Source organism: Aotus nancymaae, unplaced genomic scaffold (genome assembly GCF_030222135.1).
Source record: "Aotus nancymaae isolate 86718 unplaced genomic scaffold, 86718_ANA_hifiasm-v0.15.2.pri h1tg000036l, whole genome shotgun sequence".
In the NCBI taxonomy this organism is placed as follows: domain Eukaryota; kingdom Metazoa; phylum Chordata; class Mammalia; order Primates; family Aotidae; genus Aotus; species Aotus nancymaae.
In genome coordinates this window covers 56,758,526-57,335,241 of record NW_026988450.1, presented here as the reverse complement: position 1 = coordinate 57,335,241, position 576,716 = coordinate 56,758,526, and the positions used below count along the sequence as shown (strand labels likewise).

At 37.5% G+C, this 576,716-nt stretch overlaps 2 protein-coding genes across 6 annotated transcripts; both read left to right on the top strand.

Annotated features, from left to right (window-relative positions):
* Positions 1-137,106: 137,106 nt before the first annotated feature.
* Positions 137,107-188,763, top strand: EIF3E (eukaryotic translation initiation factor 3 subunit E). Its single transcript, XM_012443267.2, has 13 exons — positions 137,107-137,221; positions 143,698-143,812; positions 145,772-145,889; positions 149,285-149,327; positions 150,372-150,476; positions 156,604-156,729; positions 157,390-157,514; positions 170,985-171,111; positions 171,904-172,005; positions 173,370-173,479; positions 186,992-187,094; positions 187,373-187,507; positions 188,580-188,763. Exons 1-13 carry the CDS (start codon positions 137,132-137,134, stop codon positions 188,616-188,618), a joined length of 1,338 nt encoding a protein of 445 aa, XP_012298690.1. The 5' UTR covers positions 137,107-137,131; the 3' UTR covers positions 188,619-188,763.
* A 4,288-nt stretch (positions 188,764-193,051) lies between these two features.
* Positions 193,052-461,249, top strand: RSPO2 (R-spondin 2). Of its 5 annotated transcripts, XM_064384531.1 has the most exons (9): positions 193,052-198,618; positions 217,674-217,777; positions 236,605-236,722; positions 239,032-239,094; positions 286,385-286,645; positions 369,665-369,853; positions 394,596-394,739; positions 397,188-397,376; positions 459,358-461,249. In XM_064384531.1, exons 5-9 carry the CDS (start codon positions 286,552-286,554, stop codon positions 459,471-459,473), a joined length of 732 nt encoding a protein of 243 aa, XP_064240601.1. In that variant the 5' UTR covers positions 193,052-198,618; positions 217,674-217,777; positions 236,605-236,722; positions 239,032-239,094; positions 286,385-286,551; the 3' UTR covers positions 459,474-461,249. The 5 variants fall into 5 exon arrangements, with proteins under 5 accessions (XP_064240601.1, XP_064240600.1, XP_064240599.1 ...); XM_064384530.1 differs by lacking the exons at positions 193,052-198,618; positions 217,674-217,777; positions 236,605-236,722; positions 239,032-239,094 and having other exon boundaries at positions 286,442-286,666; positions 397,191-397,376; XM_064384529.1 differs by lacking the exons at positions 193,052-198,618; positions 217,674-217,777; positions 236,605-236,722; positions 239,032-239,094 and having other exon boundaries at positions 286,442-286,666.
* Positions 461,250-576,716: the final 115,467 nt, after the last annotated feature.

Here is a 576,716-nt window from a genome sequence, read left to right as displayed (position 1 = left end):
AACGAGCGAAACTCCGTCTCAAAAAAAAAAAAAAAAAGAAGGTGAGGGGAGGGAACTTACAGGACAGGACCACCATGGCATATGTATACCTATGTAACAATTGTGTACATTCTGCACATGTATCTCAGAACTTAAAGTAAAATTTTTAAAAAATTGCTGGAAAGCCACTCTGAATCTCTTATTTTTCCAAACATCAAGCTGCAAACATCTCTGACAAGACTAGTGGCTTTCTCTTCATTTCTGTCTTCTGACTCTCTGGCAAATTTTTCTCATTGGCAAATTCTTTCTCAAAACCTCATAGAGAAGTGGATTCTCAAAAATGTAATTCCTAGCCTTACAAAAAAGTTGCAGTGGTGTCCTGAGCCCAAAAGTGAGGAAACACGAGACATGCTAAAAAGGTCTACCTCTTACTGCTTTTACTGTATTCTAGAGATCAAAGCTTCACTTTTTACTGATACAAATGCCATATTCAGTTTTGTCTGTTTTCCCTCTCCAGTTTTTCTATTCCTGTGGTCTATGCCATTCCTGAGCAGAGGAGAACAAATAATTAAAATTTTTGGCTTTAAAATATTTACTTGATACTTGTGTTTATGTGTAAATAAACACCTCAAAGTGCCAAAAAAAAAAAAAAAAGAAAAGAAATTATAGAGACACTTCATTTTACTGCAGTATTTTACTCCTAGAAAACAGATGGATCCTAATACACAGAAGAGTTACTGGGCATATCTAAAGAATACATATGAATTTAAAAGTCTTTTTAAATTTTATTTTATTTTATTTTATTTTGAGACAGGGTCTCACTCTGTCACCCAGGCTGACTGGAGTGGTATGATCTCGGCTTACTGCAGCCTCAACCGGGGCTCAAGTGATCCTCCCACCTCAGCCTCCTGAGCAGCCAGAATTACAGGCATTCACCACCATACCAGACTAATTTTTTATTTTTGTGTGGAGACAAGGTCTTTCCACGTTGCCCAGGCTCGTCTTAAAACTCCTGGAGGCAAGCAATCCTCCTGTCTCACCTCCCAATATCTTGGGCTTATGGGCATGAGCCACTACGCCCAGCCAAAAAGCCCCTTTTCTATATCAGCTTTTCTTTCCTTTTCAAAACCCAATGAATTTAATTTAATGAATGGAATTTCTCAAGATTAAATTTTTCTAGAACTCTTAAGGTTTGGGTGCCTGCTTTTTCTTTTCTTCTAGCAGATGTTAAAATAATGTGACATGAAATTATTAAATTTTAAATTATTAGTCAACCAGCAAGGCTCATCCCTCAAATTAAATTAGGTAAGTAAGTAACTTGGATAGATAAGATACATTCTCCTAATATATACTTTTATTTTAAATTTTATCCTGTATTCTTTTTTTTTCATTGTTCATCCAAGTATATATCGTGAGACACAATTTACAATAGAGATACTATCACACAACATATTGGTTGTTCTTTTTTTTCTTTAAAATTGCCTATTTTAAAGACTTTCAGGAAAATCTACATTTTGGGTCACTTAATTATATGTGTGTGTGTGTGTGTGTGCGCACGCGCGCGTGTGACTGAGTCTTGCTCTGTTTCCCAGGCTGGAATGCAATAGCATGATCTTGGCTTACTGCAGCCTCTTGGGTTCAAAGGATTCTCCTACCTCAGCCTCCCAAATAGCTGGGATTACAGGTGCATGCCACCACACCTGGCTAATTGTCATATTTTTAGTAGAGATGGGGTTACACCATGTTGGCCAGGCTGGTCTCAAACCCCTGATCTTAGGTGATCCGCCTGCCTCGGCCTCCCAAAATGCTGGATTTATGGGTGTAAGCTACCATGCCCAGCATGGTAATCTAATTAATTTTTATACTTTAACTTCTGGGGTACATGTGCAGATCGTGCAGGATTGTTACATAGGTATACACATGCCATGGTGGTTTGCTGCATCCATTCCCCCCTCACGTACATTCGGTATTTCTCCTAATGCTATCCCTCCCCAATGTTCCCACCCCCTACTGTCCCTCCCCTAGCCTCCTCACCCCCTAACAGACATCAGTGTGTGATGTTCCCCTCCCTGTGTCCATGTGTTCTCATTGTTCAACACCCACTTATGAGTGAGAATATGCAGTGTTTGGTTTTCTGTTCTTGTGTCAGTTTGCTGAGAATGATGGTTTCCAGTTTCATCCATGTCCCTGCAAAGGACATTAACTCATCCATTTTTATGGCTGCATAGTATTCCATGGTGTATATGTGTCATATTTTCTTTATCCAGTCTATCATTGATGGGCATTTGGTTTGGTTCCAAGTCTTTACTATTGTAAACAGTGCCGCAGTCAACATATGTGTGCATGTGTCTTTATAATCCTTTGGGTATATACTCAGTAATGGGATTGCTGAGTCAAATAGTATTTCTATTTTTAAATCCTTGAGGAATTGCCACACTGTCTTCCACAATGGTTGAACTAATTTACACTCCCACCAACAGTATAAAAGTGTTCCTATTTCTCCACATCCTCTCCAGCATCTGTTGTCTGCAGATTTTTTAATGATCACCATTCTAACTGGAGTGAGATGGTATCTCAATATGGTTTTGATTTGCATTTCTCTAATGACCAGTGATGATGAGCATCTTTTCATATGTTTGTTGGCCTCATATATGTCTTCTTTTTGAAAAGTGTCTGTTCATATCCTTTGCCCACTTTTGGTGGGGTTGTTTGTTTTTTTCTTGTAAATTTGTTTTAGTTCTTTGTAGATTCTGGATATTAGCCCTTTGTCAGATGGGTAGCTTGCAAAAATTTTTCCCATTCTGTTGGTTGCCGATTCACTCTAATGATAGTTTCTGTTGCTATGCAGAAGCTCTGGAGTTTAATTAGATCCCATTTGTCTATTTTGGCTTTTGTTGGCATTTCTTTTGGTGTTTTAGTCATGAAGCCCTTGCCTATGCCTATGTCCTGAAAGATATTGCCTAGGTTTTCTTCTGGGGTTTTCATGGTGTTAGGACTTATGTTTAAAACTTTAATCTATCTGGAGTTAATTTTAGTGTAAGGTGTCAGGAAGGGGTCCAGTTTCTGCTTTCTGCCCATGGCTAGCTAGTTTTCTCAACACCATTTATTAAACAGGGAATCCTTTCCCCATTGCTTGTTTTTGTCAGGTTTGTCAAAGATCAGATGGTTGTAGATGGGTGACGTTACTTCTGAGGCTTCTGTTCTGTTCCATTGGTCTGTATTTCTGTTTTGGTACCAGTACCATGCTGTTTTGATTACTGTAGCCTTGTAGAATAGTTTGAAGTCAGGTAGCATGATACCTCCAGCTTTGTTCTTGTTGCTTAGGATTGTCTTGGTTATGCAGGCTGTTTTTTAGTTCCATATGAAGTTTAAGGTGGTTTTCTTCCAGTTCTGTGAAGAAGGTCAATGGTAGCTTCATGGGGATAGCATTCATTCTATAAATTACTTTGGCAGTATGGCCATTTTCACGATATTGATTCTTCCTAACCGTGAGCATGGAATGTTTTTCCATCTGTGTCCTCTCTTATTTCCTTGAGCAGTAGTTTGTAGTTCTCCTGGAAGAGGTCCTTCATGTCCTTTGTTAGTTGTATTCCTAGGTATTTTATTCTCTTTGTAGCAATTGTGAATGGGAATTCACTCATGATTTGGCTCTCTGTTTGTCTGTTATTGGTGTATAGGAATGCTTGTGATTTTTTTGCACATTGATTTTGTATCCTGAGACTTTGCTGAAGTTGCTTATTATCTTAAGGAGATTTTGGGCTGAGACAATGGGGTCTTTTAAATATACAATCATGTCATCTGCAAATATAGGCAATTCGACTTCCTCTTTTCCTAACTGAATACCCTTCATTTCTTTTTCTTACCTGATTGCTCTAGCCAGAACTTCCAATACTGTGTTGAATAGGAATGGTGAGAGAGGGCACCTTTGTCTTGTGCCCGTTGTCAAAGGGAATGCTTCCAGTTTTTGCCCATTCAGTATGATATTGGCCATGGGTTTGTCATAAATAGCTTTTATTATTTTGAGATACGTTCCATTGATACCTAGTTTGTTGAGAGTTTTTTGCATAAAGGGCTGTTGAATTTTGTCAAAGGCCTTCTCTGCATCTTTTGAGATAATCGTGGCTTTTGTCTTTGGTTCTGTTTATGTGATGGTTAGGTTTATAGATTTGTGTATGTTGAACCAGCCTTGCATCCCTGGGATGAAGCCTACTTGATCGTGATGGATAAGCTTTTTGATGTGCTGTTGCATTGAGTTTGCCAGTATTTTACTGAAGATTTTTGCATTGATGTTCATCATGGATATTGGCCTGAAAATTTTTTTTTTTTAGTCATGTCTCCCAGGTTTTGGTATCAGGATGATGTTGGTTTCATAAAATGAGTTAAGAGGATTCCCTCTTTCTGTATTGTTTGGAATAGTTTCAGAAGGAATGGTAGCAGCTCCTCTTTGTACCTCTGGTAGAATTTGGCTGTGAACCCATGTGGACCTGGACTTTTTTTGGTTGGTGGCTGTTAATTACTACCTCAACTTCAGCCCTTGTTATTGGTCTATTCAGGGATTCAACTTCTTCCTGGTTTAGTCTTAAGAGGGTGTAAGTGTCCAGGAATTCATCCATTTCTTCTAGATTTACTGGTTTATGTGCATAGAGTTGTTTGTAGTAATCTCTGATGGTAGTTTGTATTTCTGTGATATCGGTGGTGAAAGCCCTTTTATCATTTTTTATTGCATCTGTTTGATTCTTCTCTCTTTCTTTTTTATTAGTCTGGCTAGCATTCTCTCTATTTTGTTGATCTTTTCAAAAAACCAGCTCCTGGATTCATTCTTTTTCAGATTCAGAAACTCTCATACATCTAATACAGTTCCAGTGTCTGATAGTAAAATTATTCCTTGTCATATAATATCAAAAATATGTAACTACTTTGTAGTAGAGTGTCACAGTACCAAAGATTATGGATGGTTGGTCAACTTAACAATTTAAAAATACTGTCTTGTAGGCTCTTTCTGTTATCAATTTTTTAGAACATGACATTCAACTGTAGCCCAATATCTACAGCAAACATAACAGCCTATGGCAGTATCTCAGCCTAAATCATTGCCTATCTTACCTTATCTTTACTTTTCAGCACTCAAAACATAGACTGTAACGTTGTCCTTTCTTACCTGTCTCCTTTCTCTTCTTATGCTCCTGGTCCTTATGAAAAGCTTCTACTTGGCTACAAGATCCCCTTAACCTGGATCTAGATTATTCAATAGTTTCACCAAATTTAGTCATTTTTAGGTTTTCTTAAGTTACTTAGAATAGCACCTCATTATTAAAAAAAACAAAAGCAAAACGTAAATATTCAATAGAGATCCAAATAAAATAGTAAATATATACAGATCATCACCAGTGGCTTATGCCTGTAATCCCAGCACTTTGGGAGGCCACGGCAGAAGGATCACTTGAGCCCAGGAGTTGGAGACCAACCTGGGCAACATGGCAAAACCCTGTCTCTACAAAAAATTCAAAACAATTAGCCAGACAGGCTAATTTTTCTATTTTTTTGTAGCTCTGTCTCTACAAAAAATAAAAAAGAATTAGGAATATGCAGTTTCACAATAAGTATAGATAAGAACTACTTGTGTTCACCAGGAAAGATAGTAGAATTAACTTGCTGTAGAACTCCCTATTCTTCAAGCAGTCATAACCTGGGCTTTCTTTAGCCTTGAACAGGCATCATTTTTATCTTCTCATTTATTTCTGCTCATGCTCCAAGTCCAAGAGTACTGGAAGAGTCATGCCACACATAAGCATATCAGAGGGGTTACTTTTTATCCCGTGCAAATAAATATCCACAGCTCAAACTTAGGTGTCATTAGGTACTTTTACCTTCATCTCCCATCCCTGTTAGAAAAGAGGGTCAGTGGTGTAAATAATCAGTTTCTGGGCATTACTCCTATTCATATTCTGTCCCTATACCTGCCCGATAGCATGTCAGCCAAGGAAACTAAGTTGATGTTTTACATGTGGTAAAACTCAGTTTTCAGTCTCACACATTGATATTTAACAGATTCAGAATGTCCGGAAGTCCATTGATGTCTTCAGCTTAAAGCTCCCAAAAGTTATCAACCTCATCACTGATCCTTCAGCTTCTGGAACAGGAGCAAAGGAAATAGAAGTGATTACACAGCAACCTCTCTGACAAAGCTGCTGTTCTATAAACATGATTTAATACAAGATTTAAAAAAAACAAAACAAAACAAACAAAAAAAAAACCCTTGGCTTTGGAAGGTCCATGTTTTTTCACTTTACACTGATTATAGCAACTGGGTTTTCGGTCTCTGAAAATCAGTAAATTGATAAACACTTGTCAAATACTATCATTTGATACATTCTATTTTTAGGATTCATTTGTGAAGGAGAATTTTCCCTTTTCGTATAGTTTAAGTTATTGACAAAATAAAGCTAAACAAGTGCATTTTGAAAGCATGGTCTGAATGCCAGTTATTTATAGGTGCCCACAGCTATCAATTTTTACTTTAAAACTATTAGAGCAATTATGGGGCAGGGAGCATGTGCTGAGCTTGAAAATATAACCAAGATGATTTATACAATGAAAATGGTATACAAAAGTAGCTTCCATGGACAAAAGAGTTATTTTTAGCATTTTAGTTTATCCGAGACTCGTAATATAATTTTGTCCTTGGAGAAATTCCCCATTTCTTTCTTAATACTTTGATGATTTTCCTATTTTGGAAAATGCAATTAGACAAGATAATGAAATAAAAGATGTGAATATTATAAACAGGAGTCAGTATTTGGAAGTGGTGTGGTTGTTTACTTAGAAGACCCAAGAAAGCAAATTAAAACAATGGGAAACAATTAGAATTCCGTAAGTCTACTAGTTTAAAAAATAAACAAAGCAATAACTTTTCTATATACACTAAAAAATTGGCTTGAAATTATACAAGAAAAAAAGATCCAATTCACAATAAAAGTCAACAATAAGAAATCTAGAACTAAACTTCTTATTTTTTTTTTGAGACAGAGTTTTGCTTTTGTTGCCCAGGCTGGAGTGCAATGGTGCAATCTCGGCTCACTGCAACCTCTCCCTTCTGATTACAGGTGTGCGCCGCCACTCCCCCTAATTTGGTATTTTTAGTAGAGACAGGGTTTTGCCATGTTGGTCAGGCTGGTATCGAACTTCTGAACTCAGGTGATCCACCCGCCTTGGCCTCCCAAAGTGCTTGGATTACAGGCGTGAGCCACTGCACCCGGCCAGGAATAAACTTTTTTATAAAGCAAAGACAACATAAAATTCTACTAAAGATACCATTGTAGTGAAAGACAACATTATATTTCCAGAGAAACTCAACTTTGTAATGATATTAGTTATCTTTAATCTATAAATTCACTCTAATCCCAAATAGAAAACTAATTTTGTGCAAGGACCCACCAACCTGGACCACATTAGCATCAAAACCATGAAAAAGGTGGCCTGGGTCATTATAGAAAAGTACTACACATGACTGGGCAATGACTTCCACACCAACAAGCAGGTGTGTGAGGAGATTACCATTATCCCCTGCAAGAAGCTCTGCAACAAGATAGCAGGCTGTGTCACCCATCTGATGAAATGGACTCAGAGGGTCCCAGTGTGAGGTACTTCCATCAAGTTGCAGGAGGAGGAGAGAGAAAGGAAAGACAATCATGTTCCTGAGGTCTCAGCCCCCTGGATCAGAAGATCATTGAAATAGATGCTGGCACTAAGGAAATACTAAAGCTCTTGGACTTTGGCAGTCTGTTCAACCTGCAGATCACTCAGCCTACAGTTAAGATGAATTTTAAAATGCCTCTTGAAGCTGTTTAAATCTTTCTGTAATGCTGTAATATTTTCAATAAACCTGGGACAACAACAACAACAACAACAAAAAGAAAACTTTGTGAAATGTGAAAAAAACTAAAAGTCTGCATGACAGATGATTGAATGCATCAGATTATTAATGAAAATTTAAAAGGAAAGAGTAATCAAGTAGAAAATCCTGTAAATATTAAATACATCGTAAAGTTTTAGTAATTAAAATAGTGTGATACTGAAATAAGAATAAAAGATCAATAGATGATATCAGAAAATCTAACAATGGATGTGAGTACATTTAAGAATTTAGTATACTCTGTGGAGGAAAACCTGACTTGTCAATAAATAGTGTTGGGACAACTTGCTAGCCACTTGGAAAATAATTAAGCGAGATTCCTACCTCACTCATTATACTAAAATAAATTCCAGATGGATAAATGAATTTGAACTAAAACCATAGAAGTAGTTTTTTAAAAAAGAACTAAGAAGATTGTTTTTAATAAACTTTTTAAAAAGTGATATAAGATCTAGAATTCAAAAGGGAAAGGCTCATAATTTTGACTACATAGAAAAGAAAATTTTCTGCATAGTTAAAAACACCAATAAACCTGTAAGAAATGAAGCTGACAAATGTGGTAGATAAAGGGCTAATTTCCTTAATAGATATTGTTGAAACTCTTAAAGATTCATTTTAAAAAACTAATGAAAACTCAATAACAGAATGGACAAAGTACTCAACTCAAAGTGGCTGGGCTAAAAAACAAAACAAAACAAAAAGCCCAACTAACACATAAACCTATAAAAAAGACACTCAGCCCCACTCATAATTTTACAAATGAAAAATAAAAGAGAATAGTATACAATTCCATTAACACATAATAAGCAAAGATTGACATTTGATAAAATTAAGTATTAGAATGTACACATATAGACAAAGATGAAAAAATGATATTGTTGAAGGTTTTAAGTGGGAGAATAAATTTTTACACATTTTTTGAAGGGCAATTTGACATTTAAGTATAAAATATAAATTTCTATTGAGCTAGTAATTGTACTCTAGCAATTTAAATAGTAGATATATTCACAAATGCTCAAAGATATATGGACAAGCAGAGTGTAAAGTCAGCCAGTAGGCAAAGTTATAGCCATGTTGGTTATTAAAACACAGAAATACTTTTGAGCCAACTAATAAGTGGTTGCTGCATGGAGTTTGTTGATTGCCGCACCCAATACCTCAACCTCTGGGCCCTCTGCAGTGGGCTTGTCTGTGATCTAGCAATGAAAAGGTTAATACCTAGCCCAGCAGGGGACCACTAGGACCTCCCTCCAGCATGAAAATTGGGATCTATTTTATTGGCCAGTACCCATGACAAGGATTGTTAAATATTTTCAATATTACTTCAAATAAAGATACTCACTGCACATTGTTTGAAAATATCTAAATATCCACTAATAAAAAACCAATTATGTAATTTGTGGTAATACCATGAAATATTATGCCACAATTGAAAAAATGGTGAGATAAATCTATATGTAATGGTATTTTTAAATGTCCACGATATATTGTTAAATTTTAAAGCCGTGTTGTAGAACAGTATGTATGTGGTGACGCTGTTTATGTATTTGTATATTTTTAAGAGATTTATTTAATAAAATCTTTCTAATATGCATAGAAAATGTCAGGAAGGATACACATCAAAGAATGAACTGGGTAACAGGAGTATATGGAAGTAAGAGGGGACTCTTTTTGTGTTTAATTTTTTTTTATTTTAGAGATGGGGTCTAACTATGTTGCCCAGGCTGGTCTTGAACTCCTGGGCTCAAGTGATCCTCCCACCTTGGCCTCCCAAAGTGCGGAGGTTACAGGTATGAGCCAGCACACTTTCCCAGGACTCTTTCATATTCTATTTTATTTATATTCTACACTATTTAATATTTTTAAAAATACTCCTATTAAAAATGATCCTGTTACTTATTTTAAAAAATCTATTTTTAATTAACGTGAAAATACTTACTGAATCACTGATTGTGTTAGTCTATTTTTACATAAACTATAAAGGAATACCTGAGACTGGGTAGTTTATAAATAAAGAGGTTTAATTGGCTTGCTGTTCTTCAGGCTGTACAGGAAGCCAGGTGCCAGCATCTACTTCTGGTGAAAGCCTCAGGAAGCCTACAATCATGACAGAAGAGGAAGTGGGAGTAGGCATACCACATGGTGAGACAGATGCAAGAGAGAAAAGTGTGAGGTCCCAGACTTAACAACCAGATTTCATGTGAACTATTAATAACTGAGGAAGAACTCACTCATCACCCATGGATGGTGCTAAGCCATTTATGAGGAATCAGCCCCCATGATCCAGTACTTTCAACTAGGCCCCACTTCCAACATTGGGGATTATATTTCAACATGAGATTTGGAGGAGTCAAACATCAAATCATGTCATCAATATTTTGAGTCCTCTTAACTAGGAGTCTTAAAATTTTGTTCCATGAACCTTCCTGCAATCTATGAATCATTTCTCATAATTGTGTTTTTAAATGCCTAAAATAAAATACATACAAATACAAATGAAACCAATTGGCTGAGGTGGACAGATCCCTTGAGTCCAGGAGTTTGAGACCAGCCTAGAAAACCTGGTGAAACCCCAGTCTCTACAAAGAATACAGACATTATCTGGGCATAATGACACACCTGTAGTGCCAGCTACTCAGGACGCAGAGATAGGGGAATCAACTGAGTTTGGGGAGGTCACACCAGTGTAGTTGACCCTGGGCAACAGAATGAGACCCTGTGTCACATACACACACACACACACACACACACACACACACACACACACACACATAAACAAGTGAAATCAATTATATTGAAATATAGTTATCAAAATACTAAAAAGGATAAATGTGATATAGAAGTATTTATTGACACATTTGATAATAGAAGCAAATCTAATAACTATTATAAATTCAAAGGAATAATAAGCATAAATGATAATTTGAGGTATCTGTAACAATTGTAATGTGACATGAACATATATATGACTTCTGTCCATGACACAGTTCTGGCCATTATTAACACTACTGTGGTTTGCTGTTTATAATCACAATTTGAGGAAATGCTAAATTCAATTTGGCTGTTAATAAAAAAGGTATAATCTTTCTCAACTAAATTCACAGATCCTCAAATTCTATTCATGGGTCACTTGGGAGACTGTGAATTGAAGATCAAGAAACTCTCCCTATCATAGATAAGTTTGAAAGTATCAGTCTCTCATTGAAACAAGTCTCATGTCATTCAATATAGCTATAAGATTCTCTTATTTAAAGATACCTATATGCAATGGTAAGGTAAAGAGAAGAGAGTCCTCAGATGATTACCAGAACAATGCCTTTTAAACAGGGCCTTAATGTAATGGCTCACAAGAAGTTAGCTCAACTTTTCAAAGTCCATCTTCAATATTTCATTTTTCTTTTAATTCTCTATGTTCCTATTGCCTTCAATTTCTATCTAGACATTGACTTTTAATCTTTATTTCCCCAACACTAGCATTTCCCTTCCAGCTGCTCTGCTTTCTAATCTTTCCACATTTTTAGATTGTCTTTTACCCTGTTTTAATATAAGCTCCTTACCATGATTTTAATGGTAGTTGTAATTAATCACTTACATAGCAAGAAGTTAACCCTTACCCGCTATAGGGCATGCAATTTGAGATGGAATTCCAGTAATAGGGGTGGATTTGCATTGATCCACTCAACGCTACATCAGAGTCCCCCACTGTGACTAATGATTCAAAGTGTGAAGGTGACTGGAATTAGTGGAAATATCAGTAGTTATAGAATAGATCAAATTTAACAAACCTATGTAGGAACCTTGGGTCAACCCTATACTTTGACATAATGTTTCTAACTGACACTTTAAAAAATATTGTCAAAAATTGTTCTTCATTCTGAAATTATACCAAATGTTCTTATTTCTGCTTTTATTTGTTAGGTTTGAAACCAGATTTGAATGGTTGATATGTGTACATTAGTGTGTACATATGTGTATGTGTGTGTGTATATATGCATGTGTGATGTGATTACAATAGTGGTTATGACTGATTAAGGTAGAGAATATGTATATATATTTATATTTATATGTATTGTGAGCTCAGAAAATATATAATCTAAAATCAAAGAGACTGGGAAACAGAAAATAGTCATGCATAGTGTAGCTGAGTTGTATTAATGATGAAACACTAGAAAGTTGTGTAGCTAAGCTGAATAATGGTGGAAGCCTATAGTAATGATCCAGCATCTCTCGCTGTTGAAATCCCGAAAAATCAATCTCGTTTGTTCGTGATTGTATAGCATTTCCTTGGATAACTAATATCTGTCATTATAATTTGCCATCATTTGCTTAAGCTAATTTCTGTTCCTTGTAATCAAAATGCTCAGAATAAGGTAAATGTTTTGAGCATATTCTTAATTACAAGTTTGTTTTGTGATGATTCTATTTGGGAATTTTTGTTGATTTTATTAAGTTCGTTGGAGATACATATGTGGTCAGTACATAAGTAACTATAGTGAGATGCCCCCAGAAGTTGGAAATAAAGTTATTTCCTTTGAATAAAATAAGTTAAGAATCATACATAATAATTGAAGTGTAAAATTAATTCACCCTAGAAAGATGGTTTGTAAGTAGGTGACTGAGGAAATTTTGTCCTCAAATAAAGGTTAATTCATTAACTTAATCTAGTTAAATAGAAAGAACAAGTTAACACAGAAGGTGACAATTAGATGTAGATGATATATCAAGTAAGAATGCTAACATATTTTCCCTGCTACCCCAGGAGGGATGGCATGCCTGAGAATGGACATGCATTTCTTGGCCTCATGGATTATCTCCCTTTACTTTAATTCAGATTAACAAAGGAACAGCTTTCTAATTATAACCATGTCTGTGTCTGTTACCTAGGTTTTCCTCTAGGGAAAAGATGTAATACCAGATGATAAATAGTGTTCCAGGGCACTTGACCATTATATTTCTCATTGAAAATTAATGAAATGGATTTCTGCATTGTACATCCTTCTCTTGTGTTCTTGGTTAGGAGAAGACTTGCTAATTCTAATCTTTCTTTCTTGATTTACTCTCTTGTTTTATGAAAATTGCCCTTGAGTAGCTTCCTGGAAAGAGTACATTGAAATTTTTTTAATTTTCCCTATCCAAAATTATCTTTATTATACAAGCATACTTGATTTAAGGATTGCTCAGATACAGAATTCTTGATTGAAAATAATTTTCACTTAGTATTTTGAAGGTTTATGACATTGTCTTTTAGCTTCTAGTGTTGCTGTTCAGAAGTCTGATGCCCTTCTGATTTCTGATCCTTCAGATGAGATCTTTTAGTTTGATACTTTCCTAATGGAAGTGTTTGTTTGTTTGTTTGTTTGTTTGTTTGTTTGAGACAGAGTCTCGCTCTGTCACCAGGCACTAGGCTGGACTGCAGTGGCGTGATCCTGGGTCACTGCAGCCTCCGCCTCCCAGGTTCAAGCAATTCTCCTGCCTCAGCCTCCCAAGTAGCTGGTACTACAGGTGCACACCACCACGCCCAGCTAATTTTTGTATTTTTTAGTAGAGACGGGGTTTCACCATGTTGGCCAGGATGGTCTCGATCTCTTCACCTTGTGATCCACCCGCCTCAGCCTCCCAAAGTGCTGGGATTACAGGCATAGCCGCTGCGCCCAGCCAGTTTTTTTTTTTTTTTTTAGATTTACCAGTTTATTTTAAAAGGTATTACAAATGATACAGATGACCACCAGATGAAGAGATCCGTAGAGTGAGGCTCATGAGAAGGGTTGTGGAGCTTCTATGCCCCTCTGAGACACTACCCTCCAGGAATCCTGGGAGCTCTCCCAAATGCCTTTGGATCTTTTCTGGTGACTATATTCAGTAGCTTTTCAAGAGAAGTATTTTATTTTTAATCCCATCTTTTTTTATTAGGAAACAGAGACTCAGAGAAATTAAATACATTGCAGTCATAGAACTAAAAACTGCCAGATGCAAGATTTACATACAGTCTATCTAATTCAGAACTCATATGCTTTACATTACGCTACATGACAGTTTGTACTTTATAGTTTTAAGGGACCCAAGAGCAGATTTAGTCCAATCACTTGGCCCATACCAGTGATTCCCCTTCATGTTTATTTGCTTCTTTTGAAGTTCTTTCTCTGAAGAATTACACTGATTCACAGTGTGGGCACCAAAATACTACTTTAAATTCTTATGGAAAGTAATTCCAACTTTTATTAATTATTTGAGGAATCTATGACACATTCAAGCCATCAAGGACTATGTAAACCAAAATAAATAATCCAATTTCAAATGCCTTACTATTTCAAATATGAATCAATAAAGGTGTTAAGCATCAGCCATTCTACCCAGTCCAGTTGAATTCTCTTTAGAATACAGTTTGTCTCATATAGGACAGCCTTGTGATTTTAATGTACCCTGCACTGATTAACATTTTAAATCAGTTGTCTGTCTTCTAGAACATTGAGAAAATGTGACTCCTCTTTTATGAGGTATGCTAAATGTGTCTTCTGTTTCTTTGGGCTTTTGTGTTAAATCTGTGATTGCTTCTCTAACAGTATCATTCTGAAAAATAACTGGTTCAGAATGACTGCTACGTTAACATGGAAAGAGGTTTTCATTTTAATGAGATTTAAGTTTTTTTACAGATAGCAAAGTATTAATGTTGAATCTTATTTGCTACAATTGTGCTTAAATAATATGCTGATATTTTACAGGAGGCTGATATTATCACCAAATTATATACATTAAGTTCTCATGGACTATTGAAAACAAATATGAAATAAAATCCTTTCCTCTATGATACTTAAGTAAAAAGAAACAAAAGTATATAGACATAATATGTAATGTACAAAATATATGATATTCAAGGTGAATGTGAATCAATTTGCAAATCCAAATCTTCCAAGTGGTATCTATTCGCCCTTACATTTACCACCATAGTTTTAAAATACTCATTTAATCTTCTTATAGTTGAGTCATTGTAGATACCTGATGTAGTTAAAAATCCATAAACAACAGGAGAATTTGGACTTCTACATTACCCATTTTAGATTGCTTGTGTCTCTATTATACCTCCCTCCCCCAAAATCTATCATACCAGCACAAAAAAGAAGCAAGCATTAAATTATTCATTAGCTCATCTCTACCTTTCCTGGATTTCCGAAACGTTTATTCCAAAATTGGTTATTCAAAAAAAAAATTTTAATAGAATATGTCCCAAAGTGTGTTTTATGAAATAGTAATAAATGTAAGAAGAAAATAATAAGTAAAGGAAGGGTTCTACAGCCTAATTAATTAAAATAGGGGTGTTTTTCCAATGCAGAATTTTTTAAAACTTTAATATGTTATAGTATGTTCATTATATCTCTCTAACAAGAGCAAGCTATTGCATAAAAAATTCCAAGATGAATTTGACTAAGGAATCTATTTTTTAAAAAGTACTTTTTGTTCTAAAAATCAAGGAGAAATTGAAAAACATTGTTTTAGACTCTTGTAGCACATCAATTATAGCCTTTTCAAAAATGCATCAACAAATTTTAGTGGGGAACAGCCTCTTCCCTATCGTTAATTACACATTTATCTTATAAGTAAATTGTTACAACTGGTTTCAAACTTAGACACATGATTTGAATACCTAATCCCCAGAAAACCCTGGATTTATGGAGAATGATTCTATAGAGAAAAGAAGTATGAAACCAAACTGGGCTTTATACAAAGGTTCCAGAAAAAAAAAAATTCTCTCAAGAGACCTGCTTTATAATGATAAATTAAATTGCTCCCAATTCTTTAGTTTTCTTTGTGAAACAGTTCTTAAAATTACATTTTTCTGTTTCCTCTAATGAGCTGTTACTATCTCATCACTACCAGACATCCCAATAGGAGATATAGGTTTCCTGTGGAGACAGTTTAAAGCTAATTCAGTGTTCCAACATTTATTTTTTCCAATCATTCAAAAAGTTTAGTCCATTTTAAGAAATGAATTTTTTTTTTTTTTTTTTTTTTTTTGAGACAGAGTTTCGCTCTTGTTACCCAAGCTGGAGTGCAATGGCGCGATCTCGGCTCACCGCAGCCTCCGCCTCCTGGGTTCAGGCAATTCTCCTGCCTCAGCCTCCTGAGTAGCTGGGATTACAGGCACGTGCCACCATGCCCAGCTATTTTTTTGTATTTTTAGTAGAGACGGGGTTTACCATGTTGACCAGGATGGTCTCGATCTCTTGATCTCGTGATCCACCCACCTTGGCCTCCCAAAGTGCTGGGATTACAGGCATGAGCCACCGTGTCCGGCCAATAAATGAATTTTTTAAAAATAACCATTAATCTGTGGTTAGGTTTTCATATGTTTGGAGGTTTCTACCAGCCTAAAGGAAATTGGACCCTAATGACTTTATTTGTTCATTCAACTAATATTTACTGATTCTATTTTATGCTCATTAGTGTGCTTTATACTGGCATGAGTGTAAAAAAAAAAAAAACCCTAGTTTCTGCCCTCAACTTGCATGAAAATATTAAAATATAGGGTGAAAATTGCTACAGTATAGGTCTAACCGGGGTTGATTATAACAAGCTTACTTTAACCATAGCTGCACAAGTAACAATCCACAGTAGATTTTCATTGAAGATTTTCTGTCAGTGATTCTCAAACATAAGCGTAAGCATCATCAGAGTTTGAGGATCACTTCTGATGTCTGGCCTGACGTGTAAAGAGCTGAGAGGTCATTACTCCCATCCTCACAACAATTACAAAGCTCAACAAACTGAAAATCAGCAACTCTTCTTAGATCCATCAGAGAATTGAGATCACAGGGCTAACTGTGGCTCCTAGAACTGGAAGGATGGACAAATACCAAGAATCACAGCTGACCAGGAGCAGAAGTCCAAAGCAACTGGATTACTATCACCATTGGAGGCAGTGGTGGTAGGAAAAGTTAACATGGTGACTTTCTGAAGGCTCAGTGTGGACTAGATTGAGAGTTAAGACCTCTGTTAAGACTCAGTTTTAGGCAAACCCCATACTTTCATAATTTTTATCTCCAGGAACCCTAGTAGGTTCTAAAGGTGAAACAGGGGAAAATCCCTTCATATTCCTGGCAAGGGGAAGGAGTAGTAAACATTTGAAATACACCTAGGGCATTCTGCTTTTCTTGACAAAGGACTTCCCTCGAACTATTTTTGGCCAAATGCAGTGGTTTAAACCTATAAACCCAGCATTTTGGGAAGCCAAGGTGGGTGGGTCATTTGAGCCCACGTGTTCAAGACTAACCTGGGCAACATGGTAAAAATCTTGTCTCTACTAAAAATAAAAAAATAAATAGCTGGAGATGGTGTCCATGGAGGTCCATGGTGTCCAACCTCGGGAGGCTGAGGTGAGAGGGTCACTTGAGGTCAGGAGGTCAAGGCTGCATTGAGCTGTGATTGTGCCACTGCTCTCCAGCCTGGGTGACAGAGGGAGACCCTTTCTCAAAAGGAAAAGAAAAGGAAAGGAAAGAAAAGAAACTATTTTACTAGAACCTAATTGACCTTTGGGGGAAGGGAAATAACCCCAGCTCCATTTAATTGTCTTGTCTCACCTAAGGGGCATGGTGAGGGAAGCTGAGAAGCAATTGTGAAGGTCACAGTCCAGAGGCACAGGCTCACTAAAAGACTAGGAACTAATTATAGGACTACAGAATGCATCCCCTCTACCCATACCTTACAAACCCTGCAGTTAGGCTCTTAATAATAATAATTGATTATAACTAAAAGAGCTACAAGATTCAGATCCTATTTAAGGAGTTGCTACAAAAACTCAAAAACAAGAGATGAGCTAGAAACAAGAACGCTGGAGGAAATTTTAGCCCCTGGCACCTGCAGCTACAGCACACAGTAAACACAACCTAACTCTTAGCTAGACAAACATAAAATCTCACATTAAGACCCATTTTCCTTGATTCCTTTTACCTGATACATCATTCTGGACTTTCAGCAAAAAAATTACAAAGCATGAACAAATTCAAAAAAAAGAAAACAAAAATAAATATAAAAACAGTTTGAAGAAAGAAAGCACGCATCAGAACCAGGCTCAGATATTCAGATATGGCAGAGATTTTGGAACCATCAAACCAGGAATATACAATAATTATGAATTATACTCTAAAAAGTATAGTTGAAAAGTGGACAACATGCAAGAACAGGTGGGTAATACAAGCAGAGAGATAGGAAATAAGAAAGAAAGAAAAAAAAGAAAATGCTAAAATTCAAAACTTCTGCTACTGTAAAAGATATTATTAAGGGAATGTATTAAGAAAAACACATATATGATAAAGGACTGGTATATAAAATATACAAAAAGTCCTTAAAACCTAACAATAGGAAACCAAACAGCCTAGAAAGTGGGCAAAAGATATGAAAAGATACCTCACCAAAGGTATACAGATGGCAGATAAACCTATGAAAAGATGCTCAACATCATGTCATTAAGGAATTGTAAATTAAAATGAGATAACATCACTCACAACTATTAGAATGGCTAAAATTCAAAACACTGACAACCCCAAGTGTTGTTCAGGATGTAAAGCAGCAAGAACTCTCATTCTTGGCTGATGGGAATGCAAAATGGTGTAGCCACTTTGGAAGACAGTTTTGGCAGTTTCTTACAAAACTAAACAAACTCTTACCATGCAGTGTAGTAATCACACTCCTTGGTATTTACCCAAATGAGTTGAAAACTTAAGTCCACACAAAAACCTGCACAAAAATGTTTATAAAAGCTTTATTTATAATTGCCAAAACTTGGAAGCAACCAAGAGGTTCCTCAGAAGGTGAATGGATAAACAAATTTGTTACATCTATTTAATGGAATACTATTGACCAACGAATAGAAATCAGTCATTAAGCCACAAAGACATGAAGGGACCTTAAGTGCATATTACTAAGTAAAAGAAGTCAATCTGATGGGTTACTTACCATACGATTCCAACTATAAGACATTCTGGAAAAGTCGACACTATAGAAACTGCAAAAAGATCACTCATTTTCAAAACTTTAGAGTAAGAAAGGAAGAATAAATAAGTGGAACATGTAGGATTTCTAGGGCAGTGAAATTATTATGTATGATATTCCAATGTTATATACATGACATTATCATTGTGCATTTTTCAGAATCTACAGCACTATACACATAGAGAATTAACCCTAATATAAACTTTGGATTTTAGTTAGTGATAGTGTATTAATATTGGTTCATCAATTGTAGCAAATGTACTACCCTAATGCAAGATGTTAACAAGAAGAGAAATTGTATGCAGGATAGAGGTGGGTAGAAGTGACATACGGAAACACTGTAATTTCTGCTCATGTTTTCTGTAAATGAAAAACTTCTCTAAAAAATAAAGTCAAGTAATAAAGTTTGAAGACCACAAACTGTTAGAATTATATTCTGGCAAGACCCAATATTTCTGGGCTTTTTGTTCAAAAGTAATGAGCACAGCATGAGTTAAGGGCATATGCCTCTGAGAGACAATGATAGTTCACGTCACAGGACTGTTATAGTATAATATATCATTTATTTTTATACCATTGTTTTTCTCTATAGAAGACTCATCTTGAATGGCCCATGATTACAACTTTAATATTGACCCTTCTGTTTCAATGGACTGTACAACTTATTTTAAATTACCTTTTCCTCCACAGTTGCTATTACATGACTTCCAACCTAAAAATTATGGGAAATGCTTTTGGGGTTTTATTAAGATTAATGCACGCTTTACCCCACTTTGTGAGGCTTTCAACTTGTACTTTAATTCTAAGGAAATATACCCACCAGTTCTGGGATGTTTGCCCTGGAAGATTAACTGGTGGTTGACTTCTTACTATACATATTCCATTAGTTTATGATTGGCCAGAAAATTTCACATCATTTTCTAACACTTGAAAGCAAAAGGAGAACGAAAACCCCCCAGAAGTCCCCAAATTGCTATTTCTAAGTGTCCAAGTGCAATTTTAAATGATAGTTGAGTTTGACCGGTTTATTACAACCCTGAATCTCAAGTTAACTCCAAACTTTCCTTTTAATCAAGTTAACCACAACACAGAGTCAGAAAAGAAGTAGGCATTTGCTGTTATATCCCTTCTTATTGATACAAAATGCTACTCAATTTCGTAACTCCCTAGTGCACTCTTAGCAACCCCAACTTCCTCTTTCTCACCTCTCAACCCATTGCCAATCTAAGTTATTATGTACCAATATTTTTTTAGGAAGATGAATTCTGAGAATAGAATTTTTTAACGAGAACTTTTTTTTTTCTGGAATAACATGAAGTTTATTTTAAGGTGTATTTTCAGCCGACAAAATAAAAAATAAATCAGAAACCCAGCTAATTGGGTGCCATTAATACGTTACAAGAATTCAAGTCCTGAAAATAGTTATTTTAATATCAAATATTGATGGCATCTTTTAGTGACATAGTCTTCACTCAGATCTCCTTTTTGTCATAAGTTTGAAGTTGAGCCTCTAGAGACATTGAAATTTGTAATATCAAATGTTTTTTTAAGCTAGAACTAAGCAGATATTATCATTGCCCAACCACCAGATGGTAAAGAGTTCCTTATCAGCTCACTATTTTTTTTTTTGAGACGGAGTTTCGCTCTTGTTACCCAGGCTGGAGTGCAATGGCGCGATCTCGGCTCACCGCAACCTCCGCCTCCTGGGTTCAGGCAATTCTCCTGCCTCAGCCTCCTGAGTAGCTGGGATTACAGGCACGCGCCACTGTGCCCAGCTAATTTTTTGTATTTTTCAGTAGAGACGGGGTTTCACCATGTTGACCAGGATGGTCTCGACCTCTTGACTTCGTGATCCACCCGCCTCGGCCTCCCAAAGTGCTGGGATTACAGGTGTGATCAGCTCACTTTTAAAAGAGCTATAGGGAGAAGGAAGGAAAGGAAGAATAAGGGGATGGATCTCTGATACGGTTTGGCTATGTCCCCACCCAAATCTCATCTTGAATTCCCATGAGTCATGGGAAGAACTTAGTAGGAAGTGACTGAATTATGGGGCATGTCTTTCCTGCACTTCTCTCATGATAGTGAATGAGGCTCACAAGATCTGATAGTTTTAAAATGGGCATTTCCCTGCAGAAGCTCTCTTTGCCTGCTGCCATCCACGTAAGATATGACTTGCTCCTCCTTGCCTTCCACCATGATTGTGAGGCCTCCCCAGCCATGTGAAAATGTAAGTCCAATAAACCTTTTTCTTTTGGGAATTGCCCAGTCTTCTCGGGTATGTTTTTACCAGCAGCATGGAAACAGACTAAAACAGTAAATTGGTACCAGCAGAGTGGGGTGCTGCTGAAAAGATACCCAAAAATGTGGAAGTGACTTTGGAACTCGGTAATAAGCAGAGGTTGGAACAGTTTGGAGGGCTCAGAAGAAGATGAGAAAACATGGGAAAGTTTGGAATTCCCTAGCGACTTGTTGAATGACTTTGACCAAAATGCTGATAATGATATGGACAATGAAATCCAGGCTGAGGTGGTCTCAGATGGAGATGAGTAACTTGTTGGAAACTGGAGCAAAGATGACTCTTGTTATGTTTTAGCAAAGAGACTGGCAGCATTTTGCCCATGCCCTAGAGATTTGTGGAACTTTGAACTTGAGAGAGATGATTTAGGGTATCTGGTGGAAGAAATTTCTAAGCAGCAAAGCCTTTATGAGGAGAGTTGAGTGCTGTTAAAGGCTCAGTTTTAAAAGGGAAACAGTGTATAAAAGTTCAGAAAATTTGCAAGCTGACAATGCAATAGAAAAGAAAATCTTATTTTTGGAAGAGAAATCCAAACTGGCTGCAGAAATTGGTGTAAGTAAGGAAGAGCCAAAAGTTAATCACCAGGACAATGGGGAAATGTCTCCAGGTCCTGTCAGAGACGTTGAAACCCCTCCCATCACAGACCCAGAGGCCTAGGAATTAAAAATAGTTTCAGGGGCCAGACCCAGGGTTCCCATGCTCTGTGCAGTCTAGGGACTTGGAGCCCTGTGTCCCAGCCGCACCAACCATGACTAAAAGGGGTCAATGTATAGCTCAGGCTGTGGCTTCAGAGGGTGCAAGTCCCAAGCCTTGGCAGCTTCAATGTGGTGTTGAGCCTTCAGGTGCACCAAAGTCAAGAATTGAGGTTTGGAAACTTCTACCTAGATTTCGGAAGATGTATATAAATGCCTGGATGACCAGGCAAAAGTTTACTTGCAGGGGTGGGGCTCTGGAGAACCTCTGCTAGGGCAGTGCAGAAGGGAAATACGGGGTCAGAACCCCCACACAGAGCCCTACTGGGGCACTGCCTAGTGGAGCTATGAGAAGAGGGCCACCATCCTCCCCAAGAATGGCAAATCCACTGACAGCTTGTATCGTGTGCCTGGAAAAGCTGCAGACACTCAACACCAGCCTATGAAAACAGCTGGGAGGGAGGCTGTACCCTGCAAAGCCACAGAAGTGGAGCTGCCCAAGACCATGGGAACCTCTTGCATCAGCATGACCTGCATGTGAAGCATGAAGTCAAAGGAGATCATTTTGGAGCTTTAAGATTTGACTGCCCTGCTAGATTTCAGACTCACATGGGGCCTGTAGCCCCTTTGTTTTGGCTAATTTCTCCTATTTGGAATGGCTATATTTACCCAATGCCTGTACCCACATTGTATCTAGGAAGTAACTAATTTGCTTTTGATTTTACAGGCTTATAAGTGGAAGGGACTTGCCTTGTCTCAGATGAGACGTTGGACCTCACTTTTGAATTAATGCTGAAATGGGTTAAGACTTTGGCAAACTGTTGGAAAGGCATGATTGGTTTTGAAATGTGAGGACATGAGATGTGGGAGGGGCCAAGAGTGGAATGATATGGTTTCATTGTGTCACCACCCAGCTCATCTTGAATTCCCATGTGTTGTGGGAGAGACCCAGTGGGAGGTAATTGAATCATGGGAGCAGGTGTTTCCCATGCTGTTCTCATTATAGTGAATAAGTGTCATGAGATCTGATAGTTTTGAAAAATGGGAGTCTCCCTGAACAAGCTCTCTCTGCCTATTGCCATCCATGTAAGATGTGACTTGCTTCACCTTGCTTTCCACAGTGATTGTGAGGCTTCCCAAGCCACATGGAATTGTCAGTCCAACTACACCTCTTTGCACATTGCCCAGTCTTGGGTACGTCTTTATCAGCAGCATGAAAACAGACTAATACCTCTTTTTAAAAAGCAATAAATGGTCAAGTTAGAACACTAAAATGTAAAATAAGGGCTTTTGGTTTCTATCCCTTTTTTTTTTTTTTTTTTTTTTTGAGATGGACTCTCACTCTGTTGCTACGCTGACATGCAGTGGCACGATCTTGGCTCACTGCAACCTCCACCTCCCAGGTTCAAGCAATTCTCCTGCTTCAGCCTCCCAAGTAGCTGGGACTACAGGCACACACCACCATGCCCAATTAATTTTTGTATTTTTAGTACAGACCAAACTTTCACCATGTTGGCCAGTCTGGTCTCAATCTCTTGACCTTGTGATTTGCCCACGTCAGCCTCCCAAAGTGCTAGGATCATACATGTGAGCCACTGTGCCTGGCCTCTATCTCTCTTTTCTTTCTTTTTTTTTTAAACAACTTTATTGGTAAATAACTCATGTACCGTACAATTCACCCATTTAAAGTGCACTATTCAGTGTTTTTAAAAACATATTCACAGCATTGTTCAACCATCAGCACAATCTAACTTTAAAACATTTTCATCATCCCTAAAAGAAACCCAAAGCCCATTAGCAATCAATCACCATTCTCCTCTTTCCTGGCCCCAATTCTAAGCAACCACTAGTTTACTTTGTGTCTCTATGAATTTGCCTATCCCGAATATTTCAAATAAATTGAATCATACAATGTGTGGTCTTTTGTGACTTATTTCTTTCATTTAGCCTCATATTTTCAAGGATCATTTCTATTGTAGTATGTATGATGGAATACAATTTTTATTTATCATTTAATGAGTTGATGGACATTTCGGTTATTTAAACATCTTGGCTGTCATGAATAATGCTGCTTTGGACATTTATGAACAAGATTTCCTGGGGTGTATGTTTTATGTTTTTCTTGAGTAGATGCTTAGGAGTGGAATTGCCATGTCATTTGGTCATTCTGTGTTTAACTTTTTGAGGAACTATTTGTTTTCTAAAGGAGCTGCACAACTTTACATTTTCAACAGCAATGTATAAGGTGAGAGCTCCAATTTTGCCCTATTTAATCTCTGTCATGAATTCACCTATGCAAAAACAAAAAGACAGGACGGCAAGAAAGAAGGAACAAGTCAGATAATGCTTTCCTGCTTATAGGGTCATTCTAATGATGGATTCGACTTTTTTAGTGAGATATTATATAACTAAAGACTGAATTACATTGACCCTTTTTCCTACATCAGCTATTTTCTCGATGGAATTATAAGCCTAAATATTTTTATAATCTTTGAAGTGAAAAAAAAGTGTAAGAAGCAAAAACTGCTTATGCTTGCATGCATGTTTTCACACAAGCACGCAAAGTAAAGGATCTGAAAAAATATACAACCAGGCTTTAACACTTTTTATCTCTAGAAATTGAGATTACACATCAGTTTTGGTTGTCTTCTTTTAGGTTACCTATAGCTGTCTTTTAAAATACAATAAGCATGTGTAGTTTTTTTATTTTAAGGAGCAAATATGATACCCCTGCCAGTAAGCCCTTAGCACTGTTACTAAACCTAGATGAACATTAGAATCACCAAAGAAGTTTAAAAAAATAATGGCATATGTCTCAATCTTCCCTTCCTTAGGTATTCAAATTTAATTGATCTGGGATGATTCTAATGTGAAAGCAGAGTGAGAATCACACCCTATACCTTCAATTTGGTGCCATCTTATTTGTTGAGTTTTACAGAAAGAAAAAAAATCCTTCCTATAGACTGTTCGTCTCCTGATGTGAAGTTAGTTGAGGCCATTTTATTTATGGTTTGCAAGGTATTATCTTTACTGGGTTACAGCTGGAGAGGTTTCCTTGGTATCAAGAGACTACTTCAAGAAACATGTGAAGAGGTGTCTCAAACTTTCTCCTGGCAAATGTCATGGGAAGATCAGCAACTTAATGTTGAAATGAAACCATCTGGCACTTAAAGAGTTTGACACAAAGAGTAAGGTGCAGTTTTTAAGCCATTATTTAAAAGAAAGCTGTCTTTGGCTTAATGGATAACTAATGGATAATATTTAGATAATGATTTGTCACCCAGTCTTCTGCCACATAGTAACGAGAGAGGCAGAGAAGCAATCAGGTTGTGGGAGAGAAAAGATAGAAGTAAACATGGAAAATGGAAAACCTCAGTAAGAATAAGCCTCAGTGAGTATTCTACCCCATTGCCTCTTTTTTATAGGTACAATGGGTGGTTGGAGAGAACCACGATCCACTAAAATTCTTGATTATGGCATATGTTGCAAAATAACACACTTCTTAAATGAAGAACAAAGGAGCCAGCTTCATAGCTGAATGATGAGGTGATGCAACTTATGTGTCTGAAACCTTCAAAACTAAGAACATTTGAGTTTCTGTTAGAAGGATCTATTTCTGAAACATCTGAAGACTTTCACCTTAAAAACTTGGATGCATACATTCCTTGATAAATCTTAGTCTTGGCTCCTGGTTGGTCTCTGTTTGGTGGGGTGAGAAGGTAAAAGAGGGTGTTTTTCTTTCTCTGTGACAGGAAGGATAAGTACTACTGAATTTAAGCAGCTCTTATCACAAATGCAGTTATTTTTAGAAGAATTATTTTTATCTCTTTATATACAAATCAATGTTAATGAGTTTCAACTATGTAAAAGGCATGGTAGGTACATGGGGAAAGCCAAAAATGAGTAATATTATTAAAGCCTTCAAATTCTTATGATCCCAAAGAAAAAAAAATACAAGTACTCAAAATACAAGAAAAAATACATGTACACAAAAAATTATTAAACATGGTAGAATGGGGAAAATTTTGTGAAAATGATATATAGGTTCTGTAAAATCTCTAAAAATAGAGAGAGCACTTTTTGATGTGGAAGATACTAAATGTTTTCTAGCATTATCTCTAAGCTGAATTTCCCCTCACCATTTTTAAAGCTGTACCAACTTTCAAATGAATCCATGCAATCCCTTTGAATTCAATTGTGAGGCTTTTGTTTATCCTTTTTTTCTCACTGAACTGTTTCTTATTATTGTTTCTATATGATAAATATCAGAAGTGTTTGGTCATTTTTCAGTTTTGGAATATTGTTTTTCTCCTAATTTCTCATTCTAGAGAGAATATGTATTAGAGTTATTAAACATATGTTGGAGATTTTCATGCCATCCTCAATATTTCTTCTTTTTTCTAATATAATTTATTTATTCATCAATGAGTTCATAATTAATAAATTCAGGAATAACATGCATATAATATGTTAGGTACCATGTTACTGAACCATATACATATCTATATATATCTACATATCTATCCTCTATCTATCTACATATCTCTCTTTTGCATATAAGATTAATTTCTCAGATCTGTTTTCACATTTACTAATTCTTCCTCTTTATTTGTATTTAATACACTGGATAAAGTTTATATATTAAGATTTTTCTTTCAGTTATTATAGTTTTCATTTCTAGGATTTTCATTTTATTCTTTTTCAGAACTGCCACTTTTAAGGAATGTTATCCTTATGATTTTTATTTCTTCTTTATATCTTTGACCATTTAAAGTAAATTTGTTTTCACATTGTCCTGTAATCTTTTGGCTTTAGCATATGAATTCTCATTTGTTGAGACACCTGGCTCTGGCCAGGTAGAGTGGCTCTTGCCTATAATCCCTGGATTCAGGGATTGTGAAGTTATCACTTTGGTGGTTTTTGTCTACCTCTGCCAAGCCCAATAGTCTCTCAACTAGTTTCTACAATAATTTCTTGACTTCAGATTTTTTTAAATCAAACTTGATATGTGAATTCAACCCAATATTCACAGAGTATTGGTTTAGATTTTTTGAAGACTGTTAGTTTTAACCATGACTTAGGACAGTCAGCCCATCTTTCTCCTCAAATCTCCATTTCAATGGAAAGAAATTTATAGTCTTTTTCTAGGGTATCAATTTTTAGCTGGAATTGCAACTGTAACTTCCCATGCCACCACGCCTGCAAACTCAACTTCTGCCTTACCTCTCAACTCTCTACTCTTAAGTTAAAACCTCAGTAATTTAGGAGAATGTCCAGGTTCAGTAACATTATAGGCCATATGGCATTAGCTCCCATTCACCGCTCAAGTTTCAGATTGACTCTCTTCATTTCTGGTACCACGTAGTTTTCCTTTTTTGTTTTTAAACAGATATGTATATGCCTGTTTTCAAGGTTGTTAAATCTATTCAGCAGTACAGGGTGTTTGGAGCAAGTGGTTGGGTATGTTAACCAACCATGTTGATCAGAAATTTCAGTTTTATCTATATGATACCACCTGGCTAATTTGAGTTTCTTTGTATTCTCAGTTTGCTTAATTTTATTTCCATTAAATAAACCAGTGGGTCATATAAACTATCCAAAAAATGCAGCTTTAAATCTTGTTGCTCTGTCTTTACGTGTCACGGTTGTCTCAGCAAATTCCTGGAGAACAGGCATTGCACTACATGTAGACATGCATTAGCATCACTGGAAAATGAAAATAAACAGAGTAGTGTGCATGGAGCATCTGAGGACTCCATTTGCAAGGAAAAACATCTTTTTCTAAGTTAGCAGCTTTCTTTTTGGCAATTCTTTTTCATGGATTCAGACTCAAAATGCAGCTTTCTTTTCATCTGGCAGTGGTGGTCATTGGTGTCTTCATATTATTACACTGTTCCTTTAGAATAAATGAGAAGTTTCACTACCACTTTTGCTTGCTGTGACCATATCTCAAGAAATTGGAGGGTCTTCTGGCACCAGCCCTTACATGTAGTTGGTTGACTTAATACTTGGTCAAATGTCACTCTCAAGCCTGAAATATAATAATGAGAAACCTTTCTCTTCTTTTCTTCTTGTGAGGATGAGGGATAGAATTATGAACTGTAAAACTGAAGTGACAGGAAGGTGTTAGGAGAAATGTTCAAAACATTGATGTGATTTATGCACATGTGGCAAACAGATGTGGTGGAGTAATAGGGACCCCCAACTCCTTTTATAAATTTGGATCACATTTGTGTCTTTCTCATACCACCACCACCACCCCCAGGTTCATAATATGCTTTATTAAAATTCTCTGTGGGGTATATGGATGATTAATAATTGTTGATGACAGAAATTTGGTTTTGGTAAGCTGCACAGTGAAAGATAAATGCAACAGGGCTATTTTAACCTCTGTATAGTATGCTTATTAGAGTGAGACGTCTCTGTAAGATGGCCTCTGTTGAGTTTGTGTGTGATTTATGGAAATGTCACCAATGACCCTGGTTCTGGGAGAACTCTTAAAGTCTCCTTTGTTGTAATTATCGCTTGAGTTTCAGTTGTCAGTAGAGAAAATCATTTTTGGAAAAAATGTAATCAAGAGTGGTTAAAATGTGCTTCAAATAAAATAAACATTGGTTAGCTATCTAGGAATAAAACACAAAGAAAACCCTGGATAGGTATTGGAAATAAAAATTTGTCTGTAACCAAATCTAAATATGATGTGGTAGAGAAAGCTATGTATAGGAAAACACTGGAATATTGGTTTTTTATTCTCTTCCCAACTCTGCCATATCTAACACATCTGGAACCTTTAGACAAGCCATTTAATTCTTTCTACCTTTGTTGGGTGAGCACATGTTCTGCAATTAGTATCTCTAATATAGTTTGAAATAAAATTTTTAACAAAATAACAAATGTTGATGAGCGTTGCATCTGTATGGCCAGAAACTCAAATCATACAAATGTGTTTACAGGAAAGAATTGGTATTTCTCTTATCCTTCCCAATTCCTCAATATCATTTGTCTAAAAGCAACTACTATTAGTTTGAAATCACTGAAGTCCTAACATTATAAGTTAATCTGTCAAATAGGAATGTTGAAATGTATCACAAGTTACAATACAAATTTAATATTCTTTACTTTCCACAATAAGTTGAAACTGGTTATTTGTAAAGCTGGTAATTATAGCAATATCAAATAACTGCCATCTAATTCAAATGATATATTTGAAAAAGATAAAGGAAAATATTTTTTAAATAATCAAAATACGCTAGATGTCTCATGATTACTGACGGTGAAATTTTGCTTTGGACTGGTACTTTGTCACACAGAACTAAAAGATTATATAGCTGAATGTCTTGATTTGCAATTTTCTAAACTCCTTCATTTCTCCCAAGCAAGAATATAGCTGGCAGTTGTCTGGAAGTCACAAAGAATGATTGCTGGATAGGGGCCTCCTACAAAATGCTACAAAAATCAGTATGAGGCAAGTCTTTACTTAATGTGTGGGGTTAAAGGAGAAAAAGAATAAGAACTCCCATGCTTTACTTCATCCCCTCATTTTTCATTCAATTAGGGTAAATTATAAAACCAGTAACAAAAATGAAAACACACATGGTAACAATATCATAATGCATTTGAGAAATAATGCAGAAGATGGACTTAACCACCTTAAAAAAATTTGGGAAACTATTCAGGGGTCTAAATGGAAGTCTGGAATTTTGATTACTTAGACAACTTTCCTTCAGCTCTGTTGAGATCATCAGTTTCCCTCTCACCTCTATCAGTAATGACTAGTAACTCAGTTTTATAATATCTGTCTCATAAAGAATGTATAAAAAGCTTTCCAAAGGAAAAAAAAAGAGTGAGTGTTGTTACATTTTTCATTTCTTTAGAGTGTTTTGTCCTCTGTCTGAAAGTGGGTTAAAACATTTAGACTTGAATAACTGGAAAGTCTCTTGATTCTTTTCTAAATTGAAGTGTCTTGGTGGTTGACAATTGAGGAATGATTTACAATTCCTGGAGTACTTTGTGGATTTGGTTTTTTAAAACCAGTTCTTAATATTCAAGCTATTTGGAAGTTGGAGCTTGAATAATAGCTAGTGATTTTTAAAATGTGGAGTTTGTTCAGTTTGAAGTATATGTCCAAACTGACATATTTTCAAAAATACAAATTACCACATTCAATTGTCCTGGAAACCAATGGAGAAGCAGTAATTTGTTTTCTCCAAATCGTGAAATAAGTTGATGTGCAAAAATTTAAAAACTAAGGAAAGCAGACTTTCCTGCACAGATGTTATCATCCCAGTATACTCCCCATTCATTGTAGTGTGGCCCTGTAATGATACCATATGTTTCCGGGTCTCACCAGTTCAAATCCAGAGAGTAAGGGAGACAGCCACAACTTCTTATATATCCTCTCAGAAAAAAAAAAAGCTAATGTTCTATTAATTCAGACTTTCAAAAATGAATTTAAATACACTCATGAGTGTAGCAGTTTTGAATTACCCTAGCAAGGGAACCAGTTCAACTCTTGACTACTCTTAGCTAACATGAACAAAATAATGAATCTTTTTATCTTTTCTGAAACTAGTCAGTAAATGTTGAAAGTACATATAAGACTAAATAGCATTTTAATTAATGGGAAAAGGCAACTGGATAACTAAGAACTTTAAACTGGGTTTATAACTCACCTGACATTCTATTATCACTTACAATTTTCCTAAATAAGACCTACATTCTGTCTTTCTTGAAGGAAGATCTAAATAAAAATAAAAAATACTTTTAAAAATGAAGAAGGCGGCTGGGCTGGGCCTGGTGGCTCACACCTATAATCTCAGCACTTTGGGAGGCCAAAGTGGGCAGATCACTTGAGCCCAGGAGATTGAGGACTGCCTGGGCAACATTTCCCTATATTTTGTAGAAATCCCCATCTCTACAAAAATTAGTTAGGCATGGTGGTGTGTGCCTGTAGTCTCAACTACTCAGGAGTCTGAGGCTGGAGGATCACCTGAGTCTGGGGAGGTCAAGGCTGCAGTGTACCATGATTTTGCCACTGCATTCCAACCTGGACAACAGAGTGAGACCCTGTCTCAAAATAACAACAATAGAAAGAAAAAGAAGGAAAGAAGGAAGGAAGGAAGGGAAGGAAGGGAAGGAAAGGAAGGAAAGGAAGGAAAGGAAGGAAGGAAGGAGAGAGAAAGAAAGAAGGACAGTACTTATTCTTTCCTTAATTCTGCAATTACTTAGCACCCCTATGTGTTAAATATCTTGCCAGGAACTGTGTAAAGATTTTAAAACAAAGAAATAAACAAAATGCAACAACAGAAAACTACAATCTGTGACTTTTAGTAGCTCTTATTGAGGACAGAAATATAACTATTACCTAATAAAAATATTGCACAATATAACTGCTATAAAAAATGTATGTGGAAAATTCTATAGGAATACAGAGAAAGGAAGGACTTGCTACCCCTAGAGAAGCTAGAAGTCACATAATCTATGTCTCATGTTGGTGTTCAGCAGGTGTAAGGATGATCATGATCAGGAGGAGCATGAGCAAGAATAGAGCTGTGGATGGAAATACTTGGGATCAGATATTGGTAAGTATGCTTGAATCCACATTAATGGGGTCCCTCTATAGCATGTTAAGAAATCTGTTTGTACTCAGTATAAGCAAAGAAGAGTTTTTTTTCTTTTTTTTAATTGCATTTTAGGTTTTGGGGTACATGTGAAGAACATGCAAGATTGTTGCATAGGTACACACATGCTGCCTTCCTCCCCATCACCTATATCTGGCATTTCTCCCCATGCTATCTCTCCCCAACTCCCCACCCCCTACTGTCCCTCCCCTACTTTCCTGTGACAGACCCCAGTGTGTGATGCTCCCTTCCCTGTGTCCATGTGTTCTCATTGTTCAACACCCACCTATGAGTGAGAACATGAGGTGTTTGATTTTCTGTTCTTGTGTCAGTTTGCTGAGAATGATGGTTTCCAGGTTCATCCATGTCCCTACAAAGGATGCGAACTCATCATTTTTGATGGCTGCATAATATTCCATGGTGTATATGTGCCACATTTTCCCTGTCCAGTCTATCATCAATGGGTATTTGGGTTGGTTGCAGGTCTTTGCTATTGTAAACTGTGCTGCAGTGAACATTCATGTGCATGTGCCCTTATAGTAGAACTGTTTATAATCCTTTGGATATATACACAGTAATGGGATTGCTGGGTCAAATGGAATTTCTATTTCTAGGTCCTTGAGGAATTGCCACACTGTCTTCCACAATGGTTGAACTAATTTACACTCCCACCAACAGTGTAAAAGTGTTCCTATTTCTCCACATCCTCTCCAGCATCTGTTGTCTCCAGATTTTTTAATGATCGCCATTCTAACTGGCATGAGATGGTATCTCAGTGTAGTTTTGATTTGCATTTCTCTAATGACTAGTGATGATGAGCATTTTTTCATGTTTGTTGGCCTTATGTATGTCTTCTTTTGAAAACTGTCTGTTCATATCCTTCGTCCACTTTTGAATGGGCTTGTTTGTTTTTTTCTTGTAAATCTGTTTTAGTTCTTTGTAGATTCTGGATATTAGTCCTTTGTCAGATGGGTAGATTGCAAAAATTTTTTCCCATTCTGTTGGTTGCTGATTCACTTTAATGACTTTCTTTTGCTGTGCAGAAGCTGTGGAGTTTGATTAGGTCCCATTTGTCTATTTTGACTTTTGTTGCCAATGCTTTTGGTGTTTTGGTCATGAAGTCCTTGCCTATGCCTGTGTCTTGAATGGTTTTGCCTAGATTTTCTTCTAGGGTTTTTATGGTGTGAGGTCTTATGTTTAAGTCTTTAATCCATCTGGAGTTAATTTTAGTGTAAGGTGTCAGGAAGGGGTCCAGTTTCTGCTTTCTGCCCATGGCTAGCCAGTTTTCCCAACACCATTTATTAAACAGGGAATCCTTTCCCTGTTGCTTGTTTTTGTCAGGTTTGTCAAAGATCAGATGGTTGTATATGTGTGGTGTTGCTTCTGAGGCCTCTGTTCTGTTCCATTGGTCTATATCTCTGTTTTGGTACCAGTACCAAGAGTTTTTTAGGATTGCCAAGCAGTGGGACTGACATGATCAGATTTGAGTTTACACAGACCACTCAGGACTATTCAAAAAATGTATTGATGGGAACAAGACTCGCGGGAGGAAGAACAAATAGGAGGCTTTTGCAAAAATGAAAACCTGAACATCCCCTGCCCCCACACACACACCAAATACAGTGGAATGAAGAGAAAAGGGATGAAAATTAAGTTCCTCAATCCCAACACACTATTCTACATGCCAGTCTCTGTGTCCATTCATGTCCCTCCCCTAACAAACTCTCTCTGTGATATGATTTGGATTTGTCCATCTTGAAATATGATTCCCAGTATTAGAGGTGATTGGATCATGGGAACAGATCCCTCCTTAATGGTTTAGCACTCTCCTCTTGGTGATAAATGAGTTTTCACTCAGTTATTTCACAGGAGATCTAGCTGTTTAAAATAGTCTGGGATCTCCGCCCCCCCTTGCTCCCTCACTTGCCATGTGATGTGTCTGTTCCTGCTTCTCCTTTTGCCATGAGTAAAAGCTCCCTGAGGCCTCTCTATAAGCCCAGCAGATGCCAGTGCCATGCTTACTGAATGGCCTGAAGAACCATGAGCCAATTAAATCTTTCTTTATAAATTACCCAGTCTCAGGTACTCCTTTATAGCAACACAACCATGAACTAAAACATCTGCTACACTTTTTACACATTTTACAAATTTCCCACTTACTTCTTTTAAAAATTGTCATATATTTCAGAGATAGGAAGGTGATAGGGACTAATGTAATGAACACCTCTGAACCCACTACTCAGTTTGGGAGATAAAACATTAATACTGATGAATCCTTCTGTATGGCCCTCTGTGTTGATAAATGTAGCTTCAGTTCCATGATTTTCATTGCTAAGTGGTATGTAATTATGTAAACATACCAAGATTTATTTATCCATGTCTTGTAAATAGAGATGGATTGTTCCAACTTTTTCCTGTTATAAGTAACACTGTTATAAAAATTATTGTCTGTCACTTTCTATACAGAGAAGATTTTTTTAGGTATAAACATAAAAGTAAAATCATTGTCAGAGTAGGCATTTTCAGCTTCATTAGATATTGACAGATTGTTCTCCAAAGTGACTATACCAGTTACACTCTCACCAGCAAATTAAAAAATTAAATTTAACTGAAAATGTACATAAAACAAAAGCTCTTAGTGTTCCACAACCCCTCAATACTCAATATTGTCAGACTTTTTGATTGTTACCAGATTTTACCTGGCCTTTTAAGCCACTGAGTATTCTCTAGCTTTTGCTATAAGTGAGATATGAAGCTACTGGAGAAGTTTGAATAGAAGGATGAAATTATCTGATTATTCTGGCCACTTAGGGAACAGACTATAAAAAGAAAAGGGATGGAAGCAGCAAGACCAAGTAAGTGGCTGTTGTATAACCAATTCAAAATATAATGGAGAATTAAACTAGTGTGGTAGCAGTGGAGGAGTGAGAACTAGAAATATGTAAGGCAAAATATGTAAGAGTGGACTCCTTGTTTTCAAAAGGAGTAACTAACAGAATGCAGTTACTGTTTACTAAGATGGGAAGGATTGCAGGAGGAGCAGGGTTGGAGGGAAGATCAGGAGTCATCTTGGGCTTGATATCTTTGAGAAGACTATTAGCTATTCAATTAAAGATAGATGAGTCTAGAGGAAATATGATAGAACATATTTACAAATAGGATGCAAATAGGAGAGTTTCCTCAGGTTTTAAGCAAGCTTTTCTTTTAGACACAACTAAGTGATAGTCTAATTGGAAGCTTACTTAAGCCAGGGAAGATCAAGTGACAGAAGGGGTTGTTTGTTCTCAAACTATCTTTACTACATGGAGTTAACCTCAAGTAAAAAGCCATTTGTCTCAACATTTAACATTTACCTTCACATATAGTCATAAGCATGTGCTATTAGCTCTGTTAAACATGGAACCTCAAAGAGTCTCTGCAAATAAGAAGGAATAATTAGCACTCCTAGCTGGGTGCAGTGTTTCATGCCTATAATCCCAGTACTTTGGGAGGCTGAGACAGGAGGATTGGTTGAACCCAGAATTTTGAGACCAGTCTGGATGATGTAGTGAGAACTTACCTCTACAACATTTTTAAAAATTGTCTGGGCATTGCTACTTGGGAGGCTGAGGCAGGAGGATGGCTTGAGCCTGGGAGTTCAAGGCTGCGGTGAGCCATAATAGACCACTGCACTCCAGTCTGGGTGACAGAGTGAGACCCTGTCTTTTATCCTTCATCCCCTTCCCACCCTTTCCTCCTGAGTCTCCAAAGTCTGTTGTGTCATTCTTATGCCTTTGCATCCTCATAGCTTAACTCAACTTATGAATGAGAACATATGATATTTTGTTTTTCATTCCTGAATTACTTCACTCAGAATAATAGTTTTCAACCCCATGCAGGTTGCTGCAAATGCCATTAATTATTTCCTTTTGTATGGCTGAGTAGTATTCCATTGTGTATATATACTACAGTTTCTTTCTCCACTCGTTGATTGATGGGCAGGCATTTGGGCTGGTTCCACATTTTTGCCATTGTGAATTGTGCTGCTGTACACATGCATGTGCAAGTATCTTTTTCATATAATGACTTATTTTCCTCTGGGTAGATACCCAGTAGTGGGATTGCTGGATCAAATGGAGGTTCTATTTTTAGTTCTTTAAGGAATCTCCACACTGTTTTCCATAGTGGTTGTGCTAGTTTACATTCCCACCAGCAGTGTAGAAGTGTTCCCTGTTCACCACATCCATGCTAACATCTATTATTTTTTGATTTTTTGATTATGGCCATTCTTGCAGGAGTAAGGTGGTATTACATTGTGGTTTTGATTTGCATTTCCCTGATCATTAGTGATGTTGAACATTTTCTTTATATATTTGTTAGCCATTTGTATATCTTCTTTTAAAAATTATCTATTTATGTCCTTAACCCACTTTTTGCTGGGTTTATTTGTTTTTTTCTTGATAATTTGTTTGAGTTTACTGTAGATTCTGGATATTAGTCCTTTTTCAGATGTGTATATTGTGAAGATTTTCTCCCACTCTGTGGGATGTCTGTTTACTCTGCTGACTGTTCCTTTTGCTGTGAAAAAGCTCTTTAGTTTAATTAAGTCCCAACATTTATCTTTGTTTTTATTGCATGTGCTTTTGTGTTCTCGGTCATGAAATCCTTGTCTAAGTCCATGTCTAGAAGGGTTTTTCCAATGTTATCTTGTAGAATTTCTATAGCATCAGGTCTTAGGTTTAAGTCCTCAATCCATCTTGAGTTGATTTTTGCATAAGGTAAGAGATGAGGATCCAGGTACGTTCTCCTACATGTGGCTTGGCAATTATCCCAGCACCATTTGTTGAATAGGGTGTCCTTTCCCCACTTTATGCTTTTGTTTGTTTTGTCAAAGATCAGTTGGCTGTAAGTATTTGGGTTTATTTTGGGTTCTCTATTCTGTTCCATTGGTCTATGCGCCTATTTTCATACCAGTACCATGCTGCTTTGGTGATTATGGCCTTATAGTATAGTTTGATATCAGGTAACGTGATGCCTCCAGACTGTTCTTTTTGCTTAGTCGTTCTTTGGCTATGCAGGTTCTTTTTTGGTTCCATATGAATTTTATAATTAATTTTTTTCTTTCTGTGAAAAATGATTTTGGTATTTTGATGGAAATTGCATTGAATTTGTAGATTGTTTTTGGCAGTACAGTCATTTTCACAATATTGATTCTACCCATTAATGAGCATGGGATATATTTCCATTTTTTTGTGTGTTGTCTATGATGTTTTTTCAGCAGGGTTTTGTAGCTTTTCTTGTAGAGGTCTTTTGCCTCCATCTTTGGATAGGTATATTCATAAAGTTGTTTTTTCTTTTTTTCTTTTTTTTCCAACTATTATAACGGTGGTTGAGCTTTTTATTTGATTCTCAGCTTGGTCGCTGTTGGTGTATAGGAGAGCTACTGATTTGTATGCATTAATTTTGTGTCTGGAAAATTTGCTGAATTCTTTTATTAGTTCTAAGAGCTTTTTGGAGGAGTCTGCAGCGTTTTCTAGGTATACAATCATGTCATCAGCAAACAGCAACAGTCTGACTTCCTCTTTACTGATTTGGATTCCCTTTATTTCTTAGTCTTGTCTGATTGTTCTGGCTAGGAGTTCCAGTACCATGTTGATAGAAGTGGTAAGAGTAGGCATCCTTGTCTTTTTCCATTTCTCAGAAGAAATGCTTTCCCCATTCAGTAATATTGGCTGTGGGTTTGTCATACATGGCTTGTATTATTTTGACGTATGTCCCTTGTATGCTGATTTTGTTGAGCATTTTAATCATAAAGGGATGCTGGATTTTGTTTAATGCTTTTTCTGCATCTATTGAGATGATTATATCATTTTTGTTTGTAATTCTGTTTATTGGCATATCACATTAATTGACTTGCGTATGTTAAACCATACCTGCATCCCTGGCTTAAAACCCACCTGATTGTGGTTCATTATATTTCTGATATAGTGTTGGATTTAATTAGCTAGTATTTTGTTAAGGATTTTGCATCTATGTTGATCAGGGATATTGGTCTGTAGTTTTCTTTTCTGGTTATGTCCTTTCCTGGTTTTAGTATTAGGGTGATACTGGCTTCATATAATGATTTAGGGAGGGTTCCCTCTTTCTCTATCTTTTGGAATAGTGTCAATAGCATTGGTACCAATACTTCTTTGAATGTGTGGTAGAATTGAGCTATGAATCCATCTGGTCCTGGAATTTTTTTGTCAGTAATTTTTTACTTATCATTTCAATCATGCTGCTTGTTATTGGTCTGTTCAGGGTATCTAATTCTTCCTGATTTAAGCTAGGAAGTTTGTATCTTTCCAGGAATTTATCTATCTCCTCTAGGTTTTCTAGTTTATGCACGTAAAGTTGTTCATAGTAGCCTTGAATATCTTTTGTATTTGTATGGTGTCAGTAGTAATATCTCCCATTTTTTTTCTAATTGAGCTTATTTGGATTTTTTTCTCTTTTCTTGGTTAATCTTGCTAATGGTCTATCAATTTTATTTATCTTTTCAAAGAACCAGCTTTTTGTTTTATTTGTCTTTTGTATTTTTTTTTAATTTCAATTTTATTTAGTTCTGCTCTGAACTTGGTTGTTTCCTGTCTTCTGCTGGGTTTGGGTTGGTTTGGTTTGTTCTTGTTTCTCTAGTTTCTTGATTGTCTGTTTGTACTCTTTCAGACTTTTTGATGTAGGCATTTAGGGCTATGAACTTTCCTGGCACTGCCTTTTCTGTATCTCAAAGGTTTTGATAGGTTTTGTCACTATTGTCATTCAGTTTGAAGAATTCTGTAATTTCTTTCTTGATTTCATTTATGACCCAGTGATCATTCAGGAGCAGGTTATTTAATTTCCATGTATTTGCATGGTTTTAAAGGTTTCTTTTGAAGATGATTTCCAATTTTATTCCACAGTGGTCTGAGAGAGTGCTTGATATAATTTCAATTTTCTTAAATTTATTGAGGTTTGTTTTGTGGCCTATCATATGGTCTATCTTGGAGAAAGTTATGTGCACTGATGAATAGAATGTGTGTTCTGCAGTTGTTGGGTAGAATGTTCTGTAAATATTAAGTCCATTTTTTCTAGGGTATAGTTTAAATCCACTTTTTTAAATTGACTTTCTGTGTTGATAACCTATCTAGTACTTTCAGTGGAGTATTGAAGTCCCCCATTATTATTGTGTTGTCATCTATCTCATTTCTTAGGTCTATTAGTAATTGTTTAATAAATTTGGGAGCTCCAGTGTTAGGTGCATATATGTTTAGGATTGTGATATTTTCCTGTTGAACAAGGCCTTTTATTATAATACAATTTCCCTCTTTGTCGTTTTTTAACTACTGTTGCTTTAAAGTTTGTTTTGTCTGATATAAGAATAGCTATTGCTGCTCACTTTTGTTGTCCATTTGCATGAAATATCTTTTTCCACTTCTTTAACTTAAGTTTATGTGAGTCCTTATGTATTAGCTGAGTCCCTTGAAGGCAGCAGATAATTATTTGGTGAATTCTTACTCATTCTGCAATTCTGTATCTTTTAAGTGGAGCATTTAGGCCATTTATATTCAATATTAGTATTGAGATGTGAAGTACTATTCCATTCTTTGTGCTGTTTGTTGCCTGTATACTGTGTTTTGTTTTTAATTGTATTTTTGTTTTATAGGTCCTGTGAGATTTATGCTTTAAAGAGGTTTTGTTTTGATGTGTTTTCAGGATTTGTTTCAAGATTTAGAGCTCCTTTTAGCAGTTCTTATAGTGCTGGCCTGACAGTGGCAAATTCTCTCAGCATTTGTTTGTCTGAAAAAGATTATAGTAGTTTCACTGCATAGTAAATTCTTGGCTGATAATTGTTTTGTTTAAGCAGGCTGAAGATAGGGCCCCAATCCCTTTTAGCTTATTGGATTTCTGCTAAGAAATCTGCTGTTAATCTGATAGGTTTTCCTTCATAGGTTACCTGGTGCTTTTGCCTCACAGTTCTTAGGATTTTTTCCTTTTCCTTAACTTTAGATAACCTAATGACAGTGTGGCTAGGCAATGATCTTTTTGTGATTAATTTCCCAGGTGTTGTTTCAGCTACTTGTATTTGGATGTCTAGGTCTCTAGCAAGGCTGGGGAAGTTTTTCTCAATTATTCCCCCAAATATATTTTTCAAACTTTAGATTTCTCTTCCTCAGGAATGCCAGTTATTCTTAGCTTTGGTTATTAAATGTAAACCCAGACTTCTTGGAGGCTTTGTTTGTATTTTTCTATTTTTTTTTTCTTTGTCTTTGTTGGATTGGGTTAATTTGAAAATCTTGGCTTTGAGCTCTGAAGTTCTTTCTTCTGTTTGTTCAATTCTATTGTTGAGACTTTCCAGAGCATTTTGCATTTTCTAAGTGCATCCATTGATTCCTGGAGTTTTGATTGGTTTTTATTTATGCTATCTATTTCATTGTAGATTCCTCCCCTCATTTCTTGTATTATTTTTTGACTTAAATTGGGCTTTGCCTTTCTCTGGTGGCTCCTTGATTAGCTTAGTAACTGCCCTTCCAAATTCTTTTTCCTGTAAAGGATTTCTTCTTGGTTTGTATCCATTGCTGGTGAGCTATTGTGATTTTTTTTTTTTGAGGGGGTCAATGAACCTTGTTTTGTCATATTACCAGAGTTCTGTTTCCTTCTCATTTGGGTAGGCTCTGTTAGAAGGAAGGTCCAGGGCCCAAAGCTGTTGTTCTGAGTCTTTTGTCCCATAGGGTGTTCCATTGATGTAGTACTCTCCCTCTTTTCCTAGGGATGTGGCTTCCTGAGAGCTAGGCTGTAGTGATTGTTATCTCTTTTCTGGATCTAGTAACGTAGCAGATCTACCAGGCTCCCGGCTGGTACTGGGGGTTGTCTTTACAGAGTCCTGTGATGTGAACTGTCAGTGGGTGTCTCAGCCATGGATACCAGCACCTACTCCGGTGGAGGTGGCAGGGGGATTAAATGGACTTTGTAAGTGTCCTTAGTTCTGGCTGTTTAATGTACTGTTTTTGTGCTGTTGATTTCCTGGGTGGCACTTTATTTTATTTATTTATTTATTTATTTATTTATTTATTTATTTATTTATTTATTTTTGAGACAGAGTCTCGCACTGTTGCCCAAGCTGTAGTACAGTGGCGCAATCTCAGCTAACTGCAGTCTCCACCTCCTGGGTTCAAGCAATTCTCCTTCCTCAGCCTCCTGAGTAGTTGGGACTACAGGCATGTGCCACCACGCCTAACTAATTTTTTTGTATTTTTAGTAAAGACAAGGTTTCGCCATGTTGGCCAGGATGGTCGAGGTGGCACTTTAAAAAAAGCATCAGCTATGGTAGTATGGAAAGGATCAGGTGGTGGGTGGGGCCCTAGAACTCCCAAGAGTATATGCCCTTTGTCTTCAACTAGCAGGGTGGGTAAGAAACGACTATCAGGTTGCAGTAGGGCTAGGTATGTCTGAGTTCAGACTCTCCTTGGGTAGGTCTTGCTGCAGCTGCTGTGAGGATGGGAGTGTGGTTCCCAGGTCAATTAAGTTATGTTCCTAGAAAGCTTATGACTGCCTCTACTGTGTCATGCAGGTTGTCAGGGAAGTGGGGGAAAGCTGGCAGTCACAGGCCTCACTCAGCTCCCTCACAACCCAAAAGACCAATCTTACTTCCATCCTGCCTCCCGCAACGACACTGAGTCTGTTTCCAGGCAGTGGGTGAGCAAGGCTGAGAACTTGCCCCAGGCTACCCACCTCCCAGCTGTGAAAGCAAGAAGGGCTTTTGTGCTTCCTTGCCTGCGGAGTCTGCACACTGGATTCATGCCTTCCCCTGAGTTTTGGCCAAGAGTCTTCTCATTAAGTTGGAATTGTTACAAAGTTCAGCTAGAGTTTTCCTTCTCCCTGTGGCCTTTTCCCAGTACCTCAGGCAGCCTGCCCCAAGAACCCCTGTAAGGCAAGGCAGAAATGATTTCCTAGGGACCTAGAGAGTACACAGGTTGGGGATGAGAGTTTTTAAGGACAACTTGGTAGGTAGAGGGAAGCCAGGATCCAGAAGTGCTGATTGGTCAGGTCAGAGATGAAATCCTAGGGAGCTGAAGCTATCTTGTGCTGGGTCAGTTCCTGGGTGGGGTGGGGTGGGGTACAAGATCAGATGAGCCAATTTATTGATCTGGGTGGTGCCAGCTAATACATCAAGTGCAGGGTGTACAAAATATCTCAAGTACTGATTTTAGGAGCAGTTTAGGGAGGGTCAGAATCTTGTAGCCTCCAGCTGCATGATCCCTAAACCATAATTTCTAATCTTATGGCTAGTTCAGTCCCCAGGCAAGCAGGGGATTTGCCTTGGGAAAGACCTGTTATTATCTTTGTTTTACACTATAAACTAAATTCCTCCCAAAGTTAGTTCAGCCTATGCCCAGGGATGAGCAAGGACAGCTTTGAGGTCAGAAGAAAGATGGAGTTGGTTGGGTCAGATCTCTTTGACTGTCTCAGTTACAATTTTGCAATGGTAGTTTCAAAGGTACTCATTAACATTAGTCAACTGAATAAAAATTATAAAATTAAAGCTCTCCTTGAAATCAGTTTAAATATGCATTCCTCAAAATTTGTCTAGATTGTTGCTTTTTTTCCATAATGCTTTCACTTAAAAACTGTTCTTAGTATGTAACGTTCATATACAGAATCTTTTAATGGCTTTCTACTTCCTACTCAGTGACTTCATTTGGATTCTGAGAGCTTCAGCCATCTAACTTCAACCTGCCTACCCAGTCTCCATGCCCACTAACTTGCTTCTTTTTTTATAATTAAGACAGATTCCTTATTGGCCCCAGAGCACACAACATAGCCTATTCTCATTGCTTGACTCAAGTTCTCCACACCAAGTGCTCTCTATCTTCCTCTAAATTCATCAAAATCTCCCCATTTTTCAAGACCCAGCTCAAATTCCACCCTCTCCCTAGCAAGTTTTCCTCTATAGCACTAGTCTTCATCTGTCTCCCTCTTCTCTGAAATCATTAAATGAGTCATTCAACAAATATTTAGATGTTAAGTGCCCAGCTTTCTGCTAGTATGGGATAAAAATATACTTTCCCTGCTTTGTAGTCACACTGCCTAGATTTGATTTCTTTCTATCCAATGTACTAAGCTCTTTGACCTTGAATAGCTGCTTCACCTCCTCATACATCTATTTTCTCATTTTCAAAATGGTATAATAATACCTACCTTACTAGGTAGTTGCTATTATTAAGGAAGATAATTACTGAAAGCTTTAAGCAGGGTACTTTATTTAGTGATCTGGTTTGGCTCTGTGTCCCCACCCAAATCTCATCTTGAATTGTATTCTCATTATTCCCATGTGTTGTGGGACGGACCTGGTGGGAGACAATTTGAATCTTGGGGGCAGTTTCCCCCATACTGTTGTTGTGGTAGTGAATAAGTCTCATGAGATTTGATGGTTTTATCAGGGGTTTCCACTTTTGCATCTTCCTCCTTTTTTCTCTTACCTCTGCCATGTAAGAAATGCCTTTCACCTCCCGCCATGATTCTGAGGACTTCCCAGCCATGTGGAACTGTAAGTCCAATTAAACTTTTTTTCTTCCAATCTCAGCTATGTCTTTATCAGCAGCATGAAAATGGACTAATACATTCAGTAAAATGTTTAGTGAATGGTTGTTGTTGTTTTGTTATATGAGACAGAACTGTGAGCATGCAAATTGATGTAAGAGTGCTGTGACAGAGTTGAACAGAGTGCTGTGAAACCGCATAGGAGAGGCATCTAATCTAACCTTATTGATCAGGACAGGCTTCCCGGAGGAAGGGATTTCTAAACTGAGGCTTGAAGGGTGAGTGAAACACCTACATATGTCACAAAACTGTCTGTACCACTCCATTGCATGCTTAATTTTGTATGTAACAGCATTCTTTCATAAGTTTCTGAAGAAATGCTTTTTCTGGCATTGCATCCTTTTTAACCCATTCTTACCCATAACATCATACACACAATTCTTCTCCAACACCCAACCTCCAACTCTCACCCAGCATTCTTCAGAATATTTAAATACAAGATGGGTGATTTCACCATGAAATTATGAATTAGAAATATGATTAAAATACAGAAATAAAATGTAACCTTTTGAGTCTAATTTCACTTTGCAACACATTTCCATAATGGCTAAAACCTAATCTCATCAAATGGCCGAAAGTCATATTTCTACTTCATAATTTCATGATGAAATCACCTACCTTGTACTTGAACATTCCCAAGAATGCTGGGTGGGGTTTGGAGAGTGGGTTTTTGGGGAAGGAATAGCGTGTATGATTTTATGGATAAGAAATGGGTCCACAAAGATGTAATGCCATGAAAATTCTCTTCTTGAATCATTTGTTCTTTTTTTTTTTTTTTTTTTAAGACAAGATCTCACTCTGTCATCCAAGTTGCAGGGCATTGGCACAATCACTGCTCAGCCTCAACTTGCAGCCTTGACCTCCTGGGCTCAAGTGATCCTCTGGCCTGAACTTCCCTAGTAGCTGGGACCATAGGCATGCACTACCATACCTAACCAATTTTTAAATTTTTTTGTAGAGATGGGATTTTACTATTGAACTTCTAGACTGAAGTGATCTGGAAATGTGAGTCAATTAAACCTCTTTCATTCATAAATTATCCAATCTCATGTATTTATAGCAGTGTGAAAATGGACTAATACAGATACCAGGAGTGGGGCACTGGTATAAAGATACTTGAAAATATGGAAGTGACTTTGGAACTGGACAACAAGCCGTGGTTGGAACAGTTTGGAGGGATCAAAAGAAGAGAAAACAGGAAGATGTGGGAAAGTTTGGAACTTCCTAGAGACTTGTGGAATGGTTTTGACCAAAATGTTGATAGTGATATGAACAATGAAGTCCAGGTTGAGGTGGTCTAAGATGGAGATGAGGAACTTGTTGGAAACTGGAGTAAAGGTCAGTCTTGCTATGCAATAGCAAAGAGACTGGTGGCATTTTGCCCATGCCCTAGAGATCTGTGGAACTTTAAACCTGAGAGAGATGATTTAGGGTATCTGGCAGAAGAAATTTCTAACCAGCAAAGCATTCAAGAGGTCACCTGATTGATTCTGAAAGCAATTAGTTATATATGATCACTAAGAAGTGGTTTGAAATTAGAAAATCCCATTTTCTGGGGAGAAATTCAAGTTGGCTGCATACATTTGCATAACTAATGAAGAGTCAAATGTTATTAGCCATGCCAATGGGGAAAATGTCTCCAGGGCATATCAGAGACCTTTGTGGTAGCCCCTCCCATCACAGATCCAGAGGCCTAAGAGGGAAAAGTGGTTTTTGTGGGCCGGCTGCTCCACTGCTCCCTGCAAGAGAAGCCCTGGGACTTGGTGCCCTGGATCCCAACCACTCCAGTTTCAGCCATGGCTAAAAGGGGCCAAGGCACAGCTCAGGCCATTGCTTCAGAGGGTGAAAGCCCTAAGCCTTGGTGGCTTCTAGTGATGTTTGGCCTGTGAGTATGCAGAAGACAAAAGAGCTTTGAGAATCTCTGCCTCGATTTCAGAGGATGTATGGAAACACCTAGATGTCCAGGCAAAAGTCTGCAGCAGGCTGCAGCAGGGGCGGAACCCTCATGGAGAACCTCTGCTAATGCAGTGCAGAAGGGAAATGTGGAGCTGAAGCCCCCACACAGAGTCCCCACTGGGGCACTGCCTAGCAGAGCTGTGAGAAGAGATCCACCATCCTTCAGACCTCAGAATTGTAGATCCACTAACAGCTTGCACCATGAACCTGGAAAAGCTGCAGACACTCAGTGCCAGCCTGTGAAGGATCTAAGGCTTTGGGAGCCCACTCCTGCATTAGTCTGCCCTGGATGTGAGATATGGAGTCAAAGAGATCATTTTGGAGCTTTAAGATTCAATGACTGCTCCACTGGGTTTTGGGCTTTCATGGGTCCCATAGCCCCTTTGTTTTGGCCAATTTATTCCATTTAGAATGGGAATATTTACCCAATGTCTATACCCTCATTTTAACTTGGAAGTAACTAACTTGCTTCTGATTTTACAGGTTCATAGGCAGAAGGGACTTATCTCAGATGAAACTTTGGACTTGGACTTTCGGGTTAGTGCTGGAATGAGTTAAGACTCTGGGGGACTGTTGGGAAGGCATGATTGATTTTGAAATGTGAAAAGGGCATGAGATTTGGGAGGGGCCAGGGGCAGAATTATAGATTTGGCTCTTTGTCCCCACTCCAATCCAATCTCAAATTGTAATCCCCACATGTCAAGGGAGGGACCTGTAATCCTCACGTGTCAAAGGAGGGAAGTGATAGGATCATGGGGGCAGTTTCCCCCATGTTGTTCTCGTGATAGTGAGTGAGTTCTCACAAAAGCTGCTGGTTTTAATAGTGTTTGGCAGTTCCCTTTTGTTCCCTCCCTCCCTCCTGTCACCTTGTGAAGAAGATGCCTGCTTCACCTTTACCTTCCACCATGATTGTAAGTTTCCTGAGGCCACCTTAGCCATGTGGAACTGAGTCAATTAAACCTCTTTTTTTAAAATAAATTACCCAGTCTTCTGCATTTCTTTATAGCATTGTGAAAATGGACTAATGACTAAAAAGCAAAACTTTTTTTTAATATATATCTCATTTTACTGTATATGATTTAACAATTAAATCTTGGAGTATCACCAAAATAGATAATTCTGGAAATAACAGCTACTTGATACTGCTTGGGAGTTTCTTTCTTTTGGTTGACATCAAGATTCACAGTATTTTCTCCAAGACCCATTAAAGGGAGATATTTCTCTGAGTTTCAGATAGAAAGCAGAATGCAGCAGTTACATAAAAATTAATGTACACATTTTAAATAAGTAGCCTCAGATCTCACAGATCCACATTACAAAGGATGCTTGCTATAAATTATTTTTTAAAAGTAAATGCTATAATAATCCTGCATTTGGAATCAATTGAAATGCACGAATGCCATTAGGTTGACTTTTGAACTCCTCTGATTTGTAGCAAAGATAAGAATAAATGATGGACTAATTAATGTGTGCACAAGTTTTAAAGTCTCTATATCTTGACAAGTTAATGAATATGGTAAATGGTCATTTCAAGCTACCTTAAGTGCATTAAGCACTTTAAACTCTGGTCAAATCTGAGGTCCTGTCATTGATACTGGGGAATGTTTTCAGCTTCTTCGTCTTCTTTGGGACTGTGGTCCCAAGTCAGGCCCTCTCTGATTGTCCATCTTGCTATAAACACTGGCTTGTGTTTATGTCTCCTAACCTTGACTCTTTGCAAGGCTGTGGCCTTGTTTACCTTTCTGATCAGAGACCAATTCCTTATTTCTATAGCTACATGTATGTACATATATAATTTTGTTTGTGGGTTTGTGTTTGCTGTCGTGAATTGCAGAGAAATAAAACTAAGATGTATCATCTGCTTCCTGCTTATACTTTCTGTTAGGTACTTCTTTATTTTCTTTAAACTTCACTCTTTGTAAACAGAAAGTTTACTTGCACAATGAATGCATATGTAAGGAAATATACATATAAAAACAAATTAGGCAGAGAGGCCACATTAACTTATTCAAAGTTACACATATAAAAAGAGTAGATCCACAATTAATATGCAGAACACCATACCCTTTTCCAGAGAGCGTTTCTCAAAGTCTACTTGCAACAGAATCTCCTCAGGCACTTGTTTAAAAAGTACATCTGTGGTTTCCACCCCTGTCTCATGGAAATCTAGAGATGGATCCCAGAAACACTGCCCTAGTGTATCCAGAAAGTTCATAGAAATGATAGACTTTTAAATGATCAAGAAACACTGCAATAAAGGATGTGAAATCCCACTTTTCCACTTGAAGTGTAGTTTTATGGAAAGTGTCAGGCATCCGAATATAAGGGTTTATAGTGACAAATGTCTTTTCAGGATGATTATGGTGTTATGCTAAGTTTATACCAATAAATCTTTTCTACAAAGCTCAAGTCTCGGTCCAGGCTGACAGTAAATCATTTTCCCTGGCACCATAGTTTCAAAAGGAAAGCCAGTGAGGACAGTGTTATGAATGTTGCATTTTTGGCACTAGCTATCTAAAGAGTAGTTGCATTGGAATAAATTTTTTCTCCTGACCTGCTTTTAAATTAAGAATAGAAAAATATAGTCATTCGTCCATGTAGAATAATAAAGACTGGAAATGGGGAAGTAAACCAGAGACTAAAACTCACGAAAGGAAAGCAGCATTCTATGCATTAAGTGCACAGCCTTCTTTTTTTTTTAAATGAATAAAGTGAAGGTATACCACATTAACATTCAGTGAGACACCAAAAAATGTTAATTAACAAATAAGACTTTATTAGTCTGCTAGTTAGCACTAATTTATGTTATCAAAAATTTCTAGATCAGAACAGTGACTCAGACCTGTAATCCTAGTATTTTGGGAGGTGGAGGGAGGCAAATTGCTTAAGCCCAGGAGTTTGAGACTAGACTGGGCAATATGGTGAAACCCCATCTTTACAAAAAAATACAAAAATTAACCTGGCATGGTGGCACACACCAGTGGTCTCAGCTACTCAGGAAGCTGAGGTGGGAGGATTGCTTAAGCCCAGGAGGTCAAGACTGCAGTGAGCCGAGATCATTCCACTGCACTCCAGCCTAGGCAATAGTGTGAGACACCTGCTTCAAAAAATATATATATATTTCTAGAGTTATTTGTATCAAAGAGATATGATCAGATTCTTTCTTTCCTTCACTATTTCATTTTGAATCTGGTTTTAAACAACACTGGGGGAAAAAGCCCACTACTTCCAAAATCTCAATATATGTAAGTATGTGGAATAAATTCACCATTAAAGAAAGAGTACTTCTGCAAAGACAGTCAGTTAAAAGAAAAGAAAAGTAAAAGTAAAGTTGAAGACAGCTGATAGCAAAGAAAGGAAAGGGCCAAGTAATAAGTAATAGCTGGCATGAAGAAGTCAATATCAACAAAAAACGGAGGGAGGAGGAAAGATGGTCCGTGGATTATAGTAAAAAAACAATGTGGTTGAGTTGAGATGTTACTAATTGCAGGAAAAGGGAGAGTGTGATATCAGGATTGATTCATAATGCTATAGCTTTTTCAACAGATTAGGCATAAGAGCCTCAGAGGTAAAGGAGGTTTCTTGATTAATGCTAATTGGTGATTGAAAATAATGATCTAATTAAGAGACATCTGTAATTCTCTTTTTTAGGGATGCATAGAATCCTATGCATCTATTAACTATTAGTTAATAGTAAAATTAGTTGGCACCTGGAAGGTCAAGGCTGCTGTGAGCTGTGATTGTGTCATGGCACTCCAGCCTGGTGACACAGTGAGACCCTGTCTCAAAAAAATAAAATAATAAAATAGGCCAGGCACTGTGGCTCATGCTTGTAATCCCAGCACTTTGAGAGGCCGCGTTGGGCAGATTGCTTGAGCTCACGAGTTCGAGACCAGCCTCGGCAACATGGTAAAACCCCCCCTCTACAAAAAATACAAAAGTTAGCAGGCATGATGGTGCACACCTATAGTCTCAGCTACTCAAGAGGCTGAGGGAGGATGGCTTGAGCCCAGGAGGCAGAGGTTGCAGTGAACCAAAATCATGCCACTGCACTCCAGCCTGGTTGATAGAGCCAGACCTGTCACAATTAATTAATTAATTAATTAATAATAAAATTAGTTGACCCTTGAACAACACGGAAGTTAGGGGCACTGACCCCCTACACAATAAAAAATTCCAAGTATAACTTTTGATTTCCCAAAAACTTAACTACTAACAGCCTGCTGTTAACCCAAAGCCCATAACATAAACAGTTAACACATATTTTGTATGTTAATGTATTATGTATTGTATTCATTCTCACAATAAAGTAAGCTAGAGAACAGAAAATGTTGTTAAGAAAACCATAAGAAAGAGAAAAATATATTTACTATTTATTAAGTGGAAGTGGATCATTATATAGGTCTTCATCCTCCTCACTGAGTAGGCTGAAGAGGAGGAGGAGGGTGTTGGTCTTTCTGTCTCAGGGTGGCAGAGGCAGAAAAGATCAAGGAGGTGGAAAGGGAGGCAGGAGAAGCAGGCTCACTTGGTGCAACTTTTATTGAAAAAAATCTGCATATACGTGAAGCTGCACAGTTCAAACTTGTTATTCAAGGGTCGACTGTGTGTTAATTTCTTTTTTTAACTTTTCAACAAATAGCCTTTCCAAATGGGTAACAGAATTTTACCCCATCCAGTTAACATGGAAAGGACAGGCGACAGGCCACCCAGAGTAGAATACAAGAGTTGATTTTAATTAAAAACTATATCTATGAAAGAGGTGACAGCAAGGATGGAAACAGTCAAATAACTTGCCTGTTTATGTTAATTCTGCCACCAGAGGCATCAAGAGAAGGCAGGAGTCGAAAATGGAAACACAGTGTAGTCTGTCAACCCTCACAGCTCCACTGACTCATATGGTTGCCTAAAATAGTGGTAATTGTCCCAGCACTTGTATATTCTCTCTTTGGGGTAGCTTTCTATATTTCTTTTGATTGGATACTGCCTGTTGTAGAAACTCCAGGGAAATATGAAAAAAAGAACTGCTGTAACCTGTATATAATATATGAAGACTTTCTGTAGCAAATATTCTATTAGAGAATCAGTTTATAACCCTCACTACCTACCCAGAGCAGTTCAATGAGACTCTTCTTCCCCTATATGCATTAATCTGTCCTTTTCAATTTCAGTGCCACTACTGATGTTCCTTTTAATGTGATTTTCTCTAAAGAAAATGCTAGAAAAGTGGCACATTATGGGATCTTCCACAGGCCCTGATGATGTGGGAAAGATGATGTCTGGTCTTGATGATAGTAGTCAAAATTCAAAACAAGAGTGGGCATCCCAAGCAGGATGTCTCCCTTGTCTAAGGACCAGCCACTAATGATTAATCCAAATTTGCTCTTGGCACCATAAGATTGCTCTTCTGGTCTTGTTTTGTTCAGGGCATCCCTGAGAGAGTTGGTCTTTTTTGTGGAAAATCCAGAGATAGCACTTCTTCAGGGCAAGTGGTAATTAATTAATCTGTTTTCTTTCATTCAGACAATTGTTCTTCATTCCCAAGACTAAGGTGCCCACCTTAATATTTTAATATTTAGACTGAGTATCTGTGTTTAAGTTCATCTTTTGAAATGCCTACGTGTTTAGCTTTTTTAAAAAATTTGCTAAAATGTCTGATTTTCAAAAAAGAAGTTATCTAGTATATATAATTGACATTTTTTTAGTTTATTCAGCAATATGTTAAGCATGTATTTTTGACTGTACATTCTGATAACAATTCAGTATGGCTGCCCTGATGTCAAATCAATTCTTACATTGGAACCAGTCATATTAAATTACTTTAGATATTGTTTTGTGATTGACATTTAAACATTTGTTTCCATTTAGTATTAAACTGAACAAGAATATGCTCACAAAAGTAAAATATAAATAAAAATTATAAATGTTTATGAATATATGTATGAAAAATCAATATTACTATTTTTCATAAAGAATAAATGAGTATAGGAAATATATTTCAGTGGCTCTTAGCATGAGCTTTACAGTCATACTGATCTCCACAGCTGTGCTGAGTACTGTGTGTCCCCTGACCAATTTAAATCCTCAATTTTTTTATCTAGGAAATAACAGTACCATCTCCTAGTGTTTGGTGGGGATTAGACAAAATAACATTTGTAAATTTTTAAGTGTAGTGTGTAACATATAGTGATAATACCTGGGAGTTATTAGACATTGTGTTGATACTTATATCTTTGGTTTGGTTTTGTTTTTTGAGATGAGTCTTGCTCTGTTGACCAGGCTGGAGTGCGGTGGCATGTCTCGGCTCACTGAAACATCCACCTCCCAGGTTATTTTCCTGCCTCAGCCTCCCGAGTAGCTGGGACTACAAGAGTATGCCACAATACCTGGCTATTTTTTGTATTTTTTCTTTAGAAAAGATGGGGTTTCACCATGTAGACCAGGCTGGTCTCAAACTCCTGACTGCAAATGATTTGCCCACCTCAGCCTCCCAAAGTGCTGGGATTACAGGTGTGAGCCACCACACCCAGCCTGTGTCTTTGTTTTTTAAAGTACATAATCTCTCTCTCATACACACACACACACACACACACACACACACACACACACCCAAATGTGTCGTAGTATTGGAACTCTTGAAAAGCCAGATTATTGAGTATAAAATATCTTCCTTAGGTTAGTTTGAGTTGAAAAATATAATACTCTGGAAACCAATAGATCTAATTAAAATAAATTGGGAGAAAAGTACTTAAACCATTAATGATAATAGAATCAAACTTAAAATCCATTATGCCCCAAATTAAACCCCTCTTCTTCACATTTCTACCCAAAATCCGCTTTGCTCATCATCTTCTTCATTTCAGTCAACAGTAAATTCATCATTCCAGGTACTCAAACTCAAAACGTCTGAGTTATCCTTGACTCATGTTTCTCCCTTCACATGCCTCAATCATTCCATCTACAAATCTTGATAGCTCTTCCTTCAAGATATTGGACTTCTTATTTCCACCTCCTCTGCTATTTCACCCTGGTCTAATCTTAGACATTTTTTTAAAAAAAATCAAAGTTCACTTTGATTTACATTTTTTAAATATAAATAAGTATTAAAATATTTGTTACTGCATTTTCCAGTTTGCATTTTATATTTTGGGCATGACCTTCCAAAACTTCTCTATAAGTATTTTTTAAATAAAATAAACCTTAAAATAAAGAATGCAAATTATTTTACTGCTTTTCATACAGTAATGCAGTTAAAATATGTCACAAAACCTTTACTCAAAAAAATCATGGTGTAAAAATGCAGTAATTGCAAACCTTTAAATTGTCATTTAATTATGTGTTTAATTATCAGAACAAGTTATATCACATTAAACTAGCAAGTCTTGTATCATTAACTGTGGGAGAACTCTGTATTTTGTCAGCATCATTTCTATATCTTTTTTGTTTCACTGTTTGCTTTTATTCTATTGAGAAAATTATTAGGACCATGAAAATGAAGCGTCAAAGAGTAGGAAGAAGACACATGCTACTTGGCCTTTTGCACTGATCCTTGCTAACCCATGTTTTCATGAGCACCAGATTCACAAAGTTTTCAAAGAAGAACAGCAAGTTTTTGATGATGAGGGAAGTTTGGATTTAATTTTCACTTTGAGACACATGGATAGTATTCCCTGAAGAAACGCTGGCATTCTGAAGATGTTCAAGTGCTCTTTCTCCAGAAGCCACCAACAACTTTAACTGTATGACAGGCTCTGGTGGCTCTGAGCACTGTCAAAGCAGAGATGTTAGAAACCAGCTGCCTCCTTCATTCATCCTGTAAGATCAGACAAAGGTGTTGCTGGACTTTCCTGCCACCAATACTTAAAGCAGCAACTAGCACACAGAATTTGACCTTACAGAAAAGTGATTCCAATTATATGGAGAAAAATATCAGGCAGCAATAAGAAAGATAACTGGTCCTGCACTTTCCATGCACCCAGGACTATTTGAACCATATCTCATGTATTATTTCATTTCATCCCTAAAATATAAACAAGCAGACAGTTGTGAGCCTTCTCCAAGCACATAGCTTCAAGTAGAATTATGAAGAACACCCTAAATCTTCAGGGTAGCTCAAAACTACCTTGCAGACAAATATAGAAAAAACTTAAGGTGGGCGCTTTATAACCACAGTCAATTGTGTATAGGAAATCCTTCATTAATAAGTCATAGAAGCCCATTGAATAAACATTGAGTCCAAGATACTCTATGAGTAGGAGCCAGAAGTGGCAATAATCTTGTCCTCACCATTGCTAAAATTGTTTCTTAACCTTATCCTTATTTGTGACATTAGAAACTTGAGATGTACTGGATTTTTAAAAAGAATTCCTGCATTATGTAACATTTGCCCTTTTCCATTTTTATGTGTAAATTTTTATTTTCTTAGCCAAGAAAAAATTTTTCTGGGTAACTTTTCCTCTGATATTATAACCAACATTTTAATATTTTTCCCCTTAGAATTGGAACAATGGTTGAGGTACCACAGATATTTCTTATATTCATTCCAGGGAAGGAAAATGTTTAAACTCAAGTAGCTGCTCTTCATCACTAGCTCAGGTGGTGGAAGGAAAATATCACCCCTTACTAAGTGTCTCTTCTTCACCTTTCCATCTTTCCTTTGCAAGTTTTCTCAGTTCAGTCTTTGAAGTGGAATCCACTAACAGAGAGTTCAGATGATGGCCATTGCATGGTTCTTCTTCCTAAGACCCAAGTCACCTAAACCACAAACTTGAAGTGAAATAAGCAATCTGAAATATAAGCATGATATTCTGTGCTTATTTGCTGATTCTAGTAACCTTTTATCACCTTTTGGCTCTCACACCCTGTTGTCTTTCAGATGATCACTCATTACCCCTCCAAGCGGTTTATACACTTCAGAAAATGACACTACCTCATATCTATGAATGGCAAATGTGACTCAGGCCTAAACTAAATTAGCATTAGTCTGGTTTGTAATTGTTTCAGAAAACAGCATGATCTAATTTAGGGCAATAAGAGTGAAGCCTGAGACTGTAAATCAACGGTGGAGGGAGTGGGCCAAATGTAGTATGAGAAGCAACTAGTCTTGAGAACTGCTGGCAACAATTTTCGAACAACCAGGAAGAATCTTCTGAAAATTGAGCGGAGCTTTGGGTGGTTGCTTCTTACACAGCATAATCGCAGTGCAAACCTGATTAACACACCAAAGAATGTAACAGATCAGGTTACAGGTATCTGAGGTTGAATCTCCTGACTTACCCTCATGTTAGAACATTATCAGCAAAAAGTAAGGTAAGATGCACCAAAGCAGGGTAATGACATTCTTAGTGCTAGAAGAAACAAGTTCTCTTTCTGCTAGGTTGCTAAGCTTGGAAAATTTGAACCTGGGACCAGTGACCATCTTCCTAGCCACAATAAAAAGCCTGTTTGCAGAATGAAGCTAAACAGAGACAAACTATGATGAGAGGCAGAGTTAGTGAGAGAGACAGCAAAAAGCAGTAAGTCATTGGGTGCAGTGGCTTGTGTCTGTAATCCCAGTGACTAAGGAGCCTGAGACAGGAGAATCACTTGAACCCAGGGGGTGGAGGTTGCAGTGAGCTGAAATGATGCCACTTCACTCCAGTGTGGGCAAAATAGTGAAATGCTGTTTCAAAAAAATATAAATGAATTAGAATTAGTTTCGTATAGACAAAAATTTAACTTTTGCAGACACACATTCTAGGTAACACTGACTCTTTGGCAATCATTTTTCAAACATGAAATAATGACAGAACTTACATACTTATTTTTTCAGCAATCCATCAGTGCCAGATACTGTTAGATGCTCTCATTAAAAATCTGTAAGACAATGTAGACCTTAGGATTGTTAAGGTGAAAATAATTAACATGTAAAAAATACAATGTATTGTGTAAGAGCTGTTATATATAGAGAGATAATAAATGCTTTGGGAATATGAAAGAGAAAAATTAACTCTGCAAGTAAATGGGTATGATGAAGTATATGAAAAAGAGTTCATTTTAGAGGAAGCAAGAAAACAAAGGAAAATAAAAGTTGCCTGGTAAATAGATTATGAATGAGGACAAGTGAAAGGTTTACATTGGTGTCAGAGGCTTTAAATTTATATAAATTGGATTAATGTACTAGCCCTGATTACGAACATCCTGTGTGCTTAAACAGGAAAATTAAAACCTGTATTCAAATGTCTGCTACTAATATAGCTCACTGATTTCCTTCAGTCTTTTCATTTTAGTTAAAGGTTTAAATTATGCAAAACATAGTATTGTGAAATGGTCAAAATGATCTGGTTTAAATCTTGCTTCTATCATTCTACTAGCTTTATGGCCTTGAACAAATACATTTTGAGTTGTCTCAGTTTCCTCATTTTTTTTAAATTTTAGTTTCATAGAGATGGGGTCTCACTATATTGTCCAGGCTGGTTGCCAAGTCTTGAGCTTAAGTGATCCTCGCACTTCAGCCTCCCAAGGTGCTAGGATTACAGGTGTGAGCCACTGTGCCCAGCCTGTTTCCTCATTTGTAAGATAAAATAAATATACTTACTTCCTATGGTTATGATGTATACATTGACTAGCACAGTGTCCATAGCCTGGTTAAACAACCAATAAACGGTAGTTGTTAATATGAGGGTAAAGAAGAAGAGGTTTTTATTTGTTTATTGGTTTATTTTTGTAGCAAGAGCAATGCGATTCTAAACGAATAGAAAGCACTAAAGGCACACTTTGCTTTTTCTGTGCTTTTGCTTAGGACAATATGCAGATTTCAACTGCAATGTGGCATGCAGTAGTGGAGATGAGGTGCAAATGTATCCCCATGTGTCCAGTGTTTCTGGTTATAAAAGATCACATGTAGTATATTAATGTTGCATCAATGTTTGATCTCTTCAGATGATTCTTTCTGGATTTTTGTTTTTACTGACTATAACTTCTCTTCTTATGACTAGTCCTTACGGAGAGAGGCAAGGGAACTTCACAGGCACTTCAGGCAAATGATTTTAAAGGTGAATATTTACAAATTCTGTATCCTGGACTACTTAGCAAAACCATAGTTGCCAGCTCGTCTTTTGAGAGCAGTTTATGGCTGACGCTTAAAAGGAGTTTTAAAAATCCTTTAAAAAATACATGTACAATGAGTACAAACTGAGCCAGAGTGCTATTTTTTTTTTTTTTTTTTGAAAGAAAGAAAGAAAGAGGAAGAGAAAGGGGGAGAGAGAACAGGAGTCTTGCTCTATTGCCCAGGCTGGAATGCAATCTAAAAATAGGTATTAAAAACCTCTTTTATGCCGATAATTGTGCTTAACAGCAGAGACAGGAAGGAATAAGGGAAGAAAATAACAAACAAACAGCCAACCAATATTTCATTTAAATCTGTGAAATGCTATGCAAATGCTGAAAAGTGATTTACTTCCAATTACGTGGTCACTTTCAAAATAGGTGTAATGTGATACTGAGAAAAATGTATGTTCTGTGGACCTGGGGTGAAGAATTCTATAAATACTCACTGAGTTTACTTGTTCCAAGTCTGAGTTCTAATCATAGATGTCCCTGTTAATTTTCTATTTCGTTGATCCATTGAATATTAACAATGTGGTGTCAAAGTCTCCCACTATTATTGTACGGGAGTCCAAGTCTCTTTATAAGTCATTAAGAACTTGTCTTATGTATCTGGGTGTTCCTATATTGGGTGCGTATATATTTATGATCATTGACTCCTGTTGTTACATTGATCCTTTTACCATTATGTAATGTCCTTCTTTGTTTCTTTTAGTCTTTGTTACTATTAAAGTCTATTTTGTCAGAGACGAAAGTTACAACTCCTGTTTTTGTTTTTGTTTTTCTCTCCATTTGATTGGTGAGTCTTCCTCCAATCCTTTATTTTGAGTCTTTGTGTATCCTTGCTTATGAGATGGATCTGGATACAGCGTACTGATGGGTTTTGACTTTTTATTCAATGTGCCTGTCTGTGTCTTTGATTGGGACATTTAATCCTTTTAAATTTAGGATTAATATTGATATTTGTGAGTTTAATATTGTCATTTAATGCTATCTGGCTATTTTGCCCATTAGTTGATATAGATTCTTCATTATGGAGATACTCTTTACCTTTTGGTAAGTTTTTGGGATGACTGATACTGGTTGTTCCTTTGTGTGTGTAATGCTTCTTTCAGGAGCTCTTGTAAAGCAGGCCTGGTGGTGATGAAATCTCTGAGTGCTTGCTTATTCGCAAAAAATTTTATTTTTCCTTCATTTATGAAGCTTAGTTTGGCTGGATATGAGATTCTGGGTTGAAAATTCTTTTCTTTGAGGATATTGAATATTGACCCCCACTCTCTTCTAGTTTGTAGGGTTTCTGCTGAGAGATCTGCTGTGAGTCTGATAGGCTTCCCTTTATGGGTAACCTGACCTTTCTCTCTAGCTGCCCTTAGAATTTTCTCCTTTATTTCAACCCTGGTGAATTTAACGATTATGTGTCTTGGGGTTGCTCTACTTGAGGAATATCTTTGTAGTGTTCTCTGTATTACCTGGAGTTAAGTATTGTCCTGCCTTACTAGGTTAGGAAAGTTTTCCTGAATAATGTCCTGAAGAATATTTTCCAGCTTGGATTCATGCTCTTCATGACATTCAGGTACATCTATCAAACGTAAATTAGGTCTTTTCACATAGTCCCATATTTCTTGGAGACTTTGCTCATTCCTTTTTATTCTTTCTTCTCTAATCTTGTCTTCTCGTTTCATTTCATTAAGTTGGTCTTCGACCTCTGATATCCTTTCTTCTGCTTGATCAATTCAACTGTTAAAACCTGTGCATACTTCACGGAGTTCTCGTATTGTATTCTTCAGTTCCATTAATTCACTTATATTCCTCTCTAAATTGTCTATTCTCGTTAGGATTTCGTCAAACCTTTTTTCAAGGTTCTTAGTTTCTTTACATTGGGCTAGAACATGCTCTTTTAACTCACAGAAGTTTCTTATTATCCACTTTCTGAAGCCTACTTCTGTTAATGGAACATACTCGTTCTCCATCAGGCCTTGTTCCCCTGTTGATGAGGAACTGTGATACCCTGTAGAGGGAGAGGCATTCTGATTTTGGGTATTCTCAGCCTTTTTATGCTGGTTTCTTCCCATTATTGTAAATTTATCCACCTGTCATCTTTGTAATTACCAACTTTCAAATTAGGTCTCTGAGTGGATGTCAAACTTGTTGATTCCCAGTGCCAGAATCTGAGCAACCCACTGCGCCGGCTAAAACAGCGGCGTTAAGATTCGTGGTGCTTCTCTGCCCGGGAATCTCTGGTCTGGCTTCCCTCTTGAGTCCCTTTTTCAATCAGCTGAATGGGTGACTTTAGCTTCCCAGAGCTCCAAACGTCGACCAGAAGGGGACCCAGTCCTATTTACTCTGCACTGAGAACCACCACGCTGAGGTGCCGTCAAAACCACCATGCCAGCCACAAGAATCACGCCGGCGACCGGTGGGGCTCCTCCACCGGGAATCTCCTGGTCCATGAGCAACAAAAATTCATCTGAAAGTGTGGCGTCCTCTCGTTCTCTGTGCTTTCACTGGGAGCTACAATCCTGAGCTGCTAGTAATCGGCCATCTTGGATCTCTCTACTTTTTTTTTTTTTTTTGGAGACAGAGGCTTGTTTTGTCGCCAGGCATCAGGCTGGAGTGCAGTGGCGTGATCTCCGCTTACTGCAACCTCTGCCTCCCGGGTTCAGGCAATTCTGCCTCAGCCTCCCATGTAGCTGGGACTACAGGCATGCACCACCACGCCCAGCTAAGTTTCGTATTTTTTAGGAGAGAGGGGGTTTCACCATGTTGGCCAGGATGTTTTCAATCTCTTGACCTCGTGACCTGCCTGCCTCAGCCTCCCAAAGTGCTGGGATTACAGGTGTGAGCCACCGCGCCTGGCCCCATGAAACTGTTTATGGGACTTCTGACTTAGCAGTTTTAAACCCAATGTTTATCTTTAAAATATGAAATACTCAAATATGCTTTGTGTATTTGACAGGGTTGGTCTCTGCACTGTGATCATACCAAAATGTTTTTGGTTTCCTGATGCTTCCTCTTGGCCTTGGGCTTCACTCACGGTGAGCTGTTGGGAACCCTCTTCCTGCCCATGGCTTCTCAACTCCTATTCACTATCCAGGGTTCGATTCAATTACTTCTTCCTCCAGGAAGCCTTCCCTTATGCCTCAATTCTGAATCAGATGGCATAGATTCCTGTACATGCCTCACATTGCATTGTAATTGCCTCTCTACTTAGCTGAATTCTCTACTAGACTGAGTTTTCTGAGATTAGAGACACTGTTTTATTTATAGAGTGCATTAAGAGCTGGAAGGGACACAGTTACTTTTCAATAAGTATTTGTTATGGTATATTTTATTTTTGTTAGTAGTCATTCTTCTTTTTGTCCAAAGGTCAGTATATGTTCCCCTCACCCATTAGCTTTGTGTGTGACCCTATGGTTTGGTTTAATCGGTGGGATGTGAGCAGGTCTGCAACATGCCTGGGCAGAAGATTGAGATGCACTTGCATGGTCTGACATTCCTGTTCTCTCTGCTTCCCACAGTCAGAAAAACATCTTTCCATTAGTGGCTACTCCTCAGACTCAGTTCAGACAGTGAAGACACGTAATGCAAGCTGAGCCAAGGAGAGCCCCGCAGAGTCCAGTAACATGAACAACAAACTACTTGCTACTGTAAGTTGCTGACATTTGGAGATTGTTTGTTGCCACAACAGAAGTTGACTAATAAATAAATTAGTACATAGAAATGAGGAACTACTGTGACAGCAACAACTCAGAAACAACAACAATGAAACTAAAATATATGGTATTCACACCATGGCTGTTGTAGAAGCCCAGATGTTTCATGAGGCTGAAAAAATGACAACCTATACCTGTACTATGCAATGGTGAAAATTTTGGTAAAACTGTTGCCTGAAGTAACTTGAAAGGCAAAGAAATTTTAAGACAGAGTGTTGGTAGCCCAAAATTGCTTTCTATGCACTATAAGAAAGAGGAGCTCAGGAAAGAATTGGCCTGTTTGCAAATGAGAATGGAAGGGAAAAGGAGAATCTAAAATCCAGAGACAGAATTGAAAGATACAGGTGTTTCTCATCTCTGGCCAGAGAACTATTTTCAAATTATGACACACTTCAGTGCAAAGACCAAGACAGGGCATGGCTAGTTGTTTTCTAGTTATGTGTACATTTCTTATATGAAAAAATTTTAATGATTTTTACTGAATTCAAAGCACATCAGAAATTTGGCAACTTGAACAAATTCTGAGTATGAAAGTACCAGAACAATATGTGAGCAATTTTAAGGATAATTTCAAATAAAGTTTAAAGGAAGTATTGGGAGAAGTGGACACCTTTATTATCTATTAGCTTTTAGATGCCCATTATAGAGATCAGAAAGTGAGAGCAAAGAATTCAAAGAGGTGAGGGAAAAAGTAAATAAATGAAATTTTTAAAAGAAAAAAGGAAATGAGCAATTTTGCAAAGTTCATTGTAAAGTACCTATGAAAACATTGTTAGCATCCCTCATAATATAAAGTTAATCTTTTCATCTTATTAAGGAATGTATACCCAATTAATAGTAACATCAGTAATAATGAAGACCCAATCTTGGGGACAAAGAACAAATAAAGACTGTGATCACCACACCATTCATTAAGACTTCTGATTCTTTCAAAATGATCCCCAGTAAATCATTTCACTTGTACAATATGGCTCAGGGTAAAGAGAACATAGATTTGGCCCAATGGAAGCCAACAGAGTACAAATTACCTGTAATTAAATCTAGAGGAATGTCTTCTAATTGTGGATCTGGCTACTGGCAGGAGGAGCTAACAAGAAATGAAGATATGAAAGAAACGAACAATGTTTTTAAAAGACTTGCAGTATCCAAAGTGCTGCCACTTTGAATTAAACAACTTATGACTGAGCAGTAAAACTACCCTTGACCTCTCGACTTTCTATTAGCAGACTGAATGCACTCATCTTCTAAGAAGTGTGTTTTCTCCTAAATGTCATATTGGAAAAAGAAGTATATCCCAGAAGGTGATGCCAAGAGCCACGAAAAATCATCAACTCTGAAACTACTTTCAGAAAACAAAACTAAGGATTGGTGAAGCAGTTTCCTACTCCTAGATTAGTGGACCTGCTAAAAAATAGCTCAGTGGGACTCCAGAATTGCTGTTGACCCAGTAACTGCTAGGTTCTCCCATTCTTCCTGTTCCTAAACGGGACTTTTTAATGGGTTCCCCCAATTTATGTTGTGTATATGTGGTGCAAATAACAAGTCTTTTGGTTCATAGGACTTTGGAATAGGAATTTTCACCATTGTGCAACTACATTTCAGCATGAGGTACTGTCAAAATCCTGGATTTCAAGTTAGGTGCTGTGATTGGATGTGACTTTGGATCTTTGTAATAAAGTGATTACATTTTATTTATATGAAGGAAGTGAACATTTGCTAAGAAGAAAGAAGGCTGTGGTAGATTTCACTACTTCACAAATACTCATTGCCTCCAAACCTTTGTCGTCCTTCATTGTGAGCAGAATCTATTTTCCTGCCCCACTGACTTTGGCCTAGGTCATACTACTTTCTTTGGCCACAAGAATATCTGAGTAGAAGTTTTAAATGTGCTTGTATATTTCACTCAGCTTAGTACTCAATTCTGTTGATTTTGCCCTGCAGAATGAGAACAGCTTGTCCAAGACAGTGGCTTACTCCTTCAGCCTGGGCTATGGAATGAAAAGATACTTGTCATGAAGCCAAGGTCTAACTCAACCAAGCTCAGCTAAACTGGGCAGAGCTACCACCCTCTCAAACTTGAGCAACTAATATGTTTGTTGTTATAAGTCACAGAGACATTAAGGTTGTTTATTACTACAGAAAAAGCTGACCAACACAAGTCCTGAATATCTTTGTTGTTGAAAATAAAAAAAGAAGAATTATAGTGTTTCTAAAAATGCTTGGTTTATATACAAAACCAATTAAGGGTCTGAATGTACATAACTAAATAAATTCTTAATCAGAATTACTTGTAGGTGGAATTTATGGAGATACTAGTTGAGATGCTTGGTTCTTTGGCTACTTAGGCAGCAGTTTCAACCTAAAGTCAAAAGGAGTGACCGTAGACTTAATGGAATACAGAAGATTTTGATTGGATGTTCAGGTGCCTTTCCTTTCTTTAAGGAAAATAAAACAAAAAATAAAAAGTCCAACTAATTAAGAAGTATCTATGGACCCAAAATCTAAAAGAAATACCAGTAAATACAAGAAAATGGATCATTGATTCCAAAGATGTTGATACTTTAGGAAGAGCCCTGCAGATGAAAAAACGAAAAGAATTGCCAAAGTTAAATGATTGAGTTTGACGGCTTAATGTATACAACTTGAGTCTTAGAAAGTTGCACTTGGCGTGGAACTCAATTGTATATTGTTTATTTTTTGACTCTTCTTCATCCTGTAGTAAAGATTACTTTTTAGGTGGAAAAATGACAAAGGACTTATACTTAGAAATATATTTTGAATGATATCCATGCATCACTGAGAGAAGAACTGAATTGATGGATGTTGTTGTAACACCCCAGGGGATTATGAGTTCAGGAGTTAATTAGAAACTCCACATTCAGAAAGAAGTGTCTAAATAGGCTTATGTAGGAAGGTCTATAGTCTGATTACAGAGTGACTAACATCATTATTCATCTTTCTAAATATTTTTTCAATTGTGAGTGCTAGCATCATCAGTTATTTTAAAATTCTAGAAAGACATGGTTATAAGTACTAGTCCCATCTCATGAATTGCTAGTTTTGTAAACTTGTAAATAATTCATCATATTCATAAAAATAATAGAAATGAAAAGAGATTAACATATGTATGTCTACAACTGTCCTTGTTAAAGAATTAATGTTTGAGGCTGGGCATGGTGGCTCATGCCTGTAATCCCAGCACTTTGGGAGGCTGAGGTAGATGGATCGCCTGAGGTCAGGAGTTTGAGACCAGCCTGACCAACATGGAGAAAACTTGTCTCTACTAAAAATGCAAAATTAGCCAGGCATGGTGGCACATGCCTGTAATCCCAGCTACTCTGGAGGCTGAGGCAGGATAATCACTTGAACCTGGGAGGCAGAGGTTGCGGTGAGCCAAGATCACACCATTGTACTCCAGCGTGGGCAACAAGAGCCAAACTCTATCTCAGAAAAAAAAAAAGAAAAAGGAATTAATATATTGAAATGTCAGTGAATCCACTTATTGCATAAGTGTATATTGAGTACCAACTGTATGCCGATCTATTTACTACTGAAGAGTATTTTAAAAAGGACCATCTATTCCAGGAGCTCGTAATATAACAAGTCTGCCAAGATTCATGCTTGTGAAATGATTAACTAGTAAACTCATGGTGGTACATAATTCTTGCGTTAAAAAGAATAGTTCTGGAAATAAAGTCTTTGGACACTTAAAGACAGATAAATAAAAGGAGGGCTACATAGAAATCTTTACAATCTCATAGGGGAGTTTGACTTAAGAGGAACTTGACCTTACAGATGAGTGAGATCTAAGAGCAAGAACAAAGGCGTAGACATAGGTAAACAGTATAAGAGAGTAACTACATTAGTATCTTAAGGATACTAAATTGCTGAGAGGCTTAGTGCTAAAGGATATATAAGTTATGTGAATATTTATACTTGAAAACTTCTGCATGCTTCAGAGACAGTGGTGTTACAGAGACTATGGCTGGTACAAGGAGGATGAGGCTAAGTCTGTCTCTCGGGGTCACAGGGCCTCAACATCTTTGGTATCTTTTACTAGCTCAGTGGATATCACAGTCAGCTAAAAAGAAGCATTGCTGGGACATTAAGGACTTGCCTTGATTTGAGGAGTTTGAGTAAGTTCTGGTTGAGAAGTATCAGACTATGATATCCCATTGTATGAATGAAAATAATCAAATAAGTTTCATGAATATACATTGTCCATGTCTTCACTGACATGGAATACATTCTTTATTTGCTTGAATAGGTAATAAATTTGTAGGTTCTAGTATGTTTTGGTTCTAGACAGAGCATAGCCGCAATTCTTTAAGCCAATAGCTTTCTACATTTTTTGACTGTGATCCATAGTAAGAAATACACTTTAAGTCACAATCCAATACACACATTCATAACTATGTCTATATTAATATATACTAAGCATTTAAAATGGTTATAAAACAGTAGTTGCTTTATATTTATCTAGCTAGGAGTTAGGCTGTGTTTACTGTTTACTGTATTTGTGGAGCCAGAGGTTGACATTTCCTTTAGTGTCTTTGCTTTTGCCTCCCCTATTGTCTTTGAGTTTTCATAGAGACTCCTTCAGTAGGGCCTGAGACTTACATTTCTTTTAGCTATAATCCCCAAGGGGGGAAAGCATTTGAGTCCTATGATTAAGTTTGTCTTACAGTGAGCTTGAGTTGAATAGTTCCTTCCCCCATTTACGTTTAGATTTAGAAAAACCCCAGCCAGTTAGGATCTGGTAAATAGTTTCCCTGAGGGTAGGCTTTGTTAAGAGGAACAGAGAACTCTGGCTGTATTTCAAAACAATTACTCTTCCGTCTTCCTGCATGAGGGGATTTTTCCTCCGTCTTTACAGTGAGAACATGGTAGGGCTCCATGGAGGTAAAACTCAAAAATGTGTGGGAGTCCCCTTAACATTGGACGCTTGAAATTTTTAACTCAACTAGTCTACACTGAACTGCCAGCAGTTCACCAATTACGTTTTAAAATGTACCTACCAATACTGGCTCCAGCTTCTAGCTTCTCTTGTTGAGTTTTTACTCCTGGTAAACTGTGATTCTCTGTATTTACCTGTCTGTCCCTTTAGTTTTGGGGGGGAAACAATTTACCTTTTCCAATCAATTTTTTGATGAATCTAAGAAGAGTTGGTTTTCAGTTTGTTGAGTTCCATTTTCTTATTGTTAGTATGGGGGTGAAAACTTCCAAGCTCTTTTAATACTTACTTTCTTATGTGCAATTCATGCACATAATATTTTCTGTTCTATTTTACTGTGTTTTCATATTTTCTATTCTATTTTACTGTATTTTATTTTAAAAGTTTCTCCTTATGACCCATTAAACTAGCCACTCTTATGGTTATATGACTACTAAAAGAAAACACAATTGAATTTTTCTATAGCCTGAAAGTGGGGAAAACTATGACTCCAGAAGCAATTAAAATAATAAATTTGATTAGATAATAATTTAAAATGGGACAGTTAAATCAGGTAAAAATAAGGGCAAATGACTAACTGGGAAAAAAAATCCAACAAATGTTATAGATAAAGGGTTAATATTTCAAATATATATAAAACTTTTAAAAATAAAGAAAAAAATGACATTAGAATGAGCTAGAAATATGAACAGAGCTCATAGGGAAAAGAAATGTATATGGCTTTTAAATGTAAGAAAATATTTTATCCCAAGTCATAACAATAGAAGTACAATTTAAAACTTCACTGTGTTATTATTTCTTTCTTATCAGATTGGAGAAAATCCAAAAGTCTGATAACATACTCTGTTGACAAAGCTGTGATGAAACAGGCAAGCTAATACACTGTTTATGGAAATACAAAATGTTACCACTGCTAAGGGAGAATTTGCAAATACATGGCAAAACTATGCATAATTAGCAATCCCGTTTCAAGGAATCTACCACAAAGATATACTGGCAAAAATTCACAAAGATAGATTCCTACAAAGATATACTGGCAAAAATTCACAAAGATAGGTTCCCAAGGAATTCACTGAAGTACTATTTGTAATAGCAAAGATTAGAAACAATCCAAATGTTTATCAATAGGGAAGGGTTAAATAAAATCATCCTACATCAACACAATGGAGTACTTTGCAGCTATAAAAAGGAACGAGTAATATCTCTAGATATTATGATCTCTAGGATAATCCAAGTATTAAAAGGAATGTTCATGATATGCTAACATCTATGAAAGTGAGGAAGAAACAACAAATTCTGGTGAGAATGTGGAGCAACAGGAATTCTCATTCCTTGCTGCTGAGAATATGAAATGGTAGACCCAAAGTCCTGTCTATACAAAAACCTTCATATAGCTGTTTATAATAGCTTTATTAATAATTGCCAAAACTTGCAAGCAACTAAGATGTCCTTCAATGGTGAATGGGTAAATAAACTTTGGTACATTCAGACAACAGAATAATATTAAGCATTAAGAAGCAGTGCACTATCAAGACATGAGAAGACATGGAGGAAACTTAAGTGCAATTTACTAAAGGAAAGAAGCTAATCTGAAAAGGCTATATGCTGTATGATTTCAACTATATAAAACTCTGGAAAAAGCAACACTGTGAAGACAATAAGCAGTTCAGTGGTTACCAGGAGTTGGTAGATGGAGAGGGATAAATAGAGCACAGAGAATTTTTAGGGCAGTGAAACTTCTCTGTATGACATTCCTGTCCTGAGTAAAATGATGAGTGCATCTCATTCTACATCAAAAACCCATAGAAGGTACCAAGAGTGAACCATAATGTAAACTATGGACTTTGCATGAAAATAAGTCAAAATAGTTTTATTGATTAAAACAAATGTACCATTCTGGTACAAGATTTTAATAGTAGGGGAGGCTATGCAAATGTAGGGCAGGGAAGATATGGGAAATAACTGTGCCTTCAGCTCATTTTTACCATAAACTTAAAACTTCTTTGAAAAAGAACAGTCTTTCTAAAAAATAAAGTCTATTTTTTAAAAACCAGAAAAAGAAAGGCATCATAAACCACACAAATGGTTACCAATAACAGAAAAAGAGAATAGAGTGGAGAGAACAGAAATGAAAAATGAATTTCTTTGAAAATTCCTTACTATATACAGTTGATTTTGGAAGTATGTAAATAATTTACATAATTATATGACAAAAATAAATTTGAGAGGGAAAATCAAGTGGCTAGGTGCAGTGGCTCATGCCTATAATCCCAGCACTTTGGGAGGATAAGGTGGGAGGATCACTTGACCCCAGGAGTTCAAGGCCGGCCTGAGAAACATGATAGAGATGCCATCTCTACAAAAAAAAATAATAATTAGAAAAATTAGCCATGCATGGTGGTGCATGCCTGTGGTCCCAGCTACTTGGGAGGTTGAGGCAGGCAGATCACTTGAGCCCAGGAGGTCAAGATTGCAGTGATCCATGATCGTGCCACTGCACTCCAGCCTGGGTGACACAGTGAGATCCTGTCTCAAAAAAAAAACCTCAAGAAACAAATGAGTCTAACATATGTAGTTTAGTAACATAAACATTCATGGAGGAACTCCTATGTCAAGTGATTTAAAACACAGTAATTTGACTTTATGTCTTTCAAATAACACAGCCTAAGGACAAAGGACCTGCAACAAAAGATCTGACATTATTTTATTAATCGTAGTATGTGTAGCTAAATTTATATTATTATTTTTGTAGTGTACAAAAGCAAATAAGTATGTTGGCATAAGAGATTTTTTGCAAAGAAGAAGATATACATTAAGTTATAGGAGGTTAAGTAAAATCTCTCTAGTCCAGAATTTGAATTAAAAACATCAATATGAACTCACCTGTTTTTCAAAAAATATTTAAAATTTTTCTAGTTTTCTAATTGTGTCTACTACAAAATTTCAGAAACCACAAGCCTAGTGTCAATAAGCACCCTTAAAACACAGAACATGGTGTCTTAGCACCATTTTCCAATAAAAGGAACTAGTGCTTCTTGGATAGATGGGTGATTTCATTCTGAAACAGGAAAAGTATTGATGAGCCTGCAACATCTTGTCAAGCAGAAAGCAATGAAGTTATCAAAGACTACTATGTACTTGATAAAAGAATTCAGGGATCAGCTTGTCCTATTGACTTTGGGCCTTGACCATCAATAAGGTTAATAACTTCAATGAATTGAAGCAAATCCAATATATTTAAATATATAACCTCAAAATAATATTTCTTAAAACTTCATCATTATTATTTTGAAAATAGACTATATATCAGGAAAAGCAAATAACTGATGTCAAAAAGATTTGCTTTACAGAGGTATTCCAGCTGATAAATAATAGAATTATGATATCACTATTTTGCAACTCCTAATAAATTAATAGATCTAGGCAATAATCTTCAGTGGCTGCTAACATCACTGGAAGTGAGACAAACTCTTGCTAAAATACCAAACTCAAATCTCATAAAGCTCTAGATCTAACTAACAATTTGCAGAAAATAAAGGGGTGAAGGAACATGTTGAATGGCATTAAGGAAATATAATCAGAATGAGGGGAATTGGAACTCTACAAGAGACCATCTGGTTTCTTTAATAACAATATGAGAGAGAGAGAAAGAAGAAATCTGCAATAAAAATAATTTAAAAAGAAACCTATATTTTAAAAAGAGAATAGAAAGACACATCAACCAGTTATAATGTGTAGACTTTATTTGAATCCTTATTTATTATTTATTCATTTATTTACAGAGACAGGGTCTTTCTCCATCGCCCAAGCTGGAGTGCAGTAGTATAATCACAGTTCACTGTAACCACTCAGTGGGTTCACTTTGCCCACTGCCCACATAGAGCCAATTTCTCAAGATGAGAAATGCAACAGAGAAAGAGTAATTCATGCAGAGCTGGCTGTGTGGGAAACCAGAGTTTTATTATTACTCAAATCAGTCTCCCCGAGCATTCCATTCAGGGAGCAGAGTTTTTAAGGACAACTTGGTGGGTGGAGGAGAAGCCAGTGAGTCTGGAGTGCTGGTCAGAGATGAAATCATAGTGAGTCGAAGCTGTCTTCTTGCACTGAGTCAGTTCCTGGGTGAGGGGCCACAAGATCAGATGAGCCAGTTTATTGATCTGGGTGGTGCCAGCTGATCCATCAAGTGCAGGATCTGTGAAATATCTCAAGCATTGATCTTAGGAACAACTTAGGGAGAGTCAAGATCTTATAGCTTCCAGCTGCATGACTCCTAAACCATGATTTCTAATCTTGTGTCCAGTGTTACTCCTACAAAGGCAATCTAATCCCCAGGCAAGAAGGAGGTCTGCTTTGGGAAAGGACTTTGTTTTAAACTATAAACTAAGTTTCTCTCAAAGTTAGTTTAGCCTATACCCAGGAATGAACAAGGACAGCTTGAAGATTAGAAGAAAGATGGAGTTAATTCAGTTAGATCTCTTTCACTGTCTCAGTCATAATTTTGCAAAGGTGGTTTTGAAGTCTTTAATTCCTGTGCTCAAGCAATCCTCCTGTCTCAACTTCCTGAGTAGCTGAGACTACAGGTGTGTGCCACCACACTCAGCTACTTTTTGTTGTTGTAGAGATGGGGGTCTCACTATGTTGCCTAGGCTGGTCTTGAACTTCTGGCCTCAAGCCATCCTCCTGCCTCATTTTGGCCTTTCAAAGTGCTGGGATTGTAAGCATGAACCACCATGCCCAGCCTGGACCTAATTTAAACAAAAAACAATTTTTAAAAATTATATTTATGAGACAATTGAAAATATTTGTATGAATATTTCTGATATTTAAAAATTATTTGCTGAGATAATATTGAGATATTTGAAGAAAAAATATGCATGTATACATATATTCATATATAAACACACACAGAAATATTTACAGATAAAATTATATGAGACTCAGAATTAGCTTCTAAATATTTTAGGGGAGGAGTAGAAAAGAATATGGGTATTTAGATGAAATAATATTGGCCATGAGTTGCTAACTGCTGAATTTTTGAAACTGGGTGATACATACTGTCTCATTTGTACCAAAGGGATTTTAATTTATGGAGATGACTAAGTGCTGTCCCAAAAAGGCTGAAGCCATTGAAAGATTTTTATTACTTAATTTTCTGAAAGGAGTGGGCATGTCATGCCACACAGGGCTATATGGGAAGCATCAGTATGGTCAGAATGCAGAAGACAGGAGCTAGAGAAAAATGTAGCCAAGAGCCTTTATTGGGGTTTCCATGGAAAAGGCAAGGTATGGCAGAGTAAAAAGCTAAAGATTGGTCAGTTTGAATAATTCTGGTGGGCTCTGGGCTATAGAGATGGTCTCTAGTTGACTGGTACCTTCCCTTGGGATGATTTTGAGCAGGGGAAGTATTGGCTCAATGCATGAGAGATAAAGAGATGATCGGTTTGCATATGAGAGTCATGTTCCCAGGTAAGTTGTTTAAGACCTTTAAGAATTAACAGGTCTTAGGCCAGCATGGTGGCTGACACCTGTAATCCCAGCACTTTGGGAGGCTGAGGTGGGTGGATCACTAGGTCAGGAATTCCAGACCAGCCTGGCCAAGATGGTGAAACCCCATCTTTACTAAAAACACAAAAATTAGCCAGGTGTGGTGGTGAACGCCTGTAATCCCAGCTATTTGGGTGGCTGAGAGAATCACTTGAACCCGGGAGGTGGAGGTTGCAGTGAGCCAAGATTGCACCACTGCACGCCAGTCTGGGTGACAGAGCAAGACTCCATCTCAAAAAAAAAAAAAAAAGAATTAACAGGTCTTGGGAGGGGCAGTCTCTCCCCAAGTGTGTAAGGCCCCCAAATGCCAGAGTATCAAGAACACAGAAAATAAAATAAAGAAAGTTGGTCTGGGCTGGCGTGGTGGCTCATGCCTGTAATCCCAGCAGTTTGGGAGACTGAAGTGGGTGGATCACTTGAGGTGAGGAGTTTGAGACCAGCCTGGCCAACATGGTGAAACCCCATCTGTAATAAAAATAGAAAAGTTAGCTGGGTATGGTGGCACATGCCTGTAATCCCAGCTATTCAGGAGGCTAAGGCAGGAGAATTGCTTTAACCTGGGAGGTTGAGGTTGCAGTGAGTCAAGATCATACCACTGCACTCCAGCCTGAGCGACAGAACAAGATTCCATCTCCAAAAAAAAAGTTGGTCCTGTAAGGAATGTATGCCAAATAGCCAAAGAACCTAAGAAAACACCACATACATGATGCATGTTATACTGTTTTCTCTATTATTATATATTTCGAGATTTTTCATAATAAAAAGTTTTTATTAAACTAGGCAGAACATTAGATAGCATGAGTGAACTGTGTTTTCAAAGAGCATTACAACAGTAGCACCCTTCTCACACCAACCACAACAATCAACACAGAAGACTTAAAACACGTGCTCTGAATGAAGACACTTCCCCAAACAGGCTTTGTGTGAGCAACATGGCTGTTTATTCACCAGGGTACAAGTAGGCTGTCTGAAAAGAGAGTCAGCGAAGGGCGGTGGGATAGGAGTTGATTTTACAGGTTTGCATTAGGGCCGCTTTTTGCAAGCTGGGAGTGGGTGGTAGGTTTGCAAGCTGGGAAGGGGTCATAGGTTGACCAAGGTCGGTTACAAAGTCCAACGGCCTTATCAATTGGGGTGGGAATAATGAACAATAGAGAATGTCTTAAAGTTAAGTAGGTACCACAGGGTTTGATCATTTCTTCCTCTTTTCATGGTCTTTCAGTTACTTCAGATTTTCCAGGAACTCATCTGGAGTGTCTGTGCAGGTCACAGAGGTTAACATGGCATCCATGGGGCCATCAGTTGGCCTAAAAGACCTTACAAAGACTGCCATGATCAAATATGTGTGTGAGTTTCTCCCCTCAACACCAAGCAGCAGATACCAGCTAGGTGTCCTCCAATTCAATTCTGACACTGTTTACCTGGAGAGAGTGTCAGATCCCACAGGCTGGGTTCTCGGTTCACAAGAATACACCTACTCCCTTCAGACACCAATCTCAAGTTGAGCTTCTGGAACTTCTGACCCACTGGCTTCAAGTTGGGGTTCCCATGACCTCCTCTTTGGGTTCGATTAATTTGCTGAGAGACTCACAGAACTCAGGGAAACACATACTTACATTTGCTGGTTTATTATAAAGGATACTACAAAGGATACCACAAAGGATACCGATGAAGAGATGTGTAGGGTGAGGAACGGGGGAGGAACATGGAGCTCCCTGCTCTCCCTGCGCCAACTACTCTCCAGGAACCCCCATGTGGTCAGCTATCCTGAAGCTCTCTGAACTCAGTTCTCTTGGGATTTTATGGAACTTCATGACATCAGCATTCCTTCCCCCAGGGTATAGGGCAGGACTCTCTGAGGAGAGTCTTAAGACTTACAATCAGAAAGGCAGGGAAAGAGTAGAATCCTGCCTTGGGGCAAGAGAAAGGCAGGAAGGAGAAGGTCATAAGCCTGTCCATCAGGTCTAACACACTCAACGTTATAAAAAAAAAGACTGTAACATGAGTTATGGGGGTTAGGAGCCAGGAACTGTACGTGAAAACCTGTATATACATACAGGTTTATATAGAGAGAGACAGGTATAGATATCATAAAACATACCCATTTGACATGCTCTTTTGTAATGTGACTGCTATGGTTTGAATGTCCTCGCCAAAACTTATGTTAAAATGTAATTGCCACAGTAATGGTATTGGGAGTAGGACTTTTAAGAGGTGATTAGTCATGAGGGCTTTGCCTAGTTTCTCTACCATTGGATACACACTAGAATACCTATTGTGATCAATGGCAAAGGTTAAGCTTTGTGACTTTTGAAGCTGGGTCTTAAAAGTTATTCTTCTATTTTTACTGCTTATAATGCACCTTCAGTGAATTCAGCCACTGTGCTGTGAGGAAGCCCAGACAGCCACATGGAGAGAACTCTGTGAAGAAAACCAAGGTCTCTGATCACAGCTCTGGCTGAGTGCTGAGTCTCCAGTCAGGAATTAGCAAATCTGCCACCATATGTGTGAGACTATGTTAGACCTCCAGCCATCCCATGTCATGAGGTGTCACGACACCAAGACACTTCATGAAGAAGAAAAACTAACCAGTCCCTGACTTCTTGATCCAAAGAACCATGGACAAATGAACTATTTTTTTTTTAAGCAATTAAATTTGAGGTAATTGTTACTTAGCAATAAATACTTGAATGAAAAATCTAAGACTATCTTGCAAAGATAATTATTTTCCAATGAGAAGAAAATAATGAACTTTAATACAAGTGCAATCTTTAAGCAAATTAATGAAAATAAAGAATTTCATTTAAACATACATAAAAAATCACTTCAAGATCCATGAAACATAAGAGTTCAGTTTCATTCTTCTGCATATGAAGATCCAGTTTTCCCAATATTACTTATTGAAGAGACTGTCCTTTTCCCATTTTGTGTTCTTGACATCTTTGTCAAAAATCAATTGACTGTAAATGCATGGGTTTATTTCTGGACTTTTTATGCTGTTTTATTGGTCTATGTATGTGTTTTTATACCATTACCATGCTGTTTTGATGACAATAGCTTTGTAATATACTTTGAAATCAGGTAGTGTGATGACTTGAGCTTTGTTCTTTTTGCTCAGTTGCTTTGGGTCTTTAAGGTTTTCTTTGGGTCCATAGCTTTTTAGGATTGTTTTTCAATTTCTGTAAAAAATGATGTTGGAATTTTGGTAGGGTGGTATTTAATCTGTAGATCACATTAGTTAGTATGGACACCTTAATTCTTCCAGTTCATGGACACCAGATATCTTTTATTTATGTCATCTTCTATTTTTATAGTTTTTAGTGTACAGATCTTTTGCCTTCTTGGTTAAATTTACTCCTAAGATTTTGATTTAAAAAAATATATATGGGTATATAGTAGGTGTATATATTTGTGGGCTACATAAGATATTTTGGTATGGCATAGAATGTGTAATAATTATATCAGGGTAAATGGAGTATACACTACCTGAAGAATTTGTCATTTCTTTGTGTTACAAAAATTCTAGTTATACTCTTTTAGTTATTTTTGGATTTATAATAAATTATTGTTGACTAAAGATACACTGTTATGCTGTCAAAGACTAGATCTTATTTATTCTATCTACCTGTATTTTTGTACCTACTAACCATCCCCACTCCCCCACTCCCACAATCCTTCTCAGCATGGGGCAACCATCATTCTACTCTCTATCTTCATGAGTTCAATTGTTTTGATTTTTAGTCCAACAAATGAGTGAGAACACGTGAAGTGTGTCTTTGTTCACCTGGCTTATTTTACTTAATGAAATGTCCTCCAGTTCCATCCATGTTGTTGCAAATGATAGGATGTCACTCTTTTTTATGGCTGAATAATACTCCATTGTGTATATGTACCATATTTTCTTTGTCCATTCATGTGTTGATAGACACCTAGCTGGACTCTACATCTTGGCTATTGTGAATAGTGCTGCAATAAACATGGGTGTGCAGGTACTTCTTTGATATATTGATTTCCTTTCTTTTGGGTATGCACCTAGAAGTGTGATTGTTGGATCATATGATAGATCTGTTTTCAGTTTTTTGATAACCCTGCAAGCTATCCTCCATAGTGGTGGTACTAATTTACATTCCCATCAATAGTGTATGAGGGTTCCCTTTCTCCATACCCTCACCAGCATTTATTATTGCTTCTGTTTTGGATATAAGCCATTTTAACAGGCATGAGATAATATCTCACTGTAGTTTTGATTTGTATTTCTCTGATTATCAATGATGTTGAGCATCTTTTCATATAGCTCTTTGCTATTTGTTAGTCTTTTGAAATATGTCTCTTCATATATTTTGCCCATTTTTTAATCCAATTATTATATTTTTTCCCATAGAATTGTTGCAGCTCCTTATACATTCTGGTTATTAATCCTTTGTCAGATGGATAATATGCAAATATTTTTTTCCAGTTCTCTGGGTTTTCTCTTTGTTGATTGTTTCTTTTGCTGTGCAGAAGCCTTCTAACTTTTTGTGATCCCATTTCTCCATTTTTGCTTTGCTTGCCTGTGCTTGTAGGGTATTACACAAAAAATCTTTTCACAAACCAGTGTCCTAGAGAGTTTCCCCCTAAGATTTCTTTTAGTAGTTTCATAAGTAGAGGTCACGGATTTCTCTTTAATCTATTTTGATTTTATTTTTGTACATGGTGAGATATAGGAGTCTAGTTTTATTCTTCTGCATGTGGATGTCCAGTTTTTCCAGCATCATTTATTGAAGAGACTATTCTTTTGCCAATGTATGTTATGACAACTTTGTGGAAAATATTATTGGTATATAGGAATGCTTGTGATTTTTGTACATTGATTTTGTATCCTAAGACTTTACTGAAGTTGCTTATCATCTTAAGGAGATTTGGGGCTGAGACAATGGGGTTTTCTAAATATATACTCATGTAATCTGCAAACAGAGACAATTTGACTTCCTCTCTTCCTATTTGAATACACTTTATTTCTTTCTCTTGCCTCATTGCGCTGGCCAGAGCTTCCAATACTATGCTGAATAGGAGTGGTAAGAGAAGGAATCCTTGTCTTGTGCCAGTTTTCAAAGGGAATGCTTCCAGCTTTTGCCCATTCAGTAAGATATTGGTTGTGGGTTTGTCCTAAATAGCTCTTATTATTTTGAGATACGTTTCATCAATACCTAGTTTATTGAGAGTTTTGAGCTTGAAGGGACGTTGAATTTTATTGATGACCTTTTCTGCATCTATTGAGATAATCAGGTGGTTTTTGTCATTGGTTCTGTTGGTGTAATGGATTACATTTATTGATTTCCATATGTTGAACCAGCCTTGCATCCCAGGGAAGAAGCCGACTTAATTGTGGTGAATAAGCTTTTTGATATGCTGCTGGATTTGGTTTGCCAGTATTTTATTGAGGATTTTTGCATCTATGTTCATCAGGGATATTGTCTTGAAATTTTCTTTTTTTTTGTTGTGTCTCTGCCAGGTTTTGGTATCAGGATGATGCTGGCCTCACAAAATGAGTTAGGGAGGAGTCCCTCTTTTTCTATTGTTTGGAATAGTTTCAGAAGGAATGGTACCAGCTCCTCTTTGTACCTTTGGTAGAATTTGGCTGTCTGATCCTGGGCTTTTTTTGGTTGGCTGGCTATTAATTAGTTCCTCCATTTCAGAACTTGTTATTGGTCTATTCAGGGATTCGACTTTTTCCTGGTTTAGTCTTGGGAGAGTGTCTGTGTCTAGGAATTTATCCATTTCTTCTAGGTTTTCTAGTTTATTTGTGTAGAGGTGTTTATGATATTATCTGATGGTAGTTTGTATTTTTGTGGGATCAATGGTGATCTCTGCTTTATCATTTTTTATTGTGTCTGTTTGATTCTTCTCTCTTTTCTTCTTTATTAGTCTGGCTAGCGGTCTATCTGTTCTGTTGATCTTTTCAAAAAGCCGTCTCCTGTATTCATTGATTTTTTTGAAGGTATTTTTGTGTATCTCCTTTGTTCTGCTCTGATCTTAGTTATTTCTTGTCTTCTGCTAGCTTTTGAATTTGTTTGCTCTTGCTTCTCTAGTTCTTTTAATTGTGAAGTTACGGTGTTGATTTTAGATCTTTCCTGCTTTCTCTTGTGGGCATTAAGTGCTATACATTTTTCTATATAGTGCTTTGGTCCCAGAGATTCTGTTATGTTATGTCTTTTCTTATTGATTTCAAATAACTTATTTATTTCTGTCTTTACTTTGTCATTTACCCAGTAGTCATTCAGGAGCAGGTTGTTCAGTTTCCATGTAGTTGTGCGGTTTTGAGTGAGTTTCTTAATCCTGAGTTCTAATTTGATTACACTGTGGTCTGAGAGACAGTTTGTTACGATTTCCATTCTTTTGCATTCTTCAGAAAGTGGGTAATAACAAACTCCTCCAATCTAAACATGCTTCTTCAGCTCAAAGGAGTTTGTTATTACCCACTTTCTGAAATCTACTTCTGTCAATTCGTCAAACTAATTCTCCATCCAGTTTTGTACCCTTACTGGCAAGGAGTTGTGATCCTTTGGAGGAAAAGAGACATTCCAGTTTTTGAAATTTTCAGCCTTTTTGTGCTAGTTTTATCTACCTTTGGTCTTTGATGTTGGTGACCTTTGGATGGCATTTCTGTGTGGACATCCTTTTAGTTGATGTTGATGCTATTTCTTTTTGTTTGTTGGTTTTCATTCTGACAGTCAGGCCCCTCTGCTGCAGGTCTGCTGGAGTTTGCTGGAGGTCTACTCCAGACTCTGTTTGCTGGGTATTACCAGTGGAGGCTGCAGAACAGCAAAGACTGCTGCCTGCTCCTTCCTCTGGAGGCTTTGTCCCAAAGGTCTCTAGCCAGATGCCAACTGGAGCTTTCCTGTATGAGGTGTCTGTCAACCCATGCTGGGAGATATCTCCCAGTCAGGAGGCACAAGGGTCAGGGACCCACTTGAAGAGGCAGTCTGTCCCTCTACAGAGCTCAAGCTTTGTGCTGGGAGATCTGCTCCTCTCTTCATAGCTGACAGGCAGAAATATTTAAGTCTGCTGAAGCTGCGCGCACAGGCACACCTTCTCTCAGGTGCTCTGTCCCAGGGAGATGGGAATTTTATCTATAAGCCCTTACTGAGGCTGCTGCCTTTTTTCAGAGATGCCCTGCCCAGAGAAGAGGAATCTAGAAAGGCAGTCTGGCTACAGTGGCTTTGTGGAGTTGTGGTGGGTTCCACCCACTTCAAACTTCCCATTGGGTTTGTTTATACTGTTTACACTGTGAGGCCTACTCAAACCTCAGTAATGTTGGATGCCCTTCCCCCCACCAAGCTTGAGCATCCCAGGTCAACTTCAGACTGCTGTGCTGGATGCTCCTGCATCCAGCTTAGTGTCTGCCCAAATGGCAGTCCAGTTTTGTGCTTGAAACTCAGGGTCCTGGTAGTATAGGCACCTGAGAGAATTCCCTGGTCTGCAGATTGCGAAGACTAGGAAAGCATAGTATCTGGACTAGAATGCACCATTTCTCACAGCACAGTCCCTCATGGCTTCCCTTGGTTAGGGGAGGGAGTTCCCCAACCCCTTGAACTTCTCAGGTGAGGCAATGCCTCACCTTGTTTCAGCTTGCCCTTCATGGGCTGCACCCATTGTCTAACCAGTTCCAATGAGATAAGCCAGGTACTTCAGTTGGAAATACAAAAATCACCTGCCTAATATGTTGATCTCATTGGGAGCTGCAGACTGGAGCTGTTTTTATTCCGCCATCTCACCAGGCATGTTGAACCATTCTTGCATCCCTGGGATAAATTCCAGTTATCATGATGAATGATTTTTTAAATATGTTATTTAATTAATTGTGCTATTATTTTGTTGAGTATTTTTGCATCAATGTTTATCAGGGATATTGGCGTATAGTTTTCTTTTTTTGACATGTCTTGGTTTTAATATTAGGGTAATGCTGGCCTCATAGAATGAGCTTGGAAGGATTTCCTTCTCCTCCATTTTTCTGAATAGTTTGAGTAGGATTTGTATTAGTTCTAATTTAAATGTTCGGCAAAATTCAGCAGTGAAGCCATCAGGTCCAGGGCTTTTCTTTGCTGGGAGACTCTTTATTACAGCTTTTTTGTTGTTGTTATTTTTATTCTACAGTAAAAACAAAATCAACAGCCAAATGACTCAACTGCAGTTGTACCAGTGAGAATCTCAGGAGCCCAGCAGAAGATTACACTGGGAAAAGTTCAAGGAGCTAAGCTGAGATTTTTTGCTGCCCACCACAGGTAAGAGAAATTTTGGAGTTTAAATCTAACCAAGTTAGATAAGCTTAATAAACACTTTAGGCTTTCCATTGGATTAGGAATGGAGACTACATGCCTCAAAGGAGCACCAAGACTAAAATGTAGATTCTTCTTGACAAGGAAAACCAGGTATCCCAAGTTAAAAGCAATCTATCTGTAATTTAACTGCCTGCTAGAACAAGACTCACCACTTTTCAGAGGAAGATCTAGAGTCTCTGCAATGTGTTACTCAAGGCATAACAATAAAAAATTACTAGACATGTGATGAAATGGGAAAATGTGACTTATACTCAATAGAAAGTGACCAACCAAGGACCTAGGTGTTAGAATTGGCAAAGAGAGACTTTAAAATAACTATGACAAATATGTTAAAACATCTACAGGAAAAGATGGATATAACATATAAAGAAATGGGTAAATGAAGACTAAAGATTGGAAAAGCAGAAATGAAACTGACTTTATTAACAGACAATATGATTCTATATGTCTCTAAAAATCTATTAACTCTAGTAAGTGAATTCAGCAAAGCTGTAAGATACAAAGTCAGTATTTCCATATTGTTTCAATGACAATTAGAAAATGACATTTAAAAATAAATACCCTTTATGATAGTGTCAAAAATATAAAAATTCTAAGAATAAATTTAAGAAAAGATATAAAAGATCTCCACCTTGAAAACCACAAAACAGAAAAAAGAAATTAAGAAACCTAAATAAATGTATGCCTTTGTCATGTACTTGGTTAGTTTCAAGATTCAATATTGTAAAGCTGTTCTTCTACCCTAAGTAATCTATAAGATTGACATACTTCTAATTCAGAATGGGTTTTTGCTGGAAATTAATAATCTAACATGAAATATTATGTTATGTGCAAATGCAAGGACCTAAGCGTCAAAATCTTGAAAAAAGTAAAAGAAAAATGTTGGAGTACTTAGGATAACTGATTTTAAGACTTATAGCACTACATTAATTAAGACACTGTATTATTTGCTTAAGAAAAGGCAAATGGTTGAATTACACAGAAAAGACAATCCAGAAATAGGCCTTCCCATATATTCAGCCAATTGACAAATATATTGGCAACTCAACAGGGGAAAGAATATCTTTTCAGCAAATGATGCTGGAATAACTGGATATCTGTATGTTTTGATCTGTATATCACAACATATTAAAATTTTACCTAGGGCAGGCACAATGGCCCATGCTTGTAGTCTCAGCACTTTGGGAGGTCCAGTTGGCAGGACTGCTTGGGTCCAAGCGTGCAAGATGAGATGGGCAATGTAGTGGACCTTATCTTTAAAAGAAATTAGCCTCAAGTGGACTGTTAACCTAAAAATAAAAGAGAAAATTGTAAATTCCCTAGAAGGAAGCATAAAGAAGCATTCCGTCTTTGCAGTCGTGGAATAGGTAATGATCTTTGGTATATAAAAAGCACTAACCATAAAAGAAAAAAAATTGGTAAAATGGACGTTATCAAAATTAGTAACTTCTGCTCATCCAGAGACACTTTTAAGAAAATGAAAATGTAACTCACTACCAAGGCTTAGCAGAATTGTATTACATAAATTGGATGTAATGAGGAGATCAGTTTAATGAAGGTCTCTTCATTTTAGATTCTTGCAGAAGAAAAATAAATATGATAAATCTAAAAAGTTCAGAAGGTGAGACTTGAAAAATGGGCAAAAGAGGTGGAAGTTTGAATAGTAATGTTAATATCATCTTACTCACATGAAAAGTGTAGAGATAAATTTGACAGTTGATGGAATAAACAGTAGCAATTCAGTATAATAAAGCTAGAAAGTAAAAAATAGAAATCAAGTAATATAATTATTAAAACTGATAGGAAGGAAAAAGAAATAGGAAGTAAATGAGTGAACTAAATCTTTACTCTCTATAGCTGGGAGTCAACAAATGATATTCAAAGTTGGTAAACCAAGACAATATCAGTAAAATCTTGTTATTTGGAGTTATCTGTATGAATAATTGAGTGAGAAAACAAACATTTAACCTCTGGAAAACTGGTTTAGGAATGGAAAAGAACAGAGAAGGGAACTTTGCCTTTTGTTTTATGTCATTCTCTAATAATTAGGTTTTTTTCCCCATGCATGTGTATTTATTGACTTTTTTTAGACAAAGATGGTAGATAGATAGTAGGAAGGGAGGAAGGATAAGATGGAGAGAGGAAAACTTACATACCTAGAGGTTATCACTGCATAGTGAGATTTTAGGTGATTTTTTTCTTCATTATATCTTTTTGTATGGCTTGGATATTTTACAATGAGTAGGTAATATTTTTGTAAACATAAGAGGAAAATAAACTGTTTCCTCCTTGTAAAAAAGAAAATCTTAAATTAAAACAAAAATCAACCTTGGTGAGTATTTTATTGCCTCCTGGAAAATAACATCTGGTGGTTTTGGAGCTATCTTGTGGGAAAACACTTTTCATAATGTCAAAGTATTATTAACTTCTTGATTTACATCAGTATGTTACATTGAATACAAACCACTGTTCTTTCAGTGGATGAAGTCTGGAGAGTTCTCAGCCTCAAAGTGCCAGGTAGGACTGAAGAATAGTTGCCTACTACTTGAGCAGAAAGTTCTCATGATAATAGAATTGCTGTCAAATAGCACTGAGTTCTTTGCAATTGCTATGGAAGAAATCCAAAAAATACCTTATGGTAGTGTCTTTACTATTTGTACTGACATAAGCTCTTTTGGGATTCTTCTCTAAGATTAGGTTTACACCCATAATTATGTCATCATGTATGCAGAAGTGTCATTTTTTTTGCTCAGTTCATGTAACTTGTTTATAAGCCTGGAAGAGCAATAGCCAATGGTGATGTTCAGAGCCATCTGCCACTTAGATACTAAAACCTGTTGTAGTGTTCCCACTAGAGCTGTGATGTTGGTTCATCTATATCTTAAATTAGGTGTGCAGGGAGTAAATTACAGGCCCATAGGAATGCATTTTACAGCAAACAGAGTAGTACTCCAAAAACTAGTCATCAGGTTATCTTGGCCATTGTAAATTAAGCACATCTGGGAATTATTCTCAGGAAAACGTTGGGTAGAAGCTCTGACTAGTGGCTTGAACTTTGTTTACTACTGCAAGGACTGGAAAAAAAAAATTAAGCACATATAAAACTACAGTGTGTAATCTACCAAAGTTAACCCCAATATATTAATACTGAAACTTTGATCATGAATTTTCATTGATTTTGTTAGATTATATTAATGGATTATGATAGACTCCTTCACAAATGGCATTAAAATGTTTCCAATTCTCCCATTTATTTAGTCACAAATCTGTTATTTACAATACAATTTCTGCTACAGATGTGCATTTTTTAAAAATTGAAATTAGGATTCTCTAAGAAACTTGCTTAAAGAAATATAGCAAAATAGTTAAAAGGAGGGATTTTGAGGTCAGACTACCTGAATTTGAATCTTTTAAGCTCCATTTACTGTAGGACTTTACTTAACACACTCAATGGAAACCTTTTTCTTTGCTCCCATTTTCCCATTTATAGATGAGTTTTCTCATCTCAAATGAGAATAAAGTATAACTTATACAGTGTTATAAAATTAAATAATGTAATTTATCTAAATCACCTAGGGTAATGATTCCCGTTTTGTGCACACAGGATTTGCCTGAGGAGTTTCAAAACATATTGATCTCTGTGTCTCATCCCAAGTGATTGTGCTTCAAAATTTTCTTCAGGTCCTCAAGTGATGCTACTGTGCAGACAAGTTTGGGAATCCTTGACCTAGTGCATAATAGTACCTGCATACAGGTGCATATGGTCCAAGTGTTTTATAAACATTACCTAATTTAAATGTTTGTAACAATCCTAACAAACATGCACCATATTATCCTCAATTTCCAAGTGATAAATTGAAATTTAGAGTTATTTGGTAACATTTGCAAAGCCAGATAGCTACTACAAAGCAGAGTCAACATTTATAAGCCAATTCGTCTGAATCCAAAGTTCAGACTCTCAGTTATAATGCTGTCTAGCCCCAAGAGAGTTTCCTGTTCGTAAATTTCACACACTCAACGGAGGTAGAGTATATTGACAATATCAGCTTCAGAAAAGGAAAAGAAAAATTCAGAGTTGGTAGTTCCTACTCAGTAAGTCATAGAAACAACCAACTTTTAAAAAAAATATTAAGTAATTTAATTAATAAGTTTAAAGTAGTATTTTATATACGTGTTGAACTTGGTATCTTACAGAGAATACAACTTTTCAAGCAATTACAGAATGCTGACAAAGATCATTCTCTAGGTCACAGAAAAACTTGCAACAATTTTTATTTACTATCCTTAAGTTCTGGGATACATGTGCAGAATGTGCAGGTTTGTTACATAGTTATACATGTGCCATGGTGGTTTGCTGCATCCATCACCCCATCATTTACATTAGGCATTTCTCCTAATGCTATCCCTCCCCTAGTCCCCCACTCCCCGACAGGCCCCAGTGTGTGATGTTCCCCTCCATGTGTTCATGTGTTCTCATTGTTCAACTTCCACTTATGAATGAGAACATGAGGACAAACCAACTTTTTAATCACTTCTCACAGTGATCTCTGGCTAATGGTCAGCCTGAAAGGATGGCAAAGACTACTGAAAATTGTTGCAGAGAATTGGATAATAAGATTAGCTATGTTTCTCATTTATTAATGTCATTTCCTTTTACTAAATAATCCTCAATTCTATTGAATTTTTAATGGAGTTTTGCATTACAACTCCCTCAAGTTTGTTTCTAGATGCATCAGGGACTCAAAAGACAAAGATAACTTCTAAAAACTATACTCAGCACTTACTTTTCATGTATCTATACTATAGTAGTTAGTATTTGCCGTGAACTGGACTAATGTGGGTTCCAGCCCCACATTAGTACAGAATTGGCACAAAGACAGACAAACAGATCAATGGAACAGAATAGAGAGCCCAGAAATAAACCCACACGTGTATCGGCAACATTTTTGACAAAGGTGCAAAGGCAATGCAATGGAAAAGGATAATTGTTTTAGACAAATGGTTCTGAAACACTTGAATATGCATATGAAAAAAACCTACTCTAATTCATACTCTTTACCATGTACAAAAATTAACTCAAAATGGATCAAAGATTTAATGTAAAACCTTAAAACTAAAAAAAAAACTTCTAAATAACAACATATGATAAGACCTTTGAGATCTTGGGCCTTGGGTTAGACAAATATTTCTCTTTTTTGAGACAGGGTGTCACTCTGTTGCCTAGGCTGGAGTGCAGTGGTGCAATCACAGCTCACTGCAACTTCAAATTCCTGGGCTCAAGTGATCCTCCTGCCTCAGCCTCCAAAGTACTGGGACTACAGGCATGTACCGCCACACCCACCTAATATATTATTATTCTTTGTAGAGACAGGGTCTCACTATGTTGCCCAGATTGATCTTGAACTCCTGGCCTTAAGCTCTCCTCGCACCTTGGCCTCCCAAAGGCACAATCCATAAGAGAAAACAATAAAATAAAACTTCATATGTGCAAGTCATATATCTGATACGGGACTTACAGTCAGGATATAAAAAGAACTCTCAAAACTCAATAATAAGAAAACAACCCAATTAAAAAAAAAAAGAGCAAAGAGTGCGAACAGATACTTCATCAAAGAAATATATGAATAGGAAATGAGCATATTAAAAGATGCTTAACATTATTAGTCTAAGTGCAAATTCAAACCACAATGAGATACCACTGAACACCCAACAGAAAGTCTACAATGAAAATAACTGAAAGTCTACAATGAAAATACCAGGTATTGGTGAGCATGTAGAACAACTGGAATTGTCATTCACCACTGGTGGAAACTGAAGTGGCTCAGCCACTCTGGAAAAAATTTGGACCGCTTCTTAAAAAGTTAAATACACATCTACAGTATGATCCAGCCATTTCACTCCTAGGTATTTACACAAGAAAAATGAAACATATGATTGAACGGAACCATACAAAGATTTGTATACAACTATTCACAGCACTTTTATTTGTGATAGCCAAAAACGGGAAATCATGCAAATGCCTCATCAACAGGTGAGTGGATCAGCAAATATAGTGTATCTATTCTTCAGGAATGAAAAGTAATGAACTACTGATGTATACAGTAACATGAATGAATCCCAGAATAATTATACTGAGTAAAAAAAAAAAAAAGCCAAACAATAAAAGAATAAATACTCTAAGCGTAATTTCATTCATATGAAATTTTAGAAAATGCAAAGTAATATATAGTGATAGAAAGCAGATCAGTGGTTGCCTGGACTGGGGAGGAGGAAGTAGGAAGAGTTAAAAAGAGGCTTGAGTATTATCCGAAGCAAAATTAATGCAGAAACAGAAAACCAGATACCACATGTTCTCACTTGTAAGTGAGAGCTAAACAGTGAGTTCATATGGACACAAAAATGGGAACAATTAACACTGGAGATTCCAAAACATAGGATAGTATGAGTGGGGGAAAGATTGAAAAATTACCTATTAGGTATTATGCTCATTACTTGGGTGAACAGCTCACTAGAAGCCCAAACCTCAACATCACACAATATGCTCATGTAACAAACCTGCACATGTACCCCCTGAATCTGAAAAATAAATAAAAAGAAGCATGAGGAAACTTTTGGAGGTAATGGACATGTGTATTATCTAGCTTGTGGTGATGGTTTTACAGGGGTATGCATACATCAAAACCTATACATTTTTTTTTAATTTATTGTGGTAAGAGCACAACATGAGATTTACCCTCTTAGCAAACTTTTAAGTGTACAATATATTAATATTGACTATTATATACTTTTTATGTACTCAAATATATGCAGTTTGTTTATGTCAATTATACTTGAATAAATCTGATAAAAATTAAAATTAAAAAATACTCTTTTTACTTAAAGACTTCATTAGCTTAATAGAGGAAGCATTGGCAAGTATGGTGAGGATATTTTCGTTTTATATTTGTTTCTTTTGATCATAAACTGTAGTGATTTTTGATAGAGTTAGATTTCTCATTTTTCAGCAATAAAAGATTACTGTGTTGAAAGCCTGTTTTATTATTTAAAGACACTACAAATATTTTAATCAATTGTCTGGGAGAAAATAGAAACTCCTTCTAACTCAAAAAGAAATTAGGTGTACCACATATCAAAGAAGGTTGCATAAAATTTTACGATGCCAATTGTTTTAAAATTCAATAATTGGCAAGTATATTCAACAATTTGCAGATTTATCTCAAATACTCTGACCCATTTATTAAATTAGGCATTTATAAAAGAGTACCCCTGGTGAAGACATGCATTCTCATGAATAAAGATATATCCGCCACACTCAAGTACATTTAATATCAGAGCTTCAATTTCTGAAGTTTTGTTTGTCCTTTTTGGCCTTTCTTTTTGAAAGGTAAATGGCACAGCAGATTTTTTAAAGACAAAGTTACATTTCAATAAGCTACTCTTGGGATTTGTTCATGTTCTGTGCTTACAGTTATTTATTGCTGTATAAAGGTTACAAGTAGGTAAATATGGCTAAAGGTCAATACAACAGAACATTTTACAGAACACCCTATTGGTTTAACATATTAAAACTTTTAGCATTTAAAATTATTTTAAAGGATGAATATCTTAAAATTATGAGACCAAAGATATTCATAGCATATCTAAAATGGGAATGGATGTTTTTCAAATATTGACAAAGAAGATTCCATGACTTGCTTTTGTAATCTAGCTTATGGTAATTCTACCCTAAAAGAAAGGTTTAAAAGTAAAATCCTGCTTATTCAGAAGTTTTAGTAATGAAATTATAATAATTAAATATTGTGGCTTATAGGAATTGCCATATATTATATATCTGGATTTCAAATTTTTGAAATAAGTCAAATATAAAAGGCACTAAAGTGAGACTCTACAATACCTAAAAAATTTTTGGAAAAAAATATAAAATGAGAGGAATCACTCTACCTCAATATAAGACCTATTACATTGGTATAGTAATCATCATGGTGTGCTATTGATGGAGGAAAATATGGGTAGTTTGATGGAATAGAATAAAGAACCCAGAAACAGACCTATCCTATGTCAATAGCCATAGCCTGGTTAGTATGTTATAGTTTTGCAAGCTATTGCCCTTGGGAGAGACTAGGCAAATGGTACAAAGAATTTCTCTGTATTATTTCTTAAAACTGAATATGAATCTCTAATTATCTCAAAATAAAAAGTTTAATTTAAAAAAGATAATAATAAAATATGTTTCTGGTTTGTTCTAAAATAAAATACAAGATTTTATGGTTTTTGTTGGGGCTTTCATTATGAGGATGACTTATACACAGGACTATAAAAGAAAAAAAAGATCTTTTTTTTTTTAGACAGAGTCACTCTGTAGCCGAGGCTGGAGTACAGTGGTGCAATCTCGGCTAACTGCAACCTTCACCTCTTGAATTCAATCAATTCTCCTGTCTCAGCCTCCCAAGTAGATGGGATTACAGGTGCATACCATGCCTGACTAATTTTTTTATTTTTAAAGAGATTAGTTTCACCATGTTGGCCAGGCTGGTCTCAAACTCCTGGCCTCAAGTGATCCACCCACCTCAGCCTCCCAAAGTGCCACAGTTCAGGCATGAGCCACTGTGCTCGGCCAAAAAGGTCTTATTTGAAATTTCTAGTTAATTGGGTTTTCAATGAATGGGCATTACCATACACATAATTACATTAATAAAACCTCTGGTAGTTCCAGAAATTACCCTGTAATCTTTTCCAGGGGCCAGGAAGGTGAGCCTTAGTTAGTTGTCAAACTGGAAAGCTGCTGCTGTCTTCATGTGCAACCCTGTGTCTAGTTCATCTGTGCAGTTATCATGTAATATGGTAAGAAAAAAATATTCTTCATCACAGCACCAGAATACTTAGATTTTGCCTGTATCTATTCCATAGTCTTGAAATATATAAGAACATTGTCAAGAATACACAAAATGGAAACAACTCATTAAAATATTTACATGAAATTACTTTTGCACACTGTGTAAGCAAGTAATCCAACCTGAAGTGTTACAATGGATATTTGTGAAGGTTTGTTTTTTCTCTAAAGTAAGATCTTTCCTGTGTTTTAGAAGAGATTAATATAATAGTGAGCTGGTAAAAATGCAATACCTTTTGAATTAGATAAAAAGTTTTCAAACATCTCATAAACGTTTAGAGCTTTGGAAGCTTATAGATTGTTGGAAACATTTCTCAAAATGCTTTTTCAAAACAAAGTTGTAAATGTAAAAAGATAAATAAAAGTTATCATTTTTTTCTGTCACTCCATTCCCATTGCAACCATCTTGATTCATACCCTTACCTCACTTGACTTGTCTGAACAATTTAAGCAGCTTAATGATTGTTTTGCCTCTGACTTATTTCTCACCTTTCACCCCTAATCCATCCTCCAGACTACCCTGAGTGACTTTCCTAATAAGCAATCTGCTCACACCCTCTCTGCTGGAAAACTAGTCATTGCTTCTGATTGCCTAAAATACAAAGTCTAAACTTTGCTTCACATTTGAGATCCTCTGAAATCTAGGCCCAGCTTACCTTGCTAGTCTTATACGTGCCATTCCTAGATGCCCTCCCATACTCTATGCAGGCCATACTTTGTCTTCTCAGAACACACCATGCTTTTCCTCGTGCAAGTTCTTCCATCTAGAATGTCTGTCTTTGTCTCTGCCTGGTTAATTATCTCACTTCCTCACTGAAGCTGTCCTCAACATCCTAAGACAGTTCATCACTTCTTCTTTTTGCTCTCATAGGGTTTTATATGGAATAATAACTACTATTTATTGAGCGCTTACTAGGTACCAGGCACTGTGCCTAACTAAGCATTTTACAGACGTGATCTCACTTAATCTTCCCAGCAGCCCTATGAGGTAATGTGGCCTTTTAATGGTGTCTTCTCATTCATTGTTTTCCTGTCTATATCCTCATTAGAAGAGACTAATCTTCCTCATCTTATCTGAACCACCTACTACTATAAAAGTCTGATCAAATTAGGCACTCAATAAATGTTTGTTGAGTGAGTGACTGATGGAATGAATCTAGTAAAATACATAAATTCAACAAGGCACTCTAAAAAGTAATGTGTTAGAGAAGATTGACTTTACCATACTCAAATGCAGCCAGAACCCTGAGAATATGCTTCCTAATCCAAGTAGCTCTCTCTTTGCCTCTGGCATGTTGCTTGAAATCCCCACAGTTCTCAAAAATGCCTTCCACTTCTTTATTTTCTATTCTTACTGCCACCAACCTAGATTAGACCCTGTCTTTTCTCTTACTTGATCTACTCATTGACTTTCAGAATCTCTTATTTTTATTACTTTATATCTTAGAAAAGGTATAACGTAATACCATCCTCCTAAATACAAGTCAAATTATATATTGCTCAGCCACGTGCAGTGGCTTGCACCTTTAATCCTCATACTTTGGGAGGCCAAGGCGGGCAGATAGCTTGAGCCCAGGAGTTCGAGACCAGCCAGGCAACATGGCCAAACCGTGTCTCTACAAAAAATACAAAAATTAGCCAGGCACATTGGTGGGCACCTGTAGTCCTAGCTGCTCAGGAGGCTGAGGTGGAGGTGGTGAGGTGGAGGATCACCTGAACCTGGGAGGTCAAGGCCATGGTGAGCTGTGCTTGTGCAACTGCACTGCAGCCTGGGCGACAGAGTAAGAGAGACTCTCTCTCAAAGAGAGAGAGAGAGATTATGTATTTCTCTTGCTCAAAAAACGTACCTTTTCTAGAAGGGATCTTTCCTCCCAATCTGAATTTCGGAAATCTCCACAGTCTGGCCCCAAATTTATCTCCCACTACATTCTAAACTGTATAGTCCAATCAACCTGAGAGAGTCCCCATTCTTACCTCTGTGCCTTCATTTATTGTAATCATTCTGCCCATCTGGGCTGCCTCTTTCTCCACATTGTTTATAAAAATTCTATGTCTTCCATGACGCTTTTCTAGAACACACCAGTCAGATATAACCTCTTTTCTCCCCATATGCTTATTCCACTGACAGCTTATAAGAGACATTTTGAATTTTAAACTGTCTGCCATAGGCAAAAGTTAGCTCTTTCAGCAATCAAGTAGACCTTTTCAGTTAAGTGCCCTCCTCATAAATGATCTTCTTTTTGAACATGTGTTCTTCCCCATACCAGGTGAGTCCTCTGCAGCTGTGCTTCTACCAGATTAACCTCTTTCTTGGAACATATTCAAGTTCATCGGGAATGGAAACTTGATCATGCTGGACTAGCTAGATTCTCTCTCCAGAGACTATGTACTTGGGACTAAAAAAAGCTTTTTAACCTAAGTGTGTCTCCTAAATGGAGGAGCTAGGAACGAGAGAATTGTTGCCCATAACCAGTAGTGATAAACCTGTGAGGGTGGGTCCCTCCAGACTGACCTCTTTGTTTACATTAGTAAAAGGCAGCCCTGGCCAGGTGCAGTGGCTCATGTCTGTAATCAATCCCAGCATTTTGGGAGGCCTAGGTGGGCGGATCGCTTGAGCTCAGGAGTTTGAGACTAGCCTGGGTAACATGGGGAAACCATATCTCTACAAAAAATGCAAAAATTAGCCTGGTGGATGTGGTGTCATGCACCTGTAGTTCCAGCTAGTTGGGAGGCTGAGGTAGGAGGATCACTTGAGCCCAGGAAGTTGAGGCTGCAGTGAGCTGTATTTGCACCACTGTACTTCAGCCTGGGTGACAGAGTGAGATCCTGTCTCAAACCAAACCAAACCAAACCAAACAAACAAACAGTAAAAGGTAGCCCTCTAGGTAGGTGCGGCTTCAGATGGTGGGCTCAAATGTATAATGTATGCAGTGACCTTGGGTAGCCAGAGCATTGTCCTTTATAGCTAAACAGGCAGAGAAAGGATGGACCAAATATGTGGGGGCAAAAACAAAGAATAAGCAGAGAGAGGGAGAGAGAGAGCACGTGAGAGTGCGCTGCTGTGGGTTCCTGTCAGCTTTCATGATACTGGGTTAGACCCTATAGAAACACCATTGCTGTGTTTTTCTTGAGAAAATCCAGTTTTCTTTCAGCAAACTCCCTTTTAGGTTCAAGGGCAAAATACTTATTGTTTTAGGTGTCTAATCCCTCAAGGTCCAGGGTAGCTTTTTAGAGTAACTAGCAATGCCAGGCACCTGGTGGACACATGTTGAATGTAGATTGGACCACTGGTTTTTAACCTTGACTATACATTAGCAATACCTGGGATGCTTTTAAACCTACTCTTGGCTGTATCACACTGGAGACCAATTGAATTCAAACCGGGTTAGGTGAGAGGGCACACTCATGGGTATTTTTTAAAGCTTTCTTTAACCCACTTGAGATCAGGGTTTATCTTCATTTGGTTAGATGGTATAAAACTATACATACTGAGGGACAGCTGGTAGCATACTAAGCCATTTTCATTTACTAACTCATTATCATTTACTAACTCATCTATGTTGAATCAGTGATCAGATTACACCATCTTGAGAAAGAAGTGAATAGTTAGGGTAAGGATTGCATTGGGAGCAGTGGAGGAAAGTTTACAAAAGAAAAGAAGGACATGCACTGAGTTTAGTACATATTTGTACCAAACAGCAAATTACTAAGGCACAGGAGTAGCTGCATAAGCCAGCAACTGATCAAGCAAAGGAAATGGGTTACCATGGTCTATTTCATTTCAAAAATATGAAATTTGAATTTTTTTTCTTTTTTTATTGAAATTTGAATTTCTAAAATATTTTGTTTTTTAAAAATTTGCTATAATTTTAGTTGGAAGGTCAAGCCAAGACAATGTAACATCCTAGTAAGATCAGCATAATCTCTAGCTAAGCATTAAAGCCCTATGTCTAATTATTAGTTCTATATTAATAATTTAATGAGAAATGATATTAGGAGGCAGCATAAACTTCTAAGAATACTAAAATGTGTATTTTTAAGACTCTTTTCTTGATTTTTCCATACCTCTCTCTGAAAGCAAATATGACTACATCCTGCTTAAAATGTTGGTACTGTACCTCTTCTTAATGTATTGTCTTGTGGTGTGGCTATTTCAATGCTTGTCTTTTGTCTTCTATTAATTACAAGCTCCTGGAAAAAGCAGTCATGATTTTCATCTTTGTAGCCCCCATAAGAACCATTCTTCAATTTATAGCATGTTACTTTTATGTGCTGTGTTAGATTTATCAGTGAGGCATAAGTTCTGCTGCAAATAATGGTAAACCCTACAGTGGCTGAAACTCTGGCTTTATTATTCTTATATAACAAGAAATCCAGGTATAGTCAGGCCAATGTTGGTGCAGCTTCTCAAGGAAACATTAGGGACACACATTTTTCTCGTCTTTCCGCCTCTTCTGTCCTAAGTGTTTAGCCTGTCACTTCATGGTCACAAATTACCTGCTGCACCTCTAGGCACTGCATTTGTTGAAGACAAGAAGGAGACAGGTTCAAAAGACAAAAAGGGGTTGGGTGCGGTGGCTCCTGTCTGTAATCCCAGCATTTTGGGAGGCCAAGGTGGGAGGATTGCTTGAGCCCAGGAGTTCAAGACCAGCCTGGGCAACATGGTGAGACCTCGTCTCTACAAAAAATACAAAAATACAACAACAACAAAAAAATTTAGCCAGTTGTGGTGGCACATGTTTGTAGTCCCAGCTACTTGGGAGGCTGTGGCAGGAGGATCACGTGGGCCTGGGAGGTAGATGCTGTAGTGAGCTGTGCAACTGCACCACTGTACTCCAGCCTAGATGACAGAGCAGGACCCTGTCTCAGAGAAACAAACAAACAAAACAAAGCAAAAAGACCAAAAGGAACATTCCAGTCCAGTCTATCCTAAAAGTTTTCCTGGCGTCTCAGCCAGTAACAGCTCATTGATCAGAACCAGACACATGATTACTACTGGGCCAATACTGGGAGATGTCTAGGAAGAAAGAAATTATGGATAAGGGTTGGGTCAGCCAGAAACATTGTGCCACAAGGTTTGATTTTAATTGGAGCTGAAAGGAATATTAAAGATTACTTGGCACCCCCTACTAAGATCTGACAGTTGAGAAAACAGAGGCCCAGAAATGTCTGAGATCCATAGCCAGGTGATGGCAGAAGAGAAACTAACCAAAGATGCAGTTATTATAATTCCTAAGCCATTTCACATTCCATATATCTGTATATGGACCATTAGAAGTACCTTTTTTGGAAGCCACAATTCATTTCCAAAGACAGAATTTAGAACATTGGAACTTTATTTCAGCTGTCTGCAAAATAACCTTCCCCTTCCTATAAATCTTCAAAGCAGCAAATAGAAAGAAAGATCCTTCAGTCTTTTGACTTGAAAGATGGAAAAATAAACTGCTCAAAATTTCTGTAGGACATGTCCTTCATCAGTTGTCCTCTTGCTCTTTATGAGAGGTTGTTTGTAAAATCTCGAATGCATAAGAAATTCAATAAACAATGAAAATCCAAAAGTGTTCAGATATAATCCCAGTTTTCTCTTCTTCCTTAGTACACACTGCCATTTATTTTTTTTCCTAGAAATTTTTTAAAAAACTTATTTTGCTATCAAATGACCTTAATCCTGGTCCTTGGCCAAAAATGAAACAAAAAAGGCTTTGCTAAATGTATACCATTGCAAGAATTATCAATCATAATTTTTCTGTTTCCCTAAATGACCAGTTCTAGCTCCCTAGACATGATATTCGCCTTGCAGCAAGAAATATAAAAATGTATCTCTATTTTAAACAACTAATGTTCTACAAAAGTGTTGATTATTACTTCCCTATAGCTATGTGATTTTTATCATTATAAGTGTTCATCAAGTACCACTTATACATCTTTCTTTGTGAAGTATGATAGTTTCAGTTCCTATGCTTTAAGAGCTTACAATATGATATGTCAGAAATAGAAGCATGCAAGCTAAATTTAAACTGGGCATAGTAGAGACTCTATATAAATATGTCATTGGAGGCTTTCCTAATATCACCATTTTAGGCTACCACTGTTATAATAAGCTTTTTTCATCATAGTAAAAATGAGTCAATAAAGTAAGGTTCATACAACTAAAGTTTAAGCTACTCAGACCAAGGTTCACTTCCCATACTATAGACCAGGATACCTTGTTTCTCTGAGATCAGTTCTCATCTATAGTGGTGGTAAAATAAAAGGCTCCAGTTATTGAATTATAGCAAGAATTAAATAAAATAAGCTTAACATAGTTTCCCACAAATAGTAGGTGCTGAATAAGTAATAGCTATTGTTAAGTTTAGGTTGATATAATTAAACAACAAGACAATAGATACATGTCTTTGAAATAGTAAATCATGTTAAAACAAATAAGTTGTATTTTTATCATGTTCAAACATATTTGGACCTAGATTTTGTGGACTTATAACTTTTCATAAATATATCAGTAGCCTTATACATATATGTTTAGCATATATGTTTTTATATCATTCATCTATCTGCTGCAATGTGCAGCTATTTTATACCACTTTAAGGATTTATTCAGCAATAATCTGGCTACCACCACCAAACTCTGTTAGGGAGAATGGTTTCTATGAAAATTTTACTTCATAAGCTATCACTTTAAATAGAGGGAGGTGCAGCAAAAAGATATTTTATCATAAATTTTGTAATAACCCTACATAGTTTTCCTAAGTCAATTTTAATCTGTTTGGGGTGTGTAGTTTATCGGTTATATTTCAGTTTCCATGGCAACAGATGCAATCATTGCATACACATTCTGCAGCTGGGTAGACAGGCAGTCTCCTCTGAGACTTCAACTTGCAAATAAAGCAGTGTGTGAGTAAGAGGCAAGCATTCTTCTCCAGGAGACTTAGCACTGCACTTCTAGGATACCAGTCTCAGGTGATAGCCAAAGCAAGGCTTCCAAATACAACTCTTTCTCCAGGTTTCTCATGGAACAATTGAGACATCTTTAACCAGGGCATAAAGACACTTCCACTTCTGCTTTTAGAATTTGGTACTTAAGTTAAATAAAACACAATGAAAAATCGTACACTAAGTACCTGGTTCTAATCCATCTCTTAGGATTTCCTGTGTTTCTGAAGTGGAAATTTAAAAAAACACAGTTAAACTGTTCTGAAAATAAAACTTAGATGATGAAAAATAAAATTATAGAAATCACCACAAAAAAGTAGGAACCAAAGAAACTTCCGAAACAAAAATTACCTAAGATTCTTTGATGATACTGTGAAACTGAGATTCTGTATTCATTTGAGCTACTTCTAAACACAGTGAAATGTTTTATACATAATTGATACTGTTAAAAAAATAGTTTAACTTTTTGTTATGGAAAATTTTAAACATACTCAAAATTAAAGAGAATAATGCAATAAGCCTTTATGTAGCCACCTTCCAATTCCTCAATTATCAATATTTTGGCACTTGTTTTATCTATATACCCTGCACAAATTTTTTGCCAGATTATATTAAAGTAAATCGTGTAATTTCACTCATATTTACATCTCCAACTAATAAAGATATTTTTAAAAAGTAACAGTTATGCTGTTATCTATAACAGCTAAAAAGTGAACAATACCTAAATATTTTAAAAGTCTATTTTCAATTAATAATATAAAAGAGATTGATGTTGACAGTTGTATATTATTTTAAAGTCTTAGAAATGAATTACTCCCATAAAAATTTTAAATCATTTATTTTTCCCGTGGAGAGCAAAATACTTTGTAAACATTGTTTGTTGTCCTGAGTTTTTCTCACTCTAGGGGAGACATATGTAAACTTCTAGTTAGTTCCTATCATTTTACAGTAATAAGAATACTCATTAAAGAAGTTAATCTTTGTTAACTAACATAAGATTGGGGTTTCTCTGATTCAGTCTTCAGTTCCTCTTCAGTTGGCCCAGAAATAAGTACTGAGAAGTTATCATTTCCATGTATCTGTAATTGCTTAAAACTAGCTAGTATGAGCAGGACGGTGGCCATGGAAGTCGAAATCTGCTAAGGAGTGTGTAACAGCCCACCTGCCAAATCAACTAGAGAAGAAAAGAAAAGAAAAAACAAACAAGCAAAACTTGCTAGTACATCCATGAAATCTGTCTGTTTCATTAAAGGCCATTGACCAACCTATTTTCCATGAAAACCTTTCTCTTAGAATGACTCTTGTTCCATTTGTGATGTACCAGTCTGTCTTTGCCTTTCCACTTAGCAACTTTTGTGAGGGTCTTTCTGATATTTCCCTTGTCAATTTGTTTGTGGCTTCTCTGCCTCTTTCTCTAGCTTTGGGGATGTCTTTATCTGCCTCATTTTTCTCTTTCCCCATTTTCATCTTTTGTTTCTTCTCTAATCTCTGCCTCTCCTTCCTACCTGTTAAATTTATTGACTATAAGGTGATATTTCCTATTCTTTATCTTCAAAATAGATGACCGGGGATAACAGACCTAAATGTAAAATGCAAAACTACAAAACTCCTAGAAAATAAAACAATAGAAAACTTAGATGAACTGGGGTATGGCAATTACTTCTTAAATACAACACCTGGCCAGGCGCGGTGGCTCAAGCCTGTAATCCCAGCACTTTGGGAGGCCGAGGCGGGTGGATCACGAGGTCAAGAGATCGAGACCATCCTGGTCAACATGGTGAAACCCCGTCTCTACTAAAAATACAAAAAATTAGCTGGGCACAGTGGTGCATGCCTGTAATCCCAGCTACTCAGGAGACTGAGGCAGGAGAATTGCCTGAACCCAGGAGGCGGAGGTTGCGGTGAGCCGAGTTCGCGCCATTGCACTCCAGCCTGGGTAACAAGAGTGAAACTCCGTCTCAAAAAAAAAAAAAAAAAAAAAAAAAAAAAATACAACACCTAAGGCACAATCCACAAAAGAAATAATTGATAAGATAGACTTCAGTAAAATTAAAAACCTCTGCTCTGTGGAAGACAACGTCAAGAACATGAGATGACAAGCCACTGAATGGAAGAAAATATTTGTAAAAGACATATCTGATAAAGGACTGTAACCCAGAATACACAAAGAACTGTTGAAATTCAACAAGAAACAATCTGATTTTAAAATGGACCAAAGACCTTAACAGACACCTCACCAAAGGAGCCATATAAATAGCAAATAAGCATATGAAAAGATGCTCCACATTACATGTCATTAGGGAAATGAAAACTTAAAAATGAGGTAACACTATATATCTATTGATATGGCCAAAATTCAAAATACCAATGACACCAAATACTAGCAAGTGGAGGAACAGGAATTCCCATTCATTGCTGGTGGGAATGCAAAATGGTAGAGCCACTTTGGAAGAAAGTTTGATGGTTTCTTACTAAACAAGCTTTACCATATGATCTAATAATCATAATCTTTGGTATTTACCCAAAGGAGTTGAAAAGTTATGCCCACACAAGAATCTTTACAGAGATATTTATAACAGATTTATTCATAATTGCCAAAACATGGAAGCAACTAAGATTTCCTGTAGGTGATTAGATAAGTAATTGGTAATCTATAGTACATCCAGACAATAGAATAGTATTCAGCACTAAAAAGAAATGAACTATAAAACCCTTAAAAGACATGAAAGAAACTTAAACACGTATTACTAAGTGAGAAAAGCCAAGCTGAAAAGGTTGCATACTGTATGATTCCAACTACATGACCTTTTGGAAAAGGCAAAACTATGAAGACAGCAAAAAGATCAGTGGTGCCAGAGTTTGGAAGAGGAGGGAGGGATGACTAGGTGGAGCACAGGGTATTTTTAAAGCAGTGAAGATTCTCTGTGGTGTGGGATACTATAATGATGAATACATATTATCAGACATTTTTCCATAGAATGTATAACAATGATAGTGAATCCTGGGGCTTTGGGTGATTGTGGTGTGTCGGTGTAGGTTCATCATTTGTGACAAATGTTCCAGTCTGGTGTGGGATGATGATAATGTGGGTTGTGGTGCATAAGTGGAGGTAGGAAAGTGGGGGAATTTGTATAAGAGATCTCTGTATCTTCCTCTTCGTTTCGTTGTGAACCTACAACTGCTCTGTAAAAGAGTCTTTAAAAATAAGAAACAGATAAAACAAAGTCCTTTAAAAAATTAATTTAAAAATAAATGAGAGAAACATTTGGGGCTTCCCTAAAAGAATATAAAATTGTTTTCACTTAAGTTTTTTTCTTTTAGACTGGTAGCTCTCTTAGCATGTTTTGTTAGAATACATATTTAAGCATTCTAATAGCTAGCTATACATTGTGTGTTTGCTGAAGATGATTTCCAAAGAGTTCTAAGCAGTTTTGTAACTGGGAATTTTACTCATTCTCATGGCATGCATGCTCATAGGATAAAATATACTGATGCTCTGATATTTGGAAAGGGTCATATGGTTTAGAGAGCTTCAAAACATCACTCAGCAGGTAAATGCAGACCACTTGCTAGTGCTCAGTTTTACCTAGAAAATTTATAGTTACTCTAACTGGATTCTGTCATTAAATACAGATTTTGTCAGCCTTGTGAAAGCTTTAAATCTAGAAGGCATCTTAGAGACTAGCCTAAAATTCTTTCATTTTACTCATTGGGAAATTAAGACTTAGGGAGGCCAAGGGTTGCCTAGTAAGTTAAACATGGATTGAAAACTAGAACCTCAGTTTCCTGACTACCACTCCAGTACTTTCTAGAACTTTCCCTATAATTTTGGGAAATAAGGAATATGTCACGTGGTATGAGAGGGCAGTGCTTGCTCGCATCAGTATTAGATGCTCTGTGAGTTGTTTTTCCAGGGTCCCCGATCCTTCCACACTCTTTGAGTCAATGGGGTCTAGAACAATGGATCACATTAGGACAGTGGCTGGAACAAGAGTATGATGAAATAAGGTTTGATTGGCTTTTATTGGCATCAGTGATTCAATGTATTTGTTGGCTTAATGCAGTTCCTGTCATTTTTATTCTGTTTCATTAATAATTTCCCAAAGAACTTGTCACTAGATTTGATTATATGATGACATGTAAATGAGAACATATGCCACATTCTTTTTTTGTGGATAAAGTGCCTTGCTAATAATGATGATGGGGAAAATAATAATATGCAGGCCCTAAATACTTGTCGAAGTGCTTTAATCCCAATGCCTTTTGCTCTCCAAAAGCAACCTCAGGACATATGTTTTGGTTTTTCAACCCTCAAAATGGATAAGCTCTATTTTAAAGCATTATTAGCTTTATTTATTATCTCTTTCTTGCATGTATTTTCAAAATTATTAGCTTTATTTATATTTATGTTTAAAAGAACTCCCTTTAATAATATCATTAAAAAAATAAATACAAAAATAATAATAATAAATGACACAGTTTCATTGAGAGAGTAAACAGTCAACAATTCATTGTAGTTTTTCAATAGGTTAGAATTAGAATTACTGATGAAAAACCACTGTTCTTAATTCTGTGTGTCCAATGAGAAAAACAAATCAATATTAGAAAATGTCCCTTTGGTGAGGTTATTAACAACCTTAAATTACAGGGAGGTTCCTCTAAAGAGGAAAAAAGGATGATAAAACACATCTACTTGAAATGGCTTCATAGTTTAAGCAAACAGCATAGCCAAAAAATGTCCCACCCAGCAGGAAATGGTAACAGCCTTAAAATATTCCAGAGAAATAGACTGTTTCAACAAAAAGGGGGAAAAAATTCAACCCACGACATCAATTGAATTTTGACTGAGACTGTCAAAAGACTTGGGCTGGAAAAACATAACGCCAGAGAATCTAAAATCCTTAAACAGCATTGGAAAATGCAGACCCTTGAGAAAAAAATGTAGGATAATGCATAAAAATAAGGTATGGATACTGATCACATGTTGTAATTCAGTGTTTTTCTCCTACATTAAGTTTTAAGTATAAAACTGAACAATGTCACAATATAACTAATTACTATATTCACTCTAACTAAAATACACTCACTAGAACACATACTTCCAGTTCTTTATACTTCACATCTAACTCATGCTGTGAACTACTACAATTATTTTTACAAAAATATCCCTGACACCCTGAAGAATGTTTGTAGTAGCCTCCCCCTGCCGTTATAATATCAAACAATCAAGAAATAAATATAGTATGTAGTCATAGAAGTTGATATAATTGAAAGAACTGAGAACTTGAAAGTTGGTTTAACTGTTTATATCCTAGTTGCCAGTCTAAGGCCTGGATAGGCTATTTAGCTTCTCTGAGCCTCAATTTTCCTTATCTATCAGGTGGAACTAAGAATATTTACCCTATTGGGTCTCCTTTACCACTTAAGCAAGATTGCATATATCTTAGCGCATGGTAGATGCTCAATTAATGTTTATTTCTTCCATTTTTCTGATTAGGATGCAGCCTGAATTAAAACCTAGAATTTTTTTGTTTTTGTTTTTGAGATGGGGTCTCGCTCTGTTGCCCAGGCTGGAGTTAAGTGGCATGATTTTGGCTCACTGTGACCTCTGCCTCCTGTTTTAAGTGATTCTTTCCCCTCAGCCTCCCCAGTAGTTGGGACCATAGACAGCACCACCACGCCTGGCTAGTTTTTGTATTTTTAAGTACAGATGGGGTTTTACCAAGTTGCCCACACTGTTCTGTAACTCCTTAGCTCAAGCCATCCGCTGGCCTTGGCTTCCCAAAGTGTTTGGATTACAGGTGTGAGCCACCACGCCCAGCCTAAAACCTGGACATCTTAAAAAGCAGACAAGTGCTCTTTCTTCACAGATTACACAAACTGTTGTGATAAGCTGGAGGGTCACCCTGGGAAGAAGGCTGGGGAATAAAGATTTGTCTAAAGAAAAAGAAGCCCTAATAAATTTTAGACTGTTCAGATGGATAGTGTGATAAGCAAAAAGAGGGCTGTGTATGTACTAAGCGTGGAAATGATGTGGCACCCCCTGTGTCTCTGACATCTAGTGTATCATAGGAATCTTGGTAGGTACACAAGTATTCTAACACACTGGGCTGAGTCGTGTTCTGCATTGCATTTTAATCTTTTCTTGCAAATCTCAATTTTTCTCAATGAAGCCTGGTAACTCTTTTTTCTGGCGCAGGGGAATCTTTAGCAATTTAATTCTCAATATATACTGTTGTGACATTTGTTTTACAAAATGTACAGGTAACAGTTAAGGTACTAGTTAGCATTTGTATAGAATACTGCCACCTTTTGGTTAGATTTCAATGAGAAAGGCAGATGCTTGAAGTGAGCCATCTGAAAATACGTTTTTATAAAACTCTGATTGGGTCAGGCAAGAGCTATATCAAATATATTTACCTCTATTTAACAATTCTATTAGTGGTTGGATATAGTATTGTCTTGTCAAGTTAAGAGTGTTCCCTCTTATTTTCTACTTACTCAGTTTCTGAAAGTGCTCTGAGAATGCCACTCTTTTGGCAACAACTGAGCAACTCTAAATTCGTAGTTGTTGTCCTATGATATAGAAGGTTAAAGTCACTGAGGATGGCCATTCCTACTTAAGAGATGATGTTTTGAGAAAATTAAAATATCCTCATCAGCTAACTGAAGCTTCACCATACTTAATGCATGTCATCACCCAGACATTTCTATGTGAGCTTTGTATTTTTTAATTTTATTTCTGGGCCTATCTTTAAGAGCTTGCCTTACATTTATTACCAGCTTTTTACAAATGAGAAAATTTCAACTTAGGTTAAACACAGAAAAAGTCACAGCTTGAATGGGGCAGAGGTGTCCTGGAAACTCTGTCTGATGACTCCAGAAATCATTCTCAGAAGACCTACACTGTATTCCTGAAATAGCCATAATTTATTTCCCCTGATGTCAACTCATCTTCTAAAGTAGAAAACAAGAACTGCCATGGCAAATCAGCAGGAGGCTGACCCTATCTTCTGTTCTTTTTCACCTACCCACTCTTGAAAATTCCATGTCTTCAGTGACTTCAATCTACCCACTTATTCATCCTGCAACCCCTACCTTAGCCTGCCTCTCTCTTTTTTTTTTTTAAGACAAAGAATCTCACTGTCGCCCAGACTGGAGTGCAATGGCATGATCTCAGCTCACTGCAACCTCTGCCTCCTGAGTTCAAGCGATTCTCATGCCTCAGCCTCCCCAGGAGCTGGGATGACAGAAGCTCACATGACCACGCCTAGCTAATTTTTGTATTTTTAGTAGAGACAGGGTTTCACCATGTTGGCCAGGCTGGTCTCGAACTCCCTAGCTCAAATGATCCGCTATCCTCAGCCTCCCAAAGTGCTGGGATTACAGGCGTGAGCCACCGCGCCCTGCCCCTTAACCTCTCTCTTAAATTCAGATTCCAAACCCACATCGCTAACTTCTGGCTAGCATATTTCATCATCACAGAGGTGAAACTTGACTAAGATGGATGCTCCTTTTTCTGAAATAATTTTCCCTTCCAGACGCTCCCTCAATCACTCCTGATTTTTCCTTCTTCCTCTTTCCCCACATCATGTCAATTACATAATCCAATTAGTTGGTTAATTGATTTAGGTCTTGAATATTTGCTGGATCCTCACTGTGTCCCCAAGCACAGGGCTGGGAGCTAAGAATTTATCAATATAAATCCCTGCCCTTGAATGGATTTCAGATTCTTACTTAATGTCTTTCACATTCAGTATTTTCTTTCCATTCCCACTGGCAGTTTTTAATCTAACTCACAGTCTTGTCAGGCCTGGACCCTGTCAGTAGTTTCCTAGCTGATGGTTTATCTGCTTCTCTTCTCCCTGCTTGTCCCCAGGCTTGAAACTTCCTCACACAGTATCTAACCTTCCTATTTGTTACCAGCAGGAGACTCTTTTTGAGCCCTGCTTGGCAATGTTCTTCTTTGCTCATGTGGCGTTAATTGTTGTTATTGCTGGAAGAATTATGTTCAAACCTATTAGACTTTGTTTTAAGGATTTTTATAATCTGCTCATCCATTGTCAGCTCTACTACTTACCATAGGAATAGTTCTTAAAGCATGGTCTTAGATTCCCTCAATCAGAATCACATAGGTATCTTATTAGAGACACAGATATGTTGTCTGCCAGTGAATCACTGTCTTGTGTTACATCTGAGAAACTGGAAAGCAGTCTCTGACATCCAGGAGCTGGCCAGGCTTCACAGTGAAGCCATGGTGTTCTTCTGTTGAACACAAGTAATTTCACAGAATGCCAACATTAGACAAGGCTATTTGGTGATCATGATGACCAATCTACAACCAAGAAGAAACAGACAAAAACAAGAACGCTGTGCAAACCAAAGAACAGACCATTATCCCCCATCCTGGTGAGTATGACTGCCTGTTGCTTCTTTACCAAATACAGTTTTAACATTTTTTGGTTTGTCCCACCTTCTAGATAAAAATTATTAAGGTACTCAAACCATAGAAGCACCTCTGCTTCCTGACAGCACCTAATCCGGAGCAAAAGCCTGCTTCCTTGGACCCTCCTCAAGTTCACCTAGCACAATTCCAAATCCTTTTTAACACCTTTTTACGAAGACACTCCATGAGTTCTCCATTGTACGTAATTTTTCTTTTTGTAGTTAGTCCTTCAACTACAGATATGTTCCTAGTGGTCTTTGACTGGAGAGCATTTGACAGATCACATGAATTTTCATTTTACTGAGCTCCTAAACTAATTCTGAAGTTGCAATTGAGAACACTGCTATAACCAAGCTGTTGTCTATGTTTTTCTGTAAGCAAGTTTTATGCATTCTTACTTATCTAATCCTTCTAGTCTTCAAAGATAACTTATTGTTTGTTTTGTTTTGTTTTGAGACAGGGTCTCACTCTGTTACCCAGTCTGGAGTAACAATCACGGCTCACTGCAGCCTTCACCTCTCAGGCTCAAGTCATCCTCTACCTCAGCCTCCCAAGTAGCTGGGACTACAGGTCTGAGCCACCAAACCTGGCTAAATTTTTAATTTTTTCTTTTTTTTTAGAGACAGGGTTTTGCCATGGTTCTCAGGCTAGTCTCCAACTCCTGGGCTCAAGCATTCCTCCCATCTTGACCTCCCAAAGTGCTATGATTACAGGTGTGAGCCACCATGCTGTCCCCAAAGATAACTTATGTCTTCCTTCATCACTGAGGCTCCCTGACCTGCCATCCCACATCATCTCCCCTTCACTGAACTCGTACCAGTGACATCCACTTGCAACCAAGTACAGATATTGTATTGCTCCTCACCCTTTAACATTCAGTGCATTTCCTTCCTCTAAAAACCTATGACTGTTCAACATCAGACCTTCAGAGAAAAAGCCGTTCCAATCACTATCAATAGAAGAATCTTCTGAACCCTGTTTCGCAAAGTTGCTTTTTTCTCATACACTTTTTGTGATTGCTATTGCTTGCAGAATAAAGTTTAAACATTTCAGCCTGTTATGAATGAACAAGCTGTGTTGTTTAATATCAGACCCTTCAGAGCAAAAGATAAGAAAGAGAGTAAGTTCCATAAATACTGTCTCTCTGCCAAGGCCAAACCTAGGAAGAGTCCCGCAGGAAGGTTCCAGAAGACAAACAAGAGAGAAAAAAGTCTGACTTTGACGAATATGAAGGAGAAAGGTAATGCTTGAAGAAATGAATGAAAAATAATTAATGAATGTTTGTGCTCCTAGTGAATTATTTATCATCAGACAAGCTTAGATAGCCCTACATGCTGATTTCATTTCTTTCAGGTGTTTTATCTTTTTAAAGAAATCGTATGTGTAATAACTGGGTTGGTTGGTGGTTGTTGTTGTTTAATAACCCCTTTTCACCTCCATTTACTTAATATCTGTAGGCGACTTTTCCTGTGTGAGGCACTGTGATAGGAACTGGCGGTACACATTTAATCAAGAAAGGTCACTGCTCTCGTTGAAAGCCCAGAATTTATTAGTGGAAATAGATAATTAATTATGGAATTACTCTAAATTGTGTTTAAGAAACAACTATTCAACTACATGGGAGGGACTCCTGGAAGAAATCACTTTAAAGGGACACCTAATGAATTAAGCATTAGTAATTGTATAAAATTGTAGTGAATCATATTTAAGATTTGTGTTAAGTTCTTTTTAAAATATGCTCTATATAGCCACTTGTTCAAATGAAAATTTTTAAAAATCAAGGTTTTAGAAGTTATTTTCTAAGGTCTTACCTCCCTTCAGTATACTGTGACAATTGCTAACTGCCTGTTTTTAAGATACTGCATTTTTGTCTCTCCAGCATTTTTGTGCTTTGAATCCTTTTATGTGAGTGCATTTTTTTATTTTGAAAAGCATTCTACATAAGAAGATCCTATGGAGTCTTCTTTAGTAAGGAATATTACTCACCACATAGTGTCAGATCAAAAAATAGACAATCCATTGGGCAATATCATGACACATCACTGGTTTTGCCTTCAAACAATTCCGGAAGATGCCACAGCTTAAATGTACTATTGTTCAATTACATTTTTTCTAGTACTGTGCAGACTATGTGAGTAGAAAATAAGTAGAATGCAGAATCCTTGTCTATCTGTTCCATGGCAGCACGTCTCTCCAACACCTAGCACCATTCCTTGCACCACATGGGTAATATTCACAGCATCAAGAAAATGACAATGCATCTCCATGAGAACTGGAAAGAACATAACTGATAGTCTAGAGAGGCAGAAGAGGGTAGAAGCAAATAACAGAGGACCCTGAATCTTGCTAAAGATAAGACGGTGGCAACTTGAAATGATTCATGCATGGTGATCCAAAATTCTTGTGGTTTCAGAGAAGTATACAGAAATAATTCCATATAGACTCACATTTCAAATAAGAATAACTCGTGGTTGGAGGGGGATTATTGAAGGAGACGTGATCCTTTCCTTAAGTAGCCTACAGTCTAGCTAGGAGACAAGACTAAAGAATGAGAAACAACCTGGAAGCAATTAAGGGCTAGGCATGAGGTGCTGAGAGCTCAAGCTAGGCATTGGCAGAGAGAATGATGAGGAGGAAGAGGAACATGCTTCTAGAATCTGGAGTTACATCCTTTTATATGCTTGCCCATATCAATGTATCCATTTAAAATATTTCCAGAGGGTAGTAATGATGCATATTTAACTGATTGAATGCCGAGAACTGTAACAACTTCCACATAATCTGTCTTATAGAGTGTTCCAATTTGTAACGTAATTCTAGCTTCTCTCTACCTCTGTCCATGCAGCCTTTAAGATTAAATACTTAGGTATCTTCTAAAGTGTGCCAATTTTGCTGGCTCTCTGATCCTGCAGGACTGACATGCTGGCTATTAAGACCTACTTTAAGTGACCCACTTAAACATATGTTTCTGTCTAGTCCTCTCATTGAAGTGAATCCCTCTCTATCCTTTCCAGGATAGAGCGCCAACAGCTTAGTTGTGTGGTTCTGGTTCAGTCTGTCATGAGTCCATGGTCAAACTGTCAGTTGGGGCTGCAGTCATCCAAAGGCATGAATGGGCCTGGAGGATCCACTTCTGAGATCACTCACATGGCTGTTGTGCAAAAGGCCTCAGTTTCTCAATCCATGAGCCTCTCCATAGGATTGCTCATGACCAGGCAGCAGACTTCCCCCAGAATGAATGATCTTAGAGACAAAAGGAGAGGGAGAGAACGAGAGAGAGACAGGGAAGGAGAGAGAGAGAAAGAACATAATTCCTTTTATGACATACACCATTAGTTCTACCTTATTTTATTCATTCAAGGAAAATAAGTCTAGCCCACGCTCCATAGAAGGGGATTACACAAGAATGAGAATACTACGAGTCCAGGACCACTAGGGGCTGTTCTGGAGGCTGTATACAAAACACCCTTTATAAAGTAACTGTTCAATTATTTATTTGAAGTCTTTACCTTCATTTTCACATGTATTTATTAACTCCCTTGTAAAGTTAGAGTGAATGCTAATCTGTCTGCATATAAAGCTATATGAAATTAATATTTTATACTTTAACCTTAAAATAAGAGTTCTTCTTCCTCCTACTGACAGATTTACCCTTTTGAAAATGAAAATATACTTGTCTTTTCCCCCACTTTTTATCTTCCACTGAAGGCTGTATGTTACCATTTCTTTCTTATTTTGATTTGTAAGGTTGTAAGGATAACAGCACAAAGCATTCCTTATACTCACAATGTCAGAAAGAAAATAGAGAATTCTTTCTCCTCCTTACTGCCAACTGAAAATATTCATATCCAAATCCTTCGCCACTCAGTCAACAAGCCAAACCCAATTCACAGTAGAAGTGAACAACTGCCAACAGTTTATTCATTTACTTGTATCAAATAAATAAAGAACTATACTAACCTGAGCGTTGGTTTATTTCTTAAATAACTGAAACAATTTGGTGTTTGAGTCTTCAGTGTTTAAAGGAAGCAAAAATTCACCAACTAAAACATAATGTATTACATATTACCATGGTTTGACTCTGGGCACGATTTTTTTGAAGCCAGAAATAAATTGGATATGGGAAGTCAAGGTCATGGCCTCTGCCACTCAGGAGTTTATAGTCAGTGAACATATTAGAGCTTGGTTCCTGAAACCATAACTATTGTCAGTAAGAAAGCAAAGACTGTTGCTTGATACTTTATTATGAAGAAAAAAAGCAAGAAAGAAACCGAAGATTGGTCTGTTAACATTCTTCATGCCTTTAAGGAGGCTGTGTAGATTTTGTCCTTTCTTAAATGCGTGTGTCTACTTTGACAGCACTGAAAGAATAGTCTGATGAAGAAATAATGCTAAAATACCTATTATGGAATTCTCAGGCACACCTCTCCTGCATTTGTAGATTTTACATAGAGTCAAGTATATGAACAGATTGAAGACAGAACTGTATTCCATCGCAGATGTGCTTACTTTGGCAACATCTCTGGGCTTACTTTCCTTAAAAGCGAAATTAGAATAATAAATATCTGTGCTTGCAGATATATTTTGATGATTGAAGTGTATTAAAATACTAATAACGGGGCTGTCACATAGTAGATATTCAAAAAATGTTGCTTCTTCCTTTTGTATCTTATCAAAATGTGCTGAAAATAATTCTGCAAGAGAGATTTTCACATAGCTGTTGCTTCATTTTCTGGCTCTGCTGGAGAATATGGGTATGGAGAGGAGCTTTTCTACCTTCTGCATCAGGACATTACATTGTTAACTGCGTTCTGGACACTTAAAAGAGAATTGGGCTGAATATTTTAGTATTCCCCAAAGTCAATGCAAGATTTAGGAAATTATGTATATTAGAATGTTATGCTGCAATATGATACATTAAGTCCCAGTGAAGCTGTGGTTCCTAATTCAGACTGTATTAAGTTTCTCTGCTTAAATTTTATTATAGTGTAGATCATCAATATCAAGTGAATCAAGCCAACTATGAAAGCATCGGTAATAAGAGAAAAACATTTTAATGTATTAAAAAAAACACTCTATGAAATTTTAAACAAAACACACTACTTACTTCAAAGACATTTGCTGGAAAGTTGCTAATGTTGAGTTTTATATTAATTTATGTTTACCAAATGCTTTGCAATCACCTTTATTACTCATCTTCAAAGACTTTTGGTAATGGATCAAACCAAACTACCAACCTGGAGAAGCGATTTTGCTAAAGTGGAAGGCACCATTACCCCACATTAAAATTGAAAATTTAAGATAACTTGGTCTACAATCTTTCGTAGAGCCCCTTTCACTGTCAGAATCACCAAGCATAGTCTTGAACCTTTTCCCAAACATTCTTTCTATCTCCCATTAATTGAAAAACCATATTATCTCCTAAATTCCTCTTTGCCCACAGAGCCAGGAAGAAGATTCGGCACACTCTTTACACTTTCTGCTCCTTCCAGCCTATTTATTATTCCTCTAGAAACTTTCACTCAAATGCTGTTCCTACCAGAACTTAATGTAACTCTCTTCTTGTCATACCATCTTGGTTTCCTTGTTACAGCCATGCTTGGTGTATTTTTAAGCAATAACCCCAACTCTGCTCAGTGTTCTTTATCTCACATTACTCAAATTCACAAAGGACCAGTATATAAATCATGGTTCAACTTTTAAAATTCACAATGATACATATGACTATAAAGAAAACAATTACTCGTTTTAAAAATTAGGGCATTTAGTCCATGCACATTAATTTATAAGGAAGCCTCAGTAGAATCACAAGATTGTTTGGTGAACATGGAAGCTGAATAGGTAAAGTTAGTTAGTTAGTATTTCTAATTTATGTCTTTCAGCTATAATTGTCTGGCACCCCTCTTCACAAAGGACCATGCTGCTAAATAGACTGGATATTTGACCAGTTTATCAGAAAGCAATGTTTTATAACTATACTGAAGGTACACAAGCTTCTGTAGTACTTTTGCCTCCGTCTTACTAGACCTCATATGCATGCTTGAAAATATGTAATATATTCTTTAGCTATACCTTGTCATATTTTTTTCTCTTCCTTTTTTTTTTTTGAGACAAGTTCTGGTTCTGTCACCCACACTGGAGTGCAGTAGTGCAATCCAGGTTCACTGCACACACTAAGCCTTTCACTTCCAGGCTTAAGCCATCTTCCCACTTAACCTCCCAAGTAGCTGGGACTACAGGTGCGCACCACCATGTCCAGCTAATTTTTGTTTTGTTTTGTTTTGTTTTTTATAGAGATGGGATTTTGCCATGTTGCCCCTCTGGTCTCGAACTTGTGAGCTCAAGCCATCTGCCCACTTCAGCCGCCCAAAGTGCTGGGATTATAGGTGTGAGCCACTGTGCCTGGCCATCATTTCTTTTTTCAAAAAAAATTTACTTGATTTTAAGTTCAGAGGTCCATGTGCATGTTTGTTACATGGCTATATTGTGTACTAGTAGGGACTGGGCTTCTGGTCCATTGTACTGGATAGGTAATTTTCAACCCTCCTCCCCCTCACCCTTTTCCCTTTTGGAGTCCCCAGCATCTACTATTTCTGTCCTTATGTCTATGTGTGCCCACCGTTTAGCTCCAACTTATAAGTGAGGACATGAGGTATTTGGTTTTCTATTTCTGAGTTAGCTCACTTAGGATCATGGCCTCCAGCTCTATCCATGTTGAGACAAAAAACATTATTTCATTATTTTTATGGCTGCATAGTATTCCAAGGTATATATACATACCACACTTTCTTTATCCAGTCAACTGCTGATGGACACTTAGGTTGGTTCTGCGACTTTGCTTCTGTGACTAGTGCTGTGATGAACATAGGAGTGCAGCTGTCTGGTTTTTCTTTTTGTTTGTTCATTTGTTTGTTTTTTGTAGGCAGAATCTCACTCTGTCCCCCAGGCTGGAGTGCACTGGTGTGATCTCAGCTCACCGCAACCTCTGCCTCCCGGGTTCAAGTGATTCTCCTGCCTCGGCCTCCTGAGTAGCTGGGATTACAGGTGCCTGTCACCATGCTAGGCTAATTTTTATATTTTTAGTAGAGATGGGGTTTTGCCATGTTGGCCAGGCTGGTCTCGAACTACAGACCTCAGGTGATCTGCCTACCTTGGCCTCCCAAAGTGCTGGGATTAAAAGTGTGAGCCACCATGCCTGGCCAGTGTCTATTTTATACAATGATTTCTTTTCCTTGGCTGGATACCCAGTAGTAGGAAGGCTAGGTTGAATGGTAGTTCTGTTTTTAGTTCTTTGAGAATCTCCACACTGTTTTCCACAGAGGTTGAACTAATTTATATTCCCACCAGCAGTGTATAGTATAGCTTGTCTTTTCTTGGAGTTAGGCATTCTTACTTATACTCACCTTGATAAATCTTGCATAGTGCTGTATCACCTTAACTATTCATTTGCAAGTGACCACATCTATTGACGGTTATGCCATGTTATTTTTTAAAAATTCACCATGACAGGGTGTTGAGACACCTCTTGTGCCCTACCTCACATCCTGTTAAGGTATTTCTAGCCCAGTTGTTGCTATGACAACCAGCTGTGCAAAAGTATGATGTGACAGCACCTTGTCTCCACTGCAGTGAAAATTTCTTGTTTTAGAAAACAAGATGTAGACATCAGGGAATTTTTGTTGTAGCACCTGTGGAAACCTGTTCAGCTATTTAGATTGACACGCAAACCTGGAAGTGTGAACGAGTTAACATAACGAGGGACAAGATTTCCCCTCATCCATCCCTTGATGGATAATGCTGAGGTGAGCTCCACACAGCTCCTCAAACTGACTCAATATGATAAAACCATATTGGTTGATTGCCATATTTCTTAAGATGATCATATTTTTCCTCAGTTGAAAAATGTAGGATTTAGATATATTTTTATGTCCATTTTCACATTGGCAAGACATGCCATCATGACTTTTATAAGCATTGCATCAGATTTCAAATCAATATGAATATTTTTCAAAATACTTAAGCCAATATAAAATATTTGGACAATTTAAAACATAAACACAGCATGAGAAAAAATTTACTGAGAAAAATAAGTAAATTGAATGTTAAATTATCTGCATAATTCTCTTTTGTTCAATGTTTTCACATAAAAAAGTGAAAAAATTGGGAGATCTGCCCTTAGAAATTAGATATTTTTCTCCTTTTAATTTATAGAAACATGTTATAGAAACTAGTCACAAAATAAAATTACTACATTGTAAATATAAAACATATAAAAGCCATAGTACATGACATGGTCTTTGAATTTGCTTCAAGATGATTTTCTATTTAATACTTTCCCTTAAATATTGATAGAAAAATCAGAGGTCAGCCAAGCATCTTGGCAATGCTAAGAAATTATATTTTAAATGCAGTATGTAAACCCTCATTTTCATTTTCTAACCTTAATTCAGAGAAGATGGAAAATACAAGTATTTCAGTCCCCAAAGAAATATTAACTCCTCAAACTGGGCTGCTTTGGAATAAAAGTCCTGCATGTGCACCCTGTGAACTCAGTTAATATCACTACGAGTACTGCAATTTTTGCATTTCCTGATTTGTACTAAAATTGCAAGTATATTGATTTAATATTTTATAGGGGTTTTGGAAGACTGGTCTTGAAATTTTCAAGGTATAGAGTTGTCATTTCTCTGGAAGGAAAATTCCAGCATCTGACAATAATTCTCTGTAATCTTTCACTTGGCTGAAGGCTCTGATTGGTTATAGCCGTGGCTTTTCCTCACACACAAATTGAACAATTTCACAAGAGGTTCACTTTTGTTCAAAATAACAAAACTATATGACATACTATCCTTTTGTCTTTGTCCTTAGTTCACAAAAGTAAAAGGTCTAATCCTAGGCGTCTTGATAGTTACCCCATCACCACAGTTACTTTTAAACAGGAAGGGTTTTTATCTGCACTGTACTTGGGCTTCATGCACTGCAACAGTTCCATAGACCTTATTCTTTGTTCTGTGTGTTGTGGTTGTTTGTATTTTGATTTCTTTGGTTTGGTGACCCTACACATCCACAGGGCATTCTGGTATTGCCTACTGACAAAAGTCTGGTCAAATAATAAACCTTATCATACTTCTAAATTGTTTGGTGGGGAGGGGTGGAGGATAACAGGTTTTTATTCAGTTATGAACTGGCTTATATAACCTCTTCCCTCCAAAACAATGTATGTAACTACCTTTTCCTTTAAGGTACCTTTTCTACCTCTCTGTCCCAATTATAGAAAAACATCCTAAATAGCATCCATACTCACAATCTTTACTTTCTTTCCTCCTATTTCAGTCTTTCATCACCTCCACTCCACTGAAAATACATTCTTCAAGGTCATCAATTCTTTTTTTTTTTTTAATAGAGAGAGAGACCGGGCCTAGCTATGTTGCCCAGGCTAGTCTTGAACTCCAGGCTCAAACAACCCTCCTGCCTCGGCCTCCTAGAGTGCTGGGATTAGAGGCATGGGCCACTGTGCCTGGCCATCATTTCTTCAGTTGGAGTACAGTGGCACAATCATAGCTCACTGCAACCTCCAACTCCTGGGTTCAAGAGATCCTCCTACCTCAGCCTCCCAAGTAGCTAGGACTATAGGTGTATAACACCATACCTGGCTAATTAATTTTTTTTTTTTTTTTTTAGAGATGAGGGTCTCACTGTGTTGGCCAGACTGGTCTCAAATTCCAGGCCTCAAGTCTTTTTCCTGCCTCAGCCTCCCAAAATGCTGAGACTATAGACGTGAGAAATTGTGCCCAGCCGAGTTAATTAATTCTTATTGAATCTATTAGTCTATCCTCGTCCTTAACTTATTGTACCTTTCTTGGAGCAGCATTTCATAATAGTTGATCAAATTCTACTTCTTGAAATGCTCTTTTATTTTGGCAACATTACATATTTTTGTTTTCCCTTCCCATAATTGACCACTTCCTTTTTGATCTCCTTTTCTAGCTTTTTTTTCTCTTCTTGGCTACTTTTTTTTAAATGCCCTAAAGATTGATCTTCAATGAAATTTAAGGTTTCTTTATTATTGTAGCATAGATCTCTGGGTACTATGGATCTAGAGAGTCTGCTTTCCAAAAGAGAACATTTCCACTAGGGATGCATCAAGAGTCCAGCTGAACCATGAGCCAAAATTAACTACTTTTTAAAAATGTATAAATCACCTAGTCTCAGGTATTCTTTTCTAGCAACATAAAAACATTTTAACACATATGGCATTTTATGTGGTCAGCAATCAATCGCAATCAATCTATGTCTATATAAATGTTTGTTTGTTTTTTAAGACACAGGGTCTCCCTCTGTTGCCCAGGCTGGAGTGCAGTGGTACAATCATAGCTCACTGCAGCCTCCAACTCCTGGGCTCAAGGATTCATCCCACTTCAGCCTCCCAAGTAGTTGGGATTACAGGTGTGAGCCACTGCACCTGGCTTAACAAATGTTTTAAAAATGAATGAATGACACAGAGACAGGCTTCTGTATGTCACAGGCAAATATGTATGTGGTATGGATTTGAAAATAGGGATTTTGGAGTTAGACTGTTCTGAAATAGAGACTTACCTCTATATTTAACAAGAGCTTTATGAAATGACATTAAGTAAATTTCTTAACCACTCCAAGCTCATTTTCCTTAGTTATAAAATGGAAAAAATTTTTCATAAGATTGTTATAATAATTAAAATAATACTCATAGTGGACATGTTATTAAATATCAGTCTCATTTGCTACAACAGGCAAAAGGCAGAATGCTGAAGACTTTTACCTGTAATTCTCATTCAGTCCTACAAACAAATCTGATAAGTTGATGTTAATTCCATGAAGATTAAACAACAAACTTAGACTCACAGAATTTATTTTACTCATGTGATGATACAGCATGTTAGTTTGTATAGGTTATGCCAAGTTGCAGTAATGAACCAACCCTAAAATTTCAGTGGATTAACTAATAAAGGATTGTTTCCAACACACACAAAGTATGCTGTGGGTCCCATGGTTCTTCTCAGTACCTTCAATCCAACTTTTCTTCAGGGATCCAAGGCTGCAGTGTCTTGCATCTAGACCATCTCGAACACATGGTTCTAGTTCAGGGAATGAGTGACCTGGGGAATTGTATTTGGCTTTTACGTGTATCAATCAACTGACACACAAAGTTTCTAAAACCTTAGTACTGACCAGAACTAGTGAAATGGCTCTGCCTAATTTTAAGGAAGCTGCAAAATGTGGGGGAACCTAAACCTATTTAGTGAATAGTAAATATTTCCGCCACACCTGGCTGGTAGACTGGATTCATATATGCTTCATATCCTCCAAAGCTATGTTTGCCAAATAAAATACACAACACCCAATCACATTTTAATTGCAAATAAATGATGAATAGTTTGAGTATGAGTATATCCCATGCAATGTTTGGAGCATACTCAGAGTAAAAAATTAGGTGTTATCAGAAATTCAAAGTTTTATTAGCTAAATCTAACAACTTTACCCAAGGGCCATATGTTTCATACGTGACTAAAACCTGTTGCTAATATGAAGTGAAGAATTATTGCCCCTACCTAAAGGTATTTACAATCATATTTTAAAATTTCCAGCTAATGGGAGCACATCTGCAGATTGAACTTTGCTAGCCACTTGCCAATTCAGCTCACTATATTACAGAGGTCTTTTTAAAGACCCCAAATTAAAAAAAAAAAACAAAAGACTTCTATCTCCCTAACAACCTCCATCACCAACTTAGGAGATAGCTAGCTTTCTGCAACTTACTTAGGTTGCCTAAGTCACCTCTTTATTTGTAAAATTTGCCTTAAAAAACATCAAGAGTAGCTTGTTCCTCATAAAATCTATTATCCTATGACCCTATTGTGTTACTTCCTAGTATCGTGTCAGGATATTAATAAAAACATACCACAAGTAACACTCCTCAGTATTTTCTTTTTCAAAGTAATCTCCTCAGGGGGCTATATGCTTATTCTGATGATAATGCTGTAGCTGAAATTATTTTTAGAAAATATAGCAGCATATTCTTTTGAGTATCTTCCTCTGGTGCCAAATTATTTTTCCATAAAGGTAGACTTGATTTTTGGAACCAAACAGAAGTTACTCAAAGTCAAGTCCAATGAATGGTCAACTTGGAAAATAAATGTACATTATGGAATAAAAACAAGATGAGTTTATCAAATAAATAAAACATTTATTTTTGAGACTCTTTAAAGCTCCATTTAAAAGCAGTTAGTTTTAAGGCAGAAGTTTAAAAATCAGTTTTGAGCAATGATCACATCACTGGAATAAGTGCATTGCTTCTACCTTTGAAGGACTCACACTCAGTGGGTTATGAGTTCTATTAGTTGGTTACAAAAAGTAGCCCTCTATCAAGAAACCAGTGATGGATTGCTATTCATGATAAAGTATTGAAAATACAATTACACATGATTTATTACCTAAATGCTCTTGAAAATGACTTTTATTCTGGGACAAAGCTCCTTTTTGGTGAACTTTTCTACTATGTTTAAGAAAAGAAATACTCCGTACTGGTGGTTTTCCACCTCCCAACAAAATACATACATATGTACACATGTATAAAGCTTTTCTGATCTTATTCATGAAATGATTTTTTAAAAATTCAAAAATCCATACATCATAAAGGTTATGTGACAAATGAGCAAAGTAGAAAAAAAGTTTTTTTTTTAACAGGGAAATGTTAATTGGTTATAATTGAAGATTAATTATTTCACACCAAAATACAAATATTTAAAAAATGAAACATATTTCTAGAGAGAAACAAGACAGACATAAGCAAATAAATCAAAACACGAGTTTAGCCATTTCTCTGGAGATAGACCAATAAGGTATGTTTTATTGAAAACACTAGTAATAGTACTTAGATTATCAAGGACACCTCTGAGAGGGTCCTACCATGGTTTTTCTCATTTGTCCCTAACTCCAACTTTCTCTTTCCTCTTTGCTTTCCTTTTTTTATTTTATGGAGGCACCTATGTTATTGCATGGGGTCTATGCATGTGCACACAACACACACATATGTTTAAGAACATTAAAAATTCAATTCAAAGTCATTTTGGAGTACAATTCTGAAATATTTGTCTTAAAATGTTTAAATTTTACATATCATGAACTAACCATTCTAATTTTAGGAATTTATCTTCATAAAACTGTAGTGGGCTAATTGTGTTCCCCTAAAAGAGATGTCCATGTTCCAACCCCAGGAATTTGTGAATGTTACCTTATAAGGAACAAGGGTCTTTGGAGATATAATTAAGGATCTTGGGATGATTAGATCATCCTGGATTATTTGGGTGGGTCCTAAACCCAATGACAAGTGTCCTTATAAGATTAAGGCAGTGGGAGATCACACAGACAAATGAGGAGGAAGCAATGTGAACAGAGAGAAGATGTATCCACAAGTCAAGGAATGCCAACAGTTATCAGAAGCTTGAAAGTGCAAGGAACATTATCTTTCCTTAAGTCCTTGGATTAGTGTGGCCCTCCTAGATTTCAGATGTTTAGCCTCCAGAGCTGTGAGAAAATAAATTTGTTTTTTCTACCCATCAAATTTGTGGTACTTTGTTACAACAGCCTCAGGAAGCTAATACAGAAATTATCCATAAAATTAATAAATATAATCGGCATAATTTTATTTATAATAGCAAAATGAAAATGTCTACCATAGAGACAGCATTAAAAAGCATACTATAGATATGACAATATAAATCCCGTACCAAAATAATATAATATACTCAATATATATACAATGAAATAACAGTTTGCAAAACAGCCTGCAAAGTATAATTCCATTTGTTTAAAAAGATATATTGGAAGGGTTAATATCCAGGACACATAAAGAAATTCTACAACTCAACAACAACAAAATAGCCTGATTAAAAAATGGGCAAAGGACTTGAACAGGCATTTCTCCAAAGATGATATACAGTGCTCACTTTGGCAGCACATATATCAAAGATGACATAAAAATGACCAACAAGCATAAGAAAAGATGCTCAATATCACTAATCATCAGAGAAACACCAATCAAAATCATAATAAGACATCACCTCACACCCATTTGGATGTCTACCATCCAAAAAAAAAATACCCAGAAAATAGTAAGTGTTGACAAGGATGTGAAGAAACTGGAACCTCTGTACACTGTTTGAAGTAATGTAAGATGGTACAGTCACCAAGGAAACAAGATATTTTCTCAAAAAAATTCAAAATAAAATTACAATATAATCCAGTGATTTCATTTTTTGATGTATTTCCAAAAGAATTCAAAGCTGGATCAGAAAGAGATAGCTGCACACCCGTGTTCATTGCAGCATTATTCACAATAGCCAAGAGATGGAAGAAACCCATTGTTCACTGATAGATGAATGGATAAGCTAATTGTGGTATACACATAATGGAATATTATTCAGCCTTAAAAAAAAGGAAGGAGATTCTGACACATACTGCAACATAGATGAACCTTGAGGACATTCTGCTAAGTGAAATAAGCTAGTCACAAAAAGACAGATACTTTATGATTTCACTATCAAAAATCGTCAATTCATAGAAACAAAAAGTAGACTGGTGGTTGCCAGAGGCTGAGGGGAGGGATAAATTGGTTGTTTCTAATAGGTAGAGTTTCAGTTCTGTAAGATGAAAAGTTCTGAATATCTGTTGCCCAACAATAAGAATATACTGAACGCTATTGAAATGTACACTTAAAAATAGTTTTTGAAACTTACTAAATTGTATATTTTAAATATGTGGAGTTTATTATATCAATTACCTATCAGTAAAGCTGTTTAAAAATATATTGGTGGCTGGGCACAGTAGCTCATTCCTATAGTCCCAGCATTTTAGTGGGCCATGGCAGGAGGATTACTTGAGCTCAGGAGTTCAAGGGCAGCCTGGGCAACATAATGGGACCCCATCTCTACAAAAATATCTTTAAAAAATTAGCCAGGCATGGTGGTGCACACCTGTAGTCCCAGCTTCTTAGGGGCTGAGGTAGGAGAATGACTCAAGTCCAGGAGGTTAAGGCTGAGGTGAGACAAAATTGTGTCACTGCACTCCAGCCTGAGCAACAGAATAAGACCTTGTCTCATAAAAAAGAAAAAATATATATACACATATATATGTAATTGTAACCCTAGCAGTTGATTAAGTGCAAAAACTTCAAAGTCAGACTGCCTGGCCTCAAATTCTAGCTCTACCATTTACTAGTGGTATGACCTTGGACACTTTGTTTAACTTTGTTTCTCAGCTTTCTCCTCTGTAAAAATGGGTTTATAACAGTAATACCTAGATGAGCTAGTATTCATAAAGCAAGGTCTGGTCATAGTGTGTGCTAAATAAATGCAATGACCTATCATTCTCACTCTTGATGTATCTTAAAAATACAGATGATCCCTGACTTATAGTGGTTCAACTTATGATTTTTTGACTTTACATTGGGTTTATTGGGATATGAATTGCATTTTTGATTTATGATATTTTTTACTTATGATGGGTTTATCAGAACATATTTATCAGGACATACCTCCACTGTAACTTGGTATTAGTGATTATCTCTAAGTGGCTGTTCCACCAGAGACTTTAATTATGTTCTTCTCAGCTTATCTTTTTATTACATACATGTGTGATTTTTATAATAAAAGCTATACAAGTTTCTTATGCATACAAAGTAAGTCAGATAATCCATCTAGCATAGAAGTTTGTCTCTTTTGGTGATGCTAATGAAATATTATTTGGACAAATGGGCCATTTATTATATTTCAGAAGTCCTTCTAATATTGTTAGTACTATTATTAAAAAAGAGAAAGATGTTACATTTATATGAGGAAAACAGAGTTTATAAAGACAACTGCAACTGTTATGAAAATTATGGTTGACAATCTCCTGAAATTTTATAGTAATGTCATTAACTATTAGACTCACTTTCTAACTATGTGTAAACAATAGACTTGGTAATGGAAGAAGTATTTCATATAGATGCCTTATTGATCCATTAATTTTGTAACACTGGAAAGAGCCGTGGTAGAGGTGTTGATCCTGTTTTTCCCTCCAGACAGGGCCAGCTCTGGCCTGCTCTATCTCTCATTACTGTGATGATGGCTGTATCCAGATGCTAAACACTCCAGAGACACTCCAATGCAGTGTTAAAGACTCTGAACACTTCATCTCCAAAGAATGTAGCATTCCAAGAGAAAACAGGCCTCCTTCTGACACTAGTAAAACTGTGAAGGTGTGTGATCAATCAGGGATCAAAATGAGAAGCCACAAATTCTCTGACCCTTACAGTGAGTCCTGCTTTTCTCTTTTCAATACAGTAACAGTCATATTTAAAAATAATAATAACAAAGCTTGTACAGACACACTAATGAAAACAATGACAAAATATATTCAAACGTAAAGTGTTACAATACCTAGAAGCTATTCTAGATGGGAATCAAAGAATAAATAGCTGGAGATGTAACTAAGGATAAAAACATATGAAATGTCTTGGGCTATTTGAGGTCATTAGTTTTGAGAGGGTGCGCAGGAATAGTTTGTCCTTAGGGCAATGGTTGCTTCCATTTTCTTTCCTTCCATCTTTTCTTCCTTTCTTTTTCTTTCTTCTTTTTTCCCTCTTTTCTTCATTCCAGTTCCCACCCTTCCTTCCTTCTTTCCTTTCTTTCTACAAAAGTTTGAGTTTCTTCACAGTCACAAAACAAAGACTACAGGGTGTTGAAAGTAACATTTACTTGACCCAACAACCTCCTAAATCTTAAAATGTTTAAAATTTAAAATAATAAATGTTATCTATATCAAAGAAAACAAAATGGTGGCCAAAAATTTTTGGCTACAAATTAGAATTCTTTTTTCACTAACAAATCAAGTGTTTAAATCAAAACTATGTGCAAGATTGTTTCTAAAATGACCACTGCCCGTCTGCTAATAAAAATGCAAAACAATCTGCTTCAGTACAATAGAAATACATAAATTATAGCCACAAATGTTCATTTAAAATTTCAAAACAAAAGTTTATTTGTTTTGTTAAAGCATTATGTAATTCCTAGCATTTTTGTTTCTTCTTGCTTTTTAATGAGATGTCATTTATATAAAGTACACAAATGTACATCTTGATAAATCTTTCCATAGTTTACAGCCATGTAACCACCAACCAGATCAAGACAGAGAACTCCTCAAAGACAGTGTTTCCAAGTTTAGGTGTATAAGACTCTCCTGAGGATGTTGTTTAAAATCTGGATTCCTAGGTCACAATCCCAGAGGTTCAGTATCAGTGGGTTTAGGGTAGGGTCTCTGAGACTGATTATTTAATAAGCACTTCCACTTTGAGAAACTCTGCCCTAGAAGGAAAACTAACTTAATTCAATGGCTCTAGAAGTTCTATTATTCTCTACTTTAAAGATAATTTATTGGGAAACCTAGGTGCTTTCCTACCAAGGAAGAATATATATGACATTTGCTATTCCTATGTACTTTGAACTTTTAGCATTGTTTTTTCTTTCTTTGAGCCAGAGTCTCCCAATTGAAGTTTCCACCAGTCTGTGGAAAAATGAAAATTAGCAAGTTATTCATAAAGGTAGATGTTTCTAAAGATTCGTCATTTATTTTCAGATTATGTTCTTCCTACCTTCAGGACTTTCAAATGCTCTATTCTTTACAAAATAATTCTAACAGTAAAATAGTAGGGGCTTTTTTCCCATTAATTCTGAGAAATTAAGAGATAGAAACACTATATCGTTCAAATTTGAAAAATCTGGGCTACCAAGTCTTCAGGTCTGCTCCTGAAATTTGAACCCATTGCCACCAGGGGAAGTAGAATACTACAGCCTGTATGATTTCAACTGTAGGGGCATTTTTTTCTGCCAGAGCATGTTAAATTTAACTGCAGATTTTCTACTATAATCTTGTGTCACTTAACAATGAGGAGAAGAGGATATGTTCTTAGAAATATGTCCTTAGGCTAGTTCATCATTGTGCTAACATCAGCATGTACTTACACAAACCTAGATGGTAGAGCCTACCACACACTTAATGCTAGATGGTATATATAGTCTGTTGCTCCTAGGCTATAAACCTATTGTACTTAATACTGTAGGCAGTTGTAACACAATGGTAAGTATCTGTGTATCTAAACATAGACAAAGTACAGTAAAAATATGGTACTATAATCTTAGTGGATCAGGTATAGTATATGTGGGTTTGTCACTGACCAAGTCATCATTATGTGATATATGACTGTACTCTGAAAAACAAACTTACCTTCTTTTCTCTATATATAAGCAATATATGGTATCTGTAAAAAACTTCCAAAGAATGGGAAAAATTAAATAAAAACCATCAAACCATTGTTAATATGTTTTTTTTTCCCAATCTTTTTCTATGTACAATTTTTTTAAACGAGTCAGGAATGAAATGAAGATAGAAAGATAGATCCATTACCACCTGATGTTTTTCTTCAGCAGTTTCCAATGTCATTAAAAATCCTTTCAATGTAGTTTTGTCTGTATAGTGTTCTATCTCAAGAATGCATCATTATTTATTTATTTATTTATTTATTTATTTATTTAATTTTTTGAGAGAGTCTCACTCTGGCATCCAGGCTGGAGTACTATGGTGCAATCTTGGCTCACTGCAATTTCTGCCTCCCGGGTAGCAATCGTGCCTCAGCCTCCTGAGTTGCTGATTATACAGGCATGCACCACCATGCCAGGCTAATTTTTCTTTTTCTTTTCTTTTTTTTTTTTTGTATTTTTACTAGAGACAGGGTTTTGCCATGTTGGCCAGGCTGGTCTCAAACTCCTGGCCTCAAGTGATCCATCCACCACCTCGGCCTCCCAAGGTGCTGGGATTACAGGTGTGAGCCACCACACCTGGCCTCATAATTTATTTTATGAACAACCTTTTACAATTTTTAAATTTAGAGGTTGTTTCCACTTTGAAAAGATGTAGGCTGGGCACAATGGCTCACTCCATAATTCCAGCACTCTGGAAGGCTGAGGCGGGTGGGTCATTTGAGCTCATGAGTTCAAGACCAGCCTGGCCAACATGGTGAAACCTCGTCTCTATTAAAAATACAAAAATTAGTTGGGCATTGTGGCGGGTGCCTATAATCCCAGCTACTTAGGGGCCTGAGGCAGGAGAATTGCTTGAACCTAGGAGACAGAAGTTGCATTGAGCCAAGATCATGCTACTGCACTCTGGCCTGGGTGACAAGAGCAAAACTCCATCTCAAAAAAAAAAAAAAATGTAGGCTGGGTGCAGTGGCTTATGCCTGTGATCCCAGCATTTTGGGAGACCAAGATGGGAGGATCACTTGAGCCCAAGAGTTCGAGAGCAGCCTGGACAATAAAGTGAAACCACATCCCTCTCTATATTTATATTTTTAAAGTAAATAACATTACAAGGAATATTTTTGTACTCCCTTAAAAATGACATTTTGAATGTATCTTTAAGATAGATTCTTTTTTAAGGGAAACTGGTACAAGAGATAATACAGATTTTTTTAAGGCTTACGATGTATTGTAATTTAATGACCCATTGCTATTTAATAAAATCTCTGCAACTCAATGGCTTTAGAATCACAGTCTTCATGCTATTCTAAGGGAGTAGTAAAAAAAGAAAAATAAATAATAGCTGTATATTATGTCTCTGTATGATGTTGACTGGGGTCACTCATGCAAGTACTTTCAGCTGAAGGCTCAACCAAAGCTGGATGTCTAAGATGACTTCACTCACATATCTAGCACCTTAGCTGGTATATTAGTCAGTTCTTGCACTGCTATAAAGAAATACCTGAGACTGGGTAATTTATAAAGAAAAGAGTTGGCTCATGCCTTTAATCCCAGCACTTTGGGAGGCTGAGGAAGGTGGATCACCTGAAGTCAAGAGTTCGAGACCAGCCTGACCAACATGGTGAAACCCTGTCTCTACTAAAAATACAAAATTAGCTGGGCATGGTGGTGCATGCCTGTAGTCTCAGCTACTCAGGAAGCTGAGGCAGGAGAATCACTCGAACCCGGCAGTCAGAGGTTGTGGTGAGCCGAGGTCACCCCATTGCACTCCAGCCTGGGCAACAAGAGCGAAACTCCATCTCAAAAAGAAAGAAAAGAAAAGAGTTGCCTCACAGTTCTGCTGGCTGTAAAGGAAGCATAGCAGCTTTGGCTTCTGAGGAAGCCTCAGGAAACTTACAATTATGGCAGAAAGTGAAGAGAAAGCTGGTACTTCACATGGCTGAGAGCAGGAGGAAGGTGGGGAGAGGTGCTACTCACTCTTAAACAACCAGATCTCGTGAGAGCTCACTCACTATTCAGTACCAAGGGGTTAATGGTACAAAACTGTTCATGAGAACTCTGCCCCCATAATCCAGTCACCTCCCACCAGGCCTCAGCTCCAACACTGGAGATTACAATTCAGCATGAGACTTCAGGGACACAGATCCAAACCGCATCAGCTGGGATGGTTGGAATAGCTGGGAGCTGACTTGGCCTCATCCTGCATAGACTGTCATCATTCAGTAGTCTAGCCTGAACGTACGTATAGGGCAGCTGAATTCCATGAAAGTAAACATAGGAGCTGCCAGGCTTCTTTAGACCCAGACCTAGAAGTCAAAGCAAGTCATGAGGCCGGCCCATATTTCGGGGAAAGACAAATAAACTCCACTTTTTAATGGAGAAGCTACAGATTCAGATTGCAGAAGGAGACTGAGGTAAGAAGAATTGTTGTGGTCATCTTTGGAACTAGTTGACCACCTATCACCATATTATTATTTTATGTAACACCAAATAAAAAAGTGTATGCAACATATACTTTCATCAGAATGGCATGAATTATAAAGTGTGTGCAAGGATATGTAGCAACAATAACTCTTATATACTCCTGGAAAGAGTGTAATCTTGAATGCCCACTTTAGAAAACAGTTTGGTATTAACTGCCAAAGTTCATAGGTATATGCCTGAAAAAATGGGTGCACAGGTAGAGTAGAACATATGTACAAGAAGGTTCCTAGCAGCATCATTCATAGTTCAGTACAGCCCAAAACTAGAAACTCTAAATTTCATCGAGTCTAAAATCGATTGTGTGGAAATGTGAAATATTATAAATCAGTGAAAATGAGGAAGCAATACATTCAGCAACATGAATGAATCTTTTATACATAATGTTGAACATAAAATCCAAGTCACGAAAGGATGCATACAGTATGTTTCCATTTATGTAAAGTTCACAAACAAGCAAAATGAAACCATGTTGTTTAGGGATGCAAACAAATAATGTAACTATAAAGGAAAACAGAGAAATAGTTATTATTTTAAAGCTAGAATAGGAATTTGCCCCAGTAAGTGGGTGGGAAGATGGTGAGGAGAATCTAGGCAGAGAAAACAGCATAACTGGATGATGGGAAGGAGCTGGTTAAATTTAAGGAAATTAAAGAAAGCCGGTATGCAAAAAGAAGAATAGGAACTTACAGGCCAATTTAAGGATTTTCAGGTTTCATGCTAAGAACAACAAAAAGCCATTGATTGGTGTTAAGCAGAGGATAATATAATTAGGTTTTCATATTCAAAGGGTAATTTTGTCTATCCTGTGTAAATTGATTATAGAAAGTCAAGAGTGGATACAGGGATATAGTTAGGAATCTATTTGCAGTAGCTTCAGGTGAGAGATGATATGGCTTCAACTGATGCCATGATAGTGGAAAAGGTGAGAAAAGAATAAATCTGAGGTAAACTTGGAAGGTGGAATTGACAAGAGCTGATGTTTGGCAAGTTAAAAAACAGAATGAGTTAGTGTGACTTCTATTTTCTGGCATGATCAACAGGGGGCCATTGATCAAGAAAGGGCACACTAGTGGAGGGCTGGACCTTGATTTTGGATTCCTGGGAGACATCCAATTGCAGATGTTACTGAACAAGTTGAATAAATGATCTGGGGCTCAGATGAGATGCTTGAGTCAGAAAGAGGAATTTGGAAGTCATCAGCACTGATAGTTTTCTCTTTTAATATACCATGGCAGTAGATGAAATAGGGGACAGCTGAAGTACCAAGAGAGGTAAAATGACTCAGAAAGGACAGGTAGAAGCAAGAAGCAGTGAAGATATTAATACTATCTATGTGCAAGGCACTGTGTTTGATGCTGGGGGCACATGGATGAATAAGATATGGACCCTAGTTTATTGCCAAGTAGAGGAGATGCACATTTTAGCATATCACATGTATCTTACTTGGTAAGTGACAGAATAAAGGTAAGTACAAGAGGCTGTGGGAACTCAGAGAAGGGCAGTGAAGCCTGGAAACTCCAGTAAGAATTAACCAGAAGAAAGGTAGGAAAGGCATTTCAGGCAGACACACTAAGACACACAAAAGCACTGAGGCGTAAAAGAATGTCATGTATGTACAAATTACAAGCAGACCAGTATGATTAATGTACAGAATTTGAAGGCTAAGTGACAGGACATCAGAGCAAAGAGAGAGAAAGACCCCAGTCATGACAATCTTGCATGCCCTGCCAAAGAACTTGGGATTGAATCAATAGGAATACAAATAACATGGTCATATTTGCATATTAGAAAGATTACTTAAACTGTGAGTGAGGGATGAGGGTAAACTGAACACAGCTGAACTGGTTAGGAAAGAAATAAGTGGCTGAATGGGGGTGTTGATAGGGACATGGGGGAAATACATTTGATAAGTATTTAGGACTGTTTTTAAATTCAAAGAGCCTTTCCAGAAGGTCATAAATGGTCATTTCTAGTTTGCCCCAGTTTTAAAAGCAGTTGACTGGTATTTGGGAGACATAGCAGTGGCCCAAATTGTCAATCTCTGCATTCCCCCCCGCCCCCCAGACACAGCGCAATTAGATGGCAAAGCCAAAATGTCTAAGCAACATTTACAATAAAGCTAGGGGACCTTGAAATACAAGCAGGTGGTGGTAAACTCCCTCCCCATCCCCATTGCAATCACAGACTGTCAGGGTCTGCGCAGGAGGAAGAAGGTAGCCGTGAAGCTGAGCACCCAGATTGCTGCCTGTAGGTGAGAACAGGTGTGGGCAGGAGTGCCAGCAGCCATGGGCTCACAGGCCACTGCTCGGGGCAGCCTGTTAGGAGGGAGCACCTTGTCCACTTGGCCAGGGTGGCACTCCTGCCGGCAGACTGCAGGCAACAGAGCAGTCTAGCCTGCCTGTGACTCCAAAACCTGTGACTAGCGGCTGCTGCCTCCCATCTGGGACACAGCCCCACACTGAGAAGAAGAATCTGCTACAAACAATCCAAAAAGGCACCGGGACAGATGGGATAAAGGAAAGTAAAGGTCCAGTGGAGAGGGTTCAGGACCAGGGAATCCCAGAAAGCAAGCCACTGACGCTTTGACCGCTACGGAAAAACAACAAAAGGGGGAGCTTCTTAAAGTCAGAAAAGATTTCCTCCATTCCACCCCGATGTAAAAATTGGGGGAAAACTAGAACTGAACACCAGGAGAGTATGGAGGGAAAATGCCATACACAATTATTATTATTATTATTATTTTTAAAAGGAGCAAATGAACATCTCTATAGGCAAGGAAAGCAGGCCAGGAAGATGTGCCTACAAAACAGCTCAAAATAGTAACCTCCCATTTTAAAACAAGTCTAAGAACATTAAGAAAATTATTCAAGATTTTGAATAATGGTATTTTGTGGAAGAACATCATAAGTTGCAATCAGAAAAGCTCAGCATTGAGGGGACAAAACGACAAAGAATTAGAGATAAAAAGAAAAATATTATTTCCAACACAAAGATGAAATGAAAAGGAATACCAGAGAAAATAAACACAATAGATAATGCCTGAAAAGAAATAGGAAGTAGCCAGGCGTGGTGGCTCATGCCTGTAATCCCAGTACTTTGGGAAGCTGAGGCGGGCAGATCGCTTGAGGTCAGGAGTTCAAAACCAGCCTGGCCAACACGGAGAAACCCCATCTCTTCTACAAAAACATAAATTAGCTGGGCTTGGTGGCATGTGCCCATATTCTCTGCTATGTGAGGGGCTAAGGCAGGAGAAATGCTTGAGCCCAGGAGGCAGAGATTGCAGTGAGCTGAGATTGTCCCCCTGCACTCCAGCCTCGGTGACAGAGCAAGAATCCATCTCAAAAAAAAAAAAAAGGAAGTGAAAAAGGAAATTAAAAAAAAATTTAAAAGCAATCTTTTTAAAATAAAAAAGAAATGAAGAGATAAAGACTGTTAGTGAAGCAAGTATTACAGATAAACCTTTTCCAGCAGCTATAGACAGAGCTCTGCTTTGTATCTGCTGCTGCCTTAAAACCAACCTTTTAGGCATCTTTGTATCTCTGTGGCCTCACTTAGTTCTTGTCACATGACAAGAAGGTGATGAGAAACTAGGAGAAGCCATTCTACACAGGAACGTCAGGGAAGACTTCTCTAACCATATCCATAGCCTCACATTATCAGGTTAGTTTGATATAATGTTAAATTATTCAAGCACCTTCCCATGAATCCCAGTTGTTCCCCTGTGAACTACCTACAGGCCTCCTTTCCTTCCTCTTTATTTCTTCCAAAAGGTGCATGGAGTATAGTTACATATACATCTAATTCCAGACCTCATAGAACTCATAGTTTAGTGGAAGGGACAGATGGGTAAACAGATAAATAGAGCATGACAAAGGGCATAGCACAACTCTGAACAGTATTACTGGCCTTGTTAACTCTTCTGCCTTGAGCCTCTGAAGTCCCTGGAAAACCCGGTTTTCCTGTTTGAGTTCCAGGGTGAATATCTGCCTGGCTCCCTACATCATTTCAATATTTACTTTTTATTTTTTGGCTAGATCAGTAACTTGACATGCATGCAATACTAGCTTAATTCCCTCATAGCCAGTTGATCATAGCATTGGCTTGAGATACATGATTTAATGTAACATGACAATTTTATTTTAAAATTGCTTTCTTAAAGGGCCTGTATTTATCCCACCAAATATTTCAAATAAATGCTAAATAAGATTTTTGGCCAGATAATTCAAACTGGCTACTAGCCAAGAGAATGTGTTCACTAGGTAACTGTCATTATTAGAAACCTATGCTGCATTTCGGTATCACTGTATTTCTATCAATAAGCACGATCACCAACCACTTAGTCTGGTAATCAGGCAGGGAGTGTTTATTTGTACTGCAGGAATTTTTAAAGACAGATAACACAGAATATTCTATAAGAGACACACAAAATTAGAAGTATTTAAACAAATACATAGGTATTTAAATTATGTTCTGAACGGGCTAGTGGTTTATATTAGCTTGTCAACTCTTCTAGCTTCACCACAATTCTTTTAGATTCCTCTGAGATATTCCTAGTTACTGGAAATTGCTGCTTTCCACCCAAGAATGGGATAGCCACATTCCAGGACCTAGTGTTGGGGACAGATGAGAAAGAACAGTGATGGTTCCCCTTTCCCAATATCCTTCACTTCACATGTTACAAGGCCTCAGAACTAGAGTAAAATTAGCTGTCAATCCTAGCTTTATATGAGGTGGTAAGTGAAGAAAGAAGGGGATTAAAGTTCTCCAAAGGCACCTTCTCTCCATGTGATTCTTTAATGAGGATGACAGCAGGATTGAGGCTTCTGGAAATTCTCACGCAGGCATTAGGTATAATCATAGGGAGTTCCAATAACGTCCCTCAAGAGCAAGATAATAAGGTCAAGAAAAAGTCGTCATCTAAAGATACACACTCCAATAAACAGTAATTATTTTACAAAAAGACATAGAAAACACTTAAGATGTCAAATATGTCTATATTTTAATCTAATTAAATAATTCCGTTAATACCTCATATGCATCTCTATGGTTGTATAATGTGGTAACATTGCAGCAGAATTGTAGGTTTTTACAAATCTGTCCCTTCTGCCTACCTGTGAGTTCCTTTACAAAGAAACAGTATTTTAGTCATTTTTTTTTACCCTAAGAAATTAGCACTGTGTCTGGCTCAGAAGAGGGATGAAACAAATGTGTGTTGACTAAATGAACTGGAAATAGAACCAAAGAAGGCAGACATTGAATTGTAATAGGGATCTGCATGTAGTATACAGGAAAGGTTATCTGATTAAAATGTTAATGTCATTTAGAAATATCTGAGATATATGGAATCAGCAGACATGAACATTCTGATAGCTAAAATGTGTCCACCACAGTAGTGGTGGGTATTCATTAGACTATTCCAAAACATAAGCCAATTTCTTTCAAGAACACATAGTTCTAGATATCCAGGTTTTGTGCACATTCATTTTTTTCTATTTAATACCTTTTAAAATTTTTATTTATTTATTTATTTAGAGATGGAGTCGGGTTCTGTCACCCAGGCTGGAATGCAGTGGCACAATCTCGGCTCACTACAACCTCCACCTCCTGGGTTCAAGCGATTCTCCTGCCTCAGCCTCCTAAGTAGCTGGGATTACAGGTGGACACCACCATGTCCGGCTAAGTTTTGTATTTTTAGTAGAGACAGGGTTTCACCATGTTGGCCAGGCTGGTCTTGAACTCCTGACCTCGCGATAAACCTGCCTTGCCCTTCCAAAGTGTTGGGATTACAGGCGTGAGCCACTGTGCCCAGCCTACTGACTACCTTTTATGTGCCATGTACTGAGATGGGAACTGTAACTATAATAACAGAGATTCATAGTTTTTGTTATCAGGATATTTGGTAGGAGGAAACAACAATAACAAAAAAGGTGAACTAAAATGTTATAGGCTCTGCAGCCAGGTGCTGTGGCTCACGCCTATAATCCTAGCACTTTGGGAGACTGAGGCTGGCAGATCACTCGAGCCCAGGAGTTTGAGACCAGCCTAGGCAATATGGTGAAACTCCTGCAAAAAATATAAAAATTAGCTAGGTATGGTGGTGAGGGCCTATAGTAGTAGCTACTCAGGAGGCCAGGGTGAGAGGATCAGCTGAGCCCAGGGAGACACAGGCTGCAGTGAGCTGTGACTGTGCCACTGCAGTCCAGCCTGGGCAACAGAGTGAGACCCCATCTCAAAAACAAAGCAAAACCAAACCAAAAATAATGTTATAGGCTCTGAGATAAAAGTTTGCTGCCAGTAGAGAATGGTAGAAGAGACTGATTACTTCAGGTTAGCTTTGCTAATGGGAAATAGAGAATAAGGATGATGCTTCATCCAAATCTTGAAATATAACAAGGTGGTCAACAGGGTGAGGACAGAAGAGCATTTTAGACTGAAGGAGCTTTATTGGAGAAATGATAAACTTGGTGGCTTATTTGAGCAGAGCTTACCATGGAAGGGGTATAGGATTCCAGAGAGATGAGGTCCCGAAGAATTTTATTTCATGGGCTAAGAAGTTTTGACTTTATATTACACAAAATAGGAAGTGACAGAGTATATTAAATGTTAGAGCCACCATAACCAAGTACCACAGATTGGGTAGGTTAAACAACAGAAATTTATTTTATCACAATTCTGTAGGTTGGAAGTCCAAGATAAAGGTGTTGATAGGGCTGTTTCTTCCAAGGCCTCTCCTTGGCTTATAGATATCCATCTTCTTCCTGTGTCTTCACATGGCCTTTACTCTTTACATATCTGTGTCCTAATCTCCTCTTCCTCTTAGCACATCAGTTATATTGGATTAGGGCCCACCCCAATAACCTCATTTTAACTTAATCACCTCTTTAAAGACTCTACTTCCAAATACAGCTACACTCTGAGGTACTGGAAGTTGTGACTTTGACACATGAACTTGGAGAGAACGTAATTCAGCCCTTAATAGGGTTAGATCTAATTTAGATCATCAAGACAGCAGTGTGGACAGATGCAAGACCAGGGCAGTGAGACCCTTTGGAAGACTATTGCAGTATTTAGTCTGTATGGGTGATAATCCCAAGGTTTGTTTTGTTGTTGTGTTGTCCCTGTCATGGCTGATAATCTGAATTTGAACAAAAGACACAGTGGGAAGCATGGCAAAGGAAGAGTCAAAAGGGTCAACAGGAATACCATGTTAAGAATCACTGGCCTGCAGGATAGAATTCAGACTCCTCGGCATAGTCCACAGGCTTCTGACAATTTCTCTCTGATCTTTCAGTGCAGCAGACTCTTGTCCTGCCACTCAACACAGTGCACACCCTGCCCTCTGGCCATAAAACCTCATAGTCTCCAATCACACTAGGCTTTTCCTCAAGGCCAAGCCTGTGTGCCTGCTCTGCCCTCTGCCCTCTGCCTGAAATATTCTTTCTCCTCTTCTTGGCCAAACATCTATCTATTCAAATAGAAGTAGTCAAATGTTGCCTTCTTCATGAAACTCTAACGTTCTCTGGCAGCAAGGAACTTCCTCCCCTAGACTCACAGGAGCATTCTGCATAGACATTCTCATATGGTGCTATGATTAGTTTACACTTTACACACTTGCTACTCTGACTAAATTGTAAACTCCTTGTGGGCTGGAACTTGATTCCTTTGTTTCCCCAGAGCTCAACATTGTGATCAGCAAATGGGAAAGTCTTCAATAAATATTTGATAAATGTGTGAAAATCAAAGTCTACACTTGATACCACCTAGACACTACCAGGTAAGGCCTTGGCTGTGCTTTCTCTGCGATATCTCTTTTTAACTAAAACACTAGGAAGAGATTAAAGAAAGTCAGATTTTCCATATTTGGGGCTAAATCTCTCTTATAAAAAGAAACAAGATATTTTACAATCCAGCAAGGAAAATTCCAGGGGAAAAGCCAGGAGAATCAGCAGAGTTTCCAATCTGTCACCACTTTAATCCATCTTGTAAATCACTTCCAGTTTAATTTTAAAGGACAAAGCACCATTGTCTTCATGTCTTTTTCTATTTAAGAATTTAACAAGTGGCTCCCTTTGCCTATCTGATCAAATCCAAGTTTCCCCGTCTGGTTTTGAAGACCTTCCATGGTGTGGCTTCATTTTGCCCGTCCAATCCACTGTCTACAGAACTGTCAGAATCACCTTCCTGAAACACAGACAGGATTATTCACTCTCATACTCAAAAATACTTTAAGGCTCCATATGACCTAAGATAAATCATCTCAAATTCCTCACATTAGTTTTCTACTCTAGTAAGCCCTCACTTATTGTTGTCAATAGGTTTTTGGAAACTGCGACTTTAAGCAAAATTAAGTATAATGACACCAAGTTGTTGGGTTTCTTATCCTCATCAATGTTATAAGGAAGCAACCTTGAATTAAATGACATTATTGGAAGACCTGCTGTACTTTGTTTCACTTAAGGTAGCAGTTTCCAAGAACCTATCAACAATATTAAGTGGGGAGTTAATATACTTGGCCCTGGTCTTTCTTGTCCAGGATATTCTCCCCTATAGACTCCAGTCATCAGCTCACTTCCCGAGTTGTCCTTCACAAATATTTCTTACATTTTCCTGTTTCTGTGTCTTTACAGTGTTCAAGTTGTTTCTGAACCACCTGTACTGTTCTCTTCCATATCTATAGTACAAGTTAGCAGTCTTACTACAAAATACTTCCAATCCACTAAGCTTTCTCCATCTGCTTTATCTCCATTGATAATCAATTTCTGTTTGGGGTCAGTCTTGGACAGAAATTCTGTTCTGTTGCACCATCTGACATAGTTAATTGCTCTTTGCTGCTTGGACCACTCTCCTCCTTTGGCTTCTAGGACACTACTTTCTCTTCCTCCTCCTCTTCTCTCTTCCATGAACTGGCCAGTCCTTCTTTAGCTTTTTTATTTGATATGAATTGTCCCAACCTCTACAAGTTGAAGTATCTAAGGTTTAACCCTCCTCATCTCTTTTCTAAACATACTCATACTCAGATATCATCCAGTTCCATGGTTTTCAATTTCAACAATAGGTTAAAAAGAACTAATTTTCTATCTTCAGCTCTATCTCCTTTCCCCTGATTTCAGATTCATATATTCCAGTGCCTAATCAGTATCTCCACTTGGATGTCAAAAGGGCATCTCAAACATATTATGTCCAAAACTAAATTATTTATTTCCCTCTTCCCTAAAACTTGCATCTATATATCCTTCCTCATCTTAGTAAATAGCCTTCAGTTCTTCTAGATCTTACAATCATCTCTGACCCCTCTTTTTCTTATCTAATCCATTAGCAAATTTTACATTGAAAATATGTCCAGAATTGCACTATGTCCACAACTCTTTCACTGCTACCACTTTGGTCCAAGCCACAATCATCTCTTTTTTTAAAAATTATTTTAATAGTATCTTTACGGATCTCTCTGTCCCTGCACCCTTAACCCTCAATGTGGTCTTTTTAAAGCAGAACGCTGATTATGTAAACTTCTCTGCTCAAAACCCTCTTAGTAGCTTCCCATCTCATTTAGAATATAACCAAAGTTGTTGCCATGGCCTACAAAGCACTATGACATTTGACCCACCATTGCTTCTGAGTCCATTTGCTACCACATCTACTCTTAGCTCTAGCATTTCTAGCCTCCTTGCTAATTCTTACAGGACTCCAAGCACACTTCTGCTTCCGTATCTTTATACTTTATATTCCTTCACCAGGAATGTTCCTCCTCTAGATAGTCACAGGCTCTCTCACTTCCATCAGGTTCCCTTTTAAATTCTACCTTATATGTCTGGGTTTAGTGGCTCATGCCTGTAACCCCAGTACTCTGAAAGGCCAAGGCAGGAGGATCATTTGAGGCCAGGAATTTGAGATCAGCCTGGGCAACACAATGAGAACCTGTCTCTACAAAAACTTTTTTAAAAAAATTAGCCAGACATGGTGGCATATGCTCATAGTCCCATCTACTCAGGAGGCTGAGGCGGGAGGATCACTTGAGTCCTGGAGGTCGAGGCTGCAGATCAAGCTGATACCGTGCTGCTGCACTCCAGCATGAGTGGCAAAGAGAGACCCTGTCTCCCAAAACAAAACACAACACAACAAAAAATTCTACCTTATAATTGAGGCCTTCTCTAACTACTTTATATAAATTTGCAACCTTTCCCCCATCATTCTCTAGTCTTTACCTTGAGTTATTTTTCTTCATATCACTTATTACCACTTAACAAAGTATATATTTGTTTCAATGTTTTTATCTACATTCTTCCACTTGAATGTAAGTTTCTTTAGAGAATGTTTTCTTTCCTTCTATATTCCCTGGACCTAGAATAGTGCCTAGCATGTTGTATGCATTTAGTTTACATTGAATAAAGTAGTAATTATCATCTACAAGACTAAAAGCTCCTGTGGCCATGGACTAACTCATATTGATTATATATTCCCAGTAACACCTACCTTAGTACCTTGCATATGGTAAAAGTTCAGAATGTTTGTCAAACAGAATTGTATCTTTTTTCTCTCTGCTTCTCAAAGATGCTCTCTGTTCCTTTTTGGCAAGTTTTCATACTGCTACCTGCTTCCTTCCTTCCTATGCCCTACCTCACTTCTGCCTTCTTTCCTGTTTATGTTTTAATACAACTTCTTGGGATTCCAGGAAACTTCAAATTACAACTGTTATTTCTCAACTCTTAGAGGCCACACAGACTATGCCCCACAATTTAGCAGCTTATACTAGCATGTATTCTCTGCTTCATGGGCATTCAGCCTTGCTGAATAATGGAATGAGCATTCCATTAACAAAAATATCCCTGCTGTTGCCTGCCATCCTCACTTCCCTCCCACCCTCACATCCTCCTTAACCCTTGGCAATCACTAATCTAGTTTCCATTTCCACAATTTTGTCATTTCAAGAATATCATATAAATAAAACCATTAACTATGGAACATTTGGGAACTTTTTTTCACTCAGCATAATTCCCTGGATATTCATTCAGGTTGTTGTGTGTATAGCTAGTCTCCTCCTTTTTATTGCTGAGTAGCACTTCTAGAAATTATTTTGATTTTTACTCTTCCTTCCTTATTCATCTTATCCAATCTAAGAGCAAGTCTTGTCAGTTCTACCACCAAAGTCCATCTTGGTTCTTATCTCTTCTCTCTATTTATATGAATATATTTGTCTATACCATCATTAGCCGTTGCCCAGTCTGAGAGCATCAAACTGATCCTGCTGCCTTCACTCCTGACCCTTCACAATTAATTTACCACATAATAGGCTATGTTTCAACTAAAAATCTTTACATCACTCTCCAAAGGCCTACTTCCTTCTTTCATCCATATGCTCATTCAAAAATATTTATTGAGTGCCAGCTATATGCTGGTCATTGTTTAGACTTTGAAGAAGCAGTTATTATATTTAAAAAAATGACAAAATCCCTGATCTTGTGGCATTAATACAACAGTCAGGGGAAACCAAAAATAAACAAAACAAATAAAATTCTGTAAAACAAAACAATAAAATAAAGCAGGAAAGCAAGATGAGAAGTTCTTGTCGGCAGGTGAGTTAAATTTTTAAATAGACTGGTCAGGGAAGGTCTTACTGAGCAGATGACATTTGAGTAAAATATGAAGGAGACAGGGAAGGAGCTACACAGATAACTGGGTGAAGAACATTCCAGGTAGAGGGAATAGCAAATATAACAGGACAAGATGAAAGCAGGGTGGGAGTATCTGAGGAACTGAAGGAAAATCTGTGTGGCTGGGGTCAAGTGAGCAAGAGGGGAACATTTAGGAGATGAGGTCAGAGAGGTAATGGGTCCAGATGATCTTCCAGCTTTTTAGGCCATTTATAATACCTACTACATCATTTACTCTAAATGATAGCAAGCTTTGGAGAGTTTTAAGCATAATTTGACTTTAAAAAATTCACTCTGGCTGCTGTATCAAGAATAAAGCATAGGAGGAAGAGGGGAAGCAAGCTGATTAGTGAAGAGGTGGCTGCTGTATCAAGAATAAAGCATAGGAGGAAGAGGGGAAGCAAGCTGATTAGTGAAGAGGTGATTCCAAATATTAAAGCAAGAGATGGTGGTGGTTTGCAGTAGAGTTGTAACTTTGGAGGTGGTGTGAACTGATTGAGTCTGAATATGCCTTAAAAGTTAGAATTGGAGGGTTTGTTGGTAAATTTGATGTAGAGTGTAAGAGAAAAAGTCAAGAATGACTCTAAGGTTTTGAGTCTGGGCAACTGTACGATGGAGTGACCCATCCACTGAGGTGAAGAGTACAGCTAGAGCAGGTTTGGGTAAGCTACATGGGGCAGCTTGGTTTGGGACAAGCTTATATTGAAATGCTGGGTACATTTGAGTCTGAGGCTAATAGTCAGTGTTGCGGCAATAATTTGGGAGTTGTCCATGTGCAGAATGCATGTAAAGCCATTAGACTAGATGTTATCATTCAGGACATTGGTCTAGATGGATATGTCTAAGATCTCTGGGCTCTTCAAAATGAAAAGGCCTAAAAGATGAGAAGTAACTAGCAAAGGACACTGCAGAGGACTTAGAAAAAACCCCACATTCCTTAGTATAATCATGACCTGGCCCTTGTAAAACTCTTTAACTTTACTCCCAGTACACAGGACACTCAGTTTTTGAAACACACACACTTAAGTTCCTTCCTGTCACATGGTCATTGTCTTTGCTTTACCTTCCAACAAGTGTATTTTTACCCTGGCTCTAGTTTTAATCTCTCAAACTAGAAATAAGAGTTCTCTTACTACAACTCTCAGCTAACTTCTTACTCTATCAGACTTTTCTCTAACTTCCTTAATTCCCATCTGAGTTTTCTCTAACCATCCTAATTAGGCCCAACCCAACTCTCCACCAAATTACGGTTCTTACTATATCTGAAATTTTTTTCACTTATTTTTTGTCTAGAAACCCACTCTCACTTTAACAATAGCTTACAAAATGATTAGTGTATGCCAAATGAAAAAGCGCAGCTACTCCTCCCAATATGCAACTTCCTGGAGAGCAGGGGCCTCCTCATCTTGTCCTTTGCCGCATCCCAATGCAGTCACGTTGCCTGAGCAATCAATTCTGAGCTTTCAATAGTTATTAACGGAATAGTGTGGAAGCCACTGACTGGTGATTGAAAGCCAGCAATATAAAGAGGAAACCGACAAACTTACACATAGAGGGAACTGTTTTCGGCACTCGCGCCCTAACGCAGAGGGAGGGAAAACCCGAGCGCATGCGTCGTTGTTCTCTGCTCTCCAGGCTGAACCCGCCCCTTTCCGTCGGCCAGTTTTACCATTGCACATGCGCAGTACGGGATCTGTCTGTTCGTTTGTCGGCGCTATCAATAAAGTTTGGTGAGCACAGACTCCCTTTTCTTTGGCAAGATGGCGGAGTACGACTTAACTACTCGCATCGCGCACTTTCTGGATCGGCATCTAGTCTTTCCGCTTCTGGAGTTTCTCTCTGTAAAGGAGGTGAGGAGGTCTTTGAGCGCGAGGAAGGCGTGGGAACCGGTGAGGTGCTGAGCGAGGCCGAAAGGCGGTGTCTGCAGCCCTAGGCCCGACATGTGCGAATCGGTCGCGAGTTTGGTTCCTGGACTGACAGTAACGACCTTCTGGTAGTTTAGCGTCGTCCCAGTTAAGAAGCACCTCAGTATTCGGCAGTGAGGAGGAGGGAGGTCACGGAGAGAGAAAAGACGTCTCTTGTTTCACTTACTGAGGTGTCAATGCCGGAGGGACGTTCGCATCAGTTCCTCTCGGAAGTTGGCGATTCGCTGGTTTCGCTAAAGAACCTTAGAGCTTCACAGGCCGGGTTCTAAAAGCAACTTGGAGTGTCGTTAGAGCTTTTGATTTTTGTTTTGGAAACTGTGGGAAGCCGGGGCTTGGCTGTGGTTCTGTGCATGTCGAGTCGTTTGGAGTGATTCTCTTACACTTAAAATAAGTAGAGCTTTAAATTTCCATGACTTTGTGAGTTCTTTGCGTTGAGTTTTCCTTGTCTTTGATAAGGAAGACTTTCTAGAACAGCACATTTTGTCAGATGGGGACGGCGCTTCCCCGCACCCCCTCCCAAAAAAAAAAAACCCACAATCTTTAAATGTGTTTTCCATTGTATATGTTGTACTGACTTCAAGTGATTTGAATGGTCGTTAATGTTCAATTACCTACTCAAGATATCGTGAATAAATGTGTAGTTCTGGAACCTCGTTTTAAAGCTTATCCCACTCGGTCCTAAAAGTTTTATTGGACTTGAAAGTTGGGGCTAAAAGAAAATTGAGCTTAGTTATATCTTGAGTTTATTGGGAATTTGATGCATTTTAATAATTACAGTAAAGTACTTTGCTATGATGAAGGAATTCGGATTTCGGCCAGAAAAATAAGTGAATTCTTTTTCTGGAAGCAGATCACAATGTAAGTCTACTTAGGGCACTCTAGATTTGGGGAGTGGATTTTGTGTAGCAAAAAACAAAAAGCAATACAACAACGTCCTACAAAACCAGCTTCCAGGTGGTTGTGGCTCATTAGACAGGTATAATCCTCATATTCATATGAACCTTTTCCAAACATAGACAGCTCTAAAATTATTGATGATAGGAAACTGCTAATATCATTTTCAGTAAATGTCCAAGGATGTCTTGTCATGTAAAACTTAATCTTGAAAAGATATGTTTTTGCTTTGATTCTTCTTTTTTTGTATTTTAGACCTGGAGTAAAACATTCCCATGTGCATTGTTTTCTTTCTGGAAAAGTGAGGACAAAAGTTCTAGTAAAAGTGCCACATTTTGAACGTCTTTACCAGCTACTTGTAGAAGTACTTCTGAACTAGCTGAACTTTATATATTGTTGTGTTCTTTATACTTTCATTTTTTTATGGCAGACAGAAGAAAAGGAGGAATATGTAAATGTAAATTAGATTTTCACAGGGCTAGATGAATACTATTAACTGCAGGCAGTTGAGAATCAGTGGGAAAAACTGCCCAATACCCGCCTACTTGTAAGATAGCTGTCATACACCAAGAAGAAGACAGGTGCTGGAGTATTTACTTAGCAATTACTAAGTACATTTGACTCTTGGACAATACAGGGGATAAGAACACTGACCTCCTGCAGTAAAAAATGCATGGATAACTTTTGACTCCCCAAAAACTGCTGCCCTAATGTTGACAGGAAGGCTTACCGAGAACATAAACAGTCCTGTTTTGTATGTATTTTATACTGTATTCTTACAGTAAAGTCAACTAGAGAAGATAAAATGTTCTTAAATTATAAGGAAGAGAAAATATATTTACTATTTAATAAGTGAAAGTACATCATCATAGAGGTCTTAACTGGCTTCATATTGAGTAGGCTGAGGAGGAGGAAAAGGAGGAGTTGGTCTTGCTGTTTCAGGGGTAGCAGAGGTGGAAGAAGTAGAGGAAGTGGAAGGGAAGTCAGGAAAGACAGGCATATTTTGTGTAACTTTTATTGAAAAAAAATTATATAAATGGACCTGTGTGGTTCAAACCCTTGTTATTCAGGGGTCACTTGTATAGGGCCAGATAATTGTGAGAAAGCCAAGATAAAACCCAGACATCTCACCACTAAAATAACTTACCTGTCCTTTAGAGTTGAATTGTTGTTTTTTTTGTTTGTTTGTTTTGTTTTGTTTTGTTTTTGAGATGGAGTCTCACTCTGTTGCCAGACCTGAGTGCAATGGCATGATCTTGGCTCACTGCAGCAATTCTCCTGCCTCAGCCTCCCGAGTAGCTGGGATTACAGGTGCCCACCACTATGCCTTGCTAATTTTTGTATTTTTAGTAGAGATGGATTTTCACCATGTTGGTCAGGCCGGGTCTCGAACTCTTGACCTCCTGATCCACCCGCCTTGGCCTGGCTGAATGTTTTTGATATAAGGCAAAAAGTAATAAATGTCGGAGAGGTACTAGTAGAGCACTATCAATATTGAAATTCTGTTATCTTCAGTGAGCAAAAAGGACTTTGAGGAGGTGAGGCTTTGAGTCTTGAAGGCTAGATGGTTAGGAGAGAATCAGTGATCCTACTATGTGAGGATACAGCAGCACCCCCACATCCCCTTAGCAGTTTCAGTTTCTGCAGTTCCAGTTAATTACGGTCCAAAAATATTACATGGAGAATTCCAGAAATAAGCAGTTTGTAAGTTTTAAATTGTGCGTGTAAAAGTTTTAATTGTGTGTATTTAAAAAAAAAAAAAGCAGTAAATATAGGATTGGGGCTATCTGCTGTTTCAGGCATCCCCTGGGGTGTCTTGGAACATTTAGCTCATTGATAAGGAAGGGCTATTTTGCACCAAGAGAAAAACAGTTTCATCTATTTGTAGTATGTTGGAGAACATAAGCCTCATGAGAGTGGAAGCTTCGTTGTGCTCTCAGCCCATAAAATGGAGTCTGGCATAAAGGCTTTTTATACTAATGATTGAATGAATACATGTTTGTGTCTCACTGTTCTTTACATTCATGTGAGGCAGAAGACCAGATAGTAACATATTTAGGACCCTTGGGTTCTGAATCGGACCCTGGATTAGAATCGTGGCTCTGTCATTTAATACCTCTGTGCTGTCAGAGCAGATTCTTTTACCTTCTTAACCTTTTCTCATGAATAAGATGTTAATACTACCACCATTTCGTGGGGTTAGAAAAATTATGTGAGATAATTTGTATAAAGCACTTTGCTCTTCTGGGACAGAGTGAGTACTCCTAAATGTTTTCTTTTTTGAGACAGGGTCTCACTTTGTCACCCAGGCTGGAGTGCAGTGGCACAATCTTAGCTTACTGCAGCCCCAACTTCCTAGGCTCAAGTGATTCTCCCACTTCAGCCCTCCAAGTAGCTGGGACTACAGGTGTGTGCCACCACTCCTGGCTTTTTTTTTTTTTTTTTTTTTGTATTTTTTTGTAAAGATGGGGTTTTGCCATGTTGCCCAGGCTTGTCTCGAAATCCTCAACTCAAGTAATCTGCCCACTTGGCCTACAAAAGTGCTAGGATTACAGGTGTGAGGCACCACCCTGGCCCTAAATGGTTTTTATTTTTGGAAGATTAGGCCATTCTCTATTGGTATGGGATGAGAGAGGAAGACAATGAGGGTTTCGATGAGTAAGGTAAAGACTGAAAATGGTCACTAAGAAACTGATCAAAGAAAAATACAAGGATTCGTTAAGTGTGGAGGGTCCAACTGAGACTGGAATCATACCTTATAGAGCTAATAATGATGGTCATTCTCAGGGCAGGGAGTGGTAGAAGGCTATGGAAGTAGTACAGACATATTTAGGGGTAGGCTTTTACAGAAATGTCATTTAGAGAAGCACAGATGTGATCAAATAACATTATTGCCTAATTTTGAAACATTTTCTAGTCTTCCTTAGCCAGAACCTAGAGAGTAGATGACTTTTTTTTTGTAGTTATTAACACTAAATTTTATATAGTTGGAGAAAATAGTTTGAAAGAATCAATGATAGAGCCAAAGGGAAAATCTTTGAAATTGCTAAAAATAATATCCAAATTAAGGTAGAAAGTGACATCAAAAAGGGTGTTACAGAAATTGGAAAGAGCAGAAAATCTGAGGATGATGAAGATTTTAATGGTAATGCTGGAAGGGGTTGTCAGTTTAAGTTGGAATTCTTGGAGATGAGATACTTGAAAGTTATAATTTGTGGGATAAAGGAATTTTAGGGCTCAAGCTTTTAAAGAGTTATCAATATGGTGTTATGTTTGTGTAGAATGACAGCAGAGGAAGAGATGGCAAAAAAAAGATTATTAATCTGTTAAAAAGTAGTATGTTTTCAAGAGGTTGATAGACCAGGGATCAGCAAACTATAGCCTGGGAATCAGATAGCAGCCTGTTTTTTTGTGTTTTTGGGGATAAGAATAGTTTTTAACAGAGGAATATTTGCAAACATTAGCAGTTATAGAATATTGACTTTATACCCCAATTAAGTGAAATGTTTTCTCCTGAAAAAGCATTCTATTCTTATTAGTAGACGTGTATTACAAAAATTTTTACTGTTACTATTTTTGTTTCAAAATTTAAAAAAATGTGGAAATTTGATTTTCCTTTTTCATGTGAGTACTTATATAGTATTTTCAATTGTTGCTTCTTGAAACACAGTCTAAAGTGTTTGTGTTCTGCCTATAAGGCACAATTGAAAGGCAGGTGTAGATTTCCGAACAGACCAGTAACATCTGATGGCAGAGGAGCAAGGCTATTGTATCTACTGTGGAGAGAGATGTGGTAAATTAAAAGCTATTACTGGAGTGGTGAGGAGAGGTAGCATGCTAGGAAAATAATGTTTTTATTTTTGATTAAGGTTTCTATAGGGCAAACTGATGAGAAGTTAAGATTTTTCTGGTAAATTTTTTATCAGATACTACATTCATTCATACAAGTACACAAATATAAGTGTACTGGTCAATGATATATATATTTTTCCAAAATGAATAGTGAATACATTTTTGTGACCACCACTCAGATTAATAAATAAAACATTACAGACATCCTTAAACCTTCCTTCTGACCCGTTAGTCACTACTCACATCCCTTAAAGGTAAGCTCTAGTCTGATGATTTATTTTGTGTGTTTTTGATTTTTATATAGATGGAATTAGGAGTTAAGCATTTACCACCATGTACTGCTTTGTATGACTTCTTCATTCAGCATTGTCTGTGAGTCATGTTTTTAGGATAGCAGTAGTAGTTCATTGATTTTTCAGTGAAAATAGCCAAATGTTAAACTATTGTTAGTATGCTGTAGTTTGTTTTCTCATTTTAACATTGATAGACATGGCTATTACAAATAGTGCTCCTGTGTACATTTTTGGCAGTGCACTTTGAATATATGCACCCATTTCTTTTGGGTGCTTTGGAACAGAATTGCTGAATCAAAAAGTATGTTTGGCTTTGGGAGATAAAAAGCTTACAAAGTGGTTGTGTTGTATTCCTGCCGGAAGAGTATATGTTCCAGGTAGTCTACATCTATACCAACACTGGTATTGTCAGGATTTTTAAAATTTTTGTTGCAGTTTTTAATCTTCATTTCCTTTGTGATTAATGAAGTTGAGAATCTTTTCATGTGTTTATTGCCCATTTGGTTGTCTTCTTTTGTGAAGTGCCTACTTTTAGTCATTTCAATTGGATGATCTGTCTTGTCTTACTCATTTGTAGGAGCTCTGCATGTAATTTGGAAGGTTCTGTTTTGCTCTCATGGCTAAATACCATTTGACCACTTTCATCTTTACTTCTTGCAGGCAGTGAAATATTGTGACATTTTCCTGGATTTTTCTTTCCTTGCAAAATGAAATTCAGTACAGAAATTGTTTCTTTTGCTGAAGCATTTCTGTCCCCGAATATTGTGTAGAATCCTTACATGTTAGTCAGTACACTTTACGTTTATGTGAGTTTCTGTATTTATCTATTTGCTCCCTGTACTGTAGGTTAAATTCTGTTTCTTGGACTCTTTGCAAAGCAAAAACCTGATGTAACATGGTTGACTTAAAAAATGGGTGCGGTTTTGTTTCAGTAATGTGGATGGAGAAGCATATAAGAGTTTATTCCTTATTACCTGGTTATGGAGAGGTGACAGCTATATGTGCTTTACAGAAGAGATGGTGTTGGTTTTGTTTATTTATACACAGCCTTGCCTAGAAAGGGTAAGAGATGATTTGTAGGGACATGAAAAAAATAAGATCGTATAAATCAGAAGTAGAGGGGACTGACTATAGTAATTCTCTTCATTTTAAAATTTTCAGGTAAGTAAAATATTTTTATATCTGTAGGTTGGTTATTTGCTATATTGCTTGCCATTATTATTACCAGAGGGGGTAATTAATATTTTATAGTATTTTATAAAGTATTTCTTGGAATATATTTCGAGGTAAATTAATCTTAGTATTAATCAGTTTATTTGGGAAACTTAAATATATTCATTAGAAAGTTATTTTCTTTTGCAGATATATAATGAAAAGGAATTATTACAAGGTAAATTGGACCTTCTTAGTGATACCAACATGGTAGACTTTGCTATGGATGTTTACAAAAACCTTTATTCTGATGATATTCCTCATGGTAAGTTTTGTCATTAGAACTGAAGCTTGTCTTGTGACTTGAAGATGTGTGTATTAAAGTTTTATGATTTATGAAAGAGCTTTAGCCAAAAGATTTAATTATTATTTGAATGTTGATGTTCTTTGAGAGAGGTTATATATAGGTTTCATGTCTTCTAAAGTACATTGTTTTCTCCTTGTGAAAGATGTGGAACTACTTTAAAATATGGTCATCAGATGCCTTCAGTCATAGTATATATCATCAAAGTTGTGCTTATGACTCACATTCCTTACAGTTATCTGAGAATATTTCAGTTCTTTTGTTTGCTAACATTTTCAGTGAGTGCATTGTGTCCTTTAGAGATCTTTTTTTTCATTTCGAGGTATCTAGTGTAGACGTTGTTTTCCAAATATTGGTCCCCAGGACCAGCATCATCAGTTCACCTGGGAGAGCTTGTTAGAAATGCAGATTTTGGGTCATACACCAGAACTTACTTAATCAAAACTGTTAAGTGAGGCCTAGCATTCAAGTTGAAGAATTACTGTGGTCCAGTGTTTTCCAAATCCTTGCTTTCTGTGGTAATAGATGTTCCTTAAAAAAAACAAAAAAAAAGTGGTCCCATAAGTTTGGGAAATAATTCTGTGTGTCATTTCTTCTACACCTATTACATTTTTAAAGTTTCCAAGAACTCTGGCAGTAGAGAAATATGGTATACTCTGTTTAAATTGACATTTCTCAAAATTTGATCATAGATCTTCTCCTGTGTTTGAGAAAGACTTAGAGAATATACTTTTAATATATAATGCAGAATTATTACATTAAACATAATCCACTTGTTTGACTTACAGTTCCCTGCAATAACAGTGGCTCTTCAATTTTAGTTTGTCATGGAGAAGTAAACAAAAAGGGAACTTTTTTTTTTTTGAGACAGAGTCTTGCACTGTCACCCTGGTTGGAGTGCAACGGCACGGTCTTGGCTCATTGCAACTTCTGCCTCCCGAGTTCAAGTGATTCTCTTTCCTCAGCCTGCTGAGTAGTTGGGATTATGGGCGTGCACCACCATGCCTGGCTAATTTTTGTATTTTTAGTGGAGACGAGGTTTCACCATATTGGCCAGGCTGGTCTGAAACTCCTGACCTCATGATCTGTCGGTGTCAGCCTCCCAAAGTGCTGGGATTACAGGTGTGAGCCACTGTGCCCTGCCAGAAACTTGTTTCTTAGTTTCTTAATAAAACATTAAGATGTTATTAGGGTTGGCTATATGCAAGTTTTCTCTACCTTTTCATAATACAGTAAAAAGGAATGATAGAATTTAGTTGGAGAGATTATAGAGCTGGATTTATAGTTAAAAGATTATTATTAACTGGATTTAAATTCCATTCAATCTACTTGATAACCTGTAATAGTAATATGTAAACCCCTCTGAGTTTTTGTTCAGAAACTCTGGGATAACATTCATCTAAGAAAATTAAATGGGAACAAATAAAAACACTTGGAATGAAGTCTCTGCAATGGAGAATTAAATGAAAATAATTCTGTCCTATCCCTACTTTTTATTTTTTTTTACCTCCCTACTGTCACCTTAGGCTGTATATTCTACAGTTTCCCTTAAGATTAAGAAAAGGATTCAGAAAAGGATTACCTTTTCCTTTTTGTGCCTTTATATTACTAGAAGGAAGAAATTAGGGATCTGGGGACATTACTGAGTTAGTAGCCCCTGGCATATGAATATATTGGGGGTAAATAAATGTATATATAGTTTAAATGCATTGAAAAATTTCCAGACATTCTCATGAATGAGAAAATGTAGCTGGATGTGGTGGTATGCGCTTGTAGTCTCAGCTACTTGATGGCTTGAGCCTGGGAGACAGAGATTGCAGTGAGTCAATACCATACCACCTCATTCCAAAGTAGGCGGATATAAGGAAACACAGTTTAACATTCCTTAACATTGTAGTACTCTTCTGCATTTTTAATTAGCTTTGAGAGAGAAAAGAACCACAGTTGTTGCACAACTGAAACAGCTTCAGGCAGAAACGGAACCAATTGTGAAGATGTTTGAAGATCCAGAAACTACAAGACAAATGCAGTCAACCAGGTAAACTCTTCTTAATTTTGAATTCTAAAAATTGTCTTTTCTGGATTAATACAAATGTTAATTCAAACTTTATCCAGTATCCCATAGTAAAAGTTCATGGTTTAAAAAAAAAAAAAATTCATGGTTTAAATGAGTGCTTTACTCATTTTTAAATTTTTACTTATCCTTATTTCGTAGGGGCCTGTATAAATGATACATGTTAATATTAAGACTAATTTCTTTTTTTAAAACTCATTTACCACTTATCTATACTGATTATGCTACAGAAATTTCGTCTCCTATTTTTCCCTTCCCGGGGACATTTGGCAGTGTTTGGAGATACTTTTGGTTGCCATAACTGGAGGGTTGCTTTTGGCACCTAGTAAGTAGAGACCAGTTATGCTGTTAAACATCCTACAGTGCATAGGACAGCATCCCTCTTGCTACTCCTCAATGAAGAATTACCCAACTTAAAATGTCCATTAATAAACCCTGTACTGCTGCATCATGGCTCACACCTATAATCTCAGCACTTGGGTAGGTGGAGGCAAGCAGTTCCCTTGAGCCTAGGAGTTCGAGACCAGCCTGGGCAACATGGCGAAACCCTGTATCTACCAAAAAATAAAACCTACAAAATATTAGCCAGACATGGTGGTGTGCGCTTAGTCTCAGCTACTTGTTACTTGGGAGGCTGAGGTGGGAGGATGACTTGAGCCTAGGAGGTGGAGGTTGCAGTTAGTTGATAGCATATCACTGCATTCCAAAGTAGGTGATGTAATGAAACATTGTTTCGAGGGAAAAAAAAAGAAAGAAATCCTGTGCCTGGGCAATACCTAAAGCCCTAGAGCACGTGGGTATCTCCTTATAAGAGAAACCTGAGCTCACTTTATCACCGGATACATTCTCTCACATCCTTCCAAGCTCCATTCCCAGCCCAAGGAGTGTAGTTTTGAGCTGATAAGATTATTTTATTTCTAACTTCCCTTTGGCTAGAAATAAACTTACTGTTTCATTTACAAAGAAAGCATGTGCCTACTTAGTCTTAACTTAGTACATGTTACTGGTGGAAGCCCTTTGGGTTATTAGAAACATTTAAAAATAAAATCTCCTACTAAAATTGAATATTGTCGTTTGAGATAAATTCTAGCCACCAGTAAATTGCTTGAGGAATCGCTGGATATTTTGCCATGTTCTACCTTTAATTTCTGTGTGTTCAAACCAAATTTTTAGAGATTGACTTTTAAGTTTTCCTTTGTGATTTGAGAAGATGTTACCAGATATTTTTAGAAAATCAACAAATACACAATTACTGTGCCATATGATGGCATACTATACTATACTATGACATATACTACATATATATGCAGATATAAATGCAGTCAGCTGTCTGTTCTGCATCTGTGGATTCAACCAACTGCAGATTAAAAATATTCAGGGAAAGCACCTACAAAATAACAATACAACAATAAAAAATAATACAAATAAAACTATAGTATAACCACTAACAACTATATGATACTTACATTGCATTAGGTATAAGTAATCTAGAGATGATTTAAAGTATATGGGAGGATGTGTATAGTTTACATGCAAATACTATGCTATTTTACATAAAGGACTTGAGCACCTGCAGATTTTGGTATTTGAGGGTGCTGGTGGGTGGGAGGTGGACGAGGTCTTGGAACTAATGCTCTGGGGATACTAAGGGTTGACTGTATACACATGCGCACATGCGCACACGCACAGAGATATATATACACATGTTACATGCATAGGCAGAGCTATATATTATGCTAAACTACTTGTATGCTTTTAGAATAAGTAATTCTAGATCTTCAAGTCACATGTAGGTGATTACCAAGGGACAGCTGAAATAATCCAGATGTTAGACTACAACAGAGAATTTAGGATGCTGTAGTTTAGTCACTTAAAGACTGGGAAGTAATGGGATCAGAGTATGAATACAATGAATGTAGATGTGTTCACCAGTTAGTAGAAAAAGAGAATCTTGTAGCTTAGTAGGCACTGAATTTGAGATAAATGAAAAGATCATGTGTTAAAAACTTGTAATCTTACTATACTTACAAACTACCTATTTTCAGCATAGAAACCTTTTTCTGACAATTCCCCCTTTTTAAGTTTCATTGAACATATAGTATTATACTTACATTTTCCCAGAAATAATCAGCCAGAGGACAATGATTTATACCTGAGTGGTGAAAGTACTGCAATACAAAGTTATTCACTGTGATCCACTGCAAGCGTTCAGTTGTTGAAATTCTTTTATCTTGGAATTTCATGTACATTTCATATTTATGTACATTTCATATTCAGTATTATAATATGTCTATATTAATTTTTATGGGGACATATCTTTGCTCCATGAAATCAAGTAAAATTGTTCTTCCAAAGACACATTACAGCATATTTCTTCTTGTGAGAAGGATAAGAAAATGTTTTCATTTTGGAAAATGTAATTGGGTGCAGTGACTCACGCCTGTAATCTCAGCACTTTGGAAGGCATGGTGGTGCAAGCTTGTAATCCCAGCTACTTGGGAGGCTGAGGCAGGAGGATTGCACGAACCTGGAAGGCGGAGGTGGCAGTGAGCCAAGATCACGCCACTGCACTCCATCCTTGGATGACAGAGTGACACTCCATCTCAAAAAACAACAACAATGAAAATGCTCATAAGGTGGACAACTATATCCATATATCACCTGTCCCTTGATGTCTTTATCAGTTTTTTTTACCAGTCTGTCAGTATCTCAAGATAATGCAAAGCTAATTTAAGAAATATTAAATTTTGCACTTAGTTACATGTAATGATTATATAGGGTATGTAGCATAGCTGTCACGTACATCAGATATGATTTATTTATTTATTTATTTATTTATTTATTTTTGAGATAGAGTCTCACTCTGTCACTCAGGCTGGTGTGCGGTGGTGCCTTCTTGGCTCACTGCAACCTATATCTCCCGGGTTCAAGCAATTCTTCTGCTTCAGCCTCCCTTAGCTGAGATTATAGGCACCTGCCACCATGTCCGGCTAATTTTTATATTTTTAGTAGAGATGGGGTTTCACCATGTTTGGCCACGCTTGTCTCGAACTCCTGACCTCAGATGATCCACCCACCTCGGCCTCCCAAAGTGCTGGGATTATAGGCATGAGCCACCACAGACAGTCAGGCATGGTTTATTAATCTTGTAAGTTTGATTTTTAAAGTTTGTAGTTCCCCTTGTATACTTACATTCAAAACATGTAATGTCCTGCTTATTTTATTCTGGAAGTCTTACTTAAAGCATTTAAGTATTTATTTAAGGTGGTTTTGTGTAGGTAATGACTTAGAAATTGGATATGCTTATTTTGTTTTCCACGGCCTTTAAAGTATAGTAATTTTTGTTTTTTATTATTTAGGGATGGTAGGATGCTCTTTGACTACCTGGCGGACAAACATGGTGTAAGTGTTTTAAAAATATTTCAATGTTGTCATGTTTTAATAATGCTGACTAAAGACAGGTTTGTACAGATAGGCTCATGGCTTGGCCCAAGAATATAATTTCCAGATTAATGTATTATAATATCTCGTTATGTTTTTCAAACTTCAGTTTTTATAAATTGTTGCTGATAGGAAAATATATGCTAACAGCTCACCTTTAGATAACAGAAATTCTCAAAGCTTTCATTTATTCCAAGTTATAATAGTTGGCCATAATTGCTGGCATTTTATATTTGTGTCAACAGCAAGGTAAGTATCATAGGGCACAGGATGCCTTTTCTTATGGATTAACAAGTAAGGCAGACAATTAAATTTGAATTAAAAATGCTTTAAGCATAAAATTAAGTAATACTTTGGCTGCTTTGTGGAACTCAATAGCCTTTAAAATTATCAAGGTCTTTATAAATCCCCAAATTCACAAATAAAGAAATGTCATAAGCTTTCCTAGTTGAGATTTCTCACAATCTCTTTCCTTTGTGTTAACGCAAAGCATGAGGGTTTGCATATAATTAATTATTTAAGGGGTCCCCAACCCTCAGGTCATGGACTAGTACCAGAAGGCCACAGAGCAAATGATCAGGTGAGCAAGCATTACTACGTGAGTTCTGCCTTCTGTCAAATCAGCGGAGACATTAAATTCTCATAGGAGCAAAAACCCTACTGTGAACTGCACATGCAATTCACCTAGGTTGCGTGCTCCTTTTGAGAGTCCAACTGATGCCTTGATGATCTGAGGTGGAATAGTTTCATCCCAAAACCACCTCCCATACCCCAACTCCCATTAGTTTACTTCCTTAAATAACTCCAGGGGTCACTTTAGAATAGTCTCCCAAAAGCTGCCACCAAAAATAAATACCATAATTGGAGATACGTTTGATTCGTAAAATATACATTCGATATTGGTGCATTCAACATCCACAGTTTTGACCTCAAAGACTTATGAATTGTAATGGAATTTTAAAACTCTAAATTAACAAAGAGAACTTAATTTTTTTTTCTTTTTAGTTTAGGCAGGAATATTTAGATACGCTCTACAGATATGCAAAATTCCAATATGAATGTGGGAATTACTCAGGAGCAGCAGAATATCTTTATTTTTTTAGAGTGTTGGTAAGTATAAGTACTCGATTTTTTTGTCTTTGGAGAATTCCCTTGGTTCTTCAAAACATCTGTAGATTTGGGTTTGTTCATTAAGTTTTCAACAGTCATTGGCCAAAGAGAAAAAAGTAAAGAAAACCTTCCCACTCAAAAACAGAAACCAGAAACCTTGTTTCAGAGCCTTAAAATTTGGAGGTTGATTTAACTTGTCCTTGAAATCTAAGGTAGGAACCACAAATTTGTTGTTTCTGGTATAATTTTATGGTTTTTTGCATTAACAGTATCTTATGTACTGGATTTATTATTATACTATACAGCACAGCAAGTGGCACTTTGTAGGTGCTTAATTAATATTGATGAGTAAATCTATTATTCCTGATTTAATACTTTATGGTATATATTATTCCTTGAACTTGTTCTAAACAACTGTGGAATCCTTAAGGTGTGTGAAATATTTTTTGCCTTAGTAGTAACTTTTTTCCAGTTATGTCTGCCTTCTGCTATTAAAATATTAAGATCAGTGGTTTCTTCATTACATGAGGTGTAGATGAGTTTAAATGGTACTACTACCTATAAAGTATCCTGTTACCTTATATTTGACAGGCTTCTAGATTTAGTGCTTTTGTTAGAGAAGCAGAGTTGTGTGAAGCCAGATTAGAAATTAGGCCTGGGCCAGGCACGGTGGTTCACGCCTGTAACCCCAGCACTTTGGAGACCAAGGCAGCGTATCACCTGACGTCAGGAGTTAAGCCTGGCCAATCGCGAAAACCTGTCTCTACTAAAAATACAAAAATTAGCCAAACATGTGGCATGTGCCTATAATCCCAGCTACTTGGGAGACTGAGGCAGGAAAATCACTTGAACCTGGGAGGTAGAGGTTGCAGTGAGCCGAGATGGTGCCACTGCACTCTAGCTTGGGTGACAGAGTGAGATTCTATCTCAAAAAATAATTGAAATAAAATAAAATAAATAAAAATCAGGCCTTCAAATTGATGTACTTCTTTCTTACTCTGTCTTCTGTTTAGGAAAGTGTATTAGGTGCCTTCTAGAGTTATCAAAACATTCTTGTATTAACTAGCCTCTCATTTGAGAAATTGTAATTTGTTACTCACCTTTGACTAGTAAGTAGGTACTGAAAATCTTAATTTTTTTTTTTTTTGAGACAGGGTCTTGTTCTTACTCAGGTTTAAGCGCAGTAGTGCCATCATAGCTCACTACAGCGTTGAACTCCTGTGCTCAAGAGATTCTGTTGCCTCCTGAGTAGCTAGGACTGCAAGTATGCATCACCACGCATGGTTAACTTTTAATTTTTTTTTTCTGAGATGGAGTCTTGCTATGTTGCACAGGCTGGTCTCAAACTCCTGGCCTGAAGTGATTCTCCCTCCTCAGCTTTTCAATGCTTTGGGATTTACAGGCGTGAGCCACTGCACACTGCCTGTCTAAGATTTCTCTAGTTAATCATAGAAGTTGGAAAAAGACCATAAAACAGAGACTTTTTTGTCTTCCAACCTTGGAAGAGTTTGTTTGTTTTTGCTGTTATTTTCTGGTGCTTTTTTCTTCACTTTTAGCTCCACATATCACAAAATAAAGTCTTATGGCTGCTGTCTGTGGTTATTTTCTAGGAAATTAAATTTTCATTTTAGTGGGAGGGAGAGGTTAGTATTACTGATTCAGGTGATTTCTACATTTAAATTGCAAAGACAACTTCACTTTTTGAAACTCCACCGACCAATAAAGAAAAAGATTTTATGTTTATTTCCAACTTTGCTTAAGAAAAACAACTTTTTCTCTTGCTCCCATTTGTAGATGAATTCTTAATTTACAGATTAGCTGTGGTTCACTTGCAAGTGCATTGAAGGTAATCAGTGATGCTAAACTTGTAGTAACTTATCAAAAAATTCCATCAGTTTTACTTCGAATATCACAAGGGATTTAGGAGAGCAAAAGTTGATTACTTTGGAAATGTAAACAGCTTAAACCAGGATTGTAAAATCAGAAGCCTGGTATGATTACAGGTACGTGAAAAGACTTGGTTATTTATATCATTTGTTAATGCTCGGAGTGAATTTTGAGAATGAAGATTTAGTGTCATGTTAGAGTTCCAGCACAGTAAATTTATTGTTGCTGGCCAATGAGTGAATGTGCCATTTTGCTAAGACATGGAAACTTAAGGTAACTGCTGGAAATCCAGATATTGAAACTCTTCTAGCATATCCACCCTTGAAAGCAGGTTGGTATGAAGAGCCAACTGTAATGACATGGAGTTTAGCCAGAGCAGTACACATGAACCTTTTGAGGATTAAAAAACTTGCTACACTGTTACAAAAAGCTTTTATTCTAACACATATAACACATTCTAGTGTTGATAGTATCATTTTATTTATGTAGTATGGTTTTATAATTGGTCTGATAATTTCTGTAAGTGACAGGTTTGTACTTAAAAGTTTGGTGAATTTTTGTTTACTTCTTTAAAATAAGAAGATACAAGTTAATTCCCAATCTTAAAAAAAACTAGGGAGTTAGTTTTAAGCTTTTGCATTGCCCCTAACAAATTTTATACTGGAACTCAAATGATATTTTGATTAAGTGATTGAACACTATGATATAAACACTAAGTTATTATGTTTTACATCAAGAGCAGTCAGCATATAGTTATTTGAAATTCTTAGAAGTTACGTTCAATTCATTTTAAAATTTTTGTCCAATCTTGTGCCACAAAACATTTGCATTAGGTGCAAGTTTGTTGCTTCTTATTGGCATATTGGCAGGCTAACAGAGCCAAGTTTAAAAGAATAGATTACGTTACCTATGTTTTTCTTTTGATTTGGATAGCCAGTACCATAAGATCTGTGTATTTGTCTGAAGTTTTGTTTAATAGCAAATCTAAAAATCTTGTTTGGATATGTGATGAAAAATGTCAGTGTTTTACTTTAGTTAATTAATTTTCTGCAGTGGCCTTTATTTCTAAATACTTTTCTGGTAGTTGATTATTCTTTTAAATCTATGGTTAGGGAAACATAAGCTATGAAAGAGCCATTGTAACTATGATCTGAGATTAGAATTTGACTCTCTGAATGACCTATTGTAGGTCAGTGTTGTATAAATTAAAGCTGTGTGACCCTAGAATCTGCCCCTTTAAAACAAAAAAAACTTTTGGATTTTAGAATACATTGAGGAGTGTTTAGGTACACTGGGTGTGAAACTTCTTTGATTTATACTCCAAGAAATGTGTTAATTGAAATAAAATGAAGCTGGTTTGGTGGGAATTTTTGAACACTTTTGCTCTAAAAGTTATTAGCACTATTGATTATTTTGTTAAAATTTTCCCTCATGTGGGAAAATTTGATCTGGCTCCAAAATATACCCCATTTCCTCATTCAGCAGCATTTTGAAATAAAAGTGATTTTAGTTCCTAGGACTATTGTCATATTTTTGGAGCTATATCTTTGCTTCCCTCAGGATGTAAAATGTATTTTCTTTTAAAAATATTTTTCTTTGAGGCTCAAGACAGTATGAGTAATGATAATTTTTGGAGGCATTAGGATCTTGACTGAAATTTTGGCTCCGATGTACCCTGACATCACTTTAAGAATTGTGCCTTTAATACTGATTTTCAAGCATAGTTTTTCATATTTTAATATCTGAAATCGGAAAGTGTCTTTCTTTACTAGGTTGTTTTTGGTTTTAGAAACATAAAATAATTCTGTTAAAATTGATGGCATCTTTGACTTGATTATATATTTTAATATTCAGATGTCTTAGAATTATACATTTTATCCTTTGTAATTAAAACAATTATTTTATGGATTTTGATATTTCAGTTTTTAAACTGTCAATGAATTTTGAAAAACTTGTTTGTTTGTGTGGCTACCATTAAATCAAGATAAAGAGTATTTCTGTCACCTCACATAGACGCTTTTAGTCCTTTTTGTGGTCAGACTCCACTGATGGTCCTGGGCAACCATTGACCTGCTTTATGTCCCTGTAGATTAGTTTTGCCTGTTCTAGAATTTTATGTATGTAAGTGGAATGATGTCGTATGTATGTTTGTGTTTGGCTTACTTTTAGTAGCAAGTTTTTTTGTTTTGTTTTTTTTTTGAGACGGAGTTTCACTCTTGTTACCCAGGCTGGAGTGCAATGGCGTGATCTCGGCTCACCGCAACCTCCGCCTCCTGGGTTCAGGCAATTCTCCTGCCTCAGCCTCCTGAGTAGCTGGGATTACAGGCACGCGCCACTGTGCCCAGCTAATTTTTTGCATTTTTAGTAGAGACGGGGTTTCACCATGTTGACCAGGATGGTCTCGATCTCCTGATCTCGTGATCCACCCACCTTGGCCTCCCAAAGTGCTGGGATTACAGGTGTGAGCCACCGCGCCCGGCCCAGTAGCAAGTTTTTGAGATTTATTCATGTTATTATATGTATCAGAAGTTAGATTGTATTTATTGCTCAGTAGTATTTCGGTGAATATACTGTGATCTGTTTAATATACTCATCTGTTGATGAATATTTGGATTACTTTTAGCTTTTGTCTGAAAAATAAAGTTGTTATGAATATGCATGTATAAGTTATATTGTGGATATACATTGTGATAATAACTAGAACCAGGAGTATCATGGATATGTTTCAAAATTTAATTTACAAATCTAGTCCCTGTGTTATTTGCCTGCTCTTAGCGTGTGCCAAATATTATTCAGTACATTGAAAAAGGAGAATCTCAGTATAGGCTGTTGTATTGTGGTCCCCAATGTTTAGATTATCTATCTGTAAATAGGTATATAAATGTACCTATATATAAATCTATATACATATCTGTGATGATTATCATCATTTCAGTAACTCATATTTACTAAGTTGTTACCTGTATCAGGTGATAATTGTAATCTCTGCATGTGTTATGTCACTTAAACTATACAACTGAAGTGGGTTCTATCCCCATGTTGCAGTGAGGAGGCTAAAGTATAAACTCTAGCTGTTAAATGGTAGAGACAGAATTCTTGATTGGATTTCTGATCCTGCACATATAATTTACCTTGTAATTACAATATCTACACTATTATGTAAAAGTGCTTCTGTGAAAAATTAAAATTGAAATTTCATCTTGAGGTGTAGAAACGTATTCTTCCCCCTCTACTACCCTTGCTTTTACTGCTTTAGCACATCTGATGGGTTCAGAGTCAGTTTACCCACTTCTGCTTTGTTTTGAGGGAGTCCAGCTTTGCTCATGGTTATTAGCCTGATCTCCTTGGATGTTTTGAGTTTGTGACCCTCTTTTACTAGTGGATAGGAGCGTTAAGGATGACCCTTAGTCTCCTTTTTTAGGTTAAGACTATGGTGTAAAATTTATAGCTTCCATGATTAGAAGTGTAATTTGGGGCAAGTTACACTGTATATGTATTTAGTTACACTTTATATGTATTTAGGTTAAGACTATGGTATAAAATTTATTGCTTTCATGATTAGAAGTGTAATTTGGGGCAAGTTACACTTCATATGTATTTAGATTCAAGAGTTTCCTCTTGAAAATGGGGATTAAAAATATAGGGTTTTTGTTAGGATTACAGGTAAACACTAACTTGTATTGCTCAGTACATAATTTATCAATAACTATTAATTGTCATTAACCAGTTAGCCTGTTTTTTTCCCTGTCTCAGTCTCTCCATGACTTCCATTTGTGTCATAATTTGAAAACATTTTTTGGTTCTCTACATAATTTCTCATTATATTATAGTAAATGAGACTCACAAGTCTTGATTTTCCACATCTTCATTCTAGTGATTTTAGTGACAAATTACATGTGAATCTAACTTGGTTTCTAAAGTTTTAGGTGCCTGAAATTTGATTAGTTGTGTATAAATTATCTAAAGTGGGTTACAGTAAGATGATGCTACTGTTTCCTAGTTATAAAAGTTATCCTTTATTTTCTTACCTAGACTGAATATTGAAGACCTGAGTATTTTTAGCAAATTAAGTTTTTTGAAACAAACCAGTGTGGTCCAATAAGGACTTAAATAACTACAGTTTTGTGTAGAGAGCTATAGGTCTTCTAGTAGGCTAGAGGGGTTAGGTGAGCATCAAACGTACATTATGTTCATTCTTCAAGAGTATTCACAATATAATTAATTATGACTTCTTAAACAGGTTCCAGCAACAGATAGAAATGCATTAAGTTCACTCTGGGGAAAGCTGGCTTCTGAAATCTTAATGCAGAATTGGGATGCCGCCATGGAAGATCTTACACGGTTAAAAGAGACCATAGATAATAATGTGAGTTAGACTTTTTCAATTATTCTCTGAAATATCTATATATCTTTCATATTTTCTGATAAGAACAAACTATGCATTTAGGGAATAAAAAAAGAATAACAAAAAATTTTAAAATAGCTTTGGTTGACCTTACAAAAATCATAGTGGATTAGCGGGTTGACTAGTTTGAATCTCCTTAAAGGAAATTGTCAAACTTCGTTTGACTCTTAGAGAAAAAAATGTAGCCTTCATTTCTGTTACAGCTACTGTGCCTTTTTTTTTCTATGCCAGTGAAAATGACACTATGCTGTTAGTGCCACCTTTTATTGCAGAAGACAGTTTTCATCTACAGTTACCTAATTAAACCACTTACTATGAAATGTTCAGTTTAATTCTTTAAAAATGTTTTCTGAAATGATTATAACTTCTGTGAGAGTTTATAAATTAGAACATCTTCAGTGGACATCATTGAATCTGTCTCTAAGAACAGGGTAATAATTTGGAATGTTGAGGGATCATGCAGAGAGAAGGCATAGAGGATCAGACTTTGATCATAATGACCAAAGTCATGCCTTAAAAGGGGCCCATTTTTAATTACAGTTTGGAAGTTAGTGATGTTTGTCCTCTTGCCTCTTTCTTATATATTAATATTTCTTATGTATACCTTTTTCAATCCTTCAGTCTGTGAGTTCTCCACTCCAGTCTCTTCAGCAGAGAACATGGCTTATTCACTGGTCCCTGTTTGTTTTCTTCAATCACCCCAAAGGTCGCGATAATATTATTGATCTCTTCCTTTACCAGCCACAGTAAGTTATTTTTCTGTGTAATTTTGACTGTATTTAGATAAAATTATATGGAATTGTTTAAACTTAAAATATACTTTCCTTTATCATTTGAATTTGTTGTCACCTGTTTTTTTTTCTTCATGTAGTAGATTTGTTTGTTATTGAAAAGCCTGCATGTAACTCTTAAGTAAATTATTTGACAAAGTGTTCTCTAAGTCTTTTAAAGTATGATCCCTGGGCCAGCAGCATAGGCATCATACAGAATCTTAAGACTCACTCTAGAACTAAATTATAATCTACATTTTAACAAGAGCCCAGGTAACTCATTTAAACATCAGAGCTTTAGAAATAAGGCTCTAAAACATACTACTTGAAAGGATATGTGCATCCTGGGAAAGAATCTTTTTATATCATCTTTGCTCTGTCTACCAGCTTTTGTTTAATCTTTTAGTGATGTGAAATTCACTGCTTATGAACTGGACCATTCTGTTGTTAGCTAGAAATTATTTTGTAAAATTTACTCTTCCAGTGGAACTCAAGTACTTCTGAAACTTCTGCCTGTTATTTCTTGTTTGTTTGGAATGACAGAAAACAAGACTGCTTTATGGAAAGTCTTTAGGTGTCTGAAGATAACTTTTACTCCTCTCTGCTTCCTTCAGGCTAAATATCTCTAGTTTTATTAAATAACATAGTTTTTCAGACCCTATAGTATTTTGATTGTCTTTTTAGAGAATTTCTATTTATCTTCATAATTTATCTTCATAATTGACATTTAATTCTAGGATTGTCATCTAAACTTTATAGATTACAGTGGCAATATTAGCTCCTATTACTCATACATACGGTTTTTATAGCCTAAGATTGCAATAGCATATTTTAACAATTGCTTCATGTTGTGAGTTATATTGTATTGACTGTATTATTGGGCAATTTTTACAACAACACTTTTTTTTTGAGATAAGGTCTGGCTCTGTTGCCTAGGCTGGAGTACTTTTGTGCTTTTGAGATAAGGTCTGGCTCTGTTGCCCAGACTGGTGTGCAGTGGCGCTATCTAAGCTGACTGCCACCTTTACCTCCCTGGCTCAAGCCATCCTCCAACGTTAGCCTCCCAAGTAGCTAGGACTACAGGCACATGCCACCATGCCCAGCTAATTTTTCTATTTTTGGTGGAGACAGGGTTTTGCCATGTTGCCCAGGCTGGTCTCAAACTCCTGAGCTCAAGCAGTCTGCCTGCCTCAGCCTCCCAAAGTGCTGAGATTACAGGCGTGAGCCACTGAACCCAACCATACATTAACACTTTTGGTTCATTTTTTTAAATTAATTGTTCATCTGAATGAAGATTTTTTATATTTTCATTACATTTTACCTTACAGAAATGAAAATGGCTTCATATGACCAATGAAATAATAAAAATTTTAAATCTTGACTGATATCCTCCAAAATCTGAAATACCCTGTGTGCCATTATCAGATCAGTTCCTTGAGGGAGTATTGGGAAGGGGGTTGCTTAGATTTTAAATGATTCCATTTAAAAGGATTTTGGTCCTGATGAATATATTGGTCAGTTTTTAAAAAGTATGTGTATATGGGAATATATTCTAACTTTGTGGAACAAAAAAAAACCCTATTTGAGCATCCAGTAAAGCCTTCCTCCTCAAACATCTAAATTAGATATACACTGAAAAGCCATTGGATATTTAGAAGGAAGAGAAAAATGACGTTAAAATTATCTTTGGGAGCATTTTTACAGGCCAATGGTTCTTAAATATTTTGATCTTGGAACCCATTTACACTATTAAGAATTATTGAATGTAATTTTCTTTGCATCGTTTTTGTCTCTTGGTATATACAGTAAGTCCTCAATGTTGTCTTTGTGTTAGAAACTGCAACTCTAAGCAAAACAATGAGTAATGAAACCATTTTTTTCCTCATCAGCTTCATATTGAAAGAGTGTTATTTGGTTTTTAAAGTTGCAGTTTCCAAGAACATACCGATGATGTTAAGTAAGGATTTAACTGTATTAAAAATAAAAAGAAATTAAAAATTTGCTCATTAATAAATGGTAAAATGATTAGATTTAGCACATAATAGATTTTTTACTGAAAACAACTTTAAAAAAAAAATTAACGTGACATTGTGTGACAAACAAATTTAGTGTGACAAAAAGAGTGACATTGCTTTACATTTTTGCAGACCTTCAGTTGCTGGGTTAATTGACAGCTGGGTTTTCATGCCTGCTTTCTTGAAATGTGTTGTGACGTGTTTTCTGTATGACGAAAACCTAGCTTCACACATGTAGTTGGAAAAGAAATGTGTGTTTTGTTAATATCCTTTTCTGATAGTTGTGAAGATTCTCTTTTGAATATAGTAAAACTCAACAAGAAGTAAATACAATAAAACTCAACACAGACTAGTTTATTTTTGTTATTATACTTTAAGTTTTGGGGTACATATGCAGATCGCGCAGGTTTGTTACATAAGTATACACGTGCCATAGTGGTTTGCTGCATCTATCCCCGTGTCATCTACATCAGGTATTCCTCCTAATGTTATCCCCCGCTATCCCCCCACCCGCCGACAGGCCTCGGTGTGTAATGTTCCACTCTCTGTGTCCGTGTGTTCTCATTGTTCAACAACCACTTATGAGTGAGAACATGTGGTGTTTAGTTTTCTGTTCTTGTGTCTGTTTGCTGACAATGATGGTTTCCAGCGTCATCCATGTCCCTGCAAAGGACATGAACTCATCCTTTTTATGACTACATAGTATTCCATGGTGTGTATGTGCCACATTTTCTTTATCCAGTCTATCATTGATGGGCATTTGGGTTGGTACCAAGTCTTTGCTTTTGTAAACAGTGCTGCAATAACATACATCTGCATGTGTCTTTATAGTAGAATGTTTTAGGAAGTAGTTTTTTTAAAAGATGGTTTTTAATATAGAATCTGAAACCATGTTATTAAAACTTCTTAGGATCCTAAGCTATACTGATATTCTAGACTATATTGAGCTATCTTGCACTTGGAATGGATCTTTTACTCATGCATGATTTTATAGCATCATTCATTGGTTGTTTGGGAAATATTTACTGGTCCAGAGAGTTATGCAGATATTCCAGTGTGTTGACATTATACAACACCAGAAAAACCACATTCATTAACATTATTACCAAACCCATTAGAAAAGGCTTTAAGTTATTGGAAAGCTTTCATGCTCCCAGTAGCTGATAGAAATTTTCCAAAATTCTAGTTTTTCTTGAAAGCTCTAATTTTATCATTTGTTTTTCTTGAAGGACAGTCTCACTTCATTTTCTATAAAATGTCTGCCAAATTCCCAACTCTGAATGTCTGAATAGCTTTGGTTTGTCTGTCATTATTTGAAGTAAAAGTAGTGTTCTGTGAGAAAAGCAGCTGGTTCATCCTGTTTCTAAGTTGCACAAGTGCTTTTCCTTAGGGACAACCGTGACACTGAAGTACATATACAGCAGAGGCACTTCATGAATACTTCCCATTTAGTCATACAAAAGATGAGAAAGATTAGTACTTACAGGTTGAAATTTTTTAAAATTAGTAATTTGTGCTACTTGATTCAAGGACATAGTTGAAAGTTTTTGTGTTTTTTAAAACTGCAAAAGTACGGTGGTGAAAAATATAGGGACTACTACTATGGTTTGATGTCACTACTTTGATTTAGTCTGAAGTCCAAGAAGAGTTTGTTTGTTTATAATTTAGTAATTATTAGTAACAGATCAGTTTTAGAACATTTCTATTGCCCCAGTAAGAATCATCATGCCTGTGGAACTATTTTTTAGAACAGAAACAACCTTTGGAAAAGAAAACTACTCAGTAGTATGATGACTTTTAATTGTTTGCAAAAGTACTGTGTTACTGTTTTCACTTGCTGTAGGGTCAGATTGCTGTCTTATTTTCTGTCTTGTTAAGTCTTCTTAATTTGATTTTTGCTTGCTTCTAACTTTTTTCCTAATGGAAATATACCCAGTTGACTTGACAGATCATTGTTACACCCATTTCCTGGACTTCATATTCTTTAAGTGGGAGAGCTGCTTACTGTTGAGATTGTGTGTAATGTGCACATGTATGTCTATAATCAGTATGTGTTTTTCAGTTGTCTCTGATAAAGATTTATGAAGAAAGTATTTTTAATTTCTTTTAGCGCAGTAGGTGGTTGGTTGAGTGCATTCAGTGGATATTATACATAGATTGTGAATTGCACACTTTTTTTAAAATTTATTTTTTATATATATTTTATTGCACTTTACGTTCTGGGGTACATGTGCAGAACATGCAGGATTGTTGCCTAGGTACACACAACACATGGCAATGTGGTTTGCTGCCTCCATCCTCCCGTCACCTATATCTGGCATTTCTCCCCATGCTATCCCTCCCCAACTTCGCTACCCCTCACTGTCCCTCCCTTATTCTCCCCCAGCAGACCCCAGTGTGTGATGCTGCCCTCCCTGTGTCCATGTGTTCTCATTGTTCAGTACCCGCCTATGAGTGAGAACATCGGTGTTTGGTTTTCTGTTCTTGTGTCAGTTTGCTGAGAATGATGGCTTCCAGATTCATCCGTGTTCCTACAAAGGACACAAACTCATCATTTCTTATGTCTGCATAGTATTCCATGGTGTATATGTGCCACATTTTCCCTGTCCAGTCTATCATCGATGGGCATTTGGGTTGATTCCAGGTCTTTGCTATTGTAAACAGTGCCACAGTGAACATATGTGTACAAGTGTCTTTACAATAGAATGATTTATAATCCTTTGGATATACACCCAGTAATGGGATTGCTGGGTCAAATGGAATTTCTGTTTCTAGGTCCTTGAGGAATTGCCACACTATTTTCCACAATCGAACTAATTTACACTCCCACCAACAGTGTAAAAGTGTTCCTGTTTCTCTACATCCTCTCCAGCACTGTTGTCTCCAGATTTTTTAATGATCGCCATTCTAACTGGTATGAGATGGTATCTCAATGTGTTTGAGTTGCCTTTCTCTAATGACCAGTGATGATGAACATTTTTCCATATGTTTGTTGGCTGCTTGAAAGTCTTCTTTTGAAAAGTGTCTTTTCATGTACTTTGCCGACTTTAGAATGGGTTTATTTTTGTTTTTCTTATAAATCTGTTTCAGTTCTTTGTAGATTCTGGATATTAGCCCTTTGTCAGATGGGTAGATTGCAAAAATTTTTTCTCATTCTTTTGGTTGCTGGTTCACTCTACTGATTGTTTCTTTTTCCCATTTGTCTATTTTGGCTTTTGTTGCCAATGCTTTTGGTGTTTTAGTCATGAAGCCCTTGCCTATGCCTATGTCCTGAATGGTTTTGCCTAGGTTTTCTTCTGGGGTTTTTATGGTGTTAGGTTTTATGTTTAAGTCTTTAATCCATCTGGAGTTCATTTTAGTGTAAGGTGTCAGGAAAGGGTCCAGTTTCTGTTTTCTGCACATAGCTAGCCAGTTTTCCCAACACCATTTATTAAACAGGGAATCCTTTCCCATTGCTTGTTTTTGTTAGGTTTGTCAAAGATCAGTTGGTTGTAGATGTGAGGCGTTCCCTTTCAGGCCTCTGTTCTGTTCCATAGGTCTGTATTTCTATTTTGGTACCAGTACCATGCTGTTTTGATTACTGTAGCCTTGTAGTATAGTTTGAAGTCAGGTAGCGTGATGCCTCCAGCTTTGTTCTTTTTGCTTAAAATTGTCTTGGCTATGTGGGTTCTCTTTTGGTTCCATATGAAGTTTAAGGTGGTTTTGTCCAGTTATGTGAAGAGGGTCACAGGTAGCTTGATGGGGATAGTGTTGAATCTATAAATTACTTTGGACAGTATGGCCATTTTCACAATATTGATTCTTCCTAACCATTAGCATGGAATGTTTTTCCATCTATTTGTGTCCTTTCTTATTGTCTTGAGGTCCTTTACGTCCTTTGTTAGTTGTATTCCTACATATTTTATTCTCTTTGTAGCAATTATGAATGGCAGTTCGCTCTTGATCTGGCTCTCTGTTTGTCTGTTATTGGTGTAGGAATGCTTGTGATTTCTGCACATTGATTTTGTATCCTGAGACTTTGCTGAAGTTGCTTATCATCTTAAGGAGATTTTGGGCTGAGACGATGGGGCCTTTTAAATATACAATCATGTCGTATGCAAATAGAGACAATTTGACTTCCTCCTTTCCTAATTGAATACCATTTATTTCTTTTTCTTGCCTGATTGCTCTGGCTAGAACTTCCAATACTATAATGAATAGGAGTGGTGACAGAGGGCATCCCTATGTAGTGCCAGATTTCAAAGGGAATGCTTCCAGTTTATGCCCATTCAGTATGAAATTGGCCATGGGTTTGTCTTAAATAGCTTTTATTATTTTGAGATACGTTCCATTGATACCTAGTTTATTGAGAGTTTTTAGCATAAAGGGCTGTTCAATTTTGTCGAAGGCCTTCTCTGCATCTATTGAGATAATCATTTGGTTTTTGTCTCTGGTTCTGTTTATGTGGTGGATTACGTTTATAGACTTGCATATGTTGAACCAGTCTTGCATCCCTGGGATGAAGCCTACTTAATCATGATGGATAAGCTTTTTGATGTGCTGTTGCAATTGGTTTGCCATTATTTTATTGAAGATTTTTGCATCTGTATTCATCATGGATATTGGCCTGAAATTTTCTTTTTTTGTTGAGTCTCTGCCGGGTTTTGGTATCAGGATGATGTTGGTCTCATGAAATGATTTGGGAAGGATTCCCTCTTTTTGGATTGTTTGGAACAGTTTCAGAAGGAGTGGTAACAGCTCCTCTCATATGTCTGGTAGAATTCGGCTGTGAACCCATCTGGACCTGGGCTTTTTTTGGTTCGTAGACTATTAATTGCTGCCTCAAATTCAGCCCTTGTTATTGGTCTATTCAGGGTTTCGACTTCTTCCTGGTTTAGGCTTGGAGGGTGCAGATGTCCAGGAATTTATCCATTTGTTCCAGGGTTACTGGTTTATGTGCATAGAGTTGTTTATAGTAGTCTCTGACAGTAGTTTGTATTTCTGTGGGGTCGGTGGTGATGTTACCTTTATAGTTTTTTTTATTGCATCTATTTGATTCTTCTCTCTTTTCTTTTTTATTAATCTGGCTAGCAGTCTGTCTGTTTTCTTGATCTTTTTTGAAAAAGTAGCTCCTGGATTTATTGATTTTTTTTTTTTGAAGCGTTTTTGTATCTCTATCTCCTTCAGTTCTGCTTTGATCTTAGTTATTTCTTGTCTTCTGCTAGCTTTTTGAGTTTTTTTGATTTTGCTCCTCTGGCTCTTTCAATTTTGATGATAGGGTGTCAATTTTAGATCTTTCCTTGCTTCTCTGGTGGGCATTTATTGCTATAAATTTCCCTCTAGACACTGCTTTAAGTGTGTCCCAGAGATTCTGGTAAGTTATGTCTTCGTTCTCATTGGTTTCAAAGAACATCTTTACTTCTGCCTTCATTTGATTGTTTATCTAGTCGACATTCAAGAGCCAGTTGTTCTGTTACCATGATGTTGTTTGGTGCTGAGTTAGTTTCTTAATCTTGAGTTCTAATTTGATTGCACTGTGGTCTGAGAGACTGTTTGTTATGATTTTCATTCTTTTGCATTTGCTGAGGAGTGATTTACTTCCAGTTATGTGGTCAGTTTTAGAGTAGGTGCGATGTGGTGCTGAGAAGAACGTATAGTCTGTGGATTTGGGGTGGAATGTTGTGTAGATGTCCATTAGGTTTGCTAGGTCCAGTTCTGAGTTTAAGTCCTGGATATCTTCATTAATTTTCTGTCTCATTGATCTGTCTAATATTGACAGTGGAGTGTTAAAAGTCTCCCCCTATTATTGTGTGGGAGTCTAAGTCTCTTTGTAGGTCGTTAAGAACTTGCTTTATATATCTGGGTGCTCCTGTATTGGATGCTTGTGTATTTAGGATAGTTAGCTCCTCTTGTTGCATTGATCCTTTTACCATTATGTAATGCCCTTATCTCTTTTGGTCTTTGTTGCTTTAAAGTCTATTTTATCAGAGACTAGGATTGCAACTCCTGCTTTTTTTAGCTCTCCATTTGCTTGGTAAATCTTCCTCCTCCCTTAACTTCGAGACTATGTGTGTCCTTGCATGAGAGATGGGTTTCCTGGATACAGCACCTGGATAGGTTTTGACTTTTTATCCAGTTTGCCAATCTGTGTCTTTTGATTGGGGCATTTCTCCCATTTACATTTAGGGTTAATATTGTTATGTGTAAATTTGATCCTGCATTTTGATGCCTGCTGGTTGTTTTGCCTGTTAGTTGACCCAGTGTCTTCATTGTGTTGATGGTCTTTACCATTTGATGTGTTTTTGGAGTGGTTGGTACTGGTTGTTCCTTTCTCTGTTTAGTGCTTCTTTCAGGAGCTCTTACAAGGCAGGCCTGTTGGTGACGAAATCTCTCAGCAGTTACTTGTTCTTAAAGGATTTTATTTCTCCTTTGCTTATGAAGCTTAGTTTGGCTGAATATGAAATTCTAGGTTGAAAATTCTTTTCTTTAGGGATGTTGAATATTGCCCCCCCACCCCACTCTCTTCTGGCTTGTAGGGTTTCTGCCGAGAGATTGGCTGTGAGTCTGATGGACTTTCCTTTGTGGGTAACCTGACCTTTCTCTCTGGCTGCCCTTAGCACTTTTTCCTTAATTTCAACCCTGGTGAATCTGACAGTTATGTGCCTTGGGGTTGCTCTTCTTGAGGAATATCTTTGTGGTGTTCTCTGTATTTCCTGGACTTGAATGTTGGCCTGCCTTGCTAGATTGGGGAAGTTCTCCTGGATAGTATCCTGAAGAGTGTTTTCTGGCTTGGATTCATTCTCTCCTTCACATTCAGGTACACCTATCAAATGTAGATTAGGTCTTTTCACATAATCCCATATTTCTTGGAGGCTTTGTTCCTTTCTTTTCAGTCTTTTTTCCCTAATCTTGCCATTTTATTTTATTGAATTGAACTTCAATCTCTGATATTCTTTCTTCTGTTTGATCGATTCAGCCATTGAAACTTGTCTATGCTTTGTGAAGTTCTGGTGTTCTGTTTTTCAGTTCCATCAAGTCATTTATATTCTCCTCTAAGCTGTTTATTCTCGTTGCCATTTCACCAAACCTTTTTTCAAGGTTCTTAGTTTCTTTGCATTGGGTTAGAACATTTTCTTTTAGCTCAGAGAAGTTTGTTATTACCCACCTTCTGAAGCCTTGTTTCTGTCAGTTCATCAGACTTATTCTCCATCCTGTTATGTTCCCTTCCTGGTGTGGAGTTCTGATCACTTGGTGGAGGAGAGGTAGTCTGGATTTTGGTGTTTTCATCCTTTTGTACTGGTTTCTTCCCATCTTTGTGGATATTATCTACCTGTGGTCTTCGTTGTTGGTGACTTTCTGATGGGGTCTCTAAGTGGATGTCCTTTTTGTTGATGTTGAAGTTATTTCTTTCTGGTTTTTAATTTTTCTTCTATCAGGCCCCTTTGGTGTAGGACTCCTGGAGGTCCACTCCAGACCCTGCTTGCCTGGGGATCACCTGTGGTGGCTGCAGAACAGTAAGGATTGCTGTCAGTTTCTTCTGTTATCTTTGTTCCAGAAGGGTACCTACCAGATGTCAGCCTGAGATCTCCTTTATGAGGTGTCTCTTTGGATATACGGGGGTCAGGGACCTGCTTGAGGAGACAGTCTGTCCCTTATAGGAGCTCAAGTGCTGAGCTGGGAGCTCTGCTGTTCCGGTCACAGCTGCTGGACAGGTGCTTTCAAGTTCGTTGCAGCAGAACTAGCCGCCTTTTTTCCCAGGTGCTCTTTCCTGGGGAGGTGCGGCTTTATTTGTAAGTTTCTTACATGCTGCTGCCTTTTTTTCAGAGATGCCCTGCACAGCAAGGAGGTAATCTAGTCACAGTCTGCCAGCAGAAGCACTGCTGAGCTGCCGTGGGCTCTGCCCATCTGCTTTGTGAACTCCTTGTGGTTTTGTTTACAGAGGTACTGTTAGAACTGTCTTGGTAATGGTGGTCTGCCTCAGTAATGGCAGACAGTCTCAGTAATGGCGGACTGCCTCAGTAAAGGCGGTTGACCTCGGTAATGATGGATTGCCTCGGTATTGGTGGTCTCCTGGGTAATGGCTGACAACCTTCCCCCCACCAAGCTGGACTGTCTGGGGTCTAGCTGCACTTGCTGTGAAACTCTCAATCCAGAGCGTTTCAGATTGCTGGTCTCTGTGGGTGTGGCACTTGCCAAGCATGATTGCCTGGCTCCCTGTTTCAAGCCCCTTTTTTTCAGTTGACTGAGAGCTCTGTCTCCCAGGCATTCCAGGCATCAGTTGAGACTGCCACCCAGATTTGTGTGAGTTTTTGTGTGGAGACCCCTGGCGCTGGCTGAAACAGCTGTGCTGGAAACTTGTGGTGGTTTTTGGCTCTGGAATCTCCTGGTCTGTGGGCAGTAAAAGGTCGTTTGGAAATGTGGTGGTTACTCACCCTCCTCATTGTTCTCACTGGGATCCAGAGCTGTGCCTATTTGGCCATCGTGGATCTCCTGCAGATACGTTTTCAAGCTTAAATTATAGTTGCAGAAAGTTTTAGACCTCATTGCAAATACAAAGGAAATTTCATTGAAAGTGATTAATCTGCTATGTGATGACATGCTAAAAGACAATACCAAAATTATAAAATTGTACATTTACAAATGCCTTTTTAAGTGTGCTCAATTAAAATAATATGCATGTCAGTTGATCAGTTGATGTTTGATGTCAGCATTTACTACTGCCTGTGCATATTTTTACATTTCCTTTTTTTTTTTTTTTTTGAAGATGGAGTCTTGCTCTGTCGCCCAGGCTGGAGTGCAGTGGCGCCATCTTGGCTCATTGCAACCTCTGCCTCTTGGGTCCCTCAAGAGATTCTCTTGCCTCAGCCTCCAGAGTAGGTGAGATTACAGGTGCCTGCCACCATGCTTAGCTAATTTTTGTATTTTTAGTAGAGACGAGGTTTCTCCACATTGGCCCATCTGGTTTCAAACTCCTGACCTCAGGTGATCCACCTGCCTCAGCTTCCTAAAGTGCTAGGATTACAGGTGTGAGCTACCACACCCAGCCTACATTTCCTTCTTTTTTTCTTTCTTTTTTTTTTTTCTGATGCAGGGTCTTGCTCTGTAACCCACGTTGGGATTGCAGTGGTGCAGTTAGTCACAGCTTATTGCAGCCTTGTCCGCCTCCACCTCCTCGACTCAGGGAATCCTCCACCTCAGTTTTTTTTTTTTTTGTAGAGACTAGGTTTCACTGTGTTGCCCAGGCTGATCTTGAACTCCTGGGCTAAAGCATTCCTCCCACCTCAGCCTCCCAAAGTGTTGGGATTACAGGCATGAGCCATATCCTGGCCGTTTTTACATTTTCAAGGACTAAATATGTAAAATCTTATTACAGATTACATTATCAGAAAAACATTTGCAATACTTTTTAATGATATGGACCTCTAAATCTGAAATTAACTAAGAAAAATTATTCCCAGTGAAGGAATTCCATTGGTCTCATTAGTAGATCTATAGTTTGGAAATTTGTTTCCCTTCTTTTTATGGAAGTATCTGGAATAATACTTTCTGAATTTTGTCTCTTGCTCACAAAGTCAAAAATATTTACTGTCTGGTTCTTTACAAAAATTTCACTAGCTTCTGGAATACACTTTCAGAAACAAGGAGTGGGTTTCCCAAATAAGTAATCCTCCAGTAAAAATAATGAATACATATATGGTGCAATGGTGTAAACTTAGGATAAAGTAAAAATAAATATGAGTTGAACACTCTATACAACAAACCTATAGAAATATTTGTATATAAATTGTTTAGATACATTTATCATGAGTCTCATAAATGCGTACTAAAATTACCTACTTTAGCTCGGCGCAGTGGCTCATGCCTATAATCCCAGCACTTTGGGAGGCCGAGGCGGGTGGATCACTTGACTTGGCAGTTTGAGATCAGCCTGGCCAACATGGTGAAACCCTACCCCTACTAAAAATACAAAAAAGTTAGCCAGGTGAGGTGGTATGTGCCGGTAGTTCTAGCTACTTGGGAGACTGAGGCAGGAGAATGGCTTGAACCCGGGAAGCAGAGGTTTCAGTGAGCCGAGATGGTGCCACTGCACTCCTGCCTGGGAGACAGAGCAAGACTTCATCTCAAAAAAAAAAAGAAAAGAAATAATAAAATTACCTACTTTAAAACTGATACTAAGAAAAACAATCATGCTTTCTTGTGTTTGTACATGATGTCTCTGGCAAGAGAAATAATTGTTCTAAATGAGCATTGCACATTTAAAAATTTTTCATTTGAAGCTCGAGCTTAATTTTTCAGATGATATAACTTGGCCAATGAGTTTTCGATGTCTTTTCCTAGGAATTATTTTATTTTTGAGTGGATATGCTTTTTATACTTTGCCTTGTTTAGAGGGCATTCAGAGTAGGCTGAGTGGGACTATATAATATGAAGTATTGGATTCTAGGATCCTATAAGAGTTTAAGCGATGTTTTATGGGGGTCTGTAATATAATAAAATACAGATTTATTAATCATTGCCTGGGGGAACTTAGAAGATAAGGTATTGAAGCTGGACTTTGAAGGATGGCTAGGATTTAGGCTTTTAGGGGTATGTGTTTGGGAGACCAATCTGTGTGGAGTGAACTTTAAGAAAAGAAAGAGGGAGCTGTCAGTGGTAGTGCGATGGGAGATGGAGCTGGATGACTAGTTTGGGGCTTCAGTATTCATTCACCTAAGAGAAAGAGACTTTATTGACAAAAAATTCTGAGATTGGTATAGTGTCTGACAGTCAAAAGTGCTAAATTAATACTTATTGGGTAAATAAATAGGGAACTATTTGAGGAAATTGAGCAGGAGAAACGTAGGGTAAACACCTAATTACAGAGGGTGGTCCTGTGTTCATCATCACAGCAGCAAGATTTGCTAAATATTAGCCAAGGCCCTGTTAACGTTTACCTAACATCTGTTCCTTCCTAATTCCTACTGGTACCACTTTAACCAATGCCTTGTAATATTGTAATATTCCTTCTCCCTATTGCTTCCAGTCTTTCATACCCTGAATTATTTAAGTGCCTGATTTTTTGACTAGTATGAGTGCTTTGCACACAGATTTTCACACATTTTTTCTAATGGGTGAATGAAAGTCATCACTTAGTAGTCTTTTGAAACAGACTGACAGTATGTGTATGAGCCTTCCAAAATCCTTTTTACTCAAAAATAATAATAGGATAATTCGCCTCTTGATTGAGTCTTCCATCTTACTCCATATTAAAGAACTGGTGGCTGGCATTCTCATTTGGATTCCTGAAATTGAATTCTGTTTTTAAATTTCCTTGGAGGAGATGCTCTTATAATACTCATTCTTAAATGTCTACAGTCTTAAGACTAGTGAAATAGTAAAATCTAATGGCCTGCTTGAGGGTTTTCTTAACTCACCCTGGGCAAGTGATTAAATTTTTATATTTTTTTCTTAGGTATCTTAATGCAATTCAGACAATGTGTCCACACATTCTTCGCTATTTGACTACAGCAGTCATAACAAACAAGGATGTTCGAAAACGCCGGCAGGTGCTAAAGGATCTAGTTAAAGTTATTCAGCAGGTAAAACTGAAATAAATACTGAGTGTTTTAAAAAGCACCTAAGCTTTAGGTCTAACCTCTTTTTCTAAAATAAGAGTTAGTTCTTAAGGTAAAAATGCTTTTAGAAATAGGTGGGAGGAATACATGAAGTTTAGAAGAGAGAAGAGCCTCAAATTGCTTTTGTTGTCCTTAAGTCCAAGATACGCAAGTTGAATGTGGAATGATTATTACTGTCTGCTAGCTGAACACTTAATATACATTATGTATTTGTGTTTTTCTTATTGCAAAGAGTGAAGAAAATCTGGAACTTGGAGGTGGGGGTCATTACCTGTATCATTCTAGATGGCTGAACTTTATATACAATACAGTTTTAATAGACCCCAAGTTGGGCAAAAGGTTCAGGCAGCCATGCTGGTTGATATTTAGTGAGCTTATTAGCAAAACCCATAGATTGGAAAAATAAATATTTAAGAATGAATTAAATACAAAGAAGTTACTGTCTTTCAGTAGGGAATGAATACCCTTATGCTTGGGGAAGATCTTTGCTGTTTATTGACTAAGGGAGACTTTTGGTAGTAGGGGAATTTGAAAGCTTTCTTCTTGGATGAGAATTTAGAGAACTTGGCTTAAAAGACATTATAAGCTTAAGGTGTGGTCTGGAATCAAGATAGGAACAAAATTGCTTTAAGAAGATGCTGGGTAATTTGATTAGAAGTTAATGATAAGCAGAAAACAGGAAGATTGGGAAATTCTGAGATAATCTGCTAAACAGTGTTGAACCACACCTACCTTGACCTTTACTTATTTTTACAGGAGTCTTACACATATAAAGACCCAATTACAGAATTTGTTGAATGCTTATATGTTAACTTTGACTTTGATGGGGCTCAGAAAAAGCTGAGGGAATGTGAATCAGTAAGTATGATTTTTTTACTTACAAATTTATAATCTTAAATTTTTGGATATTTTAAAGTTAATCTTGCAGTATCTTCATTAAAATAATGAAGTGTAATTATAACAGAAATATGTTCGTTAATCTTAAAATGGCCTAAATGGCTTGTTTATTAACCCTAAAATAACTTAAATGGCTTATGTTTATTAATCTTAAAATAGGAATGTGCTAGAGTAATGACTTTTTAAATGTTATTGCCATGTGTTTATCCCTTTTGTGAGGGAAGTTTGTTAAAATATTGGGGGTAACTTAAATTCACAGATATATCTATAATTCCACATCTTATCTTGAATGAGTTAAATATAGTATTTCGTATGTATAAGCAAAGTCACTTTGAATTGCAATATATGGAGTGTTTTTAATTTTGTTTCATAGGTGGGCTTATCTTTAGAATTTTTCACAGGGTTGTATTTAACATTTGTGATAAACCACTCAATTCATTGTAGTTATGAGTTTTATAACTGTAGTGCCTCCTGTTGTTTAACAACTGTGGAAGAGTTAGATTATAGTTGTTTTGAATAATTAGTTTACAAGTTTTAAGAAACTAAACTAAGAATTTTACCTGCTAAATGTAGTCACAGTTACTAGATTCACAAGTTACTGGTCATCAGTTTCATCCTTTGAACCAAAATTTTAGCACAAAATGGGCAATTTGTGGACAAAGATTTTATTTCTCTAAGAAAAAAACTGATCATGCAAATACACATTCCCTGGTGATTTTCAAACATTAGACAGAATAGAAAATTAGAATCCAGTTGGTAATTTGTGTTTTTCGTAGTCGTTTCATTATTAAGGTAAACATTGGTGTATATTCATAATGCTAAATGTCTAGGTTTTGCTGTTAAAAGACCTAGAGGGCACTTGGTTGCTGTTCTTGAAGTTAAAACATTCTCTTTTAATTATACCATCTGTGGCATAGGAGCCACCTTTTGCATTCTTTTCCTTTCTGATTTCTAAGTCTACTTAAGGTTACAGAAATACTCAGGGCTTTAGTTCATTTATAACTTTTAAATAGTTGGAAAAGATTATGCTATCTGCAGAGCATTTATGTAGAATAATGGATAGTACCAAACTTTGTTGTCAGAAGGCTACTTTTTTAAAGTTATCAGTGGAACAAGAAAACATAGCAGTTTTTAGGTCTTTATTTTGTGGCATTCTTTTACTACTTATTTAAATCATTAAAGATTTGAAAACAGTATTCTAGAAAGTGCTGTGGTATAGAACTCATGATATTAGAATGGAAAAATCAAGCAGACAAAATATTTGATTCAAGTTTCAGGCAATTGCTTGTCAGCATCATTAATTTTTGTTGTATTTGTACATATAGGTGCTTGTGAATGACTTCTTCTTGGTGGCTTGTCTTGAAGATTTCATTGAAAATGCCCGTCTTTTCATATTTGAGACTTTTTGTCGGATCCACCAATGTATCAGCATTAAGTAAGAACACCGTGATTTGATTTATATTTTCCACTTTGAAATTCCTGGAAATTTCCATTTATTGTGTATTTACACTTAATAGAATTCCAGTTAATTGGATTTTTATTTCCCTTTGCTTTCAGAAGAACAATGAAACAATTTGATAATTTATTTAAAAACCTAACTTTTGCTACAGGCTCAGATATTTTTAGCTTGTATGTGTATGGCATTTTTCAGAGTACTAAGTTGAAGGCTTGTCAGTTACCTTCTTGAAGTGTAAATACTATTGTACCTTTACATGAGAAAAGTGAAGTAAACATTTCTAAAATGGTTTTCAACAACAGTTCAAAGAAGGAGATAACCATTAAATCAGAAATTCTGCTGAAAGACCACTACATTTGGTAGACCTTTCCATTTAGTTTGTATTATTTAATTACATATTTGAATTCTCATAAACTACTATTACATCTTAATATGTTGAAAGATGGAAAAATTATGGTGAATTTTAGTTGTAATTTCCTCTGTTCTGTGAGAAAATTATTGGGAAAAAATTGTGAAATGTACATAACCTATTAGAAATAAATCGTACACATTAGAGTTTTAAAAATAACTAGTACCCTGTGGGCACAGAGGAAGTCACAGAAATGTTTAAAAACCTACTACTTTAATGTTTGCCTCTGAGGAATAGCGCATAGAACAAATTCTTTTTCTTTAATGCCATTCGTTTTCGCTTATCCATACTTGGCTGGCCTAATTTTAGCGGGTTGTCCATTGAAGTGGTTCTCCAGAGTTAGAAGGATAGTATAATCATGGGATTTTTCCTGTGGGAATTGAATCCTTGCCTTCAATTTTATTAGCACTTTACTATAGCTTGCAGGATTTTTTAAACCTGATTCTCTTACAAATTATGTGAAAATTCCTGATACTAATGTTGGTTGTGAAATAAAGAGATATAGGTGCATCATATGTGGGGCTCTGGTGGACAGTGGGTAACTGAATTCTTGGATTGTTGTTTGTTTTTAAGGTTTGTAATTAGAACTTATGAAAGAGGGATATTAGTATTTTGGTTTCCCTTATGGAATTTTCTCCATTTCTCATTATAATATGGTCATAAAAAGGAGTTTTTTGGTCCAGAACTGATTTAGTTACCAACCCTGTTGTGGGCCTTTTGAAAGCTGACTCTTTTTTTTTTTTTTTTTTTTTTATCTTTAGTACCTAACATACTAACTTTGTAGCACCTAATATGCTTTGTACAGTATAGTGTGAGGATACAACATAAATATTTAAGTAAATTTCTTCTGCTCTTTGTATTAGTGAACTTGGCATTTTTGTCCATAATAATGCTTTTCTACTTTGGTATTTACTTCCAAGGTACTATCAGTAAGATTTTTTCTGGCTGTTTTCTTTTAGCTCTGCAACCATGGATTCATTGTTTTCTTTCTTGGGATTTAGTTTATTATCTTTTATCAGTAAAATAGATTAAGTATGTGTCCTCCTTACTGAAGAGAGATGGGCAGCTCAAAGAAGTTAATAGAGTAGGAATGTTTCTGTATACTTTTATGTGGCATTACCTAAGAATTTTTCAGTTTTTTTTTTTTGGTGTAGATTTTTATTATTTCCTTGATCACTATAGTTTTCTGCTAGACAAAAATCTACAAAACATTTTCAGACTAAAATTCTAGTGGCTTTCCAGAGTCCAAAAATACATTTTTTCTAATAGTAGCGTTTTCTTTCACTTCAGTTCTTCGATTGTTTTCAATGTTTTATTAAGATGATTAAGAATACATAGATCAATAATGTATGTTTTTCTTTTTCTTTCTTTCTTCTTTTTTTTTTTTTTTGGAGGCATAGTCCTACACTGTTGCCTAGGCTAGAGTACAGTGGTGCAAACTCTGCCTCCCGGGTTCAAGAGATTGTCATGCCTCAGCCTCCCAAGAAGCTGGGATTATAGGCATGTGCCACCATGCCCAGCTAATTTTTGTATTTTTATTAAAGATGGGGATTCACCATGTTGTCCAGTCTGGTCTCAAACTCCTGGCCTCAAGTGATCCACCTGCCTTGGCGTCCCAGAGTGCTGGGATTACAGGCATGAGCCACTTGTGCCCAGCGTTTTTTCAAATACTGTGGTAGAATTTTCAATCTGAAAGAAATCTTAGGGATCTTCTAATCCAACAACACAGTTACTTTTCAGTAGAATTTTCTGTAGTGATGGAAATGTTTTATATCTGAAAATGTATTTATATGTGTTCAGTATGGTATACTTGTATACTTTAAAGGTGGCTCACATTTCAAGATCTTGAAGCATATCTTCCAAATTTCCGTGTGTGTGTGGCAGTAGGACTTATTTTCAAATGCCGTATCATGTATATGAATATATGTATTTATGTATATATATAAGCCGATCAAAGCAGAGCTCATTCACCTTGCCTATTCTATAGCTCTGTTCAGCTTTTCTCCTGCCTACTAGGACACCTCTTTGGAACACAGTTTTACAAAACACTGACTCAGAACAACTGCATTGTTATGTAGCCAGAAAACTTAAGGCTCAAGGACAGTAAGGTGCTTAGGTCTTGATAGAGCCTGGACTAATAAGTATCTGACATTCATTGGACTGTACCTCATTATAAATTCTTTTTTGTTTTTTGAGACAGAGTCTTGCTTTGTCATCCAGGTTGGAGTGTGGTGGCGCAATCTCTGCTCACTGCAACATCCACCTCCCAGATTCAACTGATTCTCCTGCCTCAGCCTCCTGAGTAGCTGAAATTACAAGCGTCCACAACCACACCTGGCTAATTTTTATATTTTTTTATTAGAGACGGGGTTTTTACCACGTTGGCCAGGCTGGTCTTGAACTCCTGATCTCAGTGATCCGCCCGCCTCGGCCTCCCAAAGTGCTGGGATTGTAGTGGTGAGCCACTGTGCCTGGCCTATATATTCTTTTATATTGTGAACAATTTATATTTTTAGAAATGTCAGGTTTAGATTAATTTGTCATTTAGTGTATCAGTTGAGCCAGAGGATAAGGATGAAAACACTAAGTCAGTTTAACTCTATGTTTCAGAATCTCTGTAGAATTTGTTTTACGAACTCCTTGTAGCCACCCTAACCCTTTGAATCAGATTTACTGAGTAGACTATGCTATGATTTGCAGCAGGGCTGCTGTGCTGTATCTTGAGGGTGGTTATTCTGAAGCACAGCCAGAATCAAAAACCACTGCATTAGGTCACCTTTTTTTTTTTTTTTTTTTTTTTTAAGATGGGGTTTCACCATGATGGCCAGGCTGGTCTTCAACTCCTGACCGCAGGTGATCCACCCACTTTGGCCTCCCAAAGTGCTAGGATTACAGGCATGAGCCACCACGCCCGGCTAGGTCACCAATTTTTAAGGTATGTAATTACAGCCTGCTAAAATGAGTGAAAAAAAAATCAGTAATTTAATACCTTTGTTGTAAAATGAATTAAGAAGGTAAGCTTCTTTGTGTTTTTAAAGATGCTTTAATGGGTTAGAAAGACGGTGGCTGGAAATAATAAGTATTTATGTTGGTACTTGATAAATACAGCTAACATTTTAATTTGGACTCCAAGGATTTGAAATCTACAATAATGACTAACAAGATCTCAAAATTACCTTTAAACAATACATAGGAAAAAAAGTACTTGTTCTCTGATCCCGAGGTTTTAAACCTAGCTGTACATTGAAATCATCTGGAGAAGTAAAACAATGAGAATTTAAGCTTAAAAATAATAGATTTCCTGGTTTCATTCCAGACTTTCTAACTCAAAATCTTTGGGATATAGACTTGAGAATCTGAGATTAAACCTCAGGCGATTCTTTTGCAGTCAGCCTTGGGAAATCATTGCTGTAAATTAGTGATTTTGTAGTACTGACAACACATTAGAATCAAATTGGAAACTCATTGCATACTCAAGTAATAAAAAATACTGGATGACTGAGCCTAACGGTTAAAAAGCAAAAACATTTTCTGGAGGGAGACCCCAGTGACTGTGTTTTTAAAAAGATCCCCTAAGGGATTTCGATGCAAGATCTGGCTTTTAAAAAATAAAAAAAAGTTACACTGTTTATTTTGAGATGATTTGTATCAGTGGTAAGAAATAATAAAGAGACCCCCCTGTGTTCTTTACTCAGTCTCTCCCATTAGTAACATCTTGCAAAACCACAGTAAGATATAGCAACCAGGATGTTGATGTTGATACATTCAAGATATAGAACATTTCTATCACAAGGATCCTTCAAGCTGCTCTTTTATAGTGGTTTTCCCTTCCCTGCCATCTTCTCCTTAATTTCTGGCAAACACTCATTTGTTCTCCAATTCTATATTTTTATTACTTTAAGAATATGCAAAACATTTTCTAAAAGTTAGTGTTAGCTTCCTAAATGGCAAATATGGTATGTATCATGATTAAGGTATAATTAATTAATAGCAACCTAACTAGTAGTATAGCTCTCCAAAGAAAACATTACAGATGTTCGAGAGAGAGATCCAAGATGGCTGATCACTAGCAGCTCGGGATTGTAGCTCCCAGTGAAAGAGCAGAGAACGAGAGGACGCCACACTTCCAGATGACTTTTTGTTGCTCACGGACCAGGAGATTCCCAGCAGAGGAGCCCCACGGGTCGCCAGCGCGACTCTTATGGCCGGCGCAGCGGTTTTGCTGGCACCTCGGCGTGGCGGTTCTTGGTGCAGAGTAAGCAGGACTGGATCCCGTTTTGGCCAATGTTTGGAGCTCCGGGAAGGCAGAGTTGCCTATTCAGCTGATTGAAGGACGAACTCAAGAAGGGAGCCAGACGGGAGATTCCCAGGCAGAAAAGCACCATCAATCTTAACACTGCTGCTTTGGCTGGCACAGTGGATTGGTCAGATTTCGGTGCTGGGAATCAACAAGTTGGACATCCACACAGAGACCTAATTAGAAAGTCGGTAATTACAAAGACGACAGATGGATAAATTTATAATGAAGGGAAGAAACCAGCCTAAAAAGGCAGAGAATACTCAAAATCAGAACACCTCTCCCTCTACAGGGGATCACAGTTCCTCATCAGCAATGTAACAAGACCTGATGGAGAACGAGTGTGTTCCATTAACAGAAGTAGGCTTCAAAAGGTGAATGATAAGAAACTTATGTGAATTAAAAGAACTCGTTCTAACCCAATGCAAAGAAACTAAGAACTTTGAAAAAAGGTTTGACGAAATGCTAACGAGAATAGACAATTTAGAGAGGAATATAAGTGAATTAATAGAGCTGAAAAACACAATACAAGAACTTCGCGAAGTATACACAAGTTTTAACGGTCGAATTGATCAAGCAGAAGAAAGGATATCAGAGGTCAAAGACCAACTTAATGAAATAAAACGAGAAGACAAGATTAGAGAAAAAAGGATAAAAAGGAATGAGCAAAGTCTCCAGGAAATATGGGACTATGTGAAAATACCTAACCTACGTTTGATAGGTGTACCTGAATGTGACAAAGAGAATGAATCCAAGTTGGAAAATACTCTTCAGGATATTATTCAGGAAAACTTTCCCAACTTAGTAAGGCAGGACAATATTCAACTCCAGGAAATACAGAGAACACCACAAAGATATTCCTCAAGAAGACCAGCCCCAAGGCACATAATTGTCAGATTCATTAGTGTTGAAATGAAGGAGAAAATACTAAGGGCAGCCAGAGAGAAAGGTCAGGTTACCCACAAAGGGAAGCCTATCAGACTTAATAGCAGATCTCTCAGCAGAAACCCTATAAGCCAGAAAAGAGTGGGGGCCAATATTCAACATCCTTAAAGAAAAGAACTTTCAACCCAGAATTTCATATCCAGCCAAACTAAGCTTTACAAGCGAAGGAAAAATAAAATCTTTTGTGAACAAGCAAGTACTTAGAGATTTCACCACCACCAGGCCTGCTTTACAAGAGCTTCTGAAAGAAGCACTACACATATAAAGGAACAACCAGTATCAGCCTTTCCAAAAATATATCAAAAAGTAAAGAGCATCAACTTAATGAAGAATTTACATCAACTAATGGGCAAAACAGCCAGCTAGCATCAAATGGCAGTATTAAACTCATATATATTATTCCAACTGGATAAAAAGCCAGAACCCATCGGTATGCTGCATCCAGACCCATCTCACATGCAACGATACACAAAGCCTCAAAACAAAGGGATGGAGGAAGATTTACCAAACAAACGGAGAGCAAAAATAAATAAAAAGCAGGAGTTGCAATTCTCATCTCTGATAAAATACACTTTAAAGCAACAAAGATCAAAAGAGGCAAAGAAGGATATTACATAATGGTAAAAGGATCAATGCAACAAGAAGAGCTAACCATACTAAATATATACGCAATATTAGACAGATCAACGATACAGAAAATTAACAAGGATATCCAGGACTTGAACTCAGACCCAGAACAAGTAAACTTAATAAACATTTATAGAACTCTCCACTTCAAATACACAAAACATACATTCTTATCAGTACCACATCACACCTATTCCAAAAGTGACTACATAATTGGAAGTAAATCACTCCTCAGTAATTGCATAGCATTTCATAGGTTTAAATGAATTATTGGTTGGCTGCTTGTTTGTTATTTTCTTCCCTTATTCCTTCCTGTCTCCATTGTTAAGCATAATTATTGGCATAAAAGAAGTTTTCAATACCCATTTCTAGACTGCATTCTAGCCTGGGCAATAAAGCAATACTCCCGTTCTCTCTCCCTCTTTCTCCTTTTTTCTTCCTCTCCTTCATCCTTTTTTTTTCTTTTTCTCTTTCTTTCTTCCTTAAAAAAAAAAAAAGCCAACTGTAGTAGCCAGACAGCTTTCACTATAACATAAAACCAGATACAAGTAATGAAGAAATTCCCTTTTGCTTCATTTCCCAACATGCTGTCTTCACATTAGTAGATTTTGTGTGCACTTTCTCCTCTCCACTGGTAGCATTATGACTTTTTCTTTTCCACAAAAAAAAAAAAGAAAATATTTGTAATTTTGGGAAATTTTAAAATTTTATATTTGAAATCAAACATTATTGAAAATATGTCCATATCATTCTCTAGTCACTCTGCTTTGAAGAGCAATGAGAAGAAAATTAGATAGGTTCAGTGAATCCTGATAATTCTCTAAATGGAATATCTTTAAGCCCCAAACTAGACTTTTTACACTGAATACTAACTGTCGCAAATTATTCCATTCACTCATTTATGCTGGCTTATTTTTACCTCTAGTAAAAGTTATTTGATGCTTTTGTCTTTTGGGGGATAGGGCGAGGGGAAGGCTATGTCTCAGCTTTTTTTTCTTCCACCAAAGGACACATTTCAAATGCTGAAAATAGTATTATAAAACCCATAATTGATTATAAACAACTTCATTTGTAATTTAGAACATTCTCTGTTAATAGATTTCCTGACTAAATGCCTGTAAGCACATGTGATAATCATAGCTTTATAAAAATGCATATTGATTGTTTTTATATAAGCCTATAGATATGTAGGATAAGTTACAAATCTGTTTACCATAAAGTATGCAACATCTGTCAAAAAAGATTACTGTGGTGGGGTTTAATTTAGTATAGCTGAATAGTTTTATCAGCTATGGTATGTGTCTGAAATTTAAAAGCTATTGTTCTAAAATAATTCTTGGACAAGTTTTCAATTGTAGATAAAAACAAAGTATGGAAGTAATATTTTGAATGTATATGATAAACATGTTGGAGCATACGTTAATATAATTTCCCAGTGGGGCTTACTTTAAGTTTTGAAGTTATTCTACTTTGCTTATTTTATTAAGTTACATTTTAGATCTTAATATTTATTACCACATAATAATTTATATTTAGAATTACTTACTGATAGTTGGGAGAAATAGAAAGTTGTGTTTCCAGATGGAGATAAACAGTTTCAAAGGCCATTATCATTGCATTTTTGCATTATCAATAAGGTTTAGTTAATTATAAGATTATAAAGAGATGTTGGGAAGTTCAGTGAGAATTTTCAGTTGTCACATAAGGATTTAGCATTTCTCAGTTTCCTCCTGTTTTCTTTGTCCTGTTTCCTCCCAATTATAAAATTAAACAGTTTGCACTTAACACTTAATCTTTAATTAGTTGTCTTTAATTAGAAAAGATTTGGATTACTTTTCTTTGGATATGCTGAATAGTTGGCCAACAGTCTTCAGTAAAAACTAGACCAGGCCGGGCGTAGTGGCTCAAGCCTGTAATCCCAGCACTTTGGGAGGCCGAGGCGGGTGGATCACGAGGTCAAGAGATCGAGACCATCCTGGTCAACATGGTGAAACCCCGTCTCTACTAAAAATACAAAAAGTTAGCTGGGCACAGTGGTGCATGCCTGTAATCCCAGCTACTCAGGAGGCTGAGGCAGGAGAATTGCCTGAACCCAGGAGGCGGAGGTTGCGGTGAGCCGAGATCGCGCCATTGCACTCCAGCCTGGGTAATGAGCGAAACTCCGTCTCAAAAAAAAACAAAAAAAAAAAAACTAGACCAGTGGTTCCTATATCCTAATTGTTAAATCAGCAGTATTTTGAAATAAAAATAAATTGTGCCTATCATATAAAATTTGGAAAGCCAGGTTATTCAAAGAGGTAATTAATAAGACAGATGAAATATAGATTCCTCAGATCCTTATTTTTCCAAGTCTTTGTTAAGATGAGAGGGTGAGGGAGGATGGTGGCTATGGGACGGTTCAGAAAAGGAAGACCATTTAAACGATTAGGCAGTGAAAAACTGACAGAAAATCTAGAGTTGAATCAGTTCCCTAAATCAAGACATGTATCTGTGTCCTTAAGTGGGATCTCTGGTATTTTTTACTTCCTGAAACCAAAAATTATTTCATTTTGTGCTAGAAACATGAACATGTTTAATTAAATTGAACTGAGAATGATTTTTTTTTTTTTTTTTTTTTGGCTTTGGCTTTTGAAGGAGCCCTTAAGAATTCTGTGCATATCTTATTTAACATACTCGATATTGTGTTTTTTGTGTGTCAGTTGAGCAGGAGAGCTACTTAGGTTAAAGATATTTATAAGGGATTTACAGAACATATTTAAATATCTACCTTAAGCTGCCTACAGACAAGGTTGAGATTTTTAGTGTAATCTAAATAATCTAGAAATCTTGGCATTCAAAATCTGGATTGAACTAGATATTTTTCTCAGAAATTCTGCATTTTGTTGGATTTTGTCTTTTATAGTTTATTGATAAATTGAATTATATTCAGTGACATGAGGTAAGCATTTTTGTCTTTTTTTTTTTAATTGGTTTTTTAATTTTTTTTTCCCCCTAGCCACTAGACCACCAGGGGGACAACTTTTTATCTTTTAAGTTTTGATAGAATATTACACTTTTATTTTAAAATCTGTACTATTCTGTATAAAATTGCTAGATTGGAAAAGCATTGTAGATTTTGATTATTTCTATTAGTCATTTTTTTGCTTTTTGTTTTTCTTTGCTTTTTGTAGAGACAGGGTCTTGCTATGTTGCCCAGGCTGGTCTCAAATTCCCTGGCTCAAGCAATACTCCTGCCTTGGCCTGCTAAAGGGCTGGGATTACAGGTCTATTAAACACTTAGTTTCTTTTACTTTGCATATTTTCATGTTACTTAAACAAACTAGACTAGTTCCACATTCTTTAATTCAGAGTGATAATCAATAGCTTAGATAAACTGAGATGCCATAAATAATATACTAGTATTCCTTGGGCCTTATTTCAGGTTTTTCTTTGACTTGATTCACTAAGTAAAGATCAACAAATAAATGATCAACAAGCACAGTGCAAACAGATCCACAAAGTATGGATGTACAGAAAGAGGGAAGATAGAGAATTCTAGTTGGAGTTATTACGTAAGATGGAATTTTCTTTTCTTGTCTTTTTTTTTTTTTTTTCTTCTGGAAACAGAGTTTCACTCTTGTCACCCAGGCTAGAGTGCAATGGCATGATCTTGACTCACCGCAACCTCTACTTCCCCGGTTCAAGCGATTCTCCTGCCTCAGCCCCCCTAGTAGCTGGGATTACAGATATGCGCTACCACATCCAGCTAATTTTGTATTTTTTAGTAGAGACAGGGTTTCTGCATGTTGGTCAGGCTGGTCTCGAACTGCCGACCTCAGGTGATCCACCTGCCTTGGCCTCCCAAAGTGCTGGGATTGCAGGCATGAGCCACTGAGCCTGGCCTGCTTTTTATTTTTTATAAAGACACAGGATCTTGTTGATCTTGTTCTGTCACCCAGGCTGGAGTGCAGTGGTATAGTCATAACTTACTGCAGTCTCAAACTGCTGGGCTCAAATGATACACCTTGGCCTTTCGAGTATCTGGGAGTATAGGTGCAAGCCACCAAGCGTGTGTGTGTGTATGTGTCTCTATGCGTACGTGTGCACAGAATCTCACTGTGTTGCTCAGACTGGTCTCAAACTTCTGGCCTCAGCCTCCTAAAGTATTGGGATTATAGGTGTGAGCCACACATCCAGCCTAGAATGGAATTTTCATTCTACTGTCTTAAAAATCTAAGAGTAAATATCATTTCCTTAGGTAAGCTGTTCCCAAATCTCCAGCTTAGAACTGGTAGACCTTTTTGGATCTCACATAGATAGTTCCTTCCACTTTTCCTTTTTTTTTTTTTTTGAGATGGGGTCTCACTTTGTTGCCCATGCTGGAGTGCAGTGATGCCATCTCAGCTCACTGTAACCTCTGCCTCCCAAGATCAAGTGATGTTTAAGTCAAGATCCTCTTGACTTAAACTCCATAAAGGCTGGCAACAGAGAATATTTTATCAACAGCATGTAACACAGTTTATATTTTGTTGAATGACTGTTAGCAAAGGAAAAGGATTGGTTTGGTTTGGCTGGCATATTTATGAAAGAGAATAATGGGAACTTGGAAAGTTAAAAGTGTTGAAAGGAATTTGGGAGTAAACTGGGTATAATAGTACCCCTTATCCAAGGGGTATGTTCCAAGACCCCCAAAGGATACTTAAAACCACAGATAGTACCAAACCCAATACATACTGGGTTTTTCCCTGTGCATACATACCTATGATAAAGTTTAATTTATAAGTTGAGCATAGTAAGAGATTAACAACAATAACTAATAATAAATAGAACAATTATAACAATATGCCAGCATCACTACTCTTGTAATTTAGGGCCATTATTAAGTAAAATAATGGTTCCTTGAACACAAGCACTATGATATCAGGACACTTAATCTGTTAGCTGGGATAGCTACTATATAACTGATGGGTGGGTAGTGTATACAGCGTGGATATGCTGGACAAAACGATGATTCAAGTCCTGGGTGAGACAGAGAAGGACAGCACAAGGTGTCATCATACTACCCAGAACAGTGTACAATTTAAAGCTTAACAATTGTTTATTTCTGGAGTTTTCTATTTAATATTTTCAGACTGGGAATGACTGTTGATAACAGAAACCAAGGAAAGTGGAACTACAGATAAGTGGGAACTACTATAGTTGGGTTGTAGAACTAACCTGGTAGCTATGTAAGATAGACTGAAGAGACTCAAGAGGTAAAGTAGTTAGAAGACTAAGAAATAGTAATGGAGCCTGAGCTAGGGTAATGACTAGAATAGGAATCAATCAGACAGTAAAAATTTATTGTCTTCTGTGTACAAGGCATCGCGCTGCTAATTGCTGGACATAATGGCAATGAATGAATGAGGAGGATACAGTACGTGCAGTTTGTTTACATGTATACAGTTTACCTTGGAAGCAGATATTCAATAAAACAATTACAAGTGACTAGAATAGGAATCAGTCAGACAGTAAATATTTATTGTCTCCTGTGTTCAAGGCATCATGCTACTAATTGCTGGACATAATGGCAGTGAATGAGGAGGATATGGTGTACAGTTTGCCTTGGAAGCAGATATTCAATAAAACAACTACAGCAAAAATAGGTGCTATGAAAGCACTCAGATGATGTATCACAGATGGGAGAGGTGTCTTAGGAGGCTTATGGAGGGTCTTGTTTTAGCTGAGACTTGATAGTTTCAATGAAGATAAAAGACAGTGTGTATAAACACACATATATACATGTATGTATACTACATACTCTTAAATATTATACATGCATATGTAGGTACTCTTCCATCAGCTGAACTGACAACCTACTAAGACTGGTGTGTTTTTAATTCTGGTAAATTAAGCATTGCAATGGCCCTCTTCAACCTGATCATAAAATTGGAAAATTACAAAATGCAGATTGGTTGATATCAAAGAGTATTTTACATCAAGATCTTCATGGTCTGGTCCTTTCCCTCTGTCTCTTTTATCTAAAATTCAGTGGCCATATAGGCTATATAGTATACAGCTCCAGGGAGTGCCTCCACAGTTTATAGCATAAACATACACATTGCCCCTGAGTTTTATTTATGTTTTTCTTGAGATTATACTTATTACTGATGCTCCTTATAGTAGGTTTACTTTTTAAGTAGCTTTTGGGATACATGTGGTTTTTTGTTACATGGAAGAATAATATAATGGTGAATTCTGAGATTTTTAGCTCATAACTTTTAGCTCCCACTTATAAATGAAAACATAATGTTTTTGGTTTTCCACTCCTGCAATACTTCACTTAGAATAATGGCCTCCAACTCATCCAAGTCGCTTCAAAAGACATTATTTTCTTCCTTTTGATGGCTGAGTAGTAGTCCATGGTTTGTATATACCACATTTACTTTATCCACTTGTTTGTCAGTGGGCACTTAGATTGGTTTCTAAGTGAATTTTGAATTGTGCTGCTACAGATATGTGTGCAAGTATCTTTTTCATGTCTTCTTTATACAAAGATTTACTTTGTATAACCATTACATAGTTGTCCCTTAGTATCCTTGGGGGACTGGTTCTAGGACCCTCCTGGATGCCAAAATTCAAGTGACTTAAATGAAATGGCATGGTATTTGCATATAACGTATGCATATTATCTTATACTTTTAATCATCTCTAGGTTCTGTTAAAAATGTAAATGCTATGTAAACAGGTGTTATACTGTATTGGTTTTTCGTTTGTATTATTTTTACATGGTTATTTTATTGTTTGGGGGTTTTTTTTCCCCCCAAATATTTTTTATCCATGGTTCGTTGAATCTGAGGATGTGGAACCTGTGGATATGGAGGGCTGACTTTTAATATACCCTTATATAGAGGAAACATCATAAAACCTTTTTATCCCTTAGATCGTTATTTGTTGAGCATCTGGTAAATGTAAAGTACTGTTCTAGAAGCTGGAGGATTTCCGTAAATACAGAATATGGTATCCTCCCCTCAAGGATTTTACAGTCCAGTTGGTGAAGGGAATAGGTCGTGCATAGTATACAGGTCAATAGGCAGAAGCGTATGAATGAATCAGACAGTAGGGGTCATGGTATGTAAGAGAATGGTAATCCAGAAATACCAGAAAGTCTCTATGCAATGAGTCAAGACTGTGTACACAAAACTAAGTTTTTGGGCCCAGTTAATTAACATTGCTGTTTTTACTTTTTCATTAGCATGTTGGCGGATAAACTGAACATGACTCCAGAAGAAGCTGAAAGGTGGATTGTAAATTTGATTAGAAATGCAAGACTGGATGCCAAGATTGATTCTAAATTAGTGAGTATTATGTTAGCTATGCTATATACTGTCAGTTCCTGATTTTACTTTTAGGAATTCCTAACTAGGACCTTTTATTACCTCCTTTAATAATTTATTTTGTTTCAGTGTTAAACAGTTCTTTGAAGGCAACAGCAGCCTCATATTTTTTTCTTGCTTGGTAAATATTGTCATCTCTATGCAGTGTGTTAAAATATATGCAACGGTTATGTCATGCTCATTACTTACTGAGAACGTTATTAACATTGTAGGATCTGTTTCCTTGTGTTTCCTTTTAGGGTCATGTGGTTATGGGTAACAATGCAGTCTCACCCTATCAGCAAGTGATTGAAAAGACTAAAAGCCTTTCTTTTAGAAGCCAGATGTTGGCCATGAATATTGAGAAGAAACTTAATCAGAATAGCAGGTCAGAGGTAAGAACCACGCATTTTCTATTCTGTCTGGGATTTAGCAACCATGTAATTGTTACATGAAGTTTGGAAGTCTGTCAATATGAGTTGTAGCTGATTTTGTTTTTCTCTTTAAAGGTATGAACATTTTGTTTAAGAAATTACTTAACGGAAATGAATTTTTTCTTAGCTGTATTATATGTATTAAACATGGAAACTGAAAAAGAAATTGTGTTCTAGTTTATTATAACTATTTTTCTTTTGCTTTTACTCTTCCTGTGTGACTTCATTAACTCATTTCCTCAGGGTTTTCAACACATCATTTTAATACTGGCAGATGATAACTTACATGTGTAGCCCTCTTTCAAGTGTTCAAAATGTGTATTCTTTCTAAATCTAAAGAAACAGTTATATAAAAATGTTGATCTTATTATGTGTATTAGTCCTGATCTTATACAAATTTCATTATCTTTCATCTGATATTCATATCAAAAATTAATCTCCCATTTTGGTAGAGATCCTGCATATTAGATATTAAAGAAACTTGAATGGCCTTATAATTTTGGAATCCTAAACTGTCTTTAATGTTGTTTAGATATTATGAATATGTGTAACTGGAGAGTAGGAAGTCATTAGGAAATAGTTGTGGGATATGCAGAAACCCTGTTTGATTGAAATTTTAGAACAAATTTGTGTCCGCAGAATAGTCCTTTAGTCAAAAGAGAAGGATGCATTAGAATGCGAATTGCATACTTTAACCAAGTTTGGAATAACTGAGCCTGGAAAATAACTTTCATATGATGTTTTTTTCTGTATGCTTCAGGATTTATTTGTATTTTTTATTGTTCCATTATTAATGATACTGCTATTGCTATACATTTTAATTGGCCAAAAACTATATCAGATAATAATTTTGATAAGTTTGTTTTGTTCTAAGTGGGACATCTGACATCTATCTAGTAATCACAGGAGTTGAGGTCTTACAATGGTTTGGCAAGAGTAGTGCTAAAGTAAATGCTTTGTCACTTTCTTCTATGTTAGCTTTTTCCAAAAGTATTTTCTTTTTACCCTGTTGATTTCTTTTTGCATATTTTAGGCTCCTAACTGGGCAACTCAAGATTCTGGATTCTACTGAAGAACCATTAAGAAACAATGAAAAAAACTATAAAGGAAAGATGATATAATAAAATTATTATTTAAAGGGTGACTTACATTTTGGAAACAACATATTGAGTATAAATTTTGAAGAATTGGAATAAAATTGACTATGATACATTTTATCTTGCTGTCAGTTTTCTTGCATGTGTAAGTTTGTGTTTTTTGTTTTGTTTTGTTTTGTTTTTTTACTTTATTTTGGAATAATTATATATTCAGAAGAAGTTTCAAAAATAGTACAGAGAAGTCCATGTAGGCTGAACCCAGTTTCCCTCAATTTTTTCATTTTATGTTACTATGGTACAGTATCAAAACCAGGATGCTGACATTGGTACAATGTGTGTGAATAGCTCCATACCATTTTATTACATGTGTAGATTTATGTAACCATCACTGCAGCCGAGAGAGAGAACTATCATCATCATCATCTCCCTCATGCTACCCTTTTGTAGCCATACCTACTCCCAACCAGCTCTAACCCTAGGGATCACTAATCTGTTCCCTCATCACTATAATTTTGTCATTATGAGAATGTTATATAAATGGAATTACATAATATACAACCATTGAGATTAGATTTTTCATTCATCACAGTACTCTTGAGAGCCATCCAAGTTGTCATATATGTATGTATATACACACATACATATATATGTATATACACATATATATACACCCACATATATATATATATATACACACACACACACATCTACAGACACACAAAATCAGTAGTTCATTTCTTTTTATTGCCAAATTGTATTCCATGGTATTGATTTACCACATGGTTTAACCATGTACCTATTGAAGGATATTTTAGTTGTTTCCAGTTTGAGACCATTACAAACAAAACCGTTGTTGCTTAATTTCTTAAAGTGGCTCCTCAGTCACTCACTGTATAGTCATGGAGACTAGGCATGTAAGTTGAATTTTATAAGTGTCTCCCTAATTGTTAAACACAAGTACATACTGTTAACTGGATACTCGAGGCATTTAAGAGATACAAAGCCCTCATGGGGTCTCTTACATAGAAGTGGCTTGATATTTCACTTTGGTTGTTGAACTGACAGCCAGTCAGATGACAGAAACTTGTCACTGCTCTCAAGGAGAAGGTTCAAAGATAAAAAGATACATATATATTGTTCTTTTATTTGACATCTAATCAGGCCACCTTCCATATTCAGTTAAGTTTGGAGACTACAGTAGTTAAGTTGCATCTGTCATTGAAATAGCATGGAAACCTCCCAATATTAAACTTAGCATGGGGGTCTATAAACTTTTTCTGTAGAAGTCCAGATATTAAATCTTAGGCTTTGCAGGCAATATGTTCTCTGTTTTAGCTTTTCAACTCTGTCATGTAGCACAAGAGCAGCCCTTGTATGTAAATGAATGTTTATAGCTGTGTTCCTGCAAAACTGTTAACAAAAACAGGCCAAGGGCCAGACTCATTTGACCTGCTGTGGTTTCCAACCCTTGGCTTGGGGTATTGGTGCTTCTAAGCTTTAGTCTAAGGATGCTGAAACTAGGAAGATTATTGGTTAGGATAAGCCAAGTGCTAATTTTTTATTCATTCTTAACCAGTGTTATGAAAATGTTAAATATAGAACAGGAAAAAATACAGAAATATAAAGAGGATTCTTGATAGTACAAAATGGTGCCAATGTGTGGCGTCAGTAACGAGATAGAACAGACCCTCCATATTTGTAGCAGCTAATTCCATGAATTAAAAGTTCCGATCTTTATCAAATAGAGCCATAGTTACACAGAACTATATAAAATTGCATACTTACTCAGGCTATGTGTAATTGAGAAAGATGTTCTCAGTTGAGAAGGAAGGAAACAAGACCTCCTCCATGTTTCCTTCTTCACCAGTAACCAAAGGGCCAAAAGTTCTTACATGGAGACATCATTAATCACCGTTTAAGACTATAGCTCAACCAAGCCACATAAATAGCTAACAAAGATTTCTAGATGATTACATAGCTCAGCAGTTAAAAACAGTTATTAAATATGCCCTAGTGGACTAGTAAAAGCCCCAGGTAGGAAAAACAGAAAGCTAATAATAAGTATTTGTTGTGTGTCAGGAAGCCAATAGTATTTATCACGTGTCAGGCTTTTTCATGTCCTGTGTTTCTCTAAATAAGGAGAAGGAAAGGAGCCTTAACATTTGAATGCCTTGCTTAAGCCTGGAAATACTAAAATTTAGGTGATACTATTTATATATTATTGATGAGGAAGCATACTCAGATGGTTACCTAAGGCAGGAGTCCCCAGCCCACTGGTACCAGTCTGGCAGCATTTGATTCTCATAGGAGCGTGAACCTTATTGTGAACTGAGCATGAGAGGGATCTAGGTTGCACATTCATGAGAATCTAATGTGGCCTACTCCCCATCTGGGGAAACATCGTCTTCCACGAAACCGGTCCCTGGTGCTAAAACGGTTAGGGACTGCTGGCTTAAGGCAGTACTTAGCACAAGTTAAAGTAAAGACTCTTCAGTTATATCACACTAATCTTCCTTACCTCATTCCTTGTTGCTTTATAATTTGAAATTGCAAAGAGTTAAGGGATACATATTTAGTAGGTTGTGTGAATGGGTCTTGATCCACCAAACTCGAGGTCTCAGCACCATTATCTTCCAGTAAGAGCAAAGGGTTCTCTATTTTTCTACTGGTATAATTATTGGATACTAGTGGCCCCTTCCACACAAAACCTATTGGAACATAGAAAACTCTGAAGAACATCTCTTTGATTTTTCTTTTTTCTATTTATACTCTGCTTCTTCAAGATTATCTATTTTATGAATAATTAATGCTAACTTCTACCACTTTTTTCTTTTCACTTGTTGCCACTCTTTGAACTTGAAAGATGATGCCACTATGGATTACTAGTATCAATGAGAAAAAAACTACATACAACTAATGGCCATTTTTGCACATTAACAACACTTTTTTATTGTTAAAACATAATAAAAGTTACTTGATTTGGGGCTTAACCTTAAGTTTTGATAACAAGTAGACTGTTCCAGTATAGTATTGAGCACCAAATAAGTACTTACTAATTTTCTTTTTTGTTTCTCTTGGCCATTCGGTAGATAGTACATCCTCCTATGTGTTAGCACCTTTTATAAACACTTCAAAGAACAGCATTCATGAAACTTAAGTGAAAAAGAAAAGTTGCTTTGAGTCCTTTAAAATTTTTTCTATGCATTCACAAGCATATGTGTTTATCCTTTTTAAATATGAACTATACAAAAGTATATGCAAATGTCCAGTTTAAAGAAAATAAAACATGCATTTACCCAATACCAGTACTTCCTTTCTGAGCTTAAGAAATAGAATGGTCCTAGTAACTGAAGAACCTGTGAGCCCCTCAGTAATTGTATTTTCTTCTTTGCCTCTAAACACTACCATAACTTTTGTGTTAATAATTTCTCTGTTTTTATTGCCTTTTCACACACACACATACACATATGCATACCATATATACATACCGTTGACCCCTGAACAACGGGTTAGGATGTCTATTCTCCAGTAACCTAAGAATCAAAAGTTATTACATGGAGTCAAAAATCCGTATATAACCTATGACTCCCACAAAGCAATTAATAGCTTACTGATAAACAGTTGATTAACAAATATTTTGTATGTTATATACTGTATTTTTACAATAAAGTAAACGAGAAAAGAATGAGGAAATAAGGAAGAGAAAATATGCTTAATCATTAGGTGGGAATGGATCATCATTATAAAAGTCTTCATCCTTGTCTTCACATTGATTAGGCTGAGGAGGGGATTGGTCCTGCAATCTCATTGGTAGCAGAGGAGAAAGTGGAAGAGGTAGAAGGGAAGGCATGAGGGATAGGTACACCTACAACCTTAAGGAAACATTGTAATTCGACTTTTTTGGTTTTTCATTTCTCTAAAAATATCTATATATGGTACTCATCCTTTTTCGATCATTTGCTGTAGTTTTTAGTACCTGTATCAGAAGGGTCTATGCTATAAAAGAAGTCAAAAGCAATCGTGAATATTCGGAACCCTTCTGTCAGATATCTAACGTTAATTTGTGTTCTGGCACTGTTGGTTCTGCATTGGCTTATCATCTGGCACTGGTTCAGAAACACATCTCCATCAAGTCGTGTTCTGTTAATTCCTATGGTATGGTGTCTGTTAGCTCTTGAATTTCTCCAATATCTGTATCTTGAAACCCTCCGCCCCCCACCTTTTTGCCATATCCATAACCTCTTTCATGATTTCCTTGATTGGTTCTGTTGTAAATCCTGTGAAGTTTTCCAGAACATCTGGACATAGTTTTCTGCAGCAGGAATTTATTGTTTTGGGCTTGATGGCTTTCACGGCTTTTTTTTTTTTTTTTTTTTTTTTTTTTTGTAACAACAATGGTATCTGCAGTGGTGTAATTCTTCCAGACTTTCATGATGTTCTCTCCATCTGGATTGTCTTTCACAGCATTGGCAATTCTTTCCATAGAGTACCATGTGCATGGAGCTTTAAAGGTCCTTATGACCTCCTAATTGAGAGGCTGAATTAGAGATAATGTGTCTGGGGGCAAGTAGACCACTTGAACACCTTTAGTGTTGAGCCTACAGACTTCTGGTTGGCCAGGGAATTGTCAAATATCAAAAAAACGTAAAAGACAGTCTCTTACTGGCAAGGTACTTCCTGAATTCAGGGAAAAAGCATTAATGTAACCAATCCAGAAAAAGGGTTAAAGTTGTCCAGTCTTTCTTGTACAACCAAAAGACTGGCAACTGTTTATCCTCCCTTCAAGCCTCGGGGGTTAGCAGCTTTATTGATAAGGGCAGTCCTGATCATAAATCTGACTGTATGTACGTAAGTCAGAGTTGGCTTTATTTCTTGCTGCCTTAAATCCTAGTGCTCACTTCTCTTCCTTACAAATAACTGTACTTTTTTCCAGAGTAGGACAGTTTTGTCTGTAGTTAAAAATTTATTCATGCAGACATTCCTTCTCTTCAGTGATTTTTCTTAGTGTATGGGAATTCATCTGCTGCCTCTTGCAGCAGAAGCTGCTTCTCCTATCTTGACACTTTTTAAGCCTATCTTCTTTAAAATTATCAAACCATCCTTTGCTGGCATTAAATTCTCTAGCTTTAGACCTTCACCTTCCTTTGGCTTTAAGTTGTCATATAATGACCATTGTCTGGAATCATATTAGACCCTATAACTATGCCTTTCTTACAACAATCCTGCACCCACATAAAAACTGCATTTTCAAAATGAGATAAAGACGTATTTCACAAAAAAGTACTATATTTCTGTACTTGCTGGCATAGCTGCAGCAACTGCTTCACACATTTCCTTTTCTCTCTCTCTCTCTTTTTTTTTTTTTTTACAGTAGTTCTTATGCTAGATTCATTTATCTTGGAATGGCTGGCAATCCAGCTGCACACCTCAATTTACAGTATATATCAAGCAATTCAACTTTTTCTTGTACCGTCATGACTTCTCTGTTTCATTGGATCACTTCCAGTACCACTAGTGGCATTTTGTATGGCCTCCGTGGTGTTATGGTTTTGCACTAAACATGAAAAACATGAGAACCATGAAAGATCACTTTTTACGGCACTATGCAATTTACTGGAGAGATGAACTACTCACACAGAGATAGCATCATATGGCATTTTAAGTGGATACTCACAAGACCTCACTGCAATAGCAACAGGAGGTGGCTATGAAATTATGAAGTGATACAGTATTAACTACAGTTAATTTTATGCATGTATGGTTTAATATCGCATGTTTACATTTGTTTACATTTCTCTTGACTGGGAATGGGACCATGTCTATAAGTGTATAAGTTTTGAAAAATTTTAACTTTTTATAATAGATTTGTTTGTGTGAATTTTATGGTAGTAAATGATAAAAATAGACTAGTATCTACATATTTTTATATATTATTGACACCTTTTTCTTAATTTGGTCAATATTTTTAGGCTACATTGTTGTCTGAGTTTTTTCAAATTGTGATGTGTTCAAGGGTCAATTGTAGTTGGTCAATTCCTGTCCTAGACTGTCATTTTCATTTATGTATCGTATCTGTCTGGTTCACTACAGAATCCCTAATGTCTGGCTCATATTAGGCCCTCAATAAATTATTGAATGAATCAATCAATGAATGTTCAGAATGGCATAATGGGAAAAAAAACTGGACTTGAAGGTAAAAGATTAAAAACTAAATGTATCTTTCAGAAAACTTAAATTTTCTTTTCTTATCAGGTGATCATGACCAAAATCATGTATTTCTTATTCTCTGATTTCCTGATCTGTCAAATGGCAGTATTGACTGCTTTGTGTGCCTGGCTATTTGGGATTAAGTACCAATGAATAATTTTTAAAAACCACAAAAATCAAAAACATCACAGCCCTTTCTACATTGGTTCAGTGTCTGGAACAGACACATGACCATGAGATAAAATGATAAGTACTATTGCATGTGAAAACACTTAGACTTATGAAGTGCTTCTGTAAGATACATTTTTAAAATGGTTAAAGTCAGTTGAAGACTTGTTAAAATCATCAAGATACTGCAATGTATGAAAAGTTTCATAAAAATTATCTTTTTCTTGGTCTTGTTTTCGTCTTGGTAATGGTGGAAGTAAAAATGGAGAGCGGCAGATGCACTAATTATCTCAGATGTTTTCCTTCCTCTCAACTTCCCAGTTGTCAAACAAAAAGCTGGACAGCATACAAAACTATTGGACTTAGAATCTTACAATATTCTGACCTCGTGTCGTTTGCCAGCCTATGATTGATCATCACATATGACCACTGTTTGCTTTCTAGCCAGTGACTTTGTGAACAAAGCATAACAGTACAGATATCCTCAAATACCCTGACTCACGTACCTTGAAGAGGTCACTTGGGTAGTAAACCCTATTGGTTCTTGTGCCGCTAACACAAGAGCAATTGAGAGCCTAAACTGTGTTCGCCTCAGCAATAGAGTCCAGTAGTAAAAACTCAGCCATAAAGACCAGCAGGAAGAAAAGTAGTCAAGGTCAGGGCCAAACTATCTGCTGGAGTGAAATGTTGAAAGCTTCCAATGAGGCTTTAATTAGACTGAAAAACAGCTCGCTGTTAAACTGTTTTGTGTTTCCCATGCATAATTTACTCCCATGCATTTTAATTCTCTCAGTGATCAAACGTCTTCTGGAAAAGTGCTAACTTCCTGGAGAGGTAGCACAAACACTGTTATGTTTTGTTAATTTTTCATCTCATTTATTTAATAAACAGTTTGACTGTTAGAATCTGCAAGAAATAACATTAATCTAAGGCATCTCCTATTTTGGTTCTAAAACCATGACTCTTGTGCTGACTTCCATTTAGTCTGCTGAGACTGGGAGAACAATGCCAGATTGATTCATTTTGTTTTTAATTGTTGTAAAGACCATTGAGGGGTGAGGAGAATGTTGTTTGAATTTGACATTTTGAACTGGGAAACAGCTTGGAAACGTAGGCACAATTCCAGGTAAATAAGCTAAGTATACTTATGTGTGTAGGTATATGTAAGTCCAATTGCTTAAAGGTATACCTCTAAGATTCCAAATTGATTGATGCTAGAAGGCAGCTGTTTGAGGACCAGAGGCATGGCTTATGTACAAAGTGATATGGAAAAAAAAAATAATTGGATCGTAGAAAGACAGTGTTATTTAGTCAGGATTTGAAATCTGGCAGCTCTCCTAGGAGAATAAAATACTACTGGATTGCATTTATTTGTGGACATCTTTTATCTTGCCTCTACATTGCCCTTAGGCACTGTAACTCCCCAAACAGAAGGCATAATAATAGTTACTTGGTAGATACCTACTTGTTCAGTGTCCATTCATTCATGCAGGTAGACGGGTGATGTTTGGGAACTATCACAGCTGCAGACTGGCAGAAAGAACCTGACAGTTGATTCCCTCTGCTTTCCTGTACTGAGGGAGTATGGAGCTTTTCATTTCATTTTAGAGACAAATGGTCTGCACAGGAAGGAAACACATGAGTAGCTGTGTCTTTGTTCATTTGGCTAACCAGGCCAGAACTGTGGGTCCATCTCTGCATAAGCCACTTAGTGTTTCTCTACTCCTAACCACAGATTTGCACTTGAACCTTTGCCAGCTGTTTCCCAAGTGCATGCCATTGGATGTGAGGGAGACCTGAAATGAGTGCAGATAGATCCGCTTAAAATCATCACAACTTTTTCAAACAAAACGCATAAAGCATGAATTGCTTAATGGCAGATCAGAAGTTTTATCTTTATGTATTCAAAGGTCAAAACATTTGTAACACGTGCTGCTGTCAGAGTAAATGCTGTATGATGGGAACAAAACTTAAGAAGCTGTGATAAATGTGAATATTGAGACTTTTATTATCATTTTAATCTAAAAAATTAAATTTTTTGCTGAAAAGTTAGTATAACCAGTCCTAGGAAATAGTGGTTGGAATGAGAATGATCTCATTAATTCAGAAATTGCCAAGAGGTCTACAAAACCAGTGTGCCTCCTGTTTTAATAGAGGACATAATTAGAGAACGTTCTTAGTTGTCTAGCTTTCTTGCCCTGGGATTTGTGCCTAGTTGTTTGAGGATTTGTAGGACTCAGATTTCCCTAACAATCAACAATCCTTTTTATTTTCTTTATATTTTCACTTTTAGTTAACATCCATCTATAATCATTTATGTAATTTTAAGTGAATATAAATCAGGCATTAGTCTTGAAGTTTACCTGGTTAGTCATTTGGTAACCTTTTTTTATCTGACCATTAGTGACTTAAACAGCTCTGAAAAGAACAGTTGACAATAAAATGAGAAAAAAAAAAAAGCACAGACCTATACTAACAAAATTAATTCTAAGATACTACATTATCTTATTAGGAAACAGTGTGAAAGTTTAAATACGATTCATCAAAGTTTTTTTTTAAAGTTATACACTTTTTTCCCCCCTCTTCTAGAGTATCTAAGGAAAAAAGTAAAAGAACTCTCTGGCATCTCTGGACAATTGAATAGACAAGGAAGAACTGTAGTCTTTTTTTTTTTTTTTTTTTTCAGCTAAATTACCCTAAGAACACTCTGCTCCAACATAGGAATGCCATGGAACAAGAGATGGTAACACAAGATACACCAGGAGACTCGAGGTTTTGTGTGTTTGAAACTTATATTCTACTATAATGACTAAATTGTAGAGAAGCAAAACTAATGTGTGTGTGTTTTTTTAAGATTTACCCAATGTTTTTTTGGTTCTGTCTTCTAGGAGCGAACAAACTTCTTTTGTTTTTTGTTTGTTTGTTGTTCTTAAATGTTCACCCTCAAATTTTATAAAACATTATAAAATGAGAAAAATTTAAAGTTATACTATATTCAAACTTTTAATATTTTTATTATATGTATTTGCTCAAAATAGAAATGCCAAAAACATATAAAGGTACAAAGTGGTATGCAGTTTATGTCCTACATAACTTATTTAAATTGGTAGGAATATTTTTATCTTTCAACTTTTAATTTTCTTATAAAAATCAAGTAAATACAATGATTATTATTAGCTGAATAGCAGATGAGATCTCAGTATTTAAAAGAACAGATTTCTTCTTATAAACTTGCTTTTGATTTTAATTCAAGAATAATTATGCTGGGTTCTTACGTATGACTGGAGGAAAAAGCATGCGGTTGTGTGTTTTGGCATGTGTTCTTCTAGATTTTTCAGTGATGCTCATGATAACCAACAAGGAAAACTTAGATTGTAAAGCCTTCTTCTATACCAGATTCTAATCATTGCTCTAAGAAAAATTTCAACACCTATTTGTTACTTTTGCTTGAAGATTTTATGTGTATACATGTTGATAACTTTTAGTGGTGAATAGGGATATGAAATTCAGAAGAATAAACTTTTGGAACACAATCAAATAATACCTGCACAATCTGTGTTTCTTTCTAGCCCTATTGCTGTTGCTTGAAAAAAGATTTGGGTAAGTAATTACAAATTGATTAAAAGTATAACTTTTTTTATAACAGACTTTTTTCCCCCATCATTCATGTTTATAGCTCTCTCCTGAGAGAAGAATTAAAATGATAAAACATGGTTTTTAAATATATCACTACTATAAAGGATAAGAATGGGTGGGTATGAGTACATACCCCACCCCCAACACTTGTAGAAAAGTCTAGATTTTAGTATCAAACAGAGATGTGAGTGTTGTGCAATCAACAAAGCACTGTTGTGCAATAATTAAAGAATTTTTAAACTGAAGATTAAATTGGAATGTTGTTATAAACATAAAGGAAATGGCCAACATTTTTCTTTGTATCAAAAGAAAACTCGTTTCCAAAAATAAGCACCCTCTTAGTGATGACCCTTTAAAATAGTTTTAAGTGATTACATCCGCAGATGAGCTTTTGGCTCTGCAGCACTTTGCCATAAGTGGTTTGCTCTTTGATCCTGTAGCCTTTAATCAGGTGTGTATCTGAAGAAAGCACTGGCATGGCGGTATCGCCAGCCAGACTTGAAGTCCCTCTGAAAGTGAACCTGGCATGAGTGAAACATGCTGCTGGGTCCTGAAAAGTCTCCTTTGGCAGATGAATTTAAGGAAATGAGGCTTAATTTCCCACTTCTAAATTTTATTTTATCAAATTGAAACAAACATGGACCTTTCTAAAGTTACCAAATATAAAACATCTCTTGGTGAAAAAATAGAAGAAAGAAAAAGGAATGTGTTTTTGTCATCTTTTGTTTTCACTTAACTTTCCCAGAAATCAGAATTAAGTGAAAGGAAAGATTGAGAATGTTACCTAGTCTGTTAAGTGGTTGTTACCGACCTTTAGCATTCAATTCCTTTGTAATGAGACATTGATTTAGTGTAACCTAAATGTCCCAATTTTCTTTATTTGGAGTGTTATGAATATTGTCTTTTTTTTTAAACCCCAAAAGAAGCATTTTAGATATCATCTTAAGAAGTACAAACACCAAAGAATTATTCCTTTGCTCGTTTTACTCAGCTTCCCCCTGACTCAATCCGTTTCTTATCACTACTAATTCTGTCCTCTATGAAGACGCCAGGCCTTGCTCTTTTCTTCCCTGTCCTTTTGCACCCCCTATCTAAACAGTCATAAGCACTGTCTTCGGTTTTTTCTGCCCAGCAATAACTTGGTGATTAAGGACTAGGCTGGAATCCTTCTTTGCCACGTATACATTGGCTTTGGAGAAGTTACTAAACCTTCTTAAAGAATGTTTCCAATACCTACACTGTAAGGCTGTGGGATTAAATAAAAAATTCACATAAAGCATTAACACAGTGCCTGCCTTCCTCCTCCGCCTTTTAGAGTGAGTGCTGGATACAGAGTAAACACTCAGTAAAGTGGTAGTTTTTATTGTTGTTATAAAACTACTGCCTTCTCTCCACTAATCAAGCCCTCATCATTTCTCCCCTAGAATATTCAAGTTAGTTAATTGTGTCACATGCCCTATTTATCAGTGTCCTTCACAGTAAAGTTCTGGATCCACTGACTTGAATTAGTAAATAAGTTTTATAATACTACCTTTTATTTTTCTCTTGTGAATAGTTTTAGTGAACACTTGTCCTTTTTGGTCACTGCGTTAGTTTGCTAGGGCTGCCATAACAAAATGCCATGGATTGGGTGGCTTAAGCGACAGCAATTTGTTTTCTCACAATTGAACAACGTTAAGGTGTCCATAGATTTGGTTCTTTCTGAGGTCTCTCTCCTTGCCTTGCAGATGGCCTCCTTTGTGCTGTGTCCTCACATGGCTTTTTTACCTGTGCACACAAATGCCTGGTGTCCCCTCATAGTACACATTTCTTCTTCTTACAGGGACACCAGGCAAATTGGAATACAGCCCACCCTAACAGACTTATTTTCACTTAATCTCCTCTGTAAAGACCCTATCTTCAAATACAATTACATTCTGAGGCACTGAGGTTTAGGGCTTTGACATAGGAATTTTGGAGGGACACAATTCAGCCCTTAACAGCCACCCAACAATTTTGAACACCTTTCCTGTATTTTGGGGAGTTTGCCACTTCAGGAGTGCAGGCCTTGAGAAGGTGGAATCCAGAAACTGACATTTCAAGCATATGCCAGGACTCTGCAAATTCCTATGCTTGTTCTGCACAACTTCAGAAGATGGCATGCACATAAACCACAATGAGAAGGATTCCTTGCAGGGTTTTGCTGTGTTCAGCTTGTCCAGCATATGACATAGACCCATTGTTTTTCATCATTTTTAAACTACTGTCACAAAGCAGCTATTGCAGCTGGGCTCACTGGGCAGTGGACATGGTCACTCAAATCTCTGCTTCTGGAAGTTGCACAGTCCTGCTCCCACCAGTATTGACATGGATTTCTGCCTTGTGACAGTAGTTTCAAATGGATTGGTAGATGTAAATGTTATCTCACTGTGATTTTAATTGGCATCCCCTGATTTGTCAATAGATTGAACATCATTTGTTATATGGTTCATGCTTCTGTGAATTTCATTTTTTTCCATTTTCTTATTAGGTTGTCTTTTGAAAAATGAATCACAATATTCTTTTTAATTTAATTTCAACTTTTAAGTTCAGGGGCACATGTGCAGGTTTGTTACATAGGTATATTATGTGACATTTAGGTTTGGGATTTGAATGATCACTCAGGTAGGGAGCATAATTCCCAGTAGGTAGTTTTTCAGCCTTTCCCCTCTTTTCTCTCTCTCCTCTAGCAGTTCCCAGTGTCTGTTGTTCCCATCTTTATGTCCATATGTACCCAGTGTTTAGCTCTCACTTATAAGTAAAAACATGCAGCATTTGGTTTTCTGTTCCTGTTTTGATTTGCTTAGGGCAATGGCTTACATCTGCATCCATGTTGCTGCAAACGATATGATTTTATTCCTTATTATGGTGGCATAGTATTACATGGTGTATATATACCACATTTTCTTTATCAAATTCACTGTTAATAGGCACCTAGGTTGATTCCATGTCTTCACTATTGTGAATAGTGCTGCAGTGAATGTACAAGTTTATGTGTCTTTCTGGTAGAACAATTTATTTTCCTTTGGGCATATACCCAGTGATAGGATTGCTGGATCAAATGGTAGTTCCATAATATTCTTTATACATTACTGATTCTTCATTGTTTATATATTTTGCCAATGTCTATCTTTTACTTTCTTTATGGGGACTTTTCATAAATATAAGTTCTTAATTTTAGCAGTCATATTTATTAAACTGTTCCTTTGATATGTACTTTCTGTGTTTTATCTAAGAAATCTTTTCCAACATGAGGCCATAAAAATGTTCTCTTATCTTGATTTCTAAAAGTTTTACAGTTTGCTTTTCACATGTGGCTGTGAAATCTACCTGGAATTGACTTTGCATATAAAGTGAGGTATGGGTGCTTTGCAACTCTATCTCTGTCATATAGCAAATGACCATAGAAAGATATCTGCTTATAGGTTCTTTTGACACATCTTATCTCACTGATTATTTTGTTTTGGTCGTTCCCAGTCTACTTTATTTCTGTTATGGAGTTTTTTATTTCTAACATTTTCTTTTGATTCTTAGAGTTTCCATCTCTTGGCTTACACTATGCATCTGTCCTTGCAAGTTGTCCACTTTGAAAAAAATTAGAGCCCTAAGCATATTAATCATTGTTATTTTAAATTCTCAGTCTGTTAATTACAAAATCTCTGCTCTATCTGTGTCTATCTCTAACACTTGTTTCTTCTGTTCAGATTGCTTTTTGTTCCCTTGTCTGTTAGCATGACGTAATTTTTTGTTGAAAGCTGTACATGAGATATCTCAGAATAGGAACTGAGGTAGATAGGCCTTTAGTTTGAGGTTTTATGATTATCTGGCTAGAAGTTGGGTTGTATCTACTGTTTGCTATAGTTGTACATGTCAGAGGCTTCAATATTTTACAATGATTTTGTTTTGTCTTCCTTTGAATTTCCCTAAAAACTCTTTGTTATGTAAAGACTAAGTCTTGCAATTCTTTTGGCAGTAATTCAGTGTTGTCATACAGGAGTCCTATTGATATGATGGTAAGCACGGAGATAGTGGAAACATTATATAATCCTATGAAGTCTCAGTTTTTTTAGTGGGCCTTTGCCCGTAGGCTGTGACTTTCACAAATGCTCTTCAACCTTTCTCCCCATTATGTGAGATAGGAAGGCTAGAAGGAAGGGTCTGGAGTCGAGTAATTTCTTTTTTTTTTTTTTTTTTTTGAGACAGAGTCTTGTTTTGTTGCCAGGTGCCAGGCTAGAGTGCAGTGATGCGATCTCAGCGCACTGCAACCTCTGCCTCCCGGGTTAAAGCAATTCTCCTGCCTCAGCCTCCCGAGTAGGTGGGACTACAGGAGCACGCCACCACACCCAGCTAATTTTTGTATTTTTTAGTAGAGAGGGGATTTCACCATGTTGGCCAGGATGGTTTCAATCTCTTGACCTCATGATCCGCTCGCCTTGGCCTCCCAACACTTTGGGAGGATTACAGGCGTGAGCCACTGCACCCGGCTGGAGTTGAGTAATTTCTTATTCCTCAAGTCAGATTCATTTCTAATGAAGTATTTTCCCTTGCTCAATATACCTTTTTGGTGGAGAATGCTCTGAGCCTATTTCAGATAGTTATACTCCCTCCAAACCTGGATGAACACAAGTGTCAATGGTAAGCCTTTAGTCATTTATTAAAATTACCATTTAAATGTTCCTACCAGTTCCTGTCTCCAGTAACATCTGCTTTGGGTAAGCGGATCTATATATGTATTTTTTTGTCTCTTCAGTTTTTTAGGATGGTGGTTTGTCCTATGGCTTCAATTCTTTGAGGGATCTAAGAAAAGTCATTGATTTTCAGTTTGTTCAGCTCTTCTCTTGTGAAGATAGGTGAGATGACCTCCAAGATCTTTAATGTCAGGGAAGCAACTGCAAGTCTCAACTTTGCCTTTTGACCTTTTGTTTGAAATTTTCATTTTATCATTTATTTTTGCTTTAAATTTTAAGTGCTTTTTCATATTTTTATTTATCATTTTTAATAACATACTCTAATAATTGCAGTAGCTTTTCTTATCCTTTTCCCTCTGAGAAAGTTGTTTGTAGGTTTTTGTTTGTCTAAGTTTTCTTCCGTTCTTTGCTTTCTCTTTTTTTGGGGGTGGTTTCCATTCTTCTGTTTTAATGTTGTTATCTGTTTGCTTTTGCTTTATTTAAAAAAAATTATTTCACTTGCCAAATAAATGGTAAGTGAAACTGTGAGAATGGATGAAATTGCCTAGCAACAGACTGAGAAGAGAGTCTAGCCTTGATAAACATTTAATAGTTTGATAGTGAAGGAAACAGCTTATTTTTATGGCTTCTTGAATTGAATATTAGTTTGTTTACTTTTATTCATCTTTAAAAAATAATAATGATTATGAATTTGTTCCTTTGGATAGCTGACTACCTTCCATAAACTTTGATCTAATAGGAGAAGTACTCTTAATTTTGAAGCTGTTGAGGTTTTTTTGTTTAAATTTCTACTATTAATTTGTAAGTTCATTGCTTTTAATTTCATAATTATCCTGATATATCTTACTTTTGTGGAATATATTTAAATTTTCTTTTTGGCCTACTGGAGGTCAGAATATCAGTTTTGCTTGGATGCTTTAGAAAACGATATGAAGCCTTTATGGTATGCATAGATACTTTAATTTTTGTTTTTTTTGAGTTTTTTCTTTGAGGCATAAAGAACAAAACAGTATACATTTACAAGTATATATGTAGCTATATATATATACACACATTTATATATTATATATATACACACGTTTATGTCTTATATATATATACACACACACATTGTGAAATGATTACCACAATCAAGCTATTTAACATATCTATCACCTAATACAGTTTTTAAATATGTGTTGAGAACATTTATCTAACATAATCATGTACTATAGATCCTAGAACTTATGTCTAACTGAAACTTTGTATATTTTGACCAATACTACTTCATCTCCCCCACATCCTGAGCCTCTGATAATCACCATTCTGCTCTCTTTTATTAATTGACTCTTTTAGATTACACATGTAAGTGAGATCGTAAAGGAAATGTAATTATTAATTAATTATTCACATTTCTATGTTATTTGCTTTTTCTATTTGATATGACATAGAATTTATAGTGGCATGTCAAAATTTTCTATACAAAATTTATTTCTACATATTCCTCATATATTTTAATAATCTTTACTTTTTATATTTTGGTTCTGTATAATTTGATTCACAGACATTTATAATTCTTACTGCTTTTTATAATGTATTATGCCCCCCACTCACACACACACACGTGTGTGTATCTTTTTTCTATTTAGTGCTTTCTTCCTTGAATTCTCCTTTTTATTAATGTCTTAACATTTATTTTGTTTACCTAATATATTTTAAACCATCTGTCAACTTTAAACTAGTGTGTAATTTTTTATTTGCTCCTCTTACCTGAAGAATTAGTCTTTTATTTTTGTCTCATCTGAAAATCTGTTTTTGGAAAAGTTGAGAAAGTTTCAGTGCAATTTCTACATAGGTTGTTTTTTTAAATCTTTTTTTAAATTTTTTGTTTTTGTTTTGGTTTACATAGGTTTTTATATAGTTGAATGACTACTATGTAATTTTTATTACATGCTTCTGGTTTTACAATGTAACAAAACAATTTTCCTTGTAAAAACTTCTCATAATTATAGTGAATGACATTGATGTAGTATAATTTACTATAATTTTTCTATTGTTAGACATTGGGTTCTTCCTTTCATTTTAATTGTTTCAAGAAATTCAGTGAATTTCTCTGGATTTTGATTTAGAATAGATTCTCAGAGGTTGAATTAATGAAAAACATTTATAAGGCTTTTGATACATAATTCCACTTTTTATTAAATTTAGTCTTCTGCCATTAGTGACTGAAACTGAATTTAAACAAATATGCTGGAGTTTTCGTATCCCAAAATATCGTCCTCTTTGAAGTGTTCTTTTGTACAGATAATTGTTTATATAACATGCTCCACTGAAAATCTCCTTTATGACTTGCCTTCAAAGCCTAAAACATAACCTTTCGCAATTTTCATTGGTGGTAATTTTAACTTTTTAGAATAGATGTTGATTTTCAGAAATAGAAGTCTTTTGAATTCATATCTTATTACTTAGAAGTTAAAATAAACTGGATAAATTGCCTTTAATGAAAGTCTTAGTACATATCTACCTGGATGAGGCAGGATTTTGACGCACATCTGTCTCACTTCCAAGCCCATGTGCTTAACCACTAGGCTTATAGTCAGCAGACAAATATTTATGTAGTACCCATTATATTCCAAGCACTGTGGTAGGTACCAAGCATAGAGTAAGGGCCAAAACAGACATGCTTTTGGTTCTTATACCTCTAAAAGACTAGCTTATAAGAAACTTTCTTCTTTCAGTTATACTCTTTTAAGAATATAAGTAATACAACTTAAAAAAAATTCATCTTGTTAGTTGATAGTATTTATATACATTATCTTGTGGTGTTATTTTCTTAAAAGCATAAGGCATTACTTATTTTTGTCTCTCAATTGCTATGCATTTAGTATTGCTTAGCTAGTACTTGTTCTAATGAATGTTTGATTTTATACTGATAGCTTTGATTCAAATTCAGTTTAAACAGAGCGGCATTATAAGTTGCCATCTAAGCTGGAATATCTAATTGCCCTAACTTTAGGTGGTGTGTTAGAGAAGGTGTTTTGACAGGGCAGTATACAGTTACTTTGAGGATACTTAAATGGTAATAAGAGGATAGAAAAATTAATCTGATTTTAGAGGACCTCAAGGTAAATTTCTACTTGTGTAAAAAATCTTGATTAAAAAAAAAGTGGAGGTTTAATAAATATTTCTTAGGACTTCTTTTATTCTGCCATTTTTATTTTATTACATCAGAACTGGATACTTATAGCCGTACCTTAAAATACAGATCAATCTTTTTTTGAATCCTGTACAGTAGTAGTATTGCTTTAAACATTATAGAAGCAGAAATTGGTCCTGGACTTACAGAAATAACTTAGTCATAAGTTTGGAACCTCTAGAAAGAAGATGGGCATTGGGCATTTACTAACTCATTTCTCTTGGCATTGATCGTACTAGGGTAAATAGACAATTTAATTTTAATAGCTTAGATGCTCGAATCATTTTTTGAGTCCTATTTTATTTTTCTCAAGTCAATGTGAGTATATGAATCAGTCACCAATTTTAAAGGACATCTAGAAAACATTTGATATCATCTCCTGAAATTTCCATAATTTAATTCAATTAATTATTATTATTATTTATTATACTTTAAGTTCTGGGATACATGTGCAGAATGTGCAGATTTGTTACGTAGGTATACACGTGCCATGGTGGTTTGCTGCACCGATCAACCAGTAATCTACATTAGGTATTTTTTCCTAATGCTGTCCCTCCCCTAGCCCCACCACCCTCCAACAGGCCCCAGTGTGTGATGTACTCCTCTCTGTGTCCATGTGTTCATTGTTCAACTTCCACTTATGAGTGAGAACATGCAGTGTTTGGTTTTCTGTTCCTATGTTAGTTTGCTGAGAATGATGGTTTCCAGCTTCATCTATGTCCCTACAAAGGACATGAACTCATCCTTTTTTATGGCTGCATAGTATTCCATTGTATATATGTGCCACACTTTCTTTATCAAGTCTATCATTGATGGGCATTTGGGTTGGTTCCAAGTTTTTGCTATTATGAACAGTGCTGCAATAAACATACATATGCATGTGTCTTTATGGTAGAATAATTTATAATCCTTTGGGTATATATCCAGTAATGGGATTGCTGGGTCAAATGGTATTTCTGGTTCTAGATCCTTGAGGAATCACCATACTGTCTTCCAAAATGGCTGAACTAATTTACACTCCCACCAACAGTGTAACAACGTTCCTATTTCTCCACATTTTCTCTGATATCTGTTGGTTCCTGACTTTTTAATGATTGCCATTGTAACTGGCATGAGATGGTATCTCATTGTGGTTTTAATTTGCATTTCTCTAATGACCAGTGATGATGAGCTTTTTTTCATGTGCTGGTTGGCCCCATAAATGTCTTCTTTTGAGGTGTCTGTTCATATCCTTTGCCCACTTTTTGACGGGGTTCTTTGTTTTTTGCTTATAAATTTGTTTAAGTTCTTTGTAGATTTTGAATATTAGCCCTTTCTCAGATGGATAGATTACAAAAATTTTCTCCCATTCTGTATGTTGCCTGTTCACTCTGATGATAGTTTCTTTTGCTATACAGAAGCTTTTTATTTTAATTATATCCAATTTGTCAATTTTGGCTTTGATGGCCATTGCTTTTGGTGTTTTAGTCATGAAGTCTTTGCCCATGCCCATGTCCTGAATGGTATTGCCTAGGTTTTCTTCTAGGGTTTTTATGATCTTAGGTCTTACATTTAAGTCTTTAATCCATCTGGAGTTAATTTTTGTATAAGGTGTAAGGAAGGGGTCTAGTTTCAGTTTTCTGCATATGGCTAGCCAGTTTTCCCAACACCATTTATTAAATAGGGAATCCTTTCCCCATTGCTTGTTTTTGTCAGGTTTGCCAAAGATCAGATGATTGTAGATGGGCGGTGTTATTTCTGAGGCCTTTGTTCTGTTCCGTTGGTTTATATATCTGTTTTGTTACCAGTTCCATGCTGTTTTTATTACTATAGCCTTGTAGTATAGTTTGAAGTCAGGTAGCATGATGCTTCCAGCTTTGTTCTTCTTGCTTAGGAGTGTCTTGGATAACAGGCTCTTTTTTGGTTCCATATGAAATTCTAAGTAGTTTTTTCTGATTCTATGAAGAAAGTTAATGGTAGCTTGATGGGGATAGCACTGAATCTATAAATTACTTTGGGCATTATGGCCATTTTTATGATATTGATTCTTCCTATCCATGAGCATGGGATGTTCTTCCATTTGTCTGTGTCTTTTCTTATTTCCTTGAGCAGTGGTTTGTAGTTTTCCTTGAAGAGGTCCTTCACATCCCTTGTAAGTTGTATTCCTAGGTATTTTATTCTCTTGGTAACAATTGTGAATAGGAATTCACTCATGATTTGGCTCCCTGTTTGTCTGTTATTGGGGTATAGGAATGATTGTGATTTTTGCACATTGATTTTGTATCCTGAGACTCTGCTGAAATTGCTTATCAGCTTTGGGAGATTTGAGATTGAGACAATGGGGTTTTCTAAATAATCAATGAAGTCATCTGCAAACAGAGACAATTTGACTTCCTTTCTTCCTATTTGAATATCCTTTTTTTCTTCCTCTTGCCTGATTGCCCTGACAAGAACTTCCAATACTATTTAGGAGTGGTGAGAGAGGACATCCTTATCTTGTGCTGGTTTTCAAAGGGAATGCTTCCAGCTTTTGCCCTTCAGTATGAAATTGGCTGTGGGTTTGTCATAAATAGTCCTTATTATTTTGAGATATGTTCCATCAATATCTACTTTGTTGAGAGTTTTTAGCATGAAGAGCTGTTGAATTTTATCAAAGAACTTTTCCGCATCTATTGAGATAATCATGTGGTTTTTGTCATTGATTCTGTTTATGTGATGGATTATATTTATTGATTTGCGTATGTTGAACCAGCCGTGCATCCCAGGGATGAAGCCGACTTGACCATAGTGGATAAACTTTTTGATGTGCTACTGGTTTTGAATTGCCATATTTATTGAGGATTTTTGCATCTATGTTCATCAGGGATATTGGCCCTGAAATTTTCTTTTTTTGTTGTATCTCTGCCAGGTTTTGGTGTCAGAATGATGGTGGCCTCATCAAATGAGTCAGGTAGGAGTCCTTCTTTTTCTATTGTTTGGAATAGTTTCAGAAGGAACGATACCAGCTCCTCTTTGTACCTCTGGTAGAATTCTGCTGTGAATCCGTCTGGTCCTGGGCTTTTTTTGGCTGATAAGCTATTAATTATTGCCTCAATTTCAGAACTTATTATTGGTGTATTCAGGGAATCAGCTTCTTCCTGGTTTAGTCTTCGGATGCTGTATGTGTCCAGGAATTTATCCATTTCTTCTAGGTTTTCTAGTTTATTTGCGTAGAGGTGTGTATAGTATTCTCTGATGATAGTTTGTATTTCTGTGGGATCAGTGGTGATATCCCCTTTATCATTTTTTTTATTGTGTCTATTTGATTTTCCTCTCTTTTCTTCTTTATTAGTCTGGCTAGCAGTCTATCTATTTTGTTGATCTTTTCAAAAAACCAGCTCCTGGATTTATTGATTTTTTTGAAGGGTTTTTTGTGTCTCCATCTCCTTCAGTTGTGCTCTGATCAATTAGTTATTTCTTGTCAAATACCAAAGCCAGACAAAAACATTACAAGAGCACACAACAGACCAGTGTCTCTCATGAAGCTTATCTCAAAAATCCTCAACAGTATATTAACAAATCCAGCAACATACAGAAGGATAATATATGACCAACTAGGGTTTATTCCAGGAATGTAAGGCCATTTCAACATGCAATATTCAGTCAATATAATTCACAGAGTGAAAAACGAAAACCATATAATCTTCTTGGTAGTTATACAAAGAGCACTTGGAACATTCAACAACCATTCATGATAAAATTTCACAGCAAGCTAGGAATAGAAGGAAACTTCCTTAACTTGACAAATGGCCAATACTAATACTACAGCTAACATAATAATGGCAGACAACTGAATGCTTTTCCTCTAAGGTTGAGAACAAGTAACAATATCTGCTGACATAACTCTTATTCAAGATTTTTCTGGACATCTTTGTCAATACAAGAAGACAAGAAAAAGAAATAAAATGTGTACAGGCTAGAAAGGAATAAACCTAACTGTATTTATTTAAATGAGTTTATCAGTTGCAAGATACTAGGTCAATATATAAAAATCCATTTTACTTCTATATACTATCAATGAATGATTGGAAATTTAAAAAACTTAAATGTATCATTTACACTAACACTGAAAACAAAACAAAATACAATAACACTGAAAACCAAACAAAAAAATGCTTAGGTATAAGTCTAGCAAAATATATGCAGCATCTATATGCTGAAAACTATGAATTATTTGTGAAAGAATTCAAAGAGGGCCTAAATAAAGATCTATCCTGTGTTTATGGATTAAAAAATTTAATATTAAGATGTCAATGCTTCCCAAAATTGATTTATAAATTCAATGCAATTCTAATCTATATTCTATCATGACATTTTGCAGATCTTGACAAACTAATTTTAAAATGTATATGGAAAGGCAAAGGATCTAGAATAGACAATTTTTAAGAAGGATAATGTTACACTTTGGGAGGCTGAGGTGGGCGGATCATGAGGTCCAGAGATCAAGACCATCCTGGCCAACATGATGAAACCCATCTCTACTAAAAATACAAAAATAGGCTGGGTGTGGTGGTGCATGCCCATACTCCCAACCACTCAGGGGGTTGAGGCAGCAGAATCACTTGAATTGGGGAGGCAAAGTGAACCAAGATCATGACACTGCACTCTAGCCTGGTGACAGAGCAAGAAAAAGAAAAGAAGAATATTGCAGGACCAACACTACCTGATTTCAAAGCTTTCTTTAAAGCTGCAATGCTCAAGACTGTGGTATTTGTGAAAGAACATATAAGTAGATCAATAGAACTGAAGAGAGTCTAAATATAGACCCATACATATATAGTAAAATGATTTTTGCCAAAGATGTTAAGGCAAAAATGTAATTTTTGTTTTAGCTGGATGAGGTCTGAAAAATAATCTTTTCAGCAAGTCCATTCTAACACTCAGCCATGTATATGCCAAAATAATTCACCTTGACCTATATCCAATGCTTGATATCCATTTTACCTTAAATTGTACCATAGACATAAATGTAAAAGATAAAATTATTAACATTTTGGAAGAAAACATAGGAGAAAATCGTTGTGTCCTAATTTTAAATTTGGGTGAAAATTCCAGACACAATACAAAAAAAATAACCATTCATAAAAAAATTGGCATTGAGCTTCACCAATATTAAACATTTTTACAGTGTAAATGACACTGTTAAGAAAATCAAAACACAAGCCATAGACATGCAGAAATTATTTTGAAAATCTCATTTCTGACAAAGACTTTGGATCCAGAATATATATGAACTCTTAAAACTCAAAAACAAGAAAACAAAGAATCCAATTTTTAAATGGCCAAAAGATTTGAACAGTTCATCAAAGAAGGTAAACAGATGACAAACACATGAAAATATGTTCAACATAATTGATCATTAGGGCTATGCAAATTAAAACTGCAATATAGCATCACTACTCATAGATCGGAATGGCTGAAATCAGAGACTGGCCATTCCATGTGCACTGGAAGGGTGTGGAGCAAGTGGATGTCTTACATATAGCTATGATAATGCTAACTAGTACCCTGGGAAAGCAGTTTAGCAATTATTTATAAAATTACACATACATTTATATGTTACAATCCATCATTCCACTCATAGTCATTTAACTAAGTGACAAAAACACTGACATTTACATAAAAAACTGTATGTGAATGTTTTAGAAATGTTCCTCCTCACCAAGAACTGCAAATAATACAAATGTCCCTCACCTGAAGAATCGATAAACAAGTGGTGGTAAATCCATGCAATGTACCTTATGCCAATTTTACTCATCAATAAAACACATCAACATGAATTAATCTCAAATTCATTATGCTGAGATTAAACCAGATTTAAAACATGATATTCCATGCAATTCCTTCTATATGATATTCTGGAGAAGTGAAACAATAGGGAATGAGAACTGACCAGTGGTAGCCAGGAGCCCAGAAGTATAACTCGAGGAATTTGGGGTGGAGTTGATGGAACCATTTTGTATATTGTTTGTGCTGGTAGTGAAACAACTCCATGCTTTTGTCAAAACCCATAGAACTGTTCACCAAAAAGAGTAAATTTTACTGTTTAGAAATTAAATAGAAAAAAGTGCATCTACATCTCTAGATTTTTAAACTTGTACCATCCTCTGGTCATTTCTGTGGAGACTTTTTTTTTTATATTAACTTTTAAACTTCTCCACAGATGATTCATAAAGGAGCTTGTCAAGTGGCACCTCCATTCTCTCAGTTTACAAATTACTTTGCAGTAATAAAAGCAACAAAACAAAAACCAGGTACCATTTTGTGGGCTAAGATTTAGCTACATTTGATCATTCTTACTAAAAGTATAAGATTTTAATTATTATGTTATAAACTATGAAAATAATATTGAATTGTGATTGTAATTGTGCTTACCACACAATGGTTCAAAAAGTATTGTTTTACTTTCAATAGTTAGAGCAATGGATGTAGTAGCAGAGAGAACAGAGAGAGATCTAATTGGTAACTTCTACTCTCAGGAAATAAGAAGTGAGTCATCTGAAGGACTGATGGGAGAAGAGAATGTCTTGATATTTGCCAACGAGATTTCTGAACAGGGCTATTAGCCACATTCTATTTTTCTTCCTGTACTATATCTAGTCACTTATGGTGACACAGAGAACAGGATAATATGGATAAAAAGTGCATATGGAGAAAAACGTGTCCACCAGCAGTAAGATAGACACAAGAAATTGCAAGATAGTAAAGTGATACAATGGATTACTACACAGCAGAGAAAATTTACTATTTATACCTACGTATCAATGTGAGAAATCTCACAAACAGAATATGGAGTGAAATATACACATCACAAGAGAAAAATGATATTATTCCACTTCTATAAAATTCTAAGGCAAAATCAAACTACATTGTTAAGGAATAACATGTAAATAATAAAAACTATTAATAATGATTATCACAAAAGTTAGGACAGTAATTACTTCTGGGGAAGAGAAAGGAAGAGAAGAGAAGGGCAAAGAATGAATTTCTAAGATATTAACAGTGTTCTATCATTTCATTTTGTGTGTGTGTGTGTGTGTGTGTGTCTGTATCTGTGTCTGTGTGTGAACTTGAGTATTTGCTTTGCAAATGTTATTTTAACAAGTAAAAATGTGAATGAGGTCCAGGAAGTCAGCAAACCCAACCAGAGGGTACAGTATGTTGTGGAGTAGCAGGCATTAAAACAAATAAGGCGATACGCAATCCATTTCTTTGTTACCACTGAGCAGCATCCAATTGGTTGCTCCCCGACCCCTACCCCCAGTAAGCTTAAAACTCTCACCTTCCTCAAAATCCAGAGATAAATAATGAAAGTCATCAAACAGAGTCAAGGGATCACCAAGGAGGGTATTGAATCCTCCGAGAGGAATGTTACCTCTGACACCTAGCTAGTTGGGCGGGGGTATCTGGCACAGGGCAAGAGTGAGGTGTTGATAGCCGGAGGTTGTCTATCAATATTAAGGGCTTCCCCCTTACAATCGAAGTCCTTATTCCAGTTGACAAATGACACCTCACTGAAAAGGACGATGGAATTCATTTTGCTATCGAGGGTATGGCTGAAGTAGGTCTGATCAGTCCTCAGTGGGGAAATGGAAAAGATCGAGTGAGGATAAACCAAAGGAATGTACTTTTACTGTGGAGATCAGAATGAGACGCAGGCTGATATACATGCAAGTTTATCTCCTGTGTCCGAAAATCTGTCCCAGACATTCCATTGCTCATTGCTGTCTTTCTTTTAAACCTGTTGTCAAGGAAATAAGATGCAAGCTGAGCAGGTGGGAACTAGAAGCAAAAAGTTTAATACTGTATTTGAATGCTTTTAGAATCTAGTGAGCCAGAGAAAGATTCATTCTGAGCTCTTATTATCTTTTAATGGCCAACCAGGTAAAAGCTGGATATTTGTAAGTATTTTTGTGTTATTTGGGTTCAGTTAAAGCCAGTCTCTCTCTCTCTCTAATAATTATTCCGGGAACAAGATACATGTCCAAGACTAAATAAAAGTAACATTAGAATACCATAGCAGGTAAGTCTTGCCTTGTTGTGAGACTTATTCTGTTGTTGATGATGTAGTCTATAAAGTGCTAGATACTTTACATAACCCCTCAACTACCTTGAAAAATTTAGTTTTTAGATAAGAAAGCAGAGGCTTTGTGAGTTTAAATAACTTGACCAAGAACATATAGTGAAGCAAGGAGCTAAACTCAGTTCTGTGTGAACTCAAAGCAAAAACAAGAGGTGATAGCTACTTTCTTAGGAAGAGAAATGAGATGACTTTACACAGAATCTTATCCAAGCTGGTCAGAGAGGTGAAAGGCCAATTCCCAAAGGGATTGCTATATTTAAGGAAAATCTTTCTTAACTAGTGAAAGACTGGAAGATGATGCTATGTACTGGGAAAAACAAAGCTGCGACAGCTTCCTAAGGGAAAAAAAGATACAACCCTTGAAAGAACTGGGAGAAAGTGGCAGTGGATCCCCAAACTGGAAAGACTCAGTACAGTATATTTGGATATAGTCATCTGAGATTTTGATTATGGTCCCATTTTTACCACTAAATTGAACTTTGGGCAATCACTTCACCAACTTGACAAATGTAAACTGCAACATACCACAGTGTACTGAAGTTGAAAAAGTGAGATAGGGTACCTAGCTTAGATCCATATCAGCCTGGCACATGGAAGGAGTAAAGGTATCACACCAAGCTAAATTTAAATGTTTATACATCTTATTTTATTTCTTCTTATAAGATAAAAATGAACATAAAAAGTAGTGCTAACATTTTCTTCCTGCACTTCATTGGATTGTTTTACCACCCCATGGTTTTCAGGGACATGGGCTGAATGAAATAAAGGATAAGGCTTGGAGAATGGCAGTTCCAACTGGAGGCCTCTGCCTTGGCAAAAGATCAGCCAGGTCAAATATACTGAGAAAAGTATTGACTTTAGAAATACTATAAGGCAGGTGGCTAGGAGACAGAGATGTTAGAGTTCTGAACTATAGCTCGTCTGCAAAAATGCCCTGTACTTTTGAAATGTAGAAACCTTTGTTTTGGCCAGGCATGGTGGCTGACACCTGTAATCTGGGCACTTTAGAAGGCCGAGGTGGGAGGATCACTTGAGCCCAGGAGTTCGAGACCAGCCTGGACAATATAGTGAGACCCCAACTCTACCAAAAAAAAATTAGCCAGTTGTGGTGTTTACACCTGGTCCCACCTACTTGGGAGGCTGGATGGGAGGATCACTTGAGCCCTAGAGACTGAGGCTGCAGGGACTGTGACAGCACCACTGCACTCTAGCCTGGACAACAGAGCGAGACCTGTCTCAAATAAAGAAAAGATATATCTATGTATCATCTATATCTATATCTATATCTATCTGAGTATAGCTATGATGGACACTACAAACTCAAATTCATAAAGTGACCTCAATGAGTAAAATGGGTTGAATGAAAATGGCCACCCAGTCCTCTTGTTTTCTCACTTTGATAAGGAGTATGATTCTACTATACACCACAGCATGCACTTAAGAAGATGTTTGGCATGTAACACTCAGTCTCAGTGCAGGACAAGAGTTGGGAATGTTGTGGATGATGTGAACTGGAAAACGGGGCAGTGGCTACTCTTGTCTTGTTGATGGTTATAATGTGGGATTTAGATCCAGTCTTGCTAAATTTCTTATTTTTCCAAAGAGGCCAGAAATCCAACTATTAGGTAAAAAGGTCTTGATTAATAAAAAGACTACCTTGTGACTAAGTTTTTGTAAAACATTGTCTAAAACATCGTAGGGGCCACACAAAGCAGGCCATCAGCCTGATCTGTTCTGTAGTAGTCAAATGGTTTGCAGCCTGACTTATTCCAATGCCAGAAACCTGGGCTTGCAAGCGGTTTTCCTTTCATCCTCCAGGGGATTGACTAGCTGTGACTTCCTCAGAGATGCCTTCCCAGCCAGATTGGCTATCCCAGTTGTATTTTCTCTAGTCCTCTGTGCATTCCCATCCTTCCTCTCTACAGACTGTTTTTTATAATTACATGTTTGATGCTTTTTGTTCCTGCTAGACTGTAAGTTAATGAAGGAGGAAACTATTTCTGTGTAGGTTATTGTCATTAGGTTTCCTGGAATCAGACAGTAGTGGACTGGGAATTGTGTGAAGAAGGCTTAGTGGGCAGTGCTCTTGAGAACACTGGGTGGGTGAGGGAACAGGATTGGGCTGGGAGAGAAGTGGGTTGAACAACTTTTTAGAGATACAACCTGGGACACAGCCATAAATAATATAGAATAAATAATCTGTGTGTTATGATTTCAACATAAACATATTTAAATGGCATATCTTTGAAATTGTATTAAATTTTGTATTACTTACTTTTCTGATACATAATTGCTGTCATTTAAGCCAAAACAACGTAACTAGTTAACAATGGCAATTAGTAGTAATTAATAGTAGGACTAATTTAAAAAATCATGTGTGAGGAAGATTTTCTTTATTTGATAAATAAAGAAATTTCTTTATTTGATTTCATCTCTTTATTTGATAGTAATCGATTTAAAACTGTATTAGTGTGTTTTTTATAATCCATACTAATTAAACATGTAGTGGTAGGAGTGAATAACAGTCAAATGCAAAATTCACTTTGCCTTGCACCACCACTCTTATCAAGCCCACAAATACACTGATTCGTGGTGTGAAGCTACTGTGATGACATTGATGTAAATATATTCTCAAAAAAAGAATTTTAGCATTGAATACCTTGGGATTTCACTCACTAGCAACAACAAGTTTGTAGACTTGTGAGATTTGTCTATTCATTTTGTGTCTACAGACTTGTTTTGGTAGAACAGCTGCTTATCAGTCAGGTTTTTTGCATCTAGAAGTTAATCATATAGCTAATCCATGTCTAAACTGTCCATCAGTTTTAAACATTCTTAAGCACATTGGACATTATCATAAGTTAACCTCTCTTTATCTGGAAAAAATGATTTTAAAGAATAGAGGTAATTTTAACTTGTGAAATTGAAGATGGATTCCAAATAAGGTATAGTTTTAGTAACAAAATGAGAAAGCTCTGTTTAACTTGGCTACTCTTTTTTGAGTTCTAAAGAAAACTTATTTTATTTATTTTTTGAGATGGAGTTTTGCTGGAGTACAATGGCGCAATCTGGCTTACTGCAACCTCTGCCTCCCAGACTCAAGCAATTCTGCCTCAGCCTCCCGAGTTGCTGGAATTACAGGTATGTTCCACCACACCTGGTTCATTTTGTGTTTTTAGCAGAGACAGGATTTCTCCATGTTGATCAGGCTGGTCTCGATCTCCCAACTCAGATGATCCGCCTGCCCCGGCGTCCCAAAGTACTGGGATTACAGGCATGAGTCACTGCACCTGGCCTAAAAATTCTTATTTTTAAAGAAAAGAATCACTTTTTTTCACTGTATGAAAAAAATACGATGTTGTTACAATCTCGACATCTTCGAGCAGTAATGGCAGTCAGTTCATCCTTTTCTATCACCTCTTCAAAGGTCATTGGTTTTGAAGAGACAATATGTAAGTTTCTGTTTTACTATAAATCTTTTTCTCCATCCTCTCACCCTCAATACATTTTCAAATTAGAGAAGGACATTCTTCTTGTCCCACACTTTGGAAATACAATTTATGGCAGGCTAATATTTTAACATCTTTTTACGGCTGGCAACAATGACATACATCTTGTAGGCCCTTGTCTAAAGAGGCAAACTCCTGTTCTTTAAAGTAAAAAGTCTCATCAGATGTTTCTCTACATTTTTAGGAAATTGAAAAGTATTGAGGTTTTTATGATGAAAGCCTCAATATTACAGGTAAGTATGCCACTCCTCCTCCCTCTTTTCAATAATGTTGTGTATAAGGCATGTAGGACAGTTAGCAGGTGGGAGCTTATTGTTTTTTTGATAATAAATTTACAGACAGCGGAATTTTCCAAAACTTACATTTGCACAGTGCTGAATCTGTAGATAGATGAGCAAAATCTGGTTTTATTTGGACAAGATAACAATCTTTTGTATTTTCTGTAGTCTCATTGAAATCTTCATAGAAATCAAGAAAATGATTTGAAACTTCACTTTTCAAATCAAAATTCCTAAGAGTCAGAGGGAACATTTCTTTTCTTGCCATTATTCAATTAATCACATGTACTATAGAAAGCATGATCACTGGTAAGCTCTGACAGAATCAGCTCTACTAACAGGCCAACACATCTGTTATCAAAATTCCCCCTTTTGTTTGACCACAAGACATTTCAGTAGGAACCTCTGAATCAGGACATGTAACTTGACTCAACTTCATAAAGCAATTAAGGGAATGACATAAAATGTGTGTTTATGGAGTATGTCCAAGCTAATTCAATAGCCACTGTTTTCTTTTTTTTAAATAAATTAACTTTAATTTTAAGTTCTGGGGTACATGTGCAGGACATGCATGTTTGTTACACAAGTAAATGTGTTCCATGGTGGTTTGCTGCACCTACCAACCCATCACCTAGGTATTAAAGCCTGCATGCATTTGCTATTATCCTGATGCTCTCCCTCCTGCTGCCCCCCACCCACTGTGACAGGCCCTGCTGTGTGTTGTTCCCCTCCCTGTGTTCTCATTGTTCAGCTCCCACTTATAAGTAAGAACACGCAGTGTTTAATTTTCTGTTTCTGTGCTGGTTTTCTTAGGATAATGGCTTCCAACTCCATCCATATCCCTGCAAAGGACATGATCCCATTCCTTCTTATGGCAGCATAGTATTCCATGATATATATGTGCAACATTTTCTTTATCCAGTCTTTCATTGATAGGCATTTAGGTTGATTCCATGTCTTTGCTACTGTGAATAGTGAGGCCATGAACATACATGTGCATGTGTCTGTTAATAAAAATAATTTATATTTCTTTGGGTATATACCCAGTAATGGGACTGCTGGGTCAAATGGTATTTCTGGTTCTAGATCTTTGAGGAATCACCATACTGTCTTTCACAATGGCTGAATTAATTTACATTCCCATCAAGAGTATAAAAGTGTTACTGTTTCTCCACTGCCTCACCAACATCTGTTGTTTCTTGACTTTTTAGTAATAGCTGTTCTGACAGGTGTGAGATGGTATCTCATTGTGGTTTTGATTTGCATTTCTCTAATGGTCAGTGATATCGAGCTTTTTTTCATATGTTTGTTGGCCTCATAAATGTCTTCTTTTGAGAAATGTCTGTTTATGTCCTTTGTCCACTTTTTAATGGGGTTGCTTGTTTTTTTCTTGTAAATTTGTTTAAGTTCCTTGTAGATTCTGGATATTAGACTTTTGTCAGATGGATAAATTACAAAAATTTTCTCCCGTTCTGTAGGTTGTCGTTCACTCTGATGATAGTTTCTTTTGTTTTTTTCTTTCTTTTCTTTTCCTTTTTTTTTTTTTTTTTTTTTTTTGACAGAGTCTCACTCTGTCACCTGCTGGAGTGAAGTGGCATGATCTCGGCTCACTGCAACTTCTGCCTCCTGGGTTCAAGCAATTCTTCTGACTCAGCCTCCCAAGTAGCTGGGATTACAGGTGCCCTCGACCATGCCTGGCTAATTTTTGTATTTTTAGTAGAGACGGGGTTTCACCATGTTGGCCAGGCTGGACTTGAACTCCTGACCTCAGGTAATCCACCCTCCTTGGCCTCCCGAAGTGTTGGGATTACAGGCATGAGCCACCATGCCCGGCTGATGACAGTTTCTTTTGCTGGACAAAGGCTCTTCAGTTTAATTAGGTCACACTTGTCAATTCTTGCTTTCATTGCAATTGCTTTTGACATTTTCATCATGAAATCTTTGCCTGTGTTTATGTCCTAAATGGTATTGTCTATATTTTTCTCCAGGGTTTTTATAGTTTTAGGTTTTATATTTAAGTCTTTAAAATCCACCTTGAGTTAATTTTTATATAAGGTATAAGAAAAGGATCCAGTTTCAATTTTCTGCATATGGCCGGACAGTTTTCCCAATACATTTATTAAATTGGTAATCATTTCTCCATTACTTGTTTTTATCAGGTTTGTCAAAGATCAGGCAATTGTAGATGTGCAGTCTTATTTCTGAGATCTCAATTCTGTGCCAATGGTCTTTGTGTCTATTTTTGTACCGGTATCATGCTATTTTGGTTACTGTAGCTTTGTACTATAGTTTGAAGTCAGGTAGCATGATGCCTTCAGCTTTTTTCTTTTTGCTTAGGGTTTTCTTAGCTACATGGGCTCTTTTTCAGTTCCATATGAACTTTAAAGTAGTTTTTTTTTTCTAATTCTGTGAAAAATGTCAATGGTAGTTTGGGAATAGCATTGAATCTATAAATTACTTTGGGCAGTATGGCCATTTTCCTGATATTGATTGTTCCTATCCATGAGCATGGAATGTTTTTCCATTTGTTTATGTCCTCTTTTATTTCCTTGAGCAGTGGTTTGTTGTTCTCCTTTAAGAGATCCTTCAATTCCCTTGTTAGCTCTTTTCTTAGGTATTTTATTCTCTTTGTAGCAATTGTGAATGGGAATTCATTCATTATTTGGGTCTCTGCTTCTTGATGTATAGGAATTCTTGTGATTTTTGCATGTTGATTTTTGTATCCTGAGACTTTGCTGAAGTTGCTTATCAGTTTAAGAAGCTTCTGGGGGGAAGATCCAAGATGGCCGAATAGGAACAGATCCAGAATGCAGTTCCCAGTGAGAACAGTGCATAGTGTGAGGGCTCACCACATTTCCAAACAAGTTTTCACTGTCCACAGACCAGGAGATTCCTGGGCTGAAAAGCACCACGAGTTTTCAGTGTGGTGGTTTCAGCCGGTGCTAAGTCAGCACACAGAAACTCACACAAGTCTGGGCAGTCATTTTGACTGGTGCCTGGAACACCTGAGAGATACATCCACCCATTCAACTGAAAAGGAGGGGCTGAGACAGGGAGCCAGGTGATCTGGCTTGATGGGTACCACCCCCACAAAACAAGCAATCTGAAACGCTCTGGATTGAGAGTTTTGCAGCAAGCACAGCTGGACCCAGGACGGTCCAGCTCAGTGGGGGAAAGACATCCCCCACTACCGAGGCAGTCCACCACTACCGAGGCAGTTCACACTGCAGCTGTGCAGAGTCTGCGGTAGCTCAGCAACGCCTCTGCTAGCAGACTGTGATTAGACTACTCCGTGCAGGGCAGGGCATCTATGAAAAAAGGCAGCAGCATGACAGGAACTTATAAATAAAGCTGACCTTCCAAGGTCAGAGCACCTGGGTAAAGAGATGTTTATGAGTTCAGCTGCAGCAGACTTAAAGGTACCTTCCCAGCAGCTCTGCATGGAACAGCAGAGCTCCCAGCACAGCACTTGTGCTCCTATAAGGTGCAGACTGTCACCGCAAGTAACTCTCAATCCCCATATACACAAAGAGACACCTCATAAAGGAGAGCTCAGGCTGACATCTGGCAGGTACCCTTCTGGGACGAGGATAGCAGAGGAAGAAATGGGTGGCAACTCTTGCTGTTCTGCAGCCCCTGCAGGTGATCCCCAGGTGAGCAGGTCTGGAGTGGACCTCCAGTGGTCCTGCAGCAGAGGGGCCTGACTGTTAGAAGGAAAACTAAGAAGCAGAAGGAAATAGCTTCAACATCAACAAAAAGGACGTCCACTCAGAGACCCCATCCGAAAGTTACCAACTATAAAGACCACAGGTAGATAAAGCCACTAAGATGGGAAGAAACCAGCACAAAAAGGATGAAAACACCAAAAACCAGAATGCCTCTTGTACTCCAAGGGATCACAACTCCTCACCACCTAGTGATCAAAGATGGATGGAGAATGAATCTAATGAATTGACAGAAATAGGCTTTAGAAGGTGGGTAATAACAAACTTCTCAGTGCTAAAAGAACATGTGCTAACCCAATGCAAAGAAACTAAGAACCTAGAAAAAAGGTTAGATGAGATGCTAACTAGAATAAACAGCTTAGAGAAGAATATAAACGACTTGATGGAGCTGAAAAACACAGCATGAGAACTTTGCAAAGCATGTATAAGTTTCAATAGCTGAATCAACCAAGCAGAAGAAAGAATATCAGAGATTGAAGATCAACTCAATGAAATAAAAGAGAAGGCAAGACTAGAGAGAAAAGAGTGAAAAGAAATGAACAAAGCCTCCAAGAAATATGGTATTATGTGAAAAGACCTAATCTATGTTTGATAGGTGTACCTGAATGTCACGGAGAGAATGAATCCAAGCTGGAAAACACTCTTCATGATACTATCCAGGAGAACTTCCCCAACCTAGGAAGGCAGGCCAACATTCAATTGCAGGAAATACAGAGAACACCACAAAGATATTCCTCAAGAAGAGCAACCCCAAGGCACATAATCATCAAATTCACCAGGGTTGAAATGAAGGAAAAAATGCTAAGGGCAGCTAGAGAGAAAGGTTGGGTTACCCACAAAGGGAAGCCCATCAGACTAACAGCAGATCTCTCTGCAGAAACCCTACAAGCCAGAAGAGAGTGGGGGCCAACTTTCAACATCCTTAAAGAAAAGAACTTTCAACCTAGAATTTCATATCCAGCCAAACTAAGCTTGGTAAGCAAAGGAGAAATAAAATCCTTTATGGACAAGCAATTGCTGAGAGATTTCATCACCACCAGGCCTGCCTTATAAGAGCTCCTGAAAGAAGCACTAAACAAGGAAAGGAACAACCAGTACCAGCCACTCCAAAAATGCACTAAACAGTAAAGACCATTGACACAATGAAGAAAATGTGTCAACTAATGGGCAAAACATCCAGCTAGCATCAAAATGGCAGGATCAAATTCACACATAAAAATATTAACCTCTCCCAGCACTTTGGGAGGCCAAGGCAGGCGGATCACAAGATCAAGAGATCGAGACCATCCTGGCCAACATGGTGAAACCCTGTATCTACTAAAAATACAAAAAAATTAGCTGGGCGTGGTGGCATGTGCTTGTAGTCCCAGCTACTCAGGAGGCTGAGGCAGGAGAATTGCTTGAATCTGGGAGGCAGAAGTTGTAGTGAGCTGAGGTGGCGCCACCACTCCAGCCTGGCGCATGGTAACAGAGTGAGACTCTGTCTCAAAATATATATATATATATATAAACCTCAAATATAAATGGACTAAATGCCGCAATCAAAAGTCACAGACTGGCAAATTGGATAAAAAGTCAAAACCGATCAGTGTGCTGTGTTCAGGAAACCCATCTCACATGCAAGGACACACATAGGCTAAAAATAAAGGGATGGAGGAAGATTTATCAAGCAAATGGAGAGCAAAAAAAAAGCAGAATTTGTAATCCTAGTCTCTGATAAAATGGACTTTAAACCAACAAAGATCAAAAGAGACAAAGAAGGGCATTACATAATGGTAAAAGGATCAATGCATCAAGAAGAACTAATGATCGTAAATATATACACATCCAATACAGGAGCACCCAGATACATAAAGCAAGTTCTTAATGACCTACAAAGAGACTTAGACTCCCACACAATAATAGTGGGAGACTTTAACACTCCACTGTCAATATTGGACAGATCAATGAGACAGAAAGTTAACAAGGATATCCAGGACTTGAACTCAGATCTGGATCAAGGAAACCTAATAGACATCTACAGAAATCTCCACCCCAAATCCACAGAATATACATTTTTCTTGGTACCACATCACACCTAATCTAAACTTGACCACATAATTGGAAGTAAATCACTCCTCAGCAAATGCAAAAGAACGGAAATCATAACAAACAGTCTCTCAGACCACAGTGCAATCAAATTAGAACTCAGAATTAAGAAACTAACTCAGAACCACACAACTTCATGGAAACTGAACAGCTGGCTCCTGAATGTTGACTGGATAAACAATGAAATGAAGGCAGAAATAAAGATGTTCTTTGAAACCAATGAGAACAAAGACACAACGTACCAAAATCTCTGGGGCACATTTAAAGCAGTGTCTAGAGGGAAATTTATAGCAATAAATGCCCACCAGGGAAGCGAGGAAAGATCTAAAATCGACACCCTATCATCAAAATTGAAAGACCTAGAGGAGCAAGATCAAAAAAACTCAAAAGCTAGCAGAAGACAAGAAATTACTAAGATCAGAGCAGAACTGAAGGAGATAGAGACACAAAAAACCCTTCAAAAAATCGATAAATCCAGGAGCTGGTTTTTTGAAAAGATCAACAAAATAGACCACTAGCCAGATTAATAAAAAAGAAAAGGGAGAAGAGTCAAATAGATGCAATAAAAAACGATAAAGGGGACATCACCAACCAACTCCACAGAAATTCAAACTACAATCAGAGATTACCACAAACAACTCTATGCACATAAACCAGTAAACCTGGAAGAAATGGATAAATTCCTGGATACTTGCACCCTCCCAAGCCTAAACCAGGAAGAAATTGAAACCTTGAACAGACCAGTAACAAGGGCTGAAGTTGAGGCAGCAATTAATAGCCTATGAACCAAAAAGAGTCCAGGTCCAGACAGGTTCACAGCTGAATTCTATCAGATGTACACAGAAGAGCTGGTACCATTCCTTCTGAAACTATTCCAAACAATCCAAAAAGAGGAAATCCTTCCCAAATCATTTTATGAGACCAACATCATCCTGATACCAAAACGCAGAAGAGACTCAACAAAAAAAGAAAATTTCAGGCCAATATCCATGATGAACATAGATGCAAAAATCTTCAATAAAATACTGGCAAACTGATTACAACAGCACATCAAAAAGCTTATCCATCACGATCAAATAGGCTTCATTCTGGGGCTGTAAGGCTGGTTCAACATACGCAAGTCTATAAATATAATCCACCTCATAAACAGAACCAAAGACAATAACCACATAATCATCTCAATAGATGCAGAGAAGGCCTTCAACAAAACTCAATAGCCCTTTATGCTAAAAATTCTCAATAAACTAGGTATCGAAGGAACATATCTCAAAATAATAAAACCTATTTATGACAAACCTACAGCCAATATCATACTGAATGGGCAAAAACTAGAAACATTCCCTTTGAAATCTGGCACTAGACAAGGATGCTCTCTGTAACCACTCCTATTCAATATAGTATTGGAAGTTCTAGCCAGAGCAATCAGGCAAGAACAAAAATAAAGGGTATTCAATTAGGAAAAAAGGAAGTCAAATTGTCTCTATTTGCAGATGACATGATTATATATTTAGAAGACCCTATCATCTCAGCCCAAAATCTCCTTAAACTGGTAAGCAACTTCAGCAAAGTCTCAGGATACAAAATCAAGTGGAGAAATCACAAGCATTTCAATACACCAGTAACAGACTAACAGAGAGTCAAGTCATGAGTGAACTCCCATTCCCAATTGCTACAAAGAGAATAAAATACCTAGGAATACAACTAACGAAGGATGTAAAGGACCTCTTCAAGGAGAACTACAAACCACTGCTCAAGGAAATAAGAGAGGACACAAACAGATGGAGAAACATTCCATGCTGATGGTTAGGAGAAATCAATATTGTGAAAATGGCCATACTGCCCAAAGTAATTTATAGATTCAATGCTATCCCCATCAAGCTACCAATGACCTTCTTCACAGAACTGGAAAAAACTGCCTTAAACTTCATATGGAACCAAAAGAGAGTCTGCATAGCCAAGTCAATCCTAAGCAAAAAGAACAAAGCTGGAGGCATCACACTACCTGATTTCAAACTATACTACAAAGCTACAGTAATCAAAACAGCATGGTACTGGTACCAAAACAGAGATATATACCAATGGAACAGAACAGATGCCTCAGAGGCAGTGCTGCACATCTACAACCATCTGATCTTTGACAAACCTGACACAAACAAGCAATGGGAAAGGATTCCCTGTTTAATAAATGATGTTAGGAAAACTGGCTAGCAGTGGGCAGAAAGCAGAAACTGGACCCTTCCTGACACCTTACACTAAAATTAACTCCAGATGGATTAAAGACTTAAACATAAGACCTAACACCATAAAAACCCTAGAAGAAAACCTGGGCAAAACCATTCAGGACATAGGCTTAGGCAAGGACTTCATGACTAAAACACCAAAAGCATTGGCAACAAAAGTCAAAATAGATAAATGGGATGTAGTTAGACTCCAGAGCTTCTGTACAGCAAAAGAAACAATCGTTAGACAGTGTGACAATTTCTCAAGGATCTAGAAATAGAAATGCCATTTGACCCAGTAATCCCATTACTGGATATGTACCCAAAGGATTATAAATCATTCTATTATAAAGACACATGCACGTGTATGTTCATAGTGTCACTGTTTACAATAGCAAAGACCTGGAACCAACCCAAATGCCCATCTATGATAGACTGGACAAGGAAAATGTGGCACATATACACAATGGAATACTATGCAGCCATAAAAAGCGATGAGTTCGTGTCCTTTGTAGGGACATGGATGAACCTGGAAACCATCATTCTCATCAAACTGACACAAGAACAGAAAATCAAACACCGCATGTTCTCACTCATAAGCAGGTGTTGAACAATGAGAACACATGGACACAGGGAGGGGAGCATCACACACTGGGGTCTGTTGGGGGCAGCCCAGGGATGGACAGTGAGGTGGGGTGGGGAGGTTGGGGAGGGATTTCATGGGGAGAAATGCCAAATGTAGGTGAGGTGGGGGATGGAGTCAGCAAACCACATTGCCATGTGTGTACCTATGCAACAATCCTGCATGATCTGAACATGTACCCCAGAACCTAAAGTACAATAAAAAAAAAAAAAGAAGCTTTTGGGCGGACACAGTAAGGGTTTCTAGATATAGGATCATGTCATCTGCAAACTGAGACCGTTTAAGTTCCTCTCTTTCTATTTGAATGCAATTTATTTTTTTCTCTTGCGTGATTGCCCTGGACAGAACTTCCAATACTATGTTGAATAGGAGTGGTGTGAGAGAGCATCCTCATCTGTGCCAATTGTCAAGGGGAACGCTTCCAGCTTTTGCCCACTCAGTATGACATTGGCTGTGGGTTTGTCAGTGGTGATATCCTCTTTATCATTTTTTTATTGTATCTATTTGATTCATGTCCATTTTCTTCTTTATTAATCTATCTATCTCTCTATTTTATTTTATTTTTTTCCAAAAAACAGCTCCTGGATTCATTGATTTTTTTTGGAAGGGGTTTTCATGTCTCTGTCTCATTCAGTTCCACTGTGATCTTGGTTATTTCTTCTCTTCTGCTAGCTTTAAGGATTGTTTGCTCTTGGTGCTCTAGTTCTTTTAGTTGTGATGTGAGGGCGTCTACTTGAGATCTTTCTAGCTTTTTGATGTGGGCATTTAGTGCTATAAATTTCCTTCTTAACACTGCTTTAGCTGTGTCCCAGAGATTCTGGTACATTGTTTGTTCTCATTGGTTTCAAAGAACTTCTTGATTTCTGCCTTAATTTCATTGTTTACCCAGGCGTCATTCTGGAGCAAGTTGTTGAATTTCCATGTGGTAGTGTGGTTTTGAGCCAGTTTTTAAATCTTGAGTTCTAATTTGATTGCACTGTGGTCTGAGAGATTGTTTGTTATAATTTCTGCTCTTTTGCACTTATTGAGGGGTGTTTTACTTCCAAATTATGTGATTGATTGTAGAGTAAGTGCCATGTAGCACCGAGAAGAATGTATATTCTGTTGTTTTTGGGTACAGAGTTCCGTAGATATCTATCAGGTACACTTGATCCAGAGCTGAGTTCAAGTCCTGAATATCCTTGTTAATTTTCTGTCTAATATTGACACTAGGCTGTTAAAGTTTCCCACTATTATTGTGTGGGAGTCTAAGTTTCTTTGTAGGTCTCTAAGAACTTGTTTTACGAATTCCAGTGCTCCTGTATTGGGTGCGTATATATTTAGGATAGTTAGCTCATCTTGTTGAATTGGTCCCTTTACCATTGTGCTTTTTGACATTTGTTGGTTTAAACTCCGTTTCATCAGAAACTAGGATTGCAACCCTGCTTTTTTTCTGCTTTCCGTTTGCTTGGTGAATTTTCCTCCATCTGTTTATTTTGAGCCTATGTATGCCTTTGCATGTGAGATGGGTCTGTTTAATACAGCACAATGATGAGCTTTGACTTTCTATCTAGCTTGCCATTCTGTGTCTTTTAATTGGAGCATTTAGCCAATTTACATTTAAGGTTAATATAGTTATGTGTGAATTTGGTCTCATCATCATGATGCTAGCTGGTTATTTTGCAGACTTGTTGACGTAGTTGCTTATGGTGTCATTGGTCTTTATACTTCAATATAAAGACCAGTTTTTGCAGAGGTTGGTAATGGTTTTTTCTTTCCATAATTAGCTCTTCCTTCAGGAGCTCTTGCAAGGCAGGTGTGGTGGTGACAAATACCCTCAGCATTTGTTTGTCTGAAAAGGATTTAGTTTTTCCTTCGCTTATGAAACTGAGTTTGGCCAGATATGAAATTCTGGTTTGGAAATTCTTTAAGAATGTTGAATATTGGCCCTCAGTCTCTTTTGTCTTGGAGAGTTTCATCTGAGAGATCTGCTGTTAGTCTGATGAGCTTTTCTTTGTAGGTGACCTGGCCTTTCTCTTTGGCTGCCCTTAACATTTTTTCCTTCATTCCAACCTTGGAGAATCTGATCATTATATGTCTTCGAGTTGATCTTCTCATGGAGTATCTTACTAGGGTGCTCTGGATTTCATGAATTTGAATGTTGGCTTGTCTTATTAGGTCAAGGCCAACATATCATCTTGTCTCCTGGATGATATCCTGAAGTTTGTTTTTCAACGTGTTCTGTTCTCCCATCTCTTTCAGGTACCCCAATCAGTTGTAGGTTCAGTGTTTTTACATAATCCCATAGTTCTTGGAGGTTTTGTTCATTCATTTTCATTCTCTTTTCTCTAATCTTGTCTGCCTGTCTTATTTTAGCAAGATAGTCTTCAAGCTCTGAAATTCTTTCCTCTGCTTGGTCTGTTTGGTTACTGATACTTGTGGTTGCATTGTGAAGTTCTCGTGTTCTGTTTTCTAGCTCCATCAGGTCATTTATGTTCCTCTCTAAACTGGTTATTCTGGTTAACAGCTCCTGTAATGTTTTATCATGGTTCTTAGTTTCTTTGTATTGGGTTAGAACATGATCCTTTGGCTCAGTGAAGTTTGTTATTACCCACCTTCTGAAGCCTACTTCTGTCAATTCATCCATTTCAGCCTCCACCTAGTTCTGTGCCCTTGCTGGAAAGGTGTTGCAATCATTTGGAGGAGAAGAGGCACTCTGACTTTTTGAGTTTTCAGTGTTTTTTTTGCTGATTCTTTTTTATTTTCTTGAGTTTATCTAGCTTTGATCTTTGAGGCTGCTGACCTTTGGATGGGGTTTTTGTAGCGACTTTTTTATTGATGCTGTTGTTGTTATTTTCTGTTTGTTTTTCTTTTCACAATCAGGTAGGTCCCTCTTCTGCAGGAATTCTGTGGTTTTTCTGGGGGTCAACTCCAGACCCTGTTTGCCAGGGTCCCTCCTGTACCTGGAGGTTTCACGAGTGGAGGCTGCAGAACAGCAAAGATGGCTGCCTCTTCCTTCCTCTGGGATCTTTGTCCCAGACGGGTACTGACCTGATGCCAGTAGGAATGCTCCTGCATAAGATGCCTGGCAAACCCTGTCGGGGGGATTGCACCTAGTCGGGAGGCATGGGATCTGGGACCTGCTTAATGAAATACTGGCTGCTCTTGGTGGAGGAGGTGCACTGTGCTGGGGGGAATCCCACTCATCTGACTGCCCAGATTCCTCAGAGCCAGCAAGGGGAAAGACTAAGTCCGTTGATCTGTAGAGACCATAGCCGCCTCTCCCCCCAGGAGCTCAGTCCCAGTGGCCACTGTTTTCCACTGAGTATTGGTGTGTTTTGGGAGATGAAAAAAACGTTTAATTAATTAGAGGTACTTGGCTGTTTCATTCTGGACTTGTGAGATTTAGTCTCCACATGTGCTTTCACTTCTCTTTCTCTACCATGTCCAGTCTCAAATTCTTCTCTGTATATTGTACCGATATTGTACCAACCGTATGCTGTTGGTTATTTACCTCCCTAAACCACTTGCCTGTATGCTTTCATCTGTCATTTAAATAACACAGTCATTTAGCCTTATTTTTTCAATGATGTCTGGTTTATGATGGAGATAATGTAATCAATCTCATTTCTACTATCTGACCTCTTGTTACAGTAGGTAGCTAGTCAGGCATGAGCAGGGCAAGAGCGGGCTCTCCCATACCCCACCAGGAAAGTCAGATGACCATCAACTGATGGTCAGGAAGATGTTAACTGTCTCTCTAAAATAACAATTGGTTACAGGCAGCACCAGGGATAGGCAGTTTCCTAACAGGTACAAACACCTAAAACTGATAATCAGCAGCTTCCCCAGAAGATCTCAGGAACTGAGTGAGTGGGCTTGAGTATGCTCATTAAGAGGCAAAATTGTGGGGTTTAACTGGTATATGACCTTCAGGGGGCATTCCAGCAGGACAGGGAAGAACACCTCAGGTGAGCATGCAGATAACGCCAGTAACACCACACATGCTCACCTCCCAAGTGCTAACAGGCCACTGTGCACGCAGGCAGCTCACCCTAAGAGAAGAATCAAGGGAAACTGGATGCAAGACGCTGGAAGTAAGCCTGCATATAAAACCCTAAGTCTAAGGTCAAATGGACCTTGAACAAGATGCCCACTTGTTCCTCTTCCAAGTATACTTTACTTTCTTTGCCTTCCTGCTCTAAAGCTTTTTAATAAACTTTCATCCTGCTCTAAAACTTGCCTTGGTCACATCTTCGGCCTTATGCCCCTCAGTCGAATTCTTTCTCCTGAGAAAACAAGAATTGAGGTTGCTGCAGACCCATGTGGATTTGCTGCAACACTCAGAAAATAGAGTCACAGTATTCACAATGTTAAAAATTAAATTAGCAATATCTTGATACAAAGCACAACAGTTAATCCACAAAGTTGAAAAAAGACTATTGTTACTCATGATTACAACCCACTTAGGTTTCATACTTAAGCAGTACCTCTTGGAGTGATATGGATTATCTGTGAATCTCAAATTATGGTTGCCAACATCAGTGGTTGTGGGAGAGGACAGTGACAGTGATTAAGGAAGATAAATAATATCTGCCGTCTGCATTTGGCACTAAAAACAATGTTGCTTTCAGACCCCAGTTTTTGGGCTGCTGTATGAAGTTTGTACTTTCCCCTCAACTATCTGGCTCCTTTGTCACTGATGTACTTTAGGGGACTTCAGTAAGATGGTTTTCCAGGTTGTATTTCTTTCTCCCCATGAAGGTTTCGGCCCTTGCACTGAGACAGTGTTTCTCACTGTCCTTCAGAGGTACTCCATTTGTGACCCTTAGTCAGAGACACCCAGGACCGGAACCTCCTATTTTCCTATATTTGTATCTTTGGTGCTGATGTTGGCATGTTAGTTCCCTCCCTCCAAGAAGGTTCTTAGCTCCTCATGAGCACTGGTGTCTGCTAGTTAGCAAGGAGCTGAGCTCTGCCTCTTATTGGTCAATGTAAAGAATCTTTTCCTTGGAGACCACAGTACTTTCCATTGCCCTTAGATTGGGGCAGTGTCTTCTTCCCAGATCTACACTTTTATAATTAAGTCATCATACTCAAATGATTCTTCAGTTCAAAAAAAGAAATCTGGGGCCAGGCGCAGTGGCACATACCTGTAATTCCAGCGCTTTGAGAGGCCAAGGTGGATGGATTACTTGAAGCCACAGTTTGAGATCAGCCTGGCCAACATGGAAAAACCCCATCTCTACTATAAATATAAAGATTAACTGGGCATGGTAGTACATGCCTGTAGTCCCAGCTACTCAGGAGGCTGAGGCATGAGAATCACTTGAACCTGGGAGGTGAAGGTTGTGCCACTGAGATTGAGGTTGGCACTGAGATCATGTCATTGCACTCCAGCCTGGACAATAGAATGAGCCTCTGTCTTAAAACAAACAAAACAGATCTGCTGTGTGGTGACTTGGTGGTTCTTGCCTTTATGAATCTTTGTCTGGCAGTTTCCCTAAATCCAATTTAATTTTTATCTACTAGAAGTTAGGGTCTTTGAGGACGTGCATGACATTCTTTTATCTTTGTAATTTCTATCACCTGTAATAGAAGCTCATAAATACTTATTTGATAAGTGAAGTTCGTGTAGTCTACAGATGCCTTCATATGGATGGCAAAACAATATAAAACAATATAAAAGTATTTGAAATATTAGTACAGAGGAAGAGAAAATATTTATCAATCTATTTCTTAACTGAAAACCTAAATTTTATTCTACCCTTGATTTTTCTGAAAGTGTCTGAAGAAAGGAACTATACCGACTAATACTATAAACTCAGACTCTGTAGAACAACAGAAAATTTAGTCTAGGGTTACAGATGACCAGACAGTAACTGCGTATACCATGTACATTTTTAAAGGAGGTAAGACCACTTGTTACTGTAGGGAGAAAGCACACATTAAGTAAATAACAGAGTTTAGCTGAATGCTAGAAGAGCAAGACACATATAATGTAATGATGAACAAATACATTTGATGGGTTAGGAGAAGAAAGAAGGGCAGCAAGGCACATGGGGTCATCTGGACAGTGAGATATGGGCACACAAGGGGTAAGAGAAGGGCAGCCAGACAGGACAAGTTAGGAAGGAACACTTACTTTCTTGTTACATGTACAGTCAGTTTCCAGGATGCAAACCAATGGTAAAACCCTCCAGTATTTAAACCCATGCATCAGACTCTAAACCACTGAGGCCATAAAACATATTTCTTTGTAGCCCTGTTATTCTGCATGATGCTGAGCACCAACCAGCATCTTGATGAGTTTGCTGACACATTGAATGGGGACCCTGCCTTTCTCCTTGCAGGAAACTCTCCCTAAGCCCCTTCCTTTTGGTCTGTGGAATTGTCCCCTAGGACCCAATAGCACACATTAGTACCTAGGATGTTCATAAAGTACTTCTGATGATATTAAAGCCAAAGCCTTGAGCTGTATTTCATACCCCAAGACTCTGAATCAACATTTCATCTTCAATTGCTTGATGGAGTACATTCTAATTTTTAGAAAACCGTTCAATTTTCCTATATACCACAGGATGAATAGGAAGATCTCCTACAAGGGAGGCCCTAAGTGGGAATTGCAGTGAGTCCTGGAGTCACTTAATACAATTCAATGGAAATAAAAGTCATCTCCCTTCTGTTGTTCCATTTCTCCTTTTGCATGAGCAAATGGGAAGGGAATCATCTTTAGGGCATTATGTATTCATTGAGGGGCTGTGACCTTAATCCATAAAGCTCTATACAGTTTATGCTTTGATTCCCTTAAAGCCTGCCTCCCGCTATACTTGTCCCAGACAATCAAAATCGCCTCACAATGTGCCTGCTAAAGTTCAGTTGCAGTGGGCCCAAGACCAAGCCATCTGGCAAATAGCGTTTGGCACAGGGCTTCTCTCCTTAAGGTGATCTGACCGTACCACATCATTTGCCTGGAAATCTCCCTTCTTGCCATAATGCTAGGCCAGTTTTCAAAATTCATATTATTGGAGAATACAATAATTAACAAAAATAAACTAATAATTAATCCGATGAAACAAAGTCTTCATGAGGAAGTTACACATGCTTCTAAATGATGAAGATGAAATTTATAAGTTTTTCGTTATCGTAAATTGGTGAAGAAAGTATAAATTCAACCAGGGGTAGAAGGGAAAGAACAAATATTTTTGGAGACCCTACTACGTGTCAGAAAGTTGATGTGTTTTCTTATCTGACTCACAACTCTATGATGCAGATCTCATTATTCTTATTTTCCAAATGAGGAAACTGGGGAAAGGTTAAGTAACACCTCTAAAGGCACATGAGCAGTAAGTCATAACCTCGAGATTCAAATCTAAGTGTGCAGGCTCCAGATAGTAGGTCTTTACAGTTTGTGACCTAAATAATCTTTTTCTGAACTGTTTTTCTTTACAGCTGTAATTCATTTCTTCTTTATCTTCTTTACCTTGCCATTTTATATCATCTGCCATCTTTTCATATTTCTTCATCATTTATCCTTGAGAATCTCTTTAGTTACCCTTTAAAATAACTATATTTCTAATTTCCTTTCTGGTCTCTAACAGCTTAAGCTATTGTTATCTTTTCTTTACCAGTTTATTAACCCCCTAAATGGCCTCATATTTATTCTCTTTGTTCTCTACCCATGATCATTGTTAAGGAAATAAATTATGCTACTCTCTTGCTCAAAATCCTTCAATAGGCTTACATCACAACTTAGAGTAAAATTCCCTCTTTTGGTGGCCAAGAGGGTCCTTTGTGATCTGTGCCCTCACTTTTCTCTCTCCTCTTGCCTCCTGCCACTGCCCTGCAAGTTCACCTCACTCCAGCCACACTGGTCCTCCTGCAGGATCTTGCATGCCAAGCTCATTCCTACTTTTACACTTGCTTCTCCCTGTCTTTCCTCTGATCTTTTCTTGGTTCACTTTCTTACTTCATTCAGAGCTCTGATCACCATTCCCTCTTAAGAGAGAACTCCCTTGATTCTCTATTTCTCAAATAGCTGTCAGCTAGTCCCACTCTAATCCCTTACCCCATTTCACATTTCTTCATGGAACTTAGGACTAACTACCTGAGACTGTAGTAGTCTTAACATGAACTTAGTCTCTTTTTGTCTGTCTCCTGTCACTAAAATATAGGCTCCATGGAGAGGGGGATATTTTCTGTCTTGTCTGTCCCTGTGTCTCAGGGTCTAGAACAGTGCCTGGTTGGAGTAGGCACTCAGGAGACATTTGTCGAATGAATGAAGATACACTTTCACAAATGCTTCAGTAGTATTCAAAGTGATCTTAGCAAATTGCCCTTTTGAATTACTCCTTTGAATTACTCCTTCTCACTTGTTTGTTGCATTTTTTAGTTATATCCTTACTCTAGCAATTGATTACATACTGCCTTATGATATATTTTATATTACTTAAGTGACTTTTATACAATATTGCTATTGTGTGTTTCTATTTTATCTCATTGGCAAGGACCACAGCAACTTAAGCATGACCTGTACTACTCTTGGTATTTCCCATAGCAATGCAGTTTATATGATACCCCATAGCAGAAATCAACAGCCACTTTTATATTTGATGATTAAACTAATAACATATCATGAAATACCTACTATGTGCAACACAGTATTGTAAGTCCTGTTTTCATATTATTTCTTTTATCCTTTTGAGGATAAAGTAGGAATTCTTATTCTCATTTTGTGGATAAGAAAACTGGTTGTGCAAGAAGTGACTTGCTTAATTAGGGTTGTACACATAAGAAAAGGTAAAATGGGTCTTAAACCTAGATACTGACTGGAAAACAAGTGTTCTTTCTGCTAGAGACCATAGGTAGCTTTGCCATACGCCTCTGTTAACATATACATTCACTTATAAAGCTCAACGACTCCCAAACCACACTGAGCTGACTTGTGTACTGTGGGAAAAAAAGAACATGCTTTGTGGGGTACGTTGCTTTTGACCATTATGTCCTGTGCTTGGTGTAAAGAAGGACTGGAAAGGGAGCTGACTGCGCTCAGAAGGCACTTAAAAATGCAGAGCAAGGGGTCACAAAGGGTAGAGAAGGATTTTCAGTTCATTTTCATTGTATGTCTTCCCCATTACTTGAGACCAAAGACACACTATGTTGCTTTCCTTCTCCTCCTCATGACCATTGTCCCTGGTCAAGCCTGAAACCTAGGAAAGTGTAGCTCTGATTAGAATCGAAAAACTCAAGGTGGAGCCTAAGAAGAAAGAGAATCAATCACTAATTAACCACATTTCAAGTCTCCACTGTCATCCAAACCACGCTATATCCTTAATTTCTTTGCAAGCATGACGTCATATAGGCAACCAAGGATACGGAACCCATGCTTAAAAGGTATATAAGGTGGAAAGCACACACAGCACACAATATTTTGTGACTTGGTGAAGCTTGTTTTATGAGAATTTTGCATTTGCTGTACTTTCTTATTCAAGCTGATTTTTCTCTTTCTTTTTATTTTTTGGAGACAGGCTGTCACTCTATCACCCAGGCTGGAGTACGGTTGTATGATCACAGCTCACTTTAGCCTTGAACCCCTGAGCTAAAGGGATCCTCCTGCCTCGGCCTCCAGAGTAGCTGGGACTACAGGTACACCACCATGCTTAGCTAATTTGTGTGTGTGTGTGTGTGTGTGTGTGTGTGTGTAGATGTAGTTTTGCTATGTTGCCCAGGCTGATCTTGACATTCTGGCTTCAAGCAATCCTCCTGCCTCAGCCTCCAAAAATGCCACGATTATAGGAGGGAGCCACTGTTCCCAGCCTCAGTGGCTTATCTGAATGCCATTATAAATCAGTGGCTCTCAAGTTTCATGTATTTAAGAATCGCCAAGGCATTCTATATGAAAAAGCAGACTCTAGGGTCCTCATTGCCTTAGGTAGAATCTGAGAACCTGAGTCTTAAGTATCTCCAGGTGGTGCTGATAACACATAATCCATGGAGAAATATCAGTCTAAATAACCTTTTCTCCCTCAGATCTTTTAACTCTGGAATTGTGTTTTAAACCTATGAATAATATATTGTTTCTCACATGAGCACGGAGGACAATCGAATATGCTATTGTGTTAATATTAAATCCAATATCAAATCCAAAACAACAATCAGCCAAGAGATTCCTTTTGCAATGGTTTATTCGAGTCTTTTTTTTTTTTTTAAGCCTTCTAGGGCTTTTAATGCACAGTCAATCTTTTAAATTAGACATCAGCCAAGCGTTAGCTCACAATCTATATTGCTAAGTACTAAAAGCTGGCCCAGCATTCTGGCAAGAAAGACGAGCTGTGAAGAGTGAGGCTTGACAACAAAAATGGTGTGAAGTGCTTAGATCACCTTGGGGGAATCTTGGCACTAATGCTGATCTCTATTTCCCAGAAGGTTCCTTTGGTGTCACATAGTGGGGAAACCATTAGCAGACATACTGCGAGGAGATTTTGATTGCTGCAATGCATACGTGCTACATTTTCTGGGGATTTCTTTTTATGCTTTAATTACACTAAATTCTCTAAATAATTACTGAGAAACTATGAGAAAGTATATTAGACTCAAGAAAAGGATACATATCGCGGTCCTTGCTCAATATACTTCATGAGGGCTAGATAGAAGTAGACTGGTATGATAGTAATTATGATAGAATATGAAAGGCACGAAACAAGGGTATGGACAAAGTGCTTAGAGCACGGAGGTTGTGAGGAACACAGGATGATATTTGAGCTAAGCCTTACTGTCTAAGTAGCCTTTCACTAGGCAGAGAATGGAGCAAAGGCCTTTCTACAGAGAGGTGCCATCTTAGGATAAAACAATAATAACTGACATTTATTGAGAACTTATTTGCTAGGCATTGTTATAAGCACCTGTTATGTTTTATCTCATTTAATTCTCTAAAAAACTCTGTGTCATGGGTGCTGTTATAATCCTCAGTATATACATGAAGAAACCCAGCTACGTGCACATGTGTGGAATACTCTTGGGTAGCACGAGCAGGTCAGGCAATGGCAAATGGTGTGATGTGACCTTGAGTCAACATCAGAGGTCAAAGGTAGGTGGGATCTGGTGGTGAAGTGCCCTCATCACTTACCCAGGTTGATAAGTGCTTTTATTACATGGAAGGCTTTGTTTTTGTTCTTTAATATTTCTTATTACAAAAGTAACACCTATATATGATTTTAAAATCTACGAAGAGCATACAATAAAAAAGCCCTGACAGAGATTCAGTTCCATAACTTCCCTCCCAGGAAACAACCACGATCATTAACTGCTGATGTATCTTTGTGTAAATAGTGTACGTATAAGCATCTCTTTTCTTTATCTTTTGTTGCATGCAAAGGAAGATACTATACAAATCTTGCTTTGTATCTTGAGATTGGTCTATATCAGCACATTTAGAGCTATCTTATTCTTTTCCCCAGCTCCATGTTTTCAAATTATGTGGTTGAACCATGGCTTATTTAACAGTTAACTAATGAGACATTAAATATGCTGCAGTCAATAAACAATGCTGATTTGAAGATTTTTGTCTTCAAACATGGAGCTATTATTTACAGGAGATCCTTCTCAAAGAGGAATTTTTGTGCTTCTAGAAAATAATATAAAGAGAGGAAAGCATGAACAAGGTGGCCTTTTAGAGCTATCAATCTGGCAGCTGTGTGAAGGATGGAGTGTAGGGTGGAAAATTAGAAGCAAGAGATTGGTCAAGAGTCTCTTGATTTCTTCCTCTGTCTTCTGCTCCCAGTGAGCATTGCTGAAAGTACCAGCTGAAAGTACCAGCAATGCTCACTGGGAGCAGAAGACAGATGAAAAGAAGAGTTTACAAATAGAATCAACTGAGAAAGGGTTTGCACAGCCTTTCTGATTGCTCTTGTTTCTTCTCCCATGCCTTTCTGTTTTCACCGGGCCGGTTTTGGCAGATACCTAGAGCCTATGATCAGAAAGGATGTGTGCTGACATCATCACCACCTTTGTCTTTCAGGGTAAGAATATGTTTTTAATGTTTTGAAATTAGTAACCACAGAAAAGTTAAGGAACCAAATAAGCAGTGGGAATATATGCAGAGAAAACCCCTTTTTTTCTTATAAAAACAGTTCCCAAAGTGAGCATTGAGTTATATTAATAGTCAGGTGTGCGCCCGATTCTACCAGGTGTTAGTGTGGATGAAGCTGTATATATACATATATATATATATATGTATCTTTTATTGCCATCTCCTTTTTCTTTTCTCATACTAATAAAAGCAAACTTGTTATCCTTTCCATTCTAGGGTAACTACAGTACCCTCATTAAGCCCCATGATTTCTTTCATTCATTGTCTAGTCATAATCTTAATTACCCCTGCTTTAAAAAGCTTAACCTACTTAAAGAAGAAATAACAAACTAATCCTAGTTTGACAACACATGTGCATTGCATCTGGCATTAGGAGCAACAAGGTCTATGAAGCATCTATCACTGCACGGCCTCTGAGGGGAGATGGCAGAGAAGAGGAGAAGGCTTATAGTTGTTGTCCTCTTTTCTCTCCTCTTCATGCATTAAGGCAGCTTTGGGAATAGCTCTACTCACTCCAAGCCTGGGCTCCAGAGAACTCCACAGCCCATATGCCCTCGGGCCATCCAGTCTTATATAATACAGAAATGAAGCAAAACTCCTCCCAGTGTGGTTGCAAGTCAATTAGAATTTGAGAAATATAAAACTGAAAGCCAGAGAGTACTGGCTGCCAGTCACACAATGTGCCCTTCTGCCAGGGCATGCCTGCCCCCAATGATATGTGTGCCAAGGTTTATTCTTTATGGCAAAAAAAAAAAAAAAATACCCCAAGTGGGGCAGCTCCCGCTGCTTTGGCTCAGAGGGAAACCCAGCGCCATTACACGCCTGCACTGCACATCCAGCAGGCAGGTTTTGATGACGGCATGGCAAGACGGTAGTTGCTGCTCATTCAGGGGGAAAAAAGTGGATTCTGCAGCTTGGCAGTCTTTTAGGCAAATGGTGTTTGCAATATGCCCAGGGCCTCTTCATGCTTCCATTTTAATTACTACCGTTCTGCTTTCCTGGAGGAATAAGAAAGGAAAAGGAGAGTTGAAATGGGAATCTTTCAGGTGGTGGGCCGTATTTGTTTGTTTTTAGTGAAACTGACTTTATTCAACCCATTTCTTCTTATTCCTCGGTACAGTGAAATGCAGAGCAAGTGAAGGAGCAGAGAAATGGGAGAGGTGAGAAGGGGATGATAGGGTAGGTTCTCAAATCACTTTTTGCTTTCATGCCTGGAACATTTCTCTGAGGCAGAACTTTCCAAATAAAGTGGATTTTAGATGTGCCAAAATACTGACCTTTCAGCTCACAGGTGGCAGGGCAGGGTCAAAAGGGGCCTCAAGGTACCTTTTCTGTGTGGCCCAAGTCACCTTCAAATGTAATGCTTTTCTGTGTATACCAAGATATACAACTTTTGGAGGCAATAAAAAAATACTGTCTTAGAATTCAAGGATCCCAAATTTTTGGATAAAAACTTCTAGTTTTCTAGGATGTGTGTGCATATGTGTATCTACATATATATGTGTGTGGTCATGTGGATATATAGAGTTAATCTAGCATAGCAGCTAATAGTATATACTTTTGGAGTCCTGCAGATTTTGTTTGAGACTCAGTTTTGTGCATAGGGTATATATGTGTATATTTTGTGCATATGTGTGTATCTACATATATATATGTGTGGTTGTGTTAGTCTAGCATGGCAGCTAGACTATATAGAGTTATATACCAAAGTATATAGCTAGTATATACTTTGGAGTCCTGCATATTTGGTTTGAGACTCAGTTTTGCCACTTTCTCACTATGTGACCTTGAGCAGGTTACTTAATGCCTCTGAACCTTAGTTTCCTGGGGCATAAATACTCACTTTTCAGATTCATGACCTTGGGCAAGTCACTTAACTCTTTATTCTTCAGTTTCTCATCTGTAAAACAGGATAATAGTACCTACTTCATGGTTTTGCAGTAAGAATTAATATGTTAACTCATATATTGATACATGAGTTAAACTGTCTGTTGATCATACAGAACATTGCTGGTACATGGTAAACTATAAAAGTGTGAGTTATCATCATCATCCTATAAAGCATTGAGCACAGGGTCATACACATGATCGCTATCATCACAGGCAACATTATTATTTTTATAGTTAGCTGTGGGGAAGAGAAGTGTTTTTGTCACCACCACGGAAAACCGAAATGTGTGGAGCTCTGGCAATGTGGTAGCAACTGCTGAGAAGACAGGAGATAAGACTCTCGTCTGGATGAGTCTAAAACACACAATATAGACCATCCGGCAGCATGGGTGGGGGTGCGCTCCCTGTGGGCTTCTTGTTTGGTCAGGAGTTTCTCCTCTTCACCCTTGTCTTCTCAGCCTCCCTTCATCATATTCCTGTTTTTGTTAATGCACTTATCTACCACTTCTGCCAAAAAGAAAAATGGGAATATTTGTGTTCTTTGGAGCTCCTGCCAAGGAAGCCATGGCCCTGGGGCTTCCTGGCATCCCTGCAGCTGCTTTCCATGTTGGCAGCTGAAGGAAGCCACACTCGCGGGGAGGTGTGTGAGGAGTCAGCAAACACCGAGCTGGGCTGAAGCATTATTAGAAACAGAGGAATAACTAACAAGATGAGTTTTCCAATGGGAAAGTAAAGCAATCAAGATCAGGTCCAAGTGGGTACCCTGTGGGTACACGGGCCCTGGGGTAGCTGTATGGTGGTGGAGAGTATGGCAAAATGCCCCTCTATGGGCTTCTCTTGGCTATTCATCATCCCATAGCAAAGGCCCATCTGCCCCATTTCTAGGAACAGAGTGAAGCCACTCTCAAGAGAGAAATAAAGTAGGAATCACCACCCTGCTTTCCCTTTCTTTCCCCTTATACAATAGCATGACTGGCAAATAGCTGGGAAGGAGGGCACAAGTCAGAGCTCGAACACTCACCTAGAGTCCAGTCCAAAGCTCCCATTACAGCAGCCTTGCACAGGGGCAAGGATGGCTAAGTTGGAGTCAGATAGACCTTAGTTGAAATTCCAGCTCTTTGGCTTGGTGTGGTGGCTCACGCCTGTAATCCCAGCACTTTGGGAGCCCAATGCGGGTGGGTCACAAGGTCAGGGGTTCAAGACCAGCCTGGCCAATATGGTGAAACTTCGTCTCTACTAAAAGTACAAAAATTAGCCGAGTGTGGTGGCAGGCACCTGTAATCTCAGCTCCTTGGGAGGCTGAGGCAGGAGAATCGCTTGACCTGGGAGGCGGATGTTGCAGTGAGCCAAGATCGTGCCTCTGCACTCTAGCCTGGGCAACAGAGCAAGACCCCATCTCAAAAGAAAGGAAGGAAGGAAGGGAGGGAGGGAGGGAGAGAGAGAAGGAAGGAAGGAATTCCAGCTCTTCTTTTGCTTTTTTTTTTTGCAACTAAATGATCACGCTTAAGCTATTAACCTCCCTGCTTCTGGGGGCTCTCATCTGATGAGATGAGAGTTAAAAGGGATTGCATACATGGTATTGTGCCTCAGTTAATAGATGGGAAAAACTTGCCACAGTGGGGCATGGCAGGTGCTTAGTCAATGGTAGCTACCCTTGTTATTATAAACGTGAAAGTCACCCACATACTGCTATTCAGTGGGTCCCACTGCCACTGCTAAGACGAAATCATTCATTTTTCACTTTTATTTGTTGGCAGCAGCCTGCTGGCCTTTCTTGACGTTATTCACTTTTAATGCTGCAAACAATTTCACTTCTAATCTAGATTTTGCTTGTATGCAAGTGCTTGCTTTTTTAAAATATATGTTTCCTGAATTCTGAGCTCTCCTTGAGCCACCCTCCGTCATCAGGAGTAAGGCTGGCAAAGAAATCACAGTCCCAGATACTTGTCTCCCAGAGATCTCAGATCCTGCCAAAGTCTTTTTCTGTCATATTCAATCTGATTGAGAAATCTTATAAACTGCAGATACATTCATTGGCCACTTGCTTGGGGCAGGAAAGAGGAACTGATATCTCTGCACGGAATGATCTCTGGGAGGGAAGGTAAAATGGAGGCTAGGTTACACAACAGGGCAAAGCACATGACATCTTGCTGTCGATAGGCTCCTATTGGCAGTTTATTTTGGTTTCTGGTTTTGAAACTGCTGTACAAAGTCGGCTGCTAGAAGTTTTTGTTGCTGCAGGAGGATTATAAACCCAATCAAGTTTCCCTCAAGCTTCTCCTCTGGGATAGTTTTAAAGAAAAAAAAAGGGAGAAAATGTTTTTGGTACCTTCTCCCTCCAAAGCTATGGTAGTTTCCCCAACGATCATTCTGGATAGAACTCTGACTCAGGATTCCATAAGAAAACAGAAATGAAGATACAAAAATAATCTTTGTGGGTCAACAGAGGGATGACACTGGATGCTACGAACTGAATGCTGGCTCAAAGGAACTGAAGCTGTTGTATGTGTCTATAATCACCTCCTCGATGATTGTAGACACAAGATCTTCTCTGATCAGAATGAGAAAAATGTAGTTTATCCTCTTTTGAGGATATCCTCTGGAAGAATTCTATCCTTCCAGAGACAATTTCTATTCAATGCAAGCACCTTTACTTTGATGGCTAAGCTTAGGACAGTCTACATTTTTTCCTGTCCCTCCTGGTATCAGGAGAATTATTTATTAATTCAACAAGTGTTAATTGAGCATCTACTCTGTGCTGGGAACTCTTCCATGTGCTGAGGATATAGTAGTAAAAAACCAAATCTATGCTCTCATGGAATTAAATTATACTGTCAGGCAGTAGATCAATAGCCCAGTGAATTTATTGTATAGTGCCAGTGAAATAAGTGATATGAAGAAAAGTAGAACAGGCTATCTAGTAGAAGACTTGTTTGAAAAGCAAACTACTCCTTGGGTAGAGAGAAAGTAAAGCATTAAAATGTCAGATAACATTTATTCTGTATAGTTTTTCCTGAATTGCCTCAGGACTTTCAAATGATGTCAATGTGTGTTCAGTAAAAATAAACACATTGGTGCAGACATAGAGACATAAGTACATGTCATAAAGAAAGATGACCCACTTTCAGCTTTTACTAAGAATTGACTGTCTCATGCAGACCAGCAGTCACCTGAAGTGGGAGTAAAGAGAAATAAGTTTATGGTGTTGAGCTTGACATGCCTGATGTAGTTACTTTTTGGCTTTAAATGTTTTAATTTAAAACATTTTTAATTGTGGTTAAAAACACATACCATAGATTTATCCACTTAACAATTTTTGTGTGTATCTTACAACATTGTCAGCTATATGCCCATCATGATACAGCAGATCTTAAGAACTTTTTTCTCTTGCGTGACACAACTCTATGCTCATTGAATAACAATTTCCTCTTTTCCCTTACCCCTAGCCTCTGGAAACCACCATTCTATTCACCGTTTGTATGAGTTTGACTGCTTTAGCAACCTCATATGAGCGAAATCAAACAATAGTTGTTTTGTGGTTGGCTTGCTTCACTTAGGACAATGTCTTCAAGGTTCATCATATTATAGCAAATGACAGGATTTCCTTCCTTCTTAAAGCTGAATAATGTCCCATTATATGTATATACCATATTTTGTGTACCCATTTATCTTTGGATGGACACATTGTGGTTATTGTGAATAATGTTGCAATGAACATGGGCGTGCAAATATCTCTTTGAGATCCTGTTTCCAAATCTTTTGTTTACCAGTTTCATTATTTTTGAACCATTATATGATATATTGTCCTGAAGGAAATGCCAGGTGCATTCTCCTTGTAATTTGCAGTGGTGCCCTGGTTTCTCCAACCCCTGTGTATCAAATACCTGGTATCTCCTAAAACAAGAGGACTCAAAGAATTTAAAAAATGAATAAAAGCTAACACTTCTATGGTGCCTACTATATGCTGGGCACACTTTTAAGTTAACTTTGGGAGATAGGTACTGTTATTCTCACTCTTGGTTTGAGGGAGAATGCTGAGGCACACAGTTAACTAGCAAAAGAAGGATGGGATGTGGTCCCAGGCAGTCTGGCTCCAGAAGTCTGTACCTATAACCATCACACCAGTCTCTCCTTTATCTTCCAAGTGTTGAGGGTATGGCAGGATAGGGCTGACAGACAAGGAGATGACTACCTTCAACACTCCAGGAACTGCTGCCATGAGGACGCTCAAACAATTTACTTTGAGAACATGGAGGAAGACACATTGAACTCTACAAAGTTGGGAACATTATTTTGGAGGCAAAGAGGCTTGAGTTGAATCCTGATGGTACAGTAAAAGAGGGTCAAATGAACAAGGGGGAATTATTGGAAGAAATAATGGCATTTAAGGCACCTTCCTGGTCAAATAAATCTGTGTTTTTGCATACCTGCTATCACATACCTGCATTTGATACCTGCTATGCAAGTTCTTGGTGCATGTTAAACCTTATTCTAAGTGTTTTTATATATTATTTTATTAATCCCTAGCAAGGCATTAAAGGCCAGATATAATGAGCCTCATTTTACAGATGAGGAAACTGAGGTTCGGAGACATTAAGCATGTTACCCAGAAACACACAGCCGAAGTCCAAGTCTGGTTTGTTGGTCTCCCAAGCCAGTGCTCCTAACACTCTGCAAAGCATAAAGGAAGGATGGATGATGTGGAAGCCGAGTGCTCTCCACCCTTGAAAAGCCCTGAGGGTACAACTGCCTGGGCAAAGTTGTGGCAGGAGCTGGTCCACTTTAGCTCACTGACTGATAAGCCTGAGTAGAGTGCATGGCAGGAAAGGGAAAATTAAGAACAGGGGCAAAGTAGCAAGATCTTTCGTTAAAGAGAAGAAAGCTGGGCCTCCTCCTCCCCCAGCCTGGCAGTGCAGCACCATGGTGGCGGGGGTGTTTGGTTGCCTCGAAGTCACTGTGCTCCCAGTTCTAAGGTTGCAGCACAAGGCTCTGTTCACCTGACACCACTGAAAAGCAGAATGAGTGAAACAGTGGCTTATCACAAGGCACCGGAGGTCTCTGTTTCTGGCTGGGTTCTACGATGGGCCTGGCATTCTGAAAGCACTTGTAGATAGACTGCCAAAATGCCAGCTTGAAAAAAATCCAAGGTAGGGTCAAATTTTCTCTCCATCTACCGTCCTCTCCCTCCCCCAGGGTAGTAATCACATCACAGAGAAACCTGAGTGCACTTATTTTTTGCTGCTTGCTCCTATTTGCCTGGGAAATATGACTTTTGCTGGAGAAGATTCAAGGAGGAGCTGCTGCATCCTGATTTATTGCTCTTTCCCTAAGAAGTTTTTGCTTCTGAGAACTCTATTGTGTCACAACTGGGGTGGGATTTAGGGCTTGCTCTGAAGGCATTGAGTCTTGGTAATGAGATTAATAAAAGGCACCCCAAAGCACTGTGATGTGGCAACTTATGAAGAATAGAGAAGGGACAGTTAACTGTTAAGTTGCTTTACTTTTCTTGTGGGCCTTTCAGCACTTTCCTGATGCACTATGATGGGCAAGCTCACAGGTCCCCCTAGACTCTGTGTCTTGCCCACTCCCCTAACTCCTCACACACAAAACAGCAGATGCCCTTGATGAGGGGAAGAGAAGATGAATAAGTGTATTTTCCCTTCAGTGACAAACATCTTTACTGATGTAGGTGCCCAGTGAGTGCATGTTAAATGGATGATCTGGGATTTGGGAAACAGTGGGTGATGGGGAAATAGGGGCAAAGGGCTGGGGGAGAGTGAGGAAGAGAATGGTGATCCAAAGCTAGTGTCATAACCTGCTTTGCTCTCTCCACCCCACAAATCCTTTGAGATCCTGGCTTGAACAATCAGAATATGTTCAACATGTCCACACGGAGAAGAGCCTTTCTGTATGCTAAAATGATTGAGGAGTATTTTTAGGAGAATTTCAATCTGTGTTTATTTTGGTGTTCCAAGAGGAACCAAAATGCAATGACATCTTCTTTTTTTGTGACGCGGTCATGTGAATCAGCACTGGTCAGCAATGGTCCCTGGATGGGTTTCTTCTTAGAACTGCCCCAAGGGTATGAAGAGAAACCCTTTATCATTTCTTGGGTCCAGAAACAATATTTCAGTAGACAAGAAGAAAATAACATTTTTGAGTAGTATATGATATGATGAAAGAGAATTGCCTTCATTTTGTTTTATTTTTTTCCTAGTTGTATCTCCACATGCCTTGATTATATGAAAATAATACAATTGCTTTTCAATGACAAAATACACAGTTACAGTTAGGATCATGATTTCTGAATGTGTGGGGTACTTAAGTATATTCTTAGAGGAGCTGTGCTGAACTCTTGAATTCTAATTTAGCTGTTGTAAAGTCAGTTTTCAAGCTTTCACTAAGTTGGGCGTCAGAATAATTTTGTAAACAGTTGTGCTTAATACTTCCAGAGAGAGAAAAAATGATGAAAAATATTGCCAGTTAAAAAAAAAAGGCAGATTTCAGTCATTTGTGGTGGCTGGAAGAGTAGCTGTGCCTTGGGCCTCTACTCTCCTCCTGCTCTCCCTCCAAGGATGGCCCAGAAGGAGAACACTTGTCCCTGACCCTGTGGCCAGCAGACAGCTCCAGCTGGCCTGAGCACACTGCCCCCGCAAGTCCTCCTGAGGATCCCCACCAAAACTCACTCAAAACCACAAAACTACATGGGAACTGAGAAGGTGGCTTCAGCTTTAATATGTTGAGACCTAGAGGAACATAAAGTGGATTCAGAATCCTAGTGGACTTCTCTTGACAGCAAAGCATGCTTGGAAGATTTCTTGGGGGGATTCTGAGACACTGTAGTCTCAAGCTCAAAGTCGGAGTGAGTTGTTCATAGCTCTTGTTCTTAGCTTTATCCAAGACAATCAATGAAGACCTGCTACCTAGTGAGGACTCAGTCAATGACTGTTGAATAGACCCAGTGAAATAAAATGGGAAAAGCCCATCTCAGACCTGTACTGGGTTAGACACTGATGATTCAGCAGTGAATAAAGCAAAATCCCTGCTTTAGGATAGTGCTCCATTCTCATTGTGTAGTGCAAGTGCGGAGAATTTCATCTTAATTGTTCCACAGCAATGCATTTTTGCTGAAAAATAAATATTTTTTCTGGAGTGAATTGCACCAAATCAATTTAATTTCTGATCACTTTTCTGCAGAGTGCAGTGAAACCACTTCTAATATTCCCATTTTCATTCTTCTTATAATTATAGAGTAAGTTTCTTACTCCTGAGTTCTAATTTATTGCACTGTGGTCTGAGAGACTGTTAAGATTTTCATTCTTTTGCATTTGCTGAGGAGTGTCTTACCTTTAATTATGTGGCCAATTTTAAAATAAGTGTGATGTGGTGCTGAGAAGCATGTGTATTCTGTTGATTTGGGGGTAGAGAGTTCTGTAGATGTCTATTAGGTCTACTTGGTCCAGAGCTGAGTTCAAGCCCTAAATATCCTTGTTAATTTTCTGTCTCATTGATCTGTCTAATATTGACAGTGGGGTGTTAAAGTCTCCCACTATTGTGTGGGAGTCCAAGTCTCTCTGTAGGTCTTTAAGACCTTGCTTTATAAATCTGGGTGCCCCTGTATTGGGTGCATATATAGTTAGGATAGTTAGCTCTTCTTGTTGCATTGATCTCTTTATCATTATGTAATGCCCTTCTTTGCCTTTTTTGATCTTTGTTTAAAGTCTGTTTTATCAGAGACAAGATTGCAACCCCTGCTTTTTTTGCTTTCCATTTGCTTGGCAAATATTCCTCCATCCCTTTATTTTGAGATCTATATGTGTCTTTGCATATGAGATGTGTCTCTCGAATACAGCACACCGATGGGTCTTAACTCTTTACCCAATTTGCCAGTCTGTGTCTTTTAATTGGGGCATTTAGTCCATTTACATTTAAGGTTAATATTGGTATGTGTGAATTTGATCCTGTCATTATGATGCTAGATGGTTATTTTGCCCATTAGTTGTTGCTGGCAAGATGACCTAATAGGAACAGCTGTGGTCTGCAGCTCTCAGTGAGATCAATGCAGAAGGTGATGATTTCTGCATTTCCAACTGAGGTACCCAGCTCAGGTCATTGGGCCTGGTTAGACAGTGGGTGTAGCCCACAGAGGGTGAGCTGAAATGGGGTGGGGCATCACCTCACCCAGGAAGCACAAGGGGTCAGAAAACTCCCTCCCCTAGCCAAGGAAAGCCTTGAGGGACTGTGCCTTGAGAAACTTTGCATTCCGGCCCAGATACTACACCTTCCCCATGGTCTTTACAACCCACACACCAGGAGATTCTCTTGGGTGCCTACACCACCAGGGCCCTGGATTTCAAGCACATAACTGGGTGGCTGTTTCAAGCACATAAAGCACCGAGCTAGCTGCAGGAGGTTTTTTTCATACCCAGGTGTTACCTGGAATGCAAGCAAGATAGAATCATTCACTCCCCGGGAAAGGGAGCTGAAGCCAGGGAGCCAAGTGGTCTAGCTCAGCGGATCCCACCCCCACAAAGCCCAGCAAGCTAAGATCCACTGGCTTGAAATTCTCGCTGCCGGCACAGCAGTGTGAAGTTGACCTGAGATGCTTGAGCTTGGTGGGGGGAGGGGTGTCTGCCATTACTGAGGCTTGTGTAGGTGGTTTTGCCCTCACAACGTAAACAAAGCAACCCAGAAGTTCAAACTGTGCAGAGCCCACCACAGCTCAGCAAAGCTGCTGTAGCCAGACTGCTTCTCTAGATTTCTCTCTGGGCAGGGCATCTCTGAAAGAAAGACAGGAGCCCCAGACAGGGGCTTATAGATAAAACTCCTGTCTCCCTGGGAAAGAGTACCTGGAGGAAAGGGCAGCTGTGGGCACAGCTTCAGCAGACTTAAATGTTCCTACATCCTGGCTGTAGCTCTGCTAAGGGACAGACTGCATCCTCAAGTGGGTCCCTGGCCACTGTGCCTCCTGACTGGGAGACACCTCCCAGCAGGGGTCAACAGACCCCTCATACAGGAGCACTCTGGCTGGCATCTGGCGGGTGCCCCTCTGGGACAAAGCTTGCAGAGGAAGGAACAGGCAGCAATCTTTGCTGTTCTGCAGCTTCCTATGGTGATACACAGGCAAACAGGGTTTAGAGTGGACCTCCAGCAAACTCCAGCAGACCTGAAGCAGAGGAACCTGAGTGTTAGAGGAAAAACTAACAAACAGAAAAAAATAGCATCAACATCAACAAAAAGGACACCCACACGGAAACCCCGTCTGAAAGTCACCAACATCAAAAACCAAAAGTAGATAAATCCATGAAGATGAGGAAAAACAAGCACAAAAAGGCTGAAAATTCCAAAAAGCAGAATGCTGCTTTTCCTCCAAAGGATCACAACTCTTTGCCTGCAAGGGAACAAAACTGAATGGAGAATGAGTTTGATGAATTGACAGAAATAGGCTTCAAAAGGTGGGTAATAACAAACTCCTCCAAGCTAAAGGAGCATGTTCTAACCCAATGAAAGGAAGCCAAGAACCTTGAAAAAAAGGTTAGATGAATTGCTAACTAGAATAACCAATTTAGAGAAGATTATAAACGACCTGATGGAACTGAAAAACACAGCACGAGAACTTCGTGAAGCATACACAAATATCAATAGCTGAATTAATCATGCTGAAGAAAGGATATCAGTGATTGAAGATCAGCTTAATGAAATAAAGCATGAAGACAAGATTAGAGAAAAAAGAATAAAAAGGAATGAACAAAGCCTCCAAAAAATATGGGACTATGTGAAAAGACCAAACCTACATTTGATTGGCGTACCTGAAAGGGATGTGGAGAAAGGAACCAAGTTGGAAAACGCTCTTTGGGATATTATCCAGGAGAATTTCCCCAATCTAGCAAGACAGGCCAGCATTCAAATTCAGAAAATACAGAGAACTCCACAAAGATACTCCTTGAGAAGAGCAACCCCAAGACACATAATCATCAGATTCACCAAGGTTGAAATGAAGGAAAAAATGTTAGATGTAGCCAGAGAGAAAGGTCGGGTTACCCACAAAGGAAAGCCCATCAGACTAACAGTGGATCTCTCTGCAGAAACCCTACAAGCCAGACCAGCGTGGGGGCCAATCTTCAACATTCTTAAAGAAAAAAATTTTCAAGCCAGAATTTCATATCCAGCCAAACTAAGCTTCATAAGAGAAGGAGAAATAAAATCCTTTACAGACAAGCAAATGCAGAGAATTCTGTCACCACCAGGCCTGCCTTACAATAGTTCCTGAAGGAAGCATTAAATATGGAAAGGAAAAACCGGCACCAGCCACTGCAAAAACATACCAAATTGTAAAGACCATCGACACTATGAAGAAACTGCCTGGCTTACATTTGTTTCTTCTACCCATTTAAAATATTTAACATACACTCTTCAGTTAAGTTTTTCCAAAGCCACAAAATATTCATCTTCTTGAAGCAGTTTCTGCCTTCTCTGCAAAATGATCTGAGACAAAGAAATAGTAAGGGCCTGGAAACAGTAAGGGCCTGTATCTGCTTGAAATGGTAGGGGAAGGGAAAATACAAGAAATAAAAATGTATTATTAGTTGGGGAAAAAATCCTTTCACAATAAAAGGCTGATAGACTGGCTCTGAGATGTGAACATTTATAAAAATGAAGGGCAAATCTGAATGCCTTGACTTGGGAGACGAGACAACTCTAAGCAATAAAAAATTAGGAAACAAATACTGTCACTGGAGCTCTTGGGACTTTAATAATGAGAAACAGCTAGAAATGTCAAGGAGGTAGGAAACATTAGGAAGATTTGGCAGAGGGTGGATGAATGGGACTCAGGGGTAGAACACTGGCTTCAGGATGACCAACAGCATCCAGGTGAGACTTTGGCTCTGGAAAAAGGGGACACTGAGTTACCATCACAATAGGATGTTCAGAAGGAAAAACCTAATTACCAGAAAGAGATGCAAAGATTAACTCTGTCCAGGCTAGGTGCGGTGGTTCACGCTTGTAATCCCAGCACTTTGGGAGGCCAAGGTGGGCAGATCACAAGGTCAAGAGATCAAGACCAGCCTGCCCAACATGGTGAAACCACATCTCTACTAAAAATACAAAAATTGGCTGGGCATAGTGGCGCACGCCTGTAGTCCCGGCTACTTGGGAGGCTGAGGAAGGAGAATTACTTAAACCCGGGAGACAGAGGTTGCAGTGAGCCGAGATCGTGCTACCGCACTCTAGCCTGGCAACAGAGTGACTCTGTCTCAAAAAAAAAAAAAAAAAAAAATTGCCCTGTCCAAAAGCAAGGCTGACTTCATGCTGGGTTGCTGAGTCACTGAGCTACTTGCTTATGGTTTCAGAATTCCTCCTCTTATACAAGAAAGCAAGATTGGTCCCTAGGCTGTGGGTAGGGCTAAACTCCAGCCTGCAGCAGAAATTTGAGTTGTCCCAGTGATGGAGAGTGGAGGGATGGGGGAAGGAGAGGAGAGTGAGTCAGGCCATTAAACCAGACTCTGGACACATAGTGTTTGAAAAGGACACTGGCATAAAAATTAGTCTTGTGTGGATGCCGTCAACACTTAATTTTAAACATGTTGACCAAAATAAAACTGGCCTGCTTTTAAAAAATCGCCACTTATATTTGCTCCTCAAAAGCTCAATTGCAGCAATCCAAGGTAGAGTACATCTCATATGTTGAAAAATATACTGACAATATTGTTCTGATAATGACTGTTAGTGAAATCTCAAGAACAAATAGTACATTTTCTGGGAGGATCAGAGAGCATGTCATGGACAATTGCCAGTTTATGAACCATTAGTCAGGAAACACTGTGTTACGATAATGCTAAGACTTTGAGTTGGGCTACAACCATAATCGTTGCAGTGAAAGCATTTGAATGTTATTCAGTGACTTCATAAGCAAATGGGTCCAGTCTCTTTCCATTTTAATCTATACCACATTCAGCAACCACAGCAAGCTTTGTTAAACTATTAGTTAAATACATTCTTCCCCTTGCTTCAAACTTCCAACAGATTCCTCATGTATTCTATGTCGAGTACAAAGCCTTTCTGTCAAAGAGCACCATGATTTGAACTTGCCACCAATTCACTGCTCCCAGGAACTGTCTCCAATTTAATCTGCTCTTTGATTATGTCAGATTAATCATTCAAAATTACCTTTCACTTTTGTTTATGCTGTTGATACTACTGGAAAAACTGTCTTCTGGATATCTAAATTCTGCCATCTTTTATGATCTACCTCTTGTTCCTCTTCCTCCGTAAAACCTTTTCCAGTAACACTTGCCAATAATTTTCTTCCTTCTTCCAACTCTCAAGATTTCAGACACGAATCATCATCCACCTAACATCCTCTCTCCCTTTCTTTCTTCTTATGGAATCTCAATTTTATTCTGGGCAGCTTTTGTTTTCTTTTTTCCTTTTTTTTCTTTTCCTTTTTTTTTTTTTTTTTTTTTGAGCAAGGATGTTAATATTCTGGTTACTGAACATAAATGAGTTACTAGGAATTGTTTTCCCAATATAGTCCTGGCACCACTTTTCCTCCTTGGTGCTTCCTTTGCATTCTTTCTAGCATCTGAACTTGAAGTTGCAGATGGAGCTGTCATTTTATGTTTATAAAATAAACAAAGAAATGAAAGCTAAATGCTAACCATGACAAAATGGAAAGAAGGAAGGAAACTTGGATGTTGATAACATCATGGAGCTACTGTCCCAGACCTGTTTTTCTTATCTACAGCCGTACTTTTCTTTATATATAAGGAATTTAAACCCCTATTGGGTAATTCACAGTAGGTCAGTGGATAATTTATACAGTTTGATATAATTTTTATTTAATACCAACCTATATTTAGAGTCAATATCATACCATAAATCAGTTATTCTCTTTTTCTTTCATCTTTGTTAATTTTCTCTTTCCAACTAGATATTATTGCTTTGTAGATGGATGTGATTTTGTATGTCTTTATTTATATTTCATCATTATTCTTTTTAGACATAGTTTAAAGAGTCTAATAAATAAATGTTGGGCAAATGCTATTGAAATAAGTTACCTCAATCCACTAGTAATGCTGTAATAATATGAATTATGTGTCCAGCATAGTGGGCATCATAGCAACTTGAGGGAGTTTGAGTTTTGGAATAGTTTCATTGTGACACTAGAAATCAGATCTTTGCATATGAGTTTTAAAAATGTATTTGTTTTAAAATGGTTGTTAAGAGTCTTTTCAGTTACATCTCAGTACTCAATTCTATTATATTTTGCTATACTTGTAGGACTACTTGTACTTTCAGTAGTTGGTGTTAAAATAGAATAATTAGATAAATGATGGAGATGGGTAACCTTATAGGACCTATGTAAACTGTATCTTAGAGTAGTTATTATGAAATGAATAATATAATACTGTGAGAATACTCTGGTAACAAATTTCCAATACAAATTAAAATTAAAATTATTTCTTTAACTGTGGAAGAAGCTACCTTGCAATTGAGGAAGTCAAGAAATTGGACTTTCATAGTCATGGATAAAGTGTCTATATAAAGTTAATTTTACCAAGAATGATGAGAATAAGTACTGGAGATGAAAATGGAGAGCCCAGTACTAATGTGCTTCAAAATGAGGAGGGCTAATTGAAAGGTAGATGGTAGCTGCAAGGAGATTCAGTAAGGAATATTGCCAATGATTATGTGTTGATACCCAGTATTGTTATTAATAATATTATTTAATTACAGTTTTAATTTTTACTGAAATATTTTTAACTTTACAAATCAATGGATTTCTTTTATTCTTTATTATTCTTTTTGAATTTTGAAATATTTTGTCAATGTTACATGCTCTGTAAAACTTGAAGTTTTTTGTTTTTTTGGTGGCTTAGTATATAGTCAGTTTTTGATTGGCATTCCATTGTTGTTTGAAAAGGACGTACAGTCTCAGATTTGAAGATTTGAGGCTTGATATGTAGCTTTTGATTTTATCTTATTAATTATATTATTCAGAAGATGAGAAAATTAACCCCATAGTTTAAATCATTTTGTGCTGAACTAAGAATAATATGTATATATGTTATATAAGTAGTTTATGATGTTAAAGGAAATTTGAAATTTTAGAGGATTTGTAAGCTGAATCCTGTGATCCAACTTTAAAAAGGTAATTGATATTAGGTTTGTGATTTTAAGTTCAAAGTTAAGAAAACTTGCCTAAATTTTAAAACACTACTAGCATATTTATATTAAGAACTTCAGATTAATGCATTCTTTCTTCATACCTCATACACGTGAAAACACACACAATTTGTTAGACAAAGGAGTTGTATAAGTTCTAGGAAAGATTTTCTTAGTAGTACTGTATGCTTGCCTACCCAGGGATTTAAAGTTCCTCAAAAGGAAATAAAATATACTAATCTAAAGTATTAATATACTAATATACTAATCTAAGCATTAAAGTGGACTTTAATACTTAGGAAAATTAATTAAGTCCATAAATTGAACATTTGTGTGGAATTTATTCTACTCTAATTAGCCAAACGTTAATTAAAGATCCTCCTGAAAGTTATTGTTCCTGTTTTGTATAAAATTTACTACATTTACAGATGAAATAACTTAAGCTTAAGGAAAATTTGTGGTTTTAGTTGGGAAATTCATTACATAGAATATTTAAATCACACATAATTTGAAATAGTCTTTTTTGGTCACAAAAGACCTCACTGAGCATCAGAAAACTCCCATTGATGAAAACTAGTATTTTAATCAAAATTCCAGAATACAGGAAGTTGAATATGGCATTCTAAACAAAGAGATGTAGAAGAAGTCTCAGTGAAAGACTGGGAAAATGAAAGCATGAACACAGGTATCATAAAATCCTCCTACCCTCAATTAAAAAGAAATCAATAATACAGAAATAGAGAAGTTGTACCTGAAATTTGGAAGAATGTCATCTATATGCTATAAGCTTTAATGAATTCACTAGATTAATTGCAGATGGGATCAAATTTTAAAAAAAATTAAGGGATCTACAACTCTCCCTTTTAATAAAGTAGAGTAATTTCACAGAATAAATGGAACAAATATCTTGGAAAAAAATCCTATCAACATCCCTTGATTTTCAGGGGCCAGGGCTGGAATTAAAGAATTCCAGCACTGTGGAATGGATCAGGGGAATTTCATGGAGACTCTCTTTCACTAGCACAGATTTATACAGTTTGGAAGCAGAATGTTCAATGGCAAATGTTGCCACACTAGGTCGGAAGCAGATTCTCCCATCACCATGGGCCCCTTTAGGAAGGAAAACAGATAGATAAAGGCTCATAATGTGCCTGAATTTATCCCAAATAGTAAAAATTAGTAAACACATATGTGAAGGAGGTGGTGAAATAACCTTGAGTAAAAGGGTTTTGGGATCTGGAAAAAAGCTTGAGTTAGGGACTGACTCAGAGTCATAGGGAAAGTAACATCAGGCTCTATTTTTGCCCTGATTTTTTTTTCCTGCCTAGACTATTCACACTAGAAATTAATGCTTAATATTTACTCTCCTACTTCTTTCTGTGGTTGCAGAGGAGATGCCTAGGACTTACCTCATTAGAGTTCTAGATTTTGGATTGATGAGGTTGGGAGGTGGGTGGGTAAGAGGAACCTGATTTACACTAGACCCTCTTCAGCCTTTCAGTTGACTGTAGAATCTACGTTCTTCAATGTAGATTTGAGAATCTGAGAAGGTGAATGATATGATTTGGCTCTATGTCCTCACCGAAATCTCATCTCAAATTGTAATCCCCACATGTCAAGAAAGGAAGATGATTGGTTCACAGGGGCAGTTCTGCCCATGCTGTTCTCAGGATAGTGAGTGAATTCTCATAAGATCTGATGGGTTTTATAAGTGTTAGAAAGTTCCTCCTTCACAATTCTTCTCTAGCCTGCTGCCATGTAAGACGTTCCTGCTTCCCCTTCTGCCATGATTGTAAGCTTCCTGAGGCCTCCCCAGCTATTGTGGAATTGCGTGTCAATTAAACTTCTTTTCTTTATGAATTACCCAGTCTTGGGCAGTTCTTTATAGCAATGTGAAAGCAGATTAATACAATGGCATATAATTGGCTTCATTGCATGCTCAATTTGATAGAGTATTGAAAATTACTGTGTGTAAATCATAAAACAGACACACAAAACTACGTCAGTATATGCATTTATTAATGTATACAGTATGTCTAATGGGTGGTGGAAAATAGGTAGTTAGGCCAAGAGGGACTTTAAAGAGACTGAACAGCATCATTGCACTGATGGTTGATGTTAATAGCAACCAATGGCAATTTGTCTCTTTGCATTGTAAAATGATGTATGTTAAATTTATCTATCTTCAGTCTTAGTGAATCCAATCTACTCCTGCAGTAAATTACAAGAGGATAACCAATATTATCTTATATTTGTACTTGTTACCAGATCTTAACTTTTTACCAGATAAGCCAATTCACAAACATTTTACCTAATGCATATGCTACAACCATGGCTGAAATCAGATTGTGGCCTTGTTAAAAAAAATTGGACACATACAGCTGTATTTGAAATTGTTAACTGTTCTCTGGCTTTCTTTTACTTCTTTGGCTTAAAGATCACATGGCAGCTAAGGGATATATAAATGTAAAATCATGACCAAGTAAGCGAGGATAAACTTCAGGGTAGCAGTGTGGTTTAGTAAGAGGAGCAAGGCCCAGAGTTAGACAAATCTATATGTCTACCCTGACACTGTCACTGACTAGTGTATGCTTTTGCACAAGTTACTTAATTTTCCCAGGTCTGTTTCTTTATCTGGAAATGTGGTAACACTAACTAGTAATTGTAAATATTAAATTTGACATTAAATCTAACATAGTGCCTAAAACATAGAAGGTGCTCAATAAATACCATCTAGCCTTTAAATATAGCTTATAATTTATTCCAGAGGATGTCAATAGTTTCTATCCTGTGAATAAAACTAAAACTCTCGACTTGTTGATTTTCAACTATAGTTGAAAACTCAGTGGCACATGACAGCAGCCAATTCTATGATTCCAATTTGAATGATTCTAAAACTCTGAAAACTCTTCTATTCTACTTCCTTTCCTCATTCCAGTATATTTTGATACCTATTTACATTGCAGGGTTTAAGTTAGGAAGTCTCAAAGGCAAATGACATACTTTCATTTTTCTTTAGAGAGATTAAATCTTATTCCATTATTTTCTGATGGATAAAAATCATGCCAGGTATTTTGCTATGTTCTACCTACAAATAAGAGATGAATATTAAGGTGAGGGAATTAGGAGGTATAGGAGATAAGGGAAAAATCAAGATGAAAAAAGGCAAAGCAACAAGAAACAGTCTTTATTTATCTCCCATCTTAAGTTATATACATCCACTTACATATACAGAGTATATGAGAAGGTGGGCTGTATATCTGGCTTCTTGGCATGCACAATTTGGTAGAGTAATGAAGTTTAGTGATTGAGAACAGCCAGCAAATATTCCCAACTCCTCCAGTCTATACAATAATTAGCATATGTGACATGAAGAGCAGGTGGGGAGCATTATGCATGGGACATTGGGGGAAGGCTAAGCAGAACTGTGGTTTTGACAACTGATTTCTAAATGATCCAAGTTTGTTTCTTTGCATTAAAAAAATTCCTGTAATAAGCTGTTAATGCACATATTAATTTATTTTTGTTTTTTTGAGACAGAGACTTGCTCTGTTGCCCAGGCTGGAGTGCAGTGGCGCAATCTTGGCTCACTGCACCCTCTGCTTCCGTGGCTCAAATGATCCTCCCCTCCCAGCCTTCCAAGTAGCTGGGCCCACAGGCCATATCACCAGGCCAAGCTAATTTTCTTTCTGTATTTTCTGTAGAGAAAGGGTTTCACCATGTTGCCCAGGATGGTCTCCAACTCCTGAGCTCTAGTAATCCTCCTGTCTCTCAGCATCCCAAAGTGCTGGGATTACAGGCATGAGCCACTGCACCTGGCCTAATATAGTTTACAGATCAGACTCCCTGGGTAGTTTGTAAGCTCCTTAAAGACAAGTACTATGTCTTATTTCTCTCTATACTCCCTTCCTCTAGCATAGGCACTCTGTAAATGTTTGGTGGATAAATGAATTAATAGTTGAATGATCACAAAGTTAAGTGGGCTGCAATTACTGAGCTGAATGTGTCCTAAAATTCTGAGAAGATTGAGATTATAACTTCAGTAAAATATTTTGAGGCTAATTCATTTTTGTGTCTACTGAAATATTGTTATAATACTATCTTAAATTGGAGCCCCACTGGCTTAGTTGGTAAGCAGGACATGTATATGTATATGTCTTTAACCTGATTTGATCATTACACACTGTATACATGTATAAAAATATCACATGTACCTCCAAAATGTGTACAGCTATGATAGATCAATAATAAGTGCAAAAAAGCTGTTAGTTGGCTACATGTAGAAATTGGGGTATATCACAAAAATCTGGATTTGCATAGTTTTTTGATTTAATCTTGACTGATAGACCATTTCTCTTGAAAAATGGAAAGATTTGGCTTCAATAGTTCAAATGCTATGTGAAAAAAAATTGGTCAGAATAAAGTTGTGACTTTCCTCTATGAATGGGACATGGAATCTCTAATTCACTGTAGTTCCCACTTACTCAATTTCCTCATTTATGTGATGTATCAGATCCCTAATGGTTGAGTTTGAGACCCCTGCACCAGATGATAACCTGGTTGAAAAAAAGAGGAGGGGGGCATATGAGAAAGAAGGGGGATATGTTCTCTTCCAAAAATACTCTGAGAAGTCTAATTGGACCTGATGTGGTTGGAGTTGGAAGGACCACACACCTGTAGCATGACTGAATTTAAAGGCAAAGCTGATGCAACTGTTTGTGCACTGAGAGATGGAGGGATGGAAGATTCCAAATTCCATTTCTCTTGGCTGCATAGTGCTGCATCATAGTAAACAAAGACCAGCCTTTCTGAAGCCAGGGGTTTGCAGTTAGAGAACTTGGTTATTGAAGTAGAAGAGTACAATGAGGGAGGACTAAGATTGTACTCAGTCCAAACTACCTCATACAGCTCTCTGGTTCTTAGAAGTCAGCCAATTCAACTTACTTACATTTGGCTTCCACTTTCAGAAACATATACATTGGATGACACAATCTATTATATTAGATTTACTCATATTTTACAATGATGCAGCAAAGAACAGGCCAAGTACCTTAGACATATGAGATTTATAGTCAGTGATTAATCTTGTAAATATAACGAATTGCCACAAAAAAGGGGAAAAGAACAGATTATTTTCCAAACAGGAAAGGAAATCTTAACCTACTCATTTGATGGATGAGTATGTCTTCAAAAAGGAAAAACAACAGTAAACAAATAGAAAACATTTGGAATCTAAAAAAGAAACCAAAAAACAAAACAAAACAAAAAAACTCTCTGAGCACCTAACAATCACCATCTTCCAACACAAACTGAGTTTGCCCTCTTACCTTAAGAATATTAGCAAATCGCAATGGTTACTCTTTAGAAGAAATATGATATTCTTGCACTAGGAGTTTCCAGCAGGCACACAGCTTCTGTTGTTGGCAGACTCTAACTGACACTTGCAAACAGGTCCAGTTTGAAAAATGAGGAATCAGGATGCAATGAGCAGCATATTTTTTGTATTATTTTTTTATGTGTATTTAGCCTTTTGGGAAAAAAAAATATAAAAAGCGTCCCTGGAACTGAAACTCAAATGAATGATAAACACCATCCCTTCATGTTTTCTCTAGTTCTCGCTTCTTTTTTCTGTGATTTAAAAAGCAGGGGGTGGGGGAATGAAACTTACTCTTTCTTAGATTTAGAAGAAAAGTAATTTTGATTTTTTAAAGGAGGAGAGCTGTGTAGTGGTTGATTACATCTATATATGTTCATCTACATTCATCTACGTGCTGTATTCCTGGTGGTACTCTGACTTAATATCATCTTTTCAAAATGAGAATCATACCTTTTCTGAAATAATATTACTTTTTTGAGCTTTATGTAAAAATTCAGGGGAGTCTTGCTTCACTGGTTTTTTGGGAAAGAAAACATTTCCTTTGCAGCTTGGAATTAAAAAGTGCAACCATTTGAGTTGTTTTCCTTTTCCTTCCTCTAAAACCAAGAAACATATTTTTCTTTCTGTACTGAGACCATTACTAAACTATCAGATGACCAGCTGGGTCCTGAAACCAAGATATTTATAGTCTGTAAATATTTTCATGGTGGTAGTGGTAAAGAATGGAGTGGTCTCCCCTATATACACAGACTGCCTTATGATTTTTTAAAATTATATTTTAAGTTTTGGGATACATCTGCAGAACATGCAGGTTTGTTACATAGGTATACACGTGCCATGGTGGTTTGCTGCACTCATCAACCCATCATCTACATTAGGTATTTCTCCTAATGCTATCCCTCCCCTAGGCCCCTACCCCCTGACAGGCCCTGGTGTGTGATGTTCCTCTCACTGTTTTTATGCATTTTCATTGTTCAGTTCCCACTTAGGAGTGAGAACATGCAGTGGTTGGTTTCCTGTTCCTGTGTTAGTTTGCTGAGAATGATGGTTTCCAGGCTCCTCTATGTCCCTGCAAAGGATATAAACTCATACTTTTTTATGGCCTCATAGTATTCCATAGTGTATATGTGCAACATTTTCTTTATCTAGTCTATCATTGATGGGCATGTGGGTTGGTTTCAAGTCTTTGCTATTGTAAACAGTGCTGCAATAAATATACATGTGCATGTGTCTTTATAGTAGAATGATTTATAATCCTTTGAGTATATACCCAGTAATGGGATTGCTGGGTCAGATGTTATTTCTGGTTCTAGATCCTTGAGGAATTGCCACACTGTCTTCCACAATGGTTAAGCTAATTTACACTCCCACCAACAGTGTAACAGCATTCCTATTTCTCCACATTTTCTCTGGTATCTGTTGGTTTCTGATTTTTTAATGATTGTCATTCTAACTGGTGTGAGATGGTATCTCATTGTGGTTTTGATTTGCATTTCTCTAATGACCAGTGATGATGAGCTTTTGTTCATATGTTTGTTGGTCGCATAAATGTCTTATTTTGAGAAGGGTCAGTTCATATCCTTCGCCCACTTTTTGATGGGGTTGCTTGTTTTTTTGTTTTTTCTTGTAAATTTGTTTAAGTTCTTTGTAGATTCTGGATATTAGCCCTTTCTCAGATAGATAGATTGCAAAAATTTTCTCTCATTTTGTAGGTTGCCTGTTCAGTCTGATGATAATTTCTTTTGCTATGCAGAAGCTATTTAGTTTAATTAGATCCCATTTGTCAATTTTGGCTTTTGTTGGCATAGCTATTGGTGTTCTAGTCATGAAGTATTTGCCCATGCCTATGTCCTGAATGGCATTGCCTAGGTTTTCTTCTAGGGTTTTTATGGTTTGGGTCTTATGTTTAAGTCTTTAATCCATCTTGAATTAATTTTTTTATAAGATGTAAGCAAGGGGTCCAGTTCCAGTTTTCTGCATATAGCTAGCCAGTTTTCCCAACACTGTTTATTAAATAGGGAATTCTTTCCCCATTGCTTGTTTTTGTCAGGTTTGTCAAACATCTGATGGTTGTAGATGAGTGGCATTATTTCTGAGGCCTCTGTTCTGTTCCATTGGTTTATATATCTGTTTTGGTACAAGTACCATGCTGTTTTTGTTACTGTAGCCTTGTAGCATATATAGTTTGAAGTCAGATAGCGTGATGCCCCCAGCTTTGTTCTTTTTCCTTAAGATTGTCTTGGCTATACAGTCCCTTTTTTGGTTCCATATGGAATTTAAAGTATTTTTTCTAATTCTATAAAGAAAGTCAATGTTCTCTCGATGGGGATAGCATACTTTGGGCATTATGGCCATTTTTATGATATTGATTCTTCCTATACATGAGCACTGAATATTTTTCCATTTGTTTGTGTCTTTTCTTATTTCCTTGAGTAGTGGTTTGTAGTTGTCCTTGAAGAGGTCCTTCCCAAACCTTTTAAGTTGTAATCCTAGATTTTATTCTTTTTGTAGCAATTGTGAATGGGGGTTCAGTCATGATTTGGCTTTCTGTTTGTCTATTATTGGTGTATAGGAATGCTTGTGATTTTTGCACATTGATTTTGTATCCTGAGACTGCTGAAGTTGCTTATCAGCTTAAAAAGATTTTGGGCTGAGACAATGGGGTTTTCTAAATATAAGATTATGCCATCTGCAAACAGAAACCATTTGACTTCCTCTCTTCCTATTTGAATACCCCTTATTTCTTTCACTTGCCTGATTGCCCGGACCAGAACTTTCAATACCATGTTGAATAGGAGTGGTGACAAAGGGCATCCTTTTCTTGCACCAGTTTTCAAAGGGAATGCTTCCAGCTTGCCCATTCAGTATGATAGTGGGTTTGCCATAAATAGCTCTTACTATTTTGAGATGAGTTTCATCAATACCTAGTTTATTGAGAGTTTTTAGCATGAAAAGGTATTGAATTTTATTGAAGGCCTTTACAGCATCTATTGAGATAACCATGTGGTTTATGTTACTGGTTCTGTTTATGTGACGAATAATGTTTATTGATTTCTGAATGCTGAACCATTCAGAACCATCCTAGGGAAGAAGCCTACTTGATGGTGGTACGTCTTTTTGATGTGCTGCTGGATTCAGTTTGGCAGTATTTTATTGAGTATTTTCTCATTGATGTTCATCAGGGATATTGGCTTGAAATTTTCTTTTTTTGTTGTGTCTCTGCCAGGTTTTGGTATCAGGATGATGTTGGCCGCATCAAATGAGTTAGGTTGAAGTTTCTCATTTTCTATCGTTTGGAATAGTTTCAGAAGGAATGGTACCGGTGCCTCTTTGTACCTCTGGTAGAATTTGGCTGTGAATCTGTCTGGTCCTGGGCTTTTTTTGCTTGGTAGGCTATTAATTACTACCTCAATTTCAGAACTTGTTATTGTTCTATTCAGGGATTCAACTTCTTCCTGGTTTAGTCTTGGGAGGGTGTATGTGTCCAGGAATTTATCCATTTCTTCTAGGTTTTCTAGTTTATTTGTGTAGAGGTGTTTATAGTATTCTCTGATGGTAGTTTATATTTCTGTGGGATCAGTGGCGATCTACCCTTTATCATTTTTTATTGTGTCTATTGGTTTCTTCTCTCTTTTCTCTTTATTAGTCTGGCTAGCAGTCTATCTATTTTTTGTTGATCTTTTCAAAAAACCAGCTCCTGGATTCATTGATCGTTTGAAGGGCTTTTTGTATCTCTATCTTCTTCATTTCTGCTCTGATCTTAGTTATTTCTTGTCTTCTGCTAGCTTTTGAATTTGTTTGCTCTTGCTTCCCTAGTTCTTTTAATGTGATGTTAGGGTGTCAATTTTAGATCTTTTTCGCTTTCTCCTGTGGGCATTTACTGCTATAAATTTCCCTCTAAACACTGCTTTCACTGTGTCCCAGAGCTTCTGGTACATTGTGTCTTTGTTCTCATTGGTTTCAAAGAACTTATTTATTTCTGCTTTAATTTCATTATTTATCCAGTAGTCATTCAGGAGCAGGTTCTTCAGTTTCTATGTAGTTGTGCAGTTTTGAGTGTGTTTCTTAATTCTGAGTTCTAATTTGATTGCTCTATGATCTGAGAGACTGTTGCTTATGATTTCCAGTCTTTTACATTTGCTGAGGAGTGTTTTACTTCCAATTATGTGGTCAGTTTTAGAATAAGTGTGATGTAATGCTGAGAAGAATGTATATTCTGTTGATTTGGGGTGGAGAGTTCCATTGATGTCTATTAGGTCCACTTGGTCCAGAGCTGAGTTCAAGTCCTGAATATTCTTGTTAATTTTCTGTCTTGTTGATCTGTCTAATATTGACGGTGGGGTGTTAAAGTCTCCTACTATTACTGTGTGGTAGTCTAAGTCTCTCTGTAGGTCTTTATGAACTTGCTTTATGAATTTGGGTGCATTGATCCCTTTACCATTATGTAATGCCCTTTGTCTCTTTTGATCATTGTTGGTTTAAAGTCTGTTTTGTCAGAGACTAGGATTGCAACCCTTGCTTTTTTTGCTTTCTATTTGCTTGGTAAATATTCCTCCATCCCTTTATTTTGAGCCTATGTGTGTCTATGCATGTGAGATGGGTCTCCTGAATATAGCACACCGATGGGTCCTGACTTTATCTAGTTTGCCAGTCTGTGTCTTTTAATTGGAGCATTTAGCCCATTTATATTTAAGGTTAATATTATGGTATGTAAATTTGATCTTGTCATTATGATGCTAGCTGGTTATTTTGCCCATTAGTTGATGCAGTTTCTTCAGAGTGTTGATGGTCTTTATAATTTGGTATGTTTTTGCAGTGGCTAGTACTGGATTTTTCTTTCCATATTTAGTGCTTCCTTCAGGAGCTCCTGTAAGGCAGGCCTGGTGGTGACAAAATCTCTCAGCATTTGCTTGTCTATTCTGGCTTGAAACTTAAGAATGTTGAATATTGGCCCCCACTCTCTTCTGGCTTGTAGGGTTTCTGCTGAGAGATCTGCTGTTAGTCTTATGGGCTTCTTTTTGTGGGTACCCGACCTTTCTCTCTGGCTGCCCTTAGCATTTTTTCCTTCATTTCAACCTTGGTGAATCTGATGATTATGTGTCTTGGGGTTGCTCTTCTCAAGGAGTATCTTTGTGGAGTTCTCTGTATTTTCTGAATTTGAATGTTGTCTTATCTTGCTAGGTTGGGGAAGTTCTCCTGGATAATATCCTGAAGAGTATTTTCCAACTTTGTTCTATTCTCCTCATCACTTTTAGGTACACCAATCAAATGTAGGTTTGGTCTCTTCACATAGTCCTACATTTCTTGGAGGTTTTGTTCACTCCTTTTCTTTTTTTTTCTTTTTTTATTATTATTTTTTTAAAGACAGGGTTTCACCATATTGGTCAGGCTGGTCTCGAACTCCTGACCTCAGGTGATCCGCCTGCCTCAGCCTCCCAAAGTGCTGGGATTACAGGCGTGAGCCACCGCACCCGGCTGCTCATTCTTTTTCATTTTTTTTCTCTAATCTTGTCTTCAGGAGTTATTTCATTAAGCTGATTTTCAATCTCTGATGTTCTTTCTTCCACTTGATCGATTTGCTATTGATACATGTGTTTGTTTCACCAAGTTCTTGTGCTGTGTTTTTCAGCTCCATCAGGTCATTTGTATTCTTTTCTAAATTGTTTATTCTAGTTAGCAATTCCTATAACCGTTTTTCTTTCTTTCTTTCTTTCTTTCTTTCTTTCTTTCTTTCTTTCTTTCTTTCTTTCTTTCTTTCTTTTCTTTTTTTTTTTTTTGACAGAGTCTAATTCTGTTGTCCACGCTGGAGTGCAGTGGCATGATCTTGGCTCACTGCAACTTCTACCGCCTGGGTTCAAGCAATTCTCCTGCCTCAGGCTCCTGATTAGCTGGGACTACAGGAGTACACTGCCATGCCTGACTACTTTTTTTTTGTTGTTGTTATTTTAGTATAGACGGGATTTCACTGTGTTGCCCAAGCTGGTCTCAAACATTTTGGCCTCTCAAAGTGCTAGGATTACACACGTGAGCCACTGGGCCTGGCCTCCTCTAACCTTTTTTGAAGGTTCTTAGTTTCCTTGCATTGGGTTAGTACATGCTCCTTTAGCTTGGAGAAGTTTGTTATTACCCACCTTCTAAAGCCTACTTCTGTCAATTTGTCAAACTCATTCTCCATCCAGTTTTGTTCTCTTGCTGGCAAAGAGTTGTGATCCTTTGGAGGAGAAGAGGCATTCTGGTTTTCAGAATTTTCAGCCCTTTCGTTCTGGTTTTTCCTCATCTTCGTGGATTTATCTACCTTTGGTCTTTGGTATTGGTGAGCTTTGGATGGAGTTTCTATGTGGACGTTCTTTTGGTTGATGTTGATATTATTCCTTTCTGTTTATTAGTTTTTCTTCTAACACTCAAGCTCCTCTACTGCAGGTCTGCTGGAGTTTGCTGGTGGTCCACTCCAGACCCTGTTTGCCTGGGTATCTCCAGGGGAGACTGCAGAATGGCAAAGATTGCTGCCTTTTCCTTTCTCTGAAAGCTTTGTCCCAGAGGGGCACCTGCCAGATGCCAGCTGGACGTCTCTTGTATGAAGTGTCTGTCAACCCCTGCTGGGAGACGTCTATCAGTTAGGTGGCACGGGGGTCAGGGACCCACTTGAGGAGGCAATCTGCCCCTTAGCAGAGCTCAAGTGCTGGGAGATCCGCTGGTCTCTTTAGAGCTGGCAAGCAGGAATGTTTAAGTCTGCTAAAGCTGTGCCCACAGCTGCCCCTTCCCCCAGGACCTCTGTCCCAGGTAAATGGGAGTTTTATCTATAAACCCCTGACTGGGGCTGCTGCCTTTCTTTCAGAGATGCCCTGCCAATAGAGGAGAAATCTAGAGAGACAGTCTGACTACAGCAGATTTGCTGAGCTGCCGTGGGCTCTGCCCAGTTTGAACTTCCAGGTGGCTTTGTTTACACGGTGAGGGGAAAACCATCTACTCAAGCATTAGTAATGGCAGACACCCTTCCTTTCACCAAGCTCAAGCATCCGAGGTTGACTTCAGACTGCTTTGATGGCAGTGGGAATTTCAAGCCAGTGGATCTTAGCTTGCTGGCCTTTGTGGGGGTGGGATCCGCTGAACTAGACCACTTGGCTCCCTGGCTTCAGCCCCCTTTCTCAGGGAGTGAATGATTGTGTCTTGCTTGCATTCCAGGCATCACAAAGCTCCTTCAACTAGCTTGGTGCCTGCCCAAATGTCCATCCAGTTTTGTGCCTAAAACCAAGGGCCCTGGTGGTGTAAGCACCCAAGGGAATCTCCTGGTCTGTGGGTTGTTATTACCATAGGAAAAGCATTGTATCTGGACAGGAATGCACAGTTCCTCATGGCACAGTCCCTGATGGCTTCCCTTGGTTAGGAGAGGGAGTTCCCCAACCCTTTGCACTTCCCAGGTGAGATGACGCCCAACCCTGCTTCAGCTCATCCTCTGTGGCGTGCACCAACTATCTAAACAGTCCCAATTAGATGAGCCAGGTACCTTAGTTGGAAATGCAGAAATCACCTACCTTCTCTGTTGATCTCACTGGGAGCCATAGACCAGAGCTGATCCTATTCAGCCATCTTGCCCAGGTCTGTGGTGGTGATGGGTTTCTTCTTCTTCTTCTTTCTTCTTTCTTTTCTTTCTTCTTTTTCTTCTTCTTCTTTCTTCTTTCTTCTTCTTCTTCTTCTCTTCTTTCTTCTTTTTCTTCTTCTTCTTTCTTCTTCTTGTTCGTCTTCTTTCTTCTTTGCTTCTTCTTCTTTTCTTCTTTCTTCTTTCTTCCTTCTTTCTTCTCTCATCCTCCTCCTCTTCTTCTTCTTCCTCTTCTTCCTCTTCCTCCTCTTCCTGTTCTTCATCCTCTTCCTCTTCTTCCTCCTCTTCCTCTTCTTCTTCCTCCTCTTCCTTCTTCTTCCTTTTTTAACGTTTGAAAGTAAAGTCTAATTTTCCTGCAATGAGAGCAAAGCAATCTAAGTCTCTGCTGGGAAAAGTTATGATGATTCTTTTTTGTTACATTCTCAGGCACTGTAGATCTGTGAATTGATTTTTTTGTCATTGTCTTTAATATAAAACATAGGTATTGAGAAATAAAGAATGTTTATAAAGATAGACAAAATTATATTTCAAATATTGCATTTTTTTCCCTGAATCAACTTAATTTCAGAGCATATAGTCTTGGAAGGACAGTCACTCAGAACTTTACTTTAAAAAAATAATGGTGTTCATGCCTCAAAAGCAATTTAATGATGTGTAAGTCAGTTGTTGTAACAAATGATCCCTCAATCTCAATAACTTAGAACAACAAAGGTATTTGAGGTTCATTTGTGGCTCTGCCATACATATCCTCTTATTCAGAATAGCAACATGTCATTCTCACACCTAAAGAAAAAGGCAAGAAAGACACCCTATGTTCTTAAAGCTTCTGCTTGGACATGGCATGGGTCTTACATGCTGTTGACCAAAGCAAGTTGCATGGCCAAGACATACCAATGGGTCAGGAAACTACGTTTCTCCCATAAGAAGTCACTGCTGGGTTTCATGGCAATTAGTAATATTAACAATACTCTAAAGAAAGGGGGAATAAATACTTAAGAACTACAGTACAATATACCAGGATGATCAAGAAGAATTTCTATAAGCTCATTACCGGTCAGTTTAGGGTGCTTCCAGTCTCAAACCTGCTTTCATGATTTAAATCAGAACTTACCCACCATGAGGAACACATCCAGAGTTCTCTCCTCCTGTTGTTTGGCGTGTACTCAGAATAGTTAAATAATAAATTTTATTATTTGCATAAGCAGAAAAAACTGGAAGTGTCAGTATCCTAAAAGAAAGCATTATAATGTAGCCCACAACTGGAGGCATTCACAATTCCCTAAATATTGCTTAATGTTTTCAAATTTTTGCACCTTCTCTTATTCTTTTTCACTTTCTTTCTCTGTATTCCAATCTCTTCTTCTCCCTTCCCCCAAAGACAAACATTTTCTTTACTTTATTTCTCACTTTTTCTCAATTTGTATTCTTTTTTTTTTTTCACTTTTCATTTCAGTAAATTCACTTCTTTATTCAATCAATGTTAACCTCCTGGATACATGTAAGATATCAAGACAAAACTGACATGGTCCCTACCTCAATTTATGAAATTAAAAGTGGTACTCAGTGTGTTCAGGTACTTTATAACTCTGAATCCATATGATTATTTGCTTGCAGAGACATGTAGATTTGTAGTATAGACAAAGATATAAAAGTAAGCTACAATACAAAGTAAATGTTTTTATTTGATTTTGTAGAGACAGGGTCTCACTATGTTACCCAGGCTAGTCTCAAACTCCTGGCCTCAAGCAGTCTTCCTATTTCAGCTTCCCAAAGCACTGGGATGACAAGATAGGAGCCACTGTGCCTGGCCTACAAAGTAAACTGTTTTAAAAGACAGGAAAGGGTAATTAATAAGGTGCTATGAAAATTCAGCAGAAGAAGATTATTTTAGGATAGGTTGGCAATAGATCAGTCTCATTATCTAAATTTTCTAATCATTTCCTCATTTAAAATTTTCTTTCTTCTCTATTGACAAACTCTTTCTCTTTTTTTCAGATATTTCACCCTCAGTGTCTAGCTGCAGGCTCTGAATATAGTTCTTTTTTTTTTTTTTTTTTTTTTTTTTTTGATGGAATCTAGCTCTGTTGCCTAGGCTGGAGTACAGTGGCATGATCTCTGCTCACTGCAACCTCTGCCTCCCAGGTTCAAGTGATTCTCCTGCCTCAGTCTCCCAAGTAGCTGGGATTTACAGGTGCCTGCCACCACGCCCAGCTAATTTTTGTATTTTTAGTAGAGACAGGGTTTCCCTGTGTTGCCCAGGCTGGTCTTGAACTCTTGACCTTGTGATCCACCCACCTCGGCCTCCCAAAGTGCTGGGATTACAAGCGTGAGCCATGTTGCCCAGCCTGAATATAGTTATTCTATACCAGGACTATTTTGTTGGCAAATTACAGAGCCTCAATTCGATTCAAACTGGTTTAAGTAAGAGAAGGAAATGTACTAGCTCATAAAATGGAAATGTGTCAGACATTTAGACATAGAATCTAGAAAGAATGTCATCAGGAATCTGTTTTTCTGTTTTATCTACTTTTACTGGTTTTGGTGTTCACAGGTGATGTGGTTAGGCTTTGTGTCCCCATGCAAATGCAAATCTCATCTTGTTTTGTAAACCCCAGGTGTGGAGGGAGAGACTTGGTGGGAGGTGACTGGATCCTGGCAGTGGTTTCCCCCATGCTGTTCTCAAGGTAGTGAGTGAGCTCTCACTAGAGCTGATGGTTTAATAAGGAACTCTTCCTCCTTTCCTTCTCTCTCTCTCTCTCCCCCCCTCCCTCCCTCCCTTCCTCCCTCCTGTCACCTTGTGAAGAAAGTGCCTACTTCCCCTTCTGCCATGATTGTAAGTTTCCTGAGGCCACCCCAGGCATGCAGAACTCAGAGTCAAGTAAACCTCTTTCTTTTATAAATTACCCAGTTGTGAGTATTTCTTTCTAGCAGTGTGAAAATGAGGTAATACAACAGGCAAACTCTCCTCATGTCTTCAAGATAGCCACCAGACTCACAACTTACCAGTTTAGTAACCTCAGCAGTTTCAGCTCACTCAAGAGTTCCATCAAAAGTTCTATTTTCATTGGTTTGTCTTGGGAAACAGTCTCACTCCTGAATCAATTACAGTGACAAGGAAAATAGAATGCTTTAATTGGTCAGACTGGGGTCATGTTATCACTCTTGTGATCTACAGAAAGGTAAGCCTTACTTATAAATGGATGGGGTTGGATGGGTTGTAATTTTAAGGAAAATAAGATTGCTTTTTTAGGAAGGGGAGATGGAAAGTAGACATGCAAGAGCAACAGATATCTGCTACATAGTAGGGACTTACTAATGCATTTTGATTAAAATGTTATTATTTTCTATTCATTATATAGGCATATATGGATGCAAAGAAAATCCTTTCTTTTCTTCCCAAAACTTTATTGTCCTTAGCCTTTTATATCTTACTTACTGCCAAATTTATTTCCTATAGGTATCATCAAGCTTCATTTTTACTCCTTCAAATACATTAAAGCATGGCTCTTTTATAGTATGTCTGATGACACCAACATTTGGGGTCTTCATGGATCTTTTTAGTTTATCTGTTTCTTACCTATGGTGCTCTTTGTGTGTATGTGTATGGTTATCCTTTATTTTATGCTTGTCATTGTTATTGAAAAGTTATTTGCAGGAATGATGGAGTCCAGGATGAAATTACTTTATTCCCAGACAGGTTTCGAATTTGTTTCTGCCAGCACCTGTGGACACTACCAGTCTAGGATCACCTTAATTTAAATTCAGTGCTTCAGGGTCCCTAAACCGGATGTAAGATGTGATGAGAACTGGTTTACTAGTGAGCTACCTTGACACTGAAGGTATAACTATTGTACCAGTTTATTATGAGACAGGCCTTCTAGTTTATTCCTCAATTGGTGTGTGCTTCTATTTCTCTTGCCACAAGGGACTTTCTTCATCTTGAGAAAATTAAAATTCAAAATTTCTATCTTGGGCAAATACCCTCAGGATAAAAGTAGCTTTTGTGCTTAGCCACCTTCCTAGGGTCTAATTTGGCCTGTCATTTCCTTATTATATTAATGGCTTGTTTGGCTGTTTATTAATATTATATTCAGCACTTTTAGTTGTTTTCAGCAGGTGGGTTGGTTCAAATAGTCTAGCTTACCATTTCTGGGATCTAGAAGTCTTCTCTCTGAAAGTTCTGGCCTATTCTTCATCATGCCTGATATTTTCTTTCTGTTGTCTTCTTTCCCAGTTTTCTGCCCCTATTCTCTCATCATACTCTGCTTGTGGATAGGCCCTGCTAGGATGAGATACTCAAACCTCGGTTTCTTAATGTGGCTTCATAGATCAACTTTTCATGATCTTCGATGTGTACCTTTCTTTCTTTGTCTTCAGGTTGATAGTAACAGATTGCTTCTTATTTCCACAAAACACTATTGCATTGGTCTATTTGAACTCTGGTATGCTTCTGGAATACCTACCTTTCTGATCTTAAATCATTCTACCATCTGGAAGCATGATAAAAATTACAGTGTGACACAGGCCAAGATAGAAATAATGTTACATATTTAGAATTGTATTACATACATGTTTTCATGTAAATTATTTCCTTTACTTTCTATCCTTCTGAGGAAACATTGGCCAGCCTTCTTTACTTATAATTGTCCTTTTAGGTTCTTTAGATTTGAGTATTTCCTACCAGTTTTCCCCTTGGTGTATTGGTGTATTCACTGCTTCTCTTCCTCTAGACTCCTTACAATCAATTGTTTTTTTCAGGGTTTTCTCTTTGTATTTTGTCTCCATACCAAGACAACCTCTTCCATTTTCACAGCCTCATTGTATTTGATGTGTACTTGATAATTGAATTTTTTTTATCTCTAGGAACGGCTTCTGCTAGGTGCTTCAGTTCCACTTTATTCCCAACTGATTTCTTGCTATTTCTGTCAGGATGCTATTCATGTTCCAAAATTCAACATTTCCAAAATTGTATTCATTCTCCTGAGACCCCTAAGACTCTCCTAATCTTCTTCAGGATTACGTTTTTTGGTAATAACATCAACATTTACCCAGTCTTCCAAAATAGAAACTTCAGTATCATCTTTGCTTCCTACCTCTCCTATTCCCACATTAAACTGGTCATCTTCTTTCCTTTTCATTTCTACCAATATTGCACTGGTTTAGTTTCATGTGTATGTATTTCTGTATATACAGTGGGTATTCATTATTTGGATTCCATATTTGCAAATTTGCCTTCTCATTAAAATTTATTTGTAACCCCAAAGTCAGTATTTGTGACACTTTCACAGGGATTCATGGATATTCACAGTGTTGAAAAATTTGAGAGTCTCCATGTGCACATTTCCAGGTGTTAATAACATGCTGTTCTGTCTTCTTGTTCAGCTTTCATACTATAAACAAGTATCCTTTTTGAAATCTATTTAGTACCAGGCTTTTTACATTTGTGTGTTTTTGTTGGTGGTTTCATTCTTTTTTTTTTTTTTTGAGACAGAGTTTTGCTTTTGTTGCCCAGGCTGGAGTGCAATGGCACGATCTTGGCTCACTGCAACCTCCGCCTCCTGGATTCAAGTGATTCTCCTGCCTCAGCCTCCTGAGTAGCTGGTGTTACAAGCATATGGCACCATGCCTGACTAATTTTGTATTTTTAGTAGAGAAGGGGTTTCTCCATTTTTGTCAGGCTGGTCTCGAAGTTTCAAACTCAGGTGATCTGCCTCCCAAAGTGTTGAGATTACAGGCATGAGCCACCGTGCCCGGCCAATAGTTTTATTCTTTAAAATGGTCCCCAACTGTAGTGTTAAAGTACTGTCTAGTGTTCATAAGTACAAGAAGAATGTGGTGTGCCTTATGGAAAAAAATATGTGTTAAATAAGCTCGGAGGTTGCGGTGAGCTGAGATCGCGCCATTGCACTCCAGCCTGGGTAACAAGAGCGAAACTCCATCTCAAAATAAATAAATAAATAAATAAAAAATAAGCTTCCTTCAGGCATGAGACATAATAGTGTTGCCATGAGTTTGGCGTTAATGTATTAACAATATGTATTAAATAAAGCGTATTTAAAAAGAAGCATGGATGAAATAAGATTATGTAGCAATTTGTTGATGAAAATGTTGTGATCAAAGGCTTGTAGGAACCTAAGCCTGTATTTCTCCTAGGAACAGTATTTCAGTATTCACTTAATAAGTGTTATAGTCATTTTATAGAACATATCCATCATAAATGAAAATCAACTGTAATGTATGTGTATATATATCATATATAATATGGTCACATAATATATAATGAATCATATGATTATATACATGTGTAAATATATATACACATATATACAAAAGAACTGTCTAGTGTTCCTAAGTGCAAGAAGAATGTGATGTGCCCTATGGAAAAAAATATGTGTTAAATAAGCTTCCTTCAGGCATGGGACATAGTACTGATGTCTCATGTACCTTATGTATATGAGATATATATAGTTTTTTGTAACCAACCTCTTAATTGGTTTTCTTTCAATGTATTCTCAGTATTGCCAAAATAATTATCTTTTTAATGTAGAATTGAATATGTTATAACTCCTGCTTAAAATTGAAAATCTTCAGTGCACTTAAGATAAAATTTGTATTTGTTTGCATGGAAGTCCACTTACAATCTGGTTGTAATCTACTTTGCCAATCTAAACCCTCATCTTCCCTTCTTAAATCTGTGCCACACCCCAATAGCACATTGGTCGGTTAGACAACTATTTGACTTTATATCTCTCTGTTTTCCCTCTTCTATCACTTTTGACTTAAATGCCCTTTCTTACTTCTCTGATAAAATCCAACTCAGCCTTCAAGACCAAGCTCATATATAATGTCTGTAATGCTTTTCTTGACACTTAAACAAAAGAAGTAATTACTCTTTATATTTCTTTCCAATTCACATTTATCACTGTTACAGAAGTAGTTACAAATATGGAAAGAAGAAAGGCTAGAATAAACTGAGTGTTGGATTGGAATAGGGAAGTACGTAAAGAACTCATGGTTTTAACTCTGACACTGAGAAGAGCTAGAAGCTATGACACTGCAGCAGCAATGTATATACTTGGCATCCAGATTTTCATTTCAAAATATAATTCTCCACTAAAAGGAGCCAAGACTGCCTGGAGCAAAGACACATTCCGAGGCTTGAACAGAGAAAAGACAAGATGAGTCTGGAAGTTATGATTGTACAAAAGAGTAAAAATGTATTCAAAGTATGTTGAGAATATATCAGAAGGACATAGAACCCAGTTTAAGATTTCCTCACAGGGCAAATCTGGGACAAATTGAGCATCAAAATAAATGTAATAACACAATGTAACTCATTAAACAAAATAAGAAACCATGGGTCCATATTGATATCAATCAATCATTCCTGGAGAAGAGAAACCTTCATTCCCACCCTCCCTCCCTTTTTCACCCAGGCCAGAATGCATGTAAGCTATGATATGATCATAGCTCACTGCAGCTGCTAACTCCTGGGCTCAAGCAATCCTTCCACTTCAGCCTCCCAAATAGTTAGAACTACAGACAGACACCATCATGCCCAGGTAATTTTTATTTATTTATTTTATTTTATTTCATTTCTTGACAGAGACAATGTCTCACTGTATTGCTGAGGCTGGTCTCAAATTCTTGGCCACAAGTGATCCTCCTTCCTTGGCCTCCCAAAGTGGTGGGATTACAAGAACAAGCCACTGAGCCCAACTGAAAAAGCTCTTTCTTACAGTAGCATGGCAACTAATAATTGTGGAAAAAATAATATAGTTAGAAAATTATCATTTGGCAACCATCAGAGCAATAATTGATCAGACAAAAAATTACTAATATATACCAAAATTAGTGGGTGAAAATTTAATGAGAATGAGGACATTTACATAGTCTCAAAGTGTTTTCCATACATTAATTAATTATTAATGTCAAAAGGAAAAATATTGACTTCACCATGTAAAATCCTGACAAACAACATCTTAATTAAGTACTGGGTAATGCAACAGATCAACATCCTCTTCTTCTTGACATGATGGGACAGACCAATATCATGTTCCTCTTGTTGTGATGTCCTATGGCGGATACTGCATCAATTCCATAGAAAGCATAACCTTAATCAGGTTATGAAGAAACATCAGACAAAGCCAAATTAAAGGATACTGGACAAAATGAACGGTGCTTTTGAAAAACACCAAGGCTATGAATGACAAAGTAAGTCTAAGGAACAGTTCTAGGCTGAAGGGGACAAACAGGTATGACAAGTAGGTATAGTATATAATTCTCGACTCAATCCTGGTTTGGGGAACAAGTTTGTAACTTATTGAACATATTGGACAGCTCAGAATGTTTGAATATAGACTTTGGATTACACAATAATATTACATCAATATTAAGTTTTCTAATTTTGACAATATTGAGGTTATATAAGTAGATGTTACTGTCTCAGGAAGTGTACAATGAAGTATTTAGGAGTAACAGACCATGTTTAAAATGTACTTATCAATGGCTTATATTTTTAAAATGCATAGCTATAAAGTAAATGATAAAGGAAATGAGTAAGTTTAAAGTAACTGGTGACACTTGGAAAAGGCTATTTGGGAGTTTTAAATATTGTATCAGAATAAAAAGTACTAAAATAAAAACATTGAAAGTCAAAGACAATCTTTTGTTTATTTACTTTTTATTTTTTAACTCTTCTCAGTTGGGATGTAAGTTTCATAAGGGGAAGGATCTTGTCTTCCTTTCTAATTGCTGTATCCTCAGCACCCTAACAATGTCAATATAAAGGACATCAATAAATATCTGTTGAATGAATAAAGGCAAAACACATGAAGAAAAATAACAATGGAACAGACTTGCATGCCTCTACTTTTGTTCTTTCTTGAAACCCCACTAAATATTCAGCAAAATACTTTTTTTTTTTTTCAAAAGGGGAAGAGTCTACAAGGAAAATAAGAAAGGAGAAGACAACAACTACCCACCCCTAACCCTCCTTGTTCCTCCAGAAGTTACCTTTTTGGAAGAATGCTGGCAAACTTTTCCCTGGGAAATCTGATCAACCAGTGAAAACAATTAAATAAATTATATTTGGATTCCCCTAATAAATGTCTTAGTCAGTTTACTTATGGTCCATTTTTACCATATGGTAAAGCTTAAGTTGAAAAGCATCACCCAAGTGTGATGCATTATTAATCAGTCTCTTATCTCACTTTTAAATATAAGCAAATATCTAAGGATTACCCATATCAAGAAAATCCTCAAATCCTTAAAGATGAAAGGTAAAGACACAAACACAGAGAAAAGCAACTTGGAAGAAACAGAGACTAACATACAGTAAAGAAATTTGTATAAAGAAAAAGAGACCTCTTGCATTTTAACAAAATGAGAAAAGCAATGAAAAATACACTAGAAGAGTTGGAGGATAAAATTGAGAGAATATACTAAGAAGTAGAGAAAAAGAGACAAAGAGATGAGAAAATGTAGAAAAATTGGAAGACCACTCTATACGGTCCAATATTTGAACAATAGGTGTTCCAAAAAAAAAAAAAAGGAAAGAAAATCATCCACAAAACAACTCAAGAATATTTCCAGAATGGAAGAACATAAATTTGCAGATGTAAAAGGTCATCACACTTCCAGTAAAATCAATGGAAAAAGAATCCAAACCAAAGTACTTTTAGTGAAATTTCAAACCTCTAAGCTTTGGGACAAGAACATAAAAAAGAATCAGTAGTTAGAATGGCTTTTGCCTTCTGCCAAGCAATATTAGAAGGTAAAAAGCTATGAAGAAATGTCTTTAAAATACCAAAGGAGAATGATTTCAATCTAGAATTTTATACACAGTCAAATAATCAGTTGTGAGGGTAGAATAGGGACATATTTTGAATGTGCAAAATTTCAAAGCATTTATCCCTTTGCAAAATTTTTAGGAAACTCTTGGAGAATATCCTTTACCACAATGAAAGATGAGGAAAAAGGAAGATATGAGACACAGGAAACAAAGTCCACCAGAGGTAAGAGAGAAAGGGAATCCTTAGGAAGATGGTGAGGAGACATCCCAGAATGAAAACTGGGTATCAGGCACAAAGGTGAACTAGTCCAGCTGAAGCATGCCAGAGCCTTCAAAAGGGATGTTAAGAAGATGAAACTGATGGCCTACTTGGTATGAAGGAACATATTAAAAGGTTATTAAAATGACCTGAAGAAAGTTTGGGTTGAATTTCTGGTAAGAAAACTCTGTAAAGGAGAAAACAAGGTGATGATAATTCCAGAGAAAACAAAAAGTTGCCAGAAAAGTAACTGTAGTCACAGTTTCCTACATGACTCAGCTCTGAATAACATATTTAGTCATAATAATAGAACCACTTAATATTGATCTAACCATATTTGAAGGATGGGAGGAGGGTGGATAGGGAAGAAGCAGGAGAAAAATAAGTTTTCATTTTTTATAATGGAAAATCAATATATAATATTTGTATCCATCATGATTCAGTCAGGGGAAAAGAGTCACTGGGTGTTATAAATAATGGATTTGTGATAGGAATGAGATCTTACAGCTGAGGAAGTAAAGTTCTGAAAAGGGAACGGGAGGATCAGAGAAGCCACTAACATGTCTGAGATGCCAAACATCCCCAGCCTCCATAGTGTGATGGTGACAGAGAAATTTGTGGAGAGTTCTATGGAAAGGTATTGACTCTATAACTAGTCATCTAGTGGTGGGCCTGGCATCTCTGAAAGTCCCCAGGGCCATTAGTCAGAAAGAAGAGCTGGGTATCATGCAGAGGAGAATGTGTTTCAAGCTGCTACCGACTGTAGACCTCTACTGTGTCTCTCATTGCATCTCACTGTGAAATGACTTTCTGAAAGTCTTAACTACTGTTTTATTTGTGCAACTCTACCCCCACCAAATTTTATACAATTCCTCTTTTATCCAACTCTAACACAAAATCGTCACACAGCAGGAGCTTTGGGAAATATAGGTCCCAACTGACCCTGGGGGACTCACTACAAATCACAACAGTCCATCCCTTGACAATCTGGCATCCAACCATGGCTCTTTTAACCACATTAATCCCCAAATTTGTGCTTCCACGTAACATGGCACACTTATCTACATAAAAACTACTGACTTTCTTCCCAAAAGGGGATATACAAAGTTCCATATGCCCATATATTCATCCTGGGGTATTATTCATTCTTTTATCTGAGTCACACTCGCTATTTCATATTCTGTAGTTTAAATACTGAGCTATAAAGGTTAACTACAGTTAACACATCATCTTCTTTTAGATAATAGAGGAATATGAGATGAAAAATATTGATATTCATTTTAAATCAAGGAGAAAATAATTATAGTCTTTGTTTTGCAACTAGTCATATGATTGTAGCTGGTATTTATTTATTTATTTAGAGATGTAGTCTCATTTTGTTGCCCAGGCTGGAGTACAGTGGTGTGATCTTGGCTCACTGCAACCTCCACCCCGGGTTCAAGCGATTCTCCGGCTTCAGCCTTCTAAGTATCTGGGACTACAGGCACGTACCACCACATCTGGCTAATTTTTGTATTTTTAGTAGGGACTAGGTTTCACTATGTTGGCCAGGCTGGTGTCAAACTCCTGACCTCAGGTGATCCACCCACCTCAGCCTCCCAAAGTGCTGGGATTACAGGCATGAGCCACTGCACCCAGCCTGTAGCTGGTATTTATAACTTATTTTTTTCTCTAGAACTGAAATAGGTAAGCAGTTTACTAAGGCCTTTCTTGATGTGTATAGCAGAAAACTTCCTTTCTGGCTAACAGAGGTATAACTCGAGTCACTACGACAGAGAGCCACAGCTCCTTAACCAGTTCCAGACTTGAGCCACTTCATAGCCCCAGAGCTCCTTGAATGAAGATGTCAAGTCTCTGGAACCAGCATCCTCACTGTAAATCTTTTTCCTGGTCTTCCCCAATAAGACCTAGGGCCATTTACTTAGATGACTGTGTTTCTGGGAAAGGGAACTAAATGGACTTTTGATTGCTAGAGTATTGGCTTGAGCCAGTGCCCTAGTGGGCTTAGTTAATCCCTAAACCTACCCCATGTTTATTTCTTCACTTCTGGAATGAATAGTTAGTATAGACATGCTCAGCAACTAGAATAATTCCTACATTGGATCTCTGACCTGTGTATATATTTTTCCTTTCATCTGTAACAAAATTTTTCCACACTATTGCAAGGTTAAAAGGGCTTCTAGAGATGCACATGATACTGCAAAGTAGCAAAGTAAAATACATTGCAAATAGCTGAGGAAAATGTGGGAAAGGGAAGATAAGGCTAGAAACATAAAATGAAGCAAGAAATGAAACTAGTAGGTAAAATGTGTGACATAAACTTTTGTACATCTGCTGAGGGTGGCTGACAAATTTGCTCTTGAGCAGTAACACAATTCATTACAACTATAAGTTAAAGACAAATGGAGTGCTTAGGAGAGGCATATCTATTTTGAATACTAGTACAGAAAAAAGTTCAGAGGAGGATATTTCCTGCCTTTAGGAATTACCTGTTCTAGTGTTTATTTCAATTAGCATAGCTAGCTGAGTGTCCACGAACACAGTAACACCAGACATTCTATTCATTTAATGAAAACTCAGCCTAATTCTTAAGAAAAGTGTGAATTTCTGTGTATCTCTTGTTAATTGGGTGGAGTAATGCTTCGTTCTAGCAACCACATTCACACCACAGAGAATAAAAATGACACATATTACTTTAGTTTAAAAGAGTTCAGGGCACACAAGATTAAATAAGGGAAATAATTTGAAAACGTTAGGTCAAATCTTGAGTTTTCTCTTTTGAGCTGGCCTGTGTTGGACTTCCTTTGAAGTCAACAAAACTCCTGGATTTCTTCCATGGGGATAAAGCACAAAATGAGAAATAGGCCTTATCACATCAGTCTACAGACGAGTTCTCAAGTGGCAGAAAACAGTATTAACATTTGGAGGAGTCAAATATTTACACATTTTTAAAATGTTAAATAAGTGATTATGATGTGGCTTTTTAAAACAACAAATTAGCCTAGATAAGGTCTGGTCAGTGACCTTGTTGAAGATCTTTCATATTAATATAATTACTTCATACGAAATATAACAAATGAACATAGGCTATCACATGCAACTAGCAAAACATTCTGCTTATATTTAACAGGAAAAAAGCTATCAATAGTAACACAATGGCAAAAATGCCATATTTTGTTCCAAAGCAATTAAAGGATAAATTCTAGACTGGAAGAGTACATACAAAGTTCACAAATATCAACAATGAATAAAAAGATTGTGAGAAATTTCACATCTGAGAATGAATATCAGATAACATAAAAGAGAACTCTAAATCAATTAGCTAATGAAAACAAGAATCAGTGCCAGAGTCAACCAAGTCTGTGAGCATAAATGCTCAAGAAAGATTCAGAAGACTTTATTCTACTGTAGCCCACATTGTACAGTCATAAAATTACTAACATCCTATGGTTGTTAACATTGAAAAAATATATTAGAAAATTCCTAAATGAAAATCTAAAAAGAATGGCGTGAAGAAGAGCTTTTTCAAGCATAATGCAGAGAAGTTATAAAAGATAAGACTGGCAAACTGCACTACATAAAAGTATTTAAAAATTTTCTACATATTAATATACATCAAAAACAAGTCAAAAGACAAATGAGAAACTTGGAAAAATCTTTACAACTCAGATCACATAAGACAACAATCAATATATGCAAAGTCTACAAATAAAAACAAATGACCAAGAACACAATAGAAAAAGAGGCAAATTATATCTCCAGAGAGTTCATGCAAAAGAAAATACAAACAGATGGAGCATACTAAAGACATACAAAATCTCATTTAAGAGAAAAGAAATACAAATTAAAACTTTACTGAGATACCACTTTTTGCCTACAAGTGTCAAAAGTCAAAAGGGTTTGGCCAGTATCTAGAGACAGACATTTTTACACAGTGTAATATGAAAGAAACTTTGTGGAAGTCAATTTGAAGAACACACACATATATCTAACTGTTTGATTCAACTTTTCTACTTTTAAGAATTTATAATGCAAAAGTTAAATGACACATGAAAAAGTTAATTGAAGCATTGCTTACAATAGATAAAGAATGAAAACAATCTAAATGTCTATTGGTAGGGAGGCTGGCTAAATATAGCCATACAATGAAATAATATGTGACTGTATAAAAAGAACAGGATAGTTCTCTATGAACTGATACCATAAAGATCGAGATAACATTAAAAAAATCAAGGTACAGATTAGTGAATACAGTATTCTACTAATTGCATAAAAGAGAGAAGGAAGAATATATTATAAAAGAGAGGAAGAAGAATATTATACATATGTACATGTACATATATAGGCATACATATAACATGTGCATATATATGTGTGTGTGTGTGTGTGTATATATATATATAGATAGATAGATAGATATTCTTCCTTCTCTCCTTGCTTGACAAGCAAAAAGATTATCAAGTTGCTTGATTAGCACAAAACATCTCCTGAATTATACAAAAACCTGAAAGTTTGTGCAAGAATAACTGATTGGCTCTAAAGAGAACTGGATGCCTGAGAGAAGGAGGTAGGAGAGACTTTGCCCTGTTATACTCTTTTGTAAGGATTGAATATTGAGCTGTATGAATGAATTACAAGTCAAAAAATAAAATGCAAAAGTTGTCTCCCATTTATAACATCATCCCCCACTTCTGCCCTGAGTTAACTTTCCCTGTCACTAGTGAGTGGTATAGAGTCAACCTCCTCAGTATCCTTCTCTGTAAACAAACCCCAGGAGCAAGTCTATTTACAAATCCAGTTTAATAAAACCACTATATAAACTCAGTTTGAAGAAAAAGTCCATTGAGTCTCTAAGATGAAGAAACTGTGAGCTGTGAGCCTCAACAACACCACATTCAGAGTTTAGAAATGAAAGGAAGCAGAGATATGGGATTAAAGTTAATGATAGTCTAGGAGCCACTAGGGTTTTATTTTTTAGTAGCCAGAACATTCCTGGGATCTTGAAGTCAGGAAAAATATTCAGTGAATGTAAAAAAAAAAAAAAAAAAAAAAAAGCCAGCATTATCAACAAATTAGCCCCAAAGTGATTAAGTATGAGACTCCACGTACCCAAGAACTAAGTCTGACAAAGTTTTAAGGTTCACTGGTGTCCTTTAAGAGGCAGGAAGAGACCAGGAGGGAGCATAAGAAGGAATTGGGAATTTTCTTTTCTTCCAGAAGAAGGAATTGGGAATTTTCTTTTCTTCCAGAGCCTATTCTTTTCTTACTAAACACATTAACCATTTTTTCCACAGAAGTGGTGCTGTCAAAACTCTTCTTCATGAACGAAATCTGGGGGTTCACTAAATTGAAAAGCATCTCTGGCTAAAAACGCACCAACTGTGCAACACAAAGGATTAAAATTATGGGAAGTCATCTTTGAAGGGATAAAGGTTGAAAGTGGTCTGTAAATTTAACTAAGGACAACAATGGCTAACCCTCTTCTTTCTACACAAAGAACCCCTCACAGATGAGTTTGCCCTCGCACTGGTTAGATACCATAGCAAACTTCCTAAGAAAAATAGAAAATTGATTGTATATCAGAACATGGTAGAGGTGAAAGAGACCTTGGGTGGATTTCCTAAAAATACTGCCAAGGAAACTGAGACCCAGAAAATTGCCCAAAGTTTCCCAGGTGATTAATGGGAGAGCTATATCTGCTTGGTCTTGTGTTTATTTTTGCCTTTAAATATTTTAAAGGACACTGATAACCATTGATCTTGAATGGATCTCAAAGCTTTGTAAGAAGGCAGGGAGGCTTAGCTAGGGAATACTTCTTTGTTTTCCCCATAGATTTAACTCCTTTATAAGCACAATTCATTTGTCGTGTGCATATATGACTATATTTGGAAAGAAGTAGTATTTATGGTAAAGAGATATTCAGCATCCTATCAAGATGATCAAGGAATATCAGGTAGTGCCAAGCACTGGGCCACTCCCTACACTGAAATGTTTCTAATTGCTTCCAAATTCTGTGATAAAAATCAAGGACTCAAAAGTCGAGAAACAGATCCACTGTTTCTGAAAAGTGTTTTTTCAACTCTATTTGTGCCCTGTGGGTCAGTCTCAGGGCTGGTTTTTCTTATCTATGAAATGGGACTAGTGACCTCAACTCAGATTTACTTGGGTGTTCTCAGGCATGCATAAAATATATAATGCTGAAATTCTTACCACATAAATGCTGCTATTTAATAGTAAGTCTGTAAAATAGTTATGAACAGGCAATAATAGAAGAGTTAATAAACATAAGTATTGCAATATTCTTATTTTTATATGATTGTGTTTTAAATCATACAATTTCTGAACATCTTCTGAAACTGAAGGAATAGAAAAGGGAATTTAAATAGTATAAAATGCTATCATAATATGGTAACTGTGGGCATATTTATAGACATTCATACTGCCACGGTTAGTAGGATAGATTCTTATCTTTTGCTTAAGGAATAATACATTTTTCCTACAGTAGTGAATGCGGACAGATTCCACTAGAATGCAATTGGATGGCATCAAGTCTATTTAATGCAACACTTCGTTAAACAGAATATTTTCCCCAAACCCAAAGCACCTAAAAGTTTAATTCAAAAGACTTTGGAAATGGGAGGAGGAGAGAGGAGAATTAAGAATGAAAAATACCTTAGTGGGAAGTGAACTTTTAAAAATTATTTTAAAGAATCAAGGGCCTAACTTCTTGAGTACTTCAGACAACGGATCACGAGTTTTTGTTAGTTTTATTGGAGGAGAAACAAAGTAAAAACTAACAGTTTTGAGGATAAGCAAAAGATATTGGGAATACGTGTCTCCTCAAACTGAGGCGCGTTTTATGAATAATTTCAGCCGGCTAACATACCTTCCTGCAAAACATAGCCAAGATGTAAATTAAAAAGTGGCAGAGGTGTGGCATGTTGCAAAAGTTTAAACTGCTTATGAGAGGCCTCAGTCCCAGCTGGGAGCTCCGGAACGGAGTCATCAGTCCTTCAGTCAGATCCTCCTGCAGGAAGGTTGCCGCTGAGGTTGGAACTGACTCTACAGCGCTGGAGAGGAGGCCTTGGGAGTGAACAGCCGGGTTCTGGGACCCAGCAAGGTCAGGGGGCATTTCCATCTCAGCTACTCTCCTGCACTTTGGAAAGGCCGAAGAGGATTCGTCCAAAGTTAGGCGCGCAGTTGGCTGTCAACGTTCTTTAGGACCTCAGGGAAACCCGGGCGTTTCTGGCTTTAGGACCCAGGAACTTCGAGGCAGCCTAGACTTAGATGCCTTGGACCACAGCACCACCTACTTATAGAAGCATCCCGAGCCTCTGCCCGTCTGCATCTCTATCGGAAAGTGCGCTCGCCACATCCCTTCGGATCTCTTCGTCTTCCCGGGACTGTTCTGCCTTCTACAGCTCGGGAAGAAAGAAACCTTAGCTGTGAAGTGGCCGTGGAGAAAGCGCAGGAAGCGGCACAATTGGCTAGGGGCGCAGAGAGTGAGAGCCGGCGCACCCCTCGCCCGGGGATCGCACTCGCGGGCGGGGACGGAGCATCCCAGTGGCTGCACCCGCAGCTCCGCGCTCCTGCCCGTGGCCGCTTGAATCCCATAGCTGCCAGGCGCTCCCGGCGGGTCTCGGCAAACTTTTCCCCAGCCCACGTGCTAACCGAGCGGTTCGCTTCCCGAGCCCAGGATGGAGCGCCGCGCCTAGGGAGGCCGCGCCGCCCGAGACGTGCGCACGGTAGGCGACCCACACCAAGGCAGCCGCAGCCGCGGCGCTCGGGTACCCAGCCGTGGGCTCCAAATGGCCCAAGAGCGTTCTTTTATCCCTGAGCTCTCACTGCCTTTGGAGCTCTTTCCTTTCCCCAGAGCGCCCGCACAACGCCCTATGCCCCGGAGTCGGAGCTTAGGGCTCGGCAGAGGTTGCTAATTCACTGATTGTAATCACCTTCCTCTCGAATTCATCCACAGCTGCACGCTCTGGATTAAGCCGCTCTGCGGCTCGTGCCAGACACTGGGTTCGCTTCCTCCTTCCCTCTCTTCTTTAAATTGGGACGCGCGAAGGCGCAGCTGCCTCCCCGGGGCTCTTTCCATCCCCCACCCACCCTGTTTTCGCTCCTCCTCGTCTCTCAGGTTCGTGGCGGAGAGATGCTGATCGCGCCGAACTGACCGGTGCGGCCCGGGTGTGAGTGGCGAGTTTCCCTGAGTCCTCCCCAGCGGCGCGGGCGGCGCCGGCTCCGTGCGTGAACCCTTCAGTTCCCCGACTTTGAGAGGCGTCTCTCCCCTGCCCGACAGTCCAGATGCGGTTTCGCCTTTTCTCCTTTGCTCTCATCATTCTGAACTGTATGGATTACAGCCACTGCCAAGGCAACCGATGGAGACGCAGTAAGCGAGGTGGGTCCCTCTCTGCCAAAGGTGCGTGGGCTTCAGGGGTGGGGTGTGGCGGCGCTCCCTTACGCCCTGGCTCCTGGGGCTCAGATGGGCAGGACTGTGCTCTCCACCCCAGCTTTTGCGGGTCCCCACTCCCCCACCTTTAGGACCCTGGAGTTCTACAGAGCATTCAGTGTTTTCTGTTCCCTGGAGGCGGGGGGAGCCCCGCGAGCGGGGCGCCACTCGGGCGCTCAGGGCTAAGTCGTGCAGGTCCGGACTTTGCTGCCGCACCTTCTCACCTGAACTTGCCTCTTTGGGATGTATTTCTTATCTGGCATGCATTTTGTTTTGTTTTTGCTCTTTTCTCTGTCTTCTTAACCATCTTCCCTGTAGCTCATTTGTTTTACCTTCCCCACCCGCGTGCGCCCCAAACACGGTCTCATGTCTCTTTGGACTAGGCTAAAGAGACGTGGGGTGTGTGGGTGTGCCTGCGCGTGTCTCTGTGTCTGTATTCCGGAGCTTGGGAGGGGTACCAAGTCGAAGGGGGGGAACCTTCATTTCCAGAAAAAAGGCCAACATAGATCTCTTTTCTGGAATCTGAGACGAGATGGGAACTTTCTGAATTGAGCAGTAATTCCCGGGCTGGTTTTCTGAGGAGTGCTCGCCTCCAGAGATTCGTTTTTAAAACAAGCCCCACTTTGCTCTCTTCATTTGCCCTGCAAAAGCAGCTACAGCGGTGGAGGCTTCCATTCTCAATGAAATTCACTTGCGGCTTTTTAACTGCTCCTTCCCTCTCCATCACTAGTGCTTTGAGGGGAAGGCGGTGGAAGCCTCCAGAAAGGTTTCTGGGAACTCGCTTTCCTGCAGATTTAGTGTGCATTTCTGTCTCCGAGTCTGCTGGGGCTGCGACCAATCCAATTGCATTTTAGGAGAAGGGCGGCTGGACACGATTCCATTTTCTTGGGGGTTTTAAACATAAACCACTCACCACACACACATTTTATTACCCGCCCAGGGAAGGTGCGCAGCAGCCCCTTGCCAGGGTCCTGATGAGAGCTATTTTCTTCAGTCAGTTTGTACTTTTGTGCAATTAGAATTTGTCGCCAGGTTCATCAATCTTGACTTTCCCTTCTTCTCCAAGATGTAGACGTCTCACTCGACCTGTGATATGATTACATACTCTTTGTATGTAATCTCCGGTCCTGCATCCATAGTTTGGGGAGGACTTTCCGAACCTAATATATATATATATTAAGGCTTTTTAGGGCATCGTTAAACTGGTCTCACCTAGGGGTAGAGATAGAGTTTGGCCCACCTGGGCGCAGAGCTCCAGATAGCTGATGGTGTGCGACTTCTGTAGTCCCTGCGCTTCAATTGTCTCTGTATCTGCGGCTTGTCTCTGTATCTGCGGCTTGTAAGGATAAACTTTCTCCCACTTCTCTCCCTCCCTCTCCGTTGATTATTGGCTTTTGGAAATTGTTTATTTTTAGAAATTATTCTACTTAAAAATACTAGAGAGAAATTTCTTCCCAAAGTTTTTGGGAGTTTGCTCTTCATAATTGTCTTGAAAAAGTCCCTTTTCATCTCCTCTCTCTTCCCCTCCTAACTGGTTCTTTTATCAATCCCCGTATTTTCTTCGAGTATTCGGCAAAGCCTGCAATTTTTGATTACACTATGGTCAAAATTGTTTGGAGAGGCTTTTCCTCTTCTTATAAGTCAAAGCTGCAGTCTACTTAGAAAAACTAAAGTGCTTGAAGTCTGCAAAATATAGAAATATCTAAAATCCTTTGCCAGATCCTTAATTAGATGACTTACTAATTCAGTGAAGCTTTCTGATCCACACTGCCTGTCCCATTGTGGTTGAGTGGGGAAGAACTAAGCATACTGTTTTAGTAGAACTTAAATGCAGAGATGCTGTTTGGTGGAAAATGACATTACAGCACTCCTGCGGCCAGAAGGGATACTGCACGCCTTCTCTGCAGTGCCATCTCTAAGAATCTGCGTATGCCGCCTTGGGTATCTGAACCAGAGCCTATTTATTTCGAAGCTTGCTTTTAGCAAAATCTCTTGTAACGATTACCATCCACATCCCCAAACACTGACATTCCAACTCTAAATTGTGCAATAGTAATTTATCCCAAATCAACCTTTCGATTTAATAAAATTCAAATGCTTTCAAGAGCATGTAAATTGGTAAGGGTGTTAAAAGAAAATCTATCAAAAGTTTTTTTCTTCTCAACAGATGTCCCTTCACAAATTCCAAGTTTCTGGCTAAAATAACTGTGGTCCTTAAAAGTGACCACACTATCTGTACCAACAAAGGGTGTACTGTGTTTTTAATTAAAAGTGGAACTACTTAAAGGGCTGGCCAGACAGTGTAGGGTGATAGTAGCTTTTCTACTTTGCAAGGAAGCTTAAGGATTGCATTGTGAGAGTATTGAAATGAATAGAGATCTAACTCAAGTTGTGTGAATTGTCCCTCTTCACAAACTTAAGCTGGTTTTAATTGATCTCATGTCCACTGATTGATCCTACACCAATTGTTGTGCCTACCAAACAATGGGCTTTCCCCAAAAGATTGATTTCAATTAGTTCCTCAGTGAATGCTTGACTACTGGCCAAATCATGTCAGCAGTGACAGGTGACATGCTAGGGCCTATGTGGTACCAACATTTCCCTTTGCCCCTTTGTTTTGCATAGTGGCAGTTAAATATTATTTTCCAGGAAGAAAAGTAATTGGTATTTTTTTTTAAAAGGTGTTGTAGCTTAGAAGATTAGTTATTTTCTTGGCTTTGTGCTACAGTGTAGGCGGCAGTGGTACCACAGGATTGGTTAGGCTTACCCCTGGGACCTGATTCTTTTTCTTTCTTTTTTTCTTTTTTTTTTTTTTCCATATTCCATCTGCAAATAATCAAACCTTCACTGTGGAGCATTCTCAGAACCCCTTTGGCATTATGTTTAGTCTGCTCTATGATCTCAGATGCTCCATAATATCATTTTTCTTAATGAAATAAAATTCTTGGCAGAGATCAGATAATTTAGTCAGTTAAAATCAATTGCATCCAGTTTGGGATGGAGAGCAAATATATCATTTAACTGTATATTTTATTTCAAAATATAGCCAGAAGATTGAGAAAATAGGATTTTGACTTTCTCTGCTTTTAGACAAAACTTCTTATGGGAGAGATTGTCACGAGCAATAACACTACCCAGCTACCATATTTTCTTCCCCTTATTTTGAAAAGTTATAAAAAGGTATTTGATAGTCATTAGTGGGAAATGTTGCAATAATTTAAAAAAATTAGATACAAATGCAATACAATACTGAGAATGAATATCTTTTAGAGGGGAGATACTTGCCAACATTCTGAAAAGCTGATTGACAACTCTCATTTTTCTCTCCATGTAACATATTAAGATTTGTCTCCCTGACTTCCTTCAAAATAGTCATGACTAGCTGTCGTTAACCCCTACTATCTGTCTCGGTCTTGAGACTGCTTATGATTGATTTACATGGGAAGTGGAATTATTTGATTACTTTCATTTTTTGAAATGGTTGTAAGCCACATTTCAGGCTGAATTACTGAAAGGTGGATAGGCAAATCATAACTTTATTGTGGTCTCCTGGAATTTCTGGAGCTTGGCACATAATGACTTAATCTTATATCTCCTTCATTCTGTTTTTATATCCTATGGTATTTTAACCAGGGATTCATGAAAACTTCTTGATAAAACTCTAAACGCAGCAAGGTTTCCAAATGTAAAATTCATGTTTCTGGTGGTCTGATGGCAGGGGGCGTGCTATGACAAGGGTTTCCTGCTGTAGCCTTTTCCATACTAAGCCTCAGCTTCTCTTTCCTCTAATAACTCTACATTTTCACAAAATTAGATTTAGTTTCTTCCATAAAAATGAAGGGTTTATCACAAATAGTGTGGCATGTTTCTGGTAACAGAGGCTGGAAAAAAACATTTTCTCTTAAACCTTATAGAGCTAAATTAATTTGTGTTTGCGTTCTTAAAACTTTAATGAAGAGATTCAAAGGTTGTTTTTTATACAAGTACTTTTTAAATAATAGTTTATTTCTCCTGATAATCTTTCAAAATACAAAATGACAGATAGGACATACTCACCTACAGTTCAATGAAAACTTTTCAAAACAACATTTTGCATGCTTGCTTACTTTAAGTTCCAAAGCATTTCAGAAAAGCTGATGTGATATTTAACTTTGCAACATAAACATGTTCTTTCTTTTCTCTTTTTTGATTGGCTGCTTTCTCTTCCAGCATAACTGCATAATTTTTTAAGCTAGGGTCTTACCAGTACAGAGAGGTCAGAAAGTTGCTGTGATCAAACTAACATCTTATTTTGCCACAGAAATTTGGAAGTGATTCAGAATAGGTGACATTCCCTTAGGCCCTGGCTTTATTTGCTTTTAAAATACAGCTTGGGTAGAATCCAGTATTCACAGAAATCACAAATTGGAAATGACACTTCTAGTTCCTTAATGCAAAACCACTTTTGATTTATTTAGAGACAAACTGGCCAGTTTGTGGAATATCCTGGGTACTTCTTTCCTTCCAACTAACTGCTTTTAAACCATTTCCTTCCTTCTGGAGATATGCATCCTTATTCATCCCAAGCCCAGGAAATAGGTGACAGACAGATTTTATTTGACATAGGCTTGATAACTGCTCTGCTGAAAGGAGGTAATAAACTTTGGGATGACAAAGTTTGAACATTTCTATATTTAAGGTGACATGAACCTTATTATTTTCTCCATTAACTGCAGCAATCAAGGGCTGATCAACTGAAGACAGTGTTGCATATCTATATTTACACATTTTCATATGTTCATCCAGAATAAATGAAAAACATGCTAATTAATACTAAAGCATATACATAATGTATATTATATATACTAGGGAAGGTATATACACATACATATATATGTGGGTGGGGGGTGGGTAGGTGTAGGGAAAGCGACGAGAGGATGGTATAATTATGGAGGATCGGGATTTCAGAACTAAGATTTTCACTCATTTTTTTCTAGTCCTCCCTTTTCATCGTTCTTTTAGGATGAAAAGATGGGGGGAGTGAGTGGGGATGGGGATGGTGGAAAGAATAAGATTGGGTAAGGATACTGTTTTTATTCTTTCCAAAACTTTCCACCTGTTTTTCTCTCCTCTAGGGCCTTTCTGTGTCTGTCACCCTTATTTCAAGTGTGCTGCCGTTCCTCTAATCCCCAGATCCATTTCCTCCCTCTTCATACTGCTCTCCAATCTCTTCTGCTTTCCTTCACTTCTTCCCTTCCCTTCTCTGGCTTGATAGTCCTGTTTCATTCACTCTTCGATCTGTAATAAATTGGCTTCTACCTTCACCCTTTTAATAAAAGGACTTTCTTTTCTTTAAAGATATTTTTATGCCTTTACAGAAATTAATAAAAAAGAAAAATAATAAAAGTTTTTAAACATTAGACTTATTTTTTAGGGTGCTTTTAGGTTCACAGTGAAATTGAGTGGAAGGTACAGAGATTTCTTAATGGCCAGTCATACTCGCCTCATTGCCAAGTCCAGCATCGGCACATCCTCGGGGACTTGTTCCTATGGTGATAGCTTATCACCTCTTTATTTTGGCTAGTGACACTACACTGGTTTTGCCTCCTATTTTCTGTCCATTCTCTTCTTTGGTTCCCTCATTGAGAATGTAGACTAGTGTTTCTTTACCTTTATTCATTTCCTTGGGTGATTTTACCCATCCCTGTTTCTCGAACCGTCATTTCTACATAAAGTCCTTTAATGCTAGTCTCAAATTTTCTTTTCTTTTTTCTTTTTCTTTTGTTAGCTTCAGATTATTCTACACTCAGATCTCCCAACTACTGCCAATATGGATAGATATTCCATGCATAATCAAACTTGACAATTCATTTTCTCTTCTGCCCCGTCTCCCAAACGTGTTCCTCTGCTTGTATTCTTTATTTGTTTCCATAGAGTTCTGGGTGTCAAGGCTGGGAGCCTTGCTGTAGTCTTTGACTTTTCTGTTGCCTCTTATCAGTTTATGCTTGCTTAAACTATATCAGATTAGTGAGTTTATATCCATCTTATCCTTTCCATTCCCAAAGGTATTTCCTAGCTCAGGCACTCTTAGACTCCTCATCCTCCAGCATCTACTTCAATCCACTGACAATGCTCCATCCCTTACAATGCTGCCACATTCCATTTCTCCACCACAGATCTGATCATGTTACTTCTCTGCTAATAAACCCAAATCTCCCAGGCCTCTACATTGACTGCAGAATAAACACCAGCCTCTTCTGCGGGAGTCAGCGTTCCCCACCATCTGACCACAGCCTGCTTTCAACCTTCTACCACCTTGAAAGCACACTTTGCTTAAGCTATCCCAGATTATTGCATTTCCGGGAGCACCATGTGTTTCTAGGCTCTTACGCTGTTGAGCATGTGGGTGGTACCCACCTAAAATGCCACTGCTTCTATGAAGCCTTCCTGGAATTTTCTGCCCTCCGTTCTAAAGCCAAAATCAATTATTCCCTCATAGTTTCTTAGCTTTTTGGGCTACTCTTAGACTCTTATTTTTCCATTTTTCTGGTTATCTTGCCTTATATATCATATTTTAAGCTTCTCTTAGGCAGGACTATGGTACATTCCTCTTTGTTCTCCTCAAACTAGATCTTTTAGAGTGCTTCCTTCACAAGTTACAGTGGAACAAAAAGTCATTGCATGTGAGATTTTTGTTGTTTGCTCTTAAAATTATTTTGGTGATTTAATGAGAAATGGTTTTTTTTTTTTTCAAATTAAAGTTCTTTGCACATAGTTGAAGTTTGAATAATTAAATATTATGGGTATTCTTATTATTTACAAGTCTTTATAAAGACAAAAAAGGAGGCATAAAAGCATCCCCAGCCCAGCCCAAAACATTTCTAGTATTGTAACAACTCATTCTGAAGTACTTTCTGATAATTTCAGAATTTCTCTGAGTACACTAGTGTCTGTTTGTATATGTATATACTTGTTTGTTATTTGAATGATTGAGTATCCTAAATGAGAGGTGATTTGCCAGTAGGCTAGGGAAAACTGGTGGTGGCGGGGTAACCCATTTTATTTTTGAGATGGAATTTCACTCTTGTCACCCAGGCTGAAGTATAATGGCGCGATCTCGGCTCACTGAAACCTCTGCCTCCTGGGTCCAAGCTATTCTCCTGCATCAGCCTCCCGAGTAGCTGAGATTATAGATGCCTGCTACCAAGCCCAGCTAATTTGTGTATTTTTTAGGAGAGGTGGGGTTTCACCATGTTTGCCAGGCTGGTCTTGAATTCCTGACCTCAGGTGATCCTCCCGCTTGGCCTCCCAAAGTGCTGGGATTACAGGCATGAGCCACTGTGCCCGGCTGGTAACCCGTATTTTAAAAAACACCTATTTTAGAGAAAAGGGCAATAAAGGAATTTTATCCCCAAACACTTTGACCATATGAATGAATAATGATTTAGGAGAAAATAAAAGAAAGTGGTATTTACCTTCTAAAAAGATACTCATCTTAATAATATGTTAGTACAGGAAAAAATTTAATCCTAGTTATTCTTATATTTATGACTTTAATAAATATAGCTATGTGGACATACCCATGAGAGACACAGATGTGTGTGTATTTTAGAACAAGTTCTATAATTATGTAGAGACCACATCGTTCTGTGTAGTGCCTTCCAGGAGAACACTGACATTTCACTGTCCTTTGAGGAGATAGGACCTGTTTGACTTACACAGAGGGTGAGTCACTTACAGAAATGATGTGTGGTTTTAAAGCTAACGGTTAAGAGTAAGAGAATAGAGCTAGAAGCCAACTTTCCTCAATTCACTGGGTTTTCCTGTACATGGTATACTTTCAACATAAACATTAATTCAAAGAAAAGAAATTACCTTTGAACCCATTCAAAAGTTCTTTAGACCACAGACTTTATTGAGCCCCAGAACATCCTACTACTCATAATTATGGTAATAAAATAATGGATATTAAATAACTGAAGGCTGAGGGGTGGAATAATTGAGGAGTAGGACCATAAGCATATTTTAGTAAAAATTTGCATACTTGCATTGGTAATTTTTAAAATTATTGAATATGAATTATAGAAACATTTCTAGTATTGTACTAGCCAGAACAAATGTGTGTGTGCCTGTGTGTACTTGCCTGTACATGTGTTCATATATGAGTGTATGGGCATGTATGTGTATTTTGTGTTTAACACACGTTAAAATAACTAATAAAGGTTAGAGCAAAGGTATTAAACATTTCTTATTTTTACTCTAAAATGTAGAGAAACTGATTATAGGTAGTCTTTCTCATCTAGTCATTTGGGGAAAACTTTTTACAATTTACTTAAACCTTTTTCAGTTTTCATCTCTTGCTGAAAGACATTAAGAGCACTTATAAAATAGAAGTTATCCATTTCAGCACATTTCTTTTGAGAAGGGTTTCTTAACCTGGGGTCCCAAGGTAGGGCTAGGGTTTTTGTAAGCTTCCTGAAATTAGAAGCAAAACATTTTCTGTTGCTTTTTATGGTGTAGAGGGATGATATAGAGCTTTCACTAAAGTCTCAAAGAGGTCCAAGTTTCATCTCTTTCCTTCAAGGGTTAAGAAGTATTGGTTGGAAAAAAAAAAAAATAGGAGGCGGACCTTTCAAATTAGCATGATGCCAAATGGCTGCTTCAAAGTGATATAGATACTTGTTTTCTAAAAGTTTATTTTCCTTGTGTGAGTTTTCAGCCATTTGCCATGTGTATATTTAACATGAAGCCACATTGGAAGCACTATCTCAAGATTTATTTCAGTAAATAATTACTTGGCAAGTAATTCCTTACTCAGAGACAATAGTTAAATTCTCTCCATCTCAATAAGAGTTTATAAAAGTATAACATAAATATACAGTATAGCGGTTTTGTTAAAACTTCTCGTGATCTAACTTTTATCTCATTAAGAAAACAGTTAATATATAGTTTTAGAAATAGCTGTTGTTGCTTTCCAGCTGGTGACATGCAGTGCTGGCATTGATCTAACTTGAGGCATCATGCTGCCAGTTCATAGAATGGTCAGAACTGGGACTTAGCACTCTTCAATTCTGGCCAAGTGGGCTTTAGAGCCTTGTTTCTGTGTCAGCACATTTTAGAATTTTTGTATCATGATGGCCTTAGTTTCTATCCTGTTGCTGGATATGATTGCCAGCTAATCACCTCAGCAATGAAAATGCATGGGCCAATAGAGGGCACACTTTGCATTCTTTTTTCCCTGTGCTTTGTTCTCTGAAATTTTGTGGGATTTGTGCTTCTTTCGCTTTGCCCTATTGGTTCAGGGGCCAAACCTGCTCTGCTCTCTTCATGGACACTGCAATCATCTTGATGTCACCACAGAGAGAACAAAGGAACAAATGAAAAGACTGTTCAGTCTTACTGGCGTTTCTGGTTTTGATCCCTAACCTCCTTTTGACAACACCTCACCAAGAGGCAAACTTAACCAACCTCACTGTTATAATATCTGTGAGACACAAATGTGAAAGCTACAGATTTCATTAACATGCAGGTAGGTTCTAGCTTCTACAGCCTCTTTGAAAAACATCAGTTGGTTTTACTATTTTTTAAAAATTCAGATGTTTTCCATAAGAGGAATGCCCTAAAATTTAAGCAACTGGTCAAGTTTGGAGTTGCCCAAATGATTCCAAATTAATACTTCCCAAATCAATTGTTTTTCAAATGATTTAATCTTTATAGAGAGACCTATTTGTTTTGATGGTTTTCTCATACTTTGGCCCTTTGAGAATTGTAAAAATTGTCTAATATTATTCTGAAAATCCAAAGTAATTTAAGTTCTCATTCCCCCTTGTGTAATAAAGTATGACTTGGGCTTAACAATTATCTGGCATCTCAGTGTTTTTCACCTCACATGCTATGTTCTCATGCCTCTTTCTGGTAGTCAAAAGCAGGCTTTTCATGTTGAATGATTTGCGCTGTGTCATCATTAAACTGCATGTTTGGTTAATCACTCTCTTCTCCTCCAAGACTTTGAAGACTTACTTTGCCCTGTTGGTTCAGCTGGAAAAGCTCCTGTGCCCTCCCCATGAAGTTTAGCTGAATCACAGGGGATTAATGTCCTATGACAAAATGACATATTATCTGCCAACCCCCCAAAATATAACTCTTTGAGAATAACTATGGTATTTGTCGTCCCCTGCTCTTTCACTGTCATAGATGGTCCTTAAAAACTCTGCCCTGGATGAGAGACCTCGCTGGTCTGGAGTATTGGAAAGAGTTGCTCCTGCAGCTCCCATGTTACCATACCTAAATAGACATTAAATGAAGGCAGTCCTGGCCTTTGACTTGTCATGTCTTCTGGGTGGTTCTTGTAGGTGGAAGAACATCTACAAGAACTTAAGTTTGACAGTCGCTTCTTGGTGACGTTCTAGAGGTTCACTTTCTTTGGATCTGTGTGTTAAAGTGAATTTTGAGGAACTCTTGCTTGTTAGTTCTGAGCTCTTCTAAGTAGATATGAGGAAGTAGAGGAGAATAGCTGTAGGTTGGGTAACGGGAATGAAGAAACTACCTTAATATTTTTTATTTATCCAAGAATCTTGACATCTAATGACTTCAGAAAATCAGAGCTGTCCTATCCATAGCATTCCTTCCACTGAAGAAAGATGTCTTGTGGCCACCCTCCTTCACCCAGCATAGTGTAATAGAGAAACTTTGTTAGGGTCAAGAAACTACGTAATTTGAAAAACCACTGGTGTCTGATAAGTGTACAGCAGTGGTTCCCAGAAGCACTATTAGTGGGTTGAGGTTAGTTTGTTGTGGTGATAGGGAAGCCGTTTGCACCAGTCCTGGTGGTCAGTAAGTCATCATCAGCAGTGGCTGATACGATTCTTGACAGAATCCTGTCATTTATGAAAGGTTTTTTCCCCCCTCATTTAAACAATATTATCCTGAAAATTGATCTAGAGCTTTGGAAACTACACCTTGAAGACTGATTTCCCAAATCATGAGTTTAGTGTAATGTAATTGTTCCCTGTGCAGAGGAGAGTTAGTTCTTTGCAGCTACTATGGGTGATCTCATGACTTTCATTTGAAAGTGACTCAAATGAATAACTATTCAGGAGGCTTGGCAAGTTCTGCACATCAAACAGTCACTTTTGTTGTTGTTGAATTCAGAGGAAAAAGTTTAAGAAATGAGACAGGCTGGACCTAGGGAAAGGAAAGAACAGGAACAAGATCATTTCCTCAGACTTGAGGTCGATCATGTGAAAAATGAATGTGATTTATTCCACTTCTTGGAATTAAAGCAAAATGAAGGTATTTTATGAAGAGGAAGATTAAGGTTTATATTTAGAAAATTATCCACTAATGGAAGAGACCCTTCTTTGGAATTTTTGACTTTGGAAACTGCCTATTTCCAACAGCAGAGAACATCTCTTGAGAGTGTTATAAAGCTGGTGACTTCACAACAGCTGCTTGAACTCAAATTATAAGACTCTGTGCTTCCCGAAGAGAGGACACTAAACAAATCTGCTTTAAGAGATGGGGTCTCAGTGTATTGCCCAGGCTGGGTTCAAGCAATCCTCTCAGCTTAGCTTCCCAAGTAGCTGGGACTACAGGCATGTGCTACCACCACTCTCAGCTAAAATTGCTTCTTGAGATTCTGCACCCTATGCTTCTGCATCATCATTGTAAACTTCAGCAATAAATAATAGGATATTGACTTTCAATCCAAATTTCTAAAAGAAGGTGTATACCTCAATTCTTATATGACCATGATGTCAATTTGTAGAATGTTTCATTATAAGAAACTTTGAGATTTCAATACAAGTATAACCAGCATGGGTTTTGCTGTACAAATATTTTGCTGTCTTTAATGGGTTGCTAGACTGGAAGACAAAGAAGTATTGGACAAAATTTTATCAATATCTGGCACCTCTGAAAGCATAATAGGCTTAAACACCCTTTCAGACAAGGTAGAGAAATGCAAGTATATCATCTTACGTTACTTTCTTGAGTTACATTTGGTAGAGAGTGGTGAGTGATGGGTTGATGTCTACTGTGCAAGAATCCCGGGTGTACCGAAGGACTTTTTCTTCAGCTTTGTCCGAAACATTTTCTTAATGATTTGGTTGAAGACAGAGGGTAGGCCAACCACACTTTTGAGTAATATGAAGTTGAACAGGACATCTAAGATGTTGGCTGACTGATTACAAAAAGATCTCAATGGCTGGGAATGACAGGATGGATTTACAAATGAAATCTTAACAAGAAACATGTAGCGTTTATTCTTTAAACTCAAAGAACCAACAATGGAAGAATAGGATGTTGCACACAAGAGTTTCTCATTGATTTCTGAGTTATTCTGAGGTTATGACATAATGCAATTGCCAAAAGAATTGGTTGCATTCAGAGAAATATTTACCTAGATTCAAGAATAAAGCAGAAGGCCCCTAGCCCATCTTATATTCTTTTCTAGAGTCGTTATTTTACGAAGTGCATTGGCAGCACACATTATAATACAGTATTAGTTTCCTAGGACTGCTGTGACAAAGTACCAAAAACTGGATGGCGTGAAAGAGCAGAAATTTCTTTTCTCACTGTCTGGAAGCTGGAAGTCCAAAATCAAGATGCAAGCAATTCATGCTCTCTCTGAGACTCTAGGGGAGGAGGCTTCCTTGTTTCTTCCAGCTTCTGGTAGCCTCAGGTGTTCCTTGACTTGTAGCACAGAATTCCAGTCTGTTTCCATTTTCACGTGGCTGTCTTACCTCTGATTTTATTTCTTTTGTAAGAAAAGCAGTTCTATTAGATTAGGGCCCACCCTCGTAACCTAATGGTAACTTGATTACATCTGCAAAGACCCTATTTGCAATTAAGGTTGCATTCACAGGCACTGAGGATTAGGACTTCAACATATCTTCTTTGAGTAAACAATGCAACCCATAACAGATACCATTTGCATCAGACCCTGTAGTCCTTTAAATCCTCATTTTCATAACAACCCTGTGGAATAAGTATTATTAATTATACTATCATAATAATTATTAGTAACATAACAAGTAGTGGTAGTAGAAGTGGAATACTTAGTAGAGGCAGGATCACTGCATGTACACAGACTGCATATTGCACATAAAGCAAGAATGATATTAATGGCATCCCCTGGGCTTGTCATACCCCGGCCCTGAGGTTGGATGCCTTAGACATGGTTTATAAGTGTACAGTGTTTGGAGTGTGTAACCTCAAGTTCCTTTCTGTCTCTAAAGTTGTGTGGAACTACACAAACCCAAAGAGTCACCTGAGCATCTTTATGACTATTTCAGACAAATCTGTGCATCAACTTGGCTTCTTGCACTTCATCTCTATCAGCTGAAGCTGAACATTTGGTTTAGCCGTTTTTTATTGAAGAAGTTTGCTGTCCTCTAAGAGCTGTTACCACCCTTCATGGAGCATTAGTGAAATCTCAAATTGCCTACTATACATGGCTTCCGGTGTTAGAGGTGTCTTAAACTAGTCTTCTCTGATTTTGAGTAGTGTCAAATGCTGGCATTGCCAAGGGGCTTGATGTATTCATGCTTGTGTGCTGCATATAAAGGGCTAGTAAGAACATTCTTTTAAAGCTATCATGAAATTTTTGAAACATAAAAAAGTAATGTGATGAATCCCTATGTATCCACCCAGATTGAACAAATACTGAGATTTTGCCATACTGACATTTATTTATTTTATTTATTTTTGAGATGTAGTCTCACATTGTCACCAGGGCTAGAGTGCAGTGGCATGATCTCGGCTCACTGCAACCTCTGCCTCCCATGTTCAAGCGCTTCCCCTGCCTTGGCCTCCCGAGTAGCTGGGATTACAGGCACTTGCCACTACACCCAGCTAATTTTTAGTATTTTTAGTAGAGACGGGGTTTCACTATGCTGGCCACACTGGTCTTGAACTCCTGACTTCCTGATTTGCCCGCCTTGGCCTCCCAAAGTGCTAGGATTACAGGCTGTTATACTTTATATTGGCTGAAATGTTGTAAAGAAAATCTCAGATATTACATCATTTCGCCCTACATATTTCTGAGTGTATTTCTGAAAAATACGGATTTTCTTTCCAAACTGCAATGTCATTACTCTACCTAACAAAATTAGTTATTCCTTGGTAACACCTTTTAATAATCAGTATGTAATGGATTTCCCCAATTGCCTCAAAAATGTTGTTATACAGTGGCTATGCTTGAATCAGCATTCAAATAACACTCGCTCATTGCACTTGGTGAGTATGTCTCTCAAGTTTCTTTGATTCTAGGATAGTACTTCCTTCCCACTCATTTTTCCATGACATTGACTTACTGAAAAATAAAAAAAAAAAGTGAATATTCTGCAGAATATCTAACGTCTTTGTGTCCTCCTGTTGGGGTTGTTTAACTTGTTCCTCAATCTTCCACAATTTCTGTAAACTAGAAGTTCTCCTTGAAGGTTGGATTAGATTCAGGTTCAACTTTTTTGGCTGGAACAGCTTGCAGGTGATGCTGAGTGCTTCCTATTGTATCACACCAGGAGGCACACAATGTCTCCTTGTGCCGTTCTTAGTCATGCTGAGAATAACCAGTAGGTTCATGTGGTACCAGCCTGATCACCCTCCATTTTAGTGATATTTGTCTGAATCATCAGTTTCGTTAGGGGTTGCAATTCTTTTAATTTTTCTAATTCTTATTACTTCCACATTTTTTAGCTGAAAATTTTCTATTAAAAATGTTCTTTTTTCAGCTACAGATATTTTTATACTATGAAACACAATTCTTACAGGTAAAGCAGGCAATAAGCTTATTTTTTTTCTGTTTTAATTGCTGATTCTTAGAAAAGAGAGTTGATACATGTTTGGCTGGAACAGTAGGTGAGCTTCATGTAAGTGAATAAAGTGCTTTGATTTGTGTCAAGCCATTGCCTGTCAGACGGAGGAGGTGAAGTCTTCCAATGGTTTCTGCTTACTGAAACAGTAGTGGTAAAATGACATTTAAAAAAAAGAGTTTTTGGCTTTTGCTAACAGGAATGAAATGCAAACCTTCTGGAAACCTGAATTTTGTTAGACATCTTCTGATAATGTTTTCTGTTAATAGCTTTCAGAGAAGCTACTAAGTTGAACATACAGTAGCTTCAGCATGGTGTAATCTGAAGCTCACTAGGTGGAAAAACAGTACTTTGTGCTACTTACAACATTCTCTGGAAGGCTTAGAGAGGAGAGGAAGGAAAATATTTGAGGAGATCAACTGGTTGTTGTAGAATACAAGTAACGTCACCTGAGAAGGATTAAGTTTTCTTAAAGCTTGTCTTGAATGGCAGCTAGCCACTTAGAATTGGCCCCTGTAGCCCATCAGGGTTTGTCTGTCGCTGTGCAGTTTTTTTGTTTTTTTTTTGAGGTGGTGTTTCCCTCTTTGTTGTCCAGGCTGGGGTGCAAAGGTGCGATCTCTGCCCACTGCAACCTCTGCCTCCCGGGTTCAAATGATTCTCCTGCCTCAGCCTCCCAAGTAGCTGAGATTACAGGTGCCCACCACCATGCCCAGCTGATTTTTGTATTTTTACTAGAGACGGGGTTTCACCATGTTGGTCAGGCTGGTCGTGAACTCCTGACCTCAGGTGATCCACCTGCCTCTGCCTCCCAAAATGCTGGGATTATAGGTGTGAGCCACTACACCCAGCCTTCTGTGCAGTCTTTAACTTAACATATAAAGAAAGGGCCTACCATCTCGGTGGCTCATGCCTTTAATCCCAACACTTCAGGAGGCTAAGGTGGGTGGATCACAAGGTCAGGAGTTTGAGACTAGCCTGGCCAACATAGTGAAACCCCATCTCTACTAAAAATACAAAAAAAATTAGCTGGGTTGGGTGGCGGGCACCTGTAATCCCAGCTACTCAGGAGGCTGAGGCAGAAGAATTGCTTGAATCTGGGAGGCAGAGGTTACAGTGAGCCGAGATTGCACCACTGCACTCCAGCCTGGGCGACAGTGCGAGACTCCGTCTCAAAAAAAAAAAAGAAAAGAAAAGGGGGCCTAGAGATTACATATTTTCTGTGGTCAAGTGACAGTAAAGTTTTTTTTTTTTTTTAAATTACCATTCCTCCTGCTTATTAGGTGCAGCTGGCTCTTTCTAATTACAGAAACCTTTCCTTTATTCATTTGAAAACTTTTAGCTCATTGCTTCAGATCATTACTGTTGGCATAGTTTTTGTATGATCTGTTGAAAGATACCCATAATATGTACATTTAACAGTTTTACTATCCAGTGAAGTCAAAAATTCACACAAATGCCTATTGAAGATTAAAGGGCTCCTTACACATTTTGACCATAAGTACTATGAATATACAACATTTAATACGTGGCTCATAAAACCCTGTTGCTGGAGTAATACAACACTGGAGGTGAGTGCTTTTCTTACTAGTAAAATGCCTTTGTAGTACTTTTTTTTTTTTCTTTAAGTTCTGGGATACATGTGCAGAACGTGCAGGTTTGTTACATAGCTATACATATGCCATGGTGGTTTGCTGCACCCATCAACCCATCATCTAGGTACCGTAGTACTCTTAAGACAAACAGTATTGCAAACTGAAGAAACTGGTTATATTGCAAGTTGGGAAATAGAACTAGGAATATACATAGCTTCTTTTACAAATGAAAAGATTCTTGGGATTTTTTTTTTTCTCTTCAACCTGTTTAGTGTTTTTAAGTAAGAGAATAAATGATCTGTATCCACTAATTGGGGCCAGTAGTTGATGTCATTTATATGCCTCCTGCCTTCTAAAATTTGGATTTTGAATTTTTTTTGGTAATAACCTCCTGCATTGTCGAGACATTTAGGTATTTGTCTTGGAAGCAAGTAGTAAAGACTTTACACTGTCCTTGTATAAATAGTTGATTTTTTTTTAAAGCCACTTACTGTAGTTCTTTAAAAATGAATATAACCCCAAAATTTATTCATGGTTGGCAATCTGAAAAATAGAGAATGACACCATGAAGGAAATACAACTACCAATAATCTTTCCACTCAGTGACTGCTGTTAACATTTTGGGTTTTATCCTTCCAGATGTTTTTCTCTTCTACATAAATGTAAAATTTTGAAACTTACTGTGTCATGAATACATATTCTTACCAATTTTAATGACATTATTTAGAATGTCTGCATCATAATTTTTCAACATGAAATTTTAAAATCAGTTTTATTGGGCAGTTAAACATTTCAGTATTAAAAAGTTTCAAGATTATTATGCTATCCATAACCTTATATTTTACACATCGTTTCTTCTTTTTCTTTTTTTTTTGAGACAGGGTCTCTGTTCCCAGGTTGGAGTGCAGTGGTGTGATCTTGGCTCACTGCAACCTCCGCCTCCCAGGTTTAAGTGATTCTCCTGCCTCAGTCTCCCAAGTAGCCGGGATCATGGGCGTGTGCTGCCATCCCTGGCTAATATTTGTATTTTTTGGTAAAGATGGGGTTTCACCATGTTGACCAGATTGGTCTCAAACTCCCGATCTGAAGTGATCCACCTGCCTTGGCCTCCCAAAGTGCTGGGATTACAGGGGTGAGCCACCATGTCTGGCCCACATCTTTTTCTTTTTTTCCTTAGGAATCATTTTTAGAACTAGAAATACCAATTAATACACTATAATCACTTATTGAGCATTTACTATGTACCAGGCATAGTGTTGGTTTTTTGTTTGTTTATTTGTTTGTTTTGAGACTGGGGTCTGGCTCTGTCAACCAGGCTGGAGTGCAGTGGTATCATCTTGGCTCACTGCAGCCTTGACCTCTTGGGCTCAAGTGATCCTCCCACCTCAGCCTTTCAAGTAGCTGGGACCACAGATGTGCCCCACCATGCCTGGCTAAGTTTTTGTATTTTTTTTGTAGAGATGGGGTTTTGCCATGTTGCCCAGGCTAATGTCAAACTCCTGAGCTCAAGTGATCTGCCTGCCTTAGCCTCCCAAAGTGCTGGGATTGCAGGTGTGAGTCATCATGCTTGGCTCCAAGCATAGGTTTTTTGTTGTTATTGTTGCCTTTTTGAAGGACACACATATTTATTAGCTTACAGCTTCTGTGGAACTAAAGACTCCAGGCACAGCCTAAGTGAACTTCTTTGATACAGGATCTCATTTGATTACAAGTGTCCAATAATTTTGTTTTTTCTTGATTACAGTTTCAATGGTGAGACTGTAGTCAAGAAAAAACAAAATCCCCTGTAATACATAATTTCTGCAGCCAAGCAGAGTTTTTAAGGTTATGTATTATCTTATTTAATCCTCAGATGACCTTGTGAGGTAGACCTATTTTTCTCCCCATCTTCAAGATGAAGCTGAGTCACCAGAGGGTTAAGTGATGGAACTAGAATTCTATCTAGGCATTCTGACCCAGCCACGCGCTTAAACACTGAGATGGAAATGTGAAGCTGTCAATCTCACTGCCAGTTGTTCTCCAGGATATTGTACTAATTCTAACTTTGTAGGTGGGAGATGTTGGGCATATTGCCTTGAACTGTTGATAATTTTTTTTTTTTTGATATGAAGTCTCATTCTGTTGCCCAAACTGGAGTGCGGTGGCATGATCTCGGCTCACTGCAACCTCCACCTCCTGGGTTCAAGCGATTCTCCTGCCTCAGCCTTCTCAGTAACTGGGACTACAGGCACGTGACACCATGCCCAGCTAATTTTTTTGTATTTTTTTTAGTACAGATGGAGTTTCACTATATTGGCCAGGCTGGTCTTGAACTCCTGACCTTGTGATCCACCTGCCTTGGTCTCCCAAAGTGCTGGGATTACAGGCGGGAGCCACCACATTTGGCCAGTAATTCTTTTTTTTTTTTTTTTTTAAAGCCTTGTTGGCTGGTTCCTGTTGTGAATAAAAATAAGCATCTCCCTTATCCCCAAGAAATTCAGCATTTAAATGGGGAAATACAGCATTCTTTCCCATATATCCTGGCTCCAAATAACATTAATACCTACTTAGTTGCTTAAATAGTCCTTGTTTTCTCCTCAACACCTATTGTTTTTACACCCCTCTCTCAGTATATTTTGAACTTTTCTTCTAGGTTGGCTGCCATTTTGTAGGCCAGGCTGTTGCCATCTTCCTCCCGAACCTGTCCACGGCCTTCCCACTGATCTTTCTGTGATCCATTCTCCTTAGGGCAGCCAGAGAATTGTTTATAAAATGAAAGTCAGCACATTTCATTTCCCCCATTTAAATACTTCAGTGGATTTCTATTACACCCACAATAAAACCCAAACTCCTCACCCAGCCCAGAAGCCTCTGTGCCTTGTCTGCTGCTGCCGCCTCCAACTCTCCTTTTGTTATCTCAGTCCTGCTGGGCTCCTTTCTTTCTCTCAAACACGCTAGACTTGCCTCTGTCTCAGGACTTTTGCATTTGCTGTTCACTCTGTCTAGAAAGCTCTTCCCTTATCTGTTTCACAACTAGTTCGCTCCTTTCACAGTAACTATCTAAAGCAGCACATTTTTATTTTCCATTTTCTTTTCTTTCTGTTTTGATACAAGGTCTTGCTCCGTCACCCAGGCTGTAGGGCAGTGGTGCGATCTCGGCTCACTACAGCTTCGACCTCCTGGGCTCAAGCAATCCTCCCACCTCAGCTCCTTGAGTAGCTGGGACTACAGGCATGCACCACCACACCTGGCTAATTTTTCTTTTATATTTTAGAGACAGAGTTTCACCTTGTTGCCCAAGCTTGTCTTGAACTCCTGAGCTCAAGCAATCTGTCCGCCCCAGCCTTCCAAAGTGCTGAGATTAGAGGCAGGAGCCACCCTGCCCCAGCCCTTTCCTGTTTTCTGTAGTAAACTATCAGGACCAGGACTAGGGTGTGGTAAGAGGGGGCCTTAGGGCACAAAATGGAAGCCGTGTACTTGCCAGCCTGAGAGCCGGTGCCTCCTTGGATTTTACACTCTAGACGCCTCACTTATCACACCTTATACCCAGCTCTCCTCTGTTGTATCCTAGAATTCTCTTTGTTTCTGTGTGTCTATCGAAATCCTTTCCTTTTGCCTTTTGGGCATGTAGCTAGACGATGTTTCCTAGCCTCTCGTGGAGTTAGGGTGGCTGCAGGCCTGAGTTTTGACTCATGGAATGTGGGTGGGAGTGATATATTTACTACTACCAGGCCTGGCCCCAGTAAACCTCCTATGGAAGAGTCTCTCACTCTTCTTGTGTTTGCCACCTTGGTGCAGAGGATCTAGCCCTTTCTCTGAGACTCTGTAGGATGATGGGGCCACTAGGTGAAAAGACTTGAGTACCTAAATGCTTCTGTTGAAGTCTTCCTGCTGCAGATCTCCACTGGCCCCTGCTTGAGCAAGAAAAGAACTTTTGTGTTAAGCCACTGAGACATTGAGGCTTGTCCCTCTAAGAAGCTAGCACTGTGTGCCCTAACCAATACAGGCTCTCTTATCTCCACCAGAGTTTCTGAAACATAAGCTCTAAAAAGGTGAGAGCCTTGCTTACATTATATCTCAGTGCCCAGGAGAGTGCCTGTTGCAGGTATCCAAGAAATAATTTTTTCAACAAATGCATCATATGAATACATAAAAACAACTCAAGACAGAGCGCTAAAGGAATGATATAGATGGGAAATACCTTCGGGGTTCAGAGGGGAAGGAGCACTGAGGATATCATGAAAATGGGGACTTGAGTTAGCTTATTTATTTTAAATTTTCTTTGGTAGAGACAGGATCTCACTCTGTTGCCCAGGCTGGAGTGCTAACTCTTAAGTATATGGTATTCACTGTATATAAAGTGGTTCTTACATTTCTTAGCCAAGAATGTTTGAAAACATATTCCAAAGGCATAGTGCAGTGATTTCACACCAAAAGTATAGACTTTTAACAACATGTAGGCTTTTTAGACTTTTAATAGGATTTTAAGCACACATAAGCCATTTTTATAGTTACATGCCTATAACTAGAAAATATTAAATTTCTTCCCTTATTTCTTTCTGATTATGTCCAGTATATTTGAACTTCTATTTAAAACATTTCTTAAATGATGCAACAGAAGTATTTCATTGTATCGTGTAATTCATTGACTTTTTCAAGATTCACTAGCTTGCTTTGCATGCCTAGTTACAGAAATGTTAGATGGGGCTTGGTTGCATTCCTTCTGGGATTACCTGTGGGCTCTAAGGAGAGGGCATTGTTTGACATTGAACTGTTGATGATGGGAAGGATTTCCAACTCTTTTAAGAAGAGCACCTGTTTTTAATTTCTTAGAAGCCTTGAGATTCTAGGCATAGAGGAAGACAGGCCAGAGGAGATAAGGACTTCTGCTGATGAAGTTTCTGGGTGGGCGGGGGTGGGGAGTACGCCACTGCCACCTGTGAGTGCCTTTTCCCCAAGAAGCTCTCCTGCAAGTCATGTTAGGACAGGTTGTATAGTGGCAGCAGATGACCTAGGTTGTACTATCTATCAGATCAAGATACGCACACTCAGCTCCCCAGTTGAGACCTAGAATACATAAAATCCAAGACCTTTATTCCTGCTTACATCCTGAAGTCAGTGGTAAAATAATGCCCTACCTAAGTTAGCACTAACAACTCTTCACTAGCTCTACCACAAACTGTATATATGTGTGAAGAAGAGAGAAAGACAACTTAAAGGCACCTTTTGACCGTGTTTCCTGCCTATTTAAAATAAAAGTTTGGACTAAATGATCCCAAGAGTTCTTCTAACAATAGAATTCATGTTTCTATTCTTCATGTTATCCAGATTCTCACACTCATTTAATAATCTTTAGTGTCTTAATTGTGTAATGTTGATCCAATTATTTCATATCTCTGTGCCTCAGTTTTCCTACTTTTAAGATGGGAGTAATAGTAGTTATCTAGTTTATAATTTTGTTGTGAGAATAAGGTGGATGGCGCATGCCAAGCCCTTGGAACACGGCAAGCGTGCAGTGACCATTAGCTGCTGCTAGTTGAATTTCCCAGTTGCTTACTCTGTGGACATTTTCTTGCTCATATTTGCTTCCCATACCAGGTTACTAATAAATTCTCCATGCTTTGGAAAGATTCCCTGAAACACTTTAAAATTCATTCTAATTCCAATCAACTACTAAAGTAACACTTCTGAAATATGTAGGAATTTGAGAAAAGGTAAAAGTTTATTAATGTTGATAAAATATTAAGTACTAATAAAGCATATATTGATCATGGTGCTGAGGAATACATCCCTATTGGAAGTCTGTGTCAAATCATGGGTAAGTTTGAGCTTCTCACAAGAAAAAGGTTTTACTTTTAAACTGGGTGCTTCTGGTGAAGAATAGAAAATGTGCATGTATAGAGAGGCCAAATTTTGCTAGCTAAGGTGCAAAATACACTTTGTAAAAAGTAATCAGTTCAAAGAAACATGCAAATCTAGAACTCCAAGTCTGCATACATTTAATTTCCTGGCTTTCTATGTGATCCAGTTTCTGTATGATCTAGCTTTATATAAATAGGTTTGTTTCACTGGGAGAATGAATCATTTTAGAAATATTCCACCAGCTGAAAAAGCTAAAAGTTTTCTTTTCATAGTTATTATCATAGCATTGTCACTACTTAAATATACATACAAACCAATATAACATGTGCCATTGCTTAGTTTGGTACAAGTAACCAATAAACTAGGATAGAGGTGGAAGTCGCCCCCCCCACAAAAAAACCCTTAAGAAACAAATTTACTTAACCCTAGTTGTGCGTGTGATCTGAGTTCTTTGGTGATAGTTGAGTTCAAAGTGCAGACTTCAGAGGCAAGAGTCTTGAGCTGGAGTCCCAGACAGGAGTCAGCTCTCATCATGACTATAGTTTTCAAATCTTTCTGGGCCTCATGTAGAAGGACTGGATCTGAGTATTGGATTGATACTCTGTCCTCTGTTTCTGAGTATTCATTGTCTGTGTTTATTTACTGGAATGGTATTCAGAACTATTGCGTTTAGATGCTCCACTTGTCCTTTCACAGTGCCTTATATCCCAGTTCTGATAAGACCCTGAGTCTTCTGCCCTGCTTTCAAACCATTCATGCGTTCCTATTTTTATTGCAGAGGCTTTTAGGTAATTGGTAGTGTTTTTAACATTTCTTTTAAATGATCTGACATCTCCTAGTCTACACATCTTCTGACACTGCAGGAAGCAGCCAGTTCCAAAGAAAACATTTTTTGTAGCCTTTTCTTCCCCCCTGCTAGTGGAACTCCATAACCCAAAACCTTCACTATGCCAAATTTGAAGTCTTGATTGCTACCCCCCAGCTACCTTTCTAGCTACCTTTGTCATGCTCACTCTCGACTTCGTGACTGCCGGTGGCATGCCGTCCAGATTATTATTATTATTTTTTTTATTTATTTATTTTTTTTTGAGACGGAGTTTCGCTCTTGTTACCCAGGCTGGAGCGCAATGGCGCAATCTCGGCTCACCGCAATCTCCGCCTCCTGGGTTCAGGCAATTCTCCTGCCTCAGCCTCCTGAGTAGCTGGGATTACAGGCACGCGCCACCGTGCCCAGCTCATTTTTTGTATTAGTAGAGACGGGGTTTCACCATGTTGACCAGGATGGTCTCGATCTCTTGACCTCGTGATCCACCCGCCTCGGCCTCCCAAAGTGCTGGGATTACAGGCTTGAGCCACCGCGCCCGGCCCCAGATTATTTTATAGTTATAAGCATCCTATTTTAACATTTAGATGAGCTTTTAAAAACATCGACTAGTTTCTATTCCCTCCCTTACAATTTCAATTAGTTTTTCTCTTTCTTCACCATGCGTTAATTTTGAAGTTAAAGGGTACAGTGGGTTAGAGAAGACTTTGCTCATTGCCTAAAGCGCTGCAGTGTTCTTCAGCTGTTGCACACATCCTTACACATGGTTTTGATTTTATGGTATAAGAGGGTTTTTCACTTCTTGATTCATTTGTGGCATGTTGCTGTAGCCATCACTGTAATTAATCTCCCAGGAAGAACTCTGAAGGTTCAAGTCAATTAAAAAAAGTGAACCCAGGAACAAGTAGCTTAGCAACATTTCCCCCAACCCAGAGGATTATTTTGTCCTTGGAGATGGAGGTAATCTTTCTCTCTGATCTTGAAGAGCATATCCTGCTGCCACTTTCCCTTCCCCGCCCTGTACTCCCCACCACCAACATGGAGGGTGGTGAGATGAAGGCAGACCGTCAAGGCCAGCCAGATTTCAGGTCCTGTTCAACATTTGCAGTTTTCCCTGAAGACTGTTTCATTTATTCATGCTTGAAACTTACTTCTTTGCTTTGTTCATTCCAAATGGGATTTATTAATGCCACCTTGCCTCCTTTTGTTACTTCAAAATTAAAAGTGAGTTTTACTAAACTGGAAATAACCAGAAACACAGGATAGTAAAATCTACATACTTATGGTCTAGAATAAAAAATTAACATTGCCATATTTGCTTTATCAATCTATGTAAACATACCTACATTACTCATTTTTAACAGGTAAACTATAGATATTTAGAACGGTCCTGTGAAAGAAACAAGGGCTTATTCAAAATAATGAGTTTCACTCTTGCACAAATTTTTTAAATTAAACATTGTTATAATTAACTGATCCATACCTTAAGTCCAAAATATTACAAAAGCCAATATTCCAGAAACTTGTTTTCATGGGAAGGCTTTTTCTAGGACTGTGGAAAGTTTGAAAATGCAACAGATAGAAAACAAATAGATCCTAGAAACAAAAGTGATTTGAAGGATACTGAAGATTCCTAATGTTGGCTAATTATAGTAGAAAACGTAGAACAGTGAGTGGTCTAGTGATTCCCCCCATCCTTCCCCCACAGGACATTATGGAATTATGTACATAATAGAGAAAATTTAAGTTTCATAATTCCCAGCTTAGGGTTTAAAAAAAGAAGAAACAGAATGGAAATAGTTTTTAGTGGTTCTTTCTAAATATTACAGTTTTAAAGGTATAGTAAAGCCTAAGCTATATGTAATTCTATAGAATATGTCATTTTGCCCAAAGGATTATAAATCCTTCTACTGTAAAGATACATGCAGATGTATGTTTATTGTAGCACTATTTACAATAGCAAAGAAGCACTATTTACAATAGCAAAGAAGCACTATTTACAATAGCAAAGACTTGGAACCAACCCACATGCCCATCAATGATAGATTGGATAAAGAAAATGTGGCACATACACACAATGGAATACTATGCAGCCATAAAAAAGGATGAGTTCATATCCCTCGCAGAGACATGGATGAAGCTGGACGCCATCATTCTCAGCAAACTAACATAGGAACAGAAAACCAAACGCCGCATGTTCTCACTCATAAGCAAGTATTAAACAATGAGAAACACATGGACATAGTGAGGGGAACATCACACACTGTGGCCTGTTGGGGATGAGGTGGGGGCCAAGGTGAGGGAGAGCATTAGGACAAATACCTAATGCATTCAGGGCTTAAAACCTAGATAACGCATTGATAGCTGCAGCAAACCACCACAGTACATGTATACACCTAGGTAACAAACCTGCATGTTCTGCACATATATCCCAGAACTTAAAGTAAAAATTTTTAAGAAAAGATGTGTGTATTAAAAAAAAATCCCAGCCAAACAACAACAAATTATGTCACTTTGGAAAGCTAAGATTCCAAGTAGATGAAAATGAATATTTTAAGTGTTGGAACTTTAAGAAACACATAAATTTTTTTAACATTACTAAAGTGCTGTGGTTTTAATACATGAGAGTAAGAATCACCGAGATTACTTTGTGACTTTGTTATTTCTAGTTACAGCTATCATGCTATTGTGCAACCTAGTGAGGGATGCAAAGGCCAGTAGAGGTTGACAGCTTAGCTCCACTGCCCCTTGTCAGTGTTCTGGGGTTGGCTTTCTTAAAAGTCCCTCAGGACTTTCTTACACGTTGATGTGAAACATATGAGAAGCAAGGTGCTTACCGGATAGCACCCTAGGTCACAGCTGTGTGTCTTAAAGGAAGTTACTCAAACTCGCTTGGCCTTAATTTTCCCACCTGTTAAATGAATGCTAATAGTACCTACCTCCTTAGGATAATTGTGAGGATTCAATAGCAATACCTAAAAAGCACCAGACATAGTACTTAGCACGTAATAAAGGCAAAAATTTCTGTTAATAATCTTCTGCAGGATTATTTAACAACTACACCAAAGCAGGTCCCTTGCATGTAGATATTTGTTCTTTAAAGAATAAAGAAAAAGTTTATTTAAAGAATAAAGTAAAATTATTTGTGTCAAACCCTTAATTTGCCCCATTACCTTGAATGAATGAATATTATAACAAAGTAGAATCACAGGCTTCTTTCTTTTTTTTCCCCTGAGACAGAGTCTCATTCTGTCACCCAGGCTAGAGTGCAATGGCGTGATCTTGGCTCACTGCAACTTCTGCCTCGCAGGTTCAAGTGAGTCTACTGCCTTAGCCTCCCAAATAGTTGGGACTACGGGCATGTGCCACCATGCTTGGCTAATTTTTCTGTATTTTTAGTAGAAATGGGGTTTCACCTTGTTGGTCAGGCTGGTCTCGAACTCCTGACGTCAAATGATCCACCCACCTCGGCCTCCCAAAGTGCTCAGATTACAGGCATGAGCCACTGTGCCTGGCCATAGGCTTCTAAAAGGCATCCACTTACTTCACTTGAGTGAAGAGAAGCGCTGCTCAGCAGCCTTTCAAGAATTTTCCTGAGCATGTCTCTGTACAATTTTAATTTTTTTATTACAAATAATTTTTCTAAGGTGTTTTGAAGAGCATATGTTGTAAAGTGTGGCAAATTTTCTTCGTGATCACAAGATAGCACTTGTGCCAAGACATGAAGTCACAAAATCTCCAGTGTTCCCCTGCATATACTAGGCATGGCCTCCTACATATGAAGGACTAAGAATTGCAATTTAAATATGTATAACAGCATTGAAAGCTTTGAATAATATCTTTAGGTACATGATTAAATGTCGCATTCATTAATACTTCATATCCTGGATAATGTTCATAGCAAGTATTATAATATTGAAGAGCAGGAAAGTGATAAAAATATTACCAATTGCTAGTCCTGCTTCTTTGGAGTGACCACTGGCAAGGAAATGGCTTTCTGGGAGCTCAGCCCTGCTTACCACTCATGCCTCAACATGCTCCTTTCTGCTTCTGACTGATGGAAATTCTAGGCTCATTTTTATGACTCTCTCCTTTCTCTCTCTTTAACCTTTCTTGATTTTTTTTTCCCTCTCCAGGTACTTTGAATCAACTTTTGTCCTTGGGAATGATTAGTGTATGTATTTTTTCAGTTATATCTTCTTACTGGGTAAAAGGTGTTTTGCCTGCACAACTGAATGGTTTATTTTATTTGTAGAAAACCTGTACTGTGGTTTCCTACCACCACAGATTGGGGGGCAGATTATCGATTGCCCTTAACAATTGTGTTGGGAGGAGGAATTCATAGGGCGAATATTTAAATTATTGTTTATTTCATGTGTAACTTGCCAAAATTGTATACCCTGATATGACCTGAATTATGGACTTGAAGCATGCACTGTTTCAGACCACTAATGTGCCTGCGTAGTTAATAGAGCAGTTTTTTTTGTGGTTGTTGCTTGTTTGCAAATGATGCTTTTGTTTCAAGGTGCCCAACTGCAGCCCAAGAGAAAAGTTCACATAGCCGAATATGTTACCAGATTATTCCTTCCCTAAATCAACGTTTGAAAAAGATTATCAATGACCATTTTCGTTGCTAGTCTTAGTTCTCTTTATTTTTCCCCTTTATATCATATCATATTCACATCTTAATGGTGTAGTCTACTACTGAATACATAATTTTCTTCCTTTCTAATGTTTTCAATAGTCTAAAAGAAGGACTTGTTAAAGGTTTCATGGTGTATGTGGTGTGAGAAAAATCTATAAATTTGGACATTTCACAAGGCAATCAAACCCCAGATATTATAAGCCAAGATAAATGATAGCACACTTTATCTTTGCATTTGTGAAATCTTACTACACTCTTCTGCAAATGTATAAATGTTTTCTTTTCATAAAGCCGCAGGGCTGAATTATAGCTGCTCATTAACAAATGGTTTCCATACTCTGAAATTTGTAGGGGGAAAACCTTATTCAAGCAGCCTCTGCCATCATTTGCATTGTCTGCAGTAGTAGTGGGTCATTTAGCATTTAATGATACCTGTCTTGGCTTTTTGCCTCTGTAAGCCAAGAGGTGTCTCATATTTTATTGAATATTTACTTATGTAAGCCTGATATGCAGAGATTCTCCAATTCAGTGAATAAAGATGACAAAGTAAAAAGGAAAGACCTAAAAAGTAGCTATGTTTTATATTACACAGTTTAATTCCAACCATATATGTGGTTAGAGATATATCCCGAAGTGTCGACTCTGTGGCTGGCTGAATGCAGTAAGCAGTTAGCAAATTGTTCACTTGTTTTCCCCTGCAACACACTTATGTAAAAGTCTTTTAAGATGTACTTATCAGTGTAATATATACAGACAAGATGGCTATCTTTCAATGTCTTGAAAAGGTGAGCATAACTCGGTTAACCTTGTGTTGCAGCTACATGTGGCTCAGACATTTCTGCTCTCCCAACAAAAAAAGTTATAATACTTGTGAGTTTCAGTATTTGTGGATAGTGAATGAAACACACTTCTTTATAATCTTGATTGTATCACGTTATATAAAAAAGGGAGAAAGAATTAATGTTCTCAGAATATTTAGATTTTGAACCTGTGTCTAATATATGGAATAATGGTCTAATAAAATGATCTAATAAAAATATTTATGTTATTTCTTGACCTATATGGGAATTTTGACTTTGTAGTCATAGCCATTCTGACTGGTGTGACATAGTATCTCCTTTGTGGTTTTGATTTATATTTCTTTGATGATTAGTGATAGCATTTTTTCATGCTGGCCACTTATGTCTTCTTTCGGTAAATGTCTGTTCATATCCTTTGTCCATTTTTTTAATGGAGTTATTTGTTTTTTGCTTGTTAAACTGTTTAAGTTCCTCATAGATTCTAGATATTAGACCTTTGTCAGATGTGTAGTCTGTATTTTCTCCCATTCTGTAGGTTGTCTCTTTACTCTGTTGATAGTTTCTTTTTCTCTGCAGAGGCTCTTCAGTTTAATTAGGTCCCGCTGGTCAATTTTTGTTTTTGTTATAATTGCTTTTGAGGCCTTAGTCATAAATTCTTTGCCATGGCTGATGTCCAGAATAGTATTTCCTAGGTTCTTCTAGGATTCTTATAGTTTGAGGTCTTACACTTAAATCTTTAATCTAGCTTGAGTTAACTTTTGTATATGGCGAAAGGTAGGGGGTCCAGTTTCCTCCTTCTGCATATAGCTAACCAGCTATCCCAGGATCATTTATTGAATAGGGAATACTTCTACACTGATGAAGTGTAAATCAGTTTAGCCACTGTGGAAAGCAGTTTGGAGATTTCTCAAATAGCTTAAAACTGAACTATCACTTGACCCAGCACTATCATTGCTGGGTATATACCTAAAGAAAAACAACTCTACCAAAAAGACACATGCACTCCTATGTACATCACAGCACTGTTCACAATCGCAAAGACATGGAATCAACCTAGATGTCCATCATTGGTGAATTGAATAAAGAAAATATGGTATGTATATACCATGGAATACTACACTGCCATAAAAAGGAATAAAATCATATCCTTTGCAGCAATATGGATGCAGCTGGAGGCCATTCCCCTAAGCGAGTTAGTGTGGAGACAGAAAACTAAATTCCACCTGTTCTTATTTAAAGGTGAAAACACTGGGGACACATGGACATGAAGATAGGACAATAAGAGTGGGGAGAGAAGGGTAAGGGTTGAAAAACTACCTATTGGGTACTATGCTCACTACCTGGGAGACAGGGTTATTTGTACCCCAAACACCAGCATCATATAATATATGCATATAACCTGCATATGTATACCCTGAATTTAAAATAAATTATAAAGAAAATACAAAACCTCTCCCCAAAAACTTTTTCCCCATATTGATCACTTCCTAAATAAATACACAAAGCTTTTTTTCGAGACTGCAGAATTAGTGATATTTTATGACTGTTTATAAACCCACTTTACATAGGATAGTGGCATAACCGTTGGACCTATAAGTTTTTCATGGAACTTTGATTCACAGAACAAAAAATCTATTAAGCCCCTACTGGGTTTCAGGCATTGTGCTAGAAATGATTATTATTTATAAGTCAGTAAAAACTTGGCTTTTGTATTGACTTTTTTTTTTAAAGTTGAAAACTGAGGTGTTGTTATTTTTGTTTCTAAAGCTGAGTTTCATAATAATTCCTGGTCATTAAAACAATGTGTTGCACAAGTGGCTCTTTCATGTCACTGTTCTTGCCCCGCAGAGACTCCTTTCCTCATCCCTGCTCGGACAGCCAGAACCATCCCGCAGAACTTTCACATTCCTTTGCTTCTTGCCTGGCTATCACAGTTGTAAAGTTCAGCCAAGTTGTCATAGGTATCTCTTTAATACCTTTTAAAATTGAACATGGAATGAATGTTGGCATGTTTCAGGACGAGAGGTGCTAAAACTATCTTTTGGATTTTTTCCAAGATTCTACTTTTTTTCCCACCCCAACGTATATGAGAAAAAAAAAAAAAAAAAAAAAGAACCAAATTAACCATTCTGTAGCAACTGAGCAAAAGAGTAGATACAATTTTTAAAAAATTTCTCTTTTGTTCCTTAGTATGAACCAAATATGACTTCTTTGGGACTGTTAGAGAAACAAAACAGATGAAATGTAATCCTTTACCTTGCCAGACCCAGAGAGACCACAATGGAGGTCTCTATGTGGGGGGACCAGCGCTTCTCACTGGGTTGCTGCTTCTGCTTTTCTCTCTCTCAGGCTTATACGGAAAAACATGCAGGATTTTAAAGTGACAAAACATTAACATGCTATGTAAACAGAGCAAGTATTTTAATCAAAACAAACTTCCCACTACAAATTGAGTACACTTACCCTTAAGGTTTAAAAGCCCCATTTATCAAGGCACTTGCTGTTCCATAATTGCTCTTATCTTCCTCACTCACAAGCTGCCTGAGGCTGTTTGCAGTTTCGCAGTCTCTGAGACTATTTAATGCCTCTTCCTCTCCAGTAGTAATAGCAATGATTTATTTTTGTTGTTTTTTGTATACTCAGTATATTTCAGCCTTGTGCTTTACAAGCATTTATATCATTTACTCCTTGCACCAGCAGTATATAGTTGGTATGGATGATGAAGCTCCCACCAGCAGTATATAGTTGGTATGGATGATGAAGCTCCCACCAGCAGTATATAGTTGGTATGGATGATGAAGCTCATAGGCAAGGGGTTAACGGAGCAAAGAGGTGAGGTGAGAAGCTCTTACAGCTATCATGTGAGGGAACTAGGGTCTAAAGCTGGGCCTGACTCCAAAGCCTTTGATTCCCAGTTCCCAGTTTTGTGCTGCTTGCTCATCTGCCACTTTCATGCTTCCTTCATCTGTGACCCTTCATTGTTGGGTCATTGTTGCCCCAGCCATAAAGCCATCCTGCACTTACCACTAGTGAATCCTCCTGAAGCACTCATTGGTTCCTTACTTCTCCCGGTTCCCCAGTTTGTCATTTGGGTTCCGTAGGTGTCAGCTGTGTTAATCACAAAGTTGCTTCAATTTTTTTTTTTTACAGCTAGTTAGTTCATCTTATTGCCATTCTAATTAACTTGGCAGTTAATGAGCACAGGTGTTGAGCTGCAATGAGATTTGGGTTGCTGGAAAACATGACTCTTTTCTGGACTCTTCCTCTTGTGGATACTGCTCCTCTCGTATCTCCAGATTCCCTTTAAGGGAAGGGCTGCTTCTTATGACTCTGTAGTCGTTCTTAGTTATTATTTCCCACCGTCATTATTGGACAGTCTCCTTTATAGTCTGCTGCGTTCATTTATGCTGTTTTCACCCAGGTTATCATCAATCCACAGACCTTCGGGGTCTTCTTTATGATCCTGCTTTATCTTCCTCACCTGTAGCTCCAAAGGGTTTCTCTAAATTCAGCACCACTGGATACCACGTGAGGGACTCAGGAGAGCTTGTCCTTGATTCTCTTTTCTTCTCAATTACCTGACAAAGTGACCTTGAGACCCTTCACCCTCTTCTCAAATGTGCTTCTCCTCTCGAATAAAATTTACATTGCTTAACTGTTCCTTTCCATCACTTAGATGCACTTGTTCTTTGGCCTTGTCGTAACTACAGATCCTTACATTTCATTCATTATTTAGTATTTTTACTATTTTTTTTAACACCATCAGATATTGGTAGGCCCAGGATTCTAACTGGACCCATGGGCATCTTCCAGGCTGCCATCTTTATTACCCTACTCCCTTCCCCTTTGATGCCAACCCCTTGATGCCTAGGGAGGTTTAGTGTGCTTCTTGTTTCAGGTGGAATTTACTCATTGGAGCCTCTTTTTCCATCATTGGTTTTGGACTCTTAATTGCATTTCCTCAATAGTGACTCTTCCAAATGGTTTTCTGCAGTCTCAGTCTTTATTCTGTGGTATCTCTTATCACTCTGATAACAACCCTTATTAATTTACTATTAAGATTAAAGGTGTTCACTGAGAGCTCACTGATGTTTTCTCTCTTTCCCACCACACTTGTATTTTCCTGTTGATATACCCCACTGTCTTCTTAAAAGCTGCTTTATTCATCAATTCTAAATTTATTTTTTCTTCCTATCAGATGAAGGTGGGGCCTGTTGATTTTGCTTGTCCTCTTGGTACCGTCTTCTCTTCTAAACTTTGTTCTCGAATATGATCTCTTCCATGTGTATCTTCCATCACTCATCATCATCAGCACCATCTGCCTTTTTGTTTTCAAATAATTTTAGACATTCTTAATGTCATACATTAAATAAAAATATCCTTTGATTCTACAGTCCTTAAAATGCAGCATATTTGCTCTTACCGTTCTTTTCTTTGTTCAGTTATTTGTGGGGGAAAAGTTATTATCCTCATAAGGAAAAGTTATTATCCTCATAAGCCTCTTCCTTTTTTGCCACTTTTTTTTTTAACTCTTTCTAAAATGTTGTGAGGGGAAGAAACCTGATTTTTGTTCACATTTCAGGGCTTTCCTCCTACATTGTTAACTTTCAAATCTCTCTGTAAACTAGCCCCACACTTTCATTTGATGCTGGAAAGTTCAATGTACTTGGCCAACTTGTCCTACAATGATTTTTCTGTATACCCTGCCCCAGCCAAAACTAAACAAATGTAAAAACCCATGTCTCCAAATTACTGTCTTGCTTGACATTGGACTTTGCTGTTGATTTAAGTGATATTTCAGTTCTTTTCTCCAGGTTGGAAATTTAACATCTTCAGATATTCTGTTTTAGACCTCCACAATTCATCTATTACCAACACCTGCTAGGTTTTGGTTCATGAGGAATCAAATCCATCTTGTTCCAAATTTCACCTTATCAACACACCAGCCCAGATCGGTATTTTAGCCATGATTATTGCAAAAGGCTCATAACTAATTTTCCTCTGTATTCATCTGCCCCCTTCCTCCATTAGTTTTACACCTCAAACCACATTAGTCATCATCTGGTTACTCTTTGGTCATGTTGTCCTCTTGCTCAAGTTTTGGATCTTTTCAGTGCATGGAAGATAATTCTCATTCTCAGGGTCATATTTTGTATTCTACCTAGTCTGGACCCAACTTTTTTCTGAGACCACTGGGGATTGATTTACTTTGGGCATTGGCTGAACTGCAGCACTTACTGTTCCGAAGCCTGCCTTGGGTTTTCTTCCCCCGTACCTTTTGTGTACATGGGTTTTTTCTTGTATAAAATGTCTTTCCTTCTCCTCACCTCCCTTTTGCTTTTGGAAGTCTAGCCTGTAAGACCCAGTCTAGATGCCTTCAGTGGAGAAGTTCATGGATTAAAATAGGGATTTTCAATATTTATAACACACTGTCTGTTAATGTAGCTATTTTAATGCCTGTTTATACAACCTTCTGGTTGGGTGCTTTTCGAGGACTTCAGTCTTATCTATTTTCCTATTTCTCAGGGCCTTCTAGAAATGGGTGTTTAGTATTATTTTTCTTGATTAACCCCTTGATTATACTAATTATTACTTGACAGTGAGAAAGGATATTTTTACTCAGGCTACTATAAAAAGTACCATAGACTAGGTGGCTTGCCAGCAGCAGAAACTTATTTCTTACAGTTCTGGAGGCACAGGAGTCCAAAATGGGTGCCAGCATGGTCAGGCTCTGGTGAGAGATATTTTGGTTTGTAGACTGCCAACTTCTTGTTGTATCCTCACATAGCAGAAAGACCACTAACTTAACTCTCTGGCCTCTTCTTCTAAGGGCACTAATCCCATTCATGAGAGATCTACCTTCATGACCTAATTACCTACCAAAGGTCTACGTCCAGATACCATCACATTGGGGGTTAGGTCTTAAGAATGTGAACTCTGGGGGATACAAGCATCTGGTCTATAACAATGGATACATGTACTTGATAGCTCAGTTTTCACTAGGATGCTCCTAAGGTTGATGGGAGGAGACAGAGTCGAGGCCAGCCCAGAGCAGAGGCTGGATGGATGAGCTCAGGCCTCTTCTTTCTGAGGCTCTGTTTTCCATTTTGAAAGGTACCTTAAGATAAACCACTTTTCAAACATTGTTTTCCCTTTTTTATTCATATGTATATTTATGAAAATACACTTTAAGCATTCTTTTATTCTAAGCACTAAAGCCAGATTGCCTGGGTTTGATTCCTGGCTTTACTACTTAGTAGCTGGGTGACATTGGGTAAGATATGAAACGCTCTGTGCTTCATTTTTCACCCTGTATGATTGAAATAATAGAATCTCGTAAGATGGTTATGAATATTAAATGACTTAATACTTATAAAACAAGCATATTAACAATATGGCATGTAGTATATTCTCAATTACTGGTAATTCATATTGCTATTAAGTAGTGAGGAATTGCTGCAAGTAAAAGGAGGTGGTATTAGAACTTGTAATTCCGAATTAGCTTTCCAGATTATTAAAGTGTTGTGGTTTTAATATATGAGGATGAGAATCACTTGAAAAATACAGAGCATAGTAAAAGAGAATAAATGAAAATATCAGGAAAAATGATTGAATCTAGCCTGTGTTTGTTTTGTTGTCATATACGCTAGAAGACTGATCTATTGACTTAATTATTTAAGCTGTTCAAAAATGTGGATACTAATTTGTGATGTCTACTAGACACTTAGCAAAACATGTATCAAATAACTTCCTAGGTGTTGATAAAATAAATACAGGCATAATTCAGAGATAATGTGGGTTGTGTTTCAGACCACCACAATAAAGTGAGTCACACAAATTTTTGGTTTCTTAGTGCATATGTTTACACTATGCTATAATCTATTAAGTGGGCAATAGTGTTATGTCTAAATAAACAATGTACATTCTTTAATTAAAAAGTACTTTATTGCTAAAAAGAACCCACTAACAGTCATCTGAGCCTTCACCGAATTATCATCTGTTTGCTACTAGAAGGTCTTGCTTTGATAGCCGCAGAGTGATCAGGGTGGTGGTTGCTGAAGGTTGGGGTGGTAGTGGCAATTTTTTAAAAGAAGATAACAATGAAGTTTGCCACATTTTTGTACTCTTCCTTTCATGAAAAGTTTCTTTGTAGCATTGTGATGCTGTTTGATAATGTTTTATCCATAGTAGCACTTGTTTTAGAATTGGAGTCAATCCTGTCAAACCTGGCCACTGCTTTAACTAATCAACTAAGTTTATATAACATTCTAAATCATCTGTTATTGTTTCCCTGATGTTTATAGCGTTCTCACCAGGAGTAGATTCAGTCTCAAAAAACTACTTTCGTTACTTATCCCTAAGAAGCATCTCCTTATTCATTCAAGTTTTATGAAATTGTAGCAATTCAGTCACATCTTCAGGCTTTACTTCTTAACCCAGTTCTCTTGCCATTTCTACCATGTCTGCAGTTACTCCCTCCATTGAAGTTTTCAACCCCTGATGTTATACATGAGGAATGGATTCTACTTCTTAACTCCTGACAATGTTGATATTTTGGCCTTCTGCCATGGATCACAAATGTTCTTAAATGGTATCTAGAATGGTGAATCCTTTCCTGGAGGTTTTCAATTTACTTTGCCCAGATCCATCAGAGGAATCCCTATCTATGGCAGCTATAGTCTTATGAAATATTTCTTAAATTATAAGACTTTAAAGTTGAAATTACTCCTTGATCCATCGGCTACAGAATGGATGTTGTGTTAGCAGGCATGAAAACATGAATCTCCTTGTACATCTCCATTAGAGCTTTTGGTTGACCCAGGAGCATTGTCAATGAGTATTAGGTCAACAGTGGGCTTAAAACCTTCAGTAAACCATGCTGTAAACAGATGTGCTGTCATGGAGGCTTTGTTTTTCCATTTATAGAGCACAAGCAGAGTAGAGTTAGCATGACTTTTAAGGGCCATAAGATTTTCAAAGTGGTAAATGAGCATTGGCTTCAACTTCAAATCACCAGCTGCATTAGCCCCTAACAAGAGAGTCAGCCTGTTCTTTGAATTTAGACATTCACTTCTATCTAGCTATGAAAGTCCTGGGTGGCACCTTCTTCCAGTAGAAGGCTATTTTATCTACATTAAAAATCTGTATTTTAGTTTAGCTACCTTCATCATTTCTTCGTTAAGTCTGCTAGATAACTTGCTGTAGCTTCTACATCAACACTTGCTGTTTTACTTTGCACTGTTATGTTATGGAGATGGCTTCTTAAACCTCATGAATCAACCTCTGCTAGCTTCAAATTCATCTTCTGCAGCTTCCTCACCTCTCTGTCTTTATAGAATTAAAGAGAGTTAGGGTCTTGCTCTGGATTAGGCTTTGGCTTAAAGGAATGTTCTGGATGCTTTACTATCCAGACTTCTAAAACTTTCTCCACATCAACAATAAGGCTGTTTCAGTTATTTGTGTTTTCAGCAGAATAGTACTTTTAATACCCTTCAAGAACTTTTCCTTGGCATTCACAAATTGGCTATTTGGCACAAGAAGCCTAGCTTTTGACCTATCTCGGCTTTCCACACACCCTCCTCACTAAGCTTAAGCACTTCTAGTTTTTCATTTAAAGTGAGAGACATACAACTCCTCCTCTTGACTACTTAGAGGCCACTGTAGGGTTATTAACTAGCTAAATTTCAATGTTGTACCAAAGGGTATAGGGAGGCCTGAGGAGAGAGGGAGAGAGATGGCCACAGTTAGTGGAGCAGTCAGAACACAAAACATTTATTGAACAAGTTTGCCATCTTACATGGGTGCAGTTTGTGGTGCCCCAAAACATTCACAATAGGAACATCAAAGATCACTGATCACAGATCACCATAACAGATTAATAATAATGAAAAATTTTAAATGTTGCAAGCATTACCAAAATGTAACAGAAGAAGTGAGCCCATGTTGTTGGAGGAATGGTGCCAATAGACTTGACATAAGGTTGCCGGAAACCTTTAATATGTAAAACAACAACAACCTTCCTCCCACTTCACCCCAACAAGAATCCTGCAATATCTGTGAAGCGCAATATAGTGAAATGCAAGAAAATGAGATATGTTTGTAACACGTGATCTTTGTTTTGGGAATGCTCAAACTTGTGGGACAAATGAGTAAGTGAATAGCTATAGCCTAACATTGAAAAGCACCATGGACACAGGTATCACACAGGTATCTAAGATGTGCCACAGGCTTCCTAGGGCACAGGAAGTTAAGGTCTTGACAGTTAAGGTCTTGAATGACAGTTAAGGTCTTGACAGGAATGGTTGTCATAGGTGCAGAAACTTGAAAGATAGTCAGAGTTTTGCAGAGGGGGCAGAGAGGATCTTTTGCTATAGAAGTTAGAATATTTTCATTGAACCATGTTATAAACAGATGTGCTGTTATCTAGGCTTTGCCGGTCCATTTATAGCACACAGGTGGAATAGATTTAGCATAATTCTTAAGCAATCTAGGATTTTTGGAATGGTAAATAAGCATTGGTTTCATTTAAAGTCACCGGCTGCATTCCTAATGAGAGTCAGCCTGAAGTGGGGGTACCTTTTAGGTTTTGGGTTTTATTTGCTTTACTAATATCCCTGAAGATAGCAATCACCTGTGTTGGTTTACCTGGCATGAAGGAAATGCCCATTGCTAATGCTACCAAATTTTCAAAAAAATACTTTAGATTTTAGAACAAACTGAAAAGTTGCTGTCTAGTACTTGGTGGACAATAAGCCTAGATTCGCAAGATGCCTCTGGGTCTCTACCTTTGTAACATAGTTACCAAAATTATGAAAAATGTTTTTATTAGCCAGCATATAGATAGACTTGATGGTTGCAGAGCTGAAAATGGTGGGAATAACCCAAAGAGCATTTGGTGACTTGAGAGCCCAGTTCCTAATCCAGGGAAACTGAAACTCTGGGGCAAGCTCAGATTCTATGTATAGGAATCAAAAGTTTAAGAACTGATGAGGAATCAACATTCATTATCAACTTGTGCTATCGATGTGGAAACTACTAATTGTGTCTATGTTACTATTAATAATTCATACCCAAAGGTGAAACTAAACACAGAAAACCCAGAAAAAGAGTTGACGCTCAGAAGGAAGTATCACCAAATCTTTGACATTTCTTACCTGGTGGCTTACTTATACTAAGAAGGAGCTATCAGAGATAGTAATTTGAAGATAATAGTATAATTCAGAAAAGGATTCTAAAGCTCTGTTGCTACCTCTAGATACTCAGGTAATCATTTGGTCTTTTGTCTCCATTATGTTGTTTTCTTGGAAAAGAATTCAATCTCTTTGTTCCTCAGCTCTTTTTTTCCTCTTCCTACTAAGAAGCAAAGGTCAAAACTTGGGAGATGTATTTCCCTGGAGAGAACGTTCAATCAATTTTATTAGTTAATGTAAAACATTTATGTGTTATGATGGAATGGAAAGCGAAACAATAGGAAAAGCAGTTGTAATATTACTGAAAACATGAAGATAATAAAGCTTAGCTTCTGTGTAGCAGTGCAATTGGTCATAGGTTGTCACAAGATCAAGTGTTCTGTGCATGCACACCCATCTTTTCTTGACATTTAGTGTACTTTACAGACTGGCCATTTCACAATTTGATTATCACATAGCTCTGACCACAACCAGGGTACAGGAAAATCTCCTATTTTGATGCTACTGTGGACCCACACCTTCTTGGCTGGGCCGCTGTAATTGTTATTCTGAGTCTTAAATAGAAGGGACAAGAGAGGAATTGAGAATTTTATTATGAAATATTTCAGTCAAACCACAAATAGGAGATTCCTCCTACACCCATCATTCAGATTCAACGTTTTAAAATGTTTTTCTGTATATGCTTCATCTGTCCTCTCCCTTTTGTCTCTGGTAAAGCATTTTAAAGCATATCTCTGATATCATGTACTTTATCCTAACATACTTCTTTCTTTATGTATAAAATGTTCTTTTACAGCCACAATGCCATTATAACACTTACTATCAAAATTAACAGTAATTCCTCAGTGTCACTGAATACCCACCACAACCAAATTTCTCAGACTATTTCAAAGGGGTGTGTGTGTGTGTGTGTGTGTGTGTGTGTGTGTGATTTAAAATAGTTTATTTGAATCAGAATCCTAGGTGGGGAAAAGGACATTTTAAAGACATATTTAAAGAACACTTTATCCCTTATGTAATTAAAACAAGTAAGGAAGGGAAAAAAACCCCAGAACCTCATGGGATTTCTTAAGTATTTTGTGGAAGGAACTAATACTTTCTTTCAATTTTCTGTCCTTAAGGAGCACTATGATCTATCCCCTGAGAATGAGCGATCCGATGCACTTTTTAAACAATGTAAACCACAGTTTCTGGTTTAATGAGAGATTACTTTTCACATTGCATTCCATGTCAGCGCAGATGCCATGATTTCATGTTCTAAAGTTAGTTCTGCAATTACTGTTTTGATTGCTCTGAGAAAAATGCACACAAAGAATACAGTGACTCAGCGAAGGGTGTTGCCAGTGGGTTGTAGTTTCTAACTTTCAGATATAATGGAATTGCATAAAGAATGTACAACTTGGTGTTGCATTTTTCTGCTCCCCATGCCTTTCTTTCCACACATTGCCACCAGCACCAAGCATGCCCAGCCTCCTTTCCAAGACATTGAAAAGAGTCTGGAAAGCACAGTATGCAAGTAAATTATAAAAACTCCATAGCAAGAGCTGCCTCTTAATAAAAAGTAAGCTCTCAGTTCTTTTGTCATCATAAAGATTTGTAAAGCTATGCTTAAAAAAGATAATTCAGTGACTCCAAAGAGGTCTACTTTTGAAAATAAATTGATGCCATGTGGTACCTCAGTCTTTGGGCTAATTGAAGATTTTTATTGCAAATATGAGAGAGGACACTCTGACTCGAAAAAGACATGGCACCTGCCTCTGAGGCATGCCTGTCTTCCAGAGATGATGAACACAGGGTATGGGGAAGATTAGTGGCTTAGAGGGAGGAGGATAGAATCTCAGAGGCCACCTAGATAGTCTTACAGTGATCCAGGCACAAGTTAATTAGCAGTTAGACTGGCATCATGGCATTGGGCACCAAGATGAGATGCTGGAAAGGTTTAGAAATGTCAGCTCAAATTGATAACATACTAGACCTTGGAGATGAAAAAAGAAAGAAATCTTTTCTTACACAATAAGAAATGCTAGGTTGGGTGCAGTGGCTCACAACTGTAATCTCAATATTTCAGGAGGCTGAGCTGGGTGAATTACTTGAGGCCAGGAGTTTTAGACCAGCTTGGGTAACATAGTGAGACCCTGTATCTACAAAAAAATTTTAAGAATTAGCGAGGCATGGTGGTACACACCTGTAGTTCTAGCCACTAAGGAGTCTGAGGCCGGAGGATTGCTTGAGCCCAGGAGTTTGAGGCTGCAGTGACCTATTATGATACCACTGTACTTCAGCCTGGGTGACAGAGTGAGGCCTGCCCCTTAAAAAAAGGAAAAAGAAGAAAAAAAACCCTGCTTATTATGCTTCTGAAAAGAGACAACAGATTGGTAGAAAGAGGTCAATTTTTATTTATTCTAATATCTTAATTTTGAAATAAAAGACAAGGGGAAACATTCAATGTGTATCTAGGGTATGTGGCTAGGACACAGAGTAGAAACAGGAATTATTGATTTGGAAAATAAGTAAAGCCATTTATTCATTTATATGACTACATTAATGTACCAGAAACCATATTAAGGTGACAGAGATAAAAATGTAAGAATGTTTGCTCTCAAGGAGTTCATCATTTAGTGAGAACAAAGATGAATGAATGGATCCTCAGATAGACAATCTGGGAACTGTGTGTGTTATTAAATGTTCATAATTACGTATAGTGATTTCTAAATTTGGCAGACTCAATAGATGTTTTCCATGAAACTTCCTTTCATCTTTGCTTTCCTTTTCTAGTTTTCCTATCCTATTATTTTTCTTTGTAAAAAATCTTAACTTTACAGTAGGACAAGTGTGCAAGATGTTATACTGAAGTTATTGAATTTAAGAGGCAGGATAGGGTCAGACTTGTATTTGGTCTATATTCCTGTGGTCCAGCCATAGCTGTCGCTATGGCTACAACCTGTACAAGCTGTGTGATGATGTATTGGCTGACAAACTTCCTTCCCCTCTACCCCCTACTGTTCTCTGCCAATCTAAGCCACCATTGTAGCTGGTGGGACAATTGTGTTACAGGTAAGGTGTGGAGCATCCATCCTATTCTATTCCTCTTATTTTCCACTTGTGCTAGAAATAGAGAAAGCTAGTCACTATATCCAAAAGATTGCAAATAACCTCTGCAAACTGATGCATCTCCTGTTCAAGGTCACTTTTTTTTTCCTTCACTTAGAGAAACAAAAAAATGGAAACAAAGTTAACTAACCAAAACTTCAAACTTTAACATTCCCTGTATAAGGAAATATTGTTTTTAATCTTTTCATTAGTGGTTGATATTAAATCTTCAGTGTATGAAGTTATGGTCTTTTACCATTTTGTTTTTTATGTAATCTCACCCAGATGATACTTAATACGTACATTTATCTTATCTTGAAGGAGTTTTTGCAAACGTAAAGCCTTAGTCTTTAAGAAGATGAATTGACAGTCTACTTTGTGAGTTTTTCAAAGTGCATGGGATGTATAGTATTTTTAATGATTGGTAATAAACATTACAATTTTTTTAAAGTTGGTAGCATAATAAGGCCATTTAGTTACACCACAAGAAAGGAAAACTTATAATGGACTCCATCTGTTTACTCTTACAACTTCCTGAGTCACGTTTTCTGCACTGTGTAATGGTGATCCATCAGTGATGCAAGATCTTTGGGATCTCTTAAGTACCCTTTTTATAGCCACTATTTGAAGGACGATTAATCTGGTAGTAGGTTCAAGCCTATAACACCATGACTTATAAATAAACTGGTTCAAGTTATGCTTGTTCCAGTTTAGAAGTGTAACTTAGATGCATATCTCGTGAGACACAAGAATAATTTAACAATGGAATTGATTGAGCCTGAACAAAATCGATCAATGGGAGACACTTTCTCTCCCTGGTTGTATATAACAGTCATCTTGATCCTTAAAAAAATATTACCCTAGTGATATAATCGTCAGTGGCAAAATATTTGCAATTTTTTTCAGGGACCTTGGATAGCCTTCAGTGATTTCAGTAAATGTGAAATATGCTTGAAAAATGTATCCCATTGTAATACTATACCTTCTGAGGGAAGCAAACTCAGTAGTTAACAGAAATGTAAGAAAGGAAACAATTTCATAAAAAAGAATGGATTTTCTTATGAGTTTTAATTGGGCTTTCTTAGAGTTCTGATTTTCTTCAACTGGCTGGATTAAGAGTCCCTCCCTCCGCCCCAGATCTTGTGATTTCTCAATGATGCTTGGATACACCTTTATCATAGCACTTACCATATCATATTGGTTTTATTTTCATAGGAATCCTAAGTGAGTAAGGCATACTTAAGCCAGCAGATGAATGATTAAAGGACTGTGTAGGTTCTACCTCTAGTCAATTTCCCTAGTAATTTCTGGGCATCACGTGCAGTCACCACATGGCAGCCATCGTGGCTTTCCTCCCTTGCTTGGGTACTCACTAGTCAATGTCTGTGGCCCATGAAGTCATTTGGGGGAGCCCCATCATGGCCACCGCTTATATATTACAGATACCAGACAGGCAACACCAGAGTCTAGCTTCTGAAATGTCCCAAGTTGCTAATGCCAGGGCCATCCTGGCTTCCAGATTGAGTCAGAGACATTGGCACCCTCCCAAACTTGAAACTGTAGTTTGGTCACATGAATGAATGCTGCTTGGATTTTTCCGGCAGAGTGTGTCCTCAACCAGCTCATCCAGCTGCAATTTCCCACCCTCCTAGATTGGAACTGAAATCTAATCCAGAGGGCCTGGCTAACATCGTATACTTAGCTTTTTTTTTTTTTAAATCTATCCCAGGACCCTACTTTCAGAACTTCTCCCTACAACCCAGGTGCCAAACAAAATTAACATGGAGCTGAGACAAAGGGAGAGGGTCATTTCTGCTATTAAAAAAAATGTTTGAACTCTGGCTGTTAGAATTTAGATAACCGTTTTTAAATACCTGCTTATGTTCCTCACTAGATTCTGAACTTTACAAGGACAGGGACTATCTTTGTCTTTGACTGCAGGCACTTAATACAATGTTATAAGAGTAAAAGTTAATTGAAGGATGAATTATTGCAATGTCTCAGTCAGACTTAATAGTTTTCACAACTCATTTCAAGCTGTAATAGCTCCTGTCGGTACCCTCTGTTTCTCATCCGCTAAAGGATATTAAATATGTAAATATTCTTGTTGCTCAAATTCTATTTTAGGACTCCTGTTAGTGGAAAAAATGTTTGGTGCATCTTTTATTTCCTTTGAGTCATCATTGTTCTTCTTGGGAATGCTGTGATAAATGTTGTCTTGCAGATTCTTTGCAGTGAAAGAGCTTTGTGGTAGGTGATGCTTCCTGAGCCTCCAAACTTGTAGCAAATTAAATTGATTTTTGTAGGTTTTTTTCCCCTTAACTCTTCTAGGTGTGGAATATATGAGTAGAGCATGTCTTAGCTGTTGATTTTGTATGCTCACAGGAATTTACTTTCAAAAATATTAATTTGCATTTTGCTATGATATTTAAATCGATAACAGCCACTTATGTGGTAGGTGCTAGCAATAAACAGCCTCTATCCATTATCCTTGCCACAATCCTTAAAAGGGGGTTGAATAACTTTGTAAAGGGCCAGAGAGGAAATATTTTAGGCTTTCAAGATCTATGATCTCTGTGCTAGATCAACTCCTCAATTCTGTTATTGTAGTGCAAAAGCAGACACAAACAATATGTAAAGGAATAAGTACGGCTGTATTCAGATAACAACATTTTACTTAAAAACATGTGGTGGGCCAGATTTGGCTGGTTGATTGTAGTTTGCTAATCCCTGTTGCAGAGAATTTCCTTTTTAGGCAAAAAACAAACAAACCCCACAACTCATGTTAAGGGTTACCCAAGTTTGTCCTGCTCTAGTAAGTACCAGCACTAGAATTTGAACTGACTTCACCATGTCATGATTAAAAAATCAGTAAGATATTTATATTTGTTCACTCAGTTATAAGTGTTGGCTACCTGCAAGGCATTGTACAATGTGCTATGAGAGTGATACAGGACAAGTTTATAACTTCCTGTAGTTTACAGGGAAAGGTAGTCTGTGAACAGCATTCCTCTTACTTGCCCAAGTTAGGAAGGTTGACAAGGCATCATGATTTCCAGATGACAAATGAACACTTCTCTTACCTGTAAAGTTAGTAATAGACAACGTGCTACAACAGATGAGACAGGCTGGTCTGGCTAGGCACAGACAGTATAGATGACCACAGGACTCCACGTCGAGGCCAGCTTCTGTAACACTTCAGAAATGGTAAGCAGATTGCAAAGAAGAAAGGATGGAGAGAGCTGCTGGTCTACCATGCACAGTTCCTTGTTCCAAATTTCCCACACAGAGAACTCTGCTCCTTTGGAAACATTAGTGAGAGGGAGGAACATGTGAATAATATGTGAACAGATGTCCATCCCCCATTAAGGAAAGATCAGGAGTGGGGAGTAAGTGTCCTGCATCCTCCTGTGCGGTATAGAGCAAGCAACAAAAGGGAGAGAATGACTAAGTTGCTTTGGGATTTACAGTGAAGAGAAATTACCTCGAGGATTGGAGAAAAGGAAGCATTTGACAGAGAAGGTAGCATTTGGACACATTCTTGAACAATCTTCACTTATATATGTAAGGTGAGTGGGGTAAGTCAGAGAAGGGGAGTGTCAGAAACAGTTTGGGGGGATCAAGAAGGTCAGTTGCTAGGTCAGAGTTAAGGTGACCAAATGTCCTGATTTGCCTAAGACTCTGGGTTTCATTAGTGAAGATCTCGCATCCTGGGAAGCCCCCAGTCCTGGGTGAACCAGATGGTTGGTCTTTTGAGTGTCAGCCTAAGAACTTGGGACTCCATTTGTTGAGTGGTAGAATATGTAGAATGGCTTCATGTAGGGCTGGTGAAAGATACCACACCCTGGACTTTTTGATATGGTTGCTTCCTGAGATGAATCACTGGGCTGGGAATGAAAGGTGAGAGGACAAAGGCTGTTCATAGACTTTGGGAACCACTGAAGGTTTTTGAAAGGTATGAAGGTTACATTGACTCTTAGAGTATGGAAATGTGTAGGAAGAAGCTTGGGGACTATTTAATATAAAACCAGAGGAGAACATATTAGGGGTGAGAAATAATATTAAGACATATTTTCTTTTTGAGAAGGATGAAAATAATTGTCATTAATCCCTTTTTATTGTCCCATCAGGCTCTGACAGAGTTATTTAGAATTCAATCCCCAAAACTATCCTGACATGTTCATTCTAATGGATACTGTTGGGCTTGGAATGAATAATTATATAATTGAACTTATTTTTTAAAAAAATATAAATACTTTGCTCTTGTATTTTCCCAAATAAAAATGCCTTGGTAACCAAGAATGCATTTCTGGCAAGATTCTTCAAATTTTTACTTAAGGATTGTTTTCAGTATCATTATTGCATGTTTTACCTGAATCTGGTCATTGTACCAGATAGATGCTTTATTTTGCAAAGCCCATTGGGTAAAGCTTGTACGGTGGCTTGTTATTGGCACTGAACTAATAAACAGAATGAACCAGATGTAGATGTTATCAGTTTAATCATCTAGACAATGTCTTTCATTCAATAACTACTTGTTAATGAGTTAATCAGTTGGATAAATATATCTATTGAGAATCCCAAGAGGAAAATGTGGTATGTTTGAGCATGTATGTCTTAAGGATGAGCTTTATTATTTAGGAAATACCAGAAGTTGAACTTATGAGGTAATCGGATGTTTTATGTAATATAGAAGTCATGTAGAAATCTGATGATTTGAAAAAACCAGGAACAGTTTCACAAAACTACTTCATATTGCTATAGATTCTTATAGGAAGTTCTGTCAATTATTTTGAAATGGATTGGTTAGTTATTGCTTTTTCTGCCTAAACTTGGATTGACTATATTGTTTACTTTTTTTACTTTGAAATAACTTCAGACTTTATAGAGAAGTTAAATTATACACATAATTCTTGCATACCCTTTATCCTTTGTCCAGATTCCTTAATTGTTAGTTTTTTGTTTTTTTTTTTTTTTTTTTTTTGAGATGGAGTCTCGCTCTGTCTTCCAGGACTGCAGTGGCAAGATCTTGGCTCACTGTAATCTCTGCCTCCTGGGTTCATGCAATTCTCCTACCTCAGCCTCCCAAGTAGCTGGGACTACAGGCACTCCCCACCATGCCCTGTTAATATTTGTATTTTTAGTAGAGAGAGGGATTCCCTGTGTTGGCCAGGCTGGTCTCAAACTCCTTATCTCAAGTGATCTGCCCACCTCGGCTGGGATTAAAGGTGTGAGCTACCACGCCCAGCCTTGTTAGTATTTTGTCACACTTTATACTTGCTATATTATCTGTTCTCTATTTTTCTGAAATTTTATAAGTTGGAGACATGATTCTCAATATCAGTGCACATTTCCTAAAAACAAAAACTACCTTATTTATAACCACAATAAATTTATTAAAGAAACTAGCAGGGGTACAATACTGATATCTAGTATAGATAACATTCAAATTTTGCCAATTGCACTTCTAATGTTTTTTTTTTTTTTTTTTTTTTTTTTTTTTTAGTTAAAGAAAAAAATTGTTTTAGATCTAATTCAAGATCATAGATTACATTTAGTGGTCATACTTTATTCCTCTTTCATTTGGACCAATTCTTCAGCCATTCTTTGTCTTTTATGATCTTGACATTGGAAGAATACTGGCCAGTTACTGTGTACGTATTCCTCAACTTGGATTTGTCTGCTGTTTATTCATGATTTGATTGAAGTTCTGTGTTTTTGCCTGCGATACAACAATCGTGCTATTGTGTTCTTTTCAGTGCCTCATAGCAGGAAGCACATTCTAGTGATAATAACTTTGATCACTATGTTAAGGTTTCTTGTTGGTAAAGTTACTAGATTTCCCTGTGGAATAAGTATCTTGTGGGAGATACTTTGATATGATAGAAAACCTTGTTTCTCACTGAATCTTGTTACTCAATGGTTTTAGCTGGTATCTGAAATAATTATTACTGTAATTATTGCCAGTGATGATCTTCTGATTTCTCATTAAATTTATATTCATTAACTGGAATTCTGCAAGGAAGAGATTTTTGGCCAGGTGTGGTGGCTGACACCCATAACTTCACCACCTTGAGAGGCTGAAGTGGGAAGATTGCTTGAGTCTAGGAGTTTGAGATCAGCCTGGACAACATAGTAAGACCCTCTTTCTTTCTACCAAATAATAAAAAATTAGCCAAATGTGGTGGGGTGCATCTGTAATCCCAGCTACTTGGGAGGCTGAGGTGGGAGGATTGCTTGAGTCCCAGAGGTTGAGGCTGCAATGAGCTGTGATCATGCCACTGTACTCCAGTCTGAAGGACAAAGCAAGATATGTCTCAAAGAATAAAAATCGGAGCTTTCCCTTGTCCTTATTTCTTTATAACAGTATAGATTCATGGTTTATTTTATTCCATGGATTATAATCTCTTACTGTCATTTATTCTGTTGCTCACATTGTCCCAGTATGGGCATGGAACACTGGGACCTCCTTTAAACTTGTCTGTTTGACAGGTTCCATCATTCTTTGAACAATTCTGTTCTCTCTGGCACAATATTTCTTAGGTGGATTTTTACTTTCCCTGACCTAGCCTTGGAATAAGCATTTCTCTAAGGAGCTCCTTTTAGTTGAGAATGGCATTTAGAAAACAAAATCTGGATGCTGGATATGCTGCTTGCTATTGGGGTGTTATTATTTCTATGCCTTCTCAGCAAACAAAGCTAGAAGTATAAGTGTGTATATATATGTTTGCACACACGTGTGTGTGTGTATACATTTATACATATATACACTTATAAATTTATTCCATTTTGAGTTGCTTCTTCCCTATCCTTGCTTTATTGAGACAGGGTCTTTCTTGTTGCCCATACTTAAGTACAGTGGCATGATCTCGGCTCACTGCAACCTCTGCCTCCTAGGCTCAAGCAATCCTCCCACCTCAGCCTCCTGAGTAGTAGGAACTACAGGTGTGTGCCACCACACCTAGCTAATTTTTGTGTTTTTGAGTAGAGATAGTGTTTTGCCATGTCACACAGGCTGGTGATCTCAAACTTCTGAACTCAAGCAATCTACCCACCTTGGCCTCCCAAAATGCTGGGATTACAGGTTTGAGCCACCATGCCCAGCCTATACTTGTTATGTCTATTATTTGTTGAGTATGTCAAATATTAACATGATTCTGAAGGTCAAAACAATAGAAAGAGGTGTGTGTACTTTCCATACCCCATCCCTTCTACCCTGTTCACATTTGCCTGTCTCTCACTTGGTTTCCACCTGCTGGCTATAGGTAACCAATCTCTTTTCTTTTTCATTTATTCATCGTAGATATCTTTTTACACAAATTAATAGATGTGTATATTTTATTTCCCTTTTGTTCTGATATCAAAGGTAACATACATTAGACACTCATTTGCACTGAGCTTTTTTTGCATAACAGTATATGTTGGAAATAACTCCATAACAGTTTGTAGATTTTCCTCATTATTTTTTAATGGCTTTGGCTGCAGTGTACTGTGCTGCATGGATGTACCACAACGTATTTAATTACTGTCCTGTGTATGGGCATTTAGGTTGCTTCCAGTAGTTTGCAGTCACAGACTGCAAAGAATAACTTTGTACAAAGTGTATTTTCAGGTTAACATTTTAATTTCATCGAAGCAACTCAATTCAATTTTTTTGTCATCCTTGGAGAGAATTGGAGTTATGTATATGTCAACCTGCTTTTATTTCTTTGGAAGTAACTTCTTTTATTTCTTTTGAATACCTTTGGAATAAAATTGTAAAGTTCCCCTACTTTTAAATACTGAGACACACCATATTTGGACAACACACCATGAAATTTTAGTAATTTAATTCATGTTTAATGTGTGGTCAAAAGAGCCCTTATGCTTCCTGGCTTTTTTATTATCTTAGGTAATCTGAGTGGTTTCTAACGAGAGGTTCTAAAAGAATTTGGGTAACTGGTTTTATAGCTGTATTGAGATATAACTCTGCATAACTCCTTCCATCCACCACTTCCTCCTCCCCAAACAGGACACAGGCCTTAAAAAATGCAAGCATGGCCATCTACTTCTCCAAATTAATAGTTGCTCTTTTATTATCAGTAGCTTTAGAGACAGTGTATTTTTAAAACACTTGTTTGTCCAATATCTGTTACCTGTGGGCATAACAGAGTGTCCTATTGAATAGAGCCATATAGATTACGGATTTACAAATAAAGATATTTATAGGGCTGCTCTGCAACACCTTCAGTAACCCCACTTTTCTATTCAACTCTCACTACCTAAGAGGAAGCCAATCTTAATTTTATTTTTACATCCTCTCTCGTGTGTTCGCATTCTGCTGGTTTCTTAACTCTGAATCAAAAATCAAAGCATATCATTTTAGTTCAGATGCCATGTGTTGTGTTTTATCTGATCCTCATGCACTTGAACTCGGGTTTCCTTGACAAAGACTCTGTTGTTTCTGGGTGGATTGACTTTAACCAGAAGCTGGTGCCTTTCTAAGCTTCATTTTTGAATGGGTTCTGGGGGTAACGCGGCTTGCTCCTCAGGGATGCTTAAATACTGGGACTTTTTTCTCAATGTGGAATTTCCTGAATTTGATTAAAGTGATATAATTTTATTCCCTTTGATAACTATGAAGAGAAATTGTTCTAAGTATTTCTGAACAGTAAATTAATAGTAGTATGAATACTAAAGGAGTTTAATTTGAAAACTTGATTGAATCATTTTATTATAACAAATCAATCAATGAATCTCCCTCCATCCCTCCCTCTCTCTTCATTCTCATTTTAGTTACACTTGTAATACATAAATATATCCTCAGGTGTGTGGGGCAGGGGAATATAAACCATCTCTCTCATGTCCCCTTTATTTCCCTCTCCAGATGCAGCTACCATTATTTTCTTAAACTTATTGTTCATATTTAAGATGTTCAGCATGTTTTGATATATAAATACAGTGAAATGATTACTCAAACAGATTCACATATCCACCGAACTTCTGGCATTTTCTCTGTGTTTATACCTACACACACATATAAACTCTCATATGTGTTTGGGGACTTGGGGATTAAGAGGAAATGTTTTTCTTCTCCAGAGGCAAGGGTGACAACTTAAAGAAAATTACTCCTACATTTTGGTGCTACTATTAGAAAGGGGAGAATAGCCATTCCATTCCGTCTGTTGTTGGAAATCAACTTAGACAATTTAACTGTTGCTCTCTCTCTGTGCTATTTTAAAAAGAGAAAGGAGACCATATGAGATGGGGACCGCCTCTAGAAGGTACTAAAGATGGAGAGTGGCTGTTTGACTGCAGGGTGTATGGGATTGGGGATTATAGTCTTGACAGGACTTCTGTAGCATGGTGGGGAGGTGACCACTTAAAGCATGTATCTGAGGGATAAAGTCTCAGTATTGCCAGCTGTGTGTCAGCTAGAAGATGTGGTGGGAGTTTTGTTAATGGTCTGCTAAGGCCTAAGGAAGTCATCATGGATGACAATTCCTCTCTAACAGGGTTCTTTTTAATGATAAAGGTGATGAAGCCACCTCCCTCCCTCCCTCCCTCCCTCCCTCCCTCCCTCCCTCCCTTCCTTCCTTCCATTAAGAACATGTGCAGAACATGCAGGTTTGTTGCATAGGCATACATGTGCCATGGTGGTTTGCTGTACCCATCAACCCGTCATCTAAGTTGTAAGCCCCACATGCATTAGGTATTTCTCCTAATGCTATCCCTCCCCTTTCCCCCACCCCTAGACAGGCCCCGGTGTGTGATGTTTCCCTCCCTGTGTCCATGTATTCTCATTATTCAACTCCCACTTACAGCATCATCTTTTCTTTCTTATCCCATTGGCAATGAGACCATTAAGGCCACCAAGGAAAGGGCTAAGTCCTCACCTTTTAGGTGGAAGATATGCCCCCTTTTCCCCTCTAGCACATGGGAGAATGTTAGCACATCTCTCTAATCCCCATGTTCCCCAAGCTGTTTGGAATTAGACTTTGCCCACCTGTGTTGCCAGGAGGAGAGGTTTTGAGTTCAATTTACATTGATGCCTAAACTGAAAAGGAATGGGCCTTAAATATGCAGGAAGAACTGTGATAAATTCCTACTTGCTTTCATTTATAGAATGTGCTCATTCTACTTAAGTCACTGATACCCATCTGAGCAGTGGGGGCTCAGGGTAGCAAAAGGGGAAAGGTTTTGAGGAAAAAGTTCATATTCCAGTGAGTCAAATTGTCTCAGTAAATTAGTTAATAGTTTGTTTGGCAGAGAAGTACAGTTGATTTGCTCTTCAAGTCAATGATTTATATAACATAAGATTGTTCAAAATGGTTGATACTAAGCCTTAGGGATTTTTAAATTTATTACTGTTGCACTAAATTGGGAATATTCTGCATAAGTATCTTGTTAAATTAGACTGCATGTTCCTAGAGATCAGGAACCTTATTTTATTTTCTAAGGAGCCAGGTAAAAGTATGTGTTAAAACTTGCAAATATCTATACTTGACGCCAAGTACTGAAGTGGACTCTGGGCACATCAAAATGTGTAGGAGGTGATACCTGTTTTGGGGGAGCTTACTGTCTACTAGGGAAGACATACGTATAGATGGGTAATTTTATAATGTAACAAGTATAGAAATAGAAGACTCCAGGTTGCCTCAAAGTGATATTGTAGTGGCTTTTTGCCTTTAAAAGTGATTAGAGTATCAGGGAAGGCTTCCTGGAGAAGATCGTGTGTTCTTTTTTAGGTTAGGGAATTTTATACCATTTTTATACTGATTATTGTGTTCCTAGTGTGTAGGACCTAGTAATCATAAATTTTATAAATGAATAAATGAATGTATGAAATAGAGCTTCAAATGAGTCTTGACTTATGAATTAAAAAACTAACGCAATAACATTGCAGGTAAAGATATTTTAGGCATGGATGGTTATGAGCAGAAACAAACCTGAATTCGAGGCTGCTATTATGTGCAAGATGAGACATAGCTCAGACTTGAGACTAGACTTTGTTCTTTAGGTAGTAGAGACCACAGTGGATTTTTAAACAGCAGAAGTGCTAGGATTTTATTTAATTTCTTAAAAGAAATCCCGGTGACAGTTTAGTGAAGAATGAATTAGATGGATGTAAGAGTTGGGAGCATGAAAGCGTGTACACTGGTAGAGGTGCCCAAGTTTTGGCGTGAGAAATGTGATGAAAATGCAGAAGCGAGAACAGGGTGAAAGATGCTTTGGAGAATGCAGATTGGTAAGAGTTGCTGACTGACTGTGGTGAGGGATGAGACTCTGGGATGGATGTAAGGTTTTCTGTTCCCTTAGAGGTAGCAGGAGTCTCCTGGAGAGGGCTTTTGGAAGAGCTACTGTTTTATTTTTTATTTTTAACTTTTATGAAAAAATAGATCAATTGGCATCTGTCATACACCATATTCCTGTTTAGAGTACTGTGCAACAAATGCCTTCTAACTGCCAGAGGGTATGAGAAAGCAGTTTTCTTCTGTCAGGCGTGTTGCTGCCCTGAAGAAAATGCGAATCCTGAAGGAAGAGCAGCCACTAGGAGTGTCTGATGCCAAGTTACCTGCTAGTCTTACTACTGCTAGTAGCACTAAACAAAAGCACAAAGTCTATCCGTTTAAAGAATGTTTGGAGAAAACCATCATATACCCATAAGGGACTACTGTCCTTGCCAGAAAAATGCCACTATTATTTCTTTAAAAAGCACTCAATCAGCAGGTGCTTGGGCACTTTCTAAGACTGACTGGTGTTCTTGTCACACAGGTATATAAAAAAGGGGGGAAAAAAAGGAGGCAATTGTGGTCTTTCTCACCCAGCTTGATTTGAGGGCAAAGTTTTTTTTAAGAAATCATTAAAGGAAAGTTTAAAAGCAGTGTGTAAACATGTGACTGAGAATTGGCTCCAACTGAAAGGCTGAGAGAAGCCCTCAAAGCAGCATGCCTACCTTGGAGCATGGGTCAGCTTTGCAGAAGATGAGATAAACATATAAATGGGAAAGAGTTTTATGGGTCATATGTTTAATTTTAATTTTATTTACCTTAATTATTGTTATTATTATCATTTTTGAGTTGGAGGCTTGGTCTGTCACCCAGGCTGGAATGCAGTGGCGTGATTTCTGCTTGCTGCCACCTCCACCTCCCGAGTTCAAGCAATTCTTGTGCTTCAGCCTCCTGAGTAGCTGGAATTACAGACATGCACCACCACACCCGGATAATTTTTGTATTTTTAGTAGAGATGGAGTTTCCCCATGTTGGCCAGGCTGTTTTTTTTTTTTTTTTTTAATAAGAATCAGTGTTGTATAATTCAGAGTTTTGAGTAGAATTCATTTTATTAAACTTGGATATATTTGAGTCTTTGTGATTCAAGGATCAGAAATAAAATAATCTTCTACCAAGTTTACTTCTATATATATCTTTTTAGTGTTTATCTTTAGAATGATCTATGTTGTATTGGCTAACATAAATACAGTGCTACGAGTCAGGTTTTAAAACTATCACACATCTATGTAATAATGTATATGTAGTTCTTAGGTTGGCATGAAGTCTGTTTTCTTAAAATATGAATCATTAAATATAAAGGCCAGATGCACTAAAAGACCATGAAGATAGGAAATTCGGAGTACTGGCACTCTTAACTCTGGGTGTTCTATGGGAAAAAAATCTTAGCATTTGGTAATACGTGCATTTATTTTTAATATTTATCTGGATTTTCTGTCATATGCCTCCTGCCTTTCTGTTCCTATTTAAGACATTTGGCAAAGAGGAACAAAGAGATTTAATTCTTACTGAATATGAAACTCCTTAGGCCTGGATAATGTCTGTATTTTTGCTAAGTCTGGAAAGATGTACATTTTAGCCAATGCTGGAATAGCTTAAACTATTAAAATCATACATGTATTGTTTTGTCTCTTATGTAGGAAAGTACTTGTGTGTGGCCTGGTTTTACTTGATGTGGTCTCAGTTAAGCTGGTTGGCTGCTTGAGGTCTCTTGTGTTGACCTAAGGGAGGTTTGGGAAATATTGGTTAATATACTAAAGTGTGAGAAGGATTTATTACAAGTGCCATGTGTAATATAGGCATTCTTCCCTTGTAAACCAATACTTTATATAAGAATGTGTCATGATAACTAGGATTAACTTTCTTATTTTTCCTGGATAAAATAAGAGACTCCCCAAAAGGGCTTACCTTAGAATGAGTTGAATCTGTGTGTCTGTCTTAACTCTGACTGTTTTCTGCCAGATTTAAGTGAAGTCCCCTTTTAGCAAGAAAATATAAAAATGAATTGAGAGGATAACTTTATCTGCCATTAAGTAAATAAAAATATTACACTAAATAATGTGTTTCTTTTTCTACATCAAATAAGTTAAGGTTTGCTCAATTGCTGAATGATGCAACATTCTGTAGACTGAGACTTCAAATTCTAGGAAGGCTTTTACGTTGGTAGCAATTAGGAAAACAAATCTAGGAATTTAAAGATTGTAATGTTAAGTGCTGACAGCCCACAGACTGTTAACATTCAGCTGTATATTTCCCTCCCTTTGATTTTTGGAGGTTCCATGTAATTGAATCTTTAGTTTGAAATTTCTTTCATTCCATAAGGTTGAAATTTTCCCAAGATAGGCAAATCGTTCATTACTAATATTAAAAAGAAATAAGCATATCCTTTGTTTTAAAATTTTGTTTTTATCAAAATTGTACATGGTTTACCAGGCCTATAATGAAAAACTGTTCCATTCCAATGCCTTCTTGTTACTCCCTGAGCCCCGCTTGACTACTTTCAGAACCTTTGGGTATTTATGTTTATATCTTTCCATAACATGCTTTTATTGCTCCTCTGCTTTTTAATTTGTGGCATTATGTGCTAAATTGCTACTATGGAAGAGAAGTATTTAGCTTACTTAAACTGGTTCCCTTCCTCACTACACCAGAGCCCACTTCTTTTCCCCATTCTCCTGGTAGAGTTACATTGTCATTTTTTTAGGCATGAATAGGTGGCATTTATATTCTTACAACCATTGTATTAGGCCATTCTTGCACTGCTCTAAAGAAATATCTGAGACTGGGTAATTAATTTTTTTAAAAAGGTGGGTCAATTGGCTTGTGGTTTTGCAAGATTTATGGGAAGCATGGTGCTGGCATCTACTCAGCTTCTTGGGGAGGCCTTAGGAAGCTTTTACTCATGGTGGAAGTTTACCATGGTGGGAGTAGAGGTAAAATGTCCAGAAGAGGTGCCACACGCTTTTAACAACCATGTCTTGTGAGAACTTACTATTACCAGGACAACTCCAAGCCATGAAGAATCTGTGCTGCCCATTAGGCCCCACCTCCAACAACTGAGGGATCACATTTCAATGTGAGATTTGGTGGAGACACACATCTAAACCATATCAACCCTGCGAACGAACATTATCCAAAGCTGAGTCACATAGTATATGTATATTTTAAATATTTGTTGCATTTCCTATCCTACATAGTTATTGTTTTCTCTGGAGGTGGCTTTTTCTCTGTGTATGCTTCTCAAATTCAACTCTAAATGCTCTTCAGTTTGCTAAATCCCTTTCTAGTATGTTAGAATATATTAACTATCTTATTTTATCCTTTTGGAGAAATACCTTTCAGTATCACTGGTCTGCAGCAGTCTAGACTGGATGTTTCATAGCCTACTTCACAGGTGTCCTCTTGGGATTTCCCATAGTATGATCTTGGGGAATTCCTTCTGCCTCTAACTTGTGTTGGTTACTCTGTTGCCTGGATTCTATCTTTTCCTGTTCTTTTTTTTTTTTTTTTATTCCATTTTTGTGGAGCATACATCCTTCAGTAGCTTACTAAGAAAGGATATCTGGGATATATATTTTTGAAACCCTATATGCCAGAAAATGTCTTTATTCTGCTTCACAATTGACTGTTTTGTATGGTCCTGGATTCTTACTAGAGATTTTCTGTAGCCATTTTCTCTCTCCCAGATTTCAACCTCAGGATGGTCCCTCCTCTAGCATTTATTACATCTAACTCCTAATTTCCTCTCCATTCTTCTCCAGCACCCAAGTGGATGGTGTAAGTTAGGAGCTTGTGTCGCCTGGAATAATATCTTTCCTTTCTCTGCATTCTCTCACCCTCACCTTCAAAAGTTATAGGTACCAATAGTTGGTGTCTTATTTTTCTTTGTGGCAGTCTAAGAGAACCAGAGCCAGACAGTAATGAAAGTGATTAAAAACAGATTTTATCCAGGAATTATTGCAATAGGAGGAAAGATACCTCAGTATAGAACTGGGCTCAATTTCAAATATACAAGGAAAAGTGGGGATTTATATACAAGGAGTGGGGCTGGGGATATTTGGATAGAAAATTACTAAGAGGATACATTAATGGTAGGAGGACTCTTGCTAAACTGACTTAAGATCAGGTATCAAGGGTTGGGGGTGAGGCATTTGATCAGCTATCAAGAGTGATCAGACATCCAGGGTGGGGATGCTCTCTAAACTGACTTAGCAGGATTCTTGCTAGGTAGGCCCAACAAGAACAGGGGTCACAGTTGAGGCCTAGTCCAGAGAAAAGGCTTAGAGGAACCTGACTACATTTGCTCAAGGAGAGAGTCTTTGCCGTGGTTCAAGTGATCATACCACATGTGTTCAGGTGTTAGCAAAAATTCTCAAGGTAAGGTTTGTAACACTTCTCATACTAGTGTTTGTGTGCGTGACACATATCATTAGAATGTGAGATAAATAACAGTACTATTGACATTTACATAACTTGCTCAGGAGAATAATGATATGGGTTTTTTTTTCCCTCTAAGGCTAGTTATACCCAGCCATTAACCACATTAAATTATCAAAATATGTATGTATGTCACAAGAATGTGATATAACTTTATGTCTAAAAGCACTTTATCACCATAGAATTGGAGGGTGTAATTATGCCCCTGCTTTTATGGCTAACAAACCAACTTATGAATCACAGGTATAATGTGGGGTATTTTTCTACAAAGGAAATATACAGCAAGTTGAACATCTTAAAGATCAATGATCATTGTAGTCTTAAGTCAATTTACTACCTTGAAAGAGTATGCAGCAGGTTTCACTTTTGGTTACTAATAGTAATCTCTCCTGAGTGGTAGAAGCTCAATCCAATGGGAAGAAATTGTAGGGCAAACCTTTTATTAACAATGGTTTCTGCACAGAAACAGGCAGATGAATTTATTAACAGTGGTGGAAAAGTATGAGGGTGAGTGTAAAAACCAACCAAAAATAGAAACAGAAAAAGCAATATATAAATGAGAAGTTAAGTTTCTAGTTTAAGTTACTAGTATTGATCAGAGGTTATAGAATCCCTGAGGATTTTGATTGAAGTTTTTTTGTTTTTGTTTTTGTTTATTTAACTTTTATTTTAGGTTCAGGGGTGCTTGTGCAGGTTTGTTATATATAGTAATTGCATGTCATGGGGGTTTGGTGTACAGATCATTCTGTCACCCAGGTAATAAGCCTAGTACTGGTAGGTAGTTTTCAGTCCTCTTCCTCCTCCCTCCCTCCCCCTTCAAGTAGGCCCTTGTGTCTGTTATCCCCTTCTTTGTGTCTGTGTGTGCTCAATGTTTAGCTCCCAGTTGTAACTGAGATCATGTGGTATTTGGTTTTCTGTTCCTGCATTATTTCACTTAGGATGATGACCTGCAGCTCCACTCATATTGTTGCAAAGGATATGATCCTGTTCTCTTTTTATGGCTGCATAGGATTCCACGGTGTATCTCTACCACATTTTCTTTATGCATTGATTGAGTCTTGACTCATCAGGAAATGAATTTTGAAACATTCTCTTATCTTTGAATAAATTAATGGTATATCCCCTCCTTGTACTAGACTGATAATCCCCTAAAAATACATATAATGGAATTGGAGAAGACACAAAGAGGATTCTAAAACAGGATAAGGAGGTAACTGCTTGTGAGGAGAAATTAAAAAAAATAGGGATATATGTAGAAACAGCTCTGTAAGGAAGATATGGTCACTTGCTTTTGACATTGTGGTTGATATAAATAGTACCAATAGTAAGAATACTGCCTTATTCTAAGGTTTGGTGAGCAGTGGGATTAGAAAATTTCACCTTACTCAATGAGCTTGAATTTATGGAGCCAATTAAGAATTAGGGGTGGAAAATACAAATAACCTCAAAAATGATTTAAGTAAATTTGTAGATGGCAGATCCATGATAGGTCCTTGCTGGGAACTAGGATGTGTTGGGTACACTCCTAACCTTTGAGGATGGTATCAAAGAACAGCCATTTTTCCAACAGCATATCCCTTGGTGCCATCATCAGAATCCTGGACTAGAAGAATTGGGAGCCTGATCCAATGTGGCAAGACCCATAGGCTCTGATCTGTGTGGGTTGTAAATTTAGGGTAAATTCCAACATGAGGATTACAAATGTCAATGAATGAAAACTTGAAAACCTTAACTTTTATGTTTCCTAATCTTAGTTAATTCTTCTTCATGTAGTATACTCCTAAAGCTTAAACTTTCTTGGACTGTCTTTTTAATTATATATCCCATACTCGACTATGGGTGATACTTCTTGAACTAGTAGTTTCCTACACTATGGTCAAATAGGATTAATTAATTAACTAGTAGTTTCCCATACTATAGATTGAAAAGGATCAATGAATTCCAAGAGTAGGGTCTTCACTTTTGGAATTTCTCTTACTGTCACTCTATTTTCAATTTGCAGTTTGATATTATAAAAGAAATTTCTACTTCAGTTATCACTCGACTTTTCTAATAGAAAGATTTATTTGAATGGTTTTTCATCTGTATGTAGGAAAACACATGTAATTTTAGGGTTTTGGGATACAGATTATCTGTTGCCCTTAACTGCTATTTTGAGGGAGAAGGGCTAAATTCAAAACTTTGATCTGAATGCTTTATAGCAATGTGTAGGAATCAACTGAGGATCTTGTTCAAAAGCAGATTTGGATTCACCAGTGAAGTGAAGCCTGTGATTCTACAATACATGAGGTGTGGGACGAGGAAGGTCTGAAATTCAGCTTCTAGATGATGCTGACGCAGCAGGTTTGAGGACCACATTTTATATAGCAAGACTTAAAAGGATTGCTTGCTAAGTTAGTGCTGTAGTTTCAAAAACCAATCTTGGTCTTGGCTCTTCCACTAACTGTTTCATAAAGGAATAATGAAAAGAAATTATATAAACAGTATCCAAATACTATAGTTATTTGGATGTTGAATTCATGTAGGAATATTTTCTTTCCACCTACTCTGAATTCTTCCCAGCTCTCTTCCTTTTTCTTATTTTCATTCTGTATTGAAAAATGGAGGCTTAAGTGACACAAATGTTTCTTGATTCTATTAAATTTAAACACACATACTCTTTCAGCTCTGTGTATTTTACTTAATTACTGGCAGTAAAACTCAGTAAAGGGATTTAAGGCTTATGAATGTTCTACTTGGAGGAAATTGTAATTAAGGTAATTAGGGCCTTTGGGTTCCTGTATTTTAAGCAAATTAAGATTTTACGTGTTTTTTAAAGAGACAGTAACTCTTCGCTGCCCAATTATTTCCTCTGCACGGATGAGCTTGTGCATTCTGTGCATGTGGTTCAAATGGCACACATCCTACTTTGTTCTTTCAGGTAAATCACGGATTTACACTAAGAACTTTTTTCTTAATTGCCATATATGAACCACTGGACAACTTGAAGCAAAAACTAAGAAATAATGCATGTACTTTGGTACCAAAATTATTTTAAAAGCCATATTATTCTTTAAAAACATTTTAAGAGAGAATAATTGTCATTTACCTTTTATTGCAAAATCACTCTGTTCTTTATTAAAGCAATATGAGTTCATTGCAAGATGTTTATGAAGTGCCAAATACAATAAAGAAAACTGATTCATACTACCTTGTAGTAATTACTGTTAATACTTTTGTCTTCTTTTGCAAGATTTTTTTTGCATGTATGTAAAAGGTAGAGATTTCATAAGACATATACCCATGGATACAACTAGGTCACTTTACTTTTTCTTTTTGGGGACATAGTCTCACTATGTCACCCAGGCTGGAGTGCAGTGATGCGATCTCAGCTTACTGCAACCTCTGCCTCCTGGGCTTAAGCGATCCTTGCACCTCAGCTTCCAGAATAGCTGGGACTATAGGTGTGCACTACCACGCCCCACTAATTTTAAACTTCTTTTTTATAAAGACAAGGTCACATATATTGCCCAGGCTGACACTTTACTTTCTAAACTTAAATTAGTTTCTATCTTGGTCTGACTTTTTCTTAGTTATGGAAAATGAATTTTGGTAAATTAATCTTGTGTTTTTTTAATGAAATGTTTTCCCATTTTTATTCCTGGGTGTGCTCTTCCTTCCTTTCCTGTCTTTTCACCAAGGGTTGCATCAAGTTTTGCCAAGGGAGGGAAAGTGATGGAGACCTCGTATCATCCTGATGCTCCTCCCCTGCATGTGCTATCCTTACTGATCTTCACTCTTCTGCATCTGCCCGCATGTCATCCCCTGCATATCACACATTCATGAGGGCTCTGTTCATCTGTCCAGGCTCTCTGCGTCTCTGTCCTGACTGTGAAGCTGTCTTCACTTCTTGCTCTCTCTCTAAGCCACTTCTGAACTCTTCTTGGAGTGTAAGGTAGTTTGGATGGCCCCTTATACTGCTGTGGGCTCAAGAAGACATCTCGGACCCTCTTTACCCTGAATGTCTTACTACCATGTCTTGTGTTCTGCTCGTGTAAGTGTCTGGGATGGAGGAGCACCCCTGGATGCTATGACTTCCTTGGGCTTTGCAGCTATCTTCTTTTTTCATTTCCCAAATTTTTCAGGGTGGAATATGCATTATCTTTTATTCCATTTCCCGAAGGTTATGGCATACGTACCTTTGTAGAGATCCACTCAACCAAAACTCAGTGTTTTCTTCTCTCTCCCCTTCACACCTTGCTGCTGATTCAGTGGGTCTTTTATTTGTCTAAGTAGATAATTGGCTCTGAAAGATTACATAGCCCTTTATGCTTATTTATGATGAACTTTTGCTCTGAGTCTGTCTTTGGTCTCTGGTTTTTGATACTTATAATTCAATATCTTTTTTTATTTTTTAATTGTTTTTAATTTTTATTTTTTGAGACAGGGTCTCATTCTGTAGCCCGGGCTGGAGTGCAGTGGCGTGATCTTAGCTCACTGCCACCTCTACCTCCCAAGGTCAAGTGATCCTCCTGCCTCAGCCTCACAAGTAGCTGGGACTACAAGCGTGTGCTACCATGCCTGGCTAATTTTAGTATTTTTTGTAGAGACAGAGTTTTGCCATGTCACCCAGGCTGGTCTCAAACTCCTGGACTCAAGTGATTTTCCCACCTTAACCTCCCAAAGTGCTGGAATTACAGGTGTGAGCCACTGCATCCAGCCTATTCAGTGTCTTACGATGCAATAAAATTAAAGGAAAGTAAAGATTTTTGTGTCTTCCAAGAGTTCTAAAATTCTGTTTGGAAACTCAAAATTTGAGCATTTGTAATTCTTTCTCTTGAGAAACCTTCCTTTGAGCCAGTGAATTCCACTTGAGCATTTGAATGAAGAAAAAGCTAAGAGCTAAAAATAAATTTTAAAATTATGAGTTAATATTCAAATATTTAGTCACATGTAATATATGTGACTTTTTAAAAATAGGATCCTAGACTGTGTTTGTAATCTGTCCCCTATTCTGTATAGAGCCTTGTCTGTCTGCTAACTAATACTGCTGTGCATAATCAGTGGTTCTTTGTAGTCAATATTTTATACCTAATATAAGTTATTCAGTATTTTATTTGTGGACATTTAGGATGTTTACTATCTTTTCACTATTAAAACAAATGCTGTGATATAAATTGTATATATTTCTGCATTGATCCAATTCTTTCAACTAGATTCCTAGAAGTAATATTATGAAATTCATATGGAATTTCTATGAAATTAGTATTTCATAGAAGTAATATTACATTACAGAGGAAAAGTTCAGTATTTCCAAATTATATTCTAGGAGATATATACCAATTTACATTACCACTAGCAGTGTATAAGATGCTCATTTCCTGAATGCTTATCAATTGTTAAAATCATAAATCCCTTAAACCTTAATTTAGTGTAGGTGTGAGTCTATTTTAATTTGCATTTTGTCAGTAATGAGATTGAATATATTATATATCTTTTTATGTCTGATTAATTTCTACTTTTTTTTTTCAGTAGCTTATTTATATTTTTGCTTCCTTTTCTGGAAGGACTTTTCTTCATTTTGATTTGCCAGTATTCTCTATACAAAAAAATTTACCATTATTGTATGTTTCAATGACCTTTTCTAGTTTCTTTATTATATACTTTCCTGCAAAGAAGTTTGTTGTTTTAGTCAAATTTCCTTTTTTATTTTATTTTTTATGTTTTGTAGTTTATGACTTTTTTACATAACTTTTCAGGAGACTCTTTATTACCCTATGAACATAGACTTTAAAACTAGCAAACCATTGTACAAAGTATATTTGATATATTATGAAACTAGGGTACATTTTAAATGTGTTTATAATAGCTTAATATGTATTAATACACATAATTTGAACATATTACTTATAACATCAATATTTTTATGCAAACTCTACAAGGCTGCAATTAAGAAACCATCATTTCATGATTAATAATTCACAATGAGGAGGTTGCAGTGGTTTGTAAGATGACTGCAACCTCTCCATGAGTTGAGTGAGCTGGATGTTAGTAAGAGGCTGTCTATGATCATATGAGCTGTGGTGTCTTGTGTCCTTTGTGGAGCCTAATCCTCAGAGGCCTGGCAGTCAGTTATTTCTGTGAGTGAGGAAGGCCACAGGCTACTCAACAGTGATGAACTCCACATTAAATAGACGTATTCTAATGCAGGCGGCTGCTATTCAGCTCTAGTTAATGATTATCAAGCAGGAATGTGGACCATGCCATCTGATTATTACAGGAAAAGCAAGAAATTTGGGTTTTCATATTAAAATTTTTCTAGAGGAAATATTTGGTGCACATAAAACAAAATTGAGTTCTGTAGTTCTTAAACATATATAGTGGCCCTAGAAATGTTTGCATACCAAGATGAGGAACTGATCTTTCCAGAGAATAGCTAATTTCTTCTTTTACTAAACACTCCCTTGGGTGTATGTGTGTGCAGGTGTGTATGTGCTGCATACCTGAATACCTGTGTGTATGAACCTAATGATCAGCTCTGTTACTGTTTTTGAGACAGGCAAAGTGTAGTTAAAAAAATTTTTTTTTAATAGATATGGAGTCTTACAGTGTTGCTCAGTCTGGAGTGCAGTGGCTATGCATAGACCTGATCATGGTGCGCTGCAGTCTTGAACTCTTGGGCTCAAGTGATCCTCCTGCCTCAGCCTCCTGAGTAGCTGGGACTACAGGCTTGTACCCAGCTTGATTAGTGCAGATGTTGATCTAAACCCAAGCTCCTCACAGTCTTTATTTACTGGCTTTTTATTTTCCCCTTCTGCCACACACTTTTTTAAAAACACATTGTTCTTGAGGGTACTATGAATAAAAATGAAGAGTTTTTAAAGAGGAAGAAACAGGGTTTCTGCAATATCAAGTTCTGATGCCTGAAGATGAAACTGAAGACTTAGTGATTATGAAGTAACTGCAAGAGTGTGTCTGTTGACGAGAGTTCTCTGCAGGTGTGTCCTCCCTGTCACATCACATCAGGAGGCATGTGATGCAGTTCGTTTCATTATTGGTGATTCTAGTTTTGATCACTTGGTTAATGTAAGTCTGGCCAAATCGCTCCATTATAAAGGCAACTTTTCTCATTTGTGATTAATATGTAATCTCTTGGGTGATATATTTTTTCCCAATAAAATTTCACCAAATGGTGTTTGGATGGTGATGATCTCTGCCTAAGTTATTATATTAGTTATGGCAAAATGGTAATCTCTGTGGCCGCAATTATTCAAATGTGGATTGTAGAATATTTTATAAGACAACTAGACTGGACTCTAAAAATCTCAGTGTCAAGAAAGCAAAAAATAATGGAGGAAATTAAACAAGACTAAACAAACCAAATGCAATGCATGGCCCTTGATAAGTTTCTAAAGATAGATGGGAAAAACAATATTTTGTGGAAGAAATGAAGAAATAGGAATATAAACAACATATTTGTGATACTTTTTTAAACCCATGTTAAATGTCTGAGATCTGGCAATGGTATTGTGGTTATGTAAAATAGTCTTCTTATTTTTAGAAAGCACATGCTGAAGAATATAGAGTGACATACTGTGATGTCTGCAATTTACTTTCAAATAGTTCACCAAAATGATTATCAGTGTGCATTTCTTCATCTCTACCTCTAGGTCTGTGTGTATATAGATAGATATAGACAGGTCTTTGCTATTGTAAACTGTGCTGCAATGAACATTCGTGTGCATGTGTCCTTATAGTAGAACGATTTATAATCCTTTGGATATATGCCCAGTAATGGGATTGCTGGGTCAAATGGAATTTCTATTTCTAGGTCCTTGAGGAATCGCCACACTGTTTTCCACAGTGGTTGAACTAATTTACACTCCCACCAACAGTGTAAAAGTGTTCCTATTTCTCCACATCCTCTCCAGCATCTATTTTCTCCAGATTTTTTAAAGATCGCCATTCTAACTGGCGTGAGATGGTATCTCAATGTAGTTTTATTTGCATTTCTCTAATGACCAGTGATGATGAGCATTTTTTCATATGTTTGTTGGCCTCTTGTATGTCTTCTTTTGTAAAGTATCTGTTCATATCCTTCGCCCATTTTTGAATGGGCTTGTTTGTTTTTTTCTTGTAAATCTTTTTTAGCTCGTTGTAAATTCTGGATATCAGCCCTTTGTCAGATGGGTAGGCTGCAAAAATTTTTTCCCATTCTGTTGGTTGCCGATTCACTCTATTGACTGTTTCTTTTGCCGTGCAGAAGCTGTGGAGTTTGATTAGGTCCCATTTGTCTATTTTGGCTTTTGTTGCCAATGCTTTTGGTGTTTTGGTCATAAAGTCCTTGCCTACGCCTATGTCCTGAATGGTTTTGCCTAGGTTTCCTTCTAGTGTTTTTATGGTGTTAGGCCTTATGTTTAAGCCTTTAATCCATCTGGAGTCAATTTTAGTGTAAGGTGTCAGGAAGGGGTCGAGTTTCTGCTTTCTGCATATGGTTAGCCAGTTTTCCCAACACCACTTATTGAACAGGGAATCCTTTCCCCATTGCTTGTTTTTATCAGGTTTGTCAAAGATCGGGTGGTTGTAGATATGTTGTGTCGCCTCCGACGCCTCTGTTCTGTTCCATTGGTCTATATCTCTGTTTTGGTACCAGTACCATGCTGTTTTGATTACCGTAGCCTTGTAGTAGAGTTTGAAGTTCGGTAGTGTGATGCCTCCTGCTTTGTTCTTTTTGCTTAGAATAGCAAAGACCTGGAACCAACCCAAATGCCCATCGATGATAGACTGGACAGGAAAAATGTGGCACATATACACCATGGAATATTATGCAGCCATTAAAAAGGAGGAGTTCGCGTCCTTTGTAGGGACAGGGATGAACCTGGAAACCATCATTCTCAGCAAACTGACACAAGATCACAAAACCAAACACCACATGTTCTCACTCATAGGAGGGTGTTGAACAAGGAGAACACATGGACACAGGGAGGGGAGCTCTATACACAGGGGTCTGTTGCGGGGGAGTGGGGGGGACAGCGGCGGGGGAGTTGGGGAGGGATAGCATGGGGAGAAATGCCAGATATGGGTGAGGGGGAGGGAGGCAGCAAATCACACTGCCATGAATGCACCTATGCAACAACTTTGCATGTTTTTCACATGTACCCCAAAACCTAAAATGCAATAAAAAAAAAAAAAAAAAAAAAGATAGATATAGACAAATGTAGATGTTGACATATACAGAGGGAGACAATGCAGGGGAAATTATTTTTAAAATAATGTTAGTTTTGATATGACTTGGTGACTTACACCAGGTAAGGTGTTTATAGAGTGTTTACAATCCTGGTGTCCTACAATCTCTTTCAGAATTTGGAGTTTGTAAAGTTCACTTTTCCCAGCATATTGAAAATCATATATTCTTCTGTCTTTTTGAATTCCTTTTTTCTTTTGGAATCAATTTGCCAGTATTAAAAAAAATCTATAAAAATGTAACTAATTACAGGCTTCTTGTCTGTCTTGTATTTTAATATCTTTTCCTTAATCTATGCTTGATCTTTCCTTTTTCACTTTGAAGGTCCCTGTTTTTAGTAGACAAAAAAAGAAAGTAAATAAAAAACCCATAGTCTTCCTATCTCTCTCATCTACTATTACATTATATCTTAGTAAGTGAACTTAATTTTTAAAATTAAATTTGCTTTAAAAATAACTTTTCATAAATGTTAGGAAACTTTAATCTTCACATTTCTTTTGATATTACTTTTTCCCTGAATATATCCTTTTTTACATGTTGTTTAAAATGTTTGAATTCATCAGAGAACTTTCTATGCAACCATGTTGAACTCTCTAGAGTATCACTCATCTTTTCCCCTTTGGCATTATGTAAAGATGTTCTTATTCTGTAAGTAGCCTTATAATTTATATTCCAATTTAGAGATTTTGGCTGCAAACACAAGCCTGTTTCTTCTAAAAATTATGTTCTTAAAGTATGGGATTATACTTCTAGGATCACAGTCTCTATATGCTATTCTAAAACAAACTGTGATAACATTTAATTTTCATATTAACAGTTCTTCCTTGTATTTAAGTATTGAATAACTCCTTTTGTTTTTGCTATTTATCTGAAAGATAAATGGCCAATACAATCAGCTAAGGTTTATCAGACATAGTAAACTTTTTATCCTCGCATTCCCCAGACCTGCGCATATGTCTGTATATTTATATATATGCTCTTCCTTGGACTTGGAAATCTTGTTCCAACAGGCAAACTCCTGTATTCTTTTCAAGACCCAAGTCCTATTACTGCCTATTTTTTAGCTCTTCCAGAATAAATTACATCTCCTCCTTCTCTACCCCAAAGCACTTGTAGTATGCACATAAAATACAACTTTATAACTACAACATTTTGGAGAGCTCTTACTGAACAAATCTAGAATAATCTAAGTATTATATGAAGATGGTAACAGACTATAGCCCATTGAATAAAATTCACGAGTACCTTTCCTTTCTCCCTCATTTGTCTGTCTGCTTGTTTGTTTATATCAAACAAATGAGGGAGAAGGTAAAGGTCTCCCCAAAACCAGCATGCCCACTAATAAATGGAAAGGAAATGATGGAGTTAAAAAATTACCTTTGACACCCTGACGATAATAGTTCATTTAGGCAAGAGTCACCAATGGATGTCAAACCAGTGTGTGAAAGTTTGAATAGCAGGATATTTATATAGTTTTACTATGTCTCCTCTCAAAATACTTATCAATTATAGAAGAAAAAATAGCAACTTTATAGTATAGAAACCTAGCAGACACCACGTTAACCAAGCATCAGAGTTAGCATCACCAGTAATGCAACCAAAATGCATTGTGTGCCTCTTAACATGATGCACAGAAAAAGACAACCTCGCTTCATACATTATCCCCCAAATATATAACCAATCGTGAGGGAACATCAGACAAACTCACACAGACATGTTGTAAATAACTGACCTGTTCTCTTAAAAACCGTTAAGCTCATGAAAGAGCTCCAGATTAAAGGAGACTTGGAGACACGATTTTCAAACCTATCATATTAAGTTAGATTTCAAACCTAATATGATGTATAATCCTAAAAGGGATTCTAATCTAGGAAAAAAAGAACTATAAAGGACATTGTTGGCATAATTATGGAGTGGGGATTAAAAAAAGTGTATAAAATATGGTTGATGTAAAGCAATGTGTTTGTTTTTCGAAGTACTTTTTACTGAAAAATTTAAAGATAAGAGGACAGAATATCTGCAAATTATATTTAAATGACTCAGAAAAATCATATGTATACATTTGTATGCACACATATATTACATATGAATGTACCTATATGTCTATATACATATCTGGCTACATACATATACACATATAGTTTTGACACTTTTTGAGAGTGTACAGTACCATTTACAGTTTTCCATGAATGTAGATGCAGGTTGTTTTTGGCTTCCAAGAATTGGAGAAGATAGAGGAGAATCATGGTTAGTAAGCAGTGACAAATTCCTCTCCAAAACTGTTCATTCCATTCCTCTGGCTTTCATGCATTTGCAAAGTCTAGTTTTGATCATTTGAGTGGTATACTCAGGCTTTCTAATTACATAGGTATGCTTGCTCTGTGACTTCAAAGGCCCCTTAGCCAGGACAGGATCTGTCTTCAAAGACAGTGAGGAGAGTGGCCCATTTGCAGGAAATTGCATGGTTTGGGGGTGATTGTTGTTTTCTTTGAACTTGTCAAGTGGAGATCCCTCTTTAAAAAGTGCTGGCCTTTTGCTGAATGCCCAAACAGTAAAAGACTTTCCATTTATAATTCTGAATTTAACCTCTGCCAGAGGAAACTTGTAACTCAGTTTCCCCCATTATCCTTTTTGATGGATCAGCAGTTTTACTCTGAAGTGTTTTTGTGGGTAACATCTTAATTTTGTTGGCTTATAGTTCTAGCTGTGTTAGAAAAGATTAGCATAGTATTTTTAGTGACTATCAAAAGGAACTTTGATTATTTTATTATAGCTAAAAACAGAGGAAAGGAGCAGTGAGGGAATTATGAGGATATGGCCTAATTTGAAAGAAAGTTCTCGCAATTTAAATCACGGTATAATGCATTTCTTCCGCTAGGTGCTGTACATATGTTGTTTAATGAGAAAATAAAGAGTCAGGATTTTGGAGTTAAAGGCCAGAACTGCATTCACATTTGTCACAAACTGTGATCTTGGAAAGATTATTAAAAACTCTCTGAACCGTTTATTCACTTTGGTAAATGGAAATTATATATAAGAAGTTTAGTTTCAAAAGGTATGAAAGCAAGGAGACTGCAATCTGTCCTGTAGCATGTTCCCCAGAGTTATTTTTTTCTTTTTAACCCTCATTTTGACTTTGCTGTTTTTTATTTCTTTTTATTCATAATAGACAGAAGCTTCTTAGAATAAAGACAGTTAAGCAAGTAGATTTCAAACTGGGTCTCAGGTATGAATTGCTGTGAAGTTAGCAAATCAACAAAGCATGTCAAAATAACCTGCTTATGAATGCTAAATGCAGACCATTGGTTTAAAAAATTATTGAGTTTTAAATTCTGTGTAAGTCTGGAGATTTAGTAGTGAATCATTCTGATTTTTGTTAACATGTGATTTTTACCATCAGTGACCTACATTGTAGAAAATAAAACTGACTTTTTTTGCATCGTAGTGTAGTATTCCATAATAACATTTGTCAGCTTTAGGTGTCTGTTAGTGTGCTTTTTATTAAGGCAATTAAAAAAATCATCTTTGTTTAAGAAACCTTTCTCTAGAGTAATGTAGCTAACAAGAGCAGCCATTCTCAATTTTAAAACACAGTGGTAAAACCCATGGGAGTTTCCACATTTAAAACACATGGAGTCTTTAATCTGGTTAGTTATGACACTGATTCTTCTTGAGGGCTGTGTTTATGACACCAAAAAGTCATCTAGTTTGTTTCCATTTATTGTTTTATTATTAAGACAGTGATATAAGCAGGAGTGACCAACTAGTTTCTATTCTAGGAAGCAGGTGGGATACGAGGGATAATTGAATATCTTAAGCACAATGAGAATTATATGTTAAATAGAGTCCACCTTACCCCTTTGTAAAAACAGTTTAATTTTGGATAGGCAGGAGGGAAAGATTTTCGTACATGCAGTTGGATAGGTCAGACACTATGGCACTTACGCTCCATTTCTTAGGAAGTATGCAAAACTGTTTTTAAACTGTGTTAGTATAAGAAGTATTTAAGTACTTTATGGAACAAAAATCTGGCTCTGTTTGTGAGCAGTTTGTTTTCTTCTTTTTAAATAATTGGATTATCTCCTTGTTTAAACATGGAACCATGTGAGGGTGGCGGTTTTGCAATCTTCATAAATGTATATATTTAGATCTGCTCATGTTGGGGTTACTATTAGCACCAGCAGTCTGTCAGCATTTCCACAGGGTCTTTTAAGTATGTTTTGAAAGCTCCAGCCAACACTTGGCATAAGTAATCTGTACTACACAGCAGTTTCAAGCTAAGGCTTATAGGATCGCATGCATGCTTTTTAAAAATTATTATACTTTAAGTTCTGGGATGCATGTGCAGAATATGCAGGTTTGTTACATAGGTATACATGTGCCATGGTGGTTTGCTGCACCTATCAGCCATCGTCTAGGTTTTAAACCCTGAGTGCATTAGGTCTTTCTCCTAATGCTATGCCGCCCCTTGCCCCCCAGTACCCAGACAGCCCCAGTATGTGATGTTCCGCTCCCTGTGTCCATGTGTTCTCCTTGTTTAACACACACATACTAACTTTTAGCATACTTTTCTTTTGGCATTAGAAGAATTTTATGGAGTACATTTATTTTTTTCTCTCACTGATTGAAGCAGGTGGCTTATTTCATAGAACTTAGGATATGATTCTTCCCTTGTTTCAAAAACATCATCTCTTTCTGGAAAAATAAGCAACATTCAACCATCCTATGTTTTGCTTCGACTTCATCAGCTAATTAACATTATTGGTGTTAGCAGTTTACAAACTGAGGAGCTCGTGATTCTGGTGGCATATTTTCCCACTTAAAGAGTTTAGTTTTCTGATGCATCTGTTGTGATCCTTAATTGTACACTTTTTTCATTACCTGTCAGAATTAATGTCTAGTGTGGGGATATGCATTAAGATTTTTGTGTCAAAATAGTTTCTAGTGGGGAAAAAGAGGAGTAATTCTTATAGGACTTGGTTTCCCAAAGTGTTAATTATGGGAAGGGCTTCATCATTTGGGGAACTGTTTGTGCTAAATTGAGATCACACAATTTTAATTTCTTATTGGGGCCTATAGATAATTACTTTTTTTTTCTTGTGTTTTGTCTTTTTACTTGATTTGGCATATTCATGACTGTTTTTGAAAATGTTCCCTGGAGAATTTCTAAATCCCACTTATTTCAATTGAATTCCATTCTACTTGAGCTTCTCACTCTGACTGGCTCTCAGTTGGCCAGGGCATAGAACTGGCTTGGCAAAGTGCTAAATTTAGCTTTCCTTGAGCCTCTCTCTGTGGTGCTAAGCTCATTATTTAAAAAAAAACTCAAACAAAAAATACAAAACTCTCAAAAGTATCTTGCATTGCTATTGATGTGCCCCCCCAAAATATGTCTCAAAAGTACCTTGCATTGCCATTGATGTGCATCAGCAGCTCCTTTGGAATGTCTCTGACTCTGCCACCAGATGCACAAGCCACCTGTACTGCTTATGTTTTGGGTGAGAAATGTTGAAAGGGACTCTGTCAAAGTAAAATGTATTGAACCAATTATTTTTCCTCCGATGACCACTGCGATTATTTGCTTGAGGGTGTATCCTTTCAGTCTCCTTCAGTTTGGCAGATTATCTCGAATGTTAATGATGTCTGTAAATTGTGAGAAAGAGAATGTGTTTATCATGTTCTGGACAGGTCCATTATGCCCTCAAACAGAACCACCTAAGACTCCACATGTACTTTGCACCATATCTCAGTTCATCATCTTTCCTTGACCCATAATTATTAAGTATGCTGAGCTGCCCTGTGGCATCTTAGTTAAATCAGACTTTGAAGCGTTCATGACACATACCTCATAGATCCTTTCTGTTTCTTTGTGCTGTGTCAAATATATATCTTTTTCCAGTGACCTACACTATGACCATAGTTAATCCAGGTGTGATTAATCTGAGGTGCCAATGTATGAGGATTACAGCTCGAACAGTGCTGGCACTGGGGAATATTTAAGGGTTTATAGTTCTGGTAATTTTCTTCTTTTTTTTTTTGGAAGATAATAGCACTTCATGTGTTAAAAATAGATCTGTGACTCTAACTCTCTCCACCAATATTTTAAAATTTATAGGTTTGGTTAGGTTCAGTGGCTCATGCCTGTAATTTCAGCACTTTGGGAAGCTGAGGCAGGTGGATCATTGAGGCCAGGAGTTCGAGACCAGCCTGAGTAACATGACAAAATTTCATCTCTACTGAAAATACGAAAATTAGCTGGGTATGGTGGCACAAGACTATAGTCCAAACTACTCGGGAGGCTGAGGCACAAGAATCACTTGAACCTTGGAGGTGGAGGTTGCAGTGAGCCAAGATTGTACCACTGCACTCCAACCTGGGTGACACAGTGAGACTGTCTCAAAACAAACAAACAAAAACTCCTAGTTTTTCCTAGTTTTGAGTCTTTGTACAGTGAAATATGTATTTCAATAGGAGACGCCAAATGATCTGATTAAAGAACTTTAATCCTGATGTCATTAAAAATACTCATTTGTAGAGATGATTTCCATATTTGAGGGGCTTACAAATGTTTAGAAATACTGTTTTCTCAAGGAAAATAGTAGACAAGTATATGCTAGACAAATATAGGTCCAATCTTTCATTCCTAATTGATATGATGTATTAGTTTTTAAATAATATTGTTAGGTAAACAATGAGTTTCTCAAAGTTAATGCTTCTTGGGAAGTTAAAGCTTTGTAAGCCTTGTACCTAAAAATATCATTCATTCTCTGTTAAAGAACACATGACAAAAGATAAAAAGATTCTGAGAAAATATGGTTTAATTCTTTTTTATTTCTTTTTTTTGGAGGTGGAGTCTCACTGTGTCACCCAGACTGGACAGTGGTACAGTCCCAGTTCACTACAACGCCTCCCTCCCAGGAGGTTCATTGTGCTCTCAAACAGAAGTGATTCTCTTTAGAGTTCAAGCGATTCTCCTGCCTCAGCCTCCTGAGTAGCTGGGATTACAGGTGTGCACCACCATGCCCAGCTAATTTTGTATTTTTAGTACAGATGGGGTTTCATCATGTTAGCCAGGCTGGTCTCAAACTCCCGACCTCAGGTGATCTACCTGTTCTAGCCTCCCAAGGTGCTGGGATTACAGGCGTGAGCCACCACACCCAGCCATTAATACAGTTTAATTCTAGGGGTTCTGTAATTTTGAAATTTTTGGCACAAGCTTTGCTCTTCATTGCCAATTTTTTTTCTATATTAAATTTATGTTAACATAGTCCTTCTAAAATTTTAAAGGAAGTCTAGAAATTTAGCATTAGGCTTGATTAACATTTTTAATTGTAGTATTTATTTTCTTTCTAAAGCATGATGCTTTTAATGGTGATGGTCTAGGATTAAAATTTATTTTCTTTACATTCACAGTTAGACTACTGGGTTTATGATATTTAAATATTTATGATTTTATATTAAACTAACCAAAATATCTTAAGACAGTATTTGGCATTTTGGTCAAAACTTGTGTGGCACATTAATTCGTTACCTTGCTTGTTTAATTGAGTTTGAGCTTGGTAGTATACATGATTACAGGATTTTTATCCCAGTGTTGCCAAGCTCTAGTCGGGAGAATGTATCCAACTTGATTTGTATAGCATCTGACATGCAAGTTCCCTGTTACTGGTGCCAGAGGTGGGATTCTCCCCCAAATCTTTCTCCTTTTATATGTTTTTTTTTCTTCCTTAAATACGTATCTTGAACTTGAGGTTAGGAAGAGACATATATTAGCAATTTTATGATACTGATTGATGAAGTTAATATTCATTTAAAAGATGGGTTGAACTTGCAACATTATTTGACCAGCAAATATAGAGTGAGACTAAGATGCCAACAGCCCATTGTTCAGTCTTATTATTTTCAAAATTAGAAATCTGTACCTTTGTCAGGATGGATGCCTACACCTAGAAGGAATTCAGATTTCTTCTTGCTTGGCAGGGCCTAGCTGCAGAAACAAGGGAACACATTTTTTAGAAGTCAGGAGTATATTAGAAACACATGGGCATTCAACACCTACATAAAATGCTCTAGGAGATAAATGTGAATAGCTGGATTTAACAAAGGCCCAGACTTTAAAATACCAGAATTCATGAAAAGGCTAAACTTACTTTGCAATTTAAGGGGAACACAAATCAACTAATTAGAATTAATAATAAAGAGTTCTACTTAGGCTGTCTCTCTTGATATAACTGTTTGTGATATAGGTATTGTTACCTTGTTTCAGCCTCATGGTTTTTTTGTTTGTTTGCTAAATCCCTGTAATATTCCTTTTCCCATCAAGGGGATATGTGTGGGTTTGTGCTAGAATCACTGTTTATCACCGTTTTGAGGATTTTTCATGTTTTATGAGATATATTTCATCTTTAGAATTTTGGGTGGGTCTAGATTTAGAAAAGTGTTTTGGTTGGAATCATGAGCCTCTGGATCTCAGCAGGCTTTAGGGTTGGAAAAGTTGAAGCTCACAGAGAGAGCAAATAAACATGGTCATCAAAGCTGAGAATTAAGATCTGTTTATTCACCTGCACACTTGAATTAAATCTCAGAGCAATGGGCAGAGCCATTCGACTTATGAAGATCCTGACAAAATAAATTACTCTAGTGATGTTTAAACATCTATTTTTTTGCCTGTGTTTAGACACAGAGGTTGGTGTAGTGACCATATGGTAGATGGAGAAGTTCCTGTGGAATTACTAAGCTATTGATTTACAACAGGGAGAAGGCCACTAAAATAGTGGACAATGGTTAATTAAATGGAAAAATCTGTTTGAAGTTTGGGGCAAGAAGCTTCAAATTGTAAAAAATCACATGGGCTCTCGTTCTTCAGCATTGAGCAGCATCATGACTGAAGATTGGAGAAAACGGGGAGAGAGTACTTAGGTTAGGTGTGGCTCACATCACTCTTGCTTTAAGAGAATTCCTCGTGTGTAGGGTTATAAAGATACCTAAGATACGGACTTCGGTAAGTATTCCCTAATTCATTTTCGTTAAGTCTGTTGAGGTTCAAGTAAATAAAGCAATGCTTTTAATGATACCTTTTTTAAAAGAAAAACATAAGGCGCAATTTGTTGACTCTCAGATTTTTATGGTCAAAATGAAAGTTGGCTTCTGATACATAAAAGCAAAACAAAAAGCCTTTAATTTGTGTTGACTCTCTTGGTTCTGTAATTCTCTTTTCTCTATACTTCTTACTGTGGAGCGTGATTTGTGGTGATAAAGAGCTTTGGTTTAACTTTTGAACTGAAAGTATAGCTTCAACTTTAGCATGTGATGACTGTGAGACAGTGAACCTCTTCCTTAAACATTCTGCTGTGTACTTGTAAACCTTCCAGGATCTTCCTTTATTAAGTTAGGTTTGGAATGGATACCTTATTGGATAATTGCTTGTTCTTGGTTTTTCAAATTTGTGTATAAATTCTAGAGCAGAAGGTCGTCAACATGTTTCAGAGGACTCTGTAGTGTGGGGCTGCTTTTGATGTAGCTCCAGCCAGCAACCCCTGCCCTTGTCTTAGTCGCTCAGTTTTTTTATGTTAAAAAGATGGCTTTTTTCATGAAAGAGTCATACATTGTTTCTGTAAATATCATTCCGTAGAGTCTTTGTGCTTAAGGTAGGTTACAATCTTGGACAACTCTGAAAATGAAAAAGAGTTGGATTCTGTCTGGTTACCTTTTCCTCCACCATAGCCATTTCCTCACACAGCCTGTCAGTATTCCCACTTTCTGTTGCTCTTCTTCAGCTTTTCCCATCCCCTCAATTTTTTACCCTTTCTGGCACAGAGTAGTTGAATGATATCCTAATTTTTTGAAACTCACTCACTTACATCCTACTCAGGACACTAAGGACGATACTGGAATAAAACCTCTTCAGAAGGCAGCTAGAGAAATTATTGATAGTATAAGCTTATTTTTGGTCAGCTATGCAAAAATTATTTATAAATCATAATTATCTAGGCAGATGAAGGCATAACAAAATAGTACAGTGAGTATAAAAACAGGAAAATTAACTCAGCAATAGAATGTAGAGTGAAGTAGGGAGAGGGTAGATCTAGGGTTCAGACTTCATAACTACCCAAATGAGAAGTGATAAAGGCCCAAATTATGAGAATATTCATGGAAATCATACGGGTGAGGGTTGGAATCAAACCTGTAGGAGGCAATATTATCATAGATGCTGGAGGAGGAAGAAAACTTTCAGCAACCTAGGCTATTGGAATTGTGAGGATCAGAAATTGAGAATGAGATCTTGAATGAATGATGAGAAAACTGGTTGTGGTCTTCATAAAAGCAATTTTGGAGATAATTCAGCAGAGGTTGGTGATAATTAGAAGCAACAGGGTTGATACTTCCAAGAAATATGATGGTGACATTGGTTTAGTTTATTGTTACGGAAAGTTGCTAACAACTTACTGAAATTGAACAAGTTATGACCCAACAGGTACAGTATGATGTGTATGAAAATTACAAATTGTATATTTTATACAAGTATACATATATAAAGGAATATTTGGAAAGTTGTTTGACAGAATTTTATGGGTAACTGTATCTAAGGAGATGATTTTTCATCAGAATTGGTTCCCTAGCTCTCCCCCGCAACAATTGCAGATTTAGGGAAATAAGGTATTAAATGAGAGACTATCTGGAAAGCATAGATAGGTTTTCAAGTGAGAGAATGCCCATGCAATAGACTCAACATGCAGATAAAACAGTTGATAGAAAAAAAGTCCTATAGGAAGAGGTAGATCTTTCTGGCCAAATCATGGGGCCTTGATTCCTGATCCTGAAGGGCCTTGTTTCTTCTTCAGCCCCTTTGGTAGAGTAAGCCCTAGTTTTGGGACCCCCCACTGGATGAGAGACTGTAAGACCACATTGGGGATGTGGGAGCTTGGGGGAGGAAGGAAGATTCTCTTGTGGAACTAAAACCTATATAGATTTGCTACACGTTGCTATAATTATAATGGCCATTAAATTATTATAAGTAAAGGAATGATGTGATATACAATGTACTCTGTAGAGCTGCCAGCCAGACCACTTATTGCTTGATATTAGTTTTATACTCAAGAATGGTTCTATGGAGGGCAAGCAATATGTAGTCTCAAAGCTAAAAGTTTCAATAATTGATGAGTTTTCTATTTTTTCTCTCTTCATTCTCTTTTGGGTTAACTCAATAAAATGAAGTCGTTGTGACTGCATGGATTCTGTTGTATTTATGACTTTGCCTGGTGCAGTGACAACTAACAGTTACATGAATTTTTCATATTTTAGAAACTATAATATTTCAGGTTGTATCATTTCTAAATTATATACCAGCTATAGCAAGAGTATTTTACATGTTTTCTTTCAAGGTCCCCACCAGATGCAGTGAACTTCATATGGTTCAGATATTAACTTATTTTAGATGCTATTTCAACATTTGCTTAGTACTGTCTTCTCCCACCTTGTCCCATCAGTAGACTATTTCTGTTTGAAAAAAAAAAGTAAATAGTATCTTACAAGTGAGCATCTAATATAATTTGTGGAATCTTCAAAACAGATGTAATTATAAGTAAGTACATTATCCTGAAATTAGTGCATAACCTTTATATACTAATTTTTTTTAAAAGTGAGATATAATTTACTTGTAAGTTATGCACATTAATTATAAAAATGTACAAGTATACTTAGATAAATGCATAGTTTTATGAATTTTACAAATGTATACATTTGTATAACCAGTATCCAGGCAAGATATAGCACATTTCCATCACTCCCTTTAGCGAATTGACTAGTACACTCCCACCCCATCACCCTGATTCATGTCCTCCTGGAAATTTTAGAAGGTGACCTTTCTCGGAAACAGGGTTTTGGCAGTTGCAAGTAAGGTAAGGATGAAGATGAGATTATATGGGATAAAAGGACTTAAATCCAATGGGAGTGTCGCTGTAAGAGACAAAAAAAGACATGGAGATATGAGAGAAGAAGGCATGAGACAACGGAGGGATTGACGTTGTGTAACTATGAGTCAAGGAATGCCCTGGGTCATCAAAGGCTGAAAGAGGCAAGACACGATTCTCCGGCATCCTTCAGAGGAAGCAAGGCCCTGCAGATTCGATACTGGAGTTTCAGACTTCTTGTCTCTGGAACTGAGAAAATAAATTCCTGTTGTTTAAGCCACCAAATTGTGGTCATTTGTTACGGCAGCCCAAGGAAACAAATATACCTCCTCCATCCCCTGCAAATTCTAATATTCCCCTTTCCAGTCAGTCCTCAATCCTCAAAGGCATGTAGTATTCTTATTTCTATCACCATAGATTAGCCATGCCTGCCTTTGACCTTAATATGAATGAAATTATATGAAGCATGTTCTTTTTTGTATCTGTTTGGATTCTTTTGATCAGCATAATGTATATGAATTTAATTCATGTCATGTGTATCTGTATTCTTTTTATTATTGAGTAAAACTCAAATAGTTTGAATATACCATAATTTATCCATTCTGTTCATAGATATTTGGGTCGTTTCTTCCTACTCATATTTCATACATATATTACATCTTTTGTAGCTGTCACTGCTTTAGAAGTTATGTATTCTATTATTGTTTTTGCAGTTGGGACCTTAAGGTTATAGTAGTTACATTTTACTTTAATTTACATTGGTCTTCCCACTAGTAAAGCAGAAACTTTGAATGCTTTAACTTTGGCTTGCTTCTCAAGTCTTCTGTGTTTTTGTGAATATAAGATATTTATTTTCAAAACTTGAAAATCATTATGTATGTTTTTTACATTCTATGCTTTTGTATAGAGACACGAACATATTTTTCAATTGGTGTGATCACTAATGCTTTTTGCATTCTACTTCCTCTGGGTTCTGTTTTATTTTCTCCAGTACTTTATTCTTTTAGTGAATGCTTTTTAAAAAATTAAGTTCGTTGCCTTTACTTTAGCTACAGGTATCTTTATTTTGCTCACATTGTTAAACTATAACTGCTTATAGAATTATAGTGTGACAATTTTTTCTCAGCATGTTGAAGATAGTATCTCAGCTATTAACCTTTATTTATTTATTTATGGATTATATGTCTGCTGTCAGTCAAAGTTTTATCCCTCTCTAGATAATCTGCTATTTTTCTCTGGCTTGACTTTATTCTTATGGTATGTAAATGTACTGTGTTTAGATGTAGACTTGTTTTGTTCAGTCTGTTAATTATTTTTTAATCTAAGAACCCATGTCTTTAATTCTGGAAATTAATCAGTCATCTCTTTGAGTAGTGTGTTTTATTCTTTATTATATATGTATATATATAATATATATATAAGTTCAGGGCTACAAGTGCAGGTTTGTTACATAGGTAAACTTGTGTTGTGGGGGTTTGCTGTAAAGATGATTTCACCAGCCAGGCATTAAGCCTAGTACCCGTTAGTTATTTTTCCTCATCCTCTCCTTCCTTCCATCCTCTGCCCTCCAACGGGCACCAGGGTCTGTTGTTTCCCTCTATGTGTTCATGTGTTCTCATCATTTAGCTCTCACTTATAAGTGAGAACATGTATTTTGTTTTCTGTTTCTGTTCTAGTTTGTTAAGGATAACAGCCTCCAGTTCCGTCCATGTCCCTGCAAAGGACATGATCTCATTCATTTTTATAACTCTTTGATATTCCATGTTATACGTATACCACATTTTCTTGATCCAATCAGTTGATGGGTATTCAGGTTGATTCCATGTCTTCGCTATTGAGAAATAGTGCTGCAATGAGCATATGTGTATATGTGTCTTTATATTAGAAGGGTTTATATTTCTTTGGGTAGATACCCAGTAATGGGATTACTGGGTTGAATGCTATTTCTGTCTTTAGGTCTTTGAGGAATTACTACCCTGTCTTGCGTAATGGTTGAACTAATTTATGCTACCACAAACAGTATATAAGCGTTTATTTTCCTTCACAACCTCACCATCTGTTATTTTTTTGACTTTTTAATAATAGCCGTTCTGACTGGTGTGAGATGGTATCTCATTGTAGTTTTTATTTGCATTTCTCTAATAATCAGCAATACTCAGTTTTTCATATGATTGTTGGCCACATGTATGTCTTCCTTTGAGAAATGTCTGTTCATGTTCTTTGCCTGCTTTTTAATGTTTTTTTTTCCTTGTGAATTTCTTTAAGATCTTTATACTGCTGAATATTAGACCTTTGTCAGATGCATAGTTTGCAAATATTTTCTCCCATTCTGCAGGTTGCCTGTTCAGTCTGATGATAATTTCATTTGCTCTACAGAAGTTCTTTAATTAGATCCCACTTGTCAATTTTTGCTCTTGTTGCAGTTGCTTTTGGCATCTTTTTCATGAAATCTTTGCCTGTGCCTATGTCCTAAATGATAATGGCCAGGTTGTCTTCCAGGGCTTTTTTTTTTTTTTTTCTTTAAATATAGTTCTGGAGTTTACATTTAAATCTTTAATGCATTTTGAGTTCATTTTTATATATGGTATAAGGAAGGGGTCCAGTTTCAATCTTTTGCATATGGCTAGCCAGTTACCCAGCACCATTTATTGAGTAGTGAATCTTTTCCCCATTGCTTGTTTTTTGTCAGGTTTGTGAAAGATCAGACAGTTGTAGATGTGTCATCTTATTTCCGGGTACTCTATTCTGTTCCATTGGTCTATTTGTTCTTGTATCAGTACCATGCTGTTTTGGTTAATGTAATATAGTTTGAAGTTGGGTAGCATGATGCCTCCATCTTTGTTATTTTGCTTAGGATTGCCTTGGCTATTCGGGCTCTTTTTTGGTTCCATGTAAATTTTAACACAGTTTTTTCTAGTTCTGTGAAAAATGTCAGTGGTAGTTTAATGGGAATAGCATTGAATCTACAAATTGCTTTGAGCAATATGGCCATTTTAATAATATTGATTCTTCTATGCATGAGCATGGAATGTTTCTCTATTTGTTTGTATCATCTCTGATTTCTTGGGTAGTGTTTTGTAGTTCTCCTTGTAGAGATTGTTCATCTCCTTAGTTACCTGTATTTCCTAGGTATTGTATTCTTTTTTGGCAATTGTGAATGAGAGTTTGTTCATGCTTTGAATTTTGGCTTGACTGTCGTTGGTGTGTAGGAATGCTAGTGAATTTTGCATGTTGATTTCATATCCTGAGACTTTGCTGAAGTTGCTTATCAGTTTAAGGTGTGTTTTATTAATTCCCTTTACTCTTTCCTTCTGTAGTAAATACCAATCATGTATTGGAACATTTCCGCTTTTTTTTTCTTATATGCTTATTACCTTTTTATCTTGTTTTGTGCCACAATTCTTTAAATGTGTTTTTGGTTATGTCATTCTCTCTAGCCTACCATTCAACTTCTCCGTGGAATTTTTTTTGGTTGATTTTTCATTTAATTCTAATGTGTACATTCTTGCCTTTTCCCGTGTGATTTCTTGTTATTCCTTTTTCTCTTCAGTTATCTGGTAGATATTCATTTTAAAGGCTCTTTCAGAATGACCTTATTTCTGTTTTTTTAGCTGTGAAATTTTCTTACTGATACTGATGGCTGTTCCTCATGAAGGCTTGCTTGTTCATGTGATTTATTCATTTTGATGTAAGGGTAGCATTTCATGAAAGTCCAGATCTCAGGATTGTAGAAAACATCTAGACAGTAGTTCTATATTTATATTTTTTCTTTGTGGGTTTTCCTGGATCTGAACAAATTCTTATTTTAAATTGTCAACACCATATAGACCCCATACTACATGATAATTTTAATTTAGATCCCATCCTTGCAGACTTGGTGTTCTTATGTCTCATGAATTACATTTTCTCTTGTGCTTACCTGCTCTGTGCTCTGTGCTCCCAAGCTAGGGTCAGCCTCCTCTGCTCTGGCCAGTTAGGGCAGGGGGTCATGAACAAACAGCCGTCTTGACTCTATCTACATAAAGGGAGCTAAGTGCCAGATCTTTACATGAATATTTCTCAGCCTGCATTGAGGACCTTGCCCTAAATTCTACCTCTGTCTGGTCTGATATCCCCATGAGCCATTCAGCTTTAGCTTCTGCCTCAACTCTGCCTCTGAGTTTCCTCTTTGTTTCTAAGTTTGGTTGTGTATTAACCACTTTTTGGGTAGGGGAGGTAGAGGGAATAAGGGGAGGGATATTTTATTTAGTATTTCTATGTGAGTATAGCAGAAAAAAAATTATCTCTTCACTAGGGTGTATTTACCAAAAGTCTGATTATACTCATAATTAAAAACAATTTTTTGTTTTTCTTTTACAGCTAGTTATGCATCAAATCCCATTTGCAAGGGCTGTTTGTCTTGTTCAAAGGACAATGGGTGCAGCCGATGTCAACAGAAGTTGTTCTTCTTCCTTCGAAGAGAAGGGATGCGCCAGTATGGAGAGTGCCTGCATTCCTGCCCATCTGGGTACTATGGACACCGAGCCCCAGATATGAACAGATGTGCAAGTGAGCGTTTGGCTTTGTCTATCCTGTATTGCTGGATATGCAACTTAGGAGAGGAGCTAAGTTGAAGATTTTGACTGATTTTTAAAAAAATACATTTGTAATAGGCAATAGAAATAGTCTAAGCTTGTTGGGTGTGGTGGCTCACTCCTGTAATCCCAGTAATCCCAGCGCTTTGGGAGGCCAAGGTGGGCAGATCACTTGTGGACAGGAGTTTGAGACCAGTCTGGGCAATGTGGCAAAACCCCATCTCTACTAAAAACACAAAAATTAGCTAGGCATGGTGGTGCACACCTGTAATCCCAGCTACTAGGATGGCTGAGGCACCAGAATCTTTTGAACCTGGGAGGCAGATATTGTTGTGAGCTAAGATCTCTCCGCTGTGCTATAACCTGGATGACAGGGTGAGACTTCATCTCAAAAAAAAAAAAAAAAAAAAAATAGAGTCTAAGCTCAAACTTGCAAAAATGAGTTTGGTAGGATAAGAGCACCTTTAGTTTATATTTTGTGTAGAACTGTAAGACACAGTCACACATATACACTTTATTTTAGATTACATAAATTTTTTTTTAAATCACAAGGATCTCAAGCACAATATTGTTTGACAGATTTTTGTAAAGAGGACCTACTCAGTGCTTATAAAAAAACAAACAAAAAAACACCAAGTAATTTAAGTACTTATACTGAGAACAATCTCTCTGGTTTACCAGTTTCTATAGCTTCTTTTTCTCTTTTTATTTGAGTTTGTAATCCTGAGTTAGTCTAACTTGCAATTAAATACGTGGTAAAGGTGGTTTCTTTAAGAACCATTATTGATATAACTAAAAAGTTTAGGGTATTTTAAAGTAATCTGAGTTGCATGTTTAATAACTATTAAAAAAAGGTTAAGGAATGGCATTTTGTACACAGGAATGAGGTTGCAATTTTTCATCTCTTAATCCAAAAATCACTTACGGAATGAGTCTTATCTTCTAGATCAGCCATATAAATTGTGGTTAAAAAAAAAAATGAGATAGCAAAGGAACATCCCTTTCTTTAAGGAACTCAAATTTTAGGAGATAGAAAGGATAAGAAAAAGGGGACCACAGAATAAAATGACAAATGGTAAGTAGTTCAATCATAATTTAATATATTAAGTGCTATGTCAGTAATAATTAAATCACTCATATATATGTGTATATATATGAGATCATTAAATCTCATATTTATGAGAGTGGTTTAATGATCTCCCATTAACACACTATGTGTGTGACTATTCAGGCAAGACAGTCTTCAGATGAGAAGAGAGTTTGAATTACATCATCCAATGACAATATTATTTTGGAAGGAAGTAGAACTAGTGGGGGCTATTTAAATGAATTCTAGAAGGAAGGAACCACATATATGTAAAAATAAGGTGTTTGGAGAACAAGAACTCTCACCCGGAGTGTTCTTTGGCATTTTGGCAATGCAATTCTCTGTTTCATGGGACCTATCCTATATTGCTGGACATTCAACATCCTTGGTCCTTGCCCATTAAATGTCCTTTTTGTCTTCAAAAAGCAAACATGTCCCCAAACATTTTTAAACACTTCCTGGAAGAGCAGTATGGTAGCTGGATAAAAATCACTGAAGAGCATGTGCCTAGTGGGAGGTGTGGTTGGAATTGAGGATGGAAAGGGAGGCTGCTGTGCAAATGGATAAAGGTGTTGCCTGCCACGCTAGGAAGTCTTGGTATCATCTGAGGGTACTGAGTAGGCAATGAGCTAGAGATTGCTTTAAGATAATTTTAGCAGAAGTGAGGGAGATGAATAGGAGAGGAAAACAAAGCAGAAGAAGGCTGTTGTAATGATTGCAGATTAGAAATCTTGTTCTGATGATTTTTTGTGGGTAATGAATTGCCGAGTTTAAAAATAGAACCAAAGGGGCCTGGTAACTAACTGGACAGGGCTAAGAGAAAGAATCAAGCATGATCTTGAGGTTTTCTAGCTAAGGTACTGGGTGAAGTTATACCATTAGCAGAGTTAGAGATATTTAGGCTTGGAGGAAACTTGGATCTACCTTCATTTCGTGGAATTGTTTAGATTAATATTTAAAGGACACAACTCCCTACCAGTTAATAGAATGGCTTGCAAATATTTAGCAAATATGCATTTTGTTCTTAAAGTATATGATTTAGCCTACGTCCTAATTTATGTCTCATGGTTTATATACTTCCAGAGGCGGATAGGGTCCACCTTGGAAAGGATTCCTGTTCAGATTGCTGTAGACCATCTATGGAGGGGGTGGTTTGAGTCCACTTTATTCTTTGTTTTTTATTCCAGACTATCAGTGCACAAGGATGACAAGGCAAGAGTATAGATGGATAGAGGCATTTATTCCAAGTTCTAGAGCTAGCATTGTATGTACTGTATATGGACAATAGGCTGGCCATATAATGTATTAACTCAGTGTGGGACACTGGGAAATGAAAGGGGCTGCCATTAACAACTATGTAGGGAGATTGGATGGAAACCAGGACCATCCTGTGCAAACTGGTATGAATGGTCACCCCAGCAATACTTTGTAGCATATCAGTGGAGTCTTCCTTAAAGAGATACTCTCAGGCAGGAGTTAACAGCACATTTTAGCTAAGTTTTCTTTTCTCAGAAGTGGAAAGGAGAGCAGTGACTGTAAATCAGCCTTAGAAAGAAAATCTGCATATGGGAAAGGGTTTGCTGTGGATAGCCTTCTTGTAAGTGAATACAATCAATGTTGGAGTTTACTGACCTAGAGGAAATCATTACCTGGTACAAGCGGGAAGTGCTATTAACAAGACCCCATTAAAGCAAAGTGAAAAATGGAAAATTACTTCTTAATTCTCAGTATATGATAATCATGTTTTTTTCATACCAATTGTTACTCTCTTTCATGACTACTTTGCATTATACTGCATTGATGTTTATATTTTGTTCAGGGTATGAGATTTAAATTGTAAAGCTGTCAGAGACTTAGAATTTGAAGTCATATCCACTTTTTGCTTCCTTAAAAGATAATTACTCAATAGTAGAGAAGAAAATTATACTTTCAGCAATAGTAGCCTAAAAAATCTTGTAAGTGAAATTTACTCATCTGTTTCCTAATCACTACAGTACAATTTCAGATGTAAAGCAATATTCTTCTTCTTCTTTTTTTTTTTTTTTGAGATGGAGTTTCGCTCGTTACCCAGGCTGGAGTGCAATGGCGCGATCTCGGCTCACCGCAACCTCCGCCTCCCGGGTTCAGGCAATTCTCCTGCCTCAGCCTCCTGAGTAGCTGGGATTACAGGCACGCGCCACCATGCCCAGCTAATTTTTTGTATTAGTAGAGACGGGGTTTCACCATGTTGACCAGGATGGTCTCGATCTCTTGACCTAGTGATCCACTCGCCTCGGCCTCCCAAAGTGCTGGGATTACAGGCTTGAGCCACCGCGCCCGGCCGGATATTCTTCTTTTGAAGGAAGACTTGCTCTCTAAAAAGTTGTCTGATGTTGGCCTCTTTGTACACAGAGTATAAAGCTTATAAAATTCAACCATACTTACGGAAACCAATTCAATAACCATCTGAGTAATTCTGTGAATACATGCACTAACAGACACTAGAAACTGCCATTGTCCCTGATACTATATTAGATGTTATTTCACTCATATTTTTTTCTTATTCATTCATGAAACCAGTTACATAAAAGTTTATTTTTTAAATTGTTCTACATAGTCCTTGTAGAAAGCTTAGAAAAGTGCATAGGAGGCCTAAAACAAGCAAAAGCAAGCACTTCTCTCAAAGATAACAAAAGTGAACGAAAGATTTTGTCTTCTCTTCTTGACATTATTTCTATGAGTATTTGTGGTTTTCCTCACCTTACAAATGTATCATTGTGTTTTGTAACTTGTTTTAACTTAATAAATTATGAACATATTTTCATGCCATTAAATATGGCTGCATATATTCTGAATGGTTATACTATAATATATTTAGTTAATTGCCTATTGAAAATTTGCTTTTAGTTTTTCACAATTATAAGCAGTTCTATGAAAAATATCCTTATATAAATTCTTGCTCTCTCATATACGAATTTTTCACATTTGCCTGTTTATTTTTTTTAAAAAGATGAACTTTTAAACGTAATACATGTTTTGAAGGTATATATTGCCAGTTGGATTTCTAGAAAAGTTGTATTAGTTTACATCTTCACTAACAGTGGACATTTTCTCTTGTATGTCCCTGGCTATTAAAGTAGAAAGCTGCATTTTTGTCTTCATATGCTTTTTCTTTGATACAAATGAAGCTGAACATTTTTTTGTCACAGGAATATTGGCATTGTAGGATGTTTACCAGAGTCACTGCCTCCTCTTTTTCTATTTGTACAACTGTCATGTTTTTAGTAATTAAAAAACTTTTTGAAGTATCATGCAGAATTCTAAATTCACAAATAATAAATGGGAAGTTTAATCAACTATTACAAAGTAGATACACTTAACTCCCACTGAGATCAAGAAAGAATGTTAGCACTACCCACTCACTAACTTCCCATTCGCCAATGTCTTCTCCTTTGGCATAACTACTATCCTGACTTGTAAACGAAACACATAGAAAACATTATTCATGGCAACACTATTTATACTGATTACAACTTGGAAACAACTCAAATGTCCAAACAGTATAATACCTAAAAAATATAGTATATTAATATTGACATTTAACAAAAAGCAAGGAAAAGCCAATGGAGGAGGCTGTGACCAACTCACTAGGAAAACAGTCAGGATGATGTCCCAGAAGCACAAGTGGGAGGTCTTGAGGAGAAGCAAGTGGTCAATGTCAGTGTTGCACTGTTTAAACAATAGAGCTGTTGACCTTCATGTGAGTCCTTTCATTGTTTTTGTTGGGGCACCCACCGTCCTGATTGCTATGGCTTTGCGGGGGCGAGGTGCGGGGGCAGTACATGGAGTCATAGGAAAGCACCCAGTGATTACATATACTAGTTTTCTTCTTTCACTTCTCTGCTAAGTGTATTTAAAACGAGTATCTGATGATAACTGGAGGGCTCACAGATGGGTAAGTTGGGGTGTGTGTATATGTGTCTGTGAGTGACAGGAGACGTAAGTAGGAAAGAGCCAGTTGAGGAGGATAGACAGAAAATAATGAAGAAACAAGATCCCTGAAGAGACAGAAAAGGATAGAGTCCAAAACATAGGTGGGGAAATTCACCTTGGACAAACATTCATTCAGCAATTTATGAAGTATCTACCTCATGTCAATCAAGGTTAAGGATTCTTTTTTGTCATGTACTAGGAAGGTATCAGAAATATGCTGAAATTCAGGAAAAAGGAGCAGTAAACTTTTTTAACCTCCAAATTTATGTGTAAGAAAACAATATAATTTTGCCAGAGACAGTATTTTAAAAAATCATCTGTAAAAAAATAAAGAAATGAGATATTTTATAATTCTGGATCTGTGAATTTGCTACATTTTAACTACTTCTGCTACAGTTTTTTATTCTACCCTTGTTTTGGCATTTTGTGAAATATGTGTTTAGGCTAGGAGAACACTACATTTTGTTTCCTTTATTTTCCCATTTTGTTTCCTTCTTCTTTTTTTTTCTGTTGCACAGCTATAACTCACTGAAGCCTCAATGCCTTCTGGGCCAAAGGGATCCTCCCACCACAGCCTCCCCAGTAGCTAAGACTACAGGCATGCACCACTCTAACCAGCTAATATTTTTAAAAATATATTTTTAGAGATGCCTGGCTGTTTTTTATGTATGTATGTATGTATTTATTTATTTATTTATTTGAGACGGAGTTTCGCTCTTGTTACCCAGGCTGGAGTGCAATGGCGCGATCTTGGCTCACCGCAACCTCCACCTCCTGGGTTCAGGCAATTCTCCTGCCTCAGCCTCCTGAGTAGCTGGGATTACAGGCACGTGCTACCGTGCCCAGCTAATTTTTTGTATTTTTAGTAGAGACGGGGTTTCACCATGTTGACCAGGATGGTCTCGATCTGTTGACCTCGTGATCCACCTGCCTCAGCCTCCCAAAGTGCTGGGATTACAGGCCTGAGCCACTGCACCCGGCCCTATGTATTTATTAATTAAGATATTTTTAGAGATGAGGTCTTGCCATGTTGGCTGGTCTCTAACTACTGACCTGAAACAATCCTCCCACTTCGGCTTCCCAAGTAGCTGAGATTACAGGTGTGAACTGCTACATTTTGCTTTGAAATGAAATGACACACAGGTTTTAAAAACTAGTAATTTTTAACATACAAGAAAATCCAAAGTTAAATATAATCATCCTTTAATTCGTGAACTCCAAGATCAGTATTTAGGTGTTTTTAAAGAATTACTACATGTCATGAAGTTTGAGTGCCTTTAGAAACACCTTTTTTTTTTTTTTTTTTTTTTTTTTTGAGACAGTCTCACTTTGTTTCCCAGGCTGGAGTGCAGTGGCACAATCTCAGCTCACTGCAACCTCTGCCACCTGGGTTCAACCAATTCTCATGCTTCAGCCCTGCAAGTAGCTGGGATTACAGGCGCGCATCACAAGCCTGGCTTTTTTTTTTTTTTTTTTTTTTTTTGGTATTTTTAGTGGAGATAAAGTCTTGCAATGTTGCCCAGGCTGGTCTTGAACTCCTGAGCTCAGGCAATCCACCCGTCTTGGCCTCCCAAAGTGCTAGGATTACAGGCATGAACCACTGCACCCGGCCTGTCATTCTTGAATAATGTAATTTAATGATGCATTTGGAAAAAAAAGTCTAGGTATTTAGAACTAAAATAAATATGTTTGAAATGTTTTTAGTCAAATCTAGACAACTGGACACACATGATTACTCTAATTATCATAAATTCTATATAATATGTTCATAGATCTGTAAAGATACAGACCTCCAAATACATTGATATAGTTCCAGTATGTTCAGGATTACATGAGAAATAAAATTAAAAATAACAAATATCTTTATTTGGAAGATACTTAGACCATTAGGTTGGAGACCATCAGGTTGCATATGAAACTGAAACAGAATTAGACAACAGTATTCGAGAGCATCATTACATCAAGTGTTGCTAAAGCCCAATGGGCCACTGGGGTCAGTGTGTTGCACAGCTGTAGAAGGAATCACAGAAGGGAGAAGTTAGTGGTGACGTTAGAACAGTCATGAAAAATCGTGGGCTTAGCTATATCCTTCCCTTCCTTCACCATCTAAGCTGGGTGGCGAGGGTGTAACGAATTAAGGGAATTCTAGGTTTAGAGGAAATGCATGAACATGAGGGGTGAAAGGATCAGTGACAAGACGTGATAGGAGACCTGGAGATAATGATTAATGTTGACAAACTAAAGGTAAGAGGATTCAGATTTAGGGAGTGTATTCTGATTACATTTAAACCAGAAATGTTCTAAATCATATATTAGAGTTATTTTACTTTAGGTTTAATCTTTATCAAACCAGCACACGGATAAGGGCTACATTTTGGAAGCCTGTAATATTCTTTATTTTGGAATACAGGCAGTGCTAGAAATAAGGACGCCTGATGAAAACAGCCACTTGCATGGTTTTTCCAACAGTATTAGTAGGTATTTCTCTGATGAGGAAAGAGAGGGGAAGACTGTAATTTAGGGGATGGCTTAGGCTGCTTAATATAGCTTACACATTTAGCAAACATTTACTGCTTATATACTAGGCAGGGTCAATGTGTGTTTTTACAGAAAGAATGAGGGGAATTGAATGTGCTAAGAACTGTGACAGTGACATACTGGCTGCTCAGGGAAGTCATGGGGCATCAGCTAACTTGCCCTTGGAGATGGGTGAGTCTTCAGATTTCCCAGAGAGTGTGTTATAAAACTATCTTGAAGGAGGAGTAGGGTGAGAGCAAGAGGGTAAAGGGTATTCATAGCAGAGTGTCACTTGAGCATTGGAAAACAAAGTGTGAGAAATGGAATCTTGGAAGCAGAGGATGGAGGATTTGTAAGCTGGGAAGACATATAATGTTCTTGTTTTAGAATATCGTCTTAGGTCAGCAGGAAAAATAGATTGAGGAGAGGGCCAGAGAGGAGGCACAGAGACTGATTAGAAAGCTGTTGCTCTAGGCCGGGCGCGGTGGCTCAAGCCTGTAATCCCAGCACTTTGGGAGGCCGAGGCGGGTGGATCACGAGGTCGAGAGATCGAGACCATCCTGGTCAACATTGTGAAACCCCGTCTCTATTAATACAAAAAAATTAGCTGGGCACGGTGGTGCGTGCCTGTAATCCCAGCTACTCAGGAGGCTGAGGCAGGAGAATTGCCTGAACCCAGGAGGCGGAGGTTGCAGTGAGCCGAGATCGCGCCATTGCACTCCAGCCTGGGTAACAAGAGCGAGAGTCTCAAAAAAAAAAAAAAAAAAAAAAAGAAAGAAAGCTGTTGCTCTAATCCCAGGGTAGAAATGAGGACTTCAGCTAAGGCAGTGGTACCTGAGGTGGGGAGGAAGAGACAGATTCAAGAGATTAGAAGATAGAGCCATCAGAAGGTGGTGGTTCATTGGACACAAGGGTAACAGAGAGAAGAGACCTCAGTGACTCGAAGGTTTCTGCTTTTAAGAATTGTACAAATACTGGTGCCACTCACTGGGGGAATACAAATGTGAGGTAGATTTGAGCTTATTGGATATTATTACTGATTTTTGTTTTGATTGACAGCAAAAGGAGTTGAGGTTTATAAATGTTGACTTGAGATAACACACTTGAGTAGAGATGTGCTTTGGAGAATCGGAGACCTGAGTCTGTTTTAGATAAAAGCTAATTAGGATCCAGTATCTCCTTGCTATCCTGCCGTATCTGATGATCCTATAATAGTGATCACAAATATTGATCACAGATGCAGATATTACCAGGGATATTTATTATGCTTAAATGCTTACGAGGATGCTAATATATGGTTAAACCTGATTGTTACGGGAGTCAAACTGCTGCATCATCTATCTGTGGCAAAGATGTATGATACTTCCAAGAGTCCTTCAAGCACAGGGCCATATGTTGGGAAAATTATTTTCCTCTACAGTGAATGGCAAATAGGACTATCCCACACAAATTTGTGTAGTTTGTTACTTATGTTTGGTGTCTGTCTCTCTCAGCCCCATTCCCCTAAACTTTACCTGTGTTTTTTATTGGTCATGACCCTTTCTCTTCTACTACTGACTATGTATTTTCATCAGTATCCCATCTCCATTCCAAAAGATAGGTATTGTTCATTGTTGACACATACTGCTTTGAAACCTCTTCATATTAGAATGAAGTGGTTCTCACAGTGTGGATCAGAACCACCTGTTAAAACACAGATTGTAGGATTGCACCCCTGGAGTTTCTGATTTAGTAGATCTGAGAGGGAACCCAAATTTGCATTTTTAACAAGTTTCCAGGTGTGGCAGACATGGCTGGCTCAGAGATTACACTTTTAGAATCACAGCTACCGTGTAATAATTATGCCACTAGTTATGGAATAGAAGACTTCATAATTAATGGAAGACAAGTTTCAGTACCTTCTAAGCATATGAGGATATTATGAGGAAATGTTTATTTTTCCCCACTTCTCTTATTCACACACATCTGTTTATGGACTGTACTGATCATGAGCTGATCATGATAGAATGTTCTAGAATATGCTGGCTTTTGGGACAGGCTTTCACTATGCTTGCCTCTCCCCTTCCCTAACTTTTTTCTCTGCCTCTCACACTTCCTCATAACGCTCTCTTCCTTCTCTAAGATTTTCACTATGTGTTCTGGAACATGTATTTTAATATGTAATTGTGTCTTGTATCTTAGAACTAATTTATTCTATTTTGCTTTTTGTTGATAAAGTTCTGATTGAACTATAGCTTCTACATGAATAGAAGCATTGTAAAGCTTTATTTTGTGCTACAGTTTTAGAGTAAGGAAGCGGAGGGGAGTGTTTGGGGACAGGAGAACAGGGATCATGGTGGATTGCGCAGCCAGAGTCCCTTCTTGCTCAGTTCACAACTGGCTTCCAGGCTAGAGACTGGACAGGTGCCTTAACTTATTCTTTGACAATGAGTGAACTACATAGTCTCTGAGCCCCAGTGTCCTCATGTCTAAAAACTAGTGGAGACTGTGAGATCATTGCTCTAACATTCTGTGGTTCTGTGACTGCCTCCAGAAGTTACTGCCTTTTGACATTCTAGACCAGCCTGTCTCCTCAAACTCCAGATGGAAATGGCCATTCCATACTCTCCTAACCACTGTGTGATGTAGGCAAACATTACATTCTACCCTATAGTATTTGTAAACATCTACATTGCACAATTGAAAAGACAAGCTCAGAGAGGTTTACAAACCTACCCAAGGACACACAGTATGAAGGAGAGCTGACAATAGGATCTAGGATTCTCTCTAACTCGAATGTCCATGTTTCTTTAATTAAACTATGCAGATTCTCTTGGAGAAAACAAAATAAAAAATACATCATTGGTCCATGTTCAGCTGCCCATCATAAAAAAGAAATACATCATTGGATAGGGTTAGGATTTTGTCCCCTTTGGCAGAAGGTGGGACAGGTGGATCTTCACTTTGAAGTGGTACACCTTCAGTATTCTTTTGTGCCTGTTTCTTTCCCAAATTGAGAAGGACCTTTCTTACAGGCCAGTCTGCAGAAGGCACTCCATGGGTTAGTAGGCTCCTGCCAGCTGGAGAAAGCTCACTGCCCCAAAGTAGCTTTACATCACTATGCAGGAGTTGCTACCAGCTGGTTAGTACACTGGCCATCACTTGGTGAGGCGGACACCCTACTATCCCCTTATTAGAAGATAACTGGATACTCTTACATGCTGAGTCTCTGAGTTCTTTTATGCTTTCTTCTGAAGAAAACCCATCTTTGCAAGATAGCTGGCTATATTTGGACATACTTATGACTGGGATAAAACAAAACATTTGTCAATTGATTTTAGTTTTAGGAGATTATATCAAAAAATGTGACCTCACCAGGGTCACAGTTAAATTGACTGAAGTCAGCCAGTCAAGGGCTTGGCATCTCATAAGTTCTCAGTACGTATTAGTTGAATGATTAAAATGTCCCAGATGGCTTGGGGTCCCTGAAAGTAGGAGCAAGAGCTCATTGTGTTAGTTGCTCTTTTGTGTCAGATATTGTGTGGTGGCTTACTACTTATAAACACTTATTTAGCACTTTGGGGGTTAAGTCCTTTCTACAAGTTATTCAGTAGAGACAAGACTACCAGAGGCAAGTGAACTAAGGCCTAGAGAAGTTAAATAGCTTATTGAAAGTCAACTAGTATGTAGCAGAGTTAATATTAGAATGTGTCTGGCTGATGACATCCTTTGTTTGTTGTCACTGAACTATTAATTTCCTGGAATGCTTTTCAGTTTTGTTACAAACAGAGATAACTATAAATTTGTGGAAGAGAGAAACTAAATTGCAACCATTTTTACATTTAAGGAAAGTATTCCTATTAACTACTTTTAGCATTTAAAATCATGTAAAGATAATGAATCTCTTGATGACAAGATACTAAATACGCATTATCTAGGAAGGCGATGGTTCAGTGGAACAACCCTATAGGCTACTATGTATCACGAGACAGCCCTTTTCAAAGTCTTCGTTATTGTTTTAGAGAGGTAGCATGGACAGTGATAATCAGGTGATTCTTTTATTTAATAGGAAATAGTCGACAATATATCAAATCTCTGCATTCTATAAATTGAGTTCAGATGAAGATAAGTAGTAGCTTACTGCATCATGCCAAAGAAAAGAACAACACATTTCAAATAATTCTTAGAGGATGTCTTGTTCAATTAATAAACACTTTCACTGATCAACCTCTGTGTTGTGTGTGTGTGTGTGTGTGTGTGTGTTCATTCACAACCTTGCATGACCTTTGTCAGGTAGATGCTCCTTTAAGCTAATTAATTATATACGTAGATCTGGAAGAGACTTGATTATATTTTTCTCCTTCTTCCCCCCTCCCTGGTTTTTCCTCTCCTCTCTCTCCCTTCCACCTCTCTTCCCTCAACAAATGTAGATATAAAGGAGGCGTTTCTCCAAAGTCACACAATTAGTAGCAGGGTGGCCTTGATGTCTAGGAATACTGATACTGCACTGGAGTCAAAGTCTTTCTCTCCTTCTCTTTTTCTCTTTCTTTTGGTTGAGACAAGGTCTCACTCTGTTGCCCAGACTGGAGTGCAGTGGTGTGATTTCAGCTCACTGCAGCCTCGACCTCTTAGGCTCAAGCCATCCTCTTAACTCTCAGCCTCCCAAGTAGCTGGCACTACAGATGCCTGCCACCATACCCAGCTAGTTCTATTTTTTTGTAGAGATGGAGTATCGTCATACTTCCCAGGCTGGTCTCAAACTCCTGGGCTTATGCTACCCTCCTGCCTCACCCTCCCAAAGTGCTGGGTTTACTGTCATAAGCCGCTGCACCTGGCCAGAATGCTGTTTTCATTATAGAGTCCTTTCTCCTTGGTATGTGCAGAGGATCAGTCCTAGGACCACCCTGGAACAGCTGGACCTGCAGAATTCAGAGATGAAGTCAGCACTTCCATAGGCAGGTTACCCATCCAGCAAATACAGTATTTTCAAACTACGTTTGGTTGAGGATGTGAAATGAGCCAATATAGAAGGCTGACCGTATTTATTGAAAAATCTTCATGTAAGTTGTAAACCAAAAAGTGACTGAGGCAGGTCTCAATCGATTTAGAGGTTTATTTTGCCAAGATTGAGGATGTATTTAGGAAAGGAAATACAAGTTACAGTGGGATCTGTGGCCTATGCTTTTTCCAAAGAGGGTTTTGAGGACTTCAGTATTTAAAAGGTGAAGAGCAAGCAGGAGAGGAACAAGATGGGGAAAAAAGGAAGGGATAGGCAATAAGGCAAGTGGTTATTTTCTTGCAAGGCTTTGACAGTGCTCAGTGAATCTATATCTTTTATATGAGAAGAGGGGTTGGAGGTAAAGTCAACTATACATTTGTCTCACTCAGTAAATCTACATTTTACACAAGATAAAGTCAGCATGTGAAATTACAGCTGTTTTAGAACAGCGGGAGGCAGTTTTTTTGTATGTTTGCTTTCGTGTGTGTGTGTGTGTGTGACTCAGTTCCCAAGCTTTACTTTCCCTTTGGCATAGTGAGTTTGGAGTCCCAAGATTGTTTTTTCTTTCATAAAGTGGACCCATGCAGGTCAAACTGGCATTGTTTGAGGGTCAACTATACCTTAAAATAAACCACGTAATATAGGCAAAACTGCTAAGCAGTTATAAATCCAAGTATTAGAAAAATCTGAATTTTGTTCACTGGTTTTTTCTTAGTCAGTTTAAGTGTTCAAATCCCATTAAAAATATCAAAACATTCAATTTTATCTTCTGAAAGGAGAAATCAATTTATGGTAAATTCTATCTCTAAAAGAACATTGGATTGGAAGAAACGGGCTCCGATTTGAGCTCTGACAGTAACTACCCTTGTAAGCTTAGACAAATTATGTAACACACTCTGGAATAATAGCATTCTAGTAACTTGGGTCTATGAAAACATCAGCTCACTGCAGAGGAATATCTGATGTTGACATTTCCTTTTTACAGTATTGATCTCTTTATAACTTATATGTATTTTAAGTCTAGTTTCTTTAATGTTCAGTCTCTCCCTCCTACCCTTATTTCTACTTGGTTTGTGGTTAAGGACTGTGCATACCTTTTGTTCCTTGAAGAAAGACAAAACATGAGACATAAAAGATTTTACATGATGTTTAATAATTTGGTACCTAATTTGAAAATGCAGCACTGTATAATCTGAAGTATAATTATGCCATTATACTAAAACATACAAAATGGGCTGGGCACAGTGGCTCACATCTGTAATCTCAGTACTTTGGGAGGCCAAGGAGGGTAGATCACTTGAGGCCAGAAGTTAGAGACCAGCCTGGCCAACATGATGGAACCCTATCTCTACAAAAAAGACAGTCAGGTGTGGTGGCGGGCACCCGTAATCCCAGCTACTTGGGAGAGTGAGGCAAGAGAATCACTTTAACCTGGGAGGCAGAGGTTGCAGTGAGCTGAGGTTGCACCACTGCATTCCATCCTGAGTGAAGAATTATCATAGGTATCTGGGTGCTGGGAGGGCATGGGATGTTTTGAAGAAACTTGACACATGTAATTGAGCATGACTAAGGGGGAAAGGTACATGTGGAGATGAGGCTGGGAAGGTAGAGAGACATGCCTAGCAAGAAATATCTTGTGTTTTAAAATCAGGGTTTGAACTTGATTCCGCAAGTGACAGTGAGCCACTGAAGCATTTTAAGCAGGGAAGTGACATGAAAAATGTGTGTTTTTGAAAGATCACAGTGTTCCTCTTATAGCTGCAATAAAGCAATCTTAATTTTGTCATTGTGATCTGTATCACCTGTATGGATAAACCACCAAGGATTTCAGTAGGCCAGATCAGGGATGACATTAACTTCAGTAGTGGTTATTCACCTGTGCAGTGCATTGTTTAATGTACTGGTCCACAGTTGCAATGCAGTAGCTGCCTGCTGTGAGCTGTAGACCCTGTTTGAATTCATTCCATTACCTTTTACGGAAAACCCAAAGAGCACTCTTTCTCCTAATTTGTCCTGGAAGATAGATTATATCAAATAGATATTCTAAAAGCTAGAATAAACATTTTTTCTCTCTGTGACAAAGATGGCTATATGGTTTTCAATACTCTTTACTAAAAATTTTACTTTTATCTTTAGTAATGGTACTAATGGTTGGAAAGTAAAAATCCTGCCCTTCCATTTAATAGAGGACATTTTATTTTCCAAGCTTACATTTAAGTTTCTTGTGGATTTGGTAGTTCTTGTAAATGAGCCTATTATTTCAGTATAGACCCAACTTAGGCGACCCCATTCTATTATTATATTTCCAAGGCAGATGCCACCTTGGGCTGTTTTTCTTTATGTAAATAAAGCATATACCTAATACTTTGGTTTTTAAAATACTTTCACCTACATCTTTTTATTTGCATCTGGAAATCCTGCAAGGGAGGTAATATCCTCATTACAGAGCAGGTAACAGGTGTTCTGATAAGTCCACTAACAGGCCTGAGGCTTGCCTGCCACTGCATGGTACAAGTGAGACCGTATCTACTTTTATCATCAAACTAGATTGGCATACATGACAAAGCCACCCTCACAAACAGAACAATTAAACATATCAAACTATAGGACTGGGAATAAATGGCAAGCTAATTTCAGACAAAACACCTTGCTTTTTAAAATTCTTTATTCCTTTCTTTCCAACCAGCAACTTAGTTCAAAAGTCAGTGCCACATCAAGCAAGAAGTTAGAAGCTTATTAAAATAGGATGGCATATTGATTCATTGATGACTGATCAGGAGTCATCATTCTTGATTTATCAATACAATGTGAATAAAATTAAAAATATTAAAGGTATTGCCATGTCAAGATAACTGAATTACAGCATCCTCATGCTCATCTGATGTTTGTCTTATGCCCACAGCCAGATGTAAGACATCACTACGCCTCCCCAAGCTTAAATGCTACTATTTGGTGTTTTCAAAATAAATCTCTTTATTTTTTTTTCCTTTTTTCTATCAAGGTACCCAATGGATTTCAGTAATTCTCTAGTCTAGGGGTCAGCAAATTATGACCAAAGGGCAAAATTTGGACGGCTATCTTTTCTGTAGGGCCCTTGAGCTAAGAATAGCTTTTAGATTTTTTAAAGTGATTGAGATTTAAAACAAAAAATCAGAAGAACAATATTTTATAACACATGAAAATGATACTAACTTTTAAATTTCTATGTTCATAAAGTTTTATTGGAAAACAGCCATGTTGAATCATTTACGTATTGCCTATGGCTGTATTTTGTGTTACGACAGAGATGAGTTGTTTAGACAGAGACCGTATGGTCTGCAAAGCCTAAAATATTTACTATCTGGCTTGTTATAGGAAAAGTTTGCTCTAGCCTATTTGGAGTGTAAAGGGATTAAGAGATTCTTCTTGTTTTCCTTGGATAAAGGTTGAGTGGAGGGCAAGACATATATTAGCTTACATACGCTCTTCCATTTAGTTGGGTGGAGAGATCTGCATTTTCCAACATTTGGGAAAATCCAACTAAAGATGCAGGTCTGAAGTTTATTAAGCCACTGTAGTTCAACCTTAATATAAAAGGGTGACAAGTTACCAAAAAAGGAAAAGCACAAGACTAACCAAGATGAGAGTTATAATAATAGCAGGAATTTAATATTTGATAGGAGATACTAATTTGGCTCATAAGTTTTGAAACTTTTCATTACTGTCACATTCCTTTCCTATTTTGTTTTGAGGTAGTTGTCCTTCTCCCACTGTTTCTCACCTCTACCATGGGAAAAAATTTCCCTTTAAAGCATTTAACGTTCCTAGCAAATGTGTTCATTTTAATTTCATTTGTTTTGAGAATGATTTCAAATGCACATCACTTGAATATATGAGAAATAAAGCCAATATTTTCAGAGTTCCTCATTATTTGACCACATGATTTTACACAAACCTCAATGTTTCTTCATATTTTTTGTATGTGGGTATGCAAGATATAATATTTAAACAGTCAAATATTACAGTGAAGCGACTAGCAGCATATTTCAAAAGTTTGAATTTGGAGTTTTTAAAATGTAAACTGTTGCAACACTTCAAGTTAAATATTTTTCCCTGATTTTTGACAGCATATATATCCTCAGAAGTTAAAATAAAAGATTGAAAGGCATATAAGAGAAGTCTATAGCTCTCTGAAAAACAGTATGTAAATTTCTAGATAGAGTCCACTAATCCTACCTAATTGGAACTTGAGGATTTAAATCACAGGCTAGGTCAGGATTTTACTGTATGATATAGGTGAGGCAGGCATTTCCCACTTTTTATCTGATGGTTAAGGGGGTAGGGCACAAAGGCAATGTGGTTTCTACCCTCTGTCCCCACCAGCTCAAAAGTGCCTTTAGATCTTAGTTTCCTAACTCCTGGTTCCTAATGTTCAAAGCAGATGATTTTCCATATAGATGCCCAACGAATGATTGTGATCAATTTGTTAAGCTGTGTGACCTAAACAAGGATGAAGGCATTAAGTTTACTATAGACAGTGGGCAGTGCCCTTTATTGGGTAATGCCCTTTATTTGAGCCGTGCATATATATGTATTTTTATTAAAGCTATATTTATACAGTGTATTAAAATTATATCTAGTTTTTCCACGTGGAGTATCCTGTTTGAGCTTCCTTCCATCCACCATCTTGAACTGCCATCCTTTTGTCCTAGTTGTTAGATTAAAAATGTTTTATTTATTATCGATATTTAATAGTTGTATTTTTAAGAGTACATGTGATATTTTAATATCTGTATACCATGTGAAATGATTAAATCAGAGTGATTGGGATATCCATCACTTCAAACATTTACCTTTTGTGTTGGGAACATTGCAGTTCTTCTCTTCTATTTTGAAATATATAATAAATGATTGCTAACTATAGTTTTCCTATTGTTCTATTGAATACTATAACTTACTTCTTCCATCTAACTGTATGTTTGTAGCCCTTGACTAACTTCTTTTCATCCCCTTCTCTTCCTAGTCCTTGGTAAGCACAATTCTACTCTCTGTCTTCATAAGATCCACTATTTTAGCTCCCACAGGTGAATGAGAATATTTAATATTTGTCTTTCTGTGCCTGGCTTATTTCACTTACTGTAATATCCCCCAGTTCCAACCATGTAGTGGGAAATGACAGGATTTCATTCTAGTTTTATGGCTGAATAACATTCTATTGTGTGTGTATACATACATTTTCTTTATCCTTTCATCCATTGATGGGCACTCAGGTTGATTCCATACCTTGGCTATTATAAATAGTGCTGCAATAAACATGAAAGTGCAGACCTCTCTTTGATTTTCCTTCTTTTGAATATATACTCAGCAGCGGGATTGCTGAATCACATGGTAGTAAATTTTTATACTCATAAAAGCTGCCTTTTTGATAGCTAATTACACAGCAGGTACTGTGCTGAGATCTTTGCACTTGTTAAGCCTCTGAATCCTCTTAAGCCTGTGAGATAGAGGCTGATGCTACCTTTTTTAAAAAAATACATGAGGACATTAAGACAAAGAGTGCTTCACTGACTTGACTATAGTCACACAATAGTAAGTGGTCCAAGATTCTAACCTCAGATCTGCTAACCACTGTACTACTTGAGTGGCCACTATATTCTCAACATAGTTCTTATTTCCTGCCCCTTGCTCTTATTCTAAGGGTCCTCTTCTGAATTTGACATAATTGAATTTCATCCTATTCCAACTATCCTAACTAATTAACTCTTTTATTTAGGTTGAAATATAATGAAGCTTCTAATGAGCTGTGTGTTAATTGACTGTATTATAGACAATGTAATTTTAGCTTAGGATTAATAATTTTTATCAATACATAGTCTAATGGAGTTACTACAATGGTAAATATTAGAAATGCATGATTTTGGTAATATAAAGCTTAAAATATAGGGATATTTATAACCCCATTGTAAATTTTCAGAAGAAATGTTAAATAGTAGTATTTGAAATTGTTAGATAACCCTAAAATATTTAATTTTTAAAAACCTCATATTAAGTTTCATAATCGAGAGCTTTCCAGGTGAAAATTTGCTAAAAGTCTAATTTTGAATGTTTGGGGAACAAACTGTGCCTTTAATTTCTGTTCAGTTTTAGGACTAAATGGGCAGAGAAATCTGTAGAGGTTTCTAGGGGTTGGCTTGATGTTCTTTGATTCTTGCATCTGCTACTTGAGGACTAAATAAATGCCCTGTTGTGTGTCAGTGACTGCCACATTCTGAACAGAGATGCTATTTTAAAATAAGAGCAGCTGGACAACAAGCAGTTGGGTTTTTATGGTATGCTAAGGAAGTCTGAAGTCCATAGCCCTGATGGGCATGAAGAAATAAGAGAACACAGATTCCTAGGGGTGCTTGGGGTCCCTTCTACCTTATTGACTTCTTCCCTGTATCCAATGATTGATTGTAATAAATATAATTACATTTTTAAGCTGGATTTAACAAAGGTTGATGTTTCTCTGCTTTTAATTTGAGGATTTACTTTTCTCATTTATATGATTGACCATGCTGAGATATTCAGTTAAGAGATGGTTCTTGTCATCTTGGTTTTGCTGGGACGAGAAACAAAAGGAACTCTGTCGCTTTGCCAAGTGCCCTGAGAGCACTGTAAGACCAAAGGAAACTGATAGTTGTGTGATGAAAACTGGCTTCTCTCAGTTTTTCATCTTCTCTTTCACTTGGTTTGTTACTTTTATGGATTCATTATAACTCCTCTCCCCAGTGCTGTTAGTTCTCAGAGGGTTCAGCCTCCCCTTGGTTTTCCTGACCTGTACTCTCTTCTGCTTTCAGGAAGGTTAACTTTCTGACGATGTTCACTTCCCAGATCGCTCTGTCTATACTTCTAGCTTAGAGTAGTCACTTTATTCCCTAATTGCCTGCCTGTGGAGCTTTCCCTTCAGTAGACTGAAGATCCTGAGGTGTAAGGACCTTGTTTTCTCATCTGTGCTTCTGTGTATCTATCAGGATGGTTGGCCCATAGGGGCTGTTACCTGTCTCAATGAGGAAACACGGTGAAATTATGCTCATCCCCAGAATCTACAGGGACTAGTCACTGCTAGTCAGACCCAGCCCCTAATCTTAAACTGAGCTTCATTTTTATCAATACTAATTATTACTTATATACTTAAAACCACTCAAAATATGAATAATCTGTAATCCCTACCTACAACCTTTAAACCCAAGTATCCATTCCCATCACCTAACCTCCACTTCCTCCAAGTCACTCCTCACTGGGCCCATCACACGCCATGTGGATTTTCTTTATTGCCTCATCATGAGGGCAGCCACCCTTCCCAGGACTCCGCTTCTTCCTGTCTCTCAAAAACTTGCTCATTTGAGGTTCCAACTTTCATAGCACACATCGCCCACCTTCCTCTGGTAGTTACGTTCTCCAGTGTAATTGTTCTCAGGTGTCTAACCATTGTTTCTTCCACATAATTTGCAGTTCTTTACAACAAGTATGGCTTTTTAATATTAGAAATACTTACAGTGCATGTGCAATCAGTCTCACTAAGCATGCAAATATTACAGAAATCGAATTTTAAAATGGCATTCGTGTTCATTTACTTGGCAAGCATTAAAACTTCACCATGTGTCCAGTACTGTGTGAGGACTGGGAATTCACAGATGGGGGAAAAAAGCAACTTTAACAGCAGAACAGAAATGGGGCCCTTTTCTGTCTCTAAGGTACCCAACACATACCTCTAATATCTCCTGTTACATTTTGATGCCCTGTTAGTGCCACATGGACCCCTCTGGCTTAGCACCTCTAGGATAGGGAGTGGGTTCAGATTCTCAGGGTTTGGCACATACTAGATTCTTGGAGAATATTGGGAATGAACCACTGAGCTGGACTACAGCATAATTTGAAAAATGTTATATTAGAGCCTGTACAAGGTACTGTGGGAGGATAGGAGAGAGGGTACTTAGCCTATTTTTCTGTTTCTTGGCCAGGGTAAGCCCTTCTTGCCAAATGACAGCCTTGTCAGACTGCGTTTGGATGCAGTTTCACTTGGACAGTAATTTTACTTAAACCAATATTGGCAGTCCTCATTTGGTCGGTTACATTTTTAAGGAGGCACTGTAATTTAGAAGCATGTAAGTTGGCTAAACTAGGGTCTTTTAGTTGAACAAGGACTTAAAGGCCTTATTTTTATAGAAAAGGCCTATGTTTAGTAAATTTTAATATACCTATTATGTAGTGTCAGTTTTCTAAGGTTTAACAGTCTATTGCATGATCCTACTGGTGTTCTAATGGTGAGTAACTCATTTATTTATAAGATTTACATAGAGGTTTTCTAAAGTGTATGGAACAAACTGTTAACACAGTGGCTGTTTCTTGGGAGTAGGCCTGATGTGCCATTCAGGTGAGGAAAAGGATTTGTATTTTTTCCTGTAAACCTTCTGTACTGCTTTGAGTTTTTACTTATAATGAGAATGTTTTACTTATATAAAAATGAGTTAATAGAGTTGATATGAATCCCAGTTACGTGATAAAATGCTTAAGTAGTGTTTGGAAAATGACTACAAGCTGGTAGAGGAAGTATATGACGATGAAACTTCACAAGTTTTTTTGTCCCTCCCCCCGACCGCCCCGCCCCCCACACACAAAGTAGAAGAGTTACCTCCTGGAGAAATGAGTGAACAGAGCAGGGCGTTGTGGTTGGATTGGGAGCTGCTGAGGAAATGTTGTCAAAGGCTGCGAAGCACATCCAGTAGGAGACTTCCTGGATTAGGTGGTTTGTGGAGCTGCTTGCTTTAAAAAGTATTGGATTTGTAGATATTTGGGAGCAGATGAGCTCTGTCAGTGCAGGCTGCTGAATGCGTGGGCCGCCTGCATTGGTTTTATGTAGTGGCAAAGAACAAATGAGGACAGGAAGGCCAGCACAGCTTCAGGTGCTAGGACTCGGCACTGATCAAAGTTTTAAAAGAAATGCTTTATTACAGAGACAATATTTTATTTAGTTTTTTCCCCTTACAATCTGAGTGAAGTAAAAGCACAGCTATTGAACATGTGAAAACAAAGGATACTGGAAAGAGATGGCTAATGAAGGTATATTTTGTAGATTATAGCAGGTTCAACATTATTAAATTAGGAGTATAATTCATGCACCCAAATCTGAAAATGTTTCAGATGTGATAGATGCCTTTATTCTTGCCTGTTAAAATAAAAAGAACTTAATTTTACAATGTTAATGGAGTGGCGCTTTTTTGAGTAAATTTAAGTAGGTCACAAATATATATTGTAATAACCTTTTCTATGTACTTTAATTACATAAACATAATTATAAAGGATATAATTCAGAAAAATAACTCTAACATATTTCAAAATTCTACCATCCTCTCCCCAAATTAACTTCTCTAAGCTACTTCATCCACATGAACACACACATGCATAGTTTTATTGTGTCATACTATATATATCTTCCAACTCTGCAGCTTGCCTTTTTTTTTCCTTTTTGAGGCAGTCTGTTGACTAAGCTGGAGTGCAGTGGGCAAACACAGCTCACTGCAGCCGTGACCTCCGGGCTCAAGTGATCCTCCTGCTTCAGCCCCCTCCAGGTAGCTGGGAAAACAGGCACACACTACCATGCCCAACTAAATTTTGTAGAGATGGGGTTTCACCATGTTGCCTTGGCTGAACTTGAACTCCTGAGCTCAAGTGATCCATCCACCTCGGCCTTCCAAAGTGTTGGGATTACAGATGTGAGCCACCATGCCCAGCCAAATTGTCTTTTTTTTTTTTGTTAACTTAATTATGGGTTTTCCAGGTCATTACTTATAATTCATCTTGTACTTTTAAATTTGAACACATCATAGTTGTATTCTACTTAAATTTGAGAACAAATAATTAAGATTTCATCTAGCAGGATTTATACCTGAAGAAGTTAAAAAACACTTTACAGAGAATGATAGATATTTCAGCAATTCCATATTCTATGAACTGGTATTAGGAGCGTGGAATGAAATATGAAAGGGAGCTACAAGTAACAATAAAGATCAGCAAAGGACCTGGTAAAATTAATTCCAAATGCTTATTGCGATAACTTTTTGACCAAAAAGCTTATTGGTATGGCTATATTTTAAAGAGAAATCAGGCCTTGTAGATAATAGCTGATTTATGAAGTGTACAGTCCTTTTTTTTCTCTTTAAGTATAAATGCTTTTTTTCCTCCTCACCCGTTAGTTCTGTTTTATCCTTTTAAATGTTCATTACTATTTCTTGGAAAATAACTCTACAGCAGGAAGGGCTGCTTGTTTTTTTAAAAATATAGCAAGAAAACTAACAATTTGTGGACATAATGGTCATGTATTTTGACCATGATTAAGAGGTTATTGACCAGCTATGGACCATGGTTTTATTAAAATATAGGTTACAGCAGTTAACACTACAAATGAACCTTTTATGGGGTGATAAACTGTTCTTCCGTGCTCACCATTTCCCTCCCCACCAAAGGAGCAGTAGAGTAGATTTGTATGTGGACTTTAACCCACACATATTTGGTGTTTCATTTATAAATTTGGTAACATTTTAGAAGTTGCATTAGCTGCTTCATAGTGGTCATTTAATACAAAAAGCCTGTTTAGACTCAAAATTGAAAGGCAAATAGTTGGCATTTTTAATAGGTCTAGACACAGTCATTTCTTATGTGATCTATTTTAATGAAATTTATTTTTAGCCTTTAAATTTAGCCTTTAAATCACTAAAATCTTCAGTGATTTCATATTTTGTCTACATTTTTTACCCCTTTATCTCTTTGCTTATAGAACTATATATTTAAAAGATTTTCTGAATCCTTCAAGCACACAGTATAGTTCTGCAGGCTTGTTAAATGAATATATGTGATGTCACAGAGTTTTCATAGCACTTTACGTGCTGTCATTTGCATCAGTTAAAACTGTTACAAGTAATAATGTACTACAGTCTGTTGAAAACATGACCATTCAATTTACTAGTCCTCCAAATTTCTTTACTTTCCTTGAAGGGTAGTTAAGAGTGTATTTATTTTCACCTGTGCATGCCAAGGATTTCTGGCCCAGATGTTACTGGCCTACCAGGGAATCTGATCTAGAATACAAGCCTATAAATTATTGCTTCTTTTTATACCTTATTGTAATGTGTGTGGTTTAGTGGAAATATACATGCTTCTAATTCACTGTGACTTCTATCTGCAGACTACCTGTTATGAGCCTGTCAATTTACATATATTATTACAAAACCTTAGAATAGTTTTGTAAGGTCAGTGTTACCCCCTGTTTCATACAGGAGGAAATAGAGACTCAGAGGCATATAGTTGTCTAAAGTTACAGAGTTGGTAAGGGCAGAGCCTGGTATTCACACCCAGATGTAACACACCTGAAAGCACATCTGTTTCACAAACTTGTAGCAGACTTCAGTTAGTAAGTTATAGAGAGAAAGGTAATGGATTTAAAAGGCAGATGGTTTTGATGGCTTTCAGAACCAATTCAGCTGCTACTATGTGATTTTCTGTTAGTCCCAGATTTCTTATTTGCAAAGTGGAGATTCTGTTGCCCACTGTGTAGGATTATGGTGAAGATTCAGTGGAAATACATATAAAGCCTTTGACACATTGTAGGTTTTCAACAAAATGACCCAAACTTCCACCTACCCCCAAGTCACCCTCTGATGAATGTAGGTGCCAGTATTCACCAGTGTCCTATAAAATAGACCATGCATTTTAAAACGTTTTAAAAATTAAATTTCTTGACTCATTTCCTATGCCCAAACACTTATTACAGTGTTCCCATCGTAGGCCTTTTGAGGGCAGACAGATTTCAATAGTGGCAGCAAATAATTTGTAGAAGGAATGTTTTCTTTTTCTTTAGAATTTTTTGTTTTAATCCAATCTGGAGATTAACAACATTTCTGAAAGTTCTCATGCTGCCTGGGGCCCTGAGCTGGCATTCTCTCTTCGATTATTGATGTGGTAACCTGTTTGGAAGAGACAGGAATGATTTAGAATGAGATGGCACTAAAACAAATGAATTAAACAGTATTTCTCTGACCATGAGCGTTTCAAATGGGCTAACCAGTGAGTTTGTAAACATTTTATTTGTAAAACAAGTACATTTCTTTGACATTTTCTCTTTTTTCTCTTTAAAATTGCTTTTAGGATGCAGAATAGAAAACTGTGATTCTTGCTTTAGCAAAGACTTTTGTACTAAGTGCAAAGTAGGCTTTTATTTGCATAGAGGCCGCTGCTTTGATGAATGTCCAGATGGGTTTGCACCATTAGAAGAAACCATGGAATGTGTGGGTGAGTAGTTTTTAATGTAACTCTCAAACTGTGACTTTTAACAGCTTTTTCTTGAAAATAGGCATGCTGGATATATTTAAACTAAAAAAAAAATTGGTTCTCTTGTTCATCAGAACTGAAAATTACGTTCTTTGCTGACTTTGAGTTAAGTATCATAACAAATTGGACAGTCTCGTATCTTTGTATAAAATTTGCTAGTTGTGCATTTGCTAGGTTAATCTACTTAAGTGTTGACTAAGTTTTTTTAAAAATCACCTGTGTAATACATCCATTTCTTAATAAATTATTAGTAACTGTTAGAGAAAAACATTTTGTTTAGAAGAAAATTTTTCAGCAATACCGCGTGAACCAACTACTTTATTCCTTTTGCTATGTGTAGAAATTACAGAGCTGCTTGCTTAGCTGTTTGTGTAAAAGAAAAAAATTGAAAAATTATTTGTGCCATATTTTGTTGATTATATGTTACAAATGCATTAAAACAATTTTACTAAATTTATATACCTAGAATGCATAATTTAATAAATTTGTGAAAATGGTAATACACCTTTTATAAATTTTATATCTTCTGAGTGTTAGTAAAATACGTTGGCATTTTTACACCACTGATTGAAAGGTAAAGATCTGTCAGTGGCTACATTATGAGGAATCTCTTAATCTAATTATGGATGTATTGACATGCCCCCTCCCCAGAATTTCATTTGATGTTATATATCTGATATGATATACAACACAGCTATGTATTATAGACTTTACATCTCTTAAAATGGAGACTTAGAAGAAAATTGACAACTTTTTTCTATAAAAATTTTGAAGTAGTCTGTAATTGTACATTTGAGAGCTTGCAGAGAAGACATTTAAATAAGTAGTTTTTGAAGAAATAGGTGCTTTCATGTTTCTACTTATGTGCGAGTTAATACATTTATATAGGCACCACAATTAAAATAAGAAAGTCACTAGAATAACATGTTCAGAATGTTGAATTTGCTTTTGAGAGGCAGGACACACACATTACAAATGTTCAGTGGAAATGCTAAAATCCTTAACTACAAACATATTATAAATAGAGTCTGATGCATTCCTTGAATAAAAAAATCTTAATTGACTTTGAAAAGTCCAAGAAGCAGCTGTGATACCCACTGACGTCTAGAAGGTGGAAATATTAATTGTATGCGGACTCTGGGCCTGAACCCTCATTCAGTAGTGGGAAGAGGACTTTTAATGGTGACGTGGATGAAGAGGTTTAGCTTTGTATACCTTTATCCTTTCAGTTTCTCCTCTCCCTCTCCGGGGAATTGGGGGGTAGCCTTTTTTCCACTATGTGGACTTAACATAGGGGATGCTAAACGCTTTTACGTATGTAGTAAAAACATATATTTTCAAATGACTGATCACATCTGTTTAGTTTTCAAACTGTAGTAATGTACAACACCAATACGGGGAATAAGAACCGTGGTCTCCAGACACCTGTTGAAAGAACAGAAAAAATCAAAATGCAAAGCAAGTTCCCCATATTTTTCACGAAGTGCTTCCAAAATAAAATACATTTGTGGGTTTGGTGGAGGCACATTCAGAATTAGCCTGTAAAATTTTGTCTTCTCTCATGATAGGAAATAGTGTCTTCTACTTTAGGTTTCATCTGTTGACTCTTTTAAAAGTTACACATTTCAGTGTCATTAGAACTATTCATAACAGCAAAAACATGGGATCAACCTAAATGTTCATCAGTGATAGACTGTATAAAGAAAATGTGGTACATATATACCATCAAATACGATGCAGCCATAAAAAAGAATGAGATCAAGTCTTTTGCAGGGACATGGATGGAGTTGGAAGCCATTATGCTCAGAAAACTAATGCAGGAACAGAAAACCAAACACCTCATGTTTTCACTTCTAAGTGGGAGCTGAATGATGGGAATGCATGAACACATGTGGGGGAACAACACACACTAGGGCCTGTCAGGATGGAGGTGATGTGGGGAGGGAGAGCATCAGGAAGAACAGCTAATGGATGCTGGGCTTAATACCTAGGTATTAGGATGATCTGTGCAGCAGACCACCATGGCACACTATTACCTGTGTGACAAACCTGCACATCCTGCACATGTACCCCTGGACTTAAAAGCTGAAGGAAAAAATATAACTGACCAATAGCACCCTTTGAATACTGAACTAAGACAAATGGAAAGTAACAGCTTATGAATTACTTAAGGGACATTGGGTTTTTTGTTTTTGTTTGTTTTTGATAGAAATACGCTATGGTTCAAAAAATTAAAGTTCCAAAAGGCGAGTATAGGTCTTCAAGGGCTGTACCATTTAATTTTTGGTATCTGAAGGCAGGGGGAAGGGGGAATGAAGGAACACTGCTGTGTTAATTTGATGTCAGTGAAGCAGATGGATACTAACTTACGTGTTTGTGTTTTTTTCTTTTTCTGACAATCTTTACTAGAAGGATGTGAAGTTGGTCACTGGAGTGAATGGGGAACTTGTAGCCGAAATAATCGCACATGTGGATTTAAATGGGGTCTGGAAACCAGAACACGGCAAATTATTAAAAAGCCAGCAAAAGACACAATACCGTGTCCAACCATTGCTGAATCCAGGAGATGCAAGATGGCAATGAGGCATTGTCCAGGAGGTAGGTTTGGATATATAATCACTACTGTGCACTATATGCTTTCTGAACTCTCCCCCTTTCTACCCACCCTCCCTTCCAAAAATAATTATCTATGAAGGAAGTCCGATAATATTGGTGAGAGGATAAAGTTTTGTTGTACTTATTTAAAAACAAATGCTTCAGTTGTGAAAAATATTAAGTGCACATTTTATTACTTTCATAATACCTTAAGCATAATTTAGGAGAGTACCTTAGTAATGAGCTTTCTAAAATGAGATTTCTAAATGTGTTTTAGTGGCTTTTTCTGCAAATGTACCATAAAAGCAGGTCCTTACGAAATCAGGCCTTTGCAGATGTTGCTCTGAGGGAAGCGGCCAACTTTCAGTTCAGAAGAGTTTAGATTAGAAAGGTTTATGGAGTCTGTAAAATCATCTGCGTCGTTACTAGTTGAAGATGACAACTTAAAATAAACTTGCCCAAACACTGGGAGGAATAAACATTGTCTTAATGTTACCACAATTAGCTGTTTCTCTGTGTTTTGATGATAATTTGTAGAAAACAGCTACTGGCATGTGTGTGTTTATTCACATCTTTGTAGTAATTGTGCTGATTTGCAGTAATTATTCTGTAACAACAGGATTAGGTCCATTTAGAAATTGGAAGAGTTCATAGCTGAGGTGCTGGCCGACGTGGAATCAGTAAGTTGAAATGCATGTCTGAGCCCTGTCACTGCGCTGTCCCTAAAGCAGTAATCACTGGGTTACATTTATTTTATCACTAGTAGATGCTACATCACCATTTGCTCAAAATAGAAGAGTGAAAAAGAAAGTTGTGTTTGGAAAACTGCTCTGTAAAATAATTATAACTTTTGTTTGCCTTCATTCTGTTTTTTGGTGCATGGCTTTTCAGCTTTATGACCATAGCCCAGAAACAGAATATATAACTGCTTAAAACAGGTTTATAACTGTGTTATGCTGCCTCAGAGAGAGTGTCTATGATCCATGGAGAAAGACAAAACTTTTAAGACTCGAAGACTCCAGTCGGCCTTTGAGAACTATTAGATCCAGATTCAGAAGCTACTATTAGGAAAGCAGCTTTTCCTCTTGAATTAGTTTTGCTTTTCCTTACTGGATCTTTGAAACAAAGTTTTTGTGGGTCTGCTTTTCACTAACAAGGATGGTTTTGTTCACTTAAACTAGGTATTTTTTGGTCAAAATATAAGAAAATATTTTCTTGTAAAACTAATAAGCCACTTCTTGGATAGCTGAGAGCATTTAACCTGCAACCTTCTCCCTAAAAACAAACCTGATGTATTCCGGTATTGAAAATAAAGACTTCCTTTGTTGTATATTGTTTATACAACTAGCCCCTCCCCCATTCCTCTTCCAGCAATGTGGTCCCCCAATTGTGGTTTACATTAATAGCAAAAATTAACCTGAAAATGCTCCTATAACAAACACGCTTATATGTAACAAGAGTCAACACATTTCCCTTTCCTCCAAAACTCTTTTTACTTAGCCTCAGTCTTGCTTGAGAATTTTCTAGATAACAGCTAGATTGTTAACCATAATATTTATTGCATTTGTATTTTTTATGTTATCAACAACAACATACTATCTTAATCAAATACAACTTGATAGTGTCAGCAGTTTAAATTATGCCAAAACAAATGCTTATGTATCATCTGCTAATCTCCTTTTGACAAGCAAACCAGTAACAGATTTGATTTAATTCTTACTGAAGTTTTACCAAGTTTTACTTATTAGGAAAGACTAGCTATAGCTCTAATTCTTGCATCTACATTTTCAGTTTAATCAAATCAATTTTATATAACCTTTAAATACGTTTTCAAAGTTATATTAATTTTTTTTACTGTTTTATTAAAAGGAAACTAAATATAATTGTTGAGAGAAATGGCAAATTATTCTGTAACAAAGCAACTTGTATTTACAAATGTAGGAGATGAAAACTAGAAAATTAGCTTTGTAACTTGAGCAAGTATTGATAAAAATTGGCATAACTTCCTGGGGAGTATCCCACCTTGCCTTAGGTGAGAGAGGGAAAAGTTCCTTTTTTCAGTAGGTCATGGTGACTAAGGGAAGAATGGAGAAGAAAGCCACTTTATCCCTTTTTACATCTTGATTTGATTTCAGTGATCTGCTTTGACAAACCATGCAAAAATGTAAGTCGTAATCAGGTTGGGAATACAGGCATTTTTAAGATCTTTGCAACATATGTATGGATTTTTCTCCTGTTGGAACCAGTCTTAACCTGATTGCACACAAACGCAGCCTTAAGCTCCTTCACACTAAAGCAGCAGCACATTAGAATCAGCTGCTTTCGATTACTGAAAGTCATTAAGTTAGAGGTCAGTGTAATGGTATAGTCATCACTATGCATATAAGATATTACATTGAAAACTATTAAATATGAAAACATAAATGGCTTTAAGAGTTAAAAAAAAAACCAGTATAATGCTTAGCCTAGTTTTTCCTTAACTATCATATGCGTATTTGCTTTCTTTTTTTTTAAAAAAAGAATATCTGGAAATATCTTTAGTAGATTGATTTACACTTGAAGTACTCAGTGTTCATTCCCAAACTTTTCCTTTAGATCAGTTATCTTGTTCTTTCATTTTTGATAGCATAACCTATAAGGTTTCCTGGGCTTTTCCAACAATCATTCTTCAGGGTCCTGGTCTGTACAGATATCTGGGTCCCTACATCCTGTCAACTCATTAAATCCATGAGTCCTGACAAGTCACTTAACCTCTCTTGGCCTCCGTTTCCTCATTTTTAAAATTGAGGGTTTGTAGTATAGGTGATCTCTGAGGTCCTGTTCTGTTCTAAAATCTGATGATTTTAGGATTAATTGCCAAAAGATGCAGGCAAGTTCTGTGGCTGTCATATGAGGTGAGGAAGAGACTTTGGAAGGCCGGGAGCATAGTTTCACAATGAAGGATCTGAACACTTTCCCAGTAGCTGCCCCCTGCAGTTGCCAAGCCTTCCACATCCAGCAGCTTCCAGCTTCCTGCTTCAGGAAGGACTCTGCTTGGTCCTTCAAAGATTAAACAAGATTCTTTTAAAATGTGTGTATGACCCGTGACTTAGCTGCCAATATAGCAGAAGTCTATAGAATGACAAAAGGGAGCATAAAAGACCATGGAAAAAAGAGAAAGATGGAGAATGAATGAGAGAAAAAAAATATTGTATAGTGAGTATAGGAAACAAGTGAAAAAAAGAGTGACTGACTTGAAAATAAAAGCTGTACTCATTGCAGATATAACTCTCCATTCCCTTTGCCCTCTCCCTGAGTGTACTAATTAATAAAATTAATCATGTTGGGACTAATTTATAATATATAACCTGAAGCTTTAAGTGGAAAGAATTTCAAGTCCGGGCCATGTCATACATTAGGGAATATCTTAATACAAAAGTATAAACATGTTTTTGTCATATGTTTAAATGACACATGGAAGAACAAATTTGTGGTTGCTAAGGTTTGATGTTGGAGGATGCTCATGTACAGGACAAAATATCATCTGTAGGTGGCTGTAGTCTTCTCCTCTTTCACAGGATGGACCAACATCGTGATCTCAACCTGAAAATATTCTGTACTATCTGTATGAGACTCCTGCTTTTTTTTGTCAAGCTCCATCACAACTCATTTTGTTAATTTACTTCATCAGATATTTGTCGAGCACTGCTATGTGCCAATCATATGTCTAGACATGGGATTGCTCAAAGAGTCCTTAGCTTTTTTTCTAGCAAGAATAGCTATAATAAAGAAGTGGATGAGTGTGTTTAATCTCATGTGGAGACAAGGTCTGTGATAGGGAGGATAGGGAGCTAGTGAATGGGTCAGGGTATGCTATGTTATGTAGGGTGATCAGAAAAATTGAGGAAGTTACATTTGATGAGAGATCTAAATGAAGGAGATATTTTGAAGCTCTAAGGGAAATTATTTTTGGAGAATCCTTGATTCTTCTGCCATATTTTAGGGAAGAGGAAAGAACTGAGCTCAATGGAGGCTCTGACTGGTCCAAGGTGATACATAACAAGTTATTAGTGGTAGGACCATCATCTTGCTGCTTAGAAAACCTGTTTTCCTGTGCTTTTTCCTTGGTCTTTATGATGAAGACTTAAGATAAAGTCATGGTTGTCCAACATTAAAGTACCCAACCTTTAACTATTTCTCCCTCCATGCAGAACTATCATTTTACTTTTGCTCTACAAATGCTTTTAAACAACATAGTACCCTGCTATCGCCACCCCTTCCAATTTGGAATCACTGGTGAAAGATATCCCAAAGGGCACTGCATAAAGGCCAAAGTGTTGAGCCACTGGCTTTGCTTTGATTCAGCTTCCCCTGTGAAAGCCCTATTCTCCTTTAGAGTCATTGGTCCTTGGTTGGCAGGGGGAGAACTATGGCTTCAAGATTGTGGTTGCCATCCTTAATCTTTCAAAGCCTGCCCTCTAGAGGAGACTGCCTTGTGTGGAGCCAAACCCAACAGTCGTCTCTGACCATTCTCCTTGTCCTACACAGAAGCCCTGGGTAACCTGATCCCATCCTCACATCAGAAGGCTCTGTGCCTAGCATAGTTTTTTCTTTCTGACACATTTCAACTATCGGACTCTGAGAGTAATTAAGGTGATGGTTTGGCATATACTGGGGTAGCTTTTTAAGTCTTTTGCTGATGGCTGCCTCAACTCACAGCAGTTCTTTAAGCTCCAGTCACATTTTGTTAGTACTGTGCTAAAATTTAAATATGAAATCTACTGTATACTATTTTAATTTTATATACTTTTTCTTTCTTCAAAAGTAGTTCTTGATAGGAAATGAAAGAAAATACAAATTTGCCACTTAGAACCTTAATCTCTGGAAAAATCTACTTTTTAAAAGGTAATAGTCTAAAAGGTATTAATAGTATAAAGGCATTAATAATAGTATAAAAGGTAAAGACTAATCTATGTTTTGTGTGTGTGTGTGTGTGTGTGTGTGTGTGTGTGTGTGTGTAACAGCAACATGTGGACTAGGTATTAGATAATATAACCAAAGATGGTTGTAGATTGTGATAGATTAACCCCGGAGCAGGAAATAAGCACATTTTTCAATGGGGCAGGGTCAATAACATGTGCTATGCACATATGTTCTATATTTCTCTACATTTTGTTTACATTTGAGTTGCAATTTATGTGGTCTGCTTTATACATGTCACCCTAAAGAGTAGTTTGGAAGATAGGAGATAAGAGAGAACCTCTTTTCTTTTAGAGTTTGTCAAGAATGTCGATATTAAAATTTTTATGTGAAGAAGACAGCATCTAAAAGGAAATTCTTATTGCCTTTCTGTTTGCTATGCTTAAAGTGTTACAGTGTCTCTCTGAGAAATAAATGATTTGTGTTAGTCGTTTTAAATTAAGCAAGTTATACTATTTTCCAGGTACTCTGGTTACCTGGAAGCTAAATGTAGTGTGTGTGTGTGTGTGTGTGTGTGTGTGTGTGTGTGTGTGTGTGTGTTTTAAGTGAGTATAAACTGGGAGAGTTACCCATAAGTAGCCACTCTAAAAATGTTAACGTATTATTATTAAGTTGATATTAAAGAAAGATCCACTTGCCTCCAAACATCCCTTTCAGTAACTGAAGCATCTGAAATTCCTGCTCCAGGGGTCTTAACAGACTCTTAAGAGGAATCCCTTTCCCCTCCCAAGCCCATACTCGCATTTTTAATATTTTTACTCATTTCCTGAAAGTGGGCAGGGGATAAAAATTGACACCTGGTGGTGGTGGTAGTAGGTTTTCTTTTCATGAAATGATTTCTTTCAGATTTACTAATTCTCACATATTGGAGGGTAAGGGTCTGAGGAAATGCACAGAAAAGGGGGCTCCAAATTAAGTACAGTCTTGGGCATAGACATAGACACAAACAGAAATATAAGGAGGTGAAAAACACTCATAACATGGGGGCTGAGGGGGTGGACATGAGACAACAACTTTTCTCAGTTTCATTTTGAGCCAATCCTAGTGCCAGCCTTGCTTGCCAGAGGAATGCCAGCCTTGCTTGCCAGAGGAGTGCCAGCCTTGCTTGCAGGGAGTGAGGGTACTAGTGGAAGAAGCCTCACCTTTATGCTGTTCTCTGAAGCTTCCCATCTGGAATCTCTACCAGCCCCATTTCAATGTAGTTTGGGGCACCACGTACTAGTCTCTTTTATGGGTACTTGTAAAAAGAATTTCTCAACTACATATGCCACTGAAGACCCAAACTTCTATGCAGTAAGCTACTCTTATGGTCATATAAAATATATAAAACGATTTTTACAACACTCCAAAATAAAAACAACTTTAATAGGACACACATGGTGTCAGGGGTAGATATTTTCCCTCCTCCATATGAAGACTCTTTTTTCCCTTTTATAAGATAAGAAAGTCTTAAGTATAAATGCCCTAACCATTTCTTAGAACAACTTATTTTCAGCCAGGTGTGGTGGTTCACACCTGTAATCCTAGCACTTTGGGAGGATAAGGCAGGCAGATCTCCTGAAGTCGAAAGTTTGAGACCAGCCTGGCCAACATGGTGAAACTCTATCTCTACTAAAAATAGAAATATTATCTGGGTGTGGTGGCACACACTTGTAATCCCAGCTACTTGGAAGGCTGAGGCAGGATAATCTCTTGAACCTGGGAGGCAGAGGTTGCATTGAGCAAAGATCGTGCCACTGAACTCCAGCCTGGGGGACAGAGTGAGACTCTTTCTCAAAAACAAAAAAAAAACTTATTCTCCTTGTCACCTCATCAGATACTTCTCTGGAATCTTTAAATGGTGTTGATAAAAATAACAGTCAGTGTATATGTGCCATATTTTCTTTATCCAGTCTATCATTTGATGGGCATTTGTGTTGGTTCCAAGTCTTTGGTGTTGTGAACAGTGCCACAATAAACACACATGTGCATGTGTCTTTATAGTAGAGTGACTTAGAATCCTTTGGGTATATACCCAGTAGTGGGATTGCTGGGTCAGGGCCTGTCGGGGGTGGGGGGTGGGGGGCAGAGGAGAAATAGCATTAGGAGAAATACCTAATATAGGTGACAGGTTGATGGGTGCAGCAAACCACCATGGTACACATGTATTTCTGTGTAACAAACCTGCACGTTCTGCACATGTACCCCAGAACTTAAAGTATAATAATTAAAAAAAAAGCAGTTGGGTTGCTCATTTAGATTTCCTGTAATACTTCTCTAGCTAATAGATTGACCTAGAGGTGTGTGTGTAGATATCCTTCATGATCAGAAGACAAACATTTTAGTGAAAAGGATGACAGAATTTTACTAAAATCTCAGCATGATTCATGTTGTCATCATATAGAAGTAGTTAAGATGATAAAATTACTTTGTGTAAGAGGTGGCAATTTTTTTTTATGACGAATTTAACCTAAAAATGTTAAGGCAGTAGTTTTTGCTTTACAACTGACCTGTTAATATGATACTCAGACCTAATGTTACTTTTTATTAACATCTTCTTGGAGATGATCCAAGATGGCCAAATAGGAACAGCTCTGGAGGGCAGTTTCCAGTGAGAATGCAGAGGGTGAGTGATCACCACATTTCCAAACGAGTTTTTGCTGCCCACAGACCAGGAGATTCCTGGGCAGAAAGACACCATGAGTCTCCACAGCTGTTTCAGCTGGTGCAGCAGATTTTCTCCACACAAAAACTCACAGAAATCTGGGTGGCCATTTCAACTGGTGCCTGGAATGCCTGGGAGACAGAGTTGCCCATTCAACTGAAAAAAAGGGGGCTGAAACAGGGAGCCAGGTGATCTGGTTTGGCGGGTCCGACTCCCACAAAGACCAGCAACCAGAAACACTCTGGATTGAGAATTTCACAGCAAGCACAGCTGGAGCGGGACTGTACAGCTCTGTGGGGAGAAGGGCATCCGCCATTATGAGGCAGTCCACCATTACCGAGGCAATCTGCCATTTTCGAGGCAGTCTGCCATTACAGAGAGAGTCCACTATTACTGAGGCAAATCGTCATTACCGAGGCAGTACTTACTATACCTCTATAAACAAAACTGCAAGGAAGTTCACATAGTAGCTGGGCAGAGCCTATGGCAGCTCAGCAACGCCTCTACTGGCAGACTGTGATTAGGCTACTTCCTTGCTGGGCAGGACATCTCTGAAAAAACGCAGCAGCATGTCAGGAACTTATAAATAAAGCCCCACCTTCCCAGGACAGAGCACCTGGGAATAAAAGGAGGTTATGAGTTCCACTGCAGCAGACTTAAACATTCCTGCCCAGCAGCTCTGAATGGAAAAATGGAGCTCACAGCTCAGCACCTGAGCTCCTATAAGGGACGGACTATCTCCTCAAGCAGCTCCCTGACCCCTGTATATCTAAAGGGACATATCATAAAGGAGAGCTCAGGCTGACATCAGGCGTGTATCCTTCTGGGACAAAGATAACAGAAGAAGAAACTGGCAGTAACCCTTACTGTTCAGCAGCCACTGCAGGTGATCCCTAGGCAAGCAGGGTCTGGAGTGGATCTCCAGCAGTCCTGCAGTGGAGGGACCTGACAGTTAGAAGGAAAACTAAAAAACAGAATGAAATAACTTCATCAACAAAAAGGAAGTCCACTCAGAGACCTCATCCAAAAGTCACCAACTACAAAGACCACAGGTAGATAAATCCACAAAGATGGGAAGAAAATAGTGCAAAAAGGATGAAAACACCCAAAACCAGAATGCCTCTCCTCCTCCAAAGGATCACAGCTCCTCACCAGCAAGGGAACAAGGCTGGATGGAGAATGAGTCTGATGAATTGACAGAAACAGGCTTCAGAAAGTGGGTAATAACAAACTTCTCTGAGCTAAAAGAACATGTTCTAACCCAATGCAAAGAAACTAAGAACCTTGAAAAATGGTTTGACAAAATGCTAATGAGAATAAACAGCTTAGAGGTGAATATAAATGAATTGATGGAGCTGAAAAAACACAACATGAGAACTTCGCGAAGCATACACAAGTTTCAATAGCCGAATAGACCAAGCAGAAGAAAGGATATCAGAGATTGAAGATCAACTTTATGAAATAAAATGAGAAGGCAAGATTAGAGAAAAAAATATAAAGAAATGAACAAAGCCTCCAAGAAATATGGGATTATGTGAAAAGACCTAATCTATGTTTGATAGGTATACCTGAATGTGATGGAGAGAACGAATCCAAGCTGGAAAACATTCTTCAGGATAGTATCCAGGAGAACTTCCCCAACCTAGCAAGGCAGGCCAATATTCAAGTCCAGGAAATACAGAGAACCCACAAAGATATTCCTCAAGAAGAGCAACCCCAAGGCACATAATTGTCAGATTCACCAGAGTTGAAATGAAGGAAAAAATGCTAAGGGCAGCCAGAGAGAAAGATCAGGTTACCCACAAAGGGAAGCCCATCAGGCTCACAGCCCATCTCTCAGCAGAAACCCTACAAGCCAGAAGAGAGTAGGGGCCAATTTTCAATATCCCTAAAGAAAAGAACTTTCAGCCTAGAATTTCATATGCAGCCAAACTAAGCTTCATAAGTGAAGGAGAAATAAAATCCTTTATGAACAAGCAATTGCTTAGAGATTTCATCACCACCAGGCCTACCTTACAGGAGGTCCTGAAAGGAGCACTAAACATAGAAAGGAAAAACCAGTACTAGCCATTCAAAAAATGTACCAAATGGTAAAGAGTATAGACACAATGGAGAAACCATGTCAACTAATGGACAAAACAACCAGCTAGCATCAAAATGGCAGGGTCAAATTCACACATAACAATATTAACCTTAAATATAAATGGGCTAAATGCCTCAATCAAAAGACACTAGCAAATTGGATAAAAAGTCAAAACCCATGGGTGTGCTGTATCCAGGAAACCCATCTCACATGCAATGATACACATAGGCTCAAAATAAAGGGATAGAGGAAGATTTACCAAGCAAATGGAGAGCTAAAAAAAGCAGGAGTTGTAATCCTAGTCTCTGATAAAATGGACTTTAAACCCACAAAGATCAAAAGAGACAAAGAAGGGCATTACATAATGGTAAAAGGATCAATGCAACAAGAAGAGCTAACTATCCTAAATATATATGCAGCCAATAAGGAGCACCCACATACATAAAGCATGTTCTCAATGACCTACAAAGAGACTTAGACTCCCACACAATAATAGTGGGAGACTTTAATATTCCACTGTCAATATTAGACAGATCAACGAGATGGAAAATTAACAAGGATATCCAGGACTTGAACTCAGATCTGGACCAAGCAAACCTAATAGACATTTACAGAACTCTCCACCCCAAATCCACAGAATATACATTCTTCTCAGCACCACATCACACCTACTCTAAAAGTGACCACATAATTGGAAGTAAATCAGTCCTCAGCAAATGCAAAAGAATGGAAATCATAACAAATAGTCTCTCAGACCACAGTGCAATCAAATTAGAACTCAGAATTCAGAAACTACCTCAGAACTGCACAACTTCTTGGAAACTGAACAATTGGCTCTTGAATGCTGACTGGATAAACAATCAAATGAAGGCAGAAATAAAGATGTTCTTTGAAACCAATGAGAATGAAGACACAACTTACCAGAATCTCTGGGACACATTTAAAGCAGTGCCTTGAGGAAAATTTATAGCAATAAATGCCAATATGAGAAGGGAAGATCTAAAATCAACACCCTGTCATCACAATTGAAAGAACAAGAGGAGCAAAATCAAAACTCAAAAGCAAGCAGAAGACAAGAAATAACTAACATCAGAGCAGAACTGAAGGAGATAGAGACACAAAAAAACCCTTCAAAAAATTAATAAATCCAGGAGCTGGTTTTTTGAAAAGATCAACAAAATAGACCACTAGCCAGATTAAAAAAAAGAAAAGAGAGAAGAATCAAATAGATGCAATAAAAAACAATAAAGGGGATATCACCACAGATTCCACAGAAATAGATTACTACAAACAACTCTATGCACATAAACCAGTAACCCTGGAAGAAATGGATAAATTCCTGTACAGTTGCACCCTCCCAAGCCTAAACCAGGAAGAAGTCGAAGCCCTGAATAGACCAATAACAAGGGTTGACGTTGAGGCAGCAATTAACAACCTACCAACCAAAAAAAGCCCAGGTCCAGATGGGTTTACAGCTGAATTCTACCAGACATACAAAGAGGAGTTGATACCACTCGTTCAGAAACTATTCCAAACAATCCAAAAAGAGGGAATCCTTCCCAAATCATTTTATGAGACCAACATCATACTGATACAAAAACCTGGCAGAGACTCAACAAGAAAAAAAAACTTTAGGCCAATATCCATGATGAACATCGATGCAAACATCTTCAATAAAATACTGGCAAACTGATTGCAACAGCACATCAAAAAGCTTATTCATCATGATCAAGTAGCCTTCATCCCGGGGATGCAAGGCTGGTTCAACATATGTAAGTCTATAAACAAAATTCACCACATAAACAGAACCAAAACCAAAAACCACATGATAATCTCAATAGATGCAGAGAGGGCCTTTGACAAAATTCAACAGCCCTTTATGCTAAAAACTCTCAAGAAACAAGGTATTGATGAAACGTATCTAAAAATAATAAGCTATTTATGACAAACCCACAGCCAATATCATACTAAATGGGCAAAAACTGGAAGCATTCCCTTTGAAATCTTGAACTAGACAAGGACTCCCTCTCTCAGCACTACTATTCAATATAGTATTGGAAGTTCTAGCCAGAGCAATTGGCCAAGAAAAAGAAGTAAAGGGTATTCAATTAGGAAAGGAGGAAGTCAAATTGTCTCTATTTGCAGACAACATGATTTAGAAGACCTGATTGTCTCAGCCCAAAATCTCCTTAAACTGATAAGGAACTTCAGCAAAGTCTCAAGATACAAAATCAATGTGCAGTAATCACAAGCATTCCTATACACCAATAACAGACTAAAAAAGAGCCAGATCAAGGGCGAACTCCCATTCATAATTGCTACAAAGAGAATAAAATACCTAGGAATACAACTAACAAAGGATGTAAAGGATCTTCTTCAAGGAGAACTACAAACCACTGCTCAAGGTAATAAGAGAGGACACAAACAGATGGAGAAACATTCCATGCTCATGGTTAGGAAGAATCAATATTGTGAAAATGGCCATACTGCCCAAAGTAATTTATAGATTCAATGCTATTTCCATCAAGCTACCTATGACCCTCTTCACAGAACTAGAAAAAACCACCTTAAATTTCATATGGAACCAAGAGAGAGTCTGCATAGCCAAGTCAATTCTAAGCAAAAAGAACAAAGCTGGAGGCATCACGCTGCCTGATTTCACACTATACCTCAAGGCTACAGTAATCAAAACAGCAGGGTACTGGTACCAAAACAGAGATATAGACCAGTGGAACAGAACAGAGGCCTTAGAGGCAACGCCACACATCTACAACCATCTGATCTTTGACAAACCTGACAAAAACAAACAATGAAGAAAGGATTCCCTGTTTAATAAATGGTGTTGGGAAAACTGGCTAGCAATGTGCAGAAAGCAGACACTGGACCCCTTCCTGACACCTTACACTAAAATTAACTCCAGATGGATTAAAGACTTAAACATAAGACCTAACACCATAAAAACCCTAGAAGAAAACCTAGGCAAACCATTCAGGACATAGGCATAGGCAAGGACTTCATGACTAAAACACCAAAAGCATTGGCAACAAAAGCCAAAATAGACAAATGGGATCTAATTAAACTCCAGAGCTTCTGCACAGCAAAAGAAACAATCATTAGAGTGAACCAGCAACCAACAGAATTGGAAAATTTGCAATCTACCCATCTGACAAAGGGCTAATATCCAGAATCTACAAAGTACTAAAGTACTAAAACAGATTTACAAGAAAAAAAAAAAACATTCAAAAGTGGGTGAAGGATATGAATGGACACTTTTCAAAAGAAGACATTTATGAGGCCAAGAAACATATGAAAAAATGCTCATTATCACTGGTCATTAGAGAAATGCAAATCAAAACCACATTGAGATACCATCTCACACCAGCTAGAATTATGGCGATCATTAAAATATCTGGAGACAACAGATGCTGGAGAGGATGTGGAGAAATAGGAACACTTTTACACTGTTGGTGGGAGTGTAAATTAGTTCAACCATTGTGGAAGACAGTGTGGCGATTCCTCAAGGACCTAGAAATAGAAATTCCATTTGACCCAGCAATCCCATTACTGGGTATATATCCAAAGGATTATAAATCATTCTGTTATAAAGACACATGCACATGTATGTTCATTGTGGCACTGTTTACAATAGCAAAGACCTGGAACCAACCCAAATGCCCATCGATGATAGACTGGACAAGGAAAATGTGGCACAGGGGGTTGAACAATGAGAACACATGGACACAGGGAGGGGAGCATCACACACTGGGGTCTGTTGGCGGGGGCTAGGGGAGGGACAGCAGGGGTAGGGAGTTGGGGAGGGATAACATGGGGAGAAATGCCAGATACAGGTGATGGGGATGGAGGCAGCAAACTACATTGCCATGTATGTACCTATGCAATAATTCTGCATGTTCCACACATGTACCCCAAAACCTAAAGTGCAATAAAATATATTTTAAAAATATATATTATCTTTTTGTGTTTGAGGACTTTGGAAACTAGGAACAAAATAGTTGAGCTGGTCAAGAGACTTTTAATAACTGATGCTGTGTCCATATATCCTGCCCATTTCTCAAAGGATTTAGTGATAATGTACAAAGACATAAGATAACATGGTAAAACAGTACCAAAATATAAACTATCAAAACTAGGAATCATTTAAATTAGAATAGGAGCTTAGGCTGAAAAAAAAATAGGCTATTTGGATCTATGTTGTTTGAAATAATTGAGCCAAAAATTTGACTTTAGGTTCGCTACCAGACAAAGGGAAAAAGTAGACATGGTTCTATGTTGGTTTAAAATAAGTGATTAATTAAAAAATAGCAATTTATTAGCTTTTAGAGGGGGAAATCACATATGTATGTGTCTATGTATGCACAATACATATTTACACATGTACATGTACACATGCACATATATATGAATACTTCAATTTCAGACATGTTAAAGTGCACATGTGTTGGGGGACGTTAGTATGACTTATGGAATTGAGGAAGGTCTCACAGAAAAAGAAAATAGCCCAGCAGGGGGGAAACACTAAACAGATTTCTGCAGTATTAGACTTCTCAAATGGGGAATCGTAAGGTGGATGATGTCCTTAAAACATCCACGTCACATCCATGCTTCCACAAGGAAGAAAGCAGCTTGGTGTTTATACCTGGATCAAAGCTGAAGGTGCGATTATGACTTGACTCAATAGTGGCATGAGTAATGCTGATTCAGGACTTATAAAAAAAATTGTATAAATTTAAAGGGTACAATACAGGTTTGTTGGTGTATTGCATAATCGTGAAAGGTGAAAGTTAGGCTCTTAGTGTAACCATCACCCAAATAATGTACATCGTCTTCGTTAGTTCCCGTTTCTTACCTCCCAACTTCCCAGCTTCTGGATCTCCGGTTTCCAAACTCTAAGTTCATGTTTACTGATTATTTAGCTCCCACTTGTAGGTGAGAACATGGTGTTTTCTGTTTCTAGATATTTCACTTAGGATAATGGCCTCCAGTTCCATGGAATCAAAATGTTTTGACTTGTCAGTTGTTTTTGACTGTAATCACCCAGTAGGCTATTTAGTGAATACTGAATACTTTTGGAACTTCGTGGTATCTAGTGAATCTAGGAAATGTGAAGATCTACCCTTATAGCAGATCTGTTACAATTCGAAATTGCAGAAATATCGTACCAACCTAAATGCCCATGAATGAGTGGATGAAAAAAATGTGGTATAAATACATCTTGGAATACTACTCAGCCATAAAAAGGAATGAAATAATGGCATTTGCAGCAACCTGGATGGAGTTAGAGATCTTTATTCCAAGTGAAGTAACTCAGGAAAAAAAAAACAGATATTGTATGTTCTCATTTATAAGTAGGAGCTAAGCTACAGGGACACAAAGGCATACGAATAAAATAATGAACTTTGAAACCTTGGGGGGAAGTGGGTGAGGGATAAAAGACTACACGTTGAGTGCAGTATACACTTCTTGGGTGACAGGTGCCCCAAAATCTCAGAAATCACCACTAAGTAACGTATCCCTGTAACCAAAAACCACCTATTCCCTAAAAACTACTGGAAAAAAAATCTCCTCAGGTGATTCTAATATGCAATAAAATTTGAATCAATAAAAGTGTAGGCCTATTATATTGCAGGGGTCAGTTACCATTCAAATTTGTCAATAAAGATGTGTTTTCTAAATAATAAGATATTCTTAAATGAGATCAGGAGTTGCATATTTAGGTCCAGAGTTATTTCTGGTGGTTATCTCAAGGCCTGCACTAATAATTTTAGATAACCTTTTGCAATTTTTTTGTTGTTTCTTTTCTAAGGCTGGCCTTTGATCATCTTAATCTGTGTCAAAGCTATTTGTTATGAGAGAACCAAGTGGATTTTCAGTAAATGTTTACCGAGTTGCATTGACTTTAAAAAAATATGTTATGAGATGCCTTCCAATCTTTCTTGGAACCTACTTCCCCAAGATAATCCAGTGCTGGAGCTGGGATTCTAAGCCATCTGTGATTTTTCTATTGCCATGTCTGTAGGTCCATAAAATCAATAGATAAGTATCATTACTTCCTATGTTCTAAAGCAATGGGAAAATTGGGAGGAGGGAGTGATACAAACAAGAGAGTTTATAGCCAGGTTAGGGAATTTAAAAAATGCACATTAAAAACAAAAGAGGCATAATTGTATTTATAAATTCTTGAGTGTTAGGTAAGTATGACTTTGTTACAGGCTCTGATACTGTAGAACAAAAGGTATTGATTTTAGCTGTCATAGCCAGGGAATAGTCCCTGAAGAGCAAAACTCAAGTTATATTAAGAGGATTGGGTAGAAAACAGGTTTAAAAAGGGACATCATTTTAGACAGAAAGAATATTGTGAGGAAAGATACTGACAGCAAAATGTGCCTCATGCACCCAAGAGAGGGTGAGCAAATGAACCTGGCTGAAATGCAGAATTTGTGAACGGCAGTCACAGAGGCTCACAGCAAAAAATATAAGTTGCAGCCTGACTGAAGTGTGTCCATGGAGAAGACAAGGATTTTGAATTTTACCTTGTACACTGTGGAGAACCATGAAACTTTTGAGTGTGAAGATGTTTCAGTAGAAAGCTGACTGAAAATGGAAGTGACTGAATATGGTGTTGGTAATGTGTTAGGAAGATGATCAAGTGCACATCCCTGATTTAGGCCAGAGCATTAAACAGAGTCTGAGTTTGATGAGAGAATTAGCAGAGAACACTTATGGGTTCTGATGTTTATGCATTTTTCTGTTAAGTTTGCTTTTCTAAAGAGTCGAGGATTTTGCCTTGTCTTGCAGTCTGCCGTGACCCTTGTATCTCTTTTTGCCAACTTTGTAAGCCAGGCCATTTCCTGGTTTGTATTTGTGCAGTTTTTCCTTTTCCTTTTTTTGAAATCTAGGCACAATTTGCTTTCACCCTAAGTGAACTATATTTGTTTCTAACTACTACGTTCATCTGCCATTTACCAAGATCCTTGGATGTAGTATTTCCTATTTTCTAGCTTGCCATGTTAACCTTCTAATAGGTTTCCTGTACCAGCCAGTTTGGAGTACTCTGAAAATTTAAAGCACACAAATAAAATATTAGTTAGGTCAATGATGAAAATGTTCCTACAAGGTTGATTTTGAAGTGTGTAATCTAAGATGGTTTTATCTAGCATATCGCTGACTAGCAGTATCCTGGAACATTGGGTTGTAAAGGATTCTGAGTTAAATGCTGGGTTTAGGAGACAACCATGCAGCTAATCAATTTGCAGTTTGTGGCATGAAGTGGGAAGCAATGTATTTTGTATTCATTCCTCTTAATTCTAAGCCCTTGACCTGTTCTGCTTACAACTCTTCCTGCTGCCTTCTCTCCAATCTTACCTACAGCACATGCTTGGACATCTTTGACAAATAATCATCTAGCTGTATTTTTCACCTTAGTGATGGTGGATGTGTTTGCATGTTGGAAAAAAATAGAATCAGAAAATTTAAATGAGGTTTTAAATTTGGTATATGGCTGGTCTTGACCACTTATGGGTTGAATGACAAGTTAATTTCCCAAAGCTTAGTCATGTATGACATGTTGTCATCTCAACAAGATCATTGAGAGTAGTAAAGGGACGTGCATGCAAACAGGCAAGTTGTTATTATTTGGCTACATTTTGTTGTAATCCTGTTAATTATGCAGTGTTTTTAATCTTTCTTATAGCTGGCCTGTTCTTGCCTCTTCACTCTTCCTTAATTGCAGCCTTCCTCATGGCTTCAACTATCATCTGGCCATTCACCTTCCTTTTGAGCCCCAACCCCACAGATTTGTCCATTTGTGGGCACCCTTCCCTAGAAATCCTGCCAGCATGTGCAACTAAGCATAGCAAAAGCGTAGCTATCTTTACAAAATCCCATTTCTTCTGGTATAGCCCTCCTTTCCAAAGGCATCACTAGTCCTCCAGTAACTCAGGCTTGCAGTCCTATCTTTGAATCTTTTCCTCATGTTCAGACAGATTAGGACATGAAGCTTTGCCCAACCACCTAAAGATGTGTGAACTAGAGAAATTTACTTAATCTCTCTGAACTTCGGTGTCAGCATCTATGTTACGGGGATAACAGGTGCTTGCTTCATGGGGCTGTTACGAGAATTAAAGGACATCATTCATACTTTGCCTAGCACAGAGTGAAGGATCAGAAAGTGTGAGCTCTTTAAATGACCCACCCAGTTTTACATCTCAGCTCTCCACACATCTTCATTTTTATTGTCTCTACTCTCAAAGACTTAATTTTCTTTACCTAGAATGCTGCTATAACTTACATTAGGAAGAGGAAGCAAATGTTAATTTGCATTTCAGTGAACAGATGTGTCAACATGTACAAAGGTGAACTCTTTTCACCTCTTCTAGAGTGTAATCTAGATGGTAAAGTTGAAACTTTAAATTTAAAAAATTGTGGGAACAGGCACTGAGTCTCCTGATCAGCACAGGGACTAGAACAGAGGAAGTCACAAATGTTGAAAGGAAAGAGTTGCAGGATGAACAAGGCAGGCTAATGGTGGCTGAGGAGGTGGGACTTCAAATATAGACCTGGAGTATGGGATAGTCGAATAAATGAAAAGGAGGATCAAGGGAAAAGATAAACTGAGCAAAAATATGAAAATATGGGATGTATACAGCCTAACATTTATATAAATATGGAGAATCTGTTGAAACAATGCATGTGTCAGCAAAGGATAAAAAGTTGGGCAAAGACTAGAAAGAAAGAAAAAGAATGAATTCAAGATATAAATCAAAATCTGTAAGAGTTAGTTACCAAATTGAATCTCATAGATTGGCCATTCCAGAAGAATTTGAGGTTTACAGAATTCACACAGGGAAGAAAAAGTTATTATCCATTTGTGATGACTTATTTACAAGGATATTTTTCCTTTGGAAATTTAATTCCTTAAACCATTATATGTTACTAATTAAATCTTAAAGACAGCATGGGGCTTGTGGAAGAGAAGGAAACTCAGGGCCTAGATTAAACTAGATTCTGTAAAGGATATTATTGTATATGGTTTTCTCAGAGTTTGGAGAGAGGCCTAGCAGGTAGGTATCTGGACTCTCATCCTTGGTTGAATAAGGTAGTTCTATTTTTTTCTCTTTGACATTTCAGGGATTCTGTATGCATGAGTAAAAAGAGCATATCTTCCTATAAAAGCAAAACTTCAAGATGCACTAATTTGCATCCCTTCCATTATAGATGGGAAACTGAAGTGCTGAGAGGTGAAAGAGTGAATTCCCCATGATAATGGCAGATGATAAAGCAAAGCTTAATTCTTGATTTGTTGTTAAACCTAGAGCACTCTCTCCCATACAGCTTCTTTGTCTTTCAGCCCATAATAATCCCTGGCAATTGCTCATATGTAATGCAATTAAGATTTTTTGTGTTATGGTATAGAACTGCTGTAGTGATTGGGCTCTTATTTTTACAGTGTTTCCTCTCAAAAAAGAGCAGTATGGGCCGGGCACAGTGGCTCACACCTGTAATCCCAGCACTTTAGGAGGCTGAGGCGGGCGGATCATGAGGTCAAGAGATCAAGACCATCCTGGCCAACATGGTGAAACCCCGTCTCTACTAAAAAATACAAAAATTAGCTGGGCATGGTGGCACATGCCTGTAGTCCCAGCTACTTGGGAGGCTGAGGCAGGAGCATTGCTTTAACCCGGGAGGCAGAGGTTGCAGTGAGCCGAGATCGCACCACTGCACTCCAGCCTGGCGACAGTGTGAGACTCTGTCTCAAAAAAAAAAAAAAAAAAAAGCAGTATGAAACTTGGCACGGGCTGAATTCAATAACATGTCTCCTATTTGTGGTGGACTCTGCAAGATTCTATAATAGACCAATAAAAACTTATCTTTTTAAGTAGCTCACAATCTTTCATTTGGATATACAAATTATATATACTTAAATATGGTGTAAGGTAGATAAGCACATGATATGTACCTCAAAAAAACTTTATCTTGAACTGCCCCATATTCAGCAGTTACTGTCTTTCCTTAGTCCTAGGAGAAAATTTTCACCGAAGTTACATCTTTTCTACTCACTTTTTGGTGATACAATCTTATTAGTAATTGATGTAATCTTAATTTAGTTACTAGAATGTCTAGTCCAAGATAATAAAACTAGCGTATTAAGTCTTATTGTTACCATAAACTTAGAAAATATACAACAGACTTTGGCTTATTTGAAGAGTCTATTTTGCAAGATACTGAGTACTTACACCTCTTTCTCAAAAATTCTGAAGGAAATGAACCTCTAAATAAATGAAATGGTAAAAGCAATTGAGTACTAATCCAGGTAAGATGTGTATTGTGTAGGCTCCCATCCTCCTCTCCCTCTCTTCTTCTTTTCATCTTATGTCAAAACCTGTGGAAGAAAACCACATGCCTCTGTCTTGCATCTGTGCACAGATTCCTTGTAGTATTCTTGTCTTTTACATGGTGAGAGTGGTATTGCTAACTTGAGTAATTTAAAGTAATTTTGGCCTCAAATGTCAAGTGTCTGTTGCATTTCAGATCTTCCTCTATTTGGTATAATTGTCAACTCTAAGTGCGCAGATTGACTTAATATAGTCATCAGATACGCTTTGAATTAAGCATTATTTGGGTTGCTTCTGTAGCTCTGTTTGAAGCAGTGTACTCTGTGTTGCTGTTACCAGTTTGCTTCTACTTTATCAGAAACATAAGACCTGGATATCCCAAGAACCACTATGTGAAATCTCTCCACCAGGCGGATGGCACGTGAGCATGTCTGGTTGAAAAACTGTAACATCAGTAGTAGCCTAATTTGAACCATTCCTTTTATAATAGCTTACATTTATTAAGAACTTGCTCGAAGGAGTTCAAGCAAGGGTGGTGACCTCTTAAACACCCATATTTCAAAAGTTTTTTTAACCATACAGTTCTCAAAATGCTGATATTTTATGTAACTTTCAGTACTTAGTAACATTATTCCACAATCAGTATTATGCAATGAAAGCATAAAGATTGAAAGTTAAAAATATGTGATCACTTATTCTCGTTTGTGTGTGTGTGTGTGTGTGTGTGTGTGTGTGTATTAGTATTTTCGGCACTGCATTTGAGGAAATGTTCAATGTTGGGCTCGGCATTTTGTTTGACAGTTGTCACATTGTTTTCATTGTCTCTCCACTTTTGTTTATTTCTCTGCTTCTTAAGCAGCCTGATGAAATCTCATCAGCTAACTGGGATTGAATTTTGATGAGTGCCAAGTTGCTTTGATGAAATCTACTGTAATTGTCTTAAACCCAACTTTATTCGGCTTTAATGCTGGCATTTTCCATATTGAGAAAATTAGTGCATTTGTTCGCTACTGGAGAAGGAAGCCCGGTAAAGAAACAAAGATAGTCAAATAAAAAAAAGCAACCATAATTTAAGTTCATTATATCTTTGAATGCGTGGACAAGCTAGCTTTGAAACAAACTTTTTTTTATGTTTTAGCATCTGTTCCTTTTAACAGCAACAGCAACAAAAATCAGAATTAGTTATTAGCCAAATGTATCTTCACCCATGAACAACTAGAAAAAGCAAATGTGTAGTTTCTGTTGACCAGAAAAAAAGCTTTGCCATCCTGTTTCCTGGATGTTCCTAAGAGGGGCAAAGATGACGCTAGTATTTTATACTAGCATTCAAGATATTTCATTTTATGAACAAAGAAATAATTCAAGATATTTTATGAACAAAGAAAAAATTTAGTTTAAAATTTTTTACTTTCTAGTGCTATTTCAGGCTCCAAAGCCAGTACTATAAGCAAATCAAAATATCCTAAACTTAGATCTTAATTTCAGACACTTTAGATGTAGAAGAAATTAAGCTTATTGAAGTTTTATATAATGAAACTATGTGATAACACTGTATCTCTTAGGAGATCATGGAGACACAGGTCTTTATCACTTAGGAGATCACTGTGACAATTTCAAGAGGCTTGAGCATTAGATCATAGCACTGCAAATAGATTTTAAAATGTTCACATAGGCTGAAATAAGATATTTAGGTATGCAGCCAGTACATTTTAGTCTCCTAATACAGGAACTCAGCAACCTTCTGCTCTCCCCAGGGCTTCTAAATCAAATTTGTCTTGGGGCTGGAATTGGAAGAGAGACCCTACTTTTAGGGTAACCATGGGCAGTTGAGCCATCCTTGAAGGTTCTTGGGGAGACCAGGGCTGTTATCTGGATACTTAGAGATTATTCAATGCTTATCTCAGTTTTCTGGTTTGAGCTGATTCTCTTAAGTTACTATTGAATCTTGACCCTCAAAGACTGGCATATAATATCCCCACTCTAAAACTCCTGCAGATGGTGGCAGTCTAATTGAAGGCAGATAATTGGTGGCAGTTCTGTGGCCATGGGAGAAAGTTATATGTATTTCTACAAAATCATGAGATGTTTTATGACTTAATTCAAATGTCTTTCCTTTTTCATGTTTTTTTTTTCTTTTGTCAGTTTTCAGTGGGCGTAACGTGATTTATGAATCACTAACTATAAAGAATTCACTTCATAGTATTACTACATTGTTTATAGAGTGTTCAGTCAAGAAGCACTTCAGAATTACACCATTACCAAGTCTGCTCACTGTGAAACCAACCAGCTTCCTGCGTGTGAACAGAATGGGATCAGCAAAATGCTGATTCCTCACTGGTTAGATTATTCATGGTCAGAGTGATCTCTTATGGTGATATAAATTTCATTTTATATCTTAAGTAATTCATGATAGTTTTTATTTAAGTATCTAGCTGGGGCTATCTTAATGAATTTTACAGAAGAAGCCCAAAACACAAAATTAAAAATGGTCTACATTTATTATGTATAGGATATAGAAATTATGTTTACATAAATAACTTCAGAATCTACATATTACAATGATCTATTTTTGGCACCCATTTATTAGTCTGTTATTTTAATCTAGACAAAGCACCTAATGTCTATTCTAATACCCAAGTTCCTAGACGTTCTTGCAGTTTGATTTAGGGCAGGGCCACCACAGTAGATAATTTCTAGAGGAAGAATTTAGTTAAGTGACTTCTAACAGCTCTGTTCTGAGCCTCATTTCTGGATTCTGACTGATTTGTGTCACAGCCCCAGATGAATCTCAAATAGTTATTTCAGAGTCTGGATATGATTGGTATAAGGTCCCCATCAATCCACAGCCTTGGAAAAAATAATCAGTGAACTATATATTTTTCGGGGATAATATGTATGGTTTTTCATTATAACAAATATTTTAAAACCATGAGCTGTGATAATGAAATGATTCCAGATTTGAAAAGGTATATAAGCTGCTACAACAGAGGTTAAAAAAAGAACCAAATGCTGACAGCAGGGAACTCCAGACACCATAGGAAATCGCTGATGCCAATTGTTTGAGGAGTTCATAAAGGGGAGATATAATAAGCCTTTCTAAAACAAAAGAATAAAACTGTGTCAGAAGGGAGCTGTGATTGATGTTTTCATCAATGGCTAAAACGGTTCCATGTATTCAGTTTTCCCTCATTCATCTATTGGTTAAAATTTTGCAAATAGCTGTTTCCATAAAATGAATTTTCTTTCAAAATTGTGCTTGGGAGGGGTTCTTGAGCTTTCCAAGTTCTTTGGTTTTGAGGACTTGAATCTCCATTGCTTGCTAGACTCTACTTCAGGAAGAAGTTTGTTGAGGCAGATGCTAAATGGCCTTGGGCCAAGAAGTTATGAGCGAAGCATTCACTGGGAGTTGAAGCTTTCCTTAGAGAAACAGACCATCTGACTTTTTAATTAGAAAACTGCTCCAGTCCACACCTCAGTGTCATCTCTTGGGACTCCTAAACCAGAATCTAGGGTAGCTTTACTAGTGTTTTTCTTTTTTAAAACATGCAATAAAAATGTAGAACCATAGCCAAGGGAGGGATGAAGGGTAAGGGGTATGTCTCCAGGGGTTGATAACAGGATTAGAACTTTGTAGAAATAATTTGCATTTCTGGCTAGTGTCTGTTATAAAACACACATACTTAACTTGGCTGGAGTTAGGAAATCTGGTGTTTTACATTTTGAGTTCTTTTAAGGCAAAACCCAACACTTTATCTGCTAAGCAGAAATGACCACCTCTGAGAAAATTTAAGAACTAGCCCTCAGCACAGGAAGAAGGAGACCAGTATGAGAGGAAATCCACTTGAGACGAAGCTCTTTCTTTAGCCAGTTCAGTGGCAAAAGGCAGAACTTTCTTCAAATTGTTGGTTGGTGAAATTGAAGATGATATTATAATAGCAAAATCAAAAGGTTCTAGGGTGGCAGCAGTCTATAACTTTTGAAGAAGCTATGTTCTGCTCTGTTGACTTATAGGGTATCAGTTTGGATCTGCTGGTATTAGATATTTCCTTAATGTTACCTCTGGTTCAAAGATGATATTAATATTAAGCAACTAAAAATTTTCAGGAGAGATATTGTTTAAAATAAACCACACTTATCTAAAAAAGGCACTTTACTTGCCAGACCCTAGAAAAATCAAGGATTGTTTTTTTTTAAATTACCTAGATTACCAAGCTAGTAGCTCACATTAGTCTTTGAGATTCTAGATTTTTTTTTTTCTTGGTATGTTGATAGAATATAGGCAAAATGCTTGGCATTTAATTTGGAGTCTTCTGCCTGTGGTTCTATACAAGTTAAGAAGGTGCTTTATGGGGGTCAGTAATACAAATTTTACAACAAACTTCTGAACTGTTACTACTTTTCTCTCAGCAATTCAAGATGTGCTTGCAAATATTCTTCATTTTGAGTTATTGAACAGCAGAACAGAGGCAAAAGCACAGTAGAGACAGCTTTAATGTAAAAAAAAAAAAGATAATTTAGTTTATTTAAATTGAAGTTTGGTATAACTGGCCCATAATAACGTTTTCATCATTGAGCCCTTTGGTCTAGTAACTTTTCTATATTTTTCCCCCCATTCTCTCAGCTTGTGATAAATCAGCTATACCACCAGGCCATCAAATGTATTCAATTCTGGAAGAAAACACTTCATGGTTGTTTAAAAATCCAGAGTATTCACATGGGGAAAGTGTGGGAGGTTTCAAGTTTCTGAAACATTCTGCAGAAAATGAAGTGATAACAGTTCCTGCCGGTGGCCATATGACTCAGTAATAACTGGAAGGAAAAAAGATGTTTGTTTAGACTTGGCCGGAGTTAATAACAAGCAAGAATTATCTTATTTTTGCTCATAAACATGTTTCCTTTCTTCACAATCCCTTTCCTCATCTTTTGTAGATACTCGAGGCTCTCCTGACACCTGGCTTTGCTCTTGGAGGGATGTTCAAAATGTATTTTGTGCTGATTCAAGTCTTTATTTTGATTCCTAGTATTCATTAAAAATGCAATAACAGAAAAGTCTCATTCTTCTTGCCACAGTTAGCCTGTGCTATGGTAAAATGTGGGTAGCCTTTGTAGTAGCCAGTCCAAGCAAGATGTTTAGAAGGTTTTCATTTTAATTCCAGGACTTAACTGCCTCAGTTCATCAAAATGCTTTACTCTTTATGGTTGCAGAATGCATTTGGCACCAACATGTGCTAACATGAGCTTCTGTTGTGTTTAAATTTCTTCCCAGCTTGGCTGGCCAGATCTTTATTTTATTTTGGTCCATAGGCACATCTGTCACCTGTCTCCTCAGAGGTTATATGCCTCTCGGGAGGGACTCCTTTTTACTGAATCTGTGCTTTATGTTTAGCTTCCAAATACCTTACATGTTTCTATAGCCACCATCAGGTGAGCCACCCAATTTTTAATCGAGTTGGTTGATGGGCTGGGGAATTACAGTCTGTTTTATTGTATTTATTTATTTTCACTAAGTGGGTGGGATATTACAGCTTTAATAAATGACCTTTTGTGTTGTGAGCAGAGAGAATGTATATTTTGACAAGAAAAGCTTTTATTTCAATATGTTAAGTAATTCTTGTAGGAATTCATAAATGAAAGATTTAAGATAACGCATTTGAAGGAGGGAGGCTGGAGCATTTGCCTAGGAAAAGGTGGATAGTTAGGATCTATCACAAGGCTGAAATTATATGAGTATTTCTGGGTGAATTTTAATTTCTTAGTATTTTAAAACTCTAACAAAGACTTCACTGTAAAGAGAGGTAAAATATTTGATAAGCATGCCAAGAAATGTAGCAAAACTAAAATTTTTAGCTTAATGTGGCAATAAGATCCCTAATTTTATTGATTGTTTTATCTTAACTTGAAGTTTAAACTCTAATGTCACTAAGTTTTTATCAGAGTATTGTTTGATACAGCACTACTGTGCTGCAATTTCGTTTCAAGAATATTATTGTGGACAGGTTTAGGATTGTAAGTAGACTAACGAGAAATATCTGTATATACCCCATTTGTTTAATGTGTGTGTATATGAGCAAATTGTATATTTTCATAACTAGTCTGCTGAAAATATTGATGGGGAATACTACCTGTATATAGATCAAATTCATTTGGTGAAGCATCCAGTTACTAAAAGTCTTGGTGAGAGTAACTTAATAGAAAAGCCATAATATAGAATTGCAAATTTAGACATTTGGGGTAAGAATAATGGTGCTTCTCTTGTGAATTACCTTTAGTTCCTTGATGACCTGGCATCTCTAGTTGATGCCAGTCTGTTCCATTCTTGACACCACTACATCTTGGGGCTCCACTTCTGGCCACCTTCTGTTGCTATTTTCTTTCTTTCTTTCTTTCTCTTTCTTTCTTTCTTCTTTCTTTTCTTTCTTCTTTCTTCTTCTTCTTCTTTTTTTTTTTTTTTGCCCTCAAATGATAGAAGGTGTAATGGCAAAGAAATAAAAAGAGCAAGGGCAGTAAAGAAGAACAGAGAGGAAAAAAATGTCTTGAGATTTTCTCCCCAGGGCTACCAGTTATTAACTATGTGGCCTTGGAAACCTCTCTGATACTGTGGAGACAGATTATGGAACTGACATTGCAGGCTTGTGAGGTTTAACATTACCTGACTTCAAGATATGTTACAAGTCCATGGTAACCCAAACAGCATGTTTTGCTGTAAAAACAGATTCATAGACCAATGGCACAAAATAGTCCAGAAATAAATCCACCAATTTACATATAACTAATTTTCAGTATAAGTGCTAACAACATACACTGGGGAAAGGAGAGCCTCTTCAACAAATGGTGCTGGGAAAATTAGGAATCCATATGCAGAATAATGAAACTGGACCCCATCTCTCCCCATATACAAAAACAACTTGAGATGGATTAAAGACTTAAACTAAGGCCTGAAACCATAAAACTACTAGGAAAAAACAGGGAAAACACTTTAAGACATTGGTCTAGGTACATATTTCATGTCTAAGACCTCAAAAGTACAACTATAAAAAACTATAACAAACAAAATATATATAGTTTTATATATACAACTATGTAAGAACTATAACAAAAAATAGACAAATGAGACTACATTAAAAAGCTTCTGCACAGCAAAGGAAATAAAGTGAAGAGACGACCTGTTGAATGGGAGAAAATATTTGCAAACTGTTCACACAATAAGAGATGAATATCCAGAATATGCAACTATCTCAAATAATCCCATTAGAAAATGGGTGAAGAACATGAATAGACATTTCTCAAAAGAAGTCAAATGCCCAACAGGTATATGAAAAAATACTTTACTAATCCTCAGAAAAATGCAAATCAAAACAAACCTGTACTTGTACCTCTGAACATAAAAAAAAAATTAAAAATATAAAAAATCCAAAATGAGATATCATCTTACCCCAGTTAGAATGGCTATTATTAAAAAGACAATAACAGATGCTGATGAGGATGTGGAGAAAAAGGAATGCTTATATACTATTGATGGAAATCTAAATTAATACAGTCACTATGGAAAACAGTATGGAGATTTCTTAAAAAACTAAAAATAAAACTACTGTATGACCCAGCAATCCCACTGCTGGGTATTTATCCAAAGAAAAATCAGAATATCAAAGGGATACCTGCACTCATGTGTTTATTGCTGCACTATTCACAATAGCAAAGATATGGAATCAAACCAAGTGCCATGGATGGTTGAATGAATGAAAGGATAAGGAAAATGTGGTATATAAATACAATGGAATACTATTTGGCTATAAAAAAATGAAATCATATCATTTTGCAGTAACATGGTTAAAACTGTTGTGACCTCCAGTTTTAACCATGTTACTGCAAATGTTAAATAAGCCAGGCACAGAAAGATAAATATAACATGTTCTCATATGTAGGAACTAAAATATTGATCGCATGGAGATAGAGAATAGAATGATGGATATCAGATGATGGGAAGGATGTGTGGGTGGGAAGGGGGATATGGAGTTTGGTTGGTGGATATAAAAGTATTTGTAGGTAGAAGAAATAAACTCCAATATTTGATAGCAGAATAGGGTGGCTATAGTTGGCAACATGTATATTTCAAAGAAGCTGGAAGAGAGGCTTGAAGTGTTAGCAACACAGAAATGATAAATACTCAAGTTGATGGATACCCCAAATACCCTGACTTGATCATTACACAGTCTATGCATGTAAAAAATACTCAGGTGTACCCATAGATAGGTAAAATATTTTGTTATCAATAAAAAAAAATAGTGTCTGCACATGGCTAACATTTGCTGAATGCTTCCAGCTATTTAATTAATTAGTGTGTGTTTGGCAACTCTTTCAGCTAACCCTGGGTGACTTGCTAGAGCTCTTCAGTTTCCATAAAGTAGTAACATTCCAGATTCCTAGCTCCTCTGTTAGACAAGTGAACCTAGGTCTTTTATTCATGAAGTATGAAGGGCACCATTTTACCATCCAGTAGAGCACAATTTTGTGGCTCCTGTGCATCCGTCCTGAGCCTTCGTGTCTTCTTATTCTTCCTATCTGCTTGATTTACTGTCCCCACTGGCTTGGGCAGTTGTCTCTGATTTCTGTTAGAGACCTGACCATGGTTTCCCCAGATCCTGACAATCCTCAAAGGAGGATAAGAATTTTTTACAGAACCCAGTAGAAAGCCATGAGGTTGCAAAATTCTAAGGTAAATATTCAGATTATATTCATTTTTATTCTTACCTCATAATGCCTAACTTTTGGGTTAATATATATCTTCTGAAAGAGGTTTAAAAATAATTAGCTTGAAGATTTACAGTAGTATGTAATTTTTGCAAATCTGTCCAGATATTTCCTATGCATATATTAGTGTATTATGTAAAATATACATTAAATATATGTATAATTCCTTTATAGAACTGAGAAGAAATAGTAATGAGTCTGTTTTTTAAAGTCATACCTAAAATTTTGAAAGATTTTAGTACATTCTTTATTTTGGATTATTTTCTTATAATAGATTGAATAGTAGAATTACTGTATAAAATATTAATTTTTTGCCAATATATTTATATTGCCAAATGGCTTTCCAAAAAGCTTGTATTTGTTATTATGCTATCGGCATAAGTACTAGTCTTATGGCATCTTTCCAAAACTAAATTTTGTATTGTAAAACATAATTTTATAAAACAATACTTGATCTGTTTTCAGTTATATTTATTTATTAATGAGGAGGATTTCCTCTTTCATTTCTTTATGAGTTGCACTTCTTCGTTTATAAATTGTCTTTGTAACTCTTGCCCATCATAGGCAAAGAAGATGCATTCCTTAAAAGGTTGAAAAAATACATTAAAAATGTGGTTATTTTATTTTTTAAGATGAGTGTCCAAGACTTCCACAATGACAGAGAACTTTGAACTGTTCACAGTTGGATAACTTAAAACTAGTTTATTGGGTCCAAGTACAAGGTCTTTAATTTTTACATGGGTTGAAACAAGTTCAAAGTCATACTAAAAATGCTGAATTTATAGCCCATTTTGTTGTACAATGATAGTTTTAGCTTCTGTTCTTGAGTTCTAAGCTTTCTAAGTCTTGAGTGTTGCCAGCTAAGGCAAATAGAATTAAGGACATGTCAACTTGTTTTTGAAAAATTGCTTTAAGAAAATGAATTTAAAAATATTTCTGAGGTAAAACTTGGCATATATACTCCACCAGAAATCTGTTCATGGGTTTCATCATTTCTTAAAGTTGTTAATGTGGTGGTGCTTAAACATTTTTTACATAAACATATATATAGAGAGAGAGAAAGAGGGAAGGGGGGAATTTATATATATAAATGGGTGATAAATTTAAGACCAACATTTTTATGAGCCTAAAAGTAAATGAAAGAGAATGGATAATTTAAATATGTGTATATTTCATACGCAATCTTTTTGGCCACTTACTTTTCAGAAGTTGACTATTTTGTGTGTTCTTTTACTTACTTTTATAGCAGGCTTAACCTATGCATGGATTAGGATGTAATGCTAGAAAAATGATGCCATCTGATTTCTTATGCTGATAGTGACGTGGTTAATTTAAATCAGCATCAGATTGGAGAAGTATATGTATGTATAAGGAAAGACTCCATTAGGCAGTGTTGATGAGAAAGTTGCATCATGGCTATTAACCTTTCTATGATGGAGTAACATACACAGGCTGAGGAAGTTGGGCTGGTGCTTTGGTGTCCTATAGGAATAGAGTGGGCTCTCCAGGATCTGTCCCTTCAGCCACCCACATAAAGTAGACATGAAAAGTGTACTAATTTCTCTCTCTTCTTGCCACTTTCCTAGCCCATCCCCTTTAGTACTTCAAAGTTTTCCAAGGCAGATTTAGCATAAGGTTGCAGAAATCACAGACTGTGTGGATGAATGTCCTTAAAATCTCAGCTGATCCCTCAGGCCAGCCTAACCTTCGGTTACCTTGCTATCTCTCTTAGCTCTCTTTCTCATTTGGCACAGTAGTTATTCCTAACCTTGACTGTTCCTTCTCAGTAGATGATGTTGTTGTCCCTTTATGGCAGACAGTTGGAAGTCAGCACCCTTACCTTTCTTCCCCTCTGTATATCTTGAAACATTGTACCAACTTGTATTTTCCCATGAAAGAGACAACTTTTTTCTTCTAAGGCTACCCCAGGCATTCCTAGGCCTTAGCCCATGTTTTCCAAGAGGATCTTATTTACCTGTTGTGACCTTTTTTAAATGATCTTTTCCTCCTTTTCTCTACCAGCTGTTTCTCCATGCTGTCATTGCTCTAGCGCCCGACCTTCACATTTCCACCTGGTTATTCCATATGTATTTCAAATTTGAAATAGCTAAAATGACATCTAATTCTCTGCTCAAGTGGGCTCTTTAGCCTACCAAGCCCTGTTTTAGAAGGTGTCATCACCTCCCTACTCACTTTAGCCAAAACCTAGAAGGCACCCTAAACTCCTCTATTATCCTTATTTCCCATATACATTTGGTCACCAGTTCCACTGGATTCTACCACCTTCACAACTTGTTGCTTCCTTCTTTTTTCCTGGCCCTACTCTTTTCTCTCTTTGCCTTCCTTTACCTCTTTAGTGGTCTCTTGAGTGATTGTTTTTCTAAGACCAACTCTAGAAGAGTAGGTATTTATTATGCAAAATTATAATCTTTAACTTCATCTGGGTATTACCTTGAAACAATCAATTACGCACCTATATTTATCATGTTGCCAAAAATTTAAGCATCAACTGTATTTTAGTGATACAGTCTTTTTAAAAAACATATGTTGCATTTATTCTATTAATGGTGGTCACTTCACTGTAAATTTTCAAGTAACTTGTTAATTTCTTGTTAATTTAAGTAAACCAAAGTGGTGGTAGATGCATATGGTAATGTATAATATGGGGTCTTCTTTTGCCATTCTCAATCCCCTTTCCATTAAATACACCTCATACATACACAAGGAGCAGCTTATATTTGTGTATATAATACCCTCTTCTTCAAAATTATACTCTTAAGTTCTGGGGTACATGTGCAGAACGTGCAATTTTGTTTCATAGGTATACATGTGCCATGGTTTGCTGCAACCATCACCCTGTCATCTACATTAGGTATTTCTCCTAATGCTATCCCTTCCCAATTCTCCCACCCCTGCTGTCCCTCTTCTAGCCCCCTAACCCCTGACAGGCCCTGATGTGTGATGTTCCCCTCCCTGTGTCCATGTGTTGTCATTGTTCAACACCCACTTATGAGTGAGAACATGCAAATGCCCTCTTTTTAATACTTAGGCATGTTAGAGTTGGACTTCAGATTTAATATCTGGCTATATGGAAGTTGGTGTGATGATGAAAATTAGATAAATGCACTTTGACAGCTTTTCCTAGGATTTTCCCTGCTCTTACGGTACAGACTACTAAGTAGTAAGTGCCATTAAATACTCTGAAACTTACATCTGTTGGTTGCTCCTAGTTTTGTGTAACTGGACTTCCACAAACTTCATTTTACTTGATTTTATTTTTCTATTTTTTTAGTACAGTAATTCTTCCTGTGCCTTGATACAAATGATTCAGTTAATTTTGTGAGCACAAAGTGTCCAAACATAAAGTCCTATCTAGTGATAACATTCGTGTGTTTTGACGCCATTTAAAAGGAAAATAAAGAGGGCTTGTGTCAAATGTGTATTGCAGATCTCAGATTACTGAGAGCTTTACTGGACTTTGGCTATCTTGGAGCCAGAAGTACTGCAAGGCTATTAATATGATTTTGAGGATATGGGGAGAATAAAGACACACTTTATATTAATACTTCTCTTTACTAGAAAAGAAATAGCACTAATTTGAGGAGAGCTAGTTTACACAAAGTAACTCTTGTCTGTTGCTATCAATTTTTAGTGCAAGATTAATAAGAATTTGTTAAGCAGTTTAAAACTTAAATTTCATGCCTTGTAATTAGCTTAATTTCACATCATAGGTTTTTATGGCAGTAATCAAAACTTCTAAATTCACTAGCAAAGTATATTATTTTTCCAGCCCGGGTAGAAAAACACTAGATTTTATGTATTCCCTGAAACAAATTAGCACAGTTTGGTTAAAACAGCTGCCTAAATGATGGGAAGCAAATTGGATTATAAAATCCTACTTGATAGTTTAGCATGTCAGTTAAGTAAGGATTCGAACCATATTACATGGTCATAGGATGAAAAATGACACACGGCAGTCAAGCCAAGTGTCTGGTAATCGGGCAAACCTCAAGCCTGGCTCTGCTGTTGATCTGGGGTGGTATGTGTGCCTTTCTGACAATAATTTAGTTTCTCCAAGTGTGAGATCATAGTTGTATATTTAATAAGGCTTTATTGAGTGCCCATCATAAGTTAGATGACTTATTTAGGGATGAAACAACATACTTTGAAATCACTGCAAAACCATGACTATATATATATTTTATGGCACTGCTCTTTGTTATTCAACTTTGTGGTTCAGAATATATCTGCATATCATGAAAAATCCTAGTGGCAAATATGGTGTAACGAAGGTCAGATGAATGAGTAAAACTGCAACATTCATCACAATCACTCAGTAGTTGAGGAAGCCTTGCAGCTTCAGAATTGGAGGTAGTGAAAATTAGAGTGACAGAGATCTGGCTAATAGAGCTTGTGAAGTTTAATTTCTGTTTATCTTCAACCTTGTTGTAAACCTAGTTCCTTACGTTCCATTTCTACTTTATTTCTAATTCTTTCAGCTTTCATATAACCAGGCAATACAACACATTGTTAAAGAGTGAAATCTCTGTGGTTCATAAGCTTCTTTACTTAGTAGCTTTGTGACCTTTGCAATTAAGTGATTTCACCAACCCTTGGCTTCCTCAATTGTAAAATAATACTTACCTCAAAACTTGTAATGAATACCAAGTAAGTCAATACATGTAAAATGCTTGGTGTTGTACATGGGCATGTATTAATGTTAATTAGTAATGATGTTGATAGTGTCAGTCCACTAAGGAATATAGATAAAATGATCTTAATGGTACTGATCTAGATAAGTGTTTCCTAAACCAGGGAGAACATCAGAATCACTTGAAAAGCTTAAAGTAAGTAGGCAGATAGATGCATAGATTTTCTGTATGAATACTAGAACTGAATTGGGGTGAGGTAATCCAGTCTGTCAGACATCGTGCCTTATACCATTACTTCTTTAAAAATTAGAGTTAAAGGGGCCAGGCGCGGTGGCTCACGCCTGTAGTCCCAGCACTTTGGGAGGCCGAGGCGGGTGGATCACGAGGTCAAGAGATCGAGACCATCCTGGTCAACATGGTGAAACCCCGTCTCTACTAAAAATACAAAAAATTAGCTGGGCATGGTGGCGCGTACCTGTAATCCCAGCTACTCAGGAGGCTGAGGCAGGAGAATTGCCTGAACCCAGGAGGCAGAGGTTGCGGTGAGCCGAGATCGTGCCATTGCACTCCAGCCTGGGTAACGAGCGAAACTCCGTCTCAAAAAAAAAAAAAAAAAAAAATTAGAGTTAAAAATACAGATGGAGTTGTTTTGCATTTTTCTTCATGGTAGAAAACCTATTTGGATAAGCAGAAAAAAATAGAAAGGCAGTTACTGAAAAAATAAAATCTCTATCTGTTCTAAGTTTCCTATAGTGTATCCTAGGTAGTTCTAAGGTGAGAGAGGGACAGATGCTGACACTGTGTTTCAAAATATCCTTCAGAGATTTTAAAGACTTAATTGAATGTTTTCTTCTTAGGCAGAAACTGAACCCATTTATCTGCATAAGCTCTCCAAGCTCGTAGTTATTGAAAAAGTTCTCTGTCCTCTCTCTCTCAATTCTTAGCCAAGAGCAGCGTGCTTATTATTTGCTTACTTGGGTGCTGTTCTGCGAGTTCGTGTATTTAAAGCTTGTGAGAGAGCCAAGCCACAGGATCTGGCTGGCTTTCAGCTGCTAAACAGGGGGCATGTAACTTGCCATTGGTCCCCAACTGAGAGAACTGTGGATGTAATTTCTTTTTGGTAAACATCCATCCTGAAGTGCATTTATCTCCTCTACACATTTGTTTTCCTTTGGGTGTTTTCCTTTTGTTGCATGATCCTCACTTTGTTGGACATGAGTACTTCTGTAGTGTTACTTACCCTCTCAAAACAACGAAAAATGACTTTTGCAAAGCTGTTTAAGTCAGAGGATGTAAAATGGATCCCATCCAAACCAGCCATTACCGTCCATCAGAGGTAGGAAGAGAGACTTCTATTACCCGTCGGACAACTAACAGTCCATGGCGTGCCTGAGCTGTGGCAGCAGCCATGGCATTGGCCTTGAAACAGTGTCAGGGCCTGTGGTCCAGACTTTCTTGTGGTTTGGCTCTGAGTTAGATTGTTTTATATGGTTGGTTTAAGGAAGGCTAAGAAGATCTAATCTTGTTCTTTTGGTCTTGTTGACATTCTCTGTCACTGTCATTGTTATTATCACCACCAACTACCATCACTGCCACCACTAACATGTACTGATGCTCACAATGAAGTGGACTAAGCTTGTACTTCCTTATTTAATCATAATGCCAACATTATCTGGTAGGAACTACTGTTTCTCACCCTTTACAGATGAGAAACTGAAGGTCTAGAGAAGATACCAGCTATGAAGCTTTGGATGAGTTACAGTGGCAGAGCTGAGGCTGAAACCAAGTCTCAGTCTCCAAAGAACATATTCCTCACTTCTCTGTTACATTGCTCTCCTGAACTAAAATCATTGTTAGAAAGCATCCACTTTAGGAACTCACCACTTTTAAACGTTCCACATATCAAAATTTGGAATGGCATTTCTCCCAATTCTGTTACTTTTATATAATCTAAGTACCTTTAGTAAAGGGAATCAAAAGGTTAGGCTAGAAGCACAGTGCTGGAGAAATCTTTACAGTGTAATCTGGAATACTTTGGCAAGACTAAATTTTTAGTCTTTTGTTTAAAATAAGTATGACATTTCAAAAGAAGAATAGGCAGTATGTGTTTATATAAAAAGCTAATTATTCAAACTTTGTCAGCTAAGCAGTGCATCTGTTAACTGTATACTTTTTAAAAGGGTAAAGGATGATCTAATAAGGTTTAAGGAACATAGAGATTATATGGAACCTGGTGGCCAACTGTTTTTCTCTCTGATAAACTGTACCTAAGTAACCACAGAAGGGGGTTCAGAGTTCAAATAATCAAGAGCTTCTTGGCACTTAAGATTATTAATAATACCTAAGTATTCTCATGGGTCTCTAAAATCCTTTTTCCAGGATAAATGCATGTAGACACATTTTAAGGCATATATACAGAGCAGATGAGCCCTCAAGGTCTTTAACTGCACTATGATTTTTTTTTTTTTGGTCTACATTTAATATTTCCAATTAGTTAGGAGTTTTAGAATTTGCTATTTGCCATTGGTGTAAACAAGAGAGAATTGGACTTGTGAGTTGTTCTCCATTATGTAAACCTTAGTTGCACATCTGTAATACAGAGTATTTGAACATAGGGTGAATGATCACTGGCCTCTGATCTAGAATGGTAGTTAGAAGGATTTGCCTTTGCCATACCTTTTTTGACTTCTCCTAAAATACTTAAAAGGATGCAGTGGGTAACACTGTAAACTAAAACCAATCTCAACCTATGTCAGGATCCAGAAGTCCAACAACTAAATACTCAAAGAACCAATTGAAAAACTTAAGTGGAAGGTTATTTGCTATGCTGCCGAGGACTTAGAGGACTTAATTAGAGGAGTTAAAAAATAGCTTTCTTCACTCCTAATCAACTGTCCCTTCGGTTAAGATGAAAACTCTTAATAAGAAAACTGGACAAGGTTATTTTTTTTGTTGGATGGCCTGGATTTATAACAACCACAGAATGATACATATAGCTAATAGTGAATATTGATAATATTCCAGGCATTGTTTCGTTATTGCAGCAATTGCATAGGGTAGGTACTATTGTTATTCCTGTCTTCCAGTTGAGGAAATAGGGGCACAGAGGTGAACAGCATTAGCTGTGTGGTTTGAGCAAGGTAAGGAATGGAGCCAGGATTTGAATCCAGACAGTTTGGCTTCAGAGCAAATGCTCCAAATGACAAGAATAAACTGCCTATGAAGCTGTATTCCTCTTTATTACATGTGTCTCCGTAAAGCCTAGTGGTATTTCTCTGCCTACAAATATTAATCAACTCTCAGAAAAGAAACACATAAGAAGTAGATACATTGTGTCTTGGAACATGTGGTTCCACTGAGTACTATAAGTGAGGGAGATGATGGAAGGAATCCTGGTGGGAGTGAATGCTAAAAATAATTTATTTCCCTTTAGTGAGTTAGAGATTCAGAGAGTAGGTAAGACTAGTTTAGCCATAGACACAGTAGAGAAAAACTATGTAAACACTGGACTCAGTAGGGGGATGCACAAGTCAAGTGCTATTCATCTGTTAGAATGAAAATGGAATTTAATCAACACCTAGATAAGCAGAAAGAGGGGGCAGTCCTCACAATTCATCTGCTGGTTATGAGCAGAATTTTTCTTGAGGAAGAAAATAAAATTAAGAAATAATTATTGTAGAATGAGAAAATCATTTAAAAAATTGATCAAAGCTCAGATTTCTAATATTGTTGCATATGGTACATATAGCAATAGAAGAAAACTGCAGGAGGAAAAAGTTTATCTGCAATAGAATGCAGGGAAGGCATAATATTTATAAAATAGGTGGGAAGCAATAGTGAATAGTCTGAGATATAAAGGGACATTTTAATCAAATTAGTTGAGACCTGGTGAAAGAAATAATTGAAAGAAGCCTAAACATAGAGTAGCCAAATTAAATTTGAGGAGTGCCAAGTACAGAATTGTTCATATGAAAAATTGAATAACAACATGGAAGAAAAACTTGTGAAAGTCAAATATGATTTTAGAAAATCATAAAAATGATGATGGAAAAGATGATAGATATTAATAACAAGAAACACTTGATTTGAAAAATGCCCAGTAGGGATATATGGAAAATCTTTACCTTCTCAATTTTGTCATGAACTTAAAACTACTTAAAAGATTTCTTTAAAAATAATTTTAGTAAAATGACTTAATTTTAAAAATGCCCTGGGTTTATAGAGTACAAGAACTCAAATGTGATAGAAGTATCTATGTAGAGACCTGAGCCTGGCAGAAAAACTGACTGCAAAGGATAAAGAGAAAATCCTACAGGCATACAGAAGGAAAGCACTCTACAGCCAAAGAATAAAAGTCAAAATTAAGCTGTCCTCAGACTTCTAGTTTTAGCATCCAATAAAAGAAAAAAAAATGATAGTGGAATAGCATCTAAGTGTTGAAAGATGAAGAATGCAACTCTGTAATCTTGCATCCAGTTAAGTTACCTTTACTGGTGTTCCATGCTACCTGAATTGTTGCTATTGCATTATCTGCTGTAACACCCTACTAAAACTTTACTCAAGATTTATTATTCAAATTCTACCATAATGGGTACATGTGCACCATCAACAAAAACATTTAAATAGAGTGTGAGCCCCAGAAAGAGGATGTGCAGTGCATTTCCCAACAGGGTAGTGTCTATTGCAGTTGTCTATCACTGCATGACAAACATCCCAAAACGTAGTAGCTTAAAATCACCAATTTTAGGCTGGGTGCAGTGGTTCATGCCTGTAATCTCAGCATTTTGGGAGGCCAAGGCAGGCAGATCAGCTGAGGTCTGGAGTTCGAGATTAGCCTGGCCAATATGGTTGATTTTTGTATGCGGTATAGGGAAGGAGTAAAGTTTCAATCTTCTGCATATGCTTAGCCAATTATCCTATTTATTGAATGGAGTTCTTTCTCCATATTTTTGTCAGCTTCATCAAAAATCAGATGGATGTAGGTGTGCAGTCTTATTTTGGGGCTGTCTGTTTCCATGTATCTGTTTTTGTACCAGTACCATGTTGTTTGCAACTGTACAAAAACAGATACATGGAAAAATGGAACAGACAGCCCCTGTAGTATAGTTTGAAGTAAGGTAGTGTGATGACTCCAACTTTGTTCTTTTTGCTTAAGATTGCCTTGGCTACTTGAGCTCTTTTTTTGGTTTCATATGAATTTTAAAATAGTTTTTTCTAGTTTTATGAAAAAATGTCATTGGTAGCTTGATGGGAACAGCATTGAATCTATAAATTGATTTGGGCAGTATGGCCATTTTAACAATATTGATTCTTCCTGTAGTTTCTACCATGAACATGGAATATTTTTCCATTTGTTCGTGTTATCTCTGACTTCTTTGAGCAGTGTTTTATAGTTCTCCTGGTAGAGAGATCTTTCAGCTCTTTGGTTAGCTGTATTCCTAGGTATTTTATTCTTCTTGTGGCTATTGTGAATGAGACTGTGTTCCTGATTGAGCACTCAGCTTGACTGTTGGTGTACAGGAATGCTAGTGGTTGTTGTATATTGATTTTGTATCCTGAGAATTTTCTGAAGTTGTTTATCAGGTGAAGGAGCTTTTGGACTGAGACTATGGGGTTTTCTAGGTATAGAATAATGTCATCTGCAAATAGGGATAGTTTGACTTCTTTTTATTTGGATGTCCTTTATTTCTTTTGCTTGCCTGATTGTTCCGGCCAGGACTTCCAATACTATGTTGAATAAAAGTGGTTAGCAAGGACATATTTGACTTGCCAGTTTTCAAGGGGAATGCTTCCAGCTTTTGCTCATTTAGTATGATGTTGGCTGTGGGTTTGTCATAGATGACTCTTATTATTTTGAGATATGTTCCTTCAATGCTTACTTTATTAAGTTTGTAATGTGAAGGAGTGTTGAATTTTATCATAAGCCTTTTCTGTATCTATTGAGGTAATCATGTGTTTTTTTGTCTTTAGTTCCATTTATGTGATGAATCACCTTTATTAATTTGCAATGTGTTGAACCTTGCATCCCAAAGATAAAGCCAACTTGATCCTGGTGGATAAGCTTTTTGCTATGCTCTGGATTCAGTTTGCCAATATTTTGTTGAGGATTTTTGCATCAACGTTCCTTAAGGATATTGGCCTGAAGTTTTCTCTTTTTTGTTGTATGTCAGCTTTTGTTATCAGGATGGTTCTGGCCTCATAGAATTAGTTGGAGAGGAGTCCCTCTTCCTCAATGTTTTGGAATAGTTTCAGTAGGAATGTTACCTGCACTCCTAAAAGTTAGTTTTGCTGGTTATACAAATCTAAGTTGATAATTACTTTCAGTACTTATATTCTCTGGCCTCTGCTGTTGAAAATTCAGTAGTCCATGTAAGAATAACTTTTAAAGGTGATGTGATACAATCTAGACAGTACAAAAACTTAAAGAAAAACTTACCACTTCCTCTTACCATGGAAAAATAAATAACACATTTTTCTTCTCTTCTTTTTTCCTAAAGGGGAGTGTGTGTGTATAAAATCTGCTGATTGAAACCATTTTCTGTAGTCTTAGAAACTTTTAAAAACTTATTTTTCATCAGAAGTGTGTTTTCTAGTCATTAAAAAGTCACTGTAGACAACATTAATAGCTGTATAATCTATTTTAGGGTATAATGTACCCACCAAATAATTCCTTCACTGTTTCACATAGGTTGAGTCCATGTCTGATTATATAAATAAATCTGCAGTGACTATCTGTGCTAAAATCCTTTTCTGCCTTTTGAATATTTTTCTCATGGTAGAGTCCTCTAATTGCATTAAAAAAATCAAAAGGTACACACTTTTTGAAAAAGTTTAAAACAGCTGTCTTTTGCATTATAGAAAGGTTGTACCATTTACACTTAAACCAGATGTATACATGAAGTCTTCATTATTTTTAATCTACTTTATATTTTAACTTCTTGCACTTAATCTTGAATGTATACATATACAGGTATGTACCAATTGTAATTGGTAGTATGTAAAATTCCCACAGTGGCATTTGGGGAAGGAACTCTTTACCTGCATAACATTATGCATTTGTAAACCCTTAATGGGGACTTGTCTTAATTGCTACTTCTAAAATAAAGTCTGGCACTAGAAAACACTCATCATTTTAATGGAAAAAATACAGTATTTCAATCACTCAATGTACTCAAATTGGGAAATGCACCATTTATGGAGTTCTATGGAATAAATATGTAAGGGAATTTATGCTCGAATCCTACTTTTCTTTTTACTTGAATGACTTAAAGTGTCATATGATCCAAATATTGCAACATTTAACATTTCCACTGCAGACTTTCCTAGAGGGTCATGTTTTTAGAACCTCCTTATGATTTAGTCTTTTTGGAGTTGGTTTTATGGAAACCTTTTGGATAGGATCAATGACAAAGCAATCTTTATACCAATTTATAAGCCCTAACAAGTAACTTGAAAGCTCACATCCTATCATGAATAAAATGTTTACCTGCCGTATTTGTGATCTCAGTGAATTACCAAGTGAGAAAGTATTTATAAAGTGATGCCCGAAGCCAATGCATGTTAAGTAGTAGCCATAGTAATTAAAGTTTCTTCCTTAAGAAAGTCAACTCTTCACATCTGGCAGGCATCTTCCTTCCTTCTTCCCTCACTCCCTCTTTATCTTCCTGGTAACACATAAGCTGCCTCATCCATATTTTTGGTCATTTCCATATCTTGTTTATAGATACAGGTACTTGGAGAGAGATGTTAAGTCTTGCCCTGCTCCTAGCTAATAGGCATTATTTCACCTTATTTTGTGTCATAAAAAACTAGACCCTTGAAGCTTTGCTGTTCATTGAAAAATGTTCTTCTTTAGATCCAGAAAAGTAGCAGTGAGTAGTTTTGAATCTAACCCATAAGCTTTAATATAGCAATTTTGCAACTTTTCTTATAATTCTTATTTTTCAAAATTTTTTAACTTTGTGTTTTTTTGCAGAAGAGTGGAGTTTTATTATTACTCAAATCAGTCTCCCTGAGCATTCAGGAATTTGAGTTTTTAAAGACAACTTGGTGGGTTGGGGGAGCCAGTGAGCCAGGAGTGCAGACTGGTTAGGTCAGAGATGAAATTACAGAGTTGAAGCTGTTATCTTGTGCTGAGTCAGTTACTGGGTGGGGGCCACAAGGTCAGATGAGCCAGTTTATCAATGTGGTTGGTGCCAGCTGATCTGTTAGGTGCAGGGTCCACAAAATATCTCAAGCACCAAACTTAGGAGCAGTTTCCAGAGGATCAGAATCTGTAGCTTCCAGCTACATGATTCCTAAATCGTAATTTCTAATCTTGTGGCTAATTTCTTAGTCCTGCAAAGGCAGCGTAGTCCCCAGTCAAGAGTGAGGTTTGTTTTAGGAAAGAACGGTTACCATCTTTGTTTTAAACTATAAACTAAGTTTGTCTCAGTTAGTTCAACCTAGGCCCAGGGATAAACAAAGATAGCATGGAGGTCAGAAGCAAGTTGGAGTTGGTTAGGTCAAATCTTTTTTACTATCTCAGTTATAATTTTGCAGGGGTAGTTTCAATCCCTCCCTTTGGGTTTTATAATGCCTTAATCTTAAGGTGTTGGCTAAAGAAAATGCAAAAAGGGTGACAACTGCTCTAACTTCTTCCTGCTGATCAGGGGCTTAGTGAGGGTAGATGTTGACCCCAAGATGAGAGGACTGAAACCACTTTGCAACTGTCTGGACAACTCATGCAGGCTGGGCTGGGGCTCCAAGGCCTACCTGGCAAAGGTGTTAGTATTGTTATCTGTAGTTTTAGTACCAACTAGGGTAAGAAGTGCAATTCCCAGTTTTAAAAGTAAAGATTTGAAGGCATTGGTCTGGGTACTTAGAGCCCAAAAAGAATTTAGGATTTAGTCCAAACTGCAGAAAAATTCAAGAATAGCTAACAACAGGTATACTATAGTTTTTCTTTTGAAGCATATTTTTTCTCTCTCATGTCCTCATTTTCTATTAAAAACAAATCATGATAGAATTGATTTGTTTAAAAAATAAACTTTAGTCTTATTGTACTTGGTCTGATTATGTGCATAAGGTGCAACAAGAATAATTATTTTTTCACATAGGCTTTTAAAATGGGCTTTGATGGGACTCTCTCTGTTCCATAAGCAATCTCACATAAGACTTCTTAAAAGCTGAGGCAAACCGTGGGTTTGTATCCTCAAATATCTATGAGTTGGGTAAATTCCTCTCCTCTTGAGGTTCCAAGATAACTTGGGGCTCCTGGTCCTGTTAGAAAGTAACATTCTTATCACAGGTCAGAAACCTTGTACAGTGACTGTACAGACAAGATATGAGGACAGATTTCTCAAGGGGCTCTTATTGACTGTATGAGTCAACTCTTATTCTTTAAAGAAAGCATACCATTCTAGTCAAAGCCTTGGTAAAATAACCAGTTTCTCCAATTGTATCCTGTTACAAAAGAAAACAGATTTTTATTGCATTTCTGCAAACAACTATACTGCCATATACCAAGAATACTCATAAATAGTTTCCAAATTCTGGAGGAATCAGGTAGAGAGAAATAAATATGCTCCAAGTTTTGTTCATAGGAGTATATTTTACTCAATTGTTAAAAACTGTACATAGCTCAAAAGATGTTTTCTTGGCTCTGGAAAACAAAAAGGATCAACAATGTTTTAAGCAAAAAAAGTTTTTTTTTAAAAAAAGGATTACTTGTCTATTAGTTCAGTCCATTCAGTTAACTCCTGTTCTGCTTGACATTTATGAAGATTTCAGCTCTCCATGAGAGTCCCAAAAGTCTTTTTCTCTATTCTAATGTCACATTCTCCAAAGTTATTAGAAACCTGCATTTTAAGAGCACCCATCAAAGTCCTGTAGCTGATTATAAACCACCTTTTGAGGAGGAACAAGACAACAATTGTGGATGACAAAAAGTCTTAGAACAGTCATTATTAAAGCCACAGTTGACCAGGAATTTTGGTTACTTCTGTGGCATACAACAATTTTACATAACAATTATAACTATTAATAATGTGCACTAAGTCATCAGAATTATGGGAGTTCTACATAATTTTGGAAGATATAGCAGTAACACATTTACACAAATACCCCAAAGAAAGCAAAACATTATTTCATATTTGACAGTGCTTCCTGTATGATTTTTATACCAAATAGTCCAAATACATGATTTTGGACTTCAGGAGACCTAACGTCTAAAGAATTAGGCCAGAAAATGACATATTTAATAATTTGATTTTAGAAAGTTTGTCAAATATCAAAGATTTAAAACACTGGATTTCACAAAATAAGATCACAGATTATTTATCTTGAAGTGGTAACTGAAAAATTTTTTATTTTTAATTTTTTTGAGATGGAGTTTTGCTTTTGTCACCCAGGCTGGTGTGATCTTGGCTCACTGCAACCTCTGCCTCGTGGGTTCAAGCAGTTCTCCTGCCTCAGCCTCCCAAGTAGCTTAGATTACAGGTGCCAACCTCCATGGCTGGCTAATGTTTGTATTTTTAGTAGAGATGGGGTTTCACCATGTTGGCCAGGCTGGTCTCAAACTCCTGACCTCATCTGATCCACTTTCCTTGGCCATCCAAAGTGCTGGGATTACAGGCATGAGCCACCTGCCTGGCCTCAAAAAACTTTTAAAGGTAAAAAGCTTTACTCTGATAGAAGAGACTTGGCTTTCCAAACAAGACCCAGTGAAGATAGCATACGGCCAACTGAATCTCTCTTCTCTCTTTTTTTCCCCTTGCTATTTACCCAAAAGGGCAAACAAAAACCTTTCATTATCTTTTAATATTGAATAAACACCTTTCAAAAGGGAAAACAAAATTGTGTGTTTACATTACTACATCTTTAATGCTAAAGCTAGTTTTTAAATAAAATTTTACAAATCTATCCAGTTTTAATTAGTTTTACCATAAGGTAAGATTTTCATAAACTTTTTAGAACCCTTTATAATTTTCTGTTAAACAACAGATTAATTTTTAAGAAAACCATGTTATTTGGGCACATGGGCTGAGATTCTGGCCCCTCATTAGTGTGCTTTTATTTTAATATTTAACCTATGGAAAAACAGTTAAACAGTTCCCTCCAAATCTTAGCCAACTTGCTTATACCCACAGAACTTTCTTTACAAGACCAACTCTTTTCTCTTGCTCAAATCTTCAGTTTTGTCCTGTTATTCTTTTAGGTTAAGACAATCTTCAAAACCCTCTAAACTAGATAAAATTATATTATTTCCTTTAACAAAAGCCATATTCCCATGCCTCCTTATAATCTTTTACCGGAAACATATTCTACTTTGTTATACACATTGTATGTAAAACTGTTTCTCAGGTAGTCTCAATTACATGTTACAATGTTAACTGTTATCAGGTCTTCACTGAAAATAAAAGTTGCTAAGTAAGTGATTTTAATTATATACTAGGTGTGGGGCCTAGGACATCAGGCAGATAAGGTCTGACTCTTTCCAGCATGGTAACTAGGTGGGACATGGCTAACTCCACATGCCACTAGGTCTCATCTAAAATCTAATGCTCCATAATAAGTAAATTGAACAATTTTTTAAAAGTCAGAGGCAGGTTATAACCTTAAAGCATTTAGCAAATCTGATATCTGACCTTAATTTAGACCAAATGTCTACACTGCGAAGTCAAATGAACAAAAAGGCATTAAAGTTTCTATTTTTTTTGACAGAATACTTGATGTAAGGCTTATTTTTCTAAGCCAATTAATCCGAGCTCTTTTATATGTAAATATCACATACACACACAAATAGACAGAAGACCCAGTAGTTGTATGATTTTTCATTTGCCAGTTTCTTAGTTGGATTCCTGGCTTCAGGGTGAAGCTCTTAGAGAAACAAGGCCAGGAAAGCATGCAGTTTATAGGATCTAATAAGTAGACTCAGCTGGAAGGCAAAGACAGATCCCCAGAGTCAAGGGTGCCATTTTATACTGGATCCTGGATCCCCAAAAAGGAGAGAAATGTCACAGGAGAAGACACTGTAATATAATGCTTCTACCATGCATTTCATTGCAAGGCAACCAAAAGCCAATCAGCCCATTTTGTAATCAGCTCATTCCTCATGGAAGTCCAATCTCTCAGTGGGGGTTGGGATGTTTCTATACCTTCCAAGTGGCCAAGAGCATGCTCCTCTAATCAGAACATCAAAGAGCCAAGTATTCCCCTCATAACTGCCATTAACCATCCCCAAAAACATATTTCCTACCTGCTTGTTACACATCAAGGCTAAAAGCTCTCCCATAATGCAAAGTAATTTTTGATACCACCCCCAAATTCAAAACCATCAGATAACACAATGCAAAACAGAACAGATACTTAGATTTTGAGAAGGATTTTTCTTTTTCAATTCCTGGAGTTCCATGAGGAAAACAGGAATTTTTCCAGAATGGGGTTAGTGGTACCTCCTCTGCTTTTCCCCAGGAATCCAAGGCTGTTAGAATTTATATTAGGTTCTCTCATGTTGACAACAAAAGTGGCAAGAAGACAAAATGGAGAAAATTCAGTCAACTGAGAAGAAAAAAACTTTTTTTTCCTTCAGAAAAATAAGATACAAGAAAAGAAAAAACATAAAGGCCTTTTAAATATATGTATAGCTTGGATATCCAATTTTAATTAAACTGATTTTAACCGTAGAGCTCTATTATCTTAAAAAAAATATCCCTTTAACGGTGGCTCATGCCTATAATCCCAGCACTATGGGAGGCCAAGGCGGGTGGATCATGAGGTCAAGAGATAGAGACCATACTGGTCTACATGGTGAAACCCCATCTTTACTAAAAATACAAAAAATTAGCTGGGCATGGTGGCGCGTGCCTATAATCCCAGCTACTTGGGAGGCTGAGGCAGGAGAATTGCTTGAACCCAGGAGGCGGAGGTTGCAGTGAGCCGAGAGCGCGCCATTGCACTCCAGCCTGGATAACAAGAGCGAAACTCCGTCTCAAAAAAAAAGAAAAAAAAATCCCTTTAAATATTTTATTACCAGATACTAGCCAGGCCAGCCTATGTCTGGCTTTTGAATTCAACCACAGGTAACTACCCACACAAAATTGATAAGTTTTAACTAAGGTTATAACTTAACCATGGATGCATAAGGTGTCTCAAAGAGATGGTAAGCAGTTTTCTTTTTTTTTCCTTCTTTTTTTTTTTTTTTTAAGAAAAATAAAACAATATTTAGATGTCCTCAAGGGTACTACAGAGAAAGGAAAATTCAAGACAGGAAATCAGAAGCCATCCATGGAGGGAGAAACCGTCAATAAATGTAAAAGTTACACAATAGCAAACCAGAAAGGAATTGTTCCAGAAGCCAAAAATAGAACCTAGGCCACCATTGTGAAAAGACAAAGCCTTAGCTACTGAGCTACACAGCACTGAGCCGTGTCCATTGCTCTTGCCAGAATAAATCTAGAGCAGTCCATTTCGAGCTTGCAAAGGCTTTTAACTGCTCAAGATAATTTGTAAGGCTAGGACATAAACCCCCAAATTCCTGTCTTCTGGATGTTGGAAACCAAGGGAAAGCATCCTCATGTGGTCACAAGGTTAAGCTCTTAAAGACAGAAAACAAAATAGAGAAATTTTATCTGGTGTTGGTTTCAAGGACCCACAGAAAAGTTGGTAATTGACCAGTCTGCTGGGTTGGCTTGACAAGCAGGCTTATAGTAGTCCTAAACCCACATTCTATCCTGTGATACCCCTCTCTCCATTACAGAAAGACAGATTCTTAGCACAAAATGCACCAGATTTGCTGTAGCCAAAGACTAGTCTCACAAATCCTTTTTTTCTATCAAATCCTTGTAGAGGAGGCAAATAGTGATGTTTGCTGTACACACAGCACAAGAGAGCAGAAACTTGACTGATAAGAATTTTTTACCCTTTTTTGCTGTCATATTGAGTTTCTGGGTTTCTATTCTCTATAGTTTCCAGAAGAATGGAGCAGCTTTTGAGGAGTCTGCTCGCTGTGCCGTTATTTGTGGAATTCAAGCCACTTTACAACCCACCCTTTTCTGTTTTATGGAACCGTAGGCAAAAGATGATCAGTTTTGCAAGATGTTGCCCAATGAGCTGCGTGGGGAACCACATTAACATTTTTCATCCCAGCAAAATAATACATGTAACAAAACAGACACTAGTCACTGTGAAGAGTGGATAGTCACCCCGAGACAGACCTGTTGAGGTCTCTTTAGGGCTCACTGAGTGTGACAAGACAAATAAGGAGGGTTCTCTGAGTTAGACCTGCTGAACTGTCAGCAGTTCCTTCTGAGATCTACTCCACATACACAAACACACGAAGATGAAAAGGTCAGAAGGCCTTCTAAGAACTCCAAGAGCTCCCTTCCAAACTGTCCTCCTATTCTCCAACTGAGAAATTGCCCTGAAATCTTCCTGTGTGAGAAGTCTCTCAAGCCATGACTCTTTCTACTAGTTAGGGAGAGCCAACTGAGACCTCCCAAAAGCCATACCAAGATAGACACCCTCCTCTGGCCTACAGATCCAGTCAGAAGAAAGGAGATGTTGGCAGAGCCTAGGACACTCACCAGCCCAGATACCCCAAAATGGAGCTACAGACAGATACCCTTTAATAGGGCTATGTTTATGGGATGTCTCCCATAATTTTTAAATCTCCAAATTTTTTTCACCTTAATATTTAAAGATATTTGCAATTTGTTAGTCATAATCCTAAAACTATAATTCTGTCTACACATTTACGTAGAAGTAAACTGTCTTCTCACCAATATGCCTAGATGTGTTCTATGGAAAAGTATATTTTAAATGCACATGCACATATGAATACACAAAAACATTCTATGGAAAAGCATATTTTAAATGCACATGCACATATAAATACACAAAAACATTCTACGGAAAAGCATATTTTAAATGCACATGCACATATGAATACAAAAAAAATTCTATGTAAAAGCATATTTTAAATACATATGCACATATGAAAAAAAAAATACACATCTCAGGGAAACTCTGCATAGTCTCCATAATTTTAAGGAAACTGTACATAGTCCCCTACTTCATTGCTACCGAAACTGTCAGTGACCCAGAATTTAAGATTCAATGAAAGGCCATTAAAACAGCTGCAATTGTCTTTCCAAGAAAGATATATGTTAGTCAAATTTGGCTGTTAGAACCCTGGGCATTGTATTACTGGAATTTAAAATTTTTCTACAGGAATGTTAGGAAAACATAAAGGCACCTAAAATACATTTACATATTGATCTTCTTTGCAATATATTACCCACAAATTCTGTCTGTTTTGTATTAGAATCAAATTGATTAGAAGCAATTTCCAGGTTTCTTAATTCGTTAATTCATTCCTTCTGATTTCTAAGCTACTGCAATGAAAATAGATACCTGATTTTTGAAAATTCTAAACTGAAAAAAAGGAAATTTTTTTTTCCCATCTGTTCTCAGTAACTCAGTCTCTACCTTTCCTAATACAGAAAGGCATTACTATGACTATGTTACAGCTTTGTAGTTGTAATTCTGTTTTAGATTAATGACATAGTAAACAGTAGAAAACACTTCTATTTTTATAATAGAAATGTTAAAAGGTATTTTTTAACCTATTCTGTGAGCACTGACATCTTTTTTTGTTTCTTGAAATGCATTCTCTGTAGTCTTTTCAAAGTGCCTATGATTATTTTGATTTTTTGGTACTCTTATTTGGATCTGCTGCCTTAAATCATCAAAAGCCAAATAGAATGCAGTATTTGAGCATAGTGAATATTCAGTGGCCATCTTGTTTCCACAGCACACATCTTATTTAGACTGTTCCTGTTCACTGTTACTGGCATACACTTTTAACTCAAAGGCACTGACCAATTTAGCTCAAGTTTCAGTACATGTCCTTGAGCCTGCCCGGCTAAGATCATGGAAAGTTGGTTTTGTATCATAAGTCACTGATGTTCTTTATATGTCAACTCCAGGTAATGTCTTTTACTAAAATTACAGTAGTTTGGAATTTGAATCTCTTTGTGGACACCTCTGATTCAGTGGTGATTGATTTTAAATAATTTTCATTACATTTAAAATTTCTAAATGTTTGTAAACTTTTGGTTTCTCATGCTTTAACACCTGAGTTAAGTAAAACTGACAAGAACGTACTGATAGAAGCATGACAATAGGCAATACTTGGAAAACGTATTAATGTAAGTAAATAAAGATATTTATTGCATTTGTATGTGTGGGTATATGTGTGTGTAGTAGCTTCCTTTGATTTTAGTTTATATTGTATGTTTAACAGTCTCTATACTTTTTCTGGAGAATAGAATGTCATTTTCAGTTGAGAGGACATGAACTCATTTCATTAAATATTATCCTGTTTGTAAAAGATAATTAACCATGTTCTCCTGTTTTAAGATTTGGTAGTTATAGACAAAGATATTTAGGATCAAGATAATCCATCAAGGTTGTAGATTTTTTTAAAACCTTGAAAATGTGATGTCTCTAATAATCATGAGGTATGCCAATCATGTTAGAGTTCCATTGTCCCTACTTGGGTGGTTGACAAAGATTCTAAAGTGTCCAAAATATTTGTCTGGTCTTGTGGATAGAGACTATTTTGGCAAATGTTTGTTACTTTCTTTGTCTTGTAAGAGTAACAAAATATACCACTGGTTATCCTAGTATCAAACCACTAATGGCCCAGTCTTCATTTTATGAATTTAATGATTCGGCCACTTAAAGGTATGACCAGTTCATGGGGTTTGCAAGAGTTTATGATTGAAGGGAAGAGAGTAACGTAGACCTTTCCTTCCTCTCTTTCCCCTCAGGATTATACTTACATAAGTATTATAATGGACAAGAGGGTAAACTTTGGGACCGGACTGCATGAGTTCAAATCCCCACTCTACCCCTTACCGCCTGGTTTACCTTAGGTTTACTTTACCACTCTGATCCTTAGGTTCTTCTTCTGAAAAGTTGGGACATCCTTCACTTTAAATATTTATCCCAATTACCTTTCTTTGATTATATGAATCTTAAATTATCACACGTACCATGAAAATATGTGCAACTCTTATGTATCAATAAGAAAATTAAAATAATAAAGGAATAAAGTATTTCATAGGGATATTTTTAATAAGAAATGAGTTATTTGGTTCAGCACTTGGTGCTTGTCACACTACTTACACTTATTTGATTGTTTAATAATTTGGAAGAAATGCAGCATCTTTCTAAAAGAAAGAAAAACGTGTAGTGGGCTTTTCTTGACTTTCTTCTGCAATCCAGCAAGTATCTCAATACCACCGGTATTTGTGTCACTGGGACTGAGGTACTTTTCTCATCTTTCCAGTTTTTGAAGGGCCAACTCTGCATCCCCTAGTTAGACAGAAGCCCCAGACTTAATTATAAATTGGATCTTTTTTTCAACTGCAATTTTCTTGGTCTCTTTAGAATTTTTGCAGACGAACTAGATAGCCTTTCAAAAAGAACCTGTTCATTGACTAGAGAGATTCTGTAGAGTAACTCCAGTTTCTGGAATATGTCCACAGAAGTGATGAATCCGCTATAGCACAAGTGACCTGCACCACCTCAGACAGAACATAAAGATAAGGGTTCTATCCCTGGGTGTGCACCTGCCTCCCCACACTGGAAGCTTGATTTCTGCTTGCTTGCTTCTTGGAACATCACATACAAACAGATCACAGGGAAGGGAGTCCAGGCAGAAAGAGGTTTGCACACCCTTTTAGCAGTACTTTATGCTCTAGAATTGTATGCAGTTAACATTGCACTAAGTCACCTGTGAAACTGAAAAAAAATTCTGGCTTTCAGGAGTTGGCACATGGCTAGGGCATCTTTTTTTTTTTAAGTTCCCTGGAGGATTATTTTACCTCTGGCCTGTGAACTGGCTTTTCGAACCACAGGTCTAATCTTTTTCTGATTCTGAGCTGAAAAATAAGCATCTTGTGGTTTTGAGTTTTGCCACAGGCACACTGTTGATACTGAGTTGGAGCTGCTAAATGTGTTGCTTGACCCTGGGAAACTGAGGCTTTGAATGTCTTAACCCCAGGGAATAACTGATTTGAGAAACATAGGTTGTAGGTCAGGCCCATTGGGGATCTAATGGGACCCAAGGGAACCCTGATCTTGTGTGGGATTGAGCAGGGAGGCTGATGCCCTTCTCCAGCCTACTATTTACTTATTAATTTGTTTGTTCAGCAGTCATTTAAATGATTACAGATCAAAGGCATTTTGCTGGGCACAAGGGATCCAAAGACTATAGTGTAAAGAGTACAGGTTTTAGATTCTGCCAGATGTTGGTTTGACTGCTGAGCTATGTGATTTTGTGCTATTTACTTAACTACTCGAAGCCTATTTCCTCATCGGCAAAATGGAAATAATGCTTGCTTTGCGAGCTGCTGTAAGGATTAGAAATAATACAAGTAACGCACCTTACATAGCGCTATAGTTTATTTAGCATTTGTGTGCCAGGTATAATACGTGAAATTTTATACATATTCTCTTTCATTCCTTATAGAAATGCTGAAGCAGGCACCATTGCTACTACCAGTTTATAAATGAGGGAACTAAGGTTTAGAGAAAGTGTCTAGTCCAAGATCTCTAGTTTCTCAGTGGCATAACTCTGCTTTGAATCTGGGGCTGACTCCCCAGACTCATGTTCTTAACCTTGTATTCTAGATGCCTGCCAAGGCTAGTATCATGTTATATCCTGCTACTTCTCCAGGTTAGGCCTGGGAGTGATCCATCCAAGAGCTGTTCAGGCATCCATGGCTCTGTGGCGACTAAGGCATGTTGAATTCCTCTCTTGGGAATATGCCATTGGGACAAAAGAGGACTGAGGCTATTATAAGAGGGAGGTAAGCTGAAAAGTCACAGGGTTTATCAGGGATAGAGTGTAGCCTACATAGACCATGTACAAAGCTGAAGCTGAGGCCAGAAGCCATGAGGGGACCCTGGGAAGGAAAGGAGAGTTCATTTTATAGTAGATGTCAAAGACCCTGTGGCTTTGGTTCCTGACCACTTTCAGTGTTTAGATGTAACCCTTATAGCTTTGCTCCAACTCTGAGTTGACATGAGTGTAAATAAATATCCGTAATTTGATTGTTGGAAAGTCTAATGAGGATGCTATGGCACATTAAATTGTAGCTATTTTTTTAATTAAAAAAATTAAACAATAAAGATGGGATCTCCTTATGTTGTCCAGGCTGGCCTTGAACTCCTGGACTCAAGCGATCCTCCTACCTTGTCCTTGCAAAGTGCTGGGATTATACTTTGATGAGCCACTGCACCCAACCTATTTTTAAATATTTACAAACTAGTAGCCATGATATATAGCCAAACAAAATTGCAATCGAAGGTGGTAAATATGAGAATGAGGGCAGTTCAAAGTGCTACAGGGCACAGGGCAGGGAATACATTTATGATCCTTGGTGGAGCATACATCTCCTTGTGTTATCCTGTGTTGACTGTGTTCATGTAAGACCTGCCACTTAGCTGAGTGTTGGCTTGGGCCAATAACCTATGCCCTTTTCTTTAAGAGATAGGGTATTTCTTTGTCACCCAGGCTGGAGTACAGTGGCATGATCATAGCTGACTGCAGCCTCAAAATCCTGGGCTCAAGTAATCGTCCTGCCTTAGGGTCCTGAGTAGCTAGGACTAGAGGTGTGCACCATACCCAGTCTCATTATCTTATATAGCTGCCATGTATAAACCACTATTTTCTTTTCACTTGTGTGTTTTCAAGTTCCATAGAAATTGTGCTGAATTCAAATTAAATAAATGCTTGCCATATGATGACAGTTCTACATGTCATTTCTTGGGCTACTACTTTTTGTTTTTCATTTAGTTAATGGTTATTGATTTAAGACAAAGAGGAAGGTATTACGTTTTCTTGTTCTAATGGAATTATCTTAAAAGGTACCTTCCCTTATAGTATGAAGTCAGCCATGGAGGAACTTAATTCTTTTCTGGTTATCCCATACCTCCTAATCAAATGAAAACAGTTGAATCATTTTCTCTGCAAACCTGATGTTTTTTCTTACTTAATTTAGGAGTGCCAAATGAGCCTGATATTTATCTGCATTTATTTTGAGTAAATTTAAGGCAGGCAGCTGTATAACATTCTGGCAGCACAGTTTGAGTACTTACTGTTTCCCCCCACAACATTCAATGAAATGAAAATGCGAAAAAACACTTACAGGGCCTGGTACAAAGTAGGAATGTTCGCCATCTCACCTTACTTTAGGAAACTTGGTAGAATGCATCTTGCTAAAATGTAAGAAAAAGAATAAGCAATGAATCAACGCAGTATAAATTTACAGAAAATGTAAGTTATACATAAGTTATTTATGCAGAATTTATCAGTTCATACAGAATTTCATAGTTAGGATGAGGTCAATGACTCTTTTTGCGTAACTGTCAGGGTAATATTGTCTTCAGTGCTTCTCTGTCTTCCTTGCAAAATGACTCTATAACTTGAAAAATGACTTTCTATTCTTATCCAGTGACCTTTCGAGTTGGGAAAGTATATAAGAGAGTAGCATAACTAGGCTTGGAGCACAGGTTTCCCCTTCTAATTAGCTGTAGGAGCGTGGGTAGGTCACTCTAGATCTTCTGTGCTTCAAATGCTTCCTATCTAAACCACCTTGCAGAGTGGACTACAGCAGGGCATAGCAAATGCCTAGTATATTTTCTGTCTTTCCACCCTCACCAGTGCATCCAACTCATTGTGGTGCTCGAAGGTCAACTTGTCAGGAATCACCACCAAACAATCAGCTTTCATCCTTGATGTTAAATCTATGTGATAGTGTCAAATCTATGTGACTTTCTGCATCAGAAGATAGTCAAGATCATTTGCAGTTTTACACCTCTGTTCTTATAAATAAGGAATCCAAGATAAGAACCTGTTATTTGCAGGTAGCTTAACTTTCCATTAAGAAAGTGAAAACTGGCCGGGCACGGTGGCTCACACCTGCAATCCCAGCACTTTGGGAGGCTGAGGCAGGTAGATCATAAGGTCAAGAGATCGAGATCATCCTGGCCAACATGGTGAAACGCTGTCTCTACTAAAAATACAAAAAATTAGCTGGGCGTGGTGGTGCACACTTGTAGTCCCAGCTACTCGGGAGGCTTAGGCAGGAACCAAGATCACGCCACTACACTCCAGCCTAGTGACAGAGCAAGACTCTGTCTCAAAAAAAAGAAGGAAAGAGACAACCAGAATTTGTGAATAAATGCTTTTCCCCTAAATCACTATTTGAATAGCAGACTTAACATCTTAATTTTCTTCTCTCATTAGTGCAAATATCTTTTTAATAGTGGTGCAATTATATTTTTTCCTTGTGCAGCACTTTGGTCTTGTTACTTAATCTTTGGTCCACTAAAGCGATTACCTATGGTTAGAAAGAAAGATAAAGCCTCCAATGGATGTTCAAAAAGGTATTTAAGAAATTAGAGCCCCAAAGTTGCCCTGTACATTAAAACAACAACAACAACAACAAAAAACCCGTCTCTTCACCAGTACTCTTACAGTAAAAGTGAATTATTGCCCCCTTGTGGTAAAATTGTGAATTTAGTTTTTCACACAGAAATAGTAAAGTCTTATTTTACAGTTTCTACTACTCGGAAAACTTTGTCCTTTACAATTAACCTAAAGTATTTATGAAAATAATTTCAAAACTATCCCATTTGTGCTCACCTATGTGAAACACCATAGAATCCTGTCTTCGAACCGTTTCATGTTTCTCTTTGAGGAACTAGAGATTTGAGAGCTTACGTTAAATAAACTAGAGTGATCAACATTATAAGAAACAAGCCCAAATCTCATTCAGATTACCTTCTTATAGTCCTTATGCTTCAAGAGAACTGAGAGAGATTTTGGAATATTCTTACTGCCCCTTTAAAAGCCATGTCATATACTTGAACAGTGATTTTCTTCAGAGCTGTAAAATGAGGAATTTTTGAAATACCATGTGCAGGAAACCTTAGTGGTAATATAGCTCATTAATAAAGGTTCAGGTGATCTTCAAGGTTAGCTTTTCTTCAATTTCCATCATTTTGAACACGAAATAAAATTTCAAAACCAAATGGGACTTCCTGTCAACAAAGCGAGTAACAGATCTGACTCCTAATAAAATGTCTTCTATAAGTAGAATTGAAGTCTTAAAGACAAAAGAAGCCATTTCATACTATTCTGTTTAGGCCAAAAATCTGGTACATTTTCACAGATGAAAGAATAGTAACAGTTAGGCTTCCCATTTAAATTGGCTTATTGAATTAGTTTTACAAATTAGTGTAAACCTATGCAGGTAGTAAGTATTCTGAATCCTGATATTCAGAATGATTGTCACATTTGTATGTTTAGAGAAGTCATTTATTTTGGACAGTTGTCACTCTGCCAATAGTCTTGTAAGAAGAACAGCTCTTGTAAGTTATCTCTAGATTGTGTGTAGATTTTTAAAGCACATGCTCTTTTATGAAGATTAAATGACTAAGCGACTCTTTGGAAAATGTTCTAAGTTATTACTTGACATTCAAGATGCCCAGTAAACTCTCCTTAGTAGGTGGCTTGTTATTATTTTTAATACTTTAACGTTTATTGATTTGTCTCTAGATTATTTTTTCTTAAAGAAAATGATATCAAACCATTATTGAAGGATTAGATATTGCCAGTCCTTTCAAAACACAGCTATCTGTGAAATCTTTTTAGTGAAAAGAAGAGGTGTATTTCTAGAGAACCAAATGGTTGTTACTGAAAATGCCTCTTAAGGAGCTTTGTGCTGTCAGTAAAGAGCCACAGTTGATTCATTTCCTTTACTCTTTCCACCTTACTCTCACTTCTGACTCCAGAGCTGATGTAAATAAGTAACTCTTATTTTATTTATGTTTTATATTATGTAAATAAGTAAAATAAAAATAAGTAAAATTAAAATACGCCCGTTTTATATTATGTAAGTAAAACATAAATTATTTAAAAATCAGCTTGATTAATCATTTCACATGATATACAGACATCACAATATCACATTATATACTATACAATTTTTATTTGTCAATTAAAATAAATGTGTTATTTTGAACTATTATGGACAGTGGGGGGATTTTTATCTTATGCTACATAAGACATAGTGTGGTAGATCCCAGTCCTGCTCTTCATATTTGCCTACTTGGACTGCTTTCTAGATGGAAAAAAGCTTCAAGAAGTAACCTCCATTCTTAATGTCTGAAGTGGTTAGCTCAATAATTTTTAAGCTTTTATATCTCAGATCTAATTACAAGTGATCACTCCACAAAAGAATCTGCTTATTATCATTTCCATCACAGTACAAATGCTTTTGTACTACGGGCTTTTTCTTATATCTATTTAGGATAAGTTTTAGTGATATGCAACAGTAGTATTCCTGGATATAAAGTTAATTGCTATTACTTAAAATATAAAATACTTAAATTCATAGTTGAAAACACACTTTATTCCCTCAGTAATCATAAAAAGAGGTCATTAAAAAATGTAGTCAGGACATTTAAGCACGTTACAATTTTTTCAGTATTAAAGATCCCTGTGCATAAATCTTTGTCCAAGTTTAGATTATGTTCTGAGGATAGAGTCCTAGATCTGAGTCAAAAGTTACGAATATTTTTTAATACTTTTGTATACATTGCCAGATGGCATTTCACAAAAGCTGTATCATTTTTATATTCTCAATGCCTCCTGTTGCCTGTCTCGAGATATTCTTATAAGTGTTAGGTATTTTTACTTTTAAGGATCTTTGTAGTGGCATCTCATCTTATTTGAAAGTTTCAATTGTGAGATTAGATTATTTAAACATGTTGGCTATTTTTATTTTTTTATGAATTGTGTTTAAGTCTTTTGTCTAAATTTATATGAACTTGAAAAATATTTTAGAAACCAGTTGTTTTTCTAGACAATCACTAATCTTAAATAAATCTCTCTTGCTACTCATTCTTGGGCAAAATCAAGTTGCCCATATGGAAAAAATAAATGGTCCAATGCTATTCATCGTTTACAACTCAGTCCTTGTGACTCTAGATATGAAAGTAAAACATTTCATGTTTTGCCTCCAGAGTGTTCTCTGAAATATGACAGTATCTGCCAGGTTGGTGGTTACACAGGTTTCTTGTCCCTAAGTTTTAGTGGCTTTGAAGAATGACTAAATCTCTTTGAGGTGATTTCCAAGTCTCCATGATGAATTTCATAATGCAGTGAAGCTCAGGTTTCAAGTCAGAGCATCACAAACTTTTGTCCTAGTTGTGGCTACAACAGTAATTTCAGTTAATTACATTTGTCATAAATGTGCCTTACCTTCCCCAGCTTGTGTGTTTGTGTATGTACATACGTATGTGAATGTATTATGTATACATCTATATTTAGAGAAAAGTTTTTATCACTTTTATAGTCAAAGCTACTGAAGTTTTTCTTTAGTTTTCTTCCGATATATTTACCCTCAAAGTCTTTCTTAAAACACTTAGCATTATGGAAACTCTAGACAGCCTCTGTGCCTTACTCTCAGGGATGTACAAGAAACATTGTTCCAATGATGGAAAGATTCTTACCTAAACCTAGTGAGAGGAGAAAGCATTTGAAGACTTTCCTTGACTTTGAGAGTTTATGGAAGAATGAAATCAGTGTCTGACTGGCAGTGGAGTTGGCATTTGCACAGCTTCATGTAATTTGTGACTCTGCCTATATATTGGTTTAAAATAATCTACCCTATTTCTGATTCTAATAGCAGCAATTCACAGCTGGATGGTAGCAGTATTTCCGTAAGGAATTGGTCATCTTTCTCTGCAGAAGAGCTGATAGGTTATGCTCTTGGACCATTTGCACATGGGAGCAAGTCAATGTCAATGTCATTACATTAGTTAGAATGTGGCTTTGATAGCATCTAATTTTGTTCATTTTGAGGATAATCTTGTCTTGCCAGTGATATTTTACACATCTTCCTTTCATCCTAGGGACATAACTTTTTCACATAGTGTCTCATAACTTTCTAGTGAATGATGACTATAGTATTTTCATTCTACAAACATAGAGACTAAGAGTCATGCATATGCCTTGCCAGACAGACATCTCAGTTACAAGACTGTGCCTAGCTACCAGGTTTTCTTCTTCCCAGAAGTAGCCTTTCTCTAAACCACATTGCATTGCCTTTCTTAAAAACGGTAATAATTGGGACCAGTAATCTTCTTGCATCTTCGTAACGGTGCTGAAAAGATCTGCCCTGATTTTAAAGAGATTCCCTTAGGTATGATGTGTCAAAGCCACTGCATTCTCAAGACACTAGGGATAAAGATATGCAGACTTTGTCTTTAGAGTTGGATATGTTGGAGGTTGACAATCTCCTAAAGCTCAAACCTTTTTATTTTTATTTTTTGATCCTGGGCAGTATCTATTCCAAGTCTTCTCTTGTGAACTAAAATGAAAGTTAAATTCATGACTTGAATTATGCCTTGGGTGACAGGCATCATATGTATCTTTAAATACTTCCTGTACAGCATACATGTGCTTGGATATGTGCAGCAGTTGAAGTCTAGAAGTCATTTTCCGAGTCTAATCCGTATCCACAGAGGTAAAGAAATTTAGCGGAAACCGATTAGCATGCTTGTATGTCTAATATAACTTATTTTCAAATACATAGGTAAAAATGGGGGTATATTTTCTGTTAGCTTTAGTCTTACTGGTTTCTTTTCTCATGTTTGAAAATCTTAGAACCTGAAAAAGGAATATGTATGAAAGATCCTTTCTGTATGTTATGCTGCATTTTAGTATTCTTTTATTACTTTAGCTGGGCTTCAAGTCAGAACAACCTACTATGGACCACGAAATATTTTCAGTTAATTTAGGCCTGTCTGTGGTCAAATCTTGGCTAACCATCTTAATTCCTCTGTATTTGTAATATATCTTATGTGAGAAATGGGACTGGCCAAAAACAAAACCAACCAACCAAACAATAGCACAGAGGTGTCATTCAAGAGAGACTTCAGAGGAAAATCTTTAGGGTTGTAATTAGGGCCCCCAAAACGTTGTTTGTTGGAATTGGTACCACCTAGCTTATTGCCAACAGAATAATTGTACAAGAAAAAATCATTTTACATAAATAAGCTTTCAAAAGCATTGCTGAATTTTTGGCCAGGATACCAACTGTTTTATGCAAGTATTGAGTAACTTCCCTATTACACAATATCATATCAGCCAGCAAACCCAAAACCATTTAATATTGACAATTACTTCAGAATAATATATAGGGTAAATGACATAAAACTGGCCATCTTAAAATGAGCTTTTCCTGTTATTTTGCATGTAGTACATACTTAACTTTCAACTACGTAATTTATATGAAAGACTGAAATTGTGAATGTGAAAAGCTTTCTTTAAATAACATATATTCAGTATATTTTTATTCTGGCAGAACACATTTTAAATATCTAGCGATGTAAGCTTTATTTTTCCATTCACTTAATTTCAATTTGCTTTTAAAATAAATTCCAGGCTTTATATCAATTAAGCTTAAACCAAATGAATTTAAAATGTAGTCAGCAATGATTTTTTAAACTGATTTGTTATTTAGAGGACATACAGAACTAAGAAACTTCTTCCTAACACTTTATAATTGAAGCTTTTAAAATATGCTATTTTATATTAAGTATTTCATTTTCTGCCCTCCTTTGGTGCGTCTCATCATTAGAGATAATGTTACTAAATAGTTGTAACTTTACGTTGCTTTGATTAATGGTGGTTTAAACTAAGGTTTCATTGGGTGGGATTAACTACGTTTCAAGATGGCAAAATGCCATTATAACATTAATGCCAGAATTTAATGAGAAGCAGAAGTTAGCTTTAAGGACCTTTATAATTTAATATGGGGGCATGAACATGTTCTCATTCTTTTAATGCAGTGTCCTATTAAATATAAGTTATTCTTTTAAATCTTTTTTTCTTGTGATAAAAAGTTTTGTTCAGCAAATGTTTATTGACCATCAACTAAGTGCCAGTCACTGCACTAAGGTCTTGAAGAGTTAAGCCTGTTTTCCATCCTTAAAACAGATCCTTTCTGATCAGAAAGGACAGAAATAAGAAACACCAACCTTATTTAGAAATCTTATGGCCTGCCTTAACCTCGTATGACTCTGGTTTCCTAATGCATGTATCTCCCTAGACTCTGGTCTGTTTCCTTTTCATTTTTGACATCAGCCTCCTTCTCTATTGCCTAGATTGAAAAATTGGCCAGCTATATGCCTGGAATGAAAGGGTCTGGGATATGTAATGTTACAGGTATGGGAAGGATGAAATCTGAACAAACAGCACAAAACTGAATGTCCTATTCCCTATTCGTAGTATTGATTACTGGTGTCAAGTAGCTATACCGTACAGGGAAAGAAAAGTTTTGTAGAACTATGAGATAAAATTGAAAGTAGGACAAGTAAGAGAGAAGAACAGCCAACAGGATTCTGTCTTGTTCATTGAGACAAAAGTCTCCCTGTGCTGAAGTTGTGTAGGGGTGACTTACTTTCTGCAAAAGGCAGGGGACCTTTCAAGTCCTTTTATGCTCTAAAAAAATCCTACGATTTCTGTGTGTTTAGAACTCAAAGAGGGTGGTAGACCTAGGACAGATGTCTCATGTTCTTTATTCTTTTTTCTCAAAATCTTATGTATACATACTTAGAAATGTTGAGACCTTACAAAGTAAAACTGTAAAACTATAACCACAGATGGAGGAAGTAAAATATAGCAGAGGCAAAGGAAAAAACAGCATCCAAAAAATTCCTGATGGAGGAAAACCTCAGCTAGTTAGCTTGTAACCTGGGCTTCCTGATGGCTAAGGCAGAAGAGCAATAGGATAACTTGGTACGATTGTCCGGTGGACACATACCACCAGTTTGTCGGAAAAAATAAGCTTTCTTCTTGCTCTCCATTAATAACAACAACTTGTTCAGGGGATTTGGATAAGAAGACATAAGGTACATAATGAATGATGTCCTCATGAATTTTTATAGACTAAATGATTGTACATATGTCATTTTATACATTGGTATTTGGAACACGGTGGAAATAATGTTAAAAGCAGGACTCCTTTTCCCCCATGGGGAAGGGAGAGAGGAGTTTGAAACTTCTGGTATGTTTGCTATAGATAGATGCTTATTTTCTTTTGACCCACTGACATATGGAGCAGTAGAAAGATGTAAATATGTGTAGTAAAGGGTAGCATTGTTAAAGGTAGGAGGGAATAAATGGAATTTTTGTGGCAGGATGATATTTGAAAGACGGATCAGGCTGCTGGGAGGTGTTTCAATATGCCAGTTCCCTGTAACAGGAAGATCAGTCTCTGTTTTAGACAGCATATCCAATTTAGTAAATTATTATTATTCTGTCAAAATTAATGTGAACAATTTTCTCTTTGAGGCTGCTTTTTCCATAGGTGATGTTTTCCAGATGGGCTTTGTGCAGTACTCCCAATGTTTTTGTGTTTTCTTTCCTAGAGAAAGAGCCATTTCTGACATCTCTTCATTTCTCTTTGCTCCGATGTAGGGAAGAGAACACCAAAGGTGAAGGAGAAGAGGAACAAGAAGAAGAAAAAGAAGCTGATAGAAAGAGCCCAGGAGCAACACAGCGTCTTCCTAGCTACAGACAGAGCTAACCAATAAAACAAGAGACACACCTACTAGATTTTTTGGGGTTTTTGTTTTTGCAAATGTGCACAAAGCTACTCTCCACTCCTGCACTCTGGTGTGCAGCCTTTGTGCTGCTCTGCCCTGTATCTGTTCCCAGTGACATGGTGAAAGGAAGCACCACCAGCGTGGCCCCTGTGTTATTTATGCTTTGATTTGAATCTGGAGACTGTGAAGGCAGGAGGAAGTGCACAGCCCATGACTTGGCTCAGTGTGTGCTGAGAATCCGTCCCCGGCGCCAGGGACAGGCAAGAGGTGTGAGGCTTCAGGCCACCGCTGGAGGACGGACTTGTGCCTATTTATGTGAAAGAAGATGCTTGGCAGGCAATGTGCTATTCACTTGTGACCTTTCTCACGTTGTGCATTTTCAAGGATACGTTTATGTGGATATCTGCTTAGTGTTACCATGTGGTATTCTCAGCATCTGTTAACTTCACACTGTTGTGCAGTGAAACTGCTTTTAGCTGAGGATACACTCTGGAAATTCCTGCTTAATTTCACAGCAGCCCTAACATGTATATATTCTGCAGGGGCTACATAACAAGCTCTTACTTACTGTATATTTATGCTTTCTTGTGTGTAACAAGTCATACCTGATATTAATATGATGTCACTTTGTTTCTAGTGGTTCCTAACCCATTGTCTGGTAAATTACTTTTCTAGTTTGGGGAATTGACAAATGTTTTGTTGCCTTTTGAAACTTTTTTTCCCCCTCATTGTGGGCATATTTCTCATTGTAAGGGTAGGATAAACTAGTTTTTGTATATAGATCAAATGACCAGCGTCAAAGAGTTTGTATATTGGATAGACCTTCCCCACTCCACATGTCCCACACGTAGATGAAGCAGCAGGTGGCATCTGGCGATCAGAAACCCAAACTCCCTTTAAGTCTAAGATGTGATGACTTTTTGATGAAACACAACTGAAAACATGAGGGACTCTGTGTAGTCACTTGTAGTTCTTGTTATGGAGTTTTACAGGCCAGCTACAGAATTTTCCAAACATTATTTCTGAATTTTTTTTTTTTTTTTTCAAATTTAAAGCAATCCCTGACTTTTAATGACAGGGCACCTACCAATGTTCTTGGGTCACTGAAGAACTTACTACCATGAGCCTGTGCATATAATTTTAGGAGAAAAAAGGATGAATTTCTATGACTGCTAGTCAGATTGTAACAGGTCTCTATTGAGCCAGAATGTTTCAGAGCCGTGATGATGGAGAGGAACACTATGGAGACTTTCTAGGTGACTTTCAGAGCAGCTGTTTCAAACAAATCATTGTCCACTTGGGGGAACCGGTTTTTAGAAGGTTGGGAATTGGCTTTTACGAAAAGCATCATTATCTTCCTGGCTCATCCAGGAGAAAATTAGAGAAAAATAATGGTTGCGGATTTCTGAGAAAACAAAGCAAGGTAAGGTAAAACCTTTTTTTTTTTTTTTTTAATGTTGCATTGGCAAAACTACCTCTTCAGCATTTTTGTTTAACTTTGGATTCAAAAGCATCTTACCAATAAGGATAAATGTCATATACATCATTAATAAAATATTGCTATAATAAGCCATATATGAATGTTGCATACAACTTTAGAGTTTGCATTTAATCCTGAAGTGATCACCTCCTTTCATGTCTATTTACACTATTTTCCCATTTACTAAGCGGGGAGGGGGCTCCTTATATAGTGCTTCATTGTTAGTAAGTCAATACCTGTTGTTTCTGGGATGTTCTTTTTGTGCATTAAAAACTTCAAAATTATTTTTCGTGGAGATTTTTTTTTTACTTTTGAGATAAATTTAGGAATAACTTAGGACTTTGTTCTACTCTCAAAATAACAGTCCTTTAAAAAAGATCTTTCCTGAGATGCAAGGCTGGTTCAACATGTACAAATCTATAAATTTAATCTATCACATAAACAGAACCAAAGACAAAAACCACATAATTATCTCAATAGATGCAGAGAAGGCCTTCAACAAAATTCAACCGCCCTTTATTCTAAAAACTCTCAATAAACTAAGTATCAGTGGAACATATCTCAAAATAATAAGAGCTATTTATGACAAACTCACAGCCAATATCATACTGAATGCCAAAAACTGGAAGCATTCCCTTTGAAAACTGGCACAAGAGAAGGATACCCTCTCTCACCACTTCTATTCAACATAGTATTGGAAGTTCTGGCCAGGGCAATCAGGCAAGAAAAAGAAAGGGTATTCAATTAGGAAAAGAGGAAGTAAAATTTTCTCTATTTGCAGATGACATGATTGTATATTTAGAAGACCCCACCGTCTCAGCCCAAAATCTCCTTAAGCTGATAAGCAACTTCAGCAAAGTCTCACGATACAAAATCAATGTGCAAAAATCACAAGCATTCCTATACACCAGTAACAGACAAACAGCCAAATCATGACTGAACACCCATTCACAATTGCTACAAAGAGAATAAAATACCTAGGAATACAACGAACAAAGGATGTGAAGAACCTCTTCAAGGAAAACTACAAACCACTGCTCAAGGAAATAAGAGAAGACACAAACGGATGGAAAAACATTCCATGCTCATGGTTAGGGAGAATCAATATCGTGAAAATGGCCATACTGCCCAAAGTAATTTATGGATTCAATGCTATCCCCATCAAGCAACCAATGACTTTCTTCACAGAATTGGGGAAAAAACACCTTAAATTTCATATGGAAACAAAAAAGAGCCTGCATAGCCAAGACAATTGTAAGCAAAAAAAAAAAAAAAAAAAAGCAGGAGGCATCATGTTACCTGACTTCAAACTATGCTACAAGGCTACAGTAATCAAAACAGCATGGTACTCATATGAAAACAGAGATATAGACCAATGGAACAGAGGCCTCAGAAATAATGCCACCCATTTACAACCATATGATCTTTGACAAACCTGATAAAAACAAGCAATGGGGAAAGGATTCCCTATTTAATAAATGGTGCTGGGAAAACTGGCTAGCCATATGCAGAAAGCTGAAACAGGATTCCTTCCTTACTACACCTTATACAAAAATTAACTTCACATGGATTAAATATTTAAACATAAGACCTAACACCATAAAAACCCTAGAAGAAAACACAGGCAGTACCATTCAGGACATAGGCATAGGCAAGGACTTCATGACTAAAACACCAAAAGCAATGGCAACAAAAGCCAAAATAGACAAATGAGATCTAATTAAACTTAAGAGCTTCTGCACAGCAAAAGAAACTATCATTAGAATTAACTGGCAACCAACAGAATGGGAAAAAATTTTTGCAATCTACCCTTCTGACAAAGGGCCAATATCCAGAATCTACAAAGAACTTAAACAAATTACCAAAAAAAAAAAAATAATAATAATAACTCCATCAAAAAGTGGGTGAAGGATATGAACAGACACTTTTCAAAAGAAGACATTTATGCAGCCAACAAACATGAAAAAAATCATCATCACTGGTCATTAGAGAAATGCAAATCAAAACCACATTGAGATACCATCTCATACCAGTTAGAATGGCGATCATTAAAAAATCAGGAGACAGATGCTAGAGAGGAGGTGGAGATGTAGGAACACTTTTACACTGTTGGTGTGAGTGTAAATTAGTTCAGCCATTGTGGAAGACAGTATGGTGATTCCTCAAGGATCTAGAAATAGAAATACCATTTGACCCAGCAATCCCACTACTGGGTATATACCCAAAGGATTATAAATCATTCTATTATAAAGTCACATGCACATGTATATTCATTGCGGCACTGTTTACAATAGCAAAGACTTGGAACCAATCCAAATGCCCATCAATCATAGAGTGGATAAAGAAAATGTGGCACATATACACCATGGAATACTATGCAGCCATAAAAAATGATGAGTCATGTCCTTTGTGGGGACATGGAGGAAATTAGAAAGCATCATTCTTAGCAAACTGGCACAAGAACAGAAAACCAAACACCACATGTTCTCACTCATAAGTGAGTGTTGAACAATGAGAACACATGGACACAGGGTGGTGAACATCAAATACTGGGGCCTGTTAGGGAGCAGGGGAGCTAGGGGAGGGGATAGCAGGGGGTGGTGGGATTGGGGAGGGATAAAATTAGGAGAAATACCTAATGTAGGTGATGGGGGGATGGATGCAGCAAACCACCATGGCAGGTGTATACCTATATAATAAACTTGCATGTTCTACATATGTACCCGAGAACTTAAAGTATAACAAAAAAAATCAAAAGACAAATCTTTAAAAACCTATGTTGGTAACTACATCTAGAATACAAACTAGTTTATCTACAAACTATATAACTATAAACTATAGTGTAATAGATAATAGTGGGGATTTTAGAGTCCAAGTTCCCGAGTTCTAATCCAGACTGAAAGTGGCCTGTGAAAATTACTTAATCTCTCTACTCTGTTTCCTTATCTGTGAAATAGGGATTATATTATCATCTTCCTGTAGAGGCTGTGTTTTAAGGACTAAATGAAAATATACAGGGTTGTACTTTAAGGATACAATTAGGTAAAATGTGGAAAGTATAGTCAGCACAGCATTCTATATATAGTTGGTCACCTATTACATCTTTCATTAGATATTTAGATTCTTTTAAAAATATTGATTTCTCCTTATTAACAAAATAGAACATTCATGAAAAGTATCAGTACCCTTCAATCTATTGCTTGGTGCCAGGACATTATTTGCTAAAACGTTTACATCTGCTTCATTTCTGAGTCTCCCTGTTATAAGCAATATAAGCAGATACACACAAAACTGAATACATTCCTGTATCAATAAAGGTGCAGTCAAGGAAATAAACTAGTTGGGGTATTTCAAACAGGGAATTTAACACCAAGAATTGGTTACACAGGTGACAAAGGAGACACGAAGCCAAAATATGTTGGCAAGATGACCCAGAGATAAGCAACAGCAGGAGGCATTATTTTACCCCTAATGCAAGAGGGATAACATGAAGAGGTGGAGTTTCCAGAATCCAGAAGCCAAGAGCGCCCAGCTAAGAATCCTTACAATGATAGCTGAGGCTAGAACTATAACCACAGAAGGTGCTGGAACTGAGGACATAAAGCTTGTTTGGCAGGAGCTGAAATACTGGAGATGATCTGGTCACTGTGAGAAACGTTGCTTGAAGCAAATTCACAGAGGAAGCAGTACCCTGGCTTCTCCCTATTGCCCATACTCCAGTCTTCCACCAGTGCTCGCCATTGCCCAAAGCTGCCCAGAAGCCAGTGGGCAAGGGAGTCTGGGTAACATAGTTTTCCATGATGCAGAAGAGCCTGAGGGAAGGGCAGAGGTTAGATCTAATAGCAAACAAATGATCTGCATAATCACTAATACCTGCCTCCAACTGTTCCCCTTCCTGCTTTCTTTATTGGACAGTTAATTCTTTACCTACTTGATTAAAGGCTATTGTATTTATCATTTACTTCCTTTGTTCCCTACACCTAGTCAGTTACTAATAGCTAATGAGTTTACCTTGGAAATATCTCCTGATTTTTTCCCTAACTCTTTACTTTCTTTGCTCAAGGCTTGGTCCTCTTTGTCTCTTTTCTGGACTGTTCCAGTCTTCCTAAACATCATTCTTGCCCCCAGCTTCACTCACTCCAATTATTCCTTTGTATTTCTACCACTTATTTTTCAATTAACAACTTTTTCGCTTTCTTTAAAAAAAAAATGCTTTCCCATTCCCTATAGAATAAAATTTTACAATTCTTCACATAGAATACAGCATCCTTTAATGTCATCTTCATTCACATATCTTACAGAGATCAACAAAAGACTGAATGAGGTGAGATGACTAGTGGAAAATCTTGAAGGGTTCCTTGATGGTAAACTTTGACATGCTCACCATATTAGTTGATACCCCTTGAATCACAAAGACAGAAATAGAAGGGCGGACATAGCCTTAAAAGTAGATGATATTGGGGGAAGATCCAAGATGACCAATTAGGAGCAGCTCAGGATTGCAGCTCCCAGTGAAAGCACAGAGGGTGAGTGGATGCCACATTTCCAGATGGATTTTAATTGCCCACAGACCAGGAGATTCCCAGGCAGAGGAGCCCCATGCGTCACCAGCGTGGCTGTTTTGGCTGGTGCTGCTGTTTTGCTGGCGCCCCGGTGCAGCAGTTCTCCATACAAAATACACTGGTCTGGGTGCCCTTTTAGCTGGTGAGTGGAGCTCCAGGAAGGCAGAGTCACCCATTCATCTGATTAAAAAGGGGACTGAAACAGGGAGTCAGGCCAGGAGATTCTCAGGCAAAAAAAGTGCCACGAATCTCAGCGCCGCTGTTTCAGCCTGTGCAGTGGGTCGCCGCATTGGAAATCACACAGAGCCTGGTGTCTTTTCAACAGGTGACAGGAACACCTGGGAGAGAGTTAACCATTCAACTAAAAAAAAAAGGCTCTGAGGCAGGGAGCCAGGTGATCAGGCTTGGCTGATCCCATCCCTACAAAAAAAACAAAAATTGGAAACGTTCTGCATTGAGAGTTTCACAGCTAGCACAAGTGAACCTGGGATGGTCCAGCTCTGTGGGGGAGGGGTGTCTGCCATTACTGAGGCACTCTACCACTACATAGGTAGTCTGCCATTGCTGAGGCAGCCTGCCGTTGCCGAGGCACCCCGCAATTACAGAGGTGGGCCACCATTGCTGAGGCAGTTTAAACTACACCCATATAAACGGGACTGCATGGAAGTTCACATGGCAGCTGGGTGGAGCCCACAGCAGCTCAGCAAAGCCTCTGCAGGCAGACGGTGACTAGGCTGCCTCCTTGCTGGTCAGGGCAGCCCTGAAAAAAAGGCAGCAGCACAACGGAAATTCATAAATAAAGCCCTAACTCCCCAGGACAGAACACCTGGGAAAAAAAGGGGGTTATGAGTTCTGCTGCAGCAGACTTAAATGTACCTGCCCAGCAGCTCTGAATGAACAACAGAGCTCACAGCTCAGCATTTGAGCTCCTATAAAGGACAGACTGTCTCCTCAAGCAGCTCCCTGACCCCCGTATATCCAAAGAGTCACCTCATAAAGGAGAGATCAGACTGACATTTGGCAGGTATCCTTCTGGGACAAAGATAGCAGAAGAAGAAACTGGTAGCAACTGTTACTGTTCTGCAGCTGCTGCAGGTGATCCCCAGGCAAGCAGGACCTGGAGTGGACCTCAGCAGTCCTACAGCAGAGGGGCCAGACTGTAGAAGGAAAATTAAGAAACAGAAATAACTTCATCATCAACAAACTGGACATCCACTCAGAGACCCAATCTGAAAGTCAGCAACTACAAAGACGACAGGTGGATAAATCCACAAAGATAGGAAGAAACCAGTGCAAAAAGGATGAAAACACCCGAAACCAGAACACCTCTCCTCCTACAAGGGATCACAACTCCTCACCAGCAAGGGAACAAGGCTGGATGGAGAATGAGTGTGATGAAATGACAGAATCAGGCTTCAGAAGGTGGGTAATAAGAAACTTCTGTGAGCTAAAAGAACATGTTCTAACCCAATGCAAAGAAACTAAGAACCTTGAAAAAAGATTTGATGAAATGCTAATGAGAATGGACAACTTAGAGGAATATAAGTGAATTGATGGAGCTGAAAAACACAACATGAGAACTTCATGAAGCATGCACAAGTTTTAACAGCCAAATTGACCAAGCAGAAGAAAGGATTTCAGAGGTCGAAAATCAACTCAATGAAATAAAATGAGAAGGCAAGATTAGAGAAAAAAGGGTAAAAAGGAATGAACAAAGTCTCCAAGAAATATGGGACTATATGAAAAGACCTAATCTACATTTGATAGGTGTACCTGAATGTGACAGAGAGAATGAATCCAAGCTGGAAAATACTCTTCAGGATATTATCCAGGAAAACTTCCCCAACCTAGCAAGGCAGGCCAATATTCAAGTCCAGGAAATACAGAGAACACCACAAAGATATTCCTCAAGAAGAACAACCCCAAGGCACATGATCGTCAGATTCACCAGGGTTGAAATGAAGGAGAAAATGCTAAGGGCAGCCAGAGAGAAAGGTCAGGTTACCCACAAAGGGAAGCCCATCACACTCACAGCCCATCTCTCAGTAGAAACCCTACAAGCCAGAAGAGAGTGGGGGCCAATTTTCAACATCCCTAAATAAAAGAACTTTCAACCTAGAATTTCATATCCAGCCAAACTAATATTCATAAGTGAAGGAAAAATAAAATCCTTTGTGAACAAGCAAGTACTCAGAGATTTCATCACCAACAGGCCTGCTTTACAAGAGCTCCTGAAAGAAGCACTACACATAGAAAGGAACAACCAGTACCAGCCACTCCAAAAACATACCAAATGGTAAAGAGCATCAACACAATGAAGAATCTGCATCATGGTGAAACCCCGTCTCTACTAAAAATACAAAAAATTAGCTGGGCATGGTGGCACGTGCCTGTAATCCCAGCTACTCAGGAGGCTGAGGCAGGAGAATTGCCTGAACCCAGGAGGCAGAGGTTGTGGTGTGCCGAGATTGTGCCATTGCACTCCAGCCTGGGTAACAAGAGCGAAATGCCATCTCAAAAAAAAAAAAAAAAGAATCTGCATCAACTAACAGGCAAAACAGCCAGCTAGCATCAAAATGGCAGTATCGAATTCACACATAACAATATTAACCCTAAATGTAAATGGACTAAATGCCCCAATCAAAAGACACAGACTGGCAAATTGGATAAAAAGCCAAAACCCATTGGTGTGCTGTATCCAGGAAACACATCTCACATGCAATGATACATAAAGCCTCAAAATAAAGGGATGGAGGAAGATTTACCAAGCAAATAGAGAGCAAAAAAAAAAAGCAGGAGTTGCAATCCTAGTCTCTGATAAAATGGACTTTAAACCAACAAAGATCAAAAGAGACAAAGAAGGGCATTACATAATGGTAAAAGGATCAATGCAACAAGAAGACCTAACAATCCTAAAATGTATGCACCCAATACAGGAGCACCCAGATACATAAGGCAAGTTCTTAATGACTTACAAAGAGACTTAGACTCCCACACAATAATAGTGGGAGACTTTAACACCCCATTGTCAATATTAGATAGATCAACAAGACAGAAAATTAACAAGGATATCCAGGACTTGAACTCAGACCTGGACCAAGCAAACCTAATAGACAACAGAACTCTCCATCCCAATCCCACAGAATATACATTCTTCTCAGCACCACATCACACCTACTCTAAAATTGACCACATAGTTGGAAGTAAATCACTCCTCAGCGAATGCAAAAGAATGGAAATCATAACAAACAGTCTCTCAGACCACAGTGCAATCAAGTTAGAACTCAGAATTCAGAAACTAACCCAGAAGCACACAGCTTCATGGAAACTGAACAAGTGGCTCTTGAATGTTGACTGGATAAACAATGAAATGAAGGCAGAAATAAAGATGTTCTTCGAAACCAATGAGAATGAAGACAAAACATACCAGAATCTCTGGGACACATTTAAAGCAGTCTCTAGAAGAAAATATATAGCAATAAGTGCCCACATGAAAAGCAAGGAGAGATGTAAAATTGACACCCTATCGTCAAAATTGAAAGAGCTAGAGGAGCAAGATCAACAAAACTCAAAACCTAGCAGAAGACAAGAAATAACTAAGATCAGAGCAGAACTGAAGGAGATAGAGACACAAAAAACCCTTCAAAAAATCAATAAATCCAGGAGCTGGTTTTTCAAAAAGATCAACAAAATAGACAGACCACTAGCCAGATTAATAAAAAAGAAAAGAGAGAATAACCAAATAGATGCAATAAAAAAAAATAAAGGGGATATCACCACAGATTCCACAGAAATTCAAACCATCATCAGAGATTATTACAAACAACTCTATGCACATAAACTAGGAAACCTGGAAGAAATGGATAAATTCCTGGACACTTGCATCCTCCCAAACCTAAATCAGGAAGAAGTCAAAACCCTGAATAGACCAATAACAAGGTCTGAAGTTGAGGCAGCAATTAAGAGCCTACCACCCAAAAAAAGCCCAGGCCCAGATGGGTTCACAGCAAATTCTACCAGACATACAAAGAGGAGCTGGTACCATTCCTTCTGAAACTATTCCAAATAATCCAAAAAGAGGGAATCCTTCCCAAATCATTTTATGAGACCAACATCATCCTGATACCAAAACCTGGCAGAGACTCAACAAGAAAAGAAAACTTCAGGCCAATATCCATGATGAACATAGATGCAAAAATCTTCAATAAAATACTGGCAAGCCGATTGCAGTAGCACATCAAAAAGCTTATCCACCATGATCAAATAGGATTCATCCCGGGGATGCAAGGCTGGTTCAACATACGCAAGTCTATAAATGTAATTCACCACATAAACAGAACCAAAGACAAAAACCACATGATTATCTCAATTGATGCAGAGAAGGCCTTTGACAAAATTCAATAGCCCTTTATGCTAAAAACCCTCAATAAACTAGGTATTGATGGAACATATCTCAAAATAATAAAAGCTATTTACAACAAACGAACAGCCAATATCATACTGAATGGGCAAAAACTAGAAGCATTCTCTTTGATATCTGGCACTAGACAAGGATGCCCTCTCTCACCACTCCTATTCAATATAGTACTGGAAGTTCTAGCCAGAGCAATCACACAAGAAAAAGAAATAAAGGGTATTCAAATAGGAAAGGAGGAAGTCAAATTGTCTCTATTTGCAGACGACATGATTGTATATTTAGAAGACCCCATCATCTCAGCCCAAAATCTCCTGAAACTGATAAGCAACTTCAGCAAAGTTTCAGGATATAAAAGCAATGTGCAAAAATCACAAGCATTCCTATACACCAATAACAGACTTAAAGAGAGCCAAATCAAGAATGAACTGCCATTTACAATTGCTACAGAGAATGAAATACCTAGGAATACAACTAACAAGGAACAGAAAGGATCTCTTCAAGGATAACTACAAACCACTGCTCAATGAAATAAGAGAGGACACAAACAGATGGAGAAACATTTCATGTTCATGGTTAGGAAGAATCAATATCATGAAAATGGCCATACTGCCCAAAGTAATTTACAGATTCAACGCTATCCCCATCAAGCTACGAATGACCTTCTTCACAGAACTGGAAATAACCACCTTAAACTTCATATGGAACCAAAAGAGAGCCCGCATAGCCAAGTCAATTCTAAGCAAAAAGAACAAAGTGGGAGGCATCACACTACCAGACTTCAAACTATACTACAAGGCTACAGTAATCAAAACAGCATGGTACTGGTAACAAAACAGAGATATAGACCAATGGAACAGAACAGAGCCCTCAGAGGCAACACAACATATCTACAACCATCCGATCTTTGACAAACCTGACAAAAACAAGCAATGGGGAAAGGAATCCCTGTTTAATAAATGGTATTGGGAAAACTGGCTAGCCATGTGCAGAAAGCAGAAACTGGTCCCCTTCCTGACACCTTACACTAAAATTAACTCCAGATGGATTAAAGACTTAAACATAAGACCTAACACCATAAAAACCATAGAAGAAAATCTAGGCAAAACCATTCAGGACATAGGCATAGGCAAGGACTTCATGACCGAAACACCAAAAGTATTGGCAACAAAAGCCAAAATAGACAAATGGGACCTAATCAAACTCCACAGCTTCTGCACAGCAAAGGAAACAGTCATTAGAGTGAATCAGCAATCAACAGAATGGGAAAAATTCTTTCCTGTTTACCCATCTGACAAAGGGCTGATATCCTGAATTTACAAAGAACTAAAACAGATTTACAAGAAAAAAACAAACAAGCCCATTCAAAAGTGGACGAAGGATATGAACAGACACTTTACAAAAGAAGACATACATGAGGCCAACAAACATGAAAAAATGCTCATCATCACTGGTCATTAGAGAAATGCAAATCAAAACTACATTGAGATACCATCTCACGCCAGTTAGAATGGCGATCATTAAAAAATCTGGAGACAACAGATGCTGGAGAGGATGTGGAGAAATAGGAACACTTTTACACTGTTGGTGGAGTGTAAATTAGTTCAACCATTGTGGAAAACCGTGTGGCGATTCCTCAAGGACCTAGAAATAGAAATTCCATTTGACCCAGCAATTCCATTACTGGGTATATATCCAAAGGATTATAAATCGTTCTACTATAAGGACACATGCACACGAATGTTCATTGTAGCACAGTTTACAATAGCAAAAACATGGAACCAACCCAAATGCCCATCGATGATAGACTGGACAGGGAAAATGTGGCACATATATGCCATGGAATATTATGCAGCCATCAAAAACGATGAGTTCGTGTCCTTTGTAGGGACATGGATGAACCTGGAAACCATCATTCTCAGCAAACTGACACAAGAACATAAAATCAAACACCACATGTTCTCACTCAAAGACGGGTGTTGAACAATGAGAACACATGGATACAGGGAGGGGAGCACTACACACTGGGGTCTGTTGGGGGGAAATAGGGGAGGGACAGCGGGGGGTGGGGAGTTGGGGAGAGATAGCATGGGGAGAAATGCCAGATATAGGTGCAGGGGAGGAAGGCAGCAAATCACACTGCCACATGTGTACCTATGCAACAATCTTGCATGTTCTTCACATGTACCTCCAAACCTAAAATGCAATAATAAATAAATAAATAAAGTAGATGATATTAGCACGTGTGGTTTCTGATAAAGTAGATGATAAACATTAAATCTTTATATCTCTAATTCTTGTTTTAATTCTTGTTAAATAAATTTTAGGCCCAACCTAAAAGTGAAATTATAAAAATTCAAAAAGCAATTTTTCTACATACAGTCTCTCCTTTCTAGGTTCATTGATGTAGGTAGCACCACTACCTTCGAGCATACCCTAACCCTTGACTGAGAGGTTGAGGAATCTGAAAAATGTGTATATGATAAGTAAAGATTTAGTAGATTTCCATATTCATCTCTGATGAATCATTACAGCAAACTGCCACGTGCCATCTCCTCCTGCTCTAGCAGACATTGTTACTCACTCACTCTCTACCTCTGAGCAAGACACATGGATTCAGAAACCTTCACAACAAAGGTGTTCCAAGAAAACACTACCAATAGGTTGGAATGGACAGGGAAGTTATAACTTTTTGCTTTCCAGGTTCAACTTAATGCCCTAGAGAGTGACAGTTGTCTTCACCCAGAAACACTCTTTGGAACACTTCATGACATATATTTCAAACCTTTCTGCTAATATCTTTACAGGAAGAGAAGAACAAATTTATAACTCTGAAATTATAACCTGAAGCAGCCTCATTTTAATCCTGATTTTAAAATAATTCATGTAAATTTTGCATTCTACTCAATAAAATGGCTATTTGTCAATACAGAATTATTCCCCTATCCTTTAACATTCCCTCCAAAAACCTTGGAGCAAAATCACATTTCAGGAAGATGCTCCATGTTTATTCAGTCCTGGATTTTATATACTCCTTGGCAAGTAGTTCCTCATCCCTGGAAAAATGCATATCCTCATTTAAGAAGCTGAACAGTAGTTCTTTGGTTGTGTTCGCAAATGGCTTTGCCAACTAACTCCTCCAGTTTATAACCTCAGGTTCTGCAGTGCATGCTCCCCAGGTGCATGTTCAACTTTGATTCTTTTCTACTGGCTTCCTTTCTCCTCATCTCTAGTTTAGTTGTGATTCAGCCACAAGCTGCCTTCTCTACATCTGTTTTTGAGAAAAGTCATCAGCAATCATTTTCTGTAAAGGGTCGGAGAGTAAATATTTTAGGCTTTGTGGACCTCACTAGCTCAGTGGCAGCTACTCGGCTGTTACAGCAGAAAAGCAGCCATATTCAGTATATACATGAATGGGCATGATTATGTTGCAATACAACTTTATACAAACTTAAATGTGAATTTCACAGTTCTCACATGTCATAATATATTCTTTTGACTCTTAGCAACCACTCAAAAAGTATAAAATTGTTAGCTAGTCAGCCATGCAAAAATAGGTGGCCAGTCTGGATGTGACCCTCAGACTGTATTTGTTGACCCTGAATATACAAGATAATTTGGGGTTCATGAAATGTCTTTGCAAACTGTGAGAGCCTGTCTCTAATTCTCTCTCAACTACATATACTCTGCTTCTGGTAGGAGCCAAATAACTGTGTTGAATGCAGAGGCCATTTTAACTACCTTGTGTATGAAAATAAATTCCAACTTTATAATGGCATTTTTAAAGCCTCTAGTTCTTATTTGGATTCTTCTTGGCCACAAGATATTATATTTATTTTGGGCCCAAACCTTAAGTAAAATGTTAAATATTTAAAAAGTGAAATTTTCTTTTCTGCATAAGTCCTCCTTTCTAACTTCTTCATTGACGTAAGTAGTACCACTGCCTTTTAGTGTACCCTGCCCCCTGCATTCCAGAGAACAGCTTCTATCTCTTTATTATCAAGACCACTCCATCCTTTCTGTAGTATGTGTCAGTGGTGCAGTCTTCTCTTGCTCTTGTAGCCCAGTTTACATGAATTAAGGTTATGGACTCATTCACAGCGAGAAAATTCTTTTTAAAAAGTATTTGAATGCCCTTTCTGGTTTCCTTAATTCCTTACCCGTTTTTCTCATCTTATTATCTTTTCATTATTAGAGTCTGGCTTCCATTTTATGACTAGCCTATGAAAACTGAGTATGCACTGAATGTCTTTTAAGAGTAAAACCTTGTAGACAATGGTAGCAGTACCACCATTCTCTGGCTTGTTCATTTCATCAGCTAGGCAATTTTTAGGTCAATGTTTTGTGTCATCTTGAGCTCTTGTACCACAGAGACAGTAGAATAGGTGATGTGATAATGCAGGAGGCACCAAGGAAGGCATCTCTGGGGAGGTGTTATTTTGCATGAAGCCTAAAGAATGAATGTATAAAAATCCAAGAACAATCCAGATGCTGGAAACAACCTGTGTGAAAGTCCCAAAGTGCAAACAGGGTCAGCAAGATCAAAGTGTAGGCAAAAAGGAAGAGTTGCTAGAGTAAAGTCAGGAGGAGAATGGGACCAACATGAAGTCAGGAGTAATCAAAAGCAAGGTCATGAAGGGCCAGGAAAGCTGTAGTGAAAACTTGGACTTGATCTAAGGGCTTGGAGAAGTATGGGAGAATTTTAAGCAGGGGAGCAATGTGTTGATTTCTGTGCTGTGTTTACTCAGGCTGCTGTGTGGAAAGTAGATTTTCAGAGTGAAGGCAGAAAGACAAGTTAGCAGGTTATTGTAATAATCAGATGAGAATTAGTGTGACATGAGCTGGTAGATGGTGGTAAAGAAGGACAGAAGTGGCTAGATGCAGTGGCTCACGCCTGCAATCCCAGCACTTTGGGAGGCCAAGGCAGGTGGATCACGAGGTCAGGAGTTCAAGACTAGCCTGATCAACATGGTGAAACTCCGACTCTACTAAAAATACAGAAATTAGCCAGGCATACTGGCACATGCCTGTAATCCCAGCTACTCAGGAGGCTGAGGCAGGAGAATTGCTTAAGTCTGGGAGGCAGACGTTGCAGTGAGCTGAGATTGTTCCACTGCACTCCAGCCTGGGCAACAGAGCAAGACTCCATCTCACACACAAAAAAGAAGGAGAGGAGTAGTTGGATTCAGGACACAGTTTGTCAAAAGAGCCCATGAGACTTGCTGATGAGTTAGATGTGGGGTAAAGAAAGACAAGGACTCAAAGACATTTCCTAGGTTTCTTGTCCTGCACAACAGGTATACAGGGAAGACGGGATAATAAATCAATCCATTTTTCACATGCTAAGTTTGAGGTGCCTGTTGGATATCTATGTGGAGGTATCAAGAAGGCAGCTGGATGTAAATCTGGAGTTGAGGGAAAAGATCAGGGCTACAGATATGACTTTGGGATATAGCAGTGTGTAGATAGCACTTAGAACCATGGAAGTTTATGGAATGACCTAGAGAGAGAATATTCAAGGGGGAGAGTAAAGACTTAGGGACAGTCAAACCTTAGACATCAGCCAGTAGATAAGGCACCAGTAAAGAAACTGAAAAAGTGTCTAGAGAGGAAAACCAGGAGTCAGGAGTCACTAAGAGCGACTAAGAGCTGGGATTCAAGGCTTACATAATTGCCTTCTCCTTTTTTTTACAATAAAAATATCAGAAGAAATGAAAGACAATTAGAAAAAAATTGTAATGACTTCAGGTTTTGGTCTTAACAATAGTTTGTAATTTCCTTGAAAATGGTTTTCAGGTAGAAAGAACATAAAATAAGTCAATGTTCAAGAACTTTAGAAATGACTGTTTGTATAAATGTGTTAATGATACTTAATTTCAGGGTACCATATCACCTACCAATTTCATCTACATTTATGATGAAATAATTATCTAATGACCCTACAAATTTTTTTCTTTCAGATTTAATAAAATATATCGAGTGAACAACAACACAAGCATTCTGTGAATTATAGGTCCTTGGGTTTGTAATTTTCAACACAAGGACTTTTTAAAAACTTGTAATTACTGAGGTACTTTGGTAGCAGCTCTCTGATGTGATGGCATACATGTTTGAGCAGTTAGGTATTGTACACACACAGAGTCACGGTATTTAACTGGAAAGCAAGATCATAGTTAAGTATTTTTCTCAGTGTTTGCTGTTTAAAATAAGAAAACTAAAGCTTTAAGTACTTACATTTCCTTTTTAAATTTATTACAATTTTTAATTTAATGTTAATTTTAATTTTAAATTTAATAAACATGTCTCTAATCTTTCCCCTCTTCACACATGCTTTTTCCCCATCACACATGCTTCACTTGGGTTTCCTCTCTCCTATGTATACTGTTTGGAAAAACTAAATATGGCAGAGACTTCTTGTACTTATTTACATCCACTTCTCTCCTCTCTGACCATGGAGCAGCATCTTATTTCTCAATCCTTTTGCAGTTAGATAGGTCCTTGTGACCGATTTTAACCAATGGGATTTGTAACTTCAGGGCTGGGGCACTTGAGAGCAGGATATATTCTAGATGATTTCTTTTCTCCTTTGGCTATGACCACAAAGACAGAACCACAGGGTGAAAGCAGCTTGGATCTCTAAGTTACTGTATGGAAAGATGTTGCCTGGAATGGTTGCCCAAGCTAAATAGAACTCTGAGCAAAAAAAAAAAAAAAAAAAAAAAAATGCTTATTATTTTAAGCCACTGAAATTCTGGAGTAATAAGTTACCTTTGTAACTAATAACCCAATACAGAGCTTGGCATTCTCTGTATTACAGGCTTTCAGTCTGCTTTTTCTTCAGATCAAGAAACTATATGACTTATTAATTGAAATCTGATCAAGAGATACAGAAAAGCAGAAGAGTCAAAGGATATTTCACCAGAAAAAATCAATGTATATAAAAGAATTTGAACAATGACATTTATTTTTAATGAAGTATCTGATTTTGATGAAAGACATGGACAAATATTCTGATAATGGTGACATAATAATCTGTTGTCAAATGTCTCTGAAGATTTGTATATAATTAGATGACCAAGGGAACACATGATCTGTTTTTTCATGTGTCTATTCTATGCAACAGGTGTAGGCAACCTACGAAATTGTATTAGTGATAGCTGATAATTATTCTGTTAATGAGGCTTATCTTCGTATTCTCTCATATCATATCACTGACCACCCTCCTTACAAAACATAACCTCATCCAAATTCCATCTGTCATCAACCGATTTGTCTTCCTCACCCTCCAAAACCCATTGTTGAAGCTCTAACTCCCAGTGCAATCTTATTTGCACAAGTATCTCCTTCTGCCTTTCTCTTCTCCCTTCTCTAGGACCTTTAAGGAAATGATTGAGGCTAATTAGATCATAAGGATGGGGTCCTTTTTCAATAAGACTGGTGTTCTCATGAGAACAGGAAGAGACATCACGAGCATGGATGCACGGGGAAAAGGCTTTGTGGGGACACAGTGAGAAGATGGTCATCCACAAATCAAGGAGAAAAGCCTCAGGAGAAACTAAACCTGCTGACAACTTCATCTTGCAGCATTCAGAATTATGAGAAATAAATTTCTGTTGTTTATACCATCCAGTCTGTGGTCTTCTGTTATGGAAGCCTTAGCAAACTAATGTTTTAACTGTGGTCTTCTGTTATGGAAGCCTTAGCAAACTAATGTTTTAACTGTGGTCTTCTGTTATGGAAGCCTTAGCAAACTAACTAATATCTTTCCCAAAGTTCCCCAGAACCATCACCTCCTTCATATAGCCTTACTGCCCTGACTTATCATCACTGATACCTTCCTCAGAATTTCTACAGTGAATATAATTTGATACCTAGTAAAACTTTTAAATAAAATGCTTTAACTTTCATATTTAATAATTGAATAATTCTTATCTCACCTGTAAGCCCCTTGAAATGAGAGCTGTATGCTTTGTGTTCCATCTTTTTATTCTTCAAAATTGCAAATATTGTAGCAATTCAGTAAAGGTTCAGTTATTGGTTAATTGAAAGCATATTAATGGTTCAATATTTTCTTCCTGATTTTTAAAACATTTATTTTATTTTATTTCATTTGGAGATGAAGTTTTGCTCTTGTTGCCCAGGCTGAAATGTAGTGGCATGATCTTGTTCACTGCAACTTCTGCCTCCCAGGTCCAAGCAATTCTCCTGCCTCGGCTTCCCAAGTAGCTGGGATTACAGGTGTGTGCCACCACACCTGGCTAATTTGTATATTATTAGTAGAGATGGGGTTTCACCATGTTGGCCAGGCTGGTCTTGAACTCCTGACCTCAGGTAATTCACCCACCTCAGCCTCCCAAAGTGCTGGGATTACAGGCTTGAGCCACCAGCCCCAGCCTGATTTCTTTTCTTAAACCTGTAACACCTGCTATTCCTGGGCTGTCTATCATGCAAGTACTAATAGGCCCAACTCTGCTTAGCTTCTGAGAGCAGATGAGATCAGGCATGTTCAGAGTGGTATGGCTGTAGACCTTTCTTATTTTTATTATTTCTAAAATATGAATCAGCCCAAAATCCAAAGAAGAAAGGTTCTTTTGAGAGTCAGGGGAGATAATTTATATATTTTTTGTAAGATTTTTTAGTTATAATACTAAATTTCTCTCAAAGATGTGACTGCTACAGAATAAATTGCTTTCTATTACTTTATAATCCAATTGTACTTCTCTGATTTTGCTCAATGTTTAAAATGAATAGTAAAAAGGAATCAGGGCAATGTGTCTGTTTAAATTTATTTCATATTTATCAGATGAGTTCTCAATTCAGTGTAGTTTGCAAGGTGACACATGGTCAATGTTTTAATTAGGGACGTAAAACTTCCATTACTTCAATTTTGTGATGAACTAAATGACTTGGGATGGATCAATATAGGTTTCCTTCACAAGAAGGAAAAAAAGTGGGCTCACCCATGTGCAATCATGAGCCATACTCAGAATGATACTGAACCACTCTGAGCTCTTTCATACATGCATTCATTGCAAGTAAACGATCCTATGTGTGTTTCTTTGACTCTGTGTTTTTGTCCTCATGTATCTCCTGCCTTTCTCTTCTCCCTTCTCTGATTCTATCCCTGCCCCTTTGGTCCTGCCAGCCTGTGTCTGTTCCTGAAAACAGAAATTGTTTTCTCCTGTATTTCTAGGCAAAATACTCCTGAAAGTTCTTAGTGTCTTCCAGTTTGTTCTGAAATTATAATATTAAGAGTTTACTGAAGAAATCTCAACACTGATCAAATGGAAAAAGGAAGCACCACAAAGTTACAGCTCCAAGCAAAACCACTTTATGAGTGTGTGGCTGGGGTGCACATTAATGACACCAGTGCCCAGGTGGCCAAATTTATGTCCACCCTCTTGATCTGATAATACAGAGCAGGAGGATGAATTGGTAATGAACCAGGCTGAAAACAGATGGTGGCTCCATGTGTGTATGCTGCTGAAAACCTACAAAGGGAAAACATTAAATATGTGTCTTTAAATTTAAATTAGTGCATTTCAAAAACAGACAGTTGAGCTTTTGAAAATAGGCTGGCTGAATGTGTTTCATCTTATAGTTTTGAACTCTGATGTGTTTTGTGGGATAGCAACAGACAAAATAGATGGTATGTTAGTTATCCTTTCTTTACCTCCTCAATATCAGTGGTGTTCCACTGTAATTAGGTGCTTGTGTGTAGTTCTTTGTCATTAAATTTGCTACACCCTAATTAGGAAATTTAGAAAATTCAAAAGACCACCATCTAAAAATTGGCACCAATTATTAAATATATTTTTCTCTGATTATATGATTTTTTTTTGCTCCACAATACTGATTGAGTTTAGTGCTGAAATGATTTGTTTTAAAACATGTCCTTGATGTTTGAACAAGCAATATTTTATCAAAGTAAACTAAAATATGTAACATTCTACTGGCTATATATATGCTTGTGCTGTATTGGAGATATTTGGGTCTGAATCTATCCAGAAATTATTTCTTTGATTTTATACTCAGTAACAAATAAAACTGGTACTCAAATGCCAATCTAAACACATTCCAGAATAATTTGGGGAAAAAGCTACCACAAACTTACCCTATGATTCTGTGAGGGCCTTGGATGATTTAATATGAAACTACATAAAAATGAGTATAGCTAAATGTTAGGTAAAGTTTACAGTTAGTCCACAATTTGGTCTGGACTCCCCAGACAACAGAGTTATAGGGAACTGGGGTCCAGATAAAAGAAGGGTAGGAGTGATTCATTCTGTACCTCACATCCCACATTTGCCCTGGCATAAATCATTTCCCCAGGCTGTTATTACCTGAGCAATTTATTCTGTGTTCTTCCAGGTAAAACTCGAATTGTCCAAGTTCAAGGCAGATTTAATTTACATCTTGGGCATGTTTGAGTTTACCCAGAGTGGCAGGATTTCTTAGCTATGTCCATTCTATACTACTGTGTAGACCTTTTAAACACAATCTCACCATTTCTTTTTGGTTGGTATTGATGCTGCTGCTGCTGCTGATTTGGAGAGAGTTTATTATAACTTTTATTCCTCCTTTGTACAAAGATACTGAAATCTTTAACAAATGTCCTCATCCAGGAAATAAACTGAGTGGCAAATACTGTTACAGCCTAGGGAAAAAGGGGAAAGTGAGTAGCTAAGGGGCCTTTTCATAGCGTCCTGGTTCTATTCTCTCTCCCTTCATTTGCTCTACTCCCTGCTCTCTCTTTTGTTTCTTTTTTGCTTGCCCATAGTCTGTTTCAACTTTAGAAATACAACTTAGGAAAAGTAAAGCTCCATGATTTTCACTGGAAATGATGTTATACACAACAAAACAAACTAAAAAGAACAATAAAAATCCTTGCCTCTTGCCACTGTGGTAAATGTGCAAAATAGCCAAAATTAAAGTTAGAAACTGTTTGAAAGTCCCAGTAGCTGAAGGTGCAGGTACATAAAATCTACAACAGGATGGGAGCCTTGGTAGAATCATTGTGGTGATACTTTTGCTTCATGATTCAAAAAATCACTGGTTACTCCTTTTACTAGACTGAATTCATACACAGATTATACGATAAATACTCTGAAGACAGGGCTCTTTGGTTTAAATCATTGTTTTCCTAGATCACTTAATATAGTGTTTTGCATATAATAAGTAATATTTCTACAGTGGTTTACAGTGTTTAGCATATGTTTTTTGGTAATTTGGCCTCTATAAAAATTGTGAGGTATAACAAGCGAGCAGTGCTATTACATTTTACACAACAGGAAATTGAGGGTGAGCGAGTGAATTTATCCTAGTTCTACAGTTTTCTTTATACACGGCTATATATCAGTTAGTGTTTGCTCAATAATGACTAAACCTGAAATGAGCGACCAAATGGTCTGTGAAAAGGTCTAACAATGTATTTCCTCCAGGGCTAAATTACTATCATAATTAAATAGAAGGCATGTTTCTATCATCTCATTCAATGTTTTGACACCAAAATGTGGTTCTGCTTAATGTAATAATTTCATTAAAAACATTTATAAAACGTATTCTACACTGAATGTCAAGCAATATGACCCTGAGTAAGATAAATAAGACATGACTTTGTACATTCCTTATTCATTTTCAAAACACTTATGGTGTCTTACTGTATGCCAGGTCTTACCAAGTATTGGGAGGGAAGACTCCAAAAAAAATACATAGTCCTTGCCTTCAAGCAGCATGAAAGTAACTGAAACAGAGCTGCAAAGACATACTAGGGCACTTGGAATACAAAACACTAAAAATAGAGCTATGAACAAAATATTCTGCTACCGTTTCTATTGTCATTTTTTATTAATTCAGTAGTCACAGTCTTACAAATGTACTTCTGTGGGATTTGCCACTCTTGTGCCCTTTTTCTAGAGAAGATTTGCTGTTTTACTGAAACTCAAGGTGGTGCAATGTGATTTGCAGAGCTAGATAGATGATGTTTGCCCACAATATGGATTCGCAGGCTATATTTTTTGAAAGGCTGCTATAGTATAGGAAACACATAGCATGTTCAACATCATTGCTTTTGAAGATTCATTATTATATCTCTTCCTGGAAATTTCAAATACAACTCAAGAGTTTTTATAGATTAAATGCAATCTTTCATATACATGCATGTAGTTTGAGGTTAATATCTTTAATAAAGGTGGAAGTGTCCTTAAAATTATCAAAAAAACTAGTATTTTGACATTTTATTATTTTAAAATGCAGAAATGCCAAAAAATGTATCTATACTCTCTTCTTCCTAAAGACCATTACTTTGAACATTTTGATATGTTTTTTACTTTTTAATGCATTTCACGCATTAAAAAAATTGACATCATGATGATTTAAATACAATTCATAATTAAGAACCTATTGCGTCAGACATTTATTGGTATTAACATGTAGATATTATTTTAAAATAAATCATTCATTTATTACATACTTAAACTGATTCCAATGTTTTGCTGTTAAATGTCCATGTAGCTTAATCAATCCGTGCACCAAACTGGACCTGGAATATAATTCCTTCTCTCAAATAACACATCTCCAGTAGAGAAGATAAACATGTAAACAGGACCAACTATATAATTTGTGGAGCCCAGTACAAAGTAAAAATGCATAGCAAGTCCCTTCTTCAAAAATTAGGAAATTCAAGGCAGCCACGGCATGCAATAAGACCAAGATGGGAGCCCTGAGATGCATAGGCCCTGTGCAAATGCAAAGGTCACCAACCAGGAAGCCAGCCTGAATGTAAGCCTAATGTAAGTAGATGGTAAGTGCCTTAATGGAAGTGTTTATTAAATTATAATAGGAACACAATGGAAGTGGCACTTCATCTTGACAGTTCTAGCAGCTCGACCAATTCGAGAGATCAAGATAAATCCAACTTCTTTTAGCAACAAATTGCAGACAATGAAATTTTAAAAAGTAGTTCTAATTGCAAAAAAAATGAAATAGACTTATTTGGGCCTGCTGTACCCTCTAACCAGGTAATAGGTAGCATGTATTGTTTCAGAGACTAAATCCAACATTTGGAGGAGAGAAGAGAGTCACTTTCACATATGAAGAATAGTGAGGCGGACATATGGGATGAACACCAAATGTTTGTAATTTTGTTCACTGATATATGGGAGCCAAGGAAACTCACACTACTTTTTTTCCCCCTAACCCACACAAGACAATATAATTCTGAGAAAGCAAACAAAAAATATTCCAGCACAGGACATCAATCGTTTTTTATAATAAGAGTGAACAGACCAACAGACCTTTTGGCTTTTCTTATTTGGATTAACTTCAATGTCTAAAAGTTGCTAAGTAACACTTTTAATAATAAGAGATTTCAAGGCCAGGAAATTAATGGTCCATGACCCCATTTAAGAGAAATATTAGTGCGTCGTAAGGCGAGATGGCTGAATACAGTAATGGGAACTTTGGGTAATACGCTTAACCACTTTCATGTGCTACTTTTTCATTGCCGCTCACAGTCAATTTGGCAGACACGATTTTTTTTATTAGACCATTTAGTAAGATCATTTCATCATTATCTCAAGTTAGCTAATTATTACATTGGAAAACAATGAAATAGAGAAAATAACCATTGTATAGTTGTGACTATTTTGAAACAAAGTTGTTTCTAGATCTGATAAATGTAAATGTTTAGAACACACTAAATACAATTTAACTTTTTCAATATGCATCTCATGGGCTCATTTCAGCAAAACCACACCAAATCATACCAACACACACACACACTCACACACACAAATATACAACCAACCCTCTCACAAACCTTTCCCTGTGCTGGAAGTACTTATCCACCCCGCCTTTTACTTGAGCAACTTGGTCCTTCCCATGAAATTTAAGCTGTAGGCTCAACCACCACACAAACAGGACATAACCTGGTGAGAGACCAACCTCTAAAGGTCTCCTGAAGACAAACTTGGTAAAAACCCTCTCAGGTCTGAGCAAAAGGAAACTTCAAAGGAGTACACAGCTTCTGCGGATTAGTGGCCATAGGAGCTTTAAGGTTGAATAAAACTCTTGACTGGCATAAAAAAAATGGCTTGAACTAATTTACTGAAAGTACAAAGAGTTTCAGGGGGAAAGTATCACCTTTTAAAACAAATGCTTAATTCCTTTATAAAAGACATTGAGTTTTTCATCTTAGAATCTTCTTTGAGGGGCAGGGACAATTTACCTTCAAGCAGTGGCAGTTGGACCATTTGAGGTCACATGAGACTACTCATGGCCTCTGAGTGGAGAACTTGGAAGAGCTGGGAATATTTTGGGAAGCTCTGGAAGAAAATCCTGGAGACACTTCTTTTGGCTAGCATATGAAAGGCCAGGATCCCAGACCAAGCTTTTTTGCTGATTGTTTCTTGCGGAAATGAAAAGTGTTTTCTCACAAATTATCTAAATCTTGAGTTTTACTATTTCTGTGATAAACACAGAGGGTTGCTACTTAAAAGAGACTTTTTCTCCCTACCAATATCCAGAAAAGAATGGCTGAGGATCATGGCATAGAAGACTATGAATAAGTTATTCCCATGATGAACCTCAGGTTTCTCATCTGTGAAATGGTTTAACAACCTGTCAGGAGTGTTGAGAAATGCAATGAGTTAATGTGTAAAGTAATTTCTACATAGTAAACATTTAACAAATATAAAAAAAGGAATACTCTTTAAATACCTTACATTGTATATTATAATGTCAGAGGACCTTAAAGCAATGTCTAGCATTACACATGACTGATGAGGCTTCATAAGAAATTTTTGGTGATCAAGTCCCAACTCCCTCATCTTTGTAAAGCTTGTATTCAGTACCCCATATGACAGACGGGTTCAGCTCATAAGACAGTGGCTCCCGAGACAGCTGTATGGAAGAACAGCCCTAGCCTGAGCCATCCAATGACTGAAACCATCTATGCTCAATTTTCTCTGCAACCCTCCAGCATCAACTATCTATTTCTCTCTGTTCAAGGGTAATGAAAGCCTCTTGATTGGTTCTGATCTGTCTCTCTTCAAAAACTTCCACAAGACCCTAAATTTTACTCTTCCTACTATACTCTTCCTCAGTGCACAGCCATAATTAAAGAAAAACTACTCTATGAATTGCTCTCAGTTTTCAAATTTGAAGAAAAGTTAATGACAAAGGGGAAAACAAGGTGGTTGGGAATGAGGGCAGTAAGAAAAATTTTATTTAAGATTTCAAAAAAGCTCAAATATATCCCATCAAAACTTTAATTTAAAATTGGAGAAGATAAATAAGTGAGTTATTCTGATGTGAAAATGCTTTGAGGAAATGAGCAAAAATTATTCATAGAAGAGGAAACCCAAGTGACCACTAAACATGTGAGAAGATGCTCAACTCCACTGGTAATAAGGAAAACATAAATTCAAACCATATTGAAGTACCATTTCACGCCCTTTCATTTGAAAGCATTTTTATATATGATCATGCCAGGAATTAGTGAGAATGTGGAAGACAGGAATTTATATGCTGCTGGTGGAAATTTACATTGCTATAAAGTTTTGGGGGAGTTATTTGGTGACATCTATAAATGGAAGTTTTGCATATTTGCTGATGAAATAATTCCAAGAATACTCCTGAGAGCCTCTCACACATGTATATATGGCACTCTGTATAGGAATGTTTACAACGGTGTTATTGAAGCATCATTGTTAAAAAGTCTAACAACCACAGGATAAATAAGTCATGGAATGCTCTCGTGATGGAAGAACATGAACAGAGGAGTGATCAAACTAGCTTTATATATATCAATGAGGATGAATCTTATATACTTGTAGAAAAATCTGGTTTCCAGAAAACCTAGAGTATGGCATCATTTATGTAAAGTTTAAAAACAAAAAGCAACATTGTCTATACACACACACATATACAAATACATAATACATATGTATACAATGTAGAACAGAATGCATGGGATCGATAGAAGCCAAAATCAAGATAAAATTTACTTCTTTTGGAAACTGATATGTCTAGGTGGGAGATGCAAGCGTCAGGTACACAGCAGATGCCAACTGTTGTTGATAATGCTTCGTTTCTGAAGCTGGGTTTATTATTTTATTATTTACACTTTTCGTATAAAATATTTCATAGTTTTTTCTAAGACTTTGAAGTATAGGATACAACAAGGATTTGGCCAAGTCTAATTGGCTTCAAAGAACTAGACCTAGGATTCCAAAGAGAAGAGAAAAAGCTCCAACTCCCAAAAAAATTATTGAGGACACCCCATAATAGAGGTCCTGATAAGCTTTCCTTCTGCTTTACATTGTAAGCTATCATCTCTTGCAATTTCCTTTCTTTTTCATTTTCATGGTTGTCTATGCCTAGTGGACAATGCTATTCAGGTATTCAGACTCAAAGTCTATGTCTGATTCATTGTCCTAGCCTCATGCTATGGTTAGTGTTCTGCACATAGTGGGTGCTTAATACATGCAGGGTGAGTGAATGAACAGATAATAACATAGATGGGTCAATATGATAATACAGAGACAATCTCATCATTCATTGCTATGACTGTAGTGATTTCAACATGCAAAAATCAGCACAGACAAGAAAAGGTAAATCAAAAACAGAATACTTGGGCTCAGCTGCAAAATGAAAGGGAGCTACATGTTCTATTATGGGGCTTAAGGTAATTCCCTTCAAAGTGGTAATTACGGGAGATGATTCTAATTTGAAACTGGTTTTCTAATTGGTGTTTGGTTTTTAGAAATCTCACAGGCCTTTAATTTATATATATTTTGCTTAACTCTTCATAGCTTACCCCAGCCACCAACAACCCCTCAAATACTTTCTTAAGATCGAGGAGGTGAGTCACATAAAGTCCAAGAATTACCAGTTACTATTCAGAACATTATGTGTTATCCAAAATTTTAAAAAGATAAAATTATTAAAATATATTTAATAAAAGCATTAACATTATAAAAAGTGTTTTCTGCTAAAATGCCACCTGCCAGGTCTTCCCTGACCATCTAATCTAAAATAGCAACCCTTCCCCAAATATTCCTGTCTATCTCCTTTTTCTGTTTTACTCTTCCTGACAATCACATAGAATCAATTTATGTCTGTGGTAAGCATGTCTTCCCCCTCTCTATAAAATTTAATTTATGAATAGTTGCTGACTCCCTCATCTCTATAAAGGATGGGAACTTTACCTGCATTGTTCACAGATATATTCCTAGGACCCATAATAGTGCCTAGATGATAAGTCCCCAAAAATATATGTTGAATAAATGAATGAATAATTAAGTCCATCTTACATTTGTGGTAATAAACCTTAGACAGATTTTTAATTTAAAACATATAAGACTTCCTCTGAGACCATATTAATTCACATGGTCAGTGTATTCAAATACAGTGAATAGTAGGGGTTTCTTCTCTTCCCTCCTTCTTTTCTCTTTCTTACATCTTTTTACAGCCATATCGAGGTATAGTTGACATACAAAGAACTACATATGTTGAAAATGTATTTTGATAAAGTTTAACATATGTAAACACTCATGAAATCATCACTACAATCAAGATATTGAACATATCCATCACCTTCAAAAATTTCTTTGTAGCCCCTTATAATCTTTCTTTGTACCTCTATCTGTCCTTAGGCAAACACTCATCTGCTTTCTGACACTATTGATTAGTTTCCATTTTCTAGAATTTTATATAAATGGAAACATACAGCATATACTCTTTATTTCTGGCTTCTTTCACTGAGCATATTTAAGACTTATCAATAAACAATAAAATACTGGCAAACCAAATCCAGCAGCAGATCAAAAAACTTATATACCATGATCAAGTCAGCTTCATCCCTGGGATGCAAGGCTGGTTCAACATACATGAATCAATAAACATAATCCATCACATAGAACAAATGACAAAACCACGTGATTCATGATTATCTTAATAGATGCAGAAAAGGCCTTTGATAAAATTCAACATCCCCTCATGTTAAAAACTGTCAATAAACTAGGTATTGATGGAACACATCTCAAAATAATAAGAGCTATTTATGACAGACCTACAGTCAATATCATATTGAATGGACAAAAGCTGGAAGCATTCCTTCTGAAAACCAGTACAAGACAACAAAGCCCTCTCTCACCATTCTTATTCAACATAGTATTGAAAGTTGTGGTTGGGCAATCAGATGATAGAAAGAAATAAAGGGTATTCAAATAGGAAGACAGGAAGTCAAGTTCTCTCTGTTTGCAGATGACAAATAGAAAATATAAATAATTTTATATTTAGAAAACCCCATTATCTCAGCCCCAAAACTTCTTGAACTAATAAGCAACTTCAGTAAAGTCTCAGGGTACAAAATCAATGTGCAAAAATCACAAGCATTCCTTTACACCAACAATAGGCATGTGGAGAGTCAGATGATGAATAAACTCCCATTCACAATCACTACAAAGAGAATAAATTACCTAGAAACACAGCTAACAGGATGTAAGGGATCTTTTCAAGGAAAGCTACAGACCACTGCTCAGGGAAATAAGAGAGGACACAAAAAAATGTAAAAACATTCCATCTTTATATATAAGAAGAATCAATATCATGAAAATGGCCATACTGTCCAAAGTAATTTATAGACTCAATGCTATTCTAAAACTACCATTGACATTCTTCACAGAATTAGAAAAAACTATTTTAAATTTCATATGAAATCAAAGAAGACCTCATATAGCCAAGACAATCCTCAGCAAAAAGAACAAAGCTGGAGGCATTATGCTACCTGACTTCAAACTATATTACAAGGCTACAGTACAAGGCTACACTAACCAAAACAGCATGGTACTGGTACCAAGACAAACATAAATAACAATGCAATAGAACTGAAACTTCAGAAATAATACCACACATCTACAACCATCTGATCTTTGACAAACCTGACAAAAACAAGCAATGGGGGAAGGATCTCCCATTCAGTAAATGCTCCTGAGAAAACTGTCTAGCCACATGCAGAAACTGAAACTGGACTTCTTCCTTATGCCTTCTACAAAAATTAACTCAAGATGGATTAAAGACTTAAATGTAAAACCCGAAACCATAAAAACCGTAGAAGAAAACCTAGGCAACACCATTTAGGACACAGGCATGGGCAAAGACTTCGTGACAAAAATGCCAAAAGCAATTTCAACAAAAGCAAAAATTGACAAATGGGATCTAATTAAACCAAAGAGCTTCTGCACAGTAAAAGAAACTATCATCAGAGTGAACAGGTAACCTATGGAATGGGAGAAAATTTTTGCAATTTACCCATCTGACAAAGGTCTAATATCCAGACTCTACAAGAAACTTACACATATTTGCAAGAAAAAGACAAACAATCCCATCAAAAAGTGAGCAAAGAATACGAACGGACACTTCTCAAAAGAAGACATTTACATGGCCAACAAACATGAAAAGAAGATCAACATTTCTGATCATCAGAGCAATGCAAATCAAAACTATAATGTGATACCATCTCACTCCAGTCAGAATGGTGATTAAAAGTTCAGGAAACAATAAATGCTGGTGGGGCTGTGGAGAAATAGGAACATTTTTACACTCCCACTGTTGGTGGGAGTGTAACTTAGTTCAACCACGTGGAAGACAGTATGGTGATTCCTCAAGGACCTAGAACCAGAAATTTCATTTGACCCAGCAATCCCATTACTGGGTATATATCCAAAGTAACAGAAATCATTCTACATAGGTTTATCGCGGCACTATTTACAGTAACAAAAACATGGAACCAACCCAAATGCCCATCAATGATAGACTGAATAAAATGTGATATTTATACACCATGGAATACTATGCAGCCATAAAAAGGAATGAGATTACATCCATTGCAGGGACATGGATGAACCTGGAAGCCATCATCCTCAGCAAACTAATACAGGAATAGAAAACCAAATACAGCATGTTCTCACTCATAGGAAGGAGTTGAACATTGAGAACACATGGACACAGGGAGAGAAATAACACATACCCGGATCTGTTGGCGGCTAGAAGGTGAGTGGAGAGAACTTAGAGGATGGATCAACAGGTGCAGCAAACCACCATGGCACGTGTATACCTATGTAAGAAACCTGCACGTTCTGCACATGTATCCCAGTTTTTTGTTTAGAATAAAGAAATTACCACAAAATGTTTTAAAAAGACTTATCTATGTCATTATAATTGTTTATTTCTTTTTATTTCTGTATAGTATTCCACATAGTAAAATGCCACAATTTGTTTATCTGTTTATCAGTTGAGGGACATTTGGGTCGTTTCCAGTATTGAGCTTTTAAAAAAAGCTGCTATGAACATGTGTGTATAAGTCTTTGTGAGGACATATGCTTTCCTTTCTCTTGGGGAGATTCCTTGGAATGGAAGAATTAAGCTACATGGAAGATGTATGTTAAGGATTTTTTCAAACTGCCAAGTTATTTTCCAAACTGATGGTACCATTTTATATCCACACCAAAAATACATGAGTTCCCGTTTATTCACATCCTTACTAACATGCAATACAGTAAGTCTTTTTCTTTTTCTTTTCTTTTTTTTTTTTTTTTGAGACAGAATTTTGCTCTTGTTACCCAGGCTGGAGTGCAATGGCGCAATCTCGGCTCACCGCAACCTCCGCCTCCTGGGTTCAGGCAATCCTCCTGCCTCAGCCTCCTGAGTAGCTGGGATTACAGGCACGCACCACCATGCCCAGCTAATCTTTTGTATTTTTAAGTAGAGACGGGGTTTCACCAAGTTGACCAGGATGGTCTCGATCTCTTGACCTCGTGATCCACCCGCCTCGGCCTCCCAAAGTGCTGGGATTACAGGCGTGAGCCACCGCGCCCGGCCCCAGTAAGTCTTTTTAATTTTAGACATTCTAATATACATGTAGTGATATATGATCATGTTTTAATTTATATGCTGTTAGCATATATTCATCTCTTATTTGCTATTATGTCACCTTTGGTGAAGTATCTGTTTAAATATTTTGCCTATTTAAAAAATTGGATTGTTTGTTTACTATTAATTGTAAGAGTTCTCTATGTATTCTGGATACAGTTGCTTAATAAGATGTGTCATTTGCCACTCTTCTCTCCCCATCTGTGGCTTATCTTTTCATTCTTTCAGCAATGCCTTCACAGAGCAAAATATTAGGGTTTCTTTATTGAACAAATTTACTAAATGCAACATTTAGTAATTTTAGTAAAACTCTGTGACACAGAGTCACAGGGGTTTGTTGTACAAATTATTTCATCAACCAGGTACTAAGCTTAGCACCCAATAGTTATTTTTCTGATCCTCTACCTTCTCCCACCCTCCACCCTCATGTAGGCCCCAGGGTCTGTTGTTTACCTTTTTGTATCTATGTGTTCTTATCATTAAGCTCCCACCTATAAGTGAGATCATGTATTATTTGGTTTTCTGTCCCTGCATTAGTTGCTAAGGATAATGGCCATCCATCTTCCCACAAAGGACATGATCTCATTTCTTTTTATGGCTGTATTGTATTCCATGGTATATGTACCACTTTTTCTTTATTCAGTCTCCCACTGATGAACATTTTGGTTGATCCCATGTCTTTGCTATTGTGAATAGTGCTGCGATGAACATACATGTGCATGTGTCTTTATAATAAAATGATGTATATTCCCTTGGGTGTACACCCAGTAATGGTATTGCGGGACTGAATGGTAGTTCTGTTTTTAACTCTTTGAGTGACTGTCACATCATTTTCCACAATGGTTGAATTTATTTACACTCCCACCAACAGTGTATAGGCATTCCTTTTCCTCTGGAACCTTGCCAGCATCTTATTTTTACTAATAGCCATTCTGACTGGTGTGAGATGGTATCTTATTACGGTTTTGATTTGCATTTCTCTAATGATCTTGAGGTTTTTTTTCATTTGTTTGTTGGCTACATTGCATGTCTTTTCTTGAAAAGTGCCTGTTTATGTCCTTTGTTCACGTTTTAATGGAATTGTTTTCTTATAAATTTAAGTTCCTTGTAGATGCTGGATATTTGACCTTTGTCAGGTATATAGTTTGCAAATATTTTCTGCCATTCTGTAGGTTGTCTGTTAGCTGTTGATAGTTTATTTTGCTGTGCAGAAGCTCTTAAGTTTGCTTAGATCTCACTTGTCAATTTTTGCTTTTGTTGCAATTGCTTTGGCATCTTTGTCATGAATTCTTGCCAGTTCCTATGTCCAGAATGGTATTTCCTAGGTTGTTTTCCAGGGTTTTTATAGTTTAGGGTTTTAAATTTAAGTCTTTTATCCATCTTGAGTTGATTTTTGTATATGGTGTAAGGAAAAGGTCCAATTTCAATCGTCTGCATATGGTTGGCCAGTTATCCAATTTTTTGAACAGCAAGTCTTTTCTCCACTGCTTACTTTTGGCAACTTTGTCAAAGGTCAGATGATCATAGGGGTGTGACCTTACTTCTGAGCTGTCTATAAGGGAACATTAGAAATACTGAGCCAACTGATTTAATGATTGATCAATTCTAAAGGCTTGAGAGACATTGTACATCAATGGAAGCTACAAGAATTTGTGCCAAAATTACTGAGAGAATAAAATAGTGCTACTGATGGAAGTGCAGGTTTTAGGAATAATACTTAGTTTTTAGTTAAAGACAAGTTTGAATAAATAATTTTATGCAGGCAGCAGGACGTCAAAGTGGAAACGACCAGTAGGTATGCTAAGCATGACTGGCTAAAATTGACTGGCTTGGAGTCATACTTAGGAGTCATTTGCTTATGGGTCTCATCACCAAAAAGGTGAATCTGTGAGTAGATACATTTTTTTTAAATATGTGGAAGAAATGGTGAGTAGAAAGTAAATGCTGGGAAAATGACATAGGATTGTCATTCCATAGAATCACTGAGTTTAAAGTAACTAAATTATTTCAATCTCTTCTGCAATTGGAAAAAAAATAACACTTCATCTCTCCCGTGGTCATTAGGTATTTGGTTAACAAATGAAGTATTTGTATGTTTTCAAGATAGCCTATTTCACTGTCTGAGAATTCAAACAGCTGGAAAAAGCCTTTTTCGTACTGAGCTCGATATGACCAAACTATTATATTTGACCTTGATTTCAGCTGCTGGCACAGAGTAGGCACTCAGGCAATGTTAGCTAGATGTCCAGATGGTTCTTCCTGTGTTCTCAGCCAATTCATTTAGTCTACTCTCTTCCATGTGTGAGCCAGATGGCTGCACTGTTACATAAATTTTTAGCTGTATAAATTGAAGTAATTTTAATCATTATAATTTTCAATTGTGTGTCCCCCTTGTATTTTTATTTTATAAGGTTAATATTCTAGATATATGAAGCAAATTCTCTAATGCTATGATATTCAGGCAGATATTTTTGAAATATATCATATGACTCAGTTCTCAGTAAGAGTAGGTGAAATTATTTGTTTGGTATGAAATTATTGAGGAGAGTGAAGGTTTGGTATAGTGTCTATGAATGTGGGTACTTAAACAAGAAAAAGATGTATAAAAAGATTGTGGAATAGCAGCTAAACTGCACGTATCATGGATTTTCAATGGGCCAGTTCAGCAGACATTGTAGAGAGTATGTAAGATGTGAAACTGAAGTGTTGAAACCTGTAATCTCTCCCTCCTCAAGTTTCTTCATACCAAAACCCCATCTCTTGTTCCTTTATCCTGTCAGTTCATTAACAGGTTATGCTAGCCATGAATGGATCACTGTACTGTGTAAAGCCAGGAACTGCATCTCTGGTAAGAAATGATTTAAATATTCCTGGGTTTAGGTTTTTATAAAGCAGAAGATGTTTCATCACCAGAATCCTCCATCCTCATTTAGAAATGGCCACAAATAAACTCTCTCTCTTTCTTGGATAGTTTCTGCTACTTTGAAGTATTTCCTGTCTTGGGAAAGGAGATGGACAAAAAAAATCATGGCTTACATTTATAGTTTCCCTTCTGGCTAATTACTAATATAGCACAGTGATTAAGAGCATGGGCTTGGGAGTCAAAGACATCTGTGTTTAAATTCTGGTTTTGCTGCTTACTAGTTTCTGTGAACAATACTAAATTATATCTCTGGTTACTCAATTTTCACCTAAAGTGAGAATGTAATATTAAGTTTGTAAGGTTGTTATAAGAATTAAATGAAACAATACATCAAAAATGCCCAGGCTCATTGGCTAGAACAATGAATAAACCAAAACAATTGTTACTGGGTTTCTGGCCTGCCAGAATTCCTGACCTTCCTATTACATGGGAAATTTATTTTCTCTCATTCTTGCTTTAAGGGATGCTCCTGATCTTGAGATTTAGAAATTATATAAATAATTATTAATCAGAACAGCAAGACACTTTAGATCTTATAGATAACTATCATTTGAAGAGTCTTAAATTTGTTCTTGGCTAGCCTGGAATGTGGGAGAGGTTTAAGAGAGAGAAATCAGGAAATGAAACAGAAATGGGTACATGCAAACTAGTGATACTAAGGGAGAAGTTGAGTTTACCCAAAGTTGCAGACAAAAGCAGCTGCAAAAATTGCAGACTTCCTTACCTTCACAACTACCTGCCCTTGCAAGTTCTGAGATTCTCTCTAAATTTCTACCTACAGGAGATCAGAGCAGAAAAGCATGTGTTTGGAGGAATATACAGGTATGAAACTCCCTGAGAGAGAGAGAGAGAAAGAGGAAAGAAGGAACTGATGTTCACATGCACAGTGCTCAGGCATTCTTCAAGTTTTGGAAAGAAGTATGAATGAAGAATGGGTAAAGAAATGGTAGAACACTTTTTCCCAATTCATCTGAGGGGATTGGAATTCCTGTTTTATTGTCCCATGCAGAAATGCAGATAGTTTGAAGAGATATCTACTCCTACACTCATATGATCAAATGAGGCTGACTTGGAAGGAAGAAGAGACCCTTTCATTTTCTGATTCTGTTCATTGATCCTAACTGGTAAAGACATGGCCATGCCTGTTCATTTAAGTATTAACTGTGGCTGCTTTCACAACAGCAGCCATTGTGACACAGAACATACAGTCCACAAAGCCACAGAACATTCCACTAACTGTCCTTTTACAAAAAAAAAAAACAATTGCAGATCCCTGATCTGGATCAATCACCCAGGCAGCAGTAGGATATCCTTTTCTTTCTATTTGTCAAGTAGCATAAGAGGCCCCAAATGTTAAGAGGGGTTGTCTCAGTTTCCAATTCAGTGCAACAATGGCTATGTCCCATTGTGAAAGCAATTCTTTGGGTGCCAAATTCTTCAACCAGCAAAACCCAGAATTTTGAAGACAGGAATAAATTTTTTGTAAGTGGGTAATAAGGTACAATAAGGGGAGGTGTCACATCTACATCAATCCCTTGGTTTCCAGACCCCATGTGTTATAACTGTGGGAGAAATAGCATCTCAAAACAGTCCCTCATCAGGGTTTATGCTGCATCCCAACCTTGTAAGGTCTTAACTACCAGCTGGCACCATAATTGATTATTTGATAAATCTTGTTTTATGTGGATAATGAGCTACATGGTTAAAATAGTGAGCTCTGCGAGGATCAGCCCACTGGCTCACTTCTTTTGCTGAAAGATGGGTTTCTTGCTCAACATGAGTTTCATGCAGAAAACTCTAACAGGAGAAGTTATGCATGTTATTTTTAGCAGAAGTCTTGGTGATGAGGTGAGGCAAACCCAAATGCGTAAGTACCTATTTCATAAAGACAAATCATGGTTTCTTTCATGAAGGTAGGGCTGCAATATCATCAGTATTCTACCAGATAGCTGGCTGGTACTTCAGGGATTTAATGCTGGTTTCTATAGAATATTGACTACCCAGAAGAAGGAACAATCTGACCAGCCTTGGTGAGAGCATTCTATGTTGCTGATGTTGCATAAAATACACTTCTGCTTTCGAAACCACTTTGTTTATGAATCTACTGATCAAGCATTAGGGAGACTGAGAATGAGACTGACTTAATATACATGGGATGAATCATCCTGTTTCTGTTATTGGGAGTTTGTTCTACAGAGAGGAGCTTCAGTGAACATTCACATATATTATTCTTTCACTCTGGCCTCTTCTGAAGGGGCTATCCACATAAACCTTCCCAAGATCTCTTTGTTACCAATAAGCAAAAATTCTTCCTTCTGAGTCTCTGTATGTCCAAACTGTGCCTAAGGATCATTATCAATCTGTACCTTAGGCCATCTGTCCTCCAAGGCAAATTGGACAACCAATATATCCACAGTCCTAATTTTTCATAGTGCTAAGATACATGGATTTCAATTATCATGGTTTAATTAAATAATACTAGTATTTTAACAACAAAGTTCAAATTTTAGTAACCATGGTATATTTACTGTGAAAGGTTAAATGAAGCACAAACTTCACTGCAATCTTTTTAGTCCACAAATCACTTTGTAAACAATGGATGTAGATCCTGGGAACAGATGGTGGGTAGGAGACAGGGCTAAAGTGAAGCTCCCACTGGGATGGACAGACCAGTGTGTGGAGAGTCATACTGCAAACCTTTGCTCCAAGAACCAGCACAGGAACATACCAGGAAAACCAAAAGAATTCACTGATCCTTTGAAAGAAGCTGCATGCTGCTGCAAATTCCACGAGACAAGTGAAAAACTGAGAGCTCCCAAAGTGTGAGGTGGGAGAATCTGCCTTTGAATACACATCCCCACTGGGGAATCTGAAAATCCACATCACAGCAGAAGGATTTAACCTTACCTGGAGCTGAAATGGATGCAATATAAAAATAAAAGCAGCAGAGCTTATAGGCACTCCCAATCTCCAGCTGGAGCCCAGGGAAGCCATCTCTGACTATGTCTCACAGGAGCCCTTGGGGAAGGCAGCCAGTGGAATTAGGGAGGGGTCAGAGGGTGTAAGAAGCTTCCAGCTGAATTTTACAATAATTTTAGTTGGGCACTTGAAGGTAGGAGGGAGGGTGGTACAAATGGGAACTGCTTCAGGTAGGAGTGGAAGCCATAGCCAACACTGTGGTTAGATCAGGGAGCAGTGAGGCCTGAAAGCCCAGCTTGCTCGCTCAGCAGGAAAGCTCATAACCTAGGACAAGGTCTGAGTTTCATGCAAGCTACCTGGATCTCAACTCAGCTGTTAGTGGGTCACTGTGGGAGTGAGACTGGCCTTACCAACTGAGGGGGAGCTGGGTGAGATCTCTTGCTACCAGTTATCCCTCACTTCCCTGGTGAACTATATGGAACAGCAGAGGCAGACATAACCCTCTCTGGAACATAACCCCACTGGCATGAGAACTAACACCCCATTGTCCACAGTGGCCACAGCGAGCCCAGCCCAATGGGAGTCTGAGCTCAGACCTGTCTAACCCTGTCCCAACCTGATGGTATCTCTCTACCCACCCTGGTAGATGAACACAAGAGTCATATACTCTTGGGAGCTTTACAGCTCTGCTCATCACCTGAGAAACAAGAATACCTTTCTTGGCCAACTTAGGGCGAGTTTATGTCCCACTGCTAATACCACAGCTGGTGCTCTCTTGCAAGTGCTACCTTCTGGCTGGAGGCCAGCCAACTCAAGCCATTATAGCAACTCATGACAGAATAGCCAAGCCCCCAAGAAGGAGAAAAAACAGCTAATACCACACTGCCTGCAACATCCTTGCTCACCAGAGCTCCTGAGTCTGTCCATGTGACAACTTCACTGCTAGCATAACCAGCATTTAAGAAGTCAGCACAGTAAACATATCTACAATCAAGGATTCTCACAGAATCTACCTCAATCCCCTACTACCACCACTAGAACAGGTGTTGGTATTTATGATTGGAAGACCTGAAGATGAATCAGAGCACATCACAGGACTTTTTGCAATCATTCCCTAGCTCCAGCCTGGAGCCTCATAGCCCCACTGGATGGCTATACCCAGAAGAGCAGTAACAATCACTGCAGTCTGGCTCTCAGGAAGCCCCATCCATAGGGGAAGGGTGAGAGTACCACCTCAAGGGATTACCCTGTGGGACAAGAGAATCTGAACAGTAGGCCCCAAGTTCCAGATCTTTCCACTGGTAGGTAGTTTTTCACAGCAGAGACACAACTGTAGTGGTGGATGCAGTAGGGAAACTCTGCACCTATACTCCAACAGGCAGGCAGCCTCTGTGATCATGAAGGGCCTTGGAGAAGGGGTCCTTTTTCTCCTCTGGCACTCCACTGCAGACACAGGCCTCCTCCACAGGAATCCAGTGTGGAGGAACCTATAAAAAAGGATCCTCTCAGACCATAGTGGAATGAAACTGGAAATTAACTCCAAAAGGAACGTTCAAAACTATACAAATATATGGAAATTCAATACTCTGTTCTTGGATTATCTTTAAGTCAACAATGAAATCAAGATGGAATTTTAAAAATCCTTGGAACTGAATGATAATAGTGACACAATTTATCAAAACCTCTGGGATACAGCAAAAGTGGTGCTAAAAGGAAAGTTATTGGCATTAAACGCCTACATCAAAAGGTCTGAAAGAGTACAAACAGACAATCTAAGGTCACACCTCAAGGAACTAGAGAAACAAGAACAAACCAAACCCAAACCCAGCAGAAGAAAATAAATAGCAAGGATCAGAGCAGAAGCAAATGAAATTGGGACAAACAAAATACTATAAACAACAAATGAAACAAAAAGCTGGTTACTTTTGGGAGGCCAACCAACTCAGGCCATTACCACAAATTATGACAAAATCCATAGACCAGTAGTGAGATTAACCAAGAAAAGAGAAGTTCCATATAAGCTTGATTGGAAATGAAATTGGAGATACTATAATTACAACTGATACCACAGAAACACAAAAATCACTCAAGGTGATATGGTTTGGCTGTGTCCCCACCCAAATCTCATCTGAATTGTATTTCCCAGAATCCCCAGGTGTTGTGGGAGGGACTTGGTGGGAGGTAAATGAATCATAGAGGAAGTTACCTCCATGCTGTTCTTAAGATAGTGAGTAAGTTCTCATGAGATCTGGTGGCTTTATAAGGAGCTTCCCCTGACCTTCACTCTGCATTTCTCCTTGCTGCTGCCATGTGAAGGAGGATGTGTTTGTTTCTCCTTCTACCATGATTGTAAGTTTCCTAAGGCCTTCCCAACCATGCTTAACTGGGAGTCAATTAAACCTCTTTTCTTTATAAATTACCCAGTTTGGATATGTCTTTATTAGCACGTAAGAACAGACTAGTACACAAGGCTATTATGAACACCTTCATGTACACAAACTAGGAAATCTAGAGGACATTGATAAATTCCTGGAAATATACCCTCCTAGATTAAATCAAGAAGACATAGAAACTTTGAACAGAACAATAACAAGTAGCAGGATTCAAACAGTAATTTAAAAAATTGCCAACAAAAAAAGTTCAGGACCAGATGGATTAGCAGCTGAATTCTATCAGACATTCAAAGAAGAATTGGTATCAATCTTGCTGAAACTATTCCAAAAGACAGCAAAAGGGAATTTTCCCTAAATCATTTTATGAAGCCAGCATCACCCTAATACCAAAACCAGCATCACCCTAATACCAAAACAAAAAAAGAAAACTACAGACCAATATCCCTATGGATATCTATGAACATAGATGCAAAAATCTTCAACAAAATACTAGCTAACCAAATCCAACAGCATATCAAAAAGATAATATGGCATGATCAAGTGGGTTTCATACCAAGGATGTAATGATGGTTTAACATACATAAGTCAATAAATGTGATACATCACACAAACAGAATTAAAAACAAAAATATCACAGTCAGCTCAATAGATGCAGAAGAAAGCATTTGACAAAATCTACCATCCTTTATGATTAAAAACACTCAGCAAAATTGGCATAGAAGGGACATACCTCAAGGTAATAAAAGCTATCTATGACAAGCCCACAGCCAACATACTAAATGGGGATAACTTGAAAGCATTCCTCCTGAGAAAGGGAATAGAACAAGACAAAGATGACCACTTTTACCACGCCTATTCAACATAGTACTGGAAATCCTAGGCAGAGTGATCAGACAAGAGAAAGAAATAAAGGGCATCCAAATCTGTAAAGAGAGTCAAACTATCACTGTTCACAATGATATGATCATATACCTAGAAAACCCTAAAGATTCATTCAAAAAACCCCTAGAATTGATACATGAATTCAGTAAAATTTCAGGATACAAACTCAATGTACACAAATCAGTAGTACTGCTATACACCAACAACAACCAAGCCGAGAATCAAATCAAGAACTTAATACCTTTTATAACAGCTGCAAAGAAAAAAAAAAAAAGGACTTAGGAGTATACCCAGCCAAGAAGGTGGAAGATTTCTATGAGCAAAATTATAAAACACTGCTGAAAGAAATCATAGATGACACAAACAAATGGAAACAATCCCATGCTCATGGATGGGTAGAATCAATATTGTGAAAATGACCATACTGTCGAAAGCAATCTACAGATTCAATGCAATTTCCATCAAAATACCATTATTTTTGACAGAACTAGTAAAAACAATCCTAAAATTCACATAGAACCAAAAAAAAAAAAAAAGGAAAAAAGGAAAAAAGAAAAAAAGAAAGAAAAAGCCCATATAGCCAAAGCAAAATAAAACAAAAAGAACCAATCTGGAGGCATCACATTGCCTGACTTTAAACTATATCACAAGCTCTAGTTACCAAAACCGCACAGTAGTGGCATAAAATGGGCACATAGACCAATGGAATAGAATAGAGAACCCAGAAATAAAGCCAAATATTAACAGCCAACTGATTTCAGGCAAAGCAAACAAAACAAAGTGGGAAAAGGATACCCTATTCAACAAATGGTTCTGGGATAATTGGCAAGCCATATGTAGAAGAATGAAACTGGATCCTCGTTTTTCACTGTATACAAAAGTCAACTAAAGAGGGATCAAAGACTTAAATAAAAGACCTGAAACCGTAAAAATCCTAGAAGATAACATCAGAAAACCTCTTCTAGACATTGGCTTAGGTCAGAAAATCTCTTCATGACCAGGAATCTAAAAGCAAATGCAATAAAAACAAAAATAAATAGATAGAACCTAATTAAACTAAAAGGCCTCTGCACAGCAAAATAAATAATTGGCAGAGTAAACAGACAACCCACAGAGAGGGAGAAAATATTTGTAAACTATGTATCCTACAAGAGACTAATACCTGAAGTCTACAAGGAACTCAAATCAGCAAGAAAAAAGAACAATTAATTCCATCAAAAAGTGGAACTCAAATCTACAAGGAACTCAAATCAGCAACAACAAAAAAAAATTAATTCCATCAAAAAGTGGCCAAAGGACATGAATAGACAATTTTCAAAAGAAGATATACAAATGGCCAACAAACATATGATAAAATGCTCAACATTACCAATTATCAGGGAGATGCAAATTAAAATTACAATGAGATACCACCTTACTGTTGCAAGAATGGCCATAATAAAAAATCAAAAAATAATAAATCTTGGCATGGATGTGGTGAAAAGGGAACACTTTTATACTGCTGACGGGAATGTAAACTAGTACAACCACTATGGAAAACAGTATAAAGATTCCTTAAATAACTAAAAGTTACCATTTGATTCAGCAGTTCCACTACTGGGTATCTACTCAGAGGAAAAGAAGTTATTACATAAAAAAGACAGTTGCACATCTGTGTTTATAGCAGCACAACTCTCAAGTTTGCAAAACATATGGAACCAGCCTAAATGCCCATCCACCAACAAGTAGATTAAAAAATGTGGTTATATATATTTACTATATTTACCATGGAATACTGCTCAGCCATAAAGAGGAACAAAATAATGGCATTCACAGCAACCTGGATGGAGTTGGAGACCATTATTCTAAGTGAAGCAACTCAGGAATGGGAACCAGATATCCTATGTTCTCACTTGTAAGTGAGAGCTAAGCCATGAGGATACAAAAGCATAGGAATGATACAATGAACTTTGGGGACCCAGGGGAAAGGGTGCTAGGGGTGAGGGATAAAAGACTACACATTGGGTACGGCAAACACTGCTCAGGTGATGGGTGCACCAAAATCTCAGAAATCTCTACCAAATAACTTACCCAAGTAACCAAAAATCATCTGTTCCCCAAAAACTACTGAAATAAAATAAAAATAATAAAAAACAGATGCATATAATGATCAGTGACCAATACATGTCACTTCTTGCAAAGTGTATCAGTGATTGGTCCTTACTCATCTGTTACTCACACAAAGAAGGCAAAAGTATTGCTTTGTTGCTTTGTTGTCTCCCAGTGTTAAACTCATGTGACTTTTACAAAAATGAATAATCGTAAGAGAATTGGCTCACCAGGACAAAATTGCAGCAAAGAAACAAAAGGTAACAATCCTAGAAGCGAAATTCAAAGAAAATGTAAGTAGAATTTAAGAAGTAAAATAGCTGACTTTGGGAACGATTACACTTTTGACTCTAGATATGTAGCCAGAGAAATTTAATAAAATAAATGAGAAAAGTGGTTGTAACAATAGATCAAGATATTCCAAAGAAAGTCATATTGACAAAAAACAAAATAATTCTCAAAGATATCTCATAATATTGAAAATGTAAGGGATAAAATGTTGGAACCAGATCCAAACTTAGAAAGGGGTATGATAATTCACCAAGGCATAGGAAAAAAAATGCATTTTAAATTATATAACAAGAAAGAAGCCATTACTGTTTAAACTTCTTGATAAGTTATTTTTTTCTTACAAAGAAATAAAACAGTTTAATTCACCATGTTTCTAATATTTTAAATTGTAGTGTACTAAATAATTAATTTTACTATTATTTATTTGCCTGTGCACTTATAATTGATAGTAAGAGAATTCTTAATGTTTGACAACAAATATTAAAGGTCACAGAACAATTATATATTTTCATCGATTAAGACTGCTTCTTCAAAATTATAGTTTGCATGGTAATTTTTACAGTCCCAAACTACTGTGCAGAAAAAAAGAGAGAGAGAGAGAGATATTAAGAAGATTCTGCTTACTAGGAGGACATCCTTTTCCAAATCTCATCCAAGGTCATTTCTTTCAATTTCAGGCTAATTCCAGCATATTAAGCAGGACATCTCTAAAACAGGCTCATTTTTTTCCCCTCCTTGGTAACCTGTCATTAAAAATTTTCCATGAAGCTGTATAGAGACAGCAATGCTGCAGGAGTTGTTTCGGTGGAAATGTAAGCTACCTGTTCAAACAATAACATGCCCTGCCCAGTTATGCTTTCACTTAAAGATGAAGCACTGTAGTCATGGACAGCTTTATCTGTCAGTAATATGGATAACATCCCATTTTCTACAGACAGCTCAATTTGCATGGACATCTTATTTATTACAGTTGGTCTCTACCAGGGGCCCAACTGGGAACCAAGAGCGGTTTCTCCAAAAAAGGAAGTAGTTATGGAAGAGTATAGTTTTTTCTTCAAAACTTCTACTATGAACTTCTTATCAGGACATTCTAGACACTTCAAAGAACTTCCTGCTCTTCTATAAATCCTTTAATCACTATTGGTTTCACTGGGCTTTGTTAGTCTATATCATAGACAAGCTACAGAGACTCCCTGGCTTCAGTTTCTACTCAAAACTAGCTGCCTTTGGGGTCATATGATAAATTTTTCAAAACAGTAAATTTCCAAAATAGTAAACTCAAATAACTTCTGCTAATAGTAAACTCAAATAACTCCTGCTAATAGTAAACTCAAGTAACTCCTGCCAATTCCTGCTCTCTAGATCCTATAAAAATTGTGTCACAAATGTAATGGTTCAATTAGTGTCCCATAGGATGCTATATAGTCAGAGTTCTCCACAGAAATATAACCAATAAAAAATTATCTATCTATCTATCATCTATCCACCCATCCATCTATATCTATCTAGGAAGACATTTATTATAAGGTATTGGATCCTAGATATATAAGGATAATATATAAGATGGTATAAGGCTTCCTAGAAAGATTCCAGGAAGATAGCTGGTATCTATGTAGGAAGAGATTTATTATAAAGTATCGAGGCTGAGAAGTTCAATGATTTGCTATCTGCAAGCTGGAGATCCAGGAAAGGTATACCTCATCCAGAAAAGGTGTAAGTCGAACTGACACTATAGATTCCAGTCTGGATCTGAGGTCCTAAAAATAAGGAATGCTGAGGGCAGAAGATCAGTGTCCCAACTCCAGCAGAGTTAATTTAATTTTTCTCTACCTTTTTGTTCTATTTATGTCCTCAACCTGAATAGAATAGATAATGCCCATCCGTATTGTGAAAGGCCATCTGCTTTTCATTCCACTGATTTAAATGCTAATCTCTTTCAGAAACATTCTCACAAACACACCCAGAAATGATGTTTCACCAGCTATCTGGGCATCTTGTGACCCAGTTAAAAAAATTAACCGTCACAGATGCTAAGACAGTCCAATTTCTTGAAGATTCGATTATGGATCAAAGTCAGAGAGTTGACATAATTCTAGGCAACACAGGAAAAGTTACTGTAATCATGGCTAAATGATAGCAAATTGCTTTTGGTATATTTTATTTGTTGAGCTAAAAAGAACGTTTTTGCTATGTTCAAACCAGATACCAGGGGTGATGTTGATTTATACCAGCAGAAACATCTGAACCAATAGCTGCAATTGGATTTTCCTACTTTAATTCTACCTTTCTAATATTTATTCCTTTTATTTCTTTGGTCCACTGGGCTGAGATGTCCACTACAATCTTGAATAGCAGAGGTGAGAGTGAATAACCTTGCTTTGTTCCTAATCTTAGAGAAAAAATGTCCTTTTCTTTCGGTACAACATGAGTCTGCAGTAAGATTTGTATACATAGAAGTTTAAGAAAATTTTCTTCTATTTCCAGTTTGCTAGTTTTCTTTAAAGCAGGAGTAAAATTTTATCAAATTCTTTTTCCGCATCTGTTGATATAATCATATGATTTTCTCCTTTTATTCCCAGTAAGGTGGTAAGTTACCCTCATTGATTTGTTTTTTAAAGCAAACTCAACCTTGTGTACCTGGAATATATCTTCTGAGGTTGTGATGTATTATTCTTTTACAATTTGCCAAATTTGATATGTTAATACATTGCTAAATATTTTTGCATCTAGATTCATGAGGGATCTTGGCTGTAATTCTCATTTCTTATAATGTCCTTGAATAACAGCACTTTGAAATATTTTTTGAATCATTGAATTCAGTACAAAATATAGAACACAAAAATATGATATACTATTATAACTAAAATACACACAGGACACACATTCATTTGAAGAGAGGACTCAGAAAGACTTCCCCACTTTCGGATGTACCCTGCTACAGTCCATTCCCCATAATGTGGACAACATAATCTTCTTAAATGTAAATGTTGTCTCATAAATCCCTTCTTGAAAAAAAATCTATCCATGGCTCCTTATAACTCTCAGAACAAGTTTAAACTCCTTAGCTTTTTAAAATTCCCCGTCTTTTGCATCTTCTAAGTACCAGCAGAAAAAACTAATATTTAGCAATGTGCTTTTGTTGTTTCTGGGCTTCAGCAACTTGCCAGCCTCTGTCAGGAACCCTTTATCTCTCCTCTTATTTATGTCTTCTCATTGTCCTCTAGCCATTGCACGCGCGCGTGCGCGCGCGCGCGCGCGCGCACACACACACACACACACACACACAGTCATTTGCCTGGCTAATTCCAAAACATTCTTGCGGTCTCCTCTTAAATATAATTTTCATCATTTCCACTAGGAAAGATCTATATCAATTAGATATTCCTCATCATGCACCCTAGTTGGTAGGAAAGAAGATAAAGCAGGCTTTGTCAGCTTTTGTCTGGATTCAAATCTCAGCCCTGTCACTTATTATCTAGGGACAGTACACAAGTTATTCAACCTCAGGGCCTCATATACCTCAAAATGTACCTAAAATGGTTTATTATGAGGAATGAATGAAAAGGATATATACTGTATATGTGTATCTATCTGGCACAGTGCATAGGATACCGTAAATTATCAATAAATGGACATTATTGTTATTTTGCTATGTTATTTTTACTATCACAGAACTCAGCACCATATATTATAGTTCACATATTTTTCCAATTCTTTTATGAGATAGTAAATTATTTAATGCTTTATTTGCTGTTGTGAATTTTAGTTTTTACCATAGTACTGGAAATATAATAGGTGTTCACTAAATGTAAACTGTTGCTATTATTATAAAACTTAGAGCTAGATTTTTTGTAGCTGGGGTGGTCTTGAGAGTTGACCAGAAAAGGAAGTTTTGTTTGAGGGGTAAATGAAATTGCTTGACACTTGAAGGACAGAGGAGTAGCACATGGGATCCTGCAGGTGACAGAACTCGTATGAGCTGATCATATTAATATTCAGGGACTGGCATTAACTATAGCATTAAGCACCATGGCTTTGGGAGCCTAGTTGAAATAGGAAAGTGTTTTCAAGTGAGCCATAAGGGCTTGTTCAATAAGAAATTGTAGAATAAAATCCATATATATGGAGATTTCTTTTCACCAGGAACTACCCAGGACCCTTGGACAGCTAGAGGAAGGAGAGGGGTCACATAAAAAAAAAAAAATGACAGCAATTGGATATCCTATGAGTTGTGCAGGGCTGAGCTAGATTTTGAAAAATAAAGACATCAGCATAAATCATTGCCATTATCACACATTAGTGGGGTTGACAATTCACATAGGTGTGTTCTGTGAGTGGGAGCCAGGAGGTAGAGAGTGAGTTGAAAGAGGAGGATGTAAATACAGGATGCTGAGGGGCAGTCTTCATGCTATAGCCTGCTGATCACTAGTTCTTGACCTAAGCTAAGTTGGGTAGGAAAAATTTGGATCAACACAAGAACCTGCTGTTCTCCTTTGGTCACCCCATTCTCTGGTTTCTTCATCTGTGAGATGAGGGGGCTGTGAGGTGGGGGTAAGGAGTTCTATGGCTGCCATTCTTTTACCTTGAACATCATGGAGAAAATTCATACTGATTTAGTGCCACTTTATATTTTTCTAGTTCTGTTTTTTACTTACTATTAATGGACTTTCGGCTCACCTCAAAGACTCCCTAGTTATTTTAGGAGAACCTAGAGAATTCACAAAGTCCTCTGAGCTTCTCTCAGCTGTCCACATCGCTACTAGTGCCTGCCAATGATCTGCTCCAACTATTGCCCCGATCAAGACCTTGAGGTCGCTTGCTCACCCTTGAGGTAATGGCCTCCACTAATATATTAAGCTGGTACTAGCATGGACATTAGCACCTTTGGTGTGAGCACTGGCACTGTTAATGACCACAAATTTAGGAAGATGAACACAAAGCTGTGCCATAACAATTTTGTTAAAGCAAAGAGGACCCTTTCCCTCATTTTTGTAGCATGTTTTGTTTCTTTGATTCTAGAGCATCTTGGTGGTCTTAATGGACTCAGCAGCTTTTATATTTTTATGCCTAAAAATCATTAGTTGATTGCCTTTTGAGGAAAGCACACACAAATGGTGAAAACAGATCTTGGAGAATCTGGGAGGAGCACCCACAATGTTGCAACAATCACATCATCTGTGTTGTGCCATGTACTCGACACAACACTGACTTTACCTGCATTTTCTCATTTAACTTTTACAACTACCCCGATTTTGCAAGTAAGGAAAGTCAAGATTACATAAATGAGGAAACCTGCCCAAGCTGACTCAGAGCCCAGTATTTTCTGAGATTCTAAGGGTGCCAGTGGTAAAAATGCAGCCCGAGAGACTGGAATAGAGGCAGTTACAGTAGGTGTCCCAAAGGCCTGGGACATTTTGAGCTGGGATTGTTCCCTTTTTGTCTGGTACCTGCATTCAGCAATTCCTATTAAGAGTGAGGAAACACAAACAAACAGATGAAAGGTCCTCCATTTGACCTCTGTGTAGTCCTATATGTCTAGACCTCGCCTGTGGATGTCTAGCTATGAGCAAGGCTGTGAGTGTAATTAGCTTGGAGGGTCAGGGAGGAGATGAACTGTAAGAAACTAGGCAGTCCTGCTGGCCAGCAGCTGCAGATATTTACCCAGATCGTCCCACACAGCCTCTTGTCATTAGAGAAAGGAGATTTTGGAATCAGAGTTTTCATATTATCAGGGATGGGGCAGTTTAAGTTAAACACGTTCAACAATATTTCAACAAAAAGAGCTCAATGGATGAAGAAATAAAAATTTAATGAGAAAGAAAATACTTATATACATAGGATTTTGTTCTGAAAACTGACAGGAAGGGATTCCATAGCAATTGCAGCCCACCCAGGGATGCCATTTAATCAGACATTTAGTGGGCAATTGGGAGCTGAGACCTAAGGGTCATGACAGGATTAATAATTTTTCTCTGAGAGCCAAGCAACACACCTCCTGCCCCCCCACCCCCCCCACCTCCCCGAAGCTCTACTGCCGCAGAGGCCAGTAGACAATTGAGCAACTGTCTGGTCGTCTAGTTTGTAACTGGAGCCTTTAAGACCACGGCTTGTTGACCCTTGAAATTCTACCCACTGACCTGGCATGATGAGCTATTATATTTGTCTCTGGGAGTTTGAGTACCTCTGTCTATAAGCATAGTGGAATGACTCAATATGCAGGAGCATGTTTGGGGGACACTTTTTCATTTGATTCTCTCACATATCTCACGGGTGCCCAATTTTTCTCCTAGTGGAGTTGGGGGCTTTGGTCCAGGACTAATTGTGAGGTTGTTTTTCAGAGTGTATCATGGTCACTCTGGGATTCTGATTTGCTTTGAGAAGAAAACCCAGTTTATGCCAATTTAGTTACAGAGCTTCCCAAACTCACTGTAACTCTCCCAGTTGGATCTCACCTGTATTTGTGGTCAGGGCCATTTCTCTGCTCCATCTTCAGGACACCACGGCTCTGCATCGGAAGGAGCAGAATCTCGCAGGAGCTCTTTCTGTGTGTGAAAGCCAGGAGGTTAACAAAACACCTAGCTTCTTGAAGGTAATTATAGACTTGTGATTCTACAAAATCCAGCATGCATCAGAATCACCTGTTGGGCTTGTTTAAACACAAGCTGCTGGGCCCAGCCTCAGAGAAACTGGAATGGACCCCAAGAAATTGCATTTCTAGCAAGTTTCCATATAATACTGATGTTGCTGGTTTAAGGACTGTGCTTAGAGAATTCCTAAATGGAGAAAAGTTTAGACATGAGTGGCAGAATGTAATGCAGTATGCTGAAAGTTGCATATTGATGACACAGATTACAGGACAAGGATAATTGTTAGTCAAGCATTTGGTAGATCAGGTGAGGAAAACAAAAATTGGAAATTTTGATAATTCTAGCTTTACTGCCTGTATTCCTAATTTCTGGAGAATGGCACCAATATTAAACATCCGAGAACTAAAAACATGATCATTATCCCATTAGCTTAGGCATGAAATTCAGGCAATTTCACTTCTAAGCATCTCTCCAATCTTTCTTTCTTCCTTCCTTCCTTCCTTCCCTCTTTCCTTCCTCCCTCCCTCCCTTCCTTTCCTTTCCTTTCTCTCTTCCTTTCTTCCTTCTTCTTCCTCCCTCCCTCCCTTCCTTCCTTCCCTCCTTCCTTCCTTCCCTCCTTCCTTCTTTCCTTCTCCTTCCTCCCTTCCTTCCTTTCCCCTCTCTCTCTCTCTCGTTATTTTTTTTTTTTTTTGAGATAGGGTCTCCCTCCTCTGTGTCTTACGATAAAGTACAATGAAGCTATAACAGCTGGCCCACTGCAGCCTTGAACTCCTAGGCTCAAGAAATCCGTCTGCCTCAGCCTCCTAAATTGCTGGAATTACAGGCGTGAGCCACTGTGCCCGGCCTCTATCTAATTTTCTTCATCTTACTGCGACTTCCTAGCTCACTCTCTAATCACCTTCTGCTGTCTCTATTCTCAGTGAATTCTCCACATAGCTGTGGAAGCCATTATCCTAAATACAAACTTGATCACCTATTTATATTACCTTTAAATTAATTAATAATTTGTATTATTACCAAACTAAGTTTAAAAGCTTACTTCTCATACTGTCCTGCGCATCCCTCATTCTCAGCAAACTTCTTGTTTGCATATTGTACTTTCCAACTAGAGTATCTCAAAGCAGGAATGACGTCTCTTTTTCTTTATATTGTTAGCATATAGACAGGAATCATAATCAAAGTTGTAATAATATACCAAGAACTTTATCTCATCTTTCAACTTTAAACTACTTGCAAATTAGACATCATCAACCCCTTTATTTTTCAGATAAGGAAATGAAGGCTTTGCAAGGTTAAGAAACTTAGGATGGCATAGCTAATGAGGGACCAAGTTGAGATTTAAGCCCAGGTCTGTGAGACTCAAGGTAGTATCATCCCATATGCTTTTTTTCTTTTTTGTCTTTTCTTTTCTTTTGTTGACACATTGTCTTGCTCTGTTGCCCAGGCTGGAGTGCAGTGGCACGATCTTGGCTCACTGCAACCTCTGCCTCCTGGGTTCAAGTGATTCTTCATGCCTCAGCCTCCCGAGTAGCTGGGATTACAGATACTTGCCCCGATGCCAGGCTAATTTTTGTATTTTTAGTAGAGACAGGGTTTTGCCATATTGGCCATGCTGGTCTCAAGCTCCTGATCTCAGGTGATCCACCCACACTGACCTCCCAAACTGCTAGGATTACAGGCATGAATCACCACACCCAGCGCCATATACTTTTTCTGCATGGTGGCTAGAGGAGACAAAAATCATTCTTTGTTTCCTGAACAGAACTGCTGCTAATCTCTATTACGTAGACTGGCAGATAAGACTAGCTGCTTGCAGAGTTTGAAATGCTCTCTCACACATCTATGCCTTTGCTCAAGCCAATCCCTTTGCCAGGGATGCCCTCCTTACCCATTCTGTTTGCTCATTCTTCAATAATTAAGTCAGCCTCTCCATTCCTAAAACTTTGCTATCCTGCCCGTGTTTCCATAGCAACTTGAATCAATCTCTGTTTTGAAGCTTATCACAACTTTACTTGTCTGACACCCTTTTCCCCACCATGAGTCACTGAGCTTTTTGGGGAAACTAGTCTTAAATCTACAATGCCTGGCATAGAAGATGTGAATTAGGGTATTTTTGGCTGAAAGGAACAAAATCCCCAACTCAGTATGGCTTAAATAAAATTTATAGGCTCACATAACTTGAAATCTAGTTCAAAAACATTGCAGAGATTTTGTGAGGACTGGATATTTTATACACATACATATAAAATATCCAACATTTACTGCATGTGTAGCATAGAGTATGCACCAAGTAAATAGGAGCTGTCATTATCCTTGGATAATTAATTTATCCATATCTGGGATCACATATGTCAGTTTTATTTCCAAATTCTGGACTGCCTTTTCTAGATTTCTATGTCTCTTCCTAAACCTACTCACTTGATAGAGGCGCCTAGGATCTGGAGAATTGGGTCCAACATCCTTATTAATACACTCTGCAAAAAGTTCTTTTGTTTTCTAATTTTTTTATTTTTTTAAACTTTTGTTATAGTTTCAGGGGTACATGTACAGGTTTTTTTATCTATGGGGGTTTGTTGTGCAGATTATTTTGTCACTCAGGTATTAAGCATAGTACCCAAAAGTTATTTTTTCTGATTCTTTCCCCCTTCCCACCTTTTACTCTCAAGTAGGCACCCATGTCTGTTGTTCTCCTCTTTGTGCCCATGAGTTCTCATCATTTAGCTCCCACTGCTAAGTGTTAACTTATGGCACTTGATTTTTTGTTCCTGCATTAGTTTGCTCAGGATAATGGCCCCCAGCTCTATCCATGTTCCCACAAAAGACATGATCTTGTTCTTTTTTATGGCTGCATAGTACTCCATGGTATGTACCACATTTTCCTTATTCAGTCTGTCATTGATGGGCATTTAGGTTGATTTCCATGTCTTTGCTATCGTGAAGAGTTCTGCAAGCAATTCTTATTCAGGTCTGATGTCCCCTCTTTTCTCATCCCATAATAGAATTATAGATTCTTACTCTATCTGGGAACACTCTTTCGTTTACAGGTGGGAAAATTGAGGCCCTGGATTGAAGAACTGACTCTGCAATTAACTCCACATCATTGATTTCTGTGTAGTCCTCTGATCCTCCATAGCCTCCAGCATCTTTTCCACCACATTTTGGCTGATTGAAATCTTCACTGTCCACTTCAATCCTTGCTACTCAAAGCGTGGTTGGAGGGTGAGCCACACGAGCATCACCTGGAGCTTGTTAGAAGTGCTGACTCCTGGACCCCGCCATGACCCACTGAATTAGAATCTGCAGTTTCGCCAGATCCCCAACCAACCCTGGTGGTTCCTATGGACATTACAGTTTGGAAAGCACCTTTTTGAGGTATCTCAGGGATTCCCTAAGACTTTCCAGGTTTGAATCCTCATGCTGCAACCTGCCAGCTGTAACAGGGCCAGTTATTTAACCTCTCTCTCAGTTCCCTCACCTGCAAAGTGAGGATGATTTAGATTCAAGAGTTCTTGCATCAAATGAGACAGGGCACAAAAACTATCTGGTCCGCAGTTAAAAGTCAAAAAATGTTGACTATTATTCTCAGTCTACCCTCAGTGAGTATAATTATGCCAATTTTGAAGATTGCATTTTGGTTTTCATGTGCTTATCTTCCGTTCCAGTCTCTGAAGTCACTATTTTATCTCTATGGTGGCTGGCCCAATACCTTTTCTAATCTGTTCAATATATATTTATTACATTTAGTAGTTGTCAATGGTTTCATTTTATTTTCTAGATGTTCGTAGACCTATGTCAGAGAACCAGATTAATTCATTGTATTTTAATAAAGTCCTGACATTGTGCAGAGTCTTCAAAGGAGCATAACATATGGGCAAAGGCCCTAATTAAACACTTGTTGAAAGTAAATTAGTTAATTAGAGTTGACCGCTACTTCCCATAGAGGGTAATCAACACAAGGTCTGCAGAGAGCACTGACATCCTGTGGGGGCAGAGACAGGGCTTGTTTTCAGGCAAAATTATGTCCTTTAATAAATGCTTTTATGTGCCTCATCCTGTCCGAATTAGAAAAAAAAAGTCACTAAATCCACATAGAAAAATAAACAAAATGATAATAACCCAGAGAATTTCTCACTTGGTTGTTTCTGACATTAAGGTACCCCTCACAAAAGGTGCTATCATTTTTTTTCTCCAAGGATGAGTGATTTTGAGAGTCAGGGACCCAAAGTTTCCTTTTATTTTTAAAGAAAGCTCTATTCTTTGCTGGACCCCTTACTAGAAATAACGGAGGAAATAACTGGAATATGTCATCAATCACTGGAATTTGCCCAACATTTAATGGAGTAGGCTGGATTTCTGGATATCTCTTGTTGGAGGTGGAAGGGTATATTTAATTTTTTACCAGTACAATAATTTTGTTCTAAATAAAAATGAAGAATCTACTTCAGATAAAATACAAGTGAACCTAAGCCATCATTCATTCACTCTTTGCACTAAGCTCAGGCCATTTCTGAGGTTTTGGGATTTATGTTTATTTTCATCTGGGTATGTAGTTTGGGTTTTGGCAAGTAGCAGCAATGGAAATACCATGAAGAAAAGAAAGTTGGTCTCAAAGCATTTTGGTCTTGACCAAACCTGTTGTTTCATGAAACTGAAGTTTTGACATTAAACTTTCTGGAGAGCAATTGCCAAATAATCCTGGTTTAGGTCATAATAGAGCAATAAATAAACAGTTTTCCTCTTCTATATGGCATGGTGGGAGTTGGCTAGGAGCAAGAAGAGCCCAAAGCTGAGATTTGAGAACCTGAGTTTTGGTTTTCTCTGTCAGTTGTTGTGCTGACTTAGTCTGCCTTTAATACCAAGGGTACCCTAGAGGTACTTAGAGGGGGATTCTGTAGGGTACACCTAATATTTATCTTTAAAAAAATTGATGATCACAATTTCTTCCTTTTTCTCCATCTCCCCTTTTTCTTTTTTCCTCCTCATTTCCTTCCTTCCTTCGTTCCTTCCTTCTTCCTTCTTTCCCTTTCTCCCCCTCTTCCACCTGCCTGTTTGTCTTTCTTGCTTGTTGTCTTTTTTGTTGTTGTTGTTCTTTTCTTCTTTTTAGGACGTTTCAGTGAGCCCATAACTCAAAGGCAAAACAATATCTCAAATTAGAAATGATGGTAGCTAATAGTTTGTGCATGTATGTGTGAGTGTGATTTTTTACGTTTTTGCCTAAAATGTCCAAATTAAGTTAGGCTCTAGGACGAATGATGAGTACATTCTGGATGAAGAAACTGGCCAGGTAAGCAAAGAATAAAGAGGGAACACTTTGACAAAACAGAAGCATGGCGGTCCCCTTGCTTGACAGTCGTTGGTGGTTTTGAAGCCATTTACACATTTCCTGTTTGTCAGATCAGCTACATGGAGTTTAGTTTGAGTTGCTGTTCACTTAACCCAGCCACAGAGACTCCCTGTTTGAAACCACAAATGCTGTTTGTACTGAGAAGGCCATCCATGGCTTCTGAAACCCAGCTATTTCATTGGCACCTTTTCAGCTCCATGTTCTTCCATTAGGAACTGGTTCTTCAATTAGGGGTGAAAAATGCAAATGCAAATATGCCTCTTTTTTAAAAAAAAAAACAACACTGAAATATAGAGAAACTTCTGTAGTTAAAGCTCAGTGTGTGCCTTATGTTTTCATCCACTTTCTTGTCCCTTTAAATACCTAAACTGACCCATGCAATTCAGATAAGAACAAATACATTTTAATGTAAGAAGGAAATCTCCTCTTTTTAGGAGGGGTAGAAAGAAGACTAAAATATCATAGATTTTTCCCTATGAGTAAAACTGTCCAGTGTTTGTGTTATAAAAGTGTATTTCACTCAGTTTAAGTTTTATGGTTGTCTAGGACAACTTAGGTTGGAAAATATTGTTTCTTTGTTATTTTAGTTATAGATCTCTTTTGTTTCTCCTCTTGCACACTATTCTTGGCCTCTGATAGACTGACTCAGGGCTTGTTGAACTTTGGGAGAGATTGGTTGGTGGGGAACAAGGGTACTCATGACCTCCAGTAGCATCTGCCAGGTTCCAGAGAAACTTTGTTTTATGAAGAAGAAAAGAAGTATATCCTTCAGGGCTGAGTTCTCCCAACTCACTGTTGGATGCTAGTTATAAAGGTTAATATGTAAGATATTGCAGGAAGTTTTTAATAATGTTTAGGCACACAGACTTTACAACCCCCGTCCCCAGGAACACCCTTATCCCCAGGGAAAATGAAGTGTATCCACTGGGATAGCACAGCTTCCTCTAGACTTGCTAGTTGTGTGCTTGGTTTTTGTAAGTCACAGCCCTGATATATTGCACCAGTGGCTCATACAGCACTTGTTAACCTTGGTTTCACGTCAGAGACTCTTTTTTTCTTCTTGCCTTAAAGTTTATCAACATACTATTATGTGATCTTTCTGCCAGACATATTAATATTATATATATTTGTTGGCTGATAGAAATTTTCTTTACTGCTTATGTATTTATTATACAATTTCACTCCTACCTAATGGAACAATTAGATTTGATTTAAAAAGTATTACTATCTGAATTTCAGATCTTTTCAGACTAGACTATTAATAACGTTATTACAGCGTGAGCTTCCCCAGGGGGAAAAAAAGGCTTATATTTCTTGAAATATTAATTAGTGCCTGGTACATAGCAGTGATCAATAATTGTTTTTGGGTTCAGGTGAGGTGGCCCATGCCTGTAATCCCAGCACTTTGGGAAGCCTAGGTGGGTGGATCATCTGAGCTCAGGAGTTCGAGACCAGCCTGGATAAGATGGTGAAATCCTATCTCTACTAAAAATACAATAAATTAGCTGGGCACAGTGGGGAGCACCTATAATCCCAGCTACTCAGGAGGCTGAGGCAGGAGAATCGCTTGAAATCAGGAGGCAGAGGTTGCGGTTAGCTGAGATCGTGCCACTGCACTCCAGTCTGGGTGACAGAGCAAGACCTGGTCTCCACACAAAAAAAAAAAAAAGAGAAAAAAAAATTGTTACTGGTCTTAGTTTCAGTGAACTAGGCTAACATTGTGTTTTTCTATTTTAACTACTACATAAGGCATCATGACATTTTTGTGAACATGTCATTTTGTCATTATGAAACAAAAGTAATAAATACAATCTATTTAAGCTATTTGTAAATTTCAGCATATCTAAATATTGTTTAAATTTTTTAAAAGCATATTCCCTGGCTTCTTACTCTCAGACTCAATAGTACTGAGTGGGGCCCAGGAACCTATATCTTTAAAAGCACAGGAGGTATTTGGTTGAGGTGGTTAGCACACTACAATTGGAGAAACTCTAATCTACAGTGTACTCGGGAATGTTTCTGTGCATTAATGAGATTTTTAAAAAGATTTGGTCTATACCAGTCCTCAATTACACAGAAATTTTAAAATACCTGTTAAGTGTACACTCTGAGCATAATGAACAGTAATATTTTCATAGAAAGTCACCATAAGCAGTAATTACTGATTATGTTTTTAGATGTTTTCTTGTGTGTGTGCATGAGACTCATCTAGTCAGTCCTATTAATGTAGCAAATATTTGTTAAATTTTTATGAGTTGCCAGATGCTTTTAATGAACTGTACATGAATTAACTTATTTGAAGCTCCAGACAACTGTATATGAATAAGTACTATTATTAATCACACATAACAGTTAAGAAAACTAAGGCATAAAGAAGTTAAGTAATTTCCTTAAAGTCATAAACTTTGTAAGTTGTTAATAGCTCAAAAATAGTTGATTTTGGATTAAGGCAAAACTTACATAAAAAAGTAGGTACAAAGTGCTCTTCAAAATAAATTAGGGACATCAAAGTGAAATTAAGTTTGTGAGTATCTGAGTTTGATAGTAGGTAAACTTTCTACAATTAATTTTGTAAATAGTATACCAATATATTATTTTACACTGTAGTTTCTAGAATAATTTTGAGTCTGAGTTTTTAAAGTAATCAAGGCAAAACTAGGGGCGATATTTGTTTCAGATTTTCCGACATTATTATAGAGGGAATATTAATTCAGATGATCCCAAATCTCTGATGTGACTCCAGAAACCACAGGTAGAACAAAAGTTACTGCAGCAGGAGCTGTGGCTCAGGGGTCCCAGGGAACAGAGTCACAATGAACAACTATCTGAGCCTTCTCCAGCTGGAAACACCCTGTTAGACCTGGAAAACTTCTATGCAATACTGTCATTGCTTTTTTTTCTTTTCAAATTTCTCAGCAAGCATTGACTGAGAACCTACCCAATACCAGAAACTGCTAGCTTTTAAATTATATATAATCTTATTCCATCCTTACAACCATGCTCTGTGGTATGCTATTCATTATTGTTATTACTGTGGGACATTTTATGTATTTGAAAACTGAGGCTTTGTGCAATTAGGTAAATTGCTAACAAGTGGCAGACTCAAGATTTGAGTCCAAATGATTCCGAGTTTAAGATTTCAGCCCATCTATAACATCTTAAAAAGTGGTATTTGGTTTTGTAATGACGGCCGAAAGTTGGAGTCCTTTGTGGGTTTCATAAAGCAGAACTTAAAGACCTTACAAAAGCTTTAAAATGAGTATGTTCCCCACTGCTCTTTCAGCCAATATTCATATTCACTAAAACAATGTGTGTGGGGGTGGCTGTGCTGGTAAGAGACATATTCATTCATTCAACAGACTGAACAGTACCATATACCAGGCACAGTATTAGGTACTGTGGTGCTAGAAATAGAACAAGGTAGACATGGATCTTACACGCCAGAAAGAAACATACATCAAGCAAATAAAGTTATAATAATCACTATGTAGAATAATAGGGTTTTTAAAAAATCTAACATAACACAGAGAGCCAAAGTAGCCAAGACAGTGGTATTTAAGGTGAGACTGAATGAGAAATGTGAGGTAGCCAGGCTAAACGATAAATACGCAGAATTTTTCCAAGAATATTTTCTTCCCATAATCTCCTGCTTTAGTAGGTTACACAGTTTTGCTTGTGATGTGATCAAATTTATCTCACTCCTTATTGTGTGTCTATGACCTTCCCAATCAGTTCAGAGTGACTTCTGCACAGGGGAGGTCTAGGAACCAATATTTTGGATACAAACTAAATCAAGGAAGCCTTGGAAAGTTTAAATGCTTTTTCCCCAAACATTGGCAAGCACATCAAATGTACCACATCTACCTTTAAGAAAAATTCAACATTTTGCTTACTTTTTATGATGTTTTTGAAGTCTATAAATCTCCATTGTACATTTTCCACAGAATCCACTTCAATCCCATTGATATTAAGGAAAGTACATGAAGCACTCTGGCCCACTAACTGGGGAAATCAGAATGCGATGGAAGAGTGGCCAAGACTTAGAGTTTCCATTCTCTTCCAAGGGAAACCAAATGAGAAAAATAATACATCATAAAAGCCTGAGTTCTGATTACAATTCTGGAAATAGGGATGAAATAAGATATTTCATTTAAAAAATACTGTGCCTTGAATTCCAAGCTCAATCTAAAAGGTTATGCAGAGTGCACCCTATCACCCTTCAATTTTGGCTCCTCTAAGGTTCCTCCTGGGGTTCACCACCTGCCCATGGGGACATTTAGAGAAACTGAGTCAGGTACCTTTGTACAGATCATGGGTTAGGTTCATTAGTCATCTGCTTAATTTAGATGTACCTGTATCTTAAATTTTTATTTTCACAAAATTAATTCGTCTATATTCTCCCAAGGCAAATGTTTCCCCTATATTGTGGCCTCCACTGTAACTGTGATGTGACATTGTGGATAGTAGGTTAAGAGACAAGAATCTGACTTCATCCAGTGAGAGGTTCTATCAGAAAATCCTAACCAAGCTTTGAACTTTAGAATCATATGGACAGCTTTAAAAATACTCCATGCCCAGCTCCCAGCACCAGAGACTCTGATTCAGTTAGTTTAGAGTGGCACCTTGGCAGCAGTTTTAAAAGGACTCTCAGGTGATCTAATGTGCATCCAGGTTTGCAAACCAGTTTTATGAATTTTGGAAAGTCCTTTAACACTTCTCGGTTGCAGTTTTCTCATTTGTAGAATGATTCCTAAAGCATCTTATTTTTTAAGATAAATGAATAATGATTATACATGTGGCATGGTTTGGATTTTTTTGTGTCTATTCTATCTTTAATGAATACTTATTATTTGTGAACTGATGGCACTGAGCTTGAGTTAATATGCATACTATCTGACCCTCTCTCTGGTCTTTTTACTGAGATTCAGTAAATACAATGATAGCTAACATTTATGGAGTGTGTGTTTGTGCTAGACATTGTGTAATGTTACTAAAGTGACCTGCAGACCAGAGCACATAAACTGTTACAGGTGACAATGAGATACTCGCAAAAATTAAAATGCTTACTTTTATAGTGACTTGGCCTTCTGTTTGTATTCATTTACCTTTTTAATTTCTAATAATTTATTTCACTACATTCTATAAAAATACCTGTATGTAGCTGTTCAGGAATTTTTAAACCCCTCAAAACTGACTTTCATCCTAGATAAGTGTGAGAGGCAGTGGCATCAAAGCCCTTACAGCTGTTATCTAATTCAGTTCTCACTGGTAATTCCCATGAAGCAGTTGCCCATTTTACAAATGAGGGGGCTGAGGATTAAAATGATTTGCTTAAGGTTGCACTATTAGTATGATTTATAAGTCAGAAAGGTTTGAACTCAGAAAGCCCTGAATTCAGAGCCCAGAGCCATGGAAGGACTTGGAAATTACTTCCAATCACCTTGATCCTGGCATGGAGGGACCCAGTGCCAGGGAGAGCCACTTTTGCACAGAGTGACCCAAAATGTTCTCTGTGTTGGTTTTAAACTTTATGCATAATTACAATTGTCTCCAACCTTGTGAACTTTAATTAAGTGGCCATAAGGAGTCTGAAATTGGATTGTCTAGATATGCTTATAAAACTTAATCAGAGCTAAACGAAAAGAGACTGTTTTAAATGAAGAGAGTAGCCTTTAAGTGGCAAGTTTGAATTTTTTTTTCTGCTGTGGGGAAGATGAAATTAGTTTAAAAAAATAAAGAAATTATTTTTCTACACACTTGGTCATCTATATGTTAAATTTTAAGCTTGCTAAAGATGTATGGTTGGGTTTTGTAAATACTCTCTTTGTAGTCTGAGTAGGAAGAAATAACCTCTTGGAAAAGTTTCTAGACTTTTACCCCAAGAAAACAGACTTTTTACCCTAAGATATTTTCCTCTAGAACTCTACTTACTATCCAAAAGATGCAAGATAAAAATTACTGGATTTCTTTTTTAACTTATTTTAATATTTTTAGTTTAATATTCAATTTATTTTAACATATTTAATTTAATATTGAATATGTAATGTTTAATATTTAAAGACCATGTTCACTTTCATATACAGTAATTTATAAAAAAATTAAGCTTTTTCTTGCGTCTTTTGGAATGTTGTTTAAAATCAAGTACTCTTTCCTACAGCATGAAATATTTTAGATTTGGTTTGTATATACATTTTCAGAAATGTTCCTATTATGTAGAGTGAGAGGTACTAGTAATGTCTCTACTAAAAAATACAAAACTTAGCCAGGTGTTGTGGCGCACACCTGTAATCCCAGCTACTTGGGAGGCTGAGGCAAGAGAATCACTTCAACCCAGGAGGCAGAGGTTGCAATGAGCTGAGATAATGCCACTGCATTATAGCCTGGTGACAGAGCGAGACTCCACCCCCACCCCCACCCCCACCCCAAAAAAAGAAGAATCTTTTTATATGCCTGTCACAGAATTCAGTACTGGAAATAAAAAGAAGCATAAGAAATGGTTCTTTTCTAGAGGTGAGGCAGAATCTTTTCTTTATGAAGGAAGAATTCTGAAGCACGTGGGGAGCATGTAGCAAAGTTTCTCACAAATGGCACTGAGAGAAGTGAGGAGGGAGTAACTAAGGCTGCCCCCTGCAAGCCACTCAGATCTTCAGTTCCCTTCTTTGTAAAGACAGGGACAATTCCATTTACCACACAGAGTTACAGCAATAAATTAGATGGGCTATGGGTAGGAAAGTGCTTTAAAAGTGTACAGCAATGTTTTTATTAATCACTTAAAAATATCTTAAGGATAGAATGATATACCTGTAAGTGTTTACAATTCACTGTGGCTGGGAGAGGCAGAAGGTTGTGCTTCCTGTGGAATGGTGCCTGTCAAATTTTGAGGTATGGCCCTTGCCATTGCCACTCCCTCTATGATGCAGTGGCATGAGTGACTTTAGTTGCCCAGTGTGGCCAAGGCATTGCACATCTCCACACCTTGTGATGCTGAGCTGTTCCACATGTTGGGAATGCCCTTCATCCCTTTTAACTTTTGTCACAGTCTGCTCAGGTCGCCAAAACAAAATGCCATAGACTAGATGGCTTAAACAACAGGAATTAATTTCTCATAGTTTTGGAGGCTGGGAAGTCCAAGATGAAGGTTCCTGTAGATTTGGTTCCTGGTGAGGGCTGTCTTCCTAGTATGCAGATGGGTGCCTTCTTGCTGTGTGCTCACATGGCGGGTGGGCGGGGGAAGAGAGGGAGGGAGAGAGAGAGAGAAAAGATGAAGAGAGAGGGAAGAGAGAGGAGAGAGATGGAGAGAGAGGGATGAGAAGGATAGAGAGAAAAAATGCAGAGGGAGAAAAGAGGGAGAGAGAAAAAGATGGAGAGAGAGAAGAAAGGGAGACAGAGATGAAAGAGACAGGAGAGAGAAAGGAGACAGAGGGAGAGAGACAGATGAGAGAGATAAGAGAGGGGAGAGAGAGAGACAAAGAGAGAGAGCAAGAGAGAGAGAGGAGCTAGAGAGAGAGAGATCTAGAGAGAGAGAGAATGAGAGAGAGAGCACTGTTGTTTTTCTTCCTCTTCTTATAAGGACACTGATCCCATCATGGGAGACTCACCCTCATGACCTCATCCGAACCTGATCACTTTCCAAAGGTCCTCACCTTCAAATGCCATTATATTGAGAGTTAGGGCTTCAATGTACGAATTTGGTGGGACACAAACATTCAGTCCCTAGCCCCTTCCCTGTAGGTCTGTGAAACACACACATCCTTTAAGATTTTCAGACATCTTACTGTCTTTAAAAACTTCCTTTGTTAATACAAATAGAGCTGATTATTCTCATTTTGTCCCATCAGTGAAATTATTACATTCAATACAATTCTTGATCCTATAAATATTTGTTGTGGTCACCTTGTACAAAATACTCTTGTCTTTTCATCTTGGTCTTCACTGCACCAAGTACCATGCTTGCATATGCATGCAGAGTAGGTTAAACATTTTTAAATGAATTACTGTAAGAAGCTGGCTCACTAGATAGCAGCCAGAAGGCGTAAAGCAGCAGCTGGTGAAGTAGGATAGGGATCCATCATCTGTTTATCAACTATGATGACTTACAAGAATAGGATTAAGAGAAATATCCCAGGCATTTTTCTTGAAGATCTATCACCTTGAAAATGTATCAGAAGAAATTTCTGGGAGGTAATGTCAGAATAGTATTTGAACCAACCATGCTTTAAGGAGGAGAAAGCTAAATGTTTTTAGCCTGATTTTAAACAGAACACACAGATTGCCTTTTAGGACTTGGAGTGCTTGCTAAAAGAATGCAGTTTTATTTCAAAATTTTAAATTTCCAAATGGGCTAGATTTGAAGGTATGTTCATTCACCGGGTGTTCAATCTACAAATACAATGGCTTGTTAAATTTGCCCAAAGTTATTTTTTTGTGTATCTCAACCTGCAATTTGTATTACTGAAATAAATATTACCAAGAATTGACCTCTATTTGGTGAGTTCCCAGAATGTAACCGTTCTAACAGGACCCTGTTGGATTGTCTATAGCTCAACAATTTTTATTGGCAGTTAAAGGAAAAAATGTAATTGTCTAACTACCTCCTGCCCGTATCCCCTTTCACCCTTTCCAACCATCAGCCTGCTGTAGCAGTTTGGACCTGGAAGAAGAAACTATTGCAACTTATCCAGGCCATTTGACCAAGAAGTGAGTAACATTGTGTGAGACGCAGAATGGACAATGCCTCAGAACCTGAGATGAGAAAGATCAGGCCAACAGGAGATTTGGCAACAGGGAAGTTGGTCTCTTGGAACACATTAGAATTTCCAAGAAACAAATTAAATGTTATTTAAAGAAATTGGGAGTGTTCCTCTAATCTGGACATGAAGTGCAAATTGCAACCGGGGTTAAAGGCCGTGGATGGGACTCATTGTGGGCTCCGTAGAAGTCAACACTTTTCCCAACAAAGATTGCAGAGTGTTGTTCCAGGGTTTTTGTTTGTTCAGTTACTTATATCTTGTTTGTTATGCCTCACAGCTCGAGACTTTGAAGACATGCATTGGATTTCAGTATCTGATGTCCAATGAATGTGCAGAAGGGAGGGAAAAAAGGTAGATTTTATCTTTTCTAAACTTTGTAACTGATGTCAGCATCAGGCTGGCCTTGGCTCCACTTATAGCTAGTGCTAAATGACCCTGAAATGGTCCTCATCCCCCACTCTGGCTGATATAATGTATTCATTCACCGGCCTTCTAAATTTCTTCTTTCCCACAATTTGGCCCATTTGACCTGCAGACTTGTCTGACCTCAGACAGTGGGACCCATCCTTCCTTGCTAGGAGGGATTAAAAGGTGCCTGAGTCTGGTCCAGGAGGCAGCTGGGCATGAATTGGCCCTATTGTTAGTGCCTTCCTGAGCTTGTGCCCTACTTCTGATAACTGAGCCCTTACCCCCAAATTTTCTTGATAACCAGCTAAGCTGGTACTTCCTCTGGATCTAGACCCCTATCTTTCTGCCTCTGCATCCCACAGCTGAATTATAGCATCTACTGCAAATCCTCCATTGATTCCTATTTTCTGGCAGCACTCACCCTATTTTGGTCAATAGTTGACCAAGTTGTCCATGGGTACCTGCTCTGCTTGCTTACACCTCTCTGGAGTTCCCACTTTCATTCTCCTGGGATCAGTCCTCAAGCTCAGCTTCTCCCTGATGGCTAAGACCCTCTGGGTGCCTGGCTTCAGATGCTCTTGCTTATTAGCCCCTGAAAACTCTTCCTGACACTTTAGGAAAGGCAAGAACAAGAAAAGGCCTCTGCTTTTTTCACCCCCTGAATAGCTCATGGATCTGCAGTGAGGTGTTGAAAGAGAATGACTTGCAAGGTCCCTCTTTGCAGCATGGAGTGAGGAAAAGTTGCATGAACCTGCCAGAAAGAAGGGGATATGGCAGCGCCTTCAGTGCAGAATGAATGCTGCATTCTGAAAGTTGAAGAGGAAAAGAAATTTATGGTTTATGTAAATGCTCAATAGACCAAGAAGAAATATAGTTCAGCATTTTTCAACAATGGGATAGTTGGAGAGCAGCAGCAACTACTGACTCAAGTAAAAACAAAGTTAAAATTCCTTTATTTTGTGTCTAACCTCACCGTAACAACTGATTAGCCTCCTACCAATTTATTATTATTATTTTTGCTAATTCTTTAAAAAATAGTGTATGTTCTGTTTTCACTTATAAGTGGGAGTTGAACAATGTGAACACGTGGACACTGGGAGGGGAACAGTACATAATGGGGCCTGTCCAGTGGGGGCAAGGGGAGGGAGAGCATTAGGACAAATAACTAATGCATACAGGGCTTAAAACCTAGATGATGGGTTGATAGTTGCAGCAAACCACTATGGCACATGCGTACCTATGTAACAAACCTGCATGTTCTGTGTTTGTATAATGTAAAATAAACAAATCAAAAAAATAGTGAAATAGTATATGCTCATGGTACAAACTCAAAGAAACCAAAAGAATATAAAGTGAAAAGTAGCTTTGATTCTCTTACTAGTGGCCCTCCAAGAAGTGTGATTTCTAAATTTTTTTTCATAAATATGTACTTTTTTTTTTTCCTTTTAAGATAGAATCTCACTCTGTCGCCCAGGCTGGAGTGCAGGAGAGCAATCTCAGCTCACTGCAACCTCCATCTCCCAGGTTCAAGTTATTCTCATGCCTCAGCTTCCTGAGCAGCTGGGACTATAAGTGTGTCCCAGCTCCTCAAGAAGCTAAGACATGAGACCCAGCTAATTTTTTGTATTTTTAGTGGAGGCGGGTCTTGCCAGCTTGGTGAGGTTAGTCTCCAACTCATGACTTCAGGCCATCCACCCGCCTCCACCTCCCAAAGCACTGGGATTACAGGTGTGAGCCACAATGCCTGGCCAATATGTACTATTTTTATAATTTAAAATGTGTATTTTAAATACAAACCAGATAAAATATATGGACTCATCTATGACTTATTTTTTAAACTAATATAGCTCAGGTATCATTCTACTTGAGCATACATATTTTTGACCAAACACATTATTTTTTAACAACTCTCCAGTATTCTGAGAACTGGATAATCCAGTCCACCAACATACTTCAGATTCTAAATTCAGAAAACTACAGAAGAAAACAGAAACTGTAATTTGCTTGGAGACAAGTGTGCCAAAGGCCAGAATGCCTGAGTCGATATGAAGTTTTAGCTGGCTCTCAGTAGAGCCAATGTTTGAGAGAATGAGTCAAGAAAATGCTGACACATAAGGAAGGAGAGAAAGAGGGTACATTTGAATTAAAGACCAGAGGGAGGGGTGTGATTGATGCAAATGGGTTGTTTGTTCATGAAGAAAGGATCCAGGTTCTTTTCCAGTAGTTTCAAGGTTGGGATACAGTTTAACCTCCCAGAGGTAGAGGACAGATTTTGGTTTTCAACCAGAAAAGCATGATTAAGAAACAAGGCTAAGTATCATGGGATTTTCTTCTAAGTCATGATTAAAATGATGCCATGCTTTAAGAGAAAAGACAAGACAAGAATGATTTTATAGATGTATCAGCAAAGCAGTATCCATTCTCCAAATACGAAAACCCTAAGATTTTCTACTAGGCAAGAATTTTTTAAGAGCCTAGCTGCAGCATTTTTTGTTTGTTTATTTAGAAATCTCAGAAAGAAGAGTCTAGTACTGAGAGAGCACATTGTCCCTTTGTGTTTTTGCGGCAATCCTGCATTAACAGAAGACATGGGTGCTGCATGTGTCACAGACCCTGGAAGCTCAGCTGTGGGCAGAGTGCTCAGGAGAACGCTGCATAAATGGCTATCAGCATAGATGTAGATTGCATGGAAGGAACAGCTGGCTCTCGCAGGGCAGCAGCCAACAGCAACGTCGTGTTTCATCATCCCTCCAAGTCTTCAAATCTGAGTTGTGTGTGCTGCCGATTGTCCTGGTTGAACTTCTTGCTGGAACAGAGTGTCTAAATGTGTCTTCTAAAGTAAGAGAAAAAGGCTGTCAGGAGAGCACTTGCAAGGGAAGCAGTTTCTTTTGGAAATACGAGGAAGAAGGGAAACAATTTCAAAAGAGTTTAAGTCCAGGGCAAGAAGCTCATCAAAAGACAGACATTGTGGATGAAATAAAAGATTTGTTCCCATCAGGATGGGGGACTGAATGCTTCATCAGGAAATGAGATGTTGCTGACATGGAGAGATGCTGTCAACTGCAAGCAGATTCCTTTACTATGACCCTGTTTCTAATGATAACGTTTTCAAGGGAGGGCACTGAATAATTTTCACTTTGCCACTGTCTGCGAGGCCTGGTTCCATGGGGAGCTGGAGTGTTGCTAAGGCCAATTGCATGCAATTATCTACAGATTCAGAGAAACCTTAATTGAGGATTGGAGGAAGCAGGAAAATGGACATTTCCTCCAGTGGAATTTTCCTCCATGTTGATTTCAGATTTTGAGGATCCTAGGCTGGTCATTTGATATATGTGTGCAGTTTCTTGTTCCATATTCTACAAAAGTAGGAGGAGCGTCAAATCTAGGCTTTACTTTAAAGTAACTTGACTGATTTGGGACCAATTATTAAATTCTGAGTAAAATTTCCACACAGATCTGTCTTAATCTATTTATAAAGGAGAAGACAGCTCATGTTTTATATCACCCCAGGGACAAATAAATTCTTTAATTGCTTGGGAGATTCAAAATTGCATACATGGCTGAGCACTGTCCCGCCTTTGGCTTGTTTCTGGTAGGTCTGTCTTAGGTAATGTGGCTTTATTTAATTTGGCATAACATTCTGTTGTTGCTGAACAAGAGGGAAGTCAGGTTTCTGATAAAAAAAATTATATTATATTCTGTGAATATTCAAATGTCAGTGAAAAAGAAGAAATGCAGGTGGTGTTAACAGTAAAAATCTTCATATTTTATTCTTAAGAACTGCTACCACTCAATAAGCGAGTGGTGTCATGGAAGATTCACAGACTTTGGATTCATACAGAGGAGTATTCATATTCCACTATTACCAAGTCGTGCAAATTCAAGCATATTTTTTTAAATCTCCTAATCTCAATTTCTTCCTCTGCGTGGTGGTGTTCATAACAGATAGGCGTTAATCATTATAATGCTTACGACATGCCTCATTCATGGCAGGGGATCAAAATACTGGTGCATGTTCTCTCCTTGGCAGATTCTCCTTTGTAAAACAAAAGATTCTGTGACAATCTGTGATATTTAGGTCCTCTTCACTTCAGACCCAGGACAGAATATGGGAGTGAAATAACTTCCTTTTATACACACTTATCTAACTGACTAGTTACCAAAAGGACAGTGAAGTACTTATTTTTTATACATAATAGAAGTATTATAACCCTGTAAAGGGTAGTATAGTTGTTAAGGCATGAAATTTGGGCTTAGGCAATCCTGAGTTCATAGAGGGGTTAAATGACTTTTCTGAGATCAAACCTTGTATAAATTACTTAGCACAAGCATGCCTCCATGATTTGAGGGAAAAATAGCACCCACATTGCTAAGTTGTTCAATCAGTTAAAAAAAAAAATTATTGTTATAGGCTCACAGCAGCAAGCTAATAAAACAGATACAAATTCTGTCTTAACTGGGGCTAACACTTGAGTGGGAATGAACTGACATGCAAACCGATGAATCCAGAAGACAAATTCAGATAATTCTAGCTTATATGAAGAACACAAAACAGAGTGATGGGATAGAGGGTGACCTCAGAGCAAGGAGACAACATGATAATTTAGCTAGGATGGTCCAGGAGGGCCTCCTAGAGAGAGAACACTTCACCTAAAACCTAAATGGTGCAAAGGAGGCAAATGAGTCTGGGGGAAGAGAGTTCCAAGGATGATGGAAAGTCACATGCAAAAGCAGTGAGTTGGGAAAGAAGTTAGACATTAAAGAAAAAGAAGGCAAGCCAGTGTCAGCAAGGGAGACACTAACGGTCAGTGATGTGGGCAAAGGGGGAGATCATGGAGGACTTTGTAGGCCACGGTAAAAAACTGGATTTTACTCTAAGAAAAATATTTTAAGCAGGTTGATTGACCAGATTTACATGTTTTGAAAGATGACTCTAGATGATGCATGAAGGATTAGCTTTAGACTTGGTATATAAATGAAATTAGCAAATGTACCGTAAACGTCTTAATGCAGTGCCTGGCATACAGTAGACTCAATAAATGCTCGGTATTATTAATTATTGGCACTGACTGATTGTAGCTATGAATGTGATTGTGCTACCTAGAATAAACATGAAATGGTTAAAAACCAATACTCTAAACAATATATTGACATTTTAAACCTGAACCTTTTGTTCGTTATCTTTATAAAGTCTGAAGTTAAAAGAGCCTCTTGGGAGGCTGAGGCAGGAGAATCGCTTGATCCCAGGAGGTAGAAGGTGCAGTGAGCTGAGATCACACCACTGAACTCCAGCTCAGGTGATAAAATGAGGCTCTGTCTAAAACAAACAAACAAACAAAACAAACAAAAACACCTCTAGTCTATCATTAAGAAAGTGTACCTGAATCAACTGGACCCAACTGTCATTTGTATCCATGGTTCTGATGCATAGAAATAACTTGTGGGCAATATCTCACAAAATTAACAGAAGCAAAAATTGACAAATGGGACTATGTCAAGCTGAAAATCTTCTGCGCAGCAAAGAAACAATCAACAGAGTGAAGAGAAAACTTACAGGAAGAAGAAAAATATCGCAAACTATTTATTTAACTAAGGATTAGTATCCAGAATATACAAAAAACTCAAGTCGATAGCAAAAAAATTAAAATTAAAATTAAAATTAAAAACTAAGCAAATGATCTGAGCAGATATTTCTCAAAATAAGAAATACAAATGACCAACAAATATGTGAAAAAATGCTCATCATCACTAGTCATCAGGGAAACACAAATGAAAACCATAGTGAAGTATCCTATCACCCCAGTTAGGATAGCTATTGTTGTCAAAAGGACAAAAAATAAAAAATGCTGGGAAGAATGTGGAGAAAAGGAACTCTTAACACATTTTGGTGGGAATGTAAACTAGTACAGCCATTATGGAAAACAGTATGAAAGTTTCTCAAAAAGCTACAAATAGAACTACCATATGATTCAGCAATCCCACTACTGGGTATTTATCCAAAGGAAAGGAAATCAGTAAAAGGAACAGATCCCTGCATTCCCACGTTATTGCAATGCTATTCACAATAGCCAAGATATGGAATCAACACAAGTGTCCAACAACAAATGAATGAATAAAGAAAATGTGATATATATATAATGGAATACTATTCAGCCATAAAAAATGAAATCCTGTAATCTATAGAACATGAATAAGCCTAGAGGACATTAACTAAAATAAGCCAGGGACAGAAAATTATATACTTGCATGTTCTCACTCATGTTCAGAAGCTAAAAATGTTGATCTCATAGAAGTAAAGAGTAGAACAGATCTTTGTATCTTTTAACAGATCTCTATTTGCCTCTTTGCCCTACCCTTCCCAGCTTAGAAGGGTAGGGCAAAGAGGCAAATAGAGATCTGTTAAAAGATACAAAATTACAGCTACATAAAAAGAATAAGTTCTAGTGTTCTATGGCTCTGTAGGATGACTATGGTTAACAATAATATATTATCTATTTTCAAATAGCTAGCAGAGAGGATACTGAATGTTTCCAATACAAATAAATGATAAATGTTTGAGATGATGGACATGCTAATTACCCCAATCTAATTGTATGTATCAAAACATCGCCATGTTGCCCATACATGTGTACAATTAATTTATGTCAATTAAAAATACATAAATAAAAATGTTAACAACTTTTGAATTGAATGTTCCCAAAGCAGTCACTCAATAAACATTGGTTGAATGTCTTGGGTGCTTGGGTACCAGAAAACAGGTATATCTTTGTTTTGTATCTGCCCTGATTCTCAAAAATGGGGCTTCCTTCTGACCTACTCAACATAATGCTGTCAGATGATGAATCCTTCCAATTCAATCATATTCTTTGTGCCACAAATCTTTCAAATACAGGCCACTGCTTAAAAACTTGGGTCAAATACTCATCCTAATATAATAAGCCCTTTCCTATCATATTTCTACTTCTCAGTCCTATGACAAAAAGAGAAAGGAAAACAGAATTGGGAGAAGGGGAAAGGGAGGAGAGGAGAGAACAGAAAAGGAGGTGCGAGAAGGGGAAGTTAAGGTAAGGAAGGAATGGGAAGGAAGAACTTTCCATGGTCAAGGTCAAAAAACAACATATCTTGTAGTAACTTTTTGTAGTAACGTCTCCATTGGTGTTTGAGTGTCCCTTAAGCAGTAGGTAATATTAGCTCAGCATCCTCTTCCATTACTTCTGGAGACTTTAATGCCTGTTCCAAGTCTTTGGTGACCTCACAGGGGATTTATATTCCCATAGTTACTCTTGGCTCAGAGACTCTCATTCTCCTAAGTTGACTCAGCTTTCTGAACATCTTATTCTTATTCTACACAGCATTTAACAAAGCCTTTTACTAGGATTTCTTGAGAAAATTACCCATGTTAATTACATTGTACAAATGGCCACAACCATTTCCCTTCCCCCTTGTATCTACCTGTTTGCAAAGTGATGTTGCAGCTATTTGCATCAAACGTGGAGACAATTTCCTCACCTTCTGGATCTAGGCTACACTTGTGGTTTGCTTTGGCCAACAGAAGGCAGGAAGGTTATAATGTGACAGTTCAAGCTTAGGAATTCAGAGGCCTGGAATGCTTCTGCTCTCTCTTTTGGAGTCTTGCCAAATCCATGTGAATGAACAAGTCTGGTATAATCAGCTGGAGAATGGGAGACGGTACAATACAGAAATGAGTCATTCCAATTGAAGCCATCTTAGACCAGCCAGGCCCCAGCTGACCTAGCAGGTGACTGATACATGAGCTAACTGCTACATAAGGCCTTTGTGTAGCACAGATTTTACTCAAGCTTTGGGGGAGATGAATTTTATACGTTGTCTTAACACAAACAACTTAAGAGCAAATGTTAGATGTTCCTGTTCTTAAAACTGTACTATGCTGCTGGCTCACCACCCCACACCCCTACCATCTCCTCATTCAGAGGAGGCAATCCTCCAACCTCTCTTTCTCCCAAAGTCCTTGCATTTTTGAATGCAGTGTAATCCAGCCCTTTCCAATCCCTGTCACCAAATCCACAGAAGGACTTCACTCTGCATATTCAAAGAGTCACCTCTGCACTCCATTACATTTTGTCTCTCTATTCTGTCTCACCTTTCCTTCCTCACTGCAAGCTCCTTTCGGTGAAAGGGAGAAGTATATAACCATGTTCCTGTTCTATTGCTGATGGAAATTATGACAATTAGGACACAATTAGATGTTTTATAATTAAACACTACAGTTAGTTACATTTCTATTAAATGTATTAACATTTTAAAGTCTTTGAGAAGTCCTGCAAGAAAGACATGTGTTTTACTTTGGTTGGGCCAACATCTCACTATCATTTGACCAAGAAATAAACCCATCTCCACTTATCTTCAGCATGTGTGTGTGTGAAACACTTTAGTATTCTGCTAAATTACCTTTTCTCAGAGTGCATTTTGCAAAATGCTGTCCCTTCCAGCATGGTGTGATCCTCGCTTCCTCACTAGTGTTAAGTCCAGCTCTGGCAAAGTTCCTAATTCCTCAAACAGATCATGCTCGTTTCTATCATGTTTTAATAACTCCATGTGTGGAATGCTCTCTTCAAGATTCATCATAATTCTCATGATTTCCATTTAATGTTTCTCCATGTTTCAGCCCATGCTGACCTCTTCTTTCTCTGACCTCTTGTATCTACCCCCACAACTCCCAGTGAGACATTTTCCTACAGAGTAACACATGGCTCTTTCTTTTCTTTTCTTTTCTTTAGAGACAGAGTCTTGCTCTGTTGCCCATGCTGGAGTGCAGTGGCGCAATCTTGGCTCACTGCAACCTCTGCCTCCCAGATTCAAGCAATTCTCCTGCCTCAGCCTCCCAAGTAGCTGAGACTATAGGCACATGCCACCACAACTGGCTAATATTTTGTACTTTAATAGAGATGGGATTTCACCATGTTGCTCAGGCTGGTCTCAAACTCCTGAGCTCAGGCAATCCGCTCGCCTCGACCTCCCAAAGTGCTGGGATTACAGGTGTGAGCCACCACCCCGCCCAGCCACACATGACTCTTTCTAGGCACTACAGTTTCTTTCCATAATTAAAGCTAAGAACTAAATCATAATATTTCCCAGGACAGGGACACTATTTTATACTTCTTTTATGTCTCCCACAGAAAGGACGCTTAGCAGGCCCTAACAATCTACTTACTGAAACGAACTGATAATAAAATAGTGAGAATAATTATTTTATTGAGCACTTCAATGTGACTGGCTTTATACTAAGCATATACGTTATCCTATTTATTTTGAAAACAACCTCATGAAATATTATTATCCTTATTTTACAGATGAGAAAATTAAAATTCAAAGAAATATAAATAATTTATTATTAAATGGCCAGATCACCATTCAGACCAAGATTTGATTCCACAACCAGTGTACTTTAAGCCCTATGACAAAGTGCCTTCTAATTACATTTATACCTTTGTTAACAAAATTTTAAGGGCATTTCACGCAGCCACAGATGTCTGCAGTAAATGTGCACACAACTTATTGAATTACCAGAATTTCAAGTTTGAGACTGCTTACTTTCCTCCCTGAATCACTACTGCAATTTTCTGCAAAGCAGCCTTGCATAGAAGCAAGGTGGCTGTGAGATAACAAGAGAAGGGAAAAATACCATAACAGAATTAGAGTAATCATTAAAAGAAGCATTAGGAGTTTATTATGAGCCATAACAAGGAAGTTCACAGCCCACAAGCTTAACAGGCCAAGCTATACTTGCTATAATTATATCAGGGATGGTGATTGTTTGCACATTTATTGTATTATACTTTGAGATCATGTACAACATTTAAGTAAAGAAAAGTTTTTAGGAATGATATTAGTTTCAGTCTAAATCTAATTTTTGAAAAATAAACAATGCACAATACAGCTAAGCCACACTTAAAAGTGAAAGTCGTTGCTTTGTATCTACTAACATATTTTTTTTAGAAACTTAAAAATCCAACCTCCCACTACCCCCATCTCAAATACTGATCTTGAGTCAACTGTGGCTCTGACACTCAGCTCTTTAATTTGGTCTTTGCTGACAGCTGACTTCAATTTTTGCCTGTTTATGGAAGTAAATTAAAAGAACACACTGTCTGTGATCCAGTGGCTCTTTGTGGTGGAGTCTTATTCAGTTCCCAAATCAAAACCCAGAGATTTGTCAGGAGGACTAATCCTTATGTAAACATGATTACATTTGTAGTGTAGAGCATAGAGAAGCTCCAAGAGGCCAGAAGGAAGTATGCCACTTTCCCAGGTACTTCATGGAGCAATGTCTTTTGTTATTTCAGTTTCTAAGTAATGAATTTAGACCAATTCAGATGAGATTCAGAAGCTTCAGATAGCTGATGTTTGGATGGTGGATTTATATAAACATGAAGAGTCTCTTCTATTTACTGATTGCACAAGAAAGCCCCTGGTATCAGCACTTGCTGGGGGGTATGTGGGGGACAAATACCTGAAAAGAAGCCTCCAAAAAACTTTAATTCATATAACCCCCTTCAAATTCAAGAATGCTTTGGTAAAAGATGGGATTAAATCTCAGGAAAGGAGACTTGATTTTATGTGCATATAAACTGATGGTATTGCATATGCTGTTTCTAGGTTTTCTAAACAAATGAGCAAAACCAAAAATAGAATTTTACTAGGTGTTGAAGGCTCTTATTAAAGCTATGCAACTTCTTATATGTTCCTGAAATCTTCAAATCTAGGAAGCACCAGGTTGTAGTGACTATCTCTTCTCCCTGAGATACTGTCTTTTTGAAAATACAGGCATATCTCATTTTGTTGTGCTTCACTTTATTGCATTTTGTGAATGTTGTATTTTTATGTATTGAAGGTTTGTGGCAACCTTGCATTGAGCAAATCTATTAGCACCATTTTTCCAACAGCATATGCTCACTTCATGTCTTTGGTCTTTGTGTTGCATTTTGGGTAGTTCTTGCAGTATTCAGATTTTTCATTATTGTTATATTTATTATGGTGATCTATGATTAATAATATTGATATTACTATTATAATTGTTTTGGGGAACTATTAACCATGATCACATAGGATGATGAATTTAATCGATACATGATACATGTGTGTGTGTGATTCGGGAGCCTCACTCTGTCATCCAGGCTGGAGTACAGTGGTGCAGTCTTGGCTCACTGCAACCTCCGCTCCCCAGGGTTCAAGCAATTCTGGCGCCTCAGCCTTCCAAGTAGCTAGGATTATAGGTGCCTACCACCATGTCTGGCTAATTTTTATATTTTGAGTAGAGATGGGGTTTCACCATGTTGACCAGGCTGGTCTTCAACTCCTGACTTCAGGTGATCCACCTGCCTCAGCCTCCCAAAGTGCTGGGATTACAGCGAGTGAGCCACTGCATTTGGCCAACGTGTGTGTTCTGACTGCTCTAACAAAAGTCCATTTCCTCATTTTTCTTCCTCTCTTTGGGCCTCTATATTCCATGAGACACAACAATATTAAAATTAAGCCATTCAGTCATGCTGCCCAAAGTAATTTATAGATTCAATGCTATTCTCATCTAACTACCATTGACATTCTTCACAGAATTAGAAAAAACTACTTTAAATTTAATATGGGCCCCTAAAAGAGCCCATATAGCCAAGACAATCTGAAGCAAACGGAACAAAGCTGGAAGCATCATGCTACCTGACTTCAAACTATACTACAAGCCTTCAGTAACCAAAACAGCAAGGTACTGGTACCAAAACAGACATATAGATCAATGGAACAGAATAGATACCTCAGAAATAACACCACACATCTATAACCATCTGATCTTTGACAAACCTGACAAAAACAAGCAATGGGGAAAGGATTCCCTATTTAATAAATGGTGCTGGAAAAACTGGCTAGCCATATGTAGAAAACAGAAACTGGACCCCTTCCTTACACCTATACAAAAATTAACTCAAGATGGATTAAAGACTTAAATGTAAAACCCTAAACCATAAAAACCCTAGAAGAAAGCCTAGGCAATACCATTCAGGAGGACATAGGCATGGGCAAAGATTTTTCTGACAGAAACATCAAAAGCAATTGCAATGCAAGCCAAAATTGAAAATGGGATCTAATAAAACTAAAGAGATTCTGCACAGCTAAAGAAATTATCCTCAGAGTGAATAGGCAACCTACAGACTGGGAGAAAATTTTTGCAATCTACCCATCTGACAAAGGTCTAATATCCAGAATCTACAAGGAACTTAAACAAATTTACAAGAAAAAAAACAAACTACTCCATCAAAAAGTGAGCAAAGGATATGAACAGACACTTCTCAAAAGAAGACATTTATGTGGCCAACAAACATATAAAAAAAGACTCGACCAAGCACCATGCTCATGCCTGTAATCCCAGCACTTTGGGAGGCCAACACAGGTGGATCAAGAGGTCAGGAGTTTGAGACCAGCCTGGCCAATATGGTGAAACCCCGTCTATACTAAAAGTATAAAAAATTAGCTGGGCATGGTGGCACAAGCCTGTAGTCCCAGATACTCAGGAGGCTGAGGCAGGAGAATTGCTTGAACCCAGGAGGCAGAGGTTGCAGTGAGCTGAGATTGCGCCACTGCACTTCAGCCTGGGTGACAGAGCAAGAGTCTGTCTCAAAAAAGAAAAAATGCTCAACATCACGCTGATCATTAGAGAAATGCAAATCAAAACCACAATGAGATACCATCTCATGCCAGGCAGAATGGTGATTATTAAAAAGTCAAGAAACAATAGATACTGGTGAGGTTGTGGAGAAATAGGAACACTTTTACACTGTTGGTGGGAATGTAAATTAGTTCAATCATCATGGAAGACAGTGTGGCTATTCCTCAAGGATCTAGAACCAGAAATACATTTGATCCAGCAATCTCATTACTTGTTATATACCCAAAGGAATATAAATCATTCTACTATAAAGACACATGTGTACATATGTTGATTACAGCACTATTTACAATAGCAAAGACATGAAACCAACCCATATGCCCATCAATGATAGACTGGATAAACAAAATGTGGTACATATATATCATGGAATACTATACAGCCATAAAAAGGAATGAGATCATGTCCTTTGCAGGAACATGGATAAACCTGGAAGCCATCATCCTCAGCAAAGTAACACAGGAACAGAAAACCAAATACCTCATGTTCTCACTCATAAGTGGGAGTTGAACAATGAGAACACATGGACACAGGGAGGGGAACAACACACACTAGTGCCAGTTAGGGGGTGGGGGGTGAGGGGAAGGAAACTGGATGACAGATTAATAGGTGCAGCAAACCACCATGGGACATGTATACCTATGTAACAGTCCTGCACATTCTGTACATGTATCCCAGAACTTAAATTAAAATTTTTTTAAAAAAGGAAAAAATAAGTGACTACTAGGTATTTGGATGTTAAGCCAACTTTTATGACTTAGATTAACCCAATTGTCCAAAGTGTATTATTCTTTTAATATACTGTTGGCTTTTATTTATTAATATTTTTTCCAGATTTTTATATTACTATTCAAAATACCAACATGCACTCTTTTCTCTTTATTCAATTTTATATTACTAAATAATGATATAATGATGATATAAGAATAATATAATTATATAATGATGCTATTCTGTCTTTGTAAATTCAAAGATTTTACTTATTTGCTTAAACTCATAAGATCTGTTTTTGAAATTAAAAATAATAAAATAAAATTAGTCCATTTAGTGACCATACTATGAATGGCCTCAAGTGTATTCAAGTGAAAGGAAGAGTCACACAACTCTCACTTTAAATAAAAATCTAGACAATCATTAAGCTTAGTGAGGAAGACATATGGAAAGCTGAGAAAGGTCAAAAGGTAAGTCTCTCGTGCCACACACACAGTTAGCCAAGTTGCGAATACAAAGGAAAAGTTTCTTGAAGGACGTGGTAAGTGCTATTCCAGCAAACAGATAACTGATAAAAAAGTGAAACAGCCCTATTGCTGATATGGAGAAAGTTTTAGAGATCTAGATAGAAGATTAAATCAGTCAGAACATTCCCTTAAGCCAAAGCCTAATCCAGAGCAAGGCCTTGACTCCCTTGAAGGCTGAAAGAGGTGAGGAAGTTGTAGAAGAAATGTTTGCAACTAGCAGAGATTGGTTCATGAGATTTAAGGAAACAAGCTGTTTTGATAACGTAAAAGTGCAAGATAAAGCAGAAAGTACTGATGGAGAAGATGCATCAAGTTATCCAGAAGATCTAGCTAAGATAATGATAAAGGTGGCAATATTAAGCAACAGATTTTCATCATAGATGAAAAATCTTCAATGGGAAAACGATGCCATCTAGGGCTTTTATAGTTAGAGAGAAGTCAATGCCTACCTTCAAAGCTTCAAAGCACAGACTCACTCTCTTGTTAGGGGCTAATCTAGCTGGTGACTTTAAGTTAAAGCCAATGCTCATTTACTATTCTGAAAATCCTAGGGTTCTTATGAATTATGCTGTTTCCTCTGCCTTTGCTCTATAAATGGAACAACAAAGCCTGGATGACAGACATCTATTTATAGTGTGGTTTACTGAACATTTTAAGCCCATTGTCTGTTGTTTTCATACCTGGAATAGAACACTCATTGTGCAGCCCATGGATCAGGAAATAATTTCAAATTTCATGTCTTATATTTAAAAATACATTTCATAAGGTTGTACTGCCATAGTTAGAACTTTGATAGAACTGCCATAGAATTTTGAGGTGTTTGAGACTCAGTGGAGGAAGTACTATCACGTGTGGTAGAAATAGCAAAAGAACTAGAATTAGAAGTGAAGTCTAAAGATGTGACTGCATTGCTGCAATCTCATTAGAAAACTTTAATGGATGACGAGTTGCTTCTTATGGATAAAAAAAAGTGTGTCTTGAGATGAAACCATCTGGTAAAGATGCTGTGAACATTGTTGAAATGACAACAAAGGATTTAGAATATTTCATAAACTTAGCTGAGAAAGCAGCAACTGGGTTTGAAATGATTGACTCTAATTTTGAACAAGTTCTACTGTGGGTAAAACACTATTAAACAGCATCACATGTTATGAAGAAATCTTTCATGAAAGAGTCAATGTGGCATACTTCATTGTGTCTTATTTTATGAAATTGCCATAGCCACTCAATCTTCAGAAATCACCACATTGATCAGTTAGGAGCAGTCAACATTGAGGTAAGCCCCTCTACCAGCAGAAAAGATTACAACTAGCTGAAGGCTCAGATAATTATTATTTTTAGCAATAAACTATTTTTGAATTAAGGTATATACATTTTTTAGACATAGTACTATTGAATACTTAATAGACCACAATATATTGTAAACATAACTTTTATATGCACTGGGAAACCAAAATATTTGTGTGACTCATATTACTGTGATATTTGCTTTATTGCAATGGTCTGGAAGGCCTCAGGACATACTGAGGGTCTGGTTCCAGACCACCACAATAAAGCAAAACACAATAAAATGAAGTATGCTTGTATCTTCTTCTGGGGCTTAGTTCCATGGATTTGAGGCAGATCGGCAAGCATATCCAAAAGTCCTGAGCCAGGAAGGAGGAACTGAAACGAGGTTGGTGAGTTTGAAACAGATAAGTACAGGTGAGAGTGCAGGAGCTGAGATGGTAAATGTTGGCAGCGATCATGCGTAAAGCTACAGGAAGACTTCAGAGGCTGTTTTAAGTGCAATGGAAAGTGCTATGGAAGGATTTTTAGCAGATCACTCTGACTGCTCTGCGGAATAGAAGAAAGCAATGGGGTTGAGGGGAAATAGCTAAAGAGGTTTTTTGGCCATCCTGGGAGGGAATGAGGGGAGCTTAGTCTAGGGTGGCCAGTGTGAACAGAGATGTTAAAATGAATTCAACTCTATTTTAAAGCTTTTATATGATAGGTATTATGCTAGAATGGAAAGATAAAGTGATAAAGGACATTGTATGTGTGAATTTTAATTTTCAGGAATCTCAGTGTCTATTAGAAAAATTGATAAACAGAAACTTGTACTTGAGAATGTTAAATGTTAGCATAAAATCAAACAGAACACTTTGGAAAGCATGTAGGATAGTAAACCAATCCATAGGAAAACCTCAGGTAAAATGTTGGTAATTAATTATCAACTATTTGTTGAGAAAGCAATTGTGTGATTGAAGTTGCAGCACTATATTAGAGAACTTCAGAGTTATTTCTACAGTCCACATTTCTGATCTTATTGAGGAAGAAACTAGGGTTTTGAAAGATTAATGGTCTTGACTAAGAACATACAGATGGGTGATGACCAAATCAAACATGTAGTTATTAATGACTTATGTTCCTGGTGGTAAATAAGAAACACGGTTCTTCTGTTCTTCTAGCTTTCCTAATTAAGACAGAGAAATTGACAGTGACTATGAAGTTTCTTGATTGAGGACCTGAGTAGATGGAACTGTCATTGATTGAAATAACCAAAAGTGTGGGAGGAACAAGTTTTGGGGTGTAGGAAGGACACAGAAAGAATGGAATGGATTCAATTTGGAGGTGCCAGTGACATTTTCAAGTGATATTCGCAAGGAGAATCATTTTAATAAAAGGCCAGCCTTGTGACATCATCTCACTTTAATTCCTGGTACAGATTAGAGCTAGAGACAATTTGCTTCTAGATAAAATAGTTATTTTAAATAGGGATATTATCATTGAAAGATTATTTACATTCTTATATGTGCTAACTACTCCCAAATGAAACAGGCATGGTGCTTTATCTCCTGGAAGCATAAGGAAAAAATTATTTTTGTTTCTTTTCTCATTTTGATTAACCTTATAAATCTGAGAAGCGGACATTGTATATCGTTTTAATTACCTATAAAGAGAGAAACATGCATAGCAGAATTTATTACAAAAAAAAAAAAACTTTATACCTTCTTCCAGGATTGTTCTAGGTACTAGAATTGTTTAAAAACACAAATCTTGAGTCTGCTCAGTTCTCCTTTCAGTCCAGCTCATTCAATATTCACGGAATGTTTTCCTGGAGGAGGACAGTAGCAGTGACAGGCTAGAGAAAAGAGGGACACCAACCCACAACAGGATAGATACATCCATCCCAGGAAATACAGTTCTCAATGCATAACTAACTAATTGGCTCAGTATAATTTTGATTAAATAAAACAGTCTGGCAATCTGAAACATACAACCAGAATCTCTGCATTTGAATATTAACTTTCCTAAAAGTGAGGCAAAGTCACAAGAAAACAAATTCACAGCAGAGATTGTCAAGTGAACACATAAATAAACCAATACGGCCACCACCAACATGACAATTTTTTAATACGTTTTGGAGCTAGCATAATTCAAGCATCCCTTCATAAAAAGCATCAGGCTAAATATTCCTCCTATGAAATTAAGGGGGAATGGCCCTTTGGAAAGGATGAAACTTCCACTGTGTCACCCTGCTTTATTCTGATTGGAAGAAATGGCTGAGGGGTAAGAAGAGGAGGGGCTCTACTTACTGGAAGAATAAACAGGAGTCACACATGAATACACCTTCCAGGTGCATTTGGCCATATGAAAGAGTTGAATAAAAATTAGAACGTGGACAGAAGGGGCTACTTTTGAGGTGTTTCTTTATCTATCTTTGTGATCTCTCCGTGGAAAAGAACAGATGACTCAAATTGAGACGAACTGTGATTGGGCAAACGGGGCAGGAGGTGGGCAAGGGGCTGGGGATAGGGCTGGATTTACTGTACTTCATTATCTTCTTTGATGTTTGCAGTAAACATATCAATCATATCTCAGAAAGGGTTTAGGTCCAACACTCTGAAACGCATCTGGTTATCATTCCCAAGGGAAATTAGCCCATGCTGTGTCATTATCCTGTCAAGAAATCAAAGGCCCTCTTCCTGCATCAGGGGCTGTGGTTTGCCTTTGTTTGTCCATTTCTTTGTGACCCTCACCTGTGATTGGCTCGCAGTTGCCTGAACATATAACTATCACCACATAGCCATTTTCTGGAGTCTGATTGGCTATATCCACTTCTCATTTTGCAGGGAATAGCCTCTCTACATACGTTTTGTGAATTTAATAATAATTTATAACATTGTTTATAGGAAGATATATGCTGTAGTTTCCAAGCCATCAACTTGAAATGATATTTCTATCACCCAACTTATGTGTGAATCAGCCACTTTTGTACCTACTTAGCTTAACTTCCTATCTCTTCTTCATCAACAGTGTAGCACTCCAGTGAGAAGGAATGTGGATATTATACAAGATAACATGAAGTTAGCATAAAGATATCTTCTACTGAGTCTTAGAGCTGGAAGTTATAATAAAGTCATATAGTAAAATTTTCTTATGTTATATTTGGTCAAATTGTGGCCCAGGAACTCATAATTGGAATGATCATGTAACTTATTGTCCAATGTGAATACTTTTAGAGTGCTGAAGCTACAGGTATAAAATGGGACAGTGTTGGGTGCAGTGAGACACATATCCCATTCATAATCAAATTTGTTCAATGTGGTGAGTTAATGACAGAGGTAACATTATAAACCTGAGCATACTGAAGGAATTTGTTCTTATAGTACACTGAATAAAAAGAAATATGATTCACGGAACTTAGAGAGATTTTTCATTAATAGGTTTTTCTATAATCCTACATTAACAGAACAAAAAACATATTTTCTGTGTTAATTTAGTTTTATACTAAAGTTAATTTTCAAAACATCTTTGTTACTGTTTAATAATGATAAAATTCATATTGATGATTATAAAATCTATTAAGTTTTGTTTAAATTAAAATATAGAAAATATACTCTTCCATATTTTGAGTAGTTATGAGAACCAACTGGACCTGAAAATTCTTGGCAAAGTATTACCTATAACAAAACCAAATATCAATAAATTCTTATGAGATATAAAATAAAAATCAGTAAAATCAAAGAAAAATATCATAAAAGAACATCTAGTAAGTCACAACCATAGAGCTTTCAAAATTATTCATTTCATGAGAAAATATATTAAAAGTGGTAAAGCAAAAAAAAAAGTGGCAAAGCAAATTTATTTTAGAGAATATCTTTATTGACAGATCCTAGCATAAACATTGACACATTCTAAACTATCACGATTGTAGTCATGTAAATTTTAAGCTACCTCATGGTTGCAATAAGTCACCTTGAAAGCAAATAAGTTTGATGTGACTTAAGTAGTGAAAACTGGAAGAATAAAGATACCAGGATCATAGTCCAACTTCTTGAGATTCCCTTTCGTAGACCCAAACCATCGACTCTTAGCAATTAGAGTTAAGCATTATTTTCCTTTCCCTTAAAGTACCTGGCAGCTGACCTGGTGGCCAACTGAAAATAAATATTTCCATTGCCTTATTCAAAAAACAATTCCTTACATTAGAGCTCACTATAAAGCAGAAATCACTTACTGCAATGTGAGATGCAAACTTGGTACTTGGCCAAGTAAGTGAATTATAAAAAAGATTGTGGGTTTACCTGCTATGATTTTAATATTTGTCCCCTCCCAAACTCATGTTGAAGTTTAATTGCCATTGTAACTGTATTAAGAGGTGGCACCTTTAAGAAGTGCTTACGTCATGAGGTCTCCACCCTTATGGGCAGGATTGGTGAAATTATAAAAAGGTGAGGCTGGCCCCCCTCTTGCTTTTCCCTTTCTCTCTCTGTCTCCCTCTGTCTTTTACCTTTTCCCCTGCCTCTCTTTTTCTCTTTTCCCTTCTAACTTTCTGCAATAAGATGACACAGCAAGAAGGCCCTCTTCAGATGCCAGCACCTTGATGTTGGACTTCCCAGCTTCCAGAGCTGTGAACCAATAAATCATTATAAATTACCCAGTCCCAGTAATTCTGTTATAACAGCACAAAATAGACTAAGACCTTATCTTAAATCAGCATGCAAAAACAGTCTCTGGAAGATCAAACACCTGATAGATTCCTAGCAACACAATTATTTTTCCACAATAATCAGGTTGATAAACAGATCCAGGGTGTTTGATATTTGGATACGAAATGTACCTCTCACATTTTTACTATCACTTTTTAAATACTAATTTAAATAAATAGTTATGGACTTACTAAGGGGAAAAAAAGGACTGCTCCACCAAGTTAGAAGGCCAAAGTTTGATATTAGTATTCCTTGAAAGTGAAATATCCATTAGAATTATTTGGGGACTTTGCCATTTTTCTGGACTTCACCCATAGATATTCTAATTCTGTAGGGCTAAAGTGGAGGGAGACCAGGAATCAGCACTTTGAGGAAGTACTGCTGAAGTTCCATTCTGCAAGGTCATTCTGATGAAGATGGTTCACGCACAGTGGTTTAATGTAGAAATAGGAAAGTGCTTAGCCACTATGGCAAGTTTACCTGTCTGCTGTGAACAATATTTGCCAACAGGTTTTCTTCTAAGATTTCATACATTATAAGAGACTTTTAAAATATATTTTGTTAATTCAGGGTAAAATATTTTAAAAGGTTATTTTATTAAGTATTATAATCATGGGTAATATAAATATATAAACTATGACTATTTTGTCATACAATAGGAAGTGTGTGTGTGTGTGTGTGTGTGCAAGCTGAATGTTTGGATACACCCATTAATCTTTTTAAAAAGCAAATCTCTGGTAAAAGTTGATTTGTAAGTAGAAGAGCAGTGGTTTAGGTATTCTATCCTCAAATATACTACTTTTCTATGGACTTCAAAAATATGCTTTCTCCTTTAAAAATTGAAAGAACTCATTTGGTTTTACTTTTAACTGTATAAATCTCTCCTCAATAATAATAATACTAAAACATTGAAAAGGATCATGAAAAACAATGGCATATAATCTCAAATAACTGACTTTTTAAAAAGAAATCAAAACTGGTATAGATAAGAATGAAAAATGATTTTGAAAGTTCTACGGGAAAGTCCTAGGAACTGGAATTGTTTAGTCTAGAGAAGGGATTGTTAGGGAATATTTTAATAATATTTTTATAATAAGACTAAGAGCAGGTTATAATGAGAAGAAAGCTGACAATTCTTCATCTTAACTGGACAAATAAAGTACGCTTCGTGGTGATTTTCGATGCATTAATTTTATCTTCTTAATAGAAACTTCCTCTCTCATTTCTCTCCTTCTTACTTTTCTTTCTTCCTTCTTTTCTTTCTTTCTCCCTTATAACTATTTAGCATCTATTATGTGCCAGGCACAAAGGAAATGCAGTTTGTTTAAGTTAAATATATTTGCTTAGGGAAGAGTTCATGGAGATCATTGTTTGGCTATTTTAATGTTTTATAAGAATCTGCATATAAAACAACTCATTGCATACGTTGTAGGGAGGTTTCTCACAAAGACCACTTAGTTTGGGAAATTTCAGTCTAATCTTAATTTTGCTAATCTCTAACAAGAGATTCCAGTAACATAATTCAATTTAAGAGTGTAAAATGTTATAGAAATTCTCGATTCCAGAACAGTAGAGGGGCTAGTTGAATTTTTTTTCTGTTACTAATTTCACTGATAGCACTTGGGAAAGATTATGAAGTCCATTTGGCAGGCTTTTCTCTGTAAACTGCTACTCTGTTCTTTCATTTAATGATCAAGGAATGATACTATTGACTAAGTAGAGTGCCAAATCAGGTGTTAGGAGTGTCTGATTCTACTTTTAGCGGTTATTGATGAGAAATTAGCCTGAGTTACATCTCTTTTTTCTCCTTCATTGGCCTTCTTATAACATATGTGCTCTGCTGTATTAGTCAGGGTTCTCCAGAGAAACAGAATCAATTGGATATACACAGATATATAAGAGGAGACATTATGGACATTGTTTTGCATGACTGTGAAGGCCAAGAAATTCTATTATATGCTGTCTGGAGCTGGAGAACTGCAAAAGCTGTTGGTGTAATTCATTCCAAGTTCAAAGGCTTGAGAACCAAAGGATCCCATGGTTTCAGTTCAAGGCTGAAGACCTGAGAACCAGGGTCTGCTGGCATAAGTCCTGGAGTCTGAAGGCCCCAAAATCAGGAGGTCTGATAAATGAGGGCAGAAGATGATTGCCCAAGAAGAGGGAGCAAATTTGCACCTCCTCTGCCTTTTTGTTGTATCTGGGCCCACAATGGATTGGATGGTGTCTGTCCACATTGGTGAGGGTAAATCTTCTTTACTCAGTTTATCAATTCAAATACCGATCTCTTCTGGAAATACCTTTATAGATATGCTCAGAAATAACACATACCAGCTTTCTGGGTATCACTTCACCCAGTCAAGTTGACACATAAAATTAACCATCACACCCATTTTTAAAGAAACATCCCTCTCATAGGTAGGGGCTCATTTTGGCTCAGGCTAGAGCCTAGAAAGAGCATCCTCCCAGGTACTCTGCTGAGAAATGACTTTATTAGGCCAGTGTATTAGTTTGTTTTCACACTGCTATAAAGAATTGCCCGAGACTGGGTAATTTAAAAAGAAAAGAGGTTTGATTGACATACAGTTCTGCATGACTGGGGAAGCCTCAGGAAACTCACCATCATAGCGGAAGGGGAAGCAGGCACCTTCTTCAAAAGGCGACAGGAAAAACAGCGAAGGAGGAACTTCCAAATACTTATAAAACCATCAGTGAGAACTTATTCACTATCATGAGGACAGCATGGGGGAATCCGCCCCCATGATCCAATCACCTCCCTTCCTTACACATGGGGATTACAGGTCCCTCCCTCAAGACATGGGGATTACAATTCAAAATGAGAATTGGTTGAGGATAAAAGGCCTGACCATATCAGTCAGAAAATTGCTCTGCTCCAAAAGAGAAACAACCACAACAAGTCTTTCTCCTTTAAAAATTAAAAGAACACAGTGGCAAATATGCATCATTGGCTATAGAAGGATATAGTAGTGAAGGATCCTTTCAGGAAGCAAAGTGATGGAGAAGGTGACAAGAGATAATAATAATTAGAACCCAAGAAAACTGGTAGTTGACATTGAAAAATCTTGTGAAGCAATGACTAGAATTGGGTTCCCGGAAGGAAAACGGGCAGGGCCAGTAAGTGATAAGCAGGGAGAAATGCGCTAGGGAACAAAGTCTTGTAGTCAACTGAGTGTTTGTCTTAGGACTTCTAGACGTGAATTTGAGTGAATCAGTGAATGTGTTTTAGAAGTAACACATGCAATTTAAGAATGACAGTACTACACTGCATCCCTTTATTTGTGTAGTACAACTAAAGGTTTTCACTAACGCAAGCTTCCTCTGCTTCCACTCCAAGTCAGACTTTTAACTTGGTCTGCAGCCTCCATTTCATGTCATACTTTGCCATCTAGTGGCTGGTCATAGTATAAAAGGCAATAACTTACTCTAACCCAAACTTAGATTTCCGTATGCTTTGTTGAAAACCTGAGACATTCAACTTTGCAAAATGTAATATCTTATTTGCTTTCGTTATATGCTGTCTTGCTCCAAAGAGAATACATGGTGGCTTAGCTTTGGGGTTGAAATTTCAGATTATGACAGAGCTGGGCAAGTTTGAGAGAGTAAAATCAAACAAAATTATAAATAAATTATCACATTATTTTTCTTAACATTGAAACATCACGTTCCTTGGTGTTTCTCTTCCATGCAGAGTTTATATAAACTGAAATCCAATAGGATTTTCCAAGCCAGTTATTCTGGTTGGTTTATTTTATTAGTGTGTGCTAAAATCAACCTGACTTTCATTTAATTATGTCAACTGGTATATATGATTTTCCCCATACTTTATCAAGCTTTTCTTTCTTCTTCTGTATTCCTCAGTGAAGGAGATATCACTTGACATTTTCGCATCATTTAAAAAAAATCTACGGTTTCACTTCCTGTTGCCTTATATGAGACATGACTCTGATCATTATTGAGTTAGCTTATGATTTATACAAAATATTCAGGAAACTTTTGTCCTTGCTTCTACTCAGCATCACGTCTCTCTAGGGCTGCTTAATGCAACGTTTGTACTGCTGGGAACACTTGAATGACAGTTCACATTTAACAGTTAGTGTATGCTGATGGTCAAACAAATGAAGGGGGAATCTTTGTGCTGAACTATTTAAGTGACAATCTGAGAAGGACACAGTCTACTTCCAGACTATTTTTGGAGAAAATGTTGAATGCACAGGGTTTCGTTTGGTGGTTAAGAGCATGCTTTGGAGGGAATAGACAAATTTCTATTCCAGTTCTTTTATTTTTACTTTTAAAAAGATGGGGTCTCGCTTTGTTGCCCAGGGTAGTCTTGAACTACTGGGCTCAAGTGATCCTCCTACCTTGGCCTCCCAGAGTGGTGGAATTATAGGCATGAGCCACCGCACCTGGCCCATATTCTGGTTCTGATACTTACTAGTTGTGTTGCCTTAAGTAATTTAACTCCTTTAAACTTCATTTCATTTATCTGTCAAATAACAAAAAAGATTGTACTTGCCTCATAAAAAACTTGGGAGTATTAAATAAAGTAACTTACATATAGCTTAGTCTTAGTACAGTGTCTTGCACACAGTAAACAATAAATAGAAGTTGTTATGATGATAGTGCTGATAATGTTTGGCCAACAATCTATGTTTTGCCATTAATTTCTAATTCTGCCTAAATAACCTTTTGTAATGTAATCCTTGGTTTACTGTCATGTGTCTATGAAATTCTCCTTGGGAAGCCTCTGCAATAAGCACTGTAGCCTGAAGAGTGATTAGCATTTGATGGTCAAAGACATTTCATTCCAAACAAGAGAGGAAAATGTCTCAAAAAAGAGTAGAGTCCAAAGTCATACACTCCGTTTATTCCAACACTGTAGGTCCTGGCTGTGCGAATGGGAATTGCCCATGGCAGGGTAGTATGAGAGGAAGGAAATCCATGTTTCAATCCTCAAAATGTGTTCTCAGTACCAGTGAATCTTTGATTTGGATCAAGGATTAAAACAGGAGCAAGAGCAACCTGGTTTACTACAATAAAGAAGCTCCATTACGGACTTTGCAGGAGATGGGAGCAGGGCAGGGGCAGGAGATGAGAGTTTGAGACTAAATGAGCAACCGAAAGGCAGATTAGAGCCTCTGTTCCACCATTTCCTGGCTAACTTGTGGCAAGTAACTGAGCACGTGGGATCTCCCTCTCACCTTCTCTTCTCTCTCTCTCTCTCTCTCTCTCCCTCTTTCTCTCTCTTACAAGCTCTCCCTCCGTTGCCCAGGCTGGAGTGCAATGGTGCAATCTTGGCTCACTGCAACCCTTGCCTTCTTGTTCAAGTGATTCTCCTGCCTCAGGCTCCTGAGTAGCTGGGATTACAGGCGGCCACCAGCACGCCCAGCTACTTTTTGTATTTTTAGTATTGATGGGGTTTCATCGTGTTGCCAAGGCTGGTCTCGAACTCCTGATCTCAAGTGACACACCCACCTTGGCCTCCCAAAGTACTGGGATTATAGGCATAATCCCCTGATCCCAGTCTGGAATCAGTTTCCTTGATATTTACAGGGAATAATGTGGACTTTGGGGCATATCACAATGTAATGTGGAGTCTGCATCTTTGAGATTTACAAGGAATGGTGCAACCAAAAATGCTGATTGGGTTGCACTGTCCTGTGAATGTGAAAATGTCATGACAGCAGCAACAACCTGTCCTGCCTATCACTGTGGTCTCTGTGTACATAGCACAATGCTCTGTAAATCAGTGTTCCCATATTATTTGTTGAAAGAAGGAGTGAGTCAAAGGTACTTATTGCATTTCTCTTCCTGAACCCCAGACGTGTGTCTACAACTGCCTAAAGGACATTTCCAACTGAATGTTTGAAGTGTTGCACGAAATCAGTGGGCAAAACTAATCTCTTGCTTTTCACCACTATAGCCTAGTTCTTCTGTCAATGGCACTGCTAACCACCTTGTTGTTCATGTCAGAAACTCAACGTTCATCCTTGTTTTTTCTCTTTTTCCTGAACTCCTAGCCACATCTGGAATATGTGCAGCTTTCTCTACCTCCTCTACCCTTCCTGTTTCAGAACTCTGGACTTCCCTGAATCACTACAACAACATTTAAGATTGCTTTCCCCACATTCACTCTTGTTCTCCTCCATTTCATTCATGATGAATGACAGACCTCTGAAATGGAAACATTCAAGTGTACAGTCAAAGCTGAGGAAAGGAGCCATGTGTTATCGCAGGCAGAGTGCTGGGATGGAAGTGGGGGCATCTAAGTTCTGGTTCTATTACTGCCTGGGTAAGTGAATTTGGACATCTCTCTGCCTCTATGACTATTGGCTTTTTTATCTATAAAATAAAAACTTTGGATCAGGTGATTTCTAAAGATACTTATAACATGAAAATCCAATGCTTTTGTTAAAACTTTCTAATTCTGGAGCAAATGCCTTTTATGATGCTTTAAAATTGATTTTAATAATAGAGCTGGTTGCAAATTACTTTAAATATGTATTCCTTAAAGGCTTCTCTCCATGGTGGTTACAAACTGGATAATCCCCTAATGAGATTATGATTACAGATACAATCTGGTCATTTGTTCAAGTTAAACTTCAGTTTTTCTTATCTCATTTTACAAAAGTTGAATGAGATCAATCTTTATGTGCCTCTTTGCTTGTACTATAAAGACTTTCCAGGAGCCTTTAATCCACTCAGAAAAGAAGTTTCTGTATATTTCTCTCACAAAATAACAATTAATTAGAAATTACTTAATTGAAAGTAATATGCCCTCAGCATTTAATTAATTAATTAAATGATTGATTAACTAATTGATTTTAATTAATTAATTAATCACATGATTAATTAAATGATTTAATTAATTAAGAGTTAACAGGATGGCATGGTTGCCTTAAATGTGACTGCACCAATAGGTGTAGAGGGATAGAATAAAGAAAATAATGATTTCATGTTATTCATTGCTTGGGCAATATCTGAAGTTACTGTGTTAAGTCTGAGCATTGTATTTTAGAGGGCACATTGACAAATTACAATAAGTCCAGAGGAGGAATCTGTATTGTTATAGAATCTACAAACCCTATATGAAACATGGTTGAAGAAGCCAAAGATATTTAAGCTAGAAAAGAGGAAAATTATGGGGAACACCAGAGACCTCAATTTTCTGAAGGACTGTCAGTAGCATAGAGATTTGGCTTCTTCTAGTGCTTCAATGAATAACACACTATTCCTGTGTATTAAAAACACTCCCATGACTTTTCATTATTCTTACAAGAAATTCCAATCTTCCTATTCCAGGCTTTCACCCACTCATGTCTCTATGCCCCTCACTTACTAGGGTCAAGACCTGTTTGTTTTTGGCTTTTTGTTTTGTGTTCCTTCAACACGCGAAATTCGAATCCACCTCAAATATCTTCTACTTGCTGTTCCCTAACTAAACAAGAAACTACATAAACAATTAAATAAAACATTAGTAATGGGTACAGGTTAAAGACAGCAGATTCTACTCAATACAAGAAAGAACTGAGCCTCAGAACCCAAAGCCCAGAGTCCTAGTAGAAAATGGAGATCTGTCCATCTGGGATAATTAAAGAGAGGGCTAATCAATTCCTGCCAGGGAAGCTGTAGAAGGTGAATTGGTTGCTTTGAACTTTATTGGACAGAAACTCATCATAAGTTGCCTTCTGCCCAAAGACGAATATCCTGGTTTATGTAACAAAAGAGTCCCAGCATGGCTAAATCCAGGTAATCAAATAATGTCTGCAGGAACATTATTTGTTCCAACCACAACCTCTGCTTCTCTCTGTGTTGGCCTCATTCTCAGGCAGGCTGTCTCCAAGAGGAAGAAATGTGGCCTCCAGAAGTTTCAGGACTATATCCTGCCTGATTACCAACTCCAGAAAAAAAAAAGAGAGTTGCTATTTCTTAAAAAATTCCGGCAATAGTCCCAGGATTAGCTATATTTGGTTTAGCTTGGGCCACATGTCCACCCTCAGCCAATCACTGCAGCTTGGAGAAGAGATCCTTTCAACTGCCACTTTTGAGACTGGTGTAAAAGCACACCTCTCACAAAAGTCAGAAATAGAATCAGCTTCACCAAAACAACATGAAATAAAATTGTGGGCAGGGTAGTTCTTCAAAATAAAATAAGGGAATAGCTAACAAAATAAAGGGATGCTGGAAAGACAAAAACATGAAATCTCTATTATAAATGATGCTTTGAATCTACAAATTACTTTGGGCAGTATGACCATTTTCACAATATTGATTCTTCCTAACCATGAGCATGGAATATTTCTCCATCTGTTTGTGTCCTCTCTTATTTCCTTGGGCAATGGTTTGTAGTTCTCCTTCAAGAGATCCTTTACATCCTTTGTTACTTGTATTCCTAGGTATTTTATTCTCTCTGTAGCAATTGTGAATGGGAGTTTGCTCATGATTTGGCTGTTAGTCTGTTATTGGTGCATAGAAATGCTTGTGATTTCTGCACATTGATTTTGTATCCTGAGACTTTGCTGATGTTGCTTATCAGTTTAAGGAGATTTTGGGCTGAGATGATAGGGTCTTCTAAATATACAATCCCAATCAAGCTACCAATAACCTTCTTCACAGAACTGGAAAAAACCACCTTAAATTTCATATGGAACCAAAAGAGAGCCTGCATAGCCAAGACAATCCTAAGCAAAAAGAACAAAGCTGAAGGCATCATGCTACCTAATTGCAAACTATACTACAAGGCTACAGTAATCAAACTAGCATGGTACTGATACCAAAACACAGAGATAAACCAATGGAACAGAACAGAGGCCCTGGAGGCAATGCCACACATCTACAATCATCTAATCTTTGACAAACCTGACAAAAACAAGCAATGGGGAAAGGATTCCCTGTTTAATAAATGGTGTTGGGAAAACTGGCTAGCAGTGTGCAGAAAGCAGAAACTGGACCCCTTCCTGACACTTTACACTAAAATTAACTCCAGATGGATTAAAGACTTAAACATAAGACCTAACACCATGAAAACCCTAGACGAAAACCTAGGCAAAACCATTCAGAACATAGCCATAGGCAAGGACTTCATGACTAAAGCATCAAAAGCATTGGCAACAAAAGCCAAAATAGACAAATGGGACCTAATCAAACTTCAGGTCTTCTGTACAGCAAAAGAAACAATCATTATTGTGAAACAGCAACCAACAGAATGGGAAAAAATTTTTGCAATCTACCCATCTGACAAAGGGCTAATATCCAGAATCTACAAAGAAGTAAAACAGATTCACAAGAAAAAAACAAACAAACCCATTCAAAAGTGGGAGAAAGATATGAAGAGACACTTTTCAAAAGGAGACATATATGAGGCCAACAAACATGAAAAATGCTCATCATCTGATTATTAGATAAATGCAAATCAAAACCACATTGAGATACCACCTCATGCCAGTGAGAATGGCGATCATTAAAAAATCTGGAGACAACAGATGCTGGAGAGGATATGGAGAAATAGGAACACTTTCACACTGTTAGTGGGAGTGTAAACTAGTTCAACCATTGTGGAAGACAGTGTGGTCCTTCCTCATGGACCTAGAAATAGAAATTCCATTTGACATGGCAATCCCATTACTGGGTATATACCCAAAAGATTAAAAATCATTCCATTATAAAGACACATGCACACGTATGTTCACAGCGGCACTGTTTACAATAACAAAGACCTGGAACCAACCCAAATGCCCATTGATGATAGACTGGACAAGGAAAATGTGGCACATATACACCATGGAATACTATGCAGCCATAAAACGTGATGAGTTTGTATCCTTTGCAGGGACATGGATGAATCTGGAAACCATAATTCTCAGCAAACTGACACAAGAACAGAAAATCAAACACTGCATGTTCTCACTCATCGGCGGGTGTTGAACAATGAGAACACATGGACACAGGGAGGAGAGCATCATACACTGGGGTCTTTTCGCGGGGGCAAGGGAGGGATAGCAGGGGGGTTGGGGAGATCAGGGAGGGATAACATCGGGAGAAATGCCAGATATAGGTGACGGGGGGATGGAGGCAGCAAACCACATTGCCATGTGCGTACCTATGCAACAATCCTGCATGATCTGCACATGTACCCCAGAACCTAAAGTACAATTAAAAAAAAAAAAGAAACAAATAAATGATGCCTTATTATGGATGTTCAAAATTTATGTAACTGCAAAATGTTTAGATTATCTGACTTCTAAGAATGTGTTTGATGCTCAGTGTTCTATGATAGAGAGTTATGGGTTTTTGTTTATTTTTTTTGTCTTTATCTGTTGTGGTCCAGGTCTTAAAAAGATCCTGTCCTATCTAATGGCTTGAGATAAAGTCAGAATTATCTGCTCATGGCAAATGCAGAACAGGTACTAGGGAAGGAGAGAGGTCCCTAGAACCTGACTGAGGCCAGAATGCGTATGAGTTATGGAACTTGGCCCAGCTGCAGAGACTGATCTAGAGGTTCCCCTCTGTGGGCCAATGAAAAAACACTGTCCTCTTCATCCAGAAATAATTGGAATCAAACAGTCGGGAGTCCTCATGTTACTTCTTGGCAACCTAGAATTTCTTACTCTGAAGCTAAATCTGTCAATGATTTCTTTGAACACTGCTACCTGATCAGGGGTTTACTTCTATAAACTTCTGTAAAATGTATCCAAGTCCCAGTCTGTGAGGACCTTACTGTTTTCCAGATACTCTCAGTGTTAAATGGATAATAGCATTTTGATATACTACCCTTCGCAGTTTAATACCTTTATATTTCAAGATATCTCTTCGCCAGAAGAGTGTTCCAGCTGAATCTGAACTGGAATTCATAGTTTAGCTACAAATGGTAAAATCATGAATGGATGATCCTTTCTTCACCCCACCACCAGGAATCTCTTTGCACAAAACAATGAGAAAGCTTCCTTCAAGAAGAATGTTTTAGGCCAGTCCCAGGAGAGAGAGAGGGGGGCGGAAGAAAAGGAAATGGAAAGGGCTTCATAGTCTCTGGCCCAGCTTGGCTCCAGGGACTATGTCTGACCTGATAGAGATGAAAGTTGCAGAGGATTTTCATGAAGACCTTTGTGATTTATGGGAATATTTACCCATGGTGTTGCTGAGCCCAGGTGACAAAGTGAGATGAGTTGCTGTAGTGAAATGAAAAGCATTCCTCAGTTCCAAAAGGGATTCACTTTGGCCTTGGGGCATTGTAAGAGTTGTGATGTCTTTTCTTTTACTACTAGCATGTAAGGGCATTGTTTCAGCTTTTATGAAAGATTTCGTTTCGCAGCAATCATACATATGAGTTGATTTGCTATTTAAGTTTGTTCCTGATAAGCAATTATGAGTTGAGAGAGTAAAGGGACAAGGTGCACTTTTACACTCCTCTTGCTATGCAGAGTCACTGTGTGCAGTCCCTTTCCTGATGGAAACGTTGCCGCAGTTCCTTGGTTCAGCCTAATTTCAAATCTAGGCTCATTCCTAAAGGCCAAAGTTAGTTTCAATGCCTCACTCTAATGATGAACATTGATGGGACCTTAAATTAAGGCAGCTACACTTGGGGTAGAATGAAGTACCCCAGGGACTGCATAGAAAAAAGGGAGGAGCCAGATGGGAAAAGTGAGGAGGAGGGAAGACCTGGTGGCTTCTCCGTTTTGGTTTGAGTATCTGGGCAGATGGAAATGATGAACGCCATTTACCAAGTTGGGAACTATGGGAGGAGTTTTAGGCAAAAATCTCATTATTTGAACATGTTTATTGGTCACCATTTGAACATGTTTCTTTCTATAAAATTCCAGTTAGTTTAGTTTTCAAGTGTAATTAAGATTTATATCCAGGAAGTGTGTCTGAGTCTCTATCTCTGTGTGAGCCTGAGTCTTTCTCTGTGTGTCTGTGGGTGGGCCTGTGTGTGTAAAGCTGGTGGGGTCTACAATGAAGGAAGGCTGAGGAAAACTTGGCACCAGAGAGTCAACTGGCAGAGCAACATTAGCCAAATAAGCCCGTAATTCATTCCTCAGTGGGCAGCAAATATTCTCATTTGGGCAGTAGGATATTGATGAAATCGGGATATGAGATAGATATGAAAGTGATAACATAATGAAGTACTTCACTTCCTTAGGTTATACCTTAGCTTTTTACAATGCTACTATGTCCACAAAAATGCTCAGTGACAACATAAGAAAAGTTTTCCAGTTTTTCAAAGAACGCTTGTGGCTTTGGCTGCCTATGTGACCACTTCATTTATGCCACATTATTTTCATAAGTAAAAATAAAAGCCTTCTCTTTTAAATGTACATAAGCTAGACAAGATATTTCATATCTGATAGAATTATTACTACAATACTAGCTAACATTCATTGAATACCTACCATGTGCCAGGCACTATTCTAGTTTTTAAAAAAATCATTTATTAGTAATTTAATCCACATTAAGTCCTTGAGAACAAGTACATTTAATATTAATAGTTTCATTTTACAGATGAAGAAACTGAGGAACAAAGTACAGTAACTTGCTGAAGATCTCATAACTAGCAAATATAAAGCTAAGACGTGAACCCAACTAGTCTGACTGCTCATCCCAGTAATCAGTCTCATCAACATAAATGAATGTAGTAGGCAGCCTCTAAGATGCCACCAATGATTCCTTCCTCCTGGTATTCAATCCCTTGTGTAATCCCCTCCTCTTCCATATGGATTGTGTCTAGAAAATTGCTTCTAAAGAATAACACACAGCAAAAATAAGGGATATTTCCAGAAGTAAGTTCTAAGAAGACTGTGGCTTCCATCTCGCTCTCTCCTTCCCGCTTTCTCTTCCACTCTCTCTTTTACTCATTTGAAAAAACAAAAACAATGAAAACCTGATACCTTGCTGTGAGCTGCACAATGGAGATACCTATAAGGCAACTGAGGCTCTCAGTCCAACACTCATGGGGAGCTGAATCTGCAGCAGCCACGAGAGTGAACTGGGAAACTGCACGCTTAGTTGGGTCCTGAGCTGATGGCCGCCCGGCCGACAGCCTGACCACAACCTCAGGAGACATGTTGAAGCAAGAGGCACCTCACCAAATCACACCCAGATTCCTGACCCACAGAAACTGTGGGCCATCATATTTGTTGTTTAAAGCCACTAAGTTTTGGACTGATTTATTACCCAGGAATAGATAATTTAAAAAACACATAATAAATGGAAATTCTTGTCCCTAACTTTCTCCCTGAGCCCATATCTTACTTTAGAGAAAGAAGAAATTCTTGTCCCTAGCTATCTCCCTGGGCTTCAAGTGCTGTCTGCCTTACTTTGGAGAAAGAAGAATGACAAAGAACAACAGCTCTGTAGCCAGTTTATCTTCCTGCCATCATCAGCATCTGCCTGCTAATATTACCCTGCTAAGCACCTAATTTCTTCTTTATTAAATAATGATTTCCTTCCTACGAGTCATCCTCTGAAATAATAACCATTTTTAGCTTCTGACAGAAGCAGTTTTAGAAACATGGACTTTAGATTTAGACAGACCTGGGCCCCATGGAGTCATGAAGGAGTCTTCACCTGCCACACGCCATTGTCACTGGAGAAGACTGCTAAACAGTTTTGAACCTCAGCTTTTTCATTTGTTAAATGTAATAATAATATTGTTAACATATTTTAAAAACTGAAGTGTGTGTGTGTGTGTGTGTGTGAGAGAGAGAGAGAGAGAGAGAAAGAGAGAGAAAGAGAAAGAGAGAGATTGATTTGTGTTTCGTTCTTGCTGCATTTGCTTTTCCTCCTCTTCACCTCTGCTGGAGTAAGGCAATGAGGATCATTGTATTCTCTACCCTTAGGGAGCCCAACCCCAAACTTCTGGAACACAATCTCTTTCAATCTTTCCTGAAAGCCACAGCTTATAAAGAGAAGACTGTAAATGTCCCTAGAGAGAGAGGAAAGCAGATAGCTGGGGAAGCCCCAGACTTCAGTATGGGAGCTGGTATGCGCACTTTGGAAGAAGCCATTGGGAGAACATGTGTATCTGAGAAGCCTGTGCAGAGGAGCCTCCCAGCTCTGCAGGGAGTTATGTAGCCTGCTCATCTGGGGTGGCCCGGATAAGCAGAATAAACTGATTTTCAGGATACCACTGGGCATCTCAGCTGTAACCAGGGTGGCCCTCCTGTGTCCTTTGCTCTGCTGAAGAAACTCAGTACTTTTGTATCACTTAGAGCAGGGGTCCTCAAAAGTTCCTAACAGGCCATGGCACAGACTGGTACTGGTCCATGGCCTGTTAGGAACTGGGTGGCACAGCAGGAGGTGAGCAGCAGGTGAGCGAGCATTACACCTGAGCTCATCCTCCTCTCAGATCAGCAGTGGCATTAGATTTTCATAGGAGCACAAACCCCATAGTGACCTGCACATGTGAGGGATCTAGGTTGTGTGCTCCTTTCCAGAATCTAACCGATGCCTGATGATCTGAGGCGAAACAGTTTTCATCCTAAAACCCCTACCCCACCCCAACTGTGGAAAAACTGTATTCCTAAGAAACTGGTCCCTGGTGCCTAAAAGGTTGGAGACTACTGACTTAGAGGCAAGTAAAACTGTGAGAGAGTTAAATATGGATGGAGAATTAATTTCCTGCTATTTGGGCTGCATGGAATCTTGGAGCTAGAAGTCTGAATATGACTTAAAGATAGTAAAACAATAAGATACTCCTTATATACACAAATGTTGTTTACAAATCCACACCTTGCAGAGAGACGTTGAATTTTCTTCTGGTTGGCACTGAGAGCCTTGGAAGAAGATTCAGAAGAGCCTTGATTGACAGGGCATCATTATTGCTCAGGATGCACGTTTTCATCGAGGAACTGCTGTACTGCTCTTATTCGCCGTGCAAAAAGCTGATTGTGTTCTCCCTAGGACTTGAGCATTTTTTTAAGCTTTATTTATTCCTAGCCTGATAGTTGAACAAGATATGCTCGCTCAGATAAGATAAATGTGACCTTGTCCTGGGACTCAAATATAGAACTTGTGATTTTCATCACTCTTGGGGTTGCCATCTTTTAGGGTGAAGATTTTCTGAAAGGCCAAGATATCATTCTGTTTAGTCTTTGGCTTAGGATGACTCCCCAGAGGCCCATCATGGATTCCAAATAGGGTCATTGATTCTGCTTTGGGAGCTGTTTGCAAAGCAGCTTTAATTAGGTGCTGAGCCCTTTATCAGTTCCTGGCAACCCAAATTCGACATTATGTTCCCCTGAGAGCACTTCCTCGCTGAGTTCTCAGCTTCTTCCCTGTTCTTCACCCCCAAAGGCAGTAAGAGGTTGTCCTCTTTCGGGACCAATAGCTCTGCTATAAAACTTGTCTTTGAGTTCTCAGTGGTTCTAAGTCATGTTGCAATCTGCAAGCTGAAGTAAAGTTAATGACCTGATTTTTATAATATTTAACAGTCTTTAAGAGAGCTAGTTATTCGGAGTTGAATCTGGAAGCACTTCAACTCAGCTATTTTTCAAAGATGTTTATTTTCTGTATTTTTGGCAATGTTTTGCTTAGAAAAGCTGCTGACACGCTCTCTCAGTGGTGGCATTCCAGACCCCTGCAGAAACCCCTTACATGAGAAAAATAAAGGCTGCATCGGACAGAGGTCAGACTTAAATAGAATGCTGGGAATTTAAATCAATGTAAGCACATTGGACTGTGTAACAAAATGAGTCTTTCTTCTTTGCAGTGCTGGAAAATGGTTTTACTTCTAGGAATAAATTATCAATATTTCTTTATGAAAACAGCCATTACTTAAAGGGAAGATAAATGGAGATTTTGATTAAAAAAAAAAAAAAAAAAAAGACTGATGCAAGCTAGACCGCAGGACTCTTATCTTGAGAAAAGCTTTGAGGTCTGATACTTAAAAGGATTATCAAAAGGAGATGGAATGATTTTAAGGTCTAACCCTGAAGTAGAAGTTAAAAAAAAATGTAGGTGTTAAAATTGGCTTTCAATACTATGTAATAAATGTTTCATAGCTTGAAAATTATTTTCTTAGTTTCTACCTTTTCCTTTTAAAGGAAATGGGCAAGTACTCAATTTCACTCGCTGGTATCTGCCTGAATACTGTATATATTGAGTGAAGGCTTTTTACTGTCTATGTTATTAGGCTGAAATGAATGGCCCTGTGTCTGTTCAAATTTGGAGACTCATCTTGATTCTTCCTGGCTGTTTGAACTTGTCATATTACTAAAATAAATGTATATACTTTATTTGATAATCTAAGTCAATGAGTTTCTAGAGATTACATTTTGAATTATTTTATCAAGTGGATTATTACAACTTTGATCTGTACATATTTTATTTCTCTTGAATTTGCTGATGTAAAGGAAAATTAGTAGTTACTATATTTTTCTCTTAAACATTTGTCTTTCTAAACTGATTTGAGAAAATGTTAAGAACAGGGGTAAGGAGCCAAGACTATTTAATATTCTTTGTTTCACCGTAGGTTATTTACTGGGGTCGTATTACATATTATACATTTTTTTGAAAACAATAATTGTGTTTAATAATGCTTTACAGTTTAAGATATTTCACATTATTCTTACAGCATGTACAAAAACTAGACCCAGAATTAGCTGACTCTCCAAAGGCCTCTCAAAAATTTCATAGCAAAGTCAAGACTTAAGCCAAATATCTCCTTCCCTAATTCTACTATGAACTCCACCTATTGGTAAACAGCCCTGCCATTCTCCTAGTCACTCAAACAGAAACCTGGAAGGAACACTGAATTTTTTTTTTTCTGTTACCTTCCCTATTCAAGGGACATTGTCTTCACTGGCCCCCTTCCCTCTATCACTGCTACCACTTGACCATTATCTGGGCCCACACACTGGTGTCCTCTCTAATTTTTCTGCCTAGAGGTACTCTTTCAAAATTACACGTCTGGTTAAGCTATTTTTTAACTTAATTTCCTTTAATAATTCTCTATTACCTAATTCCTGAACATCATTGCCTAACTGGGTAATATTTTGATACTAACGCATTTTTCCTTTTATTTTAAAAGAAAAACTTTGCCATGTGAATGTGTTCAAACAATGAAAAACAGAGAAAATAGTACAATAGTGGAGTGAACTGTACAATGAATTCATGGGCTATCTCAGAGATTCAACAAACAGCTAATCTCTTTTCATTTGTGCTTCTCTACACCCCACTCCTAACTCCCTGCACCCTTTACTGGATTAACTTAAAGCAAATCTCTGGTTTTGTTTTGCTTTACCAGCAATTTTCTCCTTGTCTTTGACTTTAGACATGAGTTGAGGGAGCCCCAACTTACTGCCTTAGAAGCATTTGGAGACTTATAGACTATGTTATTCGATCTCAAACATCAACTAAGCTTTAGACAAGATTTTTTAGTTTCAAAAGATGTTTGCTAAGAAAGAAATCTGGGGTGGGGAGCTAGGGGAGGAATAGCAGGGGGTAGGGGGATTGGGGAAGGATAGCATTAGGAGAAATACCTAATGTAGATGATGGGGCAATGGATACAGCAAACCACTACCACTACACAAACCCGCATGATCTGCACATGTACCCCAGAACTTAAAGTATTATAATAATAAAAAAAGAAATCTGGGAAGAAGAGATCACAATATAAAAATTACTTATTCTGTCTTTGGCTTTAGAAGAAAGAGGCAGTTAGAGAGTGGACAAGAGAATCTAGATGCCTGTAAAATCCCCCAATTGGTGGCTACATCCTGGCCCTGGGCAAGTCCTGAGATGAACACATATTACAAAATTCCATATTTAGGAGTGTGGGGGCTTTAGCAGAAAGGATACTGATGACATTAGGTTCATCTACTACCACCCATGACATTATGTTCATCACACTACTGTCTGTGACACCACAGTGTACAAATAGTAGTGTGGGAATGTTTGTGTGGCATGCTGGGTCAGAAATAGAGTTTTCTGGAGGATTTAGGGGTTGTCAAGAAAAACTGGAGAATCTGGAGCAACTACATGGTGGAGACGAAGAGGACAGAGAGAGACCTGTGTAGACAGAGAACAGGGACTCCATAGAGAAGTGGATTTCTCAGAGGGCACAAGCAGAGGGAGGTTGAGCAGCAAATGTCCCCTTTGAATCAACCCAAAGGAAAGGGGATTAAGAACAGGGCTTGAGTTGACTAATACACTGAATTGTCTTTTATTTATTGTTTTGTCACCAGGAAAAACAATAGTAAGATAGACATTGCATTTACTTATGTGAACTAGAGTGCATTTTTACCCTATCAAGTTTGTACCCACTCTGTAGAGAAGTCATCAGCACTCAGAGGTTCTTTCTTCCTCTCCTTTTCTTTTCAGCCAGGCTCCACTTCCGGAAGATCAGGCTGTCTATCAGGCAAGATCCAGGTGAGTGGTGGCTGCTGGAAGCTTCAGGCACACATGCAACTACTAGCAACTCAAGGGAAAAGAAAGCACTTCTATGCCAATAGCTCCCCTGAAAGTGCCAGGGCTGGCTCTCATGGAATTGTTTTGCATTATATCCCTCAACTAATTACTATTGCCATTAAGATGGGGTAGGCTTATTTGACTAGCCTAGGTTGCATGACTACGTTGAAATTGCGGGGTGGGGTCAGTCAATCTCCATTTCCTAAGAGAAAATGAGGATGATGTTCCCAAGAAGGCAGAAAAATACTGGGCAGGCTGAAATAACAGAAATCTGACATGTGGGTATTTAATAAATATTAGCTTAAGTGAGTGAAAGAAGCAGTCTTCAGTATCAAAGACCAGAACTATTATAACCATGCTACATTGCCTCTACCTTTGTCCATGGTTTATATTCTAACATTCTTCACTGAACAGGCCCTAAGTTGACAGATTCACTGAATTGTCTTTATTGATTGTTTTGTCACCAGGTGAGAAGAATAAAATAGAAATTGCATTTGCTTTTGAAAAATAGAGTACATTTTCGCCTCACTGAGTTCGTACCCACTCCATAGAGAAGAAATTATCTGCATCTGGCCACTCTAAAATGATGTTAGCTCTGTAAAATGGTAAATAAGCCATCTAATTATGACATATTATGAATTTTTAATGGTGCTTCTATAATACCTAGCTTTCAAGATTTATCTTATAAAAATTTAATAGTGAGTCTGTAAATAGTAAGTGAGTGGGAGAAGTAAGGTGAAAGGTTGCATTTCAAGGTAAGCAAGTAAGCAATATGGCCAGTGCTAAGTGGCATGTGAATTTTAGAATATATAATCCTGAAAAACAGAATTTTATTTTCTCACAAAATTTACCACTTGTAGTCAAGTGCCTGATGGGGTCTATGAGTTAGTGAGTCACTTTTGATTATTCCCTAAGATAGACTATAAGCCCCATGAATGCAGGGGCCATTCTTATATTGCACCACCCCCTCCCTAGCACAGGCTGGTCACATGGCAAAAATCTCATTAAAATACTTGCTGAATGAATGATGTATGAGCAGTGGTTTCAGTGAACAAAAGTAGTACAGACATCTAATTTTGACTATAGAATGTTTTCTATTAATTGGATTTTGTTTCTGTATTTTATGTGGATTGATATTCAAATTACATTGTGTCCTATATTTCTTCTCTCATGATAGTTATTATAATAGTATATATATATATTAAATAAATTATATATATATAAATTTATATAAATATATAAAATTATATTATATTATATAATAGCTTAATATAATAGTCAATGTATACTGAATCTTACCATGTACCAACTCAATCCCTGTAACAACTCTAGGATGTACCATTATTACACATTTTTTATGACAGAGCTCATTGTTTACCAAGTGGTAGAATATGACCAGGGCAGTCGGGTTTCTAAGTGTGTACTATAACTTCTAGGATTTTGTAAGTGCTTGTTTGATATCTATTTCCTCTCACAGGATGTAAGCTCTATGATAGTCTTATCCACCACAACTAACTCAGGGCTTTGCCTTCGCTCATGTTGGTGTGCTTTGAGTGAAAGAAATTAATTAGCTAATTTCCTTAGCACACATTGATTGACAGAAAAAGAGTTAAAAAGTGTGTTATGTATCAAAGAGTTAAAAAATATCTTAGACAATGTATACAGCATATAATACATTATAACAAATAAGAGTAGTTGAATATTTAATGGAAATATGTAGACAGGTAGTTAGGTATAGACAGCATTTATAGTCTGTTTTTACTTAGACTCATTTTTTCCCTTTGTCTTAGATTTGAAGAATAAAATCATATTTTAGGATGGGGTTGTTTTTAAATGTAAATTAATCAAAATTTTGACATCTTCCTACAGAAGAAAACTATTTATACTTTAGTGACATCTACGAATTATTCCTTGTAAGTGCACTTTTAGACCCAATGGAATAGAATAAATATTTCTGTGAAAATATTTTCTAGACCTTAAATACATAAGCCTATTATAACTGACATTTTATTCTGAGTCATCAGCACTTTACACATTAAAAGAGTGATGTAATAAGTTATGAGGAATATTGGTATCAAACTCTTTTAAATATTCATGTTTATTAGCCATTGAGCACAACAGTCTTCAGCATTTCCTTAGTTATGCTAAGTATAAGTGAGAACTACAAAGATAAATCAGGGCAAGGATTACACTAATGGCATATTTCAAAATTGCCTTAAGATTTTAGTTGTTTTTTAGAGCTCAATTCTGTCAGACAGGTGTTTTTAGCTATCATGTATCTCTAGCTACACATCTGTTTTATTAATTTTTTTATGGGGACTAAAAGGGAATTATCTTAACAGGTTCAGAATAAATTCTACATTTAATTTGGATCAATCATCCAAAATGATATTGGCTGTTCATAAAATTAGATACTTAGTTTGTAGAATAGAAAAGAAAAGGAATCTGCAATTTCGAGGAATCCCCTCCAAGACTACAGATGCTAGAATTGAAGTATAATTATGCGATTTAATTTTCTAGCAGTGACCAGCATTTTGAAGAGCCCTTTCTTCTGCTAAGGTAACAATCTCATCTTAGGCAAATTCCACAACTTCTCAGTCACTTTCTTTCAAGATCTATCTGTAGACCGAGGCTTATAGGTTATACATGGGGGGTACTGTCATCCTCCACTCTCTTTTTCTTTCTGTGTGTTTCTTTCTCTTTTTTTTCTGCTCTTGCACTGGGGAGGAGGTTAAAGATGAATGATGTTTCATTATGTGACTATTGGGGTAAGGTGGGACCCTTTTGATTTCTTAGTCAAAAAATCACATTAAGGGCCTGATCCTAGGGTATGCAGGATCCTAGGCAAATGTGTATTTTTGGGGCGCCTGACTAACAATTTGATTAAAAATGCACTATAAAATTCAGGGACCCATATAAGATAGAGTGATTTATCAATGATGATTTAGACAGGATGGCTAGAAAAGAGGTATTTACATATTCAGTTGTACTGACTAGATAATAGTGTTCTCTATTGTGAAATGTACTATTTCCAGCTAATTTCATAGCTCCCACTGTGGGAAAAGGAGCAAGGTTGTTATTTTTGATAATGCCATGGCTCTATAGAACCACTTTCTATTGAAGCATTGTTGGTCTGCTTGCATGCGCAGTTCTCTAATACCATTTACAATGCTGGTTATATCATTACCCATGAAGCCATATTATCCTGTGAATATTGGCTTCCAGTGACTTTTTCTAAGGTTACTTTGCTTTGTTATTTGCTTTGTTGTTGATCATATATGCAAGTCTTTTTCCAGAGTAGATTAATGTTAAAATAATTTGTTTTCTGCTCATGTCAAATTTATCCTTTGAAATTTTGCAGTGTAAACGTAGGAGGATCCATCTTTCTTCCTTGTCTTCCCTTGAACTTGTCAAGATCACACTCCTGCTTTCCTAAAATGTGACTTGTTTATGGTGGAACTCATCCAGATGTGGTCTTACTCATGTGGGCACATTTGTCAGTTCTGTGCAGGGCCCTAGAGGTCCTATAAAATTTAATGCTGCAGAAAGTCCAGCTAAGGCCTTCTCCTCACCTCAGCAATGACCAGAGATGAACCATCTCATTTTCCGGTTGTCCAGAACCTTCACCAAGCAATTAGCCCTTTATGAACCAATTAGAATTAAGCGTAAGACACAGACACTATTCCAAGTCTCCACTTCCTGACCCATGGAAAGCTCTTCTTGACTCATTTGGGAAAGCCAAATAGCAAGAACCCTGCTACATTCTCTCTCTTAGTTCTGATGTCTCTCTTTACAGCAGCATCAGGCCAATTCAGAGCTCAGCGCATTTTAGGAAAGAGAAGACCACCAGTTCCTATCTTTGTGGAAGGAAGATGACCTTGGGTACTGTCATTCTTTTAGGAAAAGGAGGACAGATTGGCAAGGGGAAGAGGAGGAGAAAGTATGGTTGCCACTCCAAAAACTGTTTTCCAGAACTGAACTTCTAATCCTCACATTTTTTACCTTACTGCCCAGTTATAAACATGAAGAAATGGAATGCATGGCCCAGATTCAGCACTTTCTGCCTTGGCAGTTACCTCCTTTAGGACTGCCTTAGCTGCAGAGAGCTGCCCCTCCTAAGGTCATGCCCTTCTCAGGAAAACCTGTATCTGCTCTGGTGACTAGGCGATGGAAAGATAGCCCTGGCCAATTCTGCCCCATGTGATGAGCATTATTCACTCCCTGCTAGGTTGGCTGAAGCTTTACCTCTCCTCAGCCCAATTCAGTTTCTCCCTCTACCTGAGCCTGCTTCCCACCTCATCCTTTCACTGTTATTCTTTAAGAAACATCTTGCCTCCTAAATTCCATCTGAGCATCTGCTTCCAGAAAATCCAGATGGTGACAGCACTTAACCCACTTGTATATAAACTGGATTGCAGTGCAGGGTAAGGTGGAGGTTTTAAACTGTCCTTCTGGGGAAGTGTCAGGCTGTATGTTTTCATAACTGGGCAGCGTGGGGTATTTAAGTTTTTCCCTCCCTCCCTCCCTCCCTTCTTTCCTTCCTGGTTCTAGTTGCTGATTCCACCTCACTATCACATGCCATCTTAGCTACACAGGCATTAGTTAGTCTGCACTCCAACAAGACTGTAAGCACTTGCAGAACCAGAACTCGTATTAAATTTTTTGGTGTCTTTCTCAGACTTAATACAGTACTGGGCATAAAATAATTGTGGATACATTACTTTTTTTCAGTATCTTTCTCAGACTTAATACAGTGCTGGACATAAAATAAGTGTGGATATATTTTTTAAATATATATGTTTTTAGGAAATTGTCCAACAGATCTCATTCTACAGTACTCTGAGGTTGTACTCAAGTATGCTCCTCCTTTGGTCCACTAACAAAGCCCTGGAGTAGCCACCACCCTCGCTGGCAAGCACTACTGTTCCAAAGTCCTAAGGGGTCTTTTCACTTTCTCTTGTGTGCCCCCTTAGGCTGACCTCCAGAGAACAACCTGGAGAGTCTGAAAAGTTAAATCATGTAGTTCCTATGGGTTTCCACTACTGACAACATACTACTATTGTCTAGGAAGCCCTGTCTGAGCTGGCCACTGCCCTCCTCTCCTGTGTCAGCTCCATTCACCTCTCATTCACATAATTCCCCCATATTGTTCTCATGGTAGTAAATAAGTCTCATGAGATCTGATGGTTTTATAAGGGGTTTCTGCTTTTGCTTCTTCCTCATTATCTCTTGCCACTGCCATGTAAGACCTGCCTTTCACCTTCTGCCATGATTCTGAGGCTTCCCCAACCACATGGAACTGTGAGTCCATTAAACCTATTTTTCTTCTAAGTCTTGGGTATGTCTTTAACAGCAGCATGAAAACTGACTAATACAGCCCCTTTCATGTGCCAGAGCTGTTGCAAGCTTGGAGATTTTGTCTTTTCTCTTCTTCCCAGAAGGCTCTTTCAACAGGTGCACAGTTTGTGTCACTCTTCTCATCATGCTGGTCTCAATTCAAATGTTACCTCCTCAGAAAGCCTTCCACTGCCCATCCTAAGGCAGCCATGAGGACCCCCTCACTTACATACTATTTTATCATCTGCGTGGGTGTAGACTAGCTAAAATTAATTAATGTTTATCTTTGGGTTTATCTGACTCCCCTTTCTTTAGCCTAGCCTCCTTGAGTGCAAGGGCTCTGTCATATTTCCAGCTCTATTCCCAGTGCATGTTACAGGTCTCAGCATAAAGAAGCTGCTTAAGAAGCATTTCTTTTGTATAATGAGTTTAAGAAAGGGGTTCAGTTTCAGTTTTCTGCATATGGCTAGCCAGTCTTCCCAGCACATATTTATTAAATAGGGAATCCTTTCCCATTGCTTGTTTTTGTCAGGTTTTCAGACATCAGGTGGTTGTAGATGTGTGGTATTATTTCTGAGGCTTCTGTTTTGTTCCATTGGTCTATATATATCTGTTTTGGTACCAGTACCATGCTTCTTTAGTTACTGTAGCCTTGTAGTATAGTTTGAAGTAGGGTAGCATGATGCCTCCAGGTTTGTTCCTTTTGCTTAGGATTGTCTTAGCTATATGGGCTCCTTTTTGGTTTCATATGAAATTTAAAGTTGTTTTCTCTAATTTTGTGAAGAAAGTCACGGGTAGCTTGATGGGAATAGCATTGAATCTATAAATTACTTCAGGCAGTGTGGCCATTTTCACAACATTGATTCTTCCTATCCATAAGCATGGAAATGTTTTTCCATTTGTTGGTGTCCTCTCTTATTTCCTTGAGCAGTGGTTTGTAGTTCCCCTTGAAGAAGCCCTTCACATCTCTTGTAGGTTGTATTCCTGGGTATTTCGTTCTCTTTGTAGCAATTGTAAATGGGAGTAAAACATCTCATTCATATTTATAATTATGCCTTCTCATTCCTTATTTTCTTTTGTATCCTCTCTCTCTCTCTCTCTCTCTCCCCTTGACCATAATTGCCAATTCATTATTTATTTGTTATTTCCTTTAGGAACCTAATTTCTGATTTACTACTCAAGAGTCAGGTCGCCTGTTTCTAATTTTTAACATTTTAATATTCTATTTCTTGGTTGCACTTTTATTTGTCAGCATTCACCCCTATCTCAGATTTTACCCAGTATGGCACAGAATTCTAGATCTGCTGTCTTCTCTCCTTTAAGCACTAAGGATAGACAAAGCACACATGAAAGCAGAGAATAAATGTCATCAGAAAGTAGCCAGTATCTCCTGGTCTGTACTGTCCGTGAACTCTCTTGTCATTGAAGAGCTAGGCATTCGAATTTATTGCTTTTAGACCACTCCACTGGACAATGAGCCCAACTACTGAACCAAAGTATTTGACCACTGGTCTAATGAGAATTCAGAATAAATTTATTTCTCAAGTACTTGTGAGGTGGCCCAAGCCTAATCATGAATGAGAGCAGAGATGCATCTCAGCCTCTTCCGCATCCCTCAACCTCTGTCTTGGCATCTTTTATGTTTGGTACTGTTGAGAGAGAGTGAGATAAAGCTGCTACTTTTTATGAGTCCTTGATCTTATGCTATATTTGAACAGGAAAGAAAATGGACTTAAGTATTATGAGAGGATGTTGGTAGACGCTCTCTGATGATATGATTCCCTATATTGTTCCCCAATGATAGAAACTACATTAAGAAGAATAAGATAAAGATAGACTATAAAATATTTATTTGGGGACAGTCAAAGACCTTCAGAATATGAGGACCCTGCTATGTCATCTCAGAACATGACTGACTGATGTAGTGTTTTTATTTGTGCAAATTACTAATTCGTACAAAGTTATGAAGTTTGAGAAGTTTGTTACATGTATATAATGTGAGGTGATCAGGTCAGGGTATTTAGGGTGTCCATCATCCTAGTACAACACATTTTTGTAAGTATAGTTACCCTAGTCTGCTATCAGACATTAAATTTATTCCTTCTATCATACTGTATGTTTGTATCCTTTAACCTAGTTCTATTCATGCTCTCCCTCTTCCCACTCAGACCCTCAGACCCTTCTCAGTCTCTGCTGTGTATCTTTCCACTCTCTACCTGTATATGAGCAAATATTTTAGCTCCCACATATTAGTGAGAACTTGTCATACCTGCATTTTTGTGCCTTGCTTACTTCACTTAAGATAAAGACTTCCAGTTTATCTATGTTGCTGCAAATGACATGATTTCATTGTTTTTTATGGCTAAATGGTATTACATTATAAATATATATCAAATTTTCTTTAGCTATTCATCTTCTTAGGGTGATTTATAGTTTTACTATTGTGTATAGTGCTGCAACAAATATGAAAATGCAAATATCTCTTTGATATATTGATTTCTTTTCTTTTGTGTGGATACCCAGTAGCATCCAGAAATGGAATGCTAGATTGGTTGGTAATTGTTTTAGTTTTTTGAGAAACCTCCCTACTGCTTTCTGTAGTGCATATACTACTTTACATTCCCACTACAATGTATAAGAGTTACCTTTTCTCTGTATCCTTGCCATTTATTATCGATTGCCTGTTTAATAATAGCCAGTCTGACTGGGGTAAGATGATACTTCATTGTGGTTTTGATTTGTATTTTGCTGATGATTGGCAATGTTGAGTATTTTTACATATACTTTTTAGGTATTTGTATGCTTTCTTTGGAGAAATGTGAATTTATGTCCTTTACCCACTTTAAAAAATAATGCTGTAATATTCTTTTTAAAATTTTTTATTTTAAATTCAGGGGTACATATGCTGTTTTATTATTTAGGTAAATTTTGTGTCACAGGGGTTTAGTTTACAGATTATTTCATTGCCCAAGTAATAAACATAGTACCTCACAGGTAGTATTTTTGATCCTCTCCTTACTCCCACCCTCCACCTTCAAATAAGCCCTGGTGTCTGTTGTCTTCTTTGTGTCCATGTGTACTTTATTTTTAGCTTCCACATATATGTGAAAACGTGGCAATTTGGTTTTCCATTGCTACATTAGTTTGCTTAGGATAATGGCCTCCAGCTCAAACCATGTTGCTGCAAAGGACATTATCTCATTCCTTTTTATGGCTGCGTAGTATTGTATGGTGTATATGTGCCACATTTTCCTTATCCAGTCTTTATCCATTGATGGGCACTTAGGTTGATTCCATGTCTTTGCTATTGTAAATAGTGCTGTGATGAGCATATACATGCACATGACCTTATGGTAGAACAATTTATATTCCTTTGGCTATACACCCAATAATGGGATTGCTGGGTCAAATGGTAATTCTTTTTTGAGTTCTTTGAGAAATCACCACACTGCTTTCCATACTGAAAGAACTAATTTGCATTTTTCACCAGCAGTATATAAGCCTTCCCATTTCTCCACAACCTCACTAGCATCTGTTATTTTTGACTTTAGTAATTGCCATGATGACTGATGTGACATGTCTATTCAGATCATTCACCCACTTTGTAATGGGATTTCTTTTTTCTTGTTGAATTGTTTGAGTTTCTTGTATATTCTGGATATTAGTTTCCTGTTAGATAAATAGTTTGCAAATGTTTTCTCCCATTCAACAGGCTGTTTCTTCACTCTGTTGACTGTTTCATTTCCTGTGCAGAAGCTTTTTAGTTTAATATAGTCCCATCTGTCTTTTTTTGTTGTTGCCCATGCATTTGGGATCTTGGCCATAAATTCATTGCATAGATCAATTGTCAGGAAGGTTTTCCTTAGGCCTTCTAGTATTTTTAGTTTGGGGTCTTAGTTTGAAGGCTTAGAGTTGATTTTTGTATATGGGGCAATAAGGGGTTCAGTTTCATTCTTCTGCATATGGCTATACAATTTTTCCTGGACCATTTATTGACAGGCCTTACATTATCCTTTCCCCAGTGTAAGTTTTTGTCAGCTTTATCAGTATCAGTTGGCTGTAAATACCTGGTTTTATTTCTAGGTTCTCTATTCTGTTCCATTAGTCTATGTGTCTATTGCTATATGAATACCATGATGTTTTGCTTACTATAGCCTTGTAATATATTTAGAAAACAGGTAATGTGATGTCTCCAGCTTTGTTCTTTTTGCTCATGATTGCTTTGGCTATACAGACTCTTCTTTGGTTCCATATGAGTTTTAGGATTGTGTTTTCTAATTCTGTGAAAAATAACCTTGGAATTTTGATAGGGATTACATTGAATCTGTACATTACTTTGAGTAATATAGTCATTTTAATGATATTAATTCTTCCAATTCATGAGCATGGGACGTTCTTTCATTTGCTTGTGTCATCTTCAATTTCTTTTATCAGTGTTTTGTAGTTTTTTTATAGAGATCTTTCACTTCTTTGGTTAGATTTATTTCTTATTTATTTTTATTTTTTTGGTGGCTATCATAAATGAGATTGCCTTCTTCATTCCTTCCTTTCTTGGCTAGATCATTATTGGTGTATGAAAACACTGCTTGTTTTTTGTATGCTGATTTTCTTATCCTGCAACTTCACTGAATTCATTTATCAAATCTCAACATTTTTGGTACAGTCTTCAGGGTTTTTTAAAATATAAAATTACATCATCAGCGAAGAGGAACAGTTTGACTTCCTCTTCTCCAATTTTGATGCCTTCTATTCCTTTTCATCTGATTGTTCTGCCTCGGACTTTTAGTACTATGTTGAATAGGGGTGGTGAAAGTGGGCATTCTCTAGTTCCAGTTCTTAAAGATAAGGCTTCAAGTTTTCTCTATTCAGTATGATGTCAGCTTTGGATTTGTTGTATATGGCCTTTATTATTTTGAGGTATGTTCCTTCTATGTGTCATTTGTTGAGAATGTTTATTATGAAGGGATGCTGAATTTTATTAAATGCTTTTTCAGCATCTATTGAGATGATCGTATTTTTGTCCTTTATTCTGTTGAGGTGATATATCATGTTTATCGATTCATTTATATTGAACCATCTTTGCATCCCACTTGATTGTATTGCATTATCTGTTTGATATGCTGCTGGAGTCAGTTTGCTACTATTTTGTTGAGGATTTTTGCATTGGTGTTCATCAGAGATATTGGTCTGTAGTTTTATTTTTTGTTGTATCCTTATCTGGTTTTGGTATCAGCATGATGCTGACCTTGTAGAATGAGTTATGGAGAATACTCTCCTCTTGGAGTTTTTAGAATAGTTTTAGGAGGAGTACTATTAGTTCTCTGTATTTTTGCTACAGTTCATCTGTGAATCCATTCAGATTTGATCTTTTCTTTGAAAGTTTTTTTTTTTTTAATTACTGATTCAGTCTTGCTACTTGTTATTGGTCTGTTCAGGCTTTCTGTTTCTTTCTGATTCAATCTTGATAGGTTGTATGTTTCCAGAAATATATCCATTTCCTCTAGATTTTCCAGTTTGTCAGCGTATAGTTATTTATAACGTTCTCTAATGTTTTGTATTTCTGTGATATCAGTTGTAATGTTTTCTTTTTTATTTCTGATTTTGTTTATTTGGGTCTTCTTTCTTCTTGGTTAGTCTAGCTAAAGGTTTACCTATTATTTTTTATAATTTCAAAGAAACAACTTTTCATTTCATTGAACTTTTTGTCTTTATTTCTGTTGAGAACTTTATTATTTCTTTTCTCATGCTAATTTGTTTTTTTTTTCTAGTTCCTTGAGGTTCATTACTAGATTTTTAATTTGTCATCTTTCTACTCTCTTGTTGTAGGCATTAATTGCTATAAACTTCCTTAGCACTGCTTTTGCTATATCCCACAGGTTTCGGTATATTGTGTTTTCATTTGTCTTAAGAAAATTTTAATGTTAATTTTGTTGAGCCAATGATTATTCAGGAACATATTTAATTTCCATGTATATGTATAGTTTCCAAAGTTCCTCTTGGTATTGATTTCTACTTGTATTTCCAGTGGGGTCTAAGAAGATGTTTGATATTATCTTGATTTTTAAAAATTTGTTGAGACTTTACAAATTTATGGCCTAATATATGGTCTACTCTGGAGAATGTTCCATGAGCTGATGAAAAGAATATATATCCTGCAGTTGTTGGATAGAATGTTTTGTAAATGTCTGTTAGATCCATTTGGTAAAAAGTTCAGTTTAAATTCAAATTTTCTCTGTTGATTTTCTTCCTATGTGACCTGTTTAATGCTGAGAATGAGATGTTGAAGTTTCCTACTATTGTTGTACTGAAGTCTATTTATCTCTTTAGAGCTAGTAATATTTGCTTTATAAATCTGAGTGCTTCAGTGTTGGGTGCATATATATGTAGAATTGTTATGATCTTTCGCTATATTGGTCCCTTTATCATTATATAGTGACCCTCTTTGTCTTTTTTTTTTTTTTTTTGGTTACTGTTCTTAAAGTTTGTCTTATATAAGTATAGCTATTCCTAATTGCTTTTTGTTTCCATATGCACGGAATATCTTCTTCATCCTTTTACTTTCAGTCCCTATGTGTCTTTACTGGTAAGGTGAGTTTCTTATAATCAGCATATAATTGAATTATGTATTTTTATCCATGTAGTCATTCTATATATTTTAAGTGGAAAATTAAACTTTCAATATTCAAAGTTATTATTGATATATGAGGCTTGTTCCTGTTACATTTTTTTTTTTTTCTGCTTGTTTTAGGTATTCTTTTTTCTTATTGTCACTGTGGTTTGGTGGATTTCTGTAGTAGTACAACTTGAGTCCTTTCTCTTTCTCTTTAGTGCAATTGCTTTACCAGTGAGTTTTATACGTGTGTGTGTGTGTGTGTGTGTGTGTGTATTTTGTACAGACATGGTCTTGCTATGTGTCCAGGCTAGTCTTCAATTCCTTGCCTCAAGCAATCCTCCTGGCTTGGCCTCCCAAAGTGCTGTCATGAGCCACCACAGTCAGCCTACTTGCATGTGTTTTCATGAGGGTAAATGCCATTTCTTCACTTCTAGGTTTGTACTCCCTTGACCTTTTTTTTTTGTGTGTGGGATTGGTCTAGTGGCAACAAATTCTCCTGGCATTTGCTTGTCTGAGACAGACTATTTCTCCTTCATTTATGAAGGATAATTTTGCCAGCTGTAGTATTCTCTGCTGGCAGTTTTTTTTCTTTCAGAACTTTGAACATATCTAATTCTTTTCTGGCCTGTAGGTTTCTGCTGAGAAACCTGCTGTTTGTCATAGGGTGTTTCCTTAATTGGTGACTAGATGCTTTCCTCTTGCTGTTTTTAGGATTCACTCTTAATCTTTGACTTTACACACTATGGCTCTAACATACTGCAGAGAAGATCTTTTTGCATTGTATCTGCCTAGGGAATCACTGAGGTTCCTGTAACTGTATGCCTAAATCTCATACCAGACTTGGAAAATTTTCATCTTTTATTTTGTTAAATAGGATTTTAAAATCCTTTGTCTCTTTACCCTTGGGGATACTGATAATTCAAATATTTGATTGTTTTATGTGTGGGAAGGTCTTGGGCTTCTGGGCAGCTAGGTGGCATGGGCAAAGACAGTAGCAGTGGTGGTACAATTTTCTGGGTCTGGAGTGGTATGCATTAATGTTGGGAGTGGCTGCAATGGGATAAGTGGGCCTGTTTACAGGCCTGCAGATGATGCTTTCAGGTAGGTGCCAGCTGAAGTGGTAGTGGCTAGCAGTTTAAGCCAAATCTCAGGCCTCCAGGAGGAGTGCTTAGGTGCCCAACGTAGTGGGTTGGGTTGGGAAATCCCTAGGATCCCAGACTATGTGCTCTACATTAGAGGATGAGGAAGTGAAACTGGGATGGATAGAGTTGTGCTCGCCAAACCCCCACCAAAGATTAGAGCAGGCACCAGCCATGGTGGGATAGGGCTGGGTGATCCTCAGGTCCTACACAGAGTACTCAGGTAAAGTGTGATAGCAGCCATGCTGAGGTCCTGCCACTGGAGGGGATGGGGCTGTTCTTGGTGACCAGAACCTGGGCTGGTGGTTAGGAAATGCATGTCCCTCTCTTGCCTCAGTCCTGACAGCTTACGCCTAACCCAAGCCTTGGCAGTGGTAGCCAGCACCTAGCTCATAATCCCTGCCCTGGCCACAAGAGCCCCCATCCAGCTGGCAGCCAAGTTCTGCTGGCAGCTCACACCCTGCCCAGATTCCAGTGTTTGGTTTTTTTTTTTTTTTCTTTTGAGATGGAGTCTTGCTCTGTTGCCCAGGCTGGAGTGCAGTGGTGCAATTTCAGCTCACTGCAATCTCCGCCTCCCAGGTCCAAGCAATTCTCCTGCATGAGCCTCCTGAGTAGCTGGGACTACAGAGGCATGCTACCATGCCCAGCAGCTAATTTTTGTATTTTAGTTGAGATGGGGTTTCACCATATTGGCCAGGCAGGTCTCCATGGGGTTCATCATATTGACCAGGCTCATCTCAAACTCCTGACCTCTTGATCCACCCGCCGCAGCCTCCTAAAGTGTTGAGATTATGGGCTTGAGCCACTGCACCTGACCCTATATCCCAGTCTTTATCCTGGTGGTGTTTGCTTCCTGGCACTGGCAGCTGCAGCCCATGCCTTTTTTCCTTCTTAGCCCTGGCTGTGGGACTGCTCCCAGCTAGCTCGCCAGTTCCAGCAGTCAGTCTTTCTGTAATGCCTCAGTTCTGGTTCCACTGGGCCACAGGACAGTGTGTAGTCTGTCAAAGGCTAAACTTGAAAATGGCAACTTGCTGTAGCCACTTAGGTCTCAGAAAGTGTGTGAGATCCGGTGAGAGCTCTCTCCTTGCAGTAGTTCCATCCCATAGTCTCCTGGCAGGTACCTATGTAAGTTTCAGGGATTGGGAGGGTTGAGAAGCTCTCTTGTGGCCAGGATTACATGAGTCCATGTTGGGCATATGGGCTGCTAGAAGTCTCTTACCATTTAGCCACAATTGGAAGTCTTCCTGGCTTTCTTCTGAATCTGGCCAGACAAGCTGCCTCCCTCCCTTTTCCTTCCCTGATTTTAGTGTTTCCTGTCACTAAACACAATTCTGTTGAATTCCAGTATTCTCTCTGGGATAATGTATTCAAAGTACAACTATCTATACATATTTTTATTCTTCTAAGTGGAGAGGTGGGCATGAAATGCTTCTAGGCAGTCAGCCATCTTGAAGCCTCTCCTCTAATGCTGTATTTTCCTCACCACTCAAAATTTGAAGTGCATATTTATTGAAGACAAATTTGAATTATTTCATTTGAATATAAACTGAGTAAAATGCTTGGAAATATTATCTTTCTATATATGCTCTTGTACTGAAATTAATTTGTTGCTTAACATCTGGTTCTAAACTTAACTTTATTGGTCACAAAGGTAATTAGAAACCCATTTCCTGGCAGCAGATACCAAAATAGAAGCTATGGATAACAACAAGCTAATGAGGAAAGCACGCATTTCTGTATTCCAAGTAACTTGCTAAAGAGAGAAAAAGCCAGATTCATTGTTTGCGTTTCTTCTTTAAATTGTAAAGACACACACTTATGGACTACACGTCCTTAGTTT

Bases quoted from the DNA above. Each gene is read 5' to 3' on its own strand.
- EIF3E (XM_012443267.2), top strand. From the start codon at position 137,132: ATGGCGGAGTACGACTTAACTACTCGCATCGCGCACTTTCTGGATCGG. The intron at 187,095-187,372 runs GTGAGTATTATG...GTTTCCTTTTAG, and splicing joins CCAAGATTGATTCTAAATTA to GGTCATGTGGTTATGGGTAA. The intron at 187,508-188,579 runs GTAAGAACCACG...TGCATATTTTAG, and splicing joins ATCAGAATAGCAGGTCAGAG to GCTCCTAACTGGGCAACTCA.
- RSPO2 (XM_064384529.1), top strand. From the start codon at position 286,552: ATGCGGTTTCGCCTTTTCTCCTTTGCTCTCATCATTCTGAACTGTATG. The intron at 286,667-369,664 runs GTGCGTGGGCTT...TTTCTTTTACAG, and splicing joins TGGGTCCCTCTCTGCCAAAG to CTAGTTATGCATCAAATCCC. The intron at 369,854-394,595 runs GTGAGCGTTTGG...AATTGCTTTTAG, and splicing joins AGATATGAACAGATGTGCAA to GATGCAGAATAGAAAACTGT.